Raw genomic sequence first — 436747 nt, 5'->3', positions numbered from 1 at the left:
ACGCATAACCCCAAATTTTTATGCGGTATTTCAGATCAAATCTGTCCGGCTTACTAAGCGGCCCAAATCTTATGCGGCCCCATTTGGTATTTCTTACGAAAAAAAATTATTTTAAGACAGGCGCCGTCCACTGTGGTTTTGAGCGCTGTTTCATAGACATTATAGGAAATTGATAACACACAACACAAGCATGGCAACGCACTTCACACAAACCTGGGAACACTAGGAATCGAACCCGGGTACACCGCGTGAGAACCAAACAAGCTAACCACTACTCCACATGACTACACTGCCCTGAGGACTCGCACAGCTATTTGTAGATACATTTGTGTTTCCCAGGCTGTCGTTTTATGTCGATCGTGCACCGTCGGCGATCGTGCATGATACACACATAACTTGTGTGGCTGTTAGCGATGCTTAGGTGGTTGGTGAGATTAGATGTATTTAAATGAGTATCAGTATACGAATAGCGCTTTCAACAGCTGTCATGTGAGGCGGAAAGGCTAAATTGGGTAGGATTACGGAGCATGGGGGCTGCACGAAAAGAAAAACTGCTTAGCCAGGCAAATGTAGTTCTTTAATATTTTCTCTGCATTCACAATGATGCAACTGTAGTCACTGTTTAACAGGTAACTCGGTTTTGTCTGTAAAACTTTCAGCCTCCTTCAGAAGGTTCAGTTAAAACTGATCCGCGCTGTTGCGCTGCCTCGACGGTATAACGACAATACGGCTCCGATATTCTGAGACGTCGAACAAGCGGGCGGGATATTACCCGCCCGTCAAATTTTGTTAAACCGACAAATATTTCCATTCGCCTCCACTGGCCTCAACAGGGATGTCCTTTCCGAAAGACTGACATATATAGATTTTGTGAGTATCAAGAAGAATGCTCTCGAACTGATCCTATTATGCTGTTCCGTTGTAGTTAATGATTCAGTGTTTATTTTGAAGCAGCAAGGCGCGTCAGTATCTCCGCCCGTGAGCCTAGCGTAACAGCATTGCAAATATCGGAAGCTTCACTGCTTTGAGCACGCTAGCTTGTTTTCATCTCTTCACCTGCCAGGCGCATGCACGCGACGTGGGAACAAGCTACCGTGGCCACACCTGCAGTGCCGTCGAGCTTAAAGGAACGAAGGCAGGTAAGAAATAGAGGCGTCATTAAAGAATTTATATTATGGGGCTTAGCGTCCGGACACTGCGATGGATTACGAGGGACGCAATAATAGAGAGCTACGGATTCATCGTGGCCACCTGGAGTTATTTAACGCGCACCGAAAGAACGACACAAGTGTTTTTGCATTTCCGTCGGAATGCGACAGGTGCGGCCGAAACGCTAAGGCTACCTTGTTACTGCGGCGACTGTCGTTGAAAGTGAACGAAACAGCTGTTTGAAATTTCGCATAACAAGGTGGGATTTTGCCGGCGTGTCGAAGCTTACAACGGTTTCATTCATATACACTTGCAAGTCGATGAGTTCGACGCAAAATTAACGTGGAATAACAGCAATTTGACCATTGTATCTTGCGCTGCATTTGTGTGATCAGCACCACCGCAATGAACACTCTCTGCTATCTGGAATGCAAGTGAATCTCCTTGCGCAAGACGAGGCGCATACATGCACAAACCACTTTTAGTTATCTCAAAAAAAAAGTATGCACCGTGCAGCAGCAATAAAATGCACGCGCTGTATTAATTGAGCTCGCACTATTGTGCTGTTTCCTGCAAAGGAAGCTGTGCCATGAAGTGGTTGCAAGTAGGTGAGATGGAATGCCCGCTAGCATACCTAATTATCTCGAAGGAGAGATCGAATTCGGATTTAGGTGTCATGTACATTAGTTGAGTGCCTCTGCCTTCGTTATATCAACTGTGCCCAATATGCACAGTTATTAAAAGCATACGTTTTACTCCTACAACGTTAAATATGCTTTTTGCGGAATGCCCACTTCATCTCTGTACGCCACCCGAAAGCATGCTGTGCATTATTGCAGACACGTACGTTCATGCAGACACAGACAAAGAACATACTTTTCAAAGGAGAATGATTTATTTACACTACAACAAAGTGAAAAGTGCCCAGCATAGTTTCACTGTAGGTTTTCAACACAGAATGGGGACTTATATACCAAGCCCTGACATTAACAAATAAAAGCCACACTGCTACAGGAAATACTAAAGCAGACAGGCAGTGTTAGTGCCTGCAGCTTTTAAAATGTGAAACAAGCATAATGCATTAACTTGCATGTACTTCTTGAAATTGCGACCAACAAAAGTTGGGCCTCTCAGTTCACCGTTTTCTCATTCATTAAAGAATGTTTTGTTTATAACCAAAACTACGTAAAATAGCAGATAACTACAACATCAGGAACAGAACACACATATCTACTAAACTTACTGTGGGGCCGCATTTTGTATAGATAAGTTATCTAATGAGGAATTTAGACAGCTAAGTGCTCGCAGCTTTAATGAAAAAGTAGCTATCCATGACTAGCATGAAAAAAAGAAAGATTGAAAACGCTGCATGAAAGTGTACGAGGTGTGTTGAAATAGAAACAAAATTTTTGAAATAGCACCCAAACCGGCAGAGAGCAGGCTGCGGCTACTGAACGCATGTAGCAGTGGCTTTAGAGAACAAATTGCCATTTGCCGCGTTTCACTCTGGTGAGCTACAACCGCCGAAGTGCGCACGTGTACAAGCTGTTTGTTGGATTAGTGCCAAAGTAACAACGAATGAGGTTGAAGAACAACGTGTGTGTGTGAAATTTTGCTACAAACTAGGCAAAACTTACACAGAGACATTTCAATTGCTTAACCAAGCACATGGAAAAAACTGTATGAGTCGCACTCAGTGCTATGAGTAGTTTAAGCATATTGAACAAGGCAGAATGTCGGTTGGTGACGATCGCAAGCCTGGACGACCTTCCACATCAACAGATGGTGACCATGTCAAGAGAGTGCGTGATGTGATTCGTGGAAATCGTCGTTTAACTGTTCGAGAACTAGCTGACGAAGTGGGCATCAGCATAGGATTATGGCATCCTATTGAGAATGACAAACTTGAGATGCGTCGTGTCAGTGCAAAATTCGTGCCGCGTTTGTTCAGTGTTGATCAGAAACCCCTGTGCTGAAATAAGCCAGGAACTGCATGCCACTGGCAATGATAATGAAAACTTCTGTAATATCACAACAGGCAATGAGACATGGGTTTATAGCTCTGATATTGAAACAAAAGTGCAGTTGTCGCAGTGGGTGGGCGAACAGTCTTCTCGCCCAAGAAAGCACGCATTAGTCAGCAAAAAATCAAGGTGGTGTTTAATGGTGCTGTTTTCTGACTGGAAAGACCTAGTCCATCAGGAATTTGTACCACGTGGTCAGATGGTAAACAAGGCAGTCTACCAAGAAATTCTAGCGCGTTTGCGGGATGCTGTGTGCAGTAGGAAGCCTGAATTTTGGAAAACCCAGACTTAATTGTTGCAACATGACAATGAGCTAGTTCACACGTCGCTCCTTGTCTGCAGCTATCTAGCAAAACATCACACTCTCGTGCCCCATCGACCGTACTTTCCAGACCTAGCCCAAGAAGCTTTTTCCTGTTTCCTGAACTTAGAATCACGTTGAAAGGACGTCGTTTCCAATACATAAAAGCAATTTCAAGACAATGCGACATGAGACCTACGCGCCATCCCACAAAAAGCGTTCCAGGAGGCTTTCCAAAAATGGATGAGATGATAGGAACAATGTATTGCCAGAAGAGCGGACTACTTTGAAGGGGACATGCATAAAATGTTGTACAATAAGCAAAAAAATATGTTAAAGCAAAAGTTTGGTTTCTTTTCGAACACACCTTGTATGTATTTGAATTGAAGAACACTTTTGGGAGCCAAGCAACATAAAAAAATCTTTTGTCTTGCGGAGCACACTCTGTATACATGCCGCAATGGTTGGGTGAATGCAGAGAAATCCAAAGTGAAGTTTTTTATGTTAAATTGCTAACAAGAAAAAAAAAAGCATTTTTAATATGAGTTTAATTTAACATAATTGCTCCGTCATCACAAACACATTACATATTCACATATATTGAGAGTTATTTGTCCTGATGACTCCTGGGCCTCCAGGTGACGGAGAAATGGAAAAAGAAATGCCACTTAATGTTAGACGATTCCAAAAACTGCTTGACCCTGGCCCTCTTAGGGCTATGTTTATTCAATAGTTGTTCGAGGTCAATATAGTAGTGATCTTGCAAGAAACGGATCTCAATGTTAACCATAAACTTCTGAGACTGCGAGATAACGATTCGAGGTCTTTTATTTGATTGCCCTCAATTTTGTGTGGCTAAAAAACTGCACTTGACTGCGCCTAATTGCACCTTGTTGGGGAAGAGAACAATTGTTCAGACTGCGTTCAACACCCTTGTATTGCCCTGCTACTTGACATATGGGTTGTTGCTATAGTGCACGGCATTGCATTGATGTGCACACATTATCTTCCTTTCTATTTTAAGTCTCGGCTCTCTTGTTGCCTTTCATTCCCTTTATACCCCTTCCTCAGCACAGTTACTTGTATTTACGCTGGTGAACCTGCCTGTCTTCTATCTTTGTACCTCCTTTCTCCAAGAGCACGTGTCAGCATTATAAAACTGGGTGTCCATGATTTACTACAGAAATATGAACATTCCATAACACACACTTCACATGTGAATAACTCATAACAGATTGTGAAAGACATGCGAATGTGTCCGACCTTTGAATTTACAGCATTGTATTTGAAATTTCACTGGCATTATTAACAATAAAGTCCATCCCTAATTAATCTGAATATGATGCGTGCATACACAGTGTAAACAAAGTAATCAAGCCATGGCAATAGACACAAACACATAATGCTCTGGCAAGCAACTAAAGAGAGAAACATACATTCAGTTGCATTCTTCACGTCATGTACAAACACATTTCACATATACTTAGCCTCTTCGAAATCAACTCAATGTGCTTGGGCTTATTATTTATTTCACAGTCATATTTCCCCCACTTGCAGGTAATTATTAATTGGCCCACATTGTCAGCTGGCTCTCAGGGGCACTCGTAGGTGAGATAGACTGCCCGCTAGCATACCTAATTATCTCGAAGGAGAGATAGAATTCGGATTTAGGTGTCATGTACATTAGTTGAGTGCCTCTGCCTTCGTTATATCAACTGTGCCCAATATGCCCTTACACTTACTGGCATTCAGTTGTACTTGCACTTACACTGGCCTAAACTCAGTGACTTCCCACTGTTCTGAAATCAGCAGAAATTCGTGAGAGGCTCTCGAATATGTGTCTATCTCTAGTGATATTACAACTCGTGTAAGTTCAATGTTCTCCGCATGCGCGCAATATTGTAAACACTTGTATCTTTCTGAGCCCCACTCCAGTTTTGAGCTGGCAAAATGTGAGCTTTTTCTTGGTGTGCTTCATCATAAGCATATATTTCCGCACTGCAATGAACAGCCATTTTTGGCCTGATTTTTGCTTACCGGTGCGGTGGTCCACTCTAACGTTCCAATGGAGAGCCCGGAGTTGTGCTTTCTTTGGTGGCGTCCTCATTAGTATTGACGTCCCACTTTAATCCTGTATAGAAAAAAATTCAGTTAAGCGAGAATAAAAACAAAATGCAGAAATTTGATAACTCGAGAAGCATAAGCTCATAAGAAAGGTCTTATTAAGGCCTATTTTGGGGTTAGCTTCATAGTCGCGAATGAACACAACATAGCAATCACCACACAAAAGCTAAATGTGCAACTTGTAATATTCTTTTGCTTCTTTCATAGTTTTTTTAGCTATGCATGCAGCGCTTTTATCTCACAACATTATGGAACGACGCAAGTACTGAAAACCAGACTTTTCCGTCTGCTATAAAACTTGAAATTGCTTCAATCGACGTGACATGTCGCGTTGTTGAAATTTTGCCAGTTGAACTTCGCCCCTTCTACAAGTGACGAGTGTACTGCTTATCTCGAAGAGATAATGTGGCAAATCCTGCGGCTAGTGCAAACCATCACTTCGGAGCTGCTGCGTCGTTTTTGACTATGGTCGCGTCACGCAAGCTTCGGGCTCAATCGGCCTTTGAATTTTAGTGAACTCGACGCATTAAACAGGAAAGCCAGAAATCTACGCAAATCGACACACTACACAGAGGAAAGTGCGTAACACACCAGAATTTTTTTTTCTTCAAAATATTACCGTCGTTTGACAAACTGGAACTACAAAACGCAATGAATTAATCACGCAAAGCCCTCGAAAGGAATAAAAAAAGGCACATTTCATGGTTAGAACGCTACACGCGATTACCAGCGCCGCCATAAAGCGCAAGCCCTAAGAAAAATTCGCGCATGAAGTTACAACAAATGGACACCTGACTACGCAAGAAAAAAAATCGCCTGCAGTCATACAGTTGTGGGAAACCTAAACGGAGCCTGCAGTTATAACTACTTCACACACCAAAACTTCCAATGCGCGTGTTCGCATTAGTACTACACGTTCAGATATTTAAATCACCGACATTCGTTATCTGCTGGCTCATATTAATACAATGGTAGAAATTAAGCATTTAGTAAGCGTAGCGTATAGGAAGCAAAATTCGACCTACCAAATAGGCACAGGTTCGCAGCTCTACAGCACGCACTCCTGGGTCCGCCGATCCAGCGCACATGGCGGCCCGCCGCCGCTGATAGCCGGTGTGGCCGTTGTACTCACACGAGTTCTCGAAGTTGCACTGCTCTTTTGCAATTTCCGGTAACAATGGTGGATTTTAAGATCACTGACATCACCGAGAGCGTTTACCGACGCGGCCTGATCACGTCACAACACGAACACAGTCGCATAACGTTGCCGGTACAAAGATATGACGATAATTACCGCCGAAAACAATCGCCTCATACGCCGGCATGCGCCATGTTCTCGCTCCTTCCCGGTCCGGTCGACGCCGCCTTTCCTCCTCCTCCGCCATCAAAGCAACGCGGAGCCATCGACTTGTTTCTCTTCGTTCTCCTTTTGCCTTTCGCTTTACTTTCTCGCGCAAAGCATTACCCTCACTGCTCCTTACAGCTTTTGCTTTGTAAAGCTCTCTCAACGCTTCAGCGCGCTTTCTGCGCGCCAAATTTGCAAGGCTGCATGTAAGCGTTGCGTCCGCTCGGGGCCGCATATAGGGGGCTTAGGCTGCCGCCGCAGCCATTGTCTCGCATAATATTGCTTGAAAGTCCGTTTATATGCAGTACTTTACGCTGGAACGAAAATATACCGCATATGTGCTGGACATTATACGGTACATGACTAAAAGTGTGTACGCTGGCCGATCGATTGCGTCTCCTGGTAGCAGCTAGGTTGAACTTGGTTGTATCTATGTTGGCAATTTGGTAGCAGCTAGGTTCGGCCTTAGCTATGCCTGAGTTGAGCTTAGATATGCCAGGTATCTTTTAGGTTATGATGCAATCGATCGGCCAGCTTCGCTTGGTCTCGAGCTTTGCGTGGTCTAGAGCAAGCTTTGCCGTTTTTAAATGCGAAACATTTCTTGGCGAACATTTGCTACTTTCATAGATTATGAAAAAGCATTTGATTCGGTAGAGATACCAGTAGTCATAGAGGCATTGCGTAATCAAGGAGTACAGGAAGCATACGTGAATATCTTGGCAAGTATCTACAAGGATTCCACAACAACCTCTGTTCACCACATGAAAAGTAGAAATATACCTATCAAGAAAGGGGTCAGGCAAGGAGACACAATCTCTCCAATGCTATTCACTGCATGCTTAGAAGTATTGAAGCTCTTAGACTGGAAGGCTTAGGAGTGAGGATCAGTGGCGAATATCTCAGCAACCTTCCGTATGCAGACGACATTGCCCTATTCAGCAACAATGGGGACGAATTACAGCAAATAATTGAGGACCTTAAGCAAAAAAATGTAAGGGTGGGGTTGAAGATTATTATCCAGAAGACAACGAATATTAAATAGCCTGGTAAGGGAACAAGAATTCAGGATCACCAGTCAACCTCTAGAGTCTGTAAGGAAGTATGTTTATCTAGGTAAATTACTCACAGGGGATCCTGATCATGAAAACGAAATTTACAGAAGAACAATATTGGGTTGGAGTGCATACGGCAGGCATTGCCAAATCCTGACTGAGAGCTTACACTGTCGTTGAAAAGAAAAGTGTAAAATCATTGCATTGTAACGGTGCTAAAATATGGCGCAGAAACTTTAAGGGTAACAAAGACGCTCGAGAACAACTTAAGGACAGCACAAAGAGCGTTGGAACGAAAAATGTTAGGCCTATCGTTAAGAGACAGGAAGAGCGCGGTGTGGATGAGAGAACAAACGGGGATAGCCGATATCCTAGTTGACACTAAGCGGAAGAAATGGAGCTGGGCAGGCCATGTAGTCCGTAGGATGGATAACCGCTGGACCATTAGAGTTTCCGAATGGATACCAAGAGAAGAGAAGTGCGGTCGAGGATGGCAGAAAACCAGGTGGGGTGATGAAGTTAGGAAATTTGCAGGCGCAAGTTGGACTCGGATAGCGCAAGACAGCGGTTATTGGAGATCACAGGGAGAGGCCTTCGTCCTGCAGTGGACATAAATATAGGCGGATGATAGTGATGATGATTATGATCTATGTATCTAGACGCCTACGTCTTTCTGCTCTAAAGCTCATTTCATTAACTTGGTATGTACCACAATTGGCATACTATGACAAGAGTATAGACGAGCATAAATGGTATGTCATGACTTGAATGTCATGAAATGCGTGTCATGTAGGTCACGAAACAGCCGCCTACGTCTTGCTTCTCCCATGGTCGTTTCATTAACTTGGTAGGTACCAAAATTGGCATAGCATGACAGTTTGTATGACGAACACAAGCGATAGATCATTACATAAATGTCGTGACATGCGGGTCGTGTAGGTCATGACAATCATCCAGCGAATAAGATTAATACTCAAAAACCACTGAAATGGGTTCGGACGTAAGAACTAAGTGAAGGAAACACTAACGGATGATGGCAGAAATCATAGTCATGAGCATGACTCAGTATACATGACAATGACTCACAGATAAAAGATTAACACCTAACAAAACTGGAATCGGTTTGTACGTGTCTAATAAGTGAAGGAAACACTTAATGACAATGGTTTAAATTATAGTCATGAGCATGACTCAGCAAAACCGACAATGACTCAGCAAAAAAAAAGAAAAATACGCTATAAACACTGAAATTGGTTTGAACGTGCGCACTAAGTGAAGGAGACACTAAAGGATTCTGGTAGTAGTCATGTCATGACCATGACAGAGTAAAAATGACAATGACTCAGCGAAAATGATTAAAATGTCTTCGGATGTGGTACTAAGTGAAGGAAATGGCTAAAGGTTGATGGTCGATGTCATAGTCATGACCATGACTGAGGCTTTCGCCTTAAGTTTTATTAGGTGTAGCTAAAGGGACACCTGAGGAAACATGACATGAATGTCATGACATGCGTGTCATGCAGGCCATGAAAGAGCTGCCTACGTCTTGGTGCTCTCAGTCGTTTCGTTTACTTGGTAGGCTCTCCGCACATTGCTTCGCATAACATCGATTCCCACGGGGCGTGATACCTGCCGGCTTTTTTTCCCTTCGAAGCACCTTTTTACGCGATAGAGCACCACGTGGTCTCAATAGTAACCACTGCAAGATCTTCCTCTCTTCATTCCATCTGAAGCTCTACGAGCCAACAGCACTATTGGCAAGAAAACGTCTAGCTGTCACCCACTAACCAATAACTTGACCGAGCACTTCCATCGTACACTCTCAGACAGGATCGCAATGTACATCAGCCCGGAGAACACAAACTGGGGTGCCCAGTCGTACCGTTTCTAAATTTATAAAATTTGACAGCAACACTGCAGCTCAAAGTACCACCAGCTTTTCGCCGCTCTTCGTTGTCTACTGCCACTCACCAACCTTTGTCTTTGATGTATCTTTTTTCTCGGCTCCTTTCCCATCAGCAGTGCCTTTTTCCGAACAGCTAGTTTTCCGCCTCGACTCCTGCCATCACATCATGCGCAATAACACCAACGCCAGCACTCTCGCAAGCGTCCCTGTGACTCGAATCACCCCACTGTGACGTTCTGCTCTGGAGAGGAAGTTTTACTCCTGGCACCTGTACTTGTCCCCGGTTCATAGGACAAATTCCACAGCCGTTTTATTGGATCCTACCGAATTATTGGGCAAACTTCGCCTGTTAATTACCACATTTCGCCTTTTAGGGGCGAAGCACCTTAGGGCCGAGCCTTGTCCCGCCCTCGTCGTCGTCATCGTCCATAGCTCTGGTTTGCATGTAGTCTGCTAGGGGTGCTGCGGTGCACAAGGGCGTTCGTTCCCGATGCGCGCTCTCTTTTAGGGGCGAAGCACCTTAGGGCCGAGCCTTGTCCCACCTCGTCGTCGTCGTCGGTAGCTCTGGTTTGCATGGAGTCCGCTAGGGGCGCTGCGGTGCACAAGGGCGTTCGTTCCCGACGAGCGTTCTCTTTCTCTCTTGAGCCATGGATGATAACGGTCGCTTCTGATAATGGCGTGCCCGCTATGGATGAAAAGGCGAGAGTGGCAGCTCACCTGCAAGCGAATCGAGGGCTCCCAAAGCTGCTGCAGCACGGCGACGCAGACAACAAGCGGACCCGGAGTCTAGGGCGCGGGAAGCTGCAGCAGCACGGCAACGCCGGCATGCGGACCCGGAGCTGAGGACTCGCAAAGCTGCAGCAGTACGGCAACGCCGGTAAGCGGACGCGGAGCTGAGCGCTCGCGAAGCTCGCGCTTGCACCGACCATCGGCGCCACCAACCTCAGGTAGAGAACACTTCCGGTGTTTTGCCGCCGCTTCCCGCGCTCTCGCCGCCTCTGGGTCCGCTTGCCGGCGTCGTGAGATTCATGGTTAACCAAATGATCCCCCGGTGCTTCGCCCACTCATCATCATTCACTTCGGTGATATGCGGTGTTCTTTTAGATGCGAAGCAGCTTATGGTCGGGGCTATGTCACTCCCTCCCTCTCTCCATCCCTCCATCCGCCGTGCGGCGTCCACACTCCTACTGCGCATGCGCATCCTCCTCCCCCTCCTCTCCTATTCGGCGCTCCTCTCCTCTCCTGATTGCGCAACGAATGGCAACACCTGCGGCTCCGCGCGATAATGCGAAGCAGCACAGGTTAGAGGCGCGACGGTAGGCGCTGCATACTCCGCTGGGGGGCGCTACTGTAGCTCGCGGTATAATGACGCGCGCGCGCGCTCCGCTCCTCTCATTCTCCTCCCACAACGCACGGTAATTATAACGGTAGATACGTACCTCAACCTAACGGAAACCACGAACTGAAAACTAATGGCAACTTGAGTCGACCCCATGGCTGCTTCGCATACTACTCAGGGTTCCCCTCCAGTCGTTGTTGTTGCGGGACAAAGATTGTGTGAATGTCTCGCTTGAAGCTTTACATCCGGCGCGTTTCAAGGGACTCTTCTGCGGCTAGGCTTGATGCTTCCGCCCAGAGGGGAAAATTAGTGTGAGCCCAATATTTGCACTTTATTTTACTCACCTATACATATAATCATCACCACTAGCCGTGACGTCTTTGGCGTCGTGGTTAGGAATCTTGGAGTATAACGAAGTTACTCAGAAGATAGATGATTGTAACTATAAAGGGGATTTATTGGGGTTCGTAGCGACAGCGGGTCGTAGGATGCACCGAGCACAGTCCTCTCGCTCGAGCTTCTGCTGCGCGCTTGATGCTGCCGATGCTGCTGACTCTGCGTCATCGTTCGTCTTCCTTACAAGGGCCCCGCGGAAATAAAGGAGCCATCCTGGCGACTTAGTTGTCCGGAAGGACGATGGAAAGGTGATATGGCTTGAGGCGCTGAACGTGAACGACTTCACGGTTCCGACGTCGCATGTCGGACGGCGGCGTGAGCGGCTCAACCAGGTAATTAACGGGTGATGTTCTCTCGAGAACGCGGTATGGCCCGTCGTACTTCGGAAGGAGTTTTGAAGCGAGCCCAGGCGTGTGGTGTGGCACTAACAACCAGACGAGGGCGCCCGGGAGAAAATTGGGAGTCGAGTTCCGGGCGTCGTGAACGGCTTTTTGACGGTTCTGGTCGTCTGAGGTGAATTGGCGGGCCAGCTGGCGACATTCTTCGGCGTGTCTGGCTGCTTCCGAGATCGGCAGGCATTCGGATGGGTCCGGCCGGTCGGGCAGAATGGTGTCTATTGTGTGCGAAGGATGACGGCCGTAAAGAAGGTAAAAGGGTGAGAATCCGGTAGTGGCCTGAGTCGCGGTGTTGTAGGCGTAGGTGACAAAAGGAAGAACTAGGTCCCAATTAGAGTGATCAGGTGAGACGTACATGGCGAGCATGTCACCAAGAGTTCGGTTGAAGCGTTCCGTGGTACCGTTAGTCTGTGGGTGATAGGCAGTGCATTTACGATGAACAATAGCGCATGCAGCAAGCAGTTGTTCGATGACTTCAGATAAGAAGGTGCGGCCTCTGTCGCTCAAAAGTTCACGTGGACCTCCATGACGAAGAAGAAAACGGCGTAGTATAAAATTGGCGACCTCCTGCGCTGTAGCATTTGGTAGAGCAGCAGTCTCCGCATAACGTGTTAAGTGGTCTACTGCAACGATGATCCACCTGTTGCCGGTAGGAGTCAGCGGAAGTGGCCCGTAGAGATCTATGCCCACGCGATCAAAGGGTCGGGATGGGCATTGTAAAGGCTGGAGTTCACCGGCGGAGTTGTGCGGTGGCGCTTTGCGACGTTGGCACTCATGACACGAGCGGACGAAGTTGCGAACAAAATTGTACATTCCCCGCCAGTAATAGCGGTGTCGAAGTCTTTCGTAGGTCTTGAAGACTCCCGCGTGGCCACACTGAGGGTCGACGTGGAACGAGGAGCAAATCTCTGATCGCAAGGTTCGCGGAATGACGAGTAACCATGTGCGACCCTCTGGGGCATAGTTGCGGCGATACAGTAGCTGGTCTCGAATCGCAAAATGAGGAACTTGGCGCCGAAGCGTTCGTGACGCTGGAACTTTCGACGTATCCGAGAGAAGGTCGAACAGAGATGCAGTCCAGGGATCATCACGCTGTGCAGAGGCGATAGTGTCAAAGTCCAGAGATGACAATGTGCACTCGCAGGAGGAGTCGTGACTGGCCTGCGGGGGAAGCGGTGATCGGGATAGCGCGTCAGCGTCGGAGTGCTTTCGCCCGGAACGGTAAACCACGCGGATGTCATATTCTTGAATTCGCAATGCCCAGCGGGCAAGGCGGCCCGATGGGTCTTTTAGCGTCGACAGCCAACATAGTGCGTGGTGGTCGGTCACTACGTCAAAAGATCGGCCGTATAAATATGGGCGAAACTTGCCAAGCGCCCACACAATGGCCAAACACTCCTTTTCTGTTACGCTGTAATTGGCCTCCGCCTTGGTTAACGTGCGACTCGCGTATGCGACGACGTATTCTGTGTGGCCAGGTTGACGTTGTGCCAACACAGCACCAAGGCCTACACCACTTGCGTCAGTATGAAGTTCGGTTGGCGCTTGAGGGTCAAAATGGCGAAGAATGGGTGGCGTCGTGAGAAGACGGCGCAAGGTTGTGAAGGCGTCGTCACACTCTGGAGACCATGATGAGAGATCTCTAGAGCCACCAAGGAGCTGCGTGAGAGGTGATATAATTGACGCAAAGTTTCGAACGAATCGCCGAAAGTAAGAGCAGAGGCCGATGAAACTGCGTAGCTCTTTGATAGTGGTAGGTTTTGGGAACGCAGTAACAGCACGTAGCTTCTCGGGATCCAGGCGAACGCCCTCCTTTGACACGACATGGCCTAAAATTGTGAGCTGACGAACAGCAAAGCGACATTTCTTCAGGTTAAGTTGCAACCCGGCGTTGGTCAAGCAAGTGAGTACGTGCTGGAGGCGGAGCAGGTGCGTTGCGAAATCAGGGGCGAATACCACAATGTCGTCAAGATAGCAAAGACAAATTTTCCATTTGAGGCCACGCAGAACATTATCCATCATTCTTTCGAACGTTGCAGGTGCGTTGCAAAGTCCGAAAGGCATGACGGTAAATTCATACAAGCCGTCTGGTGTAACAAAGGCAGTTTTCGGGCGATCGGCTTCTGCCATCGGAACCTGCCAGTAGCCTGACCGCAGATCCAGCGAAGAAAAGAACTCGGCTCCCTGCAAACAGTCCATAGCATCATCGATGCGTGGTAATGGGTAGACGTCCTTCAGTGTAATCTTGTTCAACCGTCGAAAATCAACACAGAAGCGGATGGAACCGTCTTTCTTCGTGACGAGTACCACGGGAGAGGCCCATGGGCTCTGTGAAGGTTGAATGACGCCCCGACGAAGCATGTCATCGACCTGTTCTGCAATGACGCGACGTTCCGTAGCAGACACGCGATATGGTCTTTGTCGCAGCGGTGAGTGAGAGCCAGTGTCGATGTGATGCTCGACTGTCGATGCACGGCCAAGAGATGTTTGCGCAACGTCGAAAGAACGGTGGAAGTGCTGAAGGAGTGCGAGAAGTTGAGATCGTTGCGAATGTGTCAGATCGTCGGCGATGAATGGGCTGAACACATCTGTCCATGCTGAGTCGGCTACGGAGAGGGCACTCAGTGCATGAACGGCAGTAGAAGGCATTTCGTCGAGGACGGAGACAATTCGGGTTGAATCAACCGACTCGACGTAACCAAGGCATTCGCGGCGGAGCAGTGATAGCGGCGACGAAAGATGATTGTAAACGGGCATCGTGCTGACACCGGCGGCGAGGTCAAGAGCTGCAAAGGGCAAAGGAAGCGCTTTTCGGGTAACAAAGTGATGAGAGGGCATGAATAAGACCGTCCCGTCGGATATAGCACTACACGAGACCGGTACGAATGCTGAAGAGCACGGGGGAATACAGGTGTCTTCTTGCACGAGAAGTTTAGCGGCAGGATGAGCATCGACCGAAGCCAGGTCACCAAGGTGGGAAAGTTCAATCTCAGCCCGAGTGCAATTTATGATGGCATTGTGGCGTGAGAGAAAATCCCATCCTAGAATAACGGCGTGGGAGCACGATGAAAGAACTATGAACTCAATCGTGTATAAAACGTCCTGTATGGTTACACGGGCTGTACAAGCAGCGGTAGGGCGAATGGGTTGAGCACTTGCCGTTCGAAGCGACAATCCAGACAGAGAAGTCGTCACTTTACCAAGCAAGCGGCAAAACCTGGCATCCATAACTGAAATAGCGGCACCGGTAACGACGAGGGCGACTGTAGCGACATCTTCGACAAACACATCGATGACATTGGCAGGTAAAGGAAGAGGACTTCGGCATGTCGACACTTGCGCAGTTCTTGCCTCAGGAACTGCGTCGTCTAGTTTCCCTCTTCGTTAGAGAGGGGTCGCTGACGCATAGGGGAAAGCGATCGGCGACGTGGGGAGGGTGACCGGAAGCGTTCGAAGCGAGGACGGCGATCAGTCTGGGAGCGAGGTGGTGATGGATCGAAGGGTCCGTAAGGCACATTTGGATCGGGCGGCACATAGGACGCTCGTCGATCGTCATCGAACGCCTGCGATCGGCGGCGGCAGAACCTTGCGACGTGACCGGGATACCTACATGCAAAGCATATAGGGCGATTGTCCGGCGTACGCCACGGGTTAGCGACGGCAGTGCTGGCCCAGGGAGCGGGAGGAGGAGGGCGGTGCACAGGCTGCTGGAAACGTGGTACGGGCGCACTGCGAGGGGCCATTGCAGCAACCGCAGCATAAGTTAACGGTGTAGCCATGGCATCCTGCTGGTGAACAGCTGGCAGCGCTTTCGTGACCTCTTCATGGATCACATTACGGAGAGGAGACGGCAAAGTGCTGGCAGACTCCGGAGTGATGGACACCAGAGACAGCTGTCGTGCGACTTCTTCGCGGACGAAATCTTTGATTTGGGCTATCAAGGAGGCTTGTTCGGGGCCGGTGGTCAGGCTGCAGAGTGACGCCGCATTAGGTGTGGGATGTCGCCTTGTCAGAGCTCGCTGCTTTCGCAATTCATCATAGCTCTGGCACAAGCTGATAACGTCGCCAACAGTGCGCGGGTCCTTGGCCAGAAGCATCTGGAACGCGTCATCATCGATGCCCTTCATGACGTGCTTAATCTTTTCCGCTTCCGTCATGGCAGCGTTCACGCGCCTGCACAAATCGAGGACGTCTTCTATATAGCTGGTGAACGTCTCACCCGTGTCCTGTGCGCGTGTACGCAAACGCTGCTCGGCTCGGAGTATCCTGACGGCGGGTCGGTCAAATACTGCGGTAATCGACGTCTTGAACGCCGACCACGTTCGGATATCCCTCTCATGATTCCTGAACCAGAGACTGGCGACGCCCGCAAGATAGAAGGATACGTAAGCCAGCTTGTCCGAGTCATTCCATTTGTTGTGAACGCTCACCCGTTCATAAGATGACAGCCACTCTTCAACGTCGTTGTCGTCGGTTCCGCTGAAGATGGGATGTTCCCGCTGGCGAACGGTGCCAGCGCAAGGGACGGGTGGCGATGGAAGAGTCTGCTGGTCGGCGTCCGGCATGGCAGAGGGTAGCGTCCGCGAACGAAGTTCCAGGATGGTAGAGTGGAACGTTACCCAGCACGGCTCCACCACTTATAAAGGGGATTTATTGGGGTTCGTAGCGACAGCGGGTCGTAGGATGCACCGAGCACAGTCCTCTCGCTCGAGCTTCTGCTGCGCGCTTGATGCTGCCGATGCTGCTGACTCTGCGTCATCGTTCATCTTCCTTACAGTAACATAAAAGTTGCTGTGCGTAGTCCTCACACCGATAAACAAAACCATCTGTTCTCGTTCTTTCTTTTTTTTTAGCCAGCAATCTGTAATTCTTTTCTCACTTCGTGTTTTATCGGCTCGACGTTAAAGGAAAGCTAAAGATTTGTTCGGCAGCAGTAGTGACAGCTGATCGCGTCATCTAGAAACTCTTGTTTACCCGCTTGCTTACCTTCTTCCTTGATCCTGAAAAATATATGACCTCTCTCTTTGCGCGAATGGCGACGTATACAGTGGTTACATGAGAAATGGGTAGGAGTTGCCAAAGTAATCAAAAATGCCCATGCCTGTCGTGCCCGGTAAGCTGAAATCAGCTCTTGAGTTGTTTCATTAAATTCTTCTCGCTATTCCAACATGGCAAGTCATTTAGGACGAAGAGAAAGGAGCTTGTTTAGCTGTAAGGTAATACGCCCTAGAGTGTAAGCCCTGAAGGAAACGATGCAGTGTTACGTACGAAATTATCGTATTAAAATTGAATTTTCACCAGACGTAATTCTCATGTATCGAGAAATTGGTCGTTGTTATCGTCTTAGCTGTTATGTAAATGAAATTTCGGCAATGATGTTTGCTACGTAGTCTATGACAGTGAAGCCTTCCCTGTTTTCGGCGTTATCTTCCGCCAACTTCCTCATCCTTGGTGCGTCCTCCATGTTAGGTATTTTTGAGGCTCACTGTCATCATTGTAATTTAAAGCCTCACACACGCCATCGCCGCTCTTTCCAAAAGCCCGACGGCAAAGAATTCAACAGCAACAAACTTTAATATTCTCAAGAATGCAGTTCTCCTCGTCCGCTACAATTTTACACTTTCTACCATCCATAACATAGAGACGTCACAGCTCTCAGATGCTTTATGAACTGCCGCACCACACAATAATTCGCCGGCACTGTTTCGCAACTTGGAGCATTCGTTAGCGGGCCCGACGCTCAGGCGCGCGTATGTGAGGTGATAATAATTCAAATCCCCCAAACGGCCGTTGGCGAGGTTTTGTTTCAACGTTAATTTGTCTGGTCTCTGCGTGTTTTGTGATCGTTTCTAGGTAAATTTGATGTGCTGTAAAATCTTCTTGTTGTATTTAAAAATCAACAAATCAAGTGGGTGTTCCACCTGCCTTGTGAAACAGCCTGATATATCATTCACTTTTATAGTCCCAGGTTCGTGAGACTTAGGCGTAAAGGGTGGCTCTCTTTATTGCAGATAATAAACAGTGATTCCTTTGCTTAATCACTTAAAATATACATAATCTCGCGGGTGCACAGAGATTAGGTCATAATGTATTTCTATATAGGCCGGTATGCTTAAAATTTGGTTCTTGGCAGGATGAGCCGTGCATTGTTGTACTTGTTCTGAGAAGTCCTGAAGCTCTCATAATAACGCTACTAATGAAGTTGTTAGTCGTCAGCGTTACAGATTGGAGGAACGGTCGCACCAATGTAACCTGGTTTCAATCATTAAACTATTCAGGTAAACTCAGTAAAATTCAGTAATAAAAGGCAGTGATGTTTTTTTTCCTATTCTTTTCGCTATACAGCAAGATTTTATGTGCCACATGCAGCAGAACTGCTTCTCACTAATTGCCCTGTAAGTGCCCTTTTAGAGCAATATATTTATGCCCATTCATACCCTGCCATTAGCTAGGCGCTAAAAGCTCGCCTTTTCAAGCTATTTATACAAAACTTCCCGATTCCCCCTCTTTAGAAAACGCGCACCTCATTCATACTTGGTAGCCTGAATTGCTTCCTGCTTATTTTGCATATTTAAAGCGAAAACAAAACATGATACGCATATATTTGACAGCCAGATAGTAGCTATGTAGTAGCTACCTTCTCCTGCTAGCGGCGGTTCTTTCATGCTGAGATGTTTGAGAGTTAAAAGCGAGGTCGGACTACTTTAAACCAAGTAACACAGTAATAAATCTTCTCGCACGAGACATCAATGGTCCAATATTCCCTCCTACAGATCACTCAATTGAGAAATTTTTATATATGTATCACTTACACCACCATTTTGTGTAATAATACTGTTTTTATTGCTATCTCAGTGTGCTTCTTATACTTCTTCATTTTCTAAAGGTCAACCGCAATGATATCTCGCTTTGGGCGAATTTGTTGCAGATCAGTACTCATACTACTGAAGCAATATTGCGAAATCTTATGGCGGCTAACTACGTGAATATGACGTAAGTTTCAACACGTCGCCTCGGTTATTTTTCATTGTGTCACGGGATTTATTTTTACATTGACTATTAAAAGCATCCATTTTCAGTAGCGTTCTTTCACGCATTCCCACAAACTTTGCAGCTAAAATTTTGCTTGGAGACCGCGCTATATCTGCATTGTCTGAACCTCTGGCAGTGCAAAATGTTATTGCAGATCTCGTTTAACCACTGACTGTGCAATGTAGTACCAAGCTTTTTTTACCATTATTAGGAGGGATGCGTAGCTTGCCTTCTACCTTTCTTTTCACATGTCTAACAAGTGAGCGTGTGTATAATGAACTTGAGACGAATATATTTCATGTTTTATGAAACACATGACGAGAGTTTGATCTGAAATGCTTCAAGCAACCGAAGCAAACCGGCTACGTTTCATCTGAAGTGACTGGCACCATTCTACTGGATGTTCCTTCTGTCGTGGTGGATTCTGCGGGAGCGTTCCATTTGCGCACGAGCGTAACGCAGAATGTCACAGTGTCGTTCCCCACCACAAAACCTCGCCGACACATGGCTTCAAACCTATTGGATCCATGGAATCCACACCCACTGGCCTGTAACTTCTGGCGAGCAGCTCTGGAATGTGTCCACGTAGGTTCAAAAAGACGACGGACAACGGTGGACGATGAAAAGGCATTATTGTTTTAATGCGTCAACCTCACGGACTCCACCTTCCACGGGTTGAAAGTTTTGCGCTGCTCTTCAACTTTCGCGCAGACGTCCAGCACCGAGTTCTCTTCCAGTATGATGATTTTTACGTGGCAGTCTTCATTGCCATCCAAAACCACTTTTGCTGTCCACGTCTCTGGAATAGAGAGTTCGATGCCGGGTTTAAGTAGGTCATAGAGCGGTGGAAAATCAGAAGCCAAGCCAGAACTTACTGGCTTTGTCCTCTTGAACATCACCAGAAAGGCTTGCTTCTCTCTATCGCCACCATGTTGCTCCAACGTGTAATGAGTCAGCGGCGTAGTTTGTTTTCTGAATGGTTTACGCACCGTAGACGGATAAGAGACGGCTTCAGGCAACACCTCTGCATGCATTATTTCCCTTGCTCGCGTGAGGGGACCAGCTTCCGCAGAAGTATTAGTTAGGGAGGCCACAGACCCTCTGCGTCAGCTGTCCTGTTTTCTTGTGGTACGCCAATATGCTTATTCTCTTGGAAATCGGTTGATAATGTCGTCATTTCTGGACTCAGAGGGTTAGTTATACAAGTGGCGGAGGAAGAACGTGTGGAAGTCATTTGCCGCAGAAAGTCACTGGCTTCACTGAGGCTCAAACTCATAAGTGTAGATTTGGTATCGAGGTTTCTTACGTACTCTTCGAGCTCATTCATCCTAGATTCTAGGCCCACTGGTGTGTCATGAGCTGTGAGCCTGACATCTTCGTACCATGTACTGCGCACTGTATAACTGCTGTTTCGCGCCTCCGAAGGTGTCAGATCGCTCCGTTCAAGAGGCGGCATACAACCCGTTCGATAATGGCCTGGCAGGTCCGTTAGAAGCATGGTCATCTTGCACCGAGGACAGACGGCTGCTTGAAATGAGCAGTTATCCTCGAAGTAATGCGGTAGACGAGAGACTGGCCCCGTAAAATCACAGCCGTTGCACGCGTTTGAGCACACCACCAGCAGGAGAAATACGAGTTTATAAATTAGCATGCGCCAAGCACACAAAATCTGAAAGTTTTACGAAAATGCTGAAAAGGAATCCTCAGTGTGTGATTACACCGAAAAGAAGTAGTCACTTACCTCATTTTTGAGCCGATGGACTTATTTTTGGCGTTTTTGTGAGCGCACGCCTCGCCGCCCGACCCGCGGGAGTTGGAAGGCGTGACGTCACAACACCCTCGTCGGATAGCCAGCCGGCCGGCCGCGGTCATTCGAAGCGCGCTGATGCCACCATCGCGAGCACGAATTGGAGTTCTGGTGTCTCTACAAGCGAAGAGTACACGTCTGAAGACGGGGACGATTCCAACTTGGCAAGAAATATTACCGCTTACGGTTACGAGCCTTCCGAGAAGAAGAAGAGCAGGCGGCCATGTAAGTGCTGGTCAGGTTTTTGCTAACCGTAGCGCGACGATTTTGATCTGCACCAGACACTTGTGCAAGAATTATTTGTCATTTCCTCTGTAAACTTGCTTGTTCAAGAGCACACACAGGCGAGGCAGCTGCGGGGTACTTCAGCACTGCGTGGATGGCTGAATAGTATTTTATGCCGTCGGCGTGGGCAACTGCTGTGAGGTATCAGTACCTCCGAGACTCTCACTTCCACTTCGCCAGCCGCCCGACAGATGGCAGCACCTGTCTGGCGTTCTCGTTAGTTTTTCTCGCTTTTATCCTGTGGAGAATCAGAGCTGTGTGTGTGTGCCCCGCTGCCACTAGGACTGATCTCGTGAGTCGCGCTCGCACGCGCTAGCCTTGTGTTGTTTTACTATGCTTTGCCAACATTTTTACTGTAGCTGCCTTCGTGCCCAGCCTCGGGCATCTCGCCCCAGCCTTGCCCTCACACTGCTCATCAAGGCTGCAAGTGAACGAAAACAGTACCGACATCTTTTCGACTCCTCTTTTCCAACGGGCCGCTGATCATTTCTGCCTTGCGTTTTCGTGAGAATACCGATGGCACAGCGTCAGGCTTTAGGCTTTGCTTTTTGAGCGGCATGCCTAGAACTTTCAGCACAGCCTGGCCGGTCACATAATCATCGTCGACGAAGTCGTCCGCGCAAATGAAGTCATTTTTTAGAGGTCTCCAGGGTGGGCGGGATAGCTGACAGGCAGGTATCCAAAATTTACGCACCTTCTCGTCTCTGGGAAACATGTGCGACGGCGTGTCACGACCGACGATGCTATTATAACAGCATTGTCTGGCCATTTCCTTACGTCGCGACAAACGCGTCAATACAAAGCGACGACCGCTGGAAGGCTCATGTAAGACGCACAACCTGCGTGGAGCGCCGATGGTGATAATGTTTCAGACGGACCACGTGCGAAGATCACCGAAAGGGGTTAAACAAACGCTGCAAGGGACCGACACCCCCGGAAACAATGCGACGGCTGTAGCCGACCTTGGCCATGCGCGCCCGCGGGTGGGTGTTCTGACGTCAAATTTCAGCTTCCGCAGGCGACCGCTTGGAGGCAAGGTGTAACAGAAAATCGAAAAAATTATGTTTCTTGTTCTTTTTTTTTAATTCAGCTTGTTGTATTCGTAATTTTCAAGAGTTAAACTTTTGTTCCGACGTAAAAAACCACCCGCCAACTTTTGTGTCCGTGTCTCTTTAAAGAACCAGGCACTGAACGAATATCTTGAAATTCCCATGTTGAATGCCCAAGCAGCCAAAAATTTCCGTTAGTTTTGTTGCGGTGCAGCTTATTTTTGCCAGCTATTAATGTCCGGCTGCATGCTTGGCTTCATAGCGTGCCCTAGGATTACAAATGGTGGATATTGTTGTAGTAATGATAAAGAATCTCCCTTTGAGGATTGCTGAACCAAATTTTCCATGGCAGTGCCGTCTGCGGCGTTCAGCGGGGAAGATGGAATATAGGAATAAGCTCGATGAGTGCGCAAACCACATAGTACGCACCCGATTGCTTGGTGTCACCTTTACGGACCCCACCACATACGCGGGTACTTGCACTTCGGGGTATTCGCGGCGAAGTCTCTTCGCGTCGTTTTCACGAGAACGATCTGAACTGTCGACCGGGTGTCGACGGCGAGCCGTGGTTGGTGCTGGTCTCTGCACAGCCGTCTGCTGAGCGCGATGTTGCATGGTTGCGGCCGAGTGCGTAGCTCTATGATTCACTTCATCAGGAGCGGTTCGTACCTTCCGAGGAAGCGCCATAACGTGTACCGAAGAGGAAACAGACGTATCCAGACTACTTGGCGCTCATGTCACACCCCTTGACCCATGGCACAGTACGTTACTGTTGATGATGGTGATAATAATGATGACATCCCCTTCGAATCGGAGTGACGACAAAGAGTCAGCTAGCCTGCTTCAGTTAACCAGGTGTAGCTACATGCAGAATCAACTGCTATATGCAATTGCTACATGTCGGGACATCTGGCGGAATGTAACAGAACTGCAACACATGTAACATTGTTTGTCAAAGAGCTCCATACGATGCTTAAGATAATGAAGATTTATTTGCGTTCCCTTTAAACGGGACAATGACAAAACATTCCCCTAGCCTGCATGAATTATTCAGGTATGCCATACATGTTTTTCATTACAGCAATATTTATACATCCCTATAATCTTCTTCTTCAAAACTTCTTTATCTACATTTTACCACTACCTAGGCAACTGCTGCATGACATTTCACCTGGTGTTATAATATGCAACTGCAATACAAAGGGCGTACGTACAGATGCTACGCGGTACGCCTCTCGCATCGCAAGACAAGTGCCACGATACTATGCTAATGATGATGATAATGATGATGTATTAGCATCCCCTTTTATATGCAGGCGTGATATAGTCATCTACCCAGATTGATTTTATCTGGTGCATAAATTTTATTTTTTCTAGCATTCTTGTATACGTATCCTTAAACTTCCTTTTCTTCCTCAAAAGTTTTCTCACTACCTCGTACCGCTACATGTGCATCTACCACATGGCGTACTCTGGTGAAATGGAAAGTGCGCACGCACCGATGCTACGCGGCTCGTATGTCACATCGCGTGCTCGGACGTGTTTATAGGGCATTTTTCCGCAGCAAGCTAGCAAGCGCTGGCGTGGCTTAGTGGTAGAGTAGCTGACTCCCGCACAGCGGTGACGGGTTCGATACCTTCGGAAACTGGGTGTCCTTGTTCTTATTCCCGGTGATAGCTGCTACGCACACCGGACACCGGTGGCGGCGTATACCATGGCCAACCGAAACGGCTATTGGAATGAGCCCATAACCGCTTCCGCTGTAAAATACATTACAAAGATGACACAACAAAAGAAGCCCCTTATACCTAATTACCAGGTTGAAGCTACGCCATGAGAAAAAAACGTAGGTATTTAAAGCTAGCTGGCAGTTATTTGTGATAAGCCTTTACAGAGCGTAAGTAGCGAATACATTCGTGCAAGTTCGTTTACCAATTTATAGTATTCCTGAAAAAACAAACAAATACTTTATCAACAACTGCATATCAGTTGTGCAATCAGTGTAGAAGAAGAAAAGTGAAATTAGAACAAGATGGAGGGGAATGGTTTAGTTTATTCATTTAGATGATTCTCTATTGAATTCGCAGTCCAAAATTATCTGAAGTAATGCTCTCGAGCCTCTAGATATTCAAAACAAAAGCCAAGCGTTAACTTCCGTCCTTGCAATAGCCAGACATTAAATGACTTATACAGTCTTGTACTTATACAGGGCTTATACAGTCAAGTTGTACAGTCTGTCAACTCTCAAAATGTTCGTGTGGCGCCATCATCTGCATTAACAGAACAAATGTTCTGTTTGATCGTTTGAATGCCCGTAATTTTACTGCCCCAGGAGTTGAGCTCGAAAGTGGGTTTGACATGTCTGTCCATCCCGTCCGTCCGTCCGTCCTTTCTGTTACGCTGACGACAAGCCTTGTCGTCATCGACTACGCACAAAGTTCAGCTTTTTCGACGTTAGCTCACCTCATCAACACCAGCATTGTCATTGAAACACCGCGAACAAAAAGGAAACTTCTCCACACCCACATCCATGTCTGTGGTACTGCTTTGATGCCCCATGCTATGTTCAAGATGTAGTGGAAACAAAAGCTGTAAATTCACGCAAGATTACAGAAATGTTCTCTACCGCAAAAGAAATTTTCTGCGAGTGTTCCATGACAGAAAGCTGTTTATAGCAAAAGCAAATTTGCTGTTCATGATCTCCAGTTCATCTGTCAATTCAAAACAGCAATGCAGTCGTTATATTGATATGGAACAGCAGCCCCAGTGGGGCTGCACTGAAAAAGAGGAAGAGGACATGTTCCTGCTTGATATAGCTTTGCCATCTTGACCTCCGTTGGCTTCCGTATAAATAAATTGCAAATAGCCTTGGGAATCAGCTACACGTAACATTATTCGGTGGAGGCGGACGTTTCCCTTACCGGCCATAGAACCGACAATGCAACTTCGGCTCCTGCTGGCGGCACTTCCTTTATGCAAGCCTCTACGCCTGCAGCCACGACCTGCGTTACCAATCCCCCCTTCTGATCCTGGTGCTTTTACCGGAGTCGACAGTCCTGATGTTGCAACTGGCTCCGCTTGCCGGAACGTGTCCGCACCAGCCACAGGTACGATCCGACTATTATGCTATCAAAAGTTCTTTTCTACCTTGACGGCACTCCACGGGCATGGTTCCAGACTCACGTAGAGATATCGAGCATCACAGCATTCAGCCCTGAAAAACAAAGAAAGATCGAGCCGAAGAACCAGCATTGCTTGATGCCTAAGTTGGCCGCCTTGGTCAAGGCTCTCCAAGATGACGAGCTTTAAATTTATGGGGACAAGACCATCATATGTAAGATTTTCGAAGACATTTCTCATGTAACGCTGCAAGACGCACGCTTTTTGTATAGCGAAGCTGTTAAGGCCTAGTTCCCCCAGCATCGCGTCTGCGTGTAGAAAAAAAACTATCATCATCAGCATTGGCTCGAGCTTTGTCTTCTTTCGCAGCTGGCTCGTTGGCGCCCCTCGGTCTGCGCTCGTGTCACTGCTCCCGCGTTCGTCGTCGTCGTTTGCTTCCACAGGTGGTAGCGTTGGCGCTCATCATTCCAGCGTAGAATTTCACTTCTCTTCTGTAGTCGTAACGGGGAGGCCGCGTTTACGGGGGTATGAGCTATTCTTGAGAACTGACAACGTCTCCTAACGCGTTTGAGCAACGCCGCCACGAGCGCGCTCGGGAAATGGCTCGTCATCGACATGCTGATTCTAGCGTGAGGGCTTCCGAAGCCCAGACGAAACGTCAGCGAAGAGCCGCGGACTCCCGAGTTGAGGGAGCGCGATGTTGAGGCCAAACGTCAGCGTCATCTTGCCCTCCAGGAACCGGACAACGGTGGTGCACGCCTCGCCAACGCTAGCGTCATCTTCCCCGGTGTGACGGCCAGGTTGCAACGCTAGTTTCGCAACCGAAACGTTCATGATAGACATGTTCGGTTGGGTGATGCCCAACGACAATACGCCCATTCTCAGCGTGGGGGCAATATTCACTACAGCACACCCACCATAGTCACAACTTCGCTGGCTTCCATCGTCACAGTAGTGCAAGCGCTCTGAAATTTTTCAAGCCGTTTATTCATTACGCCTTTTTTCGTTGTATATAAATAAATCATTTTCATTTGAAACTAAACCACCTGTTGCCTGGCTTTTCGTTATTAGATCAGTTTTTAGCATGTTAGAGCTGCCATCTGCTCAGTGCCATGTGTTGTTTCATGATATGTGCATTATCTTGGTTTTATATGCAAACTATATCTGCATTTCTGACATTACAACCGGGAAATGCATTTTTTCTGTTGTTTTGTGATCCCGACCGGATTTCTGATTTTAGGTAATGCTTATGTAACGCATTATGATAAATTATTTCTAAACATAAAATTTCTGTTAACAGAAACACCATAATAGTTGAACAGCAGAAATTTGAAAACAGAAAACAGCCTTTCTTGTGACTCAAATAGAAAATTGTATTTACACTTAAATGTTGTGCAAACTAAATGTGAAACTAATCGTGAAATCACAGAAGAATAGAAACATAAAATAAAACTTTTTCTGTGACTCATTAGGGAAACTGGTATTTACACATAAAGGTTCTGTACTCTAAAACAGAAATTATTAGCGAAATAACAAAAGAACAATGCACAGAAAACTGAGAGTTTGGGTAATTCAAAACTGAAAATTGACGTTTAAGCAAAAATCTCCGGTTACATTAAAATGGAAAAGAAATGTTAAATAACAGAAAGATGAAAAACAGAAAACATTGCTTTACAGAAAGTTTCTGGCTAGGCAGCTGCCAGAAAATTTCTTTTTGATCAATTTTTTTTCACAGTGTACGTGCCATTTGTATATTTTCAAATCTTGGTGCATGATGCTTCGGACAGCCTGTATATATGTATAAGACCAACCTCCGCAGAAGCCCTTCAATTTGAAATTGAAACGCAAAGGTGTACCGGAGGTCTCAAAAAACACCCCCGTAGAAATTTCAGCAAAGGATTTATCTTTATAGTTGAATTTTCAGCCATAACACGAGTGATTTTTTTCTGCCGTCCACCCCACCTACTTCTAATCATCCAAAGACAGCGATCGTATCACACTAAAGCATTCAGAGACACAAATAAAAACAAAATTTTTGGTACAAACATGCAGCAGACACATATATGTGGTTCCGCATAAAATATCAATGCGATTAAGGGAACGTCACTAGTACTGCGCATGTTTAATTAAAAATGTATTTTTGAAAATACTGTACGCATAACTTATGCAAGGAGACGTGAATGATGTACATTATGCGAGGAGTTACCTACTTTTCTCATTTCGCTTTTTTTTATGTTGACCAGGTCTGAACACCAGCACCACGGACAATAACTTCTGATGTTTGCCGGCTAGATTCTACTTTTCTCGAGTGCTCCGTGCTTCCAATACCACTGAAGGCTTTCTGTTGTAGCCAGACAATTACGGAGTTCTTTGCTGCTCCAGTGCCTTCCTTGCTCTGCTTCCTTGGTGGTCGGAGGAATTGCTTGTGACGCGCAGGCAAACTTCATCAGACAGCATCAGCCCATAATTTCCTGTCCAATACAAATGTACAATAATGATGCGACGCCCTGAAATAGCCTGATATGGTGGTCTCATGTCGTACGAAATCAATTTATTTTCACGTAAAGATCACATATATTGCTGTTAACTGTACTGAGAAGTCTGCCAATCGTGTTCATAGGAAATGTGCGACTGACATCCTAACTGTACTTGCAAAAGCCAGTCATTGTTGGTCGGTGGCCTGCAATATAAACAAAATAATTGGCAAAGGCTTTAAGTACGAAAATTTGATCAATGAATAGGTAACACGAAATACAGACAGAGATATACTATTGGTTGCTAAGCCTAAAGTGTTCAACTTAATATGAACTAAACATTGCACTAGTCCATACCTTCGTCAGACACTCATCATACCGTCCTCATCAACCCATCACCATCATTATAACTTTCTCATTCGACATTCGCGATGCCGTCGTCGACATGCCATCGTTTTCAAGCCCAGTCGTCATACCCTCATCGTCGTCATGCCATCTCCATGACGTTGTCGTTTTAGCATCGTCGTCACTTCAGTAAAGTTATCCTAGTGTCGTCGTGCCATGGTCGTTATACGATCTTCGTTGATCGATCTACCGTCATTCCTTGTCATCAAACAGTCGTTTTCAGGCATCCGTTGTCACACCGTTGGCGTCATGCGCTGGTGGACGTGCGAGAAAGTGCCTTAGCAAAGTGGAGCAATACCGAAACAACCGAAGTATCAGAATGCCGTCACAGCCGTTAAATAAACGTGAATTTTGAAATACGTTACGTCGCTATATTTCTGGGATGCTAATCTTATTACCATTGACCGTCATTGAAACGGGAATTGATGCTTAAATTTTCTTTTATCGCGTAATAACTAATGGGATCGTAGTATCGCCTGGCAGGATTGCACAGTCAACAGCCAATAGATCCCACTTTAATGACTTCGAAAGCAGCCGAGAAGCTCCATCTTTTCGCCTTCTACTAGAAGATTCAAGGCCTCTTTCATTGCAGAAACAAAGCCTTCAGCAGACTTCTGTTCTATGAAAACTACATCATCGCCCATCAAGGCTCAACTAAGGACCGCGCCCATGGAGCGAGTAGGTCTGTACGTATATTAACATTACTACAGATACAGATGCGCCGTTTACCTGCTCTGATCTCCACGGAATGAGGCAACAAACTGTAAGCTCTACTTTACACGAAGAAAATGTGCGCTAGCCAGCGCATGAATCCTTAATAAAGCAATATTTTATTTCATAATTTTTTTGCTCTGTATTAAAGCACCAAAATTTTTTTTCGTTTTCTTATTCTCATTTGCTCCGCTACGGCCACGGCTCTCACGTGATTACAATGGCATGAGTAATACGACAGAGAAAATGACGACAACGGCATGTAGACTGTGAGACGACGTTGCTAAAACGTATAAAATGCTATTATGACAAAGGAATGACAACGATTCTACGACGACCAAGGGATGACGAAGGTGAAAACACGACGACGGCGTGACAAAACAAGTATGACTACAATGTGCTGATGAGATGGGTTGACGACAGTACAATCGCTGCTATAAAATGACGATGGTGCAAGAATCACTTCTGCATTACGGTGACTCTGCGATGACGATACGATGTCACCAATGGCATAACGATGATAGAATGAGGAGGTACCGAGAAAACGATGGCTCGAAGAAGGCGTGATGACGACAATGCAGTAAAAAAACAGAAAAAAAACAGGGGAAAATTACACAATTTGATAGCAAACGAATGATCATACTGTAATGAATGTAGTGTCTCTATTGCCATGCTATATCTAACCAAGTATCCAAAGCCAGTTGCTAAACATGTAGCGCGAATGCTATTACATACACATTTTACTTAACGGAATCTATATACGCAGTCGGCAACACTGTTAGCGCACCAATGACGGATTAAAGCAGTGTCGTTTACAATCGCGACCATCATAATCTTTTTGAAGCGTTACATTTCAAGACACAACAATGCCAGCAATAAAATGAGGATGACAGAACGACGAAGACAACATGACAACGATGGAATCTTAAAGTTGGAGCACACATTTTACCTCACATGCATCACCTGCCACCGTGGGCCGCCTAAACTCGCACTATATCGATTATACTATATCGGACGATCTTGATATCCCATGTATACATGCACTCGGTGCGTTACCGGCAATTTCGGTAAATCTAATTCGGATTATGTGCACATTTTAGACTGCACTATCGCCTGATCGGCCCAAATTGTGTGGAGACGAAATGTCGCCAAAACTTCATCCCGTCCTTCATTGCGGCCCTGATTAGGTCTTAGCACCCACTAGGGAAATAAATGTGTCGTGATTAAAATGCTGATTTCTCTCCAATTGAGGACATTTGGAGCGATGTTGATCTGCAACCACGCGCCGTGTATCGTGTACCATAGAGTTGACTGGCTTTCTCAGTGTACTTGTGCAATGACATCGCATGCACTCTGCGGGGTACCATAAGATACAATTTTATCTCTTGATACCCCAAAACCAATCTCAAGAAGACGGTCGAGATAACGCCCTGATATGGCGGCGACCGAGTAAGTAAGTGTGGCCGTCAACAACGCGATTGACTTTCCGCGAAGGGGGCAAACTGGTGAGAAACAGCCATCTATCAGACCTGGAGCGGGCAGGCTCAATTTCGGCCATGTCGCTCGATGACGTAACTTCAATTGAGTTCGTGCAACAAGGATCTGCAGAGAACCTCGAGAAAGGGCGCTTCATCGGTAAAATAAAGTCACGGGCCTGCGCGGCACACGCAGCACGGTCACAGCGTAAGCTTGTGGAGCAAGCGCCTTATGAGTAGCAATTTCGGCACCACACACAACAGGGTCTTCGCGGCAAAGTCTCTTCGCCTCGTTTTGATGAGAGTGATCTCAAGTGGCCGCCCGGCGTAGACGGCGAGCTGTGGTTTGTAATGCTCTGTGCACAACAGTCTGCTGAGCAGATACAGTTTCTCACTATAACACCTAGAGGGTAATCTGGCGCCACCGTCTATGCGACTTTCTTAAAGGGCGATGTGCCGTCACGGGAATGATAGGATCATGACCTACTGGAACTACAGACCTGCACAGATATCCGGCTTCTATGGGAGCCGCTTGCGCCCACTTTCGTTCAACCGGTGGCCATAGGTGGCGCTTTTATAACCTGTTCGTCTGCTACTCGGCGGGCGGCTGGGCGGCGTTCGAATGTGTGCGCCTGCTCGTCTGTAGCGGGCTGCTAGCATATATGACAATTTCTTGCAAAGACAACAGCTAGTATGTCAAAATTGTTTAAGTGTACTCATTGTAGTGGTATGTAATAACACGTAAAATAGTACACGAATTCTTTCTCGGTTTGCCATTATGCGGAAATTTCAGCCCGTCAAATATGCATCGCAAAGCTTTTATGAAACTGTGAAAACTGATGCTAGAGTCTTTGCTTTGTTCTGCTTTACATGATGGCACACAGCAGTATAACATAATGTGATCGTTTACGTTATCTCATCTGTAATTAACTCAAGCAAGCTGCATGTAGCTAAGGCTGATGTTACGTGCCTTCTGCAGCGTCTGCAGATTCACGCAGTTTGTGTGTGGTCTGCGTATACATATCGTCTGCGTGATTGTTTTAAATGTACTTGTTCATATCAATATATGAAGTTCTTTATTATTTATTTCTTTATTACTCCATTGTACTATATTTTATCCTATGAATCTACTGGTATTCAGATTTTTTTCCTCTACTGCGAAGGCAACGGGAGGAAATGTTATCGTCTGCCGGCTGCACTCGTTTTCCTTTCTTGCACCGCTCTTCCTACTGTACCTCGTGATGGAAATGAGAAGCAATAATTTGCAAATTTTCTTTTCTTTTTTATTTTAGTGAATTTATTCATTTACAAACAATGTAAACAATCTGTGGCTGCCGAAATAGCGGCACGAGCGCTGTAACAGATCGCAGAAGCAGACGACAGCGAACAGGTTATAACTAGCGCCACTCTGTTCGTACGTTCCAGCCCTAGCGGCAAAAGGGGTGAACTAGACCAGGCGTGCTGGAGCAGGGAGATCTCTGCAGGTCTGTAGTTCAGTAGGTCATAGATAGATAATGTGTCTGCGAGGCTTGTGTTGGCTGATGTTGTACGAGGCTTTGTCTAAAACCTGATATCGCTACACAAAAACTCATTCTTAAAATAAAATCTACATAATAGGCTTTCATTCACCCATATTACATCTTTCAAAAAAGTTTACTCACCTACAATGCAGAATCAAGCGAAGAAAAGCAAGAACAGACGGCAAGTTGTTCCAAAGCGAGCGAGAATCTTGTCGTCTGCCCTCCAACTTTAGCGGCCAGCTGATACTTTAATAAGTTTCATATAATTGTACATCCTATACTAAGTCCTCAAAATAAAAAGCAATCATGTTTTTGTGTAATAATAAAGCTAAAGCAGATTTTTGCGTTCTGTTTTAGCAGAAAATGAATCATTGTGACAGGCGGAACGGTGCTAGCCAGGCGCGTCTTCAAGGCTTTCTGGTTCTCCGAGAACGATGCCAATCCGAAGTCACAGTACACCGGCATTCCCATGGATACCACAGCGCAGCAGCGCCACTTTTCCCTCTAAGTAATATAGTGAGAAACTCTATGGCTGAGCCTGATGTTGCTTGGTTGTAGCCGCGCACGTTCCTTGGTTGTAGCCGCGCACGTTTATTCGCTTCTTCAACAGCAGTTCGTACCTTGCGAGGATACGCCATAACGTGTACCGAAGAGGTACCGAGAATACGTGGCGCATATCTCACATCGGGATCGCGTTTATTACGCGCCTCGTCTGAATCGCATTTCGTCGTCTGCGCCTGTGCATGCGGCTTTTGCAGGCGCCTTAACTAGATGGCGCCACCATACTGGCGGAGGCTCGGGTCGTCTATGCCAGCGCGCCTGCCTAGGGCGCGTTTATAGGGCCTTTTTCTGAGGCTGATAGCAAGCGCTTGCGTCGCTCAGTGGTAAAGTATCCGACTCCCACCCAGCGGGCCTGGGTTCGATCCCGGCGGAGAGCGGGTACTTTTTTCGCATTTCGGGTGATAGCGGTTACGCGGCGTCGGCGGACAACAACACGAATGAAAATGGCTATTACAATGAGTCCATAACAGCTTACGCTGTAAAAAGCGCAAGCATACGTATTTTCATCTGAGAGGTTGCCGGATACAGAACTTATTACTAAAGGGTCCCAGTTTATATAAAAATAATTCAATCATACACACATTTAATTGAACTGTCTATTCATTAACTTGAACTCTGGATCAGTGTTATCGTTCAAAATGGTAGCCTTTGCTAATAAATGTTGTGCAATCAACGAAAACATATCACATACATGTTTTTGAGATCATGTACTTTTAACAATGCGAATCAATCACAGCTATTCATTTGTACGAAAATCAAGTACGGCAGCTCATTTCATTTCATTTATAGATACCCTCAGCACCTTACGGAAATAAACAGAACGACGGGCAAGCTACACAATGCAAATCAGTGTACAACATGTATTAACATTTAAATTCAGAAACAAAAGGATAAAAAAAATGTAAAAAAGTACAATCCCAAAAGCAAAGGAAACCAAAAGTGCTGAATCAGATATAATGGAAAATCAAAAATAACATAATTCAAGCAAGTTAACAACCATTTGAAACGGGAAACAACAGAATAAACACTGTTAAACCAAAGTGTTCAATCATAGCCATGATCGCCAACCTAGGGTAACCAAATTAACAATTATGACTACTCATAACTAAGAATATTTGTTACAGTTTCTTAAAGCTCAAGAAATCAGTGATAATTCAATGTCAATTTTTTGTTAAGGAATTGGTTCAACTCTTTCATGAAATGACTTTCATGAATTGATGTACGCGGTCTTGATACATCTGTTCCGTTTAGGTTGCGAAGTTCGATGATGTGGCAAAAATTATAGTTTATCCCTCTTTCATAGGAATCAGTAGACCACAAAAGTGAAACGTGCTTTGAGAGAACTGTTGTGTGTTCGTGAACTCATGGTCCGCTGCAGCGAAAGGCGCATGATTTGCGGGCCGGCGACCGTTGTTCAGGTTTGCTTGGCGAGCGGCGTCCAGCTGCCGAGTTGCTTCGGCGATGGTACAAGCGTTGTGTTCCGGCTCTGTAGTGTATTGGTCAGCCACTTGAGTTGCGACGCGCTCAACTTCCGGAATGCGAGTGCCAGAGTTCGCAGCTCGCGCCGCGAACGCGCGAAGTCATTCTGCTTCACGCTGGCGTGTCTCTCGCCGGACCAAAGCGAGGTTCGTCCGTCGACGCCGTTGCCTTTCTGCACCACTTACCGCAGCAGTTTTCTTAGTTGGGGCCATCGCAAGTGTAGCAGTAGGCGGCATGTAAGCACTGCTGATGCATGGTGAAGCAGCCACATGCTAACCTGACGCTAAAGACAAACCATGTGCGGACAGTGCCAACACCAGACTATCCGTTACGCTGTGACTACAGAACGGCTCCCTGTGGGCGCTCCTTAGTGTCACGACGATGCACTTCACTTCACCGCTCCTAGATGGCGGCGCCATCCCTGCCAAGATAGGGTGCCTCGATGCCAGCGCCGCCGTTCAGGGTGGTGCCATCCTTTGACCGCACCCGCGCCGCCGATTTCTCGCTGCGACGCCATCTTGAGTCACAGCGAGCGGTTGCGAGTGCTTGGTGCCGGTGCTTAGTTCGAGACACAGTGCGCGCGGATGCTTCACTGATGCTTCTACTTGCTGGACAGTGTTCAGCCGCATGAATGACAAGCTTGTCAAGTGAATCGAGTCGACATGACGGGCTGTTGTGTTCCCAAGTGCACCGGATCGACGAGTAAAGGGCTTCGTTGTTTACGCTTCCCCCGGGACCCAGAGCGAAGGAAGAGATGGGAAGCCCAAGTAAAGCGGTATCACTGGAAGGCAATGGATAGCTCCTACATTTGCGAGGTAAGTGTCAAGAAAGTTTAGACTATCGCATCGTGTTTTTCATAAATAAGAAAGTATTCTCTGATCCTCGCTCACGTACCTACGTTCGCTCACGAACTAAGCACTGCACCGATGCTGAGTAGCCTATGGTTTGCGAGCGCGCGTCGCATAGGCTTTTGCCGTTTTGATCAGCGCAGTCTATGCGAGTAGTACTCTTATTTTAAGAGCTGACGAAAATGCTTCGCCTCGAAATAGCCTTACATTAGCTACAAATCGTCATGTAAACCACCTATTTTACTTTCTCACGGGAAGCACACATCGTGTGTCTCTTGTTTCTTTTTTTTTCCCTCAGTTTTTTTTCCCTCAGTGTACGTGGCAAGGGAAGCATTGTGATTTTCTCTGATTTCTCAGCAGATATCTTGCGGATTTCAGGTTGTTACGTTATATAGCTGATTTTTTAGACGAATATATTTGTAGCGTGGTGCTCGTAAGCCGATGGTCATTCGTGCTCATTCCCGATCGTAGTGGGTACTGTGACGGTCTTTAAATGCCTGTGCACGGTAGGCCCAGGTGTAGTAGAGTTAAGGGGCATCATGGGACCAAAATGTTTCGGCGCTTTCTGGCATGGTGTCTGTTGTAGCCTGTGCATTTCTTCGAAACGTGTGAAGCGAGGTAATACAGCATTACTTCTGCGAAAATTTATTTTTAAGCACTGTAATGGGTTCTGTGTATTTCCAAGGCAACTTTTCATATCAATAATCACTTTTGTTGTTTTCCTTGTACTTAGAAACACTTTGAAGAGGACCAGTACGAGGGAAATCGACAGGATGGGCGCCGTCTGTTAAAGTCAATAGCCCTACATCATCATGGACTATATTTTCGAAGTGAAAAACATTGCTAATCTGTACTTGACTGTCTTAGTTTTATTTACGGTTTTTGTACGCGATATGTATGCAGTGTTGTTTATTTTTTCAATGTAGTTATCAGTGTTCTAATGGTTATTTATAAAATGTTCTGTACTCGCCATCGATGTGTTTGGCTGATGCGACGTATTCGATGGTAGCTGATGTATTCTGGCTGGATATCTTGATTAATATTACCCGCGGTTACGTTTTCTTGTTTGCATTCTTGTTTTCGATTTATATAGTGTGTAATAAGGTTGATGTACTCACTTGAACCCCCCCCCCCATGTAATGAATAAATTTAAAAAAAAAAAACTCTCACTATCCCGAATTGTGTGTCGAGCCTACCTTGCGAATTTTTTTATCTCGTCTTTCAACATAACCTTCAGGCGCCACACAGTACATATAATTTTTCATGTACATATCTCTTTCATGATTGATTGTACTAGACATTATAAGTAAATGTATTGTGTGCATCGTTTGGTTTCTTGTGTGTACTACGCAAGATTGACACAGAGAAGTTACGTTACATGTTTCTCTACAGCACTAACTAAACCTTATTTTCACATCGCAGTTATTTTTACACCAGCTTAATCCTGTCAGCATACAGTTTTGTGGGCAAAAAAAAGCTAAATTGCGCGTAGGTATCGTCAAATAATTGCAACGAACGCGAAGAGCACGCGCAACGCAAGGGAAACTAACCGCCGTGCGCGAGTAGCTGGCTACGGTAAAGGAGGCGTGACGTGTAAACCAAAATACAACAGCGAAAAAGAAAAACTTCCACACATAGGGGGTCGCAAACCTTATATACCAAGCATCGAAGCGCAAATAAAATTGTGCGTATTTCAAACATACAGACGGCATGTTAAATGTAAATTGAATTAGGCAACTTGGGGCATGTTCCCCGCGCCATACATTTACGTCTTGGACCTTCGACGAGTTAACGGCTATTGGTTATAAAGATGTGCAGATGCGATACCGATAAAAAAATCCTCATCAAGGCAAAGCACTTGGAAGTGCGCCGCGAGTAACACTATTTATGAACGCAAGCGTAGCTGAGTCTCAGCTCGTGTGACTCAATATGGCGGCGCCACCGGGGTTGTCTCCACCCTGGACGGCGGCGCTGGGCATCGAGGCACCCTATGCCAAGAAAACATATTTTACTCATTGGCGCCCAACGTCACATACGTTACATCCGTAAAAATGAAATAGATTTCATACTCTCTGCCGATCGCCGCATAGTGCAGAATGTAGAAGTGTTAGGTAGGGTAAAATGCAGTGACCTTAGGCTAGTAAGGTTTAGGATTTCTCTCAATTTGAACTAAGAAAGAGTAACGTTCATCATGAAGAAACAGGCCAAGCTAGACGCAGTAAGGGTAAAAACAGAACAATTTAGACTGGTGCTCGCAAACAAATATGCAGGTTTAGAACAGAAAGATGAAGATAACATAGAGGTAATGAATGAAATCGAAACGAGGCTGATTTTAGAAGCATCAATTGAAGTGGGGGGTAAGGCGCGAAGGCAACCCGTAGGTAAGCTCTCCCAAGTAACAAAGTACCTAATAAAGAAACGCAAAACATGAAAATGTCAAACTCGAGAGATCAGATTGAATTCGCTGAACTGTCGAAACTGATCAACAAGCAGAAAGTAAGGGATATCCGAAATTATAACGTGGGAGAGATTGCGGAAGCCGTAAAATGTGGACGCAGCATGAAATGAGTAAGAAGAAAGCCTGGCATAGGACAAGGCAAGATGTATGCTCTCAAGATAAGCAGGCTCATATCATCAGCAATTTCGATGACGTAGTAATATTAGTGGAAAAATTCTATGCTGATCTGTACAAGTCCCAGAGCAGCCAAGCTACTTTCATTCCAAGTAGTGATGAACATGATACAGAGACTCCTTCTATAACTAGCGATGAAGTTAAAAGGGCCTTGCAAGACATGACCCGAGGTAAAGCGGCTGGAGAAGATGTAATGACAGTAGATTTAATAAAAGAAATATAAGACGGAGAATATATCACGCTTGAAAAGCTTGCAGCCCTTTATACGCTGTGCCTCATGACTTCAAGTGTACCAGAGAGCTGGAAGAACGCCAACATTAAACGTATGCTTAAGAAGGGAGACGTTAGAGAATTGAAAACTTATAGGCCGATTATCTTGCTTTCAGGACTGTATAAAATATTCCCCAAGATTATCTCTAATACTATTAGGGCAACACTTGACCTTAATCAACCAACAGAATAGGCTGGCTTCAGGAAGGGATATTTTACAATGGATCACATCCATGTCATCAATCAGGTAATCGTGAAATCTGCGCAGTGCAATAAACCTCTCTATAAGGATTTCATACATTATGAAAATGCATTTGATTCAGAAGACATACCAGCAGTCATAGAGGCACAGCGTAATGAAGGAGTACAGGAGGCATACGTGAATATCTTGGCAAATATCTACAAACATTACACAGCTACCTTGGTTCTCCACAAAAACATTAGAAAGTTACCTATCAAGAAAGGGGTCAGGCAAGGAGACACAGTCTCTCCATTGCTATTCACTGCATGCCTAGAATATGTATTCAAGCTCTTAGACTGGGAATGCTTAGGATTGAAGATCAACGGCGAATATCGCAGCAAGCATCGCATTGCAGATGACATTGTCCTATTCAGCAACAATGGGGACGAATTACAAAAAATGATTGAGAACCTTACCCGAGAAAGTGTAAGAGTGGGGTTGAAGACTAACTTCCGGAAAACAAAGATAATGTTCAATAGCCTGGCAAGGGAACAAGAATTCAATATCGCCAGTCAGTCTCTAGAGTGTGTAAATACTACGTTTATCTAGGGCATGTACTCAAAGGGGACCCTGATCATGAGAAGGAAATTTACAGAAGAATAAAATTGCGTTGAAGCGCATACGCAGGCATTGCCAAATCATTACTGGGAGCTTACCGCTGTCGTTGAAAAAAGAAAAGTGAACAATCATTGCATTGTACCAGTGGTAACATACAGGGCAGAAACTTGGAGGTTAATAAAGAAACTCGAGAACAAATTAAGGACCCCAGAAAGAGCGATGGAACGAAAAATGTTAGGCCTAACGTTAAGGAACAGAAAGAGAGCGGTGTGTATCAGAGAGCAGACGCGGATAGCCGGTATTCTAGTTGACATTAAGAGAAATAGAGCTGGGCAGGACATGTAATGCGTAGGATGGGTAATCAGTGGAACATTAGAGTTACAGAATGGGTACCAAGAGAAGGGAGGCGTAGTCAAGGACGGCAGAAAACTAGGTGAGGTGACGAAGTTAGGAAATTTGCAGGCGGAGGTTGGAATCAGCTAGCGCAAGACAGGTGTAATTGGAGATCGCAGGGAGAAAGAAGCCTTCGTTCTTCAGATGACATCAATACGCGTATCTATAAGCTGATGATAATGAGGATGTCTTGAAAGAGGAAACTGAATTGCGTAATAGAGAAATAACGAAACATTCATAATTAAATAAAGGTAAATATATTGCGACAATATTGCAATCTACTAATTCTTGCTTATGAATTGAAAAGCGTCTTCTCTTGGAACAATTTCTCAGGATTTAAAATAATTATTCTCGTCATATATGATTATTCTCGATGATGTAAAAATATTCGCGATGATTTGCGTCCGCAAACGACACGTGGTATTAATAAAAGCAGAAGATAAAATAAATTTGAAGTACCGCACAATAGAGAGACGTCACATAGCAGTGCTACGAATTAATTCTCACTACCTTAGTTTAATATAACGTTATTCGAAACACGGCATATCAGCATTTCTGCATTCGGCACAAATGAAATTAACTCTTTCGCGACGCAAATCGAATCATTGCGCATTACAACACACCGGCGTAGCTGACTTACCACATAAACACTTTGCATCTACACTGTGCCGTTTTTCTACCGAAATATATTAGAAGGGCGCTGATAGCTATACTATCCTGACAACAAGAACACTTCAACAATATGGTATTATTGATCGACCTACAGTTAAGCTTTGTTAGCAACAATTTCGAGCTTTTCGGTGTTCAGTGTTCCTGATTTCCCGCTTTTACTGAGTGTGCTACATATTTGAGCGCGTCGCTGAAGAGCACTAAACAACCAGCTCATTAAGATAAGCAATCAAATCAAATCAAGCTTTATTTCCTTTTGAGAGAGGAGGAGGCGGGACTAAAAGCCGTGAGTACGGCTTGACAGAGGTCCCTGCCCCTTTATTTTGGCACGACAGTGTACATAGAAGATATACATCTGATTACATTTCACATAGCATAGAACATGAATTTGTTTTTGGAATAAAAAGAAAACAGAAGCATAAACACATGTCAGAATACATATAAAAATTTTACTTGCCTAACAGAATTGGAGTAATAATATAAATTAAACTACAATATAGTTTATGACATCACATAAATAATAGATGTTATGCCTGATACTTATCATTTAGACATTGTGGATAAGAAAAGTCTGATCTCATTATTTGAGTAACAGAACGCGTCGAATGATTCTTGATGCAACTTATTTAATAAATGCGGGAGGGTATAGGATAAAGATTCTTTATAATAGTTAGCTCGTGGGGTTGGTACAAACCAAAATTCTTTGTTTCTCGTGTGGAGTACACTTTTATTTCCACGTAGGTTTGCAAGGTCAGTTATGTATGTATTATTGTGCTTGATGGACGCATCAAGCACAATAATAATACATCAATCAATAATCTAATCTAAAACACATCAATAATCTATTATCATATAGTTGATGCACAGGCAAGATATTATATTGTACAAACAACTCTTTAGTGTGCTCATAATAAGGCGAATTTGCAATACATCTTATAGCTTTCTTTTGTAGTAGATGTATTTTAACCTTGTTAGTAATACCTGTTGTACCCCATACAAGATGACAATACTGAAGCAAGGAAAGCACTAATGAATTGTAGAGTAAGATTTTAATCTTTACAGGGAGTATATTTCTTAATCTAGTAATTATGCCAACTGCTGAAGAAACTTTAGAACACAGGTACTCTACGAGCTTGTTCCAAATTAAATCGCTTGAGCAGAAAACACCGAAGATTTTAATATTGCAAATGAGTGAAGGACCGGCTAATTGGGCGCTTTTGGCATTGCTCGGTAACGGCATCCCTAAAGTATAAATAGTTGGAAAGCTCAAAAAAGTTCAAATGGATGACAGCTGGTGAAAGGCCCATTCTTTTGATAGGGTAATCGAGCCACATCAGCTACCTTCGTAGAAAAGAAAAGTGGTGCAGGCCATGAGAACATTCTTTATTTAAAATGTGAGAACATTCGCGCAGCAATATAAGAACGGCAAATCAGTGGTAAAGTGCCGTTTCTTTGCGTTGTCTTTTTTTTTTGTTAGAAAGCAACGCGGTATGCGACTTGCAATGAACACACAAGTCACCCCAGTCGCAGCAGTGCTACATTTTGCTTGGCGGACAGCTCATTCAAGATGTCTTTAGAAAATATCCCCTTCAAACACATATATCGCTGAGATAGTAGTCAAGCTACGCTCCGCGTGACATGTGCTCGTAGCCCACTCAGGCACGGTACTCTCTCAAACCTGTTCCATCCTCGCTCCCTAGCACAACCTCGTGTCTTGTGGGCATGGAGGAATTTAACTTATTGCAAGATCAGAAATCAGACATAGGCACACCTCAATAGTCTTCGTAGAAGAAGTGACTCCGGTTGGTACAGGTAGATGGGAAGTAAGAAAACTGCACTTACAGCACTCGCATGCACAGTACAATCTGTGCTTTTCTTTGCACTTCACAAAATAGTCTTTACGTCGACAGTACATTTCCCACAAGTTAACGCAGTCCTCGTTCACGTCAACTGAAATGGGAGTAATGCAGGGTTAACGCAAGCAATCTTGAGAAAAATGTTCGGCTTTAAACATTGCTACATTCCTGCCGATTGTTGAAAACTGTGTTATTAACAAACTAAGGGCCGCTCGAAATAACATCGAAGTAAGCGAGCTCCTTGGTATTCAGGATAGAAAAGACTGTGCGAAGTATAAAGGAAACGTACCCAAAAAACTTTATATATTAGAGCCGTTTTGTATTTTTTTGGTTTCGGGTAATCGTTCGTGCGCAGAAATGCATGCAGAAACAAGTACAATACCAGTTTGATTGCTGCTGCCTTCAAAAGATAATAGAAACACCGTTCCCTACAACATAAATAGCGACAATTTCCTTCAGATAATTCATAGCAGGCACCTTAAGCTGTCCAGCTCAAAAATGAGATTGTTTTATCCCTCAGCATCAAATGAAAAAGAACTTTAGAATTGTGAGTTAAAGAAAGCAGGCAGTCATTTTGCTTGCTTGACAAGCTTGCGTTTTCCGAGACTGAAATGCAAGGGAGAAAGAATTATGCCAGTGTGCCTACATAGAAGCCTACAAGAAGACGCGCAGTCATTCGTTCCTCTTTTAGGCTTGTAACTCCTCATTACGGATTCCTGCCGGAGGTATACATCTATTTGTCAAAGCTCCGTCTCTAATTTGCTAATACTTGGTCAACCATGGTACACAACCGTTTATTGCGCACGTACACTGGCCGCACAATACGCCAACTCATGATTCCCCTTATAGGTACTGCTGGGTGCTTTGAGATGCTCCATCTTCGACTTGTGTAAAGCCGAACTTCACTAAATCTCCGCAATGCGGCATTCCATAGGCCTTCGTTACTTAGTATTTTGCTGACATGGAATGAGGTGGCAGTCACTGTGCACTCAGCATTCCTTCTTCATAACTTTTAAGCATGAAATGTTTTAGCACCCGTTTTCGGCGACCTTCAAGTGACCTTGAGCCAAAAGCCAGAGCCGCTATCCGGGAATAGTTGCGAGAACAAAACGAGATCACCTGGGCAACCAGTCAAAAGTTAGAAAAATGTGGTCTCTGGCCTCCAACCCTTTGTACAGGACATTATTACTTACGCTAGGTACTTCCGAAACAAGGTACAAAAAATATTGCTTCAGATTTCTTCCTAATGTTCGTGCACAATATCACTTAAAGTGTAACTTCCTGCACGCTGAAGTTTTATTTGTCATTACAAATAGCGACGTTCAAAAGACACATACAGAGGTTGCCTGAGCTCTTTGGAACGCCAGCCGTCCGTGAGTCTTGAGTGGTTCGTGACAAGAAGCATAAGTAGCGCCAGAAGCTGAGCGCAATCCACTTTTGGAAGAAAAGTGGTTGAAGGCGGCATCAAAGGCCGCAAAAAACGCCATGCGGCAGTCCTTTCATGCTTACATCTACTCTCGATTACGGGTGAGCAAGCATTTTAGGAGCGAAGTTCCTTATAGCGGCACCCGTTCCGTCCCCGTCGTCGTAGTAGTAGTGTGTAACCAGTCTGAGAAAAATGAGAAAAAAAATTCCGAAGTTGTGTCCGTAGCGCGGAATCGAACCAGGGAGCCCTCGCTTCCGAGCGCGCGGCGTTAGCCCACTACGCCACGAAGCGCACATAGACACGCGCACCACGATGGCAATAAATACCCAACATTAACGAAAGGCCGCGTTTCTAGCGCGTTTCTAACGCGTTTGTGCTAGCGCGTTACGGCATGTGTAAGAAGCTGGTGTAAGACCCTGTGGCCTCTCCGCCTTACCTTCAACGCGTTTCGAACGCGCTGCCCAAAGCGGTGGCAAGTCAAGTTCAAGTCGAGGAGCGTTTATGAATACGGGGGGTATACTCTCTCAGCAGTCATGTGATGGCGTCGGCAAACGCGGTGCACGTTCCGGCATGTGTAAATGGCTGCGTAAGACGCTGTGGCCGCTCCCCCTTACTAGAGAGTACTGCACGTTTCTAACGCGTTTGTGCTAGCGTCCCCTTAAGCGGGAGATCCGATGATTCCCTCCGGAGCTTCGCCCACTCATCATCATTCATCCCGTGGATATGCTGTGATTTGTTTTTTCCTTTTTTTCTATGTTGCCAAACATTTACCTTTGTTTTATTTATTTCTCCTTATGCACCCTTTTCATCACACGCACGGCTATCATTCCGTGCTTCCTTTCCTCGTCCAGAACCATCACAAATTTCTTTTTTTATTTTCCATTCACACTCATCATTTCCCACTTCTCATTGTCCTAGATCCTAGCACATTAGGAGCTGGCATCCCGGTTGTTTCCGCAATGTGTTTTCTATTAGACGAACAACGCGTGTACCGTTACACTCCAAGATCTTCTACAGAGTGTGGTGATCAGCAATGCACTTTTTACAGGGAAATCTGGTTTACTCCAGACAATTCCACATTATATTTATTGACGTCATTAAAAACAACAAAGTTGACCTTGCCATAACCTTGACACATCCGTGACCCACATCCCTGGTAATCACATTCTACGTCTGCACAGTTCTTATATCATATAATGGAAGGACGCGCAAATTATATGCCTCCCCTGCAAATCGGCGAATCTTCCTCTCAGCAACGAGTATTGCATATGATTATTTATCCTCCACCCGTCGGAATTGGTCTTAGCGGCGACTTGCATAGCTCCCATTGCATCATTTGCCATTTTTGGTTTCTATGCAGCACCCGATTCCCCGCTTGAACCCCTGCTTAACCAATTTCAAGTTTACATATCTCATATCACGCTGCCATTTCTGGCATTACCAGATATTTTCTTTCCAAGCACCTGCAATAGGGTCCAGTTGACGGTGTCACTCACAGCACCCAATTATCGCTGTTTTGCGCCCACCAATCATCTGGTATATATCTCAATAACACCGCTTCGCACCTGCCTTTCAATCGTACTTCCGTCGAAGATGGATGGACCTCAGCTTTCCATCGCGTGCTGTCGCCTGATACGGCTTCATCAATCGGCTACATATATGTAGCCGATTGGTGGTGCCCTCTAGCCCAAACCTGGTGCACGCAACAAAGAGATGTAGGGCTGTGGCGGGCCCTCAGACCTTCACCGCCAGGAAGTATCGTCGTGCGTATCAATTCTACCTGCTGAGATTGCCACAGATTTGACGACGAAGATAAAACGCTATAAATTAATGTGCCAAAGTACGGTCCAGACAATGTGCCTTTCGATCCAGACAGTGGTCCCTGGCAAGAGTACCTAGAACACATGCAGCAATTCTTCGCGCGAACGAGGTCCCGGACGCAGAGAAACGCGCGGTGATCCTCAGGTGCTGCGGGTCATGCACTTACTCGATTCTGCGCAGCCTTCTTGCACCAAATAAGCTGACTGAGGAGACTACGCTTGAAAACTGCCTGAAGACGCTGAGCGACCACTTCGCACTGAAGCGATCGATAGTGGTGAGTCGATTCAAGTTCAATGGCCGCGTTCATGAAGAGGGTGAATCAGTGAGCGAGTTCATTCCTGCCCTCAAGAATCTCTAAGAACATTGCGAGTTCGGCACATTTCTGAAGGACCTGCTTTGTGACCGTATCGTATGCGGCCCGCTTAAGGGACACGTAGATACAGACACGCCAGCCAGAAGAGCCGAATCTTACTGCAAGAAGGGAACCGTCCTGCAGGCTGAACCCTTTTTCACGAGTCTTGGAATGTCTTCATTCCGGCTCATGGGGCAGCTGGCCAGCATACACAGTGCCATCATACGCAGTGCTCCGGTGCGTGTGCAATGGTGTGTATCAGGGGGATGTTTCCCGGTCAGGAGCCGTTCGACACCTTTCCTTTGTGTGGTAATTGTCGAGGATCCCTGTGCAGAGGTAGAGTGCCGCCGATGACTACATGCAACTTAATTCTTCACGTACAATAAACATGCAACAGCTTCTGTGGTGACACGTTTTACTTTTGTGTTCTACCGAATCCTATGAAAGACGGATCCACCACGATGTTTTTTTTTAAATTTGATCCCTCATCTGTAAGCAATTGCCGCACACTATTCGATCAAAAATTAATTCAACTTTATCAGTAAAACAAACACAAGCACACGACAAAACGCCTTACCGACTACGGAACGTACTAACTTTTGTAATTGTTCTCAAAATCGCAAACCTCTCTTCATTCATATTACAACCTTAGTGTTTGTCTTTATTAAATGCATCCCTCTCATACACCGTTCGTGCGATAGTTCATTCGGATCCGGGGAGTAAGTGCGCAACATTTATCTCGGTGTAGGAGGAGGACTGTCGAACGAACACCATAGCTCTTAAAATCATATCTTGCAAAAATCTTTCATCAGCTGGGATGATGCTAGGATGAATAGATGGAAAAATTTTATTCCTAAATCAAGGGAGGGGAAACAGGGAATAGGGGAAGGGGTTGGGTGGGAGTGAGCGGGTGGGTGGGTCCTTATTCCAGGACACTAGTGATACTGGCTATCCTCTCCGCCTGATCCAAGAGGCCCCTTTGGTCCTCCAGCTTCGGCCGGGCGAGGAGGATCACCCACGACTCCCTGCTTTAGGTAATTATCTGACTCGAGTTTGCTTGCTGTAGTCTATTTGTGCATACCCACGTCACATGTGGTAGTGAAGGTCTTGCATCACACCATGGACACAAGCCGGCATGCAGTGTGGGATTCATGTGGTGTGCTCTTCATAAATGGGGATAGGTGTCTGTTTGTATTCTGTATGCGTGGGCTTCTTGTGCCCCCCGTAGCCGATGCGGGGGCTGAGGGGGGGGGGGGGGCAGGCGCTCTCTTGTGCGGCGTTGGTGTTTGAGGGTGTCTCGGGCCGGAAGCAGGCTGTAAGTGGGCCGTAAGAGAGCTTTCTTGGCAAGGGCTGCGGTTCCCAGCTCGGTTTGTGAGTTCACAAGCTAGGGAGTGTGCCTTCTCATTGCCGGAAGTGTCCTTGTGTCCTGGACAAGATATGATTGCATGTTCTTCTTGGAGTGCGTCGCCTGTGCTTCATAGCGCGATTCATGGCAATCTGCCTTGCATGTACATTCTGCATGCTGCTTGAGAGTCGGAGATAACCAGTGCCGAATGCCCGACGCTGTCGCTGTGTTTGATTGCTATCGTAATTGCTGAGCATTCGGCAGTGGCTGTGCATATTGTGCTGAATAATGTTAGCTTGAAAACCTGCGTGGCGGTCGTCACCAGATATTTGCCTTAAATTTTCATGGACTTCTTTATTTCGATTTGTCATGTCTTTGAACACAATGCGTCGCGCATCAGTCTGTTGTGCGGGACGCGAGCGTGGCTGGAAATCAGCAGACAGAAGCGAGTAGTGCGTCCCTGAAGAACAAGCAACAACTGACTTATTTCCTAATCGTACAGCCTCTACGGCTCGGTTGCGCACCCTCGCACCACTTCCCATTCTCGCACACAACGCGATAAGATTTCACCGAGTCAAAGATGGGAAAGGGTGTCTGGCTGCTGCTGTGCGACCGTGAGGCCGCCACATCACTTCCCCTCCTAGTGAGCTAACGAACGATTTAAGTTGTTCACAAGTCCATACGACGGGGCGCCCTGGAGGCTCGTCCACTGCGTGTCCTTGTGACTTGGCGTATTTGAACGAGTAGAGCCTTGGAGGGTGGTGTCACAGGTGGCGTTGCATGTGAAACGGTGTCTGCATCTTCAATGTGCGCTGGCTTCAGCCGATCGAGTGATACCACTTCGTGACGACCGCGCACGTCAATAGTGAACTGCTTGTTACCTCGACGTAGCACTCGGAAGGGCCCGTTATACGGTGGTTGGAGTGGCCGATGGACTGCGTCATGGCGCACAAACACGTGTGTGCACGAACCGAGTTCTGATGGCACGTACACCGCGCGCGGCGCTGCCCATCGCGGTGGCGTAGCGCGAAGTTTTTCCATTATGTATCGTAGCCTAAGTGCGTAGGCTGCGGTAGCTCTACAGCCGTCTTGCGGACTGCCCGTGAAGAATTCTCCTGGAAGGCGTAGTGTTTGCAGCCGATGTCTGTCTTGACAGCTGTCCGTATTCCCAAGAGAATGAGTGGTAGTGCCTCCATCCAGTTGCGCTCTTCTGTTGCGGCGAGCGCAGACTTGAGCTGGCGGTGGAAACGCTCCACCATGCCGTTGCTAATCGGGTGATAGGCGGTTGTTCTGATGCGAGAAGCACCAATGAAACGTGTAATGCTGGAGAAAAGTGACGATTCGAACTGCCTTCCACGGTCGGTTGTTATTATGGATGGTCCACCGAAACGAGCAACCCAGTGGTGCAAAAAGGCGCGGGCAACCGTGTCAGCAGTGATATCGGCTATAGGTATGGCCTCCGCCCAGCGCGTGAATCTATCAAGGCACGTCAGTAAATAGGCATGCTCTTGGCAAGGCGGCAGAGGTCCGACAATGTCGAGGTGGACGTGGTCGAAACGCGCGTCTGGGGGCGCGAACTTTGCCAACGGGGTCACAGTATGTCGATGAATTTTGGCACGCTGACGTGGTATGCATTCTCTTGCCCAGCAACGCGCGTCTCGGTTGATACCTGGCCAGATGAACCTTGCTGTGAGCAACTTTTGCGTAGCTTTGATTCCAGGATGCGATAGCTTGTGAACAGAGAGAGAGAGAGAGAGATTCAACTTTAATGGTGCCAGCAATTCACGAGGGCGGACGAAGCCTCCCTCCGCCTAGCAGACGGCCGAGATCCTCTGGGTCTCAGCGGCTGCCTCGGCTAGCTGGACGGCCCAGACCTGGTCTTGCTGGTCTGAGCTGAGCAGCAGGGTCTCCCACTGCTGCCGGTTTTGAATTTTGCGGCCCTCGAAAGGAGCCGCCTTCGAGCATGCCCATAGAATATGTGGCAGATCCGCCCTACATTTACATAATTTGCATTGATCGTTGTATTGCCCTGGATAGAATCTGCTGCAGGCTACCGGGTTTGGATACATGTTTGTTTGCAGGAGGCGCCAGGCCACCGCCTGTTTCCTGGTTAGCGCGGGATGAGTTGGTGGGTACCGGGCCCTTCCCAGCCGATAGTAATCGGTTATTTCTTTGTAGCTGACCATGCGGTCTCCTCTCGTTCCCGGCTGGGCGGGCTCACTTGCTCGGCGAGTAAGTCCTCGAGCTACGTTGTGAGCCGCCTCGTTGCTGGGGAGAGAGGAGTGCGCGGGTGCCCAAATAATTTGGATCGTCCCGCGATGACGGTCGCTGTTACTATTTAGAATTTTGAGCGCCTCTGGCGAGATGCGTCCTTTCGCGAAATTGTGAACTGCAATTTTGGAGTCGCTTATGATGGCTCTCGCTTTCGTGGAGGCCACCGCTAATGCTATGGCGGCTTCCTCCGCAACTTCGGCGTTGTCCGTTCTCACGTTGCCGCTCGCGAAGGGTTCTCCGTCCGCGTTTACCGCTACTACGGACATCTCTTTGCGTTCTCTGTATTACGCGGCGTCTACGTAGGCCACGCCCTCTACGTCATGGTATTTGCGCTCAATGTGGCGTGCCCTTGCCTCTCGTCGCTCCTTGTGGTGCTCCGGGTGCATGTTCTTGGGCAGTGGAGGAATTTTAAATTCTCTCCTCGTCTCTAGTGGAATGCTTAGTTTGGTGCCGTGTTGCGCTTCATATCGAATTTTTAGTTTCTGTAGAATGTGTCGCCCCGTTGGGGTTTGTGTGAGTCTTTCGTATTGGGCGGTAGTGTGCGCCTCGATTAGCTCGTCAAGCGTGTTGTGTAGCCCCAACTCTAAGAGTTTGTCGTTGGGTGTTGTGACTGGGACACCAATTGCCTGTTTGAAAGATCGTCTGATGATGCATTCCATCTTGTTTTTTTCTGCTACACCAAATCTTAGGTACGGTGCCACATAGACGACGCGGCTTATGACGAAGGCCTGCACTAAACGAATTAGGCTGACCTCCATCATGCCGTAGCGTCTATTGGCAATCCGTTTGATTAGCCTTAGTGTTTGCTGTGCGCTGTTTTCTAGCGCCTTGATGGTACCGAGGTTGTGAACAGAAAGAAAAATGCGGCGACGTAGATTGGCAGGCACGAAGGGGCGTGGGTTGCCCGTGGAGGTGTCACAGCAAATCTGGTCGCCTGATCCCGGAATCTGCATCCACTGTAGTTTAAGGGCCGTTTTTGTTGTTATTAGGCTTTTTAGCTCTTCGTCTTCTCTTTGGGCTGCCGCCAGCGCGTCGAAGTTAACTCCTTCTGGATCGTTGACGAAGTTTATAGCGCTCCACGACAGGGCGTCGGCGACGACGTTGTCGCTCCCTTTTACGTGGCGGATGTCTGTCGTGAACTCGGAGATGTATGCCAGTTGCCGAAGTTCACGGGCCGTGCGCGTGCCACCGTCAGAACGCATAGAGCGGAGAGCATAGGTCAGCGGCTTATGGTCGGTTAAAATGAAGAACTCGACGCCTTCCAAGAAATGCCGGAAGTTGAGTATACTTGAGTAGACGGCTAGCAGTTCGCGCCCGAAGGTGCTGTAGCGGCGCTCAGTAGGTGTCAGCTTCCTCGAGAAGAATGCACTTGGGTGCCATGTGCCTTCGCTCAGCTGTTGCAACACGGCGCCGATGGTTGTATCTGAGGCATCGACCATTAAACACTGGGGAATTCCTGGCTGTGGGTATGCCAGGAGAGCCGCATTTTCCAAGGCCTGCTTGCTTTGGTTGAAAGCCCTTTTCGCTTCTTCGCACCAAGGCAGCTCATTCGAAGATCCTTGCGTTGCCTTCAGCAGTCCGTGAAGTGGTTGTACGATATGTGCGCATTTAGGCACAAAACGGCGGTAGAAGTTTAACAATACGAGAAATTCACGTAGTTGGGGCTTGGTGGTCGGCAGTGGAAAATCTTGTATGGCCAGCACTTTAGATGGGTGTGGCCGTACTCCCGAGTTCGAAATGATGTGGCCCAGAAATGATAACTCAGGCACGCCGAGTTCACTCTTGGCCGCGTTGACGATAACGCCGTGCTCAGATAGGCGCCGAAAAACAATCCGCAGGTACGCTTCATGTTCTTCTGGGGTGGTGCTTGCGATAAGCAAGTCATCCAGGTAGGCGTGACAAAAATTTAGGCCCCGTAGAACACCGTCGATAAACCTTTGGAACGTTTGACCCACGTTGCGAAGGCCGAAGGGCATGCGCAGGAATTCGAATAGACCAAAGGGTGTAGTGATAGCAGTCTTTAGGGACGTCTTTCGGCGAAACAGGTATCTGGTGGTATGCGCGCACGAGATCAATTTTTAAAAAAATTTGGGCCCCATGCAGACCTGCCAGTATGTCGTGAATATGTGGCACGGGGTACCGGTCGGGCGCTGTGACACTGTTCAGCGCAAGATAGTCCCCGCAAGGACGCCAGTCACCCGATGATCGCTTAGGAACCATGTGAAGGGGAGAGGCCCAAGGACTGGAAGAAGGTTGGATGATGCCCAACTCCAACATATGGTCGAATTCCTGTCTGGCCACCACCAGTTTTTGAGGCGACAATCGACGTGGTCGAGCGTGAACAGGTGGTCCAGTTGCGGTGAAACACGTCGTGTTTTACTGGGGATCCCACTTGGCGCTGGTGTGTCAGGTCAGAAAATTCGCTGAGTATGGAAGTGAAGCGAAGAGAGCCTGCTGGCGTGATCAGCGTAGGGCTGAGCGTTTTATGTCTTGAAGGCTTTCCTTTTACATCGCTTTGTGACACAGGGTCCTGTAGCCTCCAGTTACGCACGTCGACTAACAGTCCAAAGTGGCGCAGAAAATCCGCCCCGAGGATGGCGAATTTCAGGTCGGCTAGTATAAACATCCATCGCAGCGTTCTTTGCAGGCCCAGACTGACGGTTAGGGAGCGGTTTCCATACGTGGCGATGGCCGTGTTGTTGACTGCTTGCAGAGGCGATGTGTTCGGGCGCTTGCGGTCCGCGGGCGATGCTGGGAGTACGCTCACTTCTGCGCCTGTGTCGACGAGGAAGCGGAAGCCGCTGTTGCGGACGGTTAGGAAAAATACTGATGAGCGACGTTCTTGCATGACAGAAGCGCTGGTCGCCCTCAGCGCCTGCCAGGGGCGTTTCCCGAGAGCTCGCATTTGCGTGCAGCATTGCCGAACTTGCGATGGTACCAACATAGTTTTTGGCGTTTCGTAGGCGATTGCGGAGCACCCTAACTGGTTGACCGTGACGTGGTATGGAGGGCGGCCACTGAATCCACGAGACGAGAGATTTCGTTCTTCATCTCTTGAAGCTGTTCATGTGGAAACGGTTCGCTTGTGACGGCCGCGACAGATGTGGGAGCTACCGCCATGAGCTTGTCGGCTAACTCGGCGAGTTTGGAGAGGTCGTTCTCATTTGAGGCAGTCATGACCATTCTGACGTTAGGGGGAATTTTCTGTAGAAATATTTCTCGGAGCAGCAGGCTGTCAAGACCGTCCACTTCGCTGCCCAATAATTGCTGCATGTGACGCAGCAGCTGGCTTGGCGTTGTGTCGCCGAGGTTTGCTTCATGAAGAAGCTGTTGCAGCCGTTGGCTTTCGGAAGGCGTGATCCTGCGAATGAGTGTTGCCTTCAACGCCTGGTAAACGTTGTCTGCTGGTGGAGAAAGCAACAGGTCTCGAAATTCGCTAGCGGTTGATGGGGGCAGACTGCTCACCACATAATGGTATTTCGTGGAATCTGCTGTGACGCGCCGTGCAGCGAATTGTGATTCTACCTGAATGAACCACAATGCAGGATCCGCAGTCCAAAACGGAGGCAGTTTGAAGTCGACGCCGGAGAGTGTCGGAATTTCGGTGCCTTGAGGTGTGTCCATAGCCCTTGCTGCTCGTCCGGGTCACCAGTGTTGTGCGGGACGCGAGCGTGGTTGGAAATCAGCAGACAGAAGCGAGTAGTGCGTCCCTGAAGAACAAGCAACAACTGACTGTTATTTCCTAATCGTAGAGCCTCTACGGCTCGGTTGCGCACCCTCGCACCACTTCCCATTCTCGCACACAACGCGATAAGATTTCACCGAGTCAAAGATGAGAAAGGGTATCTGGCTGCTGCTGTGCGACCGTGAGCCCCCCCCCCACCCCCCGCCAGAAGTCCATCAATTTTATTCATTTCAATGAATACTAAATTATGCTTACCACATGTCCTGTAGGTTACGTGGTCGTCTTTGATGAAGCAGCTGAATTTCAAACCTTTATTCAAACATTTTGCTTGCTCCTCGACGGGGCACCTTGGATTATCTGAAGAAGGAAGACATCATCACAATTATAGTAAATATCACACCTTGGTTAAAGGGTCTAATTTTAAAAAATTATGCAGACATTGCACAGACGCCGGATGTGAACGTGTCGCGCATTTACTCCACGCGAGTGAATAGTTCGTAATATTGTACGCCTGACGCGTACCTACAAAAAAATGAAAAAAAAAACTATTTAATGGTGCGAAAGTAGCAGGATACTGCACAGATCATGCACATGGACGAATTACCACTTGAGAAAACAGGAAATGTTCTTGTGAATATATATTGTTTTGAAAGGGTTGCAAGGAAAGCCTGTCTCGAACTTGCTCAAGGCAGAATGGACATTCATAGTGAGGGGCAAGTAAAAGAGTGTTCAATCATTGTCTCATAGTATACAATTCCTAACTAACTAGGATACGGAACAGCCAAGATACATTTCAAATTATTTTGATCGCCATTATTGCATAAATAGCCTTGAATTAAAGGGCATTCCTTTCCATATAGTATACAAGTAGAATAGAATCTAAATAAATGCTCAGCAATAGGCAGATAACAGAACGATATAATGTGCAGACGTCAGCAGTAACGCCTAAAGCAGCAAATCAGCACTACAGCATGATTTAAAAAGTGCGTCATATATGGAATGCTAAAATTCGCAGGCACCGTGGCTTTACTACCCAGAATAGGCGTTTATATATTCGTAAAAAGTGCTTGGTCGATCAACTTTATTTGCCCAATTTTCTCCTCGCTTAGCGCCTTATGGTACAGCGCATGGCGCTTACGTAGAGGCTTTGAAATCCTCTAAATTCAAGTTTACTTTTTTTACACATTGCAAGACCTGCTGGAAACTCATTTACACACATTTTGGCGCTTAAATAACTGCTTACCTGTAATATACATACATCTGGTAGATGATGTCGGTAATCAAATTGCTGTTAACTATTTGTGAAAACCTTCTGAATTATTTTCAAATTACGTAATGTTTGGCTATAAATGTTATTTTGCATCTGTAATATATCTATGAATGCGCTTTAATATGTCCTGTGACTGATGTTTTATCGGGTATTGCACTCCTAATAAACCCCTTGTCCATTGACGTTTCTCCCGGTCATGATATTATTAGCAGCAGGTTTAAAAATACCATCATCTATCGTTCACTAATATTGACGAACATTTTGCAGCAACCGTTAGATACATGTACCATTTCCAGAAAGCATAGAAATTGGCAGGTGGTTTCACTCTTTAAATCGGGAAACAATATTGGTAGGAATAATTGCTGTTATGTCTCGATTATGAGGAGTTCCTGCAAGGTATTAGAAGACATGATCACCACTTATTGAACTTCCCCGATTGAACCCGTACCTTACGTCAGCACAGCATGAATTTCTTGTATTATATTCATGCAAGACCCCGCTTATATTGTTCATATTTAAATTACATTGCATTATAAATCGTTCATCGTGGTCCAATTACAGCTTTTTAGACTTAAGCAAGGCCTTCCACACCATCAGCTGAGCCTAGTAAACCTAGACATTAACTTGCTGAAGTGGATTGTTTTATGCCACCCAATCACATGGTGGGGGAGGAGGGTGCTTTTGTAAAGGCTAATGGTCATAACACGTCATTACTGCGGTACACTCAGGTGAACCGCAGGGGTCCATTTTTCAATGTTGTCTTTGTTTTATTTACACTAATTACCTCACTTCCACAAGTCTTCTGCGATAAACTATTTTTTTTTGCTGACGAATGCGCCATATTTCACCAGAAACGGTTGATGGCAAGCATTCTTTTTCCCAATGTAACCTAATTATCATAATGAAATAATCTCTCATCTATCACTTCAGCTGCTTAGTAACCACCGCTACATAGGCCTGTTCTTATTTTTCGTAAGTACGCCCACCACACTAGCAAACGCTCTCTACGCCTACAAACTTCATCGCACACGTCACACAGATAACACAAACATGTTAGCTTCACGTGCATCTACGGTACAACTGAAGCATTCAACTCGTCTGTAATTCCACGCGCGATTCGTCTCGAGAACAGCCCCCCGAATTGTTGTACATTTGTTAACAAACTTATCGAACTGTTCTTATTGTTCTAATACACAGCTGCGTGTTCGAATTTTTATCATTTTTATCACTTATTACGCCGAAGCCTCACAAAGAAAGCAAAAACGTATCGCCGTGGCGCCCCAGCTGCGTATAATAACCAATTGGTGTGTTTCTTCGGCTGGTGACGTAACGCACTGCATAGGCACGTTCGCTAGTTTCCAGCGGATCGCTTTGTTCCTAGATGGTGTGAAAGAATAAGGAAAAAGAAATTAGAAGCGTAAGTCTGTACGGTAACACAAAGGCAGTGCCTTGCTATTTGAGGCTCGAGCCGGTCGCCTATGGACCAAAACATACGGAAGCAACTATTCGGAACTAGATGAGGCATGTGTATGCTGCAGTAAAGATCCAGAGACCACTAAACACATCCTAATTGAATACGAAGGAATTCACCCAGCAAGAACCGTAGGTACAGTACAACTTCCAGAAGCCCTTAGGTTAAACTGGAAGGAAGCATCAACCGAACAGCCGTAGAGATAAACGAGAGACGAATAGAGTATTGGTGCAAAAAAAGCAGGGAAGAGATTGATACTACCTGACCTCTTAAAATAATAGCGGTACAAGGTCACCCGCCGCGGTTGCTCAGTCAGCTAAGGCGTTGCGCTGCTGAGCACGAGATCGCAGGATCGAATCTCGGCCGCGGCGGCTGCATTTCGATGGTGGCGAAATGCGAAACCGCTCGTGTGCTTGCGTTGTAGTGCACGTTAAAGAACCCCAGGTGGTCAAAATTAATCCGGAGCCCTCCACTACGGCGTGCCTCATAATCAGGATTGGTTTTGGCACGTAAAACCCCAGGAAGAGGCGGTACAAGGTGGATTACGGACGAAAAAGATTAATGAGAGGTACACAAAAATATATATAATATATAGCATACATAATTAAATCAAGCAGGCTAGGTGACTATTTGTCACCGCCCCGTTTCAAAGGGCATGCCATTAAATCATCATCATCGGCGGAGTCGGAGCGAGCGGCAGCGGCGGCGCAGCAGAGGTGCGGAGGTGGCGCTCCGTTGCTAGGCGATGCCCGTCACGTCATCGCCAGGCGGAGGAGTTTCTCTTCGTACACCACCGGATTACCTTCAGCTTAAGCAGCTTCGCTGTTAGAACGCCGTAGCCGCAGATACAAAGCAAAGCAAATACGTATCACCGGTGTGCCCCCGCTGCGTTTATTAGCGAATGGATGTGTTTGTTCGGCTGGTGACGTCACGCACTGTTTAGGCATGTTCACTAGTTTTTAGCGGATCCCTGCGGGCGTAGACCGAGCGCGAAGACCAAACATGCCGTAGCCTCGATAAAACCAAAAACATATCGCCGGTGGGCATGGCTTCAGAACGGCGCAACACGGAAAACGAAAAGACGAAAGATCACACGAACACAAGCGCCGACTCACAACTAAAGTTCTGAAAAAGGTTCATGGCAGTTGTGCTTGTCTCAGTTTCTTCAGAAATGCTTAAACTACTTAAACGTTCAGGATCCGTTCATGGTATATAATTCAGAGGAAGTTCTGCATTACTTAGAAAACTGCAAGCCAGGAAAACACCACTCAAGCGTCGTTACAGAACGACAGAATGACGGCGGTGGAACGACGTGGTATCACGATGACGGCATCATTATGCAACGGCGGCATGACTGCGACGGCGTGGTTACGCTGTAGCTCACGCCTGCACTTTTGTACATCACCTGCAATCGCGGGACGCATCGGTTTTCTCTATATCCGTGCTTGTTGGCAATATTCCCGGTACCGGCCAATCGTGTAAGGCAGAAGCGAGCAACCGAAAAGTGGAGGGATGACAGTATGCCTTGCCTCTCCATTGTACATGGACAATACCTGTAATACAAGTATTGCACTGCGACAATACCTGTAATATTGTCGCAGTGCAAATGAAGGAGACATGGATATTATCGCGAACACGACGACACTCTTGGACTCCGCGAGTAAACCACCACAGCTATGAACTTTATCAGTTTGAACAAGGAGGTTACAAGAACATGCAGGCTGGTTGTCGCAGCATCCTGACAACCCAACTGAGCTTAGTGCTCCCGGCATACCTGTCTCCTTGGCCTCACTAAATGGTATTGGCGACATCAGAGGAGAACAACGCTTGCAACTCTGTACGACAACTCTTCTAACGGCTGAATTCCAAGACGCCCAACCATTCCCTTCGAATACATGTTTCAACTCAAGGCAGGCATCTTGTATCATTGTTACAAACACACTCTAAGCTGTGTCGACTGTGTCCTTCCCGCCCAATTGCGCCTTACTTTCTCGCCCAGCTTCATCATGTGTCCACTGCAGGTCACCTTTGTGTTTCGCAGACGTAGGACCGCACACACTACGCAGACGTAGGACCACACTTCTACAGCTACGTGTCTAGTAATGGTGGTCGTCGCACTACGCAAAACAATAGACAAGAAAACCAAGATTGTAACAATGGCAAAGTGTTGTCTTCCAACTGAATTTTATTGGTCGACGGTAGGCTCATTGGAGAATCATAGGACAACCGTCCACTGTGTTATGGTCATGAGTAGTTACATCATGTCTATTACAGATCATGACGATCTGTCTATTACCTATGTCAACGACGCATAGTTGGTCATTACCGGTACCGTAGTGGAGGGCTCCGGATTGATTTTGACGATCTGGAGTTATTCAACATGCACCTAGGGAAGCGTCTCAGAGACGAACGCCGATCGGCCGTTCATCATATGGGATTCTTACTTCTTGGCTCGTCTCACCGCAACTCTTCACGCTTTCTTCACGAAATTTCATCAACGCATCCGTGAAGATAAGAGGATCCAATTGACATCTTCGGAGCCTGATTCCATCCATTTTAGAATATTTTTGTGTTCTGCCACGCCACCGACGCGCTAAGCCTAGCGCGTGACGCTCGACTTGGAACCCCTACGCAACGCGGCTAACACCTGCGGCTGACGCCGCCCGGTTTCACCCCCTCCGCCGATACCGTAAGCAGCCTTCCAAGCCACCGACATGGCATACCAAGTCGAAGCTGTCTCCATCGCCCCTGCCGAGCTTCATTCCGACTCACGCTGGGTCCGTGGCGGGAAAGCACACCGTGCAGCCGCGGCCCACCAGTCCATCGTCTCGGCGCTCCCTGCCTCGCCCCCATCCAAGACCCCTACTCCACCGCCAGCCGCCACCCCCAGCACTACCACTCTCGGTCGTCACGCTCCGCTCTCTCGCCTCCCAGAAGAGGACTTACAGATCGTCACCGGGAGGGGGGCTTAACCTCCTCAGTTTCACTAACAGAGCCCTGCTCCGAATCCTCCGCACTCATGCCACCATCGACTACACCACCACCCGCAACGCCTACCGTGTACGGATCAATCCGTACAACTTCCTTACTGTCAGCACCCAATCTGAGCCACGCGCTCGTCTCTATCTCCAGGTATCGGAAATCCGCCTGGGTCTAATCGCTTACTCCGTGGGTGCCTACATAGCAGCGCCCGACAACGCCCTCCACGGCATCATATACAGCGCCGTGGACTCTCAAACCGAGGACCAGATCGTCCAAGATCTCAAATCCATGAATGTCAACACCGCCTATGCCATCGCCGACGCGCGCCAGATGGGGCGCTCCAAATCCATCCTCATCGCCTTCGTCGGCACTACCGCCCTCCCCTGTGCCATCGTCTTCAACTGCGGGATCTGCCGCTGCCACCCGTTCCGTCCAAATGCCGAGGCCTGCACGAAATACTGGGCTTCCGGCAACCGCGCGGACGTCTGCCCCACGCCAAAGTCTGCCCTCTGTCACCGTTGCGTCCCCTGCTGCAACCTGCACAAGGAAGCCCACGTCACGGGCACGCGTCCATGTGAGCTCCAGTTCGACCGGAATGGCCCGTGATCACCCACGGCCACGTCTAAGCCCCGGATGGATGGATGCTACGAGTGTCCCCTTTGAAACGGAGTGGTGGGTTGCGCCACCAAGCTCTTGTTATTATTTTGCTTGATGTCCTACCTTTATTTTTGAGAAACACACAAATACAAATAATTCCAGGCATCAACCTTTTTGAACCATTACTGAGAACTTAGTTTCTGTCCGTCTCCGTTGTTTGTGGTCTCCCTATTTTTCTGCGACCAAACCTCCAACCGCCTCTTACTAATCTCTACAGCGGACATTATTACTTTGCCCGCGCTATCCCCGAACCCAAGGTGTTCAAGGAGGTCAGAGGAGCCTAGATTTGCAACTGGGTAGATTTCTTCACATTCCAATAAAACATGCTCCACCGTTTATCTAGCTTTACCACAGCAAGCACATGCGGCTTCGTCCTTTGTGTACTTCGCTTTATAACTGCGCGTTCTAAGGTATCCTGATCTGGCTTCAAAAAGTAAGGAGCTTCCCTTTGAGTTTTCATAAGTTCTTTCTTTCCTCCTTTCCATTTTTCCTTTGAGATAGTTGGTCATAGCAGGTTTCTTTTCCATTGAAGACACCCATAACCTTGTTTCAGCCTAACTTTGCGTTTGACGTTCTTAGTTGCCGTTTTTCTGGCCATACCGGTCGCATATTTGCTGGTAAGCTTCCTAGTTCATTTGCTACACTGTGATTCAATGTTTTGCCTGTACAAATACCTGAACACCTCTTGCACCCCATCTACTTTCTTCCATTTTCCTCAGTCGTTCTTCAAAAGAAATTTTACTCTTAGCCTCCCTTAATTCAAAATTTGTCCAGCCCATATCACCCTGCACTTCTTCATTAGTAGTCTTCCCGTGGGCGCCCAACGCGAGGCGTCCCATTGACCTTTGGTTGCCATCGAGTCCTGATTGTATCCCTGACGTCAAGCAAACAACTGCATTTCCAAATGTAAGCCCTGGAACCATTACCCCTTTCCACATACCCCGGAGCACCTCGTACCTTTTGTATCCCCATAGCGCTCTGTGTTTCAGTATCGCCGCATTTCTCTTCCCTTTTGCTGTTATTGTTTTCTCCTGTGTCTCCAGATATCTATCGCCTTCGTTTATCCATATACCAAGGTATTTCTATTCTTTAACCCGAGTTATTTCCTGGCCCTGAATCAACACTGTCTGTTCACTGTTTTCACTGAATACCATAAAACCTGATTTTTAACGCTAAATTTTAATCCTAACTTCTCACATTGTTCTCCACAGATATCAGCCAGACGTTGCATATCACTTTGCTTATTAGTAAGCAACACAATGTCGTCCGCATGAAATAAACCTGGAAGCTGCTGCTCAACTATTGTGCTGGCTTGTTTGTATGAGAGGTTAAACCCGATATTGATTCCTTCTAGCGCTCTTTCCATCTTTACCACGTACATCATAAACAGCAGCGGGGATAAAGGGCAATGCTGTCTCAGTCCCTTGTTGATATCAACTTTATCTTCGCTCGTCCTCCCTTCCCATTCAACGCAAACAGTATTTTCACGGTACATCTCCCTCAATAGCTGTATACAGTCGTTGCCCATACCTTCCCCTTCTAGAATATTCCATAAAATTCTGCGATCTACGTTGTCATACGCTCCGGTAATGTCTAGAAAAGTCAAATATAGCAGTCTCTATTCTTTTCTGGATGTTTCCATACACTCAGTAAGGACAAATAAGTTATCATCCAGCCACCTACCGATTCTGAAACCATTCTGAAGTTCTCCCAATATGCCACTATTCTCTGCCCATGCTTGCAGCTTCAATTTATACTCCTGCATTGCTAACCTCTATATTACCGATGGAATGGTCAGCGGTCGGTAAGAGTAATTTGTATCTTTTCCCCCCTTAGCTTTATAAATTAATTTCATCCCACTTTGTCTCCAACTGTCTGGTATTCACCTTTGTTGTAAGCATTTTTCTACTGCTTTCGACAGAGCCTCCTTACTTTTTGGTCATAGCTCATTAATCAGTCTAACGGGAACCTTGTCTAAACCTGTGGCTGTGCGTTTAGGAATTTTCTCTTCACCTTTCTTCCAGTTGAAATTACTCAGCAGCAACTCCTTTCCCGTCTGATTTTCGTTCATTCCCTTTTTTCCTCACAAACTACCTGGCCATTGCCCTGAAATGATTCGGCTGTTATTTTTCGGACATACTTTAATGCCGCGTCCCCTTCCAGTTTATTCCCGTCTTCGGCAAAGATATGTTGCTGTACTGTTCCCAACTTCTTGCTTAATACGTTAATGTGGTTCCAAAATATTCTAGGTGCGGCCTTCTTTTTCTCAGGTATTTCTGACAACCAACGTTCACTTTCACGTTTATTCTTTGCTTGAACTAATATTTGAACCATGGTTTTCTTCCCGCAGTGTATTTCCCATTTTCTGTCTATTTCATCCTGCGGCAACTGTGAGTTTTTTGCGTGCCTGTGTTCTCGTGATGCTTTCTTTCCTTCGTCGATCGCCTCCCGTATGTCCCTGTTCCACCAGTTTTTTGGCTTCCTTTTTCGTTTCCGACAAGCACGTTGCTTCTATGTCCTCATTTCTTCCGTCATTACACATACAAGCTCACCATATTCCCACTCCTTGCTTGGCCATTTGTCAAGTTCTTTCTCGACTCTTGTGGCTATGTTTGCTATTTGTTCATCATTCAAATTTGGACTGGTCATTCTTCGTTCCTTGCTCTCTTTCCCAAATTCATATCCCATTTTCAAAATGATGCGTTTATAGTCACACCCTATGCTGCTATCCCCTTCCTCTTCAATAACCATTTCTTTCAACTTATCATAAATTCCTTCTGTCATCAGAGAGTAATCGATGGCCGATTGTCTATTTCCACCTTCCCACCATCTGGTCATCACATTTTGGCCCCGTGCTTACGATAACGAGAGCATCTTGCTCACAGAGATTTAGCATTAACCTCCCGTTGTTGTCGGTATACCCATCTAGATCTGTATGTGGGCATTCATGTCACCCCACAGGATAATTTCGTCCTCCTTCCCGAAACTCTTCGTATCCGCACTTAGGCATTTCTTTGCTTAGGCATTTCACGATGCTTTTCTTTGCAATTTGTCCCTGTCCATAAGTACGTCACTCCCAGCCAAGTTTTCTTTCCACTGACTGTGCCTGATAACCAAAGATGCTCTTGACACTTTGAATTTACTCTTTCCCACTTCGCCCCCTGATGTATGAACATTGCAACGCTCCCTCCCTTTCTTTCCAATTTGGTTCGGTTGCACCCTTCCCAAACCTAATTCTCAATCATTGGTGGCTCTTCTAAGTCTCTAAGGTTTGTTTCTGTAAATGCGTACACACCTATTTGTTCTCTTTTAACTGCTCCTCAATCTCTAACCACTTTTCTTTTCTTCTACCGCCCTGCATGTTTCTTTATCCTATTGCACAGCGAGCTCTTTTCTTTCTCGTTTTTCTCTTGCCACCGCTGCTGTTAGTCAGAGGTTTCCCTAAGGGACCTTCATTACTACTTACCCTGTCCTCCTTGGCCCCTGTGGGCCCCCCAAAAAAGCAATTGCATGACCAACGAGTCGCCAGTACACTTCACGTCCAAGCCTGTGATCGAAGTGGATGCCGTCTCTTTGAAAGCCAGCATACCTTCTCACTTCCCTGTTGACTTCCAAACGTCGAAACCTTTCTCTCAGCTCACTTGCCAAATCGCCTCATTAGTGGTCGCAACTGCTCTTTGTACGTTAATGTCACGTACAGGTACCTCCGGCACAGTGCATACCACAATCTGCACCCGTGGAGACACCTCGCGTAAGTAGTCTGCACCCTTTGTCAAACGCTGGGCTATTCCCGCCCCTTTCCTGCTCAGCACGTCATTTAGGCCGCCCGCTACTACTACAAGGTTGCATGCCAGCGCATTCTCCGCGAGCTTTTCTCTAGCTTGCTCCTTGACATCGGCCAATGTCCCCCCTAGAAACGTCCCTACCGCCACTCTTTTGTCGACTTTCACCCGCTCCACAATTGCCGCTGAGCACCTAGACAGATTTGAGTCGCCGGTTATTATGACCTTTTCACTCTCCCCTCTTGACGAGGTCTCACCCTGCTTTCCTTTGTCCTCCTTGTCCGCGTGATTCTTGCCCTCTTCCACCCCGATACGTGCTCGCCGGCCTGCCGCCTATGTGACAGCTCCCGCGCCGATTACACTCACATCTTATTCTCCGGCCGGCACACTTGCCCCCTGCCTCTTGGCACCTAACCACTCCACAGCAGTCGGAAGCTGCTTTGTCCTGCACCGAGCCGGATCTCCAACTCCGGCTGGCGACCTGGGCAGAGGACGTCGCGACTAGGCACGGCCTGGACGCTACAATCGGCAGACTGAAGGCCGCCCGCAACGCTGCTTTTTAATTTTCTTTACTTCTGGCCTTCTCAATAAACGTTTTCCACCACCACCACCACCTAAATATAAGTAAAGGAGTGCTGATTATTAAACCGGCATTGAAATCTGACTGTCGCTTAATGGGTTTAAACCCACGACGTTATGCCCCGCAGCAAAACGTTATACCAACTCAGCCACCGTGCCGTGTAGTTGGTATCAATCTCAACCCCAGCAATTCCGGACAGCGCCTTTAGTTCACAGCTTTTACACCACGTGGCGTACGGACCTTTAAGATTCGAAATTCGCGCGATGACGCACGAAGTGTACTGGACGATAACAGAATACACGTTTTAACAATTAAAAAAAGAAAAAAAAAAGGACCACGCCTACAGCTTTCACCATCGAGCATGGACGAGCGCGAATCAGGAATGGCTGATCTGATAACCGCCGCGCGTATAAGACGAGCGGCCAGCTAGTCTACTGTGAATCAGCAGTTTTGTTGCTATTGATAGGCGTTCAGAGGCTCAGCCCCGCTTCGAGAAAGCGGGTGCAGAATCTCGAAAGAGCGGCCTCCGCCCCCCCCCCCCCCCTTCCGTCCATCTTTTCCTCGTCCAACTTTTTGTCAGATCGAATCAAAAATGCCCTTTTGTGGCTTCATTTCTCGAAAGCTGATTCTCAAATAATAATGTAAGCTTGCTAAATGGTCGCGATTGGCGCATGTTTCAGGATATGCAGTCGCATGATTGACACCCTTAATCTCGGTTGGCCTCAGTTTACGAGTCCATTTGCGCATTTCCGTGCAGGGCCGCTATTTTGTAGCGATGCCTTTAAAGTAATAATGCCTTTTCGCGCTTATCGCGCTTTGTCAATGTTCAGAGCGACGGTCCGCTCACGATATCAACGTTGATAACGCGAGCGGACCGTCACTCTGACCACTGACAAAGCGCGATAAGCGCGAAAAGGCATTATGACATTAAAGGCATCGCTACAAGATACCGGCCCAGGTGCCTGGTCCAGTTATGTTCACTGCCACGGAATTTGTTTTTCGAAGGCGAGAGGCTTAGGTGCATGGCTATATTTTCGGTGCCATTGGCAGTGACCTTGGCGAAACCGCGCCGTAACGAAAATGGCTGACGCCGCAAAGAGTAAAATCACGTCAACAAAGGCTCGGATTGACGTCAGTTTTATCAGGGAGGTTCCTGTGAACAAAGTAAATTAGTGGCTTTGTAAAGAAAATTTTCTACATTTCAGCCGAACACCTTTTCTAAGCTCAGGGTAAGCGACTGGTGTAAATGCAGAAAATCATCTGTAACTGGTCAGGTGTTCAAAGACCTGCTTCACTGCACAGTGGCATAGCCGGAAATTTTGTTCGGAGAGGGAGGGCTCACGTTGCAGCGTGGCCTCCTCCTTATAGAATTTGTCGAGGGATCAAATACATAAATAATAACTGCATTGCCATTGCCAATGTCATTGTATATTAGAGGCTGCAAACAAACTACTTAATGCTACCCACTGTCAAGTAAAATATGTATTTTTTTCATTAAAAGATATATTCGTATGTCCCAAAAATTGTGGCAGAAATAACTGATATCAATGCTTCCGCGGTTTTTTTTTGTCTATTTAATTAGTAAAGAAAATATCACACGAACTTTAGAACTATATCAGTTCCAAACCAGCTAAGCAGTGCATACAGCTGGTGTGAAAAGCGTAAAGGCCATGAAAAGAACAAGTTGAGCACAAATGTTTTGAGAAATTTTTGTCATTAAAGAACGTTGTTTACTTTTTTGTACAGTCGCGAGCAGAAGTTTCGAGACCATGGCATCAGTAAAAAATTTAAATATATTCAAGCGCAGCTGCACGGCCCCGAATTTGCTTAATACGTTGTATTGGTCCATCACGCGCACGTAGGCTCGCGCTCTTGATTTCAGCCGGAATGCCCAGGCTGCGCAGGAAAATAAAATAAAATCGTGGTAGCAGAGAGGCGCGGCCTTTCTGCAACCACGAGTACGTACCACGAGAATATGTACCACGAGTACATATAAGAAGCAGGAGTTCTGCAAGATGTACATTAGAAATGCGAAAATAGAATGGAATATATAAGTGCGAAGATAGAAGTTGATAAAGGGCACAAAAGTGTCACTGGTAAAAAAATGCACTGTTTGTATACACAAAGCCTCGCAACAAGATGTTTAAATAATAATAATAATAATAATAATAATAATAATAATAATAATAATAATAATAATAATAGTAATAATAATAATAATAATAATAATAATAATTTATTCACTTCAATTCGTACAACGAGTTCCAGCCTGCATAAGCGTTGCCGCTTGTGTGCAGAGCTGGGCAGCCAAGTTAAGCACATGAAACAACAGCGAATAAATCATAGTAGAAAGAAGAGAAATAAAATCAACCAAATACGCAGCAATTCCTTGTGCGACGTAAGAACAAACAAACAAACAAACAGTACAAATGAAAGCAAGTTTTCCACCGTGTACACTTTCGTACACGAAATGAAAACACTAAGAACATGGCAAATAGTAAATTACCTCAGTCTATATTATCGTTCAACCAAGGTCGAAGGAACTTTTTAAGGTCTTTTAATCCGGTAATGCTCGGGAGGGTGCGTATTTTATTGAAGTAATAAGGAACGTAGTAGATGCGGGTTCTTTTGCCATAAGCGGTGAAGATGCGGGGTATGACATAATTTTCCGAATAACGGAGAGGCCGTACTTTAATGTTGCAGATTTTGAAGGGGCTGTGAAAGAAATGCTTGTATAATATGTCAAAGATAAATTGCTTGTGTACAGGTAACATGTCAAAATGTTCCATAATGGCTCTGGCTGACTTATCGTGATAGTTGGTTCCATAGGCGAGATTGGTTGCAATTCTGTGCACTATGCGGCTTAGTGTGTTCAATTTGTATAAAGATGCGGTTCCGTAAATTGTTATTCCGTAGCGTAATATGGACTCTCCCAGTCCCTTATATACCATTTTTCTAACGGATACATCACATATAGATCGTAAAGCATATATATAAACACACACTAGGCGCAAGCGTTTGGCTAACTCTGCGATATGTAAGTTCCATGACAGTGTTTCGTCAAATGTGACACCAAGATATTTGAAATTGGATTTGAGTTCCAAAGGTGGGCATGAACAGCACGTACAATTCCTCTCATGAAGGTATATATTTGAGAATGCTCTAAACACTTTATATGGGCTATGAAAACAAAGTAGGCAGGTTTTTGTAGTATTAGTAAAAATCTGATTAGCGTTGAACCATTCTACCAAAAGATGCACATCCTGTTGCATCCTGCCGGAGGCTTCTTCATACGTTTCACTTGGTATCGCCAGGGCAGTATATATGTATATGTATCCAATAGTCCCGCGCATTTAGGCAAACGTCACTGTATGTAATGCGTCAAACAATACAAATAGACATGTTGCGCAGTCATACGTAGTAGTAGCTTTACGCATAGAAAGACAGAAGATCCAGGCAAGAACATAACTATGATCGCAGAAATCGTGATATGTTCCGGAAGGACCGCCTGTTGGGCTAGTTGGTCTAACATAGTTACTTTCAGTTTGGCAGAACAGTGTGGTTCTCCTAGAAGCTGACAAGGAAGGTGAATTTTTTGTGATGCCGAAAGGCACGTTCAATGAAAAAGCCCAAGCGGCCGTGGACAAGAACTTTGTGGCTGTTTAGAAAAGTGCAGTGAGGGTTAAGACTAAGTTCATCAAATTTTGTAAGGACTTGGAATTGAATGATCTTGCTAGTGCTATTAGAAATAGTAAGGGGAACAGTCTGAAGGTTTTCTTTTCTGCAAAAACACATACGGTAGATGTCCCTTTCAGAACCATTGTGAGCGAGGGGGGGGGGGGGGGGGGGCTTGGAAAAAGAATGTTAGTCAGTTTTTACTGAAGAGCCTTAAGTGACTCACGGTTGTTGATCCTTTCCGCGTGAGGAAATCTGAAGAAGTTGCTGAATATATGAAACACAACAGGAGTATAGATTGTGGCTTGTCTGTCGACGTTGAGGACTTGTTTTATTCAGTACCTCAAGATAAGCTTTTAGTTGCTGTTAGGAAGTGCATTGAACAGCGTGTGGCGAATGCAATTTCCAAAACTCCGCTTGCTAGTCGGTTCATAATTTAACGCTTTTAGAATTTTATCTTAGTGTAAAATTTAGTGTTTTTAACGAGCAGCCTTTTCTGCAACGTAGAGGAGTGTGTATTAGGTCTTGCGTGGCTCCGATTCTATGCGACATATTTTTAGCTGATATTGACAGTGCGCTTGATTTAGCTTTTAATGGGGGGAAGGTATTCAAAGTGTTTCGGTACGTCGATGACTTTTTAATTCTTTTAAAGAAAGAGGACGGTTTCACTGCCCCTAGGAGTATTTTAGATGTTTTTATTCAAGCTGGGCAGGGTGTGAGTTTCACTCATCAATTGCTTGGAACAGAGGGGTTACAATTCCTGGATCTCAGGCTAAAATTTAATGTAGGCCATGTTTGCTGAGAGTACCTCCCACGAGTTAAGAAGTGTCCCCTGCCTTTAAGATCTGCCCACCCTAAAATAGTAAAAAGGGGCATCGCATTACAATTTCTGGATGCTGCGCTCCGTAAGTCATGCCCGCATTCAATGCAGCATAGCTTTGACAATCAGATTGGTCGCCTATTAGCAGCGGGATTCCCTGAGTTGCTTGTTGTTGCGGTGGCCGAGTCTTTCCTGCAGAGGGTAAAGAACAGAGCTGGAGCGGAAAGGGCTGAGACCCAGCGATGGATGGCGAGACCCGTAGCCATGCTTTATATGCATCAGGTCTCGCGCAACCTGAAGAAGGTGGCGAACAGGCATCGTATTCCTGTGGTCTTCACTGCTCCTGATAAGCTATCCAGGCTTTGCCGTCGAATTTGCGGTGATAGGAAAGGAGGTTGCCAAACGAGCCATGATAGCCGCTTCGTGGGGTGTGCGACAGGAGTGTTGTGCGGGAAGGTGTACATCGGCCAAACCGAACTCTGCATAAACGACCGGCTCAGGGAGCATGCGCTAAAAGTTAACGAAAAAGAGGACAAGTATGCACATTTGGTTGCCCACATCATTTCGTGTGGTTGCGAGGCACGATTTTATGAGACCACTATCTTAGGCAAATCAACAAACTACACGGCTCGAGTGGCTCTAGAATAATTCTACATCCACAAGAACTCAGATATTTGTATAGACGGTTTCATGCTCGCGATAACAGCAGCGAGCGTGCCGCCCCCAAGAAACTTCCGGTCAAGTGCCTTATTAGGTTTATGCTTTAAAACGCATGATTGCTTCTTTGCTAGTTACATTCAGCAGCTACGTCAGTGGGCAAAACCGGAAGCCGTGCAGGGCCTATGTTTGTAATCAGTGAAACGGTCTATAAGCCAAGCGTCAACTCTTTTGCCCAGTGCCCGAACTGAAAACTATTTGAACTCTGTTGCCTGAGGCAGACAGTACTGTTAACGTTTTTAGATTTCTTTTTTTCACCTCGCATGAGAAAGGGGCGTGACACTGGTGTACGTGGTTCACCTTATAAATGGGAGGGTTTGTTGACTGAAATAAACGGTTGGTAGTAGCGCTCGTCCGCGTCTGTCGTGTCTTCGTGTGTGTTGTGCGTACGTTTTTGCGCTATGTCTGAAAGTAACTCGTGATATGTACTTGGGCCATGCGGCGGCCGCGACAGCACCATATGGTTAGATAATAGAGGAATAATGCAGATATCAGTACGAAAATGTGTAATTTACCTGCCTGCAGAGCGGCGACAAATTTTCTGCACCCAAAATTAAGGAAGGGTATTGCTTTGGTATTATTCTCATGTTAAAAATATACTATCTGCTCTTGAAGTGGTCACAGGAAGGGTGACTAGAATCTGAAGCCGTTTCTACATATTTACATAGAACCTGCAGTCGCAATGAGAGAGGGCATCTATTCCGGTGCTAAAACCTAAAAGTACTCCTTCGATGTCGTTGGCATCCTTGTTTAGGTACCTTGCACAAACAGTAAACTGTTGGATACCGGCAATATCCGTCGTTTCGTCAGCAAATGTGGAGAAGCAGCCTGCGCCATTTACTTTTGCATCTAGGATTTCTTTGATAATTTCACCACAAATTTCTATAATTTGGTTTTGTACATCTGGGCTTAAATGCGAGGTATTACTGGGGCAACATCCAAATGGTTCTTCAGATATGTATCTCCACAATCAGCTCGCAAATGAAGAAGCGCTCTGAAAATACCAATATTTTCAGAGGCGATTTCCTTAAATCCATAGGACCACTGTCCCTATGGCCACGGAGAGCCAGACGTTGTCCGCGAAAAAGAACCGCCTCAATAATAGGCCGTTAACTTTCTTCTGTTTTCTCTTATTTTACTTTGCCTGCCCTGGTCCAGGTGATTGATCACATCGGGCGCCCTTCCTGAAAATGTTTGGAGAAAATTATCAGCTGCCACCTGGCAGTCATGGTCATATTTAGTATTTTCGTGTGTGTGGAAGATTGCGAGCGCGGGCTTCCATATCTGAAACGGCTTGGACACGAGGGCTTCAGTGCGCGCATGTTAGCTCACGTTTATAAGAACATTAAACCCATAAAGTTACAGAATTGAAAATCTAAAGCCTGCCTTTGGAAATGTCAGTGCACCTTTCGCGTCATAAGTTTATGAGAACTTTATACCCATAAAGTTTCGGAATTGAATTCCATGCGCTCCGTAGATTCCGCGGCCGCTGCGAGATGCCACAACGCGCCCGCTTGCTATCGAAAAGCCCTTGAAAGTTTATGCTCGGATGGGGCTCCTTGCGTTACGTGACTCCAGGTGCAAGGGCGTTGCCACGAAATCCAGCCCGAGTTCGCAATGTGCGTGCCGAAATGTCTTTTCGAGAGTGAAAAAGACATTGTAGACAAAATCCAGAATGATTCCCGGCGTCGGTGGTAGTTTTGGTTGGTGGTGCATGCCGGCACGAAAAAATTTCGGGGGGAGGGGGGAGGGTCCGAAGCCCCATCAGTGCTACTATACTGCTACTACTACCCCTACTGCTACTACTATATTACATTATTATTGAATAATTATTATAGAGGAAGTACAACAACAATGAAAGCTTTACATGATATCCAACGCAGTGTTTTAGCATAAGTGGTGCGAATGTTCCATTGCGATTATAGAAAAGTTTTCATGTGTTAAATCTGTAGATTTGATGCAGATGGACAGTGGAATCAACATTCTCTGGCTTACTTATCGTGATTATTATTTTTTTTTGATTTACCATAAACCACATCTCCACTACCAAATCTCTTAAGCAAACTTTAGTGGACTCTGGGCTTGGGCTCCTGTGTACTGGTGAGGGATAGTGTCCCTGTATACGCAGCGTCTCTCTTTTCCTCGCACCACGGGCACCGCCGTTGGCCGGGCGTTGTCACAACGCGACAAGTGATATAAGTCGTTCTACTCGGCACAGAGCAGAGCACATGGCGGAAACAACGCCGGCATACCACTTGCTTCAGCTCTTGTGCCATCCGTATCGGCAAAGGCGCGTTCCCACCACGGCTTCAGGAAGCACATCTGGCCGCTTAGGCCGGAGCAGCGGTCTCACTCCTATCGCGTGCACTCGATCAGTATACACGCTCGCCCTCGTCGCCGCACAATAACTATCTGCAGCAACTCTGAGCATGACGGGACGCCGCGCACCGGGGCTGCGCAAATCGCAATGAAAATGGGAAAGCTGTTTACTCTGTGCCGTGCAGACGTACCGTTGTCGTCTACAGTAGTCATTAATGCGAAAGCACAACATGATCCATGAGGTAGAAAACCCGGCGTCGTCCACAACGAGTGGTATCAAAAGTCAATGGGACGTCATCAGCGTTTTGAATGAAATCAGTAGTAATAGAGAAGATAGTAAATAGTATGACAACGTTAATTAGTAGTAATTATGGGTAGTTATTGTGAATTAATGTGAATTACAGTGAAGTGAATTAAATAACAAGCTAGAGTAGGGTGACTTAAGGTGGAGTCAAGTGAATTAAGGTGAAGTAAACTAAATTACAATGAATTAAATTTGGTTAAGGTGGATTAAAGTGGATCACCATATTAACTCGTAGCTACTTGGCGATGAGTTCTGAATTGTTGTGGTCTGGTGATTAATGAACGCAGAGAAAAGAAAGCGAAGGAAGGATCGCAAACTAGTTGTAATACTTAGGAAGTCTTTATTGGTAATGACTAAGAGAAGCTTTCGCATTCAAATCACGTAAGGATACTTAAGTGACAATTTTTTTTTGCGCATGGGCCGCCACAGGGCTATCGCTTTAAACCTCACCGCGCCTCTACCCGCCATATAACTCTTTGCAGTAAACCTTCCCTGTGATAGCGTTCAAGATCCACCATGAAAACCCGCCTTGTTTGGCTAAGTCATAGTGCATAGCTATCGCTTCAATATCAACAATCTTTTTAATCTTCGGTGCGAACGGCCGTCACATCCAATTATCCTCGCGTTGCAACAGCAGCCCCCGCCACATCCGAGTTGCACCCCACCGCGCGTATACTTCGGCCGGCAGCATGCTGCACTGTCAATGCTTGAAGGGGTCTGCTGTGTCACGGCGTGAAGCTCCCCTCGCTAGAAACCGGCGTAGTTTCTGCGCGCGCTAAGAGTGCATGTTTATTTCCCCTTAACCATTACGAATTGCAACATTTAGGTTTAAAAAATTAAATTAAATTAACACCCCAGAAAGTGGATGGGAAAACGGTTCCGCGGTAGCTCAATGGTGAGAGCATCGCACGCGTAATGCGAAGACGTGGGTTCGTTCCCCACCTGCGGACAGTTGTTTTTTCATCCATTTTCATTTTCATTAATTTATCATTTCTTTAATTCAATTATTAAGTACAAGTAATGTTCCCCTATGTTGTCCTTGGTGTGATTGTTTGTTGGCTCATTATGATATGCTTATTAAAAATCGGGCACCTCGGTTCCCTTTCTTCTCGTTCAAATTAAATTATAGGCTTTTACGTGCCAAAACCACGATCTGATTATGAGGCACGCCGTAGTTAGGGACTCCGGAATAATTTGGACCACCTGGGGTTCTTTACCGTGCACCTAAATGTAAGTACACTGGTGTTTTCACATTTCGCCCCCATGGAAATGCGGCTGCCGTGGCCGGGATTCGATCCCGCGACCTCGTGCTCAGCAACCCAACACCATAGCCATCAGAAACCAAGGCGGGTCGGAAAAGAAAGGAAATTGAAATGAATCACATGCATCAAAGTTTGCATTGCGAGTATTATGAAGTACAGTTTCAGTTTTTTTTCTTGCAATTTATGATATATGACAGTCTTTGTGATGACTTCAATTTCCTGTTTTACGTTTAGGCTACTGACACTGCACAAACTTTATTTTTTGTCATAATACGGAATACAGGCGCCAGAGTGCGGCTCATAAACACATCGGTATAATGAGGTGTAATTTGTGGATACATTTCTCGGGATGGGTAATATAGGAGCTCCTTTCTCGCAAATATGTGTCTTGGTTCAGAGCGCTTGTGCTGAAAGTGCACTGATTGTCCGCGCTTTCCGTGGAGCTACCGAAGTGACTGTGAAAGCCTTTCGCTGTTTAAAGGTGTAAGCCTTTCGATGCAAGGCGCCTGAATTATACACAAAGAACGCGCTCGTCCTGAACCTGAAAAGTCGCAAGCATCATGCCAAGGTCGGGATTACCCTTCTACGGGTTAGTCGCGTCCTTGACAAAAAAAGAAAAACTGGGGAGTGGCAAGTCATTTTTAACGACGGGCTGTCGTTGTTATCGTGATCACACATGACGACTTGCGCCAACGTACTGCGCTTTGTCGGGAAGCTGTGATGGTTCATTCTTTAGAAATGTATTTATTTTTTTCCGCAATGTAACTTATGTCATCGGGGCAGATTTAAAAATATAAAGGTCACGAGTCAGGCGGTGGTACCTAGGTGAAATGAACGCCCGAGAAAGATGGACTTGCAGTCACTTTCTTTTGGAAACGCTGATAGCGTTGCACTTTAAACCACAATAGAACTTCGTACACAGTATTTTTACCAACAGCTTATCAGAAGGCCATTCAGTCGTGATATTATTAAACTTATATCTTTTTAGCAGAGACACTCTCACATGATTTCAACATATATACAATAAAGGGCTCTGTAGTTTCCACCATGACTTAACCTAGGTACGTTGGCGTACTTCATGTAATAATCCCTGTCAGCCTACTCACATATACCGCATTACTAATCACATCTACCATGGCCTCGGCTACACCCCAAGAAGCAATTGCCTACCTCTTCTCATTGCTAAAGATTCGGTAGGCGTAAGACAGGCCAAAATTCGAATATAAATGCCCTGTATGGAAATAGCATGGAATCTATTATGGAATAGCATGAACGTATGCATTACACTAGAGTCTGTCCAGAAACGGACAGTAACATTAATTTACTCTGACCATTCATTTATCATCACTGTTAACAAACAAAAAGCATGCTGAGCTTCTATCGCTAGGTTTGCGTCGTGAAGTCACCTGACCTTGCACAAATTCTACAATTCTACGCTCTAATATTCTATCATCAAGAGCTCGGCGCTTGTCATCACGTATAATCTAAAAAGCAGCCTGGCCTTCCGACCGTATAGTCAGCGTCCAATGCTTTCGCACGCCTGAAGCTGAAAAAATATTATATTTCTACGTCTGAGGCACGCATCGTGGTATTCGGATTTACAGCGTATACTGGTCTAGAGTAAACAAAAGTTTTGCATACTTTTACTGGCTGCGGGCGTAGCTGCGTTGAAAATGAACTTATTCGCAGAATCTCGGCCGCGTAAACTTTTGACGGTGACTGTGCCACTGAACACCTGTATTTTCTTTATTCTGCACACATTTTTTAATGAATGCCCTTCCAGCCAACGTCATGCAATGCTTACACCTGGTTAATTTTCAGGACAGCCATCTCAGACATGATGTATTAAGTATAAGAACTGAACTACTATGTAGTACGTCATTATTATCACCAATGAGGTGCAATAAATTTGTAAACAAATAAAAGATAACATTGCCTATGAAATTTTACTCAAATCTCAGGACTACTGCAAAACTTCGCCTGTTCATCTTGTGTACCTCCCTATGCTTTCTAGGAAACTGAACGGGCGAAAATCAAGTGTAAAATTGACATGTCCTGTGGCACCATGGCAGAAAAGGGAAGGTTTGGCTTAGTGGGACCATATGAAAGGTTCAGCTGTCATTGTGCTACTCACACACAAGGAACGACACTTTTGTATTTTATTTGTTGGCAGTAGACAAAATGATAAATGATGCTCAGTGCACGCTGGCGTGATCATGACAAAACGACCATACTGATATGGGTCATAAACGATTCTAATAAAGAAACATTTCTGTAACCCCTCACGGTCCTTTCTCATGTTTCTTCAATTGTTCAAACATGTTAAATGTAGGGTAGGAGAATATTCTCACAGAATTACTAAGTAATTACAGTAATTATATCATGGTGCTGTGACCTGATTCAGCAATAGAGTTAGTCAAGAACAGAACAGCAGAATGCTATATGGCAACTTCGGTAATTGTAGCCGAAAACAGTGTCTTCTTGCACAACTTTGTGGGCATAACTCAAAAAGGGTGTGGTCTGTGATTGGAGTCGTTCTCTATTTTTACACGACAGGCTACATTAACACGTCCGAGAGTCTTTTCACATAATTTCCAATACTACTCTGCGTAAGTTGTGGTAAAAGGGTAAAAGGATATGAACACCTTTAGTATTTCTGCAATTTTGTGAAGGTATATGACATGGTTCAAATGATAAGACACGTGCGCTGCATATTGAGGGTAGAATGTTTGTTTCGAAGTACTGGTTTGTACTAAGCAAACAAGCTTGTGCAATAATTCGGACAGCCTTCATTTGCACCGAAGATCAGGTATAAGCAAAAATTCTGCTATGATATAATGCAAATATACTAAGTCAAATAGCTTCAACTGTATTCCTTTGTAAAAATACTACGTCTGGGGCTGCAGCCAACTTTTCTACTTCTGTGTCTTTTAACTGCACACACTGGACGGTAGTTATTGTGGTACGTTTCAAGGCGCACAAGAGTCGCACAAACACGCCTTTCCCAAGACATAGCTGAAAAGGCAAAAAATTTCTTAGTAATGTCTTCATAAATATTCACCTTAAGAAAGAAATGAACTTTCAAAACACGTCACCTGGGTTTGTTCTCCAAAATACAATATACCTAAAGTGTAAAAGATGTTTGGAAGCACGTTCGCATGTTCTCGAAACCAGCCAGCTATTTTTTTAGGAAGACGTTGGTACAGTAGAAAGAAACCGTAACCAAATGACCTGCATTTTGGAATATGCCATCTGGCGGAAAACCGCCAAACTAAGCAGCGACAAAGTGTTAAGAAGAAGTGCGGCGCAGCTGGCTTCGAACCTGCGAACTCACGATCATGGTATCAGTGATCTTGATCTGTGGTCGCTCAACACGCTCGGCTACCGTTTCGAAGCGCTGCTGTAGGCGAAAACTAGGTTTATGTATGTACCACAACAAATTCCGCGACCTCGTTATGAAAACTGCGATTTTGGAACGACTTCTTTGCCATTTCAAGAGCTGCTGCTGCAACTAGCTGAAAGCTGATTCATTGAAGTTGATAAATCCCCAGGAATACGTCAATCGATGCAATAGGTTCATCGCAATTTGCTTTTTACTGGCCAAAAAAGCCTCCAGAATTTTGGCTTTTCAATAGACTCCCATACTTGAAACTTCGCCCGCAATTTGGAACGGGTTTTCTGCCGTAAGTAATGGTACCACTTGCATGATATTTTGGGCTAAGCGCCTAGAGCTTATTTCCACGGGAATATTTTAAACGATGTCTTCTATGATTAGTTATTTGGAAAAAATGACGCTCTCCCATAGAAAACGCATATGTTTTCACACGCGGCCGCTAGAGGTGCTGTTCGGCGATGTCCCAAATTCCTGGTAATGTATAACAATTTTACACGCCTTTAATTTCAATATTTGTTTCTTTTAGGCTCATTGTAACTACTGTATGCTACATACTGGGGCCGGATTCACAAAAACGTTCTCACGCTAAAGCTGTTCGCAGAAGCAGGTGTCAGCCAATCGTGGTGCAGCACTTACGATCGAAAAGCTTTGTGAATTCGGCCCCTGGTGCTTTGTTTCTCTGTTTTAGATCTGGTTTGGTTTGGGTATCACTTCTTATAATGTTACCTTGAAAAACGTTTTTAATGCGTCTATACATCCTCCCCGCTATAATCCTCCTCGAGCGAATATGGGACTGTGTGATAAATAAATGAAAGGCTGTTCCAGTGACTGAATCGTCCTGGTTCTGTTTTCAAGAAGGCTTAAATGTGTGTGCGATGAGGCGAAATTTAGTCACGGTGTTACGCAGGCTAATAACCAAAGTGGGCCAAGCAGCAATAAAACATATACGTACCGCCGCAAGTATACACAGGCTTCAAGCGTTGAGTTGTACGAACAATGCTGAAAATGTGTTCCTATAATAAAGCTTTACCGCATGGCCTGCATATTGGTTGTTGGTTCACTAAAGTCATGTTATTCTATTGATGGTCTAGTCGTATGCACGCCGTCTTATGCAACAGTTGTCGCCTTGCGTCACCCTTGAATCACCTGTTAACAATAAGATTGTCGAACTTAGTGTGTCCTAGTGGTTTTCCCTCATTCCTTTGGAGCGAGATATCACTTTGTAGTTGGTTTCATGATCTGTCTCGTTAGCGAATTTATTGTAAGGATAAGACCATGCCGCGTGCAGTTGTGCCTTTTCTCTGTGCTCTATTATGTCTGACTAGCGGCATTTTCAAGCTTAGTACATTAAATAAAAGAAGCAAATCAATGCAGCACTTACACCACTGAACATTGATTTGGAGAGCACAAATTTTTCATGTGCCAAGAAAATGACAACGTAAGGGTGTGTAAATGGTGTCATGCCACTCAAAAAGCTTTTAGCATTTAACGAGAGTGCATGAATCAGCTGCTGAATATCGTATTTGACCGTTTTTTTCCCGAAGCTCTACACAACGCCACCACACACGTCGCATTGCGGAAGAAGACGAATACTGTCGAAAATGTTAACAACTGCATATTGAGAATGCTTACTGTAACCAGTAAAAAAATTTTCTGCCGACTTTTTTCTAGCGCAGCATGGGCTAGAAAGAAAGCAAGTGCTAAGATCTTAAGACAGAGAGTTTATAGACTGTCACTATCCGCTTTCAAACGCACAAAGCCAATTTGTCTTGTTTGTGGTAAGGTTCTGACTGTTATTTGACCGACTAGGGGGGGGGGATGGTTTTTTGGCGAGAAAACAAAGTAGTAGCCCTGGCATTGTCCGATAAATGACCATACCCTGACAGTCCATGTCTCGGCCGCACGAGAGTGGAGCAACGTGTGCAACTTTCAACAAAAAACGACTACAGCGCAAAAGCTTGTAATACTTGCCTTCGCGCACTACCGTTAAATGTCACACGTTTAATAAAAGGAAACGAAAGATGAAGTAGCACTGTGCTTTTTGATCACCTCGGAAGGGGACTACTTCCAAGAACGCCGAACGCAGATGACTCTACCTACTGCAAAAATGTTTAGGTGTTTCCGTCGAACGAGACAGTGACGTTATGTTAATGTATTGAGACGCTGCCCAAAACAAACAGGAAGAAAACAACAAGAGACGGGAAAGAGCGCACACTACCTAATACCACCATTTTTGCGCACTTGTACTTTGGATTCACTTTTAAAGCAACGGCTTGCGCGAGAGAATATGTCCATTTTTCCAACAAGGAATCGACCCACCACCCGAAATTCACTTTGTGCATGCTGATCTGCGCCATCCAATAGAAAACCGGATTTACAACATGTCTATGCCACCGTATCCGCAGTGGCAGACACCAAGCTGCTTTTTGTAAACGACACGCTGTGCCCCATTTGCTCGAAAAAAATTATCGGCACTCAGTCACAATAAGACAGAACTGCGCCTGTATTCGAAAATTGTATGTGTATTCCGCCTGGCTTGAGCGTAATAAATAATAATAATAATAACTACAATAATATTCACAATAAGACCAATTTCGCCGGACAGGCGAATCACTGATTGTGACAGAAATTTATTAGACAGCTCTGCAAACTAAGGTTAGTCGTTTTATCAGCTGCATAAACTGCTGTAAACATTCGCTTACTAACTAAATTAACCTGCACGTTGTCACGCGCGCACGATCACACATGAACACATCTCTCTCGATAAGCGCGGACACTCGCTGTCAAAACGATGGCGTGGGGAAGAGCGGCAGCAACAGCGAGCGAATTGTCCATCGTGCTAATTCTAGCTTCAACGCGAACTAATTGCGCCGAGAATACACCGCACACGAAGACATTAGGGGTGCTTTAACGAAAAGCTATTTCAACCTGCTTCTATTCTATTTTTGCAATCAGGCCTCCATGATTGCCCAACTTCACTTGTCTTTCACGCAACGTAAAGGAAAAGTATTAGCGTAGCTTAAACGGGAGGCGCAATGCTACAGAGAAAGCGGAGCTGATGGGCACCTAGCTTGGCCTGGCTTTTGGGCTAGGCTAACCACTACCAAGTCATCCCCAGCATTTTCCATTTTCCAGAATTTATTGATCATTTATCGATTATCGATTAGCTGCTGGTTGACTATCGATTGTCTATCGATGACAGACTAAGCTTAAGTAGTCCCAACCATGCTTAGCTAGACTTGACCAGGCTCAGCTTCGCCAGTTCACAGAGGTATGTGTCATTGCGCTTGGACCCTTTCTGCACTACCGCCAGGATCGGCCCACAATTTCTGTTCGCAGGTTAGAGACTAACGCTCGGCTTAAACAGCTCCGCTGTCAAAAAACCGCGAGAGCTACTCACTCTTATATGACGTTGTCATGAGTCGGACGTCGGCGGTATACGAAAAAGAAGACGACGAAGATCGCGGAGCGTTCCGAACGGCGCGAGCGCTCGAGGCACGCGAACCGAGGTGTAATCCGCGAGGGAGAAGCATCGAAGGGGTATTATCGACGTGGCTCTTGAGCTGGAAGGTTGCCTCGTCAGCCATGTTCTGACGACGGGATAGCGGAGGACCCGGCCACGAAGCTCGTGAAGCTGACAAGGGCCAGGTGTAGCTGTAGTCCTCGGAGACGTCCGGGCGAAGCTCCTGGGACCGGCTGCTGCTGCTCACGGTGGTTCCGGTCTTCTTATCGAGAATCCCTCTTCCTCGGCCAAGCCCGTTCAACTGATAATCACCGTGCTACCTGGTCGCCATGCCGAACGACGTAAGGCGAAGAACGCTTCGCGAGGCCTAACCCGGCGAGTGACACGTCAGCGGCGGCTACCGGGGCACCAGCCACGTACTCGGCCAGGTCGACGGAACCGCGAGGCGTCGGTACCTACGGCACCCTCAACGCTTCGGACGAGCACGACGTGGATTCAACAAGAACTTCAAGTCGACGGTCCGTAAGAGCCCACGTTTCTGCTTTGCGACGCAGTTAGGCCGAGGCCAGGGTGACCAGACTTTGAAGAGTCAGTGCTAGGACTGACCGAGAGACTTTAAGGCGGAGTTAGGCTCCGAAACCGAAACAGAATATTTGCCGGTAGTGTTGTATTTAGCCTAAGCTTTGTGTTTAAGTTCGAGTCAACATTTTTGATGAATTATGGTTCTAGTTTGGTGTGCTTTGTGCTTTTACCGTCCGTGTACCTATTAAATCCTTGTTTGCTGTGCTGCCAGTCGTGTCTCCTCCATCGAGAGTAGCGCATGTACGCAACTCCCCGGCTCCCAAGCGAGTAGAAGGTGACATACGTGTGCACACTAATTATGCATGTGAGAGCGAACAACAGAAAAATCTTATTTTTCGATTCTATGTCTTTTTACCATCAGCCATCCGAATTGGTCAAAAGTTTTCGGGCTGCGTCCACTTCGCCTGTCTGTCACCTGACGTCCAAAAACCTTGTAAAATCACTGCGTCAAAGTGGCGTGTACGCATTAAAGATGCATTACTACGCCGATAAAAACTTAATTTCCTTTTTAATAGCCGGACACTGCCCCGTTCCGACATGAATAGAAGGTGGGTACCCGCCGATCGCTCTGGCACTGGCTAGTCGGAGCTGCCGTGGAGAATGGATTAATTTGCCTATATTAAAAATTTTGCTTGACATTATATGGTTGACGAGTCCTTTCAGCACGTAAACGACATCGCTTTGTCAAATTTTATTCACTGAAGATTCGTTTTAGCGGCACTGTTACGTTTCCGTTGCACACCGACGTGATTTTCTAGCAGACACCGAAAGCTAATTAAGAAAAAGAAGTGCAAACGCACACGCCGGCAACACCCTCTTCAGGTTATCAGCTTTCACTGCGCTAGTCCGGCCCCACCTTACCGCCTCCACTTCTGCGTGCTCCTCGCCCTTGGTCAGCCAATCAGGTAAGAAATATATGTCAAGTTAGGCAATGCTATTCCTTTTGAAAGCAAACAACAATGACCTCCTACAAAATAGGAGAGCGTTTCAATAGCCTTCTCAAACAACGCTGCGAGTCACCGCCCGATGCTTGCGTTGGCGGTTACGCAAATTGGACATCAGGAGATTGGAAGGAAAACAGAGTGGAATAGTTTTACGTTATAGGGTCCCAGCCATCGGCCCGCCTAGATTTTGTACCCAGCGCAGATCGCTTTCTAGATCGGGGCCGCACGGCCGCGCTCAGCCGCGTCATATACGTAGCCGCCACGGGAGTAAAACGTCCCCCACTTTCCCTGCGGCCTTGTGCGCGATGGAAGACGGAGCGCTTTCTCCCCGCCTTCCTTCCTTGCGCACGCGAGACTGAGCAACCATTCTCTGCTCACCCTCTCACGTTTTCACTTTACCCACACCATACGGCGCGCGGCCACGATGTTATCGCACTTGGACATTATACGAAACATCACGTCGACGACGATGGCGGAAATGTGCCAGGAGTGTCCATATATTTGCAATCGCAATAAAATTATGCGGATCCGACTCAGTGTGGGAAGCAGAGTAAGCGAAGCTTTCTCTGCTGTTTTCTTTGACTGACGATAGTACGCGGTGAAATTAACAGTGAATGTTTAATTTCTTCAGCATTTAGTGCAATGCGAGAGTGGTGACTTGATGTTAAGCATTACCCTGCGTGCACCTGTTTGTCCGTGTAATACACACAATACACAGCGAGACGTGCTTGCTTGAGGCATTGTTGTGCGCCATTTTTCATAACCTTCGAGATTGAGCCACCAGGCTTCTCAGATGAATCTGGCACGCTTCCACTCGCACCGGCAACGTACAGCATCCGGCCGCGATGTTATCGCACTCGGACTTCACACGGAACATCGCGGCGACAGCGAAGGCGACGCGGATGACGTCGGCGTAAATGTGCCTGGAGTGTACATATAATTGCTTTCACAATAATAAAAAAAAGTGTACGGGAAATACCGCTGCTATAAACTAGAAGCTTGTTTCTCCACAGTACGACTGAGTTTGTGGAGAAACAAACGCATTGTATCTTCGTATTTCCAAGCGATTTAGTGCGACAGCATTTAAAAGCCCGGAATCAGGTTTGTCATGTCCGAACGACTGTCAGACCAGTGTTTTGTAGGGCTACGAGGACATTGTAAGAGTCACCTTACGAGAGCAAATATTCCCCACAAGGCGGGGCTCCGAGAAGTATTGTCAAGCGATTACCTATTTGCGCAGCTAAGCAATCGTGTGGCTCACAGCAGGCCCTACAACAATTGACCCGGTGTAGTTCAGCGGTTGCGGCTCCACTTTCTCGAACCCTCACAACCTTACCTTCGCGTATAACGTGTGAGATTTGCGTACACTTAACAGGCACGCATGATTTTAGTTATACTTGCGAACTGAAAAAAGAAATCGCGCAGAAAGTCCTCTGGAAGTTGCCTGAGTATGCACAAGCATTGTGCCGCTTGTTAATCGCCACGCAGCCCGGTGTCATTATCAATGTTATGAAATTTGATTCGACCAGCATAAACCCCTATTAACCCTCATCGATCGTTATCAACCTTATCGAACCTTATCCGACCCTTATCAACTATTATCGGTCCTTATCAAACTGGATGTCCAGTTAAGCTGCTGCAAAACTACCACTGCAATTTCTGAGGGGGGCGTGCAATGTTTTATTCATGGTTCGGATGCTTGTTTTGAACTTGTTCTTTATTGAAACATGTGCTGTTCTGTGTATTGTATGGGTGACCTCAATGAATGTATGCGCTGTTCGCTTCACTTCGCTGAGTGCTTGTAGCCTCTGCCTTACGTGGTTATGAGCCATTGCATTCGTCTTACGTGTCGGGCGGACAAATTTCTAATTTGGTAGGCATAGAAATGCTTATGCATTTAAAACTAAAATGGCATCGTTTATTAAACGAGACGAAGCTGCTGATTTTCGCTGGAACACAGGGACTCTCTATTCCACTTTATTTCGTTCCGTCACGCGTTCTATAGATCATAAGTTTTCCCTTTCAATTTTTTTACACTGATAATATTCAAGCCTTCGCATTGTCGGCACATTGCACTGTCAAGTAAACACAATTAACAAGTGCTCTATTTGGCGATGTCCTTTTCTGTCAAAAATTTGCGTAATAGTAAATCTTTCTAAATACCTTATCATTCTAAATACCAAATGAAACACTTTACCATGCGCCGAAACTTGAGAAAAAGGGGCAGGCGCAGCCGTTCTTAGTGCTTCGATGGCACTCCATAAAGCCATTTGGCCCGCTCCTTCTTGCAGAATCTGACACCATCATCTTTCCTTATACGTCAGGGCGCAAATATGCATCACAGCTGCACATTCGTGTTCATTTTCAGCATGGTCCACAAGCTCTTTCCCATCAATTCAACGGCGGACGAATCTTTTGCCCCTGTAAAGATGCTTTGCCCCATTGTAGTCAAACAAAAGCGCCCCAGGAAAAAAATTCAGCCAGCGGAATAAAACCAAACTGGACCTACATATATAGAGAGACCTACAGTATGTGCCACTAGAGTGCAATTAACGGATTAGTTTTTACTGTGCTGCAATTGACGTTTTAAAAATCACCCCATGCATTTTAAATGGGTCTACAAAACTGCCCCAGGAAAAAAATCCAGCCGGCGGAATTAAACTACACTCGACATATAGCTTGAGAACGTTGTCGGGATTGAGTGCCTAAAGTGCAAATCGCGAAAAACGAGCCATTGCTCAGCAATCGATTTTTAAAAAATGGTGCCCATAAAGTTACGCCGACCGCATCGCCCCAGGGTCGGCTTCACCGCAGTAGTCGATGTCCCAGATTGCTGGACTTGATACGACATGGCATGGCCCTTGGATCGCCCTAGCTTACGCTCTGAATAATATTCGAGACTAACCCAGGTAGACACGATCCCCCACTCCTACTGAACTTCATAGATGTTCATTATGAATAATGAACATCTATGAAGCTAACCAGAAGTTATTTTAGTAGTGCACGTTGCGTGTATCTGGTCATCTTGCCTTGATCTTAAGCATGCCGCCTTCTGTAATATCCGCCGTCGCGCTACGATCGTTTTGTCGTAGTCTCGCTCTTGTCGACATGCCATCGTCATCGTTATTTAGCTATCGTTCTGGTCAGACTGTCTTCATCCCATTGCCTTCGGCATTCTCGTCTTGCCATCCTATAAAAATTTCTGGCGCAGCTGACAAGGGAGTTGGGAAAAAATCCGAGGACGCCTAAGCACTTCTTACGAGCTGCGAATGCGAATGCATTAGAGGCATTCCCCGCGAAACGCCCCTGACCACAAGAGCGACCATCGTTGATGTTCTAGAAAAAAAAAAAAATTCAGCCCTTCCACTGAGGTGGAGATAGAAGACCAGCGAAGCTGTACTGTGGTGGGAATTATGTATTTTCAAATATGACTATTAAGATGTGATGGTGTAATTGGTTATTTGAACTATTAAAAAAAGATAAATATAATTGATCCAGTTGTTTTCATTTATTTAGTGACCACAGGGACTATGGCCTTATGGTTGCTTCGGTACACCGCCATAGGGTATACGGCAAAGGTTGGCACGTTCTTCATAAACACGTCACTAACGCCGCGCGCGTTCGGTGCAAACGCGGGCAAAATGCCTCGGCCGTCGACAACAGTTGTGCACGTTGTTTGTGTGAGCGCACACAACCGCTGTCAAAATGCTGGCTACGGGATGGAACGGCTGAATGGCGTTGTCGACACCGTTAGGGCAGAGGCGGGCGAGAGCCCAGAGAGAGTCGGCGGCCCAGGTAGCACAGGCGGCAGAGGCCGGCAGGGCTGCGCGCATGCGCCGCTGTGGGAAGAATGCTGCCTGCGTATTTTGCTTTCCGTGGATGATTGCACATGCGAGAGAGAAAAAAAGGAGGGCGAGGAGGATGGCACGATCTTTTTTTTGACGACGACGCTCTAACGCAATCATATGGTTCGTGTGAATGCATGGTCTCGAAGCGTGGCTGTATGGCCTACAGTGAGGGTTCCGGTCTTGGTCAGCTCGTCTCGAAAATCTTCGACTCTAAACGGTTGCACTCGTACGTCTCCGTGAAAAAAAACGTGTTTAAAAGAACACGTCCGGTAGGCAGAGTCGGCAAAATAACCTGATACTCGCTGTCTTCCACTTCGTCAAGCCTGTTTCCGCGACCGCCCAAGGCCGCTATCGCCGCTCCACTGGAGCTCATGATTCCTGCGTCCGACGCACACGACAGCCGATGAAAGAATGATACCAAATCAAGCACGTCTGGGCTGTGACTTTGAGCAGCGCGGAAGCAACGAAGCGGCTAATCGCCTTCCAGGAGCTAAAAGTCAAGGGACGCCGGTGCCTCATCCTGGACCCGGAGGATCAACAGGTGAAGCTCCGGCTCCACTGGATGCTTCACGGCGTGACCGATGAGGATATTCGGACGGCGCTAGCGCCGTTTGCAAAAGTGACCGAAGTGACCCGTGAGCGGTGGCGTGTTCAAGGCGTCCAGAAGGGTTCAATGACCAGAATCGTGCTTCTAAAGATGAAGCCTGGGATGAAGGTCGAAGACCTGCCGCACCAGTTAAGAGTTGCAGGAGAGCTGGCCATGGTAGTGGCGCCTGGACGGCCGATGCAGTGCTTGCGCTGCCGCGGCACGGGCCACGTGCGCCGAGAGTGCAAGATACCACGGTGTTCAAAATGTAGACGGTTCGGCCTGGGTGATGCGGAGTGCGTAAGGACGTACGGAGCGGCTACAGGATCCGCATCGACGGAGGAGGTGGTGGACCACCTCATGGATGTCGTCGAGGCGGAAGAAGCTGCAAAAGGAGCCGGAGAAGACAAGCCAGCAGCGACTCTGAATTCTTCGGCTCTTGACGGAAGAGGCAAAGATTTGTCCAACGAAGAAAGCAAACAACCACCAACGACACACGGTGAAGGAACAGAAGGCAGAGGGGCGAGTGATGCAGAGGGCCTACAAGAGCCGGACACATCGGAACCAGGGAGCAGCCAGGAGCCCCTCGTGAAGACCGGCGCCCGAGCGACGAGCGTCACCGGCGCAGCGAACGCACGCACGCCGAACGCAGGAACGAAAAGGACTAAGCGACAGACGCTAGCAACGAGGAGCCTCCGACGAAAACGAAGCAAGGGCGACGACTAGGCTTAAGACCAAAACCAATTGTACCGACGGACCCAAGAGCCGCCGAAAAGCAGGCCTTGCAAAAAGGCCGACCTGCCCAAACAGACGGCACCGGTGACAACAAAAGCGTCTAGCGACGCGCTCGACGCGAAAGGTAAGCGCTATGCCCTCGTTCTCTTCTAAACACTGCAAAATGGCTTCTGCTCTTACGCTTAAAGTTTCCAGTCTAAATGTGCGAGGTTTCGTCACGAAGAAAAAGCAGAGCCAAGTGCTGCGCCTTTTAACTGAGCAAGGTATCGATATGCTTGGTATACAAGAGACAAAGGTGGAAAGGGTCGAGGAGACCGAGAGCATGGTGCGGCGTTTCACGTCTAGGTTTTGCGCTGTTCTCAGTCACGCAGTTGGTACTTCTGCCGGTTGTGTCTTGTTTGTCAAAAAGCTGCAGGTCTCCTGTTTCAGTCGCATGTTTCACTTCCTTCGGGACGAGGAGTTGTCTGTGATTTTGTGTTTTGCTCTACTCAAGGGCACGCTGTCTGCATATATGCACCCACCGCAGTTTATGAGAGGGCGACCTTTTTTCGAATCCGTTCAGCAATATCTGAACACGGAAAGGCAGCTCATCCTGTTGGGCGACTTCAATTGTTTCCTGAGCGCCAGTGACAAAACTAGCGTGCGTACCTTCAGGGATAAAAGCACTGAGGTTCTTTTTCGTTTAATTGACGATTTTGCATTGGAGGATGCGGGCGAATGTCTGGTGAGCAAGATCCAGCTTAAGTACACTCATGTCCAGGGTACCAGCCACGCTCGACTCGACAGGATTTACGTGTCTGCATGCTTGATCCCAAAGCACCATGGCTATGACGTAGTGCCCGCGCCTTTCTCGGACTATTGCATGGTTGAATGTTCCATTGGAACCAAAAGACGAGGCAGCTGTTTTCAGTGGGACCTTTGGAAATTGAACAACCAACTGCTCAAAAATGCAGAATTCACCAGAGGTGCAGAGGAAGAAATTAGTAAAGTCACTGGTGGTGGAATGCATGAATTGGGCCAAGAATGGGAACTGTGCAAGCAACAGATCAAAATAAAAGCTATTGAAAGGGTGAGCTGCATGCGGTACCAGGAAAAAATAAATGAAACGCAGTTAAAGACTATGCTAGAAAAATTACTAGCTCTGGAGTGCAACGCACCTCGCTTATACATGGATGACGTCAGGAAGATAAAACAAAAGCTAGAACTGAACGAAGAAGAAGGCTATCGCGGAGCGCTTGTCCGCGCCAGAGCACAGGAACTAGACGCGGGGGAGACGCCCTCAAAGCGGGCGTTAGGGATGGAAAAAGCGCACGCAAGGCGGAATCACGTCAGTGAGATAGAATGGGCGGGATGCAGCACGACCATTATATCTAAAGAAATAAGGAAATCGGGCAAGCTTTCTTTGAGTGCTATCAGGCATTGTTTGATCAGCGGAATGTTGACCTGGACCGGTTTAAAGAAGTTTTTCTGAGGGCGATGCCACGACTAGACCAGGAACGAAAACTAAGACTGGAAACGGCCATTAGCGAGCAAGAAGTACAGCGTGCAATAGATAATTTAAACCCTGGGAAGTCACCTGGGCCCGATGGCTTCAGTGCAGCCTTCTATAATGCATTCAAGGAAAATCTAGCTCCATTGCTGACTGCAGTATTTAAGGAAGCGCAGTCGAGGACGGCAGAAAGTCAGGTGGGATGATGAGGTTAGGAAATTCGCAGGCGCAAGTTGGAATACGCTAGCGCAAGACAGGGGTAATTGGAGATCGCAGGGAGAGGCCTTCGTCCTGCAGTGGACATAAATATAGGCTGATGATGATGATGATGATGATGATGATGATGAAGTAAATACGATGCCGAAGTCGTTTGGGACATTACATACAGTACTTATTGCGAAAACTGATAAAGCAGATAAACTTAAGCAGGTATCGTCGTACAGACCTATCGCCCTGACAAACGTGGACTATAAAATTTATATGAAGGTTCTTGCTGGGAGACTACAGAGTGTTATAGGCGAAATAGTCGGCCCTCACCAAACGTGTGGGATCAAAGGTCGTTCCATCGTTTACAACAGTCACAAGGCGCGATGTGTACTCGAATGCTGTGATGCCACATATGCACGTGTGGCTTTACTACAGTGGGACTTAGAAAAAGCTTTTGATTGTGTGTCACATTGCATTTTGTTTTGCGTTTTGGACAACATCAATATCGGTTCAGTCATGCGAGAGGGAGTGACTTTGGCGTACCGCAACTGCACTACGAGGCTAATTGTTAACAAATTGCCGGGGGCCCCCATGAACGTACGACGTTCGGTGCGCCAGGGTTGCCTCTCAGCCCTCTATTGTTTGACATCTATATAGAAGCGCTGTCTTAATATAATACACAACGATGCAATCCATGAATTCAATCTACAGGCGACCGAGGTTAAATTGCTCGCCTAGACAGATGATGTCGTGGTTCTTTGCAGGGACAAGGCAAGTATAACCAGAACAGTCGAAGGAGTGAAGCGCTTCAGTGAGGTAACCGGAAGTGGGGTAAACTGGGGTAAGTGCCTGGGAGTTTGGCACGGAGAATGGCCTTCGACCCCAGACACATTCACCAACGTGGCTTGGGTTACGACGCCACCAAGGTACTTGGGGGTGCTGCTGGAATTTTATAAAGACACCGATCCGTACTGGGGATCGCAGGCGCAAGAGATGCGAGAGAAAGCGGACAGGTGGTAAAGTTCTCGTCTATCAGTCTTCGCAAGAGCTACGGTGTGCAATCTTTTTTTGATCAGCAAGTTGTGGTACGTAATGCAAATGCTGCATTGTTCCCGAGTAAATGTGCAGAAGCTGCACCGTGTTTTTTCTGTCTTTGTTTGGGCGTCCAGTTGGGAGAGGTGCAGCCGCATGAACTTATTTCGGCAGGTGAATGCCGGTAGTTTAGGGCTGGGACATTTGTTTGTGCGACAGATTGTAAACACGTTTTAATTTTTCCGATATGTTAGAGACCCATTCCTGCGTACGGTGTGTCAACAAAGACTCGGAGGAACATTGCCTGATTTTGTGGTGACGACGCAATATTTTTCATGTGGAAATCGTGGTTTCTTCAGAGAAATTGTTGTAAGTCTCAAATTTGTAAACACACGTTTTTCGATGGAGTATTTGAGTGGCATTAAAAGGAAAAAAAATGTACAAGGATGTTTGTGACGTGGTGTTTCCCGTGCCCTTGTACAAGGCCATATAATCTGGAGGCCCAGGTGGAAATGTTTGAAATAGAGTTAAAAAATGCTGGTGTCGCCGGGAACCAAAACCTCTTTTTCATGTTACACACTGGAACTTTAACTGTTAAGTATTTTCTAGAGGAAAGGGGTTACTTTATTGCTTGGGATTCCCACTGCCTCATATGGAAGCAGCTTGAGACAATAGACCATGTTTTTCTTCACTGCTGGGAAGGGGTATATTTTTGGGATGTGCTACAAAGAACCACTAAAAAAGATTTACCGCTCGACTCTTACGGGATCAGGTACCTACCAACAGATAATAAGGATGGTTTTCCGTTTGGCCAGATTATGCTGATGGGCCTCCACAGTATATGGCACTCCCGAATGGTTGGCTATTTTTGTGACCCAGACGCAAGACCAGCACGCATGTATTTCCGCGAAAGTGTGCACAGGTTTCTGGACATATTGCAAGCACAAACAGATGTTCCTGAGTGGCTGTCAAGGCTGGAGCCTTTGGTAGTGCTGAGGGAATTTTAAAATGACCACGCCTGACCGCAGTGGCAATTTCGCCACTTGAGCAGTCTGGCGTACTGTCTATTGTCGTGTGTTCACTTGTTGTAGTGTGTCGAAGCCTGTCAATAAAAAAAACAAAAAGGCTGTATGGACCAGTGGTTACGACGCTCGCTTTGGGATAGTGGGTACGGGGCTGAGAATCCCGCCTCGGCAAGGAAGTTTTTTTTCTTGGTATCACCATTTTCTTCTTTTTCGCTGTTTGGTTGTGCTGCGGTGGAAGCCGCGGTGCTGGGCGCTGACGTGAAGCGGCGGTCGTTTGGGTTTTGCGGAGCGCAGCGTAGCAACACCCCAAATAAAAAAATACTGCTCCAATCAGGTCGACTGCTCCCTCCCTGATGGTGAGATTATATTCGGATCATAAAAACAGTGATATGTTTCTTTAGGAATACCATCGATCTCCTCACAGCAGCCACAGTTGCGCCTAGTCACCACCAGCACAGCGCGTTCTCCGTTCCAACGCCGGCGAGGCGTTCCGCCGGTGCCATCCTCCCCGCCCTCCTTTTACAGCGTAAGCTGTTATGGGCGCATTCCAGTAGCCGTTTCGGGTCGCGATGAGGCCGCCGCCGCCCCCGCCGCGTAACCGCTATCGCTGGAAATGAAAAAAAGTACCCAGTCTCTGCCGGGATCGCCGTACCCAGTCTCTGCCGATACTTTACCACTCAGCCACGCAAGCGCTAGTGATAGCGAAAAAACCCTATAAACGCAGACGCAGACGATCCGAGCCTCAGCCAGTATGGTGGCGCCATCTAGTTTAGGCGCAGACGACGAGATGCCATTCAAACGAGGCGCGCAAAAAAAAATAACAAACGCGATCCCCAGTCTCCGCTATTATGGTGGCGCCATCTAGTTAACGTGCCTGCAAACGCATTGTGTGCAGCTCGCCATCGGCGCCGGTCGGCATGGAGGAAGGAAAATTTTTCTTCCTCCATGCCGGGCGGACAGTTCAGATCGTTCTCGTCAAAACGAGGCGAAGAGACTTTCTCGCGAAGACCCTGGTGTGCGTGATGCCTAAATTGGAGCTACTCTTGAGCCGCTCCACCAGCTTATGATGTGACTGTGCTGCGTGTGCCGCGCAGGCCTGTGACCTTTTTTTCTCTCTCGGGTGTGCAATCATCAGCGGGAAGCAAAAAAATTACTCCATCTCCCGCTAAAGGAAACCATGTGTGGATGCGAAACAGCGGGGAGATGGTTAGCTTGAGCGGGAGATGGTTTCGCCGCAGCAGCCCGAGCGCTCATCGCGGCGCTGCACAGGAGAGAGAGTGAGGCGCGCGCGCTACGTCATTTTCATACCGCGCAACTACTGTGGCGCCCCAGTGGAGTATGCAGCTGTCGCACCACCTGTCGTGCGCGCCGCTCCGGATTCCTAGAGGAGAGAAAGGGGGAGGGGTCGCGCATGCGCTGTGGGGGTATGCGACGTGGGCGCTGCTCCGTACAGTAGAGGATTCCTATATGATGGCAACGCACTCTTTTTCTGTTGTGGAATAATTTGCTTCCGCCTTCTACAGTGACCGGCTAGCTTGACTTACAACCCGTTCTAGTCCGTCAGTCCACTGCACAGGCACGGCGCCGGGTCCTACGCTACTTGCGTTGGTGTGGATTTCGGTATCGGCGTTTCCTTTGAAATGCGCAAGAATCGGCGCCGACTGCAGGCGTCGCTTCAGTTCTTCAAACTCTTCCACTTGCGGCGTCTCCCAATTGAACTCGACGTCAGCCTTCGTGAGGTACGTCAGTGGCTTGGCGATCCGTGAAAAGTACTTGACGTATCTGTAGGCTCCCTACACATATATGTAGGCTCTCTACAGCCTGGGAAAGAGCTTCTGCAGTGCCTCGCGAACGACCGCTCTGATGGTCTCGCGCAGGTCGTCGCTGCCAAGTGCTTGAACGTTAATTTTGTTCGCGGGCAGTGTTCGGTGGCTTTATTGCCTTGTCCGCATGTCGAGCATCGTCTCAATGGATGTGGCCTTGCAAACAAATTCAGCAATAGTATTGGGCGGGTTGCGTATCAATCCGGCGAAGAGCTCTTGCTTGACACCCATCATCAAGAAGCGAAATTTTTTCTCTTCTGGCATGTTGGGGTTGGCGTGCTTTAACAGGCGAGTCATCTCCTCCATGACAATCGCGATGTTCTCGTTGGGAAGTTGCACCCGGGCATCTAGGTGAACTTCGGTAGTTTCCTTTGGCACGACGTTTGTAAAGGTCTGCAGGAAGCCGTGGCGGAACAGGTACCATGTTGTCAAGGTTGACTCCTGATTCTCAAACCACATCCTGGCGGCATCGTCCAATGAGAAGAAGACATGGCGCAGCTAGTCGTCGCTGTTCCAGTTGTTAAATAGAGCGACCCTTTCATACGTCTCCAGTCAGCTGGCCGGATCCTCAAATTTTGATCCGTGGAACGTCGGTGGCTCCTTGGGGTGCTGGAATACGATCGGTGTAGGTGGCACTGGTGCTCTCAATGTTGATGCGGTCGTGGTCGTGCACTTCCTGGTGTTCTCTGGAAGAATTCCGTGCTACAGGGGCTGATTTTGAAGCCCGAGGCTAGCTCGATGGTACTGTCCAGCTCGATTCTACGACAACGATGGTACTGTCTTCGGGGTTCGCGCACGGATCATGGCTTTTTGGAGGCATCCGGTACATGAACACAAAAGCACCTCCACCAGATGGCATGTAGTAATGACGCTGAAGAAAACAGTCGTAAAACTGTGTATGACGAAAGTTATTCTTTATTGGGCGAACCTGTGCCCACAAAAGCAAGCAACACTCGAATCACAACGATAGCGGCGAACACAGTCCGCGATCGTCGAAATCTAATATCAGCGGCGAAACGCGTCGGCTTTTATAGATGAGTAATCGAAGGTTCCAGAGTAATGCCTAGTGCCCGCGTGTGCTTCAGAAATTAACAGACAATTCGCGGCGCTCATACAATCAGATTACATACGCGTCGGTGAAAACAGGCAACGGAAAGAAGCATCGACAACGTTCCAGAAACTTCCGATACATGCAGGCGCGTCCTGCGCCTAGCGCAAATGTTTAACGTTTGTTAGCCGGTAAAAAGCGGTCACCGGTAAAAGATAAACAAGTACACGTGTCAATATTGACACTCCTAATACTAAGGCACTTAAGATACCTAGCTCCTAAGCACCCGCGCACACGACCCAAATGTGGTGGAGATAAACTCCGCATCAAATCGTGGAAACAGAAAATCAATCTGTTTATTGCATGCTCACCGTTCAGAGTATCGCGTCTTTTGGGTGGTACGGAGCAATAGCAAGGAGCAGTTTGCACATCGTAGAAATAGCACACATGCCGTTGTCATCTCCACTCCACCTCGTAGCAAGTAAACCACAAATAAACTCGTTGGCCATGCCTCACTAAATGACATTCATTTTAGGAGCAGCCGTAACAGTGGCAGGAAAATTGTCCCAAATGCAATGAGCAGCGAAAATGTACCGTTGCAAGAACTCTCAGAAAAAAAAATGTATTACACAAGTCAAAAACTAGACTGCTTGCTACGATTGCTGTTGCTTCTACTGTTTATATTAAAATAAATTTAGTGAATTTTGATAAATAAGAGCAACTTACATGTAAAGATACTTGCTCCGTAGATGGAAACAAAAAGAGAAGCTACGGTGATCCATATGTTCACCATAGCGTGTTGTTGAGCTAGAAATATGACATTAGTGAAGCAGAAAATGAAATATGGCTCAATCTTAACACATGAATAGAAAATTATGTCATGCAGCTATATAAGGTGGAAAAAGATATTCCACTAAATGCTGCCGCGAGAAGCCGAAAACATCATTACTACCAAGCGTTACCGCCATAGACGTATGGCGGTAACGCTTGGAGTGTCAACCCAGCTTCCTAAACAAGGACAATGCAACGCATGACATAATGGTGCTATATAACACAAAGTGGCGCAAACTCCGCTCAAGCTATTTCTGTAGCAAAGACTGTACTGCCACTGAATATGTCCGGCGCCCCAACACCTTCGTACGGCACATAATGGCTATTTTATCAAAGCAAAGTCAGAAGGTACGACGAAAATGCGCAGGTTATTTCCCTTTGTGGCTGTTTAGCTTGTTTTGCCATACAATCATTAGTAGCATCTACGTAGAACGAACATATATACTAATGTGTTATGCATTCAGAATAGGTCAAAGAACACTATTGCCATTCTATCCTAAGGCAAATGACATTGCACACTACAGTAGTACCATGTGCCGAGTGGAAACAACTAAGTTCATTATCGAAACTGATGCACCTGAGCATTCGGTGATTTGCCCAGACTCAAAGTCGGTACTAATCCGTCTGTGTAACACCCATGCCGACAGGTTATCCAAGTGAAATTATTTTTAATAGCAGAATAAGCGCAGAACGGATCATCTCGCGAATATATATTTCTGGTTGTGGCCAGCCTTATTAGATAATGGGGCAACCAGCCGGGCATACCTAATTTCAAAGGGCAAATTGTGTGTTATGCGTATGAATAACGCTGACATAAATATTGCGGAGAAACTTATCAATTGTTGTCGACAATGTTATTCAACGATGCGGGAACAAGGTTTATTCTATGTGCAGTAAACGCCGAACTCAATTATACAGTTTCTTTCTCAGAGACACGAAAACTTCTCACCTTGACTTCGGCTAGTTGGGGCCTTCAACAACAACTTCCCACATAACATAGGGTCTGTTGAATTATGCCCGTGCGATAGCGGTGAACCTGATGGTACATGTGCTATGAACTCGCTTTTATCCGGCTTCACGACCAGCAGAGACAAGAATTCTGTGCCAAGTTTGAACAATGGGCGTTCGCTGTCCTGAAAAACGATTCCTGGACCATGGTCGGCTCTACACGTTGCAAGGAGGGCATTATGTGCTGTCTGATTTCATAGCTTTGTGTAACTTTTCTTAAAAACGTTGGAAGTGCATATAAGCATCTGACAATTCTTTCCCTCCCAATTTTTCTACTTTTTCACACCCTCCCCACGTCATTCTCAAAACAGCTCTAAAGTGATGTTCGTGCATTATTGCGTGCATTTAAACAAGATCTGCGAGACCTCCTACGCTGGTAAACCTTAAATAATATTGTCACGTGCCTTGAAAGGGAATTAGCCACGTTCATTGAGGGCAGCTGGCTCCTGAAAACACGGCGGTATGACCTCGCTATCGAGTGACGCCGGAGTGTAGCACGCGCACCTGTTTCTCCTTGTCCTTGACTGCCTCTTTGCATTGTGCCCACTACCGCAGGTGGCATTTCCACCCTTCCCGGAAAGAGCACCGGCTCGATGCTCAAGAAATGGTGTAAGGCAAAAAGAAATAATGAAAGGTATAATAATATAGATAAAAGAATATTGATCGAGGCAGACGCTCGCTCATAGGACACAGTCACCGCTACACAGATAGCGCTACAGAGTCGTCGCTACACAATGAAGGAGCAGAGAGGTGACCGCACTAGCTACAAATAGGAGCGTAAATAGCAAAATTATTAAACAAAAAAAATCACGAGCGCGCAATGTAGGGTTTCATGCTGGCGACGTGAACTATATCAGGGTGAGGTTGCTGTTGACGCTGTGTTTGTTCCGCACTGTCCGGAATGACTTCGTAGTTCACATAACTAGTGTGGCGCAGCGCTTTTTATGGTCCAAAATACTGGCTCAGCAACTTTTCTCTAAGCCCACGGCTGCGAACAGGGGTCCACAATCACACTTGGTCTCCGGGACTGTAGCACACTTTCCTGTGGCGGATGTTACAACGCCGTGCAACTGCTTGTTGATGCTGACCGATATGTAGCCGCGCCAGCTGGCGAGCTTCCTCAGCACGCTGAGCAAATTCTTCGGCGTCAGTAGTGAGGTTCTCCGGCATCCTGATACGGAAGCATAACGTCCAGCATCGTCTGAACTTCGCGGCCGTAAAGGAGGTGAAACGGTGTGAACCGCGTCGTTTCTTTTATGGCGGTATTATACGCGAAGGACACGTAAGGCAAGATACGATCTCATGTTTTGTGCTGCAGGTTGATGTACATGGAAATCATGTCTGTGACGGTCTTGTTTAATCGCTCCGTGAGTCCGCTGAACTGCGGATGGTAAGCAGTCGTCTTTCGATGTCTGGTGTTGCCAAACTTTAAAGTTTTGTCCATGAGCTGTGCTGTAAACGCCGTCCCTCTGTCTGTGATTACAGTGAACGGGGCACCATGGCGCAATACAATGCGACACATGAAGAATTGCGCTAGCTCAGAAGCCGTGGCTCGTGGGAGCGCCTCTGTCTCGGCATAGCGGGTTAGATAGTCAGTCGCGACAATCACTCACTTGTTGCCATCGGTTGACAGAGTAAAAGGTCCAAGAATGTCCAAGCCGACTTGGTCGAATGGCTTATGAGGTGGTTCGATGGGTTGCGAAACCCGGCGGGCTTCATGTTCGGTGACTTTCGCTGCTGACATACACGGTAGCGGTTGCCTTTGACATCTGCTTGACGCTTGCCGAAATCCCAGGCCAGTAATACACATCGCGCACTCTGGCAAACGTTCGCGAAGAGCCTAAGTGGCCAGATGTGGGCTCGTCATGGCGAGCGAAAAGAATATTGTCCCGCAAGTTATTAGAAATCACCAAGAGTTAATCTCCGTTATTCTAACGGGCGTTTATCTATTACAATACGTTGTCTCGTAGATAGAAGGACGACAATACGCGACATAGATGGTGTGGTATAGTTTCTGGGCGGCCCTCTAAGTGGTCGATGATAGGTCGACTTTCAGCATCGTCATGTTGCCGTCTGATCAAGTCCGATGCAGTCATGGCGCCCAGGAAGCCGCCATCGTCCTCTGGCTCTAGACTGAAATAATGGGCGGGTGCACGCGACAGTGTGTCTGCGTCTTCGTGCTTGCGGCGAGACTCATCAAAGTGACATCAAATTGTGACATCAACTTGACATCAAAGTCGTGACATCATCAGTGTGACAAAGTAGTAACATCAAATTTCTGTAGCCACAAGCTCCACCGTGCCAGTCGTCCTGAAGGATCGCGTAGGTTCACCAACCGACATAGAGCATGGTGGTCACCACTGTGAAAGGATGACCGTAGAGATAAGGACGGAACTTCGTGGTCGCCCCACGACCGCGAGACACTCTTTTTCTGTGGAAAAGTAGTTCACTTCGGCACGGGACAGCGGGAATGCCGTCTTGTCGTTGGACGAGTACTGGGCCAAGGCCGACGTTATTGGCGTCAGTATGCACCTCCGTGTCAGCCTCGTCGTCAAAATTTACCAGGTCGGGTGCTGACTGCATGCGTTGTTGTAGTTGAGCGAAGGCTGCCTGTTGTAGCTTCGTCCACGCAAATGGAGTGTCATCCCTAGTAAGGCGAGTCAGGTGTTCCGCTACCTTTGAGAAGTTTTCAATTAAACAGCGATAATACACACACCAGCTCAGGAAGCGCCGCACAATCGTCTTGTCTACAGGAGAAGGAAATGCTGCTACACTCGCGAGCTTGTCGGCATCAGGTCGGACTGCTCTGGCGCTTACAACGTGTCCGAGAAACTTGGGCTCTTGATAACCAAAGTGGCACTTTTCTGGTTTCAGTGTGAGATCAGCCGATCGGATTGCTTCTAGCATATTCAGCAGGTGAGGAAGATGTTGCTCGAATGTTGCAGAAAAGACAACTATGTCATCAAGATACACAAGAAAAGTCTGGCACTTCAGTCCAGCGAGGACAGTATCCATAATTGGCTGGAAAGTAGCAGGGGATGAACAGAAGCCGAAAGGAAGTATTCGAAATTCGTAGAGGCCGTCGGGAGTCGCAAAGGCTGTTTTTCCGCGGTCTCGTTGGTCTACTTCGATCTGCCAGTACCCGGTTTTCAATTTGACTGAGAAAAAATAGTGGGCGCTCCGCAGTCTATCTACCGAGTCGTAGATGCGTGGCAGTGGGCATACGTCCTTCTTCGCTACGGTGTTGAGCTTATGGTAGTCGACGCAGACACGTAGCGTTCCGTCTTTATTTTTGGAAAGAACGACCGGGGAAGACCAAGAGCTGATGGAAGGTTCGATAGCGCCGTCTTCCAGGATTTATCTTACTTGCGACCGAATCGTTTCACAATCTTTTGCCGACACGCTGTAGGACTGCTGGCGTATCGGGCATGCGTCGTCGCATGTGATGAAGTCTGGCGTATCTTCGTAGAACTTGCGAAACATGCAATGAATTCAAGCAAGAGTTCGCGTAGAGTTGCCTGGTTGTCTTGCGATTGCTCTGAATTAATGTCGATGTTGCTAAGTGACTTGCCACTGACTGTCTCTGTCAGTGACTTGCCATCCCAACAGCTTCAAAGGAAAAACATGCAGCAGGATTTTCTTTTTCGTCGGCAAACGCTATACAAGTACCCCGGAAAAGGTGTCGATGCTCGTTGCTAAACTTGATGACAAGCAACGGAGATAGGCCAGCACAAAGCTGTAGCACACTCCTAGCCTTACGTCAGTAGATGTGATAAGTTACATTCTGCGACCACTTCACCATCGCACATGCCACCGCACATCATTTCGACTAGGACACTGGCTCGTGGAGAAAGCTTAACACTTTCGGCGGAATCACGTAGGGCGTAGTCGCATCGCTTGTCATCGTACCCATCGATTGCTCGGTCGACTGAGAAGGTGACTACACCTCCTCGTAGGTCAATAACAGCGCCGTATTCCTGAAGAAAGTCAACCCCGAGAAGGACGTTGCGGGAGCATTCGCGTAGGACAAGGCAGCTTGCCACGAATGTCGAAACTGGAATCCGAACTCTAGTCGTGCAGGTTCCCAGTGGAGTAACCACGTGACCACCAGCCATCCGAACCTGCGAGCCATGCCAAGGGTTAATAACTTTCTTTAAAAACGTCGCCATCTTCCCGCGTAAGATAGAATAGTACGGTCGGGTATCCACTAAAGCACTAAGCACGTAACCGTCGATCACCACCGGTATGTCGAGCGAAAGCCGTTCATTCCGTTTAGCTGCAGTGGACGTTGGATCGGTAACCTCACTTGTTCGCGTTGATCGGATGCCTTCAGCGCGTCGACTGCCAATGGCCTCGCCGCCAAAGGTCACTGTAGTTAGTTTTCCCGGCGAGGACTTGGCGAGCGTGCGCTCGAATATCGCTGGGGTGGTGGTGAAAATCGCCTTGGTGATGGCGAGCGCGGCTGCCGCCCGGTAGGCGGTGGCATACGCTGTTGAGCAAGATAGACTGTAATGTCCCGAGGTCGTTGGCCAAGTCACGGTGGCGGCGAGTAGGTGGAAACACCCCGCAAGCCGAGGCGTCGGTATGTGCACTGGCGGTACTGGTGATCTGCCTCAATACAGTTGAAGCACAGAGGACGGCGGTCCGGTGTGCGCCACACATTCGACTTCTGAGGCGACATGCGGCGAGTGCTGGCGTAATGTACTGGCTGCTTCTGCGGAAGCACTACCGGAGAAGCGGCATGAGAAATGGTGGAGGCGTGAATCGTTGCTTGGTGTACTGCAGCAGTTGGGCTGGTGGAAGTGCAACCGGATGAGCGGCCTGAACAAACAGTGGAGGTGACGAAGCAGGCTTCTCTCAAGACTTCTGCGTAGGTCGCGCGGTAGGGTACAGAAGGTGCAAGCGCGGTGTTAGCAAAACAAACGGTGGACAGGAGCGCTTGGCGCACTTCACCTTTTGTGACACTCCCAATGAAGCTCACCGTGGCTTGTGGTGGGCCGTAAACCTTCAGTATCTCTTCGCGCACAACGGTGCGGATGAGGTCTCGAACGTTGTCATTGTGGCTTCCGATAGGCATGAAAATGTCTGTATAGTCGCGTTAACTTCCCGGTAAAAAAGTCAAGCGCTGCTGAATCATCTTCTCCATACTTACATCTTCAGACAGAAATTCGGCGACAGTCTTTGGAGGGCTCCTTACAAGACCAGCGAAAAGCTGCTCCTGCACTCCTCGCATCAGGTGACGCAACTTCTTGTCCTTGGTCATTCAACTTTCGTTGGGAAGCCGAACGTGGACCTGGATTGCTTATTCGGCTCATTCGCGGCGATCAGCACTGGCGTAGGTGTCTAATAGCTGATGGCGAAACTCACGCCACGACGTCAGTTGCTCCGCACGATTTTGAAACCACGTATGCGAGCCGTCCTCCAGGCAAAAGAAGACACTTCAAGTTTAGTCGCGTCGTTCCATTCGTTGTATTTGGCCACGCGCTTGAAGTCGGCCATCCAGTCTTCAAAGTCTTTGAAGACGCCGCCGTCGAACAACTTTGGAATCCGTGGGTTCTGAAGTGTGTACCGGTTCGTCATTGCGGCGCTTTCCATACCGGTTGAGGCGGTCTGAAGCGCTGCGGTGTCTTCAGGAAGCAGTCGCCGGATTCTACGGCTGGCTTAATGAACGGGAGTATCGATTGGCACTGGGCTGGTGGTTCCGCTCCCAGGAGGGGTCTGCGGCATGGGTTAGAAGTACCCAGCACCTTCATCACTTTGTCACGTGCCTTGAAAGGGAATTAGCGACGTTTATTGAGGGTAGCTCGCTCCTGAAAAACAGGGCGGCAAGGCCTGGCTATCGGGAGGCGCCGGAGTGTAGCATGAGCACCTCTGTCTCCTAGTCTCTTGTCGGCCTCTTTGCATTCTACCCACTACTGTAGCTGGCAATATGTATTATTGCTAACTTAAAAAGAGTCACAAGCCTTTGATAGCGTGAAATTTTCATTTATTAAGACAGTGGAGGACTTCATTGAACTTGAAGCGAGCATAAATATTGCGCATCTAAGACAAACGCAAGGAGCTAAAGCCTGCAAGCGAAGATGACATCAAAATACGCCGCGAACTGAAATCCTCAACAAAAAAACTTCGTAAAGTATGAAAACAGTTGTTTTCGTTTTCGAATTCCCATGAAGATTTTGGTCCTTCGTGTAATCAGAATAGTCTCATTAAATGCTTCGCCCAGTCCATTTATTTTCAGGAATAGTACATCATCTCGAATTTTTTGTCCCTCTTCTTGTCGATCGCTGCTTTTCATGTTCATGCCATTTCAAGCCTATGCAAATGGGTTCGATTCTGTCGTGCTTTTTTACAAAATTTTGTGTTACCCGATGTAATGTAATATTCGTCGATTTATTTGAACTCTTCGTGCATGACTGACCGTCATCCTACTGTTTTGCGAACTGTAACGGGGTCAGGACCTCGTCAAGCTGCTCAAGCTTTTAGTCCCGTACTCCTCCTATCCAAATGAAAAAAGTTCATTGATTGATTGATTGATTGATTGATTGGTTAGATAGGCATAGTATGAATTCAAATAAGAGTTTGCGAGCGACATATTCTCCCGAGAACACAATGAGAAAGTGAAAATTAATAGAAAAATAACGTCTGAAAGGCTCTTAAAAGGTGCGGTTCCAACACACATTGCAATGCAGGAATAAACAGAAAAGCTAAAGACAGCAAGCGCAAAATTCTTCGAATAACACAATAAGAAATTAGCCACTAATATAAGCGTCTGATAAAAGGAAGGCAGTTGCGACTACCGAGGCATACAAGAAATTAAGTGCGAAGTTCAAGTGCTCACTGACTGCAAGGGATAAAGCAACCAGTCTAAACGATTTCCTAAATTGTTTTACTCCCCAAGTAGACTTGGAACTTTCTACAGATTGTTGCTAAAGTACCATGGATGTAACCAGTTGAGTTTAATGCGGCAGAAATAAATAACACATTCGATGAAATTGATGAAACAGTGATGTGGGCCCATTAAAATTTGTATCCGCGTGCCAAAAGACGATACAATAATTCCCTCACGTTCTCTACCTTGTTACCTGATATACTCTTTAATTACACGGAATTCAATCAACACATACCTGCAGCGTCCCGCTTATGCATACTTGTGCAGCAATCACACTCTGAAGTTCAAGAAAATCTGTGTACGTAGTTGGAGCTATAAGAATTTGTTTTCTCATTCGCAGTGAGTAAATTGACTCTGCTCCTCCGCGTTGTCACAGAAATGGTCTCTGACCCAACATATCTCAATGCTCTTAGGCACCATTTAAAACCAGATCCAACGTTGATTTAGTCTTTTCAATCACGTTTGCCGATGTTGACATTGTTGCAATAGTTGCTCTTAGCCGCTTTGAGCGTTATACCCTGGTTCTGCCGTTGTCTGCTGCTGTTAGTGTTACTGTGATTGTTCTTAAGCGTAATCGTTAGTATTTCTTGTTTTATCAGGCTTACAGATGTAGTTCTATGTTCTTGTGTTCTAGGTTTATGGCTTTGACGTGAGTTTCTGCGCTATTACGTACTTGCATACTGGAAGCACATTTCTTGTAACATTACCCGGCCCTTGTTGAGCAATGCTCACTTTTTTGTACGTTGTTCCTGTTTTTAATACCTAAGTATTCCTCAGCTACTTTCCTAGGAAAATCTGTCTGTCCATCCGTCTGTAAATCGTGACACTATGCGCTCTTTATGGGGCGCAAGGGGGTATATATATATGACAAGGCCTTATGACTACGTATGACTAGCAACATTCTTGCTTATGGCTATAGACAGTTTTATCGAGGGCGTCACCATTTTGCGATCAGAGCACCGTCTATCGTTTGCTGTCATGCTGGTATGCGGCATCGCGCCGTAGGGTGTACAGCGAACGTGCTGCTAACGAGGAGTGGCAAGTTTGTGCTTTTACCTGAGAGATTTCAACAAGTTTTAACAAGTTTAATAAGTTTTAACAAGCGATTCGGAAACTTCTTATCTTCTCGTTACTAAGCTTTGAGCTTCGGTAAAGTCGCAATACCTAACGGCGACGCGCCTAGGTCTGCCCGTGGTCGCAGTAAGAGGCGAGTCGAGCATGAACATTGTTGATACGTAACCTACGTGCTACATGTTATTAGACAGCTTTAGTACTGCGTGCGCAGCGTACGCAACGGCGTTGCGTATGTGAGATCACTGCGTTCTGCTAAGTGTGCATGTATGGAACGCAACACGAACGCTACGTTATGCGCATGTGGCAACTGCGTACGCACGCATCCAATTCTTGCGCACGTGCGTGGGGAGCCTCACATGCTGCTCGCGTGGTTCTAATTTGCTCAGGAGAGCGTGAGACAAAAGAGTAAAAAAATTGGAGGACGCTTAAGCTTCGCCTTTAAGAGCAGAACCCGATAGCGTTATCGGGACCCGTTCGCATCGCATTGTTCGCATACGGCAAGTAGGCTTCATTGACTGCAACACTGAAAGTGGGAAAGCCAGCTTACAAAGACCAAGCTTACACCAATCCCCTTAAAGTAGGCTTCACATTTAAACTGAAATGCATTGCTGGAAATAGGTTTTTACAGGGGCAATATAAGTGGTCCTATAATAAAATGCGAAGGTTCTAACACCTTTTTGTTATTATTTTATTAATCTTTTGCCATTGCCCCGACGCACGCAGGTCTGGTAGAAATGCTGGAAAGGGAGATTGTGTTTGAGTTTCCTCGCAGCAGAATTAGTTTTTCTCGTACATTCAAATCACATTCCGAGGTCGATTGGTAAACAATCCGACGGCGAATACGACGACGAATGGTAAAGTGGTACTTTACGATTTTTCTGACGGATTTCACTGTGAGAAACTCCATCTTTGGTTACCGAAACATTGTACCACATGGAGGGCTTGCACAGTCTATGTGGTTGGATGATTTTCTCTGCCACCCGCGATCACACGCCGGTTGCCGACGCCGGATTTTCTGCGACATGGGGCCCTAAAGGCAATCGCGTTAAAGAGAGCGCGAGACAAAAGGCGCAGTAGGTTTATGCACCTAGGCGTTTCCTTGTACTAAAAGCGCTGTCGTGACACGCGCTGCCACGTTCCGCAAAGCGCTTGCGTGCTGCGTACGTATCATCATGCCGCAGGACTAAAACTTCCTCCTATTGTATGTCTAACGGTGAACTCTAATAAGGTGTCAATCAGGTGAAAACAATCAGAGTTGTCTCCGTGTGCCATGTGGTATGCCGCACCAGCTTACATCCCAATTCAGGTTACTAACGAAGTTCCAGGAGACACGTGTTGCTAGCTTTCATGCTCCTAAAAATTTCTCTGTACGATTTTTGAGGCATTACTTTCCGGGACCCCAGGTATTAAGCTTTACAAAATTAAGAAGTGCAATGTAACTCGTCCGGAAGGGCCGTTAACATGAAATACTCGGTAAAACGACCTTGTGACAGGGGCCTCGAGTATGTCACAATCAACCAGACCCGCACGCGACGCGGGGAGGCGTCCAGTGGCGTTCGGCGGTGACGGATGCACTTCGCCTTAGCTCCGCAGGTGCCCCTTGGCTACTGCGGTGCATCACCACAGATCCCAGTAAGCTTGGTACCATCGTCTTCTGCAAGCCCAGGGCTCCATTTACACCCCACTTTTGTCACGGTGGCACCATTTTTCGCCAATTCCGGGCCCTTTCAAAATTCTCCCAGCGTTCGGGGGCGCTAAGCCTAACAGCTGCGTCGCGCCGACGCAGCTATTCCCCAGCGATGGCGGCTTCAACCCCGGTTATGGGCTACGATCCCGCCTCACATCGAGTGGTTACCATGGATGTCACCCCAGCGGACCAGGATGTCCCTACCGAACATGAGTATCTTGAAGATATGATCTAACTTTGAAAACGCAAGCAACGCAAGTCCCCTCCCAAGACTCCCAAGCTCAAGGGGATGCCGACTGCCTGGCAGCAGGCGGCTGCGGGAATGTCGACGCACCTTCTCACAGGGGGTGCTCCCAACTCGTCTCCTCCTCAGGCGCCACGTGAGCCTTCTTGGCGGCCGCGATACACGCCCCGCATATGACGTGACGACCTCATCGTTGTGCTCAAACCGCGTGCCTCATTTGACCTCAAGACGGTGTTCCCATCGGAACGCGCTGGTGACGCAGTGCGGGAGTTTCTTGGGGATGGCTCGGCTATCGACCTCCATGTGTGGCCAGTGTGGGACCAAAATGTGCTGATGTGCAGCCTCACCTCGATCCCTATTATTCAACGCCTCCTTGGTGGCATTATGCTACCCGTAGGGGACCAGCAGCTCCCGTTTCGGGGCCACGCCAAGGCGTCTGGGGACATCTGCCGCAGCGTCATCAGCATCGACCCGGCAGCATTGTCCTCGAGCATCAAGCCGAATCTGGAGTGGCCGAAAGGCACTATCCTCGCGGCCCGCAAACTCGGGCACTCCAACGTGGCGGTTGTGACGTTCGAGCGCCCTATGGTCCCCTGTTTCATCTTGTACTGCTGCCACGTGGCCTACGTCCGCCTCTACAAGAAGACGGTTCCTGTATGTTCTTGAGGCGGCACCATTGGCCACAGGGCCACGACTTGCCCCAGCCCCAAACCGGGCTCCTGGCCTCGCCACCACCTCGTACTCCACATCAAGGCCGCGCGTCCTTGACTCAACCCAAGTCCGGATCCATGTGCAAGGCCCCGCCACCGGCTACTCCGGTGCACTTCCCGCTACTCGCGGCTCCACCTCAGATGAGCAGCTGGGCAAGGGTTTCCTCCCAGTCTCTCCCCTCCCTTCCCTCCTCTGCCCCCACCCCGCTGGCACTTACTCTCCAGCGGCACGACTCCAAGCTTCAGCGCCAGGTCGCTCCTCTGGCCAAGCAACTCGACTCCCTTCGATCCCAACTCCTTGCCCCCAACCCAAGTCGGCCCTTCCACTTGCCTCAGTGGCCGTTTCCCCCCATCCCAACCCCAGTTCTTCTCCCCCCCCCCCGGCATCCCTCCCAGGAGCGCCCGCAAACTCGGGCGGTCTTCGCTGTGATCTCGCAGGATCCCTCTTCGGCCATCCCCCCAATTCCGGTCCCCCTGGATGATCTTCCTCCGATCGATGCTACTCTTCCCATTCAAGACCGTCTCACGGGTCTCGAACAACGCAGCCTTACTATGGAGCGTGCACTCCGAGCCCTACCCGATCTGCTCATCCAATGCATCCGAGAGACCATCGTGCCAAAAATTACGGCTGAGGTTCTCAAGGCCGTCCAGATGTGGGCGTGCTCTCAATTCAGGTTCAAAAAGTCGCACTGGTGCTCGGCGTCTCCCAACGCCACCCCGCGCCGCCGCAAACTCACTGAGACCGCTAATCCCCCCTTCAACCCGGTACTCGTTCCTCCCTCTCCTGCTCCTCCAGTACCGGACCAGGTCCCGGTCCCGGCCAAGGCGATCGAGGATGACCCCTAACTCGTCTCTATCACTATGGCAGTGCCCTTCTCGAGCCCCCCGCCTTCGTCACAATCCGAGCTCATCAAGTGGAACTGTCGCGGTTTCGGGAATAGGCAGAAGCGCTCTCACCTGCTGCTCTTCCTTCAAGCCCGGGGCTCTCTGCCGGCCGTCCTGGCTCCCCAGGAGGCTGGTCTCAATCCTTCTCTTTCTAGCTACTGTTCTTACTCAGGGGGCCTGACGACCAGTATCCTCATCCACAAATTTTTATAGAGCAGTGCAAGTCGCCCCCGATTTCACCCTCCAACACGCTAACTCCATGGTTACGGTGCTCCTCTCGCGGCGCCGTGACCCCCCAATTCATGTTCTTAATGTCCATTTCCCTCCTTATCTTCCGCGCATCAGCTTCTCGGAACTCTTTTATCTCGCCCTTAACACCGCTGCTCGTGACCCCCTGGTCATTGTTGGGGACTCTGCACTGGGGCTACCACTATGAGAAGGCCCGGGGCTGTAAGCTCAAGGAGCTTATCTCCACGCTTGGCCTCATGTGGCTCACGGACCCGGCTTGTCCCACGCGGGCGGGCAACTCGGTTACTCGTGACACGTGTCCGGATCTTTCTCTCACCAAACATATCCGGGACGCTACTTGGGAGAACCTCGAGGAGTGACTTGGTATTGACCACTGTCTGCTGCGAATCGCCTTCTTCACGCGGATAGTGCGCAAAACATGGGGTACGGCCTGCCTCACGGACTGGGCTGCTTTTCGAACCCAGCCTTTCCTTCCCTTGTCCTCTCCTGACGGTTACACCGCCTGGGCCACCCATGCCCTGTCGACTCAACGATCTCACACCCGTGTCATACCGACAACTCAAGCTGCTCCCGCGGTGGACTCGCACCTTCTCCACCTTTGGGACGCTCGCCGTGGCCTCTTGGGCCACTTGCGTCGCCACAAGCTGAATCACAAGCTCAAAGCGCGTGTTGCTGCCCTCACAGAGTAAGCGGCTGATTATGCTGCCCACTTCAATGATACAAACTGGCTCGAAACCTGCACGAAGGCCGCAGGTCAGATGGGTTGCAGGGGGACGTGGCGCCTCTTTTGGAGCCTTCTCTATCCCTCTTACACGCGAGGGGAAACACAACGACAACTGCGCCGCGCTCTGCACGGGTTCCCTGGCACCTCGGCTCAGCTCACGAACAAGCTGCGCGACTGGTACGTCTGTCACACGGTGGACCTGGTAGGGCCGGAGTATCAGTACTCGGGCCGTCCCCATCATCAGCTTGATGCTTCCTTCACGCTGCCTGACCTTGAGGCTGCGTTGGCCAAAATGAGAAGGGGTACCGGCCCGGGTCGCGAAGGCATCACGGTCACCCTGCTGGCTAACCTTCCCGACTCGGCCTACCTCTCCCTTCTTCACCTCATGAATTCTGTCTGGGATGGGTGCCCCCTCCCCACGGAATGGACCACCTCCCTCGTTACATTTATACCCAAACCTGGCAACCCCGTTCACATCGAGGCCCTCCGCCCCATTTCTCTCAACGCTTGTGTAGGGAAACTCATGGTAGCGATGGTTAGGGATCGCCTTTCCGCCTACCTGGAGCGGGAGGGGATCTTCGCGGACACAATGTAAGGCTTCCGCCCTCATCTGTCCGCGCAGGACGTCCTCCTCCAGCTTCACCACGACATTATTGATACTACGACTATGTGCCACAACAACAAAGTCATTCTTACGCTCGACCTGAGCGGCTCATAGTAATATTGTCACGTTCTAGGAGAACAGACGACCTGAAGCGTTGAGGCGTTGAGCGTCGAGTCTCTGACCGCCAGCTGAAGAAACGCAAAAGCTCAGGCACCCGCGCGTGGATCGGAGTAACTTCGTCTGCCTCTTCGCTGGCGCCCGTTAAAGCAGGTGCCGGCGCATGGCGCGCGGACTAGCGCGCGTCTTCGGCTTTCTAATTATGTCCCACATGTTGCAAGGTGTGGCATTATTCTCCCTCCTCGGAAGAGCATCGACTCGATGCTAAAAGAAGGACACACACTACAGGGCGAACGTAGAAGTACACGCGTGGAAGACACATGCACACACGAACGCTGGCTGACGCGCAGTCATAAAACGCAGGGCAATGTCACTGAGGCAATGATTGTCCACGACAAAAATAAATAAAACAAAAGGAATGGCATGGTCCACAAACTATGGTGGTTATGGAGTGCGGTATGGTTTCAGTCGCACAACGTGCACAATCTCGGGTAGTGTCTTTCGACGTCGTGTTGGTTGGCTGCCGTCAGGAAGAACCTCGTAGTTGACGTCACTCACGCGCCGCAGCACTTTATAAGGTCCGAAGTACCGGCTGAGAAGTTTCTCCGATAGGCCTTTGCAGCGGACAGGAGTCCAGACCAGAACCCGATCTCCTGGTTGGTACTCAACTTGGCGATGGCGGAGGTTGTAGTGGCGTGTGTCGATGCACTGCTGTTTCTTGATGTTCGTGCGAGCCAGTTGGCGTGCTTCCTCGGCTCGCTGCACGAAGAGCTCGGCGTCTTGGTCAAGACCATCAAAGGTGTCGCATGGAAGCATTGCTTCAAGCATGGTCTGAACTTCACGACCGTAAACAAGGTAGAATGGCGTGAAGCGGGTGGTCTCTTGCGTCGCGGTGTTGTACGCAAACGTTACGTAGGCAAGTACTTCATCCCACGTTTTGTGTTGAACGTCTACGTACATAGAGAGCATGTCAGTCATAGTTTTGTTGAGCCTTTCGGTCAGGCCATTTGTCTGCGGGTGATAGGCAGTCGTCTTTCGATGCGTCGTGTAACTTAATAGGAAAACGTCTTCAATGAGCCGTGCCGTAAATGCCTTTCCTCGGTCGGTAATGACGCACGATGGGGCGCCATGACGCAGTACAATGTTGTTCACAAAAAAATTGCGCAACCTCGGAAGCAGTGCCTCGAGGCAGAGCCTTTGCTTCAGCATAGCGCGTCAAATAATCTGTGGCGATGATTATAAACTTGTTTCCCGAAGATGACCGAGGAAACGGGCCCAAGAGATCCATGCCGACTTGGTCAAAAGGTCTTCGAGGTGGGTCAATGGGTTGCAGTAATCGCGCAGGCTTCACAGCTGGCGACTTCCGGCGCTGGCACTCACGACAGGCTTGGACATACCGTTTAACGCAAGTGGCGAGTTTCGGCCAATAGTACGATTTGCGCACTCTAGCAAGGGTTCTGGTGTAGCCTAGGTGGCCGGACGGAGGTTCATCGTGGCAGGCGAACAGAATTTCGGCACGAAGCTCTGCTGGCACGACCAAAAGGTAGGTTTTGTGGCTGGCAGCGGAGTTCTTCTTGTAAAGTACGCCCTGTCGTAAACAAAATGACGACAGTCCGCGAGCTAATTGACGGGGCAGAGTGGCGTTGCGGCCTTCTAGATGTTCGATAATAGGCCGCAATTCCTCATCTGCGCGCTGCAGTTGGGACAAATCTGTCACACTTACAGCCCCAAGGAAAGCGCTGTCGTCCTCAATGTCGTTATCAGGAAATTCGACAGGCGCGCGCGACAACGTGTCGGCGTCTTCGTGCGTGCGCCCGGACTTGTATGCGATGGTCACATCGTATTCCTGCAGGCGTAGGCTCCACCGTGCCAGTCGTCCAGAAGGATCCCTCAAGTTTGCTAGCCAGCACGACGAGTGGTGATCTGTCACGACCTTGAATGGGCGGCCGTAAAGGTAAGGCCGAAACTTTGCAAGAGCCCATATGACCGCAAGGCACTCTTTCTCCGTAGTGGTGTAGTTGGACTCCGGGCGCGATAGAGTGCGACTTGCGAAAGCGATAACTCTTTCAACGCCCTCCTGCCGTTGTACGAGTACCGCACCCAAGCCAATGTTACTGGCGTCGGTATGAATTTCAGTCTCGGCCTGTTCGTCAAAGTGTCCAAGAACGGGCGGTGAAGCTAAGCGGTGTCGGAGCTCGGTGAAAGCGGCTTCTTGGTGAGCGCCCCAAGTGAACGGCATATCGTTTCTTGTGAGACGGGTAAGCGGTTCAGCAATCTTCGAAAAATTACTGATAAAGCGCCGATAGTACGCACACAGACCCAGGAAGCGCCGGACACTTTTCTTGTCGGTAGGGGTTGGAAAAGCGGCCACAGCAGCAGTTTTGTCGGGATCAGGACGGACGCCTTTCGCGCTGACGACATGACCGAGAAACTTCAGCTCTTGGTAGCCGAAGTGACATTTCTGAGGCTTTAGTGTAAGGTTAGCCGATCGGATTGCCTCGAGTACCTGACGGAGTCGGATAAGATGCTCAGAAAAACTGGCTGAAAAAACGACGACATCATCTAGATACACGAGGCAGCTTTGCCACTTCAGGTCGGCTAGCACAGTGTCCATCATCCGTTGGAAAGTTGCTGGAGCAGAGCAAAGACCGAACGGAAGCACCCGGAACTCGTAAAGACCGTCCGGAGTGACAAAGGCAGTTTTTTCACGGTCCCGCTCGCTGACCTCAATCTGCCAATAGCCGCTTTTCAAATCAAGAGATGAAAAGTAATTCGCTCGTCGTAGCCGGTCCAGAGAATCATCGATGCGCGGCAACGGGTAAACGTCTTTTTTTGTGACGTTGTTGAGCTTTCGGTAATCAACACAAAAGCGAAGCGTGCCATCCTTCTTCTTAACGAGTACGACCGGTGAAGACCACGGACTGCTTGAAGGCTGGATGACGCCATCGTCAATCATTTCCTTTACTTGTGCTTTGATTGCCTCGCGTTCTTTTTGCGAGACACGATACGGCTGCTGGTGGATAGGACGCGCATCGTCGTAGGTGATTATTCGGTGTTGCGCGATTGGCGTTTGACTAACTTTAGAGGAAGACGCAAAGCATGCCTTGAATTCCGATAATAGTTGTCGCAGTGCCTTCTTTTTCTCCTGCAGCAGCTCGTTATTGATGTCAATGCCTGCGAGCGAGGCTTCATCGGCGTCGGTTTCTTCAGAAGCGAAGCACTCAATCACGTCCTCCAAGGCTTCAGCGTAGGCGATGGCAGTGCCGCGAAAAAGGTGTCGATGCTCATTAGTAAAATTTGTGAGCAATATTTCAGCCCGGCCATCTCGAAGGTCAATGATGCCTCGTGCCGCGCAAATTCCGAGGTTTAGCAAAAGGGACATGTTGCCTTCTGCTAGGACTTGACCGTTGCGCGCCCCTTCAGATATCACCTGAACCATAACGCTGGAACGAGGTGGTATAGTATACGCTGTCGTCGGAAACGCGAAGTCCGGCTCTATGGTGGCAGGCATCATCTTGTGCCGTAGCGTTCCTCGCAGAGAAAGTGATGTAACGCTTCCTGAGGTCGATGATGGCACCATATTCCCGGAGAAAATCCATTCCAAGAATTAAATCACGGGAACATTCACGCAGGACAATGCAGCTAGCGAGAAACGTGCAATTTCGGATTCGTATCCTAACAGTGCTCACGCCAAGCGGTGCGATAACGTGGCCGCCAGCTGTACGAACTTGTGTCCCAGTCCAAGGCATAATAACTTTCTTGAGAAGGCTCGCCAATTTTCCGCTAATAATGGAGTAATCGGCGCCGGTGTCGACTAGCGCACTGACATTTCTCCCGTCGACGAGCACAGGTATGTTCATCACGAACTTGTCTGCAGGCTGAGGTACAGGCGTCGTTAAATCGCCGTCAGGTCGCGGTCGCGTCGCTTGGAGGTCCAAACCTCTGGGTACAGGCGTCGTCGAATCTCCGTCGGGTCGAGGTCGCGTCGCTGGGAGGTCTTCAGCACGTCGCGCGTCAGCGGCCTCGCCTCGGAAGGTCGCTGACGTCAGTTTTCCAGGCGAGGGCTCGGAGACCGTCCCTGCGTCATCCTCGACGTACCTTCGCGACTTGGATAGGATCGCCGCGGTGATGGCGATCGCGACTGGCGTCTTGGTGACTGAGGCGCGCGCTGCTGGGCGATGAACGCTTCAATTTCGGGCGGCCTCTGTCCGAACCGGGGTCGAGGTGAATTGGCAGCGTAACCCTGCAGTCCAAGTTGGCGGTAGTGGCACTCGCGGTATACGTGACCCGCCTCACCACAATGATAACAAAGCGGTCGTCGGTCGGGCGTGCGCCAAATGTTCGATTTACGTGTGACAGGGCGGTTGTCGGGAAAGTAAGGTACCGCCTGTGCCGAGTGGAGGGCAACGGGACTTGGCGGAGCTGATGCAGGGATGGAGCGGCTCAGTGTGTCCCCATACGTCTCACGCTGGAAATCGGTCGCCGCGAGTGGGGATGTTGCCGATGCGGGGAGACTGCGCCTCAACGCGTCAGCGTATGTCGTGCGCCGAAATTCACTCGCCTGGGGTGTTCTTTCGGGGTGAGGTTGGGGTACCCCGAGTGCATGCTGCACTTCGTCACGCACGATGTCAGCGATGCAGTTGACCGTAGGCTGCTGCGCCCGGTGCAGCTGTTGCAGCTCGTCGCGGACTACCGATCGTATTAGATCGCGGAGCACTTCAATGTCAGTCGCGAAAGCTCCCAGACCGATGGTTGTCGAAGCAACATTCACTTGCCGGTCATACTGGTTCGACCGCTGCTGCAGCGCCTTTTCCGTAGCAACGGCTTCTGCGAGGAACTCGGTAACCGTCCTCGGCGGGTTACGAACAAGCCCACCGAAGAGCTGTTCTTTGACACCCCGCATCAAATGACGGAGCTTCTTGTCTTCGGGCATGCTAGGGTCGGCTCGCCTGAAGAGACGTGTCATGTCTTCAACGTACATCAGAACACTTTCATTGGGCTTCTGAGCACGCGACTGGAGGGCCTGTTCTGCTCGCTCTCGGCGATCGGGGCTCGAGTACGTGTCCAAGAGCCGCCGACGTAACTCACGCCATGATGTCAGGGCCTCTTCGCGGTTCTGGAACCAAGTGCGAGCACCGTCCTCGAGGCTGAAATACGCATTCTTTAATTTCGCTCGGTCGTCCCAATCGTTGCAATCTGCTACTCGTTCAAAGTCGTCCAGCCAGTCTTCCCCGTCTTCATAAAGGTCGCCGTGGAAGGAACGTGGCACTCGCGGGCTCTGCAACGTTAAATGAGTTGGTACTGTCGCCGTACCTTCCACCGCAGCCATTGTGCTCCTGGTTGACGGCACAATCTCAGGGGCCAGTCCACGAATTCTCCGGCTGGCACGGTGCACTGGTGTAAGCTCCCGTACGGCGCTGATGTTCTTGCTGCTAGGAGGGGTCTGTTGCATAGGTCGAGGGCTACCCAGCACCTCCACCAGAAATGTCACGTTCTAGGAGAACAGACGACCTGAAGCGTTGAGGCGTTGAGCGTCGAGTCTCTGACCGCCAGCTGAACAAACTCAAAAGCTCAGGCACCCGCGCGTGGATCGGAGTAACTCCGTCTGCCTCATCGCTGGCGCCCGTCAAAGCAGGTGCCGGCGCATGGCGCGCGGACTAGCGCGCGTCTTCGGCTTTCTAATTATGTCCCACATGTTGCAAGGTGTGGCAATATTCTCGATAATCTCAACACGGCACATTCCGAATCGAAAACGTTCGCATACATTCGCGCTTTCCCTTCTCACCGCTCTGCCTTGACCCGCGTCGATGACTGAACAAGGGCCTTACCCCATGGGCACGCGGGGCACACCTCAGGGAGCGGTTCTCTCTGCGCTCCTTTTTAATCTGACCATGCTACGCCTTCCTACTCTTCTCGCCCAGGTGGAGGGTATCCAACACGCACTTTACGCCGATGACATCACCGTCTGGACTAATTCTGGCAATCCCGCTCAAATCGAGCAGTGGCTTCAACAGGCTGCTTCTATAGTGGACACTTACGCCACCTCTTGTGGCTTGGAGTGCGCCCCGAAGAAATCAGCACTTCTTTGTCCACTTTCCTATCACCCCGGCTCTCCTTGCCCTCGCGTCCCATCCCTCTGGTTCCCGAGCTCCGGGTTCTGGGACTTTTTATGTCGTCCTCTCTCAACCCGGGCTTTACCCTGACCCACCTCCGCCGTACGGGCCAGCAAGTGAGCCGCATCATCCGTCGGGTCTCTACGACACATGGCGGTTTGCTTGGGCGGGATGTCCTTCGTTTGGCCCAAGCGTTCGTCATCAGTCGGATCATGTACGCGGCCCCCTACCTCCGTTTCGGGCGCCAGCACGAGGCCCAGCTGGATGCCCTCATCTGGTCTGTGCATAAGCGTGCGGTGGACCTCCCGGTGTTCACTTCCAACCGTCGTTTTGCGGCTTTGGGGGTACACAACTCCTACTCGGAGCTTCGGGAGGCTCACCTCGTTAACCAACTTGGTCGCCTGTCTCTGACGTCTCCTGGGCACTGTCTGCTTGCGCGCCTTGCTCTTCAACCTATTCTTCTTAAGGCGCCCCCGATCGGATTCCCGACTCTTGGCGCCAGAAACTCTGGGTTGCCCCTCTCCGTCGTAATATGGATACTGGCTCCCACCAAGTTCGTCGGGCCGCTCGTGTTCGCGCCCCTACATCCCAACACGGATCTCGGCCCGGTGTCTTCTGTGTGGATGTCACGGGTTCTCCCTTCTCTGGCTACTTTTGGCTGCCGTGATCCACAAAGGAAACACGATTGATGCCCTCTCCTTTCGGGCCTCTACTTCAACTCAGGCGGAGGAGGTGGCCATTGCCTTGGCGGCCTCCCACCCCAACGCAAGGGTGATCATCTCGGACTCGCGCTCTGCCTGCTCACGATACCTTGCGGGTTCCGTCTCGCCCCTCGTGGCTCACCTACTCCGGGCCGCCTCCAGGCGTTTCGTACCTCACCTAGTCCGACTTGTCTGGTCCCCGGGTCACGAGGGTCTTCCTGGTAACGAGGCCGCCGATGCGGCCGCCCGCGTCCTTCTTCCCCGGGCCGTTATCCCTTCTCCCCCCTCGCCTGATTCTGCAACCCTCACATCTCACATCTTTTCGAGAAATCTCGGCCTATTACCGCTATGGTCGTCGGTGTTTTCCGGCCCCGGTCCGGGGTTTGTCTAAGGGCGATGATCGAACACTGCGCCGCTTAAAAACCAACACCCTGTTGTGTCCTGCCGTGGCTCGCCATTTTCTGCCTAATACAAGTGGGCACTGTCGCCATTGTGGGGTCCTGGCCGACACCTACCACATGGTTGCAGCTTGCCCCTCTTTCTCTTTTCCTCTCTCCCTTCCCTTTCCCGTTCCCACACGAGAGGCCTGGGAGGAGACCCTGCTCAGCTATTCTACCTTGTGCGCCCAGCTCGGCCTGGTGGCGCGTGCCCGAGCGGCGGCCATCTCCAATGCAATCGCGGGGACTAGGGAGTCCACTCAAGTGCCCACCTTCGGGGGTCAAATCTTGTACTTTCCTAAAATAAATATTTTCATCACCACCACCACGCGACGCGTTGAAAAAAAGTTGTTGCAGTTTCACCTGAAAGGCGAAGCATCAATTGCGATAGCAAATTTGTAGAGTGAGAAAGTGTAAGAATTGGGTTGAAGATGAATATGCGGAAGACAAAGATGATGTTCAATAGCCTGGCAAGGGAACAAGAATTCAGGATCGCCAGTCAGCCTCTAGAGTCTGTAAAGGAGTACGTTTATCTAGGTCAATTACTCACAGGGGACCCTGATCACGAGAAAGAAATTTACAGAAGAATAAAATTGGGTTGGAGTGCATACGGCAGGCATTACCAAATCCTGACTGGGAGCTTACCACTGTCGTTGAAAAGAAAAGTGTACAATCATTGCATTCTACCGGTGCTAACATATGGGGCAGAAACTTGGAGGTTAATGAAGAAGCTCGAGAACAAGTTAAGGACCGCACAAAGAGCGATGGAACGAAAAATTTTAGGACTAACGTTAAGAGACAGGAAGAGAGCGGTGTGGATCAGAGAACAAACGGGGATAGCCGATATTCTAGTTGACATTAAGCGGAAGAAATGGAGCTGGGCAGGCCATGTAATGCGTAGGATGGATAACCGGTGGACCATTAGGGCTACAGAATGGATACCAAGAGAAAGGAAGCGCAGTCGAGGTCGGCAGAAACCCAGATGGGATGATGAAGTTAGGAAATTTGCAGGCGCAAGTTGGAATACGCTAGCGTAAGAAAGGGGCAATTGGAGATCGCAGGGAGAGGCCTTCGTCCTGCAGTGGACATAAAATATAGGCTGATGATGATGATGATGATACGGAGTAATGATAGTACCTTTATCAGCTGTATAAACTTGGACATGCAGCAGCACCGGCAACACGCAGAACTGTTGTCGACGCCGTCGGCGTTTTGCCCGCGTTCGCACAAAATGCGTGCGGCGTTGGTGACTGTTGCCGGAGCCTCTGATATAAATAGGCACTTGGTGCTGCAGCTAAACGTCGCCTCCCCCCCACGGCCTTTCGCGCGTTGGAAGAAGGCGCGTTTGCTCTACATATATGGTGATTGTAATAGAGGAAAGCGACGCCAACTTCTGCAGCCCTTAAAGGAGCACGGCGCAGAACGCGCGTTTGTTCTCCGCCGTGGGTTCACTCCCCGTGAAAGCGCACGTCCCTCGCGCCCTTTCACTCGCACATACAGCGTTAGGCGGCGCGCGGCGATGATTTCATCTCCATTGACGTCATACGGAACCTCACGGCGACGGCGATGTCAACGGCGACGACGACGGCAACGCCGACGGCAGAAATCTGCTTTGGAGTGTTCATATAATTGCTATTGCAATAAAATGTGCGCACTCGTAGGTGTCGAGTGCAGCCTGTGCAAGGGGGCCTCGGCGACTTGAGGGAGCTGAAATGAGAGCTACTCTCTGCAACAACAACTTTATTTGTTAATACAGTAATACACCTTGCGGTGCACCACATCAAACTGGCACCTTGCCGGCGAGATTAGGTACCACGGGAGAACCTATGTGAACTATCTACACCGAGTTGTTAGGGCTGAAGATGCACTTCACAATCTCTTCCAAAAGTTATTTTTGCAGCCGAATACAGGCCAGTGGTAACCCGTTGACTATGTGTCATCTGACACCACAGCAATCATAGATGAAACACCTTAGAATAGCACTAATTCGCAGTGACACCGCTACTATTATTGCGATAGCAATTATATGGACACTCAAAAGCAGATTTCTGCCGTCGGCGTCGCTGTCGTCGTCGCCGTCGCCGTGAGGTTCCGTATGACGTCATTTGGAGATGAAACCGTCGCCGCGCGCCGAACACTGTATGTGCGAGTGAAAGGGCGCGAGGGGCGCGTCTTTCACGGGGAGTGAACGCACGGCGGAGGACAAACGCGCGTTCTGCGCCGTGCTCGCTTAAGGGCTGCAGAAGTAGGCGTCTCTTTTCTCCTTTACAATCACCATATATGTAGAGCAAACGCGCCTTCTTCCGACGCGCGAGAGGCCGTGGGTGAGGGGGAGAGAAGGGAGGCGACGTTTAGCTGCGGCACCAAGTGCCTATTTGTATCAGAGGCTCCGGCAACAGTCACCAACGCCGCACGCATTTTGAGCGAACGCGGGCAAAACGCCGATGGCGTCGACAACAGTTCTGCGTGTTGCCGGCGCTGCTGCATGTCCAAAGTTATACAGCTGATAAAGCTAATATCATTACTCCGTATAGCTCTCTACAAGTTTGCTATCGCAATTGATGCTTCGCCTTTCAGGTGAAACTGCGACAACTTTTTTCCAAGCTGCCGCTGGGAGAAACGGCGATACGCATATACCAGTGCGAGGAGGAGAGTGACGCGGAGCGCTGGTTCGAGGCTACGCTCGTCCTCGCCGATAAAACGGTCTATAGAAAACATACAATTAAGGTTGGCATAAAAATACAGTAGGCCACTACAGTCGGCACACCAAGTAGCGTTACCATATTTTAGCAAAAAAAGAGTCGCAGTTTCACCCGAAAGGCGTAGCATCACTTGCGGATAGCAAATTAGTAGAGAGCTATACCGAGTAAGGAAAGTAGTTTTATCCTCTGTTTGAACTTGGACATGTAGCAGCAGCATCAATGCGCATAACTGTTCTCGACGCCGTGGGCGTTTTGCCTGCATTCGCACCAAACGCGCGCAGTGTTGGTGACTGTTGCAGGTGCATCTGGCGTCCCCTCGGAGGTTTTCGACGAGATTAGAACTGCACACTCGTCGAGCAGCGTCGGAAGTCTTTACCGCCTTCTCGCCTCGCAACGTTTTTATATAAATAAGCAGTAGTAGTGATTTTATTGAAGAAGGAAATTACGCTTATTTCTGCTGCCCAATAGGGAGCACGGCGCAGCGTCAGGTGAAGGGAAAAAGGAGATAAAGATGTTGAAAGGAAGGGAAGAGCAGTAGTAGTGATTTTATTGAAGAAGGAAATGACGCTTATTTATGCTGCCCAATAGGGAGCACGGCGCAGCGTCAGGTGAAGGGGAAAAAGGAGATAAAGATGTTGAAAGGAAGGGAAGAGAAGGAGAAGCAGCAAGAGTCTCATCCGATCATGGAGGAGGCTGGTGATGGAGGCGGTGGCCTGCTGGGGGCGAGCGCTTAGCGATGGGCGGTGATTCTGTTCAGTTGCACAAACTCCATAAGGCTATGGAGAGCTCGGAGGTGGGGAGGCGACGGGAACAGGAGGTCGCTGGTTGTCGCAGCAGGTAGACCCTGTTGTCTGTAGGCAGTGATGACCATTGAGCGGTCCTGTGCCACCGCTGGGCAAGCACAGAGAAGGTGCTCGAGGGTCTCGGGGTCGCCGCAACGCTCACAGGCCGGTGAGGTGGAGCATCCCTTGGCGTGCAGACGCGCCGCCGTCCAGACACAGCCCGTGCGCAGTCGAAGCAACGTTGCGCGTTCCCTTCTGGTAAGGCCACACTCTGGAAGTGGCCTGGGACCGTTGCCATTTGCCACTCTGGCATCTCGGTGGACAGTTGTGAGTAGTTTTTCAGGCGCTGCCTCGAAAAATCCGAGGAAGCGACTCCTCGTGTGAGCGGCACTTCAGGATGGTGGGCGGTTTTGGCGAGGGTATCCGCTGCCTCTATACCGGCTATTGCCACATGGGAAGGCAGCCAATGAAATGAGATGGTGACCCCCGCGGCAGCCAATGCCGAGAACTTCTAGCTGAGCAGGGCCCCCGTCAGCCCTGATAGGCGGTGGTTGATTGGGCTCTGGAGCGCTGACTTTGAGTCGCAGAGCACTGCCATCGGTTGACCAGGAGGGTCCTCAGCCAGGACATCGGCGGCTAGATGGAGCCCCGCTAGTTCAGCCGCGGTGGAGCTCGCGGCGAAGGGGATCCAACATTGTCTGTTGACCGCCCTAGCCGGGATGGTGCAGGCTGCAGCGGCCGATCCGTTCGCCAGGACTGATCCATATGTGTAGAGCAGATTTCCTTCCAGATCCTCGTGGAGTTTGCAGGCTGCAGCCTGTTGCAGTGCTGCAGTTGGTGTCTGTCGTTTATGCGCTCCATTGAGCGAGATGTGGACGTCCGCTGGTCGATGGTGTGGTGGAGGCAGCGCGATTGTCACAGGGGGGTTCGTGATCACCTGCTCGTACAGCTGGCACAGACCTCCTATCCGTGAGGACGGCTGGCTGTGGAGTGTAGCCAGCAGGTCTCCGCCATGCGGAGCACGATGAAGGTGGTCAATGTGCCCCAGGGCGCGTTCAACCATCCTCAGCGAGAGTGGCCATTCACCAGCCTTTGTCAGCATTGCAGCGACCGGTGAATACTTTGGGAGCCCCAGGATGCTCTTAATAGCACCTCTGTGCAGACCCTCCAGCTGCTCTCTCCTGGCCGGTGTGAGGTCGACCAATGGAAGGGCATACAAGAGCACGGACGTTGCGGCAGCCTGGTTCAGCCGCAGCGCCCACTTTGCGTTTCAGCCACGGCGATGTTGTAGCTTGCTGACAGCTCCCTGCACGCGGCGCACCTTGGTAGTGGCGGCTTCGGCTGCAGGAATCCACGTGAGCCGGTGGTCAATGGTGAGCCCCAAGTAAGTGACCATTGCTGCCAAGGTAGGGCACGGCCAGCAATCTTCAGCTGCTTGGTGTAGCGTCGAGCTGAGGCCAGTGGAGCTGAAGCAGTGGAGCTGAGGCAAGCGGGGTTGGGGGTGGTTGGTAGAGGTCGTGGCCTCCTTGTCAGGAGCACCGAGTGCTGCAGCGTAGGTTTTGCCTCATATCGGTGTAACACGTGGCGGTCCAGAAGCAGCTGCTACTGAGCTGGTGGGGGTAGCCCGTAGGACCGCCTGGGCCTCGCGATGCGACAGGTGTGTAGGAGCTGACGCCTTTATCGTGGCCAGGCGCCGTTCTCTCTGCCATAGCTGGCAGTCAGGCGATTCGGCTGGATGTGGTCCCCCACAATGCAGGCATCTGACCCTGCTCGAACAGCACGATTCCGTCTGGTGTGGGCCACCGCACTGCAGGCGCCGTACCGGTCTCTGGCAGGTTGCTGTGGCGTGCCCGTAGCACATGCAACGTAGGCACTGCAGAGGGCGAAGCCGGGAGGGCAGCACCTCGAAGGGCATGATGAAGAGGTAGATCCTTGTGGGGGGGTAAGGGGCAGCAAAACGCAGCACCAGGGTGGTGCCCTGTCGCTTAGCCGCGATCACCAGTACCTTCGACGATACGGCAGCCAGCAGGTATTCATCGGCGTAGTTGCCATGTGCGCCTTGCACCACGCCGCTGCTCTGGGTGCGGTCTTCACCTGTGACACGTGGCGGCAATTTAGTCGTCGACGCAATGTGTGGCGCAGTCCTGACTGCTTGCAGCTTGCGCGAGGCACCCTCATCATCACTACCGAGCTCGCTGGGACGCGAACGCTTACGTGTAATGTGGTGTCCATATCTTCGAGGTTTGCGTCTATCGGCAGTGGGACGTACTGCGGTTTGACGGAAGACGTGCGCGGCGACCCCGTAACAGCGACGAAATCCCCTGCAAGCAGTACATCCGGAGAGCTCGTGGGGGTTGTCGAGGGCGCAACGGCTGTATCGAGGGTGCCGGCCGATGGTGTCTGCCGAGCCGCCGCAGTGGCCAGGGAGGCAGCAGCGGCGGTATCGGAGCAGGAGGATCCCGAAGTAGGCGGGTTCCCGGCGATCTCGTGCAGCTGCTCGGCCGGGTCGTCCATCAAAAGAGGCGGCGTCGCGAACATCCCCGTTCCGGAGGTGGTCGTTGAGCAGGCAGTAGATGTCGGCCGTTCGCTGATGGCCCGGCAGAGGCGTTGAGCCTGCTCGTGTTGCAACCACACTGCCTCAGCGCTGGCGATGAGCTGCCACAAAGATCGTGGGCAGGCGACGCTCACCGCGCGTTTGCGCGACGAGCTGCATACGAGGGAACGCCGCGGGTGGTCGGTCGGCTGCGCAGGTGAAGCTGGGGGCGCCCCTGCCATCTTAGCCGTGAAAACGGCTGCGCTAGACAAGTGCACAAATGGCGAGAACTAAGTCCAGCTCGTGGATAGCAAAAGGCGAAGAGGAAATCGGCGGAGACGACGTCGTTGACCGGGCGAGCGGGCAGCGAGGACGGCGGTCAGGCGAACGGGCTCGGCGAAGTCCACTCACACTTGCAAGAACGCATCAGTACGTAGTAGAAAGAAGGGAGCGTTGCATGAGACGCCACAGCGTCTCCCGCAGACGCGAAAGCTCCGAAAGACACGTCCGATCTCCTAGAACGCTCGAGCCTATATAAATAGGCATTGGTGCCGCAGTTAAACGTTGCCTCCCCTCCCTCGCTCCTATCCCCCCGCGGCCTTTGGCGTCGCGGAAGACTTCGCGTTTGCTCTGCACCGTGCGTTCGCCCCCCTTAGAAGCGCGCGTCCCTCGCGTGCTTTTACGGGCACGTACAGCAGACAGCGCTTGTGACGATTTTATCGCCCTTGGACTCTATACGGAACCTCACGTCGACGGCGACGCCGACGACTCAAATCCGCTTGGAGTGACCATATAATTGCTATCGCAATAAAAAGAAGCCTATGTCGGACAGCAGATTAGAAATTACATTTGATTTTAATTAGGAAAGCGTATAAAACACGAGTTACCGCAACAGTCAGTGCAAAAAGAAAGGAAGACCATAAGTTCCCACAAGTAACTATATCGTTACGAGGAGGAAAGCAGACAATGTCGCCCTCAGAGAAGACAACGATGTGGCAACAGCCTCTCTGGAGTCTCAGCAGTGTAAAAATAGATTGTGTATATAGTTTTATACCCGTGACATCTTGGTGGGGGGTGCTGGGTATGCGTGATGATGATGTGTGGCGTTTTGTGGCGCAAGGGCCAGTTATGGCCAAAGAGCGCCATGCCAGTGTTTGTGAGTTTGCAGTGGAGCGATGAATTCTGAGAAGTAGATGAAGCGTGGCTGTAAAAGGGCCTAAAAATAATCGCTGTAAAGTGCGTAAAATATACATGTACTAAAATCATGGCAATGACATGAGGTGTACTATGAAATGAAGAATGCGTTGAGAGGTAATGACACGATATTTAAAATAATTAAGATGCAGTAATTGGCAAGAGGCACTACTGCCTAAACAGAGCCCTTGAACCACAAGGGCCTGGAGGCATGTGCTATAAAAAAACTATCACAGCGGCATCCTCTGGAGAGAGGATGTGCTACGAACTAGTTGGGCAAATAACATGCAGGACCACATCGTTCAAATAATCGACGACTGCTTTGGCATTAAAAATCGGTTCTTCGCCGAGAAACATAATGGGGTGAAGCGGGACATGATATCGGTACGCTTGTGGAAAATATTTCTTTCTTTCTGTTTCGGCTTCCCGGCACTCCACGAGGACATGGAGGACGGTTAGCCTCTCACTACATCTACCACAGGTTGGAGGATCATTTCCATTCAACAGAAAATTGTGAGTTCCGTATGTGTGTCCTATTCTTAGACGACAGAACAGGACATCAGTTCGTCGTGTTTTCGTTGCGGGTGACCAGAAACCTAACTGTGGCTTAATTAAGTGAAGCTTATTATTTGTTTCAGCGTCCCACAAGCGCTGCCAGTGGTCGCGCAGTTTTCTTCGCAGAAAAGGCTTCAGATCTGCGGGAGGAATAGTAGCCGCAGGATTAATAGCTTGCGATGTAGTTGATGTGGCCAACTGGTCTACAAGCACATTACCCTCAATGCCTCTATGGCCAGGCACCCAGCATATAGTCACATGCTGGTTAGATATATATGCTCTGCATAAACTGGAATGGAGCTCAGTAAGTACAGGATTTTTGTTTTTGCAGAGCGACATCAGAGCTTTCACCACGCTTAGGGAGTCTGTAAATATAATTGCTTTTTCAAGTTTTGATGCCCTTATATGATTCACAGCCGACAATAGTGCATAGGCCTCAGCCGTAAAGATACTCGTTTCAGGGTAGAGTGCACCGGATTCCGAAAAGGATGGGCCGACGGCTGCATAAGATACCCCGGCATGTGACTTGGAAGCATCTGTGTAAAACTCTGTACACGAGTACTTGGATTGAAGCTCTAGGAAATGCATTTTAATGTGCGCCTCTGGAGCGTCTTTCGTGACCTCTACGAACGATGTGTCGCACTCTATGATCTGCCACTGCCACGGCGGTAACAATTTAGCAGGAGCCATAGGACGATGTTCAAGCACTGGAACACCCATTTGCTCACTAAGATTTCTTACACGTAAAGAGAACGGTTTCCTCGCTGCAGGTCGGTTATGGAAGAGTGCAGCGGCGGTCATATCGTTTATGGTGGAATAAGAAGGATGTTCGTTGTTTGCTTGTACTGTCAGAAAATATACGAAACTGCTATATGAGCGCTGCAGATGCAGTGACCACTGGTTTGACTCTACATAGAGACTCTGGATCGGGCTTGTTCGGAAAGCACCGGTCGCGAGGCGGATACCCAAATGGTGAATGGGGTCTAGTATTTTTAATGCACTTGGCGTTGCGGAGTTATAAACTATAGCTCCGTAATCAAGGCGCGAGCGGACAAGACTGTTGTACAAGTTTAGGAGGCATTTTCCATCACTACCCCATGTTGTGTGCGAGAGAATTTTTAAAAGGTTCATAGTCTTCAGACACTTTGTCTTCAGATATTTAAGATGGGAGATGAAGGTAAGCTTAGAGTCCAGAATTATGCCCAGGAATTTATGTTCACTGCTCATGGGTAGTTCCTCTCGATTGATCGTGAGATTTGGTACCGGTGTCACGCCTCTTTTGTTTGAGAAGAGTATGCATGTACTTTTCTGTGCGTTTATTTTGAACCCATTTACATCCGCCCATTTAGACAATTTGTTTAATCCAAGCTGCACCTGTCGTTCACAGATAGCGATGTTACATGATTTGAAACCTATCTGTACATCATCGACGTACACCGAGTAAAACATGCTGCGTGGAATCACTGTATGCAGGGAGTTCATTTTTACAATGAAGAGTGTGCAACTAAGTACACCCCCTTGCGGCACGCCAGCCTCCTGGGTGAATGTTCTAGATAAAACATTGCCCACTCTTACGCCAAACGTGCGGTTAGACAAGTAGCTTTCGACTGTGTTAAACATATTACCGCGGACCCCCATCGCAGAGAGATCTCGCAGAATCCCGAAGCGCCATGTCGTGTCGTACGCTTTCTCTAAATCTATAAATACAGAAAGCAAAAACTGTTTATGAATAAATGCATCTCTGATGTTTGCCTCGATGCGAACAAGGTGGTCTATTGTCGACCTACCTTCTCGGAAGCCACAATGGAAGGGGTCTAGTATTTTGTTATTTTCTAGGAAACTGATTAAACGCCGGTTTATCATTTTTTCATACAGCTTGCACAGGCAGCTCGTTAGTGCTATTGGCCTGTAGCTGCTGGCTAAGGACGGGTCTTTGCCTTGTTTAAGTATAGGGATGACTATGGCTTCTTTCCATGAGGACGGGATACACCCAGCCGCCCACATGGCATTAAACAGAGATAAGAGTGTTTTCAGTGTTTCAGGGTGTAGGTATCTAACCATTTCATACATGATACGATCACCACCTGGCGCCGAGTTGTTACAACAAGCGAGAGATGCTTTAAGTTCGGCTAAGTTAAATGGTTGATTGTAAGCCTCACTCGAAAAACCTTTGCGGTTAAGAGGCTGCCGCTCTGCGCGTTCTTTGAACCTCAGGAAAGTGTCTGTATAATGCGATTCACTTGATACATATTGAAAGTGTTCACCTAGACAATCCGCCTGATCTTCCAGGCTATCACCTTGGCTACTTACTAAGGGTAGAGGATGTGACTCCCGGCCTATTAGTTTATTTACCCTATTCCAGACTTTTGTTTCGTCGGTGTATGAATTTATACTGGCAATGTACCTTTCCCAGCTCTCTCTTTTTGCACGTCGACGCGTTCTTCTGCCCTGTGACTTTGCTTGTTTAAAATGTATCAGGTTTTCAGCTGTTGGGGAGTTGCGAAACAATCCCCAGGCTTTGTTTTGCTTTTTACGTGCTTTCTGGCATTCATCATTCCACCAAGGCAGGCGACGTTTATTAGCTAGTCCATTAGTTTGTTGTATGCACCTTTCAGCAGCGTCAATGATAAAACCTGTTATATACGCCACAGCATCGTCTATGTTAAAAGAGGCAATGTCATCACGGCTTAAATATGTTATTTGTCGGAAAAGTTCCCAGTTAGCCGAGTCAACCTTCCATCGCGGAACGTGTGGCGAGCATCTATCATGTTCTGTTAAGCCTAGCATAATTGGGAAGTGGTCGCTCCCAAGGGGGTTCTTGAGAACAGACCACTCCAGGTATGGCATTAGTGTACTCGATGCTATACTTAAGTCAATGGATGAATATGTGTTATGTGTAATGCTGTAATACGTAGGCTCTTTCTTTTTAAGTAATGATGCGCCTGAAGAAAACAGAAAATTTTCAATCAGGCGACCTCTCGCATCGCAACGTGAGTCTCCCCACAAAGTGTTATGTGCGTTGAAATCTCCGACAACTATGTATGGCTCCGGAAGTTCATTGATGTAGTTTTGGAATTCGGTTTTATGTAGTTGATAATTGGGAGGGATGTATATAGAGCTGACAGTGACCAGCTTGTCAAACAACACCCCTCGGACAGCAACTGCCTCTAGGGGCGTACGAAGTTTTAGTTCCCGGCAGGCAACACCTCTGTCGACTACAATAGCCACACCACCGGAAGACACGACTGTGTCATCGCGGTCCTTACGAAAAATCGCGTATTGTCGGAGAAAATCTGTTTGCGTGTGTTTGAGGTGTGTTTCTTGGACACACAGCACCTTTGGATTATACTTATGTAGGAGTTCTTTGATGTCATCGAGATTGTGGAGGAGTCCTCGGACATTCCACTGTAATATTTGTGTATCCATGTTGAATGTGGGTTTTGTGCTGTGTGTTAAGAAAGAGGAATTACTTCACAGAGCCCTTTCCGGGCACCGTGATGCGGTGTTTTTCTTGTTTGGAGCGATCGCGAGACTCTCGCGGCTCCTTAGGCGCAAGTGGCGCCGTCTGGCTGGTTGTTGTGTCCATAGCCTCTTGCGAGGCGCTGGACACGCGCTCTTGCGAGCGGTTGGTTTGACGAGAAGGCCTCGCCTCGAGAGACGAGGCCCTCGAGGCCACCAGCCCGGAGGTCGATGGCCCCTTCTTGTGAGTTGGCAGAGCAGCGCTAGCTGCACCTGCCGAGGGGGCGGATGGCGTCGCCGCCGGGCCACTGCGCGTGTGCCAGACAGCCGCCGGGGGCCGATGTGGCGCTGCCCCCTGACGCGCCACTTCGGCAAAGCTGGTTTTTGGCAGGTATGACACCCGCCTGCGTGCCTCCTTGAATGAGATATTTTCTTTTACTTTGATTGTCACAATTTCTTTTTCTTTCTTCCAAGACGGGCACGACCGCGAGTATGCGGCATGCTCGCCATCACAGTTGAAACAGTGTGGAGTGTTTTCGCACGTTTCAGAGGCATGGTCACCGGAGCTACATTTAGCACATGTTTGTCGGCCTCGGCAGTTCTGTGAACTGTGGCCGAACCGCTGGCATTTGAAACATCGTAGAGGGTTTGGCACGTATGGCCTGACACGAAGCTTGATGTATCCGGCCTCGATGGTTTCGGGCAGAACACTTGAGTTAAAAGTTAGTATCAGGTGCTTAGTCTGGATTTCCTTGCCGTCGCGCCTCATCTTGATCCGTTTAACATTGATTACATTCTGCTCACTGAAGCCCTCTAGGAGTTCAGCTTCGCTCAGCTGCAACAGGTCATCATCTGATACAACGCCACGGGTGGTATTCATGGTACGGTGCGGGGTTACTGTTACTTGAGCTTCTCCAAATGCCACTAGGTTGGGTAGTTTCTCATATTGTTTCAGATCACGGAGCTCCAAGAGGAGATCCCCGCTTGCCATCCTGGATGCTTTATAGCCTGGTCCAAAAATATCAATCAGAGTCTTTGACACAAGGAAAGGTGAGATTGTTCGTACTGATTTGTCTGTTTTTTCTGAGTGGATCACGTGAAATCGGGGGAAATTCTGTGTTTGGCGTCCAAAAAACTGGAAAACATCTTCGGTGCGCCCTCGTTTCAGACGGCGATCAGTGAGTGGGGGGAAAGAACTTTCCATAAGTATAGGTGAGTGTTCGGCAGCCGCGCCAGCCACCCACCATGGAGCCCAACTAGGGGACGCTGCAATACCTGGAAGAGATAGGCACTGCAAACGCCAGCTGTACGCCACTACTATAACCAAATATGGGATATCCTAGGTTGGCTACCCACACAAGGTTAACCCTAGCTGCCTGGGAAAACGGAAGTAAAAGGAAGTGAAAAGAAGACAGGATAGATTGAAAGTGAGAGAGAAAGACGAAGATTTAAGAGGAGGATAGGAAAAGGCAACTGCCGATTTCCCCTGGGTGGGTCAGCCCAGGGGTGCCGTCTATGTGAAGCAGAGGCCGAAGAGGTGTGTTGCCTCCGCCGGGGGGCCTTAAAGGTCCAAACACCCGGCCTCGGCTCAACCCCCAGGATCCCCCTTTCCCCAGACACGGCTAAGCCGCGCACGGCTACACGCGGGAGGGTCCAACCCCCATGTGCTCGGGTCCGTGGTGTCGCAACACACCAAACGTCTGCTCGCGCAGACGCCCCTGCGGGGGCTGGGTATGCGTCTTCGCCACGGAGCTCCGCAGCGGACGTCTCACCCAGCCTGGGAACATGCATCCAGCGGCAGGCACCGCGTGTGCAGCTGCATCGCCGACGACGCATGCCCAGTACGTTGCGGTACCTCAGCCACAAGACCCCGGCAAGTTGAACGGCCTCATTGGTGTTGACGTAGAAGAATGGTTGAAGATGTATGGGCACGTCAGCAAAGTGAGCAGGTGGGATCCAACCTTAATGTTCGCCAATGTCGTGTTCTACCTCGACAGAACACCGCGAACGTTGTATTACAGACACGAGGAAGAGCACACCAGCTGGGAATTGTTTAAAGAGAAGCTGTCCGACGTTTTAGGGGCGAAGCTCCTTAAGGCGGCACCCGTTTGTCCCTCGTCGTAGTAGTAGTGTGTAACCAGTCTGAGCAAAATGAGAAAAAAAAATTCCGAAGTTGTGTCCGTAGCGCGGAATCGAACCAGGGACCCCTCGCTTCCGAGCGCGCGGCGTTAGCCCACTACGCCACGAAGCACACATAGACACAAGCACCACGATGGCAATAAATACCCAACATTAACGAAAGGCCGCGTTTCTAGCGCCTTTCTAACGCGTTTGTGCTAGCGCGTTACGGCCCGTGTAAGAAGCTGGTGTAAGACGCTGTGGCCTCTCCGCCTTACCTTCAACGCGTTTCGAACGCGCTACCCAAGGCGGTGGCAAGTCAAGTTCAAGTCGAGGAGCGTTTATGAATACCGGGGGTATACTCTCTCAGCAGTCATGTGATGGCGTCGGGAAACGCGGTGCACGTTCCGGCATGTGTAAATGGCTGCGTAAGACGCTGTGGCCGCTCCCCCTTACTAGAGAGTACTGCACGTCTCTACCGCGTTTGTGCTAGCGTCCCCTTAAGCGGGAGATCCGATGATTCCCTCCGGAGCTTCGCCCACTCATCATCATTCACCCCGTGGATATGCTGTGATTTTTTTGGTAATCCGTTCGGTTGACAGCTAGCCGCCAAGCAACAACTCGCCACGCGTGCCCAAACTGCTACGGACTCGTATGTCTCCTGCATTCATGACGTCCTCGCCCTCTGTCATAAAATCGACAAGTCCATGCCAGAGGCGGACTAGGTTGGCCACATTATCAAAGACATCGCGGACGACGCATTCAACCTTCTGGTCTTTAGAAACCTATCGAATGTCGACGCCATCATGAAGGGATGCCGCCGTTCTGAGTAGGCGAAGAACCGCCGTACACATAATCAGTTTACAAGCCTTCCATATACTGTAGCGACCTCTTCTTGTACCGACCCAACCGACCGAGCTAGCTTGCCACCACCATATGAAAACGTGACCCGCAGTGTGCGCCGCGAACTAGAAGCAGCGCTTCCTGGCTCGCCTCAACAGACGCCTGGTACCAACACTGCTGAGACGAGATCGCTAATCCAGTTCATATGGGTCTCCCCAGCACCTTCTCCTCCAGTCGTCCTGACACCGGAACTGCTCCTACACCTCGGGCCTATCGCAGTCTATCGTGCGGTGCCCATTATCCCTACAGTGCCCGGAATCCATCGGACTGGCGTAACCTGATGGAAGGCAGATCTGTTTCTGCTGCGGCCGAATCGGTCACGCTTCCCGTCACTGCCGTAACCGTTGGCCGTCCCTGCCTCCAAACACTTTCTGGAATTCGAGTTCGCCCCGCAGTCCTCCACCCCGTCGCTTCTACGACCCTTCCGACGCCGCTATCTCTACTCGCCGCTATACTCACTCGCCCTCGCCTGAACGTCGCCAGCCACGTCCGCCCCAGCTTCACCGCTCGCCTTCGCCGACCTTCCCAGGACCATCCCAGCCGGAAAACTAGGCAATGCGGCACCTCGGGCTAGTGCTACAATGTGGGATTCGCGGAAAAATCCTCCTTTGATGCTGTTTACGAGACATCACCTTCTCGATGTCCACGTTGATGGCCTACCCGTCACAGCCCTCATAGATACCGGAGCGCACATATCGACTATATTCAGCCGCCTTCGCCGCCATTTAAGGAAAATTGTTATGCCTGCCATTACTCGGGTCGTTGGAATCGCCGACGGCAGCACGTTGGCCGTGGTCGGAATGTGTACTGCCCGTGTGAGCATTTCCGGCCGCCATACTGTCGTCCTTTTCACTCTGCTTGACCAATGCCCCCATGACCTCATACTAGGCCTAGACTTCCTCACTTCCAATTGAGCGCTCATCGATTGTTCCTCAAGTACTGTGCATCTTGAACTGCCCCTGGTGGACGATCCTCCGACACCTCACGAAATTTGCCTAAAACCGACTGATTCGATTCTCGTTCCACCACAGGCCTTGACATATATCGAAATAGCGCAATCTACGCCAGTTAATGATGGTGTATACATCTCTGCTCCTATAACTGCCATCGTTCTCAGCCACAACGTTACTGTCCCGCATACAATACTGAGGGTCACAGGCAATCGCACGCATCTCCCTGTTGTGAATTTCGGGCTCACAAAGCAAATTCATGATTTGTGAATTTTATTGGCGCAAGGGCCAGGTATGGCCAAAGAGCGCCAGGCAAAAAACAATGAAATAATTCTCAAAGATAAAACATGACAAATGTCAAATTTTTGAATCTGAATGGTGAATGGCAGATGTAATTTGGCTGTAGAGAGGCCTAAAATTAGTCGCTGTAAAGTGCGTAAAATATACAGGTGTGAAAGTAATTACAATGACTAGTGATGTATACTATGAGCATAAAAGTTCTATTACAAAGGGATGATTAATCAAACGTATGAGTAAAAATAGCACTCGCACTTCACCAGTGGGCCCTTGATGATTATTCGCGCAAGGGCCAGATTTGGCCAAAGAGCGCCAAGACGATGGTAATGGCTTGTTAGTGGTACATGGATAGTGAATTATACGAACATTAGATGTGGCATGGCTGTAAAGGGGCCTAAAGACAGTCGCTGTAAAGTGCGCAAAATGTATACGTAACAAGATTATGGCAATGACTAATTATGTGTACTATGAACATGAACAATGCATCGCGAAGGAATAATACGGCTTACAAAGTATTAAGGATGCGAGAATTGGCCAGAAGCACAAGTGCCTCAACAGAGCCCTTGAAACACAAGGGCCTGGAGGCATGTGCTATAAAAAACTATCACAGCAACATCCTCTGAAAAGAGGATGCGCTACGAACTTATTGGGCTAATAACATGTAGCACAACATCTTTCAAGAGTGCGAGGACTGCGTTGGTGTGAAAAAGCGGTTCTTTACTGAGAAACATGGAAGCATGGAGCGGGACACAATAGCTGTAAACAAGAGGAAAATGTTTGCTTCTCTCTGTTTCGGCTTCCCGACACTCCAGGAGGACATGGAGGACGGTCAGCCTCTTACCACATCGACCACAGGTTGGAGGCTCGTTACCAGTCAACAGAAAATTGTGAATACCATATGTGTGTCCTATTCTGAGACGACAAAATAGGACATCAGTTCTTCGTGTTTTCGTTGCACAGGGCCAGAAACCTAACTGTGGTTTAATCAAGTGGAGCTTATTATGATGCTTCGGCGTCCCACAAGCGCTGCCAGCGGTTTCGCAGTTTCGTTCGCAAAAAAACGCTTGAGATCTGTGGCAGGAATAGCAGCGGCAAGAGTAATAGCTTGAGATGTAATTGATGTGGCCACTTTGTCTGCTAGTTCATTACCCTCAATGCCTCTATGGCCAGGAACCCAGCATATTGTCACATGTCTACCAGATGAATAAATATTGCACAGGTATGTGTAAAGCTCAATAAAACAAGGATTTTTGTGTATTCTTATAGACATTATTGGCTTTACGACACATAAGGAGTCCGTGAATATTATTGCATTCTGTTGTTTTAATTTCTTAATGTGTTTAACCGCAGACAGCACATTGCCTTCTGCAGGCTTCTGCAGTAAAGATGCTAGTATAAGGGTACAATACGTCCGGTTTAGAGAAAGAGGGACCAATTGCCGCGTAAGATACGCCAGCGTGCGACTTTGATGCGTCGGTGTAGAATTCAGTACACGAATACTTAGATTTGAGTTCACGGAAATGCATTCGAATTTCGAGGTCTGCTGCTTACTTTGTAACTTTTACAAAAGATATATCGCACTCTATCGGCTACCACTCCCAAGGAGGTGGCAGTTTAGCTGGAGGCATTATGCGATGTTCGAGGAGTGGGACATCCATTTCAACGCTAAGCTCCCTCACACGCAGTGAAAAAGGCTGTCTCACAGAGGGTCGATTGTGGAAAAGTGTAGTACACGTCAAATCGTTAATGGTCTTAGAACACGGATGTTCATGACTAGAGTGTAGTTTGAGGAAATATTTGAAGCTGGTGTACGATCTGTGCAGATGGAGTGACCATTCATTCGATTCTACATATAGGCATTCAATAGGGCTTGTTCTGAAAGCGCCGGTGGCCAGGCGGATACCTAGATGGTGAACGGGATATAGCATCCTTAGTGCGCTTGGGGTGGCAGAGTGATATACTACAGCCCCATAATCTAGTCGTGAACGAATCAGACTCTTAGAAAGGTTCAATAGACACTTCGTGTCGCTGCCCCATGTTGTGTGAGATATGCTGCTGTACCTGTCTCTCGCACACGGCCAGGTTACAGGACTTGAAGCCCATTTGTATATCGTCCACGTAGATGGAATGAAGAAGTGGTAGTGAAGCTCGAACAGTGTTCATTTTGACGATAAAGAGAGTGCAACTGAGCACGCCTCCCTGGGGCACACCAGTTTCCTGTATAAATGGACGCGACAGTGCATTACCAATTTTAACCCGGAATGTGGGGTTGTGCAGGTAGCTTTCAAAAATGGTTATCACATGCTTGAGATAATGTACTGTGAGGGCCGTTTTGTACTGTTCTTATCTTTCTGTGACGAGAAGCCAACTGCGGCCGCTCTAGTCTATTCTTGTTTGCGCAACCGAGAGGATGTACTAGCATTTTTCATAGCCATACACGCACCCAGTTGCGAAGCCATCACGTTAAGCCATGTCAATTTTACAGGTGAAGCGCTTGCGTGTTCCCTTGCCCTCTATCTACAAATTATTGTTACTTCTCTGCCACTGCCAGTGCTGTGTCTCTTCTTTGCGTCATGGTTGCTGTAAATTACTATGATCGGGTCATGCCATGCGACATCAGCAACAGTTCGAACGCCAAAAATTTCTTTTCCGCGGTGCATTTTAATATTCGTTCAATGAAAAATAAGCACGATCAGATTGAAAGTTTGTTAGGTAATCTTAGGGTGACCGTTGATTGCTTGTTATTCACCGAAACGTGGTGTCAGCATGAAGCAGAACTACTCAAATTACCATCGTATGCCACCTTTTTTCTAAATAGGCCTTCCCGCGGAGGAGGAGTAGCTATTTATGTTAGGTCTTCTTTGAACTGTACTATCATTACAGAATTCACAGTTATAACAAATAACTACGAAGCTCTCGTGCTACAACACAATACTTACATTCTTGCTGTAATTTACAGGCCCCCTGGTGGAAACCATAACACATTTTTCAAATTTTTGAATGCTTTTCTTAATTACTGTTCACAAAATAATTATACCCTATTGCTCGGCGGTGACTTTAATATTAAGGTAAACGAAGTGAACGCTGATTCAGCAGAATTTATTGCGATCATCGAATCCAATGGGTTCACCAACACCATTACATCTCCAACGAGAATCACGGTCTCTTCATCGAGCATTATTGACTTGTTTATTGTTAACATAGATATCGTGGTAAAATCTTCGGGTACACTGTCTTGTGATCGAAGCGATCATTGTCCTATTTTTATTACAATAGAAAAGCGTCAACCTGTACCAGTTCGAAACAGACCGGTAACCTTTCGGGATATTACTGATACCAAACTACAATCATTCAGGCGACTGATTAGTGAGACACCATGGACACAATGCCTCAACTATCGTTCAGTGGATGAGGCTTATAATACGTTCATAGATAAATTTAAAGTGCTCTATGACTTAAGTTTCCCATTAATAATGAGACAATCATCTAAGAAAAAATTAAGAATCCATGGGTTTCACCTTGTCTTTTAAGAAGGATAAAAAAAAGACCACCTGTACCACAGTTTTTTGGTAACCAGAAATCCTAATGATTACATTGAGTTTAAGCAGTTTAGGAATAAATTAAATAACGACTTGCGCAAAGCCAAGCGTGACTATTACTCGGAAGTTTCGCTGGAAGCCAGCATAATCCAAAGCTAATTTGGCGCGCAATAAATGAGGTAATTAGAAATAAAAACGTATCGAATGACATTGGCGAATTGATTATTGACGGGTCACCAATATCAGGCGTACCACTAGCCGATTGCTTTAATAACTTCTTTACCGAGCAAGCAACAGCAAAATATAACGAAGATGCGTGTTCTGTTATTTCAAGTAAAACAACCAGCTCTGTGTTTCTTAGCCCTACAGATCCCTCAGAAGGTTTTACCGTTCTCATGTCCTTAAGAAATAATTCCAGATCTGATGTAGAAGGCCTCACAATTAAGCCAGTAAAGTTTGTTGCTGACTTTCTTGCACTACCTCTGTGTCATATCATTAACCTTTCACTAGAATCATGTGTTTTCCCTGTGAGAATGAAACTGGCCAAGGTTACAGTCATTTTCAAGTCGGGCTCGAAAAACGTCATGAGTAATTATCGCCCCATCTCTATTCTACCCCTTTTTTTCGAAATTACTAGAAAAAATTTTGCTAAAACGTTTGCACAACTTCTTTGATGCTAATCAGTTAATATCACAATCTCAATTCGGATTCCGTAAAGGTTTTTCTACAGAATCAGCTTTATTAGTCCAAAAAGAAATTATTTTACAGAATCTTGAAAACAAACTCTTAACACTAGGAATCTTTCTGGATTTTAGTAAGGCTTTCGATTGTCTAGACCATAATATTCTCTTAGATAAGTTAAGCAAGTACGTAGTCAGGGAAAGGACACTTCAAATTTTTAGTTCATATCTTAAAGACCGTGAACAAATAGTGAACATAGACGGTTTTCCTTCATCCAAACGTTATCTGAAATGCGGCGTCCCTCAGGGCAGTATATTAGGACCTTTTCTTTTCAATGTTTACATAAACGACGTGGTAACAATCTCGACAGACGCTGATTTTGTAATTTATGCCGACGACGCTTCCCTATTTATCTCTGGTCACTCGGATACAGAAATAATTTCAAAAGCAAACAATACCCTAAACAGCCTCTTAAATTGGTCCAAACTAAACAATCTCAAACAAAATACAACTAAGACAAAAGCTGTTATTTTCCGCGCAATAAATCGTCACATAGGGACGAACTTAACAATTAACCTAGGCAATAATATTATTGAGGTCGTCAGCCACCATAAAACACTGGGTGTTATATTTGATGAGCACCTTCGATGGACTGAGCACACTAACTATGTAGCCCTAAGTTTGTCAAAAGCTGTTGGAGCACCTTCCCGGTGTCGTAGAATTCTTCCAGTACACATTCAAAAACACATATATGTTTCATTATTTCAATCACACATTGCCTATTGTCATCTTTTTTGGGGCACGGCATCACAGACTAACATAAACAGAATTGTGATCCTGCAAAAGAAAGCGATTCGTATCGTTGCAGACGAAGAGTACTGCGCACACTCTAAACGGCTTTTTATTCGGTTAAAAACTCTGCCCGTCAATATGATGCTACCGCACATTATTGTTTCCTTATTTACTACTAAAGCCACGCCTCGTACTAACTTATCGCAATGTCAGCGCTCAAAGAACGCGTACCGGCAGCCAACACTCGACAATTAGAAAAGTGGTGTCTTCCCAAAACTCGAACGAATTACGGTCAACAAATGTTAAAGTATGTAATCGCTTACACCCTGAACGCAAATACAACCTTAATTGATGGCCCCGCAGTAAATAAACGTGCTTTAATGGAACACTTTTTAAACACAATTGCCTAATTGATAGCAGATTCATATCATGAAGATTACATTCGGCGTTGTGTGTTTCATGTCGATTTATTTGGAATGAACTTGCAGGCAATTGTCTAATTTCACTTTTCCACTTTGGCATTCTTCATAAAATACCTAACCTGAAGGTATACATGTGTGCACTTGAGTGGTGTATGTATATGCCATGTGCGTGTGTATATCTGTGTATGTAGGTATATGTATGTATGTATATATATATATATATATATATATATATATATATATATATATATGTGCAGACCTTTCTTTTACACATGTGTGGATACATACATGTATGTATATATATACCATGTGTTTTTTTCGCAGCTTGGTGCGAACAGTTTCTTTTTTTTTCTTTCTTTTTATTTTTATTGTGTTGCTTCTGTTGTCATATTACTGTTTGCTTTCATTGCTTTTCTCACATTGCTTTTTTTTTTCTCGTACGGGTGTACGACAAACACTACTGATTTGCCATTGTTGCCGCTGCCTGTAGGGCCCCAGGCCTCGTCAAGCTGCTCAATGAGCAGCTTTTTGTCTGGGGTCCATTTTTCCTTGAGGAAAATAAAAACTGATTCTGATTCTGATTCTGATTCTGATATTACCGCGGATGCCCATTGCCGACAGATCGCGTAGGATGTCATAACGCCAGGTTATATCGTACGCCTTTTCCATTTCGAGAAACACGGGTAAGAAGTATTGTTTATGTATGAAGGCCAAACGAATGTTTGCTTCGATGCGCACGAGATGGTCGGTTGTAGACCGTCCTTCTCTGAAGTCGCACTGATGTCGATCAAGAATTTTGTTTGACTCAAGGAAGTGTAAAAGGCGACGGTGTATCATTTTTTCAAAGAGTTTGCAGAAACAACTTGTGAGGGCTATTGGGCGGTAACTTGTTACTAATGTAGGGTCTTTACCTTGTTTCAAAATCGGAACGACAAGGGATTCTTTCCATGCAGTAGGTAGGAACCCGGCAGCACATATAGCATTGAAAACTGCCCGTAGTGTTATTTGAGTATCACTGTGGATGTGTTTAATCATGTCGTACATGATCCTGTCAGGTCCAGGTGCAGAGCTCCGACATGCAGTCAAGGAGGCTCTCAATTCGGCGATGTTAAAATGCATGTTATAGGGCTCGTTCTGTCCGCATTTGCGGTCAATAGCCTTGCGTTCTGCAATTTGTTTGTGCTTTAGGAATGCCTCGGAATAATTATTCGAACTAGACACGCGCTCGAAGTGTTCGCCAAGAGCGTCAGCTTGGTCTTCCAAGCTGTTCGCTTCGTCGTTCACAAGCGGCAACGGATGGATTTCTTTTCCCTTTAACCTCATTAGCCTGTCCCATACTTTCGCCTCTTGAGTATACTAATTGATACCTGAGAAAAGCCTCTCCCAACTTGCCCTCTTAGCCTGTCTTCGCGTCCTTCGTCTCTGGGATTTAACATGTTTAAATTCTATGAGATTTTCAGCCGTAAGACATTCGCGTAGTTTGCCCCAAGCTTTATTTTGTCGCCTTCGTGCCTGTCTGCAATCGTCATTCCACCAGGGGACCCGTCTTTTAAACGAAGTGCCACTTGTTTGAGGAATGAACTTCTCAGCGGCGTCAATGATAAAAGCAGTAAAATATTGTGAAGGTATGATTAATCTAGAGGAGCATCGATGAAGAAGACGCTGATGATCTGGCGCGCGCTCTCGGCCATATGGTTGACGCTTGATCGCCTTGTAAATATAGTGTAAATACGTTTTCCTGTTTTGTTTGCCTCCCCGTAACATCTTGGTGGAAGTGCTGGGGGTATAACGCAAGACGGAGCTCCGCAGCGGCCGCCAAGTCGTCACTCTAGGCATGTCCACCAGCGGTTAAACTGCGTCAGCGGCGGCCGCCATGCCAACCGTCGTCCTGGCTCCACCCCGTGACCCTGGGACCTTTTCCGGCACTGTGGGCGACGACGTCGACAAATGGATTCGACTCTACGAATGCGTGAGTGCACATTACAGGTGGGACCCGACCATGGTGTTGGCGAATGTCATATTTTATCTAAAGGGAACGGCGAAGGCCTGGTTCGATAACAACAAAGAGGAGCTCACAAGCTGGAGCGTATGTAAGACTAAACTTCGCGAGTTGTTTGGCCAACCTGCAGGCTGCCAGCGTGCTGCCAAGCAAGAACTTACCTCGTGTGTGCAGACGCCTACCGAGTCGTACTTGACGTACATTCAGGATGTGCTGACCCTTTGCCGGAAGGTTGACGCCAAGATGACGGAAGCCAATAAGGTTGCGCACCTGCTGAAAGGGATCGCGTACGATGCGTTTAATCTGATGGTGTTTAAAAACTCTTCGACAGTCAACGAGATTATTACTGAATGCCGACGCTTCGAAGATGCTAAAAGCCGACGTATCGCCCACCAATTCGCCCGCCTTCCGAACACGGCAGCGACATCAACGTGTGAGGATGTTCGTATGTCGACTCATCCTTCAACATCGGAGACCATCACCCAATCGTTCGACGCGAAATTGAAGCCGCATCGCCCGCCCATTTAATGCGAGGAGAGCCCTGTGATGCCCCACCTACGATATCCCTTATACAATCCGTTGTTCGTCAAGAACTGGCAAACGTGGGTCTTCAAACCATATGCTCTGTGAACCACCCTGACAGTTACCTTTCGGCCACCTTCAACCCTCTCTAACGCCGTTACCCCATTCCGAATTATCGCGATCCGAATGCATGGCCGCCTGACGACAGGCCAATTTGCTTTCGATGTGGACGTGTTGGACACATTTCACGATATTGCCGAAGTCCTTGGCCCTCGTCTTCTCGACCCAGCTCATCCAGCTTCCGCTATCCATCCCGAAGGCAGCACCAGGTACCAAGCCAACCTGACCAAGAAAATCTGGCGAGACTACTACTACTACCGCCCATTACAGCCGCTCGTCCTCCCCCCGACGCCGACCTTCTCGGTCACCCCCACCACGCCGTTCCCCGTCCCCGTCTTACTCCCGGCGTTTTCCTTCGGGAAACTAACGGCTGCAGCTCCTGGAGGTAATGCTGCTATTCCGACCTGCTCTCCAATTCCTCTGTTGACGCTCCCTACCAATCAGAACTTGATCGACGTTGAAGTGGATGGTCTACCTGTTACTGGTTTGATTGACACCGGCGCCCATATTTCCGTTATGAGTTCTCACCTCCGCCGGCAGTTGAAGAAAGTTATGACCCCTGCCCCATCACGTGTTGTCCATGTGCCGACGGTGGTACGTCTCCCGTAGCTGGCCTTTGTACCACACATGTCAGTGTTGCCGGCCGTCAAACTTCTGTTTTGTTCACCGTCCTCGTCTGCTGTTCCAATGACGTCATCCTCGGTCTTGACTTTTTGTCAGCCCACTTCGCTCTCATCGATTGTTCCGCTGGTACTGTACAGCTTGACCTACCAAGTGTAATTGATCAACCCGGACCAATCAAGAGTCGGCTCAGTTCTGCTGAGCACGTCCGTTTGCCGCCGCAAGCGGTGACTTGTGCGGCTGTGACGCCACCTCCACCAGTCCCCGACGGTGATTATGTGCTCGCTGCCATCACCGCCGTTCTGTTGACGCACAGTGTTGGTTTGCCTCACACTGTTATAACTATACGGGACAATCTTACTTGTCTTCCTGTGATTAATTTCGGACTGTGCTCACAAGTGTTCCCACAAGGCATTTCAGTCGCTATGCTGACGCCCTCCTACGATTACGTTATCTCAACCTTGTCTCCTCCTGATGCTGGTAGCTCGCACACCACCGATATCCCGTATTCTTCGCCAGATCTGTTTCCTCCCGACCTGAAGAAAATGATTGCTCCATGGGCCGTATTCTGAAACGTTCGCCTAGGCGAAATTTCTTTTTTCGCTTTCAGGCGTGCGCCGATTGGCTCTTTTAGCAAAATTGGATGAGCTGATTGGGTGGTTGAGCCCGACGTCATTCAATTTGCTCAACCAGCCAATCAGCGCGCAGGCTAATTTCGCCTAGGCGAACGTTTCAGAATACGGCCCCAGACCTTTCGCCCCATCACGCTGACGATCTCCTTCGCCTTCTCATCTCTTATAGGTACGTGTTTGACCTTTGCAACCGTTCTACGGGTCAAACCTGCGCTGTCAAGCACCGCATTAACACTGGCGATGCTCATCCGATCCACCGACGGCTATACCGCGTGTCTCCAGCTGAGCGCCGCATCATTCAAAAGGAGGTCGACAAGATGCTTGCCAAAGATATAATCGAGCCGTCCTGCAGCCTTGGGCTTCTCCTGTGGTTCTTGTTAAAAAAGATAGATGACAGTTGGCGATTTTGCGTGGACTACCGGCATCTCAACAAGATCAGCAAAAAAGACGTGTACCCGCTCACACGCATAGACGACGCCCTGGATTGCCTTCACGGCGCCAAGTATTTTTCTTCAATGGACCTTCGGTCGGGGTACTGGCAGATCACCGTTGATGGCATGGACCGTGAGGAGACCGCTTTTGTTAGCCCTGACGGCCTTTATCAGTTTAAAGTCATGCCTTTCGGCTTATGCAATGCCCCGGCCACCTTCGAACGCGTGATGGACACCCTCTTACACGGTTTTAAATGGTCCATTTGCCTGTTTTATCTTGATGACGTCTTTGTATTTTCACCGAACTTTGAAACGCATCTTGACCGACTTTCTTCTATCCTTTCTGTTTTTCGCAAAGCTGGCCTACAACTTAATTCATCTAAGTGCCACTTCGGACGTCAGCAACTTATCATGCTCGGTCATCTCGTCGACTCAACCGGTGTTCGCCCGGCCCTGACAAAGTTCGAGCTGTGCAGCAGTTCCCCGTTCCGACTTGCACAAAGGAAGCTTGTAGCTTTCTGGGACTGTGCTCCTACTCCCGTCGTTTTGTGAAGAATTTCGCGGAAATCGCACGCCCTCTCACAAACTTACTGAAGAAAGGCGTCTCGTTGTTTGGGCGTGCTGCACAGGCTGCCGCCTTCTCTACCCTCATCACGTCGCTCACTACACCACCTGTCCTGGCTCATTACGACAGCTCCGCTCCAACAGAACTCCGCACCGATGCCAGCGGATACGGAATCGGCGCTGTTTTAGTGCAGCATCAGAATGGGCATGCCCGTGTTGTCGCCTATGCCAGCCGTCTCCTTTCCTTAGCCGAACAGAACTACTCTATTACAGAAGGGGAGTGTCTTGCTCTTGTTTGGCCGGTGAGCAAATTCAGCCCTATTTACATGGCCACCATTTCACTGTGACTACCGATCATCACGCACTTTGCTGGCTTTCATCGCTTAAGGATCCCACTGGGCGTCTTGGTCGCTGGGCACTTCGGCTCGAAAATACACTTACTCTGTTTCTTATAAATCTGGCCGATTGCACCGGGATGCTGACTGCTTGTCCCGCAATCCCGTGGAACCGCCTGAAGCCTCCGATGACACTCTCGCTCTCCGCTTTAAGCCACATCAGTGTTGAACAGTGCCGTGATCCCATTTTAAGTGAGCTTATTCAGAAGCTGGATTCCGCAGCGCCCGATCCTTCCCTTCCCCTCTTCGTGCTTAAAGATGACACGTTATATCGCTACAACGTCCACCCGGACAGACCCGAACTGTTGCTCGTCGTTCTTACGGATCTGCGGTTGAGCGTTTCCGCCCAGCTACATGAAGCCCCGACCGCTGGTCACCTTGAAGTTTCCCGGACCTACGATCGCGTTCGGCGTCGCTTCTTTTGGCCCGGTCTATACCGTTCCGTTTGTCGCTACGTAGCTGCTTGTGAACCCTGCTAACGCCGAAAGAAACCACCTAATCCTCCTGCTGGCCTCCTTCAGCCCCTTGACGTCCCATCTGACCCCGTGTTCCGAGTTGGCCTTGACCTGCTTGGTTCTTTCCCGACCTCTACTTCTGGAAACAAATGGATTGCCGTTGCTACGGACCACTCCACCCGCTACTCAATTACACGCGCTCTCCCTACCAGTTGTGCTACAGACGTCGCTGATTTCCTGCTACACGATGTCATCTTACCTCACGGAGCCCGTTGTCAACTCCTCACTGACCGTGGTCGTTACTTTCTCTCCAGAGTTATCGATGACCTGCTTCGCTCCTGCGTGACAAAACACAAATTTATGACGGCTTACCACCCGCAAACTAACGGCTTGACTGAGCGCTTCAACCGGACGCTTACTGACATGCTTTCTATTTATGTCTCATCTGACCATCAAGATTGGGATGTTGCGTTGCCCTTCGTTACATTCGCTTACGATTCCTCCTGTCATGATACTGCTGGTTTTTCACCCTTTTATCTTCTGTTTGGCCGCGACCCAACAATACCTTTTGACACTATCATCCCCGATGCCGTCCATTTGCCAACTGAGTACGCTCGCGATGCCATTTCCCGAGCTGATGAGGCACGCCAAATTGCTCGCCGTCGCCCTACTTCATCGCAAGGCCTCTAGAAGCACCGCTACGACTCCCGTCATCGCGACGTTATCTATACTCCGGGTGCCCTTGTGCTTCTATGGACTCTGACTCGGCGTGTTGGATTCTCAGAAAAATTGCTTTCGCGGTACTCCGGACCCTACCGTGTCTTACGCCGTGTAACAGACGTTACGTATGAGATTGGCCCGCTCGAGTCTTCCTCGCCAACCGTTTCATCACCTACTGACGTTGTTCACGTATCCCGCCTTAAACCTTACCACTCGCCTGGATCATAACAAGCACCGTGACCGTGCTTGAGCAGCCGGGGGTCATGTCACGGTATGATTCACCTAGAGGAGCATCGATGAAGAAGACGCTGATGATCTGGCGCGCGCTCTCGGCCATACGGTTGACGCTTGATCGCGTTGTAAATATCGTAATATCGTAAATATCGTAGACGGAGACTTGAAAAAACAGACGCTTCTCTTTAATGGCGGACCAGAAGAAGAGCGTGCAGCCTACGCGCTTCGTCGTCTTTCATGGCGCCGACCTTTGCGCGCGCCATCCCGCGGTGCGGGAGCCCCACATCATTGTTTCAATTGCCCCCCGTCCGAAAAGCGACCGTCTCGGTCGCGTCAAAAAGTTATTTCAGCCACGATAATAAATGGAGGTCCTCAGGTGCATCTTGGCGTTCACGTACGCGCATAGTATGGTTTCATGCGCACTACGTGAACAACTTCAGCGTGAGGACGACGACGGAGCGAACCGGGGTTGGAACTGCAGGGGACGACTTCGTAGGTTACGTCACTGAGGCGGCGGGTAACCCTGTAGGAACCGAAATACCGGCGGAGCAACTTTTCCGAGAGCCCACGGCGACGGATGGGCGTCCAGACCCACACGCAGTCGCCGGTATTGTAATGGACGTCGCGTCGACCCTGGTTGTATCGAGGGGTGTCGGTACGTTGTTGGCTCCGGATACGATGCCGAGCAAGCTGGCGAGCTTCTCCGGCTCTTTGCACAAACTCTTCCACGTTTTCGCTGGTCGGGCTATTATCAGACACAGGTAGCATGGCGTCCAGTGTTGAGGTGACGTGGCGCCCATATACAAGTTCGAACGGCGTAAACTGTGTAGTCTCCTGTACAGCAGTATTATACGCAAAGGTCACATTGGGTAAAATGTCGTCCCACATCTTGTCTTCTACGTCGACATACATGGAGAGCATATCAGCCAGCGTTCTGTTCAGACGTTCCGTTAATCCATTGGTTTGAGGGTGATAGGCAGTACTCTTGCGGTGAGAAGTATGTGTCAGCTGGAGAACGTCCTGCATAAATTCGGCTGTAAATGCTGTACCGCGATCCGTGATGAGAACAGACGGTGCACCATGTCGTAGGACGATGTGGTGGACGAAGAACTTGGCCACTTCATACAAGTTTGCTTGCGGAATAGCTTCGGTTTCCGCATACCGGGTTAAGTAGTCGGTAGCGACGACTATCCATCTATTGCGCGAAGAGGTCACTGGGAATGGCCCAAGTAGATCCATTCCTATTTGTTGGAACGGTGCTTGAGGAGGGTCCACAGGGTGGAGAAAGCCAGCCGGTTTAAAGGGGGGTTTCTTGCGACGCTGACAATCGCGGCAGGTCTTTACGTACCGGTGCACAGAAGGAAAAAGCCGGGGCCAGTAATACTTTTGTCGTATCCTTGCTAATGTCTTAGTGAATCCCAGGTGTCCCGCGCATGGCTCATCATGGCACGCTTGCAAAATGTCTTGGCGCAGCGCCGACGGCACGACAAGGAAGTACGTATTTGGACCGCTTCCGCCGTTTTTCCTGTAAAGGACGTTGTTGCGCAAACAGTACGATGATAAGCCGCGCAAGAGCGAGCGAGGTAAAACACCTTCAACTCCTTGAAGGTGCTCGATAAGCGGCAGCAGCTCAGGGTCAGCGCACTGGTGCTCAGCCATCTTTACGGCGTCGACAACGCCGACAAATGGCAAGTCATAGTCAGGGTCCGATGATGTCGTAGGCAGCGGTGCGCGTGACAAACAGTCAGCGTCACTGTGCTTTCTTCCAGATCGGTAGACAACGGTTATGTCGTACTCTTGTAAGCGTAGGCTCCAGCGGGCTAGTCTGCCTGAAGGATCCTTGAGGTTGACAAGCCAGCACAGGGCGTGGTGATCGCTGACAGCCTTAAAGGGTCTACCGTACAAGTAGGGTCGGAATTTTCTAATTGCCCACACAACCGCTAAGCAATTCTTCTTCAGTGGTTGAGTAGTTTTTCTCAGCCTTGGTGAGACTGCGGCTTGCATAAGCAATGGCGCGTTCCGCACCATCTTGCCACTGCACAAGAACTGCACCGAGACCCGCATTGCTGGCGTCAGAATGGATTTCTGTGTCTGTGTTTTCGTCGAAATGAGCAAGTATTGGGGCAGCTTGCAAACGCTCGCGCAGTTCATTCAACGGCTGCTGCTGCTCGTCTGCCCAAATGAAAGGCACATCATCGCGTGTAAGACGTGTCAGAGGTTCAGCAATTCTCGAGAATCCCTAGACGAAGCGTCTATAATAGGCGCACAAACCAAGGAAGCGTTGGACAGCCTTCTTGTCTGTTGGTGGTGAAAAATCGGTGACGGCAGCTAATTTGTCGGGGTCTGGTCGGACGCCTTTAGGACCAACGACATGGCCAAGAAATTTGAGCTCTTGGAACCCGAAGTAGCATTTCTCAGGCTTGATGGTGAGGTCGGCAGTACGGATCGCAGCGAGGACGCTCTCGAGTCGTGCGAGATGTTCGTCAAACGTGCTCGAAAACACGACGACGTCATCCAAGTACACGAGGCAGGTTTGCCATTTGAGTTCAGCAAGCACGGTATCCATCATCCGCTGAAAGGTGGCAGGTGCGGAACAGAGACCGAAGGGGAGAACTTTGAACTCATAAAGCCTGTCAGGTGTCACAAACGCTGTTTTTTCACGATCCTGTTCATCAACTTCGATTTGCCAATACCCGGATTTAAGATCCAACGAAAAAAAAACTTGGCATGTTGTAGACGATCCAATGCGTCGTCGATGCGTGGCAATGGATAAACATCGCGCTTGGTGACACGGTTCAACTTTCTGCAATCTACACAGAAACGTAGTGTGTTGTCTTTCTTTCTGACTAACACTACAGGGGAGGCCCACGGGCTTGTGGACGGCTGGATCACGTCGTCTTGGAGCATCTCTTTCACCTGCTGCTTGATCGCTTCCCTTTCCACTGGCGACACTCTGTAAGGCTGCTAGCGAACAAGACATGCGGATTCGTCCGTAATAATGCGGTGCTTTGTGATGGACGTGCGCCGTACTTTGGACGACGTTGAAAAACACTCGGCAAAATCATTCACGAGACTCAGTAGACGGTCTTTCTGATGGTCTGGCAGAGCAGCGTTAACGTGAATCCTTTCTTTTAGGCTGGGTAACTCAGATTGTTGAGACGATGCGATTTCCAATGTGCCAATGTCAGTAACATCAATGATTTCGCGAAGAAATGCGATTGTCGTTCCTCGTGGTACATGCCGATACTCGTTGCTAAAGTTTGTTAGCAACACGACTGAACATCTGTTTCGCACCTGAAGAAGCCCTCTGGCTATGCAAATGTGGCGCTCAAGAAGCAGGGGGATGTTTGCCTCAGCAATTCCTTCGGCGTCGTCCTCCATGTCGCATCGGACAAGGGTAAGCACGCTGCTCTTGGGTGGCAACGTGACGTGATTGTCGGCAACATGAAGCGCGATGTCACGGTCGGTGTCATTACTGTTCGCTATGGCTTGTCTAGTAGCAAAGCTGACTCTAGACTCTTGCACGTCGATAATGGCACCGTTCGCCTGAAGGAAATCCATGCCGAGTATAAGGTCCTTTGAACATTCAGGAAGAATGACGAAGTCGCCGATGTACGTGAAACCGCGAATGTTGACTCGTGCCGTGCACCGGCCCATTGGAGTTATGAGGTGCCCTCCTGCAGTACGAATCTGAGTTCCGGCCCATTGCGTCGAAACTTTGTTCAGTATACGCGCGAGGTTCTGGCTCATAACAGACGTATCCGCACCCGTGTCGATCAACGCCGTGACTTCGTGGTCATCTATGGTAACTGGTACGTCGCAAGATACTGACACCGAACTGCACCGATTTCTCTGCGTCTCAATTGCGTCATATCGCGGTCATCGTAGTGGAGGATCTTCAGCGTTCGCAACATCAGCGACCTCACCTCCGCAGGTCGCTGGACTCAGTTTTCCCGGGAAGCAGGGCTGGGTGAGCGACGCCTTGTAGCACTCGGTGTGAAGAGGGGGCTGGAAGACCTATGTCGGGCGGGTGACGGTGACCGGGTGTCACGGAATCGTGGGGCAAACGAGGTCCGGGCGTCCGCGAGGTAGGCTTCAATCTCCAGGGGGCGTTCGCCATTGCGCGGGCACGGCGCATTCAGTGAAAATCCACGGAGCCCAGCTCGGCGGTAAGGACATGCCCTGTAGAGGTGATCGGCTTCACCGCAACGAAAACACAAGGGCCTCCGGTCTGCAGTGCGCCATACGTCGCTCTTGCGGGGTGGTCGTGCTTCAGCCATGAATGGCGTGTGGCGAGGCCTGAAGTCGCCAGTTGCTTGTTCCACGGCGCGCACACCATGAGAGTCCGGGACGTCGCTCATACCGTGAAAAGTCGGGGACAACGAACTTCTCGCAACTTCCGCATACGACACGCGAGGCTGTGGCTGCCGTGTCTCGGGCTGTGGTGTGTCGCTTCGCTCGGGGACTTGGACTGCCTGCCTGATTTCCTCCCGGACGACCTCAGCCAGAGCGAGTCGCGGTACCGATGCCGGAGCCACCTGAAGCTTTTGGAGCTCTTCTCGAACAACAAGCCTAATGAGCTCCCGCAAGGCGTCGGTATTGTCAAACGGTATAGCGAGAGGGTCACGCGATAGGGTCGACACGTCTCGGTTGTACAGCCTTGTTCGCTGCTGCAGTGCCTTTTCCATTGATATGGCTTCCGCGAGAAACTCTGCAGCGGTCTTTGGTGGATTGCGTATTAGGCCACCGAATAACTCTTGCTTGACACCGCGCATCAAGTGCCTTAGCTTCTTTTCTTCCGGCATGGACGGATCCGCGCGTCGGAAAAGTCGGCACATATCTTCGACAAACATTGCGACGCTTTGGTTCGGCCGCTGTACTCTCGCCTGAATTGCAGATTCAGCTCGCTCCTTGCGATCGGGGCTGGCATATGTGCTGATTAGCTGCCGTCGGAATTCGTCCCATGTTAAAAAACCGCCTCACGGTTCTCAAACCATGTCCGCGCATAGTCCTCGAGGGCAAAGTAGGCATTGCGTAGCTTGCGCTCCGGTGTCCAGCCATTGAATTCTGCGGCACGCTCGAAGTGATCGAGCCAGTCCTCAACATCCTCGAAGGTGTCCCCATGGAAGGATTTGGGGATTAGCGGCTGGTTAAGGACGACCGCGGTCGGTGCGGTTGAGGAAGAAGATGGAACTGATGTACTCATCCCTCTGACTCTGTTGGGTAGAGGCTCGTACTCAGGTGGCAGTCCTTGAAGTCGACGGCTTGTCCGTACGTGAACAGGAGTCAGCTCGACCGGACTTCGTACTGGGTTTGTAGACGGGGTTCGATCTGGAAGCGGTAGCATGTACCCAGCACCTCCACAAGAAAAATGTAACGTAGATCGTAGACGGAGACTTGAAAAAACAGACGCTTCTCTTTAATGGCGGACCAGAGGAAGAGCGTGCAGCCTACGCGCTTCGTCGTCTTTCATGGCGCCTACCTTTGCGCGCGCAATCCCGCGGTGCGGGAGCCCCACATCATTGTGTCAATATAGTGTAAATACGTTTTCCCGTTGTGTTTGCCTCCCAGTAACAATATGATACGGCATGATCTATAGGAAAATTATTTATAAATTCTCGTGATAAGTACGTGAATTCCCTAAAGCATTCCCAGTCAGCTGAGGCTAGTTTCCAGCGAGGCACCTGGGGAAGACAGTCATGTTCGGTTACTAAGTTCAGGGTTACTGGGAAATGATCACTTCCGAATGGATTTTTAATTACACGCCATTATAAATCAGGGAAAAGTAAGGCAGAGCCAATTGACAGGTCTATTGATGAATATGAACTATGATGGATATTGTAATATGTTGGTTCCTTCTTATTGAAGAGGCACGCACCATAGTTAACAAGGAAGTTTTCAATGAGTCGACCTCGCGTGTCGCATCCCGAGTCTCCCCAAAGAGTGTGATGAGCATTAAAATCACCAGTGATAATGTATGGTTCGGGGAGCTGGTCGATGAGGCTGAAAAAATTCGTTTTACTGAGGTGATGGTTGGGTGGTATGTAAATGGAGCAAATCGGTATAAGCTTGTTGAATAATATTGCTCGCACAGATACAGCCTCGAGAGGCGTGTGAAGGGCAAACTGTTGGCAAGCAACAGACTTATTTACAACTATGCCTACACCTCCGGACAAGGCAGAAGCGTTGTCACGATCTTTGCGAAAAATGGCATATTGCTTGAGAAAGTTGGACTGTGTAGGTTTTAAGTGTGTTTCTTGGACACACAGCACCTTCGGATTAAATTTATGTATGAGTTCTGTGATGTCGTCGAGGTTACGAAGTAGTACTGTGACGTTCCACTGTAGTATCGTTTGGCCATGTTGCAGACAAAGTTTTTGCTGTGTGTCTCGTGTAAGAACACTAACTTAACTTACAGAGCCCTTGTCGGGCCCTGTGATGCGGGCTTTTTCTTTTTTGGAGCGGTCGAGAGATTCTCGCTGCTCCTTAGGCGCTGGCTGCGCCGCCTGGCTTGAAGATGTGTCCATCGGCTCCTGCGGCACTCTGGACACCCGCTCCCGAGAGCGGTTTGTTCGAGGCGAACGCCTCATCTCGAGAGAGAAGACCCTGGAGGCCACCAGCCTGGAGGTCGATTGCCCCTTCTGGGATGGCGGAGCACTGCTAGCTGCACCCGCCGAGGGGGCAGATGGCTTCACCGCCGGCTCACCGCGGGCCGGACAGCAGCCGGAAGCCGCTGCGACGCTGCCGCCTGACGCGTCACATCGGCAAAGCTGGTTTTAGACAGGTAGGTCACCCGCCTTCGTGCCTCTTTGAATGAAGTGTTTTCTTTGACTTTTACTGTGACTATTTCCTTCTCTTTCTTCCACGACTGGCACGACCGCGAGTAGGCGGCAACCTCGCCATCGCGGTTGACACATTGCAGTTTGTTTTCACAGGATTCGGATGCATGTTCGTGGGCACATTTCGCACAGGTGAAGCAGCCACGGCAGTTATGCGAACTGTGGCCAAACCTTTGACACTTAAAGCAACGGAGAGGGTTCGGAATGTAGGGCCTCACTCTGATATTTATGTATCCTGTCTCTATGGTCTCGGGCAGTACACGTGTACTAAATGTCAGAAAATTGTGTTTTGTTGGGATCTCTTTGCCATCTCGCCTCATCCTAATTTGTTTTACATTGATCACATTTTCATATTTCCAGCCTTCCAGAAGTTCAGCTTCGCTTAGGTCCATTAGATCATCATCTGAGACGACACGAGTGGTGTTCATCGTGCGGTGCGGCGTCACTGTTATCGGTATTTCACCAAAAGACACTAAGGTATGCAGCTTTTCATGTTTTTGTCACGGAGTTCCAGAAGGACATCTCCACTTGCAAACTTTGTAGCCTTGTAGCCTGGTCCTATGGTTTCAGTCAAGCATTTGGCAACGAAAAAAGGTGATGCAGTTCTTGAGTTCTTATCTGCCTTCTCACTGCGGATCACGTGAAAGCGTGGAAAAATCTGTCTTGTGACCAAAAAATTGAAATACTTCGGTGCGCCCCCGTTTCGGGCGGCGATCAGTAAGTGCAGGAAAGGAGCTATCCATATATGTGGAATGTGTTTCGGCGGTGACGCCAGCCACCCACCATGGAGCCCAACAAGGGGACGCTGCAGAATCTGTAAGGAACAAGTCCTGCAAACGCCAACTGTACGCCACGGCTATAACCAAATACATATACCCAAGGCAGGATATAATGCACAAAATTAACCCTTGCTGCCCGCGAAGTCGGAAGCTAAAGGAAAATGAAGAGAGGACAGGAAAGCTTGAAAGAGAGAGAGAAAGTTGAAGGTTGGAGGGAGAGAGAGACTGGAAAGGGCCACTACAGATTTCCCCCGGGTGGGCCAGTCCGGGGGTGCCGTCTACGTGAAGCGAAGGCCAAATAGGTGTGTTGCCTCCGCCGCGAGGCCGTAAAGGTCCAAACACCCGGCATTGGCTCAACCCCAGGATCCTCTTTTCCCCGGATACTGCTAAGCCGCGCATGGTTAGACGCGGGAGGGTCCAACACCCCTGTGCTCGGGTCCGTGGTGTCGCAACACACCAAACGCCTGCTTACGCAGACGCCCCTGCGGGGCTCACAAAGTAAATTCTTCCTAAGGATATCACCCTGGCTACGATCACTGCTTTAGAAGTTTGCTGCGTTCAGACTTTTGACGTCGACGCTTCCTGTGAGCCTTTCTGGTCTGCCAATTGTACTGACCACGACATCAAGAAAATTATGGCCCCGAATCTCACACCTGTGGAGGCTGAACAGCACTGCAGTTTACTGCTTGCGTAGAAGGAGATATTCGACCTGAGCAACAGTCCCTTATGCCAGACGTCACTTGTCAAACACCGTATACATAAAGGCGATAATCTTCCCATCCATCGGCGACTCTACCGAGTTTCAGTTTCAGGGCGCCAATGCATCAAAATGGAAGTAGACAAGATGCTCGCGGAAGACATCATTGACCCATCGCCAAGTCCCTGGGCATCACCTGTTGTGCTGGTCAAAATGCAGGACGCCACACGGAGATTCTGCGTCGACTATCAGCACGTCAACCACATCATAAAGAAGAACGTCTACCCACTACCTCGTATAGATGACGTCCTTGATTGATTATACGGGGCACACTACTTTTCGTCCATCGACCTAGGGTCCGGATATTGTCAAATCACTTTGGATTATCTCGATCGTAAAAAGACCGCCTTTATAACGCCTGATGGGCTTTGCCACTTTAAAGTTATGCCTTTTGGGCTATGCAACACTCCGGTTACCTTTGAGCATATGATGGACTCATTACTCCAAGGATTCAAGTGGTCGACTTGTCTGTGCTACCTAGATGATGTTATTGTGCTCTCGCCCACATTCAGCACACACCTTGAGCGCCTTTTAGCTGTTCTTCGTGTTTTTCGCAACGCCGGTCTACAGCTCAACTTGAAGAAATCTAACTTCGGCCACCATGAAATTACTGTCCTTGGATATGTCGTCAAGGTGTCTGGCGTCTGACCGGACCAGGCAAAAATTCTCGCCGTGAAATAGTTTCTTTTCCCACTGTCCGCAAGAAATGTCCGAAGTGTCGTGGGCCTTTGCTCTTAGTTACACCGCTTTGTTAAAGATTTTGCCACCATGAACCTACTCAACAGACAATCTGCGTCGATGTTACTGGAAGCCTTGGTGCCCAATGAAATATCGGACATTTGAGTGAACACCCGAAAAAAACCTACTAGCGGTCGATGTCCAGCACGCGGGTGCTTTGACCACTCTATGCAGCGTAACCGACCTTGATGGCATTGAGGTGCACTCCTACATCACTCTGAGATCTCATATAGTCATTGGCGGTATCTACGACATCGACGTGGCCATCATTAACCACGACTTGCCAATTGTTGTCAAGCCAGCTAATGACGAGGTGATTGTGGATGTTACTCGGAGAGGCAGTTCACGCTGCGCGAAGATTGCATTCAAAGGTAACCATCTACCCTCGTTTGTTAAGGTGGGACACTTCAGACATGCTGTGCGGCCTTTCATACCGAAGCCTCTTCAATGCCGCAAATGCATGAAACTGAAGCACGTGAGCAGTGTCTGTGAAAACCAGGCAACATGCACCCGCTGCGCCGAGCCCCACGATGCAGATAAATGTGGCGCCACTGTAATGAAGTGTTCGAACTGCAGCGGGTCACATGAGGCTTCATCGAAGAAATGGTCATCTGGAAATGGCCATCTTGAAAGAAATGGTGAGAGATAACTCAACTCACCGAGAAGCCGCCGCTAAGATTAGCCGACGTTCTTCAAGAAAGGCTGTGGCCTCTACGACGCGCTTGCCACTTCCTATGACATCACCTCCTCCTCTGCCGCCCAGACGATACAATGCGGAAAGGACCACTAAGTACAAGGCCACTGAGAACACATCTGCCGAATCTTGGCTGGCCCTAAAAAACGACAGCAAGCATCAACAGGATCGCCGCAAACTTCTGATGGACAACTCTCGGCGTCTACTGTTGGTGATTTGTCCGATCAGGACGGACAAGTGACTGTAATGCTGCAGTTGCTAATTAATACAATCCGCATAATCCTGAACAATCTCTAAACACTGCAGCTCGAAGTGCTCTGCAAATACTGGATGCACTAAATCCGGTGCTTGTTGGCATCGTCTAAGCACCATGGCTTGACCAATAGTCGCCTTCTGCACTGAAGGTAAAGGTGCGCCGATCTTCCAGTGGAATGCCAGAGGTCTCAGGACCCGCATAGCAGACTTTCGCCGATTAGATTTCAGAAATCGTTTCCCCATACTGGTCATATGCGAACCAAATACATCGACTCCACCCAGACGGTCTGCCTTACAACTCCAACTTACATGTCGGGCACGCTGCGTTTGCAGACATCTTAGCTAGTTGGCGCCACCATACTGACGGAGGCTCGGCAGCTCAGCTCGGGATCGCGTTGATCGCGCGCCTCGTCTTAATCGCATCACGTCGTCTGCGCCTGCGCACGCTGCGTTCACAGGCACCTTACCGAGATAGCACCACTATACCTGCGCAGGCTCGGGTCGTCTGCCCCTGCGCGCTTGCCTTATAGGGCATTTTCCACTGCCCGTTAGCAAGCGCTTGCGTGGCTCAGTGGCAGCGTATCTGGCTCCCACGCAGCAGGGCTCGGGTTCGATCCCGGCGTGAATCGGGTACGTTTTTCGCATTTCCGGCGATAACGGTTACATCATCGCGAGCCGAAACCTCTATTGGAATGAGCCCATAACAGCTTACGATGTAAAATAGAAAACGGGGTGGTGTCCTTATAGCAACAAAAAACAATTATCTGCCGTTCCTCTTATTGTTGCTACTTTCCTTGAATGTGTAGGAATATGGTGTAAATTCGGCGTTACTGATGTTATTACTGGGGATTTCTACCGGCCACCCGATATGTCTGATAGATTTTCTGGTGAATTCCACAGAATACTCAGCGACTTACATGTGCGTTCTCCTAACTCTATTTTCCTGGTGTTTGTCGACTTTAATTTTCCAAACATTGAATTACCCACACTCCATGTTAATTCGAGTGATAAAGAAGCCCATACCTTTCTTCATTCCTGGTTAGATTTTTTTCATGCTCAACTTATTGTTAGTCCTACCCGTCGCTCCGCTACCACAGCAAATATCCCTGATATTGTCCTAACAAATAACCCTGACGTTCTATAGATATACCGCATTTAAATGGTTTATCCCATTACGACATTATCACCGGGTGCATCACGAATCCATTCAATCAAAAGAAAACTACCATTAAGCGAAGTCATTGCTGCAATCGCGCTAATTTCGAGATGATTAACTCGGAACTACACACCTCTGAGAACTTCCTGGCTCAGTATTCATCACACACAATTGAACTAAACTGACTCTCGTTCAAAACCACTTTGTCTCACCTTGTTGATAAGTATGTGCCAATCATCACCATTCCACGTCATAAATATTCACCTTGATTGAGCCATCGTCTTCGTCGTCTTAACAACAAAGAAAAGTTTCTAGCGCCAAGCAATGAGCACATGTCTCCTTTCATCGTGGAACAAGTACAAGAATTGCGATAAAGAGTAACAGTCCCTGCTTAGAACAACCAGTCGTAATTTCTTCAGTCACGACCTGTCTACTACGTTAAGCAATACTTCTCATAGATTCTGGCGCATCATTTAGTCCAAGTTCCTATCCTGATATAGTACTAATTAGTGCTGACGGAGAACTAGCCACTGAAACTGAGTGATCGCAGCTTCTTAACGATACATTTTCATTAGTGTTCACCAATGAAGATATAATTTCTTGGCCCGTATTAGAGACATTGCCTGACATTTCCATGCCAGAAATTGTCATCAGTGAATCTGGTATTCTTCCCCTGTTGAATAACCTCAAAGTTACTACTACCTCTTATCACCTTCGTTTGAATAATAATATACATAAAACGCCTCTCTAAACATTTTTTCAGGTGTCATCAGCCCTGTTTTCACAATCATTATCATCTGGCATTATTCCTCATGACTGGCGAATAGCAAAAGTAATACCAATTTTAAATCGGGTGATCGCTCTGCTCCACCTAACTATCATCCTATCTCATTAACTAGCAACATACGTAAACTTCTCGAGCACGTCATACATACAGAAGTCATCAACTACCTAAAAGACCATGATATCAATGTCAAGTACCAGCACGGCGTTTGCAGAGGTTATTCATGCGACACTAAACTCGCCGGATAACTAACCATATATTTTCCGCATTTTCTGAAGGATTCAACGTTGACGCAGTGTTTCTTGAATTCTCTAAAGCTTTTTATCGCGTTCTTCATCACAGGCTTCTGATCAAATTAACACACTTAAATAGTCACCCAAGTGTTCTTGCATGGATAAAAAATTCCCTCTCCAACAGACAACAATTCACCTGTGCTAATGGCTGTAACTCTTCTTCAGTTCCTTTAACATCTTCAGTCCCCCAGGGCAGCGTACTTGGTTCCCTACTTTTCCTAATCTTTGTTAATGATCTACCCAAATGTGTCTCATCTCAAATTAGATAATTCGCAGATGAGTGTGTTATATATCGTAATATTAATAATGACGCTGACCGCCTTTCCCTACAAACTGATATTGTTGTGGTGACTACTTGGTGCTCCTCGTGGCTAATGTCATTAAATTCGTCTAAAACAAAGCTAACGTCATTTACCAACCATTCCACTCGACTTACCACCGCCTACTTTCTCAATAATGCTAGCGTATAACTTGCGCCAACTTACAAGTAACTTGGCCTTCATCTTCAAGCTGATTTAACTTGGCATTACCATATTAACACCGTCTTAGCATCAGCTAACCGACCATTCGGTCTTCTTAAGCGTAACCTCAACCACAAACCTTCACACTTAAAGAAACTTGCTTACATCCCGCTCATCCACCCAAAAATTGAATATGCTTCTGCCATATGGGATTCCTATCAAGCCTACATTATCAACAACATTCAATCTCAGCAAAACCGTGCTGTGCACTTCATCTTTGCCGATTATTCGCGCTTCACCAGCGTCACATCATTAAAACAACGTGCCGAGTCGGAACCACTATCACGGCGACGTCAGTTTGCTGGCCTAACCTTATTTCATAAACTGTATCATCATTCCATGCTCCACGATGTCTTCTTTTCGCCACCTCCTGCAGTCTTCCCGCGCCGTGACCACGCTAACCAAGTAAAACACATAACGTGCAGCTCATCGCTCTACGCAAGATCATTTATTCCTTGCACAATAATAGAATGGAATAACCTACCATTACGAAGGTACTGAAGTTAACTTACCATCTTCGCAAACCTTGTGGCAAGAAAACGGTGTGGTGGCAGATTATTTAATACCCAGTCAAAAAATCCGACAAAGCGTTCTTGTCGGAACGACAGCATTCTTGTCGGCAACGACAAGATTCTTGTTTGCAACGACAGAATTTTGTTTGCTGCCTTCCGACACCGACATCAATGCTGTTTGCAACGACAGCAAGCCTGTTTGCTGCCTTACAACACCGACAGCAATGCTGTGTGCACGATTGACTAGCAGATCGACACTTACGACGGAGTGCCAATATGGCGCCCGCGATTAGATGGGCACTGCGAAATGCGTCGTGGCGTCGACGCATGTTAGCTAATGCACGCATTTATGAAGGCACGAGGCGACACCAAACCACAGGTATTCGATAAAGTGTATCTTCATGGGCGCTATAACGTAAAATGATTACAAACTGTTTTGAATTCGAACTCCTGACGTCAAATTTACGTAACCACCGACGCAAGCATCGGGCGGTGACCCGCAGCGGTGTCTGAAGAACCCAATCAAAAACTCTCCTCGTTTATAGGAGGTCACATTTGTTCGCTTTCAAAACCAATAACATTGTCTACACTCAGCGATTTTTCTTATCTAAGAGGCGAGGAGCACGCTCTAGTGGAGAGGGTTTCGATGGGGCCGAGCCAGCACAGTGAAAATAGATAACCGCTTGAAGAGGGTGGTGCCGGCTTCTCCTATTGGTCTGCTTCGCCTTATTTAGCTTGCGGTGGCTGGTCGAAAATCGCGGCGGCGTTCAACGGAAGAACAAAAACGCCGCTAAAACGGATCCTCAGCAAGGAAGAGTTGGCAGAGCGATGTCGTATGCATGCCGAAAGGGCTCGATAACGTTTTACTGCCACGCAAAAAGGTTTATCATGCGCAAATAAATACATGCTCGCCGGCAGGTGCGAGTAGCGAGGGCCTGAGCGATCGGCGGGCAGCCATCTTTGATTCCTTTCGGAACGGGTCAGTCTGTGGCTATTCATAAAATTTTCAATTTTGCTCGGCATATTAATGCATTTTTTTTCGCGTGCACGTCACTTGGACGTGGTGAGTTTTCATGGTTTTGTGAGGTCGCGTGACAGACAGGCGAAGTGGGCGTAGCCTGAAAACATTGGACCAATAGCAGAGGGCTAATAGTGAAAAGGTGTCGAATCAGGAATGATTATTTTTCTTTTGTGTGGTTTAATCATGCATAATCAGTGTGTACACGTTATATCAAATGAGGAACTATCGTGGTTTTCGTGACGTCGCGTGACAGACAGGCGAAGTTGGGAGTGGTCCGAAAATGTTTTGACCAATCGTGGAGGCTGATTGCAGAAATTGGAATCAAAACAGTTTGGAATCATCTTACGTTATAGCGCCCCATGAAAGATCGATGCAAGTAGATTGGTATGGTGAGCCATCAATGAAGAAGGAAAGACGTCGCGATGAGTTGCCAAGGAATCCCTCTCTTCTGCATGGCTTCGGCATTATTTGTAAACGCTGAAAACAGTCGTCCACGCGTGTCAGCTGCGTGAAGGCAAGAGCGAGTCTACGGGTGCATGCGCACATGACCAAAGTTGCCTTCTTCGTTGGCCTGCATGCCGGTGTATTTCAGAAGATTTGAGCTACGCGCTTTGAGCTACGTCTTCGTTCCTCTGCCGGTATGAGCGTCGTGCGCAAGCTCAATTATACCGTCCCCGCTAAGCGGTTGTGTGGCATTTGCTAGCATATGCCGGTCTGAGCGGAGCGGACAGCAAGCGCTCAGCTAAAACAGCTGATCGTATGCGCGCTCGATGTTATCGGAAGCGTATCAATGTTTCGTTCGGTGCAAGTCGATCACCGCAGGGAGATTGTGTTATGCTTAACTTGGACGTCGTGCGTAGCTGTCGTGCCCAGTCTGCGTGTACGGTGGCAGCGCATTCAAGCTATTTTACACATATCTTTTTTGTGTATGGATATTCCCCCTCTTGTAAGAATGAATACAAACTTAATTTCATTTTTTGTCATATGATAAATCAATCACTTTATTGTTGCATCATAGGTTAATTACACCAGGGTCTCAATGTACAAGACTGCAACACGTAGAAGCAGCTGTAGAAAGCATCACACAACACTGCCCAAATGTTTGCTGCTGGAGCAGCATAAATTTATGCCATACATGTTCCTCGTTCATTACAGACATGAAAACGTTTGACCACATTGCACAAAAGCGAATGCATAGGAAAAACGTGCTTGTAAAATGACAATGTCACTTCCTAGCACTGTGCACAATAGCCACCAAGTGAAGCACAGTGCTAAGACTTACATGACTTAGTATTTCAACCATACATACTTGCAGTAAAAGTTCCCTTTGTGCTAGTGTGCAAGACACAGTTGACGGCACCATGAAAAAACAAACCGAAAAAAATGCGTAGTATACAGGAAGCGAACATTTAAATAACTGACTAACAGAAGTGAATTGGGCCGCTGCTACAGTCCCCTTTCTAACACTACAAACGCTTCTAATAGGAGTCAACCCTCTTGGTTTTCTGCCACGCATGCTCTAAGCAAGTCGAGGCTCACAAATGCATGTTACAAAAATGAAGCAGTGCTATTTTCTTAGTATTTATTTTTAAATATTCTCCCTCACTGTCATTTACACAGCATCCAGTCATGGCCTATTAAACTTTCATACCACAACAGCAGCAAAACTGACAAAAGGCATCCTGAATTTTTTTTGAAGCAGCTGCTTTTGTCCACCAATGCAACAAAGCTATGCTGTCTTTGCCGAGGCTGAGAGCGCAAGTGGCACGTGGTTAGCAACCACTGAGTAGAACAACCAGTAGACATAAAGCAAGAGCCAAGGCCACTTCACCCTTTCACACCGTTCCTTTCCCACCGCGGTCAAACGCCAGCTGCACATTCAGCCCAAAGCAAGAACAAAACCTATACAAACTGCCACGGGGCACAGTGTAAAGAGCACTCACTGTCGGACAAGCAGTTTTCTTTTGAAACTTCGGAGGGAACCCTATCTGGACGGAGGGAACAGTTTTGAGAAAGCTAGGGCACAGATTGCGGCTCATTAGTGGTCCTAACAGGTTAGTACGACAACATTGCAATCACATCAAGCCCAGCACTTTGAGACACAACATGGAAGATTGAGCGATATAGGATAACAGCTGTACGCTAATCATGAGCAGCCTGCCACTCCCATGTACATTTGGGATACGAGCAGATAACCCCACGTCATTGGAAGCCGCTCAGGAACGCTGGAGCCTCTCAGGAAGCTGGAACACCAGTGACCGAGCTAGACATCGATACTCTCCCTTATCCTGCAATTGTGGATACAGAGCGGAACACGACTGCAGCGTCATGACCACAATGGGAATGACGCCCTCGAAATCACTACGGCGACTCCATCCGAGAAGGGAGGGAAGTGTGTACAAGCAATGCACCACTGCTGCTCAGCTGGAGGAAGCTTCACCAGTGCAGCAGAAACGGGAAGCGACCCCAGCCCGAGTCAAGTTCCAAGAATCCTGTGAGGATCTGTGAAGTGAAGTGTAAAATCCTTGAAAACCGCCAACTGATGCTTCAACTGTGGAACAGATGTATCTCTCTTAAGGGACACTGAATACTATCATTCACAAACACCTGATGTTCCACAATGTCAGTGCATACTGGATTTCAAGACAACTGGCAGTCTTTGATTGGCACAGTAGACTGCAAACTAGCATAAAGCTTGAATAATGTTGTGACAGGAAAGGTTTTGTGACCGGTTTGTTTGCCAGGTCATCACCTATGACAAGATGTGGGTGAATCATTTATAAAAGTTACACTTGCCTAAACAATGTACACATATGGAAGCTTCGCAACACAAGAAGTTTCGAGCAACTCAGTTGGCAGGCGAACTCATGGTCATGGGTTTTTGCGCGGATAGATGTAGCATCATTTTTATTTCCTCCCTAGTAGTGAGACCAACTGAGCAAGTACACGAGTAGTGAGCAAGTACAGCTGTGAGGTTCTCCAATGTGTAGACAGTGCACTTAGGAAGAAACGGCCCTGCTTAAATACCATGGGGGTTCTCTTCATCCAGGAAAATATGTGTGCACATACAGTGCACCACACAATGGGCACCTTTACAAATAATCTTGGATGAGAGGTGCTGCCGCATCTGCTATAAAAGCCCAACTTCACTCCAAGACTCATTTCTTTGGGCCACTAGGATAATGAAATACAGTAGGCTGTTCATGCATGGCTGCAGCATAAAAGAAATCTTTCTACGCTGCTGGCATCCTTTGACTGCCAAAATGCAAAGGGATTACCTCGAAAAATGAGATCACTTCCATGCATGTAAACATGTTTGATAATCCTAAAAAATAAAAAGTCCAAGCTTGACTTGAGCACCTCTCATGCGCTCAACAACAGAATTAGATCAACTGATGAATTAGTCTTCGTGACTTGATGAATGAGTTTGAGCTTCAGTCCACTGCAACACTTTTGGTGATAGCCATGCACTTCGCTCAGACATAAAGCAGTTGCCCCAGAAAGATGGATCATAATTTTTCAGTTACAAGCCTATATTTTGAGGAAAGTACATACGGTTAAATTATAGCAGCCTGCTACAGTTCGACGGATGACACAATTCGGAATTCATAAATACAACTACTCTACCTTAATATTGACTCTATAACACACTTTCCATAGTCAACTGTACCTGCAATCTTAAAATATGAAATAAACATTCAAATTCCGATTAGTTGTTTTCCACCTCATTAAGTAACTCACAAATATGAACGTTGCCAACATTTAAGACAACACACTGCAATGTTATGTCGCCAACACAATACAAGACGTGGTTCTCAGATGGAGGCGGATAACGGCGGCACATCAAATGCACCGGGTGCAGTGAGCAGCTGCTGGCAGTGAAAGTACATAGTGCCCGAAACAACATAAATGGCTAAGGTATAACAGTACATGCCATCGGACATTTTTACATAGGAAGAGCACGTTTTTCTTGGAACAGAGTACTCAGAACTGTGAAGACAATCGGGCCAACCTGGCACCTCAAATACTTGCACGTTTGTGGGAGGGTATCAAATCGTGATACGAAAAGCCTTTTCACATTTTGTGGAATATCATGAATTGGTCGTGCTTGACCAAGAGCATATTTTTGAAAGCACCTCTTATACGTGTGCTCCAGCTCTTTCTTTTCAAACAGACAAGACGAAAGTTCCACTTGTGCTGAAGCAGTCCGGTAGGCCTGGTAAATGATGCACCGTTCAGCAATTTGAACAGGCACATGCTTGGCAGCTGTTACAAGCTGGAGTGCCTTACCAATGCCATATTCAAATGGAATTGTTGAGGTACCCCAAAGAGGGATAAAACATCTGTGCGCACTTTGAAAGATGCAACAACTAATGAATGTTAAATGTCATTGCACTTTCTCCATACAGCTTTGCAGTCTGCTGAACAAATGCTAAGAGCAACTTTTCAGCGGCACAGATTTGAGCTTCTGTGACAATATCTTTCAACAAAAAAAAGACTGCTTGTGTAAGTAGCACAAAATGTGCCACGTATGCTCAAGGAAGTATGCATCATGGCAGACAATGCTAAAATAAAAGCCGAGAGTGCCATTCAGCAGCCTTTCAATATGACCGATCTGACAAGGGCCATCCCGACCTTGACAAAATTATAGGTGGCCTTACTGAACGTAATCTTGCGTCCACAATTAAACTTCAAGTCCCTGCCTATGTACCACGAACAACCAGTACATGATAGCCGCAATTCAGTCACTTTCTTTGTCATGCCTTCCCAAACACAATGCATATAGTCAGGTGGTAGCCCTCAAACAAGATCAAGGCCTTTCAACTTGATAGGAGTTGATGGTCCCTTGATGCCACAAACAGGTTCCTTAAGCTGAGCTGCTTGAACCATTCCTTTGACCCCACCACTGTGTGTCCTGTCAGGTGCATTCTGGCTTTTGAAAGGGTACTTTATTGTGCCTGCAGGCAAAGCATCAATTGTACTAAACATCAGAATGATATCTGCATTTAGAATGTTCAGATGGACATTGCAGTGAAAATATGCAAGATTTTAAAACACTTCCAGTAGTCAAACATTTCACAGATGGCCCTCATGCAAAATTGATGGCATCTCTCGACAGCACAGCACAAGTGGGGAAAAGGCGCCATGTTGCAAGACTTCACCCACCGCAAAGAGAAAGAATCTGCCTAGGACTGTCCAAGACCTGCAGTTTGCATGAGCCATGCAAAATATTGCTTACATTCCCCGGGTTCATCTTTTACCGCGACAAAAAGGGCAACGAAAGAGAAATTTCAGATACCAGCTAGAAACAAAGGACACATTTTTTTCTTGGGCATATATGCCACAAAAGAACCAGCATGAGCAGCATTTTATCACAGCCTATTTTACCAGATTTTCTAGAAGTATAGCTATACTGTTGAAGTAAAATACTATTGATTTAACTACATTATGCATTTTTGTGCAAGGAAGTGAACACTTGCAAATTTTTTGTTTATGATTCTGACAAGTTTCTTTGAAACTTACAGTTGCACGACATCCTAAACTACACTTAACTGAGGTGTGAATTACAACGTCAACATCAATGCACTGTAATGTTTCGAGTGGCCCGTGAGCATTCATTAAAATAATTTCAATTTTCAACAAACACTATCACTCTAGTGCAAGGGGTGTTGTTAAGGCTATTTCATTGTTAAGGCTATTTCGCATGGCTCACGAATACCGCACGTCTTGGCAGTCCTAGTCAAGTTCTTGCAGCTTTGTGACGGGTACAGTCCTATAATATGGTGCACACAAGGTCTATAGCGGCAGTGCCATGCAGTTTCTGTTAGACGAGCAACTAAGAGGTCAGATTCTGTACCTTGGGCCAAATGCTACTTAGAAACCACACATCTGAATGGTAAAAGAAATGCAAACTGTCAAATTCCAAGAAGAATGGAAAACAAGTTAGTGCAATGCAGCTGCTGTGTGTACTGTATCCTGAATTCATACGTCTTTATCAACATCACTCACCTCATGGCGACACTAAAATCACTGTTTCTATTTCTTTTCCCTTCCCACCATACAGCAGAAACTTTTCTTGCAAGTTTTTCAGCGATAGAAAAAATTGCACTAAAAAGTGATGCGCGTGAGCTAAACTGCCATAATTATTAGTGCTTCAAATAGTTTTGCTGGTTTTCAGCTTTGTATTGCTGTTTCCTAGATTCAGAAGTACAGCAGTCGGCCAAATTGGAAAGTGCAAAAGCTAATTCTGCACTTCTTCTACAGTATCAGCGGCTAGCTAGGGGCACTTTCTGCACGAATCTGTGTCGTTACATCCAGGCACACCACTTAACTATGATCATAGGCTGCTGTCTGCCAATGCCAAACACGATATCATTAAGGTATTACATGATTTGTCAGATTTGCAACAAATGTTAAAACAATTGAACAGCAGGCCACTGAAAGTGATGACATAATTGCATCATGAAATAGTGTGGAAAGTATGCAGTCATTATAAAAATACATCAGGCATGGTCAACCAAAACTGCTGATGCACCAAACAATTAAAACAAAAAGCAGTAAGTGGATAGCTTTAATTGTTAATCACTACGAACTTTCCTGTGTACGTAAAATCCAGTAAATAGGTTTGACAAGTTATTTGGTATTCTTCAAATCTGCAGCACATACACTAAAACACGGATCAGAGAAACATGAGACATAAAGCTTTTTTGACAGCCTGTGGTTTAGTGTGTGCACATCACATTCAAATAATACCAGCATGCATAAGCAAAGAGCCCACATTCCTTCTCTCATAGACTTGACAATAGCCATTACAATTAATGGCAAAATGCTGTTTCACTGAGCTCACTTACCATCTATAAGCATACCTTGCTCCAAGCACCAGCTGCATCCAAAGTACCCATTATACTGCTTCCTGTTTAGGATAGCTGCTCTTGCTGGGGAGTCAACACAACAGACAACAACGTGCACTGCTGACTGAACAGTTCTTCCAGTGTGTGACCATACCAGCTTTCCAACGCTGTTGATCTCTTCGACAAGCTGCTTCAGGGAGAGCATTTGTATACCAACACCTGAAGCTAGCACATTTTGCCACAGAGTTAAAACTGGAAGTTAATTAATCATCACTTGAATTGACCATATGGAGTTTTTGCTCGCATCAAACACAGGTGCTCCATCTGTGTTCATGGTCAAAGTGATGTCGCTTCATGTCATGTTCCTCTGCTTTCTAACACTGTGGTAGAAAATGCCATCCGTGATGTCAGCAAAAACTCCTGACACATGAGGAGCCGATGCAATCTTCTGCAAATTAGAAAGTAAGGTACTGCCAACCTGTTTTAGCAGTACCAGAAGCTGCTGCTTAATGTTAAATATCGGAAAAAAACTTGCAGTAATAATTAAATGTTGCAGCTTCTCACTGCCACAAGAAGCAAAATTGATGGTGTCTTCGTCTTTGGCATCATTTTATCTTCCCAGATATTGATGACAGGTCTGGCAGTATAGATGGATCCTCAGTGCTTTTCTGTTTTTTCACAGCCTCCTCACAGCATATGTAGCGCATGGCACAACTTTCTCCCAAAACAGAGCATTTATTAAAGTGAGAAGTCCATGTAGTTGTGCCCACGTAAGACCTGAAGTAACAAGATATGCCAGTATGAGCAGCATAGCCTGTGCCCTTGTCGTTTTCTGGTTTGGATGGTACTCCTCCGAGAGCTTTGTGAAGTACATGTACTGCATGCTCACTTTCTTCAGCACCATTCTCTGGTTCACTGTCTGCATCACCCTTGTGCCCTTCATCCATCCACTTCCGAACCATCATAACTCAACTCAAAGGCAGAACTGAATTCATCGCAACTGAAGTTCACTGTACCTTCATACGCAGTGCCTATTTCACTTGCAGCTTGCTTAGTGTCTTCTACGTCGCTGACATGTGCACTCGTGCTTGCACAAGCATACATTTCCGAAGCAAGGTTAGAGTTGATGTGCCTAAGATTATCAGCTTCATTCTCGCTCGATTCAACACTACTGACATTCGTGGAAGGGCTGTTCAGGTTTTCCAGGTTCATCTGAAAGAGCAAACAAATAAGAAATTTTATCTTCTAGGGATACCAACGACAAAACACGTGTCACATTCACAAGATACATACATAGGGCATAGGAAGGCAACGGTGAGATTACCACTCTTGCGCAAAGCCAGTTCACTGATTAATATGTACGGCAAAAAAGGACTGTGTTGCTTTATATATATTGAATATAATTATGGGTGCCACAGTGTATGTCCCGCGTGCTAACTTCATAATAGTGCAGGAAGATGCAGGTTTACCAACTCTGTCTCGGGTAATGAACAGGACCCTGATAAAATGCGCTCCCTAGGGAGTCGGCTATTATTCTGCCATTAGCCACCTCCGGCTGTGTCCTTTTGCAAATATCCTTAGGTACCACTATTAGAGGGAACATGCACGCGTGTGGCGGTTGTTCTGTAAAGTGCCATCTGCTGGCGCCCGCTCGGCACAGGCACAAAGTGCGGCTGAGGCAGTACGCTCCATGCATTGTCTGCAATTACACCGCCAAGTGATTGGTAGTAGCAGACGACACACGGAGCACAGAGCACCAGTGGCTTTCTGCACCAAGCGGGTGCCAGGCACCAGCAGATGGCACCTCATGGAGCATTGGTCACATGCTCGATTGTTTCCTCTTACAATGGTAGATCCTGTACGTTGCATTGTCCCAGGCTAAGATCGTTGCTGTTACACGTGAATGATTCAATTAATTTTATGGCACGTCCTTCCAAAATAAATCGCTCTGCCATAAACCCTCCAAGATGCGTTACCAAAAAGCCCACATTGCAACCCTCGCGATCCTTGGTTGCAAGGAACGTTAGTTGTAACTGCACTACGAAGAAACGTGCGCGTCACGATCGAGTGCTAGCACAAAACGGTTCCCGCTTTCCCCGCGTCGTGACCGATTGATGTGCGAGGCAGCACTCAAGACTACGCGTTTTTTGGCTCGGGAAGCACACTGGCGGCTTTGACGCGTCATAGTTTGCCCCTCACGCAGTAAGACTTGTAGCTGCTTTTTGTTATTTGCAGTATGAAATACTGAAACTTACAGTAATGACACGTACCTGACTTACAGCAGTGGATGACCCTGGTCTTTTGAGCATGTACTCTCGAGTTTGCTGTGGCACTTGATCGTTCGAGTCCGGCTGCAGGTACTGCCTATAATGCTTCCTCTGATTTTGGGACATTGCGACGTTCGAAGCCAAAATTTTTCACTGGCGCGAACACTGCGGGGCAGTCCAATATGACTGTACGGACTATATTGATATAAAGGTGTAAGCAATACCTAGTCGCGATCACGTCAACTGCAAGCTTTTAGTAAGCTTGGCTTCGCCTCGCGTTAGTGATCAGATTCACGGTATTACTGACGAAATCACACAATGCTAGGCGAATGTCAAATTATAACGGGTTAGATTATGAAGGTTATTATGTCACTAAAAATGCGAAAAAAATGTTCTAATTTATTTGTTTGGCGTGATTACAGCCAAATGCCTTATACGCAAGGATGTTATTGTACATCGGTTGCCGTGAAAGCTTGTAAAGTTGCTGAAAGCCGTGAAAGCAATAAGAAAAATTACGAACTGATAAGTTGTTCATGTTAAATAACCTTATAAATAAAGGATTTAGAAAACTGACATGTAGTGCAGAGGCATACATATCAAGAAAAGAGGAATGCATGCATATACGATTGATTGATCTACTGATTGATTGAACGTTTTTGCTTATGGGATGGCGAAAGGGCAAAATGGGCTTTGTGTTTCTGTTTCTTCGTAAGTTTTATTTTGCCAGCACAAGATGCGATCTAAACAAGCTAGAGAAACACAACAGCGGAGAAGATGGTTTTCGGATATTACAATAGAGAAAGATACTATATCTTAATTTGTTGTTGTCCCATTGTCCCATTGTTGCATATCTGCAACACCTAGTTCCGCACCCTGCCGTTTGCGAGGATCCTAATGCAACGTTAAAAGTTGTCCTTACTATTGTCGCTTGAGGGTTTTTCATTGCACCAAGTTACTATCTTGGCCGCTTGAGAGCCAAATGTCGTTGTTTCTGCAGTTTCCAAAATGGCGGCACCCACGTCGTCCGCAAGCTCGTCAAACACGATATTGTAAACTTTTTTTTATGAGCCGTTAAGTGAAATTGCGCTGCTTTTTTCACTTTATATATGTAGAAGACACTGTGGAGACTAGTCTAGAACGTAAAAGTGTGCTTTGCGCTTGTTCAGTATTGTACATTATGCCCAGTGTTGCACATATGCAACACTCCAGAATTAATTCACAGCCTATACATTCGAATTTTTTATTGAATATTCGTACTCCCAGTCACTCTAAGAACACGAGGAAGAAATATGTTAAAATTTGGAATAGTATTTCACATACTGGGAATTAATGGGTTAAGAAGCACACACATGCCAGACAAGAAAATAGATAGATGAATTTTTGTGCCATCTGAACTGATCCTACCATAGAGTCAACCATGATCGATGTCATTGCATATTTAGGGGCAATGCTACCATACTTTCGTGTGGCAGCACATTCCTAAAAGCGGCGCGCATGATCTACACGCTCAGTAAACCATGTACCTATGCTATAATTACTCGGCAAGGATCTGAGTGGCGTTGAGGAAGTCGTGGGCAGCTTTTTTCGTTGTGGGGTGCTGGGGTGCTCTTTTCGGCGCAACAATAGACTGGATTTTTTTACAAGTACTGCTCCAAGAGCGTACATATGTAAATGGCAAATGGAGGGCTTATCAGAACACTTGACATTATATAAAGCAGGCAGTGCAGCATCTCTAGGGCACCCAAGGGGCAGCGGGGGGATCAAAGTTGGAAGCAAGTAGGTCCGTGAGTAGGGGCCTCGGCGAGCCCCGACCCATGGACCAGTCTGGGTTGTGGTTTTGGTGTCCCCATTGCCGCTTCCCTGTTCTTGAGGCGTGTGGTGTCGCGGCAACTGCACTCAAATATAATAAGAAATAATGGTACGTTGTTACAACTAGTAAATAAAAAACTATTAAAGAAATATCCAGCCACCACTAACTTGCTATGCTGAGTTCTGCCCCACCACGGCCAGTTAATCCCCGCTATAATGCTCTGCTTGGAGTGCACCTGTTGCTTCTAGAACAATTACTTTTGTATGATTCTGGTTGTTGAGAAACCTTGTGCTTATGATCTGTATTTCAGCGCCCAATGTGTCGCACGCAGCTTTGGTGCAATTACAATTAAGCTTGTAATTCATCTTCATTTATTACTCGAGCAGAAATGTGCAGTCTTTTGTTAATTAGTTTGTATGCATGATCACCGTTTCTAAACAGAAACAAGCTGTTTAAGGTTTCCTTTTTTCGGCGGTGTCATTTTGCATAATAATATTCATGTGCATATATGTAATTGATCAGCTCCTACGTTAACGATGCGTGTGCTGCATTGCTGCGGCACGAAAAGCATGTTTTTTTTCTGTAAGCCGCATTGGCGGCACGCTCTTGGCCTTCGTATATATATATATATATATATATATATATATATATATATATATATATATATATATATATATATATTTCCGGGCTAATAGATGCGGTCAGCTGCTTGACAATGCATGACAGAGCGATGAACCTAGCGTGCATGCCCAGGCAGAGAAGTTACAACGCAAACGCTCACTTCCAAAACTACTTTTGATTACTGCAGGGCCACGATTTTGTTGCGACGCCTACCTCTCGATCATATGCCCCTCTTATCATCCACCGCTCATGGCCGGCTAGGCCGGTATTTTGTAGCGATGCCTTTAATGTAATAAAGTCTTTACGCGCTTATCGCGCTTTGTCAGTGGTCGGAGCGACGGTCCGCTCGCATTATCAACGGGATCAGCCGGCCGTGAGCGGTGGATGATAAGACTAGAGTAGAATAAGTCATAATGCCTTGATACAAAATCGCGGCCCTGATCGCTTTGTTAACGCGGGCGGGGCGTCGCTCTGACCCCTGACAAAGCGCGAAAAGTGCGAAAAGGAATCTTATCGGAGACGGAATCACTACAAAATCGCGGCCCGCGCGCATGTGCATCTGTGTCTGTGTTGTGCGAGTTTGCGTGCGCAAAAAATTTTTATTGCGCTCAAAGAAATCTGATCATGCCACTCTACATGATGCGGTGGGCAAAATGAATGAACGCCAACAATCGTGTTCGTTGACCACGTATACAAAACACACAAACGATCGATGCCAAATTCTCATGAGTTGGGATGTCATTTTAAGAATGCTTAAGCCTAATGCAGTTCTCAACGTTTCTTATAATTAAACTTCTGTACAACTGTAAAACTTTGTGCCTTCCACCCATGGAGGAAATAAAAAACTTTAAAAAAAGTTTTTTTTTCCTTCCTCCATGCTTCCACCCACTACTGTTGTACGGCATTGCTTTAGTAGTATTTTATTGCGATATCAATTATATGGACACTTCAACCGGATTTCTGCCGTCGGCGTCGCTGTCGCCGTGAGGTTCCCTATAGATAAAATCTTCGCGCCCGCCGTATGCCCGAGCGGAAGCGTGCGGGGACGCGCGCTATCACAGAGAGCGAACGCACTCAATCTCCCACGCGCAAGCAAGGAAGCGGGAAGCTAGCGCCCGAGGGAGCGGGAGGGGGGGGGGGCGCACTTCTACTCTGCCAACAACCGCGCTCGTCGCTCGCCCGCACCGTCTCTTATCTCCACACGGCTCTGACCTTTATGCGCCGTGCGTTCGCCGCTCAGTTTCCGTTGAAGCGATAGACCGCACGTACCTTCGCCCGGTGCGGCGTATGCGCTTGCTGCCAGCGTTTTGACAGTCGTTGTCTGGAGTCATTCAGTGTGATCTATTCATGTTTGTTTGTGCGCGCTCACACCACGCTTGTTCATTCAGTTAGTAATAGTCGGGCCACATTTTCCAACGCACGCTACACATGCAATGCTGCCCGGATCGGCAGTGCAGCGCTACAGGTGTGTCCCTTCGCACTCGCTGCCCACGGGAAGCGCTTCTCATCAACACCACCGTTTCACACGCGCCTTCTCGTGGTCATCGAGTCTCTCTTCATGTCGGTCTACTTACGCCGCCGCACACCTGCTTACTTAATCAGCTCATGTTTACTACAATTCATATTGCTACCAAAGCCGCTCACCTTACTTCGTATGACATTGCTGTGTTGCTATCGCATTCATTGCTTCGCCCTTAGGGCGAAACTGTGACATTTTTCTTTTCTGTTTTGGTTTGATTTGGGTGATGCAGTGGTCCGGTCGAAGTCGCATGCCAATCCGCATCCATAGAGTCAGCCACAGCTGTCATCTTAGCGAGAACGACTGCCTTGCACTTTGTTAAGCTCGATATGCTTGTATTCGTTGAATATGAAGTGGACATTACCACTGCGGTTGTCAGGCACACCGCAGTGCAAAACATTAAGGGGGGACGCGGCTTTCGCATCGCGAAAAATGGCTAAAAAATCTATTTTTAAAATCACATTTTCAGTTTCTGTAACTCTTATTCTATCTGATTCCGAAATATCATCACTGAAAACCAAGTAGAAATGCTCAAAAAAAAAATTCTTGTATCAGCCAAGGTGCCGAAAAATTGCACGGAAATCGCGAAAAAACGGCGTTTTTCAAGCCACGACATCTCCGGAACGGCGCAGCCGAGCGCCGCCATCTTGGTCTCGTTGGAAAGCCCATTTCTCCGTCTTCAAATCTGCCGCTTCAGCTATCTCCTACATACAGAAACAAGCACACAAAAAGCAAATGATTGAAGGTCGTGCCCGAGCCACCGATTGGCCGCGCCCGCCACGTGACTCCAGCGCGGTTCGCCATTGGTCCGGTGCTCGCTCCGTGTTGGCGTCGTCTGCTCCGCATGGCTCCGCTTGTTGCGGTCTCCTCGCGAGCTCCGGACAGTTTCCGTAATCTCGACGAGTGTTAAAGCGCGCGCTACGCGGACATCGCAGTAGCGTGGCCGATTCCGCTTTTTGTGGACGTCTCAGACCCGCGGCTAAGCATTCCGAGCATCGGTGACGCGGACTTCGCGACCGAGCTTCGGGCACGGAATGCTCGGACACGCGGCTAAGCCTTTCGCGCGTAGGCGTCTCCGACTCGGCGATGAAGCACATCGCGCGCGGACTTCTCGGTTCCTTGCCCAGGGGCGGATCCAGGTTTTTTCTGAGGGGGGGGGGGGGGGGGGTCCGCTTCTGTCAATGATGATGATGATGATAGTAGCCTTTCTTATTTACCGAAATTTACCGTTTTTGCTCACGATAAACCCGCGTTTTATACGGCTAGAGCAACACCTGTAGCCCGCCGTGGTGGCTCAGTCAGCTCAGGCGTTGAGCACGAGATCGCAGGATCGAATCCCGGCCGCTGCGGCCGCATTTCGGTAGAGGCGAAATCCAAAAACGCCCGTGTCCTTGCGTTGTAGTGCAGGTTAAAGAACCCCAGGTGGCCAAAATTAATCTGGAGCCTTCCACTACGGCGTGCCCCATAACAGTAGCGCACCCAGGATCTCTGCCAGGGGAGGTTGACAGTTTGCCTTAGTTCGCCAATACCATCTAAACAGCCCTAATTTGAGTTTCTTCACGGTAAATTGTCAAAAAAATGCTCTTTTTGCGCAAGTTTGCGAGTGTGCAAACGATAGCGCGTCTTACATCTAAGTTGCAGTACTCAAAGGCGCAAGGAAAGAAAAAGGGTTAAACAAAAGGGGGGTTAACTCGGCCTCAGGGGGAGGGGGGGGGTTACGACCCCCTAATCCCCCCCCGTCGGTGCGCCACTGCCCCATAATCAGAACTCGTTTTGGTACGTAAAACCCCAGAAAGAGGAAGAAGACCTGTAGCGAAGCCAGGTATCGGTTTCTCCGAGCTTATAGGAAAAGGACGCTACCCAATACAGCCATGGGCTTGGCGGCTGTGCCTGATAATACAGGGTGTTCAAGCTTTATGGTTTTCTTAAAATTAGGCACACGCGAAGACCACCTGTGCAAATAAGTTATGTGGCTAGGGGGGCACAAAGGGAGATGATAATTATCGCTGTGAGCAGCCCAATTAACTAAAATTGAACAACTATTTTTGGTTGACTGCAGTAAGTGGGTATGTTTGTATTGAAAACTTAGAGACAGTCGTGTTTCTACACAGTATCAGTCGGAATAATTATTCTAGCGTGTCCGTGCTCCGAGATATCCGACTCCAAATTTCAATTGTCGTACTGCGCAGAATAATCGAGTCGACGCGAGAGCGGTTTATGCTTTGCGTTGCTGTGGAAGGGAGGCATTTTGAACATTTTTAGGGCATTGACATCTTGATGGGTGAAGTGTTGTCATGAGATTTGTACTTCACAACACCAAACTGAAAGCGGCAGTATGAAATATTCGTTAGCATAGCTAAAAAGGTTTCTGCTGTTGATGGTGCCGTTGTTACTCTTGATTTCAACATTGTCACGTTTAATGAAGAGGCGACTTCTAAAAGAGGCCGTTAAGGTAAGTCCGAGTCGCCAAAGGGGCAGCGCAGCACCGACAAAAGACCAAGGCGCTAGCTCGTGCACAAGACTGTCCTCGTCTTCTTCTGGGAGCAAGTGGCACAAGCGCGTGGCATTACCCCTCCTCCCAGAAGAGCATCGACTCGATGCTAAACAAAGCATGGACGGGCAGAAAGACTTGTCCCAGGAGAAACGTAATGGTCCGGAAACCACGGCTATTGTGGTGTGCAATATGGTTTTAACCGCACTACGTGCACAATCTCGGGCCGCGGTTGTCGGCGTCGTGCTGGCTGGGTGCCGTCAGGAAGGACTTCATAATTGAGGTCACTTACTCGCCGAAGCACTTTGTAAGGGCCGAAGTACCGACTGATAAGTTTTTCCGAAAGGCCTTTACGGCGGACGGGGGTCCAAACTAACACTTGGTCACCCGGTTGGTACTCAACTTGTCGGTGGCGGAGGTTGTAGTGTCGCGCGTCAATACACTGTTGTTTCCTGATGTTCACGCGAGCCAGTTGGCGTGCTTCCTCGGCACGTTGCACGAAACGCTCAGTGTCTTCATCAAGATTGTCAGAAGTGTCACATGGTAACATGGCTTCTAACATCGTCTGCACTTCACGACCGTAAACAAGAGCAAAAGGCGTGAAGCGTGTGGTCTCTTGCGTAGCGGTGTTGTACGCAAACGTGACGTATGGTAGGACTTCGTCCCACGTCTTATGCTGCACGTCTATGTACATCGACAGCATGTCGGTCATTGTTTTGTTAAGCCTTTCAGTCAAGCCATTTGCTTGAGGGTGATAGGCAGTCGTCTTTCGGTGCGTGGTGTAACTCAGCTGAAAAACTTCTTCTAGCAGCCTTGCCGTAAACGCCGCTCCTCGATCCGTGATGACACAGGATGGGGCGCCATGACGTAGTACGATGTTCTGTACGAAAAACTGTGCAACCTCAGAAGCTGTGCCTTTAGGAAGAGCCTTTGTTTCAGCATAGCGGGTTAAATAGTCCGTGGCGATAATTATCCACTTGTTTCCGGAAGTAGACAACGGAAACGGGCCCAGGAGGTCCATGCCGACTTGATCGAAGGGCCCTCGAGGCGGTTCGATAGGATTCAGCAATCCCGCAGGCTTCACGTTCGGCGACTTTCGGCGTTGGCATTCACGGCAGGCTTGGACGTATCGTTTAACACAAGTGGCGAGTTTCGGCCAGTAGTACGATTTTCGTACCCTGGCAAGGGTTCGAGTGAAACCCAAGTGGCCAGAAGCAGGCTCGTCGTGGCATGCGAACAGGATTTCACCACGAAGCTCTGTGGGTACGACCAAAAGATAGGTGTTGTTGCTGGCAGCAGAATTCTTCTTGTATAGGATGCCCTGCCGTAAACAAAACGACGACAAACCTCGAGCAATTTGCGGGGGCAGAGTGACGTTGCGGCCTTCTAGATGTTCAATTATGGGGCGCAATTCACAGTCTGCTCGCTGCCGTGTCGATACGTCTGTCCCGCTTATGGCACCAAGAAAAGCGCTGTCGTCTTCGATGTGTTGATCGGCAGATTCAACAGGTGCGCGCGACAATGTGTCGGCATCGTCGTGTGTGCGGCCGGACTTGTACACGATGGTCACGTCGTATTCCTGCAGGCGCAGGCTCCACCGTGCCAGTCGTCCAGAAGGGTCTCTTAGGTTTGCCAGCCAGCATAAGGAGTGATGATCCGTCACGACCTTGAATGGGCGGCCATAGAGGTAAGGTCGAAACTTGGCAAGTGCCCATACGACGGCAAGACACTCTTTCTCCGTGGTAGTGTAATTGGACTCGGGTCGTCATAGGGTGCGACTGGCGTAAGCTATGAGCCTTTCGTCGTTCTCCCGCCGCTGTACGAGCACCGCACCCAGACCGACGTTACTGGCGTCGGTATGAATTTCTGTTTCGGCGTCCTCGTCGAAATGTCCAAGAACCGGGGGTGATGCCAGGCGATGTCGAAGCTCGGCGAAAGCTGCTTCTTGTTCAGAGCTCCAGATGAACGGCGTGTCGTCTCTAGTGAGACGAGTAAGTGGTGCAGCAATTTTAGAGAAATTGCGTATAAAGCGCCGGTAGTATGCGCACAATCCCAGGAAGCGTCGAACGCTTTTCTTGTCTGTAGGAGTCGGAAAAGCAGCTACAGCGGCAGTTTTCTCGGGATCGGGACGGACGCCTTCTGCGCTCACGACATGACCAAGAAACTTCAATTCTTCATAACCGAAGTGACATTTCTGAGGCTTTAACGTGAGGTTAGCCGATCGGATTGCCTCGAGCACTTGCCGCAGTCGCTTAAGATGTCCGGAGAAGCTGCCTGAAAATACGACCACATCATCCAGGTAGACGAGACAGGTTTGCCATTTGAGGTCAGCGAGCACCGTGTCCATCATCCGTTGGAAGGTTGCCGGAGCAGAGCACAACCCGAACGGAAGTACTCGGAACTCGTAAAGTCCATCCGGAGTGACAAAGGCTGTTTTCTCCCGGTCACGCTCGTCTACCTCTATTTGCCAGTACCCACTTTTCAAGTCAAGGGAGGAAAAATACTTGGCTCGCCGTAGCCGGTCAAGAGAGTCATCTATGCGCGGCAACGGATAAACGTCCTTCTTTGTGACGTTGTTGAGTTTTCTGTAATCAACACAGAAGCGGAGAGTGCCGTCCTTCTTCTTTACCAGGACAACCGGTGACGACCACGGACTGTTTGAAGGCTGGATGACGCCATCGTCAATCATTTCCTTGACTTGTCGTTGAATTGCTTCTCGTTCTTTCTGCGAAACACGATATGGCTGCTGGTGAATAGGACGTGCATCCTCGTAAGTAATTATCCTATGCTGCGTGATGGGTGTCTGACTGATTTTCGACGATCGAGCAAGCAGTCCTTGAATTCACGCAACAGTCCCCGCAGTGCCGCCTTATTGTCCTCCGACAGCTCGTTATTGATGTCGATATCTGGGCCGCATTCTTCATCGCTGTCGCTTTCTTCACACGCGAAACACTCAATGACGTCCTCCCAGGCTTCAGCGTAAGCGACGGCAGTGCCCTGGAAGAGGTGTCGGTGCTCATTTGTGAAATTGGTGATCAAGACGTCAGCTTGGCCATCCCTAACGTCAATGATTCCTGGAGCCACGCTAATTCCGAGCGTAAGTAGAAGGGAGACGTTACACTCTGCGAGGACTTCGCCTTCACGTATGCCCTCGGACGTTACCGCAATCATTACACTAGCACGAGGTGGTATCGTGACGCTGTCGTCGGAAATTCGAAGAGCGGCTGTGCGGCGGCTGGCATCTCGTGTAGAGAAAGAGATACAGCGTCGGCGGAGGTCGATGATGGCGCCATACTCTCTAAGAAAGTCTATGCCGAGTATTAATTCACGGGAGCATTCTCGGAGAACAAGGGAGCTGATCGGAAATGTGGAATTTTGAATTTGCATCCGCGAAGTGCACACACCAAGCGGTTTGACCACATGTCCGCCAGCTGTCCGTACGTGCGTCCCTGTCCACGGCGTAATGACTTTCTTTAAATGGCTTGACAGTTTTCCGCTGATAATCGAATAGTCAGCGCCAGTGTCGATTAAGGCAGTAACATTTCGACCGTCGATCAGCACAGGTATGTTCATGGAGAAGTCTCCAGCCTGAGATACTGGCGTCGTCAAGTCTCCGTCGGTCTGAGGTCGCTTCGATTGGAGGTCTTCGGCACGTCCAGTATCAGCGGCCTCGCCTCGAAAGGTCGCTGACGTTAGTTTTCCAGGCGAGGGCTCGGAGATCGTCCTTGCGACATCCGCCTTGCACCTCCCGAATAGGATGGTCGTGGTGACGGCGATCGCGACTGGCGCCTTGATGACGGTGGCGCACGCTGTCGGGCGAGAAAATCTTCAATCTCGGGTGGCCGTTGTCCGAAACGGGGTCGGGGTGAATTGACAGGAAACCCCTGGAGTCCAAGGCGGCGGTACTGGCACTCTCGGTATAAATGTCCCGCCTCACCACAGTGGTAACAGAGCGGTCGACGATCAGGCATGCGCCAAATGTCCGATTTACGCGCGGATGGCCGAGCCTCTCCAAAATAAGGAACCGCCTGCGCTGACTGAAGCGTTGCATACGGGGTGACGGCAGGTAGGGGCGCTGGTGCAGGGATAGGGGGCCTGAATGCGTCGGCATAAGCCGCACGCTGGTAGTCGCTCATGGTAGGAGGCGTCACCGGCGACGGGGCGGTGCATCTTAAAACGTCAGCGTATGTTGCCCGTCGAGGTTCACTTGATGTTGTGAAGGCCTCAACTGGTGGAGCGGCCTGAAGTGCTGCTTCGTAACGTGGTGCGCCGAGCGCATGCTGCACTTCGTCACGCACGACGCTAGCGATGAAGTTGGTTGAAGGCTGTTGCGTCTGATGCAGCTGTCGCAGCTCGTCGCGGACTACCGCTCGGATAATCTCGCGAAGCGACTCGACGTCGGTCGTGAGAGCTCCTAGGCCACTGGTAGCAGAGGAGAGATTCACTTGCCGATCGTATTGGTGCGAGCGCTGGTGCAGGGCCTTCTCTATGGCGACGGCGTCAGTGAGAAACTCCGCAACCGTTTTGGGCGGACTACGAACGAGTCCACCAAAAAGCTGCTCTTTCACTCCGCGCATCAAGTGACGCAGCTTCTTGTCTTCCGACATGGTAGGGTCAGCTCGCCTGAAGAGACGCACCATGTCTTCCACGTACATAGCCACACTCTCGTTGGGTTTCTGAATGCGAGACTGGAGGGCTCAATCTGCTCGTTCTCGACGATTTGAGCTGGCGTAGGTGTCCAAGAGCCTGCGACAGAACTCACGCCATGATGTCAGGATGCCTTCGCGGTTCTGGAACCACGTGCGAGCACCATCCAAAAGACAGAAATAAACGTTTTTGAGCTTCGCCTCGTCGGCCCATCCATTGAACTCTGCTACGCGCTCGAAGTCCGCGAGCCAGTCTTCCACGTCTTCTAGAAGGTCGCCATGGAAGGGACTTGGCACCCGCGGTTTTTGCAGCGTGTAATGAGGAGGTACCGGAGGTACCGGAGTAGCCGTCGCAGGGTTTGTCGAGGTAGTAGCGGATGTAGCATCCATACCTGCCGACGTTGTCGTTGTCCTCTCAGGTAGCGGCTCAAACTCGGGGGCCAATCCCTGGATTCTCCGGCTGGCGCGATGTACTGGCGTGAGCACCGGTAGCGATCTAGCGTTCCTGCTGCTAGGAGGGGTCTGTTGCATGGGTCGAGAATACCCAGCACCTCCACCAGAAAAATGTCACGTTTAATGAAGAGGCGACTTCTAAAAGAGGCCGTTAAGGTAAGTCCGAGTCGCCAAAGGGGCAGCGCAGCACCGACAAAAGACCAAGGCGCTAGCTCGTGCACAAGACTGTCCTCGTCTTCTTCTAGGAGCAAGTGGCACAAGCGCGTGGCAATATAACTTACAATACTTGGAAATCAGCAGTCACTTTATTTGCGTAGCCCAGGCAAGAACCATGCCCGGTCGTCTAGTCACCATTACGCACGCGTACTGCCCTCCGGCTTCTCCGCTCGCGCCATTATTTCGGCATGGCAGCTGCCGCCATCTTTACAGGCTGCGCGGTCGCGTGTTACGACAGCGGTTACGGGTTCTTCGATTGTTTTTTTTTTCATTTCACCAGCCGTGAGGGGAAGGGGAACAGTTATTATCTTTGCCAATGCCTCCGCCCCGTTGTCAGAATAAATGCCGCACGCAACAGTCGAGGTGTTGCGTTGACTACAGGAACGTTCTTGAATACGGGCGTAACGCTACGCTCCAACGCGGCAACCACTACGCTGGTTGTTTACGATATGCGAATCACCGCCTATGAAGACTCAAGACGCCACCTACAAGAATAACGATGTAGCGTAGTAGCCGAGGGCGCGAGCCAGCGTCTTCATGTTTTGTTTCTCACGCGACGTCATCCTTTACACAAGGCGCGCATCTGCTCCCGTTTCTCTAACCACGCGACGCCATCCCAGGCCCGCGCGCTGGCGTTCGCCGCTGACGTCACGCTCCCCCACTTCGCAGCCGCGGCTCGAGACTTCGCCCCGCTCCGCGAGAACGCCCACTCAGATAAACGGATCCGGCGGGTTTGAGCCTCCTATGCTTAATGTACGGCAATAAAACTGCGATGTCACAATGAAAAACTTGTAGCGTACGAACGGTACTGTGCTCGTACTGGATATTGTCAACGTGCAACTGTGATCACAATGAGTGCTACAGCTAAAAAAAGTTACCTATGCGTAGTTCTTAGTTTAGCTGTTAGTTGTTTTTATTTATATATGAGCACTTCAGCGAGAGATCTCTTTCATTAAGCAGGTTGGTCGCGGAACCGATGACAGCCAATGAGGCAACCGTTGACACCCCAAGGGGAAACTAAGTTTATCAGGCGCGAAGGCGCTCGAGCGGGCCTCGGCGGGCTTGGCAAAAGGGACGTCCCCTCGTTCATTCGACGTTACCGACGGGACGAGTAAGGCACGGCCGGCGCCAGGAGGTCCAAGGTGTTTATGAGAAAAACTACGGAAACTTCGCGACACCACACTCCTACGGAGTACAACTAATCTTGTGAGCGAGCTAGCTTTACTTCTACAGGGCTGATACCAATGGTACTCGCGAAAAATACTTTTGAAGAATGCTGGTGGCCATATATATATATATATATATATATATATATATATATATATATATATATATATATATATATATATTGCGACAGGGCCATCCCCCTGTCAGCGAGGGGGCGATGCAGAAATTTGAGGGGGGGGGGGTCAGGACATCCGGACATCCCCCCGGGATCCGCGCCTGTCCTTGCCTAAGCATTTCGTGCGTTGGCGCTTCCGACTGCGCGACTAAGCAAATCGAGCGTCGACTCCTCGAGCCCGCGGCTACGCATTCCGCGCGTCGGCACATCGCTCAACAAGTGTCGACTGCTCGGACCCGCGGCTACGCACTTCGCGCGTCGGCACCGCGAGCGTCGACTCCTCGAGCCCGCGGCTAGGCATTTCGCGCGTCGGCATCTCGGACTGTGCGACTAAGCTAATCGAGCATCGGCTCCTCCAGCCCGCGGCTAGGCATTTCGCGCGTCGGCACATCGCTCATCGAGTGTCGACTTCTCGGACACGCGGCTAGGCACTTCGCGCGTAGGCACCTCGAGCGTCGACTCCTCGAGCCCGCGGCTAGGCATTTCGCGTGTCGGCACATCGCTCATGGAGTGTCGACACCTCCAGCGTCTATTCCTCGGACCCGCGGCTAGGCATTTCGCGCGTCGGCACCTCGGACTGCGCGATTGAGCTTACCGAGCGTTTGGACCCGCGACCAGGCATTTCGCGCATCGGCACCTCGGACTGCGCGACTAAGCTCGTCGAGCGTCTATTCCGCGGACCCGCGACGAGGCATTTCGCACATCGCGCGCCGACTCTATTATCGTAATGCCACGATATCTCGTAAGAATACCTATCATACCACCCCTTTAATTCATAAAGAGTACCTGATCATCAGCTCTGTTCACTAGGCCACTTGGGCTGGCACAGTCACTTGGCTGCAGAAGTGAGGCTTGATACAAAAGTACAGGCTGGAAAGCACCTAGCAGCTGCATTGCTGCCTATCTATCAGCGGCTCTCCTAGCCTCCATAGCCATTGTCAATAGAAGATGATTCAGAAGGCTGCTGAGAGCCTTCATTCAGTAACATGGTCGATTCTACCAAAAAAAAAAAACAATGCCTCACTGACTGCACTAGAGGCTGCTATCAATGAGGCAGTCTGCAGATACAACGCTAGAACTACTGTATATTTATGCCCACATAGTTATGCACCTCACTTGGTTTGAAACCCAGGCACCATGCTCTTTGTAGAGCAGCAGTAAAGAATGCCATAGAAACATGAAAAAGGCAGAACGAAGGCTCAGCAGACCAGAGGCCACATGTCCAAGAAGCCCCACGTCACCAAACACATCAAAGATTACAACTTTGGTGCGTTCTAGAGAACTGAAGAGAAGGTGCAACTTTGAAAGCCGTTTTCTCAAAACTGTTTTTTTTTTTGCCTTTCTGCTCAGTTTCTGGAGAGGATTTCTGCTTTACCGTTTAGCCTATTTTGATTCTGTTTTTTTTGTCACATTCCTTGGACTACAGTGCAGGTCGAGACAGTCTCGCATTTGATCTTGACGTTTTATAAATTTATGGCATGGCTATTCGTTCACCCCGAAAGTGTGCTTGGTGCGAAGGTAACTTGAAAAATGACTATCTAAAAAATTTGTGTTGCGAAAAAAAAAAGTAAGACTGTCACGACCTTCAGCACGCATTGAGCTATGCAGTCAATACTCAACGAGCCTTCCATCTAGTTTTTTAAGCTCCGCAGGCCCTCCAGAAAGTTCAAGAGAGAAAAATTCTGCTCAATAATATGTTCTCAAGGTATCACTCTGAAACTTTTATGGAAGTATCAGGGAGACATTCTAAACATTTTTGCCAATTTTCTTCAAAATCCATGGAGAAATCAGGAAGTTGATTTTCAAACACACGTCCCCCCTTAACCCAGAGAATGTCGTGGATTTCGATCCAATTGTCCTCTACGACGTGTGGTGGAACGGCGATGCGACAGATTGCTGCACATGGCTGGTAAGTTACACTCATTCGTTAATAAGCACACCTTAAATGTTTATACGACTAACATTTCGAACGATTTAATCTTCACCGGCATGTGCTTTGTCCCGCTCATGGTGCAGTAAGCAAATGGCCGGCGCAATCTCGTAGTGTGACTTTGGGGTTTAGGCCTGGCTGCTCAAGACGTATCTCTCCTTTGACTAGAGTCTCGGGCAGTCTGCGATATGTCTGGAAGGGTCGGCGTTATGAAATGGGGAGGGGGTGCAGCACGCACTGCCGCGGACGCTCAAGGTAGACACTGCTTTGAGGAGCCATCGGCGCAAATGTGTGCTTTTGTCAGTTATCAGCACAATTTTGGTTTTCGACACATAATTTTCGGCGTAAATGTTCAGTGGCTCCATATTTAGTCTGATGGAATGACATATGCAACATGTGAACCTGTCTACTGCATGAACGGGTATCTGTCGTGTAGTGGACGTGGGAGCCACGCTTGCAAATGCTTTGAATTCATGAAGAGATGAAACGAGAGTAATGCCAGGGGGAGGCCAGAGGAACTGATATGCTGGCCTGATTTGTTATTATGACAGTTGAATGTTTATCACCTAACATTGCTGCCTGTCGGCAGTGTCAGCTTTGTAATGCTTTGTTAAATGCAATGCAGAAACTGAAGAAGAAATGGCGCTGCACACGTCGAAAAGGCTCAGAAAGCCTGTAATGTCCTTGAAAATGGCAAGAGGTCCAAAGGAAAGGTATGGCAACTGAAAGTTCACAAGATTTTAGATTGATATGTTGTTACTGATTTTGTGTCATGTGGTTGTGCTTCATATAAAAAAATGGCGCTATATGCTAGCATTTTTTACCCAAGCCCAAACTGCATGAGAGCGATTTTGTGCACGACGAGCGACGGAACAAGCCGTCGCGCAAACTGATCACTCGTTCTTGTCGCTTGATCGCTCGGTTCAGGAAATCTACATTTTGTCGCTCGTCGCCCGGAAGTGCTATGAGCGACTAGCCAATAGCGTGAAGCCAGAACAGGATGTACATCAGTCAAGTACAACCGATTGTCGCACGGAACGAGCGAATGACTCAATTTTGATATGCACAAAGATAATAACCTAGTGCAAGACCTTAAGAAATATTTATGCTGCTCTTTACAGTAAAACACATTAAGTTAAACTAATAGAGCATGCGTCACGCCAGTTACGGCGCGTATTTGCTGCCCTCATACCAGCAACACCGGGGAGACAGCGCTCAAAGTCATTGCTCAAAGTCATCGCTCGCGTGCGGTACGACTTGTAGGCGACGAGCAAACGTGACAGCCATCTCCGTCACGTCGCTGTCGCGCGCAAGATCGCGTGCATGCGGTTTATACTTAAGGCTCGTTGAAGGCCTTACAAGAGCATTGCATCTCTGAGCAAAGGAAGTGAGCTCTGCAGTGGACACAATGTAGTGCGAGGAGACATTTTTGTGTGGCTCTCCGACTTCAAATTGCACTTCCATATCTGTGTTCATCTTATTGAGTAATTTTTACAGGAATTATAACTACCATGGCCTCTATGGCACCTTTGTCACAGGAGCATGGTAAGAGTACATTTTTTGTACAGCACTGTTCAGTTTCAAGCACCAATTTTTTCTAGTTGTGCAGTACTTCACACTCACTGATATTCGTCCATGCTCAGCAGTGCTTACTCACTGCCACTACCTTACAAATGGACCTTTTTCCAGGAAGCGACCCCTCTAGCGGCCGCCACTTCAACAAAATTTGACGGGCAAGGCACACACGCTCCCGCCGCTTCTCGCCTCTAAGCAAAGCATGGTAGCGTTTGACTAAGCAGTCTCTTGCGACGGCTGTCCCTGCTTTTTTTTTTTTTTCTTCTGTCGCTTGTGTTGCTGAAGTAGCTTCTCATTGTTCTGCTCTAGCAGCGCCCGTGTGTTTGCTCACATGTAGCAATAACACATTTTACATTTACCGACGCAATGGCAGCATGCTGATGAGATGTGCAGGCCGTTTGTTTAACCAAGATTTGAGAGATGCGCCGGCTTTTGTTCTTCAGCAGCTTGGTCAGTACTTTGACTCAACTGGCGAAGGCATGTGTGAGCGTCAAACGCGCCGCGGCAGAACTTTCTTCAGGAAAAACTCGACCGTCGTTTTGAGTGGCTCGACTTGAAGGAGGCAGTCAACAGACGCATGCACGTGGGTACGTGCTTGCCCTCAAGAGCGGGCATACAAGCAGCTCACCATGATGAACAAACAAGATGCAAAACTTCTGCACACGTACTGCGAGTGTACTGCAGGGCAACTGTTGTTTTATATCGAGATATGTATCGTATATGGCATGGTACTGGGGACTAAGTGGACGCAACACAGTACGGGCGGTAAGCAGAATGTAAGTGGACGCAACACGTTGTTTTGTCAGTTGTGTAAAGCTTCATTTGCCTGCAAAAAGTAAGACTCGCGAGTTTTCTATAATGCAGCACGCGGGTGTGTCGCTTTGGCCTCGCACAATGCATTCTGATTGGCTGTGTGGCGAGATTATTCTTTTCGTTTGGCCCCACGTAACCGTACAGCTATTTCCACATGCATGCGGTAGCACGTTCTTAAGCCAGTGGTAAAATCCGTGCGGTATACATACCCGTAGATTAAAACATCGCCGTGACTTCCGAGTCGGTCGTAGGGCGAGAAGTGCAAGAATCACAGCGCTAGCATCATGCTGTTACCAGAACGCAGGCTTACCTCACTCAGCAAGAATTGCGTGATAACGCACTGATAACATGGGGTATTTATTTATTTTTAATTTCACCGTGTGCTCCACTCCAGTACAATGTTCAGCATTCCACGCTGGTTTGTGCAGTCTACGGTACAGAAAGGGCCTGCATGAGATTTGTCGCAAACGCTGCGCCTATCACTCGAGCGTTAGTTCACAGAGTCTTTTTCATCTACAAAAGGGCTTGCAGTCTTTCCCACGAACAGCTAAGTGTTTCCTTTAACCAATATTCTTGCCCAGAAGACAAGAAAAATTATTGATCAGCAACTCAAGCTCAGGAAATTGCCGCGGATCATGCAAGGGTTCACGCACTCACTTTGCACACCTGCCCTGCGATAATGACGGCGCGGCATGGAATGCTGCTGGGGCATGCGCATGCGCATAGCTGAATTGGAAAAAGGTCCATTCATTATAGCCTATAGGCACTCATCATCATAGATTTGCAACCGTTCGCACTTTTTCACATTTGCTCTTGTGATGTCACTGACGCCTACTCATTCTAACATTGATTCATGCCCGGTCATGTCAGAAATTTCACGAGATCGATGCGGGTTGTACATTTCACTTTTTTTTCTTGACCAAATAGATGTGGTGGGCACGCCATTAAAAAGAATGCAACTGAATTTTGTTTTTAACAGAACCTAACAGTTTACGAGAAAAAGCTACCAAAGACCAACTGGTAAAGGCTACATTTTCATGCGGAGTGCTTTTTCTCAAATTTGAAAGTATCTGTGAAGCAAGATAAACGGAACATGGACACGTAACTACTATTATATAGTATATACAAACATAAAGGATATAGATCGTATGGTTTCCCTTTTTATAAGAAAAAAATGCCTTCTAAAAATTTGAGAAATACTTCATTTTACAGTATTGTAAAACCGATTTCACCTTTCATTTTTCAGTGCCTGAAGATGGCTTATGTAGCCATATGAAAAGCATGATGCCAAAAGACTTTGGAAGGAAAATGTTTTGTTTCACCTTAGTTGTAGTTAGGGGTGTGCTAATATTCGCTACTTTCAAATAATGAATCGAATCGAATAGTCACTATTCGTAAATGCGAATATTTTATTAACGCTTTTCAAGTATATGAAAATGTCAGCTATGCCCAAATTGGAGCAAAAGTATGGTCAATTCTCACCCCCGCGGGCATAGTATAGGCAAAGCATAAGAACTTGCATAGTAGAGCAGGCTACGCCGCTTAGGTAGCCATACTTTACAGGCTATACAGCGATGATTTGCACTCTGCAGAGTCCTGTGCATGTGAAGATAATGCTCCATTTCTGCATTTAATAAACGCTTCATAATGTACTATATAATGACAGAAACATGCAAACTTTAAAAATACTAGAATGTGAACACCGTTTTACATTAATTGTGATAACGACTGTTCAATTCACAAACGATTCTAAAGCTATTCGGTTCGATTCGCGCTGGCGCTATTCGATTCTTTGGGTAACAGTGCAAAATACGACCACAAGAAGGGAGACACGTACACACAAGCGGTGTACACACAAGCGCTGTCACACAAGCGCTTACACACAAGCGCCGACACACAGCGCTTGTACGTACGTGTCTTCCTTCTTGTGGTCGTCTGTTTTGCGCTGTTACCCGAAGTTTCAAGATGTACCAATTCGCCCAAAAAGAAGTATTGATGCTATTCGATTCGTATTCGACTTGGTGTCAAAAGTCACTGTTTGCACACCCCCAATGTGTGGTCCGTGTAATGTTTCTCATTACACTGCATGCGATGCTTCACACAGAAATGACAGTACAATGCCGCGGTGCTTTCCTGTGTGGTGAGAGCGCTAAGTCGTGGCAGGGTATTATGCTTACAGTCGGGCTATTAATGTTACGGGTACTTAGCCAGTTGAAGCTGTTGAATCTGCGAGTAGAATGTGAGCCCAGCAAGACTATAAGAGGGTGATGAGGGTTCAAAGTGGTGAAGTGTCCCTCTGACAAAATATGCCCTTTCAGATCCTAGCCAGTTTGGCTTAGTACATTTCCCCGCAGGGGCGTCTGCATCAGCAGGCGTTTGGTGAGTTGCGACACCACGTACCCGAGCACATGAGGGTTGGACCCTCCCGCGTGTAACCGTGCGCGGCTTAGCCGTGTCCGGGGAAAAGGGGATCCTGGGGGTTGAGTCAATACCGGGTGTTGGACCTTTATGGCCCCTCGGTGGAGGCAACACACCTCTTTGGCCTCCGCTTCGCGTAGACGGCACCCCCGGACTGACCCACCCGAGGGAAATTGTTAGTTGCCCTTTCCTGTCCTTCTCTCCCAATCTTCGTCTTTCTCTTTCACTTTCAATCTTTCCTGTCCTCTCTTTATTTTCCTTTTACTTCCGATTTCATGGGCAGCAAGGGTTAACCTTGTGCATTATATCCAGCCTTGGGTATAGGCATTTAGTTATAGTGGGGATGCACCGTTGGCGTGCACAGAACTGAATAGTATGTCCTGTGTCGTCCCCTAGTTGGGCTCCATGGTGGGTGGCGGCCATCCCTGCCGAATATAAGAATCTCTTTATGGAATCCAATTTCCCCCCACTACCTGATCGCTCCCTCAAGAGGGGGCGCACCGATGAAAGCTTCAATTTTTTCATGCAGCCGAAAGAAACATTCCCAAAGTAGCACGTAATCCACAGTCAGCTCGAAACCAAGACAGTCCGCACAATATCTCCTTTTGTTGTGTCAAAATCTTTGACAGAATTCGCTCGGCCCAGGCTACAAAGCAACTAAGATGGGAAGCGGCGACCTTCTTCTTGAAGTTCGAGACAAGACCCAGTACAGCAAATTAACAAAAGTCATTGCTTTTGGGGACATGCCCGTATCAGTGGGCCCACACAGATCATTGAACACTGTCCGAGGTGTCATCTCTGAAGATGACCTAATTGACCTTAGTGAGAGCGAGCTACTCGAGGGGTGGCAAGATCAGAATGTAGTAAAAGTACAAAGAATAACCATCACGCGCGATGACAAGCAAATTCCCACGAAACACATAATCATTACCTTTGGAACAAGTAACATACCTGACTCAATAGAAACTGGATACTGCAAACTCCGTTTAGGAAAATTAAAACTGCGCTAAAACGAGACACGAGGACGAAGTGGACAGGACGATCGCAGACTAACAACTGGTTTATTGGAAAAGTGCACCACCCTTTTTGAAACAAACCAAGCGCATGCGCAATGACAAACATGACAAGTTCCAAGACTTCTATCTACTAAAAATGAAATCGCGCTCTTTGCTGGAAAGATACACGGATGAGTCGCTGACGCACTTATCAGGCCCGTGTCTAGCTATCCAAGATGCCTCCAAGATCTCTCTTGCTCTTTGGCTCTTGGCTCGCCCTAACACCTTTGTACTGCTGAAAATGGGCTTGCATCCCTGCACGCATGCGCCACAATGAACTGGTAGATGCCTCCCACTCCCGTCTCCTAATGAATTAGCATGCTCCATCAAACGCATGTTAATGCACCTTTCAGTCTGTCCCACATAAACCATTACACAGGTCAGGGGGAACTCGTAGACCACTCCCGTTGTACAGGGTACATACGGACGTCTGTGCTTATCATCACATCTTCCATCGTTTACTTTGCTCGCGTTGGACATGGCGCAAAAACGCGATAACTTGCAAGGCGCTGAAAAAACCAAATCGACCCCATATAGATGGTGTGACACCATATAGATGGTGTCATCCATCTATATCAGATGGATGACACCATCTGATATAGATGTGTGCCATCGTGTCACTGGAAAAAACGAAGGATGCCCAAATATTGTAGTGCAGTTCAGAAATCGCGCAAAGCGAAACGCAGTGTTTGATAAAGCCCGCAAGAAACGACTGGACACATCTCATCTTCTGCTACCGGGCCATAATATGGTATTTATAAATGAGCACCTATGCCCGACGCTCAAGAAGCTTCTAGGCCAAACTGTTGCACGTAAGAAAGAGGTAAAATGGAAATACGCCTGGACCAAAGACGGAAAAATCTTTGCGCGGAAAACTGACACATCGCGAGTACTGCGCATCGCTTGCGTCAGTGACATTGACAAAATAGCATAAACACTTTGTTGCGGCTCTGTTTCGCGCATCCAAGTTGAAATCGGCAGATATGGCGGGGAAATTCCTAACTCCGATAGATGTATGCACGTTACACAAAACAATCAAGTCTAGCTTAACTTTTATTCATCTAAACGCACAGTCTGCGCGGAACAAAGAAGACGACTTGCATGATTTATTTTCACGTTTTAGCTTCACATATGATGTGGTTATGATTTCTGAAACCTGGTACCAAAATGATTATGAAGTACTTAAGGTTGCTGGTTACACCACACATTTCTTAAACCGAGCAGTGAAAAAAGGGGGCGGTGTATTACTCATGGCCAAGTATTCGTTGAAACTGAATATCGTTGCTGACTACTCTGAAATGACTGATGATTTTGAAATCCTAACGGTATCAAACGGTGACAATGTTTTCTCTGTTTTATATCGTCCCCCAAATGGTAATACAGCGGCATTCCTTGCATTCCTGGATAAATTTATTAGCTGGGCAAACGAAACTGGATCAAAGCTGGTTATAGGTGGTGATATGAACATAAACTTACTACAGGCATCACCGACACAGCGTGATTTCCTAATGGTGCTCGAGTCAAATGCTTGCACTAACACTATTAATGAGCCCACTCGTGTCCAAAACAACACTGCAACGTTACTCGACCTCTTCATCACAAACAACCCCACATCCAGTTTGCTTTCGGGCGTAATTGGCGTACACATCAGTGATCACCTCCCAATCTTTCTTATCTCTGACCTGCATAAACCATGTCGCTTATCCGATAAAGAAGAACCAATCTCATTTCAAGATATCAATCCGATTTCACTAGAACAATTCCGAAGCGATGTACTGAACCTAGACTGGTCGGAAATATACAATGAGATTGATCCTGGTTTAGCCTATAACTCCTTTTTACATCTGTTTAAATCCACTTACATCAAACGTTTTCCAAATAAAACGATAACACGCAACAGAAAAGTACGAAAACCTTGGATTACAAAGAGCCTTCTTTCCCAAATAAAACAAAAAGATAGACTGTATAGAAAGTTTTTGCAAACGAGAGACGCAAATGACTTCAAGAATTTTAAATCGTTCAGAAACAAATTGACGCATACGCTCAGAGAGGCTAAAGAGAATTATATGCACAATGTATTTAATCCACAGATAATGAAACGTAACGACCTCGCCTGGAAAAGGCTAAATGGCGTGCTAGGGAGAGTAAACCGGAATGCGCCACAGTCTTATGAAATAAATCTAAATGGCACACCAATGTCAGGTTCTTCATTAGCAAATTCGTTTAATGATTACTTCACTTCTCTTATAAACAGCCCTCATCATCCTGCTAGCTTAGACCATCTTAGATCTAATAATCCTGTCAGTGCATTTTTAACACCTACCAGTGCTCAGGAGATATATAATGTATTCTTAACTTTTCGAAACAGTAGAAGCACTGACGTTGATGGCTTGCAAGTTCGCCCTGTTAAATATGTCATAGATATTATCTCCCCGGTATTAGAGCATGTCTTTAACCTCGCCTTTTTAAATGGTACATTTCCAAAAGCACTGCAAGTAGCGAAAGTTACTGTTATTTTTAAAGGCGGTGATAAGAACCTATTATCCAATTACAGACCTATATCAATCCTACCGGTCTTTTCTAAATGTATTGAAAAATTGATTAACGTTAGAATGCTTTCGTTTTGTGAAAAACACCACATCCTTACTGACGATCAATTTGGCTTCACGAAAGGACGTTCAACGGAACAGGCACTCTTAACCCAAAAAGAATTTATACTTAACGCATTTGAACAAAAGTTATTAACACTAGGGGTGTTCATAGACTTTTCCAAGGCCTTCGATCGTATTAACCATGAAACACTAATAGGAAAACTTGAAACCTATGGCTTTAGAGGCGTATTTTTAAGTATAATAAAGAGCTATCTGGAGCACCGATGTCAAGTGGTTGTAATAGGAAATCATACATCAGATCTTAAATTAGTAACAAGTGGGGTGCCTCAGGGGAGCATTCTTGGGCCGCTATTATTTAATGTTTATATAAACGACATAACAAACATTACTTCTGCGGCTAAATATATTATTTATGCCGACGATACCACCTTATTATTTAGGTCTGCTAGCTTTAGTGAACTGGTGACTTGCGCAAATTCAGCATTAAATAAGCTTAACACATGGTGTCAAGTAAACTCATTAACCATTAACACAAACAAAACGAAAGCCATTCTATTTCAACCTAAAAATTCTAGGGCTAATATTACTGACCGTATATTTATTGGAAACACAACTGTAGATGTAACCTCCTCAGTTAAATGCCTTGGCGTCATTTTTGATGAACATTTAACCTGGAATAAACATGTCGATTCGCTCAGCGGTAAACTTGCAGGCGTCGTGGGTGCCCTTGCAAAGGTACGCTCTTTTCTGCCCACTTCCGTCAAATTATTAGTGTATAACTCTCTCTTTTTTTCACACCTTAAATACTGTCACCTTGTCTGGGGAAACACAACACAGTCAAACATTACTAAACTTTCTCTACTACAGAAAAAAGCTGTGCGTGCTATTAGCAACTCGGCTTATGACGCACACACTGAACCCCTTTTTAAGAAACTTCAAGTTTGTCCTGTAAACTTGCTATTCAATGAACTGCTCTTGCAACGGTACCTCACAGAAAGAAAGCAAGGGAGTCACTTTATTGAGCACCTATCTAGCCTACGCAAGAACATTAAAAAGTACAACACTCGTCATAATGCGACCTGGTTCATACCCCGCGCACGCACAAATTATGGAACACAGCTACTCTCCCACTCATTACCGTCCTTGTTAAATTCACTTGGTTTCTGATTACTTACTTAATTCCTTACAGTTCTGCGACAACGATGATTTTCCCTGTATTACATTGCTTGAACCACACGTTTCTCATTGTATATATTTAGACTTCTTTCCTGCCACTGTACAATGCTACCTAACAATGTCTGATTGCTGTTGCTAATTATTATTGTTTTTTACGCAATTTTGAAAGGGGCGCAGACCCCTGTCAAGCCGAATTGATTTTGGCTTTTTGTCTGTGCCGCCTACATCATGCATTGGATGTGAAATAAATTTGATTTGATTTGATTTTGATTTGATTTGATCTTCCCGCCACCTTTTTAATGCCATGCGATACCTTGTGTAGGTACGGCATCACTTCAACCTTCCGCCCCTTCCCGGAGAAGAGTGAAAGGCGGAAGGTTGAAGTGATGCCGTACCTACACAAGGTATCGCATGGCATTAAAAAGGTGGCGGGAAGATATGGGGTCGATTTGGTTTTTTCAGCGCCTTGCAAGTTATCGCGTTTTTGCGCCATGTCCAACGCGAGCAAAGTAAACGATGGAAGATGTGATGTTAAGCACAGACGTGCGTATGTACCCTGTACAACGGGAGTGGTCTACGAGTTCCCCCTGACCTGTGGAATGGTTTATGTGGGACAGACTGGAAGGTGCATTAACATGCATTTGATGGAGCATGCTAATTCATTAGGAGACGGGAGTGGGAGGCATCTACCAATTCATTGTGGTGCATGCGTGCAGGGATGCAAGCCCATTTTCAGCAGTACAAAGGTGTTAGGGCGAGCCAAGAGCCAAAGAGCAAGAGAGATCTTGGAGGCATCTTGGATAGCTAGACACGAGCCTGATAAGTGCGTCAGCGACTCATCCGTGTATCTTTCCAGCAAAGAGCGCGATTTCATTTTTAGTAGATAGAAGTCTTGGAACTTGTCATGTTTGTCATTGCGCATGCGCTTGGTTTGTTTCAAAAAGGGTGGTGTACTTTTCCAATAAACCAGTTGTTAGTCTGCGATCGTCCTGTCCACTTCGTCCTCGTGTCTCGTTTTAGCGCAGTTTTAATTTTCCTAAATGTCTTACCAACTAGCCCCCCATCAAACACTTCTCGAGTGCAAACTCCGTGTACGGTCATACATCCCGAATCCGCGCCGATGCTTCAAGTGTCAGCGGTTCGGGCATGGTTCGCAAACCTGCCGAGGGCGCACCACTTGTGCAAAATGTGCATCCAATGAGCACCTATCATACTCCTGCACTTTCACCACCCGCTGTGCTAACTGTGACGGAGATCACCCCGCGTACTCCCGTTCATGTCCGTCTTGCAAAAAAGAAAAGCAAATCATTGAATTCAAAATCAAATTAAATCTATCGTTCCAAGAAGGAAGGAAAGAGTGGAGAAGGAAATGCAGGGAGGTTAACCAGTTCAGGACAACCGGTTTGCTACCCTACACATGGGAGCGGGGTGAGGGGGAATGAAAGATGGGGAGGAGAGGGAGAGAGAGAGCACATAACGTACACAGCACACACATCGTCAGTCACAATCCGTCACTCTTGCGTGATGCGTGACATCACTGTCATAGCCGCTTGTCCAAGCCCGTTTCCTTTAAAAACCTAAGCAGTCCCTTCGTTGCTTTCAGCTGCGATGTCTTCTGTCGACGACACGCGAGAATGGTTTCGATTGACAGTGGTCGATTGTCCAGGTGTGCTAGAACGGACGCCAGGGACTGTCTCGGAACATTATATTCAGGACAGTCGCATAGAATATGTTCTAGCGTCTCCTCGCAAAGACAGGCATTGCAAAAGGGGTTGTCGGCCATTCCAATGAGGAATGAATAAGATTTCGTGAATGCCACCCCTAGCCATAAGCGATAAAGCATAGTGGCCTCTTTTCGGCGGAGTCCAGTTGGCATACAGAGATGCATCAAAGAGGGCAGGTGGTAGTGACGATTGCTCCGGTTGGTCTGGCTGCTTGGTGTGCACCATAGAGAGAGCGTGATCTCCTGTGCAAGCACTCGAAGTCTGCTGGCTGCGTCGGAGCGTGAGAGCGGTATGGCCTCTTCCTGTGTGTCGTCAAGAGCTGCCCGAGCGGCATTATCGGCGTTTTCATTCCCTATGACGCCGCAGTGACTTGGAAGCCACTGAAACGTCACGTGGTGTCCTTTCTCCTGTGATGTATGGAGTAAGTATCTAATATCGAATACGAGCTGTTCGAATGGCCCGCGACGCAGAGCTGATAGCACAGATTGTAGGGCTGCCTTTGAGTCACTGAAGATTGACCATTGTCGAGGTGACTCCCGATTGACGAAACGAAGTGCCGCACGAAGAGCAGCTAGTTCCGCAGATGTCGATGCCGTTGGGTGGTCAGTTCTGAAGCTAATCGTAATAGCTCTTGCTGGGACAACCACAGCACCGGACGAACACTGGAGGTTTGTGGAACCATCAGTATAAATATGTACACTGTCCGCATACCTCTCGTGTAGAAGAAGCAGAGACAGTTGTTTCAGCACAGGTGACGACAGCTCAGATTTCTTCTTGATTCCTGGTACACTGAGATGTACTGTGGGGCTAATAAGACACCAAGGGGGTATCGATGGTTTAGATGCAGCGGTGAAGCCCGAGGGAAGTGTGTCGTTGTACTTGATGATAGTTTTAGAGAACGATGCTTGGCGCCGGTCCGAAGGTAGTGTTGCAAGGTGGTGATAGGGGGCACGTGCCAAATGTCTGATGTGCGTTCTCAGGGCTTCCACCGTAATGTGAGTTTGCATCGGATGGTCCCGAGAAATCGCAATAGTTGCCTCTCTTGACGTGCATCTGGGTAAACCAAGGCAAGCTCTGAGTGCTTGAGCTTGTTCTGCCTGCAGAACACGAATATTTGTCTTGCAAGTGTTGTTCAGTACAGGTAGACTATATCTTAAAAACCCGAGAAAGAGAGCTCTGTAGAGTTTCAGCATTGCCTCTACTGACATCCCCCATGTCTTTCCTGTCAAGTATTTAAACAACTGGGATGTTGCTGTCAGGCGCCGTTTCATGTAGGCCACGTGTGGGCTCCAACAGAGGTCTCGGTCAATGATTACGCCAAGAAACCTGTGGGTTCTGACATAGGAAATGGTCCGCCCACTGATTGAGATGACATAAGGCGTCATTGGTTTGCGAGTAAATGCCACTAGTGCGCATTTTTCTGGTGATATGCTGAGACCTTGTTTACACAAGTAGCTCGCTGTCAAAGTTGCTGCTCTTTGAAGCCGCGCACGTATCTGAGGACGTGTGACTGCCGAAGTCCAGATACAGATGTCGTCTGCGTATATTGAAATATTGATGGTAGTTGGTAAGTATTCAGCAAGTCCAAGAAGAGCGAGGTTGAATAGCGTCGGGCTGAGAGCACCGCCTTGAGGAACGCCTCTGCTCGTATAGCGTCGCGTAGTCGGGCCATCGTCAGTTAACACAAAGAATGATCTTGCAGACAGGTAACTTGCAATCCACAAGAAGACTCGACCACCTAGGCCAACCGTCGCAAGAGCATCGAGAATGGACTCATGTAATACGTTATCGTATGCGCCTTTCACATCTAAGAATAAAGCTGCAGATAAACGCTTACGGGACCTTTCGTGCTGAACATAAGAAACGAGATCAACTACATTGTCGATGGAAGAGCGGTCACGTCGGAAACCAGCCATGGAATTCGGATAAATCTTGTAGTGTTCAAGGTACCATTCTAGGCGGCCAAGGAGCATCCGTTCCATTACCTTGCCTACACATCTGGCCAGCGCTATTGGGCGGTAAGAGGTGAGCTCGAGTTGGGATTTGCCCTGCTTCAAGAGTGGCACCAGGCGGCTTACTTTCCATTCGTCAGGAACGTTTCCCTCCTGCCATGAGGAGTTGTAAAGGCTCAACGATTCTCTCCGTGCAGATTCTCCAAGATAGCACAAGGCTCGGTATGATATACCATCTGGACCCGGAGATGAAGAGCGCCTGCAGAGCGCTAGTACCGCCTCGAGCTCCTCCATTGTAAATGGAAGGTCCATGCGGCAATCCCGGGAATGGGGGACGTCACCTCGGGCTGGAGGATCTGGACGAGTCGCTTGGTCGGCGATCATAGCACAAAAGTCCTCTGCGACATCGATGTCTTGCCGCCCTTGGAAGAGCGCGAGCGCCTTGAATGGAAAACGCTGTTCCGGAAGGCAACGCAGACCTTGCACCGTTTTCCAAATGTGAGACAGTGGCTTGCGGGGGTCTAGTGTCTGGCAAAACGTTGTCCAACGTTCCGATGCTAATCTATCCATGCGACGTTGGATCTTCTTTTGCATCCTCCTGGCCGCCCTAAGGTCATGGATTGATTTCGTACGCCGATATCGACGTTCCGCCCGGCGACGAAGTGCTCGTAGGCGCTCTAATTCTATGTCGAAGTCGTTTCGCTTGGAAGAGATCGTCATCATGCGGCTGGCGTTTTGTATCGTACTTTTAATTGTTTGCTCTAATCCAGATGGTAGGCCCTCACGGCAAGCATCTTCCATATCAGATTTGAAGGTGGCCCATTGAATGGTCCGAATGGTCTTCCGTGGACCAGATCTAGACGACAAGCCTTTGATGTTAAGATAAGTGGGAATGTGATCACTCCCATGCGTCTCAATGTCTGGAAACCACTTCACACATTTGGCGAGAGAGTTGGAGACGAAAGCAAGGTCGAGGCAGCTGCCGTATGTGACGCCTCGAAGAAAGGTGGGGCTACCATCGTTCAGGAGAGTAAGGTCATAGTTGTAGGCGATGCTTGCTAATCTTCGTCCTATTGCACTGGTTCTTGTACTTCCCCATGCCGGATGGTGTGCATTGAAATCTCCTATGATGACCCATGGGGCAGGACACACACTCAAGATATCTGCTAATCTTTTCGTTTCAAAATTGCTTGAAGGCGATATATACACGCCTATGAGAGTAAACAATAAACAATATCGTTCCAAGAGGCACGCAAGCGTCTCTTTATGCATAACCAGTCTAGTCCGTCCTACACCGATGTGGCGCGCCGGGGGGCAGCGCCACGTCATTCGGCGGCCGCTCAAGTCACACGAAGTGTGACGGCAGCCACGCCCTCAGCCCTCCCCCCCCCCCCCCCGGCTGGAGCAGCCAGCGCTGTTCCGCCCCCTACCAAGGAGGGCCAACAGACGGGCGGGCCTGCCGGACCCAGGGCCACTGCCCGTGCAGATAGGCTCGAAACCCCCGCAAACGTGACCGCTGAGCGGGCACTATCCACCGCCTCAGATGAGGTGATGGATACAAGAAAAACACCGGCGTCTCAGACGCCCAAAGAACGGCGCAGCTCCCTCGAGCGCGCCGGGAAGAAAGGGAAAACCCCATCACGGGGCCTGGAAAGGCCTCGTGAGCTAGCTTAATTTACCTCTCAGACACACAGCACAAAACACATATAAAATGGATACACAGATACTGCAGTGGAATGTTAGAGGTTTACTCCACAATCTTCATGACATTAAGGAACTCCTTCATAAGTTTAATCCAAGGGTGCTGTGTGTCCAAGAAACTCATCTTAATTCTTCTCATACGAACTTTCTCAGGCAGTATGCCATTTACCGAAAAGACCGCAACGACGCCCTTGCCTCGTCGGGCGGTGTGGCCATAGCAGTAAATAAAGGTGTTGCTTGCCGGCAGATACAGCTTAAAACGCCTCTGGAGGCAGTTGCTGTCCGTGCAGTACTCTTTAATAAGATGGTAACAATTGCTTCACTATACATCCCCCGAACTACCACCTATTAAAAGTAGAATTTCACAGCTTCATCTATGAACTGCCCGAACCTTATGTTGTCGTTGGAGATTTTAATGCACACAACACCCTTTGGGGAGATTGTCGCTGTGATGCTAGAGGGCGCTTAGTAGAAAACTTCCTCCTCTCTACAGATGCATGCCTACTAAATAAGAAAGAGCCTACATTTTACAGCGTGGCAAACAAAACATATTCATCTATCGATTTAAGCATTGCATCTGGTACACTCGTGCCATACCTAGAGTGGAACGTGATTAAAAATCCATATGGGAGTGACCATTTTCCTATCGTCCTAAAATTAACAAAAGCTGATGAGTGCTCTCCACGCGTCCCCCATTGGAAGGTCGAGTCAGCCGACTGGAAGCGGTATGAAGAACTCACGCGTATAAACTGGGAAGACATCTCTACGCTTCCTATATATGATGCAGTGGCATATCTGACGGCATTTGTTGATACGGCGTCAATATGTATCCCCGAAACAAATGGTTCACCTTCCAAACGACGTGTTCCCTGGTGGAACGATGAATGTAGGGAAGCGCGAAAGAAGCAAAATAAGGCTTGGAATCACCTCCGCGACTCTCCGACTACAGAGAATCTTATCAGCTTCAAGAAAATAAAGTCCGAAGGAAGAAGAACACGCCGCCGTGCCAAAAGGGGAAGCTGGCAAAGATACATATCTAGCATAAATTCTTATACAGACGGAAGAAAAGCTTGGAACAGGGTAAACAAGATAAAAGGCCGTGAAACTCATCCTCTACCATTAGTCAATACACAAGGAGACACTCTTGAGGCCCAAGCTGATTCTCTAGGGGAACATTTTGAGTACATTTCTAGTTCCTCCAATTACTCAGATGCATTCCTGACACACAGGCGACAAACAGAGCGACTGCCTCTGGATCAGAAAGGAGAGAGAAATGAACCTTACAACCGTCCATTTAACATGGCAGAATTTCAGGCTGCTCTAAATTGGTGTAATAAATCGGCCTCTGGAAATGATCGAATAGTTTGCGAGATGATAAAACACACCCCGAAGCACACAAAACACTCCTATCGCTTTTCAACGTCATTTTCTCTGCCAGCTATATTCCGTCCGCCTGCAAGGAAGCAATCATAATACCTATTCTAAAGGAAGGCAAGGACCCGTGTTTGGCCAGCAGCTATAGGCCCATAGCCCTGACAAGCTGCTTATGTAAACTCTTTGAGAAAATGGTAAATCGACGCCTGATCCATTATCTTGAAATCAACAAAATAATAGACCCCTTGCAGTGCGGTTTTAGGGAGGGTAGATCCACAACTGATCACCTTGTTCGCATCGAGGTGAATATCCGGGATGCCTTCGTGCACAAACAGTTTTTATTATCAGTATTTTTAGATATGGAAAAGGCATACGATACAACTTGGCGTTTTGGAATTCTCCGTGATCTGGCTGCAATGGGAGTCCGAGGCAACTTTTTGAGAGTGACTGAAAGCTATCTATCTAATCGCACGTTCCGTGTTAGGGTTGGTAATATCCTATCTCGACCATTTACTCAAGAAACGGGCGTACCACAAGGTGATGTACTTGCTGTACTCTATTCATTGTGAAAATGAACTCGCTCCATACTCTCTTACCTAGTACGATGTTTTATTCGGTGTATGTGGATAACGTAGAAATAGGTTTTAGATCGTGTAACATTTCTATCTGTGAGCGACATGTACAACTTGGGTTAAACAAAGTAAGTAAATGGGCTGACAAGAATGGATTTAAACTGAACCCTCAAAAAAGCACTTGTGTTCTTTTCTCGAACAAGAGAGGTATACTACCTGACCCCTACATTCATCTTAATGGACAACGGCTATCTGTGAGCCATGAACACAAATTTAGAGGCCTCATTTTAGACACTAAATTAACATTTATCCCCCATTTAAAATATCTGAAAACGAAGTGTCTGAAGACAATGAATCTACTGAAGCTATTGTCCCGGACATCCTGGGGAAGTGACAGGGGATGCCTTTTAAACCTCTACAAAAGTCTCCTTCGGTCGCGCCTCGACTATGGAGCTATAGTATACAACTCCGCTGCACCTAGTGCTTTGAAGATGCTATATTCTGTTCACCACTTAGGTATCCGTGTTGCTACAGGTGCCTTCAGGACTAGTCCTGTAGAAAGTGTGTACGTTGAATCAAACGAGTGGTCACTACATCTCCACAGGACATACTTAAGCTTTGCCTACGCCCTGAAGGTTAAATCAGATAGTCAGCATCCATGCCATTCTACCATTCGCGACATGTCCGCGGCCAGGCTGTTCTGTAACCGCCCGGCCACTAGGCCTCCTCTGTCACTTCGGTTGGAAGCACTGTCAGAAGAATTAGACGCCCCTCTTCTGAAGAATGTTCTAATGGCTCCTACTCGGCTCCCACCACCTTGGGAGTGGCAGAATATACAGTGTGACATTTCTTTTGTTGAAATATCGAAACGAGCACCTGATACACGTATACATTCACATTTTCGTGAACTTCAGGATAAGTATTCTTGTGCTGAATTCTATACAGACGCTTCGAAGTCTCCTGCTGGTGTTGCCTATGCAGCTCTAGGACCATCGTTTTTAATATCTGGTACATTAAATCCACATACAAGTATTTTTACGGCAGAAGCGCACGCGATACTCTCTGCAGTTAAGCACATAAAACAAATGAACATCGCAAAAGCTATTGTGTTCACGGACTCATTGAGTGTAGTCCGAGCTCTAATGAGCGCACAAAAAAAACAAGAACACTGTTTTTAACGAACTATATGCATTGCTGTGCTCAGCTTATACGGTTAAACAAGTCATCGTCCTATGCTGGGTGCCTGGCCATAGTGGCATAAAAGGCAACGAAGATGCTGACGAGAACGCTACCTCAGTAGATTTTAGCAACGCCGACAGAAACATACCAATTCCAGCCACAGACCTTAAACCATACTTACGTCATAAGCTGAAAAAGCACTGGCAGAAACAGTGGGATACCCAGGTATCCAATAAACTGCATTTTATCAAACCAAAATGATGGCACTGGATATCAGAGAAAACAGCACGATACAAAGAAGTGCTCCTCTGCCGATTAAGAATAGGTCATACCTTCGGCACCCACTTTTACCTACTGACTGGAAGCGATACTCCGTCATGTCGAAGGTGTGGCGACACCCTTACAGTGCTCCATGTCCTCATCCAGTGCAAGGAAATAGAAAGGGAGCGTAAAAAGTACTTTTATTCTGCATATCGCCAGCATATCCCCATTTCACCCAGCATTTTTCTGAGCAACGAACCACTTTTTAACTTAAACACAGTTTTTAACTTTTTAGATGAAGTTAACGTCTTATAAATAATTTGGCCAGGTCATGCGTAGCACAGCCTCGCCTTCGAGGCTGTAGCTGCAGTGACATAAGTTCTTATACCACACGCCTCTCAGCTCTCTACTTCAAGAGCCCTGTGGAGGCAGTAGTCCTTGTATGTCATTTATTGTATCACCTTTTCGTAGTGAAACTTTTATGCTAATTTTTATTTTGTCATGAATCATTGTCATTCTATTTTACGCTGTGTACAGCGACCCATTCTTAGGCCTCTTTACAGCCACATAACATGTACATTAGCAACTCAATTTAATCACTTCATTCATAATACATAAACATTTTATTACCATATGTCATGGCGCTCTTTGGCCATAGCTGGCCCTTGCGCCATTAAACGCCACACATCATCATGGCTTAGTACATTTGCGTCTGGACAAGCTAATATTGCAACTTTCACCACTCAAAGCATGCGCGATTCAATAGAAAGAAGTGTGACATCCATCTAAACACTGGCTTGTACGTAGTGGTTTAGAAGTTGCATCATATTTTCTGCTCAGCAGGATCAAGACCTCTGTTTGAAATATTTAATGCTGTTTTGAGAACAAACAGTACTTGTGTCACATTCTGAACCCAGATATCTTAAGTGTGCAGTACATCCAAATACAATGTGCACCCAGTAACAATACATTATAGAGAATGCATGATCCTATCTGCAGCTAACATAATGGATTGCCTTGCTGAGGGCCCGCGTGCCATATTCAGTCCATAACCGAAAGAGCTCAGACACTGTATCGCCAGTTCTGTGCATGCTGTTGTGTGCAGTGCAGTGAAGACAGTGCAGAGCAGTCATAACTTTTTTTGCTTAAGACAAATTATTCCAGAAAAGGAATCGATTTTATAACTTAAATTTTTAGCAAATGCACCTATTTGTGAAACTGCACAACAAATTTAAACAAACACTAATTAAATGGTTCAATTCATAATTCTATGCGAAAAACTTATTTTTGACAATTTTTATCTTGGACCATATTTTGCCTTTTAGTCGAAAATTTATAGGCACGGAGTAAACTTTCCTTGGGGAGATGTTTTTGAAATGCAGTTCACAGTCTTGATTGTTCATAAAATTTATAGTCAAGCACCATTTCTGGTATGCCTGGCATTGAACAACTCGGAAACATTTTGATCACGCATCCTTAGGCTTTGCTGTCAGTGCATGACACAGTTGCAGCATGTGCCTGGTGTCCTGCACCTTACCTTTCGGAAAACCTCACACTATGATATTATAGATTATTTTATAAATAGGGTTGTGCAAAGCAAAGCCACAGTGTTCCTTGATTTGTGTTACATGTAGTGGTTCTGTTTGGCTGCTTGTATGGCAGTTCAAACATTGTACTTAGACTGTTTTTTCACAGTCATTGCCTTTGCTGATTGCTACTCATACAGTCAAACCTCGTTAACACGTAGTGAGCCGTGAATGGTGTTTAGGTTTGCACTAAATTATGTACGGATTAGCAGCCAATGTCACTTCAGCAGCTACTTACCGGCCGGAAAAGAACTACGTCGCGATGCTCTCAAACATACACTCTCGGACAGGCTTTATTTTTGGGTAGGCAGCAAGAAATTGGTTATCTTCACTTGCCACCCGTCGTGGTTGCTCAGTTAGCTAAGGCGTTGTGCTGCTGAGCACGAGGTTGCGGTATCGAATCCCGGCCACGGCAGCCGCATTTCGATGGAGGCAAAATGCAAAAATGCCCGTGTGCTTGCGTTGTAGTGCACGTTAAAGAACCCCAGGTAGTCAAAATTAATCAGGAGCCCTCCACTACGGTGTACCTTATAGTCGGAACTGGTTTTGGCACGTAAAACACCAGAAATATCTTCACTTGCCGCGATGATGGCATCTTTCACACAGAACACTACGACAACACCACAACCGCAAGCATACTGGCGGAATGAAGAAAAAAATGTCAGTTTCACCCGATAGGCGAAGCATCGATGGCGATTTCAAATTAGTAGACAACTATATGAACTAAGGATAGTAGTTTTATCGGTCATATAAAGTTTTAAACAATCGCTTACCAACTAAGTTAACAAGCACGGTTTAAAGCGTGCACAGTTAAATATGAACACATCTCTCTCGATAACCGTGGAAACTCGGATTTCCCAATGCTGGAGTGAGGAGGTGCAGCAAGAGCAGCCAGTGAATTGACCTTCGTGCCGTTATTACGACCTAAAGGTTGAAAGCACAGCGCACATGAAGCTACCAGCACTAGTTGCACTTTATTCACATTGCAGATCGCTTTGAAGACGAAGCCCGCGTGGACGCGCGCTTTCTCTACGTCGCAGTTGCTTTCAAGATAGGCGACCGCGCCGCCGCCGCTAAACACCCCCCCCCCCCCCCCCCCCACTTTCTCGCCTCCTCTGCTGTGCCTCACGCGCATCAGAAGCGTGCTTCTGCCCCGCCTTTCTCCCTCGTGCGCGTGAGATTGGATTGAGCCACAAACGTCGGCTGACCCTTGCAAGCTTTCACTTGCACATACAGCGTATGGCACGCGGCGATGATGTTAGCGTGTTTGGACTTTATACGAAACCTTAAAGCGAGGACCACGGCAGAAATGGAACGTCCATAAGATTGCTATCGCACCAAAAATGTGCTTCTGCGTGATTACTACTTGAATTGGATTGGATTCGGCGGCGACAGCGAATTCACACCTCCAACCGGCAGCTTTTTTGCGTTACCAGAAGCCAATCTCGAAGGCCATGCTCCTGTGCGCTGCATTCGGCAACAGCTGTATGAGCAGTAAATGCGTCATGATGGCCATGTCTTAAGGTTCCTATCGCTGGCGGCTGTCGTCCGGGTGTCGCAACTCGAGAATCGAAGATCTCTGCACATGAAATTTTGCCGAATTTGTGCCTGTGCGTGTACAACTAGAAAGAAAATAGTATGCAATAACCATTTGATGGCAAATGAGTGACTACAGCTTAAGCGGCCAGGCATTGGGTTCAATGGGGGTTGGGTGGGGGAATCTGCGACTACATTTAAACTACAATTACACATTAAGCGCGTACGTAATAACGAGGTTTGACTGTACCCGAGTCCCTTGAGTGTAGGCAGAAATAATTACCTATGTATTATTGCAGCGTCATTGTACAGGTCATGTTTGCAAGGTACCAGTGTGTGGTATGTCCCACACAATGTTCCTGACAGACATTTTTGGTTGATATACACCGGCAATGTGTAATGGTTACATTATGCTCTTTCGATAGCATGGGACTCCTATATTATTTTTGAAGTCTTAAATCCTTACCTTTTATGAGACCTGGCCATTCAAGGGAAAAGTTGCACCTTTTCTTTTGTAGCTGACATGGACATATTCACTGTAGAGGCCATCGATGTTGTCATCGGATCCTCAAGAGATGACGGAAAGGTAACTTTAAAAGTCATAGAACTGTTTTTATAGATGGATGTTACATTTACGAGCTCAAAGGGCTCATACATTTCAGAGTAAGGAAAGAAACTGAGTTATGTCCCTTTTGTTTTTTCTTTATGCATGTAAGTAGCTGTGTATGATCCATGAACTAGATTTATGGCCGAGTACCATATTTATTCAAATCTAGGCCAGTCTCACTCCTAAGCCAGCACCTGAATGTCTGAAGCCGGTGAAAAAAGTGCTTTGCTTGAATGTAAGCTGGGCAAGTTAGGGAAACAGACACAAAACGCAAACAGCATTTATTAGTCACGACCCGTCGCAGCCCATGCAGTGTTGTCGTTGCTGCTAGCCTTATCACTTACCTTCTTATCGTTGTCAGCATAAAAGAGAAAACAATTTTTGGTGCCATTTAGTGCACTTTAGATGCTGCACTCCTTGAAAGCATGCAATCAAGCTACCTGGTGTGTCCCATGCTGCAGTGACCCAGCTCGCCACTTGCGTTAGTTATGTGCATTTAGTACAATATGTTGCTGTTAGCTTATACGCTTTATCACTCGGCCAGATCGCGAAGTATTTCCGCTGGCAAGCCATCCTCAAAATGCTTGTTGATACAGACGTCAAGTGGCTGAGGCTGGTCCGTCATGCCACCTGGTATAATAGCGATGTCCATTCAAGCTTGGAAGAGCACAGCTTTCATGCTGTCAGTAAGGTGCCCAGAGTACATATCAAGGACAAGGAGACAGTTCTTGGATGACGTTGCCATGTGATCCTAATCCACTAGTCAAACGTGGCACTCGTCATCCGTCTGTTCGCATTTGCCTGTGTGGCAGCATTTCTGGGAAAGGCTTCTTAAGCCGGTAGTGGCTTCCTCTTATAAATTATGTATGCAGGCAGCTTATGTTAATCAGCTGTTCCATGCAGCATCATGATCGCATGTTGCCTTCCGCAAGTGGCCGAGCACAAGGCGCCCCTTTGGAGCTGTTGTCATTGGCTTGCTACACCACAGGCATACCAAAATAAATGAAAAGGTGTCAGTTTACAGCACTCTACTGCAGCCACTTTTGGTTGGCTGGAGTGGCCAAGTATAAAATCTGACCCTGGTAATATGCTTGCTCTGGTTTTTTGTCTCACATAAATGTTTTAGTTGGGTTTATTGTTGCTTAACACTATTGCCACAATTTCCTGTGTAGAACAGTGTCCCATGAAAGCACAACTATATGCTTGCTCTCAATGCATACAAATGTACCAGAAGTGTTTGCAGATCATCTGCATTTGCTGGTGGTAGTAAAATGAAGAGTGTGCAGAAATGACAGCAGTGGGATAGTGGGCATAAAGAAACAGCTGTGTGCGAGACTAGCTTGATGGCTCCTTTAACTAAGCCGGCATAAAGCGATCTCGATGCTTGTGGAGATGGCTATTTTCGCTGCGTCTTCCAAGCCCATAAAAAAATTGCCGCCACACAGAAGAAATAACTATATAAAATGAAATTGTACTTCTACTATAAGTTAGATGGTGCACTGCGCTCGTAGTGACGCAGGTCTCCAAAACGGCGCTAGAAAACATAATTGGTGGACTAATCTTTTTTTTATGGTAATGTCACTTGTGTGATGAAATCTAGGGTTTGACGAAAACTCGTCTGGCGAGGAAAGAACATGGCTGAATAAACGTACACTCGCCAACTGAAGAGCACAAAAACAACAGATTGACGTTTTGGCACCCACTACGGGTGGCTTGTTCACAATGAACGAATGCATGGTGATCTTTATTATATATGCGTCGGAAGACGTAAGGCCCTTGCGTACAACTCAGGGAAGGGACCCCGTGTCTGGTTTATTGTGTTAGTCGTAGATTGTAGTATGCAAAATGATTCAAGAAGCAATTTGGATGATAATTTCTTCTCTCTTTCGATGATGAAAGCCAAATGCCAGTTAATACTGTGACCAGTCTTCTCATTATGCTCTACTAGGGCGCTGGAAACCGTGTGTCCTTTGGCTACATCATTGCTGTGCTGCAGTAGCCTCCTTTTAAGGTTTCCCGTATCGCCTACGTAGCACGTCTGGCAGTCCTGGCATGGAATTTCGTAGATGATGCCGGGATATTTTTCTTTTTCGAGGCAGTCTTTGACTCGGACGAGTTGTTATAGCTTGCTTGAAGGGACGTGGCAGATTTGTACATCATAATCTTTGAAAATTCTCGACATTGACTCGTTCACGCCTCGTGCATAGGGGAGAGCCGCCCGTTTCCTTGTTCTCATCGGCCTGATAGGGGGTTCAGCGACACCCTTTTCTTCAGTCTTTATAAACTGGCCAGGGTAGCCATTGCTGACCAAATCCTGGGTTACTCCCTTCAACTCAGCTCTGCGTGCGTCAGTAGTCGAGCACAATCGGAATGCACGGGTGAACACTGTAGAGGCAACAGATCGTTTGTGTCCAACGGGATGGGCCGAATCAAAGTGCCCCCGCAGGGGCGTCTGCACAAGCAGGCGTTTGGTGAGTTGCGCCACCATGGACCCGAGCACATGAGGGTTGGACCCTCCCGCGTGTAGCCGTGCGCGGCTGAGCCGTGTCTGGGGAAAGGGGGATCCTGGGGGTTGAGCCGATGCCGGGTGTTCGGACCTTTATGGCCCCCCGTCAGAGGCAACACACCCCTTTGGCCTCGGCTTCACATAGACGGCACCCCCAGACTGACCCACCCGGGGGAAATCGGCAGTTGCCTTTTCCTATCCTCCTCTTCAATCTTCGTCCTTTTCGCTCACTTTCAATCTTTCCTGTCTCCTTCTTACTTCTTATATTCTAATTTTCCAGGCAGCTAGGGTTAACCTTGTGTGAGATAGCCAACCTTGGTTATATCATATTTGGTTATAGTGGTTGTGTACAGCTGGCGTTGGCAGGTCTTGTACATAACAACCCTGTCGCGTCCCCTTGTTGGGCTCCGTGGTGGGCGGCTGGCACCGCTGCCGAAGTCACTAATTTGTATGGCTTCCTTATACCCCAAATTCCCTGATCGCCCTCTCATAAAAAGAGGGCGCACCGATGAATCATTCAACTTCTTCACAAAGGCCACCGAAATTTTTCCACGTTTCCACGTGATTCACTGTGAAAACGCCGACAAAAAAGCGACAAACATTTCACCCTTCTTAGTGTCAAAATGTCTCACGGAGGTCATTGGAAGTGGCTACAAAGCCACCAAGATGGCAAGTGGTGACCTTCTGATTGAGGTAAAAGACAAAATGCAGTACGAGAAACTCACAAACCTGGTGGCATTTGGCGAAAAAACCGTATCTGTCAGTGCACACCGAACAATGAACACCGTCAAGGGTGTGGTTTCAGACAGCGACCTCATGGATTTGACTGACGAAGAACTCCTGAATGGATGGAAAGAAGAGAACGTTATAAATGTACAACGCATAAAAATCAGGCGCGACAACAAAGAACTACCAACCAAATACATAGTACTTACTTTTGGCTCTAGCACACTCCCAGATGCAATAGAAACAGGCTACCTTAAACTGCGTGTAAGACCTTACATTCCAAATCCACGACGTTGCTACAAGTGTCAGAGGTTTGGCCATGCCTCTCAACGCTGCCGAGGACAACAAACTTGTGCGAAATGCGCTGCAAAAGATCACTCTGCTGATCAATGTACTGCTGAGGCCCATTGCGCAAACTGCGATGGCAGCCACCCTGCATATTCCAGATCTTGCGCAGCCTGGAAGAAAGAAAAAGAGATAATTACGATCAAAGTCAAAGAGAATATCACTTTCCGGGAAGCACGACAGCGTCTTTCGCCTTCATTTTCCATGAAAACTTCTTTTGCCGAAGTGGTGCAACAGGGGGCAGCATCACGACGGACCCCGGCGGTCGCCCAAGGTACGCGCAGCGTACTGAAGCGACAGCCACCCGCCCCCATGGTGGGAGCAGCTAAGGCTGCCCTGCCCTTCTCGAAATCGGCCACACCAGAGGCCTCCACTAGCGCTGGCAGCAGCCATCGCAGCTCAGAGGCTAAGGAGGACCCATCGGCCTCCGGGCTGGTGAGGCCACAGCCTTCGTCCCTCGAGGCGAAGGCTACACGACGTACACATCGCTCGTTAGAGCGAGTGTCCAGCGCTTCGGAAGAGGCTATGGACACTACTCCAAGCAAGGTGGTGCAGTCAGCACCTAAAGAGCGGCCAAATTCTTTGGACCGCTCTAGAAAAGACAGAACCAAAATTACAGGGCCGCAAACGGCTCTGTAGGCTAAAACACGTTCTTCTTCGTACACACAGCACCAACTTACCTTCACTATGGACACGCAAATTATGCAGTGGAACGTCAGAGGCCTTCTTAGGAACCTCGACGATGTCCAAGAACTCCTTTACCAACACAATCCAAAAGTGCTGTGTGTACAGGAAACACACTTAAAATCAAAACATACAAACTTTCTCCGACAGTATGTTACGTTTCGTAAAGATCGCGATGATGCTCTCGCATCATCAGGCGGTGTTGCCATCATAATACACAAAAGCATAGCATGCCAACGTTTGCAGCTACAAACGCCCCTTGAAGCAGTGGCAGTTCGACTTGTTCTTCTAAACAAACTTATCACCATTTGCTCGCTTTACATACCCCCACATTACCACTTACACAAACATGAATTTCAGTCCTTTATAGACGAATTGCCAGAACCTTATTTTGTTCTTGGCGATTTCAATGCGCACAGCAGTCTGTGGGGCGACTCTCGTATCGATGCGCGAGGTCGTCTTGTTGAAGAATTTCTTTTCTCGTCTGGTGCGTGCCTCCTGAATAAGAAGGAACCTACATTTTACTGTATTGCAAACAGAACCTTTTCTTCTATTGACCTTAGCATAGCTTCCCCGTGTCTATTTCCTGAACTTGAATGGGAAGTTACCAAAAATCCTTACGGGAGTGATCACTTCCCCATACTACTGAGGACAACCACAGAAAATAAGTCTCCACCACAAGCCCCTCGATGGAAGGTTGATACAGCAGATTGGGAGAAATTTCGAACTCTTACTAGCAATATCTCCTGGGCTGACATGTCTTCGTTAGGAATTGATGCTGCTGTAGAGTATTTCACTGCCTTCATAATTGATGCCGCTTCTAAATGCATATCCGAAATAAGTGGTGTGGCATGCAAACGCCGTGTCCCATGGTGGAACGACGAATGCAGAAACGCTCGTAGGAAACAGAACAAAGCGTGGGGGTTGCTACGTGATTCACCTACTGCGGAGAATCTTATCAACTTTAAGAAGATGAAGTCACAAGGAAGGAGAACGCGCCGACAGGCCAGAAGAGAGAGTTGGCAGAAGTTTTTATCAGGTATACACTCGTATACAGATGAGGCCAAAGTGTGGAACAGGGTTAACAAGGTGAGAGGACGACAAACATATTCACTCCCTTTGGTAAATACACAGGGCGACAGCTTGGAAGACCAAGCAAACCACCTGGGTGCACATTTTGAACATGTGTCGAGTTCATCGCACTATTCTCCAGAATTCACAAAATATAAAGCAGCAATAGAAAAACAAAAACTAGACCGAAAGAGCACCGGGAACGAGCCATATAACTTACCTTTCTCTTTGGCAGAGCTTCATGCATCACTCGCCTGTTGTAACCAATCTGCCCCAGGCTCTGACCGCATATTATATGAAATGTTGAAGAACCTACCCTCTGAAACGAAGAAAACCCTTGTCTGTCTGTATAACTCTATATGGACCTCCGGCGAGATCCCCTCTGCCTGGAAAGAGGCCATAGTGATCCCTATCCTGAAGCAGGGGAAGGATCCATCCTCTGTATCGAGTTATCGGCCCATAGCGCTAACAAGCTGTCTCTGCAAAGTCTTCGAAAAAATGATAAACCGTCGCCTATTACATTTCCTAGAATCAAACAGACTGCTTGATCCATACCAGTGTGGTTTTCGCGAGCGTCGATCCACCACTGACCACTTGATACGTATTGAGGCGCAGATACGCGAAGCTTTTGTTCACAAACAGTTCTTCTTGTCTGTATTTTTAGACATAGAAAAGGCCTACGACACCACATGGCGGATTGGCATACTGAGAGACCTCTCCCACTTTGGTATACGTGGTAATATGTTAAATGTGATTGAGAGTTATCTGCTGAATCGCACATTCCGTGTTCGAGTTGGCAATGTTTTATCACGACCTTTTGTGCAGGAAACTGGTGTACCCCAAGGAGGCGTGCTCAGTTGCACACTCTTTATCGTTAAAATGAACACGCTTCGTGCTTCTTTACCACCAGCTATATTTTATTCCATCTACGTGGACGACGTACAGATAGGCTTCAAGTCCTGTAACCTCACAGTTTGCGAGAGGCAGGTACAGCAGGGGCTCAACAAAGTGTCTAAGTGGGCAGAGGAAAACGGGTTCAAAGTAAACCCCCACAAAAGTTCTTGTGTTCTTTTCACCAGGAAGAAAGGTCTTGTTGCAGATCCAACTATCGAAATGTATGGACAACAAATACCTATGAACAAAGAACACAAATTTTTAGGCATCATACTTGACTCTAAGCTTACTTTCATTAACCACATAAAACATCTAAAGGCGAAATGCCTAAAAACAATGAACTTACTGAAAATTTTATCTCACACATCCTGGGGCACCGACAGGAAGTGTTTAATGAACCTTCACAAGAGCCTCATTCGGTCACGATTGGACTATGGTGCCGTAGTATATCACTCTGCCGCCCCGAGCGCACTAAAAATGCTAGACCCTGTCCACCATCTAGCTATCCGCCTGGCCACTGGCGCATTCAGAACAAGCCCCGTCGGAAGTTTATATGCAGAATCCAATGAGTGGTCACTCCATTTACAGAGAACATACATCAGCTTCACCTATTTTCTCAAAGTACACTCCGATCGTGAACATCCTTGTTCTACAACCCTTAATGATTTGAAGTGTGCAACGCTTTTCTATAATCGACCCTCTATGAGGCGGCCTTTCTCATTGCGTGTAAGAGAACTTAGCGAAGAGATGGATATCCCACTTCTAGAACATCGCCTAATGCCTCCAGCTAAGCTTTCACCGCCCTGGGAGTGGCAGGTGATAGAATGTGATCTATCCTTTGTAGAGGTCACAAAGCACGCTCCCGAGCTCGAAATTGCAATGCATTTCCGCGAACTTCAATCGAAGTACTCGTGCTCGGAATTCTATACCGACGCATCCAAGTCCCATGCTGGCGTATCTTACGCCGCTGTTGGCCCCTCTTTTTCTAAATCTGACGTATTGAACCCCCTAACAAGCATCTTCACCGCAGAAGCCTACGCAGTACTGTCTGCGGTGAAATATATAGAGAAATTGAAATTACAAAAGGCAATAATATTCACAGACTCGTTGAGTCTTGTAAAAGCGCTAACATCTTTACAAAAGCATAAAAATCCTGTTTTTATTGAGCTCTACTCACTCTTGTGTAACATTTACCAATCTCATAGACGTGTAATAATATGCTGGGTGCCTGGCCACAGAGGCATTGAGGGCAATGTGCTAGCAGACCAGTTGGCCACATCAACTACATCGCAAGCTAATAATCCTGCCGCTGCTATTCCCTCCACAGATCTGAAGCCTTTTTTGCGAAGGAAATTGCGAGGCCACTGGCAGCGCCTGTGGGACGCTGAAACAAATAATAAGCTGCACTTGATTAAGCCACAGTTAGGGTTCTGGCCCTGTACAACTAAAACAAGACGAACTGATGTCCTATTCTGTCGTCTCAGAATAGGACACACATATGGTACTCACAATTTTCTATTGAATGGAAATGATCCTCCAACATGCGGTAGATGTGGCAACAGGGTCACCGTCCTCCACGTCCTTCTGGAGGGTCGGGAAGCCGAAAGAGAAAGAAAGAAACATTTTCCTCTCGCATATCGTTATTGTGTCCCTCTGCATCCCGCTATGTTTCTTGGCAAAGAACCACTTTTTAACACCAACGCAGTCCTTGCATTCTTGAAGGATGTTGTGCTACATGTTATTAGCCCAATAAGTTCATAGCGCATCCTCTCTCCAGAGGGTGTTGCCGTGATAGTTTTGAAGTCATGCGTACTGCATCCGGCCTTTCAACAAGCGTTAATCGGAAGCCTACCCACACAGGGAAATATCTGCACTTTGATTCGGCCCATCCCGTTGGACACAAACGATCTGTTGCCTCTACACTGTTCACCCGTGCATTCCGATTGTGCTCGACTACTGACGCACGCAGAGCTGAGTTGAAGAGAGTGATGCAGGATTTGGTCAGTAATGGCTACCACGCCCAGTTTATAAAGACTGAAGAAAAGGGTGTCGCTGAACCCCCTATCAGGCCGATGAGAACAAGGAAACGGGCGGCTCTCCCCTATGCACGAGGCATGAGCGAGTCAATGTCAAGAATTTTCAAAGATTATGATGTACAAATCTGCCACGTCCCTTCAAGCAATCTAAAACAACAACTCGTCCGAGTCAAAGACTGCCTCGAAAAAGAAAAAATCCCGGCATCATCTATAAAATTCCTTGACAGGACTGCCAGGCAGGCGTGCTACGTGTGTTCTTCGGTTGGCGAGTGTATGTTTATTCAGCCATGTCACTTGTGGGAAGGTTTTATTTGTATGTGTACAATAATGTTTATGGCATAATTATGTAATCATGCAGTCCTTGGAACGCAATGCTTGTGCACATTTCTATGGTGCATCTAGTGACCGCACAGATCAACCTGAAAAAAAGAGTGGTCCTACAGACAACACATGTATTTGAAATTCGGCTACCTAATGTTAAGGTAGATGTTAGTGAGTTCATCGAGCTATAGATAGCAGTAAATATTCTTGCAGATCATTGTCAATTTAACAAATTTAGCGATTTCTATTTATGCTTGGGATATGTTTATGTAGGAGTGTCTAAAAGATTTGTTAAAATTTTATTGTATAATTTAGTTCTGCTCATGCAGTATAAAATCTATTAGCTACAAGCTGTGTATGTGTTATTATATATTGCAGGTGTATGCTGGATCCGTGCAATGGATAGAAAAGGCTACTTGGGAGAAATTGTTGTGGCCTACGTCTGACTATGTTCTGCCGTATGGCATCCACAATGTATTGGATGGCAGATGAGCTTAAGAACAGAAGCGTGACCGGGACTTTGTCCAACAAGTCGCGATCCAAAGGAAGGACTGAGGCCAGACCAGCCGTGACAACAAAAAAGTTGTCATCCTTGAAAAGTATATGAACATACTTTTCCAATGAAAATCATTTTTCAAATGTAGCGGCACTACTTTTATAGCAACCACTGAAGGTGCTGCTATGCTCGACAAAACAGTGCACTTAACCTGTATTGATGTGCCATCCTTAATGATAACTCCTCAGAGTAGTGGGCTTTTCACTATTGAATGTAATATTGCTACAGAAAACGTCCAAACTAGTGGTTCGTATCAGCCAAATTTCATATAAATGAGACATTTAAAAACATGTCTGCTATTATTCTTCATACAGTTGTGGTCTGTTTCATTCTGAAGAAATTACAATTTTATGCTGTCTTGATGTACTGTGAGCGCAAGCATAGCAGCACTATCCAGTGTGCCTGAAAATTCCTTGACAACGGTAAGTGCAGTGAAATTACATCAGCAAAGGAGAATGCGGATTTGTAGGAGCACTACTACGGTGCAATTTCGCTTCACTTACTTTCTGGAAGATGATAAACGAGCAAGCCTAAGTGTTAACAGTTGAGAGCCCCAGTGCTGATCAGAATGCCTTAGTCTATCATTAGCTTTTATCCTTACTTTTTCTGATGGGTGCTAGCTGCGTGCATTAACTGATATACTCATGTATAGATGGCACATGCACATAGCCACAGTAAAAGCGAAGCTAGTGCTAAAGCACTGTGTTGCGATCATCTGCTACTGAAATATTTCATGTTAAAACTGTAGAGAGAATTTGAGGCACGTGAGTGAACATGCAAAAATTTACCTGCAGTTTGGTTATTGAAAATGCAGCTTTGCAAAAATATTTCATTGAACCGTGGGCATATTGTTGGGAACTTGCACTGTGCATGCTGGAAATTATTGTTTAGACGCTTTCATTACTTTTGTACTCGTGATTGCTTTTCTTGCGCAGGCCTCCTCCGGATCTTTATGGGCAACAGTGTCACGCCGGAAGTCGAGAAAAAAAAGATTGAAAGAAGTGCGCAGGCAATTGGTGCACAAACTCGCTGACGCGCAAAGAAGGTAGTGCTACTGGTACTGATAGCTACGGGGCTTGTCCCAAAAGTTTGTGCAGTGAGCCAGCAAAAACGCGGCAGAGAATGTAGTGACATGAACTGCTCAAGTTTCTGGGACAGACTTTGTATATTGACCTTACCAGCTTAGCACTTCTACCTTTCTTTGTGGAGTTAGTGCTTACCGTAGTTACTAAAAAATAGGTCCAACATGAGTATAGGTCGACCACTATATATTGAATTAGTTGAGAACGTTAGAAAATATTAGTTTGAATTAAGTCGACCAATATCTTTCTTTAGCAGTAGTAGTGTACACTTAAATTATTTCTCTTAAGGGTCTTGGGTGGTGGGTGGGTGCCTCAGTTTAGAGCTCCATTAGTCTCTGCGGCTCGCTAGGCTTGATCGAGAAGAGCTCTCTAGATTTTCGCTAGCAAGCCAAACGTCCCACTGCCCGTTACTTGGAATTTGCGCCGTTAGGGGGTGAACTTAGAATTTGGAAGTCGTTGCTTACATATCCACATTACGTGAACGAGACTTGGCCAGCCCTAGACCAAGGGAAGTGGCAGGTTGTATGCATCTTGCGAAGTATTTGGATATGCGTGGAGGACCACACAAATAGCGTTGGAACGAAAAATATTATGTCTATCTTTAAGAGACGGGAAGAGAGTGTAGATCAGAGAGCAAATGGCGATAGCCAATATTCTTGTTGACATTAACAGGGGAAATGGAACTGGGCAGGCCATGTAATGCGTAGGATGGATAACCGGTGGACCATTAGGGTTACAGAATGGATACCGAGAGAAGGGAAGCGCAGTTGAGGTCGGCAGAAAACCAGGTGGGGGGATGAAGTTAGGAAATTTGCAGGCGCAAGTTGAAATACGCTAGCGCAAGACAGGGGTAATTGGAGATCGCAGGGAGAGGCCTTCGTCCTGCAGTGGACATAAGTATAGGCTGATGATGATGATGAAAGCAGGCGCCCATGTGATGCTTGAACCCAGGCGTGGCAGAAGAATGCCATTGCCTCGGTACTTTTGCTAGCTTTTTTCATGAATATTGGTAGAAATTCGTTGGTAACATAGATTGGGTAGCTTCATTAATTTCGAGAAAAAGGACCTATGTACAGTAAATACGGTATTTTTGTTTGCATGTATATGATGGCTGCGTGTGAATTACTCTGCAATAAAACTTTGAAACTGTTACATCGTAAAGTCCCACCCAGCGCGCGCTCCGATCCCCGAATGAGACGAGTCCCGTGCAAGCATAAGAAGCGTTTATTGATCGTAGAATCGGGCTTTTATAGCCAGGAGGGGAGAGGGGGAAGTGAGCACTGCTTGTGCCCACGTGTGACTAGCTTTGTCGTGATAAGCGGCGATGGCAGCCAGATAGGTTCCGTTGCTACAGAAACCATCAATCAAAGGTGTATTTTCTATTTAGGAACTGTCGGACAGCATAATCAAGCATTCTTGATGACGCCACTAGGGATCGTATTCTCGGAAAATCACATTCGGAGGTAGTTTCACTTTCGCGAGAATCGGCACTGCATGCCTGCGCGCATGCGTCGGGAAAATGCAAGAGCTTTCGTGGGCCGAGCCATGAACTCTCGCCAAAGTTAAACTATCGATGAAAGTGATTGCCAGAGAATACTCCCGCAATTGCGGCCTGGCCTATTGCAAAAACCAGCGTCTTCCAGTGCCTTCCAGTGTGAAACCAGCGCGTTTTTTGACACTGGGTGGCACTGGGGACGCTGGCGCACGCTGGGAGTCACTGGGAGTCACTGCGACACTGGTGAGATCGCTGGAGAAGTGCTGGATCACACTGGACGAGACGCGGGTTTCAATGCTATAAGGCTGGGGCGCACTGGTGTGCGCTGCACACGCGCTGGCGTTCGCTGGCTCGTACTGGGGACTGCGCTGGTTTCGTTTGTGCTGCACTGCCGGAGTATAGGCACTGTTGAATATTAAATGCTTGATACAATTTTATGGGCATCTCCTGTCCAAAAACAGACTCCTGTCCTAAATATAGCGCTATAAGTTGGGATCATAAATGTCTATTTCGGGTCGGCGGTGCTGCAGCTTGGAATAAAGTTGCGTGATGCTAGCCCATGCATATGCTACACTTGAGATCACTTTCGCTTTGTGCATTTCCCTTTTGACTGTGCGGATAGCTGTATTCGTGAACGAAATTACGCAAACGCAGATAACGCCTCGTTTTCTATTAGTTTGTACGCAATCGATGACTGCGAGTTGTCGCAGTGTTGTACAGTCGACACGAAACCGAGCAGCCGTTCAGCCGCGTTCGAACGGACCTCAGAAAGCCTGCCGCTGATTGATATTATCGCACCGACAACAAAGCTGCGATGATTCGTGCGCTTCCACTTTCCCTGATGTACTAAAAATGATAATTAAAAGGTTCTGAATCTCAAATACAAACATTTTCGCATCCGCCCGGTACCCACACCGAGATCGTTCGCTTCAACCGAAGGTTGAGCCTACCGTACGTGCCCGCCGAGTTTGTCTACACCCTATCGGCCCGTCTGAGCTGAGGAATCAACACGTCTACCGAGGATAAATCACTCCGTAGTTCACCTTTCCCATCGGTGTTTTTAAACAGACCATTCTTTCGTGTGTACGGTGTCAGGATAACAAGCGATCAGCGCCGATATAACGTTATAAACATACCTATATGTGCTGTCGGCGAAGGCTGTCAGCCGCATTAACCAACCGTTTCTCTTACGGAGATATGTGCCTACGGCATACGTGTCGATTGAAAAGCATTGTCGAGCTATGGAAATGTTGCATTACCGTTGCCCGAAGAATAAGAAACGGCTGTAAAAATTGGCAGTAACGGCCCGTACAACATTCCGGGTCGGCGGTTCATTTAAGGATTTGTTCGTTGTTAATATACCAATCGCAAAAGCAAATCAGTGTTGCAGCACTTCCAGGCATACTATGCAATACGGACAACAACTTTTTCGTTCTGATAGAGGCGTACGTTTTAGTTGAAGGCGATATCGCATCTACCATGTCTGTGCGACACGTCTGCGCAAAGCTACAAATGTGTCTGCGCGTTGACACGGCAAAATATGAAGAGGTAACCGTGGATTGCACTCCAATGTTTATGGGGGGCTCGTATGGCGGGGTACCACTGTGATCCTGACGCGAGGCCCGCGAGGATTTATTTCAAAGAATGTATTTATCGGTTTATTGAAGAACAGAAAATACAATTGGCTGTACCGGATTGGCTGTCAAGGCTAGAGCCTCTGAAACTCATGAAGGAATTTTAGCGTGACAGCGTTGGTCCTATACGGATGGACGACTTACTAGTGTTCGTTTTTTTTAAATTTCTTTTCTGTCCAACAGCGTGCATTTGTGTTATTTGAGTGTGTGGTAATTTGTATGTACTGTTTTATGTCGAAGACCGGCAATAAAAAAAAAATCGGTGTGCCGTAGTGGTAAGATACTGGGATTGGGATCTGCAGGGCGGAGGTTCGAATCCTGGCGAACTTTTTTTTAATTTTTTTTATTGCATTACAACGTTCTCTGGTTCTTTCTGTATTCGAAAAAATATATAAAGCAGCCAGGCACCACGTATTTCTCGCTCTAGAGCTGCATTTCGCACCAGTACCCCGCGCCCAGCGCCTCCCAGTATGCCGTGCCTTGCCAGCGTCCCAGTATCCGGCGCGCGACACTGGGCCCATAATCAGGCATGGCACTTGGCACTGGATACTGGGTTTTGCAATAGGGTGTCGGAATAGAATGTTCCGACAGGCTTACAAACCGATAGGCTGACACCGACAGGCGGACGCTGACAGGCTGACACCGACAGGCTGACGAGCCGACAGGCCAAAATCACATATAGCCGACAAGCCGACAGCCTGTCGGATTTCTTGACTGGGTATACTTAGTGTTAATGGACATATTAGCATATTGCATATAAGGTTTCTTGCGATTCCATGAATTACCTTCTGTTCATATCTATTGATTTTATGTTCCTTGTGTGTTTTTATTTCGTGTAGTTTTATTTCTTGTGTATATTGCATATTTGAGTTAAACGTCATGTTTCCGCTAGTTGTATTTCGAGCGCTAGTGCTGTGTCTTGCATGCACGAGTTTGTCCCCCCCCCCCCCCCCTATGTAATACGCGCGCATGAGGGGTCTTAGGGGTAATGTAAATAAATGAATAAACACACAGGTAAATGCGGAGGTATACCCAATAAGTACACGAAGGAGAAAAATAAAGGGCAGGTTGTGTTTTTTACACTGCCGCACTTCTACTTGCACAATGTCGACCCAGCAACCTACTTGTTATTCTTCGACAGCTGTGTGTGGACACCTATGGCGCTGTGGCTGCAGCTGTTCTTTTACTTTCTTTATATAGCATTTTTCTAGAGCTCGGAATCTTGTACAAAAAAAGTTGTTGCAGTCCCACCCGAAAGGCGAAGCATCAATTGCGATAGCAAATTTGTAGAGAGCTATACGGAGTAATGATAGTAGCTTTATCAGTTGTATAAACTTGAACATGCAGCAGCACCGGCAACACGCAGAACTGTTGTCGACGCCGTCGGCGTTTTGCCCGCGTTCGCACAAAATGCTTGCGGCGTTGGTGACTGTTGCCGGAGCCTCTGTTATAAATAGGCACTTGGTGCCGCAGCGAACGTCGCCTGCCCCCCCCCCCCCCCCCCAGCCTTTCGCGCGTCGGAAGAAGGCGTGTTTGCTCTACATATATGGTGATTGTAAAGGAGGAAAGAGACGCCTACTTCTGCAGCCCTTAAGGGAGCACGGCGCAGAACGTGCGTTTGTTCTCCGCCGTGGGTTCACTCCCGGTGAAAGCGCGCGTCCCTCGCGCCCTTTCACTCGCACATACAGCGTTCGGCGGCGCGCGGCGACGATTTCATCTCTATTGACGTCATACGGAACCTCACGACGACGGCGACGGCAACGGCGACGGCAGAAATCTGCTTTGGAGTGTCCATACAATTGCTATCGCAATAAAAATCTGCTTTGGAGTGTCCATATAATTGCTATCGCAATAATATCTTCAGTAGGCTGCATGATCATGATCTTTGAGTTGCCTCTACCGTTTCCCTAAAATGTTTTTATGGCTAAAAGGTAACTGCATCATTGTTGAAGCGTATGTGCACGGCTTTTATTCATACTTTCGTTTTATTTCTGAAAATCCTGACAATAGGAAAACAAGCGCATTAGAAGCTCCAACGGCGGCTACCTTCTCTATATTTTTTCACTTCAACATGTTAATTTAATTTTCAGTGTGAACTACCAATTATTTTTAATGTTCTATGTCTCCGAGTAGCCTATGTCTAGATAAAGAATACGTTGCTGTATGTTTCACTCGCTACAAATTGCCTTGCGCGCTTTTTTGACACCGAAAAAGACTGCAGACTTCAGTGACCCCTTAAACAGAGTCTTTTGTCAATGGTGTGTGAAATGCAGGTGATGTGTGTCAACATTGCTTCTTTTGCCAGTATAGGTAATACTGGCGACTAGTAAAAAAAAATTTGAATTTACCACATTTATTGGGAATGGAAACATCGCAACGTGCACACAGAGGTCATAAATATATATAATTAACTTAGTAACCGAAGTGAAGCCAAGCCTGGTTCATTCTAATTCAGAATCAATAGCAGTCATGCGCAGCAGCGCTTCATTAAGTCGAAGCAGTATTAGTCATAGCGAAGCATAAGACAATTACACGAAGGAAGATTCGTCCCGTATAAATCTGTGTAAGAGCCGCACTCCCTACTTAAAGCAAATATTTTTTTTAATCCAACCGAGAAGCAATCGCGTTCAGCGCAGATTCCGATCGCGCTCCACTGCGAATTTTCCCGCGCGCGTCGCAACTATATAAAAAAAAAGTCGGTTACAACTTAAGAAGACAGGGGAGGCGCCCCGACCTGGTCACTGAAGCGCAGCAGGCGATTGCCACCGCGACTGAAGAAATAGTCAGCTGACACGACTCGCCTCAGCTCGAAGCGCGGGCTGCCATGTCCTCCGTCGTCGGGTTCACCGGCCGTCCGGCTCATGACGTCAGTCTAGAGTGCGCGCCCATTGGTGAATGCTCGTCTGCAACCGCCTTTGAGGGGCAAATGCCACTGCCTTCTAAAGTTGTACATGACTATAGATGGCGAGTGGAGGCGATCGCAGTGGTTTACGGCGGATTTCATACTCCTAGTTGGAAAACTTAGATGAAATCGCCCGGTCCCATGTTCGGCTAGTCAAAATTGCGGCAAAAACGTACGGCCCTCACATGAGTCTGTACATTGGTTATATCGACTATATAAGTTGTAGTAACATTTACTCATTCATTAAAATATTAAACATCGTACAATGCACGTACCATGTAAACCTGTAAATATCTCGCTGGATGAACACGAGCAGTCGCTATCACAACGAAAGCATTATGAAGAACGCCGGCAGTGGGGGCGAACGGTTCGTACAGCCATGCGATTCACTGCGACTCAGAAAGTTAGATTCATCATCATCATCTGCATGTTTTTATGTCCACTACAGCACGGCCTCTGTCAGCGATCTCCAATTACCCCTGTCTCCTAACTTAGGCTATGCTATCTGCAACACTTGGGCCGCGGAAAAACAGCCTAAGAACGAAGACAGCGCCATGAAGTTAGCAGCCATCCCTGCTCGCCTTTGATCATTGCACCTCCCAATGATTACCAACAATTGGAAACGGCACGCGGGCCGCGTAAGCGTCAACCGCACACAGTCATTCGTAGCGGCGGCATGGCTAGATGAGAAGACGCTGCTGTCCTCCCATGCGTGCATTTGATTCTGTGACCTCCAACTAACCTGAATATTGAACGCGTGTGACGATAATGTCCATCAAGCCGCCACCCTTTTCGGCTCAGTGTTAAGGGCTTTTTCTCGCACGCACAGTGTATGGGTCGCTCACTTCTATGTCTTTTGGACTTTATACGGAATATCACGCCGACGACAAATGCGAAAATTTGCTTGACGTGTCGGTACAATTGCTGTGGAAATACAAGGGGAAATAGAAATCAGGCTCCGAGCACAATTTTACAGCGGCTGCGTACGTTGGAACGTGCACCGGCTGCAAACACAACATGAGCACTAATGACAAAAACCAACAGTGGTACCCCGCTTATCAGTACTTCGGCAGAACCCGTCTGACGCTGAATAGAAGCGTATTTTCCACCGTATAAGCCCCAGCAGCAACATAACACTTAGGTGCGAGGCACCAGCCATCTCTGATGACCCAAGCTTGAACTCGGCATAGATTAACTCCAAAATAAAGCGCGTGACCCGCGAATGTATGGGAGAGGCAGGAAAAGTAGGAGTTGAGGACCCGTGTCTTTCAGCTCAGCTGCTAGGAGAAAGAAGACTCCGCTACCAAGAAGGTTCCTCAGCTCACGTGTTTCCATCCGCGAGTGACATGTACCGCCAGAGGTTCTATGAAGTACTTGACACAGTGCTGTCTTCGTTAAACAACAGGTATCCACTTGATATGTGGCAGCATAAGTCCCACATTGAGCAGCTTGCCATAGGGAAGGACGACGAATCATAAATAACGTAGTTCTACGGTGACGACCTTGAACCAGGACACCTGATTTTGCACAGAGATATGCTGATTGACATCTTAAGCCAGCAAATGTCGGCATCATTGCACACTTTCGAGGACATCGTGCACATGTTTACGGTGGGCAAGGGCGAACACCTGCGAAACCTTTTGCCGGAAACGGCCAAGCTAACAAATTTTCCGCGTATCTGCGTGCTTCGCTGCAAATGTCGTCGAAAGACGATAGTCTTCTGCCGGCCGTACTACATGAGTGCTGGTCTGATCCGCGGCCACCCGTAATGCTGTTCTCGTACCATTTCCGTCCTGGCATGAAGGTTTGTTTGAACAGATTTCATTTTACCGCATTATTTCATCAAGCGGCCATTTATGGTTTGCCCTGCCTCAGACAGCGCTTCCTTTATGTTGAATCGGCCGCATCTGGCTGGCATTGATAAAATTGAGGAGGCGCTGCGTGAGACATGCACGCCATCTGGCAATACATCGGGAAACATGAGCTTGTGCAGAGGGTTTCCTTCCTCCATGGCAGAGGGCGCTCGTCGGCGCGCAGTCCGGGAACGTCGTTCGTCGGCGCGCATAGCATGGCATTTTCAGCGCAGCTTAAGAAACTAGGGTCTTTAGAGTTATGTATCTATGTATTTTCTATTAAGGGAACACACCTCCTAATACTTACCTAGTGATGTTGCGCCTCAGATATGCGTAATATTTACTTTGTGATCGATAACGTTCACAGCCGTACCAGTTTAAGTAGTGTGGGCGGTAAGCAAGTGGTCCAACTTTGGCCGGGTGCCTGAATCGGGTGACAGACAGACAAACAGACAGACAGACAGACCAAATTTTCAGCGTTTAAGTTCCCCAAGAAAGACTTTAAACAATGCGTTAGCGATACCGGTCTCGTCGACCACATCCGAGAGGTCCTTTTCTTGCCTTCGGCGACTGAAAATGTACATGCGGTTGACGACTTGACAAGCCCGTTTGAACCATCTGGCAATTTTGCACGCCCACAAAGAACTCTCCTGCAAAAACAATTTCAATAAGATTGCCGACGACTGCATTTTCAGATCCAGTGCCCGAACGAACACTTTTCTATGATGGCGAAATCATCGCACCAGACAACGAACGGATGTATTCAATAGGAGAAAGAAAGGCACCAACTTACAAGTCAAAGCAAACCCCCTGGCTTAGAAAACAACGCAAAAAAGTTATACAAACGAACGAAAATGGGGTACATAACAGGGCAAGCAGAGTGAGGCCATTTGAGTAAGAAAATACGCGTGGTTGTGCTATTTGTAAAACTCCCTAGTCTATCTGTGCATTTTCCTTATTAATTTTTATGCCTCATATGCTGCATTTGCCGCTCAATATCAAAATCCACGCTGTTACCATATTTTCTATTGAGTCCTTTCGGGCTTTTGAGATATCGCTGTCTTATTTATTTGTTAATATGTTTATTTACTTGGGCACCTGATGATTTTTACTCTATAATACTTTATCCTGCCACCGGAAAATAAACAAAACCAGTGGCATAAGGCATGCTTTGACAAGTAATCGAACTATTGTGTTATGGAATCACACTATACTTATGCTTATAATTCTAGTCATTAGTTGTGTTCATAAATTATTATATATCTTTTAATATTTATATATGTTATGTCTTATCTTCACCATAACTGACCTTTCGCCAGGAAAAAAATTCTTGATTGTACCTTTTGTATTAAAGCTTTTACAAGATGTTGCATTGCTTTTTTCATAGATGTGCACTTGTGTGACTTAATACGCACAAAACACATATATCTTCCTAACGTGCTTAACTGAATTCGCTTGTCGCATGGCTGAACCAAGAGACGCCAGTCTCTTGGCGGTGGGAGGGGCTCAGGCTGTAAAACTGAATTGTCTCCTACTCTGAGGTCTTGCAAAAACAATCTTTCGAGGTCACACGAAGTTTCCAGTGTAACTGTTAATAAAGGTAAAATATATATTCACACACACACACACACACACCATATATATATATAGGGTGCGGTTCGGAAAGCTGGTCAGGCCCCAGACCTCCCCCCCCCCCGAAAAATTAACACTATCCGCCTATGCAGTAAGTCTAGCCATCGTCGCCACACAGTCCGCGTTGTGCGGTACGAGGCTTTTCTTCGCACTCTTCGTTCCAGGGGCCACCCCCTCTAATGGCGGCGCCCCCTGGAACGGGAGCGCCTCCTACTTACGCCTGAGGCTCGCTGTGCCGGCCGGCCCCACCGGCGTTGCCAGGTGGCGTTTCTGAAGCCTGGTTTCCAGAAGATTCTGTCGCCTTCTCCCACCTTCTCCTGAAGACGCGTACGGGATTTGATATCGCTGCTTGCACACTTTATCTGCTCTCACGTGCGATCCCCCACACAGCTTGCATTTTGGGGTACATTGGTTCTGATCGTCCGGTTTGGACTCACCACAACCCCGGCACGTGATGGCCTCCGGGGTCGGGCCGACGTCGGCTCGGATGACCCAGCTTGCCATACGCGTAGCAGTTCTCCACCTACTTGCGGTACGAGAAGCGTATCACGAACACTGGTCCGTAATGCACAAAGTTCGGCACTTTGAAGCCGTCGTAAGCCACGATGATTGTCCCCGTGTTCTTGATCCTCTTGGCCCCCAACGCCAGGGGATTTCTTACGTTAACGATGTTCCTCTCTAGGGCCCCCGCACCATCGCCAAACGAGATGCGCCTTATCACTCACTTGAACGTATAATGCGCAGCCGCCTCGTATACGCTGAATTCATCGGACTTGTTCACCAGTTCGATCGCCGTGATTGTAGTCTACCTCGTTGCATGCTCTCGATCTGGAGTGCTGACCCCCACGATGCTGGCAGATGACGTCGGCCCCTGCCGTGGCATCCTCGATCCCTGCTGCCTCCATTATTGCTCTGCAAACGGTCGCTGCTCCAACCCTTCCTACGTCGAGCCCGCCCCTGGGACGAATTATGATCTTAGCGTCTTCCTTGGAAGTGCATATTTCTAATTTGAGCCAATTTTTGAAAGGACATTCCAGTATGTTTTACATGCCACCGCTTTATTGCCAACGTATACTTAATTTACGGAATTAATCTCGGTGTATTAGCGGCGCACCATACACTTTACTGCATCCATGTATGCGAGAGAGAAAGAGAAGTTTAATGATACGAAATGCAGAGAGGTCGGCCTTAGGTATATTCCTCTGGCCAGCTACTCTGCGTTGGGGAAGGGGAAGAGGGAAAGAAAAAGGGAAGAAAGAGACGCATGATGGGTGACGATGACGATAGAAGGAGGATGTAAAACCTATATGGCAAACAATTTGGCATACTACTCAAAGGCTACAATCCGGGCCCTACTTTTTCAGAAGTCCTGTAACGCCTGGATTGCCTTAAAGCTCGAATGAAAGTCTGGGCGAGAGCGTTAAATAACGTCCTCCGACAACGGTGGGCTGTCGAGACGCGTAGGTCATTGCTCAACTATTGACGCTCTTCCGCGTACTTAGGGTATTCACGAAGCACATGACCTATAGTCTCATTCACATTGCACAACACAGTCTGGAGACTCCGTGCGTCGCATGAGGTGCACGTACCCGCTCGCAAACGCTACCCCCAGCCTTAGTCTGTGCAGAAAACTGGCATAGCTGCGTTGAATTTTCGGTCGTAGCCTAAATTTTCGTGTATGCGATCTCCACTGTCATGTATATTATCTTGCAAGCGTCATTCAATAAACATAGCCCTACTTCACGTGCACACATTTTTCGAACAGGCGGTGCCTGGAAAGACTTGTCTGGAGATACAGTAGGAATCACGATATAATGTTCCTCTGTGGAGCAAGTTACCCCAGATTGCACAATCTCATATAAAAGTAAATAACAGCTTCAATATCGTACGAATTTCCCTTATTTAAGCCCCCGAGAGGGACGTAAATATTTATGATTTACAAATTGAACGTGAAAACAAAGCAATTTCAGAAATCCGACATTGCATTTTTACTAGCCACGTAATGTACAATATGGAGCTGCGTACCATTATTGTAGAAACCTAGTCTAAGCACTTAGCTCAAAAATATAGACGATCTGCGTTACAATGAAACATTATAAGAAAGAGACCTCAGGATATCATATGCTAAAGGTGCGTTCGATATCTAGGACACATATGTGCGCAAGCGAATATATATATATATATATATATATATATATATATATATATATATATAACGCGTTAACAAGACCACCACCCTTCCTTTTCGAGCACTGCACAATACTATAACGAAACGAATCTCTGTAGTTCTGTCTCGCATATCGAATGGCCAAATTGCAGAACAGAAGAAATGTTAGCAACTGGATTTCATTTGCCTTCAAGACACCGTGACCTCATTGTGCCAAACACTCCGTAATCTCTGTGCATATGATTCTAGGCGATGTACCACCTACGAAGCTGTTGGGAAGGTTCATTCCTCTAATTTCATGACGCATGTACACGATAAAATTAACGCATGATGCTCAGACAACTCAGCAGCATGGATGTTAGCAAACAAATTGCGGTAGTGGCATGATGTAGCGTAATAAAGACGCTCAAATCAAAATCGAAATATTTTGCTATGTGCCATTGGTGATCGATAGGTAGGCCACTTACTTGATTCGTAAAAAATTCTTGCAATGGTTCCTGTGCCAAAATCTGGAATATTCTGTCCTCTCCCCACTATTTGCTATACTTAAGTTTGAAATTCAAAAGGGGAATGAAATCTGACTGCCCTAACGACAGTGCTCAGAAAATGCTTAAATACACAATATCTATATAGCCCAATCCTTTTGATGCAAGGATGCAAGTAAATGGTGCCCCGAATCGCTTGTTTCAATCATTGCTCGGTGTTGGCAAATAGATGCAGCTAGGTTTCTCATAATGGAAATACCAAGCTGGAACGAAATAAATCCATGGCAAAGATGTAAGGTCAGTGTTCAAAATAGTGCTCTTTCCAGCTGCTCAGCGTAAAAGGGAGTGACGGTGAAGCAAAAAGAAAGGGAGGTCTGCGCAGAATGCCAGGCAGACTCGCGGTCTAAGCTGGAGAATTGTCTTTTCTGGGATGTCATCGTACTGCCTCCCCGGTAGAAACAGCCAAGTCCGGCTTGTGCTGCTCTGTGCTAGGCAATATATCGAGCCTGAAACTCACTAGCAGTATCGGCAAGTGTTGGTTTGTGCTCTGCTTCTACAACATCAATGCGTACTTTGCGTGTAGGAGGCATGAGGCCTGTCAAATTAAGTGCCATGATGCTTCTGATATATTTGGCGTCACAGCCTTTACGTTTCTCATCCGTTCAGAATAACGAATTAGATGGTTTGGTACCTTTGAAGGCCTTTCATACCACCTTCTCTACGTTGTTGACGCCTGATATCAGTGGTAGGAGACAGACACAAGGCGAAGGCGACATAACAAGACGCTGAACCAGCAAATAAACATCTATTCCAATACGTGTCTAAATAAATATTCACAACGGTTTCAAAACAAATAAAAAGTGTTAAAGGCAATAAAAATTGGCATTTGGACATTTTACGTGTACAACGCTGGAAGTTTTCAAGGCATAAGGAAATATTTCTCTTAACGTTTCTCTTCAATTCAGCATCTCGTGGTGAGGCTTTCGTATCGTGTCTGTATGCCCTAGTGCTGGATCATGGCAAATTAACACGCGCATCACGCTGTACAAGCAGAACATTTTTAAACAAGCAAGAAGCAACATTCCACCGGGATAACAACGTGCTTAAAAGAAACTTTGATGATAAAGATGACGCAATTTCTAATAGTGGGTCATTTGCGCTAATAGCGTGCCTCGGCGCTATCTAGCGGAGCCGCCACGAAGCCTGCGTGTGGCCTCTGCAATGGATGGCGCGTCGGTGCGTGCGAACGCTGATAAATGAGTCATGTGGCCACCCGCCTTTCCCCAGCGCTGCGTTATAGAGACGCTGTGCCATTCAGTGGCGCTGACGAGAAGTCCGCACGTGGCCTCCGTGAAGAGAATCGTGGTACGCCAGTGCTTTTGAACGCTGAGAATTGTTCCCTCGCTTGCCATACAACCAGTGGAAAATACCCAGTCACCCTCGTTGGCGAGGCGGTTTTTGAAGTACTGCATTTAACCAGCGCATTCCTGGCGCAGCATGGTAAAGTCTTCGTATGAAACACTTGAAAAGTGCCACATGCGCAGTGCATGTGGCAGTACATTTTTATTGCGATAGCAATTATATGGACACTTGAACCGGATTTCTGCCGTCGGCGTCGTCGTCGCCGTCGTCGTCGCCGTCGCCGTCTCCGTGACGTTCCCTATAGATAAAATCTTCGCCGCGCGCCGTATGCCCGAGAGGAAGCGTGCGGAGACGCGCGCTATCACGGAGAGCGAACGCACTCAATCTCCCACGCGCAAGCAAGGAAGCAGGAAGCCAGCGCCGGAGGGAGCAAGGGGGGGGGGGGGGGGGCGCACTTCTCTGCCAACAACCGCGCTCGTCGCTCGCTCGCACCGTCTCTTATCTCCACACGGCTCTGACCTTTAAGTGCATTCGCCGCTCAGTTTCCGTTGTAGCGATAGACCGCACGTACCTTCGCCCGCTGCGGCGTATGCTTGCTGCCAGCGTTTTGACAGTCGTTGTCTGCTGTCATTCAGTGTGATCTCTTCGTGTTTGTGCGCGCTCACACCACGCTTGTTCATTCAGTTCGTAATAGTCGGGCCACATTTTCCAACGCACGCTACACACGCAATGCTGCCCGGATCGGCAGTGCAGCGCTACAGGTGTGTCCCTTCGCACGCGCTGCCCACGGGAAGCGCTTCTCATCAACACCACCGTTTCACACGCGCCTTCTCGTGGTCATCGAGTCTCTCTTCATGTCGGTCTACTTACGCCGCAGCACACCTGCTTACTTAATCAGCTCATGTTTACTACAATTCATATTGCTACCAAAGCCGCTCACCTTACTTCGTATGACATTGCTGTGTTGCTATCGCATTCATTGCTTCGCCCTTAGGGCGAAACTGTGACATTTTTTTTCCTGAAGCTTGCGGAATTGCTTTCTAAAGCACGCTTTATATGGCTAGGCGAAACGAAATAGTATCTGTTAGTCGCCTGTCCGTGCACAGAAAAATTTGTCATCAGTATTGGGTCGAGCTTCGTCGTTTTCTTCTACAGTTGACCCGTTGGCGCCCCGCGGGTTGTGCTCGTTCTCGTGCTCGCCACGCGCTCGTGCCCCTGCTCCCGCGTTCGTCGTCGTCTTCACAGTTTGCTGCGTTGCTGCTCATCATTCCAGCGTAGAATTTAACTTCTGTCGTCGTAATGGGGAGGCGGCGTTTACGGGGTATGAGCCATTGCTTACGGGGGTATGAGCATTCATTGTCATTTTCAACGGACAGATTAAATTGTGAAGTAAATTAATTTCGTAGAATCGCAAGCGGCAATGGCGGGCGAATGCTGCTAACCAAGCCGCCGAGCAAACTCAAGACACCGAACGCAAGCGACAACGGCGTACAGAGGGCATACCGTCAGTAACGTCGTTTTCTCCATCGCAACCGAACGTGTGTGTAACCTCAATAAGATAAACCAAGCCGTAACCAATAATTGAGAAATACTTTAATGAACCGTCGGCATTAGCCCAGTGACATACACCGGGGCCGCATGTTTCAGCTTTGCTGGTTAACCACCTGTACGGAGTGCTTGGGCAGTTATCTTTTTTTTTTTTCTTCTTTAGTTGCTCTAATAACCACGACCTCAAAGCTGTTTGGGCCGTTGCCACATTCCGTTTAAAGCGGAAAATCCTGTGCATTTTACGTAGATTCTGCTGTACCCGTTTCTGATATAATATATTAGTGCCTATTGCCACTTCTAAGCACGCATGCCGCGTCACCTGGTTTTCTTTTTTTTTTGTATATTTTCGAGGTATTAAGCTCTCCGAATTTATATGTTTCCAAAGGTTACTGACGAAGCTTTCTGTTTGGAACGAAATAAAGGGCATAAAATATTTTGCGGCCATCTAAAGAGCACCAGTTCGTTATTTGTAAAGAATGTGCTTTTTTTCGAAATAACGAATACCTCGAAGCGAAGGGCCGACAAATGAACATGTTTAAATGGCGGCTTCGCTGTGCTGTTCAACTATTTACCGTCGTTTTCTTTAAGGGATATCCATAAATATTTTTTTATTTAATGTCGTGAGATCATTGTTCAGAACTAGTCCAGAATCATTTATGATCGCTTGACTCAGAGCTACTCCGCATAAGCCTTCGATCAACATAATACAACATTTTAGTCGGTGTATTAGGGTGTGGCGACGCAAAACGGTGCTTTGGGAATAGTGCCAAGAGCGCATGCGCATGGAACAATTTGAGTCTTCTTCGAGAAGATCGCGGATTATAAAAGTTCAGTTGTTGTTTGGGAGGCGTGATGTTGCCTCGCCTTAATCTGCCGAGAAGCACGTTCCGACAAGGACTTTCTATATTTGACATGACGGTGCAGGAGGCAGGACAAAACGAATTTAGGCACGAACTAGACATGGTGGGCTGTGTGTGTCCTACATTTATGAATTCGGCTTCGTTCAACTTATGTGCTGCTTCCGTGTACCATGAGCAACCAACGCGCCAAAATAAAAAAGCGTCCTAATACAATCGTGGTTTGTCAGCCGCTAATGTCCAATATTTCTTCTTGGATTGAAAAGAGGCAGTATATTGGGCCGAGGGCATACCATGGCGCCGATATGCGGAGTCATCCGCATGACATTCAGAATTGGATTGCTCCGCCAGCCCTCTCCTGCTCAGCCCGCAGCCGCTTTCGCGTCGTTGTTTTTTATTTTTGTACTTCCCTTCTACGAAATCAGTAAAAATACTGCTATGGCTTCGTAACTGACTGTACAATATGTTAAATAACTGTTCCGAAAAAATTACCTTCCTGTAAAGCCTCAGCCACAGCCCCGATTGCCGCCATCGTCTGCTATGGCCACCGACATGCAAAAACACGGAGGCCCAGTCCGCTGCTTTTGTAAAACTCTAAGGAACCAGTGTGTCGAATTCAAACTAAGCATCAAATTAGCATGGGCTTGCGGTAAAAAAAAACATATTTGGCTGCCAGAAAGGCGCGCGACGTGTCCACCGTGTAAGTTTCGCCATTCGTTGTAGGTTTGCGCAAAATCTACAAATGGGCAGCGGTTGACACGGAAAAAAAATAGCGCGCGCAAATTTATATTCTAGCCCTCATACTTTCCTGGAGCAGGACGCAAGTGGTTTGTCTGTGTTGTGGGAAGCAACCCATTGCTTTGAGGTGCATGCAGCCGCGACCTTTCTTACATAAATTTAGGCATTAACACGAGAGCCATATGCACGTGCGCGCGTCATTAAACAGTTTAGCTGTGCTATTTTTCTGACAGGGGGTCCCTCTGTGAAGTTGTAGCTAGATAAGGTTTTACATTTTCGCCAGTGTGACGACGAGCACATGTTCGTGTACGGCACGATCTAAATATTTATCTGTTGTTTCTTATTGCGCGAATCATGTACGGTTGTCACACGGTAGCGATCGAACCAGATCGAGATCGAATTTTTGGACGACTGACTACCTTCCACAGTTTGTCCAAAAGGGCCAATCGCAATCGAGAAATTTGGTCCCGATCGGGCTCACTCGCGATCGAAAACGCAGCGTGTGACACCAAGGCTTTGGGCGCAAGGCAGCGCTTTTGCCACCCTGCCGCGAGAGAAACAAATGTTATGCTTGCGGATTTCGGCCAATCAACAGTGTTCAGCGACTGAAGCGCGATACTAGGAGCGCGACGTGCCCGCCGGCACATCGTGCGCCACCGGGGCGCGCTGGGGCCACCGAGATGATGCACTTCTGTATCGCATGAAAGCAAGAGTCTTTGTGATCCATTATCACTGCATTCGGCCCATTGTCGATCACCTACTGCTCACCAGCGGCGTAAAAAGCCCCGGCTGCCTTGCGCTCCAAGTATTGCGTATAATTCTCCGAACACTGTACGTGAGCGATCATCTAACGTCGTCTGCTACTCACCGAACATTTCCGCTTGGTTTCCGTACACAAAGTCTTCCTCGCGGAAGTGCTTGCTGCAAACACGTGCATATGAGGTCGGTTCTTTACCCACTCAAAGCTTTATCAGCCATGCGTGGCGCGGTTTATCTTCGGGGTAAAAGGGAAAGCCAAAGTCGATTCACATAGGTTGCGAAGCTTCGGGCGAAAAGCAGTTCAGAACGAATTGTCACCGACATCAGCAAGCGTTGTTATGGGATCAGCGATTGTAGCGCGACTATGTTTGGGGGGAACAAACATTGGGAAAGAAAAAAAAAGCATTTTATAAATAAAGAGATACACAGATAGATTCATTCGACGAAAATAAAGTTACCAATCTATTTTATATACGCGTGGCGAGAAAAGAAGAGACAATTCTTTTTTCCTTCATCATTATCAATAAGTACTTCTTTTCAGCGCCCACCGTAAGAGCGCCCACCGATATTCAATGCAGCTCTTGAAGTGTGCAGAAAGGCGTGCTCGTAAAGTTCGCCTGTTACAATACCCCCCCCCCCCCTTACATGTTGTAAGGGGGGGGGGGGGGTATTGCTTGCCGACGTTTGTCTAAATTTGGTACGCGGGTAGTTTCATTGTTTCCTAACCTGTTCAGTCCAAAGAAGTATGTTGCGACCGCCACATAATTGTTTAATTTAGTTGTTTTCGTGCGACAGCGCTGGCCGACGGTCTTGGCGTCCGACGAAATGGCGAGCACTCTACGCAATCTACCCAAAGCGTTCGTCGGCCTCCAGAGAAAGTATGTTCTGAGCAGGGTTGTGATTTCTACACCCGTCCGGCCTATTTCCTGCATCACTTTCCGCGCTGAAAGCTCGGAACGCCCATCAAGTTGAATGGCGGGGCATTTGAATATCCAGCTGTAACGGCTGGCCTCCGAAAACAAATTTCGCGTCTTTCAGAACAAAATGACGTCACTTCTGTTTTAACGGATATGACGTGACATAATTTTTTTCCAAGGTATATCTACCTTGGGAAAACACTGAAAGCTCACGTCCTGTTCCTTCGCCTACGTTGCGCACTGCGGCACTGAGCAGTAAAATATCATTCCGCCAATAACTTTCAGCGCACTTTCCCAGCTTGTGTAGTCTTAGGTGTCCGCACACATGAAGTGTGTGCAAAACAACGCTGTTAAAAACCGCGTTCCAACCGTCCGCTTCCCTTCGTCGGAGCAACGTAGGATCACGTGATCCAACTTTGCACGTCAAAACGATCGCAGCGCCCGCGTCTCTAGTGGTGGGCCTCGCGCCCTATATACCAGAGAAAGAAGGCACAATATATGCGTTGATTATGATTTGTAAGCCAACTCTAATGAACTTGTCACGCGGAACGTTCGAGCTTAATTTTTAAATGTGATTAGCATATTTCGCACGCAGTCTATGGGAGACTGACCGACTACTGATCTGGGTCTCTCACATTTTGAAGCCAACCTGGGTATATGGGTAGTTTATGACCTAATGGTTTACAGCACCGGTGGCTGCGCTGAAAGAACAGGGCTCGAAGCAAAGCCGTCGGAAAAACTTGGCGCACTGGGTATGTGCGCTATCCAATGAACCTCGATCATGCCAACCAGGGTCAATGAGTACGTGCCGCTGTGCGTTGCGTAAACAAATTGGCCGTGGCATAACTCAGTTATGCCAGCGTGTGCGTAGCGAGAGGTACGGTTAATCTTATTGTTTAGCTTGGTTCTCTCTACGATTATATCTCTATCGTTTAGCTTCGTATGTCTGAGTGTTTAGGTTTGGTTTTTACGTCTCGTTAAGTTATGGTCACATCAAAAAACTAGACATTTTTAAAGTGTAACGCATTTATTTTCAAAGCCTTCGTCTTGTTTCTCAATTGCCACAAAAACGGCCCGATAGGTCGGTGGCGCGGGAGCATAAGGGGTGGTCGTCCAGTCACTTGAACGCGTTTCGGGTGCTCTTCTCATCTGAACCCACTCGCCTGGCCGCTTCGTACTTACGACGCTTCTCGAGGCGTGCGGCTTGTTCTTCCTCCGTCTCCTCGGCTCGCTGCCTTCTCTTGGTTTCGTACCGATCACGAAGCCTGGTTTCTTTCACTCTATCCGACTCACTTTCCATATCTGCCGACGAATTCCACCAACCCGCCCAATCTATATATAAGATGCAAGGCCGGCTCCTCCTCTGACGTCATGCCAGATGGCGCTGTCAGCTGCTGCGGTTGCTAGGCAACGGCTCAGCTCGCGGTGCGGCCACCGGCCACAGCGAAACGGCGAGAATACGGCCAATGTAGCTCTCGCTACAAAAGACCCGAGCCTTACCCAAACACCTTGTAGTGCCCACCGACGCTGCTAAGCGGGGACGCTAAGGTCGGCGCTCTGGGCCGGCCCCTTGGGCACGGCTGCCAGCGACGACGAGGATAAAGTGCTAGTCTGTTATGAAAGTCTGCTGTGCTGGTCCTTCCTCGGGCACTCCGCTGCGACCCCTCGGTTCCTTACAGTGGTGACCAGGATGTGATAAACAGAGCATCATCAAGAACCAATTCAGCATTGACAGCTACCAATCCCTCCTGCGGCCAAATGGTCCAAATGGGTACAAGCGTGCCCCGGCCTGGCGTTCGGCTTTCTTCAGGGGTGAAGCGCTTGGGAAAGGAGCCTGCGCCCTGAATTCCCGCCGAAACGAACGTGAGCACGGCTGAAAGAAGAGTGGCACTCAGCGTGGGGCTTGGTAGCTGGCGATATATTTGACGCCAACTAGGGCACCTAGGCATGTGCCACTGAGAGTGTGCTATTGCGAATGTGCCTCTCTACAAAGACAGAATAGATCATTTAAGTTTCTCCGACGCTTCACAGAATCAAACCCACTTCAGAAGGGTTCCTTAGGGACAGGTACCCTGTGATTATTAGGCTGCGTCACTAATCAATCAATCAATGAATCAAAGGGTAATTTTATTACACAATAATATAAAAAATGCGTACAAGGATATTTGGTCCCATACCCTAAAGCGGCTAATGATGGGTCCAATACAAAAAAAAATGTACTGCCACATGCACTGCGCATGTGGCACTTTTTTTTGTATTGGACCCATCATTAGCCGCTTTAGGGTATGGGACCAAATATCCTTGTACGCATTTTTTATATTATTGTGTAATAAAATTACCCTTTGATTCATTGATTGATTGATTAGTGACGCAGCCTAATAATCACAGGGTACCTGTCCCTAAGGAACCCTTCTGAAGTGGGTTTGATTCTGTGAAGCGTCGGAGAAACTTAAATGATCTATTCTGTCTTTGTAGAGAGGCACATTCGCAATAGCACACTCTCAGTGGCACATGCCTAGGTGCCCTAGTTGGCGTCAAATATATCGCCAGCTACCAAGCCCCACGCTGAGTGCCACTCTTCTTTCAGCCGTGCTCACGTTCGTTTCGGCGGGAATTCAGGGCGCAGGCTCCTTTCCCAAGCGCTTCACCCCTGAAGAAAGCCGAACGCCAGGCCGGGGCACGCTTGTACCCATTTGGACCATTTGGCCGCAGGAGGGATTGGTAGCTGTCAATGCTGAATTGGTTCTTGATGATGCTCTGTTTATCACATCCTGGTCACCACTGTAAGGAACCGAGGGGTCGCAGCGGAGTGCCCGAGGAAGGACCAGCACAGCAGACTTTCATAACAGACTAGCACTTTATCCTCGTCGTCGCTGGCAGCCGTGCCCAAGGGGCCGGCCCAGAGCGCCGACCTTAGCGTCCCCGCTTAGCAGCGTCGGTGGGCACTACAAGGTGTTTGGGTAAGGCTCGGGTCTTTTGTAGCGAGAGCTACATTGGCCGTATTCTCGCCGTTTCGCTGTGGCCGGTGGCCGCACCGCGAGCTGAGCCGTTGCCTAGCAACCGCAGCAGCTGACAGCGCCATCTGGCATGACGTCAGAGGAGGAGCCGGCCTTGCATCTTATATATAGATTGGGCGGGTTGGTGGAATTCGTCGGCAGATATGGAAAGTGAGTCGGATAGAGTGAAAGAAACCAGGCTTCGTGATCGGTACGAAACCAAGAGAAGGCAGCGAGCCGAGGAGACGGAGGAAGAACAAGCCGCACGCCTCGAGAAGCGTCGTAAGTACGAAGCGGCCAGGCGAGTGGGTTCAGATGAGAAGAGCACCCGAAACGCGTTCAAGTGACTGGACGACCACCCCTTATGCTCCCGCGCCACCGACCTATCGGGCCGTTTTTGTGGCAATTGAGAAACAAGACGAAGGCTTTGAAAATAAATGCGTTACACTTTAAAAATGTCTAGTTTTTTGATGTGACCATAACTTAACGAGACGTAAAAACCAAACCTAAACACTCAGACATACGAAGCTAAACGATAGAGATATAATCGTAGAGAGAACCAAGCTAAACAATAAGATTAACCGTACCTCTCGCTACGCACACGCTGGCATAACTGAGTTATGCCACGGCCAATTTGTTTACGCAACGCACAGCGGCACGTACTCATTGACCCTGGTTGGCATGATCGAGGTTCATTGGATAGCGCACATACCCAGTGCGCCAAGTTTTTCCGACGGCTTTGCTTCGAGCCCTGTTCTTTCAGCGCAGCCACCGGTGCTGTAAACCATTAGGTCATAAACTACCCATATACCCAGGTTGGCTTCAAAATGTGAGAGACCCAGATCAGTAGTCGGTCAGTCTCCCATAGACTGCGTGCGAAATATGCTAATCACATTTAAAAATTAAGCTCGAACGTTCCGCGTGACAAGTTCATTAGAGTTGGCTTACAAATCATAATCAACGCATATATTGTGCCTTCTTTCTCTGGTATATAGGGCGCGAGGCCCACCACTAGAGACGCGGGCGCTGCGATCGTTTTGACGTGCAAAGTTGGATCACGTGATCCTACGTTGCTCCGACGAAGGGAAGCGGACGGTTGGAACGCGGTTTTTAACAGCGTTGTTTTGCACACACTTCATGTGTGCGGACACCTAAGACTACACAAGCTGGGAAAGTGCGCTGAAAGTTATTGGCGGAATGATATTTTACTGCTCAGTGCCGCAGTGCGCAACGTAGGCGAAGGAACAGGACGTGAGCTTTCAGTGTTTTCCCAAGGTAGATATACCTTGGAAAAAAATTATGTCACGTCATATCCGTTAAAACAGAAGTGACGTCATTTTGTTCTGAAAGACGCGAAATTTGTTTTCGGAGGCCAGCCGTTACAGCTGGATATTCAAATGCCCCGCCATTCAACTTGATGGGCGTTCCGAGCTTTCAGCGCGGAAAGTGATGCAGGAAATAGGCCGGACGGGTGTAGAAATCACAACCCTGCTCAGAACATACTTTCTCTGGAGGCCGACGAACGCTTTGGGTAGATTGCGTAGAGTGCTCGCCATTTCGTCGGACGCCAAGACCGTCGGCCAGCGCTGTCGCACGAAAACAACTAAATTAAACAATTATGTGGCGGTCGCAACATACTTCTTTGGACTGAACAGGTTAGGAAACAATGAAACTACCCGCGTACCAAATTTAGACAAACGTCGGCAAGCAATACCCCCTCCCCCCCCTTACAACATGTAAGGGGGGGGGGGGGTATTGTAACAGGCGAACTTTACGAGCACGCCTTTCTGCACACTTCAAGAGCTGCATTGAATATCGGTGGGCGCTCTTACGGTGGGCGCTGAAAAGAAGTACTTATTGATAATGATGAAGGAAAAAAGAATTGTCTCTTCTTTTCTCGCCACGCGTATATAAAATAGATTGGTAACTTTATTTTCGTCGAATGAATCTATCTGTGTATCTCTTTATTTATAAAATGCTTTTTTTTTTCTTTCCCAATGTTTGTTCCCCCCAAACATAGTCGCGCTACAATCGCTGATCCCATAACAACGCTTGCTGATGTCGGTGACAATTCGTTCTGAACTGCTTTTCGCCCGAAGCTTCGCAACCTATGTGAATCGACTTTGGCTTTCCCTTTTACCCCGAAGATAAACCGCGCCACGCATGGCTGATAAAGCTTTGAGTGGGTAAAGAACCGACCTCATATGCACGTGTTTGCAGCAAGCACTTCCGCGAGGAAGACTTTGTGTACGGAAACCAAGCGGAAATGTTCGGTGAGTAGCAGACGACGTTAGATGATCGCTCACGTACAGTGTTCGGAGAATTATACGCAATACTTGGAGCGCAAGGCAGCCGGGGCTTTTTACGCCGCTGGTGAGCAGTAGGTGATCGACAATGGGCCGAATGCAGTGATAATGGATCACAAAGACTCTTGCTTTCATGCGATACAGAAGTGCATCATCTCGGTGGCCCCAGCGCGCCCCGGTGGCGCACGATGTGCCGGCGGGCACGTCGCGCTCCTAGTATCGCGCTTCAGTCGCTGAACACTGTTGATTGGCCGAAATCCGCAAGCATAACATTTGTTTCTCTCGCGGCAGGGTGGCAAAAGCGCTGCCTTGCGCCCAAAGCCTTGGTGTCACACGCTGCGTTTTCGATCGCGAGTGAGCCCGATCGGGACCAAATTTCTCGATTGCGATTGGCCCTTTTGGACAAACTGTGGAAGGTAGTCAGTCGTCCAAAAATTCGATCTCGATCTGGTTCGATCGCTACCGTGTGACAACCGTACATGATTCGCGCAATAAGAAACAACAGATAAATATTTAGATCGTGCCGTACACGAACATGTGCTCGTCGTCACACTGGCGAAAATGTAAAACCTTATCTAGCTACAACTTCACAGAGGGACCCCCTGTCAGAAAAATAGCACAGCTAAACTGTTTAATGACGCGCGCACGTGCATATGGCTCTCGTGTTAATGCCTAAATTTATGTAAGAAAGGTCGCGGCTGCATGCACCTCAAAGCAATGGGTTGCTTCCCACAACACAGACAAACCACTTGCGTCCTGCTCCAGGAAAGTATGAGGGCTAGAATATAAATTTGCGCGCGCTATTTTTTTTCCGTGTCAACCGCTGCCCATTTGTAGATTTTGCGCAAACCTACAACGAATGGCGAAACTTACACGGTGGACACGTCGCGCGCCTTTCTGGCAGCCAAATATGTTTTTTTTTACCGCAAGCCCATGCTAATTTGATGCTTAGTTTGAATTCGACACACTGGTTCCTTAGAGTTTTACAAAAGCAGCGGACTGGGCCTCCGTGTTTTTGCATGTCGGTGGCCATAGCAGACGATGGCGGCAATCGGGGCTGTGGCTGAGGCTTTACAGGAAGGTAATTTTTTCGGAACAGTTATTTAACATATTGTACAGTCAGTTACGAAGCCATAGCAGTATTTTTACTGATTTCGTAGAAGGGAAGTACAAAAATAAAAAACAACGACGCGAAAGCGGCTGCGGGCTGAGCAGGAGAGGGCTGGCGGAGCAATCCAATTCTGAATGTCATGCGGATGACTCCGCATATCGGCGCCATGGTATGCCCTCGGCCCAATATACTGCCTCTTTTCAATCCAAGAAGAAATATTGGACATTAGCGGCTGACAAACCACGATTGTATTAGGACGCTTTTTTATTTTGGCGCGTTGGTTGCTCATGGTACACGGAAGCAGCACATAAGTTGAACGAAGCCGAATTCATAAATGTAGGACACACACAGCCCACCATGTCTAGTTCGTGCCTAAATTCGTTTTGTCCTGCCTCCTGCACCGTCATGTCAAATATAGAAAGTCCTTGTCGGAACGTGCTTCTCGGCAGATTAAGGCGAGGCAACATCACGCCTCCCAAACAACAACTGAACTTTTATAATCCGCGATCTTCTCGAAGAAGACTCAAATTGTTCCATGCGCATGCGCTCTTGGCACTATTCCCAAAGCACCGTTTTGCGTCGCCACACCCTAATACACCGACTAAAATGTTGTATTATGTTGATCGAAGGCTTATGCGGAGTAGCTCTGAGTCAAGCGATCATAAATGATTCTGGACTAGTTCTGAACAATGATCTCACGACATTAAATAAAAAAATATTTATGGATATCCCTTAAAGAAAACGACGGTAAATAGTTGAACAGCACAGCGAAGCCGCCATTTAAACATGTTCATTTGTCGGCCCTTCGCTTCGAGGTATTCGTTATTTCGAAAAAAAGCACATTCTTTACAAATAACGAACTGGTGCTCTTTAGATGGCCGCAAAATATTTTATGCCCTTTATTTCGTTCCAAACAGAAAGCTTCGTCAGTAACCTTTGGAAACATATAAATTCGGAGAGCTTAATACCTCGAAAATATACAAAAAAAAAGAAAACCAGGTGACGCGGCATGCGTGCTTAGAAGTGGCAATAGGCACTAATATATTATATCAGAAACGGGTACAGCAGAATCTACGTAAAATGCACAGGATTTTCCGCTTTAAACGGAATGTGGCAACGGCCCAAACAGCTTTGAGGTCGTGGTTATTAGAGCAACTAAAGAAGAAAAAAAAAAGATAACTGCCCAAGCACTCCGTACAGGTGGTTAACCAGCAAAGCTGAAACATGCGGCCCCGGTGTATGTCACTGGGCTAATGCCGACGGTTCATTAAAGTATTTCTCAATTATTGGTTACGGCTTGGTTTATCTTATTGAGGTTACACACACGTTCGGTTGCGATGGAGAAAACGACGTTACTGACGGTATGCCCTCTGTACGCCGTTGTCGCTTGCGTTCGGTGTCTTGAGTTTGCTCGGCGGCTTGGTTAGCAGCATTCGCCCGCCATTGCCGCTTGCGATTCTACGAAATTAATTTACTTCACAATTTAATCTGTCCGTTGAAAATGACAATGAATGCTCATACCCCCGTAAGCAATGGCTCATACCCCGTAAACGCCGCCTCCCCATTACGACGACAGAAGTTAAATTCTACGCTGGAATGATGAGCAGCAACGCAGCAAACTGTGAAGACGACGACGAACGCGGGAGCAGGGGCACGAGCGCGTGGCGAGCACGAGAACGAGCACAACCCGCGGGGCGCCAACGGGTCAACTGTAGAAGAAAACGACGAAGCTCGACCCAATACTGATGACAAATTTTTCTGTGCACGGACAGGCGACTAACAGATACTATTTCGTTTCGCCTAGCCATATAAAGCGTGCTTTAGAAAGCAATTCCGCAAGCTTCAGGAAAAAAAATGTCACAGTTTCGCCCTAAGGGCGAAGCAATGAATGCGATAGCAACACAGCAATGTCATACGAAGTAAGGTGAGCGGCTTTGGTAGCAATATGAATTGTAGTAAACATGAGCTGATTAAGTAAGCAGGTGTGCTGCGGCGTAAGTAGACCGACATGAAGAGAGACTCGATGACCACGAGAAGGCGCGTGTGAAACGGTGGTGTTGATGAGAAGCGCTTCCCGTGGGCAGCGCGTGCGAAGGGACACACCTGTAGCGCTGCACTGCCGATCCGGGCAGCATTGCGTGTGTAGCGTGCGTTGGAAAATGTGGCCCGACTATTACGAACTGAATGAACAAGCGTGGTGTGAGCGCGCACAAACACGAAGAGATCACACTGAATGACAGCAGACAACGACTGTCAAAACGCTGGCAGCAAGCATACGCCGCAGCGGGCGAAGGTACGTGCGGTCTATCGCTACAACGGAAACTGAGCGGCGAAAAGGTCAGAGCCGTGTGGAGATAAGAGACGGTGCGAGCGAGCGACGAGCGCGGTTGTTGGCAGAGAAGTGCGCCCCCCCCCCCCCCCTTGCTCCCTCCGGCGCTGGCTTCCTGCTTCCTTGCTTGCGCGTGGGAGATTGAGTGCGTTCGCTCTCCGTGATAGCGCGCGTCTCCGCACGCTTCCTCTCGGGCATACGGCGCGCGGCGAAGATTTTATCTATAGGGAACGTCACGGCGACGGCGACGGCGACGACGACGGCGACGGCGACGACGACGGCGACGACGACGCCGACGGCAGAAATCCGGTTCAAGTGTCCATATAATTGCTATCGCAATAAAAAGAGAGTGATGAGGTGACCAGCAATGCGCCGCAACCATTCCTGACTAATTACTTTGCTTGCGTGTAGCACTCTATTGGCCTTTCGGCAGATTGTTTTCTGTGTTTAAGAAGATTGTTCGTTTTTCGGGTCTTCGTTGTAATATCGACAGCCAAGGCCGCTTTATATGTCGTGATTTTCAGTTGCATGGGGTACTGTGGCATGCAGTTAATGTTTATGAATGAATTATGGGGTGTTACGTGCCAAAACCACGATCTGATTATGAGGCACGCCGTATTAGGGGACTCTGGAATAATTTGGACCACCTGGTGTTCTTTAACGTGCACCTAAATCCAAGTACACGGGTGTTTTCGCATATCGCCCCAATCGAAGTGCGGTCGCGTGCAGGGATAAATTCCCGCGACATGGTGGTCGTGACATCGGCGGGTAGTTAATATTGATGCGTTCGAACATAATCGAATTCTTTGAAGCTATGGCTCACCTGTGGCTCACAATAACTGTGTCATTATCATAGGAGACTTCAATTGTGTATTTACTCCATCTGGCCTTGCTCATCTTATTAGTAGCTGCGAAAGGAGTGCGGAAGCACTATCATGCATCACTGATAACGCTGGCGTTATTAAATGCGAAGCATTTCTTGGCGAACATTTGCGATTTGGCAGTATCAATCTATATACCGCCTACGTCTTGGTGCTCTGATGGTCGTTACGTTTACTTGGTATATTAAAAAATTGGCATAGTAAAACAGTGCATGACGTACATAAATGATAAATCACAACATGAATGTTATGACATGCGTGTCATGTAGGTGGTGAAACAGCCGCCTAAAATGACAATGACCCAGCAAAAAGGACTTTAACACTCAAAAACCAGTGTAAGGGGCTCGGACGTGGCTGCTAAGGGAAGAAAACGCTATAGGATGATGGTAGAAGTCATAGTCAAGAGCATGACTCATCAAATGACTGCACCCAACAGTGCAATCCAAACAACCCCCAACCACAGCCAATAGTTTCTCAAAACCGAAATAGCTTTATCCTTAATGAATGTCAACGCTAGAAACATTGTAAATAAAACCGACGATCTGGAAGGTTTACTCATTGCCTATGATCCCGATATCACCGTGGTAACAGAGACTTGGCTTCACGATAGCATAGATGATGCAGATGTTGTGCCTGTAACGCATGAAATTATTCAGCATGATCGCTGTTCAAGAGGGGGAGGAGTGGCACTTCTGATGAAGAAAGGAATTCAGTATACGCTGGTCCCACACAATAAGCAGATTGAAATGGTGTGGATAGCTACCAAACTTTCCTGCCAAAACGTACTTATCGGAGCTGTCTATCGACCACCCAATGCTGACATCTCTATGTTGGAGGCACTACACGACTTTCTGTACGACAACAAAAAGCGCTACAGTTGCGTTATAATGAGTGGCGACTTCAACATGCCTAATATAGATTGGGACTTGATGTGTGCTACTTTAACATGCCAACACGCGGATATGTTGCTAGATATCGCATATGCATTCGATCTACACCAGGTAGTGCATACCCCAACGCGCCAAACTGCGGTATCGAGTTCGATTCTTGACCTCGTCTTCATATCCGAAAACGTTAGTCAGCTAGGTTATACTGTCGATGTCGTGCCCGGCATATCGGACCATTTCTCTGTCCTTCTTAAAAGCCAACTGTGGCGTAAAGCTGAGCGCAGCAAGCCAAGGCCCTACTATGATTTCAATAATGCGGACGATGTTAGCATATTAGACTTCCTGGAACAAGACTATGATTTCTTTTTGCAGTGTCACAGGAACTTTACAACTGTTAACAGTTTGTGGTTGCACTTCAAATGTGCGGTGCGTCATTGCATGAATAAATACATCCCGAAAAAACACAAGAGCAAACGACGAAGCCCCTGGATAACGCGCGAAATCCTTCATCTAAAGCGGCGCGTAAAACGACTATCGTCGAAAAAGCACAGAGATAGCGGCACCTTGGCTATGCTGCGATCGGATTTGCGTTCGAAAATAAAATCGTCCAGATTCACTTTTTTCAACGTCAAAATGCACAGCTTCCTTTCCAGCGACCCGAGAAAGTTTTGGCTTCATTTGACACAAAAGAAGGAACCAGTTAGTAAATTGAAAATACATGATAAGGACGTCACTGACGCAACCTGTATAGCAACGGCATACAACGACTACTTTTCGTCTGTTTTTCTGCGCAGTGCCGATAACAATGTAAATTTCAGCAACGCATCTATGTATGAACTTCCAGAGCTACTAATCACAGAAGAAGGTATTTTTTCAGCATTGCTTAGCTTAGACATTAGGAAATCTTCGGGACCAGACGAAATCCCAAATGCATTTTTGTTTAGATACGCGGAGTGGTGTGCCAAGTATCTTTATATTATTTTTACCGAAAGTTTGCAGAAAGGAGAAGTTCCTTCTGACTGGAAAATAGGTAAAATTATACCGATACACAAATCTGGCGATAAGCTCACAGTGACTAATTATCGCCCGGTGTCGCTGTTGTGCACAGCTAGCAAGGTATTAGAACATTTTCTTTTCAAACATTTAAGCAGCTTCCTAGAAGGCAACAATTTTTTCTTGAACAGTCAGCACGGATTTAGGCGCGGCCTTTCAACAGTGACACAGTTACTTCACATTACTAATGATTTGTTTGCAGTTCTTGATAATAGTGGCCAGGTCGACATAATCTTTCTAGACTTTGAAAAAGCCTTTGACCGCGTGTCGCATTCCAAAATGATATTAAAACTAAAGCGTCTCTTTAGAAATGAGCGTATTCTGCGATGGCTTGACTCTTACCTAACGCAACGCCAACAATATGTTCAAATAGGTGACTCTAAATCATCAATGGCTCCAGTCCTTTCAGGCGTTCCTCAAGGGTCCGTCCTTGGACCATTACTTTTTCTTGTATATCTGAATGATCTCTCGCTTGACACTGCCGTACAATGTCGATTTTTCGCGGATGACTGCGTTGTTTATCATGCCATTCAAACTAAAGATGACCAATTACTATTAAGCAATTCCCTAACATCAATTTCTAAGTGGTGCCAGACCTGGAAAATGAGCCTAAATATCCCTAAGTGCTCCCAAATGACCGTAACAAAAAGAAGAGTCCACTATCGCATGCATACAAAATTAACGACGTTGGGATTACGCTTGTCGATACGTTTAAATATCTGGGGATTGAAATATCTCGCGATTTAAGATGGAGTGCGCACATTCAAAACATAGTTTCGTCAGCCTCAAAAAGACTATGGTTACTTCGGCAACGTCTGAAGCACTGTACGAGCAAAACAAAACTAGTTGGTTATACTTCACTGGTGCGTCCACTGCTTGAATATGGTGATATCGTTTGGGACCCGCACACTAAGACTGATACAGATAAGCTGGAAAAAGTCCAAAAAAGAGCACTCAGGTTCATTTTTAATGCCTACGGAAGACAGGTGTCACTATCCGATCTCCGTTCAAGGTCTGGTCTTCCAACACTGGAGGAACGCCGTAAGTTACACCGTCTCAAGATGCTTTACACGATAGTCAACGGCCAAACTAAAATGAATTTTGACAATTACTTACAGTTTAACACGTGTAGAAGTACCCGCGGAAAGCACGAACTTACCCTTATTGTACCCCAGGCTAGAACTGTCGCTTATCAATTTTCGTTTTTTCCTAGAACGATAAGAGACTGGAACAGGCTTCCACAAGAGGTAATGAACAAGCGTACCATCGACTCTTTCTTATTAGCTATTTCTCAGATGTGAGCGAAGCACGCAATTCCTTTCGTACAGAATTTTTATTTCACTCGTGTCTTTAGTTTAGCAGAGATTGTTGTGCGCAGTAGCGTACTAGTATGATCTGTGTTGCACTGTGTTTGACCTTGCTGTGTTCGAATTTTATTTCGACATTTTCTTTGCTTGTACGGTGTCCCTTTTCTTTTTTTCTATACCACTCCTGCTTTGGCTGCCAAAAAGAAGCTGGCAGTATTGTCAAATAAATAAAAATGACAATGACATGGCAAAAAAATTTGCATTCACACACCACTTAAATGGGTTCTGACGTGGGTGCTAAGTGAAGGAAACACTAAAGGACGATGGTAGAAGTCATACTCGTGAGCATGACTGAGCAAAAATCACAATGACTAAGCAAAAAAAATTAACACTCATAAAAAATTCGGCAGGTCCCACGCCCTGTGGGAATAGATGTTATGCGAAGCAGCGTTCTTCGCGGATCCTACCAAGTTAACAAAACGACCATGAGGGCACCAAGACGTAGGCGGCTTTTCCATGACCTACATGACACGTATGGCATGACATTCATGTCATGAGTCATCAGGAGTTCCTTTAGCTATTCCTAACAGACCTTAAGGTGAAAGCCTTTGACATGCTCACGGCGATGACTTCGACCATCAACCTTTAGCCTTTTGTTTCACTTAGTGTCACATCCAAACCCATTCCATTGGTTTTTGAGTGTGAATCCTTTATCGCTGAGTCATTGTCATTTTTGCCGATTCATGCTCATGACAATAACTTCTACCATCATCATTTAGTGTTTCCTTCACTTAATACCCACGTCAGAGCCAATTTCAGTGGTTCTTGAGTGTTAATCTTTTTTCGCTGAGTCATTGTCATTCTTGCTGACAGACAGACAGACAGTTTATTTCAAATTCAGTTCTTACAAAAACAAAATGCCAGGACTGGAGAAAAAAAGCTGCTTTCCAGCAGCTTGACAAGGGCTCCGGCCCTGATTGTGTTTGGCAGAGAAGATATTAAGGAGAAAAAAAAACACACATGATATATACATCGTATTTGACATTGTAATAAGGAAATACAATTTAACATGAACATGTATTTACATTGCAATCATTTCTAATCGTGATTGTTTTCTAGTGTAACACATAGTGAACAAAACTCACATGTTTTATTTTGATAATTTCGCACAGAATAAAGGGAAGTGTTCTGCAGAGAAGTTGCGTTTATGGTACATGCACCTGTCTATTCACAGTTAGCATAATGCCCTTTTAATTTCTGCCGGGTAATTGTGCTTATATCAATATTCTTTTTTGAAAAGTTGTTCAGTAACACCGGCATTCTGCATTCTAATCTATTACGCCCTTGTTCAGTCCGTGAAAAAGGAACCGCCCATATTTCGCAATTTCGAATATTGTACTGCACTTCACCAGGTTTTTCTAACTTGCAAAGATCGTTTCCCACAAAAGGCTGCAGTAGTTTGCATGAGAAGCGAATATAAAATTGTAAAGCAGTAGCTTTATTTTTGGGGGAAGAGTGTATCGCAATTTACAAAGTATACCACACGCTCTAGCCATATTTGCAGTTATGCACTCAACATGCTCATCCCAACTTAAATGTTGATTGAAGGTTACCCGCAGTGTTTTCACACTAGCTGCAATATCAATTTTTTCATTGCCAAAAAAGATTTCCAAATCATGATTTACACGTTGTTGTACAGGAGTAAATAGTACTGCGGTTGTTTTTCTTGTGTATATATCTAATTAATTTGCTTTAGACCACAGAAATAGATTACGCAATACGGTGTTTGCTAATTGTGACAGCTTTTCTATGTAATACGACTGGAAGGAAAGGGCTGTATCGTCAGCATAGATTATAAATTGGGCGTCATTGCTAATATTGATTAAGTCGTTAATATATATAATAAAAAAAACGGGCCCTAGTATGCTCCCTTGAGGAACCCCTGCGTGTATGTTTAATAAACCTGAGCGATCATTTCCAATACTGACACATTGTTTTCTTTTGTTTAAGTAAGACTTAAGAAGCTCAAGAGGCAAACCGCGAAAACCATAATGCTCTAATTTCATGAATAACGTGATATGATTGATCCTATCGAATACTTTGGAGAAATCTATAAAAACACTTAGTGTTATTTTCTTTTCCTCAAACCCTGTCAATATCACATCTTTTTGCGTTAACAGAGCCATTTCTGTAGACATGACGTGACGAAAGCCGAATTGATGCTCAGTTAACAGAGAATGTTTCTCGCAAAATGACACAACACGCTTACAGATGATTTTTTCAAGTCCCTTTGAAATATTTGGAAGCACTGACACGGGCCGATAATTTGAAAGGCTGTTTCTGTCACCAGATTTAAACAACACAGTAACCTTTGCACATTGCATGCCTGACAGAAATACTCCAGTAGACAGACAAACATTGTATATGTGGGTGAGGACTGGGAGGAGGGTGTCGATAACAAATTTAATCGGCTTTATCTGTAGTCCGTCAATATCGCGTGCTTGGGTGTTTTTTAGAGAGATAAAAATAGTGTATACTTCATCTGGAGTTGTAGGTCCAAAAAGAGCACTTTCTGAGTTTGGAACACCTAGAAAATTGGCAGCCTGAATGTCGTGCACGCTAGATACAAGGTTTGTAAAGTGCTCATTAAAGCGGTTTGCTAAATCTGTGCCTTTAAAGTACCGTCCATTTTCATTTAATTCGAGTTGCATATTTCGGCCCGTATAACGATTTAGTAGCCTATTTATTGCCCGCCACGCAATGTCGCTTCGTAAATCTGCTTGATTAAACACTTTTTCAAAATAAATGTTTTTTGCGTCCCGTAGGAATTTAGTTACAAAATTTCGGTACTGCTTGACTCATGACTATTGTCATGAGTCATACCCATGCCAATAGCTTCTACCACCATAATTCAGTCTATCCTTCACTTAGTACCTATGTCCAGACCCGTTTCAGTGGTTCTTGAGTTTTATTATTTCTTTATTTATTTATCACAGTACCGATAGCGCCAGTTCTGGCATTACAGTGGGGGGGGGGGTGTTGAAAAAAGAAAACGTACACAAAATACTACCCCGCTCTGGCGGCCAAAAAAGTAACATTGAGATAGAAAAAACACAAAAGTGTCAAACATAAAAAATTCACAGCAAGGACGAAAGTGAATCATTTGCTGCTCCGGACACTATCTCTTCAGGTAATTTGCTCAGTGAGAAATGGTTTGGCGGAAAAATACATTTTGAAGACGTCAGTCCAGCACCTGTATTTTTTTAACTTTGAGCGAATGGTCTCTTCGGACGGACACATACTCAGGGCTCAATATATATTGGGTTCGGTCAATTCCAGTTCTTGAATGAAATATTTTATGAAAATATTTTAACCGAAGATTTTCCCTGCGTTTTGGAAGTGTGTACCAGCGTGAAGTGTTTTTCGCACTCGATACGCCGAAAAGCTACCATAGTCATTAAAAACGAAACTAACGGCCAAATTGTGAACTCTTTCTAGCTTTTGTATGTCAAGTAGAGATTTCGGGTCCCAGACTGTGCAAGCGTAATCAAGCATGCTTCTAACATTTGATATATATAACAGTTCCTTGGTTTTTACAGGAAAATTTTTGACGTTACGACACAGGAAGCCCAAAACGTGGCAGGCTTTGGCAGTAACAAAATCGACATGGCAGTGCCAAGACATTACACTAGTCAAATATACACCAAGATATTTAATTTTTTATGCGTTATTTTATTTTTTTCTGAGTGAGGCTCATCGCTACTTCTACCGTCATCGGTTAGTAATTCCTTCAGTTATTATCCACGTCAGAACTAACTTCAGTGGTTCTCGACTGTTATTTTTTTGGTGAGTCATGATATTTCCTGAGAAATGCTGATTACTAATGACGTTTACCACCATCCTTTAGTGTTTCCTTCACTTAGTACCCACGTGAGAACTGATGTCAGTGCTTCTTGAGTGTTGATCTTTTCTCGATGAGTCATTGTCATTTTTGCTGTCATGCTAATTACTATTACTTCTATAATCCTTTAGTGTTGCCTTCGCTTAGTACCCACGTCCGACCCATTCCAGGGGTTCTTGAGTTTTCATATTTTACGCTACTGAGTCATTGTCATTTTTTGTGAGTCATGCTCATGACTATGACTTCTACCATTATCCTTTAGTGTTTCCTTCACTTAGTACCCATGCCAGAACCCATTTCAGTGGTTTTTCAGTGCTAATGTTTTTTCGCTAATCATTGTCACTTTTCAGAGTCATGCTCACGACTATGACTTCTATCATCATCCTTTAGTCTTTCCTTCCCTCTACCTACATCCGAACACATTTCAGTGGTTTTTGAGTATTAATGGTTTTTCGCTGGGTGATTGTCATTTCAGGCCACTGTTTTATGACCTAATGACACGCATGTCATGACATTCATATCGTGTCCTATCATTTGTGTTCGTCGTACACTGTTGTCATACTATGCCAATTTTGGCACCTAACAATTTAACTAAACGACCATGAGAGCACTTAAACGTAAGCAGCTGTTTCATGACTTACCTGACACACATATTATGATATTCATGTCATGACCTATCATTTATGTTCGTCATACACTCTTGCCATATTATGCCAATTTTGGTAAATACCAAGTTAACCAAACAACCGTGAGACCACCGAGTTCTAGGTGGCTAGATAGATAGATAGATACTGTCCAAGTGGCAAATGTTCGCCAAGAAATGCTTTGCATTTAAAACCATTCAAATGGGTTCAGACGTGGGTGCCAAGTGAAGGAAACACTAAAGAATGGTGGTAGAAGTCATAGTCATGAGCATGACACAGCAAGAATGACGACTCAGCGAGAAAACATTACCGCTCAGAACCCACTGAAATGGCTTCTGACGTGGGCACTAAGTGAAAGAAACACTAAAGGATGATGGTAGAAGTCATGGTCTTGAGCATGACTCAGAAAAATTGACAATGACTCAAAAACCACTGAAATAGGTTCGGACGTGGGTACCAATTGAAGGAAAAGCCTAAAGGTTGATTGTCGAAGTCATAGTCATGAGTACGACTAAGGCTTTCGCATTATGGTCTCTTAGGCCTAGCTAAAGGTACTCCTGAGGAACTCATGACATGAATGTCAGGACATGCGTGTCATGTAGGTCATGAAACAGCCGCCTGCGTCTTGGTGCTTCAATGGTCGCTAAGTTAACTTGGTAGGCCCCCCGCACACTGTTTTGCATAACATCGATTGCTACAGGGCGTGGGATCTGCCGGCTTTTTGATACCTGCTCTTGTTCTAGGAGTTTGTACTCCGACACAAACTTGCAGGGCGTTCTCATGCTGGTCTAGATAGCATATATGTTTCTTCAGCGTGCCTAAAAAGCAGTATTTTTTGTGAACTGCAAGCCATTTCATTCTCTGATCACTGCGTGGTGATTGCTCGACTTAGTGGTCATCATCGCAGGGCAATTCCACGATAGATCAGCATGGGTCCGAAACTTCATATTTTAGATTCCATTGCATATTTTTATTTTATCCACTTGTCAATCGGTAGCACGAAACTGAACTTACGGCTACAAAGAATATGTTTTTTTTTTGCATAAGACATACACGTAAAGAAGAGTCAGACTGACGTTGATTCAGAGTTCTTTTCAAAGCAGAAGCGTTGATTTTTTTATTTGCAACATTTCTTTAATGTTTCCACATTAACGAAGTTTTATTTGTTAAACCAATCCATGGCAGTCTTTTGAAACTTGGTGGGCTGTGACAACTTAACCTGTTCAATAAATGTGGGGTATAATGTTGCTGTAAAGGAATATGTTTATCTAGGTCAATTACTCACAGGGGACCCTGATCATGAGAAAGAAATTTACAGAAGAATAAAATTAGGTTGGAGTGCATACGGCAGGCATTGCCAAATCCTGACTGGGAGCTTACCACTGTCGTTGAAAAGAAAAGTGTACAATCATTGCATTCTACCGGTGCTAACATACGGGGCAGAAACTTGGAGGTTAACAAAGAAGCTCGAGAACAAGTTAAGGACCGCACAAAGAGCAATGGAACGAAAAATCTTAGGAGTAACGTTAAGAGACAGGAAGAGAGCGGTGTGGATCAGAGAACAAACGGGGGTAGACGATATTCTAGTTGACATTAAGCGGAAGAAATGGAGCTGGGCAGGCCATGTAATGCGTAGGATGGATAACCAGTGGACCATTAGGGTTACAGAATGGATACCAAGAGAAGGGAAGCGCTGTCGAGGACGGCAGAAAGTCAGGTGGGATGATGAGGTTAGGAAATTCGCAGGCGCAAGTTGGAATACGCTAGCGCAAGACAGGGGTAATTGGAGATCGCAGGGAGAGGCCTTCGTCCTGCAGTGGACATAAATATAGGCTGATGATGATGATGATGATGATATTGTTGCTGTGTCGCAAATCATCACTTTCATCACAAATCATCAATTTGGCCTCAAATATCCAGTTTCGATGAAAATGAACACTATTTAACATGCAGGAATATGGCTAACTGCACGAAAACGATGTCGGACCACTGAAAATTTACTTAGTCCTATCCTACAAATTCATAATTCTCATTTTCATTCCACTTACGTTAACCAACAATTTCCCGCTTGAAGTGCTTATGTATGCAGGAATTGGCTGTATAGATCGTTACTCAAGCTGCATGTTTACTTTGTGTAAACAAATATATGTCCCTTAAATTGGCTGCACAGGTTTCTGAATGCGTTACGGCACGGAGTGCGCTACTCTACTATAGCGGCTGTTCGCCTCCAGAGCAAGCATTGCAAAAATGCTGAACGAAATAGAAAAATATATATATAGTTGTATTTCAATGCAATTCAACATCGATGCAATAATTCTTGCACATTTTGATTACATGGTTCTTTACTCTAAATACTTAGTATTCCAAGACTGCACCAAGCTATACTTATTTGAAGCGAATCTACGACGCCTACATATAACCTGTTCTTTTGTGAAAATTAGGAATTTAGGCCAAACCTCTGCATAGCTTCTTAGAAGATACTGGCCGTTTTGGTAATATTATTACGATATCATCTAGAGATGCTCAAGAGACGAGCCGCCGTGAGAAAGACGATGAAGTGTGTATGGGTTTTTGGCGCGAGCAAGGTGTCGGCCTGGTGGTTTGATTCCAGTGTAAATATATTGTAAATAGCCTCTTTCGTGTGTGTCTTTCCACACGTAACATCCTGGTGGAGGTGCTGGGTGACTAGACCGCGTCTGCAACGGCTTCAGCTCGTCCGCCTGCTCCAATCGTCACGGTTGCCCAACATCGCGACCCTGGTGTGTTCTCTGGCCTGGAGCGACAGGACGTTGACGAATGGCTCAAGCTCTATGAGTACGCCAGTGCTAATAACAGGTGGGACCCAACAATTATTCTCGCTAATGTCATCTTTTATCTCGGCGGCACCCCACGCGTGTGGCACCAAACGCACGAAGATGAGTTAACCAGTTGGGACAGTTTCAAAGAGAAGCTACGGGAACTGTTCGGCGACCCCATTGGGCGCAAGGTTGCCGCGAGAAAGGCTCTTGCGTCCCGTGTTCAGACATCTACGGAGCCCTACGTTTCATACATCCTCGACGTTTTGGCGATATGCCGCAAAGCGGACGACACTATTTCTGAAGCAGATAAAGTGGCACATGTGCTAAAGGGCATCGCCGACGACGCTTTCATTTTGCTTGTTTTCGGCAACGTCTCGACTATCGACGCCGTCATCAAAGAATGCCGTCGCCTTGAACAGGCTAAGAGCCGCCGTATCTCTCACCACATCACGCGGCTACCAAACACTGCTGCTACGTTGACATGTGAGGGTCGACCTCGTTAGACGACCACCTGTGACGACGTAACCCGTATTGTTCGCCGCGAGCTTGAGGCCACCTGTTCACCAGCCTTCTCCGCGACGCCTCCCGATCCCCCTGCAGCCACGATTGCAATGATTCAGGCCGTCGTACGACAGGAATTTGAGAACATGGGTCTCAACGCCGTGTGTTCGACGACTCAACCCAGCGTTCCCCAGTTCTCTAGTGGCCCTCCTCGTCCCCGGCAGTCATTTTCTCCTTCATACCGCAACCCGTCCGAATGGCGTACCCCTGATGACAGGCCGATCTGCTTCCACTGCTGTCGCATCGGCCACGTCGCTCGTCGCTGCCGCAACCGATGGCCACCACCTGCTCGGGCGTACGCCGACGCTTATTCCCGTACCTTTCGACCTACTGTTCCTTGTGCTACCCGCCATGAACCCGCTGCCGCTGATGCCCCAGCTCCCAACCTTCGCTACAGCCGCTCGCCCTCCCCTCGACGCCATCAGTCTCGTTCGCCCCAACCCCGCCGCTTTTCTTCGCCTCCCATCGCCTCCCGGATCCAGCCGGAAAACTTGCCACTGCAGCTTCAGGAGGTGAAGCTGCATTGTCGACCCTGCCCTCAAATCCTCTGCTCACGTTGCCTACGAACCAAAACCTTCTTGACGTTGACGGCTATCGTGTCACTGCACTGATCGATACCGGAGCCCATATTTCTATTATGAGTGCTGCCTTCCGACGACGGCTCAGAAAGCTCCTCACCTCAGCGTCGACACGCGTCGTCCGCGTTGCGGATGGAGGTACTGTCCCTATCGTCGGCATGTGTACGGCCCGTGTCAGCATCACCGGCCGCCACACTCCTGTACTCTTCACCGTGCTTGCTCATTGCCCCCACGACCTAATTCTCGGCCTCGATTTTCTCTCCGCGCATTCTGCTCTTATTGACTGCTCTGCCTTCGCCTTGAGTTGCCGATTCTCGCAGAACCTCCTGATGCACCCCAGTGCCGCTTACGCCCCACCGGCTTTATTCGCCTGCCGCCAAAGTCATTAGCCTATGTTGAACTGATGTCTTCCCCACCTGTTCCTGATGGCGAGTACCTAGTCACTCCTCTGCCCGACATTCCACTACAGTATGACGTCACCGTGCCTCACAGTGTTCTTACTATTAATGACAACTGCACTCGAATGCCTATCTTTAACTTTGGACTGGCAAAGCAAATTCTCCCGCAAGGTATTTGCCTTGCCAAGGTTGATTGTCTCGGTGACCATCAAGTGGCAGCTTTCTCAACCGATGGTTCTTCCGAACATGGCGGGCCCCTCGCGCCAGCCTCGGGCGCCGATCCCAACATAAAGAAAATGGTTGCGGCAGACCTGTCCTCTGCGCAGGCTGAAGACCTTTGCCAAGTGTTATCGTCGTACCGAGGTATTTTCGACTTCGACGATCGCCCTTTAGGCCAGACGCTCGCGGTCAAGTATCGGATTCTTACTGGCGATGGCCCATTCACCGACGACCATATTGAGTTTCTGCGACGGAACGCCGAGTATTTCAAAATGAAGTAAACAAAATGCTAGATAAAGACATCATTGAGCCTTCTTCTAGTCCCTGGGCGTAACCTGTGGTGTTGGTTAAAAACAAGGACGGCACGTGGCGCTTCTGTGTAGACTACCGTCATTTGAACAAAATTACTAAGAAGGACGTCTACCCGCTCCCACGTATCGACGACGCCCTTGACTGCCTTCATGATTCCAGCTATTTCTCTTGTATTGATCTTCGCTCTGGATACTGGCAGATTGCTGTTGACGATATGGACAGAGAAAAAACCGCGTTCATAACACCTGATGGCCTATACCAATTTAAAGTAATGCCGTTTGGATTATGCAATGCCCCTGCCACCTTTGAGCGTATGATGGACTCCTTGCTCCATGGTTTTAAATGGTCCACATGTCTCTGTTGCCTCGACGACGTCATCGTCTTCTCGCGAACGTTCGACACTCACCTTGAGCGTCTAACAACTATACTTGATGTATTTCGAAAGGCGAAGCTGCAACTCAACTCGTCCAAATGTCGTTTTGGCAGCCGCCAAATTACGGTTCTGGGCCATCTCGTCGACGCTTCCGGAGTACAGCCTGATCCCGACAAAACTCGCGCTTTCCGAGACTTCCCGGTTCCGAAGACAGCCGCAGATGTTCGCAGTTTTGTTGGGCTATGCTCGTACTTTCGTCGTTTTGTTCAAGATTTTGCGGCAATTGCTAGACCTCTCACTAATCTGTTGAAGAAAGGCATACAATTTTCGTGGGGTACTTCAGAAGCCACCGCCTTCTCTCGTCTGGTCACTCTTCTCACCTCACCACCCATTCTCGCCCACTTCTACCCTGATGCCCCTACAGAATTGCGTACAGATGCCAGCGGTCATGGCGTCGGTGCTGTCTTAGCCCAGCGTCAGCGTGGCCAGGATCGCGTTATTGCTTATGCAAGCCGTCTCCTATCACCATCTGAGCGCAACTATTCCATTACGGAAACGGAATGCCTTGCTGTAGTCTGGGCAGTTGCGAAGTTCCGGCCTTACCTTTACGGTCGTCCTTTCTCCGTAGTCACTGACCATCATGCCCTCTGCTGGCTCTCATCGCTAAAAGATCCTACAGGCCGGCTTGGTCAATGGGCTTTGAGGCTACAAGAGTTTTCTTATTCCGTGGTCTACAAGTCTGGCCGCCTGCACCAAGACGCTGACAGCTTGTCGCGTCTGAGCCATCTTCATCCCCTTTACAAATAACAACACTAGACTGGCCAGGCGCTGACTGCCATCAAGTCATTGCTGCGCACCAGCATGCAGACCCATACTTTAGGACTATTCTTGAGTTCCGCAGTGCTTCGACCTGGCTGCCAAACGCACGTCGGCGTCGACAACTTGACCGATTAAAGTTTCACAACGGAGCCCTACACCGCAACATTTTTGACCCCGATGGCAATAGATTTGTTCCCGTCATCCCCCGTACTCTGCAAAGCGATGTTTTACAAGTTTTTCACGACAATCCAATGGCAGGTCGTTTTGGTTATCAGAAGACTTACGACAGCATCCGAAGCCCGTTATCTTGGCCTGGTCTCTCATCAACCGCGGCCAAATATATCGCCTCTTGCGCGCATTGTATGCCCCACGTCAACTGCCGCTGGGCCCCTTCAACCCTTCCCTTGTCCTGCCCTGCCTCTCCCTTTGAGTCCTGCCCTGCCTGTCCCTGCCTCTCCCTCAGGTTTTCGGAATAGACTTGACCGGGCCTCATTTTCTGACCACAAACGGCAAACGCTGATTTGTGACAGCGCTTTGTCACCTCACTCGGTATGCTTAGACAGGTTCTCTGCATTTTGGCGAGACTTCTAAAGTTTAGGACTTTTTCTTGCGAAGCATCTTTTTAAGCAATGGAGTGCCACGTGTTCTCAACAGCGACCGCGGCAAGATGTTCTTCTCTTCATTCCTTCCGAAGTTCTATGAGCCACCAGCACTGTTCATAAGAAAACTACCAGCTGCCACTCACTAACAAATGGCTTGACCGAGCATTTCCATCGTACACTCTCAGACATGATTGCCATGAACATCAGCCCGGAGAACACAAACTGGGATGCAATCCTACCCTTGCTATACTTTGACAGCAGCACTGCAGCTCAAAATACCACCATCTTTTCCCCACTCTTCGATGTCTGCGGCCGCTCACCAACTTTCGTCCTTGATGCATCTTTCTCCTCAGCTCCTGTCCCATCAGCAGTGACTTTTTTCGAACAGTTTGTTTCCCGCCTCGCCCACTGCCACCACCTCACGCGCATTTACACCAACATCTCCAAGAACTCTCGCAAGCATTGCTACAACTAGACTCACCCCACTGTGACGTTCTGCCCTTGCGACGAAGAATTCCTCTAGACAACTACTTGTCGCCGGTTCATATTAGAAATCCCACAGCCGTTTTCTTGGACCCTACCGGATTATTGAGCGAACTTCACCTGTTAATTACGACATCTCGCCTTTTTATACTCCCCCGATCATTGTTGTCACGGGACAAAGATTGTGCGCGAAGAACTTCCTCACAAGATACATGATTGTAGTACAGAAGTTGCTTTGCGTAACCCCCACACCTATAGGCATAACCATGTTCTCACGTTCGCTTTTTTTTTTCTTTTTTAGCCAGGAATCTGTGATTCATTTCTCACGTCGTGTTTTACCGACTCGGCGTTAAAGGCCAGCTAAAAGTTCGTTTGGCTACAATAGTGACAGCTGATCGCGTCATCTAGAAACGCGTTGTTTACCCACTTGCTTACGTTCTTGCTTGATCCTGAAAAAAATGCGCTCTTTCACTTTGCGCGAACGGCGACGAATGCAGTAGTTACAGAAGAAATGGGTAGGAGGTGCCAAAGTAATCGAAAATACCCATGCCTGCCGTGCCCAATAAGCTGAAATCATTTCTCGAGTTGCTGCAATAATTGCTTTTTGCTATTCCTACATGGTAAGTCACATTGGACGAAGAAACATAAGCTTGTTTATATGTAAGGTGATACTTCCTGGAGTTTAAGCTCTGAAGGGAGTGATGCAGTGGTACGTACGAAATTTTCGTATTAAAAATACATTTTCACCAGGTGTAGTTCTCAGGTATCGAGAAATCGGTTGACATCTTAGCGGCTAAGTAAACGAAATTTTGGCACTGATCTTTGCGACGTCGTGTATGACTGTGACGGCTTCCCTGTTTTCGGCGTTATCTTCCGCCAAAACCCTCATCCTTGGTGCGTCCTCCATGTTCGGTATCTTTGAGGCTCAATGTCATAATTGTAATTTAAAGCCTCACATATGCCATCGCCGCTCTTTTCGCGACCACGGCGGTGAAGAATTCAACAGCAACACACTGTCATTTTCTCAAGAATAAAGTCCTCCTCGTCCGCTACAGTATTACACAGTCTACCATCCACATATAGGCAGAGATGCCACAGCTCTCAGATACTGTATAAAGCGCCGCACCACACAATAATTCTACGGAACTATTTTGCACATTGGAGCATTCGTTAGCGGTTCCGGCGCTCAAGCGCGCATGTGCGGTGATAATAATTCAAATCCTCCTAACGGCCGTGAGCGACATTTTGTTTCAAGGCTAATTTGTCTGGCCTCCGCGTGTTTTCTCAACGTTTCTAGGTTTGATGCGCTGCAGAAGCCTCTTGCTATGTATTTAATAATAACGAATAAATTGTGTGTTCCACCTTCCTTGTGAAAAACCCTGATATATCATGCGCTCTTGTAGACGTAGGTTCGTGATACCTTATCAAGGCCTAAAGGGTGACTCTGTATTGCACACAATAAATAGTTATTCTTTTGTTTAATTACTTAGACTAGACCCAGTCGCGTGGTTGCACAGAGATTAGGTCACAATGTATTTCAATATTGGTCAGCTTGCTTTAAATGTGGTTCTTTGCAGCACGAGCAATGTAATGTTGGTAAAGTTGTAATGAGAAGTCCTGAAGCGCGCGTAATAACGTTACTAATGAAGGTGTTAGTCGTCAGCATTACAGATTGGAGGGACGGTCAGACAAAGCACACCTGGTTTCAAACTTCAAACTATTCAGTTAAACTCCATAAATTTCGGTAATAAAAGGCAGTGATGTCTTTTTTTCCCGATTCTTTTTTTCTCTAACTGCAACGTATTTTGAGCCACGTGCAGCAAAACTGATTCCCACTGACTAACTGCCCTTCAAATGCGCTGCTTACTCGAGAAATATAGTTATGCACGCTCATACCCTGGCATTTGCTAGGTGCTATAAGCTCGCCCTGGCAAGCTATTGATACAAAATTTCCCGATTTCCTCTTTTTAGACAACGCGAGCCTCATTCATACTCGGTAGCCTCAATTCTTTCCTGCTTATTTAGTCTCTGCTAAGGCGCGAACATAACATGACACGCATATATTTGACAGCCAGATAGGAGTTTTGTAGTAGCCACCTTCTCTTGCTAGACGCGGTTCTTTCATGCAGAGAGAGTTTACACTTTAAAGCGAGGTTGGACCACTTTTAGCAGCGGATATATTTAAGCCGGGTGTAATGTGTCAAACGCGAACAGAAAATTGGGGCCGATCCTGGCGGTAGCACAAAAAGGGTCCAAGCACAATGGCACATACCCACGTGAACTAGTGAAACTGAGCCTGACTAAGTCTAGATAAGCATGGTTGGGACTACTTAAGCTTAGTCAGTCATCGATAGCCAATCAATAGCTGATTGATAATCGATCAATAATCAATAAATACCGGAAAATGCCGGGGATGACTAGGTAGTGCTTAGCCTAGCCCAAATACGTGGCCAATACCTTGCGATACCCAATTAATAGGTAATCAATAAATTCCGGTAAATGGTGCGGATGACTTGGTAGTGCTTGCTGGACTTAGCATTTGCCTGATATTTGTGAAAACTGGGGCTTAAGGTGGCAAAGGGGCTTTGCAGTTGCGTTGCAGAATTGAAGCTTACTTTAGCTTGTGGGTTGGCAAACATAAGTTGGCATAAGTTAGCAAAAACTTGGCTTCACCTAGCACAATTTGGCATAATAATAATAATATAATAATAATACGTTTATTCTTGAAAACAAGTGATACACGGTGCCAAGGCATTAGGAAAAATTTGCTACAAACAGCAACTTGACTAGTCCTAATAACCAGATTATACTCTCATCATGTATTTCATAAAGACATTAAATATATTTCAAAAAACAAAAATATCTAGCAAACACTACAAGAACCTAGGTGATCACTAGCTCCGCTGTGTCTTAAGCCTTCCACGACTTAGTGCAAGCTTCTTCATTTTTTTTTATTACAGCTGAACAACCAGTTCATTGTTCCTGCTTTAAACCGTCTAACACAGTAACGTATCTTTTACCGCGAGACATCAGGCGTCCAGCATTAACTCCTACATATAATTGAATTGAGAGATTTTTATATATTTCTATCATAGACCATCAATCTGCGTAATAATACTTTGTTTTATGACTATCTCAGTGTGCTTTTATTTCTTTGCTTTTCAAAGGCCAGCCGAAAACAAATCTCGCTTTGAGCGAATTTGTTACGGATCACTACTTATACTACTGAAGCCATATTGTGAAAGCTTAGGGCTGTTAGTTGTATATTTGAGTAACCGTTAAAGAGCATCTAAGCAGACGATGTGTGCTCCTGGTGCTACGCGAATAAAACGTAAATTCCAGATTCAATTGCAACCTTCAACAAATTCCTCAGTTATTTTTCAATGTGTAACGGGATTTAATTTATTTTGTATATAAAAGGCATCCATTCTCGGTAGCCTTCTTGCACGCATCCACAAAAATTTTGCACCCAAAATTTGCATTGAGGCTGCGCTATATCTGCATTGTCTGAAACTGTGCTCTTTACGTAGTCCAAAATGTTATTGCAGATCTCGGTTACCGCTGACTGTTCATTGCAGTACCAAGGTTTTTATCCATTATCAGGAGGCATGCCTAGCTTGCCACCTTTATTGCATTTAGCTGACGTGTATTGTATACGTGTGAATAAAATTACTATTTTAGGACCTAAATTGAATCGCACACGTGTACAGACGTGACCGTAACGCATTCATATGTATTGCAATTGATTGTGCATATATTGAACTTGAGAAGAATATATTTCATGTTTTGATGAAAAACATGATGAGAGTATGATCTGAAATGCTTCAAGCAACCGAAGAAAACAGGCTACGTTTCATTTGATGTGACTGGCACCATTGTACTGGATATTCCTTCTGCCGTGGTGGATTCTCCGGGAGCGTTCCATTTGCGCACGAGCGTAACGCAGAATTTCACAGTGTTGTTCCCCACCACAAAACCGCGCCGACACATAGCTTCAAACCTGTTGGATCCATAGAATCCATACCCGCTGGCTTGAAACTTCAGGCGAGCAGCTCTGGAATGTGTCCACGTAGGTTCAAAAAGACGACGGACAACGGTGGACGATGAAAAGGCTTTCTCGTTGGGATGCGTCAACCTCACGGACTCCACCTTCCACGGGTTGAAAGTTTTTCGCCGCTCTTCAACTTTAGCGTAGACGTCCAGCGCCGAGTTCTCTTCCAGTATGACGATTTTTACATGGCAGTCTTCGTTGCCATCCAAGACCACCTTCGCTGTCCACGTCTCTGGAATAGAGAGTTCTAAGCCGCGTTTAAGGAGGTCATAGAGCGGTAGGAAATCAGAAGCCGAGCCAGTACTCACTGGCTTTGTCCTCTTGAACAACACCAGAAGGGCTCGCTTCTCTCTACCGTCACCATGTTGCTCCGACAGGTATTGTGTCAGCTGCGTCGTTTGTCTTCTGAAGGGTCTACGCACCGTAGGCGTATAAGAGACGGCCTCAGGCAACATCTCTGCATGTATCGTTTCCCGGGCACGCGAAAGGGGACCAGCTACGACAGAAGTATCAATTAGGGAGGCTACAGACCCATCTACGTCAGCTGTCCTGTTTTCTTGCGGTACGTTAATTTGCTTATTCTCTTGAAAATCGGTTGATAATGGCGTCATTTCTGGACTCAGAGTGTTAGTTATAGAAGTGGAGGGGGAAGTGGGTGTGGAAGCCATTTGCCGCAGAAAGTCAGTGGCTTCACTGAGACTCACACTCATAAGCGTAGATTTCGTATCGAGGTTTCTTATGTACTCGACGAGCTCATTCATCCTGGATTCCAGGCTTACTAGTGTGTCATGAGCTGTGAGCGTGACATCGTCGTGCCAAGTACTGTGCACTGTAGAACTGCTGCTTTGCGCATCCCGAGTTGTCAGGTCACTCCGTTCAAGAGACGGCATGCAGCCTGTTTGATAATGGCACGGCAGGTCCGTTAGAAGTATGGTAACATTGCATCGAGGACAGACGGCTGGATGAAATGAGCAGTTCTCCTCGAAGTGCTCTGGTAAACTAGAGACTGGCCCCATAAAATCACAGCCATAGCACGCGTTCCAGCACACCACCTGCAGGACAATACGAGGGAATCAATTAGCATAACCATACAGTTACTTAACTGCAAGGATCGACGAAAGAACAAGGCGCTGAACAAGTATCTTTAAGAAGACTTTAATCTGACTCCCCAACGTGCCAATAATCTATGTTCAGTTTTTAGCACCGCAGCGTGCTTTTTCAAGTTATTCATGACGAACATCACATTTGGCTTCATAACCTACCCTACGGGTGACAAATGTGTGAAATGTTTGTAGTGGTGATAAAGAATGCCCCTCTGATGATTGTTCAAACAAATTTTCTGTAGGAGGGCTGTCTGCTGCATTCAACGGGTAAGACATGAAATCAGGTAATGAGCTAAAGGGGGGCACACTCCGCACACTATGCACCCGTTTGGCCTCGCCTTTGGCTCATTCAACGCGAAACGTCCCTGTCCATAAAAGCGACCATCGCTGATTATCTTGGACAAAATTGAGCTAATTGGTTTTTGTGAAAGTCAGGCTTACCAAATTGTTTATGACAGAAAAAAAACATTTGGAGACGCAAGCGCTCGTTGAAGTTTTTCCGATGAAGCAAATGTTAGTTGAAAGTAAACATTTTAGACTGAAGGTGTTAACCTATGTGCAATGACAAATCTTATTTAAGAATATTCTACTGGCGTGGTTGTTTGACGCTACATCATAGGTGAACATATCTAGGAGTTTGCTGCGTTTACCTGGCTCAGTTTCTCGTTTTCGAGATATTTTTTTACATAAACGTCGGGAATCTTCTGGCCAAAATATTTTGACCGTTTTTTCCAGTAAAATCATGTTGAGCAATAAAATTGAGCATTTTTACAGAAAATTACTTCCGATGTTGTAAGGTCACTTTTTCGCTATGCTCAGACCTGAATAAAAATAAAGAACCTCCAAATAAAAATACGTTTGATAGCTCATTATTTGCGCCAACCTTTGAGCTTATGATCTAGAAGTTATAATTCTAGTAAATCTTGGTTGAGGCTGGAAAAAGTATTTCAATTCCACTACGAATTTCACTGGTAGGCATTGCTAAAATGTGTCCTCACTGGAAAACATGTCTGGGCCACGAAAACGTCAGAGCCCTTCCACCCTGTGAAGAGGGAAGTCCAGCGAAGCTGGCGTTCTGGTGGGATTTGCTATGTTAGGGTTTAGCTATATTGGGGATTTGCTATGTTGAATTTGGCTACAAAATAGTCAACCAACCCCTTCGCTACGTACTCGGGAAAGAGGCTTCGGTGCCGGGTCCGAGTAGCACAATGAGGTATTTTTATTGCGATATGGACACTCAAAAGCAGATTTCTGCCGTCGGCGTCGCCGTCGCCGTGAGGTTCCGTATGACGTCAATAGCGGCGTTTACATGAATACGACAGAAGCGCATCGTATCAATTTTCAAGCGTATCGCATCTCATGTAAACGAGGTAATTCGCTAGGAAGGCGTATCGTATCCAATTCGCCAAACAAGGGTAGTTTGAGATGGAGAATGCGCATTTCAGCGGCGCATGTAAACAGAAGCGTATCGCATCAGGAATTATGGGAAAGCATTCGCTGCGGGATTACAACCGGCCAACCAACCAGCGGCGCGGCCGCTGCCGCACTGCGAGACATCAAAACAAACATGGCGGCTAAAAAAGCAGGTGCGTCACACGGTCCTGTTGCTCGCGAGCATGGAGGAAGGAAAAAATGTTTTTCTTCCTCCATGCTCGCGAGTAATTGTCAACTCGTGCTTCCTTTACGCACCCGGCCCACTACCGGAAACCAGTTACGCCGGAAGTGGGCTGTAATTACCTCATACGATACCATGTGGCGCTACGTTCTCGCGAGAGTTAAATGCGCTACATGTAAACGGCGTCGCATCGCCTTTCCCAAATGCGCTTGGAAATGCGATGCGCTACTGTCGCATTCATGTAAACGCGGCTAATGGAGATGAAATCGTCGCCGCGCGCCGAACGCTGTATGTGCGAGTGAAAGGGCGCGAGGGGCGCGCGCTTTCACGGGGAGTGAACGCACGGCGGAGAACAAACGCGCGTTCTGCGCCGTGCTCCCTTAAGGGCTGCAGAAGTAGGCGTCTCTTTCCTCCTTTACAATCACCATATATGTAGAGCAAACGCGCCTTCTTCCGACACGCGAGAGGCCGTGGGGGAGGGGGGGAGGGAAGGGAGGCGACGTTTAGCTGGGGCACCAAGTGCCTATTTATATCAGAGGCTCCGGCAACAGTCACCAACGCCGCACGCATTTTGAGCGAACGCGGGCAAAACGCCGACGGCGTCGACAACAGTTCTGCGTGTTGCCGGTGCTGCTGCATGTCCAAGTTTATACAGCTGATAAAGCTGATATCATTACTCCGTATAGCTCTCTACAAATTTGCTATCGCAATTGATGCTTCGCCTTTCAGGTGAAACTGCGACAACTTTTTTTAACACTTAGACGACGGCTACACAAAGCCCGGCTCTGAAAGAACTGGCTAGGCGTCCACGGGGGACAGCATTCCTACCGCGTGCCTCACGCTTTTGTACGGTGTTCCCAGACAAGAGTCCCTGACCACCAGGGGTATTCTGTAAGAGTCCAGCCAGTGGAAGGTCCACTTCGGCTGTCGCGATTGGCTCCCGCAGCATGAGCGACAAAGAGACTGGATGGTTCTGTCTCGCTCGTGCTGCTGAAGCCAATCGGGCAGCCGAAGTGGACAGTCCACTAGGTGGACTCTTACAGAACACCCCCCTGCACCCAAAGCTCCGTATATACAACCAACGCTAACGGGGAATTCCTCTCACACCCCACACCTTCGTTGACCAACTTTTTTTCGTAGACAGACGAGAGACTGCGGCACAGGCGGCCGAGGACGGCGGGGCTGCTGCATTAAAGAGGGTCGACTGGCGCAAGAGAAGAGAGATAGCGGGGACTCAGATCGCCGGGAGGGAGGAGGGGCTGTGCACTGAAAAAGACGACGACGCTCGAGTCAATGCTGATGACGATAGTTTTTTTTCTATCGTGGACATGATCCTCGGGGATGTAGCCCTTAACAGCTTCGCTGTAAAAAATTCTTGCCGCGCTTATGAACTCTTTATGCATAAAATGTGGGCAAATGATCATTTTTGCCCGGTAAAGGACAGTAAAGCATCCATTTGCGCTGTTTGAGTGTTGATGACTCCGTAACTACGTTTTACAATTCTCATCTTAACTACCAAGCACAATTTCTCCAGTAGGTATAGACTCTCCTGTTCACAGGCGGCGCACTTACGCTACGCCTGTGAACAGTGGATGCTCTACATTCTACCGTCACAGCGCAGTTAGTGTAGCCGGCGGTGTGCAGCATGATTTGACGCAGCTTGCGCGGGACTAGAACGCGTCCTCTCTTGCAACGAAGCCGCCTGACTGGAGTGCATCGTGCGCTATCTCGGCTTATCAGCAGCAAGCAGGCCTACAATTCTAATGTACTGAAGATGGTGGGCTGAGTTTGCGCCTTCACCAAACGAAAGCGCACGCTCACCGTGATCTTTTGCGCATGTGCTCTCACAACAGTAATCGCCGCAGTTCTGCCGGCGACTATAAACGCACTCATTTTTACTGGCATACAGAGACCAAATTGTTTACGATCCTGGCGTCGACAGGGTGACTCATCTCCATAGGCCGCTGCCTGGCATGCTTTAAACGCGGGCATAACCACGCCTTTACGAAGTCGTCTAAAGTCCCTGTATAAGAAAAGTACCGCCATCTACTCTTTCCTCCGACGCCTCCTCTCCTAAAGCGCTTGCTTTTTTCTTTACTTTTTGCTTGCGAAAGCCAAGTCGACGGTGGCGCACCTAGAAAGTCCAAGTTGAAGCTTTCAGGCCGGGCACGCGCCGCCGCCGCCGCCGCCGGCGCTGCGGCTGCGCAGAGGACTTTCAACATGGCTCTGAGGCGGAAAAAAAGAAAATATGAAGAAGTGAAAAGCGCGCGCTATCATCGTCCAATCGGAGATACATGAGAGAGAGAAGCGGCGTTTATCAAAGGATGGCGGTACTTTTCTTATATAGGGACTTTAGTCTAAACCATCTGCCCGGCATACGCCGGTCACCATGTCAGATTCGCAATCGTTCCTAGTGTCGAGACCACCGAGGATAGGGTTTTGCAGGTTGACTGGCCCCCAACGAAGCCGCGGCCCTTTCGAAACGCTTGTCCTTACACCATCCACAATGCACGAATCAGAAACGCCATCAGTTTTTACTATCTTCAGTCGCTGTTAGTCAGGTTGCAAATGTCATCGAAGTTATTTTGTTAAGCCACAAAAGCAACAGAATTCCACCGAGATGCTCTATGCCCATTCGAAGATATTAAGCCCGACGTAGCAAACTCTCTAGAGTTACCTACCAACGTTTCTACTTATGAGTTCATATAGCGACGGGAACAACTGCGAATTCGTCGAAGTTCACCTTCGCGTTCACCTTTACGAATTCGTCGAAGTTACCCTCATTGGCTTTAGAAGTGTAATACCTCTGACACATGGGCACTCTAATGTCCTTTAGGTAAGGGGACATCTACCGGAAAGGCTTTCAAGTGCAGTGACACACGGCAAAGGAGTATCTGCCTCCCGGCAAAGTTCCTTTGCGGGAAACAAGATCGGGCATCTACTTTTCGAGCGGAAAGGTGTACTCTCGCATACAGCGTGCACAACTCATGAATAGAAGAGTACCTCTTACACAACTAAGGTGCCCCGTAAGTATTTGTATTACCTCGAAAAATGTTTTAAATTTTAGCGGTAATGCGATTTGCCGAACAGTGAAGATTTATTCTATCTATAATCTCAAACGCCCGCACCACGTCGCTAGCGCCGTCATGTTAAATTCCAAATATGCCCATTATAATCCATCAAAATGGGAAACAATCTTCTTAGGTTCTACAATCACTTAATGTAATCTACATGCGCAGCTTCTTGTAAATGTTTTCTCTCTTGCTGCTTTAATAAGCAGCGCTTTTTTTTCGCGTTCATCTGAGGAACCACCTAAAGAAGTTAGTGCGATGCCGTGTGTCATCGGCGCAACTCCTTTTTGCAAAGGGTCCGTCGGAGTAACAAAAGGGGTTTCCTGCAAACGACTTTACTTTTGCCCGTGTGTCAGGGGTATAAAAGGGGTTCTCGCAAAGTGCCTCGAGCGGCCAGCCGCGCGGCAATTTTGCGAGTATTCGCGGGCTTCTTTCACGCTCGGAAAAACACTTTTATGTAGCACGTATTGAGCAACAGAAAGCTTTATCGGGAGTTTTTCATGTTGCTCTACATTTTTTCATTAACACTTTCAACCTAATTATATTATTTGAGAAGAATAATAAGTTATTACGTCCAATAGGTAATTAGGCGGCATGCAAAAAAAATCAATTTTAGTATCTCCAAGCGACGGCAAACAACATTACCTTGGTTCTGTCGAGCTACGTGGCATTTGCATATTTTTAAATCTTGATGCAAGTTTTTATACGACCACACCCTTCCCCCTCAACAAACCACCCTACTACCATTTGGTTGTTGCCCAGTTGCCTAAAGCGGGAGAACGCAATTTTTTGAGGAAGCAACAGCAAACCGAAACAAACAAGCTTTAAGATCCTGCGCTTCACTGTGAGAGAATGCTGCTGTTACAGTAAATGAGTTCAGCGCCGAAAAAATAGCTGAAGTCTACTCTCCTTTTTTTAAAGAACAAAACAAATAGTGGTGCTTTTGTTCTAGCTTAGAATATCCAATTCAGGGAACTTGATATGTATTATCCTTTTCTTTTATTGCGCCCTATGATAGAGCTACGCAGAGAGGGCATTGTGAAATGTACCAGTAACACTTCAAGGAATAATAAGAATAAACAAAAAGCGCTGTGTCTCAAGCACAGAGTACCACAACTGAGTTAATTTAACAAGCCATGCGGGTCTGCAAAGCTTTCATACCTGTTGGTTATTTTGATGTTTTAAGCAATAGAACATTACGCGCCGTTAGTACTTTTAGTAGTATTTGTAAATAAAATATACAAATGAATCGCACGTATGATCACATTGTGTTTAGCCAGTGTTTTAGAGATAGTGACAACCCGTTTTGCTAAGAAGACGGTTCGTGCTTAAAATAATTATAAATGAGTTCATTGTACACATCCTTTACAGCGATTGTGAAATGACAGATGAGCAGAAGACATATAAAATTGAATTCAAAGCTTGCAATATATATTGAAATCTACAAGTTGATCGTAACTCGCACATGATGGAAACCAAACATTTAAAAACACATTCTAAAAAATGTTGCGTTCTTCCTGTGTCAGGTTAGCTTAAAGCACAATGGGCCTTGAACCGATTTATTTGCTGTATGAGACAGGTAACTGTATCTAATAAACAATAACATCAGAGGGCATGCTTCTCAGGTGCATGTACCATCCAATCGACCTGTATTATTCTCGTGCACGTAGGTTTTTTGATCGCTCCTGACAGTTTACTGTAAAGCTTCGATATCTCTTGCACGCGTAAGACAGCAGAAGGTGAGCTAGCATGGTCAATAAGCTCACCTTCAGCGACGCAGCATCTTCCGCAGAACATTCCTTACTAACTATTTCTCGCTCGCAGACGAACGACATGCCATCCAGTAGGCAGCGCATGTGACAGTCTTGAGATTCGGCCTCACTCGCTTGCAGGCAATTGTCGCAGAATGCATGCAAGCATGGAAGCACATTGATAGTTCTCTGCACGCCACCACACAGGCTACATGCATGCAGCGTCGAGGGAACCGGATCAGCCAGTTGTGTTGGTCTCCAGTCGACTCCCCGCTGGAATCCGCGGAGTATTACGATGCGCGGAAGCTCAGGCATGGTCTTCAAAAGAAATGGTCTCGTTTATAATGCATCAGATGCCTTTGTTGAAGCCGTATGGAAACGGACACACAGAAAACAATTGATTTCCGCGAAAGGAGGCAAACACAGGAGTCAGTCACTCGCTCGAAACTCATATAAGCTCGAAACTCGAATGCTCCAAACTCGCATAAACACACACTGATCTTTGCGGACGAAGACGAAGCGTCCAGAGGGTTGCTCAGAGTCCACGCGCAGAATAAGAAACGTAGGCACTCTGCTTGCTGGATGTGCAGGATGTAGAGATAAAGCGGGCGAGCACGACCGCCCGTCATACTATCTGCAGGGAGCGACATGGAGTGAACGCCGCCAGATAAGCGGATAAGCGCCGGCAAGCAAATAGCAACGAGTGTAGTACAGGGGCCCAGAAAAGTCACATTGAGTCATACCTGTTTACTACGAAATGGGCTTTCGGACTCGGCTGTCGGGGTTTCACGAAGAAGCGCGAATGCTTCTTTTTTTTCTTTTTCAAGGTTGGAACAAATACCAATTACATATTCACGTAACCAAATCCAATGCCTTTGCTTGGATACAAAATAGCCTATTTACTGACCTCTCAGAAGCTATACTATTCTTCTGCTGAACTTAACGACATAGGTTAGATTCCGGGCCATAGCTACCACAGTTTGGCGACGGCAAAATTCACAAAACGCCGGTGTACTTAGATTTAGGAGCCCGTTAATGAACCTTAGATGGTCGAAATTATTGCGGAGTTCACTACTACGGCGTTCGTTATAGATACTTTTCAGGACCATCCCGTGGGCGCCGCCATGCTTGATCGACTGCAGGCGCATCTATTGCCTGCCTCGGCACGCTGCATTTTCTCTGTTTTTGCCATGGCAGGGCATGACGCCCGTGCGCCTGACGAAACCCCAGTTCGGGTGGATATCATACACTGTGATTGGGTGGATGAGAGGCAGCTTTCGCCGCAACTTCACAGGACATGTAAGCGCTTTCGGGGTTCATTACGCTTTGTCCAAACAGCGCGTGCAGCGTATAAAGTGCTTGTATTAAAATCGGGCATGGAAATGTATTCCAAGCTGTCCAAACTTTCCATTTATAAATTAAATCAGGAGCCGTGCATTTTATTCGTCATTACTTAGTCGGCAAACTTCTTCAAGCAACGGTTTGTCTTGCTTGTGACTCAGCAACATTTCTCGGTGCATTCACTGTCCGACTGTTTATTTTCTGCCTAATTGCACGCGGGTGTGCTCACTTGCGATAGCTTTGTGCTTGCAGCTCACAAGGGTTTTAAAAGGTAGATAGGTAGAAGGAAGCAAATTATTGTTAGGGGCCCGCCGTGCCATTCGGAAGCTTGACTCGTGAAAAGGTAAAAGTTATCAGCCACCAGAGAATTTACGGAAGGCTCCCACACGGCACTGAGTTCAATAAGAGGGGCTCAGATTAGAGCACTGCACGGGCTCGGGCTTACCCGAAAGCCCGGGCCCGGCCCGGCCCGTGGGCCGGGCCGGGCCGGGTAGAGGAGTTTTTTCACGGGCTCGGGCCGGGCTCGGGCACGGCGTGTGCTTTTTGACCCGGGCCCGGGCCGGGCTCGGGTTTTTAGACGCGGGCCCGGGCTGGGCTCGGGCTTTCTGCGAGTTATTCTTGGGCTTCTCAACTCTGAAAAACGTGTATTTTTCGGTCTTGGGCCGGGTTCGGGCCGGTTTCGAGTCGGGCTCGGGCCGGGCTCGGGCTTAAGGTAAAGGGGTGGCGGGCCGGGCCGGGCGGGTAACGTAGATTATTTCCGGGCCCGGGCCGGGCCCGGGTCTCGCCATAAAGGTTTTGATCGGGCTCGGGCCGTCCAATGCAAAAACGGGCCCGGGCCGGGCTCGGGCCGCAAAAATCGGCCCGTGCAGTGCTCTAGCTCAGATTAAAGGAGATTAAAAGAAAGTAGAATAGAAAAAAGAAAAGGAAGGCTAGTGGATAAAAATGTAACCCATTGATTAAAATTATAGCTAAATAAAAATACATTTCGAAACGACAAAATATATTAAACAAAACTAAAAATAATTTTTCAAGCAATTTAACTCTTTTTCTGAGAGGAATGCAGATGGCTGGGTGACAGACATCTCCCTCTCACACAATTTCGTATGCCTCAAAAATCTGCCTGCGTGTGTTGGCCTTGCTTGTCGCACGATGCAGGCCTGCCAGACTAGGCTCTCACATTCTAACGCAAACGACCCAGCTAGTGTGGAGCTGAAAACACAACGCAGCCTCCAAGTCTTCCTGTCATATGTTTATACGAGTGGGACTCCTTGTGCATACGGAGTATGACGGCGATGTAGACGTTGTCATTGTTTTACTCGTGAGCATATATGCACCCACTTTGAAGATTCGCGATGCTGGTGTATGAGGCTGGGCGATGAAAGCTGCGTCAGCGCCAAGAATGAGATAAGCGGCGCAGCTGTCACTCTGGATGATGGATGGCCTAGATAAGAATAGGCAAGCGGCGCTGTGGATGACCTCATCCGCTCAGCTGCCGCAGTGCCAACTCGCACAGGTGGCGCTGCAGGGAGCGCATGGCTTCAGCAACCGACTTAACTAGGCGCTCGGAGAGGCACGTAATCATTTTTTATCGGCGCAAGGAAAGATCAGTCAGTGCTTCATTGCTGTCACGTAGTATGGACGGAGCGGGTTCTACTCGGTATCTTGCAGCTGAACAGGGAGCTAGAAGGACGGTAATTTGATAAACAATGGCGGCAGAAATGATAGAAATTATGCTCATGCGAAATACGGTTTCACTTCGTGGAAAGAACGAGGGACGTTTTTAGCAGCGAAGCTGTTTAAGCCAGCCGTAATTTGTGGTTCTTATCGAGAAACTGCCACGCCGTAGCCATGGTAACCGGGAGGGCGGAGGAGGGCGGCGCCTGGCATGCGCACGCGGTCTCCTCCTCGCCAGCTCCCTCCCTTCCCGACCCCCGTCTCTCTTCTCTCCGCGGCTCGCTGAGCCAGGAGCACAAAAAAAGGCGAAAGCTAGCACAAGGCCCCGCAAAGCTCAAGACACAGCGAAGCTGGCCGATTCATATCGAGCGACTAGCCTTCAATGCGTTCGGCGTCGCAAGCAACAACGTTCTTGGCATTGTGCCAACCTTAATTAGCCTGCCTGCGTTTGTGACATGCCAGGAGCGCTGTCGCTTCTAGGCGCCGACGCGTCCAGCGCTAGTCACGTAAAATGTCGTGAAAGAGAAGGTGCCTCCGAAAATGATCGCTCGAGAATACCTTCCTACATGCGTAGTTTAGTTAAACCAAGTTAACACCTAGCAAAAACCAAGGTAATACCTAGCAGTAGCAGCCAGTAAGGCTTGAGGATCGACAATTTCGCTGTGCCTAAGCTTTTCACGACCGAGTGAAAATTTGCCCGTTTTGTTTTCGCAGGACCGCCGTCTCCACTGAGGTGGTTCACGGAGAGTAGCTTTTCGACGACGCTGCTAAGGAGGTGGGCGTTTGCTAGAACGGCTGTACACATGCGCCACGGACACAACTTTACCTCGGCGGCGGTCTGGTCACTTAACCACATGCACGACGTCCCGCGCCTTGTTATGTGATATATGCCAAGCATTAACCATTGTCTGCGGCTTCACATTATTATTGCGATAGCAATTATGCGGACCCTCCAAGCGGATTTTTGCCGTCGTCGTCGGCGTCGCCGTAAGGGCCCGTAAAAAGTCCAAGGGCGATAAAATCCCCGCCACGCCCTGTATGCTGAATGTGCGAATGTAAACGCGCGAGGGACGCGCGCTTTCACGGAGAGCGAACGCACGGCGGGGAGTAAACACGATGTCTGCCGTCGTGCGAAACGCAGTGGGGAGATGGGAAGGAGGGGAGGCGACGTTTAGCGACCGGGTGCAAAGGGAACTGGTGGCGCAATCTTCCACACGAAAGGAGGAAAGCGGGGAGGCAGCGCGGGAGGGAGGGGCTGCAGCTTCTGTGTCAGCAACTGCGTACTTATACTTTGCGGGGCGGTCGCGCGTGGTCGCGCGCACCGTATTTTGAAAGCGATCTCTACAAGGCTCTTAACATTGTACATGCTGGGCTTTCGCCGCTCAGTTTCCGCTGAAGCGATAGACTGCAAGAGCCGTCGCTCGTTGCTGCAGACGCGCTTGCTCGCGCCAGCATTTTGACAGTGGTTGTCTACGGACATCGAGTGTTATCTATCCACGTTTGCTTGTGCGCGCTGGCACCAGGCTTGTTAATTTAGTAAACAAGCGAATGTGTCCAAGTTTATGCATCGAACAAAACTACTATGCTTACTCCATATGGCTCATTTGCTATCGCTATTGATGCTTTACCTTTCAGGCGACACTGCGACATTTTTGTTATTGCGTTCAATATTATATTAAACTATTCCCTTATGATTGCGTTTTAGATCGGCTAATGAAGGAATTTCACGACGTTTTTACTTGGAAAATTTACACAAATGAGCTATCATCTTGGTCTGATAAATGGTTGAGGGTATCGCCCTTCCTATTTTAGGTAAGCCTCCCACTTACACCCTCAGCGACACAACTGTGGCAGCTGTTTCATATTGTCACGTAGACGAAGTTACTCCGATCCACGCGCGGGGGCCTGAGTTTTTGCGTTTGTTCAGCTGGCGGTCAGAGACTCGACGCTCAGCGCCTCAACGCTTCAGGTCGTCTGTTCTCCTAGAACGTGACATTTCTGGTGGAGGTGTGGGGTAGCCCTCGACCTATGCAACAGACCCCTCCTAGCAGCAAGAACATCAGCGCCATACCGGAGCTTACACCAGTGCACCGTGCCAGCCGGAGAATTTGGGGACTGCCCCTGAGATTGTGCCGTCAACCAGGAGCACAATGGCTGCGGTGGAAGGTACGGCGACAGTACCAACTCATTTAACGTTGCAGAGGTCGCGAGTGCCACGTTCCTTCCACGGCGACCTTTATGAAGACGTGGAAGACTGGCTGGACGACTTTGAACGAGTAGCAGATTGCAACGAGTGGGACGACCGAGCGAAATTAAAGAATGCGTATTTCAGCCTCGAGGACGCTGCTCGCACCTGGTGCCAGAACCGCGAAGAGGCCCTGACATCTTGGCGTGAGTTACGTCGGCGGCTCTTGGACACGTACTCGAGCCCCGATCGCCGAGAGCGAGCAGAACGGTCCCTCCAATCGCGTGCTCAGAAGCCCAATGAAAGTGTTCTGATGTACGTTGAAGACATGACACGTCTCTTCAGGCGAGCCGACCCTAGCATGCCGGAAGACAAGAAGCTCCGGCATTTGATGCGGGGTGTCAAAGAACAGCTCTTCGGTGGGCTTGTTCGTAACCCGCCGAGGACGGTTACCGAGTTCCGCGCAGAAGCCGTTGCTGTGGAAAAGGCGCTGCAGCAGCGGTCGAACCAGTATGACCGGCAAGTGAATGCTGCTTCGATAACCATCGGTCTGGGAGCTTTCGCGAGTGACATTGAAGTGCTCCGCGAGCTAATACGATTGGTAGTCCGCGACGAGCTGCAACAGCTACACCGGGCGCAGCAGCCTACGGTCAACTGCATCGCTGACATCGTGCGTGACGAAGTGCAGCATGCACTCGGGGTACTCAACCTCGCACCGAAAGAACAGACGACCTGAAGCGTTGAGGCGTTGAGCGTCGAGTCTCTGACCGCCAGCTGAACAAACGCAAAAGCTCAGGCCCCCGTGCGTGGATCGGAGTAACTTCGTCTGCCTCTTCGCTGGCGCCCATCAAAGCAGGTGCCGGCGCATGGCGCGTGGACTAGCGCGCGTCTTCGGCTTTCTAATTATGTCCCACATGTTGCAAGGTGTGGCAATATTATAAATACCTCGATATACACGTCACGCACGACCTCTCTTGGAATACATATGTCGAGTTTGAAATTAGGAATGCCATCCGCAAGTTTGATTCATGCAATAAAATTTTCACTCCGCCACTCTACATGGGAAGCGTTTTACATTATAAATCCCTGGTGGGGTGAAGATTCAAATATGCCAGTTATGTCTGGGATCCAGCCACAGGTAACTTATCGCATGCTCTCGAAAATCTTCAAAGCCGTGCCGACCGCTTGTGTGCTTCCTATAACGTACGTGCAGCATTCACGTTGAAACAAGAGTTCGTGAGCATATGGAAGGGTGTATGTAAGTTACGTTGAAATATTGATGAACACATGGTAAGACAAGGCACATGACGTCAGCCTATAAACCCATGTTGTGGATGTAATAAGGAAAACCTGATTACATATGTACTACCTGAAGCAAATAGAACTCTAGGAATAATGCCAAACATAGAGTAGCGCAATAACGCAGCACAAGTGCTAGTGATGCAAAACTATCGGTTAATTGACTATCGATAGCATAGATAGTTTTTTTTCTTTAAACTGTCGATAGTGTAAACAGACAATCAATAGTATTATCGATAGTGCTTTGACAAATTATGCTGTTGTTGGCCGGCAATATTGCCGAAACATTTGCGATAGCCTACTATCAGCAATACTCAATTCGCTTAATTTATGAGCAATTTTAGGCAGGGTAAATAAAATAAACTCATACTCAAAAGTAGCCAGTTATATCTTACCAATAAACTTAATTCTTGATAATTTTACTTTTAAATCACAAAATGGCAACCTAGATTTGAAGCCGAGCAGTTCCGCCACATGCAACGGCTTCCTTTCCGCTACATCTGAGCAGTTCAACTTCATTATCATGTGTCAGCCAAGTATTCTGGTGAAGGAACACAAGCATGTCGACTTTCTTGCCCTTCAGCCTGATCCTCCTATCTGAACTGATCTGTCCAAACGCTGAGAATACAATTGTGAGTACCAACGTTGCTGGAATGCACAAGTACTTCCTACCCACTTCAGAGAGCGGCGTTGTGGAGCATTGCCGATAGTTCCAGAATTCTAAAGGGTTACTCTTCCTTTCCTGTGGATGTAACTTCAGGTACTGGAGAACCATTAGCTCTGCGTTCGAGGTTGTGGTTGTGGGTTCCTGTTGCTGTCTCTTAAGGAACCGCAGAATTCGGCTTCCTGCTGTAGCTTCGCTTGGAACCGCCTGCTGCCCAGATGGTTAAATTGCAGGACCAGCTGGGCTTTCCGACATTTGCCGGCTCAGTTTACCAATCAAACAAGCACTGGTACGGTCAGCGTTTCTCCTGATCGAAAACGCTCACTCCTTTAGACGTGGGTCCAGCAGTGTTGCAAGATATGTTAACTGTATTCCTTCATAAGTGTCCATTCTTTTATGCAAGGAGGAAATGTACTCTCGACGAAGTTTTTTGCCAACTTCGGTTTTCGGGGCATGCTCGTTGTTTGCTTTTATGTCTGTGCAGCTTCGATTCAGTTGAAGCACTGGCCTGGAAACCCTGCAAGCATACGTGTAATAATTCCACTCAAGTTCAGCTCAGAAGCAGGGGCGCCAAACGGTGCGTCTCGGGTTGCTTCTGCCAGCACAACAAGGACATTTGCGACACTAACACTTTATCCAGCAACTATACGTAGGGTACATCTGCAGAGTTCGGTGACGCGTAGACTGCAATAACAAAGAGTCCTGTCATAGTTACTACCACCACCATATACCACGCACTCGGGGAACCAGGTTTATGCTGCAGTGAGTTCGCGCGGTTGATTTTATACTATCTATAGTACCATTGCAAGTAAAATTGATGGTACTATCGAAATTACTGTCAAAAGCACTATCGATAGTTCTCTTACATCTATAGTTTGATGGTGACTCAACTATCGATAGTATCGATAGCTCCATCGATAGTTCTACATCACTAATAAGTGCTCCGTGCAGCAAAGTAATTGATTCTGTAACGTCTTGCAATTTAAATAATTGAAACAGAGTTGTTATTACTGTATTCAATCCATCATCCGCAACCGGTTTTTTAGCTTATGTTTGGGGTTGGTAAAAAAAAGACTCGTGGTGCCAGTTTATGAAAGTAGGCTGTCACATAGTATCTGCGAATTCGTTTTTCATATCAAGTAGAAAGCAGTGATATGCCTTTGTTTCAGTCTACAAGAATATGATGGGGTGTACAGAACTTCGTATTGATGGTATCAAAAAATCTTTTAGCACGATTTCTTCTGTCAAGAGTGAATTAAAGTTAGATAACCATATAACCTTAAAACACTTCAATCAGACGGGACAATGAAATTCTAAGGAATGGTTTTCAACATGGAATGTAATTCTCTCCTGCACAGCGTGTAGCATTCAGAACAGTTTACACAAAAACATGAGTACATTCTTTAATACACATAACCTCCTACGTCCACCCTACTATAGTTTTCACAGCGGACTTTGCACAATAAGCTTGCTCGAAGATTTGAACGGCATCCTTTGCACTGAAATTGACAAAATAATATAGTGTTTGTTGTCTTTCGTGGATTTTGAGAAGTCGTGTAACATTATCGACTACGAGTTAATTGTTCTTTAGTGAATACGACAAAGGCTGGCCAGCCATCATCACCAGCGCTAGGCACGGGGTTCTCCGCTCGTACTGGGACTCTTGCTGCTACTTGACCGCTGCGTTAGCCTCTCTCTGTCCACAATCAATAAACATCGTCACAATCGGGTCAAAGTGCTGTCACTGAGCGCAAGCTGCCTTCGCCTACTTCTCCAATTTCTCGTGTTTTACGGCCGGTCCATCCGTCGAAGTAAACGCATGCTGCGACCGCCCGAACTGCTTCGCCGAGGGCTGCCGCCGTTGACCAGCTCTCTAAGGCAACACGGAGAGAACTTCGTCCTGCCTGCCTTGCAGCTGCACAGGAAAAGGGAATATCGGTGGTTAAAATCGGCCCGCGACCGATAACCACTTTTTTGTCCAGACTGTCTCCTGAAACCTTGCATGTTGAATTGACTGCGCTCCTCTCAAACGTCGGAGCGCCACCCATTGCCGGCAAACGACTCGAGGCGAAGCATAATTCGTCTGCCTAATTCTACTTCTGCACCGCTGAATCTTGCGCCTGCAGGATACCTCCGTGTGGCTAAAAACTGTTTTTTATAAACATTTGAAGGACCCCTCCACGACAGTGGCTTCACGCAAGCGAGCTAGAAAGCTTTACCAATTATGATCATAAATAAAAATATTAATCATAGGCTCCGTACAGTGAACAGGCGGCGCTGCTGCGCAGCAGCGGTGGCGCGATGCTCAGCGTCGCATGTGGCGGGCGGCGCGAACCTGGGAAGGGGGGAAGACAGCGAGATTTCGGAACTACGTATACACGCCTCCGAAAGCCGCACGTATATCCGCGATCCGCTTTCTTTTTTTGTGCGTGTGTGTACGTGAAAGTACAAGCGTGGCCCTCTGTCATGGCACAAATAGTTTTTGCGGGGTTCAGGCCTATTAAAGGAATAGACGATTACTTTCACGGTGCAGCGTTAACCAGCGGAGACAAGCTCTACGCTGCTTCGCATGTTGCTTGTGTGAAAGACGGCGTGGACGTTCAAACGAAGTGCCATTCGCAACAGGGAAAGCAAGTATACGACGTCATCCTTCACGTGAGTAAAGCTTACTGTAATACTAAAATTGAAGTCACTAAACTGGCACCCTGAAAACGTGACACCCGGAAACCGATTTTTAATCGACGCCTCACTGTTGGCAATGCATGCCTCATTTCGCTCCGACGCGTTGTACGCCGCGGCCTATCATTTGATGCCCCTGTCACACTGTTACTTTAGATTGTCATACAGCTCGATCTGGACCGCGTGCAGCTACACGCTCACTCGTAGGCTGTCGTCAGCACAGTCATGTCGAGTGAGCTAAACGATTCGGATTGTTGGATCGTGCGGCAGTGACCATGCTATCCTCGTTGACTCGTTTGGGACCCAGTCGGAGCCACCTGCTGCGCTGATAAACGAGATTTATTAACTATGCGATCTTAATTTACATGACACGAATGTTCGTTCTTCATCATGTACAATGATCGAGGCTCATTAGGCCCCTTTCACGAGATACGATATCGCATGCGAATTCCTTTCCTTGCATACGCGCTTTGCTTTTACAATGATACATCGTAAATGTATATCACAAGAAAAATCGTACCATGCGAAACCGCGCCTCTCAAGCGCCAGCGGCCGAAACGAGGATCGTCGAGTTAGTGCTCGCCAGCACAAAATAGGCTTCCTTGGCATAAAATATTGCTCATCGCACATGCCAGTGCTATGCTGATCATACCGAATGCTAAGACAACGGCAAGCAGTCGTCAAATCAGCAAAGTCGTGACAAATTTCTTTTAAATGTTCAGCAGCTGGCCATGGCCGCTGGCGTCGCACAACGAGCTGTGAAACGCACATGTGTAGCACGCTTTACAGAACAAAACCTTGTCACAAATATAAAAAAAGCTGACTTACTTTACTCTCCTCACAGCTGCGGCCCATTTCTTTCGCCGTTCGATCTCATAAGACTTGCCAGGAAACCTGTACAGCTTTGTCCCCGGCTGGCCTTCGTGGTTGTGACAGCCCTTTACGCAGCAGTATCACTGGTTCCACTTGCCTTTCTTTTTTTCACCTCCGACGCTTGCCGATGAAGCGCATGTCATTGCACCGTCGCAAGACGTATAAAAAAATAAGGAGGCTGGTGAACAAAGCAAAACGGCTTCAACCGTGGCCGAGACTAAATGTAGCGCGCGGGAAAGAACACTCGTCGAGCCGGCCGAGCTGCGGCGCCCACTTCCCAACACTGTTGCGTCGCTGCGCCAGATGGCGCCAAAGCAGCCGCAAACTCGACTGTACGGAGCCTATACTGTAAAAATATTCGCGGTCTGAGAAAAAAAAAGCGAATAACTTTGCCATTTCTTGTCACTCGTTTCTATATTTCTTTTGTCAGAGACGTAGTTTGCTTCCGATATATAGTCATCAGATGATTTTCCTCATAACTATATTGTCTACCTCAGCCATACTGACGGCAATGGTGGTAAAAACATCGGAAAAGGAGTCCTGATCGCTGTTCGTTGTAGACGTGGGTGCGTGCGGCCCGCGCATTTGGAATCCTAGCCCGAATCTCGATGGGTAGTTCTGTCCTGCGGCGCGAGAGAGCGCATACTATTAGGCGCTGTTTAAGTATCGCCCTCAAAGAATAAAACTTTATTCTATGAGCGTCCATAGTCAATTGAGAATATCAACACTTACCACCCTGAGCATAACTATATAGCACTTGGAGATTTTAACGTACGTGGAATACAATGGAATAACTTGATGATGATGAATGTAGTGTTTTGTGGCGCAAGGGCCAAGTATGGCCAAAGAGCTCCATGCCAGTGTTGATGAGTTCGAATTGGAACAATGAATTACGAGTGGCGGATATGGCGTGGCTGTAAGGGGGCCTAAAATAGTCGCTGTAAAGTACGTAAATTGTACATGTAATAAGATTAAGGCAATCACTTGAACATGAAGAAGGCATTGCAAAAGAATGATAAGATATACAAAATATATAAGATGCAATAATTGGCAAGAAGCTGTACTGCCTAAACAGAACCCTTGAACCACAAGGGCCTGGAGGCATGTGCTATACTTAACTGCTATTAGAGCACTGCACGGGCCTGATTTTTCGGCCCGAGCCAGGCCCGGGCCCGCTTTACGAGGCCCGAGCCCAGCCCGGGCCCGTAATACAAAGCCCGAGCCCGGCCCGGGCCCGGGCGTACATGACCGACACTAGCCCGGGCCCTGCCCGGGCCCGTGGTTCCAAGCCTGGGCCCGACCCGGGCCCGGGCGTTCATTACTAAGCTTAGCTAGGGCCCGCGTGTGCATGACCACGCCCGACCTGTAATAAAAAAAAATCTTTTTGTAGCGTTAGCTACACTGGCCTAGCCAAGCCCGTTTCGCGTGGCACATCAAGAGCCGTGCTGCGCATGCGCAAAGATCAGTGATGTCACACGGATTGCGCATCACCGGAGCCACCGGAGCCGGCACCTCTCGCGCACTCCGCCGCCGCCGCGCGCGACTCACCGTCGCCGGTCTGCGCATTCCAGAGGAGTGACGTCGTAGCCGTGGTAGACGCACTGGCGCCGGCGCGCGTTCGCTCGCTGTGCAGTCGTCGTCTGACACTGCGCTGGAGCCGCTGCGCTTCTGACTGGCGTTTGCCAGTGTGGTATAGCCATGGAGAAGGAGAGCGCAAATGCTGCTCAACAGCGCAGAAGAACGGAGAAGCTTGACTCATCGGATCCCGAAGTAGTTGCCTGGCAATTAGCGGTTGAGCGTAGGAGGAATTAATACATGTGCCACATAATACGTATACCGCGTGTGTGTCATTGGAGCAGCAGTAAGCATGACAATCAAGCTAATCCTTGACAATCTAGGCAACCAGGAAAGCTAAGAATAATCAGCTGAACCTTTGCTAACGCTACGTATATCCTGGCATAGCCGAGCTAAGCCACTGCAACTTTTTTTTTTACTTACAGATTGTGCTATCTGTCAGCCTCACCTTCTATAGGTTTAATAAGCTGCAGTATATAAGCAATAAAAGGCCGAAATCTTTGTTTCTCCCACGGGAACATCAGTAATCCGGCCCATTGCCTGTGCTACTATTTTTCTGGTGGTGCGCATGCACTTACCTTGATTTGTACGATATAGTTCTATGATGTCATTTAGCATGCAAATATACAGGGCGTTTCATTTTAGCTTAACCAAATTTTTAAAGATTGCCTGTGGCAGATAGCGCAATTATAATCCTTGATCTAAACTACTCGATGAGGTGGCCATTATTTCCACGAGAAATCAAAACGCCTAATTGAAGAATTAACATTATTATGCTAATTAACGTTTTAATTAATTATTTTATGGCACATCTTTCAATCTACGAATTATAGCCGCCGAGTTCGCAAGGCATATCCACCTGGAACGAATTCTCAGGACTAAACCAGTTTCGAAATAATAATTTTCAAAGTGTCGGACGAAATCAATCGAATCAAATCAATTTATTGTCCAGTTTACATGCTGGACGGTCATTTTGGACTAAAAGCTACATATGTAGCTGGGCACGCCATGTAGTGCGTAGGATGGATAACCGGTGGACAATTAGGGTTACAGAATGGATACCTAGAGAAGGAAAGCGCAGTCGAGGTCGGCAGAAAACCAGATGGGATGATGAAGTTAGGAAATTTGCAGGCGCAAGTATAAAAGAGCTAGCGGAAGACAGGTGTAAGTGGAGATCACAGGGAGAGGCCTTCGTCCTGCAGTGGACATGAATAGGCTGATGATGATGATGTAGCTTGACGTGACCCAAAAGACCAGGCAAGGCAATAGTACAGCAAACAGTGTGCACACATGCACAATAATTCACAGATATTTCCAGCTCTCGCTGGAATTCCTCATAGACGAAATAGCTATGAACGGAAAGACAAAGAATATTTGCGTCACGGCGAGTTAACATAATTGGAGAAACTTTTAACAGAATGCATTTTAAACAACACTACAATAACAATACTAGCTATACAAAACAAAGCAACACCACCTATACAACATAGCATGAGACTGAATTTTACAAGATCAACATTTGCTAAGAAAACGAAACAGGATTTACATTATACACTCAGAACCATACACAAAGGCAGAATAATAATCACATCAGATACACTACAAGCGACCAAAATGTCAGCTGAGTTCTTTCTTACTGAAATTACCGCCATTTTCGTATGTGTTCAAAGTGAATGGTAGGTAATGTATTAATGACTGAAGCTTATAGAGTGTTCTGAAGTATGGAATGGACCATATCTCAGGATTTCTTGTGTTCGCATTAATGCGACGACGCTCTAAGGATGCTAATTGTTGTATATAGTTCCAAGCTAATTCTGACATTGATGGCCTAATTGAATATTTAACATAATTACGTGAATTAACTTTTTAATTAATTATTTTACGGCACATCTTTCAATCTACGAATTATAGCCGCTGAGTTCGCAAGGCGTATCCACTTCGAACGAATTCTCAGGACTGAACCAGTTTCGATATACTAACTTTCAAAGTGTCCGACGAAATGCATGGGCGTTCCAGTAACCTTTTGAGGAAAACGCTGTTTTATGCATTGAAGCACAAAAGTAACTGGCCTTAGCGCTAAAATAATGCCATAGTATTAAAACTGGTAATAGTGCGATCGCAAAAGCGGTAACATGGAAATGGTTTCAGGAGTGGTTCTTTGTATAATTAATTTTTCCTTACGCGGAAACAATGTTCGTTCTTGCGGAAAAGAAAAAAAATTAGCGTAGCTTGCACTGGCGGCGCAATGCTAAAGAGACAGCAGAGAAGATGGGCACCTAGCTAGTCCTGACTTCTGGGCTAGGCTAAGCACTATCAAGTCATCCCCAGCATTTCCCGGAGTTGATTTATTATTGATTGATTATCGATTAGCTATTGATTGGCTATCGATTGTCTATTGCAAGATATTGGCCACGTATTTGGGATACGTTAAGCACAACCAACTTATCCGAATTTATTGATTATTGATCAATTATCGATTAGCTATTGATTGGCTGTCGATTGGCTATCGTAAGGTATTGGCCACGTATTTGGGCTAGGCTAAAGTCAGCCGAAGCATTTTCGGGAATTTATTGATTATTGATCGATTATCAACTAGCTATTGATTGGCTATCAATTTCCTATCGATATGCATGCAATTAGTCCCCACCATTCTTAGCTAGACTTAACCAGGCTCAGCTTCGCTAGTTCACAGGTGTATGTGCTATTGCGCTTGGACCCTTTCTGCACTGCTGCCAGGATCGGCCGACATTTTTGAATTCAGCGGACACATTAGAGAGTTTTAGAATAGGAGCCCCAAAAGTTTGGGGCCCCAAAGAGCTTTGCGGGTGTTATAGCGTTGGGGCATGCAAGAGTGAAGAGTTTTAGAATAGGGCTTCGCGTTTGCGAATAGCGTCTTGCGCTTGCAGCGCCACTACGGTGTCAAAGAAAAACTATTATAAATATTAAAATAAACTATACCATTTTATGATAGGAAGAGTAATTTTGACTTTCGTGGTTTTGCGTTTAATTACAATTGAGAGGTTATTCTATTAGCAGCAAGCGATTTGTTGCGCCTAATTTTGATTAACCAACTTGACGTGCCTTCACCAGCCAAGCTAATCCACGTTAGGCCTAAGAGCGATGAAATCGACAATCGAATTCGGAATCAGCGGCGTCTAATGAATCAATCTTCATTACACACGCTATTTGAGAGAAAGCGATAACCGCAGTCACTTCTCCTAGCTTACGAACTTCACGCGTTACCAAGAATCAAGCCGAGTTTGGTACTCGGAGAGCCGTCGCTTCGATGGGTGCCGCCATGTTTGTTGACGCAAAGCTTTTGGGGCTCCCGCTAAATCGGTGAAATAGCGTGCCCAACGCAAAACCCAAACGCATGCGTTAGCGTCTCGCGCATGCGCATTGGTGTCGACGCTATTTCTTTGGGGCCCCAAAGCGTTTGGGGCCCCTATTCTAAAACTCCCTATTAGACCCGACTGAAGCACATCCGCTGTTAAAAATGAGAACTCCATCTGTTTTACTATTTTCTTTGATAAGATCTAGTCATCTGATAAGATACACAGTCAAGAGATGGGTGTGGATCTGAGAACAAATGGGGATAACCGATATTCTAGTGGACATTAAGCGGAAAAAATGGAGCTGGGCAGGCCATGTAATGCGTAGGATGGATAACCAATGGACCATTAGAGCTACAGAATGGATACCAAGAGAAGGGAAGCGCAGTCCAGGACGGCAGAAAACTAGGTGGGGTGATGAAGTTAGGAAATTCGCAGGCGCAAATTGGAATCAGCTAGCGCAAGACAGGGTTAATTGGAGATCGCAGGGAGAGGCCTTCGTCTTGCAGTGGACATAAATATAGGCTGATGATGATGATGATGACAGTCATCTTGCACTTGTCACTTCAGCTTGGCACAGAATGCATTGAAACATGCAATGCATAACGGTCGCGTGTGTTCGAAGGCCTAATTAGGCCCTTCAATGAGCGGGCCCGAGTCTGGCCCGGGCCCGTGGCTTCAAGCCCGAGCCCGGCCCGGGCCCGCGGCCTCAAGCCCGAGCCCGGCCCGGGCCCGGGCTTTAACGCGGCTTTAAGCCCGGGCCCGGCTCGAGCCCGCCGACAAACGCTTCGGACGGCCCGGCCCGGCCCGCGGGCCGGCCCGGGCCCGTGCAGTGCTCTAACTGCTATCACAGTGGCATCCTCTGAAAAGGGGATGCGACAAGCGCTGCCAGTGCCTTCGCAGTTACTTTCGTAGGAAAGACTTCAGATCTGTGGCAGGGGCTGCAGCGGAAAGAATGGTACCTTGCGATGCTATTGATTTGGCGACTTCGTCGGCAAGCACATTACCCTCGATTCCTGAATGGCCAGCAACCCAGCATATTATTACATGTCTATGAGATAAATTATTGTTGTGGAAGAGTGACTAAAGCTCAAGAAAAACAGCCTTTTTTACGCTTTTGTAATGACGTTAATGCTTTTACAAGACTTAACGAGTCTGTGAATAATATTGCTTTCTCTAGTTTTAATTTCTTTATATGTTTCACCGCAGACAGTACTGCACATGCTTCTGTTGTGAAGATACCTGTTAGGGGGTTCAATACGTCTGATTTAGAAAAAGAGGGGCCAACAGGCGCATAAAATACGCCAGCAGGTGACTTTGACGCGTCGGTGTAGAATCCAAGCACGAGTACTTCGATTGAAGTTCGCGGAAATGCGTTACGATTTCGAGATCGGGAGCGTGGTTTGTGACATATACAATGGATACATCAGATTTCATCATCTGCCACTCCCAGGGCCGTGACAGCTCAGCTGGAGGCATCAGGTGATATTCGAGAAGTGGGACATCCATTACTTCGCTAAGTTCTCTTACACGCAGTCAGAAAGGATGCCTCATAAAGAGTCGATTATAAAAAAAAACGTTGCACACTTCAAATCTGTAACGGTTACAGAACAAGGATGTTCCCAATTGGAGTCAACTTTGAGAAAATAAGTGAAGCTGATGCATGTCCTCTGGAGATGGAGCGACCACTGCTTTTATTCTACGCATAAACTTTCGACGGGGCTTGTTCTGAATGCACCAGTGGCCAGGCGTATACCTAGATGGTGGACAGTATCTAGCATTTTAGCGCGCTCGGGGCGGCAGAGTGATATACTATGGCACCATAGCCCAATCGTGACCGAATTAGGCTCTTGTGATCCTGAATTCTTGTTCCCTTGTCAGGCTATTGAACATTATCTTTGTCTTCTGCATATTCATTTTCAACCCAATTCTTACACTTTCACGATTAAGGTCCTCAATCATTTGTTGTAATTCGTATCCATTGTTGCTGAATAGGACAATCTCATCTGCAAACCGAAGGTTGCTGAGAAATTCGCCGTTGATCCTCACCCCTAAGTCTTCCCAGTCTAAGAGCTTGAATACTTCTAAGCATGCAGTGAATAGCATTAGAGAGATTCTGTCTCCTTGCCTGACGTCTTTCTTGATAGGTAACTTTCTACCTTTATTGTGGAGAACCAAGGTAGCTGCGGAATCCTTGTAGATGTTTGCTAATATATTCACGTATGCCTCCTGTGCTCCTTGATTACGCAATGCCTCTATGACTGCTGCTATCTCGGCTGAATCAAATGCCTTTTCATAATCTATGAAAGCCATACAGAGAGGTTGATTGTACTTCACAGATTTCTCGATTATCTGATTGATGATATGGATATGATCCATCGTAGAATATCCCTTCCTGAAGACAGCCTGTTCTCTTGGTTGGCTGAAGTCAAGTGTTGCCCTGATTATCTGTGTAAATGATGTACCCCAAATCATCAAGCACTCGTGTTTGAATATTTATGCGGATTACATAAATATATTCGCAGAAATTCGCAGCCTTCGTGACTGCACTATTGAAGCAGAGGCGTATGCGCTGTGGTTGATTAGTGTGTGCAAACGTAGTGGTAAACTAGTTCTAAGCTAGTTTAGGCAGTGGTAAACGGCCGAAAACCGAAAGTAATGTCATATACACGCAAGCCAGATGTGTTTTGTTTCCATTACCACCTGGGCCAAGCCACGATTTGTCGGGAGTGCGAAGGTATGAACCTTGGAATCATTGTTGATTCTAAGCGCACGTTCTCACCGCACATAGAATGTATAACTGAACGCGGCCTGCGCACCCTGGGAACAGAAAGTCGAATCTCTTGAGAGTTCGGAAAATGCAGGTGTATTTCTTAAGCTGTACACATCCCTATGCTGGCCTCTGCTGGAATATGCCATTGTCGCTTGGAACAGTACATGTTGGTCTAACAAAAATTGAGAAGACAGACTCCAGAGGAAATTTGTCTCTGCACATCGCAGGTCCCCCGTGAACAGCCTCCCTGTCAGTCCTCGCTCTGTCTAGACGACCTGAACTGTAGATGCACGAAAGCTGACCTAACTTTCTTATTCAAGCCCCGAAATGCTCTCATTGATTGTAAAAAAAATATTGCATATCATTAGGATAAGATTTCCGCCAAAAATAACCAATGTGTCTAGACCTCTTCATGTATCGATCTGTAAGTCCTCAAAAAATTTCTAGGCCAGACCTCTGCAGGCCTGCAACTCACACTCACAAAAAATTGACATGTTCCACGCACGTTTGGCCCCTTTCCCGGCAGCACTCGAATCCATTTCATGCCACGTTTCCAGAAATACCGGTGTTCTTTTTGTATGCTGAGTGGTGGACCATTGATGTATGGCATGTGCACTCTTTTTTCTTGTTTTCTGGTGTGGATGCGTCCGCCTCAGGGGTACCGTGTGCATGGTGTCCTGATTTGCGGAAATGTCAGTGATTGTAGCAAGACGGCAAGTTGGGCCAGCTGGTTGGAATACATCGTAAGGATCGCAACATTGCAAACAAGACACGGACAAAAGGAAGAAAAAACGACAACACGGCGGAGTCATTGTGTTTTATAGCGAAGCTCGATGTGGCTACCCCGGCAAATTTTGTGCGTCTGTGCGTGTACCCCGTCACCTTGACAAAGAAGCAGTTTCGTCTCCAGAATAGATTAATTTGGAGTTTCCGCGTAAAATAAATATGTGTTCCGGTATGTTCAAATTACAAACCGATCATAACATGTCTGCAGATTGTGTGTATGCCGTGCTTTACAAATTTTGTGACGCACTTTACGTTGAGAAATTGAATTAGTTCAATACCGCAGTTGCGCTAAGCGGAGGGTCTACTAGAATGATGATATAGGCTGCACTCCAGCACACCTGCGTGCGCGCCTGACGAATGTGTACACACAATTAGTTGGTGTCTCTTCTCTCGCTGAGTATGGTTCTCCCGGCCAGCGCCATCTTCCGGAGCCCGCAACAGGCCTAGCTGGTCGACTGAATCGGGAGGATAGCGTTCAAAGGCGCACTGCTTTTTCTTCCCACCAACACTGCAGCCGATTGACGCCATTAAAGAGACCACAGGACCGAAAAGCTTGACGTCCTTGCAGCATTAAGGTCGAACCAAGTTCTGCATAGCGGTCGCCTCATCGGCTGCTGCAGCCAAGCTCTTAGCACGAGGTAGCTTTGTTATTTATGGAGAATCAGTACCAGTAGTCCAAGTAGGCCCGCAAGTTGTAGCGGTGACAGTCTTCAGATGTCCCCTATTTGTCAGGGACGCTTTTTAGATGCGAAGCATCTTATGGCAGGGGCTTTGTCCTTCCCTCCCGCAGCATCCCACACACCCACAAAGCACGCGCGTCCCCTCGCCCTCTCTCTCTTCTCCTACGTTCCCCCCTTTGTCTCCTCTAGGAATCCACTGCTGTACGAAGCGGCGCCCGCGTGCCACACCTCCACAGCGCATGCGCGTCCCCTCACCCTCTCTCTCTTCTCCTACGCTCCCCCCTTTCTCTTCTCTATGAATCCGGAGCGGCGCGCACGACAGGTGGTGCGACAGCTGCATACTCCGCTGGGGACGCCATGGTAGTTCCGCGGTATGAAACTGACGGAGCGCGCGCGTCTCATTCTCTCTCCTGTGTAGCGCCGCGATGAGCGCTCGGGCCGCTGCCGCGAAAGCATCTCCCGCTCAAGCTAACCATCTCCCGACTGCTTGGCATCCACACATGGTTCCCTTTAGCGGGAGATGGAGTAATTTGTTTTAGCTGTGGTGTTTTCCCCGTACGGCAAGGTTCTGGAAATTCATGAGCAGCCATTTAATGGGAGACAGCATGTTGGTAACAGCCAGCGGATGGTCCGCATTGATATTCTCAAGCCTGTATCGAACTTCATGACAGTACACGGTCACCGAATAATGTGCGGCTACAGGGGCGTCACCAAGGTGTGCTCCCGGTGTGCCCATGAAGCCAACGTCGGAAAGGAATGCAACACGCCCTGCGGCGCCAGGTGTGAAGTGTACGGCCATGAAACAACTGATTGCTCCACCGCTTGCCATCGCTGCGCAGAGGAACATGCGACAGCAGATTGTCTGCGCCCGAGGTCATACACTTTTGCGGCTGGAACGGCGCCGTCAGAACGGGCAGAGGCCAGCGCGGCTTCTGACGAACCATGTGCTGCGTTTACGTCTCCGTTGCAGGAGACAGAGGAGACCGAACCTGGAAATTCCGACAGTCAACAAGCGACAATGCCCACCGAAGAAGGCAGTACTGGTCCCAACGGTTCAGCACCAAGTTTCACAGCGGAGGACAGCGTTTCAACCCCAGATTCTGCGTCGCAGTCCAGCGTGAGCCAGGGTTCATCAGGTGATGCAGATAGTACAGACGTCCCAAGGACTAAGTATGAGAATAGGCCGCGGGCGTCTTCCTACTCGGAAGCGGCTGCTATGCCAGGCGAAGGCCCGGACGCGAAATGAACCCACAGGCCCGCTGGACGCGGACACAGGATGCGGACCCTAGGTACTAGGAAAAGACAGCCCTCCGCCGAAGCGCCTGGCTCGCAGGCGGGCCCGACGCCAGTGAGCCCCAAGTCCCTCGTTACGCAATGCCGGGAGCCCAGTCTAGGCAACCCCGTCAGCCAGGTTTCCAACCTTCTGGGACTCAGCGATGACATGTTAGTTGACGAACCGGACTTGAAACGACCTCTTCCTTTAACGTTTTCGAGTGCCGATGACTCGGCGATTTCATGTAAGCAGCCGACGACTAAGCAGTCGCGCACCGCGGGCCCGTCTGGGTCCGATACCTCGGCCCCGTAGCGGACGTTTTCTCTCCTGTCGTTTACCGACGGGGTTATAAACTTTGCTTTGACTTTCACCCAGCTTTTCTTTATGTTTCGGCATAGTTAATATACTTACCTTAAATGTGCAAGGCTTTAGAAAAACCGACAATCGAGATATGATTCACTTTGCCAGAGAAAAGTTTGTTGATTTGTTGTTCCTTCAGGAAATGGATTTTTTCTCGCCGTCTGATATCACGGATTTTCAGAAGCGCTTTAAATTCCCGAGCTTTTTTCCTTGGCATTTTGGCGTAACTGCGTAGTCGGTGTAGTCATTCTGCATCCCGCCCTCTTTTCTGCGGTGTTCAACACGGTTGACTGCGACGGTCGCATCTTAGTCTTATAGATAGTGCGAGGGACGTACAGGACCCAGGTCGAGGCAGGCCGGTGGACAACGGGCGTCAGGTGTTTTATGTACTTCATGACTTTAAACTATGTGACGCTCGGGTGCTTATGAATGGGGTCGCGTTTTCTGCAATTTGGAACTGAGGAAGATCCGCCACGAGACCAGATAAATTTTACCTGAGTGAGGATTTAATACATGCCGTAGCAGCGGTCACAGTTGGTTCCTTTCCGGCAGACGCGGGCCACATTTCAGATCTTTACCCTATGATGCTTTATATGAGCCTACCAGACCCCCGTTTTGAAGGCGAGCGTCACTGGGGGTTAGATTGGGCAGGACTGATGGACCTAGAAGCCAAGGTCATCTTTCGAGCAAAGATTTATAGTACACTGGCAAACAGTAATCATCCCGCTCTGGAGTGGGACGACTTAAAATCCATGTGGTAACATTGGGCTAGAGAAGCAGGCCGGAATATCAAAGTGAGGCTTGCATGCGAGCTAAATAAAACGCCTAGAAGAATCAGGATAGTAAACACTCGTGTACCCTTGACCGCAGCCACAAGAGAATTTCGCGAAACACTGTGGGCTATGGATAATCGTCTGTGGCTGAGACCAACTCAGAAAGGCAATTCGTACGAGCAGAACACGATACTTCGAGACGGACCAGAAGTGACAGTGTTGCTGAGTTCGCGGCACGCACAGGACGAAACAGGTGGATTCGCGACATCCGTGTGCCTACCGGATTGTTCTGTCTCTGAAAACGCCTCGGACATCGAGGCGTTTCAAACCCCTTTTGAGAAGAGGCGTTTCAAACCTCTTCTCAAACCGTTTTTCAGAAAGCCGCACACATGACCCAGGCTTACTAGGAAGGACGTCACAGACTTTCTGTCCGAACGTTCCGCATTACTAATTTCTGTTAGCCAAGACCTCCTAATGCTCACTACACTTGCAGAAGTGCATTATGTGCTAGGAGCGATGAAAGTAGGGTCGGCTCTCGGACCCGATGATCTACCAACCGAATTCTACAAAGAATTTTGGCGCGAGTTAGGCCCAGATTTGGTAGCAACTCTCAACAAAATTTTGAAACCTATAGGGCTCCTGAAGTCGTTTGCAGAGGACAGGCTCATTCTACTTCCCAAAGACGGTAAAGGTCGCCGCCACCCTCCTTTTTGGCATCCGATCGCGGTGCTGAACTCGAATTACGAGATATTCGCTGCAGTATTAGTGAAGAGGCTGAAGCAATACTGGCCCGATGTAATTAGCTGTGAGCAAACCGAAGATTCGGTAGTCGGCAGGAACCTCTTCAGTGCATTGTCGCTAACCCGCGATCTTTTAGCTTATACTGAACATACGAAGGTATGTGCGTGTCATTGGACCAAGAGCACGCCTTTGACATCCTGAGGCATGAGTATCGTTTTGTGGTACTGCGCACGTATGGGTTCGAACCCGAAGCTTTCGATTTGTAATATACCGGGACATGTCGAGCACCTTAGTCTTCAACGGAGTGGCAAAGGAAACGATAAGACTAAGTAGGGGCCTCCGACAGGGATGCGCATTAAGCCCGATGATTTTCGTCCCTTTATTCGATCTAAATGTGCTGACTCGAAAATGCTCGGCCTTCCGCTCCCGGGCAAATTGGCGATAACGGTTTCAGCGTGTGCCGCTCACGTGACCATGTTTATCAGAGACCCATAAAGTTTGCTTCAAGTGCTGAGGCGCTTCTACGAGTATGGAAGCATATCGGGGGCGAAACTGAACATGGCCAAAAGCTGTTCTAGCGGCCAGCATCATCTACATCGGCCGCCTTTTATTTATGGCGCGCTCAGGTGCATGGGCATGCGCATGCGCCTCGTGTCTGGTGCTGCAAGGTTACAAAAAAGAAGAACAAAATATAGTCTCTTCTGCTTCTGGCATCAGCAGGAAAGGTTCCCTGCTCTTTCTCTAGCCGACTCATGCATTGTTATATTGGACCCAACCTCGGTCCCTATAACATGGTGACCCGGACGTGATCGCAAGGCGAGCCCTACATTAGAAAAGGGACCACGAACGACAGACCGGCGATCGGCGCAGAGGGCATCGCCACGGTGCAAATTCATCTGCCATCTGCCACAGAATTCTGCAGCCTGTTTTAGACATGTGGAGGCCATCTTCACCCTTCGGTGCATTACTTCGCAACAAGCGAAGTTGTACCACGATGTTTCCGCACTCTCAACGGAGGTGGTTGCGGAGTACTACGACGTTGTGAACGCGCCCCACGAAACCAACCCTCATGATGACTTTAAAACGACGGTGCTACACCACACGTCTGTGTCTGTGCGTAGACATCTTCAGAAGCTTCTCAACGAAGAGGAGTTCGGTGACCGTCGGAACTTCTACGTCGCATGCGGCGGCTTCTTATTGACAGTAGGCTGGACGCAAACATCCCGCTGCGGCGAGAACTCTTCCTTCAGCGCGTGCCGCAGAATGGTGTTATTGCCTTGGCTACCGCACCAGACGACCTTTCCCTCGACAAGCTGGCGGAGCTGGCCGATCGCGTCATTGACTATTCAGCAAGAGGTCCTGTGGCGACGGCATCTACCCTTCCGCTGTCGCACCTCGAAGACCGGCAATCTGGCCTTGAGCAACTAACTGATGAATGACCTTGCCGAGACCCTTAATGCACTACGGCCTCCGTCCCACCCTCGTAGACGACACCTGAATTCCCGTTCCAGATTGTCTCCTAGGTCTACATCACGTTCAAGCCTTCGTCGCCGCGTATACTGCTGGCAGCACAGCACCTTCGGTGCTTGCGCACGTCAGTGACGTTCCCCTTGCGGCTGGCGGGGAAACATACCGCAGAGCCACTGATGGCGGCCAGTGACTCTTGCCATACGACAAGCCGCCGGTTCTACGTCACTGACAGGATTGCCGGACATCGATTTCTCGCGGACACAGGCGTAGAGGTCAGTGTCGTTCCTTTGTACGAATAGACCAGCAGCCCTCTCAGAAAACTGCGCCTCTTGAAGCAGCCAACAGCTCTGCTATCAACACATATGGTCAGAACTCTCTTACCATCAACTTGGGTCTCCGACGTACCTTCCGTTGGGTATTCGTCGCTGCAGTCATACGTATGGCCATATTGGGTGCTGATTTTCTGACCCACTTCGCCCTCAGTGATAATCTCCGCGCTCGTCGACCCGTAGACACGACGACGAGTGTGTATATACAAGGTATCCTGGCACCCACGACATTAGCTACTAGAATGGCGCCTCAGGTACCATCATCTATGCACGCCTCAATGCTGTTAGACTTCCCAGCCATCACAAAACCTTCCAATGTCGCGCTGCCAGTACGTCACAACGTCACACATCAGGTTGCCACTACTGACCCTCCAGTGTTTTGCCGACCTCGACGCCTCGCTGGGGACCGCCTTTCCATCGCCAAAAGAAAATTCGACCGGATGCTGCAACTGGGCATCATCCCTCCTTCGTCGAGCAGTTGGTCGTCAGCTCTCCACATGGTTCCCAAGCGTGACCCTAGGGATTGGCGCCAGTGTGGCGACTATCGTGTCCTCAACACGCTCACCGTCCCTGATCGCTATCCCTATCACATTCACTTCTCTACCAACCTAGCGGGAGCGGTAATATTCAGCATGTTAGATTTGGTAAAGGCATACCACCAGATTGCGATTGAGCCAGCGGACATCCCTAACACTGCAATTGTGAAGCCATCCGGGCCTTTCGATTACGTTTGTGTTGTAACTTCAGAGCCGGGGCATGCTTTTCGAATCCTGTATTCAGGCATGCCAACGGGCAGCCACAAAACAGAACAAAGAACACAGTAACGTAGGGCACACGCCCATATAAACAAGTAGCTCCAGGTTACACGTGCGCAGAGGCGACCATTCATTTATCACTGCAACTTGACAACTGCGACACGAGTAGCCTATCGCAATATGAACACAACTCTCCCTTTCTGACAAACTTTAAGTACGGCTACTATAGCCCCAGCGATCAGGCGCCCGGCGTTGTCGGTTGCTTCTTCGGAGCGTAGTCATGTCCGGTTGCGGCATACACTTCGTGCTCGACTGTTGTGTGGGCGGTGGCAGCGTCGTCGCCGAAGTAGTTGGGTCCCGTTCTTCGGGCACATGTGGCAGCTCGAACTCGTAGTCCACAGCTGGCTCTTTCTCCCGTTCCAGACAGGAGTGGTGCAAATGATCGGCATGCACATATCGTACACGATTTCCCACCAACACTAAGTATGTGCATATTGATTTGACCTGCAACACTCTACCCGGTAACCACTTTACAGTCTCTCCGCGCACCGATCGTACCAGTACGCACTCATTCACAGCAAAAGAACGGAACATGGCGCGCCGCTTGTCAGCGGATGTTTTCACTTTCTCTGCTTGGTCAGTCAAAACACCGTTCACATCTGGTCGTAGTAACGATAAGCGGGTCCTCAGTTTCCGTCGCAGAAACAGTTCTGCTGGTGACCTTCCAGTGAAAGTGTGTGGCGTTGCGCGATATGAGAACAAGAAATTATCTAGGCGATGTTGTAGTGACCTGCTTGTACCTTTCCTTTCGTCATCCATTAACTGCTTCAGGAGAGCCTTCTTAGTTGTTTGCACCGCTCGCTCGGCCGCTCCATTAGATTGCGGATGATACGGTGGGGTGAGCGTATGTTTCACGCCATTCGCTTTCAGAAAAGTTATGAATTCCGCTGCGCAGAACTGAGGCCCGTTATCCGTAACCACTTCCACAGGCAACCCGTACGACGCAAACCAGGAACGCACAGCCTCGACTGTTTTCGCAGCTGTTGTCGACTGCATGCATTTAACCTCTACCCATTTAGAAAAAGCATCTACCGCAATAAGAAACATTTGCGATTCTTTTTCCGCAAAATCCAAGTTGACTCGTTGCCACGGGTGTTCACAAACTTTCCATGGAAACAAAGGAACTGGCTGCGTTGCAGGAAGTACTGCCTGACAGATGCTGCATTTGCGCACCGCCTCTTCAAGGGCATCGTCGATACCCGGCCACCAGACCATTGACCGTGCAATAGCCTTCATTTTTGAGATCCCGAGATGCTGCTCGTGCAAGAGTGCTATTACTACAGTCTTCAAGCTTTCAGGGACTACAACCCTGTTATTCCAAACAATACAACCCTCGTCCACCGTGAGCTCAAAACGGCGAACCCAAAACGGTTGCAGTTCCGCACTGACAGTCTTTGGCCAACCATGCCATATCCTATTTCGCACAACTCGCAGCAAACTGTCACACCCTGTTGCACGCTCTATGTCTTTCGCGGTCAGCGGCAAATCTGACAACGGGGAAAAGTAACAAATTGTGTCCTCTTCACGACCCACTTCCGACAACGGTAGCCGTGAAAAAGCATCAGCATGCGAAATGGCGGTGCCCGGCTTATGCGTAATTTTGTAAGGATAGTCTGCTAGAAATGTCAGCCATCTGTGTACCCTGGCAGTTGCCACGGCACCGCAATGTCGGTTTGGGTCGAAAAGAACCGTCAGTGGTTGGTGATCCGTTAAAACGTTAAATGCCCTGCCATACAGATACTTGTGGAATTTTTTTACTCCAAAGAGGATGCTCAGTGCCTCTTTCTCTATTTGTCCGTAGTTCCGCTCGGACACTGACCGCGACCTTGAGGCGAAAGCGATACGCTTCTCTTTGCCGTTTACGACATGCGATAGTACGGCTCCTAGGCCATACTCTGAAGCGTCACACGTGAGCTGAATTTCTTTTTCCACATCATATATTTCCAACATACTTTCATCCGTCAACAACGTTTTACAGTTGTTAAGAGCGTCGTCACATAGTCGGGACCAGTGCCACTTGGTTTCCTTGCGCAGCAAGTCACCTATCGGCCAATGGAATGGGCGAGCGCCTTCATCGTCAACTTAAAGCTGCCTTGATGGCTCGCCAGGCTCGCGCTTCTTGGGCTGAAGATCTTCCTCTCGTCCTGCTTGGCATGCGCTCGTCTTTCAAGGAGACCTCGACTGCACAACTGCGGAGTTGTTCTATGGCACAACGTTGCGTATGCCTGGTGAATTTTTCACGCCAGCTACTGTCGTACTGTAGCTAAATTTGGTAAAAATGTTGCGTAGAAATTGACCAGACACAAAAGCGCCTTTAGTTGTGTGACATTGTCTGGCTTGGGTGCATTCTTTATCACCCTTACCTTGTCACTAGTAGGGTGCAACCCATTGCCGTCAACTTCGTGTCCCAAGTAGGCTACTATTTTTTGAAACAATCTGCACTTCTTCCCGTTGACTTTGATACCGTATTGGCTTAGGCGCATGAGCACTTGTTAAACTCTTTCCCGACACTGCTCGTAGCTAACTCTCGCTATGATGACATCGTCAAGATAGCAAGCCGTGCCTTGCAAGCCCCTCAGGACTTGGTCCATTACCGCCTGAAATGCGGCTGGTGCACAGGCTACACCATATGGTTGGCGCCTGTACCGGAAAAGGCCCATATGCGTGCCATATGCGTATGGCACTGGTCTCCCTTTACAAAAAACGGAAGTAGCGCCTTTCTTAAGCACAATACTAGCGTGAAACCCTTTAGTGGCCCCGTATCCTGGTTGAAATACCTCGCGGTACTTATCAGTTACCTGTGCTTCTTCACGTACATTCTGCACCCGTACCACATTCGGCCAGTCGAGTTTTATTTTCGTTAGCCACTCCCGCCCCAATAATGTTGGCATTCTAGCCCCTGGGCTATCTTTAGCAATCACTCGTGGCAAGCGAACGTGTTGGCTCTGGTACTTTACATCAACATCCATAATACCTTTGACCGTGACAGGCGTGCCATTGTAGGTGACTAGCCTAACATCTGTTTCCCTGAAACTTGCATCGGGAAAATGCTTTAAACATTCTGTTTCACACATTACCGATACGGCTGCGCCTGTATCGAGCTCCATCGGAATCTCTCTTCCGTTTATCAGCAACCGCACTACAATGGCAGGCGTGCCTGCCCTACGGTCTGTGTCACACAGTGTCAACAGCTCATCATGCGTTGCATCATTCTCCAGGCAATGAATACGCGTCCTAGTTTTACACATTTTGGCTACATGACCTTTCTTTTTACATTTAAAAGAACGGCTGTTCATGAACGGACAACCTACAGGAGAGTGCCGCCCACCGCAACGATGACACACCTTAGTCTCTTGTGGGCTCGCTGGTGAAGCCGTTTTCGGCGTGGCACTCCTGGCGTAGTCCCCACCGGGTGCTTGCCGCTGCTCCGCTGCTGTTTCCTTGTGCCAGTGAACGTCGCTGTCGACTGGGATCCCCGTTGAGAGGGTCGCCACCATTTCCCGAGTGCCTCTAGTAGCCGATTCCATGGCTGCTACAATACTGCAGGTGCGGTCCCAGGTTAATTCTGCATCAGGTGTCGCCAGAAGCCTGCAGCGTATGCTGTCGGAACACAATCCCGCGATGAGACGATCTCGCAGGGCTTGCTCAAGAAATGTGCCATACTCGCACGCTGCAGCCAGTTGCTTGAGTCCTACTATGAAGTCCCCTATGCTTTCGTGCGGTTCTTGCTTGCGTTGGTTAAAACGGTATCTTTCCGTAACCACGGAGCACTTCGGGGTGTAGTGCTTTTTCAGCGTTGCGATGACCACGTCATACGTCTCCTTGGCAGGCGTTTTCGGCAGAAGAAGGCTCTTGAGCGTGACGTATGCCTTCTCCCCGATGGACGTCAGTAGCACTTGCAACTTCTAATCCTCTGCGATGTCGTTAGCAGCGACAAAACACTCGAACCGCTCGAAGAAAACATCGCAGTTGCCACAGTCCGGATCAAACTCTGGAAGCTTTCCGAGCATGGCACCCTGAACCGCTGCGGTTTTTCCGGCTGCCTGGATCCCATCCTCGTCGCCAGTCATGTTGTAACTTCAGAGCCGGGGCATGCTTTTCGAATCCTTTATTCAGGCATGCCAACGGGCAGCCACAAAACAGCACAAAGAACACAGTAACGTAGGGCACACGCCCATATATACAAGTAGCTCCAGGTTACACATGCGCAGTGGCGACCATTCATTTATCACTGCAACTTGACAACTGCGACACGTGTAGCCTATCGCAATATGAACACAACAGTTTGCCTGCCGTTCGTGTTGAGAAATGCTGCTCAGACGTTCCAGAGGTTGATCAACGAGGTAACCCGGGGACTCCACTTCGTATTTGCGTATCTCGACGACCTCGTGGTGGCTAGTGTTTACCCCAAACAGCATTGCGACCATTTGCACTTGCTATTTTCTAGGCTCCAGGAACATGGCCTTCTCATCAACCCCGCAAAGTGCGTCTTCGGTGTCGATGACATTGAGTTCCTCGTACATCGTGTGACTCCCAAGGGAATCAGACCGTTTGAAAAGGAGGTTCAAGCCTTGCGGGACTTTCCTCGCCCAACATCAATCCGAAAGCTCCGCGAGTTCCTTGGGCTGCTCAACTTTCACCGCCGTTTTCGTCCCAACATCGCCCGCATTATTATACCACTCACCGACCTACTCAAGACCACGAAAGCTCCGTCCTCACCACTGACTTGGATGTCTGACGCCGAAGCATCCTTCCAAGCTACCAAAAGCGCATTGGCGGATGCCACACTCCTGGTGCATCCTCTGCACGTTGCACAAATGCGTCTCATCACCGATGCATCTAGTACGGCTGTCGGTGCGGTGTTACAGCAGTTCCAGTGGATCTCCTGGTACCCACTCGGGTTTTTCTCGCTGAAACTGAAACATGCAGAAACGCGATACAGCACGTTCGGTCGTGAGCTGCTGGCGGTATACTTAGGCATTCGACATTTCCGACACTTGCTGGAAGGTTCAAACTTTCACGTCCTCACGGACCACAAGGCTTTGACATTCGCTTTTTGCAGTTACCACAACACTTATACCGCACGAGAAATACGGCACCTCAACTTTATCTCCGAATTCACTGTGGACGTTCGGTACATTGAAGGCCCAGTTAATGCGGCCGCAGATGCACTCTCCCGTATCGACGCAATATCAACGCCCACACTTGACTTCGAAGAAATCGCCGCGGCGCAACTTACAGACGTCGAACTTCGGGACATCCACTCATCCACCATGTCACTGGCGCTGTCCGACGTTTCCCTTCGTTTTTCTTCGGGCCTCATCGCTTGCGACGTGGGGTATGTTAACAAAATATATCCAGAGCGGAAGATTAGGATAGAATGTAATGATTGTAATGGCATCCTTGAAATCAAACATATGCTCGCCGGGTGCCTCGAAACTCTTCCCAGCCTCCTGGAAGTATGAACTCGATGGGAAAAAAGAATACAAAGCCCATTGCTGCAAGACCAACTAAAGGCTGTCCAGAGGGCCCATGATGTCGCTGAAGGGCTTGGCCTAACAGTGCCAATGTTGGAGCGGCCCGTCTCGGCTTAAGTCGAGCCTCCGGACCTCTTTAAATAAAGTTTTCACACACACACACCATCCCTTGCGATGTCTCACGGGGTCGAACTCGTCCGTTTGTCCCACTCAGGCTCCGACGTCTAATATTCCTCAAGCTTCACGGCGCAAGTCATTGCGGAGTTCGTGCTACGCAGCGTCTCATTACGACTCACGTTTTGTGGCCGAGTGTGAACTCTGACGTGCGCCCCTGGGCGCGTGAATGCCCTCAATGTCAACGCTCCAAGACGACACGACACGTGAAATCGCCAATTCACTCATTTCGCCCACCCGACGCTCTGTTCAATCACGTTTACATCAATATCGTTGGCCCCCTCCCACCATCCATAAATGCTCGCTACATCTTCACTGTTGTGGACCGTTATACCCGCTGGCCTGAGGCACTTCCTCTCACCGACGTAACGGCACTTACCGTGGCGTCCGCGTTTGTCAGCGGCTGGATATCATACTTCGGCAGCCCCAGTGCTGTTACCACCGATCGCAGCCAAAATTTGAATGCGAGCTCTTCCGCGAACGCACGTGCCTGCTTGGCGTCCGCCATGTCCATACTACCGGGTACCACCTATCGGCCAATGGAATGGGCGAGCACCTTCATCGTCAACTTAAAGCTGCCTTGAAGGCTCGCCAGGCTCCCGCTTCTTGGGCTGAAGATCTTCCTCTCGTCCGCTTGGCATGCGCTCGTCTTTCAAGGAGACCTCGGCCTCACAACTGCGGAGTTGTTCTATGGCACAACGTTGTGTATGCCTGGTGAATTTTTCACGCCAGCTACTGTCCTTGCCCTAGCAGGGATGCATCGTCGACTGGCGTTTTATTGCGATAGCAATTATAGGGATACTCAAAGAGGATTTCTGCCGTCGGCGTCGTCGTCGCCGTGAGGTTCCATATGACGTCAACGGCGATGAAATCGTCGCCGCGGCTCGGACGCAACACTCCATTTGCTAGTAGGTACAGCGTTTGACCGCTGGCGCCACGCTGCGCCGCTCGCGCGTACTGCGTTTGTAGGTGGTTCCGTTCACCGAGGGCGCTCGAACGCAATCATATGGTTTGCACCATAGAGTTTCATATAATTTTTTATTTAGAAACTCTATGGTTTGCACGAATGCACTCCTTGGAAGCGTGGCTGTAGGCATTGGTATGAAGAAGAAGAAGCCGAGTGGAACGGCTATGCTCGGAATGCTCTCTGCTGGAAACAGCGTATCGGCCTCAGGCCGAGGATCGTCGACTCCGTTTCTGAATGAAGATGCAAGCTACAAAGTTGTCCTCCCGCGTCTACCAACCGGTAACGATGTGCTGAATTCCATTTTTCTTCATGCGGACTTGAGTGGCAGACCATACCGTGCTCCTGACTTCCGAGACGCTCTGCTTGAAGTAGTGGATACTGCAGATATTATAGGTGTAGGACAGTATCAGATGAGCCATGTATGGATGGTTACCTGCGCTAGTAGTGCGGCGAAACATAAACTCGTCGCTTGTGGTGAGCTCCGTGTCAAAGGACTGAAGTGCATGGTGATAGATCCGGAGACTAAAAATATCAAGCTCAAATTACTCTGGCTTCCGCCTCACCTTGAAGCTCGACGGGTTGAAGAGGCGTTCCAGGCGTACGGTCAGGTGAAGTCTGTCGAGAGAGAGGTGTGGAGATGCACTGGTATGGAACAGTGGGTGACTACAAACCGGGAGGTTTCCTTGGTGCTCAAGGATACTGTCACCGTAAGCTCAATACCACGCATTATGTCCATTTATGGACACCAGTGCCTGGTACTTATCCCCGGCAGGCCTCCGCTGTGCCTCCGTTGCAAGCGTGTGGGACATGTCCGTCGACAATGCAGAACGCCGAGGTGCTTGCAGTGCCTCCGATTTGGTCACTCGGTGGACGCCTGTGTATCGACCTGTGCCAATAAGCTTCGTTCTGGGCAACACAGCGCAGAAGAGCCACAACTGGACCATCTCATGGATGCTACAGAGATAGTCGATGCTACCGGAGAAGCCACAGGCGGCATCAGGGACGAAGAACAGGAGTCTCCAGAGCCAATGCCGAGCAGCCACAGCATCTCAAGCGAAGCTACTGGCAATAACTCGGTTTGCACACATGACCTAGAAAACCTTAAAGAAAAGCCCCCCGATGGCGACAAGGAAGAAGAGGCGATGGACAGCAGTCAAGCGAGGAAGCGTCCGGCACCGTGCAACGATGAAACAACGGGGAGTGCAGTACAGGCACCCGAGAGTGTGCCTTCTAGTGCTCAACGAGTTCCCTCCCCTGGTGATGGTGTGCCGCGGCGGTTTTGTCAGCGAAGTAAGGAGAGTGCTATAAAGAAGTGCAAAGGGAGCAAGACCACAGATTTACCTGTGGCCAAGGGTGATGAAGAACAAAAGCTTTAGGTGAGCAAAATGGCTACCGCCTTCACCCTCCCCTTATGTGTAGCGACACTCAACGTGCGTGGGCTGCAGAGTATAAGGCGTCAGCAGCAGTTACTCCATTTGCTTAGGCAGCATGAAATTGATGTTGGTGCAGTGCAAGAGACCGAGATTTCTTCTGCTACCGATGCTAACCTTGCGCTGCAAATTTTTCAACCAGATTATGAGGTGTGTGTTAGCCAAGCGTGTGGTGCTTCCGCTGGGTGCTTTTTGTTAGTTAGAAAGCAGTTGAATTACGCTTCATTGTCGCTACGTGTTGATGGGGAAGGCCGCTTTCTATGTTGTGATCTCTCTTTTCGTTCCCGTAATTGGCGGTTTATTTGTGTTTATGCTCCCCTAAAAGTGAGCGACAGGAAGGCTTTCTTTCTGTCTCTTGCTCCGTTCCTAGACACTGACAGAGATTTGGTAGTTATGGGAGACTTTAACTGTGTTTGTGATCATAGAGACCATTCATACCTAACAAAGCGTTATGATGCAAGTGCAACTTTGCTTCAGCAATTACTGGAAGACCACAATCTAATAGACGTGGGAGCCTACACGCCTTCTTGCGTGCGGTTCACGCACTTTTAAGGCGTCTCTCATGCTCGACTTGATCGTGTGTATGTTTCGACGGATCTCTGGTCTCACATTCACAACTACGCCGTGAAGCCTATATTTTTCACAGACCATTGTTTAGTAGCTGTTTCATGGGGTCCCAGAAAGTTTCGCAAGTTTACTCCAAATTGGGAATTGTGGAAACTTAACATAGAACTTTTACGAGAGGAAAAATTTGTAAACAAAGTGAAAGAATTATTTCTAGAGATAACGCAATGTCGACAGCTCCCACTGTTTGCTCAATGGGAAATGTTCAAACAGAGAGTAAAAAATGAAGCGATTGCTATTTCATGTGAGCTATCTCAAAGAAAAAATGCAGAAAAAACATCACCCTTATAATCTACTTCATAAGCTGCACGCTTTCGAAAGCCAGGAGCCAGGGTTGTATAGCAACGAGATAAATACAGTTCGAGCAGAGGTACAGAAATATGAGACGGAAGCGTACAGAGGAGCAGTGGTGCGTTCACGCACAACTCGTTTCACAGATGAGGAGCCCACGAAAAGGGCTCTTGGTGATGAAAAGCGATACGCGCTTTCAAAGCAGATATTACAAATTGAATGTGGTGGTTCCATATATACAGAAACGTCGCAGATAATCACCATATTTGAAGATCACTATAAAAATCTTTTCAATGCAGTTACGCTTCAGCAGGGTTACGAAGAAAAAGCCGATCAATTTATTTCTCTTATGCCACAATTACAAGATGATGATCGAGTCAGCGTTGACGAGCCATTAACTCGAGAAGAAATTAAGCTTGCTGTTGAAACTCTACAGAAAAACAAGACGCCTGGCCCTGATGGCCTCAGTGCCGAGTTTTATGTAAAATTTCAGGAATTCCTGTGTCCCTTTCTTGAGCAGGTTTTCAAAGACGCTTATAAACATGGTGAGCTTCCTCCGACTTTCTATCAGGGCCATACGACCCTAATCCCAAAGAGCACTGATAATGAAGTATTAAAGAGTGTAAACGGATATAGGCCGATATCATTATGTAACGTCGATTATAAAATATTTGCAAAAGTACTTACAAACAGGTTGCAGACAGTCATTGCTAAATTAGTTGGTGACCATCAAACCTGTGGAATTCGAGGACGCTCTATACAAACAAATATTCATATCGCACGTTCAGTCCTTGAGTGCTTAGAAGGTAGCATGGATCAAGTAGCTCTTCTTCAGATTGACCTCGCCAAAGCCTTTGATAAGGTTCAGCACAGTTTTTTGTTCCGATTACTGCGACATCTGCAGTTAGGTGATGCATTATATAATGGTATAGCACTTTGTTATAAAGCGCGTGCTACAAAGTTAATTGTGAACCGTACCCTCTCAGGTGTAATACAGGTACAGTCATCCGTCCGTCAGGGTTGTCCGCTCTCGCCTTTACTTTTCGCAATATACTTGGAACCTCTTTGCTTAAGCGTGCTTTATAACTCAAGCATTAAGGGATACAGGTATGCAGATGAAGAAATTAAAGTTCTAGCTTATGCGGATGACATTGCCTTCTTTTGCATCGACAAGCCCAGTATTACTGAGACAATAAACACTACCTTGCGTTTCTGTGAAATGGCAGGAGCTAGTGTAAATTTTGATAAAAGTAGGGGGGTTTTGGCTAGGCATGTGGGCTCTAACTCCCTCTGTGTTCTCGAATATTCATTGGGATCAGTCTTCGCTGCGATATCTTGGTGTGCCTCTCGATAACTTCCGTAATAGTGGACCTCATTGGACATCCGCGATAACCACAATCCGTCGAAAGGTGACAACTTGGCAGGGACGCGACTTCTCCATTTTCGCAAGAGCTAAGGCGTGCAATATATTCCTGGCTTCTAAGCTTCTTTATGTTCTGCAGGTCTTGCACTGCTCTCGCTGCTCTCGCTGTTCAGGCATTCCACAGAATATTTGCATGTTTTATTTGGCAGTCATCATGGGAAGCCATGACAAGGGATAATCTTTTTCTTCCACTTGAGAAGGGAGGTCTCAGTCTTGTGCATTTGTTTGTGAGATGATGATGATGTATGGTGTTTAATGGCGCAAGGGCCAAGTATGGCCAAAGAGCGCCATGTGAGACAATTGGTCATGCGATTATTTTACTTTAAAAATGTCCGTCATCCTTTCCTCCTTGCAGTTAACAGAACACGTCTTGCTTCACACCTCCCTTTTCTTTTTGTCACGACCAACTCTGCTCAAGAACTGCCGTTATGGGGCTTCCTAAAAGAACTCGTGGATACTATCTCATTTTTAAAAGCCAGATTCACGTTAGAGTATTTATTTAGCGTTGATCGAACATCGCTAAATATAGCACTTGTAAATAACCTTTTCCCTGCACCTATGTATCGAAAGCCATATCTGTCTCTATTTGGTCAAGATGTTCTTTGCCGTGTTCGTCGAATGTGTATAACGCCAGCAGCGAAAACATTTTTCGTTAAGCTGCACACTTCCACTCTGCCAGTAAAAACATGGCTTCATGAGAAAGGATTATATGTACCGTGGAATACAAATTGTAGACTGTGCAGCCAACCTGAGACAATAGAACATTGCTTTATTCTTTGTCGTGATGCATTTTATTTTTGGGACATTTTACAAAGAACTATCAAAAAAAGAATTTCCTCTAACACCTTACGGTATCCGGTTCCTTCCTTTCAAAAAGACGATCAGTAATGCACCATATGATTTGTTTATGTTATTAGGACTGTATTCATTCTGGAGAAGCCGAATGATCGACAGACATGCCGAGCCACCCCGCTCGACAAGGTCTGTCTTTCGAGAAGAGGCTGCTCAAGTGCGGAGTGTTGTTGCAACCTTTGACCCCGTTCCTGAATGGATTTCGTATCTGGACACTTGTGTTTGTTTACCCGATTTTTGAACTTTCATTCGACTGCCTAGCGTGTGTGAATTTGTTTTGTCATGTATGTATATATGTAACGCAACTAATTTTCGCATATAACTACTAATATTTCCATGCAATAAAGAAAAAAAAGTGGCTGTAGGGCTGAGTGGTTACGGCGCTCGCTTCGGGATCTTGCGTACGCGGGTTCGAAACCCGCTTTGGCTACATTTTTTTTAATATCACGCTTTTCCTTTTTTTTCTCTCACTGTTTGCTAGCGCGGTCGCTTGAACCCCGGCGCCACGGCGGCAGCCGTGGTGCCGGGCGCCGACGCGAAGCGGCGGTCGTTGGGGTGTTGCGGAGCGCAGCGTAGCAACACCCCAAATAAAAAAATACTGCTCCAGTCAGGTAGACTGCTCCCTCCCTGATAGTGAGATTATATGTGGATCATCAAAACAGTGATGCGTTTATAATACCACCGATCCCAACAGCAGGCTAAGTCACCACCAGCCCAGCGTTTTCTCCGTCAACGCCTCCTCCGTTCCGACGGCGGCGGCTCCAAACATGGTACGCGCGAGCGGCGCAGCGTGGCGCCAGCGGTCAAACGCTGTACCTACTGGCAAATGGAAATACGCGGCCCGGACGCAGTGTGTGCGAGTGAAAGGACGCGAGGGACGCGCGCTTTCACGAGGAGCGAACGCACGGCGGAGGACAAACCCGCGTTCTGCGCCGTGCTCCCTGAAGGGCTGCAGAATTAAGGGTCTCTTCCCTTCTTTACAATCCCCATATATATAGAGCAAACGCGACTTCTCCCGTCGCGCGAAAGGCCGTGGGGGAAAGGCCTATTTAAGAACACTAAACATACATACTTTGTCTTTGTACGAGTCATATCCACTCTTGCAGTTTGGAACGAAACACTTCTAGCCCATAGTCAGGCTAGATCCGTCTCCGCCAGGCAACGTCGCGGCTCAAACGGCAAATCTCTTCTTCCTTTTCTTGCGATTAAACGGATTCGTCCTTTTTCATTATTTATACCACGGGAACACTTTATTAAGCGCTTACCGAGAACAAGGGTGACTGATTGCTCAACGGTAAAGCAAACGTGGCAAAAGATTAAGATAACTTATCGTCTGCCCGCACCACTTTTCTGCGACTGCTTCCAGGCATTGTCAAACGCCGTCTGCTAGATCCAGCCACGCGACCAGAATGCCGGAGACAATATCATCTGTTTCGGCGCCTGAGGGATTTCAATTAGTATAGTGGCACACAGAAACAGTAAAAAAAAAAGTTTTAATTATTTTAAACGCGCCTTACGTACAGTTACAGTTATTTACACGTTTGAATTTCCCACTTTTTCAGCCTCCTAACGTGTGCTGCCGTGCAGCGGTGCAGACGTGAAACTCCACCATTAGTGAGACGCGTTGCGGAGCAGCGGCCGCCGTGTCGTCGGATCACCTTTTCTTCTTACACCGTGGGTTGGAGAGTATTCGCGCGCTGGCTCCAAAACAACCGGAAGTAGACGACAACATACGTCACAACATGACGTAGAGCCAACGAAGGCGGAGCTTAGCCCCGATCACTCGGCGAACGAGTTGAGGAGGAAATGCATGGCTAGGGAGGAGGGCAACTTGTAATCATCCGTAGCTCTTTTAGTATAAGACGCTTCTCTTAAATTGCGACGCGAATGTTTTACTGTAACTGCATCCTACGCGTCTACAAAATTTGTCCGAACCATTTCAGGGACCCTTTAAGGATAAAATATGGGAAATCATTATTGGACAGCAAAACACAATTTTGATCTGCGCAAACAAACATGAGAACCTTGCTTCTCCATTACGACAATATTTTATTATAGTGAAAAAACCTGTCGGAATGCCATTTTGACTGAAATGATACTAACTGCAATGAACCTGTTCACACTTGTTGCATATTTTCTGTTTAACAGCTTAATTCGCAAGGGACACCGCAGCTCTCCAGTGTAATCACTACCGAGCCGAAAAATGCATCAAATCATGTTACAATGTACAAATGAAGCATAATAAATGACATTTCTTGTACACCTGTCTAAACATCACTTAAAAGTGACACATCCAACCCGCCGTATGAGGTCGGTGTCTGGGCGTCTCGGCGGCTGCATTCTAACGAAGACTGCGAAAAAAAATTACGCGCTCACGGACAAAAAGAACAGGATAATATATTTATTACAGCTGCATCGTGCTAACCCTAGGGGATCCAATTTGATCCTGATCCTCCCCCTGCGCCCCCGCCCCCCATCGTGGCTACGGTGCCTCTCATAGCACGCGTCTTTCTTTAGAAGGTCAAATAATATAATTTGTTTTTATGCAGACGCGTAGGAAAACCGCAAAACATATTTATACCCTCGGTGATATATATACTATGAAAAATCCCGTATGCCTGGCTATTGGTGCAAGATTACACACTGTTTGGTTCGTTAGAATATTCCTAAATTACGGTTATTCTCAGGCATGAGAACGCGATATTTTATTCACTAAATACCAGTAAATGCGCAGTTATACACTATAAGTACACGTGGGAGAGAAATAAAGGGGAGGTTGATTTTTTACACCGTCGCAGTTCTACTTTCAAAGCGTTTACCCAAGAACCTACTTGTTATTCTGCCACACCTGTGTGTCCTAACCCATGTAGCAGTTGCTGCAGCTATTCTTTTACTTTCTTTATATGCCATTGTTATAAACCACGGCATTTTGTACAGATATCTGCATGAGACTGCCTGATATTTTTGTAAGGCTTGAAATAGCATTGCTCCCGCAAGCTCTTGTAAGTACTTGTTCTTGAAGTTGTGACTATGTTTTGCTGCGTTGACTGCTTTCAAAACACAGTTCTATTCATTAAAGCTTTTGAAAATTTTCACGAACTTATTGGTTTTCGTATACCGTCGTAGTGATCATATGTCACGTGGTTGCCGATCTCGGCGTTGCGCGACCCGACCGTTTAGAATAATTTTGTGCCTCGCTGAGCAGTACAAAAATATTATGTACAACGGTCTAGTTTAATCGCAACCCCGCACTCTAGTGAATTTATCATGAACACTCCTGATAAGAACGAAGCATCCAATTTCACGCTACATCACTTGTCCCAGTTCGTACGCAGTATAGGCAACAAGGCACACTGTTGTATGAACCGTCTGAGCGATCGCCTCCATTAGCAGTAACATAGTGCACGCGTTTCACTAACAGTAACGAAGTAAAGCAACTTCTCATAATGGCGCATGCGTTTTGTCAGTTGGAATATAAATATGTTATAACAGGTATGGTAATATGCAATATGTGCTCACAAGCTGAAGATGTTCGTAAATGGCGAATGCAGAAGCTACATCTTCAAAGGCGGGCCCGTGACATTTGATCATATGTGTAGCAAAGCCTTAAGCTATACCCGCAGATAACCTACGGTGTACCCCCTAATGACCGAATAAATAAGAATATCATGACATTCACTCAATTTGACTGAACGACCGATGGATGCTATCATAAAACCTTATCTTTATATTGGTGTTTAAGAAAGAATCTCAAAGAATAAATCCCCCCATCTGACTGTCTACCATACAAATCAGCGGACAATCCACAAATGATAAGCGTGGGGGCTGCTCTGTATCATCTGTGAGATTCGCGACTTCGGTAAGGTTTTCTGGATTTCCTGACGACACGTGTATCTAGAGGCGCGGGTTAACGCAAGCAGCGCTGCTCGATACACTGTGAAGCGGTTTGTTCTTTAATAAATGCAAAATACATTTTACTCACCTTGCGGATATGTCGGCAAAACTATCTGATAGATAGTTTAAATGATCTAGTGGCAATCTGAAGGGTTACTGAAAACTAAATTAGAGGTTCAAACAAAAATGCTCAACGCTGTATGGTATCCGTGGCATGGCAAACTTGTTTAGAGTTTATCTGGGCGAACGCAGTGCGTTGCTATCGAAAATTACTGCTCTTCGTACACGGAAATTAAATCAGGGGGGGCACAGGTTAGTGTTTTGGGCCAGCTTTTGTTTAATATCTATGGAAACGATATTGCTGAAATAGTAAGTGATGCATCCATTTTGCTATATGCTGACGATGCGACCCGGTTTGTCTCTGGCCATGATCTTGATGATCTGTTACCGTGATCTCGCAGTGTTCTTTTCAGTTTGTCGACTTGGTCTTGCAATAAGGCTCTAACAATTATTAGCTGCAAACCTTACTATTGAAGTCAAGAGGCAGGCAGAAGTGCAAAAAAAATACATATTCTTGGACGGTGCGCCCATCGAAACATTGAGCAAATAGAAAGTATTCGGCGTTACGCTTTCAGATGATATGAACTAGGCATATAACATTGAACTAGTTATGAAATCATAGTCATCAGGCACAGCTGTATTATCGCACTGCCGTCATTTTTTTTCTTGAGAAAGTAAAGTTGCAGATTTATTATGGCTTTTTCGAATCGCATCGGAATTATCGTGCACCTGTACGGGCTACCACCACGAAGCGTAATCTTCGTGCGATTCTTCGACTTCGGAAACGAGCTCTTCGACATATAGCGAATGTACCTTATTTCCATTCTACAGTGCAAGTTTTTAATAAGTAAACTATAATACCAGTATTTTACTGTATTATTTTTCCTTCGGCTCCGAAAATTCTAGAACCTTTTCAAAACACACGTCACGACTTGAACACGAAAAAAGTGATGCGTGTACCCGCAGACAAGAGAGCTGGTTAGTGCCATACAGGAGCACCAGTCGCTAAGGTAAACCTTGCATTCAGTGTTAAATAAATTTGCGAATGGAAGTGGTATCGTAATTACCTTGACTCGAAAGTAAATAAGAGCGTAGGAAATTGGAGTAAAGAGAAGCGTAATTGATATTTCACCTTCTTTATTGTATATCCCTTAATTTGTGAGGCGCCATTTTTTCATTACATTTTTTTCGCTTAGAACCTCCGAGCGACATTCAGGATGACTTAAGAAATTGTTTGACACATTTTTTTAATAAATTCTGTACAACAGTTCTCGTAAAAAAATTGGTACATATATGTACAACTGTCTTTATTACAGGGTATGAAAAGTGGTACACATTTGTACCACTGTCTTCTCGCGGTATCAATAAAAAAAGAAGGTGTAACTGACATAATATTTACAAATCGATTGTGCTCTTCACTTGTGACATGGTCCCAAGCATTGAACGCGGAAAAAAAACTTGTGCACGTTTTTATTTCTTGCTTTTCAGGGCAGCCGTCACGTCGTTCAAGGGCACTGCATGATTGCAAGTAAGGCTTCTAGACATGGGATATCATACCGGTACTCGTTATTATAGTGCGCTAGTGGTATTGACTACACATGCGCGCAGGACAAAATGTGCTTAACCCGCGATCCAAGTAGCCCCTTCCGACTATTGACGCGTTCAACGCATAACACTGCTGTACGACGGAGAAGCTAACTGAGTGCGCTGCAGTGTGATGTTATCACAAGTTCCTCGTCGAGATAACGATAACCCACTGAACCCGGCTCGTGTGATCGGGAGGGTACGTAAGCAATCGGGAATTTCCCAGAGAATCGGAGAGAGTTGGCAAGCATGTAAATTGAACCTGGGTGACATGATCGGTGCGATAGCCGCATGGCGAGGCCTAACAAATCAAGGCTGAGAAAGGTTCGTTGAAACCACTGACTAAATATGGGAACAAAAATGTATGTTTATGGTTGCAAACAAATCACGAGGGTTCACTTAGTAAGGCGGTACAATAAAGCAGTTACCAGGCATGTTTAGGCAGCGTTCTCGAGAGTTTCCTTGAGGAAACAACCGCAGGTGGTGAATATTCAACAAGACACTTCTAAAAAGAGATTCAGTATGCGTGCCACATGGCGTAGTGAAGAAAGAACACAAAACAAGCTTCTAAAATACTGCGGTAGATGGCAGAACTAGTAATAGTGGTGCCAATTCAAACCGTTTATTTGTTCAAGGCGTTTGAATTAAGGTAAAAAAGTGGTACATATTTGTACCACTGTCCCAAAAAGGCATATAATATCAATTCGCACTCGGTGTTTCATAATCCAATGTATCATCATAGTGTGTATCCTAGACTTGCTGACTGTAGTGCTTATTTTTGCAATGGGATAGTCATCTCGGAGGATGTATAATACAATATGCATCTTAGATTTGTTGCTCACAAAGCGTAAATAATTTTATAAAGCTATATAATTTTCTGAAAAGATTATTGTTTCTTGAGATTCTGCTCATTTGTTTTGACAAATTGTAATTGTATGTTCTAACAGTTGAGTGTTTCATATGTTGTACGTATGCCGATGAGAGACTTACTGCTCCCATGTGAAAGCCTTCAAGCACATTCAAGCTGTCTGTAATAAAACAAATTACTCCATCTCCCACTAAAGGGAACCATGTGTGGATGCGAAGCAGCGGGGAGATGGTTAGCTTGAGCGGGAGACGCTTTCGCGTTAGCGGCCCGAGCGCTTATCGCGGCGCTGCACAGGTGAGAGAATGAGGCGCACGTGCTCCGTCATTTTCATAGCGCGAAACTACCGTAGCTGTCACACCACCTGTCGAGCGCGCCGCTCCGGATTCCTAGAGGAGAGAAAGGGGCGGAACGTAAGAGAGGAGAGAGAGGGGGAGGGGACGCGCATGTGCTGTGGGGGTGTGGCACGCGGGCGCCGCTCCGTACAGTAGAGGATTCCTAGAGGAGAGAAAGGGGGAGCGTAGGAGAGGAGAGAAAGGGGGAGGGGAAGCGCATGCGCTGTGGGGGTGTGAGACGCGGGACAAAAGACAGAGCCGCTAGCGAGAAATGCTTCGCATTTAAAACATTTCTGATTCTGATCGTTTTGCGCATGCTCCAAAGAGAGCAGCCGACGGTGCGCACAATGAAGTATGGAGTGGATGGCATTTCGGCTGGTGCAGGGCAAACGCAGTAGCGTGACTGGCAGCAAGCGGCGCTCACCCGCTCGTCGAAAACGTTGGACTAAAACGCACGTTTAAGCACCACGAACTACGTTTGATATCACTAAACGCCAGAAGCATTGTTAACAAAGCAGATAAGCTAGAGCTTCTTCTACTTTTGCACGATCCGGATAACTCAGTTGCCACCGAAACGTGGTTACATGACTCTATTCGTAACGATGATGTTATTCCACCTGTCTATAAAATGTAGAGATGTGACAGGGGCTCTTGAGGCAGCGCTGTGGCTGCTATCACAAAGGACTGCATTGACGAGTCCTTTATGCTGTCTCTCGTACTTCTGGGCCGGTATTTTGTAGCGATGCGTTATGCTTTATTCTATACTAGTCTTATCATCCATGCTTACGGCCGGCTGATCTCATTGATAACGTGAGCGGACCGTCGCTCTGACCACTGACCATGCGCGAAAAGCGCGAAAAAGCATTAGCATCGTGAAGGCATCGCTACAAAATACCGGCCCTGACGCACCCCACTTCTTTCCGATGAAACTTTAAGATTATCTTCTAAAGATGCACGGAAGAAGCTTAATTAAAAAAGGCGACTTAAGTTTACCTAACCTTTACTGGAAATTCCTTGTGTACGGTACGTCACCTTCTTATCATACAATATTACAAATTATGTTCACCCACAATATAGAAAACCTTATAAAGAAGCCAACTTGCGATATTACAATTTTAGACCTATTGGTTATATAAAAATATTTTATGATGCAACCGATACAGTATAATCCGGAATATCAGATCATAAATTAATATCGTCTTCTTGCACTGCTCCATGCTGCAGTAAAAAAAATGCCTTTAAACATACCCTTGTCAGGGACTTTAGGCAGTCTCACGATGTTGCAATCATTGATTACTTGGGCGGCTACCTTAACAATTAGAAAACGTTGAGACGTCTTGGAAATGGTTTTGTACAGTAATTGATCACTGTATTGAAAGTTATGTTCACAACGAAAAATTTTCCAAGGAGCGTGCGCACCCGTGGATTAATCTGAAGCTAATACACAGAAAGCGTAAGAATAAAAGGCTCGGAAAAAGCGCAAAATTCATTGTTTCTAGTTTGATGACATTATAAAGAACCTTTCAAGCGAAATTGAAAACCGCCAGGATATATGTTACTGAGCACTAATGTTTGCTGAATTTAATAAATCTAACCCAGATAACTTCTGGTCATATTTAAGTGAAAGAAAATAAGAGATATATAAAGTAAAAGAAAGGATTATTTCATTACAGAAGCCAGGGCAATAGCTGATACCTTTAACAATTATTCCTAATCAGTTTCCCAAGATTCCGATATATACGAGCGGACTGGGCGGCTTTTGGTCTGGGACTGCGATGTATCGATAACGCTTGAGGCTGTCATGGCCATGCTGCTTAATCTGAGCAATAAAAACAATTCACCGTCAATTACGATACTCCCTAATGCGAATTTTGAGCACAGTTCCATACGTGTTTTCATTTCGCGTGTCAATATTTTGTATTATGAGTATATAGGTATACGGTTTTTATTAGGAAAAGAACCCTGCGAGTACCATGGTTGGCGCGGGCAATCTGTCTCATGCGGCACATTGCAAACTAAGCGATGTGTGGTGTGGCCGCCTCGCTAATTGGGAGAGGCGGCGCGTGGGTGCCGCGTGGGGGCGATTCACAGCAGCCGCCATGCAGCCCATGCAGTGCTCTGTTTCCATACGGACGATGCGCGCTACTCTATCAATATCGTAGTGATCGACGACGCTTTTATCCGCACTCTTTCGTCCCTCCAGCGACAGGGGCGGCCCTTCGTCGCAGGGAAATCGTGGCACCAGTGCCAACGGCGACCACACCCAAGAGGGCGTCAGATTGAACCTTACTCGTAGCCGCTCGCCATTGCTCCTTGCAGGACCAGTGATCCCCGTCACACACGCTGGTACCGTGCACTGACCTCAGGAATTGACGCCGCGAACGCGCGTAGCCCTCGCCACCTTCAATGTCCGTGCTTCAAAACACCCGTGCCCTCTATGAGGAAGCAAAGCAAACGACTAAGGTATGTGTTGACACCTTGCGTAGCTAGAAGAAAGCTAAGAAACAACCCAACAGTACATAACGCCGCCCTTAATGACTAGGCAGAGCAAACCAGTTAGGTATGTGCTGACACCTGGCGTAGCACGATGAAAGCCCGGAAACGGGCGGCGAGTATCCTGCTCGAGAGGCTGCCTGTAAGCGACGTGCTCGACAGGAAGAAGGGTGCCGTGAAGTGACGCTAGTACCACGCCAGTAAATTGGACGAGCATAAGGGTGCTCAAGCGAAACTCCAGAGGGACTTTCTGGACAGACCTACAAGCTGCTCACGAGGCTCAACTTCGGGACCGCTGACGTTAGCGTGAGCGAGAGTGGCGGGCGGCACGAACCAGCGAGGAGCGTATCGATGCGGCTGCCCGTACGCTACGGCCTTAGAGCGGAAAGCTCCCCTCATCGCGAAGCCATTAATGCGGCGCAACGACGCAAGTAGTACCGTGCTGGGAAGCCTGATAGTTACAGTGGTGCGCATGCGCGACTCCGCTGAGGCTTCAGTTGTCGTATGCGTGACCGATTGTGGTTTTAAAGCGACCTATCGGTGATTGCGAACATTCGTGACGTGACCAAATGTGACAGCGCGAGTGCCGTGTAGGTGCGTACCTTTGGTGAACGGAGCGATGTGGCGTTGTGTAAAGTGCGTGGCGCGTGCAAGGACGGATTAGTGCTTCGTTCCGTGCCGCGGTTCCGTGTATCCTGTCAGTCCAAGGTAAATATACCTGGTAGCGAAGCTTCCATAGAAGCCCATACGTTCAAATCATGGCGGTTCATCTGCGGTCCATAAAGTCCCTATCGGTTCATGGGGCTTAGCGCCACCTGTGTGAGGCGGGAACACTTCCGGCGGAAGAAAAAATAATTTGACATCATATCCGTTAAAAACAGAAGCGACGTCATTTTCCTCTCAAAGGCGCGAAATTTGTTTTCGAAGGCCTGCCATTAGAGCTGTATATCATATTCCAATGCCCCGCCATTCGACTTGATGGGCGTTTCGAGCTTTCAGCGCGGAAAGCGATGCAGGAAAAGTTCAGCCGTACGGGTGTCGAAATCGCATTGCTGCACGTAACATACTTTGTTTGGGGGCCGACGAAGGCTTTGGGCGTAGAGTGCTCGTCCTTTGGGCGGACGCCAAGCCCATCGGCCAGCGCTATCCCACGAAAACAACTAAAGTAAACAACTATATGGCGGTCGCAACTCACTACTTTTGACTGAACAGCTCAAGAAACAATGAAACTACCCGCGTCACCAAATTCAGACAAACGTCGACAAAGAAAGCAACACAACATGTGAGGGGGGCGTGCACTTTACGCGCGTGCCTTTCTGTCCACTTCAATTTCATTGCAAGTGATAGCGGCGTCAACGCCCGCCGCTATCGGTGGGCGCTCTTACGTTGGGCGCTGAAAAAAGGTATTTATTGATAATGATCAAGTAAAAGGAGTTGTTCTTCTTTAGCCATGCGTATATAAAATTGATTAGGAATATTTTCGTTGAATGAATCAAACTGTGCCTCGCTTTAATTAAGAAACGCTTTTTTATTTCCCAATGTTTGTCCCCTCCAAACATAGTCGCGCTGTAATCGCTGCTCCCATAATCACCCTTGCTGATGTCGGTGACAATTCGTATTGAAGCGCTTTTCGCCCAAAGCTTCGCGACTATTTAGATCGACCTTGGTCAATCCGCCTCAGTTGTTTGTGTTGAATGACGTTGAGGAGCGGTTGGTGTCGCCGCGCTTGCCTTTTATGTCTTTCCGTCGTGGTCAGTTTGATATTAACGGGCAGCTGGTGAACGCGCCCATTCACATACAAGAAAGGTTCATTTTAGCAGTTACTCGCACAGCGACCTTTGTGCAGTTCTGCTTCAGCTCCGCTCGTAGCCCACATTCACAGAGTGGAATGGGTGCGTATTTTTTGCTCTTGCGATGTTCCGGCTGATTGGATAAATGCTAGAGTTGCTCTTATACATAAAAAAAGAAGATCGGTTACAAGTTTAGAAATACAGACCTTGGTCAATTACTAGTTCTTGATGCAAATTGGTTGAATACGTGGCCAGTGAATTATTGCCACAAAAGAGCGCGTAATCCAAGCGCGCGCCGAGTGTCACGCAAGCCAGCGAAAGAACACGCCGGCCCCGCGGCAACTTCAACAGAGGGGGAGAGCGCATACGCCTCAAGCAACAACGCTAACAACGGCGCCGAAACGTCTGGAAGAAGCTCGACGAAGCGACGTTAACCGGAGAGGGAGAGAGAGAGAGAGAGAGCACACGCGCGCGCCGAGACACCTTCTCACCCGGCGAGCCGAGAGAGATAACTACAGCGTGAGCGTGCGTGAACAGCATGAGTCATGATCCCCCCCCTCGACGACGCGGCGGTGGTCGAAGGTACCAGAAAAGACTCGAAGTTTCCCAAGCTTTGGCCGTGCTACGGAATCACAACTCCGATCGAATGTTCGAGAAGGACCGTCGACGGCTATATAAACGCCGTGCGAGCATTGTCAGTTCGGAGTCCAGTGGGGAATTCAGGAATTCAGGAGTTGAGTCCGCACCGTGAAGTGATGTAACGTGAAGACCAAGCGTCTGCGGAAAAAGGGGATTCCCCGGCAAGCTAGTCGACGAGTTCATCGAGCGTCTGCATTTCCGGAAGAAGTTCCTTCTTCGAGATTTGCCCCCAAGTTACGCCGAGATCGTCTGACTCCAAGACCAACCAGCACGGTGAATACGATTGGACACTTAGTGTTCCCTTTTATTTTGTGTTTTTACGTGTTGGACTCTCAGTGCTTGCCGTTATTCTCTTGTGTTTGTTAATACCAATCTGATTTGTATTGTGTTGTGTCTAGCCTAAGTGTGCAAGTGTGTGTGTAACTGCCTTGTGGGAAGAATATATTGTGTTGTGTTTTTGACAACTCTGGGCTCTGACTCGGTCTTTGGACAGCAACCGGCGTTCGCTGGCGCACCAGAGGGCCCACTCTTAATTGTCCTTGCTTTCGTGGGATTATTTTCGGAAGCTGATAAGTCGGCTTTGGAATTTAGTCCGGCGTCTGCGCCTCGTTCACCGGGGTCTGTGACAATATTTCTGGCGTCCGCGACAGGACCTTTCTGGTGCAAATTGTGTGTCCATAGTAGGGAGAAAGAGCCTAGGGTCGTTTACATTGCTATTGTAAACGATTTTGAGTGTTGCACCACGTTTTGCTAACTTGTGTGCAGAGAGCAGTTCGATTGTTGAAATCCAGGCAGATAATTTTTGCACGCGGCTAGATTTTTGAAGGGCATTATGGATCTCGAGAAATTAGTTGCCCTTGGTGAGAAGATGGGTCTTTCCGGAGCGGAACTACGGAAGTGGGTTAGTCAGAAGGAAAAAGGAGCTGTAGAAAGAGAGAAGCTAGCGGCCGAACGGGCCAAAGAGGAAAGAGAAGCAAAGGAGCGACAGATAAGAGAGGAAAGAGAAGCTGAAATAGCTGAGAGAGAAAGACAGAGACAGCATGAGTTAGAACTCGAACGACTTCGATTGCAGCAGCGTACAGACGCTCCCGCCCAGGCAAGAGTCGATAGCACTGAAAGGGAAGAAACTAGCTTCCGTCTGAACCCAAGCAAACTGCTTGTAGCATTTGATGAAAGAAAAGATGATCTGGATGCCTATTTGCATAGATTTGAGACAGTTGCTAAAAGCCAGAATTGGCCAGAGGATCAATGGGCCACTGCATTGAGTACGTGTTTGAGCGGTGAAGCACTTAGTGTGTACGGTAGGCTGACGCCAACCGATGCCTCTAATTATGGAAGGGTGAAAGCTGCTTTACTGAAAAGATTTAGGTTCACCGTAGAAGGCTTCCGAGATAAGTTTAGGACTGGAAAGCCAGCCGATGGCGAGACTGCCACGCAATTTGCCGCGCGGCTCAGTCACTATTTTGATAGGTGGACCGAACTTTCAGAGACTGCACAGGAGTACGGTGCGCTTAGAGAGCTTCTGATCAAGGAGCAGTTCCTCATCAGTTGCCACCCGAGCCTGTCACTTTATCTGAAAGAAAGGAAAGCTAAAACGCTTCAAGATATGTTGGAATTGGCAGATCAATTTTTGGAAGCACAGGGAGGCACCAATCTCTCCAAGATCAGAAAAGAGGAGCCAGAGGATGCAAAGAAACCGGCATCCGATGAAAGGAGAAACCCTCCGAAGCCTGTTCCGAGGTGTTATCTTTGTAACCGACTAGGCCACCATGCTAGCAGTTGTCGGACCAACTTTACGCGCCCCAACGAGGTTAAATGTTTTAATTGTGGGCGAACGGGGCACAAAGCCGATTCCTGTCGCAACGGAGTGAAGGAAACTCCCCAAACATCCTGTGTGTATGCCCCGCCAAAACACCAAGAAGACGTAAACGACGACTTTGTAGAACTCCGAGATGGGAAAAGAATTCCAGTCGTTAATGCGGTGATGACACAACGCCCAGAATTTCCCGATAAGGGAATGCCTGTCCTTGCCGGAAAAATGCCAGGAAAACAAATTGCGGTGTTACGAGATTCCGGCACCAGCACAGTGATCGTGCGAAGGGGCTTAGTAAAAGACGAGGAGCTCACGGGCGAAACCACTTTAGTTTACCTGATCGACGGTACGGTTAGGAAGCTTGCTGAAGCCAAAATTGAGGTCGATACCCCCTATTACAGTGGGAAAGTCACTGCGTTTACATGGACAACCCACTGTACGACCTAATCATAGGAAACGTCGAGGGAGTTCGCGCCCCAGACGATCCGAAACCTTTGGAAGAAGAGCCGAAGACCGAACCCTCGACGATCGAAGAAGCTCGCGGAAATCCATCAGCAGCTGTCGAGAGCACCGTGGCAGCAGACAACCAAACTCAAACAAAGGTTCAGGCAAGGCCTTTCCAGATCCCTTCCACGCCCGATGCCGAAAATAAACCGACCGGGACCCATAACCACGCGAAACACTACTCCCGAAAGACCAAGGACAGAAAATTTAAATTTAAGAGCCGTTGACGATTATCCGTGGTGCAAAGCGTTTTGATTGAGTGCACCGAGTGTTTGTTTATGTATCACGTTTATTTGTGTTCTGAACTACCCTGTCGTAGTTTTGTACACTTGTTGCACATGTTATATTTCATAGGATTGTCTTGTTACGCGAGACATGTATTTTTGTATAGTACAAGTGTAATTGTTACTCGAGAGATGTGTTATTGTGTAATATAAGTGTACTAGTTATGCGAGCGATGTGTTATTGTGTAGTCCAAGTGTACTTGTGTGACTTGTGCTTGTATTCGATGTATCGCGAGTGATGTGTGATTTGTGGTGGACTGATTTATGGACTTACGGACTCGTGTGTAGTGGACTTTTGAGCGCGCTTCTTTTGTGTTTCTTTGAATATTATTGCATAATATTCTTAAAGTGGGGGGCAGTGTCACAAAAGAGCGCGTAATCCAAGCGCGCGCCAAGTGTCACGCAAGCCAGCGAAAGAACACGCCGGCCCCGCGGCAACTTCAATAGAGGGGGAGAGCGCATACGCCTCAAGCAACAACGCTAACAACGGCGCCGAAACGTCTGGAAGAAGCTCGACGAAGCGACGTTAACCGGAGAGGGAGAGAGAGAGAGAGCACACGCGCGCGCCGAGACACCTTCTCACCCGGCGAGCCGAGAGAGATAACTACAGCGCACGGTGTAAGAAATATTCTTACACCGTGCTACAGCGTGAGCGTGCGTGAACAGCATGAGTCATCATCCCCCCCCTCGACGACGCGGCGGTGGTCGAAGGTACCAGAAAAGACTCGAAGTTTCCCAAGCTTTGGCCCTGCTACGGAATCACAACTCCGATCGAATGTTCGAGAAGGACCGTCGACGGCTATATAAACGCCGTGCGAGCATTGTCAGTTCGGAGTCCAGTGGGGAATTCAGGAATTCAGGAGTTGAGTCCGCACCGTGAAGTGATGTAACGTGAAGACCAAGCGTCTGCGGAAAAAGGGGATTCCCCGGCAAGCTAGTCGACGAGTTCATCGAGCGTCTGCATTTCCGGAAGAAGTTCTTTCTTCGAGATTTGCCCCCAAGTTACGCCGAGATCGTCTGACTCTCCAAGACCAACCAGCACGGTGAATACGATTGGACACTTAGTGTTCCCTTTTATTTTGTGTTTTTACGTGTTGGACTCTCAGTGCTTGCCGTTATTTTCTTGTGTTTGTTAATACCCATCTGATTTGTATTGTGTTGTGTCTAGCCTAAGTGTGCAAGTGTGTGTGTAACTGCCTTGTGTGAAGAATATATTTTGTTGTGTTTTGACAACTCTGGGCTCTGACTCGGTCTTTGGACAGCAACCGGCGTTCGCTGGCGCACCAGAGGGCCCACTCTTAATTGTCCTTGCTTTCGTGGGATTATTTTCGGAAGCTGATAAGTCGGCTTTGGAATTTAGTCCGGCGTCTGCGCCTCGTTCACCGGGGTCTGTGACAATTATATAAACAATTTTTATCACACAGGGCAGCACTCTGGTGTCATCAACATGGTTTTCACAAAGACATGTCCACAATCAAACATCTTTTCACTGTTGTGTATCATTTCTCGCTTGTTTTGGATCTGGCGAGACCAACAGACGTACTTTTCTTAGACTTCTGTAAGGCGTTCGACGAAGTTATTTGTCGAACGCCGGAAAGCTGTTTATCAAGTATAGGGAATAGGGCTACTTAGGTTCATTGTTCAGTGGATAAGTGCTTACCTTTGTAGTCGAGAACAGATTGTTGATGCGAGACCGGGAGTCCAGCAAGCTTCGCGACAACTCTGCTGTTCGCCGGGGAAGCGTCCTGGGTCCGCTGTTGTTTCTTACATACGTGAATGACTTATTCGATGTTTCGCTACAGCATATAATCCTTTGATTGTTAGCGGACGATTGAGCTTTATTTATTCATTAAAGAAGTCCTCGTACAGGCCTCGTGAGAGTCATTGGGTAACGGGGACATCATAAAAAAAAGAAAAACCGCATGCATAATGGGTACATAATACACACGATTAATTGGTATAATGATAATGAATATTCATGATCTGCGTACGCTGGGTGATTACACAAAAATAATTGTAGAGGTGAGGTCCTTATTAGAGTATAAAACAAAAGGTACAGTTCGCATAATAGGCAATTCAATGTCGTTTACATAATACAAAAATAGCAAAAAAATTAACAATGGACCCATAGACGGAAGGATTACATCTGTAGTGCGCAAAATATGTTGAACTGCTGACTTTATGATTAGATAAAAAAAGATACATACTAATACAAGAAAGAGAGCAAAGTGATCCCATAAACGAGAAAGCTGACACAAGGCATATCATGAGGAAACATAAAATAGATATTGTTCAAAGAGATATTGCCTGCATCCGGTCAGAATGTACTACAGAAAGCTCTTCTGGACCTCAATGATTGGTGTAGACTGATGCTGAGTTCGAAAAAAGAAAACTGCTTTTTTATGATTACATGGAAGAAAAATCATGTCACCTTTTCCTACATCCTTCGTGATTGTCCAGTGTTACAAGTGGGTCAATAAAAATATCCATGTGTTACTCTTAGCCGTAATCCTAATTGAACACCGCAAATATCACATATTTGTACTAGAGTGCTACAAAAACTATGGTTTTTAAAAGGAAGGTAATAAATTCTCTCTCTGGCACAATAACTATGGCTTATAAAACTTTCAATTTATCTAAATTAGTATATGCGGCAGCCCTTTTACAAAAAATGGATATCATCTTTCCTGAAAACGTACAACGGAAAGCCGTAAGAATATTGTCCCCAAGTAATAACAAGTGTAAAAGTCGTGACTCACTGACTCACCTAGTTCATTAATGCACTTTATTAGAAACACAAATAAAAGTTCGCTGTTCAACATTTTTTTTTTTTTTACTTTTTGCGCGAACAAACAGGGACGTACAAAAGTAGCGACACAAGGAAGCAGTCGTCCTTGTGTAGCTCCTTTTATTCGTCCTTGTTTGTTTGCTCGCAAAAAGAAAAGTTAGCCGTTCAACATTTCTATACAAAATTTTTACGGGGAAAATGACACTCATGCAACAGCCTCCCATGCCACTCCCCCCCATTCTTGTATATTTGTATTTGTATATTTTTCTTTCTTTCTGCCGCCTTCCTGCTCTCTCGCTATTCCCTCCTCGTCTTAGAAACGTCGCCTGGAGAATTCCAGCGACAGCGCTCATTTTACAGCGTAAGCTGTTATGGGCTCCTTCCAATAGCCGTTTCGGTTCGCGATGGTGTTCGCCGCCGTCGCCTCCACGGCCGATGTCCGGTGATCGTAACCGCTATCGCCGTAAAGGCGAAAAAAAGTACCCGGTTCCCGCCGAGATTGAACTCACGCGTGATGCGCGGTAGTCGGATACTTTACCACTGAGCCACGCAAGCACTTGCTATGAGGTAGCGGGAAAATGCCCTGTAAACGCGCGCTAGGCCGGCGCGCAGGCGCAGACGACGAGATGCGGTTCAGACGAGGCACACAATCAACGCAATCCCGAGCCTCTGCCATTATGGTGACGCCATCTATTTAAGGTGCCTGCAAACGCAGCATGCCCGACATGTAAGTTGCATGCTGCATGTAACTGCACCTGGTTACCTCAAGCAGGCTAGGTGACTATTTGTCACCAGCCCGTTTTGAAGATACCAATAAAGAATAATGATCATCACCATCAACAACAACGCACCATGCCACGGGTCAAAGGATTGGAGATGTGCGCCATGTTTTCTGGATACATCTTCGGTACACGTTATGGCGTTTCCTCGCAAGGTACGAACCGCTGTTGAAGAAGCGAATCATAGAGCTACGTCCGAGGCTACAACCAGGCATAATCGGGCTCGGCAGACTGCTGTGCAGCGAGCATTACAAGCCGCAGCTCCCGGCCGACGCCGGGCGGACAGTTCAGATCGAAATTGGAGCTACTCTTGAGCCGCTCCACCAGCTTACGCTGTGACTGCGCTGCTTGTGCCGCGGGTGTGACTGTTTTCACAACAAATCCATGCTGGGGCGGGGCCGCGCATCGATGACGTGTCACCATTTTCTTTTTTTTCGCCGAAGACGACGACGCTCGAAAGCTATCACATGGTTCGCATGCATGCATGCTTTGGAAGCGTGGCTGTATGGCCTCGCTTCCAAAGCATGCATTCATGCCAACCATATGATGCGTGGCATTATGGCCTCTTAAATTGCATACGGAAACACTTCCTGTTAAAACCTGGTTGAACGCGAGGGGCTGCTTCGTGCCGTGGTCCACGAGCTGTCGACTGTGTCCACGTGCTGAAACCATAGTTCACTGTTTTATAGACTGTGCGGATGCTATATTTTTCTGGGACATTCTACAACGGACGCTTAAGAAGGACATTGACATCACTCCGTACGCAATTAGGTTCCTACCGTTTAAGATTACTGGCGGTCCTCCCTATGACATGCTCATAAAACTGGCTTTGTATAGCCTATGGAGAGCTAGAATGTGTGATCCCCATGCCGAAAGCCCGCGATCTACTAGATCATTCTTTCATGAAAGTGCAGCTTATGTAAGAAGTGTCTACGCTGCGCAGGAACCTCCGCCTGACTGGATGCACCTGTTGGACGCATGTGTGTGTTTTGCCAGAGTTTTAAGTATGTAGCTATGTCCGCACTGTAGCATACCTTCAGTTTTATTTTCCATGCATTAAAAAAAAGTGGCTGTATGTCCTCGTGGTTACGACGCTCGCTTTGAGATCGAGGGTATGCGGGTTCAAATCTCGCCTTTGCACGAGACGTTATTTTTTTCTTGGTATCACCGTTTTCTTTTTTTCCTCTCTGTTTGGCGACACGGTCGGTTGTACCCTGGTGGCGCGGCGGACGCCACGGTGCTGGGCGCCGACGCGAAGCGGTGGTAGTTGGGGTGTTGCGGAGCGCGGCGTAGCAACACCCCAAATAAAGAAATGCTCCAGTCAGGTAGACTGCTCCCTCCCTGATAGTGACATTAAATTTGCATCATCAAATCAATTATGCGTTTATTTATTTTATTATTTGCAAATACTGCTGTCTCATATTTGAGACATAGCAGGAGTGGGTAAGTACATCAACACAACATAGAATCAACATGTAAACGCACTTCGTCTACAAAACGTTCAGGTGGCAATTCTCGGAGATGAGTATGTAGGTTATTCCACAATTCAATGGTAAATGGCAAGAAAAAAGTTTTCAGCTAATTAAGTGAGCTCGAAAGGGTTCATTATTCAAAGGCTTGGCTCTTCGTTTACACGCGCCGAGGAGCTAACAAATGTCACAGGTACGTCGACAATGACAGAAGCATGTAAAATTTTGTGCAACATTAAAATCCTTTTACATGTGCGCCTATGTGCCAACGGCTCAAGCGATAGCATGCCAGCATTTAGAGAAGGGGAGAAATTGCGATCGTACCAATTACAAGTAAATCTGACAGCTGTCTTCTGCACAGCCCAACTTTGACATATCAGATACGCAGTGAGGTGACCAGACAACACATGCATACTCTAGAGCTGGCCTCACGAGGGATTTGTAAGCTGCTAGTTTGCATTCCTTGGTTGCTTTCTTTAGTGTCCTTTTTAAATATCCAAGCCGCTTTAGTGCCCTATCCAAGTCGCTTTAGTGGAATACCATGGATCCCTTAAACAGCAGCCACAATTGTGCCTAGTCACCACTGTGATAACGTCAAGCGCTGACGCGCCACTGCGTTATCGCGTGCACTGATATCAGCAGCGGATAAGCAACCGCTGCCTATAAAAGTGCGCCAAACGAAAAAACGGATACATCTTGTTCTGCACCTGCCACGGCTGTTTCTTTGAGTACGGCTGCTCGCCTACTCGGCTGCCGCACGCTACTACAACCACCAGCCCAGCGTGTTCTCCGTTCTGGCACGTACACACTAGCGGCAAAACGCGCGCGGCGCGCCGCCGCGGCAATCACGTGACAGACTAGACTCCTCTCCCCTTTTCCAACTATCCGGGAGCTGACGCGTGCAGATGATAGTGCGAAACGAGAAACAAGCGGTCGGGCGGGTCCTCATGGCACCATTTCCCGCGCTCACGTCACGGAAGCGGGCCGCTCTCATTGGTCTCCTTCATCCGCGGCATGCGGCAAACCGCAAAAAATCGTTCCAGGAGCGATCCATGCCGCGGCAAGAAAAACCCGTTTCGCGGCTGCTTTCGCGGCGGGCGTCTTGCCGCCGGCGGCGCGCCGCGCGCGTTTTGGCGCTAGTGTGTACGTGGCATTCCAGTACTTTCCGCCGCGGCACCAAGGCATAACCGACCGCGCCGCCAAAGAGAGGGGGGGGGGGGAGAAAATCGCGATACTAAACAGAAACTTCTTGGCGAGGTGGAATTCGAACTCGCGTACCCCCGGTCTCGAGGCGAGCGTCCTAACCACTAGGCCATACAGCCACTTTTTTCTTTCTTTATTGCATTGAAATATTAGTAGTTATATGCGAAAATAAGTTGTGTCACATATATACATACATGACAAAACAAATTCACACACGCTAGGCAGTCGAATGAAAGGCCATACAGCCACGCTTCCCGAGCATGCATTCATGCGAGCCACAGTATTGCGTTCGAACGTCGTCGTCTTCACAGAAAAAAATAATAAAATGGTGATACGGCATCGAGGCGAGGCCCCGCCCCTGCACGGATTTGTTGTGAAAACAGTCGCACCCGTGTGCCGCGCAGGCCTGCGAGTTCTTTTTTTCCGTCTCTCCTTCTACAGCCAGCCGCCACTGACAACGAGCGCACGTGACGTCATTCTACTAAGCTCCTAAAGCTAACTTTATTAGGATGACAAGGCCGCCTTTGACGAAGATAGGTCACCTTGTCGAAACGTTAGCTCACCTTTCTGAGGCACCTTATCCCTGTTCATATCCTTTCTACCACATTTAATAATCGATTAGGGTCTAACCCTTACAAAAAAAATTGTTGAAAAGTTGTTGAAAAGTCATTGGTCAATGTCAACAAATGGCATTGAAAGCACATTGAGGCTTTGTTGAAACATTATTGAGGAAATTGTTGAGAGGTGTTGAAAATTGGCCCGCGACATTTTGTTGAAACATCATTGGGTCGTTTCAATTTGAGAAGTCATTGATGGACTGTTGAAACCATGTTGAATTCCAATATTGAAAGCCCATTGAAGAACTGTTGAAGGTGTGTTGAATGTCAATATTGAAAACCTGTTGAGACATTGTTGAAATATGTTGAATGCCAATATTGAAACCCCATTGACATAATGTTGGAACTGTGTTGAATGTCAATATTGAAACCCCATTGAAATATTATTGGAGCAGTATTGAATATCAATATTGAAACCCCATTGAGATATTATTGAAGCATTGTTGAACATCAATATTGAAACCCCATTGAAGTATTATTGGATGAGCGTTAAACGTCAATATTGCTTGATGGAGGCAAAAAGTGCTACATATCAGAAACAGGACACAAGAGGAAGAACACAGACAACACACACGTTAAGCACCAAACGTGTGTGTTGTCTGAGTTCTTCCTCTTGTGTCCTGTTTCTGATGCACTATGCCTTTTGCCTCCATTATATTATACCAACAAGCCCAACGTGCAATGTTAGTCAATAATGCAACACCATTTAAATATTATTGGAGCAGTGCTGAACGTCACTATTGAAATCACTTGAGAGCGCACTGAAATATGCTGTTTGGTGAATAGTGTTGAAAACTGCACTAGACTTTTCTATAAATACCGCTGAGCTACGTTGAGTCTCATGGCATTACCATTGATGCCATCCATATTGATGTGGTCCTTGCATACTAGAGGACAGGGGCAAACTCAGGCACTTCTGTATTGAAGACCTGGGTCACCCAGGGATCAAAACCACTTTTAGATATAGCCTGTTATAAAACATGTTATAGAGCTGCTAGCAGAACCATTAAGCCAGTTTTCGAATTGGCTTAACACACAAAATCAATACTCCTTCACAAAATCAACAGCTCAAAATTGATGTGGACAAAAAGCATTTTTTCTAGCTGAATTGTTTATTGAAGCCAAACATTTGTTAACTGTACAGCCATGTGTGCATTGAGATCAAAAAATTCCTAACGCAATCTACAAACTGCCAGCAGCTTGATACAATAACGAAATTGAATACTGAGAGATGTAAAGTTTGCGTGGCCCTAAAGTAAAACATTTCTCAAAATTTAAATAAATAGAAAATAAATATTATACTAGCATTACAGTAAATACCGTTTAAAATGTACTTGATTTCTCCATTTGGTAGCCAGTAACTTAATAATCATGGCACAATCTGCATGAGCCCACTGAGACTCTTATTTATTGGTTAAATGGTGTGCCCATTTTACGAAACGTTATCTACCTCTGAAACGACATGGTAATTACAATAACTTGTGCCATGGGAGCAGTTTATTGTGCTCCATTGCCTGTTGCACGATCCAATTGCGTTTTCTGCCATGATTACTAGGTTCCTGGGCAGGTCATTACATACCAAGCGAGTTATTCACTTTGACTACTTAAGATTTTTATCTGATACAAAGTGGCCATTAGTTACCTGCTGGAAGACTTAAATGGAACTGGCATGAGGAAATTTTTTAAAATTTTTGAGTGCCGCAAAACAAGTTAGAATGAAAGAATTTGCAAGAAATTAGATTTCATGCATACATGAAAGAAAGCACATCGCTGCCTTGCCCGAGAACTGTTGTTGCACTCTGAATTTAAGCAAACTTTAACACTTAATTCTTACTGTTTTGAAATAGCAAAATAAACCATTACTACAAACAAATGTTAATATGTAGTTTTCCTTAAACAGAACCACTCTGACAATAGCACAGATTCCACTTTCCGGTGTACGTATGAAACCTAATTTTCTGTAAAATTCTCACTGGGCCTACTTTTACTTCATCAAACAAACTTGAAATGGTGTGCCGTCATGGAACAGTCTTGGCATGAAATGACCCGAGATACCTATGAAATAAAATAGTCAAGAAACACTAGCTTTTGTAGAAATATATTAAAGATTTACGTAAAAATGTACTAAAGTACAAAGCGCAACACTTGTGCAATTCATTATTAATCACAACACAGTACTTGTGTCTGAACCATCCAACCTGGGCTTTTCAGGTGACTAGAAACATCATAATAACAAAAAAAATGTTGAGGGCTGCAAGTGCACAACACTTGAACTGTCCACAGACTTGAGCTCTTCTGGACACTTCAGGTCCCTTGCGAGAAGTGAGGCCAGAGTGTTCTTAATATAGGTCATGTTTGTCCCAGGAAACTTGCGACAGGGAAAGCCTGTAAAAAAAGGAAAAACAGCATGACGTTAAAGATCAATGTTCCACATGCAAAAGTGCGACATACAGTACACCCTGTTATAATGAAACTGTTTCATTTGTTTTGTTTATTCCAAGTTTTCACGAGTTCAATTCTAGAGAATGACCAGCTTTCAAAGTGGAGTGGCACCGGAGGACTCCACTTAGTACAATATGCAGAAGGCAAACAGGAAAAGCCCACTGTGGCAGAATAACTTCATGAATATCCTTGATGTGAAAATGTGAACGTTGCTTGCTTAGGAACAAAATGGTGGAAAAAAAAACTTCATACTGTTAGTGAAAAAACTTAAAGGTAGACTACTGGCAACTAAAATTAGTTCTCTCAACAATCATAATCAAAATGTGCAGCACTTTATTGAACTTTTCCTTGCAGGAGTTGCTCCAAATACGGTTATGCGGCCAGAATTGAGTGTGGTATATCTGAATTTGTTTTACAAGCTCATATGCTACTGGAGTGCACTTCTCGCATCGTGATGACCATTCTTATGCCTCTCTACTGAAAACAAAATACTGCTTATAACGAGGATTTACTGCAGTTGCACGCCGACCTGGTTACATTAACACAAATAAATGTGAAGAAGAAATACGAAGAAATGCTCAGTCTTACAAGAGAAATATGCAAGTGGACTGGCTCTGCTAATCTTTTGAGGGTCACTGCCATGCATGTAGAGTGGTGGAAACAAATGGTGTGGTCACGACCATAAATATGAGGCGGCGAAAGAACATATAAATAAGCATACCTTTTAAGAATGAAGTGTCCCCAAGCATCACATTACAGATTCTGTAACCTTCTGCGACTTCTACAAAAATCCTGATTGTGCTGTTGCTCCTTGGCTTCTTCCAAAACTGATCTTTCTCTTTATTCTATGGTGCCCATCACTGCAGTAGTTTGGGAGTATTCACCTAGTTTAATGTTTTGTGAGTGTCATTACATTTAAAAAATGTGATTATGCTAGTTTGCCCTGCATGCTACAATAAACATGGTGTAAAACAGCGGACACTAAGAAACCTTTGTCACTTTGTGACCTAAAAAATTATTTACCCATTTTTTTTCTGGAAAGGTCACTGAAGAACAATCCAGAATAAAAATATAACGCTTAAATTGGGGGATGTTTGCCGGAAAATATGTGATCCTCAAAGGGTTAAACATGAACACCTACAAAGCTCATTCAATATTTGATAAATCTAAACCCATAGTACTTGAGCACTGGTTTATAATAACGCTGAAAACAGGCAAGTGCGTCCTTGAAGTAAGAAAGCAGGCAACATTTCCAACAATTTCAGAGTGGGAGCTGTGGACATGCCTCATGTTCTGTAAGAACCTTTATATAGTAGCTGCCAAGGGCCTATTGAGTACTGATCATTTTATGGGAACGTGAGGAAAAGTCAAATAAATACCTTTGTTTTTTCCACATCCTAGAATACAATGTGATAAATTGGATCTTAATTGGTTGAGTGCCTAGAATGAATGGACATTGATAAACATAGCAATGTTGACAACGAATTTGGCAACTGTTCCTATTGTTGCTTTGATCGAAACAACCAAACAATTATGCCCCGTAACTTAAGCTCCCTCTGCTTAAAGGCTACTGTCTACCACCACATGGACCTCCTTCAAGACAGGAGCAACTTTAATTCAGTGTGGTCTGTTGAAATAGGTGAAACCACTATGTTTTGCGTTACAGAATCTGGAGGGCCATATTGATTGCTGAAATTTGGTGGAAGTGCTGTCCCTCGAGTTGAGCAGTAACTGTACTTGAGCATAGCTTCTCCACAATTCCTATATTATAACAACACTTTCAGGCTACTTAAGCACACCCGCTATAGCACCAGATTGGTAGCAAGCTTCACAGATTGGTACTACAGATTGGTAGTTGCTTCATTCCAACTGTTCATTGCAATGACAGTCAAGTAGTGCAACTAATGCGCAAATACACCTAACTTTGTCAGTTGGAGCCACCAATCACTTCTGGCAGTTAAGGCTGCTTTTAAAATTTAGCACTTTAGTATGGAGGCGTTAAAGACTTGAGATCAAATGAACATTCATTCCAAATAGTAGGCTATTGTAGCACGTAGTTGCAGACACAGGCTACTTGAAAGTCATTTGTTGTGCTAATAGCAAGCTGGTAATTCCAAGTACAAAATGTGAAGGCAAAAATGCAATGGGTAAAAGGATGTACGGTACTTGCCTATAACAGCGTTGACCCTGATAAGGCCAAGAGCCTCTTTTTGCCTATTGGTGGTGTTGTTTCCGAGAAGTGAGTGGCCCATGAGGTTCTCTGTGAACACATGGTGAATCAAGGCCCTTGCAAACTTGCCTGGTCCACCATGGCAAGCTGTGCCAGGATCATCTGAATGAGCACTTCTCCAACCTATGTGAAACGGCACGTTTAGGTAAATAATATTAGTGAGGTAGTTTAAGGATTATTTACACAACAGCCACACTGCAAATAAATCACAGAAATACTGTCTGCTCCAGACCTAAAATGTCAACTAATGTCACTAATAAAAACAACTAAAACTAATGTCATAGCTTGTTATGCTGTTAGGATGCCATGTGCTTCAGAAAAACAAGGATTCACCCAGTACAAAATAAAATAGTAAGTAAACCAAAGCATTGAAAACTTTAATGCAAGTAGCATTTTTAGGATACTTCACATACTTTCAGGTGTCTGTCTAACTATTTTCCAGCCAATTTGTGTCACTTGGTGGTCAATGGCCTAATGGGTAGGGCTGCTATGTAGACGGGAAGTGGGTTAATAACCATCTGATGGACCTGCTTGGATCTCTGGGTATGTGACTCAGAGTATGTGCCATTCTTCAATGAACCTCTTTCACGCCATCGTGGGCAACTGCTGCTTGTGTTGGCAAGCAGCAGTAGCAAGCAGCTCAAACAGGAAGATAACTGTCGACGTTAATGCGATTACCACTACACATCAGATTCGCTTGCTGTGTCCCAGACCTACTCAGCTGAATGTGTACATAAGACACAAAGACAGGGTGTGCCAACTGCCCACCTCATCAAATAAATGAATCGACTCGCAAATCAAAGGTTATACAAAATCGCAAAGGAGACACTTAATGCTACCATTTTTACTAAATCTTAAGGAGAATACCTCCCAGCAATACATTCTCCTGGCAACAGTGCATTTGATCATGGTGACGCTAGACGATGAATGGCCAAAGAATTCACCTTTCGCATTCCGGCTGTGGCGTCTCCAGGCTCATTTTGATTCTGAAAACAGATGTCAGTATTAAAATGTGACGCCACGATAACTCAAAAGCAGCAATCAAAACATCTACATGGACGATTAAGCCGACATAAATGGATGGATATAAATGACTGATTGAAAACATTAAAGCATGGCTGCTCTTGCCACTGGCAGTGTGAGGTGGGCAAATAATTTATTTTTAATTTCTCTCCTAAATTTTAAAATTATTTTTGCTCATCTACTGCATGAACTGTTGCGGCCACATCTTAAAGGTAGCTCGTTCATATAAAACCAGTGTTTCATTTTTTACTCCCCGTCTAACTGCTGCTACTGCAGTTTGCTTACTCTCTAAGTATTCCACAGAACTGCTCCACCAACAAACCACTGTTCCAAGCTTATGGCAAAGCGTCATTTAGATCACAAGATACGCTCCCCTTTAACTCTCTCTCCTCTTTAGTGTGTGAATTCAAACCAAAAATAACTTATTGACATAGCTGTCTGCTTCTATCTCATAAAAAGCCTTGCTAATTTTTGACATTTGTCGATAACGCTTACATGCCTCTGGGAGCACAGTGGGACGACACGGCTAATATGCCCAAGCATCTCGTTCCTTTACTGATTTTCGAACTTAGTTATATCAATCAGTTACTGAAGGGCCAAAGGCTGAAACTTCACACGATGACATTATTTTGAATGTTTCATCCTACTAAAGCAGAACATAGCATCCCACAGAATCTGCCTTTTCCGTGAATATAGAGCGCCTACGCGAAGGCGTTAGCGCGAAATACTCGATGGCGTCGAAGGGAGATAATGGCTAAAAAAAAAGTTCACCGCGCGCGTACCGGCGGAAAACAAACCACACATAACCTGATGATTTCACAGCATTCACTGGCATCAGCCCTTTTTTATCTCACCTATCACATAGAATCACATATACGCCATTGCAATTCTTTATTATTATCGCACCACAGCGCGTGTCTACCGCACGGCGTGTCAGCGGACTCTGGGCACTCGATCCTGAAGCGAACAGCGCAGCAGAATACATTAGAACGGCAAAACGCCCCGCGCATATTTTCGACGATCCCGACACGCCATGTAGTAGATGCACGTCAATGGACGGCGTTGCGTGAACGAAATATACTTGATTACAGTACAGTTCGGATTATTTCACGTCGCATTGTTTCCACGAAAACGGCAAAGCACGAGCGCTCATTAATAAGGCTAATTTCAATCGGTGCTGGAACACCGTACCAAACATCGTGGCGCGCACAACATGCCCTGTTTTAGCTGGCTCCACATAGCTGCCCACCAAAACGGCAGAGCACGAGCGCTCATTGATAAGGCTAATTTCAATCGGTGCTGGAACGCCGTACCAAAAATCGTGGCGCGCACAACCACGGCCGGGCTCGACTGGCGCGCGCGTTCGCAAGCGAGCGAGCGTGCGCGCCAGTCGAGCCCGGCCGTGACACAACATGCCCTGTTTTAGCTGGCTCCACATAGCTGCTTTACGTCGCCGCAAGCGCGCTGTGAAGTTAAATCAGGACAAAACTCCATGCTCAATATCACAAATCTAGTGCTGCACAACCAATTCTCGCAACGGAAGGATAGTACTAGTAATGCAAACGAGCACAGAGGCGCGTGGAAGACACGCACGGGCTCTGTACGCACGTTTGCTGATAGCGTGAGCAAGTGGAATTCGAAACACCCACTCACCTTCGATGTGGCTGAGTCGGAGGCGATCATGGTGATCTTCGAGGCAACGTGTAGCCCATTAAGACCAAGCAATAAGTTGTAATATACCAAAGATGTCACAGCGAGGCAAAGGGCACAGAAAACGCAGCAAACTCATCACGCAACCCGCACACATACGCCGCACGCACAAAGTTCTGGAATCCGCCAGAGTCAACCAGCGCAAGCGCGCATTCACACAAAAACGCGCATACAAATCCACGCTTTCATAGATACAAATTGCCATATTTATTAACAAATCTTGTAATATAATGGTATTTCTTAACAATTTCTGTATTTTGCAAAAGCGTGAAAGTTTTCTGCTTAGCTTCCTTGAAGAACTATTTTCTTTATCGCCGTAACGCAGTGCGCCGGCCGGTCACGTACGGAGCGCGCGGGAAATAGTGCAAAATTCAAACGTCGCAAATGTCGCGCCCTGTGTGCGCGCACAGTTTTAATCGTTTGTATTAAAAAGAAATGTTTATTTTAATACGTGAAGCAACCGGCGCGAAATGAACTACGGACCAGCAACGTACACAATTGTCTCTGTTCGTGCTTGTTAGTTTGACATCATGACGAACGGTAGACAGCATGCCGTCCCGTTGATTAAACATTTGTACCTGTGCTTCTGCGCTACGATTTGCTACCGGCAAAGTATAACAGCGTAGATTGTGCGTGGTGGCCAAGCAGTTTCCCAGCACACTGGCCAGCACCCCGTCTCTACGTGTTACAGAATAGACCTAGGCTTTCATGTAAAATATGGACACCACGTCGCAGAGATCACCCAAACTTGTTTCATTTTATTGTGCGCTAAGGGCTAACAACTAAACAAAACGCACTCTTTAAAAAACATATTTGTTTATTATGCTTACATACTACTTTTCCCACCATCTTGCCCATATTTAACATGGAGGCAATGCCGTTTTCTGACGCAGACAGGGCACTGGCCACTTACAATAGAAGTCGATGGGAATCCAGGAGGTGCCCAATCATCGGTCATTGTTCACTGCTTGTTGGGACGTTTGTCTTGTGCTCCAATTTTGTGTCTATATATATATATATATATATATATATATATATATATATATACATACAGGGTGGTCATTTTTAAGTCTTACGGAATTTTTAGAAATCGCCTGTGGCAGGTAGCATAATTCTTATCATTGAGCTGGGTTAATCGATGAGGCGGACATGAGTAGCACGAGCAATCGAAACATACATTCAACTAATTAACAATAAATCACTAATTAACTTCTTATTTTATTACTTTACGACACATATTGCGATTTACGAATTTGAGCCGGTGAGCTTGTCAGGCGTATCCACTTGGAATGAATTTCCAGAGTGACACCAGTTTGGAGATATGCGCCATCAAACTCGCCGTAAAAATGCACTGAATTTGTTACCAAAATGCTGTTTTATACATTGAAGCGCAAAAGTAACTAAAACGCCCTTGTATTTCGTCCCACACTTTGGGCAATAATATTTCGAAACTAGTGTTATACTGGCAATTCATTTTAGGTGGATGCGTCTTGCAAACTCACCGGCTACAATTCATATATTGCAATATGTGTCGCAAAATAATTAACTAAGAAGTTCATTAGTCATTTTTTGTTAATTATTAGAATATTAGTTTCAATTTCTTGTGTTACTAATGTCCGTTTCTTCGAATAACCAAGCTAAGTGATAAGAATTATGCTACCTGCTACAAGCGATTTTTAAAAATTTTCGTAAAGCCTATAATTTTGAACACCCAGTATATATAGAGGGTGTCCCAACTTTCTTGCACCGACACTTAAATATAGGCAAGTGCCACGTAGCTGGACAGAACCAAGGTAATGTTGTTTGCCGTCGCTTACAGATACTCACTTTTTTCATTAGATAAATAATTAGATAATCATTAAAATTAATAATTATTAATCAATTAATAATAAATAATTAGCTTCTCAGATATTATATTTAGCTGAAAAGTGTCAATCAGAAATTTATAGAGCAACAGGAAAAACTCCCGATACAGCTTTCTGTTGCCCAATACGTGGTACATAAAAGTGTTTTTCCGAGCGTGAAAGAAGCCCGCGGATACACGCATAGTGCCTCGAGCGGCTAGTTGTGCGGCAATTTTGCGTGTATTCGCGGGCTTCTTTCACGCTAGAAAAAAAAAAAAGAGAGAAAAAATATCAATTTTATGTTGCACATATTGAGCAATAGAAAGCTGTATCGGGAGTTTTTAGTGGCAGGAGCGTCGAGTGCCACTTGTTCTTTGGACAGTACTTCCGGTTCACCTCCTGAGATGATCAAGAGGTGAAAAAATAAATCGAAAAAAATAGTACAGTACAAAATTCACGAATTTCATTATAGATATGATATCAGAGCATAAGTTTAGCTATAAGTTGAGTTACTGAACTGTCTGGAATAATAAGAATTAATTAGCTGAGACGACCGGGGATGCAATCCAAGTAAATCAGAAAAATAGAAAAAAAATGGTTCAGTTCAGAATTCATGACTTTCATTATAGATATGATATCAAAGCATAATTTTTGTTGCAAGCTGACTTGCTGAAGTGTCTGGGATAATTATAACTAATTAGCTGAGACCAGATTAAAAATAAATCAGGAAAAAAAGAAACAAAGTAGTACAGTGCAAAATCCATCGCTTTCTTTATAGACATGATATCAAAGCATAAGCTTAGTTCAAGTTGAGTTACTGAAGTGTCTGGAATAATTATAAATGATCAGAAATCACTTATTACTGTTTACCAAAGCACAGAACACCAACGCCGGGATGCGAGTGCCAAAAAGAAATACCTAAGTCAAAGTTTAAGGTTGCCTACTCTTTTAAGCATGAAATGCTTTTAGCTCCCGTTGTCAGCGATCTTCAAGTGACCTTGAGCCAAAAGCCAAAGCTGTTATCCGGGCATTCAAAACGAGAATATGCCGGCAAGTTGAAAATGAAATTTTGTCACCAGTAGGCACGAGTACAACTGTGGTATGGACGTAGAGTGCAATATAGCGTACCGTAGATGCAATGTACTTGATATGTACAATGTATAGCGTAGCGTAGATGCATTGTACTTGATATAAACAAAACATATGAGCAAACAAAATAGTAAATGGTGTCTGCTTGACACTGGCTTTGCCACACATCAAAAACCACTATGACAAGTTGCGAGAACAAAACGAGGTCATCCGAGCAACCAGTCAAACTTGAAAAAAGGCGGTCTCTGGCACCAACCCTTTACTACACATGCTAGTTACTCTCCAAAAAAATTACAAAAAATATTGCTTGCGAGTTCTTCCCAATGTTTCTTGACAATATCACTCAAGCTGTAACTTCTATTACGCTGAAGTTTTGTCATTTCCAATAGCAACGTTCAAAAGGCAGATAGATACAGGGGCAGATAAAGTGGGCCGATCCTGGAGGCAGTGCAGAAAGGGTCCAAGATCAATGGCACCCGTTTCATGTGGGCCGATCCTGGAGGCAGTGCAGAAAGGGTCCAAGCTCAATGGCACATATACCCTGTGGGCACGGGGACCTCTAACGCTTCCTTGAACTGCCCTTGTCATACGTGGGACCCAAAGAGACAAAGTTAACAGCCCTTCCTCTGTCGAGAAAATGGAGTACTGACTATTCATATGTTGTTGGCATATTGTTGAGGAATTGTTGACACAATATCCTTTCAATAATGCCTCAATAGTTATTGAACGTACACAACAATACCTCAACAATAATGTTGTTGAGCGCTTCACAACAGTAAAGTCATTGACTAATTGTTGTTGACATATTGTTGAATAATGTTGAGTATTATTGAGAAGTGTTGAGCAATATTGACATTGAATATATATCTGAAAGCAAAGCTTGTCGCCGTAAGCATCTTACGTAAGCAAAGGCATATCTTACGTAAGCAAAGCTTGTCGTCCGATTCTAATAAGCGAAGCTTGTCGTCCGATTCTAGCATGCTGATTCTAGCGTGACGGCTTCCGAAGCCCAGGCGAAACGTCAGCGAAGAGCCGCCGACCCTGAATTTAGGGCAAACGAAGCGGAACGCCTGCGGCAGCGTCGTCTTGCCACAAGCTCCCCCAGTTACGACTCGAGAGATAGGCATTTGGTTCAAGTTATGTGACACTCTATATATTTAGTGTTGATTAAGTGAACAATAAAACAATATATATGTGTAAAACACATACACGTCTACATGTGTGTGTTTCAGATATATATTTAATGTCAATATTGCTCAAAAATTCTCAATAGTACTCAACATTATTCAACAATATGTCAACAACAATTAGTCAATGACTTTACTGTTGTGAAGCGCTCAACAACTTTATTGTTGAGGTATTGTTGTGTACGTTCAATAACTATTGAGACATTATTGAAAGGATATTGTGTCAACAATTCCTCAACAATATGCCAACAACATTTCAATAGTCATTTTTATAAGGGAATGTATTGCAGTCTTGCTGTTGTTATTGTTGCTGTTGGCAGTGACTCAGTGTTTCTTTCTCCCCTCCGGCTTAGAACGAAATATTGGTCAGAAGTATGTATCAATAAAATGAAATAAAAAGTCGTTATAATTACTCCGTTGCTTGGCGGAATGACATCGACTTCCTAAATCTACAGGCCATTCGATCTGAAAATATATACAGATTCGCAGATACTGCGGTGGTGCGCTAGTTGGTGAACCGTGTCGAGAGGGGAGCGCGAGATAAGAGTCCAGCTGCGGAACACGCCTTTTACATTTTGCGTTTTGTTGATGGAAATACACTGAGAAGCTACATTGTTTTTATACTGATCGCATTAACGTCGACAATAATCGCTAGATGGGTTCTGCTGGGTCCTCTTGTATAGTAACGGCCCCCGATTTCTTTTTTCAGATTAGCGATGTTACGTCGAACGAAAAATATTATGAAAACGCAGTGTTGTCTGCTTATTTCGGCATATGTGTGTGTGCTGTGCTGCTGCAGTGAAGGTCAGTGTTTTTTTTTTCTATATTCTTTATACAGAGAGAAGAATATTGGCCGTGGTTTATTCGCTGATGTGCAATCGTTTGTGTGTCGCAACGTTTCTTTTCTATTTCGGTAAAAATAAAAATCACTATAATTTGTTTAGGCAAGCATGGCGGTATGTTTTTATTGTTACTGGGATATCTGGGAACAAGGGATTCATTTGCACTACACTAAGACAGAAATTGAGGCTGCCACAGCAACCGATGGGGACACACCAATTTCTTTCTCTCGTCTGCTATACTGCAAGCACGTCCTCTTCATTCCCAGAAAAGTGGCTCATAAAATTATTTTTCGGGCTAAAAGTACCGATTTGGAGCTGTCAAACAATGATGGCACGGAAAACGTTCACCGCACACAGTGTTGAGTTGGGAAGGACACGATGGGGCTTCAGGCACAAAACGTACACGACGTCCGTGCGGCGTTGAGTCAGTCACATGCATGGCGGGATACATGATATTGACCGGTGTAACCTAACAGGAGCTTTACAGAAAGCTGGAAACGGTAGCTGGAGGTCACAGAAGGATGAGTGATCCAGGAAGAAAGTGAGTGGTCCTGTCATTGCCAATGCAGCGAAATTGCAGAACGCATCTGTGACGCAGAAAATCGAGCGAGGACAACCTGATATGTGTGGTCGATACCGGCGATAGGGTGTGGAGTATACTCGTTTGATAGCCATGCGGAAAAACGCACGAGGTTGTAAATTGGTAATGAAATATGTCGATCTGACAACAGAAGAACAGGTGAATAACCATCAGTCTCGTGCCAACACGTGTTACATGAAAATGTCAGAAAAGCCAATGCGACATTCCAATCAAGGTGGTTGGCGGACAAACGCTTTGCCAGTATGTCGTTTCAGTCACTCCGTCAGTAGTCTGTAGATGGTAGGTGGTGGTAACTTGTTTGTTGCGTCGAGCCAGGCTTCAAATGTCATCGATCTCTTTCACCCCGCTACCTCAGAACTTGCCGATGACTCTGTGCTACAGGCTCTGCATACGTGACGGATGTAGTGCGGAACGCTGGTCACATAGCTTGTTACAGGGCTGTTTACACAAGTGCCGCCCATCAGCGCAAGCCGCACCGTACGCGTGCGGTCGTGCGAAAAATTGCATATATCGAACACTTCTGCACAACTTTCAGTTTACACAGTGCACAGAATACAGGAGGCTGAAGAAGGAAGCAAACTGCAATGTTTTACAGTGTCATAGTGAAGCACATTGAGTCGGCCACAGGCATAAGGACCTCCGAACTGAGTTTGCCTAAGTCTCACGTCGGGTCGAGTCACGACGTAGTTCAGTAGCATTCCTGAAGAATTCAGAAATGGCAAAAACACAAGGACGGCTGGCGCAGAGTTAAGGCTCCGGAGGCTCTATGGAGTACCCAGAGAAGCAGGCGGCATCCCGGTGCAAGGGGCCAGACTTCCACTCGTCTGTATATGATATTATTGAACTCGTAAACGTGAGTGGTGAAAGTGAACCATGACGTCTTTTGAGTTAAGGCAGCCAGCAGGGATCGTTGTGGTAGCTGACGATAGTGAATGATCTGCCATAGACACAAGGGCAAATTTTTCGATGGCTCAAACAAACGCGATGCACTCTCTCATTCTCATCAAATGATCTAACTCGGGTTACTTTCAGATATAGCGCCGATAATCACACATACACACGAACAAGACACCACAGACGCGGACGAGCACTGAAACGTAGAGGTGTATGTATTGAGTCATGTGTAGCTATAATTTTATGTGATACTTTTTTAGCTGATATTGACAGGACGCTTGATATCGCTTTTAATGATGGGGACGTTCTTAAAGTGTTTAGGTACGTCGACTTTTTCATTCTTGCAAAAAAAAAACAGCGCGGTTTCACTTCCCCTGAGAGCATTATAGATGTTTTTATAGAAGCAGTGCAGGGTTGCAGTTTCCTTCATAAATTGCCTAGCACTGAGGGGTTACCGTTCCTAGATCTCAGGCTAAGGTTTAGCGTAGGTCATGTTTGCTGAGAGTACCTCCCACGGGTCAAGAAGGGTCTTTTGCCCTTTAACTCTGCCCCCTCAAAAATAATCAAAAGGGGCATTGCATTTCAGTGCTGGATAGTGCGCTCCGTAAGGCGTGCCCGCCTACAATGCAGCATAAGCTTCGAAAATCAGATTAGTCGCCTATTACCAGCGGGATTCCCTCAGTTGCTTTATGGTGAGGTGGCGGAATCTCTTCCGTAAAGGTAAAGAACAGAGCCGGAGCGAAAAGGCCTGAGACCCAGCAATAGACGGCGAGGCGATTAGTCATGCCTTATATGCATAAGGTCTCGCACAACGTGAAGAATGTAGTGAGCAGGCATCCTATTCCTGTGGTCTTCACGGCTCGTAATAAGCTATCTAGGTTCTGCTCTTGATTTTGTGGTGACAGCAAATGAGGTTGCCAAATCAGCCATGATCGCCGCTTCGTAGTGTGCGACAGTAGTGGTTTACTCCGTTCCCTTATTGTGCGGAAATGTGTATAGCCTCCCGCATTTTTAACTATATCGCGCGAGCATACTATATTGTAGTCGTACCTCGTCCTGGAGGGAAGATGGCATAGACGACTCTTGCACAGGAGAGTGCTTGGTGCACTTGAGAGTACGTCTGCCAGTCTCACTGAATATGGCAGCGTAAAAGCGCTAAAATGACACGTGATGGACGCTGGCGCTATGCAGTTAAAAAAATTCGGGAGGCTGTACATCAGCCAAACTGAACAGTGCATCAACGGCCGGCTTAAGGAACATGCGCTAAAGGTTAAGAAAAGAAAACAATATTCACATTTGGTTGCCCATATCACCTCGTGTGGTTGCAAGGCACGATTTTATTAGACCGCCATTTCAGGCAAATCTGCAGACTACACGGCTCGAGTGGCTTGAGACGCATTCCTTATCTAAAAGAATTCAGCTCTATGTACAAGCTAAGCGTTTATTCTTTTGCGCCGTGCCGCGCTGGACTTCTTCAATTCTGTTGTCAATGTCAGATAATAGTATTGTTAACATCTTTACATTTGTTTTACAGCGAAGCTGTTTATCTCTACCAGCCAAGGAAACTTTCGTGCCGTTGGCGTAAGCAACAAACGGCAGGCTAAACATTTAATATAAACAGCATATCTCCTTCGAAATTAGGCATACGCCATGCAGCTCAGCACTCGTTTTCAACAGAAAAATCACAAAACAGGCATCAAAACTGCATGATGCATAATTAGGCGCATGTGAACAATGGGAACACCCTCCGACGCGTTCCGGTAAAGATTAGGTGTGCAGCTGCTTCGAAAGGGGTTGACGTCATTCAAAACCCCCGTGAAACCAGCGTCTCTGGTTTCACTCCTTGTAGAGCTACGTGTGTGAATTCAAGTGACGTCACAATGGGTAATCGCTGTGGGTGTCGTTGACAGCGTTCCTTCTCCCGCGTATGTTTACCGGTAAAGATTACGGTTGCGTAAGCTACTCGGAATGGGAAAGTACCCAGCACCATAGGAATCACGTAGTGACGTCACCACGGTCTAGCTACTCATTCAATTCATTCCAGGCCGCCATAGGTAGACCACGGAAAGTAAAGACGGCAGAAGAACTGCGTGAATATAATGTCATTGTGAAGTCATAAAGAGTGTGGTTAAGTACATTTCACTTGTCTCTGGTTTCACTGTCTGTAGAGCCACGTGTGTGAATGCAAGTGACGTCACAAAGGGTAATCGTTGTGGGTGTCGTTTACAGCTTCACTGACCAACCACCTTCCTAGCGTGGATTGAAGCCACAGTTTTTTTACCACCTTTGCATGGGAAAGGGGGCTTGTGTACGTGGTTCACTTTACAAAATGGAAGGTGCGTCGGTGGTAATGAAGAGTTGGTAGTAAAGTAAAAAAAAAGAGAACAAGTGCTCGTCCGCGTCTGTCGTGTCTTCTTCATGTGTATGTGTATTTATTTGCGGTATATGTGAAAGTAGCAAAACAGACGGTCCTTGCGATCGAACTAATTGGCAACAATAGAGACTGCTGGCATACGCCTAACAGGGTCCTGACCACGTTGACGTTGATACTGAACAGCGCTGATGTCATTTCCGCTGGCGTCGATAGAACTTAAAATTAAATCCTGTGGTTGCACGTACCAATGCCACGACCTGATTGTGAGGGTCGCCTTAGTGGGAGGGACTCCGAAATAATTTCGATCACCTGGGGTTCTTAACGCGCATGCAATGCACGGTACACGGACGTTTCTGCATTTCGCTCCCAGGGTAATGCGGCTGCTACGGCCGCGATTTGGTCCCGAGACCGCGTACTTCGCAGCGCATCATCAAAGCCACTAAGCTACCACGGCGGGTAATGGAACTTCCTCGAGGGCCGCTTCCTGAAAGGTAGCGAACAAGGGACGCCAAGTTGGTAGTGTAATGAGCTGGCAAAATGAAGAGTTGGAGGACGCTACGAAAAACGGACATTTTTGCTGAGATGAAATGTGAGCGGACTACGATTTTTCGGCAATGTCTTTTCGAAAGCTATACAAAATAAGAGCATAGGCCGTAAAACAAGCCGTCATCTTGGGAAAAACGGGAAGTTGATAATTCGAAACGGTGCCAACTTTCACCGGGTCGTGCCGGGTACCTGGTGGCGAACATGATGGCCAAGTATGACGATCTCTCGGCGGCGGAACCAGCATTAGAGATAGTTCATTTGAAGAACGGCGCTGTGAAATACATTGAGAATAGTCGATGGTCCTTGCAAATGACTCGTAGAATGCAGTAAAAAACGAAAACTTTGTTTGCAAAAGTAAGTAGACCACTTGAAATCATGGAGACTGGATTCAACACTAGTTCAAATGATCTTGGGGTACTGCACAACGCAAAGGACATGATTTACAACTGATAGAGCCCCATCTGAATATACAATATACATACTACAATTATAATATGATTAAACAGCCGCCATAACGATCATTGCATTCTACCGGCGCTAACACATTGGGCAGCAACTTGGAAGTTAACAAAGAACCGCGAGAACAAATTAAGGGCCGTTCAAATAGCGATAGAGCGAAACATTTTAGGCCTATAGCATTAACAGACAGTAAGAAAGCGGTGTGGATCAGAAAGCAAACGGGGACAGCCGATATTCTAATTCACATTAAGAGAAGAAAATGGGGCTGGGCAGGCCATGTGATGCGTAGGATGGATGTCCGGTGGACCATTAGAGTTACCGATTGGGTAACAAGAGAAGGAAAGCGCCGTCGAGGACGGCAGAAAACTAGGTGGGCTGATGAAGTTAGGAAATTTGCAAGCGCAAGTTGGAATCAGCTAGCACAAGATGTGGGTAATTGCAGATAGCAGGGATAGGCCTTCGCCCTTCAGGGGACATAAATATAGGCTGATGATTGATTACACTTCACCGGGAAATGCCCGGAAATGCCTGCTTGGCGAGTCGTGTATGGCTGAATACGCAGGAACCCACCACCACCATCTGCAGTGGCTGAATCGTCGCTTGTATTTCGTTATAGGTAGGCATTTGAATTCTATATGTAGCTTAGAACTTTTGTAGTTTTTGGCCGCTGATCCCTTACCTTCTGTGTTCAAAGTTTGTTGTGCCTTGATGCGCGATGGGTGTTGATGTGTCCACGTACCGCGCGCGGATCGGCACTTTTCTCACTCACAGTCAGCGAGTAAGCGCCCGAAATAGTTGCTTTAGCTCTGAAGCAAACTTTGTCCGCTCTGTTTGCCCTAGACCTTGCCTGTTACTATCCTTGTTTCTTGCTTTGCTATTGCTTTGTGCCGGAGATGTGGAGTCGAACCCCGTTCCCAAGATGGATGACGTTCTTTCCCTAGTCAATTAATGCCACGCTGAAACTATGGAAATACTAAAGGAAATGCAACAAAACATCACTGGCATTGAAACTAGGGTAACAGTCATTGAGGGCACGTTGGGTGGTGTAGCTCAAATAGAAACCTACTGCAAGGGTATGAGCGACTCAGTAAAAGAAGTCAAGACGAGCATAGCCAGAGTAAATGAAGAACTTGGCGATGTTGTTGATGACATGAATAACAGAATGCGAAGGAACAACCTGCTTGTCAAGGGCCTTCCTGAAACAGAAAATGAAAACTACGCAATAGCAGAGAGCATCGTCAAAGAATTCTTTTCGGCTCACCTTAATCTAACTCTCGGAGACATAGAACGTGCCCATAGGATTGGCCAACGCCGGACTGGTTTCAATCGTCCTATTATCATTAAGTTTCTCAACTTCAAATCAAAAACAGATGCACTGCGCAACGCTTTCAAACTAAAGAATCTTGTCTCACCCAAAGTATGGCTGGAAGAAGACTTCTCTCCTAAGATCCAGCTGGCACGTAAAAAGCTTCGAGACTTTGCCAAGGAAAACCGCAAGGAAAACGAGCGTTTTACGCTCCGTTTTAACCTTCTGAACATGCAGGATCGCACCTATCGGTACGACTCGTTGTCTAAGTATGTCGTTCCAGTGAGTAAACAAAAGCAAGCCTTGCATGAATGACCAGCCACAGTGGTTCACTACAAACTAACAGCGCATAAAGTTACATTGCTGCTGGCAAACTTCCGAAGCCTACTTAAGAAAGTTGACATCTTAAAAACTCTGATACTTGCGTGTGATGCAGATATCATAATCGGTACAGAAACGTGGCTCACCGAGCATATTGCTGATAATGAACTATCGTTGCCGAAGTCATTTGTTGTCTTTCGCAAAGACGGAAAAGTGTCACGGGGAGGTGGCGTAATCACTGCTGTCAAAAAGGAATTTCAGTCGTCTCTTATTCCTGTGAACTCGCCGCTTGAAATGATTTGGATTGTTACGCGTCATTGTCATGTGCACTGTGTTATTGGTTCGTGCTATCGACCTCCTGTTAGCCAGCCCGATTTTGTCGATCTTTTCAACGATGCTATCGAACAGGTCACAAATAAGTTCCCAAATGCCATACTTGTTTTGGCCGGTGATTTTAATTATCCTGCAATAGAGTGGTTGACACCTTCTGTTCTCGGTATCAATAATCGCCAAGAATACCTTCACTTTCTGCATACTGTACACCTTCGTAACCTTTCCCAATTGGTAAAAAACCCTACACGAGGCGAAAATATTCTAGATCTGATATTTACTAACCATCCTGAATACGGAAGCGTTCGTGTTCTCGAGGAAATAAGTGATCATAGGGCCGTTCACTGCACTCTGGAGCTACCACGCCCAAAGAAAACAAAAGAAATGAAAACAATACTTGACTATGCTCGCGCAGATATCGACAAAATGAACCGCATGTTCACGGCTTTCTTGGCCGAATTCCTAATCAATTTCGCTAGCCGATCCGTGAACCAGAACTGGTCTTTGTATAGAGACAACCTTAAAAAAATTGAAGATTGCTGCGTGCCTAAACTAACTCTCCCGTCCAAAGTGGACGATCCTTGGTTCACACGTGATGTGAAGAGAACCATTAACAAGAAAAAACGGGCGTTTAGAAAAGCTTCGACATCAAATATCAATCTAGACTGGGAAAACTACAAAAGGCTGTCAAAATTTACGGTTACCTCAATTAATGAAGCTAAAAACAAATACTTTAACTGTACTCTTCCCAACCTGATGATTACCGACCCTGAAAAATTTTGGCGAGTAGTAAACCCGAAAGAAAAGCAATCCCGGGTACAACTCAAATGTGGAAATGGTGACCTGCTGTCGACAGAAGAATCTGCCGAAAATTTTAATCAGCATTTTACTTCAGTTTCTCAGAAGAGCTGCCGCTACAAACTACTATGCTTCAAGTGCAAGCAATTTCGCACGAGTTTTCAACTATCTCGACAACAGAATCAGGCGTAGCAGGTGCAATAGAGAGGCTACCATGCAAAACGTGCCCTGGACCGGATGGCATCAGTGCAAAACTTTTGAAGCTAACATCAGATAACTCATCTTACATTTTATCACTAATATTCCAGCAGTCACTGGACACTGGGTGTCTTCCTGATGAGTGGAAGATTGCGCATGTCATTCCTTGCTTTAAATCTGGAGACAAGCACTTAGCTAACAATTACCGTCCTATTTCTCTTACGTCTATTTGCTGCAAACTTCTTGAACATATCATTTACAGTCACATAATGTCTCACATTGAATCTAATAAGTTACTTTTTGAAAACCAACACGGCTTTCAGAAAAACAGATCCTGTAACACCCAGTTGTTTGAGCTAGTAACCGACTTACACAACTCCATCAATAGTTCATTTTTCATCGAGGCAATTTTTATTGACTTCTCTAAAGCATTCGATCGCGTCCCTCACCAACGTCTACTCACAAAACTACGTAGCCTACAGCTAGATGACAAAACCTTTATGTGGATTAAGGGTTTTTTTAGTAACAGACTTCAGAGTGTTAAAATCGATGAGTATGTATCTAACCACACGCATGTCAAGTCGGGAGTCCCACAAGGATCAGTTTTGGGACTGTTATTATTTTTAATCTACATAAATGATATAGCGACCAACATGCAGTGTTCCATACGTCTTTTTGCAGACGACTGCGTAATATATAAAGAAATAACAAACCAGAATGACACATTGACCCTGCAATCTGACTTAACGACTCTTTCAGAATGGTGCAGTAAATGGCAGATGAAAATTAACACTGAGAAAACTAAACACGTTAAATTTGGTCCCAGTCTCAATTTATTGCCTAACGAATACCTAATTAACTATTCTGCAGTAGAATCAATTTCATCGATTAAATACTTAGCAGTCCTGTTCAAATACAATCTAAAATGGAATTATCATGTAGAATTAATCACTAGCAAAGCATTTAGAAAGCTTGGCGTTCTAAAACGTCGCCTGCGCCTTTCTAATTCAGGCACTAAACTTCAGGCATTTAATTCGCTAATTAAACCATCATTAGAGTACGCGTCCAAATATGGCATCCCCATCAAGCTTACCTTACCGACATGCTGGAATCCATTCAAAGTAAATCCGCTAGATTCATCTCGTCCTCGTGTTCTAGTTATCACAGTGTGTCATTCATAAAAAGAACACTTGGCATTTTACCGCTCGTGATACGGAGAAAGTATTCGAGATTATCCTTTTTTTCATAGTTTTTATCACAGTGACAGTGCCTTTTCACGCAAATTCATTCATCCAGCAGCCCACATCTCCGCGCGTATTGACCACGACCTCAAGGTCTACCCACCATTTTCTCGGACTAAGAAACATTTACACTCACCTCTAGTTTTATCAATAAATGACTGGAACGCCTTCCGAAATCCATCACCAACATTAAGGAATCATCTTCTTTTCAATCGGCTTTACTAACCTACCTTAATGAGAAAACCTGGCATACCAGCTTATCATTTCTACACAGCCATATTATCCTGCTTGCACGCCTTACTACCTTTGAACTCTGTCCTACATTTTCTGTATTATTCTAAAAGTGTTGTAGCTCTATCTTGTATTATTGCATTATATAACAATTACTTCATGCCACTACTAGATGCACTGTATCTCCTAAATGTTTTGATCATTTGTGTTCTTAATTTGCGTTTTGTTGTTCATGCTTATAACCCAGTTTTGAAGTTTCTTGTTGTTATCCCCCCCCCCTCCCCTATGTAATGCCCGATTCTGGGCCCTTAGGGTAAATAAATGAAAAAAAATGAAAGCTTGATACTCCTTGCCTCAAGTAATACAGAGGGGTTCCTTTAGAGAAGCCGCATGCCATCCGTTTCGGAATCAAGCCATATTTTTGAGAAAGAAATGATTTGAAATCCCGGTTTGAGGCTATGACGTTAATTACTTGCGCCAACGACAAAAATGAGCGCAATGACTGAAAATATTGGTGGTTAGGTGGAACTTGGCAGCTGCAATCAACTTGACAGCTGCAATCAACTTGGCAGCTGCAATCATACTGAAATGACTCTAGAGGAAAGACGACCAGCAAGAAAAAATTTAGAAGCGAGGGGACAAGCGCCCAGGGCGTAATCGAGTGCAGAGATCATCCGCACAAGCATTGTACCTAAAGCGGTTTATTTAAACGTCACATGCTTAGAGACACAAGTGTCTTCGGCAACTAATTCAAACATGTTGGAGAAACCCTTTCATTCTTTTTCTCCCAATTCGCCTCCCTCCGCCGCCAATGTCCCTTTCTCATATTTACCGTCGCATCACTTGCACATCACTTCTAGCATAGCACGTTAGGGAACATAACAGCGAGCACAAGTTTCCTTATGTCGTTCAAAAGTGCCACAATGCGTGCACTTCTAATTTTATTTCTTCAAGAGGGACAACCTTAACGAATGACAAGAGATGAGTCTTGCTGCAGCACGTGCTGCGGCATGCATGACATGTTTCGTCTACTCGAACACCTGCATATTCATTGTAGATAAGTTCTCCCCGATCTTTAAATAGTGACACGTACACATGTTTATCTTTCACCGGTAGCCGCTTTCAACATTGGCTGACAAATGTTAAACGTTATCGCTCGGCGCAGGACGCGCCTGCATTGGAAGCTTCTCGGACGTTATCAATGCTTCTATCCGTCGTCTGTGGTCACCGACGCCCATGTAATCTGATTGTATGAGCGACGCGAATTGTCTAGAACTTTCTGGAAGACACGCGGGCATCAGGGATTAATCTGGAACCTTCGATGACTCAGGTATAAAAGCCGACGCGTTTCGCCGCTGATCAGATTTTCGACGATCGCCGACTGTGTTCGCCGCTATCGTTGTGCTTTGAGTGTACCTTGCTTTTGTGGGCACAGGTTCGCCCAATAAACAACCAGTTTCATCGTACACAGTTTTACGACTGTTTTCTTCAGCGTCACTACTACGTGACATCTGGTGGAGGTGCTAGTTCGTTCATGCACCGAACGCCCCCGCAAAGCCGCGACCCAAGCCCGAAACCGGAGAACGAGACCAACGTCGCCAAGGACCAGCGAGCTAGCCGTAGGCAGCAAGGACTTGTGCCGGAGTTCGGACTTCTTCCCGAAAAGACCACTGCAATCAAGGCCAAGTCAACGACCAAAATGGCAGCACCAGCGTCCCCCATCCTGCTGCAGCAACCTCGGGAGCCACCGACTTTTCGTGGATCATCGGCTGAAGACCCTGAAACCTGGCTGGAGACATACGAGAGGACCGCGACGTTCAACAAATGGAGCGACGACGACAAGCTGCGCCATGTGTATTTTTCATTAGATGATGCTGCTCGGACCTGGTTTGAGAACAGAGAGACCACCCTGGTGAGGTGGGACCTATTTCGTGAGAACTTCATGAGGACTTTCACGAATGTCGTGCGAAAAGAAAGGGCCGAAGTTTTATTAGAAACCAGAGTGCAATTGCCGAACGAGAACATCGCAATCTTCACGGAGGAGATGACTCGCCTCTTCCGCCACGCCGACCCCGATATGTCAGAGGAAAAGAAAGTTCGGTTCTTGATGCGGGACGTCAAAGAGCATCTATTCACTGGATTGATGCGCAACCCGCCCAAGACTGTGGCAGAATTTGTTTCGGAGGCCACAACCATCGAGAAGACCCTTGAAATGCGAGCCAGGCAATACAACCGCCGTGCACTGACAAACTACGCCGAAGCTCAAGCTCTAGGCGCCGACGACCTGCACGAGACGATCAGAGCGGTTGTACGGGAAGAACTACAGAAATTATTCCCAACATCGCATCCTCAGGTGACTTCAATCGCTGAAATAGTTAAAGAAGAGGTTCAGCGATCACTGGAAGTGCCAGAAGTTCCGGTATCGCCTCAACCACAGCCGCAAGCGATGACCTACGCCGCCGTCGCCCGTCGTCAAGGCCCCCCTCCGCGCTCGCGCCAGGGCCCCGTAACGCCGCAGTTCCGTCGTCCACCGCCGCCGCCGCCAGCACGCCCGCCCGTCGCCCAGCGCAGCTCCCAGCGGAAGACGGACATTTGGCGCGCCCCCGACCACCGCCCGCTCTGCTATCACTGCGGGGAAGCCGGCCATGTCTACCGCCGATGCCCATACCGCGAGATGGGCCTACGAGGGTTCGCCGTCAACGCGCCACGTCCACAGCTTGGCGAGCGACCACGTGACATCGCCGACTACCTTGCCGGAGCCCAGTGGCAACCACGACGGCCCTCACGCTCGCCGTCACCAGGCCGCTACATCTCGCCGCATCGCCGCCTGTATGCCGGCCCAACCCGGGGCCGATCTCCCAGCCCATACCCGGGAAACTAAAAGCAGCAACCGATGGAGGTGCGGTTGCTGTACGACGCAATGCCGAAGATCCTCCGCCGCCGACGACGACGACGATTCGCGAATCATCACGACGAGATATCAGCACGCCGCCTAGCAACAGCCTTGACAGCACATCGCCGCCGAACGAAGACCTTCCGACGCGACGTAGCAGCAGCAGAGCAAGCCGACGCAGCCGTGATCCGACGCCACGAATTAACCGCAACGCCAGACGCCGGTCTACCGATCTAGACGTGCTCATCGATGGTCATAACGTCACCGCTCTCGTCGACACTGGCGCCGACTATTCAGTTTTCAGTGGCGAGTTCGCCGCCAAGTTAAAGAAGGTGCAGACGGCCTGGCAAGGACCCGATATACGAACAGCGGGAGGTCACCTAATAACGCCGGCTGGAATCTGCACAGCGCGAGTCACGGTAAACAACCGCACTTACCCGGCGAGCTTCGTAATCCTGCAGCACTGCTCCAGGGACGTCATCCTAGGCATGGACTTTCTACACCAACATGGTGCAGTCATCGACTTAAGGTCCAAGTCGATAACGCTTTCAACACACAAAGCGATACCGCCGGATACATGCATCAGTTACCATGCCTTGAATGTGCTTGAAGAACAAGTCACCGTTCCGCCTCACTCCAGCGTAATGATTTCCGTCGGTACGGAAGTGCCTGCAGACATGGAGGGCGTCATCGAGGGCGATCATCACTTACTGCTGTACCGTGAAATTTGCGTCGCTAGAGGCATAGCTGAGCTACGTGCAGGGAAAGCAACGGTGATGCTCACGAACTTCAGCCCCGAATACAAGCACATTAACAAAGGCACCACGGTTGCCTACATCGACGAAATAGTACAAGCCAGCAGTGCTTTCGCCTTCACGGATTCCAGTGCACCCGCAACGACGACTATAATACCTGAAGCAACTTTCAACGTTAATCAGAACCTTCCCAGGCATAAGAAAGAACAACTAAAAGCTCTGCTCCTGCAATACAAGGATTGCTTCTCGTCGTCGTCAAAAGTTCGACAAACCCCTGTCGCCAAGCACCGAATCATAACCGACGAAAATGTCCGCCCACTGCGTCAGAGCCCGTACCGAGTTTCGGCACGCGAACGCGAGGCCATAAGGCAACAAGTCGACGAAATGCTACGCGACGACATCATCCAGCCGTCCAAGAGTCCGTGGGCGTCCCCCGTGGTGTTAGTGAAGAAGAAGGATGGAACCCTACGTTTCTGCGTCGATTATCGTCGCCTCAACAAGGTCACGAAGAAGGACGTATACCCCCTTCCACGGATTGACGACGCCTTGGATCGACTATACAACGCAAAGTATTTTTCGTCGATGGACCTCAAAACCGGCTACTGGCAAATCGAAGTCGACGAGAGGGACCGGGAGAAGACGGCCTTTATAAGACCAGACGGACTGTTCGAGTTCAAGGTCATGCCGTTTGGTCTTTGCTCGGCATCTGCGACTTTCCAACGCGTCATGGATACAGTACTGGCAGGCTTGAAGTGGCAGACTTGCCTCGTCTATTTGGACGACGTCGTTGTGTTTGCCTCAAGCTTCGAAGAACACCTGCGGCGCCTTGAAACAGTTCTTCAAGCAATCAAAACCTCCGGACTCACGTTAAAGCCAGAAAAGTGCCGCTTCGCATATGAGGAGCTCTTGTTTTTGGGCCACGTCATCAACAAGTCTGGAGTGCGCCCCGACCCTCAGAAAACTGCGGCCATCTCCAACTTTCCTCTGCCCGCTGACAAGAAGGCAGTGCGTAGATTTCTGGGACTGTGCGCCTATTACAGGCGCTTCGTCAAGGATTTTTCACGGATCGCCGAGCCACTGACGTACCTCACGAAGGCCGACGTCGAGTTCAAGTGGGAGATGCCGCAAATCGAAGCATTTGAAGAACTGAAGCGACGCCTACAATCGCCGCCCATCCTTGCGCATTTCGACGAAAATGCCGATACCGAAGTCCACACCGACGCAAGCGGCGTAGGACTCGGCGCCGTGCTTGTGCAGAGGACTGATGGACTAGAAAGGGTTGTAAGTTACGCTAGCCGGTCGCTATCGAAGGCGGAAGCAAATTATTCCACAACAGAAAAGGAGTGCCTCGCCATCATCTGGGCTACATCAAAGTTTCGCCCCTACCTCTATGGCAGGCCCTTTAAAGTTGTGAGCGACCACCACGCCTTGTGTTGGCTAGCTAACTTGAAGGATCCTTCAGGTCGCCTCGCACGATGGAGTCTGAGACTTCAAGAATTCGACATCACCGTCGTTTACAAGTCCGGGCGAAAGCACTCTGACGCCGACTACTTGTCTCGCGCCCCCGTCGAACCGCCGCCACAGGATGACCAGGATGACGACACTTTCTTGGGACCCATCAGTGCCGACGAATTCGCCGAACAACAGCGAGCCGACCCGGAACTAAGGAACCTTGTAGATTACCTGGAAGGCAAGACCGTCACTGTGCCGAAGGTGTTCAGGCGAGGATTGGCGTCGTTTTTCTTGCAAAACGACATTCTCCTAAAGAAGAACTTCTCGCCTCTCCGAGCCAACTACCTCCTCGTGGTACCCTCAGCATTGCGTCCAGAGGTTCTGCAAGCTCTCCATGACGACGCAACGGCTGGACACCTCGGTTTTTCCCGCACGCTCGCAAGGATACAAGAAAAATACTACTGGCCTCGCCTCTCTGCCGACGTCGCCCATTACGTAAGGACATGCCGAGACTGTCAGCGACGCAAAACACCGCCGACAAGGCCAGCCGGACTTCTACAGCCGATCGAGCCACCTCGCCGACCGTTCCAGCAGATTGGGATGGACTTACTGGGGCCTTTTCCGACGTCGACGTCCGGGAATAAATGGATCGTCGTAGCTACGGACTACCTCACCCGCTACGCCGAAACAAAAGCCTTGCCCAAAGGCAGTGCTGCCGAGGTAGCCCGATTCTTCGTTGAGAACATCCTCCTGCGTCACGGTGCCCCAGAAGTCCTCATCACCGACAGAGGTACTGCCTTTACGGCAGAACTAACTCAAGCCATCCTGCGATACAGCCACACAAGCCATCGCCGGACCACCGCCTACCACCCGCAGACGAATGGCCTCACCGAGCGCCTAAATAAGACCATCGCCGACATGCTGGCAATGTACGTCGACGTCGAACACAAGACGTGGGATGCCATCCTTCCGTACGTGACCTTCGCATACAACACGGCCGTGCAAGAAACGACGCACATGGCGCCGTTCAACCTGGTCTACGGAAGGAACCCGGCAACGACGCTTGACGCCATGCTACCGGACGTCACCGACGAAGAAAATCTCGACGTTGCCACCTATTTGCAGCGTGCCGAAGAAGGTCGACAGCTCGCCCGCCTGCGCATCAAGAACCAGCAGAGGACCGACAGCCGACACTACAACCTTCGACGACGCTACGTCGAGTACCAGCCCGGTGACCGTGTTTGGGTCTGGACTCCGATACGCCGACGAGGACTTAGCGAGAAGCTGTTACGTCGCTATTTCGGACCATATAAGATCACCCGACGTATTGGCGCACTGGACTATGAGGTCGTGCCAGACGGCATTTCGCAATCACAGCGGCGCCGGGCACGACCTGAAGTCATCCACGTGGTGCGTCTTAAGCCTTTCTACGCCCGCTGACAAACTTAGGTACTTTGTTACTTTGTTATTGTTTTTTGTTATTTTGTTTATTACGCATGGTTTTGTTTTCGCTTTCGTGTTTGTTTGTAGCATCGGGACGATGCTTTTTAAGGGGAGGGTATTGACACGTACACATGTTTATCTTTCACCGGTAGCCGCTTTCAACATTGGCTGACAAATGTTAAACGTTATCGCTCGGCGCAGGACGCGCCTGCATTGGAAGCTTCTCGGACGTTATCAATGCTTCTATCCGTCGTCTGTGGTCACCGACGCCCATGTAATTTGATTGTATGAGCGACGCGAATTGTCTAGAACTTTCTGGAAGACACGCGGGCATCAGGGATTAATCTGGAACCTTCGATGACTCAGGTATAAAAGCCGACGCGTTTCGCCGCTGATCAGATTTTCGACGATCGCCGACTGTGTTCGCCGCTATCGTTGTGCTTTGAGTGTACCTTGCTTTTGTGGGCACAGGTTCGCCCAATAAACAACCAGTTTCATCGTACACAGTTTTACGACTGTTTTCTTCAGCGTCACTACTACGTGACAATAGTCATGCGATAACCGTTAGATAACAGCACACCAAATCGGAGATTATCTAAACCTGTAAGAAGCTTTGTGGAATAAGCGCGGCCTCTGAAATCACACCAGCGCAGAGGGGAGCCGAGGTGACCTCAGAGGTCATGGACAAACCCAACGTGTTCACGCAAGCCAGCGCTGCCAAGGACACGAAGACTGATTCCTTGCGGTGACACGGACAGGTGCAGTACCGGCCGCTGTCGGAATGGAAGCATATTTTACTTTTTCCGCTTTCAAAGCGACGTGTGAACCAGCAAACGACGAAAACTGCTACCCCCTCTCTGACGCCGAGAAGCGGCAAGAGAGGGCAGCAGTGCCATAGGTGGTCACTCGCTCCCAAGGGCCACGCTTGAGCACGTCAATGACTCTGATACCCCCTCCCTCCGTGAATTCCTGGCTGGTGGCAGTCATTTCGACCCGGCCTTCTTTCAGCTGAAAACGACAAAGGACGGGAACGATACTGCAGGTTTCTTCTCTCTTACAAACACCTAAACGAGAGATGGGGAAACGGCAAAATAAAAGAGATAGGATTATGGCCGAGGCAGGAGAAAGCATGGTGCCTCCCCCGCATTCTACAAGACGCCACCCTCTCCATGTTGTCCGTGCAGCAGCGGCGGCGCTGTTGCACCAACGCCTTTCTGGGACGCCAGCATTCAACTCGAGGACACAGATGGAGAGAGAAACAGTGAGGCAGGAAAAATATTAGAGACGATGATGCATTCCGGAAAGCGCGTAAAACTACTAAATAATGTTAATCCCATTATTGCGTTTTGGTATTGGAGTGCAATGGCTTTGCTTAGCACATCACTGACAGTTTATTTGAATGCTTTCTTTCAGATCCTGGATACCGCCCCAAGGATGGTTCAAACAACATTGTGAAGAGGGTGAGAAAGGTAAGTTTTTCCAAGTCGAACACGCTTTTATTGGTCAGAGGACAGGGAAACCACGTAAATAAAAACTGATGCTATTCCCCAAGAACATCCTATATAAAGATCCCCGTAAATCGCTTGTCCTGTTTCATCGGACAGGTGGCAATTAGGGTGGCTATATGGGCTTCCTACAATACAGTAGAAGACAAGTGGCAGATACGTGCGGCAGGTTGTCTTTTAGTGGGTAATCAATTTGCCAAGAAGAGCTCCGGCGCAGTCCTATCGGATAATCTCAAGAAGATGTGCGCAGTTTAGCGATTCATCTAGTTCTCAACTCACTGCGAAAGCTGCAGATTGCCGGATTATAATCCGTAGGAGGCAGGAGATCAATCGTAAGTTGCGATGGTGTAAGAAATTTCAGTTTTCCTCCCAAATAAGACAGCGCTGATGATCAATACGAGGAGGTAGCCTGGCAACGATGACGACGGTTCCATAAGACACAGAGCGGACAGAAAGAGGATAACCAGTTTCTAGCTTTATTTGTGCACGCTGTTAGCCGCAGTAACATTTTTCTTTATTTAAGGACAATGCATCGCATGGCTAGTAGTCTTCAAAAATACTTTTGCTTACGGTTCGCCGTTTCAAGGGGCCGAACCGGGAGTACAGTTAGTCGTTAGTGCCGTTGGCGGCTACGTAACTTCGAACGGACAGAGAACGACCATGCCAGCAGAAACGCTGCCAGACGTGGTCGATCGTGCGATATATGTCGAGGCGCCCTGAGGTTAGCCCATCATAACGCTGATGCATAGCAATCAAAGGCCGGCACGACGAGAAACAGGTTATGGCCGCGGGGCTGTAACATAGCGGTATAATATTGCACACAAGAGAACTAGGACGCGCCGTGACGTGCCAGCATACTTGAGGTGGCCGATCAGCGATACTAGTGAATAATCACGGTTTTGTTTATTATCAATGTGTAGGAACTGAGACGACGCGGGAACCCTGGGGCTAGGGTCCATATCAGAGACGTCAGGATGGTCGAAAGGGTAGATAGACGGGCACTTGACGTCCTTCAGCACGCGGCAAGACATACGTTTCACTGTAATTAGGCGAAAGCTCCGTCAATGCCATGGCAGTGATAGGAGCAGTTGTGTCGAATTGAGCGAGGATGCAGTTATTACAGTGGCCAGGCCTTCTCCGGTGTGACCGGGACTGCAGAAGATGTTTGTTACCAAGGTGTTCGTAAGGTAAAATGTCCGCAATATTTGCTGAAATTTCTCCCCAACTTTGCTCAACGCGACAATGCCGGCTGAGAACATAAGGTGTTTGAGATATTCGCCATTGATCCTCACGCCTAATTCGTCACAGTCTAATAGTTTGGATACTTCGTTCTATCATGCAGCGAATAGCATTCCCTTTCTTGCGGAGAATCAAAACAAATGAAAGCGTAGCTATTACTGAGACAGTGTCGAAGTGAATCTGGAGAGTTCCGGATACGTCGCTGAGCCTGAATGTAAATATGGCTGCTACTTTCGTGCTTCAATGCTAAAAGAGTGTTTTCTTAAAAACGTAAGTTGAACAACAGTGCATTCTTACGGCAAGTTTGATGGCGCATATCTCCAAACGGGTGTCATTCTTAAAATTCCTTCCAAGTGAATACACCTTGCAATCTCACCAGTTAGAACTCATAAAATGCAACACGTGCGGTAAACTAATTATTTAGAAAGTTATGCAGTGGATATTTGTTTATTGGTTTATTATGTGGTTAGATTTATCGTGCAAGCAATGACTCCTTCTCTGCACGATGGAACCCAAGGGCTACAATTCTGTTATCTGCAACCGGAAAAAAAAACACAATTCCGTAAAACATAAACATGATCACCCAGTATAATAGAAGGCTGAGGATGGTGCACGGGTGACGACAGCAAATTCTTTTACAGCGCCTAGTTTTCATAATTAGAGATGTTGAGGCATTTGTTTTCTTTCAGCTCGCATGGAAGAATTATAGCCTCCAAAGCGACTGGAAAAATAATCATCCGCAGCACTAGGAGCGGCAAAAAGCTCTAACTAGAACAAAAGACATATAAATGCTCAAAACGCTCTAATTACAAACTTGACGACTGTCAGGTACGGACGCCTCACTTCTATGTGCTACCACCCAATTCATGACGAGTATAAAAAGTCAGGCTATGACGTGCTCAGAGAAACACAGCCTATTAAGCACAAGTTCACAGCGCAGCATTAGTGTTACTGCCTTCCACAGCAGTGCACTGCCAATACAATTATCCACGAAAACTTATCAGTGCACTTGATAGGACCAATCAAGGCGCACCACGAAGATGGGAGCACGAGGCATCCTCGGCTATCAGTTGTGTTCTCTGTAGAATCGGCCGCAGCAGCAGGTTAAATCACGCACATCAGCTCCAGTGGCGCGGATAGACACTAGTATGTTTTATAGCTTCTACCCCCCTATTGTAGAATGAATGAATGAATGAACTTTTATTTCCCTTTTTAAGAAAGGGGAGGGGCCGGGGGGGAGAGAGGGAGGCCTGTGTGCTCCAGTCTTAGCACCTTGTGCTGCCAGACGTCCGCCTACCAATCGTGGTAGGCCTCCGCTACCTCCTCAGCCCACCTCAGGACTCGGTCCTGCAGGGTGGGATCGGAGCTGCGCAGGGCAGTCTCCCACAGCTCCTCGCTACTAATTAATTGTTTGAGGTTGCGGGGGGGATATTTGATGGGGCATTTCCACATTATATGGGAGAGATCTGCTGTTTGGACAGGGCAGAAGCGACACTTGGGTGTCGGGTATGTGTCGGGAAAGAATAAGTTCAAAGTGCGTGGGGTAAGAAAAGTGCGAGTTTGTAGTTGGCGCCACAATATTTCTCTCTGGCGCGTGCTGGACACAGAGAGAGGTGGATACGTTAGGCGTTGGTGTTTGTAATGTGTGGAAATTTCATGGAATGTGATGAGTGCGTCTTTATTGGTCTTTTGTTGGGAGTCATTGGCTTCTGGGGTAAGGCCCACATTTCCGTCCACTCGGTCCGTGAATCCTCGAGCAGCGGCATGAGCCATTTCGTTGCCCGGTAGTCCTTGATGTGCTGGAGTCCAGATGAGAGCGATGTAGTTTTTTGGCGGGTGAGCGACTAGTAGAGAGTGCGCGAGGTTTGTAATGTAGCCGCTACTGAAGTTCCGGATAGCAGTCTTCGAGTCACTGATGATGACCTCGCAATCAGGTAGCCCCGATGCGAGTGCAATGGCGGCCTCTTCTGCGTCGCCCGCTGAGGTGGTCCTGACTGATGCTGAACGAACAGTGTTGCCCTGCTTGTCTACGACCGCTAAAGCATAACGATGTTTAGTTTTATAGGCTGCGGCGTCCACGTAGTAAACTCCTTCTGCCTGTCCATAGCTGCGTTGTAGCGCCTTGGCTCGAAGTTTCCGGCGTTCGACGTGAAATTCGGGATGCATGTTTCTGGGTAGGGGTTGGATGTGGTATTGGCCGTGTATGTTCGGAGGAAGTTGATGTCGTTGTACGCGTAATATCGTCCGCGTACAGTGAGAATCTGAGGTCGGGAATCTTCTTTAGAGCGAAAGCTAAAGGTCGCATAGCTAAATTGAAGAGGAGGGGGGAGAGTACTGCCCCTTGGGGCGTACCAGTGCTTCCTAAACGTATCTGACCTGATTGTTCGCTGCCTAATTGGAGCGCTGCAGTGCGCTTCGTCAGGAAGCTGCATATATAACGGTAGATTCGCTCTCCACAGTTTACACTGTTACGTTCGCGTAGAATGGCCAAGTGGGACACATTATTGAAGGCTCCCTTGAGGTCGAGGCCCAGCAACGCTTTTGTGTCGCGTGCGTCGCTCGGTTCAATGATATCTTGTTTGAGCCTTAGCATGACATCCTGGCAAGAAAGAGACTTGCGAAATCCAGTCATTTCTGAGGGGAAAAAGCGATGATCTTCGATGTATTTGGAAAGGCGTAGGTGGATTACGTGCTCCAAGATCTTCCCTATGCATGAGGTGAGAGAGATGGGACGGAAGTTATCAATGTGAATTGGCTTATTCGGTTTGGGAATGAAGATCACCTTGGCTGCTTTCCATTGTTGGGGTATCTCGCCCTCTTCGAGACAGTGGTTGTAATACTCGGTGAGTTTGCGTATGGATTGCTCATCGAGGTTGCGAAGCGTCTTATTTGTCACAGAGTCTGGACCTGGTGCCGTGGTAGTTCGCACTTGGTTGAGGGCATGTCGAACCTCCGCTTCTGTGATGGCGCTGCAAAGTTCCTCATTGGGTTCACCAGTATAGTCGGGCATGGGGATTTGCGTAGGAGGGGGCATATGTTTGGAAGCCAAGTTACTGAACATTGTCGGCAGGTCCGCTGCATGTTCATGTAGCAGTTTATTGATCTGGTGGTTATTATGCGTCCTAGATGTGGTGGGGTCGAGCAGGTGCCGGAGCAATTGCCAGGTCTTTTTAGTGCTAAGATGACCATGCGCTCCTTCGCAAACCTGAGTCCATTGCTGTGCTCTCAATTTGATAGCGTATTTTTCAATCTGAGAGTCCAATTTGGCGATTCTGATTCGGAGTTTGTGATTGTAACGGGCTGTTAGCCATTTCCTGAGTAAGGCTTGCTTCGCTTCCCACATGTGTAGGAGCTTCGAATCAATTGTTGCCAAGGGTGTATCTGACGGGAGAGTGGTGGTATGGGCCTCTACATCTGCTTGTAAAGCGTTCGCCCATTGCTCTATGTCGGTAATGTCTTCTTCGTTGGTGTTGGAGCGAGATTTTCTGAATTCCGTCCAATTGGTAAGCCTTAGTGGTTTCATGGCCAGTGGTCTGTGCTTGAAATTTACGCGGAGTTCGAGGATGTAATGGTCGCTTCCTAAGTTGTTTTGGAGGTTTTGCCACGTCGCCTGAGTGATGCGGTGAGTTAGGGTGAGGTCGGGGGATGTATCCCTACTGACGCTATTTCCTAGCCGGGTAGGAAGAGTAAAGTCATTGTGGATGGTGAAACCTTGATTCTGTATGTGCTGCCACAGAGCTCTTCCCTTAGGGGCAGATGCAGAGTGGCCCCACATTTGGAGGGGGGCATTGAAGTCGCCCATTACAACTAGCGGCTGTTTATTGGCGTTAGCTTTGGCTTGAGCAAGCATGTGCTCAAAGCGGTGTTGTCGAGCATTGGGAGGGCTGTAAACATTCAACACGTATAGGGTGGGTTGTTTGAGGCTTTTAGGTAGAATTTCGATGAAATCGTGGGGGATGTCAGTACCGCTGAATGTCTCCCATTTAACAGAAAGGTGCTGTCTTACAAGTACGGCAGTGTTGGGCTTGACTATGTGAGGGTCTTGAAACGTGTTGTATCCCAGTAGAGTTACTTTCCCGTGTGTTTCCTGCAAGGCTATAATATCAGGGAGCTCGTTAAGATTCTGCAGAAATAGTGTAAGATTTGCGCGCTTGTTGCGGAACCCCCTGCAGTTCCACTGCCAGATCACCAGACTACGTGCTGGCTTCATTATTATTGTCGCTGTGGTGAAGGATGGGAGTTTGTGACGTCGTGGAGGGTCTTCCCCAGGTTTCGATTAGCTCTTGGAATCTGCAGAACTGCGCAGATGCCTCACAAATAAAGGAATCAAGCTTGCTTTGTAGCCGATTTTCAAGGGCAACAACCTTGTTTTCCAGGGTCGTCATGCGCTCACCAAGGACAAATATGGCGTTTTCAACGGTGTGGTCGGTGTCTGTTATATCGGCATTCTTCCTTTTTGCCGGTGGGGGCTGCACGTGGGGTGAAGGTGGCCTTGGAGTTGCTGCTTCAGTAGTAGCAGTGGGTGCAACAGTGTCCATTTGTTCTGTCGGAGGGCTTATGGGTGTGGGTGCAACTGTATCCATGCGTTCTCTCGGAGGGCGTGTGGGTGTGGGCGCAAGCTTTTGTGGCAGTGGGTTGGAAGTAGCGGCAGGACTTTCATTGATTTTGATGGGGGGGTGGAGCATTGCCTTGAGCTGTTTGATTTCGGCCTTGAGAATTTCGTTCTGATTAAGCAAGTATTTGATGAGAGAGTTATCAGCATCTAGTGAGGAGCTGCCATTCTGGGAGACTACCCTTGCCCAGCTCACCTTTGTATGGTTGATGGGCGGTCTCTCCTCGTTGCGTGGAGTCAGCGGAGACCAAGCTTGCTTCGATGCTAGAACCTGGGCCGCTGTTGCAGAGTTCTTGCGGCCAGAGTTGCTCTGCGGCTTCTCTTGTCCTGGGTGTTGGTTGGAGGCCTGGATATTGTTCCTGGCCAGAAGTGTCAGTTTAGTTTCTGGTGGTGCGGGGGGCGGCGTCCGTGGTTTGTAACGAAGTCTGCACTCTGATGAACCAGTCTCATGTGTTCCGTTGCCGATGATGCAAGTAGGGGTGCAGCTGTGGTCTTCAGGAGGATCTGGCGTGCCGCATTTTGGACAGAGACATATTGTCACATTAGGGCAGACATCTTGACGATGGCCAAGCTGCCGACACCTCGCACACGCCTCCACTTTTTGCCGATATGGTCGGCAGCGGAGGTCTGTGCGGAGGTAATCAATATATAAGGGGACCTTTGAGCCTTCGAAAGTGACCAGGGTGGAGTCCGTGGAGCCCATTCTTCGAGCAGCTAGGATCTTGATTGTTGGATTAGAGTCTCGAAGTTTAACCAACACGTTCCCCTCCACCAGGGAGGCCGGCAGCTTGATGATGCCCCTACACGAATTTTTGGGGTCTGCCACGTGCGTGGAGACCTCGTAGCTCTTGTCCATGATGGTGAGGGTGGCAATCTTCAAGTAGCGATCAGCTCTGTCCATGCAGGGGGTGCTTATGATGATTGTGTTGTTAATCTCGTTGGCCCAGAGGCGATCTAGCGATGTTGCAGCCGCGGAGAGGCCTGTGGACTTGATAACGATGTCACGGAGAGAGACTGGGTGTATGTTAGCGCAGTTGACACCACCATGCACACGAAGAATGATTTTGTATTCAGCGGCAGGGAGTGGAGGAGGACGAGGCAGATTGTGGCTTACTTGCGGCCGAGTTTTGAGGGTGCTTGGCGAAGTGGGCGAAGGCCTCTTGGTGTCAGAGTAAACAAATTTCTCACGCCAATCGATGATCTCTTCTGGAGTCATGTCGACAGCATCGACGACGTCGTCTTGGCTCATGCCTGCTGCAGCTGCTACCACCGACGCACACTGCCGGCTCTGCACGGCAGGGGCGCGGGGGTGCGGATGTTGCGAAGAATCAGCGATGAATTTAAGATGGCAGGTCCGATTTCCGCTGAAGAGGTGTCGTTCGACAGCGGAAGACCTACAGCACCAGTGGTCCAAAAATCACAAAAGTCGAGGCAATAATTTGGACACAGCACAAGAAAAAAGACGGAGCCGATGCATCACCTATTGTAGAAACACTCTTGGCGCAAGCACTGAAGTTTGCACTTGTGTTGCCATTACATACACGCCTTTTGTCAACTACAGCGATGGTCCTTGAAGCGGCGGGTATTGCAAGATTGCTGATCTTACGAACGGTATTGACTTTGTGAATAGGCTTTTTTCGTAAGATTTTTGTTACGCCAAAATTCGTCCGTAAGTTCGCTTGAATTCCCCGCTCATCGTCAACTTTGCCGCAAAAACCCAAGGCACCTTGAATGTAAAATACGTATGCCTCTGCTGCCATCTGCGCGCAGGATGCCACTTACGTTTTGTCAACAAGCTGGAGACGACAGAAGTTGCGAAGATTTCGCGGATCTTCAACTTGAATACTGATACGGAACAGCCGCCACAGTGTGACTGCACTGAAGAGGAGGAAGACGACGTGTTCCCGCTTGATATATAGCGTCACCATCTTGGCCTCGTTGACTTCCGTGTAAATAAATTGTAAATAGCCTTGCGCATCAGCTACACGCAACATTATTTGGTGGAGGTGGGCGTTCCCCGTACCCGTCATGGAGCTTCGCAACGGTCGCAACGACGACGATGCAACTTCGGCTCCTGCTGGTGGCATTTCATATATGTAAACGTCTACACCTGCAGCCGCAACCTACGTTACCATTTCTCCCCCCTCTGGTTCCTGGTGTTTTGACCGGGGTCAGCAGTCCTGATGTTGAATACTGGCTCCACTTGTACGAACGTGTCAGCACCAGAACCAGGGGCGATCCGATTATTATACTTGCCAACGTTCTTTTCTACCTCGACAGCACTCCACTGGCATGGTAGAGCACTGGACGGGCCAATTTTTTCAGCCCGGGCCCGTTTTTACCTTGGGCTGCCCGCCTGAACCCAACAAAAAGTTTTATAGCGAGACCCGGGCCCGGCCCGGGCCCGGAATTAATCTACGTTACCCGGTGAGCCCGACCCGCCACCCCTTTCCCTAAGGCCCGAACCCGGCCCGAGACTGGAAAACAACACCGAGTGGCATTAGAAAAAATAAATAAAGAAGAGAATGAAAGGAATTTATTATTAAGGCATAAATACATGTCAAATGCAACTATGAACACAATTTGAGCGGTTTGAACGCAAATAACAGCGCGCGAAGTCGTACGAATGACCCTGCCGAGGAGTATCGCCAGCAGTGTCCAACGGCGCGACCTTGATGTGGCCCAATGCAATTCTGTCGCAGCGCCGCCACAGTATTTTTCCACGTCGGTCACCTCACTGCAAAACATGCGCCGTCCCAGCCGCTCGTCCCAATCAACCGTATTCTAGCACACTATATCCGTAGCGCAGTCTCCAGTCGTGAGCGCAGCGCATGGATGGAGTAAATGGAGAAAGAAAGCTTCTCGTTGCTCCATGGTGCAGCGTACTGCGCTGCTGCAAGGCGGCCGGATAAGATCTTGCATGCAATCATGGATGGACGCAGTGCCATATTTCAGCCGCGTGATGAATTATCTTCTCTTACCAGTCATCGTTTTACCAATTCGCCTTTGAAGAATCAGCAAGTCACGAACGTGCTTGCACCGCGCTCAAAGCATTAATTACATTGATTTAGGTAAGGAATACAATGACATCCTTTGGTTTGAGGTGACTTCGGTCTTTCTGGACTTTTACATTCTGTTAAAACAGCGCAAAATACGACGGAATAAGAAAAGGGAAGTACACAGTAGTAGCCCTGCCAGCTTCCACCGGCGCCGGGGCAACAGATTTTTCAGCGTCACGAGGCGCGACGATAACTCGCTGCACGTTACATGCACACCACCAGAAAGTCCGAGCCCGGCCCCGGCCTGGGTCAAATTACCAGAGCCTGGCCCGGACCCGGGTCAAAAAGCACATGCTGCTGTGAAAAAACTGCCCTACCCGGCGCGGCCCGGCCCACGGGCCGAGTCGGGCCCAGGCTTTCAGGTAAGCGCGAGCCCGTGCATTTCTCTAGGGCATGGTTCCTGACTAACGAAGCGGAGATCTTGTGCTGGGACCTCTTCAGAGAGCGGCTCCGAGACCTTTTTCGCACTTCGTTTGGTCGTCAACTCAATGCCAAGAGGCCCTTGTGACACGGTACAGACGTCGACCAAGTCCTGCGTGTCGTACATTCTCGGTGTCTTGGCTTTTTGTACGAAGGCCGACCCGAACATGTCGAAGGAAGGTAAGGTTAATCACGTCCTCGAATGCATTGCTGATAGCGCCTTCAATTTATTGGTGTTTACCAACTTCACCAGCATTGATACGATCCTGATGGAGTGCCGCTGTCTCGAACATGCTAAAAGCCACCGGGTAGCCCAACACATCACACGACTTCTCAACAGAGCTGCTACGTCATCTGGTGACGACCTCTTCCACCAGCCTTCACAATGGGACAACCTAACCCGCATCATTCGTCGTGAGGTCGAAGCAGCACAACAGGCGGCCCCTTCATTCCAGTCATCTGATCTTTCTCCGGCGACGATCTCTTTGATACAGGCTCTCGTCCGGCAAGAGTTGTCTAACGTCGGCCTACACTCTGTTCCTTCCGGGCGTTCGGAACCTCTTTCCCCACGCACCTTCCCACCTCGCTCCTCTTCCTCCTCGTATGGACGGCGAAACCCGTCCCAATGGCGCACGGTGGATGACAAACCGATCTTTTTTAACTGCGGACGCATTGGGCCCATCGCTCTACACGGCAGCAGGCCCTCGACTTCTCCGACATTCTATTCTTCTGACTACCACCCTCGTCCCTCTAGCTTCTCCTTTTCATTCGCTCCTTCTATGCCGGACCAATCGTCTGACCCTGTGACACCTCTGATGCGACCCCGCTACTCCAGCTCAACCTCTACCTCCCGCCGTCAACCTCGCTCGCCCCCGTCACGCCATGCTCCATCTCCGACCTATTCGGAGCGCCCCCGACCGGAAAACTAGACAGTGCTGCCACTGGAGAGGGAGCTGAATTGACGACATTAGCACGAAATCTTCGCTTGACCTCACCCACGAACCAGGATCTTTTGGACGTTCATGCTGAGAATGCTGCTGTGTGCGCGTTGATTGACACCGGGGCGCATGTGTCTTATGAGTGCTATTCTTGGCCGTCGGCTCAAGAAAGTTCTGACGCCTGCCCGGGCCGAGTTGTATGAGTGGCCGACGTAGGGACTGTCGCTATTGTTGGCATGCGCTCTGCCCGACTCACCATTGCTGAGAGACCCACCATCGTGCTCTTCACCGTCATTGAGCATTGCCCTCACGAACTCATTCTCGGTCTGGATTTTCGCGCCAGTCATTCTAACCTCATTGACTTTTCGGCCGGCCCACTTTGCCTTGACTTGCCTCTTCTTGCCGACCCTGTGGACCCACCTCTAAGCCGTTTATTCTGCGCACATTTTATACTCCTACCGCCCAAATCTGTGATACACGTCGACTTGTTTTCCACACCAGCTGTACCTGATGGCAATTACATGGTCGCCCTAATTTCGGCCGTTAAGCTTACACATGCTCTTACCGCTCCGCACACTGTGCTGGCAATTATGGCAGACGGCGTAACTTTCGCGCTACCCGCGCAAGTCATGCTACAGGGGATCTCATTGACTGTAATTAGCGCTCTGTAGAATGATCAGGTCGAGCCTTTCACAGTCGGAGATTGTGACAGCTCAGCCCATACCGTGACGTCATTCCACGGCAGTGGCGTCGACACTGAGAAAATAGTTTCCTCTGATCTTAAACCTGCTCAAGCTGAAGCACTATTCCGCGTTCTTGAAGGCTAACGCGACATTTTTGACTGTGCTAATCTTCCCTTAGGTCAAACGTCCCCTTAGGTCAAACGTCAAATGCCTTGTTCATGAATTTATAAACAGATGAGTGGTGCGCTACCGAGTCAAAAGGTAATATTTCTTTATTTGAGAGTAGCTTACGACACGTAGTTGTCGCTGACGCAATCAGATAAGTCGAGCCAGTCCTCAATGCCATCGTAATCGAAAAACACGTCCATAACACAGCAAGGAGACAAAGGCAAGATCTAGTGATAGAGATGGTAGCAATGTCGGTGTTCCTTCTCCAGAAGGCATGGTGGCAACTGCGATGAAGCGCCCGCTACGGCGCTCACTGGTGGGCAAAGGGAACCGCGCTAATGTCCACCACACTGTTGCGGGCACAGTAGAAAATGTGTGGTTTTAGAACCTAGATACACTAAGGGGCAAGACTCTACAATAAATGGCGGACAGCGCGAACTCTCAGGAGCCCCGTCCTCATCGTCGTCTTCCTTACAGTGACGGGTCGTCTCTTTACACTTCTGTAGCCTTGTATATTTATATCATGCCGGGCGCATTGTGAATTCACGTTGTGCTACAAAAAATTCAAATCCGAAATTGGGGGCTGCGTGAAATTTGTGAGCGAGTGCACGGTATGTCACTCACTTTTCAGCTTAGGGAAATATAGGATGTGCAAGGCAGTGCGGCTACCCAATGATAAACAGTTGCCGTGTTTGCCAGACGCGCCACTCATTTTTCTTTATTTTTTTAGATAGCTGCATGTGCCGGTTAAGAGACGATGCTTAAGTATAAAGCAAGTTTCCTCTGTTTTTTTTTCAGATATTTATAAATGTTGCACGGTGTAGATAAGTACATTGCAGTTGGGTACAGGCCGCTTGTGGTCGCTGTTAATTACCATTCGCTTAGGTGACGGCATTCATTTGTTGCACCAGTATCATTGTATGAAGACGTGGTGATTCGACCTTTTTTTTTCCTAGCGTGTTTCGTGGCATTCGTGCTTTACGGTAGGCTGAATTATCGCAAGCATTTGTTTTCCAGAACCGCTACAAGTTAAATTACCTGCTATGGTGACTTTGCTGAGCGTATGGAATAATGTTTCTGTCACAGAGTTGCCTGCAAATGGCCGAGTTAAGAACTAGAAGTGCCTCGACCTCTGTGCCAGTAGCTAGCAGCGTAAGCCCAGTTCTGTGTCCGCATGATTGCACACAACGCATCCTAGGGACCGTCACACTCTTCCACTGGTGCGCATCGAGGTTGAAAAAAAATTACTTGCACAATACCAACTTTATTTACCACATATGCCGCCATAAATGTTCAAACCACTTCGTGGCAAATCACTAACCTTTATCGCTTTAGCTTCAGGTTACATCTTATTTGAAGCATCATTTAGGAATATTGGTCGAAGCTCCTCCGCACTTCCGGCCATGAGACCGGTTGAAGTATGCCTTTTAGTCAAACTTTATATTCGGTACGAAAGTCTCGCGAAAACGCTAGACCTTCAGAAAGCAAATGTATGGGCGGCTGGGAGCAGGGAACGAATTGTGTGAATTCGGACCTCATTTCTCTCTCCCGAGCATCCCTAGCAATCTATAGTGCTATCGGTGCCGTGCGCACCCCCCTAATACTTTCTTTTCTTCTGATCTTAGCTACTGCAAGAAAAGGAATATATTGCGGTAAGCCGTGGAAAATACGTGGACGCGGATTACCCCACGTGCGTGCGGTCTCATGTCCATGATATCACCAAATCTGGAGCGAAACACGCCTTGAGCTATTTTCCGCAGCAGGTAAAGGTAGGTGGCTTTATTATTCTAAGCTATCACGATTTCTAGTTCTTGCGTTATGCACAAAATTTCCTATCGTTATCATGAGCCTATGTTCCTCCAAGAAATATTCTCCTTTTCAGCAATAAAGGTGCCCTTGAGAAACCTAAACTATATATATATATATATATATGCAGGTCCCTACGTACTTCGGGAGTCGAAGTTATGCGTAATCGTTGGCAGGTAGCTGGCAATGACGTCAAAAAAGTGGTGGTTTGCCTCGACCAGCTCTTTGAGTATTTCGATGAGTTCGAGCAGGTGTTCATTGTGGACCTCGTACATGCTGAGGATGAGAGAGAGTGGGCTTGCTTAACTGTTCGATAATTTCGAACCCATTCCGCTTCCTCTCAAACACGAGCCTATACCCAGCGGCTGAAGTTGGTAGACAGTGCCAGCACCGTGGCGTAGTAGGCAAGATATAGATACACTCAAAACGCAAGGAATTGGCAAAAATTGCTTCGCATTAAAAAAAGAACTTCGCGCTGAATTATGCCATAATTTCTGTATTTTAAGAGTGGCAAAACTTGCGCCCGCAACCGATGGCGCGCATGATGAACTGGCTCGAGAGAATAGCAACGTAAAGCTATTCCAGAATTTTCTATTCCAATTCTTCTGAAATCAGCCCTCCATGATTGGTCGGAAAATTTTCGGGCCACCCCCAACTTCGTCTGCTGGTCACGCGACGCAACGAATACCGCTATAGCTCCCTATCTGATATGACGTGTACACAGTGATAAGGCATGATTAAAACCAAAAAAAGAACATTATTCATGATTCGACGCCTTTTCGCCATTAGCCATCTGCTGTTGGTCAAAAGTTTTCGGCCTGCGGCCACTTCACCTGTCTGCCACGCGACGCCACAAAACCGCGAAAACTCACGGCGTTAAAGTGACGTGTACGCGTTGAGGATGCATTATTATGCTCAAAAAAGTTGAATTTTATTTTAAATAGCCAGATAAGGCCCCGTTCCAAAAGTATTAGAAAATGGCTGCCTGCCGCTCGCTCAGGCACTCGCTACTTGTACCTGCTGGTGACCGCAGATTTAATTGCGTATAACAAACCTTTTTGCGTGGCAGTAAAACGTTATTGATCATTTTCGGCAAGTATACGACATCGCTCTTCCAACTCAACCTTGCTGAGGATCTGTTTACGCGGCATTCTTAACCTCCGTTGAAGGCCGCCGCGATTTTCGACCAGCCACCGCAAGCCAAGTGAGAGGAAGTGGACCATTCACAGACACCGGTACCACCCTCCTCATCCGATTATCTATTTTCACTGTGCTGGCTCAGCTTCATCGAAACCCTCTCCACTTGAGCGTGCTCCTCGCCTCTCGTCACTCAATTAAGTAAGAAAAACCGCCCAGTGAAGTCAATGTCATTCGTTTTAAAACCGAACTTAGGTGACCTCTTATGAACGTGGAGGGCGTTTGATTGGGCTGTTTAAACAGCGCTGCGGGTGGCCGCCTGACGCTTGCGTCGTCAGTTACGTAAATTTGAAATCAGGAGATTGGAATAAAAACAGATTGGAATAGTTTTACGTTATAGCGCCCTACGTGTAAGTAATTGGGGATGGTGCATTTTTCTGAGAAATTTTGGCGGTGCCGCTTACCCCAGTGTATACGTCTTATTTGTAACCAATCAGAACATTTTGGAGACAAACAACTTGATGAAATCTTCATCATCAACAGCCTATATTTATGTCCACTGCCGGACGAAGGCCTCTCCCTGTGATCTCCAATTACCCATGTCTTGTGCTACCTGATTCCAACTTGCGCCTGCAAATTTCCGTACTTCATCACTCCACCTAGGTTTCTGCCGACCTCGACTGCGCTTCCCTTCTCTTGGTATCCATTCTGTAACTCTAATGGTCCACCGGTTATCCATCCTATGCATTACATGGCCTGCCCAGCTCCATTTTTTCCGCTTAATGTCAACTAGAATATCCGCTATCGCCGTTTGTTCTCTGATCCACACCACTCTCTTCCTGTTCTTCCTGTCTCTTAACGTTACTCCTAAGATTTTTTGTTCCATCGCTCTTTGTGCGGTCCTTAACTTCTTCTCGAGCTTCTTTGTTAACCTCCAAGTTTCTGCCCCATATGTTAGCACCGGTAGAATGCAATGATTGTACACTTTTCTTTTCAACGACAGTGGTAAGCTCCTAGTCAGGATTTGGCAATGCCTGCCGTATGCACTCCAACCCAATTTTATTCGTCTGTAAATTTCTTTCTCATTATCAGGATTCACTGTGAGTAAGTGACTTAGATAAACGTAGTACTTTACAGGCTCTAGAGGCTGACTGGCAATCCTTAATTATTGTTCCCTTGACAGGCTATTGAACATTATGTCCATCTTTTCTATATAATCTTCAACCCCTCTCTAACACTTTCTCGACCCGCCGTGGTTGCTCAGTGGCTATGGTGTTGGGCTGCTGAGCACGACGTCGCGGGATTGAATCCCGGCCACGGCGGCCGCATTTTGATGGGGGCGAAATGCGAAAACACCAGTGTACTTAGATTTAGGTGCACGTTAAAGAACCCCAGGTGGTCCAAATTTCCGGAGTTCCCCACTACGGCGTGCCTCATAATCAGATCGTGGTTTTGGCACCTAAAAACCCATAATATTTTTTATTCAACTTTCTCGGTTACGGTCCCCAATCATTGGCTGTAATTCGTCCCCATTGTTGCTGAATAGGACAATGTCATCTGTAAAGCGAAGGTTGCTGAGATATTCACCGTTGATCTTCGCTCCTAAGCTTTCCTAGTTTAAGAGCTTGAATACTTCTTCTAAGCATGCAGTGAATAGTACTGGAGGGATTGTGTCTCCTTGCTTGACCCCTTTCTTGATAGGTATCTTTCTACTTTTCTTGTGGAGAACCAAGGTTGCTGTGCAATCTTAGTAGATATTCGCCAAGATATTCAGGTATGCCTCCTGTACTCCTTGCTTACGCAATGCCTCTGTGACTGCTGGTATCTCTACAGAATCAAATGCTTCCTAATAATCATTGAAAGCCACATAGAGAGGTGAATCGTACTCCGCAGGTTTCTCTATTACCTAATTAATGACATGGATATGATCCATCGTAGAATATCCCTTCCTGAAGCCAACCTGTTCTCTTGGTTGGCTGAAGTGAAGTGTTGCCTTGAGTCTATTTGAAATTACCTTGGTGAATATTTTATACAATACTGAAAGCAAGATAATGTGTCTATAATTCTTCAATTGTTTAACGTATTCCTTCGTAGGGATGAGTTTAATGTTGGCGTTCTTCCAGCTTTCTGGTACTTGATGAAAGACCTGGGCTATTTCTAACATTTTGTTCGGGGTGCATATATTTAAAGAGGGCTGGATAGGACCTAGGTGATCAGCTATAACTGTCTTTACCTTTGTAGCTTTTTTTTAAGGTAAACTGGTTAAAACCCCTTTAGGCTGTATTTAACACGCGCCAACTATATTTTGGTAATATCGGTACAAAAATATTGATGTATTTTTTAACAATACGCTGAGTTTTCTGAACTTTTTTCTAGCTGGAACATCATTTGAATAAAAATTGTTTAGATAAACAGCTCCTCATTTTTCTTGTTCTAGTGGTACTGGCTTTTGTTCGGAACAAAATAAAAAAGTGTTCGTGACCAATCTTTTTTGGGGAAAATTGACATCTCAAAGACTTAAATTTTAAATCTTTTTTAGATGTAAGTGTTAATAACAAAGGAACCTTGTGGTGGCAAGACGTTTTATTTCTTTGAGTAGGTGTCAGAAGCACTTAGGGACAATTCACCAACACGTTTTTGGAATTTTCAGTGGCTTTGGAGAAAATGTACACTTTGTCAGCAGAAGTGGTGCTTTGGGAAAACCTGTCCTGAAGTTTCAGTCTGTGACAAGTTGGGCTAAACCGCTCCTCATGCGTAGTCTTGTGCGATTGTTTTCTTGATTTCTTTTTAATATCCTTCTTTTACTCCCCGTGATAGTTATAACTTTCATGATTTCAGTAGAAGCTTGAATTCTGCCTTTCCGACGCTGTCCTGGTGCATCCTTTTTTGACGTTTCTTTGGAATTGTTGCCTTCACTGAAGTAACTAATCGCACCATAAACAGGACCATTCAGTCTGGATGATGCAACAAGTTCGGTTGTGGGGCACCTACACCAAATCAAGTGCTTGCGCTGGAAACATCGCTACAATTATGAAACCTTTGGGCAGTATACTAACCACTGAAAGCGGCAAAGTAACTACAGACATTAGATTTCTGCCTGATCATACCAGTAAAAGATTTATAAAACTTCAAATCAAGAATAAGAAAGCAAACGCCACACCGCTGCGCATCGCAAGAAATTGCGTATCGACTTGGCACTGTAACGGAGGAGAAGCGTGCTTGGCTATCTACCGGTGGGCATCTGAGGATGTAACTTGGTACAAACATTTCCAAAGTGTGGTGGGATAATTTGGCATTATATTAGAGAAAAGCATTTCTAGTCCATTTTGCTATCCATGCGTTAGCCTTTGTTAGTAAGTGACACAGATACGTGATTACTGCCATAACACACGGAACAAAGATACTGTTATGAGCCACAGATACTGCGGACGAAGAAATTGTATAGACGGTTTCATCCAGCGCCACCGCGCTCTGGCAACGCTGTGCGCCGGCATCCGGCGCCCCTAGGAAACTTCCGGTAGCCGTTCCTTTTGCTCGTTTTTGCTGTATTTGTTCGCTCGCGCGCTTGCCCTGCGCATATTCGGTGCTATTTTTTGGATGTATCGATATAAGTGCGACTTGTGGCATTCAGTGTGCTGCGTGACGGCGAGTATCTCTTGGAGCATCGAATGTTTTCATTACGTTTACTCGTCAACGGTGTTTTTCAAATCTGGGAGCCTACCAAGAGCTCCCAGATTTGCTCTGCTCACTTCATCCAGGGTACGTTACTACGTGGAGTAGCCGGACTGCTATAATGCTGAATAATAAAAGTGCTACTGCACGATTGTTCTGGCCGTATGTCGTGTAACTAACGCGAGAGCAGCTCGACTCTCGCCCCGAGTTTGCCGGCTCGTCCAGTTTCTTGCCTCGGCGTGGATCGCCATGCTACGAACATGAGTTAAAATTATTGTTTAGTGGGTGCCATGCTGCCGCAGTTTTATCTTAATGTTTTTCGTATCTGGGGCACAAGTGCACTTCTGCAGCTTTACTACCTAGGTACATGTGCGCATTGGTTTATCATGTTTAACGTCCCAACGCGACTCGGCCTATGACGGACGCCGCCGTGGAGGGCTCCGGATAATTTAGACCACATGTGGGTCTTTAACGTGCACTGACATCGCACAGTACGCGGACCTCTAGCATTTCGCCTCGATCGAAATGCGACAGCCGGGGCTCTAACGGCGTCTTTCGGGTCAGCAACCGGGCACCGTAGCCGCTGAGCCACCGCGGCGGCATGTGAGCATTCGTTGAATCGCAGAAAAGTTAGCGATTTCCGTGCATGCATGTAGGAAGTTTCGGCCACATTCTAAAAGCATTTACGAATTAACGGAGGCCAATTATGGACTGCAATCTCTTGCCCAACACTACAGGTTTCATTTTGTTGGAAGTGTGGTAAATTCGTGAGCATTTAAGTTAGTCCCATTTCAGTCGACCTAGGTTTCTTGCACTAAATTACTTTTGAGAATGTACAGTTATTTGTGAATGCATATTGAAAAGCAGAAACAAGGCATATGACGCAGAAAACATGCACATGTACACATGCACAGCTTACCACTTCATCCTCCATCTTGCTGCTATAAAAGTGCCATTGCGAAATGCAAAAGCACCCGTGTGCTTGTGTTGTAGGGCACGTTAAAGAACCCCAGGTGGTCAAAATTAATCCGGAACCCTCCACTACGGCGAGCCTCATAATCAGAACTGGTTTTGGCACGTAAAATCCCAGAAAGAAGAAAAAGTACCATTAAAGTGTTTCTAGTTTTCGTCAGTCCCACTACCTGCCTTGAAGAGAACAGCCTGCGTTTATTGCATGTCCTCACTAAGATGCTCTGCTTGTTGCTCCGGGGTTGTAACTGAGGAAAGGTGTTTGGAGCCCGGCGAAAACGAAAATCGCATGACATCATCGTCCAGCGGATCGGGCAGCTCTCTGCCTCTAAACATCAGCTTTTGGCGATACCGATCTTTTGCTTCGGTACTAAGCGCCTTAAAGTAGTCGCTCGTCATCTCGACAATATTCACGATGTAGAATCAGCTCATCACAGATTCCACCAAGCAGTGCAAACATCGACACGCCGGCCTCACGTCGCGCATGCCTTCAAACAACATAGCCGGAAGTGCTTCTAGCTCTCCTGCCGGGAGTTCCGATGGGGCAACCAATCAGCGGCAAGCGAGGTTTATTTGTAAACACTGAAACCGTCTATAGCAGACGGGAAAAAGGGCGAGCTGTTGCCCAAACCGCCACCTTTAATGTTGTGGCGCCATTGCCTGTTGCTTGTGTAGTATTGCCTATTAACCTTAACAAGAGAACAAATACAAATTAATACAAATTATCCTTAACAAGATTACAAATCCTTTACCGCAAATAGAAGGCAAATTTCACTCTTCCAATGGCTCAAGGTACATTTCTTTCATAGATCTTCGGTACGGCTATCAGATACTTTCCGTTGAAGAGACGGATTGCGAAAAGACCGCCTTCGTAACACCCGATGGGCTCTACCAATTTAAAGGCATGCGCTGTGGGTGGTGCAATGCTCCGGCAACATTTGAATGAAAGATGGACTCCCTCTTTCACGGGTTGAAGGAGTCGACTTGCCTATGTTACCTTGACGAAGCCATCATCTTTTCGCCTACATTGCCCAGTGATATACGACTATCGGCTACTTTGCAGCTATATTGCAACGCCCGGCTTCAACTGAACTCTCCAAAATGACGTTTTGGCCATCGAGGGGGATCCCCGTGCTTTGCCGCCTTGATGCTGAAAGTCTCTATTTTTTTATTTCTGTATCTTTTCAGAAACGGTGATGCTGCCGGTATCCGACCTAACCCTGAAAAAGTACGCCCCGTTCCCAACTTTCGTACGCCGCGCTCTTCGCAAGACGTCCGCTCGTTTTTTAGCCTCTGCTGTTACTTTTGTCGCTTTGTGAAAAACTTTGCAGAGACAACACGTCATCTCACATATTTTCTCAAGAAAAATGGTCTTTTACTTGGGCTCTTGCCCAAGCGTCTGCCTGTTCGTCGCTCATCGTGCTACTCAATACACCACCTGCAGGTGGCAATTCTTCGCCGCCTGTTTCAAAGTAAATGCTAATAAAAATACCATATTCACTATCATTATCATCATTATCATTCCACAACCGAATTTCTCGATGAAAAGAAGCTGACATTTTTTAAACATATATTGCTCCCGGAAGAAAAGAATTGCTTTTGGCGTCACCATCTAATATTGAGCATTAAGTTCCAAAAATATTACGAAACTTTAGATTGTTAGGAAGGTACTCTACAAGTGCATCGTCCAATACGTTTATTCCTCATTCATAACAGATTTAATGATGCAATCGGAAAATTGATCATGTACAATTACCTGATAAACAATGACACTGTCTACTGGAGCAATAAAGCTTTCGGTATTGTTTTTATTGCCTAGAACAGGCACCACCCAACTACTTGGATGGAGTGCCGGATTGGCGACCAGTGGCGGTGTCAAGGGCCGCACAATTACGAATTAAAGAACTGTAGCGACCACCAACGCGGCAGCGCGGAGCGCTATGGTCGGCGCTGCAAAGAGAAAAATGTAGAAGCGCAGCGTGTGCTCGAAGCTCAAGCTCGGCACGCGCAGTGTCGTTCCAAAAACTTGCCACGCTGGTCGTCGAAGCCACCGCTCGGCTCGCCGCCTTCGCCCTTCTGAGTAGGAACGACGGCACGGCTCGTACGGCCGCCGTCACGTCTCTCGTACAGTGGTGACCCGGGAGAACGCGCCTTCCACCGAGCGACGCGCTGCCATGGCCACCTGGCCGGAACCACAGTTCGACCTACCACTGCCGCCGTTCTCGTCCAGCTGCGTCGGCGCAAAGTTCAACCAGTTCGTGGCCGCTCTGGAGCTGAACCACATGTGGATCCAGGAGTTTAAGCACGCTGTACTCCTCGACGTCCTGCCGCTTGCTCTCTAGCTCCACCTCGGCGTTCCATCGCCTGGCCCGCGCCCATACGACGAACTGCGGCAGTCCGTCCTCAACTTCTACGGCACGGCCTACCGCCTTCTTCCAGAGGTTGACCACAAGGTACGCGATTATTTTCCGTCCCCACACCCTCACGGCTAGCACCAAGCGCGTCTGCTCCTGCGCTCGTATGCAATCGTTCTCAGGCGCCACCTCATTGCCCTTATCGCCACCGACGATGACACGTGGCAGCGGAGACATCGCCGACCCAACGCCGGTTCCCATGCCCTGCGCCGTCGGGTCTGGCGACAGCGACATCGCTCCTGCCATTCGGCCTCCTACCAAGCCTTCGCCGATTTGGCCACGCTGCCGGCTGAGCGAGCCTCCGAGTTAGCGCATGAGCCCTGCCCCGTGCCGACTCCGCTGCCTGCGACTTTGTCAACTGTCGCTACACCGCGGCACCTACCAGCCAGCGAGAGCGACGTAGCAGCAGCGGCGACCTTCTTCCCTGTCCTGCGCTCCCCATCCAACTTGCCGTTGGGCACTTCTAGCGACTACTCTGACAAGTCGGACGTTGGAGGCTGTGCACAATCGTCGCGCGACGAGGATAGGGCAGAAAGACTGGCCCCACGAGCTCGCGACGCGAGCCGTCATGCTGTCTTGCGCCCACCACCTCATCTTGTCCTTCGAGTTGTGCCCGCATTAGAGCTCGCCACGCACCATGACTCGGCAGCTGCTGCTGCGGCTCTCCCAGAATTTCGCAAACCCGCACCGGAGCCGTCATCGAGCGTCGTCCGACTACGCCTTCCTGGCCGTCTCGAGCGCCACTCACGTCCAAGGCCGCTGACCGTGGTAAGACCGAGACTCCGGCCCGCGCATTCCGGACCCTCTTCTCTTGACTCGAGCGGTGTCGCGCGCAGAGGTTTGCAGCTTGCGAGCTCTACCATGGGTCGCGCAAGACCTGCCAAGCGCGTGCTCAAGCTAAATCCATCAGAGCTCGCGCATCTGCGCGCACGTGACGATCGAGCTTGCGGCTTGTCGTGCCCACCAATGACTGCGCCCGGTCCCCATTCGTTCCGGCTGGCCTGCGTGTACTGCTGCAGAGGCGTCTGCCTTTACTTTCTCCGTGCCGGCATGTTGTGTACCGTGCGTCCGCACCGCCACTCGCAGCCTCGTCCACCGGAAGGACTTGCTAGTCCCCTTCGCCTCCAACGGAGTCGCTACTTGGACTGACCCTGGACCGTTTTGAAGCTTGCTCCTGGTATTTAATCTATCGCCGTTCTTTCTGGGCGGGGGCCCCTGTGGCGCCCACCAACGCCGCAGCGCGGAGCGCAATAGTCGGCGCTGCAAACAGAAAAAAAATAAAGAAGCGCAGCGCGTGCTCGAAGCGCAAGTTCGGCACGCGCAGTGTCGTTCCAAAAGCTTGCCACGCTGGTCGTCGCAGCCGCCGCTAGGCTCGCCGCCTTCGCTCTTCTGAGTAGGAACGACGGCAGGGCTCGTATATCCGCCATCACGTCCTCCTACAAAACCACTGAGTAAATAGGAACCATACTCGTCGTAACCAAAATATTTTAATAAAAAGAACCAACGTGCTTAACTCAAACAATTTCTTGCTATACTTAGATTGCCTTTCTAGTATAATGTTCTGGTATTCTGGTATTAATGGTGTTCGCAGTATCAACAAAGAAGAAACTAAAACAAAGTTTCTTAGCGAGGCGGGATTCGAACCCGGGTACCCACGGTCCGAAGGCGAGCGTCATAACCACTACGCTGTACACCCACACTTGCAGAATATGCACTTATGCATTGGGTTGTATCGACGATTGTAAAAGAAGTTGCTATGTGCGAGAGAAAGAGAAAATGAGAGCGAGAAAGAAAGAAAGAGAGAGAGAGAGAGACACAAAGACAGAATAAAAAGAGAGCGAGACGGGATTTGAACCCAGGTACTCACGTTCCAAAGGCGAGCGTCATACCCACTATGCTATTACACCCGCGCTTGTAGAGTCCCGCTGTTTCATCAGATTTCACAAGCGCAGAACTAGCTTAACATTTTTTTTCACTGTTATAATCTTCCTTTTTCCGTATAAAAAATTAAATTATGGGGTTTTACGTGTAAAAACCAGTTCTGATTATGAGGCACGCCGTAGTTGGGGACTCCGGAAATTTGGACCACCTGGGGTTCTTTAACGTGCACCTATATCTAAGTACATGGATGTGTTCGCATTTCGCCCCCATCGAAATGCGGCCGCCGTGGCCGAGATTTGATACCGCGACCTCGTGCTCAGCAGCCCAAAACTATAGCCACTGAGCAACCACGGCGGGTTCCTTTTACCGTAGAGTCTCCGTGGACATATCCATTTGAAAAAATAAGAAACATTGGCACCGCCGAGGAAACTTGTTCATATTTCCTAGCAACACGCAGTTGTGTTTCTTTACAGTCATTCTACCTACACCAAACAAATGACTTGTATATTTTGAGGTGGTCAAGGAAGAGTTTGCAATCTTTACAAATGGCCCTTTCTTTTACTTGCGTGTGATCACCATACCTCAGGTAATGAGTTGATGTTGTTTTGCGCATAGAGTTTATGTTTGAGTTGTGCATAAATGTAAGCCAGGTGGTGCAGAATTGTTAACAATTATATAGCGCTGTACAGAGAAGAGAGATCGACCGTGCAGTTTCCTTTTGATCTCTGTTCTACGTTTTGCGCTTTTTTATCCATTACAACGTTTACGTTTGACGAGCTGCAATGAAAGACAACTATAGGGCCCGTATGTAGAAGAGTAGATGATGAAAGTCAGGCATACAAACAAGCACTGAAGGAGGAACGTAAAGGACTACACGAATGCTGTCAACTGAAAGGTCGTTCAATGACTCAAGGTAGGAAGGTACAATACGTACATGTACGTACATGCTGAGGTTCAAATAGCGCTAACACGTCAATTATTGACACTTGCGCGCACTCACGAAACATAACTGTTTAGGCACGAAAATTTTTTGTTCAAGACATACGAAGGCTTACTCACGCACGCGCTACCGCTATTATTGATAACCAAGCCCCGACCATCAGGACAATTTATTTGCTGTTAAGTATGCACAAATTTATACTCTGCAAATGCTGGAGTACACTTCCAATTGCGACAGTATAACGAAAGGTGAGGGCATTTCGCTGGGTATCCAACGCTTATGCTCATTTATTCGGTGATTGATGCTACGACCTGTCTGCCCTAGACAAAAGCGACCGCAGTAAAACAAGGACATAATAAAATACGACATTACACATTATGCGAGCTTGGTAATTTGATTTACATAATTTGTCACGCATGATCTTTATGTGTATGGGCATACTTTATTAAAATAAGGCTTACAAATGTTGCATGACTTCGCATTTGGAAAATCATCTCATATTTCTTTTTCTGTTCTGAGTGATCGCAGCTATTCAGTCCTAATTGGTGAGTTTTGGGGGTATGGCATTTCTGAGCATCGATCATTTACCGTACCCGAAACCTCACTCCTTAGAAAGACTAGCTATATAAAAAGATGTTTTAAGATGCACGCAACCATTTCTGAAAGTCTCGTAAGTTAATTTTCTTGTAATAATTTACGAAGGCGCGTTGATTTTCTCGTGGGCTTGAACCTATTAACGCAGTTGAAAATTATTAGTTATTCGGGAAATTATTATAGTGAAGCCTTAAAAGTAACCTAGTCATCGCAGCTTTGAAGTGGGAGTAAAGAACAATCCGAGATCGATGTTTAAAGGTGCCTTTCTGTGTAAACTCTCTATTTACAAACTAACTTCATTGTATATTTCTGACACAGCATATATCGAGCATGAAGTATTCTCGAGCGCTTAGGAACTTTAATATTTACAATGACCTGGAGGTGAATCAAAAAGGATGAATGCAAAAAAGACAACGAGCGAACGCGTGCAAACGACGCAAGAAACAATATCGCCATGAGGTCGGAAAGAAAATACATCCTAACTACGATGCCTTTAAGCTTGTGGGTAAAAATTTTGGTGCGTGATCACTGACTACAGCGCAGGAAATATAACGCACGGTATCATCAGCATAGCACACGTCACAACAGATAAAAATTTGCTGTATAATCAAGCAAAAGCAGTTGATTAACAAAAATATAAATGTGATATATTTCTTGATGTCTCACGCCTGTTCGTTTCTCGCCTAAGAACGCCGAGCGCGCGCGTGCTCGCCGGTGCGAGGTGAGGAGTGCACCGGTGCTGCCACGGTGCTGCCACAAGTAGTGTAATTGCCTTACTGTAGGCTATTCTCAGCACTTCGACTGTTTTTCCACTGAATGTAGGGAATATGGTCACAGTGTTGCCAAACAGGGAAATTACCCTACTGTAGGTTCTTTTCGGTATTTTGACTGCTTCGAAAATCTTTGAGGCAAGTTTTCGACAGCATGTTGGGTAATTTCGTAAGCATAGTCATTTCCGATGGTGTTTTGAAGCCCTGGTAAAAGTCGGTAATATTACAAAATATCGTTAGCCGTGCGCTGATTTCAAGGATGTGACGAACCTATCATAATAGCTTTTTTCACTTGATCGACTCAAAAATACGTACGAATATAGAAAAATAGGATAGGTATAGACTTAACTTGCGCGAATTTGCCATCGATTATCGTGTTACCGGGCTGTTGACGTACAAATTGAGAATCTGTAAAATCCTGAAGCTGTAAAGAGAAAGCAAGCATCGTTTCACGACAATGTTACAGAAGTTCGTCCTACGCACCGAAATAGAAATTATTTACATCGATCCCACGCATCCACAAGTTTGCTGCCGTTATACAATGTCTGCTGGCACGAAGACTGCAAATGTTGCATAGTATCACGCATTGGAGCACAGAGGGAAACTGATGTGCAATACCTGCGTGTTCGCTGTCGGATATTTTACCATACTACTTCTCTCGAGTTCAGAAAACACCTGCTGCCTATGACCTATATATATATATATATATATATATATATATAGATATAGATATAGATATAGTGTTTGCACGAGGACATGTTCATAGCGGTCGCAACTTCTCTCATTGTGGAGGCCGGAGTAGCTGCCTGTTCAGCCCTTCAGATGCATTATCCTCCCTTTCAGCCCAACACCTGAAGAATGCGTGTACCACCGCCTTCGGAGGTGGTACACGAACAAAAGGAATTCATTTTGTCTCAATTTGAAAAAAGACATGTCGTCTTGGGATTGTACGTGGACTTTAGCAAAGCTTTCGATAACATTCAACACTCTACATTATTTAAGAAGCTACACTGCTATGGAATTCGTGGTCATGCGTTGGACTTGTTTAAAAGTTATTTGAAACATCGGAAACAGGTAGTTGAAATAAATCGTAACTGTTCGACGTTAAAGCCAATAACTAAAGGTGTGCCACAGGGAAGCATCCTTGGTCCTCTTCTGTTCATTGCCTTTATAAACGATTTAATACGCATTTATCCTGATGCTATGTATGTTCTATATGCTGATGATGTCAGCATATTTATTTCTGCTGCAAATAGCGAAATACTTCAGCAAAAGATGAACCAGATTCTTGCACAACTAAAAATATGGTCATGTTCCAATAATTTAGGTATAAACACTAGTAAAACAAAGGCGGTACTATTCAGACCAAAGAACAAACCGGCAAACGATAATTTACATCTTGTTTACGGCGATACCGAAATAGGGTTAGTAAATCATATAAAAATTCTAGGAGTCACATTTTCAAGTAATATGCTTTGGAACGAACATGTCAACGGCGTGTTGGAACAATTATCGCGGGTTGTGGGCATGGTACACCGTTGCAAAACAGTGTTACCATATAATGTAAAGCTTTTACTGTATAAATCACTTTTTTATTCACACCTTACCTATTGTTTTTTGGTATGGGGCACTACAACTTACACAAACCTACAAAAGTTATACTTGATGCAGAATAAATACATAAGAATACTTTCCAATTTGCCGTATGATGCCCACACGCGCGGCTTGTTTGAGCAGGCTGGGATATTACCCGTTCATAACATGTATGCATTTAAATTGACTGTAGCAATCAGACGCGAAGTCAAAGAAAGTAGACATTTTTTACATGACCTTTCCAACCTACAGCAAAACGTTACATCGCTTGACACACGAAGTAAAGAGACGTGGAAAGTAAAAACACCCAGAACAAATTACTCAGAAGGTAAACTATCGTACATTCTTCCCAAACTACTTAACAAATATGTGAAAGCCTGTGTTGATCCCTACAAGTGTACACTGCCTAAACTACGTGAGCTACATATGTTAGGAATCTAAGTTGCGTTACTGCTATGTATATCTTTTTGTTTTGTGAAAGCCTGTGTTGATCCCTACAAGTGTAGACTGCCTAAGCTACGTGAGCTACATATGTTAGGAATATAAGTTGCGTTACTGCTATGAATGTCTTTTTGTTTTTGTTTGACTAAAGTGTGCTATGCTTCTTGCCACTGCTGTATGTACTACACAAAGGTAGCTGCGGGCTCTTGTCAAGCTGCCTCTACAAAGAGCAGCTTTTACCCGCAGCTTTCCTGTCAGTGAACTGATGAAAATAAAGATTATTATTATTATTAATTGCGCTGGAGTTGTACATTCTCCTCAGTTACTTTACCAGCCGCGGGAAAGCCATTCTGCAAAGATACTCAACCACGTTATTCTTGCAATAGGGATGGCAAGTTTCCGGACATTTTGACTGGGAGGACAAAACCCGTTCTTTTCAGGTGTTTGGTTCAGGGCATTTTTCGATGATACTAGGAAAAGCTGAAGCTCCTGTAAAAAGCTTATATTTCTTATTCCAACAATAATATATATATATATATATATACCCTAAATGGATGCGATAATGACACAAAAAACACGAAGACGATAAAATGAACAACTTGTTCCCTTCAGCGGAAGATTGCGAATCTGGGTCCGAATTCACATAAACTTCTTACGCTAGAATTTTTCGTAAGAAAGAATTTTAGCCAAACCGGATGCCAAACATATCATTAACGAAGGCGGTCAGCCAATGGCAAACGAACATACGAAAGAAAAGCTTTGTGAATCTGGCCCATGGCAACTGAGAAAAAACGTCACTCATCGTCTGAGTTGCATTACAATCGATCACATGTGCTTCCACTTTCCTATTTGATTGTACGCAGATTTCTCAGACACGTTTACTTGTGGCCTGTACCTGAGCTTGTTATGAAAATTTACAAGAAAAAACCAGTTTCTTTCACAACGGGTAGATGGCAAAAGTATCTGGAAGAGTCTACAAGGCATTGGGTGTCAGCGGCTGATTAGTGCAACGGCCTTGGCCCCAGGTTCAGGGTTACACGTACATCACCGGATTTGCAGATGCCAATCTTGCGCCATAACACAGAGTGCGTCCTTTATTCTTCTACGTTTGAAAAATACGCTATGTTTTCAAAGCGAAAGTGAAAGCGTGTAAAGAAGACACCTGAAAACTGTGCTGATGTTTTCTTCGCGCCATCATCGCTTCTCGAATTGTACGCTGCACGGCAGAGAATAACAATTGTAACGGTGTAGTAATTTTTTCCCTTTCTCTGTGTTGAAAAAAAAGTTTTCTCAATCTTCCCAGCTTTTTCTTCAGCCCGTACATGTCTTTTCTAAAAATAAACGGCAGAGATGAAGCCATTATATAAGATGGCATGGAAGAATATCTCGGCATTGCATTTCAAAGCTCATACCATCTCTATCACACTTTAACGTCGAGGCTGAAAGGACCTTCTCTAGCTTCACCGGTGTCAAAACAAAAAAATAGGATTTGACTTGGAGAGGACTTTTCTGATTCTAGCCAAAGTCCCAACATCAGCTCTAGCTGGTGTTGGCTCTTTGGGATGGATCAGGGCTGACCAAGTCTGCTGCTGTATTGAAGCTAGGCTCAGGACGGGGTTGACGAAGTACAAAGAAAGCAGCTTTACACTAAGCAACTATTTACAACTTGCACTTACAACTTGCATAGAGCATAGTGCAGAAACCGTGTTCTCAAGAGAACGCACTGCGGAGGTTTTTCATGAAAGAACGGCGCGCGCGCGGGCCCACCGCCTTCGGAAGGACAGCCGCCTGCTGCCGGCCTGGCCGGAGGTGGTACACGAATTGTAGGCTAAAAAATCATAAATTCGCGCGTTTCACGTGCCAATATGCCTCTATGATTATGAGGCACGCCGGACTGGGGGACAACGGATAATTTTGACTACCTGAGATTCTTTACGTGCATCTAATGCGCGGTACACGAACGTCTCTTCATTCCGCCACCATCGAAATGCTGCCGCTGTGGCCTAAAATTTATCCCGCAACCTCGGGCTTAGCATAGAAGCGGCAAAACCACTGGGCGACTACGTTGGCTGTTGTACTTTGGAGACCCCTGGTTCAAAGCATGACAATATTGACCAACGCATAAATGCGAAAAGAAACCTAGACTATGGGGCGCTGTGATTTCCGTTTGATGGTCAATATTCTGTTTATGCACTATTCTGTTGCGGAATTACATCATAAAGGATTTATTTAGGGCAGCGTCTGCCTCAGCGCTGCGAACATATATTTTTACTTCTTCATAATCTGTGCATATATTGACATGTTCTAAAATACTTAACGTGTGCAAATATTCTGTACGCATTCTGCACATATTTATAAAATTTAATTTGCTGGTATATTTAGTAAATCACATAGATCATGCTTCTAGTTTAATATTTTTCAATACCAACTAGGGAATCGTACATTATATACGCTTGCATTTTTCCATCATTTGTAATATTAAGCAGTCTAATGTTATGTCTTGTAGCCGCGAACTCCTGCATGTCACTAAATGTAAGGATCGTTTGCTCCAGTCCCTAAAAATTGTTACAAAATGTCAGTTACCTTCAGGTACATCTTAAGCCATACGACTGCAATTTTACTATATTTTGTAAATTAATCTACAATCATCACTTCACCTTTCGTGACGAACAAACTAACGTTCTTACTTTCTTGCTTTAAGGGCATAACGCTTAAGACAAGGGAATCAATACGCTGACAGCGTTATTTCTTGTGCTTAGGATAAATTCGCTAAATTTAACAACCTTAATTCACTAATTGACATTATTATGATCTATTAGTCATCGTAAAATAGCTTCATGCAATGGAAAATCACTTATTTTACACCAAGTGATACAACGCCACGTCGATATATTATCAAAAAGTGCAGTGCCATATAAGGTGAGACCATGCTGTTGTAATAGTATCAAAATTATCACAATTTCAGCTATCACGCTTTTGTGATATATGAACGTCAAATCTAGTTCCTCTTCGTTTGCAATATCATCCGTAGTGTTCTATCTGTGGACACATTTTCATTGGATATCATGTAAACTATAATGCCACTTGCCTGTAATTAATATTTGCTACGCGAACACAAAGGAAAAATAATAAGAAAGGATTCGATGGAAAGAGCGAGCTTTGTACGTCTACCAGTCTTCGGACAAACTAATGGAAAAGCAGAAACAAGCCGTATAGAAACGAAAACGTTAAGCGACTACAAATGTCATAAATATAAAGGTTTTGACGTAATTAAAAGCAATATGATATGGAAGAGATTGACACTAGTGTACTTAACGTTGAAATAAAGTGCATGAATAGATTAGTGTTGAAAAGGCGCAACCACTAAGTATGACCATAATGGCCAAAACATTATTTCACACTGGGTCCCTCAGAAACTCAATGAGACATCGCGATACTTGAGCTCCGAGCAGGAGAGTTACACATGTTAGTTTGCAAATGTTTAATTGTTTCTATTAGAGCAGCGACCGTCCGTATGATTGATGCATAGTAGGGTAATCTTTGATGGGTGACGTACGTTCTTTCATTTTTGTCAACAGTTCTTTTACATTAGGTAGGTTAAAGACAGTAAAATTTACTGATTCCCATTGCTTTAATTGCAGGGATCAAAAATACAGAGAGAACGAATTTACCGGTGAGTGTCGTTACATTTCCATTTAGCCCGATGCTCTTTCCTGTTAATTTGAAGCTTTTTTTTTTTGTCTTTCTCCACGAGGAATCGCGTGCGGCGATTTCTCGGCATGCAATATTGCCAGATCTCATATGAACTATTATAAAATCAGCGCGTTGGAGCGCCCGCTGGTGCTACTGTGTTTTTCGCTGTGCATGTTTTGCCTATCCCGAAGTAAGTGCGAAAGCAAGCTCTGTTATTGTGAGATCATGCTCAGATGGAAGATTAAGGTGAAATGGAAGAAAATGACATGTGTGCCTTTTAACAGGGCAGCTGTTTAACCTGGGCGTTTGCCGTCACATGTAACGCCAAAATGTGGGCCGATCCTGATGGTTGTGCAGAAAGGGTCCGAGCGCAATGGCACATTCATCCCTGTGAACTAGCGAAGCTGTTTAAGCTCGAGGATGGTACGTCGAGTGTGCGCCACAAATCCTCCGCCTTGCGATGACGTCACGATGCGTCACCTAGCAATGCTTCGCCCCAGCTGCGCCGACCGCGCCGAGCCTCGCTACAGCTGCGTGAGCCGTGAAGTCATCGCGCGCGCCCCAACGCTTCGCCTTAGCTTTGCCGAGCCATGACGTCACCGCTCCGTGCGGAGTAATGGCCGCAGCTGCACAGAGGCGGAGCTAAGCCATGATGTCTCTGCGCCGACCCAAGGGATATACAGATCCGCTTCGCTGCCGTGTTGACTCAAAAGCGTCGCCATCTCCGCGCTGAGCACACCACCGGGAAGATGGGGAAGCCGAAGAAGAGCGTCACTCCCGAAGAAGAGGAAGCGCTGCGTGGAAGCCGCCGCTCCGCTACTCGAGAGCGAGTGAGAAAACTTCGTTCCGATCCCGAGTATCACGCCGCCGAAGTGGCGGCGAGACGTCGGCGATTCGCAGAAGTTCCGAGGTTACGACCCCGCGAAACAAAGCAAAAGCATTTGAGCGTCCAGAAGCGTCCAGATATTATAATGACGAAGTTTTCATTGCTCCTTGCGCAAAACGTGGCCGAGTCTCGAAGCATAACATCGCAAAAGCTTGGCCGAACTGAGATAAAGCTAGGTCACGTCGCAAGCTTCGCTGTTTGCCCAGTCTTCGCACCACTAGTGTGAAGCTGCCCCAATTTTTTTTAATGCGCCAGCACAAACAATCCAGTTGACTATTATTTCAAGTTTAAGCAACTTGCGACAATGCCGAAGGTTGTACAATCAAAGGTTGTGACTTGGAAGGTTGATTTTTGATACCACTGCACGATAATTGTTCTCGAAACAGTTTTAACGTGGTTCGTAACTGTATTCGATATTGCAGAGAGTGCAATGCAAAGCCTGAGTGGGCGGATCCTGATAACGCTGTTACATTACAGTCGGTCATAAGTAGCATGCGATACTATATGTTGTTTTTCTGTGTGGTTGCCGTCGATGGCTCGCCAAGTAAACGTGGAGTCACGCCTTCCACGGAGATCTCGTGCGGAGAGAGAACGGTCGCAGAGCAGCTGTGACGTTATCGTGGCGAAATTGAGAGAGGAAACACTTCCGTATTTACGCTGATTTCCGCGTCACAAGTGGCGTTTCACTCACTCACGTGTCCACTAGTGCTTCGTAGAAAACTGCGTTCGAAGAATAATACCCCAAGGCTACTGCGTAATATATTCTGGTTATCTTGAAATAATTGAAAGTTGGAGCAATAGAACACAATATCGGTTGAGTTCAGTAAATTGCATCATGAGGGAGGGAACGGAGGTGTACCGGAACAGAGACTTATCGTGAACAGTTTTATAAGCCTGCAACCTGATCTTCTATTGAAAGGGTTAGGAGCAGATACGTCTGGCATTACTCATCAACTGAAAGGTTAGTGAAATATCGCTGGTACGAACAAGCTTCAAGACTTCAGCAGATAATTTAGCTGGAGAGACAGATGTGCCCAGGAAGGAAACAAAAGACGCGATATAGCGCTTCAAATGGAAAAATATTGTCATTGAAATGTGGTAAATGACTGAATGCCCAAGGAACACAGTAAAGGGATTCTTTCAGTAGTGTTAAGATTACAAATAAACTGCGATAATTTTGCGTAATTAGGCGCCATCAGATCCTACGCTGCGTGTACCCGTATTTATATGCAGCCTTGCCATAGCGTGTATAATATGGTGCTTGTTGTCCTGGGATCCTTTGCGGGTACCTAAGTTTAGGTATACAATTTATTCATTTCGACCAAGGTTCCCAAGTGTCGAACCAGCGACCCTGTGGTTAGTAGAATGCCAGAGCCACTGAACCACCCAGTGGGTAGTACTGCCCCTATGATGGGATTTAAGCTGAAGAGCAAGTTCGGGGTTTTCGTACACTGCGTATTTATAGCCACCAACATTATCCTTAGCCAATATACGTCAAGTGCAGGATAAAGGTCTTTCGCAGCGATCTTCGGTTACCACGGTCTTGCGCCGGCTAATCATAGCATATGCCTGGAAATTGCCTAGCTTCAGCAAGCAACCTGATTTTCTGCAATACTCAGCTGCACTTTCATTATCTTGACACTCGTTTTGTAACAGATCGCCGGTTATATGCACTACGTCCTCCAGTAGCACGACCTGTCGAGCTACACTTTCCCCGCAAGTGCGCCTGCGTAAGCAGGTGTTTGGTGTGCTGCGATACCACGTTCCCTTGCGTTGCCGTTGGAAGTAAATGGAAGAGAAAAGAAGACAGGGAAAGTTAAAAGTGAGGGAGAAAGTGAAGCAGAGGCCGAAGAGAGAGGTGTGTTGCCTCCACCTCCACCTTAATGATCCGAACACCCGGCATCGGCTCAAGCCCCAGGATACTCCTTTCTCCAAACACACCTAAGCCGCACAAGACAACGCATAAGGAACATGGTGCTGCAAATTGAACCCTCGGTTTTCCTCGCCGGAACCTAGGACTTGCTCTCCCATCAGTAAAATTATTAGCTTTCACTACATATGTCTGCCTCATGTTAGATATGCATGCTTTGTCTGGGATACTCATCGGTATGTCACAACCTTTCAAATACACTTAATTCAGCTCAAAACCGTGCAGCCCGGTTTATTTAATCGGAATATTCTTATCATGCAAGCGTTTCTAAACTAAATGCCAATGCCGGTCTAGCTAATCTAGAATCACGACGTCGTATTTCCATACTATGTTTCTTTCACAAATTCTATCATTCACCCCTTCTAATTTCAGCTATATTACCAGTTCATCGTCAGTGCAGCCGCATTAACCACCGAAAATCCGTGTATTGTCCCCTGGCGCAGGCTACGTCCCATCAACGCTCATTTTTTTGTATGAAACCCGCAAGAGGCTGGAACGGTCTGCCTGCCAACCATTCACACCACTCCGACACACATCACTTCAAGGCTGGTCGCGAATCACATTTTGGTTAAACTCAGCCCATCCCTCATGAAATACCCTATCTCTGGGGCCTTTGAGGTATAATAAATAAATTAACAAATAAATAAATAAATATCCATACCGACCAGAGACTTTAAGCCATTTTAAGAAACAACCTACGGAAATATTGGCAGATGCAGTGAGACACAGCTGTAACCAACCAACTACACATCATCGAGCCAAAATTATGGAACTGAACGTTTGAGAAAACAAGGCACCAGGAACTACTGCTTTGTAGATTAGAAATAGGGCGTACCGACAGTATTCACTCCTATTTTCTCACTGCAACTAACCTTTCAACATACCGTAGATCTCCACCGAGCCACAGTCCTTCATGTTCTTGTTTATTGCCCAATATAAAACAAGAGAGAAAAAAGTACTTGCCTTGCTTGTGCCTTCATAATATACCTCTGCACACAGCGTTATCTTTAAACAATGACTCTCTTTTTAACTTAAAAACAGTAACACAGTTATTGGCATACACAAGCACGATAGAAATCATGTGGCCAGGCTAATTGTACCCAAGCATCTCCTTGTAAGCTGTACCTGCAAGACAGTCACTTTCAGACCACATGCCTCGTGGCCCTCGTGCTGAAGCGATCTACTGTAGCATTAGCTAGTGCTGTTATCATTAAAAGGTTGTAGCAATAAATCCTTCCTAACGTACTTTTATGGTCATAGCATTTACTGTTCATGGACATCATGCTAATATATATATATATATATATATATATATATATATATATATTGACACGTATACATGTTTATCTTTCACCGGTGGCCGCTTTCCACCGGCTAACAAATGTTAAACGTTATCGCTCGGCGCAGGACGCGCCTGTATCGGAAGTTTCTAGAACTTTAATCGATGCTTCTTTTCGTTGCTATTTTTCAGCGACGCTTATGTTATCTGATTGTGTGACCGACGCGAATTGTCTAGAACTTTCTCGAAGAGACGCGGACATCAGGGATTAATCTGGAACCTTCGATGACTCAGGTATAAAAGCCGACGAGTCGCGCCGCTGATCAGATTTTCGACGATCGCCGACTGTTCGCCGCTATCGTTGTGCATTGAGTGTACCTTGCTTTTGTGGGCACAGGTTCGCCCAATAAACAACCAGTTTCGTCGTACACACTTTTACGACTGTTTTCTTCAGCGTCACTACTACGTGACATCTGGTGGAGGTGCTAGTGCGTTGATGCATCGAACGCCCCCGCAAAGCCGCGACCCAAGCCCGAAACCGGAGGACGAGACCAACGTCGCCAAGGAACAGCGAGCTAGCCGTAGGCAGCAAGGACTTCTGCCGGAGTACGGACTTCTTCCCGAAAAGACCACTGCAATCAAGGCCAAGTCAACAACCAGAATGGCAGCACTAGCGTCCCCCATCCTGCTGCAACAACCTCGGGAGCCACCGACCTTTCGTGGATCATCGGCTGAAGACACTGAAACCTGGCTGGAGACGTATGAGAGGATCGCGACTTTCAACAAATGGAGCGACGACGACAAGCTGCGCCATGTTTACTTCTCGCTTGAAGACGGCGCCAGAACCTGGTTCGAGAATAGGGAGCGTGCACTAACAACCTGGGACCTCTTCCGAGCCGCATTCCTGGACACCTTCACGAGCGTCGTCCGTAAAGAACAAGCTGCAGCCTTGTTGGAAAACCGTGTACAGCTCCCGAATGAGAGCATCGGTATGTACACTGAAGAAATGACTCGATTATTCCGGCACGCCAACCCCGCTATGCCAGAAGACAAGACAGTTCGGTTGCTCATGCAGGGAGTTAAGCAGGAGCTATTCGGCGGACTTGTGCGGAATCCACCAACGACAGTCCAAGAGTTCCTCTCGGAGGCTACGACGATCGAGAAAGCACTGGACATGCTCAACCGGCAATACAATCGCCGTTCGACGCCACATTACGCCGAAGTCGAAGGACTCTCCCACGACCTACGAGACCACATCAGGGCGATAGTACGCGAAGAGCTGCAGAAGTTGCTACCGTCGTCGCAGCCTCAAGTTGCTTCCATCGCCGATATCGTCCGGGAGGAAATCCAGCAATCGCTAGGACTTCCCGAATCGCCGCAACCCAAGCCGGAAGCGCTGACCTACGCCGCCGTCGCCCGTCGTCAAGGCCCCCCTCCGCGCTCGCGCCAGGGCCCCGTAACGCCGCAGTTCCGACGTCCACCACCGCCGCCGCTAGCACGCCCCCCCGTCGCTCAGCGCAGCTACCAGAGGAAGACGGACATTTGGCGCGCCCCCGACCACCGCCCGCTCTGCTATCACTGCGGGGAAGCCGGCCATGTCTACCGCCGATGCCCATACCGCGAGATGGGCCTACGAGGGTTCGCCGTCAACGCGCCGCGTCCAGTGCGGGGTGAACGACCGCGCGACATTGGCGACTACCTCGCCGGAGCCCAGTGGCAACCCCGACGACCCTCACGCTCGCCGTCACCAGGCCGCTACATCTCGCCGCATCGCCGTCAGTACACCGCTCCCACCCGGGGCCGATCTCCCAGCCCTTAACCGGGAAACTAAAGGCAGCAACCGATGGAGGTGCGGTTGCTGTATGACGCAATGCCGAAGATCCTCCGCCGCCGACGACGACGACGACGATTCGTGAATCATCACGACGAGATATCAGCACGCCGCCTAGCAACAGCCTTCACAGCACTTCGCCGCCGCAAGAAGACCGGCCGACGCGACGTAGCAGCAGCGGAGCAAGCCGACGCAGCCGTGATCCGACGCACGACTTAACCGTAATGATAGACGATGGTCTACCGACTTAGACGTGCTCATCGATGGTCATAACGTCACCGCTCTCGTCGACACTGGCGCCGACTATTCCGTCTTCAGTGGCGCATTCGCCGCCAAGCTAAAGAAGGTGAAGACGGCCTGGCAAGGACCCGATATCCAGACAGCGAGAGGCCACCTAATAACGCCGGCTGGAATCTGCACAGCCCGAGTCACGGTAAACTACCGCACTTACCCGGCAAGCTTCGTAATCCTGCAGCACTGCTCCAGGGATGTCATCCTAGGCATGGACTTTTTAAACCAATACGGTGCAGTCATCGACTTAGGATCCAAGTCGATAACGCTTTCAACGCACAACGCGCTACCACCGGATACAAGCATAAGTTACCATGCCTTGAATGTGCTTGAAGAACAAGTCACCGTTCCGCCTCGCTCCAGCGTAATGATTTCCGTCGGTACCGAAGTGCCTGCAGACATGGAGGGCATCGTCGAGGGCGATCATCACCTACTGCTCGACCGTGAAATTTGCGTCGCTAGAGGCATAGCTGAGCTACGTTCAGGGAAAGCAGGGGTGATGCTCACGAACTTCAGCCCTGAATACAAACACATTAACAAAGCCACCACGGTCGCCTACATCGACGAAATAGTACAAGCCAGCAGTGCTTTCGCCTTCACGGATTCCAGTGCACCTGCAACGACGACTATAATACCTGAGCCAACTTTCGACGTCAGTCAGAACCTTCCCAGGCATAAGAAAGAACAACTAAAAGCTCTGCTCCTGCAATACAAGGAGTGCTTCTCGTCGTCGTCAAAAGTTCGACAAACCCCTGTCGCCAAGCACCGCATCACCGAAGAAAATGTCCGCCCACTCCGTCAGAGCCCGTACCGAGTTTCAGCGCGCGAACGTGAAGCCATAAGGCACCAAGTCGACGAAATGCTACGCGACGACATCATCCAGCCGTCCAAGAGTCCGTGGGCGTCCCCCGTGGTGTTAGTGAAGAAGAAGGATGGAACCCTACGTTTCTGCGTCGATTATCGTCGCCTCAACAAGATCACGAAGAAGGACCTATACCCCCTCCCACGGATTGACGACGCCTTGGATCGACTCTACAACGCAAAGTATTTTTCGTCGATGGACCTCAAAACCGGCTACTGGCAAATCGAACTCGACGAGAGAGATCGCGAGAAGACTGCGTTTATAACACCAGACGGACTGTTCGAGTTCAAGGTCATGCCGTTTGGTCTTTGCTCGGCACCTGCGACTTTCCAACGCGTCATGGATACAGTACTGGCAGGCTTGAAGTGGCAGACTTGCCTCGTCTATTTCGACGACGTCGTTGTGTTTGCCGCAAGCTTCGAAGAACACCTGCGGCGCCTTGAAACAGTTCTTCAAGCAATCAATACCTCCGGACTCACGTTAAAGCCAGTAAAGTGCCGCTTCGCATATGAGGAGCTCTTGTTCTTTAGCCACGTCATCAACAAGTCTGGAGTGCTCCCCGACCCTCAGAAAACTGCAGCCATCTCCAACTTTCCTCCGCCCGCCGACAAGAAGAAAGTGCGTAGATTTCTTGGACTGTGCGCCTATTACAGGCGCTTCGTCAAGGACTTTTCGCGGATCGCTGAGCCACAGACGTACCTCACGAAGGCCGACGTCGAGTTCAAGTGGCAGACGCCGCAAGTCGAAGCATTTGAAGAACTGAAGCGACGCCTGCAATCGCCGCCAATACTTGCGCATTTCGACGAAAACGCCAATACTGAAGTCCACACCGACGCAAGCAGCGTAGGACTCGGCGCCGTTCTTGTGCAGAGGACTGACGGACTAGAAAGGGTTGTAAGTTACGCTAGCTGGTCGCAATCGAAGGCGGAAGCAAATTATTCCACAACAGAAAAGGAGTTCCTCGCCATCATCTGGGCTAGATCAAAGTTTCGTCCCTACCTCTATGGCAGGCCCTTTAAAGTTGTGAGCGACCACCACGCCTTGTGTTGGCTAGCTAACTGGAAGGATCCTTCAGGTCGCCTCGCACAATGGAGTCTAAGACTTCAAGCATTCGACATCACCGTCGTTTACAAGTCCGGCCGAAAGCACTCTGACGCCCACTGCTTGTCTCGCGCCCCCGTCGAACCGCCGCCACAAGACGACCAGGATGACGACACTTTCTTGGGACCCATCAGTGCCGACGAATTCGCCGAACAACAGCGAGCCGACCCGTAACTAAGGAGCCTTGTAGACTACCTGGAAGGCAAGAGCGTCATTGTGCCGAAGGTGTTCAGGCGAGGATTGGCGTCGTTTTTCTTGCAAAACGACATTCTCCTAAAGATGAACTTCTCGCCTCTCCGAGCCAACTACCTCCTCGTGGTACCCGCAGCATTGCGTCCAGAGGTTCTGCAAGCTCTCCATGACGACCCAACGGCTGGACACGTCGGTTTTTCCCACACGCTCACGAGGATACAAGAAAAATACTACTGGCCTCGCCTCTCTGCCGACGTCGCCCATTACGTAAGGACATGCCGAGACTGTCAGCGACGCAAAACACTGCCGACAAGGCCAGCCGGACTTCTACAGCCGGTCGAGCCACCTCGCAGACCGTTCCAGGAGATCGGGATGGACTTACTGGGGCCTTTTCCGACATCGGCGTCCGGCAATAAATGGATCGTCGTAGCTACGGACTCCCTCACCCGCTACGCCGAAACAAAAGCCCTGCCCAAAGGCAGTGCCGCCGAGGTAGCCCGATTCTTCGTTGAGAACATCCTCCTGCGTCACGGTGCCCCAGAAGTCCTCATCACCGACAGAGGTACGGCCTTCACGGCTGAACTAACTCAAGCCATCCTGCGCTACAGCCAGACAAGCCATCGCCGGACCACCGCCTACCACCCGCAGACGAATGGCCTCACCGAGCGCCTAAATAAGACCATCGCCGACATGCTGGCAATGTACGTCGACGTCGAACACAAGACGTGGGATGCCATCCTTCCGTACGTGACCTTCGCATACAACACGGCCATGCTAGAAACGACGCACACGGCGCCGTTCAACCTGGTCTACGGAAGGAAACCGGCAACGACGCTTGACGCCATGCTACCGGATGTCTCCGACGAAGGAAATCTCGACGTTGCCACCTATTTGCAGCGTGCCGAAGAAGGTCGACAGCTCGCCCGCCTGCGCATCAAGAACCAGAAGAGAACCGACAGCCGACACTACAATCTTCGACGACGCGACGTCGAGTACCAGCCCGGAGACCGTGTTTGGGTCTGGACTCCGATACGCCGACGAGGACTTAGCGAGAAACTCTTACGTCGCTATTTCGGACCATATAAGATCATCCGACGTATTGGCGCACTGGACTATGAGGTCGTGCCGGACGGTATTTCGCAATCACAGCGGCGTCGCGCACGACCGGAAGTCATCCACGTGGTGCGTCTTAAGCCTTTCTACGCCCGCCGAGGAACTTAGGTCCTTTGTTGCTTTGTTATTTTTGTTTTCGCTTTTGTTTTCGCTTTCGTGTTTGTAGCATCGGGACAATGCTTTTTAAGGGGAGGGTATTGACACGTATACATGTTTTATCTTTCACCGGTGGCCGCTTTCCACCGGCTAACAAATGTTAAACGTTATTGCTCCGCGCAGGACGCGCCTGTATCGGAAGTTTCTAGAACGTTAATCGATGCTTCTTTTCGTTGCCTGTTTTCAGCGACGCTTATGTTATCTGATTGTGTGACCGACGCGAATTGTCTAGAACTTTCTGGAAGACACGCGGGCATCAGGAATTAACCTGGAACCTTCGATGACTCAGGTATAAAAGCCGACCCGTCTCGCCGCTGATCAGATTTTCGACGATCGCCGACTGTTCGCCGCTATCGTTGTGCTTTGAGTGCACCTTGCTTTTGTGGGCACAGGTTCGCCCAATAAACAACCAGTTTCGTCGTACACACTTTCACGACTGTTTTCTTCAGCGTCACTACTACGTGACAATATATACACGGTGTGCCAGCTATCATGCAGCACAATTAGAAAAAAGAGGAACGACTTGACTTGAAGCAAACCTAGTGCGTATTGTTTCCAGTACAGTGGAGTAGCCGCCAGTAATCTTTTGTTACTGACATTTATTTAGGTAATTAAAATAATTATCTCACTGTAGAAGTACTGTCGTAATTATCAATATATCAATGAGAAAGTTGTAGAGCAACATGAAAAACTCCCGGTACAGCTCTATGTTGCTCATTACGTGCTACATAAATGCGTTTTTCCGAGTGTGAAAGAAGCCCCCGAATACATGCAAAGTGCCTCGAGCGGCCAGTCGCGCGGTGCGTGTATTCGCGGGCTTCCTTCACACTCTAAAAAACACATTTATGTAGCACGTATTGAGCAACAGAAAGCTGGATCGGTAGTTTTTTATGGTGCTCGACAATTTTCTCTACAATTATCTAGGTCAATTACTCACAGGGGACCCTGATCACGAGAAATAATTTTACGGAAGAATAAAGTTGGGTTGGAGTGCATACGGCAGGCATTACCAAATCCTGACTGGGAGCTTACCACTGTCGTTGAAAAGAAAAGTGTACAATCATTGCATTCTACCGGTGCTAACATATGGGGCAGAAACTTGGAGGTTAACAAAGAAGCTCGAGAAGAAGTTGAGGACCGCACAAAGAGCGACGGAACGAAATATCTTAGACTAACGTTAAGAGACAGGAAGAGAGCGGTGTGGATCAGAGAACGAACGGGGATAGCCGATATTCTAGTTGACATTAAGCGGAAGAAATGGAGCTGGGCAGGCCATGTAACGCGTAGGATGGATAACCGGTGGACCATTAGGGTTACAGAATGGATACCAAGATAAGGGAAGCGCAGTCGAGGTCGGCAGAGAACCAGATGGGATGATGAAGTTAGGAAATTTGCAGGCGCAAGTTGGAATACGCTAGCGCAAGACAGGGGTAATTGGAGATCGCAGGGACAGGCCTTCGTCCTGCAGTGGACATAAAATATAGGCTGATGATGATGATGATGATGATGACAATTTTCTTATTGACACTTTGATAAATAGGAGAGTACTTCTCCAGTTAGATAATTAATTTTAATTACCTAATTAAATCTCAGTAACGAAAAAATTACTGGCGGCTAGTCCCCTGCAATGGAAACAATACGCACTAGGTTTGCTTCGCGTAATGCCGTTCCTCTTTTTTTAAATCGTGCTGCGTGATAGCTGGGACCTCCTGTATATATATCTTGCGCAACTGAGAGCGAATATTTTTCGGCCGATATCCAACCATATAACACCCACGACTTGTAACTCATCGTCTCATTCAAGAACATAACATTTCAACTCATCTCAAAGTGTCATAGTGTTTTTTGGGCATCTCTGGCCCTTGCGCGAAAAGAACAATATCCATGTAAGCCTGCTTCCGGAAAAGCACGAGTTATTTTTTAAATTTTAGTGTGAGAAGCTTGAGATCGGCGTTTCTCTTCCATTTGGTCCCATCGAACAGAACAGCTGTCAAGAAAGGGGAAGAGACGGCTAGCGGTATGTGGCCACTGGTCCTTGCTTGACGAGCGACAGACAATGGGATAATTTGTGGTCCGAGGCGGATGCCTGTCGCAGTGAAGGCGCCGAGATGAGGCAGGTGCGTGGCTCCTGACACTGCCCGATTATACACGACACGCAGATCGGCGATTGAGCTGGCTGGTACTGAGCAAACGCGGGGGGCGCATGACGACGCGATTAGCGCCAAATAGTGAAAAACCTGTCCTCAAGAAGAGCGATAATCGGTGCTATTTATTCCCTGCGCACGCCGTGGCCCTTTTGACCGTCGTGGAAACCCCTTCCAGAGCGAGTGTTTGGTCGCCAAGTGTACGCGAGCCTTAAGTGTCGCATTGACAGCTTTCGTTAACGGATGGCACGCAATTTCTACGCTATCTGGTTTTCCAAACGGCGTACGCAGTTATGAGCGTGGGGCCGGGCGACACGGCATGTGTCAGTGACCGTACAGCCTTAGTTCAAAGGAGCCTCCTGCTTACTAGTTTTTAATTCCACCCACTGTGCTACACACTGTTGTTTTAAAATGTACGGGGTACGATTACTTTGCGTTTCTAACCCTCTCCCTTTGCGTTTTTTTGTATGTTCTTTTTGGGAGAGAAGCAAACACCTTATACCGTGGTAAAAGAAACGGGGCGTAGACTAGGCGCAATGCTTTGACGGATCACTCAGACGAAAAATCGTCGTACGGCGTTGGTGATTCGTGTGCTGGCGGACGACTCTCATAGCCACTCGGTGGTGATTGGGCTGTACATGTTTGGGGCAGGGCACCGAAGGATATAAAACGTGGGCACCTTGCCCCGGCCAAGCGTTCTGGACTCAACTTGCGGTGATATGCACCATAGGCTCTGCCGATATAGAGTCGCCCTATGTGCACTAGTTCCACCTGGCATCTCAATGTGTATTTCTTGTAAAAAGTTGTAAATAGAAATGCCAGCTTCATATGTGTCTGCTTCAATCCGTCGGAAGCATCTAGCGAACCCGTCTCTGCTATCCTTAGCGTCAGTACTTCTCCGGCGGTGCGTCTCGGACGCCCAAGTGGAGAAGTGATACAAGAAGAACCTGCACTTTACTACCAATCAATCAATCAATCAAACAGCTCCACGTTTTCCTTTTAATGTTAATTAGAATATCAGCCTGCCCCACGTTCATGTCTATTAGCGCTACGCCTAAAGTTTTATTCCGATAGCAGTTATATGGATACTCCAGACACATTTCTGCCATGGGCGTCGCCGTCGCCATGATGCTCCGTATCAAGTCCTAGGGCAAAAAAAAAAAAAAATCGTCGCCGCGCGCCGTATGCTGTATCACGGCGCTGAAAAAAAAAACACCGCATATCCACAGGGTGAATGATGATGAGTGGGCGAAGCTCCGGAGGGAATCATCGGTAAACCGTGAATCTTCCGTGTAATTCGCCCAGTCTCGCCGCACTAAATCGAACGATTGACTTCCACCAATGACACGCGCCATATGTGACGTCATTCCTATTTTATGACAGCGCCCTTCATTATAATTGCACCATCTCCCGCTTAAGGGGACGCTAGCACAAACGCGTTAGAAACGTGCAGTACTCTCTAGTAAGGGGGAGAGGCCACAGCGTCTTACGCAGCCGTTTACACATGCAGGTACGTGCACCGCGTTTGCCGAAGCTATCAGCGTTTATGAATACGAGGGTAAGGCGGAGAGGCCACAGCGTCTTACACCAGCTTCTTACACGGGCCGTAACGCGCTAGCACAAACGCGTTACAAACGCGCAGTCTTTCATTAATGTTGGGTATTTATTGTCATCGTGGTGCGTGTGTTCACGTGCGCTTCGTGGCGTAGTGGTTAGCGCCGCGTGTTCGGAAGTGAGGGGTCCCTGGTTCGATTCCGCGCTACGGTACAACTTTCGGAATTTTTTTTCTCATAAAAGTAGACGTGGCTACCTACTACGACGACGACTACTACTACTACTACATATTACAGAGGAGGGACAGACCCACACCCTAAGGAGCTTCGCCCCTAAAAAAGGTGCGGCCTGCCGCGTCAGGCGGGCTGCAATGGGAGAACACGTTAGAGTCGTAGTTGCATTCGCGGTAGGTCGGAACGGGGATTCCTGACGAGGATAGGGCACGTCGGCTTCTACGGGCGACGGCGTTCCTAACGCGTTCCTGACGCTTTTTGTACGCCGTTTTCAGTTTGTGCCTCGTGGCGCCACCATGGATAACGCTGTTTTGGACGCACACGGTAGGCCGCAGATTTTTTTTTATAAACCAGCGGCCGTGGCTGTATTTTCGAGTGAAAGCGTGCGAGGGTGAGCTGGCGATCGCGGCTCAATCTCGCGCAATGCAAGGGAGGTAAGTGAGAAGGAAAAACGCAGTCTTCCGTCGTTCCGACAGCGCGGCGCCTTAGTTTAGATATGGAAAGAGTGACGATAACTGGTGGTTAAGCTTCGTGGAACGATTGTGCTCACTAACACCTGAGGAGCGTGTTTGCAGGCGCTACTTATGCTAAAGCCGAAACACCTGATCTGCCTTCTTGTGTAGAAGCGATCTATTAACTTCGTTATTTTCACTTAGTTCCTGTGCTGGTTTATTTAGTTCAAAATGTGGCAATGTGCGCTATAAGTGTGGATAATGCGTTTTGTGATTGCATATATGAGTAAATTTTATTCACGGTGAATGACGCAATCCACCGCTTTTGTGCTGTCTTTGGCTTTAGATTGATTACATTTGTACTGCTGGGGAACGCCTAGATACGTTAGTAATGCGCGAGTGAGGTTTCTTCACTTGTATTCTTTTTTTCTCCAGAAAAACGAAGTTTAAAGTTAAACATGAGATGCCACCACTGCTTGTCATCGAAGCTTACAAACGTAAATATTTATTTTCCGAGTGCCACCTAATTTTCTAAAAAAATTGCTTCCGACATCACATGCGCTCCCCGTGTTTTCTTTCCAGATGCTCTTGTTACAAGCACTTCAAAGTCAAAAGGTAAGTTTAAGGAAATCAGTACATGAATTTCACAGCTAAATAAAATTGCGTTAGAAACCACCCGAGGATGCTTGTCGCAGTAAATGCGATTAGCCACTAAGTATTGTAGCGACGCACCGTCTTGCCACGCCTAAAACGCGTCGTATATGGGGCGTCTCCTGCCAGCCAATCTTCTGCCTCGCGATTATCTCTGGGGGCTCTACGCCGCCTAGCAGTACCACCGAGAAGCCAACGCGTAGCGCCTCTGAATATCTACTCAATCCAGATTGCCGGAATATAGATGACGCTAGTTCGCTTGCGCCCTGCAACGGATAAATTTTAAATTATGTTTTATTGCGATTAGCCTTGGTGAGATGCATCCCGCAATTTACGAAGTCTATATGCCTATCTGGCTAACAGTTTCCACGCCAACTTGTGTCCCTGAATAGACTGTGGTCTAATGGGCAGTGCATTGCACTGAGGCCCTGAAAGAACCGCGTTGCAAACCAACCATCGGGTCAGCTTTGTTCGCTGGATATCTGACAACAAATATCCGCCACTCTTCAATGAAGCCCTTCCACGCTAACTTGGGTAAATGGGTGTGCGTCGCTTTTCAATGAAGATCTTTGAAACCAACTTGCGTCACTGTGTTTTTGTCATTGGGTGTCCACAACTCAACGAGAAATGATCATTAAAACTTATCCGGTGCAGGACGGAGTGAAACCCTCGTAATATATATTTGAACAACTCTGTCTGAATACACATTCACACACGCGTGCCGCCTGCACTTCGCTTAGGTACCGCTAGATGGTGCAGAATGTCCACAGGAAAGCGCGAGAAGGAACTTTGCTGTATGCACGCGTCACAGATAATGCGTCTCTGAGCCGGTAGTAAGGTGTTTCGCTACATTGCCTAAATGCTAATAGCATCACCGTCGACATTCATCCTGAGATGGGTTCTGCAGAAAAGCTCCCCATTTCTACAGAAATCGCAAACGTTAAAAAAAAATTCAGATTGGTCTTACTCAGTGACCCATGGTGGCTATAAAGACCACCCCTTGGGCTTGGCGAAAAAATAATTCAGCGGATAGCATACGCTGGTGTAAACATTTCAGCCAGATTTTGCAGACGGGCGTGCAGTCCAAGTGTCCACGCAATTGTGACTGCGTTGTGCAGTCGTGCGTGACGATATTGCAGTTGTGCGCGCGGAGTGAAACGCCACGTGTCTCGCTAATTTTGAATATATTTCAACGCTCGACCTGCCTGGAACCACGGGAACCTAAGACCATATCACACGTACATATACACGCTACGCCTGCGCACCACGCAAACGATGCTCCGCCAGCAAGCAAGCGCTCACTCCAGGATAAAGTTGATCCCCAGTTGCTCCTGGCTAGAGACTATGGCAGATATCGCTTCGTACATAGTGTTTCTCACTAGAACACTGAGAGGTTAATCTGGCGCCACTGTCTATGGGAGTTTCCTAAAGGGCGCTGTGCCGTCATGGGAATGACGGGATATGTGTCTGCGAGGCTTGTGTTGACGGGTGTTGTAGGAGGCTTTGTCTAAAACGTGAATAAGGCTGCACAAATGACGCGTTCTTAAAATCAAGTCTACATAAAATGCTGTCATTCACCCATATTAAATCTGTCAATAAAGTTTACTCATGCACAAAGCAGAATCAAGCGAAGCAAAGCAAGAAGGGACGACAAGTTGTTCCAAAGCCAGCGATAACACTGTCGTCTGTCCTCCAACTTTAGCGGCTAGCTGATGCCTTTTACGTTTCATATAATAGTAGATGCAATAATAAGTCATCAAAATTAACAAAACATGTTTTTCTGAAAAAATAAAGCTAAAACAGCTTTTTACGTGCTCTTTAAACAGAAACCGAATCATTGTGACAGACTGGTGCTAGCCAGCTGTCCTGTTCAAGTCATCCTGGCTCTCCGAAAACGGTGCCAATCCGGAGTCATAATATACACTGTAAACAGCAATAACTCTCAGGAGGTAGTATAACGCTTGTCCTCTTGCGACCCCCCGGTTGGGAGTTTATTGTGCTCCGAATTCACTCCGTGCGGGTGAAATTTTTGCGTGGCGCCTTGAGAGTTTTTTTTTTTCTGTCATTCTTATTTTTTTTTTACTTCGGGCTGGACGGAGGTTTTTCGAGGTGAACCGGGAGTATAAAAAAGCATCACGTCAATTTGCGTGGAGAATTTTATATGTAGAGGCTACGGGCCAAATTTCGAAATGTACGCACAAGAATACGCAAAATTCTACGAAACAAGTGAACAAGACCAGACAAACCATGACATTACATAAACACAAACATTTATTATTATTATTATTATTTGATTTGTACACATATACACACAAGGACACAAATGGATTAAGGAGGGAGCAAGCTGACAACTGCCACCGAGAGGGGCACAACGCCTGCCTACTCCTATAGGAGAAGGGAATAGAGGAAATGAAAATATGAGAAAAGAAAAGAGGAAATAAAGAAATGACGGAGACACGGACAGAACAAATAAAAAAAATAAAAACAAAACAAAATACAAATAATGTCTATAAACGGGAGGCCAAGTCAGTGTCCTTCAGAAAACTTAGCAAGGCTCGATGGGCCTGGTCACGTCTTGGAGCGCTCCCCTTTGGAAAAAGGCAATCGTCAAGGGTCGCACATTGCAGCCCCATAAGTCTATACTCCTTAATTAGTAATGCGCGCTGCGCAACGAATGCGGGACACTCTAAAACTAGATGTTCAAGTGTCTCACAGGAGCCACAAAACGTACACGACGGGCTGTCCACACGTCCTTGTCGGTATAGGCGTTCGCGCACCAACACAGACCCAACCCTTAACTTTTATAACAGTGCTCTAGCACGACGGGGCAAGCCTCGACCACGAACGCGGGGAGGGAACGATCCGTCTGCAACACGCCGGTCTGGGTGCTGCTTTAGGAGGTGTCGGCGTATAAGGAGACGGGCGTTTTCAAACGTGCACGAAATGTCAGGGCAGTCACATTCATGGTGGGCACAGCTTGAAGCGAGGCGATCAGCCTCTTCATTTCCAGCGATGCCCACGTGCGAGGGTACCCACTGGGCAATGAGGGACACTCCACAGGAAGTAATTTTGCCCGAAGTTTCTTGGATACTGCACAACAATGGGCTATCGGCATCTTGTTTAAGTCTGCTGAGGGCAGCACGGGAGTCTGTAAGAATGACGACCTTCAAGGCGTTTAATTCTTCGTGTACGTATTTCAGAGCAACATCAATCGCTGCTAGTTCTGCAGTTGTTGATGAGGTTGGATGTAGTATTCTGAATACCCGTCTGATGCCAGTCGAAGGGCAGAAGAAAGCTGCAGAAGCGCCTTGCGCGTCGCTGTGTACAGATGCGTCCGTGAATATTTCAATATAACCTTCAAATTTTTCAAATAGGTGGGACTGGGCCAATTGAAATAGTGCCGGAACAGGCTGACTAGATTTTTTGTGTATTTCAGGAATTGTCAGATAAATGGGGAAGGAGCATTTGTTGCGCTTCTTCGGAGTAGTGAAAGAAGTAGTGTCTCGTGAACTGTGAGTAATATCCACAAACAATGCCGCCATTTTCCCCATCCGAGAGAAAGGGCGCTGAAGCAGCCGATTAATCTGTGCTTGGCCGTCTGATGCTCGGTGCAAACGTTCGATATGGTGTAGCGCTCTCTGGTCTGCTTGCAAGCTCAGGGGCAACTGGTGCGCTTCTGTGAGTAGTGGAACAGATTGTGCCTCACGAGGTAAGCCAAGCATGACTCGGAGGGCAACACGATGGTCCCGTTCCAACTCAGACATCACATTTGGCGGCACGTTCAAGACTGGCAAGGCATACATCACGCCAGAGAGGATAGACGATTGGTATACCTGAAGTGCTGTCGTCTGGTCGCAGCCAGCGCCCCTAGCAGTCAAGGCGGCCACATACTTGAGCAGCGACCGGGATTTGCACCGCACAGAGGTAATGGCAGGGCGCCAAGAGAGGCGATCATCGATAATTACACCCAGGTAGCGGTGGTGTTGTACCCATTGTACCGGTGTCTCTCTGAGGTACAGCCGGCTCATGGTTCGACGAGCCCGTTGCCCTGGATGATATGCAATCGCGGCTGACTTAGCTGGTGAGATCTGCAGACCAACTTCCTCCAAGTACTCTGAAGTCGCATTCAGAGCTCTCTGCAAGATTCCACGAAGACGTGGACCATGGTACGAAGGACCGCTGATCCACAGTGCAATGTCATCTGCATAGATTGCTATACATATTGGAAAGTCTGCTTCCTGAGGCAATCGGCTTGGAAGTCCAGCAAGTACACTGTTGAAGAGAAGTGGCGACAAGACGCTGCCTTGTGGTACACCGCACTTAACAGGGCGAGAATCACTTGTTGCTCCTCCAACACGCACTTTCATGTGGCGCTCAGATAGAAAGTTATGCACGAAATGAAGCAGTCGACCCGAAATTCCCGCATTCATAAGGGCGATAATAATCGCCTTATGGGGAACCGAATCGAAATCTTGCTGTATGTCCAGGAAGAGCATGTATGCAGAGTGCTTGTTTTCTCGAGCAGACTCTAGAGATGAAACGAGGTCTGCTATGCTATCGAGGGCTGAACGGTGACGACGAAAGCCGCTCATGACATCAGGAAAGAAATTAAGCTCTTGTAGCCTGCCGTCTAGACGAAACAGTACCATTCGTTCCATCAGCTTCATAACATTAGAAGTTAGCGATATTGGCCGGTAAGACTTAAGGTGTTTTGCAGGGCGGCCGGGCTTTAAGTCTGGTATCACCACAGAAGATTTCCAATCATTGGGGATCAGAGACGTTCGCCACACTTCGTTATATGCGTCCAAGACATTTTGATGAAAGGCCTCATCGATGTTTCGTAATGCCTGGTACGTAACACCGTCTTCACCAGGGGCAGTGCGACGTTTGGAGAGGCTGAGGGCGTGATGCAGCTCTTCGAGAGTAAAGTCTGTTTCATCCATCTGGCAGGCTGGACCATAGCAGAACGTTGTGATGTTCTGACTTGTCAGAGGATTAAGGTCATTGTTTGCGTTGTCACTTGGCATAGGAGGTACGAAAAGGTCGGCAAATGCTTCCGCAAGAATTTTCGGAGTCCGGCCAGTCGTTATGCACAAAGCAGCAGTTGGATTCTTGCAGATCTCAGGAGTGCGAAGAGCCTTCAGTATTCGCCAAACACTTCCAAAACCATTTGCCGTATGCAGTGAACTACACAGTGCTGTCCAGCTCTTTCGACGAAGTTGTTTTGTGTGCCGCCGTATGGCTGCGTCTAGGCGGTTATACACCGTCCAATCGGAGCTTCTTTTAGAGCGCTGCGCTCTCCTGTAAGCGCGGCGTCGACAGGCGCGTAGCCTCAAGAGCTTAAGATCAGGGTTGGGTTTATCTATGCCCCGCCGTCGTCTTACGGTAGCTTGTTGAAGACACTCGCTCACCAGTTTAAACAACTTATCGTGCGATGGGGCCTCTGAAATCAGCTGACGGAACTTGTTCCAGTTCGTCACTGTGTAGGCGGCAGTCTGGCGGCTATGAGTATGTTTTGGAATCAACCAAATTGGTAGGTGATCTGAGCCCCATGGGTCAGATTCACATGACCAGGCGAGACACACATATCTTGTTGATATCGCAAGGTCGATGGTGGACTGTCCCTTCCCTCTGCCGACAAATGTAGGTGAGCCGTCATTGAGTGTTTGTAGATCATGCCTAACAATAAGCTCGTTGATCTCTATCCCACGCTGGTCTTGTTGACGAGAACACCAGCGAGGATGGTGAGCATTGAAGTCCCCGCACAGCACAAATGATGGGCCACACCGAGAGACTAAGCACTCCAATAAGCTGGTGTCTGAAGATCGTGTCGGTCGATAATATATACTTGCCACAGTCGTCGTCGTATCTCTGAGACTCACAGTAACGGCTGTACATTCAAAATCGGCGTCGCAGATATCACTTGTGTCAATGACTGCAAAATATAGGTCAGCTCGCATGTATAGCGATGCTTTTGAAGTATTTCGCGGGTGCGTTACGTCCGTACACTGGAAGGATCCGCATGCCGGCACTGTGCATCGAGCGTTGCTGTGGATGCCTACGTAACCAGGAAGTCTGAAATCATCTTTTCTTACATTGGTTTCTTGAAGTGCTATAACATCTGGCGGGGTGTTCATTGCGAGAAGCCGAAGGACTAGATCCGCATGCCGCGGTCGTAAGGACCTGACATTCCATTGCAGCACAGAGGGACGGGGCTTTCCACGAGCATTCATGTTTCTAGTGAAGGCCGTCGAGCACTGGAACAAGAGCCTCTAGCAGTTGCTCTGCGGCTAATGCTGCTGGTGTCTGACGACCGGCAATCAGAGACCTAACAACGTTGACAAGCATCTTAAGCAGGTTGATAAGTTGTTTGTCATCGTTGACCGAGACCGCTGTAGGCACCCTTTTTACAGAGTTTACTACTGCAGACTGGGACGCCTTGGATGGAGCTGGTTCCGAAGCTTTCGGAGGCGTGATCTTGGCAGATACTGGTTCGGACGCTTTCGATGGAAGCGCCGGCCACGATATCGCAGAGAGACAGAAATTCCGCTTCCCACTTTCCTGCCGACGCGCGTTGTCCTTGCTATTCTTCGTATGTGCGGGTATATCTTCAGTTTTGCCATCGGTAGCCGCTGGACGGGCACTGCGGCTACTCGGCTTCTCTCCTGATGCCTTCTTCTTAGCTTTCTCTTTAAGGAACTTTCGTTTTTTCTTCAGTGTGGGACATTCTTTGTCTGTTGCCAAGTGTTCACCGTTACAGTTTGGGCACCGAGATGTCGGACTGTCGCAAGAATTTGCGTCGTGATTTTGACCACATTTGGCACACACCACAGCACTTGTGCAGAAACCCTGCACATGACCAAACTTTAAACATTTGCGGCACTGTAAGGGTCTTGGTACGAAAGGCCGAACTGGGTATCGCACTAGTCCAGCCTTTATATGGCTAGGCAGTTTTGCACAGTCGAAAAGAATCTTCACACACTTTGACGAGCCGAGCCGTCGAACGCTGATGATTTTGCATGGTGGCGTGCAAACGATCATACTTTTTAACACGTCCTCTTCAAGTTCGAGGTCAACATCAGATATGACGCCAGCTGTTACATCCGCGCCCTGTGGTATGTAAGCCCGCGTGTTAACACCACAGAGTTGAGACAGACCAAGTAGAGTTTGCACCGTCTTCTCAGCTGTTGTGTCCACGGCAATGATATTTTTCCTTGGGTTCACTCGAACCTCTTGAATAAGACCCGGTGCCAGTTTGAAGAAAAAATCATGCAGTTTCTGCTTGGAGATGGCATTCAGGCTTACCGTCACGTCGACCGGTACGAAGGCTACTGTCGTAGTCACGATGCTGTTGTATATGATGGTTGCTTCGCTTGATGACGATGTCGAAGACTTCCGTCTTGAACGCCGATGCTTAGCAGGTATAAAGGCATCCCAGTCGTCCGACCTGGCGTCAGATTCGGAATCGGCAGCTTCTGATTCCACTGAGGAGCTGAGGCGCTTCCTTGCGACGGGAGGTCTGTCCCTGCCGCTAGACGGGTCCACCACCATCTCCTCCATAGCAGGCTTCGCAGGGAGGGCCTCCCAGCAAAGCAGCAGTCTTGAAGGCCCGCACAAACGGCGCTGGGTGTTGCTGATGCACGATTAAACACAAAAAATAGAAAAAACTTCAGCATCAAAAGGAGCCACCAGCCGAACGCACGAACTTCGTCGTCGTCCACACAAACATTTAAGAAACATACAATGAAGAACTTGGAAAGACATCCAACGTACACGCGACACACAACAAGAAGCAACCCTCCCAGTATATTTAGCCACGATAATGCGTACCTCGAGACGGCCTAGCGAGCAGCTGTACTGTTTTCAGAATTACGACTCACATGCTCGCACATATGAGATCTGCCTCTCTGAAAGCAACATGAAACCTAAAACCACACGAAAGGGTTAATTCAGAATAGTGAAAAAACAACGCTAATGACATAATTTTTAAAATTTAGAATGCCATTCTGTGAGCGCTGAAGCGACTTCGCACACTGCCGGCGTTCGCGGCCAAAAAGTAGTGCTTTAGTTACAGTAAGCAAGAAAAAGTTGTCGCAGTTTCACCTGAAAGGCGAAGCATCAATTGCGATAGCAAATTCGTAGAGAGCTATACGGAGTAATGATAGTAGCTTTAGCAGCTGTATAAACTTGGACATGCAGCAGCACCGGCAACACGCAGAACTAATGTCGACGCCGTCGGCGTTTTGCCCGCGTTCGCACAAAGTGCATGCGGCGTTGGTGACTGTTGCCGGAGCCTCTGATATAAATAGGCACTTGGTGCCGCAGCTAAACGTCGCCTCCCTCCCTTCCCTCCCCTCCCCCCACGGCCTTTCACGCGTCGGAAGAAGGCACGTTTGCTCTACTTATAGGTGATTCTAAAGGAGGAAAGAGACGCCTAATTCATCCTCACGCTCGGAGCCAGCAGGTATGTTCCTAAATCAGTATCTTGGATGGAGCATGATGTTAATGCAATATCTGAAGCAACGACGTGATCAAAACAGAACTGTGCGATAACAATTCGATTCACATCGCTCAGTAAGAAGCTTTATTCACAGTACATACTTACGTCCTACCGTACTTCTTGGGCGAGGATATCCGTACACAGATTCAAAAAAAGAGTTGCTTGCACCACGTTCTTAATCACTGACAGCACAGCACCGTAACGGTGTCGGAATATGGCATTCATGTGCGGCTATCCCGGACGTTGTCGCTCGAACAGTGGCTGCTTTTGCCATAGCTACGCGGCACTTTACACCAGACGTTGTCAGCATATACTGAAACGGACATAAAAGTGGTATTTCGCGCACAGAAAAACACAAGTCAAGGTCACGCAACACGAAAGCACAGCCAAACCTGACCCGACATCACGAGTCAACCGGTAGCTTCGTGTTCACACCTAAGCCTTTTTCCGCACTTCAAATCGTTGCTCTTGCATTCATCGTTGCCAGCAGAGTGATCACAGCTAACGTACTTGAAGATGAGATACAGTGAGCTTCAGGCACGCCTATAACACTTTCTGGAAAGAAGTATAGGAAAGAAAATTGACGAAACGCTGTCACGGAACCACACTTCGCAGATGTAAACAAACGGTCAACCATGAGCACCGCCGACTACGCCGAAAGCGGCTGGTCACTGGCGCGGGGCACAGCCTTATGGGAAGCACCACGTGACCAACCTGGCCGCTGTAACCTGTTCCGGCGGGGGAGTTTTTTATAACTCTCTGTGCGGAGTTCGAGCAGAGAAGAAAGTTTTGAAGGCGGAGTAAAATCACGTCATGTCCGCCCTTATCCTCCCGCAGGCAGCGAGCGGGGTCAAACGAGGGAATATCGCTGTATTGCTCCCATACATCGGAGTAAATATTCAAGAGTGGTGGGATATATAGGGCACATCACCTTGTTAACATTCCCAGGTAGGGGTATTTTTGTTTACACTGTACCGACATTCCTATGCATACCACAGTGCAGCAGCACCACATTTCCCTCTATAGGTAATATAATGAGAAGCGCTATGGCTTCGTATTGCACTATTGATAAAGGTTCAAAGTTGCAATATGCATTTGTGTACTATCCCTAAAGGACAAAGCCGGTTTTAAGCACATAGCACGGTAAGACGGAAGCATACGATTGCGAGCGCGCACCCTAGCCCTATCATGCACACCGCAAGCGCGCTAAAGTCGGTGGGGCTACATTTGCGTGGAAATGCACCTCTTGCCTAACGCAGATACTGAGCCCGCCGCCGGGTGCCGCCACGAACGCGGTCACCATCCAGGGATGTCGAGAAATGCGTGCTCTGAGTGACACGTCTCAGAGACGTGGTAACACGAGCGGGCACAGGAGTCCAGACGGTGCTAGGACAAGCACGGGCGGTTGGACTTTGCACGCGAATTCACGCCACGCACTCCAAACTAGCCGTGGGGCAGGTGCTCCTCTTCCCCAGTTTCCCAATTTCGAGGTGCGTCGCTTTATCATTAAAGCTCTTTGCGTTAGAAATCCCTTCCACACGAGTCCGGAATGCGGCGTTCATCGCTGAGAGGATGTGCGTACTGCTGCGGTACTCGCACGACCGAAGACCACGCTTTGTTCAAACCTCAAAAATCGTGATGTTACCATAGGATTAAGTGCGCAAGGAAATGTGCTACTTATGCCACATGGAATGAAAAAAAAACCCACAAACAATAAAGACACGTGCAGCTATCAGTACATTGTAGCATAGCAAAGGGATGACCAGCGTTACTATAGTAACAGTGACCGCAAGTATGTGTTGGCCACAGCACCCGCCATTTTCCGCTGAAAGAACAAACACAACTTTGCAGTGAAAAGACGTAGACGGGGCGTCGTAGCCGGCGTCTCTCCGCCGCTTCACAGCGTAAGGCGTTGAGGAGGAACGAGAAAGATAAGTGTTACGTTCGTAGTATCTACGCTCGTGTGAGCACTTAAACAAAAAATATTTTGGTAATGTATTCCTGGCATGCATCGTACTCGTCCCAATGCTTTTTTGAGATTGAAACAAATGTGGTTTAGGGTAGAGTTAAGACAGGTACATATCCAGTCACCAAAGTTGGTGGGAAACAAGTTCAGTGAAGGACGGCACATAGCCAATGTCCGATATTTTGGACCGACGCTTGGTTTCGAACCCCGGTTCTCCTGCACAGCAGCCCCGCGCGCTTCCGATTAGAAAAGCTGGACCCGGAAGTACGGCCTGCGGAGACGCGCTCTCCTGACAGAACGTGACGACAGCAGCCTATACGCAAAGACCAGGCGGTTGCCGACTCAGGCAACGAGTGCTGCTGTTGTCTTCAAAACACTTTCTTTGTCACCGCCCGCGTACGCGTAATCACTTAACACTTACTTAACCTTGTGCGTTACGAGTGATACGCGGAAAAGGTAATTAGGCATGACATACCACGCTGGTATCAGCTGATAGAGATGTTCTAGCACGTATTTGCCGATTTTCCAACACAAGTGATGACAGTATTTTGTTAAATAAAATTTAAAAAATAAACTTGCCAATTCTTCAGGGAATTAGTATATGATTGTTTCTCTTGTTCCAGTAAAACACTTAGGACAGATATAAGGGGTGTTCCAACTATCGTGCATCAAAATATAAAGATATGCAAATTCCACGTAGCTGCACAGAACCACTGTAATGTTTTTTTTCGTCGCTTGGAGATGCTGAAATAATTTTTGCCATTACGCCTAATTACATAATTAGTCCTAAATAGTCCACATGTCAAGTAATATAAATAGATGAGAAGTGTCAATTGGAAAATTGTAGAGCAATATGACGAATTTAACTGGAGTGGAAATAAATATAGGTTGATAATGATGACAAACTCCCCATACAGCTTTATGTTGCTCAATACGTGCTACATAAAAGTGCTTGTTCGAGCGAGAAAGATACCCGCGAATACACGCAAAGTACCTTGTGCGGCCAGTCGCGCGGTAATTTTGCGTGTTCTCGCGGGCTCCTCTTACGCTCGGCAAAACACTTTTATGTAGGATGTATTGAGCAACAGAAAGCTGTATCTCGCGTTTTCTATGTCGCTCTACAGTGTACTCCTTGACGCTTTTCAACTTATAATATTTGATCAGTTTTTCATTAATACTATCTATGTAAATAGGCGGAATGCACAAAATTATCTGAGTTTCTTCAAGCGACGGCCAAAAACATTACCTTGGGGCGGTATAACGTAAAATGATTCCAAATTGTTTTGATTCCTAACGCCTGACGTCAAATTTACGTGAGCACCGATGCAAGCATCGGGCGGTGACCCGCAGCGTTGTCTGAACAACCTAATCAAACACTCTCCTCGTTTATAGGAGGTCACCTTTGCTCGCTTTCAAAACCAATGGCATTGCCTACACTCAGCGGTTTTTGTTATCTATTTGGCTGACAAGAGACGAGGAGCACGCTCTAGTGGACAGGGTTTCGATGGGGCCGAGCCAGCACAGTGAAAATAGATGACCGCATGATGAGGGTAGTGCCGGCTTCTCCGATTGGCCCGCTTCGCCTTACTTAGCTTGCGGTGGCTGGTTGAAAATCGCGGCGGCGTGCAACGCAAAGACAAGAATGCCGCTAAAACAGATCCTCAGCAAGGAAGAGTTGACAGAGCGATGTCGTATGCATGCCGGAAGAGCTCGATAACGTTTTGCTGCCACGCAAACAGGTTTATCATGCGCAGATAAATACATGCTCACCGGCAGGTGCGAGTGGCAAGGGCCTGAGCGATGGGCGGGCGGGCAGCCATCTTTTTTTTCCTTTCGGAACGGGGCAGTCTGTGGCTATTCAGAAAAATTTGCAGTTTTGTTCGGCATATTAATGCATTTTTTTCGCGTACAGGTCACTTTGACGTGGTGAGTTTTCGCGGTTTTGTCAGGTCGTGTGACAGACAGACGAACTGGGCGTAGCCAGAAAACATTGGACCAATAGCAGAGGGCTGATGGTGAAAATGTGTCGAATCAGGGATGATTATGTTTCTTTTGTGTGGTTTAATCATGCACAATCAGTGTGCACACGTTATATCAGAAGGGGAGCTATCGCGGTTTTCGTGACGTCCCGTGACAGGCAGGTGAAGCTGGGAGTGGCCCGAAAATGTTTTTACCAATCGTGGAGGCTGATTGCAGAAATTGGAATCAACACAGTTTGGAAGTATTTTACGCTATAGCGCCCTTGGTTTTGTGCAGCTACGTGGCATTTGCATAGTTTTAAATATTGGTGACTGAAAATTGAGACACCCTGTACAATCACCTAGAAGACTTGAAATTTGGGCGAGTTTGTAAGAATTTACATTTGAATTAAAACCAAAAAACTAGCACACAAGAGGGAAAACCAGACAGGCCGAGCGCTACAACAAATCTACAAGAGAAGTCGAACAAGTAGCAGAAACATTACGCAGAGCTACACGTTTGTAAAACCTTAAGGCGAAAGCCTGACTGCCCTCTGGCTACACATTCTGTCACGATTGAGATACGTATATGAAGAATTGTGGTAACTGTGTGCCAAGTGTGCAATCAGGCTTTCGCCTTCACCTTGCACAAACGTGCAACACTTGCTTAATGTTTTTGGTACCGTCTCCGACAAAGGTTTGTCCATGGGAGCGCATGACAGAAGCCACCAAAATCATCGCACCTACTTGTAGTCGGTCAGTGCCGCAAGCACCTTCGCCGAGGAAGTGGCATTATGCGAACTCTGCCCAGATGAGCGGCATCGGAGCCAGCTGTAGAAGAAGACGACGAACGCGTGAGCAGTGGCACAAGCGCGTGTGTGTGACGTGTGCAATCGCGCACGCACTAGGCACACCTTTAGTAAGCAAGAACCGTGGAGGACACGAGACTTGTTCAGAGCACAATGTGAACCCGCAGAGTGGCTATTTGTACTAGACCAATTGGCTTCTGTGAAGCCTTTTTTACCACATACACTGGCCGAGTTGTGGCTCGTGTGTTTTGAATATGTGCATGTGTATCTGACAATGTTGTTTGTGTTTATGAATGGCAATAAAGAAAAAAGGCCGCCGTGGCTTTAGAGAAGCGAGCTTGGGCGCCATAATTTAAAGTTATTCCAAACTGTTTATATTAAAATCTCCTGACGGTAAATTTACGTAACCATCGAGGCAAGCATCGGGCGGTGACCCGCCGCATTGTCTCAACAACCCAATCAAGCACTCTCCTCGTTTATAGGAGGTCACCTTTGTTCGCTTTCAAAACCAATAACCTTGGTTACACTCAGCGATATTTCTTATCTAATTGGCTGGCAAGAGGCGAGGAGTACGCTCTAGTTGAGAGAGTTTCGAAGGGGCCGAGCCAGCACAGTCAAAATAGATAACCGCATGAAGAGGGTGGTGCCGGCTTCTCCAAATGGTCCGCTTCGCCTTACTTAGCTTGCGGTGGCTGGTCGAAAATCGCGGCGGCGGGCAACGGAAGGATAATAATGCCGCTAAAACGGATCCTCAGCAAGCCAGAGTTGGCATAGCGATGTCGTATACGTGACGAAAGGGCTCGATACCATTTTACTGCCACGGGAAAATGTTTATCATGCGGAAATAAATAATACGTGCTCACCGGCAGGTGCTAGTAGCGAGGGTCTGAGCGATCGGCGGGCAGCCATCAATACCTTTCGGAGCAGGGCAGTCTCTGGCTATTTAGAAAATTTTGCACTTTTGTTCGGCATATTATTGCACTTTTTTTCGCGTTCACGTCACTTTGACGCGGTGAGTTTTTGCGGTTTTGTGAGGTCGCATGACAGACAGGCGAAGTGGGCGCAGCCCGAAAACATTGCACCAATAGCAAAGGGCTAATGGTGAAAAGACGTCGAATCCGGAATAATTGTTTTCCTTTTGTGCGGTTTATTCATGCATAATCAGCGTGTAGACGTTACATCAGATGGGGATGCTACCGCGGTTTTCCTGACGTTGCGTGACGTCGCGTGACAGACAGCCGAAGTTGGGAAAAGCCCGAAAATGTTTTGACCAATCTTCGTTGGCTGATTTCAGGATTGGAATAGAAACGTTTGGAATAGCTTTACGTTATAGTGCCCCTTGTCTTGCAACCCGGAGGCCCGGGTTCGATTCCCACCCAGACCGAAATGTACGAAATTTTATTTTCAAGGCATCTAATTTCCTTTGTATACAGGAACCTCCATGAGAAATGTGACGTCAATCGGTGTATTTGTTGACGTGCTTTTACTGTTTGCGGCGTCGGCCATTTTTGGGCACGGTGCAGTTTCGGCAAGGTCACCATCAACATAGACACCTTAGGCTTTCGCCTTAGAAAGGGTCCTTAGCTTCCAAAGATTCTTTCCTTCTTGTGTCCTCTTTTCTTGCGCTTTAGGTCAAGCATGAAGATATATAATTATTTAGCTGATGGCATCACACGCCCAAACACAGGTCCCCCTATCTTAATTTTAAATGCGCCATAATTGTATCTAAACTTTGCAGATCTTTCTCATTTGGACTCTAGAGTATCTGGACGCTACCATATTTTTCATGCTGAAGATAGTTGTTTTGTCGTTGGCACACAGCAACAAGGTAAGTGTTAAAGTAATACCTGGACCTGCCCTTAAATTACATTTTAAACTACAATACTTGAGGAGCATCACTTCTACGACTACCAAAAGCAGTCCTATCAAAACTGTCCGGATTGCAGGCACAGCAGCTACCAGTTACACAAACCTTGTTCGCGTAGTAATTATAGCAAATTAGTGCGAATTATTAAAGGACACAAAGAACAAGGTGGGCAAGGACGGCCCCTTCGAAGGAAGTGTAAGGAAGTTCTTTGTGTTCATTGTTGATTTACAGTAATTATTATGCGAGACAAACTAGCCCAACAGTCAGTCCTCCTCTTTGCGTAGAGCGAGCACTGTGTATCATGTGACCTGGCGTGCGACGACAGCAACAAATCTGTGCCAATCGCGACGACGACCGTATGACGGTGATGCTATGGTTTCTACTCGGGCAGTTTGACGTGACCTTATCACGCTGATTGTTGTGTTCTACATAAGCTCTGGATAGGCGTATGCGAGGGATGCAGAAATCGCAGCAACTGCTAACTGTTATATAATCGCACGTCCATCTGGCTAGGTTACGTCACTTATCCCTCAGCAGAGGTATCAGTTGTCGCACAGTTTCTGCATAGTGATGGCTCGTACGGCGAAAAGACTAGTGGAAGAGGGTAGATCACGAAGCTAGGAGGAGGGGTCTAACTTTCACTGTCGAAGCACTAGCAGCTACGCAGGAAGAATGAAAGAAACTGGCATGTGGCGCATGGGATAAACATCTCAAGTTGCTGCTTGACTTTTGCACAAGAGAATTATGCGTCGAATTGAGTAGTTAAAAGCATTAAGCTGTTGCAATGGAAGAGGGAGGTTCAATCCCATCATAGGTCACGCGATCCTGTTTATTATAGAGGACTAAAACGAAGAGAGACGGGAACCTACTTACCTTTAGCTTCATTCAAAGAAAAAATACTCCATCACACCGGCTACATGTCGTGAAGTGGAATGTACGGTATGTGCAGCGGTAGCCGGATGTGCGCAAAAATAGGCAGTTGCACTGTTGGACACCGTGTACAGTAAATTAAAATTGTTTGGCGGTAAGTAAACTGATAAGGAGTGTTTTGGCTCTTTGTTAGATTATAAATAACTGCTTCTGTCAAATTTAGAAATCCTATACGAAGTAGACAATAATGAGTTCTGTTAACGTCAATAGTTCTTCATTAGAGAGAGAGAGTATCTAATCATTGTATTATAGATTCTGGGAAAATATTTTGCAAGAAACCATTGCAAGTTTTTAGAGCAGAGCAAACCTATAATATGATATAAACTAAATTTAAACACAAGCAAAACTCACGGACATCTATTACCTCCCCTTCCGTGTAGTTCGGTTTTCCCAATCATGTGCGTCTAGGGTGTTCAGCGGTCACATGAGTTCCGAGTTAAATATTGCCTAATAAACATGACAGTAAAGCTTTCCCGCTTCTGAAATGACCTTGGAGTCTCCCTAATTACGGAGCAATTGAACATCGTGTAACTGGAAAAAAGAGGCATACTCAGCGGGCATGGTGAAGTAAGTGAAACATCAGGCGACCACCACCGGTTTCGAAAATTTGTAAGGTAATATTCTTCAAAGAATCACGCGTGGCTTCATAGGCGGCAAAATAATGTTACGCAAACGAAGAATAAGAAACTTGAGACTATAAGCAAAGTATAGTTACTAAGGATAACTGCAGCGCTGGCCAGTTCAGCCGACAGTCTTCTTCGTCGGGGCCCCCGCGCGCATCGTCCACAAGAAACACGCAATATGCATGTATCATTATCCCCAGCGGCAGAAGCACCGTCCCAGTGCATCTAAATATTGGTGATAACAGGAGAGTAATATGTTTCAGGCGTGCGACATGCACAATGTCAGTGGAATTCGGGGCAGATGAGGCACTGGTACTAACTGGGGTGATTTCGTAAGTGAGTGGAGTCACGGCAAGCAGCACTTGATATGGGCCGGTGTACCAAGACAGGAGTTTTTCTGACAAGCCAACGTGACGAGTTGGGGACCACAGGAGCACCAGAGATCCATGCGAAAAGTGGACGTCTCTGTGTTGACGATCGTAAAAACGCCTTTGGTTCTCTTGGGAGGTCAGGAGGCGAGCGCAGGAAATTTCGCGTGCTTGGGCTGCCCTGGTGATGGCGTCAAGTGCATATTCACTGGTGCTGCGCGGCGGAGGGAACGGATGCGTCCAGTGGCAATGAGGGTTATCAGCCGAACAAAAAAAAAAAAAACGGAGAATAACCACCAGTATCGCGACGCGAAGAATTATAGGCAAAAGTGACATAGGGTAGGGCAAGGTCCCAATCAGTATGGTCGGACGAGAAATACTTTGCACGCATGTCTGTTAGGGTTCGATTGAAACGCTCCGTGAGCCCATTAGTCTGTGGACGGTAAGACGTAGTCAGCTTGTGCTTTGTTGAGCAGGACTGCAGGATGTCGGCGATTACTTTAGAAAGGAATGTCCGGCCACGGTCAGTGAGCAGTTGGTGTGGAGCTCCATGCTGCAGAATCACGTCGCGTAAAAGAAAATGGGCGACATCTGTGGCGCAGCTTGTTGGAAGCGCTCTTGTGATGGCGTAGCGTGTGGCGTAATCTGTCGCCACAGCGACCCACTTGTTGCCAGACATTGATAGAGGGAAAGGGCCGAGTAAGTCCAAGCCAACGTGAAAGAATAGCTCTGAAGGAATGTCGAGCGGTTGAAGGCACCTGGCAGGGTGTGTCGACGGTGTTTTTCGGTGCTAACATTTCTCACACGCCGCAACGTATTTCCCGACGGAGCGGGCAAGGCCTGGCCAAAAGAAGTGTGGGCGAATCCAGTCGTAGGTGCGGGAGACGCCGAGGTGACGTGCCGTCGGTAAGTTAAGTTCTTGAAGAACAGGTGACCGTAGGTGCTTAGGAATGACGAGGAGTAGAGAAAGACCGTCGGGGCTTACGTTGTGGTGGTGTAATACACCATCCCGGAGAACAAACAAGTGAAGGGATGAATTCGAAGGCGTAGATTCCAAGTGATCAATGATGGCTTGCAAGGTGGCAGCACGGCGTTGCTCATCGGCGACGTGTAGCAGCTCAGAAACGGAGAAAACGCAAGCGTCGGCATGGGTGTCAGGTTCCGCGGGTGGTACGTCCACTGGATAGCGTGATAAACAGTCTGCGTCTTGATGTAGGCGGCCCGACTTCTACACTACTGCATCGGAATATTGTTGCAGCTGCATATCCCTGCCACCAAGCCAGCCAGTAGGATCCTTGAGGGAGGAAAGCCAGCAGAGCACCTGGTGGTCCGTGATTACAAAGAAGTGCGTGCCATACAAGTACGGGTGGAATTTGGAAACCGCCCAGACGAGAGCCAGGCATTCACGATCTGTAATCGAATAGTTGCGCTCCGCTGCTGTGAGGAGGCCGCTAGTGTAGGCGATAACACGATCTTGACCCTGTTGGCGTCGGGATAAGACGGCTCCGATACCGGGACCATTGGAATCGGTACGGACCTCTGTAGGAGAGGACGGGTCAAAGAGGGCCAGTATAGGTGGCGTGCTGATAATGTTGGTCAGGTTGGCAAACGCGGCAGTTTAAGCGGGACCCCGCGTAAAGGCACGTCCTTCTTCAGAAGATCAGTAAGTGGTCGGGCAATCGCTGCGAAGTCTTTAACGAACCGTAAGAAGTAGGAGCAGAGTCCTGCAAAACTTTGGACGTCTTTGACAGACTGAAATACAAGAAAAGACGTGATAGCACGAGTTTTCTCCGGGTCTGGTTGAATACCGGAAGTGTCGACGAAGTGGCCCACCACTGTGATCTGCCGAAGACTGAAGTGACTCTTTGTTGAATTTAGTTGGAGCCCAGCCTCGCGGAAGACTTGAAGAACGGATGATAAGTGGTCAAGGTGTGTCTCAAATGTGAACGAAAATACGAGAACGCCGTCTAGGTAGCAGAGGCATTGGAACCCTTGAAGCGAAGAGTCCATCATACGTTCGAACGTTGCTGGGGCGTTGCATAGACCGAATGGCATAACTTTGAACTGATATAGACCATCAGGGGTGAGGAACGCGGTCTTCTCTTGGTGATTTTCATCCATAGAAATTTGCCAATAACCAGATCGAAGGTCTATTAATAAAAAGTAGTTGGCACCATGGCGGCAATTGAGGGCGGCGTCAGTGCGAGGCAACGGGTAGACGGCTTTTATGGTAATTCAGTTTAGATGACAATAATCTACGCAGAAACGCCATGTGCATCTCTATTTTTAACAAGCACAACGGGCGACCCCCAAGGGCTCGAGGAGGGTTCAAGAAAGCCTTTGGCAAGCATCTTGTTCACTTCATCTTGAATAACCTTACGCTCTGAAGCAGAAACTCGATATGACCGGCGATAAATGGGGCTGGCATCACTATTGTTTATGTGATGCGCAACAATTGAAGTGTGGCCGAATTATCGATTGTTTAGGTCGAAGATGTGGTAGGAAACTAACAGGCGACACACAGCTGATGCTTGTTTAGGCAATAGGTCCGCAGCAATCAAGGAACGAAATGTTGTATCCGGGCAAATAGCATCCTGTTGACATGGTGAAGATCGGAGCAGACGTCTGTTGAAAACGCCGTGACGTGGTCATCTCCTATAGCACGCAGTGTTGCAGCCGACATGCTTTGGGGTAGAACTTGCCTTGTCAGGCCAAAATTGACGACGGGGAGGCATGTCGGATTATCCGCGATGGTGTCGACGGAGTGGGACACAGTAATATCGCGCATCAAAAGCACATCAGGAACAGGAGTAGCGACGTAATCACCATCGGGCACAGGGAAATATGATAGAAAATCGCCGAAATTCAAGGTATTAGGTGGCAGGCGGACGAAGGCGGTTGTACTAACGTTGTTCGACTGTTCAGCACGAATAGCGGGTTGAGGAAGTTCGAGGCAAATGGTACCGGTAGAACAGTCGACCAAAGCTGAATGCGCCGTAAAAAAAGTCGAGTCCGAGGATTAGGCCATGAGGACAATTGGCCAGCACTGTAAAAAAGATACCGCATATCCACGGGGTGAATGATGATGAGTGGGTGAAGCTCCGGAGGGAATCATCGGTAAACCGTGAATCTTCCGTGTAATTCGCCCAGTCTCGCCGCACTAAATCGAACGATTGACTACCACCAATGACACGCGCCATATGTGACGTCATTACTATTTTATAACAGCTCCCTTCATTATAATTGCACTATCTCCCGCTTAAGGGGACGCTAGCACAAACGCGTTAGAAACGTGCAGTACTGTCTAGTAAGGGGGAGAGGCCACAGCGTCTTACGCAGCCGTTTACACATGCCTGAACATGCACCGCGTTTGTCGACGCCATCACATGACTGCTGAGAGAGTATAACCCCCGTATTCATAAACGCTCCTCGACTTGAACTTGACTTGCCACCGCCTCAACGCGTTTAGAACGCGCTGTCCAAGGCGGTGGCAAGTCAAGTTCAAGTCGAGGAGCGTTTATGAATACGGGGGTAAGGCGGAGAGGCCACAGCGTCTTACACCAGCTTCTTACACGGGCCGTAACGCGCTAGCACAAACGCGTTAGAAACGCGCAGTCTTTCGTTAATGTTGGGTATGTATTGTCATCGTGGTGCGTGTGTCAATGTGCGCTTCGTGGCGTAGTGGTTAGCGCCGCGCGTTCGGAAGCGAGGGGTCCCTGGTTCGATTCCGCGCTACGGACACAACTGTCGGAATTTTTTTTCATAAAAGTACACATGGCTACCTACTACGACTACTACTACTACTACATACTACAGAGGAGGGACAGACCCACATCCTAAGGAGCTTCGCCCCTAAAAGAACTGGAACGTGTAGGTCGGCTATATTTATACGGGAAGTACACAGTCCAGCCACGGCAACAGTGCTGCCATCGGCGACGAGTACGGCTCCTGTAGTAGCAGGCGTGAGAACCTTCCTCAGTCGACGACGGAGGTTACAACTCATTATGGACACCTGGGCTCCAGTATCCATTAACGCCGTCAAAGGAACACCGTCGACGTGAACATCAAGTGTGTTCTGGTTCGTTGAAGGCGTCAATGCATCACTACCTCCAGGAGCTGCATGGCCTATTTTTCCGTCCGGGAGCGTGCGTAATTGGTCGGCGACGAATAGCGGCGTGGCTGGGGCGACGGGTATCGACGGTGCTGAGGTACGTCAGAGGTAGGAGGCATACGGCGAGGCGAGTAGCTGCGAGGGTCGGCATATGGGCGAGGAGACGGGGAAAAGTAGCTCGAATACGGCGACGTCCAGGAGGTACGGCAGTGGCGAGCGACGTGGCCAATGCATTGACAACTGAAGCAAATGGGCTTGTCATCCGGCGTTCTCCACTCTGTAGGGTTGCGCAATCTGGGAGGGGATTACAGATCGCTGCGAGGCGCAGCTGTCGGCACCGGTCGGGCGTCAGGTTGGGAGACGGAGCAGGCAGCAGGAAAACCTAGGTTGGCAAATTCTTGCCGCACAACCGCCTGAATGAGAGAGATCGCTGGGGCCGATTGGTCAATGGTGGAGTCAAGTGGGCATGGATGGAACGGGGCAGGACTTATAGCCTCGAGCTCGTGGCGAACAATAGGTGTGTCCTTCTCATGGAACAGTGGTGCAGTGGTAAGGTCGACGCCAGACGACGTCGCACCCGTGTTAGGGAGCCGGGATAACTGTGGAATGACGCGGAGGCTTTTGGCGAGCTTAAAGCGGCAGCATTCTTTGACAATAACGTCGATGGTGGAAACATTGTTGAAGACTAACCAGTTGAACGCATCGTCAGCGATTCCTTTGTGTACGTGGCCGCCTTTGTCAACCTCGGCCATTTTCTAGTCGACTTGCCAGCAAAGAGCGAGCACGTCTTGTATGTGCGAGGCATACATACGGTTCAATAGAAGTCTGAACTCGGGTAGCAAGCTCTTTTCTAGCAGTTAGCTGCCTACCGGTCGGATTTCCAAAGAGGTCGCCGAGCTTCTCCTTGAAAGCATCCCAGCTGGAGATCTCATCCCCGTGTACCCGAAACCAGACACGAGGAGTTCCACCCAAGTAGAATTGGACATTCGCTATCATAATGGTAGGGTCCCAGCGGTTGTTTCGGCTAACACGCTCATACAGGCTGAGCCAGTTCTCAACGTCAACATTATCTTGGCCGAAGAATATGCCAGGATCGCGGGGATTGGTAACCGTGTCGTACGTTGTTTTCGGGGTCACAGGAGGAGAAAAGATGACGTGTCGTCACCGGGAGCCATGGTCGAAAGCCGGACGGTGCGGCTGTTGTGGAGCTCCGTGGTGAGGACGGGGAACGGCACTCTCCTCCAAAATGTTACACGAACAAAGGATTAGGAAGTGGAGACTATTTACAAAGTATATTTACAAAAGATAACTGCAGCGCTGGCCAGTTCAGCTGACAGCTCGAGAGCCAGAAGCAGTTCGTCTTCTTCGTCGGGGTACCCGAACGCATCGTCCACAAGAAACACGGAACATGCGTTTATAAATATAACCGACCAATTACAAGGGTTTCTTGAGCGGACGGTGATGGAACGCAAGAGCGATAGTTGAGACATTTTACGTCGTCCTTATTTCTAAGGTATAAAGTTATCAAATTGATGCGCTAACTTTATATATATATATATATATATATATATTTGCACGGAAGCGTTAGTGAGGAAAACGAAGACGGGTGAACGTGCTTGCGGTCCCGGGTTGGAAAAGAGCCAGAGGACGACTCTTGGTTCATCAACCAGCTGGCCGCTCTTGCGCTCACCCTTCGCGACCTACAATAACCGGCCCCTTCATCCGTAAGAGTGACAAACGGTCTCCTTCACGCGTAACAAAGTGGTGGATGTGCTGGGTAAGCGCTAACAATAACGGAATCGTCACTGCTGCAGCTTCGTCGAAGCCGTCGACTTGCCGGCCTCCCGCCATCTGCCGTGACCATCTTCGACATGCCTGAAGAAGGAGCCGCTCCGAGGGCAGCGCCGAGCAGTCCGCTGCAGTACTACCGAGTTCCACCCACTTTCGGAGGAAAAGCGGGATAAGATTCCGATGAGTGGCTCGTCCACTAAAAACGACTGAGCAGGTCCAACGGGTGGGATTCAACCGCTCAGCTCCCCAATTTGGTGTTCTCCCTGACCGACACCGCACTCTTGTGGTACGACAACCACGTGGACGCGCTTGCGACGTGGGATCTTTTTGTTGAAGAGCTCAAGGCGTGTTTTCGGGGACTCAGTCGCCAAAAAGAAGCGTGCTGAGCAGGCATTGTCACAACGGGCGCAGCTACCAGGTGAGACAGGCACCACATATATTGAAGAAGTTTTAAAGCTGTGCAAGGTGGTTAGTGCTCGCATGTAAGAAGAACATAAAGTCGTACATTTGCCGAGAGGAGTGGCTGAGGAGGTGTACAATTTTCTAATCGGTAAAGAAAGCCTAAGTTCTGTGTCCGACGTCATTCGTCGTTGCAGAACTTTTGAAACGCTCAAGATGCGTCGGATTACGCCAAAGTTTGGTCGGTTGGCAAATGTTACGACGGTTGCCAGTGTGGACTCAAGCTCTTGCCTCAACCTTCCTTCGACCATCCGACAGATTGTCCACGAGGAACTTTCCCGCCGCGAAGAGATGTCGCGTTGAACAGCTGACCACCATGGCATGTACACGTCGCGTGAGGCTATGGCTGCACCACATTCGGCCCCTTGGCAACCGATGGTTAACGCAGCGGCTGTAGAGTACAGGGTAGCCCCACAGTCTCGGATGACAACACGCACTCCTACTCCACGCTATGACCGACGCGCACAGAGCACGCCTTCTCGACCCCCGATGTATCTTCATGACGCCCACCATGAACCAACCCAATGCAGAAGAGAAAATGACAATATTCTATTCATCGACGAACAACCAAGGTTTCGACGTCCCCCGGTGTGTTACTCTTGCGGTGTCCCGGATCATATATCGCGGTTTTGTAACCAGCGTATGACCACGTGGTATGGCCAGCCCTCAGAGTTTTCACGGCCCTGCGAACGGCCCCATGTTGTCCCATGGCCAGCACACGCATCGTCTGGCTACGAGTACTGGCCGCGCAGCTCCCCGAATCGCTCCCGGGCATCTGAGAGGAGTTTGACGCCCCCACCGCGTCCTCGTGCATCCCGTTCTCCATCACCGCTACGTCGCACCAGGTCCCCTTCGTCACCGGAAAACTAGCCAGCGCGGCCGATGGAGGTGAGGTCACTGGAGATGTTCTACTGACAGAAATACCTCCTGTGTTGATGCTTAAAAACAAAGTGCGTTTTTTGTGGATAATGTACCTGTGATGGCTCTGGTGGACACAGGCGCAACAATTTCGGTTATGAGTGTCGCTTTTAAAGACGTGTTAGGGCGAAAGGTCATGCTCAAATGGGACGATGCTTCAAAGTTCTGGGGAGTGAGTGGCGAGCCGTTGCGACCTATTGGTGTATGTAGTGTTGACGTGTTTTTGGGAGGCCATGCTTTTACGACAGAGTTTGTGATTATTCCTCGTTCGATCAATGATGTTATTCTCGGCATAGACTTCTTACGGGAGTGTGGTGCCACTGTCGACTGCCGCACAGGTAAGGTATTCATAAGTCATAGGATGCCGTCAGGACTCCTGGAGAACCCTGTAGATCTTGAAACTACACTGTGTGTTTGTGGCGATACGGTCGTACCTGCATCATCTACCATTTGTGTTCCCGTTGTCTGTTGTGGCGCCGATTCTGACAGCTCCGATGCTACCGTAGAACCGATGCACATGAACTGTATGAAGAAGAATGTGTTGGCTCCCATTGTGTGGTATCGATCAAAGGCAGACGCGCTGACTTGTGGATCGTAAATTGTTCTACGGAGCCCGTGGTACTACCAAATAGCTTGAGATTAGCCTTCGTCCGGGAACATGCGTATTTATCGGCGGCTGAACTTACAGAAGTGCCGGCAGAACATGATGGCCACAGTTGGGAAACGACCCTTTTGGCGATGGTAAATAAATCGCTCAGCACGAGTGAACGCCGAACGCTAATGGGTGTGCTTTCGAAGCACGTCTCGGTATTCGACTTTCCGCAGAAGGACAATAAACCTGCAATCCCCGCGTCACGAACACGCCATCCCATCACCACGGGCTCAGCCAATCCGATTAGACAAAAGCCATATCGCGTTTCACCATCAGAGCGCCAGATTATTAACGACCAAGTGCACGAAATGATGAAAAAGGGAGTAATACAAGAGTCAGAGAGTCCGTGGGCAGCTCCAGTGATTCTTGTTAAAAAGAAGGATGTTTCTTGGAGATTTTGTGTCGACTATCGCCGATTGAATGCTGCAACAAAAAAGGACGTGTACCCACTCCAACATATTGATGACACAATAGACTGCCTTAATTCCGCCTCTTACTTTTCCTCAGTAGACTTACGATCCGGCTACTGGCAAATTCCGATGCATCCTGAAGACAAGGAAAAGACTGCCTTCATAACCTCTCACGGGCTCTTTGAATTTAATTTGATGCCATTTGGACTGTGCCACGCTCCGGCAACTTTCGAGAGATTTATGGACACTATTCTGTGCGGCTTGAAGTGGAACATCTGCATATGCTACCTCGACGACGTCGTCATCTTTGACCGCACCTTCAGCGAACACAACTCGCGTCTGAATATTGTCCTGAGCTGCATCAGAAACGCTGGCGTCGTTTAAAAAAAAGCAATTTCACCTCGGAGGCCGCCAAACCCTTGTTCTTGGGCACCTCGTCGATAAGGACGGCATGCGCCCTGATCCCCACAAGACAGCAGGCGTTGGAGCACCAGGTTCTGTCAAGGAGCTCCGTAGTTTTCTGGGGCTTTGTTCCTACTTCCGCTGCTTTATCCCTATGTTTGCCGACGTCGCGTATCCGCTGACATGTCTGCTACAAAAGGACACCCTCTTTGGGTGGACTCCGGAGTGTGACTCTTCTTTTCGTCGGTTGAAGTTTCTGCTGACGTCACGGCCTTCAATCCTTCAGCTGCGACGGAACTCCATACGGATGCCAGTGGCATATGTATTGGCGCCGCCCTCGTTCAACGCCACGGTGACCACGAACACGTAATCGCATATTCAAGTTGATCCTTAAGTAGGCCTGAGTAGAACTACACTGTCACGGAACAAGAATTCCTCGCGGTAATATTTGCGGTTCAGCGGTTTCGTTATTACCTGTATGGACGTCCCTTTACAGTTGTCACCGACCACCACTCATTGTGTTGGCTTGTAAATATTCGTGACCCTTGTGGCCGCCTTGCGCGCTGGGCGCTCCAACTGCAAGAATACAGCTTCAGCGTCTCTTATAAGAGAGGTCGACGACACGCTGACGCGGACTGCCTCTCGCGTATGCCACTTAGCACTACGGACTGTGACGCCGACGACTTCGATCACCTTGTGGCTTCTCTGTCGCCGTGTTTTCCACACTTCAACTGTTTCAAAGCCGAAGAGCGAAAGGACGCTTAATTAACACCGCTCTTCACCGCTACGACCGCCTCTACCACAGCACACGGTTTCTGCGTACGTGATGGACTCCTGTATAAGAAGAACTTTTCCGGCACTGGCGCACGTTTTCTTCTAGTAGTGCCGGAATGCCTTCGCATAGCGATTCTGAGTGCTATGCAAGACGACCCTACGTCTGGCCATTTAGGTTCGGCGAGGACGTTCTACCGGATTCAGGAACGCTTTTATTGGCCTGGAATGCGACAGTTTGTTGAGACGTATGTGGCCAGCTACATGCAGTGTCAGCGCCACAAAAGTACATCTACTGGTCCAGCCGGTCTCCTGCAGCCGATCCCGCCTCCAAACAAAGCTTTCCAACAAGTGTGAATTGACTTCGTGGACCCTTTTTCAAAATCAGCCTAGGGAAATCGGTGGATAATTGTCTGCGTCAACTACCTCACACGATACTGAGAGACGGCGGCCGTGCCCTCAGCAACTGCCACTGACGTTGCAACATTTCTGCCACAATATGTCATCCTGCGACATGGTCCGCCTCGCGTGATCATCAGGGACCGTGGAAGACAATTCACAGCAGATGTGGAGGAGCTCCTTCGTTTGTGTGAAACCCACTTGCGTCACTCAACACCATACCATCCACAAACAAATGGCCTTACGGAGTGCAACAACCGAACAATTATAAACATGCTATCTATGTATGTTTCATCCGACCACAAGAACTTGGATAACGTACTGCCTTTTATCGCGTACGCGTTCAACACCGCCAGGCACGAGACTACCGGCTATAGCCCTTTCTTCCTGATGTACGCACGGCCACCCCGGTACACAATCGACACTATTTTCCCTTTCTGTAGTCACGAAAATCCCACTGTCGCAGAGGCCCTCTGTCTTGCCGAGGAAGCGCGTCGTATTGCTCGTTTACGCACTTTCGCATCGCAGGAGAGATCAAAAGCATGCTACAACGTTCGCCACCGTCCGGTAACCTATCACCCTGGTGATTTAGTGTGGCTGTGGGCTCCTGTACGGAAGCGCGAGTTATGCCAAAAGTTTTTGGCCACCTACGATGGACCATTTGTTATTCTTAACAGACTCACGGAGGTCACTTATACCATAGCTAGCCTCACAGTGAGTGGTAGAAACGCTGCCAAGACCCAAGTGGTCCATGTCACCCGCTTGAAATTGTTCACGTCAAGACAACTGGATTGACTCGCCCGGTGGGCTTCGTCTGGGACGAGAGGAATGTTGCACGGACGCGTTAGTGAGGAAAACAATGACCGGTGAACGTGCTTGCGGTGCCTGGGTTGGCAAAGAGGAAGAGGATGACTCTGGGTTCACCAACCAGCTGGCCGCTCTTGCGCTCACCCTTCGCAACCTACAATAAACAGCCCCTTCATCCGTAAGGGTGACAAACGGTCTCTTTCCCGCGTAACAATATATATATATATATATATATATATATATATATATATACATTCAAGAATGCGGAAAATATGCCGCCGTAACAAACCATCCGCAGCCTGTAATTAATATATTGTTCCGTAAGGATACACACATGGATCAACGCGATGCTTGGCAGAGCGACAAAGACGACGATGAAGACGCTGGCACTTGGGCCCGATCTGACATTTCTTGCCCAAGCCTCCGCTGTATATATTTTGTAAATATATCCTTAGCCGCCATCTCGCTTCCGTCACACTTTGGTGGAGGTGCGGGGTACGTCTCGCCTCGCAACGGAACTTCGCAGCGGCCGTCGTTTCGGACATCTGTCTGCAATGGCGGAAGACACAGCGTCAACATCAGCGCCCGCCACTTCAACGGTCGTGCTTGTGCAACCCGGGATCCTGGCACCTTCTCCGGTTCCGTTGACGCAGACATAGAAGACTGGCTGGCGGAGTACGAATGTGTGAGTAAGAACAACCGATGAGACCCTACCATGATGTTGGCAAATATAATCTTCTACCTGAAAGGCACTGCGAAGGTATGGTTCGATAATCATGAAACTGAGATTGGGAGCTGGGACTCCTGCAAATAAAGACTCCGAGAATTGTATGGGAAGCCCATTGGTCGGAAGATCGCCGCGACAAAGACGCTCGCGTCGCGTGCGCAGACGGCTACTGAATCTTACGTCGCGTACATAGAAGACGCATTAGCGCTATGCCGCAAGGCCGATGCCGAGATGCCGGAGGACGACAAGGTTGGGCATATATTGAAAGGGATCGCCGACGACGCCTTCAGCCTTTTAATGTGTAAAAATTGATCTACAGTCGACGCTATTATCAAGGACTGACGGCGCTTTGAGCAGGCTAAAAGCCGACGTATTGGCCACTCATTTGCCCGGCTTCCCAACACGGCGGCAACGTCCTCGGGTGAAGAACGCACATCTGCACAACCGACGCTATTATCAAGGAGTGTCGGCGCTTTGAGCAGGCTAAAAGCCGACGCATTTGCCACTCATTTGCCCGGCTTCCCAACACGGCGGCAACGTCCTCGTGCGAAGACCGCACATCTGCACAACCGTCAGTTCCACCAGACCAGCTGACACGTATTGTACGCCGGGAGCTTGAGGCCATGACCCCTGCGCCGGTGACTCGAGCTCGATTACGGCTCCATTCGTTCAAGCCATTGTCCGGTAAGAGCTTGCCAACATGGGCATTCACTCTGTGTGCCCCGTTGTCAGCCCAACGCAAACTTCGTGGGGTCCGCCCTCTTCCTATAAAGAGCAGCGATTCGCTACTCGATATCGCGACCCTGCCGATATGTTTTACTTGTCACCGTATGGGCCACGTCGCGTGTTACTGCGCCACCCGCTGGTCCTCGGCGCCTCGAACGCTGTCTACCCCTTTCCGCCGTCCCGAGAGCACCCGCTTTCCGCCTTCAACCATGTCCTATTTCCCCAACGCCCCTGTTTTCACCAGGATAAGCAGCCGCTCCCCGTCACCGCGTGGTAACCAGACACGCTCGCCTCCAGGCCGTCGCCCGTCGTCTCGCTCACCACAGGCTCGCCGCCCGTCGTCCCCCTTCAGCCCTGCTCGTGCCTATCAGGAAAACTAATCAATGCAGCGCCCGGAGGTGACGCTGCATTGACGACTGCCACCAGAAATCCTCTTCTGACGCTGCCGACAAGACGAAGCTTGTTAGACGTTGATGTTGATGGCGTAACTATTTCTGCACTCATCGACACTGGAGCGCACATCTCTGTAATGAGTGCAGATTTTCGTCGACGCCTTCATAAAGTGCTCACGCCTGCCTCCTCCCGCATTCTCCGCGTCGCTGATGGAGGGACTCCTGCCGTTCTTGGGATGTGCATCGCCCGCGTCTGCATTGCTGGTCATCCCCCTTCCGTCGAATTTGCCGTCATCTGGGAGTGCCCCCATGACCTTATCCTCGGCTTAGATTTTTCGTCCACTCATTCTGCCCTCATTGATTGTGCGACCGGTGCTCTTCAGCTTGAGCTGCCCCATGCTCCCGACAGTCCTGCCGACATAACGCCACGCTTATGCTCTCGCCACCACGTTCGTTTGCTGCCTCAAGCTGCTACATACGTTACTTTGACGTCTTCACGCGACATTACCGATGGCGACTAGGTCTTGTCTCCAATTATCGACGTCCTGTTAGCCCGCGATGTCGCCCTGGCTCACGCCATTGTTTCCGTTGCCGACAATACGGTGGTCGTGCCGCTTCTGAACGTCAGCCTGTTGACTCAGATTATCTCGCAAGGCATGTCGCTGGCCACCATTTCCTTGCTTGACCCCTGCAAGATTGCCGCTTTGGATGCCGATGTTTCGCCGCCTTCTTGCTCCGCCAACTTCGCGCCTTCGTCTCTCGACGACATTAACAAGATGACTGCTCCCGATCTGACCCAGGCGCAGGCCTAAGATCTCTACCGGGTCCTAGCGTCCTGTCGTGACATCGTTGACTTTGTGACACCTTTGACATCTTGAGTTTTATCCGCTGTATAAACTTGGATATGCAGCAGCACCAGCAACGCGCAGAACTGTTGTCGACGCCGTCGGCGTTTAGCCCGCGTTCGCACCGAACACGCGCGGCGTTGGTGATTGTTGCCGCCGCAGCGCCTCGCACCTAAGCTGCTTCGCATTATCGCGCGCCGAGCCGCAGGTGTTGCCATTCGTTGCGCAATCCGGATAGGAGAGGAGGAATGCCGAGAGGAGAGGAGATGAGACAAGGAGAGGAGAGGAGGGGGAGGAGGATGCGCATGAATGCCAAGAAGAGAGGCGATGAGACAAGGAGAGGAGAGGAGGGGGAGGAGGATGCGCATGCGTAGTAGGGGTGTGGACGCACCGAGGTTGGATGGATGGAGGGAGGTAGGAGGGTGGGAGGGAGTGACATAGCCCCGAGCAAAGATGCTTCGCATCTAAAAGAAGGACGGCAGCTGGCGTTTCTGCGTTGATTATAGCAATTTGTACAAAGTCACTCATAAAGACATCTACCCTTTCCCTCGTATCGATGACGCCCTGGACTGCCTTCATGGACCACAATATTTTTCTTCCATCGACCTTCGGTCTGGCTATTGGCAGATTTCAGTCGACCCTATGAACCGCGAAAAAACTGCGTTTATTACACCCGGTGGCCTATACCAATTCAAGGTCATGCCGTTCGAACTGTGTAACGCCCCAGCAACTTTAAAACGTATGATGGAATCTCTGCTGCGGGGATATAAGTGGTCCATCTGTCTATGCTATTTAGACGATGTGATTGTCTACTCGCCTACGTTTGAGAGCCACCTCACCCGTTTATCGGTTGTTCTTGCCGTCTTCCGAAGAGCCACCCTTCAGCTAAGCTCCGCCAAGTGCCGTTTCGGGCAGCGCGAGATAACTAAGCTCGGTCACCTTGTCAGTGCTGCCGGTGTTCAACCAGACCCCGACAAGGTGCGAGCAGTGCAACAATTTCCCGTGCCGCCTTCAGCCAAAGACGCTCGCAGTTTCGCAGGATTATGTTCCTACTTTCGTCGCTTTGTCCGGAACTTCGCGGACATCGCCCGCGCTCTTACGGAACTCTTGAATAAGGACTTTCCTTTCATGTGGGGACCTGAACAAGCAGTTTCGTTTTATGCCCTCGTCCGCCTACTCATTACACCCCCAATATTGGCCCATTTCGACCCCTCATCGCCTAGGCAACTTCGTACTGATGCCAGTGGTCATGGAATTGGGGCTGTCCTTGATCAAACACAGCACGGCAAGGAACGTGTCATCGCCGGCGCCAGTCACCTTCTGTCCTCGTCCGAACGAAACTTTTCCATCACTGAACGCGAGTGCCTGGCTTTAGTGTGGGCTGTCACCAAATTTAGACCTTACTTGTTTGGCCGAACTTTTTCTGTAATTACAGACCATCATGCTCTATGCTGGCTTTTCGTCGCTGAAGGATCCGTCTGGGCGTCTCAACCGCTGGGCATTACGGCTTCAAGAATAATCGTTTGCTGTGCACTACAAGTCTGTACGATTGCACCAGGACACTGCTTGCTTATCACGTCACCCTGTCGATACTCCCAACCTCACTTACCCTGACTCCGACGTCTGCGTACTGTACATCCTTGCTTTGGATGATATCCCTACCGAACAGCGATGAGACGCGTCCTTACGGCTCATCATCGACCGTCTTACCTCTCCATCACCAGACCATTCTGTTCGCCTATTTGAGCTACACGACAACATTTTGTATCGTCGTAATCTCAGCACAGATGGCCCAGAGCTTCTGCTTGTCCTACCTCACCATCTAGGCTCCAGTGTTGTTCACCAGCTTCATGACGTACCAACTGGCGGTCACCTAGGTGTCTCGCGTACTTACACCCGCATCCGATGCCGGTTGTTCTTGCCTGGCATGTACCGTTGTGTGCTCCGCTACGTCGCTGCTTGTGAACGCTCCCAACACCGCAAGCGCCCTTCAGTGTTGCCTGCAGGCGAGCTACAACCTATTGATATCCGTGCAGAGCCATTCTTCCGCGTAGGCCTTGACCTTTTAGGCCCTTTCCCTACGTCCATCTCGGGAAACAAATGGGTTGCGGTCGCAACAGACTACGCCACGCGCTTCGCAATCACCAGGGCTTTGCCGACAAGCTGTTCCTCTGTATATATTTTGTAAATATACCCTTCGCCTCTATCTCGCTTCCGTCACAATAATGTCACTTCATTTAATTGCATCAAGCCTCTCGTAACACTGGTGCACTGGTTGCCGAAACAAAGTAGTTCTCTTTTCCATTGCCGACAAGCTTATGCTTCCTGAAGTCCACTGCCCGGCATACAGACATCCACATCAACAGAGGATATTTCTGAGGGCGTGACTAACTAACTGGGTTACGCATTTTGGAAAAATTATTTTGGCATTTATTGAAATGAAGATGGGCCTCGGCACTCGCTGGGGGCTCGCGCTAGGCCAGCGATAGAGAGCTCAGTAAGCTTAAGCAGCATGTGTTACAGGTACAGATTACGCAGCATGTGTTACAGGTACAGATCTAGGAAGAGGAGGACAGGAGTAGGCACACAGTGCTCATTTTCAACACATGCGTAGTACTACGTATTGCCTACTATCGCGACAAAATATTTCAACAACAAGAATTAAATAAAAAATATATCATGTCATTTTGAGGCCAGGTAGCTGCCACTGATTGGATGCCTTTCTGTTCTACTATGGTGCCCTCCGCACCTCGTGAGGGATGCCGGTACACCAAGGGCAAGCGGCCTTCATAGTAACGACTTACTACAATACGCAGGGTTATACTGCTACTTATAGTGTGGATGTAGGTTATTAACTGTGCGCAACGCATTCAACCTTTCGGCGGGAGGCTACAAGAACAGTTGCAGCTGACGTGATCAATTGGATGCACAGCTGCTTGGCACAATTATGAAATATATGCCCATGCAAATTAAGCAACGTTCCACAACGTCAGCTATGTCGGGCTCAATTTTCTTATTAAGCTGCCATTTCGTAGTCAATGTCCTTTCAGAACACGCTTCTCACCATGTCTGTTTCTCCGTGCGCTGCAAAACTCGCGATTCAGTGTACAAGAATGATTCAGTTAGGCGCACACTCTCACTGGAAACCACAAAAAATAGTATCTTGTTTTTTAAGGTTGGCTGAAATATGGTTAAAGGTCCTTAGGAAGGAAACATTTTTCAGCCAAGTGAGTAGGCATTGAAGATAAGCTCCAAAGACTACGGCTGTGAAAACCCTATTGAAACGACCTTCACGGGAATAACCCATAGGGCATGTTATGAATTAAACAGTGTTGTGTTAATATATGCTTACGAAATATTGCCTTACTCCTTTGTATGCTGTATTATTGTGAATTTTCATCTTACAGTAAACTCACAATGCTTACTCTGGAAGCGTACTGGCGTTGCAAGTCAAGAGATCGCTGCATGCATGTTTGCCTACATCAAAGAGTGTAGCCCATATAAAGGACATGAATTTGTGTACACGAAAGAAGCGTGCAAGTGAAGCAACAAGGCATTCACTCTATCCACAATACACAAGCCAAGACTATAGCAGAAGTTTTTTTTATATATTCTTACGATGGGGGCGTAGACACTAAGTTATCCGGATTCAGGTAAATAAAGTTTGAATGCCTGGATAAAAATATTCAGCACTAAGCGCAATATCTATGCTACAAGGTAAGTGAACTTGTGCGGGTTCCGTACTTGCTCATAGTTACCCCCTACATTTCTGCACTGTTGCATAGCCTTTTACTGTGAATGTTCGCTCTGTTTTATCAGAAATATATATGATTGTACGTAGTGCATAATAATTCCTTAATGAACTACAAAAACAAATATTTCCTTCTAGCTCTAACGCAACAATCGAAGCAAAATTCTCTGTACTGCCATTAATCCAGAAAAAAAACAAGTCAAAGAACATACAATTACATTCGAGATCTTCTTACGGGCGGACGTGCACGCGTTGGCTTCGGCGACGAGGCATCGCCGGAAATTGAGACGGACCCGACGGGCACACCTCAAGGCTCCATCGTACCACCATTACTCTTCAATTTAGTTCTACTCAGGCTACCCGAGAAATTAACAGAAGTGGAAGGTTTGTATCACAGTCTCTACGCGGATGACATAACCCTCTGGGTTCCCGAGGGAGGTTGTGACAGTCACGTTGATCGAACGCTACAGGCGGGAGTAGATGCGGTGCAGGAGTTCTGGCGTGGAACAGAACTCGAGTGCTCGGCGACCAAGTCCGACCTGTTACTTTACAAACCCACCAGCAGAGGTCGCAAAACCCTACGTGAAGAGGAACGGGAATACTAAAAAATACGCGTTAGCTCGGAAGACGGTACTCCCGTACCGCACGTAGACAAAATGAGAAACCTGCGGTTACACCTGCAGGATATAACGGAGAGACGGTGCGCATACTCCGTCGTTCGGTAGACGTCACGATCCAACTCTTGCATGGCATCAGGAATAGACGCAACGGTATGCGCGAACACTGCGCGTCCGTCTCGTGCAGGCGTACGCGATAAGTCGCATGACGTACATCGCCCCCTACCTCAAGTGGATAGGTTCGGAAAAAACAAGATCGATTACATGATGCGAAATGCTTTCAAAAGGGCAGTAGGCGTTCCAATCAACGCGAGCACCGACAAGTTTCTAGAGGTCGGACTTCACAACTCACCTGACGAATTATTCGAGGCGCTCGAAGTTGCGCAATACGAACGATCATCCAAGTCAACGACGGGTCGACGCAACCTCGAGTCGCTCGGTATCATGTACCACTCTCAGCATGGAGAAAAAAAAAGGCGGTTCCGGCCTCGTTCGGCGACCGCCTGATCATCCCACCGATTCACAAGAACATTCATCTGACGCACCACGTCGGGCGACGCAACAAGCGAGCTAGCGACCTTCAAAAGTTTGGTAACAGTGAGGAGGCGGTGTACGTAGACGCCGCGCGATATGACTAAGGAAGAAGTGCACACGTGGTCGCGGATGTAGACCGCACGGGAAAATGTCTCGCGAGTGCCACAGTGACCACGGGACACACGGGGGCGGCAGAAGAAGCCGCGATAACGCTAGCGGTCGCCACGATGCCGAACGCTGCGATCGTGGTCAGCGACTCGCAGGCGACAGTCCGAAGCTTCGCGCTTGGCCACGTCTCGCCGGAAGCGGCCCGCATACAACAAATTTGGGAAGACGGGAACGTGTCGTCGCTCTCGCAAAGGTAAAATTCTACGGTCTTCCTCCTCTGGACCTCGGCACACACCGACGTCCCGCTCGCGTGCAACGAGGCGGCCCAC

General features: G+C 47.6%; 3 protein-coding genes and 1 long non-coding RNA gene across 6 annotated transcripts; 2 read left to right on the top strand and 2 right to left on the bottom strand.

Moving 5' to 3' along the window:
• Positions 1–19701: 19701 nt before the first annotated feature.
• On the bottom strand, positions 19702–268557 carry LOC119453762 (TNF receptor-associated factor 6). Its single transcript, XM_037715815.2, has 4 exons — positions 267598–268557; positions 260981–261094; positions 20453–20567; positions 19702–19862 (listed from the first exon to the last, which is right to left on the bottom strand). The coding sequence occupies exons 1-4, from the start codon at positions 267895–267897 to the stop codon at positions 19702–19704; spliced, it is 690 nt and encodes a 229-aa protein (XP_037571743.2). The 5' UTR covers positions 267898–268557.
• A 31412-nt stretch (positions 268558–299969) lies between these two features.
• On the top strand, positions 299970–301198 carry LOC125945771 (uncharacterized). Its single transcript, XM_049668062.1, has one exon. It carries the CDS (start codon positions 299987–299989, stop codon positions 301196–301198), a length of 1212 nt encoding a protein of 403 aa, XP_049524019.1. The 5' UTR covers positions 299970–299986.
• Positions 301199–307325: 6127 nt separating this feature from the next.
• On the top strand, positions 307326–435078 carry LOC119453761 (uncharacterized). Of its 3 annotated transcripts, XM_049668474.1 has the most exons (10): positions 307386–307444; positions 309885–309924; positions 337794–337888; positions 355182–355237; positions 368018–368161; positions 386251–386282; positions 400762–400823; positions 400909–400941; positions 415949–416038; positions 434816–435078. In XM_049668474.1, exons 3-10 carry the CDS (start codon positions 337801–337803, stop codon positions 434950–434952), a joined length of 642 nt encoding a protein of 213 aa, XP_049524431.1. In that variant the 5' UTR covers positions 307386–307444; positions 309885–309924; positions 337794–337800; the 3' UTR covers positions 434953–435078. The 3 variants fall into 3 exon arrangements, with proteins under 3 accessions (XP_037571742.2, XP_049524432.1, XP_049524431.1); XM_037715814.2 differs by lacking the exon at positions 337794–337888 and having other exon boundaries at positions 307326–307444; XM_049668475.1 differs by lacking the exons at positions 337794–337888; positions 415949–416038 and having other exon boundaries at positions 307326–307444.
• Positions 330172–332973, bottom strand: LOC125946008 (uncharacterized). Its single transcript, XR_007467313.1, has 3 exons — positions 332908–332973; positions 331176–331217; positions 330172–330354 (listed from the first exon to the last, which is right to left on the bottom strand). It is a non-coding gene; the product is annotated as an uncharacterized LOC125946008 (long non-coding RNA).
• Positions 435079–436747: the final 1669 nt, after the last annotated feature.

The sequence above is a fragment of the Dermacentor silvarum genome, chromosome 5 (genome assembly GCF_013339745.2).
Source record: "Dermacentor silvarum isolate Dsil-2018 chromosome 5, BIME_Dsil_1.4, whole genome shotgun sequence".
Taxonomy (NCBI): Eukaryota; Metazoa; Arthropoda; class Arachnida; order Ixodida; family Ixodidae; genus Dermacentor; species Dermacentor silvarum.
This window is presented reverse-complemented; position numbering and strand designations above follow the sequence as displayed.

Bases quoted from the DNA above. Each gene is read 5' to 3' on its own strand.
- LOC119453762 (XM_037715815.2), bottom strand. From the start codon at position 267,897: ATGCCTGAGCTTCCGCGCATCGTAATACTCCGCGGATTCCAGCGGGGA. The intron at 261,095-267,597 runs GTGAGCTTATTG...ATTGTCCTGCAG, and splicing joins AAGATGCTGCGTCGCTGAAG to GTGGTGTGCTGGAACGCGTG. The intron at 19,863-20,452 runs GTACATGGTACG...TCTCTATTCCAG, and splicing joins CAGCAGTTATACAGTGCGCA to AGACGTGGACAGCAAAAGTG.
- LOC125945771 (XM_049668062.1), top strand. From the start codon at position 299,987: ATGCTCGGAATGCTCTCTGCTGGAAACAGCGTATCGGCCTCAGGCCGA.
- LOC119453761 (XM_037715814.2), top strand. From the start codon at position 307,388: ATGAGACTGCCTGATATTTTTGTAAGGCTTGAAATAGCATTGCTCCCG. The intron at 386,283-400,761 runs GTGAGTGTCGTT...TTTTTTCTCCAG, and splicing joins CAGAGAGAACGAATTTACCG to AAAAACGAAGTTTAAAGTTA. The intron at 400,824-400,908 runs GTAAATATTTAT...TTTTCTTTCCAG, and splicing joins TGTCATCGAAGCTTACAAAC to ATGCTCTTGTTACAAGCACT.